The sequence below is a fragment of the Podarcis pityusensis genome (assembly GCF_964106645.2).
Source record: "Podarcis pityusensis genome assembly, chromosome: 13".
Lineage (NCBI taxonomy): Eukaryota > Metazoa > Chordata > Lepidosauria > Squamata > Lacertidae > Podarcis > Podarcis pityusensis.
In genome coordinates, this window is record NC_138038.1 from 3800797 (window position 1) to 4370553 (window position 569757).

Here is a 569757-nt window from a genome sequence, read left to right on the forward strand (position 1 = left end):
GATTTCATTGGACTATTTTTGTGGTGTAAGAACATGCCAGCTATTGAATTACACAATGACTCTTCATCAAGAGATCCTGCAAGTGGCTGGCATTCTCTTACACCAACAGATGTGGCTTAATGAAAACAATACTTCAATAATTTGTATCTCTTATGTCCCTGGGACAAACATTACAACAACCGTCTGTTTGAAAAAGAAGTATTTGATCAGAGTGCCAAACTGTATGGCAGAAACAAGATATCCTTTTTTCTCCTGTTTTTTAAAAAAATATAAGCCTTTATCATTAGCAGATGATATAGATGGGAAAGAATCCAGGGCTCCTGTGCCTTGTATAGTTTCACAGAAGAGGACCTTTCAGGCCCAGCTGGCATGAGAAGATATATAAGAAGAAGGAAACTCAGAAAGTGTGACATTTCCCTGTGCACGGTTGCAGAGTTGTTATTCCTATTCTTATTCTAAGCCCCATTTTGGATTAGAGGCTTCTGTACATGACAGGGTGTGGTGGTCTGTATGTTCTCACCCGTGGAACAGGTGCTTGGGCCTGGTGTGTGTGTGTGTGTGTGTGTGTGTGTGTGTGTGTGTGTGTGCTGAGTGCAGAAAGTCTAAGGAAAACTGCCCCAGGAAGAAGAGATTGAGTCACTTTGGGGGCCACCAACTGAGCTAGGAACTGGCAATCTCATTTGGACAGAGATACCATTTCAGATTCCAACAGGTGAAGGGCAGACAAAAAATAAATAAAATTGGAGTGAGGAGGCAGCAGCAGCAGTTCAATACATCTTGGTGTCTGAGGCAAAACATTCTGCTGTTGCCCCCACAGTTGGGTGGGGCGTGTGAGGCTCTGCAAGGGCTTCTCCTCAAGGAAAAGCTGTTGCAAAGCCTCGCCATGCTGCTGGGGTGCAAAGCTTTGCAACAGAATGCCTCCCTCTTAGTGGCTATCTCTGCGAGAGGGGGGGGTGATCCACAAGGCTTTGCTGCTTGTCTTTTTCTGCCCTCAGGGGTGGGAGGGACAAGCAAGCAAGGCTGAGCTGCTCTGCCACCACCTCCATCCTTACCTGGGCTGCTTCTCTGGTGGTTTGGAAGCAGTGGGGCAGGTGAGGTGACTGCAGGGACACCACCTATTTCTGCTGCCTGAGGCAGCTGCTTCACCCTACCTCATGGTTGGGCCAGCTCTGGGAGGTAGGCACAAGAAGATTTGGAACAGCCCATAACTCCACTCTTAGATACCTTGAAAGTTCAATGGTAGAAAAGTAACACATTTGTTGTGATCATTCACTTTTTCTGTTGCATAAGTTCTATTGGGATGTTATTGCAGGAAAAACAGCCCAGCCCCCTAGTTTCTGAAGCAACAAGAATGTGTGCCATCAGCTCATATAATAGACCAGTATAAAGCATATGTAGTGAGATGGTCAGAGATATAGGTGCTCCTGAGGAACACAAGCTCTGAACATTGGCGGCGGCGGCGGGGAGATAGTTGACCCCCTTCCTCCTTAAATGACCCCCTTGACCATGCTTCTAATAACTAGGAATTAAATAATTTCCTTCAGTCCAGGGCAACTGGACTCAGTCAGTAGAGCATGAAAATCTTAATCTCAGGGTCACGGATTTGAGCCCCACACTGGGCAAAACGATTCCTGCATTGCAATGGTCCCTTGCAACTTTACAATTCTATGGTTTTGTGTATGAGCTCTTGCAAAATATCACAATCTGGTAGTTACACACACAACCTGCCTTCTGCGTTTCTTCAAGGTAGTTTGAATTGCAAAGGAAGTAGATGAAGCGTACTCAAAAAAATGTTTTAGAACTTCCTAATTCAAATACTGTTAGAAACTAAAGCCCATCATTAGAGAAATTGAATGAACTGCAAATATTGAACAACACCTGAGCTCCAGGCTGAGAACAGAAGAACTTGCAAACCCCAATTTACAGGAAGGAGGGAGGAGCGGGAAATCACATTCCCTTTTCCAACCACGTATATTAGTTCTCGCAGCATCTGGAAGCAATTTGGTGTTTATCATTCACTATGTTCCTGGGTGGAAGCTATTTTTAGACCCCCTTAATCCTTCTGTCTTGTCCACCCTTGCCCCCTCCTCCATGGTGACTGATAACTTTGCTTCCAGGAACCCTGCAGGGCATGTTTCCAAATCTCAAATGTTTTAACATCTTTAGTGCCCCCCCTCCCTGAAATTCAAGGCAGGTTATTTTTAGCCATTTATCTTTTTTGGACCTCAGTTTAGCTTGCTTAATGATTCTCAATTCCTGTCTCTTGATTTTCCTTCCTAACACAGCCATGCCTTTAACATCGCCTCTCACTGCTCAAATGTCAGTGTGGTTAAGTTCTGTTAAGCAGTGCGCTATAGTGGTGTTTTCTTTAGCCTGTCTTCTGAGTAGTGGCATAGCGTGTGGGGCTGGCGGGAGCGTGGCCTTAGGCACATTTTGATGATGGGGTGCAACCAGGCACCCCCACAACAGGCTCCCTCCTCAAGCTTGGCTCTGCATGGAGGGAAGCCATGGTGTTATGTACTGAGTTGAATAGGATCCAAAAGGCAGCAGTCTGATTGGTCCTAGAACAATAGGGTCCAGAATGCAGCAGTCTGATTGGTCCACAGGAGCCACTCAATCCAGCTCCAGGTGGAAGTGAATCCGCAACCTGATTGGCCTACAGGTGAATCCTGGGATTAGCCAATCATGTGGGGCCCATTGTATAAATAATGTATATAAAGCAGACATTCTGGGGGAACTTCATTCCTCCTCACCACCATGAGCTGAATAAAGAGCAGGAAATCCACACTCGACTCCGAGTATATTTTACATACCCAGGCTGGACCTTCAAGGGAGTGACAGCAGTGCCTCCTTCTCCTTATGGCCACTGAAGGGACAGCCGTGTGCACCCCTCCCCTGGGCCATCAAGGAGGGAGGAAGACCACGTGGCCCAGGGGGTGGAAGCAGTGGAGAGTCCCACCCCAGCCTTGCAATTCCACACAGGCTGCCAGGGTGGAGTGAGTGTGCCCTTCAAATCAGTCTGATCCGATTGATTTGAAGCTGCCGCAACAGGCTGCCTCCGTGCCTCTCCCCCCCGGCACACACATGCCCCGGGCAACGGTAGCACACGCTATGCTGCTGCTTCTGAGGCCTGAGAAAGGAAGAAACATTTGAGGCTGTATAAGATTTTCTCACTAAGCTGCTGAGATACCTCCACAGATGCTAGTAATATGGCCCACATGAGCTTGCCTTAGAGTGGAACTATACCTAAGTTACCTAAGGAATGCACAGAATTTTAAGCAGAGGTCCCTCAACTCCATGTGAAAACCAAGAGTCCTCTTGCCATTATTCAAGTCAGTTGCTTACTCTCATCATACAGGCAAAAAGGGGTCTTTAGCCCCCCAACTCTATGTGAATAATGGAAGCTTTGGTAGAGCTTTCCCTTAAGCACTTCAGCAACCTGCTCCCATCTGAATGTTTCTTGTGCATGTGATTCAGAAACTGAGGGAAAACCAGCAGTCTCTGTTGCTATTCACACTGGATAAGGGGAATAAAAAAAGAGCCCTCTCTGTGTGTCTCATTTCATACTAGATTAGATGGTTGATGTGCATAAGGGAGAGATTGAGTCAAAGGACTGCCAGCTAATTGCCTATCTTAAAAGTAGACAATTTAAACAATCAGCGCATTGCATGTTTTTGTTTTTCTAATTTTTTAAATTAATTTTTCAATACAACCAACCGCAAAAGACACATACAACAAAAACCATTAATAACACTAATAACACAATTTGACAATTCAGATCTCAATACACTGATATACCTATGACTACTTTTTAGAAGACAGGAGTGCCTGGCGTGCTCTGGTTCATGGGGTCATGAAGAGTCGGACACGACTAAATGACTAAACAACAACAACACCTTTTAAACAATATTTCCCCCCTCTCTCTCCTCCCCCTACTTCCCATCACTATCCACCTTATCGCTTAAATATTCCTTCAAGATTTATTCATATTTATCCATTCTTAATTTGCATCGACATGCAATTCGTTCGTATGTAGCTAATCTGTCCATATTATCAATCCATGTGCTCAATGGAATCTTTTTGCGGCTCTTCCAATTCATCAAAACAAGTTTTTTTGCTTCTAATATAGCACGGTACATCCATTTTTTTTGACCCATTGTAATCTTCTAGTGCATGCATGTTTGCATCTAAAACAATGAAACAAAATGCAGAGTGCAAAGCATTCAAAGCTTTGAAAATTACTGAAGAGACAGTGTTTTGAAAAGTTACAACCTGCTCTGTACTTTAGTTATACGATACCACTCTTAGGGGAGAAATCTGCTCTACTGAAATTCCTGCTTCAATTTTTAAATTAATGATTTGCCTTTTTGGCTTGCACATGTTTGCTGTAAAACCCTAATAAAAGCAGCATAAACAGTCTATGAATGCTATCATTATGTTAAAATTAAAGGGAAGGAAGATATTTCTAAAAACTGGCAGAACATCCAAATACTTTACTCTGTGCTTGCTTCACATGACAACAGATTCATCATCATTCTTTCAAAACTCACATTATTCTAAAACTATTACCCTGTTACCTTGCCAAAACCCATAGAACAGATTTCAAATAAAAGCACTTTTCTTAACTGTTTAATGAAAGGGATGCCAATTTGTATTCTTACTGTAAAAACATACGGAGCTTGTCATTTAGGGGTGCAATGAATTTAACGCTATTGGCAAATGATGTTCAAATATTGTATACCTTTTTTTTGGATTCAGAAATGCATTCTATATGCAGTCCAGTGTTCCATTTGCTAAAATGTAGGGTACAAATCTGATCAATGTTGGTTCAAATTCAAGGATTTATCTGCAGTGGTCTTGGGAATTTAACTTTCTCTTGCCTGTTTCGTACCTACAAAAGGTATAACTTTGAAGAATTTAATCAATGGATTACATTGCCAAGGCCCCAGACCACAACTCCGCGAAGGGATAGTTCTCTGGCAACTGTAGCTCTGAAAAAGACATGGATCCACTTGCTGGTCTGTTCCAGGTGGGTCAGTGGGTGACACTGCCACCAAACTTTGATGACTGGTCAACAGTGGACCAAGAATGCCCTGAGGAGAGATTCCTCTAGCATAACAGGAATGATCTGCTCATGTTTTGAAGATGTGAAAAGATTTTGCCAAAAATATTAAAAGGCCTATGTAAGTGATGTCACGACAGCCTGCTGACCTCTTCTGGAAAGAAGCAATCATCTGCAGGGAGGGGGAAGTCTAAAAACTTTGTTCGTGGTAAAAAGAATCGTCTGGGACGCAAGCAAAGCCGTTATGAGGGGATTCTTGATACAACAGAATGCAGTAAAGAAAAGGACACAAAATGAGAGAAAAGACAAGATTCTGGACAAAATAAAAGAATTAGAGAAGAAGTTAAGATTAAACCCGAAGTCACAGCCAACTTTGAGAGAAATTAAACTCTATCAAGCACAATATTCTAAACTGATAAACCAGGAAATAGAGTGGAAGGTCAAATTAATGAAACAAAAAACGTTTGAGTCGGCGAATAAATGTGGAAAACTGCTAGCTTGGCAGTTGAAGAGAAGACAAAGATTAAATAGTTACAAACTTGGAGATCGAAGGAAGAAATATCCAGAATCCTGTGGACATTAGGAAGTGTTTCCAGAGATATTTTAAGAAATTATACACTCAAGGGCCGCAAGACGAGGCTGAGATTAAACAATTTTTGGGGGAAAATGGATTACCAAAATTGTCACAAGAAAACAGGACAATCCTGAATTGTAAAATAACACGACAAGAGATTGAACAGGCCATTCAGAACATGCAATTGGGCAAATCTCCAGGGCCAGATGGGCTGACCTCCAAGTACTATAAGACACTAAAAGATTATTTGATACAACCCTTGATGGAGGTCAGCAACGAAATTATGGAGGGGAATAGGGCGCCGGAGTCGTGGAAGGAAGCGTTTATCACATTGATACCAAAGTCGGAAGCTGAAAAGACACAACTTAAGAACTATCGTCCCATCTCTCTTCTAAATGTGGATTACAAAATATTTGCAGACATTTTGGCAAGTAGACTTAAAAAAGTTTTAATTGAAGTAATTCACAAGGACCAGGCAGGCTTTCTCCCAGGCAGACACTTGTTTGCTAATACAAGGAATATTATTGACATTTTGGAACTTTTGCAAACAGATATAAACACAAAAGCAGTCTTAATTTTTATAGATGCGGAGAAGGCCTTTGACAACATTTCCTGGAAATTTATGAAGGGAAATTTAAAAGGAATGGGAGTGGGACGGGGTTTTGAGAATGGGATTGAGGCGATATATTCAGAGCAGAAAGCAAAACTGATAGTTAACAATGTGGTTACAGAAGAGTTTAAAATTGAAAAAGGAACACGACAAGGCTGCCCTATTTCCCCTTTGTTATTTATTTCGGTTCTGGAAGTGCTCCTGAATATGATCAGAGGGGACCGGTTGGTGGAAGGAATTCAGGTCGGAGAGAAACAATATAAGCTTAAAGCTTTTGCAGATGACTTGGTTCTGACCCTGCAGGAGCCAGAGTCTAGTACGAAAAGAGTATTACAACTGATTCATGACTTTGGTCGGGTGGCGGGATTCAAATTAAATAAACAGAAAACTAAGGTTTTGGGGAAAAATTTGACAGACACAGAGTCAGAACGGTTTCAGAAAGAGACAGAACTAAATGTGGTTAAAAAAGTAAAGTACCTAGGGGTAAACATAACAGCAAAAAATCTGAGTCTATTTAAGGATAACTATGAAAAATGTTGGGCAGAAATTAAGAGAGATTTAGACAGTTGGACAAAATTGAAACTTTCTTTGTTAGGCTGAATTGCTGCTATCAAGATGAATGTATTGCCAAAGATGTTGTTTTTGTTTCAAACACTCCAGGTTCTGGATAAGACGGAGTGTTTTCAGAAGTGGCAGAGAGATATTTCTAAGTTTGTCTGGCAGGGCAAAAAGCCCAGAATTAAGTTTAAGATATTAACTGATGCGAAAGAAAGAGGGGGCTTTGCCCTGCCAGATTTAAAGTTGTATTATGAGGCCGCAGCTTTTTGCTGGCTAAAAGACTGGCTACTTCTTGAAGACACTGATGTGTTGGATTTGGAAGGGTTTAACAATACTTTTGGATGGCATGCATATTTATGGTACGACAAGGTTAAAATCAATAAGGCCTTTAAGAACCATATTGTCAGAAAATCACTGTTTAATGTCTGGACAAAATATAAAGACTTGTTGGAAAATAAAACTCCAAGGTGGCTTTCACCTTTGGAAGCTAAGGCCCGAAAAAGACCCAATATGGAGGCCAAATGGCCAAAATATTGGGAAATACTAGAAAAAGATGGAGACAACTGGAAATTGCAGAGTTTGGAGAAAATGAAGGATAAAGTGCGAAACTGGTTACATTACGCTCAGATTAAAGAAGTTTTTAAAAATGACAAGAAACTAGGGTTCCAGGTGGAAAAATCGAAACTAGAAACAGAACTGTTAGAACCAAAGACTAAGGTACTTTCAAGGATGTATAACCTGCTGTTAAAATGGAATACACAAGATGAAATGGTTAAATCGGCTATGATAAGGTGGGCGCAGGACATTGGGTATAATATCATGTTTGAGGACTGGGAAAGGTTGTGGAGTACTGGGTTGAACTTTACTGCATGCAATGCTTTGAAAGAAAATGTAATGAAAATGATATATAGATGGTATATGACCCCAGTCAAACTTGCAAAAATATACCACCTGTCTGATAATAAGTGTTGGAAATGTAAAGAGAATGAAGGAACATTCTTCCACCTCTGGTGGACCTGCCCTAAAGTGAAGGCGTTCTGGGAAATGATCTATAATGAACTGAAAAAGGTATTTAAGTATACCTTTATAAAGAAACCAGAGGCCTTCCTTTTGGGTATTGTCGGCCAAGGGGTGGTAAAGAAGGACCAGACATTTTTTATGTACGCAACAACAGCAGCAAGGACACTTCTTGCAAAGCACTGGAAAGCTCAAGATCTACCCACACTGGAAGAATGGCAGATGCAACTGATAGACTATATGGAACTGGCTGAGATGACCGGCAGAATCCGTGACCTGGGAGAGGAGAGGATGGAGGAGGACTGGAAGAAATTCAAGATTTATTTACAAAAATATTGTAATTTGAGTGAATGTTAAGCAGGATGCTAGATCATAAACAATTGAGCACCACTAAATTAGATGATTTAAGATGATAAGTGAGATTGAGAAAATATAAACTTTTTTGAGAATTACAAGATTATAAATAAACAGATGGGACATAAGAATGCAAACAAGATGATAAATTGCTGGCAAAAAGTTATAACGATGAAAGTGGGAGCGGGAGATGTGAGGAAGTCCAAAGAAGATGTGAAATTATGTTAAGACATATGCTATATTGTTTATTATATCTATTTCTATTTTAAACCCTAATAAATATTTTTTAAAAAAATAAATAAATAAAAACTTTGTTCGTGGTAGTCTAGTTTGTAAGTTAAAGGGTTGATTCAGAAATGATGCTACCTACCTTTGGATTCTACATCTTCATTCTGCTGTATGGGAAGACCAGGCTAGAGTAATAAAGAATTGAATAATCAAAACGTGTGTATGTATAATCCTGCCCTTAAATTCATTGCCACTAAGTTCAACTTTCCTTTGCAGACCATTCAGAGTATGCTACTTATTTTTACGACCAATGGGAAAGAGACCCGTTTTAAGTTATGGTCTTCAAGAAATTACAAAATCTTTCTCAGCTCCCAATGATAAACACTTTTGCCATCACTCAATTCCTATGCTTGATTACAACACATCTGTTGTTTTGTAACATGTAAGTTTATTAACATTTTGTTCTAAACGCTGCGGAAAACTCTGACACCAAATCTCCACCCAAGAAGAGTCAGTTTGTGAGCATCCTCCCTCTGTACCTTTTGATCTCATGAAAATCAAGATTTTGTACAAGTACATCCAGAAGACATTTGTTACACACATCCTTCTCCCTTCTACTTCCATAAAAACTGAACATCCCACTTTCCCCTTTAAAGGTCCTGGCAGAGGAAGAATCATGCTCTGTGCTGAAGTTGTTGTACTCCCATTGTTTTGAAAGCATTTCTACGGTGTTCTTTATAAATAATCCAGTTTTCATTATTCATTTAGGAAAGGATTGGCCAGCTTCTACATTCTTGGGACTCAGTATACTTTGCAAACACAACTCAATTTCAAAAAGGCAAAATTAAGGTGTAAATAACAAATTATTAGTAAAGGTAAAGGGACCCCTGACCATTAGGTCCAGTTGTGGCCGACTCTGGGGTTGCGGCGCTCATCTCGCTTTACAGGCCGAGGGAGCCGATGTTTGTCCGCAGACAGTTTTTCCGGGTCATGTGGCCAGCATGACTAAGCCGCTTCTGGTGAACCAGAGCAGCGCACGGAAACGCTGTTTACCTTCCTGCCGGAGCGGTACCTATTTATCTGCTTGCACTTTGACGTGCTTTCGAACTGCTAGGTTGGCAGGAGCAGGGACCGAGCAACGGGAGCTCACCCTGTCACGGGGATTCGAACCGCCGAACTTCTGATTGGCAAGTCCCAGGTTTAACCCACAGCGCCACCCGTGTCCCTAACAAATTATTAATCAGCTGCAATTGCAAAAGAATGAAATTCCAGTAAATACTCTCATAATTACACAGGCCTAAGCAATGAAATAGCTCACAGGATGAAATCACAATATAAATTGCAAAATACATAATCAACCCAATAAACCGCCCCCCCCCATTTTAAAGAGATTGCTCATCTCAAATTATACTAGATACAGTGGTACCTTGGTTTGCAACCGTTTTTTACAACCGTTTTGGATTACAACCACGTCAAACCCTGAAGTGTGTCCCTTTATTACAACAAATTATTTGTTTTTGGAGGCCCCGTTGGCGAAAGTGCGCCTTGGGTTACAACCTGTTTTGGTTCACAACCGGAGCTCCAGAACGGATTATGGTTGTAAACCAAGGTATCACGAGGCAAAAGTGAGCTCATGCCTCTCATTACATATGTGCATATATATTTAAGAGGTTCGTTCATAATCCTATTTTGGGAATGGTTCGTGTTCTTACGCAGCTGCATTTATTTTGTACTTTCTGGGTGTCCCCAGATCATAGGACATACAACGTCGTTGTGTTTTGTGCTACAACTCAAGCCCCGCTCCTCGCAGCTGCTTCTTTTTGTTTTCTCTCCTCAGACGCCTCCTCAGACAATTTCCCGCCCAGAAGCTCCGAAGGCGGAACTCGCTCAGGCGTTGCCCGGCAACGGAGCGCGCGACTCTTCAGCGGCTGATTGGGCAGCGGCCTCCCCGGGGGCGGCTCCGCTCCCCAAGGCCGAGGGTCCGATTGGCCTCTTCCCGGCGCGGGATCAGCATAACCCGGCGCATGCGCCCTGCGGCGACGCTGGCTTCCCCTCAGGCAGGGCGGCAAGCGCCCGTTTAAAACGGGGCGCACGGAAAGCGATGGCGGCGGACGGGGTTCCGCTGACGGAGGAAAGCATCCGCGAGAGAGTCTGCCTGACGCACCAGAATCTCGGTGACCGACGAGCGGGGGGCGGGGGGGGGAGAACTGACAGACGGAGCTTTCAAACCAGGCGCCCTGACTGGCTGTTGGATCCGTTAATCAGGCGGCAAAAAGGGCGGGTTGGTGTACTGCGCGCGGAGGGGGCTGGACAAGGGGTGCGCGCTGTCCTATCGGAGAGGCGGAGGCTGTTGATTGGCGGGTCGATCCTCTGTCCAGTAGGGGGCGATGTATGTGTCAGCGTTTATGTGTCCACCGGGAAACCTTTCTAGGCTTCGCGCAGGCGCAGACAACGTGCTGCTGCTGCTGCTGCTGCTGCTCTTGTCTCTCGCAATCATTATAATATCAAATACAGTCGTGTATAAATAAAGCAAACACCAAGTAGGGGAGTTGTGGTCCGTTAATCCCTGGAGTGGCTCTCCTTGTCTTATTAGGAGATCCCTTGCACGGTGCAGAAGCAGCCTTTGTGGGCATCTACGAGCTGAAGTGGTCACACTCTTTACTGGGGTTCAAAAGGGCTCCCCCAGGAGTGAGTTAACATTTGCATCAGCCCACACTTCTGGAATGCACATTCAGAATTTCTTCAAAAGAGAAAGGCACAATACTTTGCAGCAGTGTTTCCCATCATACACTTCCTTTTCTGAATTAAAATAGAAATAATACTGCAAATAAATGTAGAATGTGCTACTCCAGGTGTTATTAGACAGCTCATCCTTACACCTGAAATAATTTAGGACAGAGATGACTAAACTGGGTCTCTGTCGCCATATTCCATCATCCCTCATGATTGGCCATGCTGGCTGGGGATGATGGGAGTTGGAGGCTAGCAACATTGGGGAGCCACCTGGAGAGTGGGGGGGGGGGATTAGAATTAAGCTCTCTTCCACCCAGCCTCAGAGGAGTGTATTTTGTACCCCAACTGGTAAAAGGCAAAGCCAAAGCACTCACTTGTGTGAAGAAGAAACAACATGAATTCATTCTGAAGCTGGATAGGTATTTGATTTGGAAATACTTCAATGCCCTAGTTATGCAAAGAATGACAATAACTGCCTGTCCCCAGTGAGACCATTTGGAAGGAGACGAGACCAGAACAGAGATGCAGTAGACTCAAAGGAACCATTAATTATGGGATCAATTTATTTATTGGATTGATTACATGAAGTGTCTGTATTGATAGCATCTTCTCTTGTATCTGTTCCAACTCTTGAACTGGGCAAAAGGTTTTGCACAACTTCAAAAGTTTCATATACCTTTTTAAAAGTAAAAATCAAGTCCAATCCAATATTGCACTTTGCCAATTTTCTATCTCTTGTTCTCTGGAGCCATCAGAAAATCAACTTTCTGTTTTTAGCCTTTTAGGACTTGGGACCCACCTTCAGTTGCATTCTGAAATGTAGGCTACGCTTAATATTTTGTCAGTGCAGTGCAAGTCTGGTTTCCGCCACCCTGTTTCCTTCCTATTCTCTTTTTCTTCCTTGATGGACACTTCTTCTAAACACTTTGATCCACGCTATTATCATGAAATACGTTGTTCCTTATCTTAAGTGCCATCGGAATGAATTATTAAACTCTCAATAATTTTCTCATTCTAGCTGATGTCCGGTCATTGTCTCTTCCTGGAACTTACCATGAAAAGATTAGTCATTTAGGAAACTCAATGGAAAATTTTATTCATCTAAAATCACTTGACCTTTCACGCAATGCATTGACTACCTTGGAGGTAAGGCATATTTGGGGCTTTGTATGTTTTACATTGTAGATCTATTGAATTAAACAGTTTTGTAAGCGAATTAACATTTCAGACATGGTTCACCCAGTTTGCATAGGATTGGTTATTTTACCCTGTGCTGGTTTACAACTATAAACAGTCTGTAAAAAGATAAAACCTCACCCACGATGTCTAAATCCCTTGAGAAGGAAGGTACCATATTTCAGTGGTCCAGCATAGGTTAAGAAACATGCCACTGCCATTCAGATTACCTCGGGTTAAGTACGTAATTCGTTCCAGAGGTCCGTTCTTAACCTGAAACAGTTCTTAACTTGAGGCGTGCTTTTGCTAATGGGGCCTCCCGCTAGCGGGCAATTTCCATTCTTATCCTGGGGCAAAGTTCTTAACTCAAAGTACTATTTCTGGGTTAGCGGAGTCTGTAACCTGAAGCGTATATAACCTGAAGCGTATGTAACCCGAGGTACCACTGTACTGAGCTAGATGCACCCAGGGGCGAAGGAAAGCTCTCCGGCCCCTGGTGCGGGGTGTTGAGGGGCAAGTAGTGGGGCATTATAACTTAACAATTATCTAAGGTACCCTATTCAGATTAAGCAACTGCTTCTTTTGGATATAGATTATATATCTGTGGATGTGGTTGCATAGAGTACTTAGCCCATTATTTATTGTTTGATCCATTATATGACTCTTTCAGAGTGAAATTTCCATCCCACTATATGTGGTCAATGGGATGCGGGTGGCACTGTGGTCTAAACCACAGAGCCTAGGGCTTGCCGATCAGAAGGTCGGCGGTTTGAATCCCTGCAACGGGGTGAGCTCCCGTTGCTCGATCCCTGCTCCTGCCCACCTAGCAGTTCGAAAGCACATCAAAGTGCAAGTAGATAAATAGGTACCGCTCCGGCCGGAAGGTAAACGGCGTTTCCATGCCCTGCTCTGGTTCGACAGAAGCGGCTTGGTCATGCTGGTCACATGACCCGGAAGCTGTACGCCGGCTCCGTCAGCCAGGAAAGCGAGATGAGCGCCGCAACCCCAGAGTTGTCCGCGACTGGACCTAATGGTCAGGGGTCCCTTTACCTTTATATGTGGTTAATACAGGATAGTGTGTGATACTTGCTTTTAGATCGCTATGAGTGTATCAAGTAGCATTATTTGCTGCTGCAGTTAGGAAAGTTTGAGCTTTAAAGAAAGTGTCAGTGGATTGCAAAAGTGTTCACTAATCTTAGTAAGCATAAATAATTCACTGAATGGTTTATTTTAGCTATGCTTTCTTTCGTTAAACGGAAATTGGGTGGCTCAGTGGCTCATGTTTTTACATCTTAGCTTTAGTTATTTAACTTGCTTAGCACTGTTTGCAATTGTCTGTGGCTACAAGCAATAAGTACTGATTTATGCACAGTTTACTGGAGTTGTAAGATGGGAATAAACATAAAATTGCTTTTTAACCATTTGTTAACAGGGTCTTCAACATCTTACATGCCTAGAAAAGCTCAATCTTTACTTCAATTACATTTCCTCGTTGTCGGAAGTATTTCGACTCCACAGCTTAACTGCACTCAAGGATGTGGATTTCCGGCTGAATCCTGTTGTTAAAAATGAATCTGATTATCGTCTTTTTGTCATTCACATGCTCCCGAATCTCAGGCAGTTGGGTGAGTAAGATGACACAACAGAGCCATGTTAGTACCTATTGAAAAGAAAAAGAAAAAGGTGATGAGAATATTTTGGCTGCCCAGCTATTCCCAAAGCTGGGAAATATTTTTTTATCATCTCATGTTACTTTTTTAAGGCAAGCAACTAAATGTAGAATGTGAATGCAGTAAATAGATTTTTGAAAGTACATGTATCATATACACATGCACACATCTGGAAACAAGGATGTCTGCTGCTACTCGTTGAGGGTACATTTTGTGGCCAAGCTGTTTCTTCTTGTTTTTGTTTTGCTGTGTGGCCAAAATCTCTGTTTAAACGAAGTGCCATAATTCCCTTTTGCTGCTTACCTTCTTTCTCGTTTCCTATGTATGCATTTTCTGAAAAACTGACAGATAGTTTGACAAGTTGACAAGACTCTTGACAGTTGACAAGAGTGTAGTGCTGATGATGCCAACGTTGCAGGTTTGATCTGCATATTCCTGCATTGCAGGAGGTTGGATGAGATGGTACGCAAGGTCCCTTCCAACTCTATCCAACTCTATTATTCTAAAGATAAAGGTAAAGGGGCCCCTGACCATTAGGTCCAGTCATGGCCGACTCTGGGGTTGCGGCGCTCATCTCACTTTATTGGCTGAGGGAGCCGGCGTACAGCTTCCGGGTCATGTGGCCAGCATGACCAAGCCGCTTCTGGCGAACCAGAGCAGCGCACGGAAACGTCGTTTACTTTTCCGCCGGAGTGGTACCTATTTATCTACTTGCAGTTTGACATGCTTTCGAACTGCTGGGTTGGCAGGAGCAGGGACCGAGCAACAGGAGCTATACCAAATCCATTTGTAGTATTCTTGCCTTTTTATAGGGAAGCTTTGCAAATTGTATCCAAATTCTTTGCATGTGCTCAAAGGGGCCAGTCCTGTTTCCTGTTCTCTGTTGGTCCTGTCTTGTCCCATCCCACAAATACTTCAGTGCCTTTAAGATGCTTTTCACCTGAAGGTGGGTTTGGGAACTGTCAGTCATGAAGTAGAAGGGAGAGGTGGCTGGGAGTCAGAAATCCAGCCTCCAAGTGGTAACAGACAGCCTTGATGGCTGTTGAATCTTGGCAAAGAGCCTGCCTTCTTTTCCCTTGCAAGGTAAAAATTTCTGAGCAGTATAAAGAAATCAGGACTTTGAGGTTGACTTTCTTAGTTACAGTGTGCATGTGTATACGCAATGGCAAAAACATGTAATAAATGAACTGGGGGGAAAGGGAGTAGGTCCAGTAGGAGAATTTATCATGGTTCTCCTATCAAAGTTCCTGTGAGTTCTACCATTCATTTGTAATTGGAAAGCTAGCACAGTTAGATTATCATAGATTCGATGGGAAGGGAAAGGTGACTTCAGTTTACAGAGTCTTGATTCTGAATGATTAAAGAGCCAAACCAAGACCATAAAGCAATCATTTGAACAATGTCACAGTCATAGTAGTTTGTGAATGAAAGGGAGCTTTATTCTGTTTGACGGTTACATTTCAATATTTTTTGTAAATGTGATATCATTAGACGTCCTCATAACGCACACCTTGCTCTACGTGGCAGCTATATACATAAATACTTGGATAAGAAAATAGTTTTCTTCTTTGTTTCCTGCTTAATTTCTGTTGACAGGATACTTACCTACATTTACACAAACCCATGCAGTTCTTGGCAGTCTTACTCAGGGATAGTTTTGGAGACCCTTCTACCTGGTGAAACAAATGTATTCAGTTGTTTCTGGAAGTTACAGATCATGGGTACCTGTAGATACTGTTGGCACTAAACCGGAGCAGTGGCGCTGAAAGCCCTGCTCCGAGTTACTGTGCATAGCTGCGGTCTTGAGTGAGCTGACAGTGCCTGGGGCGCACATGCGCTGGTACGTGCCTGGGAGTGCCAAGGGGGTGCTCGTGCGACACGGCATGGAGGGTGAAGGAGCCCGTTGCAGCACCCCAGCGCTCACCTCTGACCCCGTTGCAGTGATTCTGCTCCACACTGTAGCCCACAGGCTTGCACTGTGCCGCCTGGCCGCCCCTGCTTGGGGGAGCCCAGCTGACATGGCACTTGGCAGGCCGAACCAGGCGCCTCCACGCTGGCGCCCCCAGTGCAGCCCAGCCCAGTTCTCCTTTCCATGAGCATTGGTTCCTCCAACACCAGGAGAGGAGTGCCGGCCCACACTTGGGGTGCCTGCATAAAGACACCTGCTTCACGCCCCCTCAAAAATCCTCACCCAGGGCCACATCCCTCTGGCACCCCCCATGCAATGCCCCTGGTGCATAGAGCTGCTTTATGGTGTGAAAATTAAAAAGAAATCATTCGTCTCCCATTTCTTTCTCTTACTTGCAGTACCTCCCCTTCTTGGTTCGCAGTGTTATGAAAGATACCCTGGACCCTTTATTTTCATTATTAACCAGAAGGGGCTATGGCTCAGAGGGCTGAATTGACAAGCATCTCTTGGTGGCGTCTGTCTCTGTGCCACTAGGATATTGTTCTGACAATTTCCGCCTGAGTTTTACAGACTGAGGGAGCAAATCAGTACCCTCTTTTACATTGTGCCATTCTCCCCACGTTTTGGGGAAAAGTTTTTTGAATTATTCGGATTATTTTATACTCTGCTTTCACACTTGACTTATAGTGACTCACTGCTTGAAAATATTTCAAAAGTTAAATGAATAGAACTATAAAATACCTGTACATGTATTTTGTCCTGGAAGGCAACACTTTATGCTTGGTAATTGTTTTTAAAAACTTGAATAAAGTTTGTAAAAAAAGAAACTTAAATATTAAAACCCAGATAATGTTCAAAATAGGTCAGAACACATATTTTAAATGTTGTATGTAGGGTCACCATGAACTTAATCCAGTCGATTGCACCAGATTTAGGCATGAGGGGGAGGGAAGAGAATCATCAGAGTTATCTAGTTAGCCTCTTGCCAGTGCAGGAAATCTACTACATTCCTGATAAGTGGCTATCAAGCCTCTGTTTGGAAACCTCTTAACGAAGCAGAGACTGCCACCTTCCAAGGCAGTCTGTTCATATTATTGGGAAGTTCTTCCTAATGTATAGACTAAGCCTTCATCTTTGAATTTGAACCCATTGGTTTAGTTTCTGCCCTCTGGAGCTGGGTTGCCAACATGGCTCCTGTGGGTGCAGAGGTGCCCTTGAAGTCTTCTCCCTGTACCTGCAGAATCTCAGAAACCACCTCCCTCTGCGCTCACTGTTCCCTTCAAGACAGTGGTGTAGTTGGGGGGGGGGCGCACAAGGGCAGTTGCCACAAGGTGCACAATTGTGTGGGGGTTTTTAAGAAAAAACTTTCATCTTATAAATTTGGGAATATTCTAGTATTCAATTTGCAAATGTTCTCCTTGCATGCAGACCATCATAAATACATTTTCTTCCCTTTTGGGTTGTATTTTTTTTTTTTTTAGATGATCGTCCTGTGAGAGACAGTGAGCGAAAAGCATCCCTTTTACATTTCTCTACAGATCATGCTTATAGATTCAGGAAGCCTCCACTGGTAACAAGATGGACTGAAACGGAAAGGTAGGATCAGAACAAGGGTTCAAGCAACTGTAATCATGTGATTGTGGAAATATCTGGAAATTGGGACAGGATCCAAAGGGCTGCCTGAGGAATTTGCATGTGCCCCTTCCTGTCACTGTGCTGCCCCAACCCCACTGCCAATTAGAGGACCCTCCGGAATAGCACCAGAATGGTGTGCTGAAGCCCTTGCGCTTCTCTGAGCGCCTCTCCTGACTGCAACTCTCTGTGCTGCATTGGATGCAGCTTTTCGTTTGAATCTTGGCCCTCAACTTTCAGTGCTTTATCTCCAGAGTCTGAAAGGCTCAGCAATGTTCATAAAGTTACCTGTGTGTTCATAGCTCCTGCCTGGGATAATTTTTTGTAGCAAGAGGGCCTCAAACTGGCTTTGTAGGCATTACAGGTTATCAGTTTTGAAACCAAGTGGTTTGAATTTGAAAAGTAATAGGCTGGGATTCCAAGGCCTGCACAGAAAGAGATACATGTGCAGGGTTGTGTCTGAGGCTCCCCGTTCTGAGTGTAGTACCCCAACCCCATACTATCTAAGGGACTGGAGAATCATCTGTGGGGAGCAGCCCCTGTCACAATAGTTGCAGTGTAAAGATGGAGAAATCTTAGCGTGAACAAACATGAAACTATTTGCTTGTGTCTTACTTTATTTATTCAATTAAAAAAATATAAAAATTATGTAATTTGTATATATTGTGACAAAGTGCTTTTCAAGAAATGTGAGAATTATCAATAAAGCAGTTAAAAACAATTAGCTAACAACTTTTCAAAAAAAAATTAAATCATTAGTAACCAAAACGAGACTAAATCATGTCAATGTCTGTAGCTTGCCTAAACAAAAAGGTTTCAAACAGGCGCCAGAAATAATACAGCAAATGCACCTGTCTGGTGTCAATAGGAAGGGAGTTCCAAAGTGTAGGTGCTGCCACACCAAAATAGCTATTTCTTACAAGTGTGGTACCAGGTATTGCGTGGCATCTTTAGCCCTGCCAGTTCTGCAGCCTGAAGTGGTTGACAGGAGAGCATGTGTGGGGTAAAGTGACCCTGCAAGGTAGTCTGCTCAACATTTTGCCCTCCAGATGTTTTGGACTATGACTCCCATCATCCCTGACAATCAGTCATGCTGGCTAGATGGAAGTTGTAGTCCAGAACAACTGGAAGATATAAGGTGGGGCAATTGCCTTAGACACAAGTAGTTACTTTCCTGTGAGTGCAGGGATTTCTCAATTTCCTTAGACCAGACTGGAGGAAGGCTGGCCGAAGGGGTTTGGCGAAGGCTTGCAGTCTGTGGGGCTTATGGGCACAATAGAGGATGCATAACTGTTCCGCCTTTCAACTGACCTGACTCTGCCAGCAGCACCTGGCAAAAAGGGAAATCAGTATCAGACGCCTGGTTTTGGTTTTCTGAGCATTTTGGTTGAACTGCCAATGAAGATTCAAAAGGGTAGAAGCAGCCTGGTCTATGTGTGCCCCCCCCCCCCTGGAAACTAAATGTAATTGGCACTCTGGGTAGTACACCATCGGTAGACTTGTGCAAGTCTGGTGTGCTTTGATTCGTGTGGCAGAGTGAACAAGCTTTTGCTACCTTAACTGATGCAGCCTGCTTCCTTCCTGCAATTCTGCATACCTAAGACGACAAACCCACCATCTACAAGTAGGGCAGATTTTCTGTGTCACCTGCGCCAGTGGAAAACGGGATGATAACTGATAAACAGTGTTCGTTAAAGATTTGTGTGCAGCTTGTAAAGGTAAAGGGACCCCTGACCATTAGGTCCAGTTGCGGACGACTCTGGGGTTGTGCACTCATCTCACTTTACTGGCCGAGGGAGCCGGTGTACAGCTTCCGGGTCATGTGGCCAGCATGACTAAGCCGCTTCTGGCGAACCAGAGCAGCGCACGGAAATGCCGTTTACCTTCCCGCCGGAGCGGTACCTATTTATCTACTTGCACTTTGGCGTGCTTTCGAACTGCTAGGTGGGCAGGAGCAGGGACCGAGCAACGGGAGCTCACGCCGTTGCGGGGATTCAAACCGCCCACCTTCTGATCAGCAAGTCCTAGGCTCAGTGGTTTAACCCACAGCGCCACCCGTTGCTTATCTGTGCCGAAGACAGAGTTAGGCACAGTTCTGGAATATCTGGTCTTACTTGAGGGTTGCCTTGTCCACCGAGCCATTACAGGCCATGCGGTTCCTTTTTCAAACAGGAGTTGTTTCATCCTGCTTCACGCAAAGCCAGGAATGTAGGGATGTGCTATGCAGACGTGGCGAATATCCAAGTACTTGGTCTTCATTTACAGCTTGAGCTGTAACTATGTTTGCTTTCTGTGGCACAGGAAGTCTCTGAAAGGCTTAAAACCTCTGTTAGATCTTCTGAGTCTTAATCCTTAATCAGGCTAACTGACCTACTTTCCCTTGTCAAAAGTGTGTTAATTAGAATTAGATTATGAGCTCTCCATGGCTGTCTTTGGATATCACCACTTTAAAAAGCAACCCTGGTACAGCGGCCCTGTGGAGGCCAACATTCAGCCTCTCTCCTGGAGGCCTGCAAGTCCTCTTGGCTACTCAGGTGATTTGAGTCTGCAGCAGAGAGAGTTGCCTGTCTGTGGAGGCTCCCCACAAGCTCCTCGGTCATGCAGGAAGCCTCTATGGGCACGCAAGGCTCCCCACTTGACAGCTTTGCTCAGGTTACCTGAGTGTTAGATGCATGGCCCGGGGGGGGGGGGCTAAGCTAACATCCCTGCAACCCATTTAGGGCAGCAGTGCCTGAAGAGCGCTCTTGTTTTGTTTCTTGAGATACATTTTTCTCTCAAATGAAAACTTAAACAAGGTATAAAAAGCATGCCATTTTCTCACTGCAGTTCTGCCCATCCAAGAGTTGAATACATTAACTTCATGTCCAAAAAGTGCTTGGTGATGGATAAAGATGATGAGGCGGTCCTGAACCTCATTACAAAGTGTGAATGGGACTTAAGTAAGCCTCCAGGAATAACTGGATCGGCCGAAAGTCACCCCAAAGTTGAATTCCACGATTTAAACAGTATGTGATTTGTTTGTTACTTTTCTCATGTTGTCTTCAATAACAGGCTAGTTCATGTCAGGGTGGAGCCCCAGGCTTCTGGGTTGTATAGTAGCTTTAAATGCTCACCGATCTATTTCATAGTTGGGAATTTATTACTTGTTTGGTAGAAATCCCTCTCTTCAGTATCCATTCTGATGTTATGTGATGATGTCACAATGTAGGCTTGGGGCCTTAGACCACCCTGCGATACCATTGAGATAAATGGAAGGTTTTTTTTGCAGTCTGCCATCTCAAAACACCCAACCACTGCCTTTGTATTTCTACCCCACTGAGCCAAGGTTGGGATTTGGAGTGGAAGAAGAGCCTGACTGGATCAGGCCCAAGTCCTTTTAGTTCAGCATCCTGTTTTCAGCAGTAGCCAACCAGATACTTTTAAACACATTTTAAAAACCAGTTTTTAAAGGTCTGCCTAAAAACAGATGTAGGGTGGAATATTCTACTTTGCATGAGTGTTCCAAATATATGGGGCCACTACTAAAAAGGCCCCTTTTCTAGTTCCAACCAAGCTGATGGAACCTTAAGGCAGCTAATTCAGGAGGCAAGAACCAAAAAAAAAAGGACAGAAGAAAGCTTTTTTAAAAAAGTAAACAACCTTAGGAAGGCAAAAAGAGCAAAACACATCAGAAAATAGAAAGGACAGCAAATCACACAAAGCAGAAAACTCACAAAGGTGGAGCCATAGTAAAAGTGACGACCTTGGAATGGAAATTATATAGGGCTGTGGTGTATTGTATGGGTTTCTGTAGATTAATTTACCATTTAAATCTATTTCTTGAGGTATTCACAAAATAGAAGATAATACTAAGAGGCATCGAAAGCCAGGAGCGTCTCCACCACGGCTTGTCTTGTTGCAGAATTGGAAGCAAGAAAACCTGCCCAAGGTAAATAAAAACATTTAAAATCCTGTGTCGTACATTCTTCCCATGTCAAGAATGCCTCCAACTCGGTGTGTGGTTCTCGAAGCAAACCATACAGGATCTGGTTGTCTTTAACATCCCCACTCGGCCATGAATTTCACTGGGTCACCTTGGGCTAGTCACAGCCTCCTAGCCTGTGAGGATAAAAGGGAGGGCAGGAGAAGGGTGTTTACCACCTTCAGCTCCTTGGAGAAAAGGGGGGATATCAAACAAACAAACAAACAAACAAACAAACAAACAAACAAACAGTGTTCCGAAGCTCCCAGGGCCTTCCGTTACTTTGGAATGGCTCTCCCCTCTGGCAGAGATAGGCAAGGTTCACATCCTCATGAATCATCTCTGGCAGCCTCTCCACTCCCAAGACCAGTTCTCTGCAGCATGCAGATTATTTGGGTCTAGATGGAGCTCTTAAAAACCCAGCTGTTTAGCTTTGTTACAAAAGCTTTTAAATGTTGTATCTGCTTCTCTGTTTTGCCCTCCCCATCCCAAATTATTTTTCCCGCTGACACATGCACGAGGGACTGCAGGACTCACAAGGGATTCCTAGAGGGGTAGGAACATCAGCAGGAGACCTGGTAGTTTACTGCTGTTTGCCTGGCTACAAACCACCCAGGAAGAGCTTGAAAGAGGAGGTGTGAGACAGTGGGAGTCTCCATGGGGGCCAGGTACAAAACAGAGCATTATAGCATTAAAGAGCAGCAAGTTGAGTGATGGGAAGCTGTAAGGCCAGGAAGTACTCAGGCTTCAAAACATAAGTTGGTGTGAACTGGGGACAAGCGCTGGAGAAAGGAGGGAGTGAGGACCTCTCCCACTCTCATGGGAACAGCTCCCCCCTTTCAAAAAGCCCCAAAGCCAACAGGACAGCAACATGGGCTCCAAATTACTGCAGTGGATGCCAAGCCATACTGCAAAGGAAGATCCAAACAGGACTGCCATTCGGCTGGTGGGTTCAGACTTAAGGCCTGCTTTTGTCAGGTGTGGGTTGTGCTACAAAGGTGGAATCTACACACATATAAAAACTGTTTTGAAAATGCCTTTTAAAGCATTTTTAAAATTCATTGAATTTTCCATAAGGCTCACCATCGCCATCTAGTGTCGCATTGTATATTGCACCTAAAATGTTTTATTTGCAGCTGTATTGCTGAGTCCAGAGATCTTGATTGTAGAAGAGTCCTCTTTTTCTTTTTCCTTCTAGGCTGCTCAGTTACAAAATAGAAATATGCTGAAAGCCTCAGAAACGAATAAAGGTATGTTATAACAAATGTTATTGTGGTAATTAAATGGCAGAGTTTGGTCATTAATACCATAGGCATCTGTTGCACAGGGTTCCAGCTGTCACTTTGCATGCTGATAGATAGGTTTTACTGACAAGCAACAGAAGTGGTGGCTAAAACAAATACCGTTATAATCCTCACTTTTGTGTTTTTATATGGAACACTCCTCCAGCATACAGGCAAACACGTATCACTTAATTGCACTGCAACTTGGCTTTAGATTTGTACCTTTTTTACAGTTAATGGTCAGAATCCAACATGGAGAGTGACATCGCAGTGCTGTGCATAACTATTTAGAAGTACCGTATTTTTTGCTCTATAAGACTCACTTTTTTCCTCCTAAAAAGTAAAGGGAAATGTGTGTGCGTCTTATGGAGCGAATGCAGGCTGCGCAGCTATCCCAGAAGCCAGAACAGCAAGAGAGATCACTGCTTTCGCTGTGCAGCGATCCCTCTTGTTGTTCCGGCTTCTGAGATTCAGAATATTTTTTTTCTTGTTTTCCTCCTCCAAAAACTAGGTGCATCTTGTGGTCTGGTGCGTCTTATAGAGCGAAAAATACGGTAAATCTCACTGACTTCAGTGGGACTGAACTCCTTGGCGTTGTACTGCAGACTTCGCACTTCAATACTTTGGGAATAAATGGCCTTAAACACAACTATCTCAGTTGGACTGTGGCCTAAACTGTGCACTGAACCTGAATGGTTAAGCTGGACTTATTGTTCTGAAATAAATAAATAAATAAATAAATAAATAAATAAATAAATAAATCTTTAAATGCTCAAGGAAGTTTTTGTCAGCAAGCTCTGTCACCTGCCGATTAAAGTGGTATAGTCCTGGACCAGCCTTGCTCTGTGATTCTGCTGATCGAAGTAAAATGGTTCTTAGTCTCGTTTCATGCCAGCGTGACCTCAGTGACTTAAAGCTAGACTTGAATAATGTGTTTGTAGACTGTTCCAGTTTCCAAACTGTATTACCCAGTAGCAAATTACGAAGTAAAATACATGTCAGTATGTTGCAATAATTTGGGTTTCCCCCTCCAGAATATAGAAGCTTGCCTACTTCACCAACTCTACAAGTTTCTCACAGTGCCCTTGGTCAAGGACACAAGAAAAAGAAAATCGGCGTTAGAGTTTCATTCTTAGGAGCTAAATCACAAGAGCTGCCCAAGACAGACCCTAATTTGAAGTTCCACAATGAGGCTGAAGCATATGAAAAGATCACAAGCCATGCTATTTTTACACCCCATCCAGGTAAAATTGTTTTTTAAGTGTTTCTGTGGCCTTGCTGTACATCTAAAATACAGCTGCCACTGAAAGCAGCAGCAGCCATGCATCTACCTCCCCCACCCTCCCAGCCCTGTTTTGTCAAACTTAACCTGTGTTTTGATGTCTCAGTCAGTATCCATGACTCTTCAAAATAAGGGATATGGGATAGGGATCAGTTCTGCTAGATTGTATGAAGAGGAATGTGGGAGCTAGATGTCTGGCTGCTGTTTTCAGCAAAGATTGTTGGCTGTGGCAGTTGTCTTTCTGAAATAGAGGGATTGTCTTAAATCTGGGACTCTGTGCCTCAAACATATGTGCTAATTCCTAACCATCTTTATGATAAGAGTGCCACCATGTGGATTAGCCCAGTATTTCACTAGTTATTTATGTACTTCATTTGTTCGGCTTCAGTTGAACCTCTGCAGAGAAAATGAGCTTATCTGTATCTCACGGTATCTCTTGGGATAGCTAAGCCACGAGCCAAACTATGACTTAATTCAGCACAGGGCAGCAGCAAATGGCCAGGTAGGAACAGAGTAGACATGATCACCTGTCCAGGAGCCCATGCATTTGCTAATTGGTGCTGACCTGTGTTCTGGCTTAATATTATGTGTGAACTGGGCCTAGGAGAACCTACATATTGAAACATCCGGCATTTGTTATGAGAACGGTTTCAACTGACCCGCAGAGCAGCAGATGTAACTCCTGCACATGACATAATGTGCACAACTGGAAAAGGAATATAGTTCGCTTATATTGAGATCATCTTGTTATGAAAGTTGCTGGGAGCCAGTGCAGTGTTCTGGTTAGAGTGTCAGGCTAGCACCTGGGGAACAAGAGTCCATATCTTCACTCAGCTATGATGCCAGTCACTGCCTCTCAGCCTAGCCGACCTCACAGGGGAGGAATATAAATGTTTTTTATTATTATTAAGAATTCTGCTATTTCATGGTTTAGTGTTTTTTCACCTAGACTGAAACCATTATGTTCAAATACTTTTTCCATTTGTAGCCCCACCAGAAGTCAATGAAATAGTCGTTACTTCTCAGAAGACAACAACGGGACATGACCAGAAGGTACCTGAACGTGAAAGGCTAAAGAGCAAAGACCTAAAGAAAGGAGATAATGTCAAAAATGTGTCAGTTTGAGATCAAGCCAACTTCTCTAGTGGATCAGTTATAACAAAACGGGTACACTGAAGATTCCTAAGGATATGTGTTTGCACCTGATCACTGATACTAGCATGGATTGGCTAAGCCCCCCCCCCCCCATCAGCATTCCATTTCCTGGTGTGTGTTTTTCGAATGAAAGTTAGTACTTCATTTAAAGAGGCACTAAGTTCCCCTTCTATTTCCTTATCCTGGTAACTGACTCCTCCATAATAGGATCCCAATTCCTTTCTGAAATCTGTGCATATTCATCTCCTTTTCATTAGTGAAGTAATTCCCCCCTTTTTTCTGGTAGCTATCTGTGTATTCATATGGAAATGATGTTTATCTCCCAGCACATAATTCCAGTGTTTAACAGTTTACACATGCTGCCCATATGCTACTGGGCCAACTACAAAGTTAATGTACTAATTTAGAAAGCCTTTAACAACTTGAGTCTAGGATATCTTCAATACTGTTTGATGCGTTATATCCCTGTTAGATCACTCCTGTCTTTGTGGGAGTGGCTCTAAGTGGTTCCCCATGACTCAGGCACACAGCTCAGTAATTTCCCCTTTTAAAAAAGTTTGGCATAGACAACGTACCTTAAGTTTTCATTCCTGGTTTGTAATTCTCCTGAAGTGTTTCTCCTGAAATGTTTCAGAAAAATCCCCTCCTTGTTTTTCTTCACTGATTCAGGATTATTTGATAGGCATGAGTGCACCAATACATTTACAGTGGTACCCCGCAAGACGAATGCCTCGCAAGACGGAAAACCCGCAAGACGAAAGGGTTTTCTGTTTTAGAGGCGCTTCGCAAGACGAATTTCCCTATGGGCTTGCTTCGCAAGACGAAAGCCCAGAGGGAAATCTCCGGGGACCTCTTTTAAATGCTGGTGGTGGGGAGCAAAGCCTTTCCCCCCCTCCGGCCTTCAGAAGAGGTCCAGGAAGGCCGGCGGGGGCCGAAAGGCTTTGCTCCCCACCGCCAGCATTTTAAAAGCAGTCCGGGATAGCAGGGAAGAGCTTCCCGCTATCGCGGACGGCTTTTGAAGGCAGGCGGGGGGGGAGCAAAGACTTTCGCCCCCCGCCCGCCTTCAGAAGAGGTCCAGGACCTCTTCTGAAGGCGGGCGGGGGGCGAAAGTCATTGCTCCCCCCTGCCTGCCTTCCCGGGAGAGCGGAGAAAGGCAGCGCCTTTCTCCGCTGTCCCGGACGGCTTTTGAAGACAGGCGGGGGTGGGCAAAGACTTTCGCCCCCCGCCCGCCTTCAGAAGAGGTCCAGGACCTCTTCTGAAGGCGGGCGGGGGGCGAAAGTCTTTGCTCCCCCCTGCCTACCTTCCCGGACGGCTTTTGAAGGCAGGCGGGGGGGCCAAAGACTTTCGCCCCCCGCCCGCCTTCAGAAGAGGTCCAGGACCTCTTCTGAAGGCGGGCGGGGGGCAAAAGTCTTTGGCCCCCCCTGCCTGCCTTCCCAGGGGCTTTTACATCGCCCCGGACAGCGGAGAAGTCCTCCGCTGTCCCGGGCGATTTTAAAATGCCGCCCGCCAGCATTTTAAGATCGCCCCGGACAGCGGAGAAGTCTTCCGCTGTCCCGGGGTTTTTTAAAATGCTGGGGGTGGGAAGAAAAGCCCTTGTCCCCCCCCCCAGCCTTCAGAAGAGGTCGGGGGACAGACTGTCCCCGGACCTGGTCTGAAGGCGGTTTCCTTAGGAACACATTAATTGATTTTCAATGCATTCCTATGGGAAACCGTGCATCGCAAGACGAAAAACTCGCAAGAAGAAAAAACTTGCGGAACGAATTAATTTCGTCTTGCGAGGCACCACTGTATGTGTATTGGTGAGCCAGTCAAGAGCTCATCATCTTCAAAGGCAACCTGTCAAGGATAGCAACGCCTTCTTACATAAGTCAGTAACCCACAAAATGTTTACTAGCCAGTCATACATTATTAGTAATTTGTAATCTGTAAGAGGTTTTCATAAACCTTCTGTGACTCATTGGCTGGTTGCATTTCTTCTCGCCATAGCTGACTTGGCGACTTAACTATTTTCTATGAACATGGATTAATAATGGGACAAGAAAATTGCCTGAAAAAGGTGCCGTGCTTTGACCCGAGAGCCAAGAGAATCTTTTCCCAATTGTCTTCTTGATCCATTTGTCATATTCCCTAAAATAGTTGCTTCCCTCTTTTTCAGATTTAGGGACCATGCTCATCCAGTGCTTGAACCCTGTTAGCTGAGTTAACCTGCCTCTTGCTTTTTCTGTCAGCAAAGATTCAAATCTGAGTTTGCACTTGCCTGCTGCACACCTGCCTCCTTGCTTCATTGTGTGTTTGGTTCCATTTCCATTTGTTCTATCCTTGTTCCTTTTCCTTGTTCCACTTCTAACCCAGCCTTCTGATCTACTAGCAGCTTTGTATGTTCCTTCCTTTGCATATAGCCTAGGACTAACAGTTTAGTTGATTAAGAGCTTTATGGCCAGAGAGTAGATTTATCTTTATTCTTCTGCCCATGAGCTTGAAAATATCACTTCTAAACATGGCAGCCATATGCATCTGATCACTACCAGAGGAGTGAGTGGGGGCAGCAGAATGCTAAGCAACCCTTTGGATTTTAGCTGTTTGACTAATAAGCTAGTCTATATGCCATTTACTTCCAGTAAAGAGCCCTGTGCACTGATCTGACAAAGGTGAGTGCTGGGGACTAGATATGCTAATTGGAGCGCATGTACCTATCAGCCTTCCAGGCAATTCTGAACTCCAGAGCATTATGGATAAGGTGAGAATACATTACTTTGTTCATTTTGCAGTGGTAATGGGAAAGCACAGGCTTCTCACTGGGCCAGGCCGCAGGCTGCATGCAGCTCCTCGTTTTAAGCTGTGTCTAGATCCTGCACAATAGTGATTGGGGAGCTCACAACATTTTTCTGTGTGCAGTGCCTGTTAATCTATCCTGCCCAGGGTAGCAAACATCAAGTAGTAAAATAGCACTATTAAAAATAAAACAAAAGCGTATTTAAAACAATTAAAAGCACTTAAAAGCAGTAAGAATTCTTTTTAAAAACATGTAAACATTAAAGTAAATTTTTTTATTTTTTAAAGTGCAAACCTCAAGGAGTAGTTCAGCTGGCGGATGAAGGGCTGTATGAAACAGGACTTGAATGTCTTCTAGACTTGGTTGATAAACACTGGAATGGTTGCAAATCGCTTCATTGCAACCAAACTTTTTTATGTAAGTACGAGTCATTTGTTGGGGATGTGTGTTTCTCCGTGATAATTGGGCTCCTTCCTCCTGCAAGGCGACTTGCGGGTAACGATAGATCGGTTTCCCCCATTGATTTCTCCAACCCCGGCAACAGGTTTGACAGATGTGCACTGCTTTTCACTTGGCAGAAATAGTCCCAGTAGGGAAATGAGAGGTAGGCTTTTATTTTTCCTCACCTGTTTTTGGCCTCCTTAGCACCGTTCACTGCATTTGCTCAAGGAGCAAGACTGGCCAGTTTAAAGGCTTATTGTGCCATTTCATGAAGTTATTCTGAACTGCTGCTGGGATGGACACCTGTTGTTAGCAACACAAAAGTGGTCCCTTTCCTTGGGAAGCAGGAGATTACTCCGGAGAGTGATGGGAGGAGTGTCAGCCAGAGGAGAAGCAAGGTGAGCAGCGCTTACCTGGGCGAAGGCATCTTCCCAAACTGGCATTGGTTACCTCGGTTTCTTCATGTTATGAAGCACAGTGGGACAAGGGAGGGAGTGGGGGATCCCAACGCCTAGTCTCTCTGCCTGCAAATAATCACAGGAAGAAAATGCTCTGAAGAGGTCTCATGTGATCAACACTGTGTTTTGCAATGTGACCCCATGTCTCAATAGATAGGATTAGACTTGAGGGTACTTGGCTCATCATAAGGAATTTGAAAAGGGGCTTCTGTTTAAACTGGGGCCTGGAGAACCAGGGGTTGAGTGGCTCAGTAGTGATGCTATAAAAGGGCTATGGGTCACAGGAGCAAATAACAAATTTTCCTGCAGCAGAATTTCTTTGTGAACTTAAAAATACAAAGGCGTGTCCATCGGACATCGCCTTCTGCTCTCATAGTAAAGCAGCTCTGTTAGGATCAATTTTGCTGAGGTTACTTGCAAGTAAAAGCCATGCTGCTCTACTGGAACAGTGAATTTGTAAAGACTGAGCAGGTAGTTTGAAGGAAATTACACCCCTGCCCCCCCCCCCCACAAACCTGGTCACTAAATATGAACTTAGAAAAATCTCCTTTAATTCCTAGCTCAGGCAGAAACTGTTTTGTCTGCAATTCAGAAATCCACACCCACAGATCAACAGAGACCTCCTGCAGAATACCAAGAGCTGAATAACCTTCGGTTAGAGAGACAGGCTTTGCAAAAGCGTATCTCTGAGCAAGAAGAGCAATACAATGCCAAGATCAACAGTTTGGCATCAGACTTGAATAGTGCTAAGAAAGACAGGGTAAGTAGAATGCAGTATTCCGCAACCCCATGATTTCCCTGTGCATATAGTGTTCTAATCTGGGATGGCAAGATGCAGCTGTCAAACTCCCAACAATCAGTTTCAGATTTTTTTAAAAATTCATTTATTCGAACTTAAAACCCATCCAAAGGACCTATGGTGCAGGATGCTATACTAGTTTTCCTGTATTGCTGATTACCAGATTTGTCTTCTATCATTTTTTGCTTAATGTTGCTTCTGCCAGTCATAGGGAAGAGTTCAGCAATTGGTGACAAGTTCAGCAATTCACTCTGGTTTCCGATGTTTCAGCAAGCATTGACTATGTACTCCTAGGCAAAGGGGTAGAAATTTGCTTTATTTTTAAAAGGAAAGTTGAGGTTTTGTTTCCAATGTCACATTCTGTCCTTTTTGTGGAAGTTCAGCATATACACAGCCATCACTAAAGGCCATGAAAAGCACAAATCCTGCCTAATGAATCTCTCCCCAGGCAGCAGTGGTCTACTTTTCAGGGCAGAATTTCTCCAAACTTGTCTGCAAATCAGAGATTTCTTTCTTTTCCGTTTAAGCCACCTTAACTATAGAAGCTCTATAATTCCTTCAAAATACAAAGCAAACACTGAAATTCAGACCATTCTAATTTATTTTGTCCTCTGGTGTTGCGTTTGTAGCAGCTGTTGCTTGATCCGCAGGGTCTATTCTGATTACTTTTAGCTCAGAGGATCACTGGGATCCCACAGTCGTTGGAGCAGCTGCTGGGTAGAATCTGTAGGCAGGAGTGCTCAGGGGTTGCACCCACACTGGCAGCTGGAGCTTCCCATTTGCTTCTGTCAGAGCTCTGCAGGGCATATCATTGAAAGGCTTATAGCCCCTTTATGGAATTATTGGTGTACTTGGCCAGTATTTCAAGCCACTAATATTGGGTAACACATGCCTGAATTCCTTGTTCTTCATTTTACTGTAATTTACTGGTCAGCAGCTTGAGCTAAATACAGTCAATTAGTCACTACAAATCCCTCTTTCTTTCCTCATCTTGTTGGATTTCTGTCTCACATCCACCCGACTACTTTTTCTCTGTCTGCAGAGCATATAGGATAGGGTTAATTCCTCGTCAGAAGACAGGGTCAAAGTGCCCCTGAAAACTCTTCCCAGTTCAGTCATATAAACATGCTTTACCTGCTACCACTGACATCAGATCAGTGTTCCCTGGGAGTGTGGCCCTGTCAGAACAGAGGACAGGAAGAGGACACCTGCAGGAAGCCTTGGCCTTGGCCTTTAAATGCCCTGGCTCCTGCTGGATGGAGGACTTGAACTCAGATCTTCTTCCTCTTTCACTTTCTTGGTTGCTCAAATTGGTACAGAATGTAAAAGTCAGCAAGGGTTAATGGGAACAACAGGTGCCATGCATGGCTAAGCAGGTAAAGACGTTGGTCCAACCAGCTTGCCCCTTTCTACTCCCTTGGTGATGCTGCCGGCCATCCTTTCTCCTCCGAAGCCCCTCGTGCCGCACAGCTGAGAGGGAGCTACTTGACCTGTGTCTCAGTCAGGTGATTCCCTGCACCAACGCCAGCGGAGGAGCCTCTCATCCTCGCCTGTGTGAGGGGTCTTAATGTAGGCCTGTCAACAGAGTCTGAAATGTCGGGTGAATCCTTGCCAACCCGTCTCGGTTGTCCTGTGTCTCTCACTTTGTGTAGTTTAACGAACCAATGGGGTTGTGCTGACCTAGAGTGTGGTGGGTGGGGGACTAGTGGGATTAGGATTAGATTTGGGTTAAAGAGTGGGGGATAGATTATAGAGAGTATCAGGGAAGGCCCATGGAGTAGCCATAATACTTAGTAGAGACCTGAACTTCAAAGCCACAACAAAGGGCAAAAGAGGCAGATTCATTTTTGCTAAAGGGACACTAGATGGCAAAATTAAACTATCAATCAGCTCCATATATGCCCCAAACTTGAAACAACTAGAATTCACCCAAAAAACACTAAACAAGTTCCTCTCCTTCTCTGAAGGGGAAGCAATCCTAGGAGGTGATCTCAATCTTAATATGAAAGGTATATCCCTGAAAGACATCCACCCTACAACCCCATAGGCAACCTTCCTCCGAAGGAAACCCCCAACAACTAGGGAATCTTACAAGTTACTAAAAATGCTAAAAAACGGGTCTCTATGACATTTGGGGTGAGCAAAGCCCAGGAGACATCAGCCATACATTCCAATCCGGATGCCATGGTACAGTGTCCAGACTGGACAGCATTCTGCTCACACAAGGTCTGATCCCCTCAGTGGAGTCAACAAACATAGGTAACACAAAAATCACAGATCACGCCCCAGTAGAAGTCACCATTAAAATAGGAGAGGGAACACAAACCACCCCATCATGGTCCTTCACTCCCATCCTAACCACAAATAAACAAATTAGAGAGAGTCTCACAAAAACACTCCAAAACTACTTCAAGGAAAATGATGTAGACAATATAACAGAGTCTGAAATGCTACTTCAATCATTTGTGATGCCTAATAAAGGTTTGGTGAAGTAATAGCTGCTTTAATCATTTTCTCTGCTTCATCGTTTTCTCCTTTCTACACTCCCCATTGTATTAGGATATATTGAAGCATAATTTAGACAAATTACTGAAAGAACATGCAGCTCTGAAAGTCCACAGTCCCAGAATGGAACAAAGGACCCAGAATGCAGAGGCCACTCACGCAGCACCACTGCAGATAATCAGTAAGTTTCTAAAAATATGTATCTGAATAAAGCAGTCCATGTGTTTGTTTGAACACATGAAGATTCTGTATCCTCCATCCAATAAAGGGCAACTTTGTAAGTTTATAGCAGTTGAGGGAGGGGCAACCTAGAGCAGAGATCCTGCAAATGGCATATGGAACTTTGCATGTACATTTTGGTCTTTTCTAGCCTTGCACTAATCACTGCAGACTCCTTATGAATAGCATTTGCTGCAGCGCGAGGGGGAAATGAGCCTATCCCTAGTGTACAGGCAAAGATGCTTCGGAACAGTCTAACTGGTGGTGTCCGGAAAGGACCGTGAACCTGGCAGGGCCACCAGGCCAGCTAAGTGGGGGTGGGTGGTCACCAGAAGCAGGACTGTGATGTCTTTCATCTTGCATATTGGGCTGTCTTTTAAAACACACTAACAAACACAAATATTGCCATCATGTATTCAAGCACATTGTCACACGGAGACCCGGTCACATAAGAAGCCTGCTGAGCAGATTTATAATTCCCTTAAATTCCTGCTGATTGGTTTTCAGAATGATAACTGTGTACAATTCACTCAGATTAAGGTGCCCACACTTTCCACCTGAGGTCTGATATAAAAAAGCATATCAAATATATGCATTGTTGGGGTTTGTAAAACGGCATTTCAGAGGAGTAAATCTCAAAAGTTCCAAAATTTCTTAACCCTCGTGTCTGAACTGATTTCGCTCTCTGTCTCAGTCCTGTTGTGCTAGATCGTGTTGAGATCCCAATGCTTTGCTCACAGGAAAAGGTCACTATCTCATCAGTTGGCAGCTGCTACCCCAAAGACCTTTTTTGGTCCCCTTTTTAACCCCACTCTTTGTTTCATGGGAACTGGGGGTGGTAGACAATATAATTAAAATACAATGCTTGCAAAGATTAAAACTTTTTAAAAATACATCACTATAACTTATACAAGTAGAGTTAAACTTGCTTCAATTTTATATCAATACTCATAATTCAGTACCCATCAGTGGGCATCCCCAGCCGACCTCAGGGCACAAGTTGGCTGGCACTGGAGGAGGAATTTCTTTAAGTACTTGGGCCTCCAAGCTTTGTGCTTTGTACACCAGCATCAAAACCTTGAATTGGGGTTGGTAGCTCACAAGCAGCCAGTGTGCTGCCTTTTGGATCCATGACACACTCAACTGCTTGGCCCAGCTGACAAATACCCATTCCTTCTGATCATTTTCATATGGCTCGGGGAAATGCAACGAATGGGAGTGCAACAAGCAAGCCCTTTCTCCTCATCTTTTTCATATATACTTCCCTGTCATGCAGTGCTAACACCTTTTTTAAGTAAGATGGTTGCTTATGGCTATAGATTCTTTCTCTCTCCAGAACTTGAAAACCACCACAAGCTGTTGGCTGATGAAAATGCCAGTTTGAAACAGCGCCTCCAGCACTTTGACAAGATGCAGGAACTCACAAAGATGTTGCAGGAAAGCCACAGGTAGAAGCTTGGTACTGGATGTTAAGTGGAAGCTCTCAAGATTTCAAATGTTTGGCCATTTAAAAATTTGTTCTTGTGTTCAATGGCATCCGCTTCTCCCAATGTATGGTCACTGTCTTTGCCAAGCTGCTTCCAGCACAAGTTCTTTCATCTCCCTCCACACAGAAGTGCTCCTCCTTGCTTGACCCCAAGCTCTACTCAGCCACGTTGGCCACCTGGAACCTCCAGTGCTCAACGTCTAAATAGTAAACGTTGAGAAAAGTGAGGAAATGGAGGGCTGACCCAAGAGGAGAGAAGTGATTGCACAAGTAGACAAGCTGAGTGAAAGGTCGAGGCAGGGTCTGAATCACAAACGCCAAGAACCAGCTGTTCTTATACAAGTTTAATTTCACTCCAGGTTCTCTTCCCTTCCACCCTGCTTACCCCCAAAAACTTGGTTCCCAATTTTTCCTCCCTGACTGCCCCCCTCAAAAAAAGACTTGTCGTTCTTCTCATTCTTACCTCCAGTTCTTGCATTTGCAATCCCTTAGTTTTGGGGAGAGAGAGAAAGTACCAACAGGTCTCAAACAAAATGGACAAGTAAGGAGAAGGCTACCTTAAGGCATGTGAAAAAATGCACATGAGCATCTATTTGTTATCCTGTAGAAGAGAAAGGGATCCCCCCCCCCCATTATTGAACCAGTGGAGCAAAGGGGTAGAAAGAACTGGCTCCCTTTTGACAGCCCAGCAGCCAAGACATGCTTTCAAGCAACAAAATATGTTATCTGTGATCTCTCCAGGTTTGAGTGCAGCTGTGTGCGCGCAGGGCTGTTCTTCACATCTGTAGGTTCCATGGTTTATTTTGTAACGTAATAATTGATTTTCTTTTTTTAAAAAAATGCAACGCTTTCTTGCAGAACCTTGGTTTCTACAAATGAACGTCTCTTAAAAGAACTGGAAGAGGCACGTTGCCGACACAAGGTGGAAGTGGAGCAACTACACTGGAACTACAATCAATTAAAGAAAACGCTTCCTCCTAGCAACATCACCCAAAATTAACAGCAGCAGATGTTAATAACAGTGAAAGGCATGTGAGTGTAAATGATTTATAAAGGATGACAAACCCTTGGGGTTATTTACTTCCATGAACCAACCAGCTTTTAACACTGTACCTCTTGTACCTCATTTTTTTAGATATCCTCCCCATGGTTTTTGAATATAGGAGTGAATATATTAAATTATTGAATGATTTTAATGCATTATTCGATCAATGGCAATTTATATGGAGTTTTTAAGTAAAATAAAATTGATCTCTTCTACTGTGAATTTTGTATTCACCTCAAACTTTTTCAAATAGGGATCATGTTTATCTCTGACCAAGTTATTGTTGCAGAGCTGTGTGCTGATGCTTTAGGAACAGCTGCAAAACCACGGCCTTAAGACATGCTTCAACTTTGAGCATTTCTGCACATGGAATGAAGTTTAGCAGTCCTGTGACTTGCAGTGCAATCCTGTCCATGTTTTCTTGGACTGCAGCCTTAGAAGGGATGAGGGATTCTCATACTGTTGCAGGTGCTTTAAAAATAATAATCCTAGCTTATTCTTTCACTTATCCTGTCCTTGAATGTGTTATCTGTGGATCAAGAATTAACCTTTGGCATATGAGATCAGTAGCTGCTGTTTCCATATTCCATTAAAAAGATGCTGTTTCAACAATACTGTCCACATCTTCATTGATACCATTTGATCAACTAATTAGGTTGATTGCTCACTGAGATCCAGTTTCTCTCTGCATTCTGGCAGTTCCAAATTTCTGCTGGTGGGAAATAACATGGTGTGTGTCCTATGTTACTGAAGTGACCTTTTGTTTTCTTTAACGTTTTGGACAATTATTTCTGGATTTCAAACCACTGAAATTTTGCATCTGCTGATGGAATGGCAAGTAAAGGATTTGCCAGTCAACGTGCCTTTCCAAGTCCAACTGATCCCTGTAGGGTGGCATCCAGAGCCCCATGGTTGCTGCCTCAAATTCCTTTGGTACTACTTTTGAACAAAAAGCATCTCCTATGGTAATATGTTCCCTGCTGAAACAGCACCTTCCTTTTCACAATCAGATGGGCAGGGTACAAATAAAATAATAAAAATAGTAATAGTAATAACAATAGTACTGTTGTTGTTATATTCCAGAACAGACGTTTGGCTGTGCAGTGTTTGCATATGTGTGTGTTTTAAAATGAAACCATGCAATATATGCTTTTCCTACTCAATAAATATAAGTAGACCAGATAAAAAGCCTCTCTAAATGCATTTAATTTTAAAACTTCCAACAATTTTTTTTATCTTGTTTTCCAGATAAGGCATTCTAGAATTGCAGAGAAAAGGGCAAATTCCATGCTAGGGCTCCTTATGAAATGAATTGAAAATAAAACTGCCACTATCATAATACCGTCATACAAATCTCTGGTGTGACCACATTTGAAGTCCTGTATACGTTGCCTCACCTGAAAAAGGATATTGCAGTGTTGGGAAAAGTTCAGAAAACAGCAACCTAAATGATCAAAGATACACAGCAACTCCCCTGCAAAGAAAGGTTGCAGCATTTGGGACACTTTAGATTAGAGGGAAGTCGAGGAAGAGGTGACATGATAGAAGGGTGTGAAATTATGCCTGGCAGGGAGAAAGTGAGGAGAGCAGTTTTTCCCTCCCTCTTTCTTAACACTAGACTTCGTGGACAGCCAATGAAGCTGAATCTTGGAAGATCCAGGACAGAGAAAATAAATTACTTCTTCATGCAGAGCACAATCGAAACTATGGCACTTGCTCCCCCAAGAGTCTGTGATGGCCACTATCAGGGGTGGCTTTAAGTGAACAAAGTCATGGAGAGGGCAGTCGATGGCTCTGCTCTACTCCACAGCTGGAGCAACAATGCTTCCTAATACCAGTTCCTGCTTGCTGGTTTCCCACAGGCAACTGGTTGGCTACTATGAGAACAGGATGCTGGACTAGGCAGGCCATTAGCTGGATCCAACAGGGCTGTTCTTATGTTTTTACAGACAATAGTGGTCTCCGTTGAGCCAGGTGGTGTGCACATTGAGAGCAAACCCCAGTGAAGTGATCTTGCCTCTCCCCCTGCTGCCTGTGTGGAAAGGGTTTCATGGCCATAGTGAGCACCTTTTGTTCATTTTAGAAACCATCGTTTTTCTGTGTTGAAAAAGAAACTCCTAAGAGGTTTCACCGAAGGGACTTCATGTAAGGATTCCTTAATGCAGCCAGAGTTCTAATGCTCTAAGGATCTGAGTTTTAGCCCAGTAGGCAAGTTGGGTAGTATTGTATAATGTTGGTTCCATTGTAAACAGCAGGGAACTGGCTGGGTGTGAATGATGAGCGAAATGTAATGGTGCATGAAGTGTTTGTTGACTGCTTTGTGGAGAAAGTAGGGCAAGTACACCTTGAATGCCGTATGAGGCGGGATAAACGCAGCTGCCGCCTAAACTGTACAGTTGCAAGGTATGCTAAGCTGCCTAAAAATACTCCAGCAGATGAGATCAGAAGGTGAATGGGATCTAGCAAAGGAGCTAGCCTGCGAAATCAGCTTTCAGATAATGCACTTGGATCTTTTCTTCCTCTGGAGATAGGTGAAAGTTAATGACATGAGCTCCAATGCTGCTTCTCAGGTGATGGCTTCAATTAGCCACTTGTGGCCATGGTATCTGTCCACTAGCATTGCGATGTCATTATGTCACGCAACCTGTGGCCCTCCAATGGTGACTGCAACTCCTATCAGCCCTGGGCAGCACGGTAGATGGGGATAGTGGGAATTGCATTCCAGCAACACAGGGTAGCCACCCATGAGGAAATAGCATATGGGTGGGATGCCATGCAATTATGAAGGGCGTTCTAGTCAGTAGTGCATGTGACACAAAGCAGCAAAAAATGCTCTGACCATCAAGGTATGTTGAACTGAGCTACCCAGTGATCTGACCACATTAAGACTGTTCTCTTAGAAATGTACACACACGACACTTGCAAAAGCAAATTAAGACGTTTATATTAATACATTTATTGATCACTTTACCAACTTAAGATACAATTCTATACTCTCAACAGCAATAATATATATATTACAGAAAGTTTGCTTTTAAAGAACAGCTATAAAACACTATGAAAACTGACATCTATTCTCAAGCCAAGCTTTTTACAGCACTATTAGAACAACTGATGAACTTGATTTTTTCTAATGAATGAAGAATGTTTACTTGACAGAAGCCATCAATGTGGTTTTAGAAATTAGAAAGACAACTAGCAGAAGATTTCAGCATTTGGAACACTTATCACAATTTTAACATTCACACAGATAAAGTGATACACATTTGAGTTTCTAGCATTAATAAATTGTGTAAAAATATATTGCATATATACACACACACATATATAAATTTGTTTCATTTTCCTGAAAAAGCCTAGTACAAACTAGTAGTATATAACTCACTTTCAAGTTTCTTTTAATTTACTTGTGTAAATATTTAATACTGGTATTATAAATTAATAAAAAATAAAGACCTGCAATCAGAATAGATTTTTCCTGGGCCTTACTTTCCACTGTTAGATTGGCCAGCATATGGTGAAATTTCATCAGCCAATGTTAGTTTTCTGTTTCTTTTGCCATTTTCAGGGCAATTCTAAAAGCCTCATTTTGCCTTTTAAAATTCCTCCCAACTCCCCTCACATTTGGGAGCAAATTAGCCAAGCTCCAGGACTGACACAGATTCTTTGGCCTCTCTGAGGACATGTCAGGAGAGGCTTTGGAGCGCGCAGACCAAAGGCTGCTCACCCCCTAGAGCAGAGGTCGACAACCTAAGGCCCATGGGCTGGAAGCAGCCCATGAGGGTGGCTTAACCAGCCCATGAGCCACCCCCAAACAGAGCCGCTCACTCAGCAAGTCCCCACGTGCTGCGCTAAACCAGCGTGGCGTGGCGACTCTCTTCCGCGGCTCCAGAAATCGCTTCTGTGCATGCCCAGATGCCAGAAATCACTTTGCGCAGGCACAATTTTTGGCGTCTAGGCATGTGCAGAAGCGATTTTCGGCATCGCGCTGTGCAGGCCTGGCCCACGGAGGATCTCTGCAGGAGTGATCCTGCCCATACCCGGTAAGCCTTGCCAACCCCTGCCCTAGAGCATCCTGTGTGGGGGCCAACCGTGGTCCGGCAGCAGTGGTGGAGCACCAGGGAAGCCTCCAACTGCAAAGGCTCCCCCTGCTGGTGAATTCGGTAACATCCATCAGCCCCTCACCCTGCGCCCCAGAGCTCAAGTCTGAAGTTACACCAGATGTTTTCCAAACTAGAAATTCTCAGTAACTGATCTCACTCCATGTTTACATGGGACTTTCATAACGTTAGAATCTCAGCAGGGACAACATGTATAATCTGGCAAAATGGGCACTATATGTTAAAATGCATGGTTGCGTTTTAACATGTTACTATCATAACAGCTATGGGGGGATCCAGTAAGAATTCACACTGCTAGAAGGCGATTAACCACCCGCTACGCTTGCATCCTGACAAAAATTGCACCTCCGAAAAGCATTTCCCCCGAGAGAGCGGCTGCTGCTGGTGTACAAATCTAGGCAGGCTTACTCAGCAAAGCACACACCCCGTTTCATTTTGAGTGACTTCCAGAAAAAACACGCCCTAGGGCGCTGCTCTAAGTTTGACTAGTTTGTGCTGGGTGGGGCCCACTGTGCTCAGAGCAGCCAAATGTGACGCCTTCTGAGATCTGAGAGTACAGGTTACCGTTTCACTGGTTTTAATGCATGACATGTCGACGAGGAAAAAGAAACAGGTGGAGTCCATGCCAGCTTTTATTATGCTGTCTAGTGTTCCGGGAGAGATAACAGCAAGTTCACCTTCTCCACCAGTAGCCAGCATATGATGCAGTTGCATCTCTAGGTAGCCAAAGGGAAGCAATTTGAAAGCAAACCATGTGTTGTCATATGCTGGGGTAGCCAATGTGGTACCTTCAACTCCCATTAGCGTCTCCCAGCACGGCAAATGGTCAGGGTTGGGAGTTATCCAATAACCCTTCCCTGGCCATATGCCAATATTTTTTATTTATTTATTATTTATTTATTTATATATATATTCAACAAAAAACCTGTGTTTCCTTAAATTGTGCAAAACAAAAAAAGAAGCAACAAAACATGCTCACAGTATTAGTCAAAAATAGTTTTCAATATAAATATATAATCTTCCTCTTGTGCTTAAAGTACGTGGAAACATTTACATTTCAACAAGGATAAACTGATTTACTTATCCCTCTCCAGTTAACACAGCAGAGCAGGAGTTTTATAACTTGCTACCTTCCGAGAACCTTCTACATCTACACTTGACACAGAAACCGAATTTGTTGCAGAAGACATACAAGCAGCTCCTAGCAGAGAGTCCTTGCTCTTGTTGGCCCTAGCTGGCCCAGCCTCCTGGGCCCCACTAAACCAGAAGTGACACCAAAACACACCAGTTTCCCTTATGTTTAGCTATGAGTTGAGGGAGAAAGATGGCAATTGGAAGACAATGGTTAGGATCCAGTCTGAGGCTATTACACTTATTTCAGTGGCACCAAAGTTCACCTAAATGCAGCTGCAAATTTATGCACACTTAACTAGGTGTACATCTGATAAAATTGAATGGGGTTAATTCCCAAGTAGATATTATTTAGGAGTAAGTCCCATTTAACTCAACAAGGCCTACATTGGAGGAGACGTGTAGGAATGCATGGTTATTCTAGATATAACCCAGAGGCGTGGATCGGTCCCTGTAGGTTCTCCAGATGTTGTGGACTATAACTTTAAAAGTACCATGCTACCCTGGGCTGATGGGAATTGAAGTTCAGAACATCTGGAGAGCACAGGGTTTGGGAAGGCTGCCGTAAGCTTTTGAGGAACATGCCCCCCAACCCATGAACAAAGTTAGGGAAGAGGAGGCAGTGGTGGAACACATGTAATGGTTGACACACGTCTTTGCCTAGTGTGCATAATGCACCTTTCGCCTGCAAATATGACCGCCAAAACCTCATAGAACCACGTGATAAAATTGGCATGTGTTAGTTGTGAAATGGCTTCCATATACCAGTCATCTAATAGCCTAATAGAATTTGCACAGTGGATGTTTAGCATAGAGGAAAAAGCAACAGCTGCATTTTGTGGTTCACATTTACCCTAATTATCAACTATACCCATATTCAATCTTTACTTTTAAAATACATACAAACCCATCTAACTTTAAAAATAATAGCTAGTTTAAGAATTTTACGAACCATGCAAGTTTCTACGCTCCTCCCTGCCAACTATTGTTTATTCATTTTAAATTTGATTTGAGTAAGTTTTGACTTGCACTGACGATTTTAAACATAACCAAGCCTTCCTTAAAAGAATGCAAAGACTGCAGCCAGAACCAGTTCCTTCCAGTGTCAAGACACTTCATAACAAAAATCATTAAGATTTTGGTCATGGAATGGTCCCCCAATCCCTGTGCCATTTCTGGAGTAGTCCTTCTGCCCTTTGCCAGTATCAGGATCTGTCCTTCACATGGATCATGCTCACACAATACAAGCCTGAGACCACTGAAATAAGTGGACATTTTGTCATATGTCTCAACTTTTGTGGAGTCTATTTAGTATATATAATCCTGAAAAAGTTTGCTGTCATTTACATTTCATTTCTATGCATCCTTGCATCTTACAGTCAATTCCAGGATAGACTTGAATTCATGTCTCCTGGTGGGAGCACAGAACCTAAACTGCAATTTCAAGTCTATCTGGCTCTTCCTCAGAACTATTTGCCACAACCAACTGGCCACGGGCAGGGAAATGACACACAAGGATTTCTACACATCAAAATGATTGTGTGGCTGCTCTCAGACAGATGGTTGCTGTCAGAAAGCAAAGATGGAACAGGGGTGCCAGCTCCTGAAGACCCAACCCTGGGTGGGTTTTTTTTGGGGGGGGGCAATGTTTAAAAAAGTCAGGGCCAAGCGCAGAGTGACTTCATTGGCTGGATCTTTCTCCTCCTGCCACAGAGGTGAAGGTGGGGGGAAGCAGTCCCTGGGCAGTGGCGGCAGCAGCAGGAGGAGCCACCAGCCACTGAAGCCACGCTGCCATCGCTTTTAGCTCCACACCTGGCCCTTCCCAATGTCCTGATGTCGGGACGTTGCGCATGTGATGTTGCATGCGCAACGTCAGCCCTCCCAATCTCCCTCACAAGTTGGGGCTTTTGAGATGGAAGAGTTCATTCTCATGTCCAAACTGATGTGATCCATGCAGAATGGTAGATTGTTCCACCACACTTCCAACGTACAGCTCCACATTTATATCACACAAACAACACAGTGAAACAATTATCGTATTTTTCGCCCTATAGGACGCACTTTTTCCCCTCCAAAAATGAAGGGGAAATGTGTGTGCGTCCTATGGGGCGAACGCAGGCTTTCGCTGAAGCCTGGAGAGCGAGAGGGGTCGGTGCGCACCAACCCCTCTCGCTCTCCAGGCTTCACGGACGTCTCCGCAAGCAGCAGGAGCCAGCGCTGGGCTCCCACGGCTTGCAGAGAGCTGCCTGTTTGGGGGCTGGGGTCGGGGGAAGCTCGGGCTTCCCCTGCCCCAGGCCTGCACCTGGGGGGGAAATAATTTTTTCCCCTTTATTTCCCCCCCAAAAAACTAGGTGCGCCTTATAGGACGGTGCGTCCTATAGGGCGAAAAATACGGTACATGAACTCTTGGTCATATGTCAACCAGTTCATATTCTCAGTATATTAAGCAGGTCTTGTACATTTGCCCCCTTAAAAGCAGAACCACTGTTGTAGTTTTCCCTAGTTCTATCAATATCTGTTAGCCCATGACCCTAGATTGCTTGGAACAGAACAGCTACGGGAAGTAATTTCCCTTTTAGCAAAATATACCCTGCTTTATTCATGGATTATTGCTTCCTTATCTTTAACTTTTCATAACACTGGAGAGAACAGAAATATACTTTGGCATCTTAAAGGTGTGAAAAAATATATCTATTCACTGTTAGGAGGAGGGGATTTTCCTAACTAATGAAGGGATTATTGTTGTTGTTGTTGTTTAGTCGTGTCCAACTCTTCATGACCCCATGGACCAGAGCACGCCAGGCACTTCTGTCTTCCACTGTCTCCCGCAGTTTGGTCAAACTCATGCTGGTAGCTTCAAGAACACTGTCCAACCATCTCATCCTCTGTCGTCCCCTTCTCCTTGTGCCCTCCATCTTTCCCAACATCAGGGTCTTTTCCAGGGAGTCTCCTCTTCTTATGAGGTGGCCAAAGTATTGGAGCCTCAGCTTCAGGATCTGTCCTTCCAGTGAGCACTCAGGGCTGATTTCCTTAAGAATGGATAGGTTTGATCTTCCTGCAGTTCATGGGACTCTCAAGAGTCTCCCTCCAGCACCAGAATTCAAAAGCATCAATTCTTCGGCGATCAACCTTCTTTATGGTCCAGATTCCAAAAGGTGTTAACTCAAGCCTTCATCTGTAGTAGAGATATTGTGAATATCCATTCCTGCTTCGTTTGTGAAACCGACATGCTGGCTGTTGTGGAGAAGTGTCCTAACGTACAGTAGGTATCATGGGAGCCTCTTTTGCTCTCACACATACACCAAAGTGGTGACTTGTGTGAACAGCTAAGCTAACTGTTGGGGGATAAGGTGTACATAGTGGGCAACAATCAATCTGATCTACATTAAGTTGCTTAGATAAATGTTAATGCTTTTAAATGGGCAGTGTGACGCAAATTTAAGCCACTTATGCACGCAAAGTTTGGTGGGATAGGAGAGCTAGGGAAAAATTCACACCTGACAAGTAATGCGCCCCTTGGGTTTCAGAAAGTACATGGGTAGACGAGTCCCAAAAGCCCAGGACACAATTTTTCATGGCCCTCTAGTGGCTATGGTGTCTCATTTACCAGAAGTAATGTATTTCATGTTAAATCTGAAAGTATATACTCAATTCTGACCAAATTAAGCCCCCTAAAGTAAAATATGCATCAGGCAGCTTAGTTTAGTCAGAATCCAGGGCTTTTTAGACTGTCTACCCATGTACTGTCTGAAACCAAAGGGGTGCATTGGTTGCCAGATGTGAAATATATTGGCATTGTTTTCAGCTCTCCTACCCCGCCAAGTAAGATACTGATTTGGATCAGAATTTAAAACATACAAATACTGATTTAGAAAGTAGCCCAGTTTGCAATCCAAAATATGCCTAGAGAGTAAGGTCCTCTGGGCATTTGGTTATTCACCTTCAGATGCCACCTGAACAGCAATACATAGCCAGAAAACAGGGAGTAGAGGCCTTTCAGAGGAAGAAAAGGTCTTTTGGACTTCCAGTGAATTAAAGGTGCAAGTCAAGTACAGTGTACTCTACTCTCATTTTTAACCAAATGGTGATCTAAGGAGGGAAAGACTATGACAAGCCACTTACATGTAACTAAGATCTGTTCTACGTAGTCTACCGATGTTTTTAACATTTATCACCCATACGCAAGTATTGCCAAATGCAAGTACACAGATACATCTTGGCTCCCACGACTGAGTAGCTAACAATGAACATTAAAAGTTCGCAATGCAATGCAATACAAAAAAGGGGTGACTGCTTGGGATAACCATGATCACAGTTTGCACATTTTCCTCCTTTTTGTGAAGTTTGAGACAGTGGCTTCTAAACCAATAGTGGCAGAACCTATCTATAGGCATGAATCACTCACAAGTGTCCTTCGCAGCTGCACATGTAAGGCATAGGGAGACTTGAAGCAAGACACACTGTAGAGTACGCTCAGGCACAAAGAGTTGAAAGTTTATTCCATAACAATATCCCACAAAGTAAACGGGAATTTCAAAAAATTCTAATTTAAGATACAGTAAGCCCACAACTTACGCAGGGGATACGTTCTGGGGATCGTGCCTAAAGACAAAATCACTCATAGTCAAAACCCAACTGATGGCTGGGATTGCCAAATTCATTTTTCCTGGATCCTCACCCCTTTTTATTTATTCATTTTTGGCCATGCGTGTAAAGTTGAATGCACACAAGTTAAATGTGCCTAAGTTGTGGCTTACTGTATGTTGGGGGACGGGGTCAAACAGCACAAGAGGCTACTCCCTGGGGAAGCCCAAGGGCACCCCACACTGCTGGAAACTGAGACAGGAATAATAGCTTTATGTTTGGGAGACTTCAAAGTCATTTGCTAAGTAATCTCATTTGGGAGGCTTAAGAATAAACTATATACACACACAAAAACAAAAGCATAGCTAAGCATCCCCCCTACAGAGGAAGCTAAAGCTTGGGATAGCATCTGCTTTGCACATTTAAAAAGATGCAAGTTTGTTTCTTGGCATCTCCTTCTAAGAGGATCTTTGGGCAACGGTAGAAAATGCCACTTTCTGCCTGAGAGCTTACAGAGCTGCCTCCTGATCAAAGTAAACTGCTGTGGGCTGGAGTCCAAACTGACTGATGGTCTCCCTCAGGATAAGGCAACTTCATACATCAAGGTCTAAGGCAGAGTTGGTAATAAAAAACTCCATTCTGGGCAGGGGCGGCTGGCCTGAGGCAAAACAGGAAGGTGCCACGCTGCTGGGTTGTGTGGCAGCATCCACAAAGCAGCGGCAAGAACGGTGGGTTCCAGCAAGAACTTGCAGAGCACACAAGGTCTGGTGAGATTTCTGAAAGGTCGCACTGGAAGCTGCTGCCGCTGCCGCCACTTCTCTAGCAGTGGCAGACATGGTGGGCAGCCTATGAGGGTGCCACCTCTTGGGGTTCCGCCACCTGAGGCAGCTGCCCCAGCCTGCCTCATGGGTGGGCTGGCCCTGATCCTGGGAAGGCCTTCCCTCTTAAAGTGTCCCTGCTGCTCTTCCGAGTCCTGTCCTTCTGCCTGAATTGCTATGCATGGGCTTAGGAGGCCAGATAAATTGCCCACCTTATTCTACACTTAGTTTAGTTTTAGATGTCAACTAAACACAAAGGAAGTGAGTAGGGGTTTGCGGGGGGTGGAGCAGGTAAGTCAGATTCAGCCCACAACTTCCAGTACATGCACAAGAATGCAAGCAGGGGGGAAAGAAGATTGACTTGACTCCATAAATTGTATGTCTATAAAATTAGAAGGGAAATCCAGGCAATAATCGGAAACTCACTGAGGGTCCCATATACATATGCAGCTGCAGACATAGACAGCTGGGTTGCCTTCTTGGGTGAGGAATGGGCTGCAATCTCAGCAGATAACAAGGCAGTCCCAGTGTGCATGATGCTACAAAAGTGTGCACCATTAAGAGGCTGTATAAAACTGCACATATTTATATATACATAATATACCCTGGAGTGATTTACACATAGCAAAAGAACACTATGTGCTTAATGTGATTTATTCAATCAGCAAAGAATTGTAAACACATTGTGGTAGTAAAATAGCTTTTTTTAAAACAAAAAAACATACAGCTACTGATCTCTATCATTTTCACATTTGGAGAACTGTTTCACATTTCCCCCTATTTATAAGAGTTCAAAAAGGGCCTGATGATACCCTATTGTATGGAAAGGAGATAATGAAGGCCGGCATCACTGCACGTTTACAGTATGTTTTGCACTTAAATAAATATTTAAAGGGGGCAGAAGTCACTGACAAGGAATATACAGGGATGAGAGCAACTAGTGTGAGAATATTCCAAGTACACTGCTGCATGCAAACAGCGCCTTAGGCTGCCATCCTATTCACGTTCACCCAGCAGCAAACCCCAAAGAACACAGTGGGACTTATTTTTGAGTAGACATGAATGGAATGGTGTTATTAGGTGACTGGACTGGAGGAAGTAGTCCTGTTTTCATAAACTGCGGTCTGATGCGTGGACACCCAGGCCTTGCTTCTTCTGACACAGCCTCCTCCTTTAGTGGCACAGTGGTAGAAAAAGCCAAGAGTTTCAGAACAAGGAATGGGGAAAGGAAGAGAAACTGGGATGTCAGAAGAGCATGTCATTGTTTCACAAAACTGCTTGCTTTTTAGACATCCACGCTTCAATGGTGGCATCTCTTGTCTTTTTGTTTTAAAATAAATGAAAAATGAACATGGATCGATCATTTTAAAAGTAGCCTTCCCTGGCTCTAGAAGGCCACCTGATATGTAATGCCTGCTCTAAAATCTTTTGATGAGAGTTCTGCAGTAGACTTTAGTGCTAAAGGAAGTTTCCGTCAAAAGGAAAACTACTATTTGCCCAGAACATGGTGGCATTATTGTTACCTTAAGTTCCTCCTTACAATGAGCAATCAGTGTTCATGGCCAATACATGTGAGCAAATAGCTGCTAGGTTTTCGGACAAAAAATGTTTCCCGAAAAGCAAAATACACAAGAGACATGCTAGACTGGATCAACAAATCAGGTATCTTCCTGGTGTGCTTATCTGCTCATATTACATCAATGGAGTCTTTCACATCCACCGTGTTAATTAGCTGCCACTGGAGGACGTAGTTGGATTTGTTCTGAATATTCTATTTATGTAATGAAGTTCCGTGTAATAACATGGGGTTCCCCATAAGTCCAGCCTCACTTTAAGCTTGACAAATGGGCTACAGAGTATTCAGTGCTCATTGTTCCATCAAAGCAAACAGCCCTATTATCAACACTCTAGACCCTGAGCTTGTCCCCAGAAAGCAGATGGATATATAACTGATAGCAACTATCACTATTTCAATACCAACAGGCCTGGCACACTCACAGACCCTTTCTGGCAACCACCAAAACCACCATCCTGCAAAAACATGCCGAAAATTCTACAGACTTCCTTCTTCCCAAACCTGACATTTCAACATGTCAAAAAACAAAGGTTCCAGGCATACAACGGCAGTGCTTAACAACATTATTATTATTATTTTGGATTCATGCTTGTAGTGCATGCTGAAGAATGCATGGTTGTAAGTCACAATAAATACCTTCCTTAACAACGAGGATAAAGACAACTGCAAATGACAGATGGCCAGTGCTCGGACAAGGGCCAACTTCAAGGCGCTGGCCTGTGCGAAGGAACAGTCAGAATTCCTGTAAGCAAATCAGTGCAGCAACTCTTTAGCGTTTACTGGGCCTGTCAAAGAGACAGCTATTAAGAATGGCAGTAAAGTTGATCAATCTCTATTCTTCTACAGAGGAGATACAGCTGACCTGTATTCCACAGAAAACAAGACTGAGGACTCAACTGCTGGCAAACCTCCAAGTGAAGATTACAGCTATTATTTTACTGGATTGTAAGTTCAACACAGTGTGGTATTTTCTCAATATTAAAGACAGGACACATAAAAATCACCTTATTGACTAGACAGTTACTCTTCAGCATACACGCATAGAAATCTTTCAAATAAATACATTACGTATGTTGTCCTTTTTCAGGAAATATGTTAATTATATCCTTTTTCTCCCTTAAAAGAAGCAACATTTCAGCACTATTTAGACTCTGGCTCACTGGAACATGATGGTTGATGACATCATTTGTAAAACAATGAATCTGTATTTAATCTTTTCTACCTTTGTTTTCCCATCAGCAAACAATCTGACAATTAAATTATGTCTGCTTTACACTGAGTGAACAAGAAAACAACAAATTTCCTTTATTTTGGAACTATTTAACCAACATAATGAATCAAAATCTTGTTTAAGGTAATGATCCAGACAAAGTAGATAATTTCAACTGGTAGTATTTCAAATATATATTTGGGTGTGGGTTTGAACTGCCATATTTCATGTTTGTTGCAATCTTAAAGAAATAGTAATACATAACTTCAATGACACATAGTGTTTTGGTTTCTGTTTTTTTCTTTTCTTTAAAGAAAATTTGCAGAGGCCAAGAGAGAGAGCTGCAATTTCCCTTTTCTTTGAGAACAGGGACAAGTGGGGGTCTCAGTTTTCTACTAATGGAGGGGGGAAGTTGCTTTAAATTATTATTTCTGCTCTTGTTCAAAAATGGTTGAAATAAATGTATTGGCTTTTACAGGATAGCACCTTTTCAAAAATAAAATAAAAGTCAATAGCCATTTAATTCCCTTCAGTTAAAGGCTGAATTCTTACATTTGAGGTGCATCTGTTCCATATTAAGACATTGTTCAATAATAAATAATCAAATTGAGCAATTGGATTCTTTTTAGCAAAGCTAATAGCACATGTAGCCTCCACTGTAGAAAAAAAGACAGCAGAACAAGACAGAGACTTAGGCATATAGGAATGTTTGCGATCTGCTACCAGTACAGACGAGGTGTGGTGAGAGAGCCCTTGGTGTGGTTTCTTGATCAGACTGCTCTGCTGCTTCCTTTTCACTGCCATAAAGCATGAGGAATGTAATGAAGTGGTGCTTCACTGCAAGAGTCTCAGTCGATGTCAAAAGTGGATCCTACAACACAGCTTTCCAACATAGTCTTTTTGGCATTTACAGCAACAGGTGAGGCTCGTCTTGCTCACCCCTCACAGGTGAACCTTCGGGCTTACTTGCTTCCTTGCACTTTCTGGTCATATGTGCCAGCATGCTTATACCCAGATACATAGCCAGACGTATCCACCAGATCTTCACGTCCTGCTTTGCCTTTGCCTTTCCCAGTGGGATCAAATCTCTCTTTATGGGAACCAGTGAAACGTGTTGTGTCTGTAAGCCGTGAGACAGTCGGAGATGAAATGGCTTTCTATTAATGGGGAGAGAGAAAGACAGACAGAAGAGAGCATTAACAATGTAAATAACACACACACACACACACACACACTCACACACACACACGTGCATGAATATATATGTAAATCAAGGTACTATAACTTCACGGTCCTGATGACCTCTGTTCTGCTTTGCTTGTTCCTTGCAGACCATCACCCATGACTGGCTCGTGGGTTTTGGCTACCCTAAACAAGACAGGATGGGGGTTTTTAATGCTTGCTCAATAACTGGGATCAAATGAACCCTCACAGTGCTGACAAGTTTTATTCAAATCTTCTATAGCTCCATGTTCCAGCAGTTCCTCAAGCATAATGAGATGTGAATTGCCATGTGATGTTTCAGCCATCCTCCTAAATCTGGTGGTGGTGGGGAAATGATGTTTATATTCATAAGTTTTTTGGGGGGAGTAAATTGTATCCCTGGTCTACATGAGCACTTCTAAAACATATGATCAAATGGCAGTCAGCAGTTTTGCTGGTGCTTTCAAATACAGTAGGCATTGCTTCTTGAAATGCCCACATTGTTTGACAGCTGAACCACCTGTGATGTAAACATCCCAAGAGATTTAGCTCCTTAGAAGACCTGTGTCTAGAATCAATAAAACTCTGGGATGAGTTTTAAAACATAACCCAGCTTCCACTAAGAAATGGGTCAGGTGTCCTCTCTGTGGTCAAAGCATAGGCAGAAAACTACAGCAATGGTGCTTACCTTTAAAGCCCTACTCAGCCTAAGACCTGAAATAACAGCTGTGGCCACACTCATCTGCCCCTGTACTGAGGTCATTGTCTAAGGGTCTCCTCTAGCTCCCTCCACCACCCAAGGCAAGGTGACCAGAGACAGAGAGCTTTGTCAGTGGTGGCACCCCAAAACAGAGGGCCTGGGGAAATAAACACACATTTGCCAGATGCTGAACAGTTAACATTGTTGGCACCAGGCAGATGTATTTTTATCTGCAGAGGCTTTTGAATATATTTTAATGTAATAATGGTTTTTAATGTTTATGTTTTATTTATGTTTTATATTTCTTTTGTAAACTGCCCTGGACACCCTGAAAAAGGGTACTGTAAAAATCTTGACATTGTTCTTGTAACTGTTATGTTCTTTTTACACTGTGAGGTATTCTTGACCTCTTGGCAAATATTTTGGAAAGCTCTCAACCCAGTTTTAATTTATTCACCTTTACTTCCAAACGATGTCATCCTTGGGAATTTTTATTTTTGTGACTTTATTTGGAGAATTACAACAACAAAAAATAGATTGATACAACAAATTATGCAATCAATCCAAATGTGTTTTGAAAAAATTACATAGTGTCATCTATGTAGCATAAAATGAGTGATGAGATCTCTGTCTGAAAGGTCTTATCTAAAAATAGACAGAAAGGAGAGTGGGAGATGGAATTGTGTGAATAATATATTATTATTTCAGTGAGAGCAACAGGTTTAATCACAGTAGGATATTAGGACTGGACTTTAATGTGAACAGTTTGCTTCCACATCACTGCAGAGGACACACGTAGTTCACAGGGAGAGTTGGCCATGTCTAAGCATGAATGTTTGGACAAGGAAACTACTTCCAGCTTGATAGCTAGACCTTAACCATCCTGCCCTAGGGGGAAGACTAACCTTCCTGAAGGGCTGGCCCAGAACGTTTTGAAGCTTGAGGCAAACCCCACTGCACCCCACTGCAAGCATGCGCTGCTGCCTCCTCCTCCTTCTCGTCCTCCACGGACACACCATGCTGCTGCCATGCCCCTGCCTCCTCCACAATGGGTGTGCCCTGCCACCACGCGCACACCCCCTTGCCACTGCCACAGGGGATGGCTTTGGTATGACCACAGAGGAGTAGGTGGTGGAGGTGTGGCAGCAGAGATGGAAGCACAGTTGCACAGGCAGAGGAGTCAGCAAGCAGCATGCTCCTTGGGCCCAGGTCTGCCGCCCGAGGTGTCTGCCTCACCTTGCCTCATGGGTGGGTCAGCCCTGCCTGCCTGTGTAGTACAGCTCGCCTTGCCACGGCATTTTCTTACTATCTGGCCATCATATAGGAGGACACGTCAAAGCTTTTTGAATTAAAGCACTGCATTTGTCTTCAGTGCATTTATGGGAGGTGACTATGCAAACAGTCCACTATGTCCAGGTTGCCCCCCCCCCCCCCCGAAGCTTTCAATACTGAAAAGGAAAGTCCTTATTTGGGTTTAAAATAATTAATTTATTAAAAAACTAAAACAATTTGCCCCTTCAGCATGTGGCAGAAATTTAAGAGGGATATCTGATACTTGAGCAAATGCTCTTATTTTCACTGCGGACTGGTGCCAGTAGAGATTTTGCCAGTGCCGAGAAAACAGTAAGAGATGCAGGACCGACCAAGCCATGAGGCAAGGTGAGGCAACTGCCTTAGGAGGCAGGATCCATGGGGCAGCAGATCCCATATATAGATCTTTAGTTCCCGATGTAGGATCTTCATTCATCCCTTCTTGCCTGGCCAGGGGAGGAAGCACCATTTTGTGGTTTGCCTCAGGTGCCAAAATGTCTTGGGCTTGCCCTAAAGACTGGGGATTCCTTCCAAATTGCTCCTAACTGAGTAAACATTGGGCTTTCCAAAGTCCACCCAAAGGCATGATGGAACATTGCCATGTCCTTTTTCAAAGCTGGTGGCTGCAAGCCTTTCTGGCCACCTCTTAGCACAAATCATTCTGGGAGACAGGATGACTGAACATTCTGCCTCTAAAGGCATCTACTTCAAAAGAAAAATGGAATTTGAGCTAGGAAAATCCATGGCTCTGCTGGACGTGCTCAAAAGAACCTTGGAGATAACAATTCAAATGGCGTAAGAGTTTCCATTCCTTTCTTTTTCACCGCTCATTGTGGATGCTGTGAAATTTATAGGTTGGATGGAAGAGTTCAAGTGCCAGCTGTTCTAAACTTGATTAATGTCCACCATGCTTTGCATATATATCAACCAAGGCATCAAAGAAACAGCAAAGGTCTCCGATACAACAGTGGGGTCAGCCTTTAAGACACCACAGATTCAGTTCTCTGCAGTTTTCCTAATCCATAGCAATCAACCATGTACATGTCACATTACTCTTAAGTCAAATCTCAGCTTGTCCAGTAGCTGTGCAGTCAGAGGCTTCTGGTGGGAATGCCTGCTTCACAGAAAACACTGTTCAAGATTGCATTTTGAATTTGGGGCACCTTTGTGTACACATCACGCTTTGAAGTCCACAGGTCCTAAGAGGCATTGACCACATTACATGAGATAGGGGGATTCAATTCCCAGGCACTGGAACAGGTTGTCCTCCTTAATTGATCAATCTTAGGCTTTCATCATATTAAGTTCCACTGAGGTAAGGAGCAGAGCGTGGCCCTCCAGCTCAGCCATCACCTCAGCAAACTTCTCAGCTTCAGTTCAATTTCTATAAAGTGCCATGGGTCTTGAACCAGGAATAATGGCATAGCTTTCTCCCAGTAGTGGATGGGGGTGGGTGGGCTGCCACAACTTACCTGACCTCCGGTTGGTTGCTACCACTTACCAGGAGATGGAGTCAGTGGTGACATCAGTGTGTTGCAAATGCACTGGCTCAGTTCGGCTGGCATATTTGTACTGTGCCAACCTTTCTCCTCATCTACCGCCTGGTATGTCACAGAAACACAACTGACCAGAGGTCAGGTGAGCAGTGGCAACCCACTGCTGCTTACTCCCCACACCATCATGGTATTTGGTAAGTGAGCCTTTGGTGCCCTTAAACCCATAATATTGTTGATAAAGCTGGTGTGAAAGAAGCAGTGCCACTGCTTACTTGGCAATGCCATGGGCTGGTGATGGCTCGCCTTGCTCTGTTAATCTTCAGAATCGGCCCTGGATTTTGAGAGTAGAAGCAAGCAACTCATTTCCACAGTTAGGACTGGGCTGCAGCTTGGTGATCGAATACCCAGTGTGGCTTAGAATGTAACAGAATGTGCAGCCTTTGGGGGTGGGGGGATAGGTAAGCAAAGAAAGCCACAGTGATTGCCCCTTCGTACTTATGTACAGTAGGGTACATGGAATTTGCCCCATCTTGGAAAGAGTTCAAAGTTCTCACTTTCCATTTAGCTGTATGTTGATGAGCACTATGCAGACTACAGCAAAATTCTTTATACACGTGGCAAAAGGAAACTAAATGGCTGAAGTATTGTTCTAAAAAAAGGAATGATCAACTGACTAAGCTTGGGCAGCTCGATCCTTCCAAATCCAACTATTTGGAGACTGCACCATGCCCCCCTTGACATCGCTGACAGCATACACACACACACACACACACACATCACTAAGCTTGGAGTAGAATGGGAAAGATGCAAGAGTGAAAGAGCTGATTTTATTCTCGCTGCAGACAGTCAGAAGCTGGCTTCATCCATTTCCACCCTTGCATCATTCACTCATTTAGCCACAATTCTAGATTCAGATAGGTAGCCGTGTTGGTCTGACGCAGTTGAAATAATTTTTTTTTAAAAATTGTGACTTCTGTTTCAGTGTATCTGAAGAAGCACACAAAAGCTTATACCCAGAACAAACTTAGTTGGTCTCTAAGGTGCTACTGGACTATTTTTTTATTTTTTATTTCATTTAGCCACGTTATGTGTGCGTGGGGGGGTGATATTTGCTGGTACAGTGGGAGCCACACAATGCCCTGGTGCAGAGTGAAGGCTGCTATCTTTGTTCTGAACTGTTCCATGGCTCATATGCAAGTGGCATGTTACCAAAGTCCTACGACCCAGAAAGCCCACATTCTGAGAATTATGCAGTAGGAAAGACAGAATTTCTGTATTTTGCACATTTTAACTGAAAACAAGAAGAAGTTTCTAGCAGAAATCAAAATCTTGGATGATGGACTCAAGGGCATCCTGATCAAATTTGCAGATGACACCAAACTGGGAGGGGTGGCTAACACCCCAGAGGACAGGATCACACTTCAAAACGACCTTGACAGATTAGAGAACTGGGCCAAAACAAACAAGATGAACTTTAACAGGGAGAAATGTAAAGTATTGCACTTGGGCAAAAAAAATGAGAGGCACAAATACAAGATGGGTGACACCTGGCTTGAGAGCAGTACATGTGAAAAGGATCTAGGAGTCTTGGTTGACCACAAACTTGACATGAGCCAACAGCTAAAAAAGCCAATGCAATTCTGGGCCTCATCAATAGGAGTATAGCATCTAGATCAAGGGAAGTAATAGTGCCACTGTATTCTGCTCTGGTCAGACCTCACCTGGAGTACTGTGTCCAGTTCTGGGCACCACAGTTCAAGAAGGACACTGACAAACTGGAACGGGTCCAGAGGAGGGCAACCAAAATGGTCAAAGGCCTGGAAACGATGCCTTATGAGGAACGGCTAAGGGAGCTGGGCATGTTTAGCCTGGAGAAGAGGAGGTTAAGGGGTGATATGATAGCCATGTTCAAATACATAAAAGGATGTCACATAGAGGAGGGAGAAAGGTTGTTTTCTGCTGCTCCAGAGAAGCGGACACGGAGCAATGGATCCAATCTACAAGAAAGAAGATTCCACCTAAACATTAGGAAGAACTTCCTGACAGTAAGAGCTGTTCGACAGTGGAATTTGCTGCCAAGGAGTGTGGTGGAGTCTCCTTCTTTGGAGGTCTTTAAGCAGAGGCTTGACAACCATATGTCAGGAGTGCTCTGATGGTGTTTCCTGCTTGGCAGGGGGTTGGACTCGATGGCCCTTGTGGTCTCTTCCAACTCTATGATTCTATGATTCTTTAAGCATTAGGTGAACAGGAATATTGGTTATTAGGCTCCAACTCTTATGGAATGTTCTGGCTTAGCAAAAGCTGCCCTGCCACAGAGAACATTAGAGTGAAACCAGATGAGCATCCTGCTGGGTTGATCAAAACTTCAGGACTCTTCCTGAGAGAGAAAATGAGAAGTCTGTGATTTGAAGAGAGGCCTTAGAAAAGAATGTCAGAGTTACTGAGCATCAGGCTCCCATACCGTGACTCCAGCTATGACGGGGGCCTTCCCTTCGATGAGCTTGTGCATTTCTTGCACTGCTTCCTCGTTGCTCTTGTCTTTGAAACGCTTCTTGGACAGCTCCTGAAGTGCTTCCTTGAACTGCTCAAAAGTAATTGTCCTGGATTTCCCCCTAAAGCAGACAAAACAAAAATGGGAGACGTTACAGAAACAACTCAATGTACCTGTAAGGATTACTGCACAAACAGTATTTACCATGTGGGCCACTAAATCTCCTGGTTTCCATGTCCTATGCCACTCATAACAGAACATCTAAACTTAGGTTTCTGCTCTAAAACAGTTTTACTGTCCCCACAGGTTGCCTTCAATGCTTTGGAGAAGTCGAAGATCCATTTGATGTCAGAAAGAAAGTAGATTGTGAGAGGCATCTTCCCCTTTGCTATCAATCTTTGTTATTAACAGTGTAGTGCCACTCTAGGAATACTTTGGGAAGACATCGCTGCTCTGCTAATTTTCTCAAAACTGCAGGAGCCTCTAGGTCTTAGTATGGGAACAAATTTGTATTCAAGAAGAACTTATTTTAGCTGTCTTAAATAGTATTACTATTTTTTCAGCTGTGCTCTTGGATCATTCTTTTATCTTAACTACGTGCATGAATATTGGCCTTGATCTAGCTAAAGTCAATCGCAGGCCTTACAGTGAAACCCTACTCTTGTCCACTGAAAAATAAATTCCAGTGAGTTCAGTTCAATGGGGCTTACTGGTAAGAGACATTGGATTGTAACCTTGTCCAATGGAACAAGCTTGTTGCAACTTTCTTAATCCCGTTGCTTTCAGTGGGACCTCCAACACAATCTTATGGTGGTTTAGTTAGAATTTAGTTCCGCGATGCTCAGTTGGGGGGCTTACTATCAAAAAATGAGAAGAAGATACTTAGGCACAAGGAACCTGGGGCAACTGGCTTTTAAGAAAGTAAAATGGCAAGATGACAGCAATAAAAGGGGGGGTGCCAGGAGGTCTTTTGGGGAGACTTTTGATATGCAACAGAAATGGTCATCTTGAGCATTTTGTGACCATTTTTTTTAGCAAACAGTGTTCATACACAAAAACATACAGGTCACACCTTTCCCATTCTGCTGTGTTCTTAAATTACAGCGCATAACGGTAATTTTTTGTTGTGTCGTCACTGACTGGCAGGTAATCTATCCACCTGGAAATCTGCCCTGAGGCTAATCAAGTATCATCCCTGTTCTTGTGCAGATGCCAAGAGATCTGCGAGGAGCAGTTAAGTCATGACCTTGGTCTTAGAGCAATGACTTCAGCAGAGGAGCTGTGCCCTAGCTCTGTGTTGCAGCTACACAACTCTCCAACTTCACAGAGGAGTTTTAAAACCCCTGCTCTTCTCGCACCAAGGAGCCACACATGAGCTTGTCATCCTTGTTACACATTTTATTCAGTTAGTCCGTTACCAGCTACTGACACAGTTATTTTAGCTGAGTTATTACTTCAGTAATCGGTCCTCTGTATATTCTCTTCCTTGTCATTTCTCTGGTTTCAATGGCTTTTGAAAAGTATCTGAAACATACTGCATTTCTCAGCTCAAAACTCAGGGGAAACCAGTCTGACTGCTCTGTATGTCCACTTACTCAACACACATGGTTTTTCTCCACCCACCCACAAACATAATGATCAGACCAGACTCATGCACAACAAACACTAAACCAAACCAAACCATGGTTTACTGCAAATGCATGTAAACCCCTTTCCCTAAGCTGTGGCTTGGCTTACAGGCATACTGCTAAACCAATCTGTGCCACCCTTAGTCCATTTTCCTGGAAACTTAAAATAGCTCCCCTCCCTCTCTCCTCTGACCCCGGAGTGGGAAGTTAAAAATAATAATAACAAATACTATTGTGGGGACTTCCAAATTGGCCTCACTTCCAAATGGTCTTACATCTCTCCTCATTCTTAGTAGGAATCTCCCTTCTCTGTAGTGGCATCTAACATGGTCACACAAATTCACAAACTGCTTCTCAGCCTTCCATGCTCTCCCCCCCCCCCCCATGTTGTGGAGCTAAAATCCAACTCTCCTATAGGATGCAGAACTGAAGGTGAACTGAGGACAGGCAAAGGCTGAATACTCTGTTCCAGTTCTATACTTTCAGGGATTTGAAAGAGGCAGAATCTGCCTCAGGCTCAGAATTATTCGTCAATAGTCGTACCACATAGAAACATGAGCATAAGCCAGTTAGGCAGTGACTGCCTGACCTAATTACCGTATTTTTCGCTCTATAAGACGCACCAGACCACAAGACGCACCTAGTTTTTGGAGGAAGAAAACAAGAAAAAAAAATTCTGAATCTCAGAAGCCAGAACAACAAGAGGGATCGCTGTGCAGTGAAAGCAGTGATCTCTCTTGCTGTTCTGGCTTCTGGTATAGCTGCGCAACCTGCATTCACTCCATAAGACGCACACACATTTCCCCTTACTTTTTAGGAGGGAAAAAGTGAGTCTTATAGAGCAAAAAATACGATACTCAGTTTCTAAGATAAATCCTAAAATATATTGAGCAATATCTTCACCAAATACTCACCATGGTTCTACATACATCTCTAATTTAGGGCAATTTATTTTACTCAAACTGGACTGAATGTTATATCACATAACAACACCCAGGTGTTTGGAGAACTTAGGTTGTAAGTGGGCTATCCATCCAGGGAAGATGCTAATTCCAGTTCATTAAACCAACCTGTCTGAATTAAGGAGTGATTGCACATAACCTTGGCTAAAACCGAGTGGAAGAACATCTAGTGACTTGCTGGGAAGTAGAAAAGATAAAAGAAAACTGGATCATTTGCAGAGCAACCAGGTTAAGAAAAATACATCCAAGCGAGGTTTAATGCTATAGCTGAACAGAGTTTAATGTGAACAGAACTTTGCAAAGACCCTGGCAGATCAGTCCTGAGGTCTCCTGCTAATGCTTTTAAATTCAGGCTATTCTGTGTGATTTGTACAAATGAGAGAGAGAGAGAGAGGAGGAGGAGGAGGAGGAGGAGGAAGAGGAGAGGGGGAAGAAGAAGATCACACCATTTTCATCAAAGTATTTTTATCTCTCAATATTATGTTTTCCTAAAATGCAGGTTTAAATATTCAGAAAAACACACTGTATAGTTCTGCAGCAGAAGAAACAAGAACTAGTATGACAGCGAGAAAGGCTCCAGCCTGCAAATGCTAGATCACATGTAGACTGCTTTTCAAAACAAAACAAAAAGGGGGAGAACATTCGCCTGTGTTTTTTCCTTTAAAATAATGAATGGAACTAGAGAGCCAGTCAGAAACAGAAAATGCAAATATAAGCTATTTAAGAAATGTACCACATTGTGAAGAAGAAAAGAGAATACAGGAGAAAACAGAACAAAAACAATTATGGTGTAAAGAAAGTCTACACCAAGCTTTGAGGATATAAACTCAGTGATAATGGTCAGTAGTTCTGACCAGAAAATGAAAATCAAGATGAAAAGCACCACAACAGGACAAAATGGATAAAGCTGTGTAAATAAGAGAAATAAAACTGGGAAATTCTGAAGCTGTGGGGAAGATTTCCCCCCCTCTTTCCCTTGGGGGGAAATATATATTCAACAGCCACATAAAAAGGTTTAGAGGTTATGGTATATGCTGCTTAGCATATAAAATATCATCCTCTGTACCAAATAATGTGTATGTCTGCATTATGATACATCCATGTATGACATTGTGCTGACACTGGCATATTAGTTAACCCTGTTAATTCTCTCTCTTAATTGGCTAAAAAGAAATATTCTTTATTTGTTTGCAGGGTGCTGGACTAGGTTACCACCAGGCTTCCTTCCAATTCAGTCATTCCCTGTTTATGGTAATGGCTGCTAGTAGGGTAGTTTGGAGTGATAAACTAGTTTGGGATGCTTGATGGCTTCAGTTGCACAGACTGCATAAATCTATTCCAGTGAAGAGGAAAATCTATGACTTCCAAGATGTCAGATTGGAAAGCACTGTGAACAGGGCCTTTTCAGCTATGGCCCCCTCCCTCCCATTGGAACTCTCTTCCTAAGGATACCTACTGAATATCATTCTTGAATGGGTAGTGGGTTACATTTTTTTATTCCACTAGGCTTTTGATAGATTACTTTTTGGTCTTCTTTATGATGCTGAATCAATTTAGGCATTGCTTTCAGAATCTGTTTTCATCAGCTGATTTTTATATTAGTTTAAATATTTATTTTAGTTCCTCCAGGTTAGAAATTAAAGTAATAAAACAGTCTAAAAAGACAGGCCCCACCTCCTGCACTCAAACAGCAACACCTTTCTCAACTGTGTTCAGATGTCAACTGTAATAATAGGAAATGCCTGGCCTCTGGGAAATGGCAAAGTCTATATGGGTCAAGAAGGGAAGCCAATTGCACTAGATAACTGTACCTGCTTTGTAGGTATAGAAACCTCTACATAATTCTCATCCCAAACAACCCAGAGCCAATGCCAGAAGTCACCATGACCAATTTCAGTGCTAAATGAAGTCAGTTAGGATGAATGAGCAGCCTGAAGCTTTTGTAGGCAATTGTCTCCCCCCACGGCTAAGAGGGCCAGAAAAGCTGCCTTTAAACAGAAGAGGTTTCCAGTGCTGGGGAGTAAAATATTACACATCCTAAATGGTAAATAAAAAATTAACAAAACAAGAATGTTGCTCCTATCACTCTCTGTGTGTTCACTGTGCCAGTGAGGGTCAGATGGCAAAGCAACCATGACCCCTCTCTATTATTTATTCATTTATATAAAGGTAAAGGTAAAGGTCCAGTTGTGGATGACTCTGGGGTTGCGTTGCTCATCTCGCTTTACTGGCCGAGTGAGCCGGCGTACAGCTTCCACGTCATGTGGCCAGCATGACTAAGCCGCTTCTGACGAACCAGAGCAGCGCACAGAAATGCTGTTTACCTTCCCGCCAGAGCGGTACCTATTTATCTACTTGCACTTCGTGCTTTCGAACTGCTAGGTTGGCAGGAGCAGGGACCGAGCAACGGGAGCTCACCCAGTCGCGGGGATTCGAACCGCCGACCTTCTGATTGGCAAGTCCTAGGCTCTGTGGTTTAACCCATAGCGCCACCCGCGTCCCCTATTCATTTATATACTGCCCTTCATTTGAAGATTGCAGGGCGATCTACAAAACAAAAACACAAAATACATAACATAACGAAAACAAACAAACAAACCAATAACCCTCGCCCACAAACACATTTAAAAAGTCATAGAATGTTAATCCGCTAAAGGCCTCGTTATGAAGGAAAATTTTTGCCTGGCGCCTAAAGGCGTATAATGAAGATGCCAGGAACGCCTTCTTGGGGAGAGACAACAAAGAAGGGCCTCAGATTAGGATCGCAGGGTCCAGATTGCTTCTTATGGAGAGAAGCAGTCCTTGAGGTTTTAAGACTTTCATAAGTCAAAGCCAGCACTTTGAATGGCAGCCAGTGCAGTTGCGCCAGAATTGGTGCTATATGCTCAAACCATCTTGTCCCAGTAAGCAACCTGGTCAATGAATTTTGCACCAGCTGAAGTTTCTCAACCATCTTGCAGCTAAGAGGTGAACAGACTACAGCAATACAAGCTATGGGCTGCATTTCTTTGTAACTTATGAAACTGGCTTGGTTGCAACTGCTCACAACTGCTCTTTCTTTGCCTGCAAAGGCAAACGACAGAGCCAGGAAACGACATCTGTATTTTGTCTGCCAATCAAGCTGAACAAGAATTCCAGTTCCAAATATGTAAGAGAAGGAAGCAGAGGCTGGCATTAAGGGAGTCACCCTCAAAGCTGCACCCTCCCCTAGCCAAAGCTGTTTGGTTGATAAATCACATTGTGGTGGCAGAAAAGAAAGGAAAAAGGAACCTAGCTGGCAGTTTGTCCCACCTCCTATAAAAGCCTGCAAACTGCTGTTGCCTTGAATTAAAGGGGCCCTGTGGACGCACAAGCATGTTCAACAGAAACAGTGCTGGAAGGAATCTATCTGGAATATTAACCTCAAACCAAGAAAGGCCAATTTAGAATAACCAAGCAAAGCGCTCCAACTAGTATGGAATGTGTTGTCACTCCAAGCAACAAAGAACTGTGATATAAACAGACCACAGAAACATCCCCAAAAGTAAACACAAAGCAGAAAAAATTCTCCAAACCGAAAAGCATCAACAGCTGCTGTTTTCAATAATTTTCTGCTGCTTTATCGACTTACTATTTTGCACATGAGAGTGAAAAATGAACAGGAGAATGACCTGGACTAGTGACTCCACACCAATGGTCCAAGAGTCAGATTTTAAAGCCATCCTTGTTAAAGGTAAAAAAAGAAGTCGTCCAGTCAAAGGCAACTATGGGGTGCAGCACCCATCCTGCTTCAGGCAAAGGGAGCAGGCGTTTGTCCACAGACAGCTTTCCGGGTCATGTGGCCAGCATGTCTAAACCATTTCTGGCACAACGGAACACCGTGACTTTAGCCAGAGTGCACAGACACGCTGTTCACCTTCCCGCCACAGCGGTGCCTATATATCTACTCACACTGGTGTGCTTTCGAACTGCCAAGTTAGCAGGAGCTGGGACAGAGCAATAGGAGCTCACGCCGTCGCACAGTAACCCTTGTTACTCCATCCTTGTTAAGCCCCCTTGTTACAGCCTTTACCAAAGGTGTCATGGGCTTTGAAGACGCTCGAGCTCAGGACAAAAGGGAGAAACATGCTAAAAGGAAGTCACGTTTGGCAAACCCTCACCCTGATCAACTCCTGCCCGGAAACCTATGTCCCCAATGTGGAAGGACGTGTGGATCCAGAATTGGCCTCCATGATCACTTACGGACACACTGTTAAAACCGTGTTCATAGAAGACAACCTTACTGGGCTGTGGTCAAGGTAAAGGGACCTCTGACCATTAGATCCAGTCGTGGCCAACTCTGGGGTTGCGGCGCTCATCTCGCTTTATTGGCCGAGGGAGCCGGCGTACAGCTTCCGGGTCATGTGGCCAACATGACTAAGCCACTTCTGGCAAACCAGAGCAGCGAACAGAAACGCCGTTTACCTTCACGCCGGAGCGGTACCTATTTATCTACTTGCACTTTGATGTGCTTTCGAACTGCTAGGTTGGCAGGAGCAGGGACCGAGCAACAGGAGCTCACCCCATCGCGGGGATTCAAACCACCAACCTTCTGATCAGCAAGTCCTAGGCTCTGTGGTTTAACCCACAGCGCCACCCACGTCCCTTTACTGGGCTATGAGTGATCGCCAAAGAAGAAGAAGTTACTCCATCCTTGTTACTGAGCTGTCCTGCAGCGAGACTGATTATCTTCCAGGGACAATTAGTCTGGTTATTGTAACATACAGCAGGTATGCTTTTTACAGACAAGGTAGGATAGAAGAGCAGGTAGATATATCATGCACCTTGAATACAGCTCAGTTTTCATGATCTCACCTCATTCCAACTGCACCTTATTTCCTCATTTACTCGCTCCCCGTATAACACATTCAAACAGGAGTTATATAGGCTTGATTTGCATATAACACTAAGCCAAACTATGGTGATGCGTGTGAAGACTCGTAAAAAAATTGACAAATTCAATTTGCCCCTAGTTGTCATGTCACCTTGCTACCTGCAGCTAAGCCACTGTTTGGCTTAATGTTACATGCTAACTGGGCCACAAACTAATTAGCCAGGGGCACTGGGCCTTGAGGAGTGATGGGAACTTAAATTTTCTGGTCCTCAATCTGTCTTGTTTGTAGTGCTGACAGACTGAGGACCATTTATCCAAGAACATGCAATTGTGTGATACAGCTTTTCCTGGTCTGCATCACTTCAGACCGCATATCTGAATGTTTCCCAACTCTCTGCATGTAGAAAACTAATGCACCAGGGGGAAAGGTGCAGCCCAGAAATCTCCCGGACATTTTCTGCATGCAAAGAGTGGGGTGGAGGTTGCGGAGCATCCTGTGACTCTCTCGCCTCAAGTAGTTCAGTTCATGAGAAACTTCACTTCATTTCGCTCATAAATATAACGTTAAAGGCCCAGTTTATACACAAACAGATCATGTCCAACTCTGTGGCAATTTGTGTAAATTATTGTCTGGGATCAAAGGACAAAGAAGTCAGTTTGGTTCCCATGGGGAGAAAATGTTTAGAGCTTCAATAAACTTCAATGCTTTTGCCCCTCAGAAGCCACATTGTTTGGTGTTTAAAAAAGAAGAGGAGGAGGAGAGAAATAATGTGCTGGAGGAACATGAAAGGAATGAAGGAGGAGGGGGAGATGACATGGGGGGGGGAAGACCTTGACATTCACTTGCAACGCATTTGCTGCTATTAAGGCACCACAGCTGTTTATTAGTAAACATCTGCCAAAATGCACAAACTCGTATTTCATGCTAGGGCTGAGCAATGTCTGGTTTTCAACATCGTGATACAGTGGTACCTTGGGTTAAGAACTTAATTCGTTCTGGAGGTCCGTTCTTAACCTGAAATTGTTCTTAACCTGAAGCACCACTTTAGCTAATGGGGCCTCCCGCTGCTGCGCCGCCGCTGCCGCCAAGCGATTTCTGTTCTCATCCTGAAGCAAAGTTCTTAACCCGAGTTAATATTTCTGGGTTAGTGGAGTCTGTAACCTGAAGCGTATGTAACCTGAAGCGTCTGTAACCCGAGGTACCACTGTATATCACCTGCTAAACATTGTGATATACCAATACATTACAATGTCTGAAATAAGGATGGATCTATGTAGAATGGGGTAATATCTTGGCAGCTGCTAATATTCAGGAGTCTAAAACTGATAATGTTTTAAATTACCTTTAGCATATTACTACAACTGTAATTTTACAATAGAGATAATTTTAAATTAACACATATTCTCTAAAATTAAAGCTGCAGAAGTAATTAGTAGCACAGATAACAAAGTTAATGTAAGAGGATGTTCCCTAAAACTTTAATTACATTACTAAACAAGAAGCCAATTCTGTGTCACGCTTTTAGATATTTAAATATAATTCACTATAGAATTTTAGTTGAATGTGTGTGTATATCCCAGAACACCAGTTATTTGATTGTTTATTTTCTTTTATAAACCAAGCCAAACTAGAAAGATGGATAAAATTTTACAGAACAAAATAACAGAAGGGAGACACAAACGCACACAAACATGCAGAAGGGGAGAACGGAGGGAAGAGGCTTAAAGAAGAGGGCAAGGTTTATTTTTATTTTTAAACTCAGAAGTAAATAAGCCCAGTTTATTTTTCACAGGACTAGAGGTTTCCAAGCAAGCCCTGGCTGAGGGCAGCAGCCGTTCAAAGGGCAGGACTGGGCAGCAACACAGGGTTTTTTGCGGGGAGGTGGGGTGGAAAGGGCTTCCTGCTCTTGCGAGGACCCCAGTGGGGCTCGGGTGCCAGGTGGGCGCTGCCGGCAGAGGGAGCCCAACGGAGGACAAAAGGGGCTCCAGCAAGAAGTCTAGAGATGCCTCAGATGGCTGGCTCAGACTGCGCATTGTAGATGGATATTGCCTGTTTTTGTTGCATTGTGCCACTAAGCGCTCAAGCCAGGAATGGCCCTCCAGATGTTGCTTGACTGCAACTTCTAGCCAGCACGGTCAGGGATGTTAGGAAATGTATTCCAGCCACAGGCTCCCCATCCTAATCAACCAACCATTCTGGAAGTACATGGGGAGGTGGAACACGCTCTCCCCACTTCTGATTCCTGTTAGATATTTCTGCACTCTACAGTATTTCCACCACATATAATATTAGCCTCCTGCTTCTTTCCCAACATGTTTTTTTGGATAGTTACTATTTCTTCTATTGGTCACTGCTAGAATTAGGTACCATCTCAACATTACCTTAAAGCAATTTTCTGTTAAGCTTGCATTTAAATGAGAACTGCTTCCAGAGTTTCTCTCAGACTTCTATGGAAATAATATGTCCAACATCTTGAGCTCACTTGCTCAGGCTTGCTCTGATATTTTGGTTTGTATACTCTTAAATTATCCATACTTTCTCCATTTTTAAAATCACTTTCTCAGATGAACGGTTTGCTCTCAGGTACTCTAGTACTGAAAACACTCAAATCATGGTGGAATTTGCAGGTGTGTACATCTTATTTCAGAGTCTTCAGTCATGCTATTGTTGTTAGCATAACAATTATTTGATAAAGTTTTTATATCTAAATAGGTTGTTCCTAACTGGGAATTTTGTGGCTCACTACTGGCTTATTATAGGCCGTTGGCTATTTGCACCCCTTGAGAGGAAGGAAGTGGGAGGAAAGCTGCTACTGCCGTCCATTCCTGACCCTCTTAACTCACCCCCACCGCACTCTTTCCCCTTCACATTTCTCTGTCACATCCCTTTGTAAGATATGCAGCAGCACGTGAACTGATGATGGCAGCTACCATCCAAGTGGCATCCAGCCCATCTTCCTGCTATGAAGCCATTTCTCAGGCCAGTGGAGGGATTGCTGCAAGCGTCCAAGCCATGCCTCATATGCGCTGCCCTGTGGCCTCTTGTGTTTACTGAGAAGTATATCCAAACAACGCAGCATTTCTTTAAACAATATAGTTTCCCACTATTGTTAAGCACAGAGCAAGTCAGCAATTGAACAGGATTAACAACAGCACAATGACCTGCTGTCCTGTTACAAGGCCACTCGCTCATCATTTTCATGTTTCCATTTATTTATTTATATTATTATTATATATTTGTAAGAGAGGCATTATCTTGTGGGACATTAAATTAGGAGTTCTATTGATATTAAATATGAACGAATAAGAAAAAGGCTGCCATTGACTAAAAAAACAATTTGTGTACCGATTTCCTTAATTTAATAAGCCTACAATCCTTACAGCTGAGTGCATCAGAATAAAAAAATGAACGTTTGGCTGGTACCACAAATCACTGCAAGGAACAGCACTTTACTGCCATGCTAGATGCCTACCTACCACAAGCTGATAACCTCCATAAATGGGACAAGCTGGCACTCGTTTCAGCTGAGCAAAAGGCACATTATTCTGTGGAGCAGCAGAAAATTTCAAACCAGGGGTGTTTACAAACATACATGGCTTTTGTTCTATTTTCCATTTCTATTCAAGTTTCCGTTGTTTTACCATGTTGTAGAAGCTGCCTGGGGTGGGATATAAATCTCTGAAATAAATAAATAAAATTTGAGTTGAGAAGAAAAGAGCATGCTCGACCAGGCCAAAGGCCCATCTAGTCCAGCATTTAATTAATGCAATTAATTAATTTCTATACCGCCCTTGATCCAATCACAGGGCAGTTCTCACAGCGGTAACCAGATGTCTATGGGAAGCCCACAAGCAAATCCTGAGTGCCACAGCGCTCTCCTCCCTTGCAGTTCAGAGGCATACTGCCTCCCACAGTGGGGTTAGTTCATTTCTGTAAAACCTGGGGAGCTCTTGGTCATAAATGTCAAATGTGAGTGTTCCAAGGAACCTGCTTGAGCCTCTTGTATTCATCACGCCAACAGTTCCAATATGCCCTTCGAGTTAAAGATCTTGATTCTTGAGCTAGACCCATTATTTTTTCCTGAGCCTCTCCATCAATCTTGCAAATAAGAGCTGCTTTGCACATCACATTTTTTTAAGGTGTACATATCCAAGATGCTTTATGTGTACACCTAAAATATCATATTTCTTTCCAAAAACCCTCGGTGTATTTGTAAACACATTTATTGGAGAGGTACATATTCAGGGAGCCATGAGATATAATACCCTGATGATTGCAGGCTGTTTCCTCTGTGAAACAGCGAAGTGCTCCAGAATCCACAAACATTGCTAACCTATAAATATGTCAGATATCATTGGCACACTGAGAGCCTAGAAAAGAATAAAAGAAGAACTGGAATCTTTTCCAACTTATAAAACCTTTCCTCATTTCCCATAGTGAGTAGCAGTTAAAGACACCTCCAAAAAGGAGGAAAGGAAAATGAACATTAATTAAAGACTTTCTAAATATATGAATACCTGGATGGTTTTTGTTTTGGAGTGGGGATGCCAAGTAACTTTTGCAGGGCACCATAGCTGGTATGGCTTTATTGTTAATTAAAGAGAGCAGCATTATTAAGTGAGCCCAGAAAGAACCTAGCATAAACCAGGCCAGCTACATCCTAATCTTGAGCTGGGGCCTAGGAAGAATCTGCAAACAACCAGAAGACAAGTACTCATCCATTCTGAACAGCAAGAAACACCAAGAGAAGCCTCAGACATCTTCTAAAAATAGTGGAGCCATAACAGTGGGACGAACCCACAGGACAGGAGCATCTATCAGGCCGGTGAAATTATAACACCCAGAAGATTAAAAATGAAGCGCAGTGAACCCACCCACAGTATTCTAGCAGACCTAGATGAGAGAGTTAGTTGTCAATGTTGCAATGCAGGGACATGGGAATTTTAAGCGCCATTCTACAAATTGTGCCGAAGGAGGGATCAAAATTCTGGCTGTGCACTTCAGACTGGCGGGAAGCTGGGGAGAGAACACAGCATGAAACCCTTTCTTATGTACAAACTAGAATATTAAGGATTACAATAATGCTTCTACCTGGTCTATTAAATTTCTACATGAAGGGTGTACGGAAACACGCATGTGTGCTTTAAATTGGGGAAGCATTAAAAAAAAGGTGAAGAAGAAAGAAGAGGAGGAGGAGGAATCTTTATTATGGCCATAGGTCAGCATAACGTAAAAGTGTGGCAATTAGAGACCTGCAGCTAATCTTGCAAGAAAGAGTTGCCCCATTGTATCAGGAGACATTCTGTCAAAAGCACCTACATCCATAAGTAGCACATGTTAAATAGTCAGTAGGGCAACTGTGGAAGTTGGGCGTACAAATACTCATTCTCTCAATTATGATAGACCAGCATAAGATAAAAACACATAAAGCACATACATAAAGGGTTGTTCAGATCAAACTGGCATCTTTCCTGTCATTTGTTCCTGCAATAAAGTAAATTATTAATTGACTCCATCCCCCGAGGCAGGAAGAAACAAAAATAATGTGAGAGTAAAGCTTGTTTATTAAAGGTGCCAAGAGACCTGTGGCGGGCAAAAACCTCTTCTAGAAACATTAGGGTAGCGAGCTTGTGTTGCTCTGAAACTTGTAGTTGCCCATGTGAGAGACCCACACATTTTGTAAACAAGTAGTTTATAACAAAAGGCAGCACATGTCCCAGAACAAAGTCCTCACAAGGAACTTGAGCCTCTAAAACAACTTCACTGAAACTTCCTGTCCCTCAGGGAAGTAGAGAATTTGAAACAACATTTTTTTACAAACCAAATGGTTTCTCTAGAGAAAAACAATATTCAACTACAACACTGAAAGTTGCATAAGTTTTTGTTGGTTTTTTTTTTATAAAAAGAACACCATTAATAATATGAACAAGCCCTCAAATATTACCAGTGAATTTTTAGTGTGAAAATCACCTTGCCCATAAAAAGTTAGGCAATGGTGTTGTTATTCAGATCCTCAAGCTTCTGTTTCCAGGCAAATGCTGTGATGGAAACAGGGAAGTTAAACTAACTCAGGTGTCCTGGCTAAATTCAGTTTCTGCCATTGTTGTATTCAGCCTCTTCATTTTCCCACTGAGGAAAAGTTCAGCCATGCTTCCTTCACTTCCTATATTAATCTCCTGTTTAGCAACCTAAAAATGTAAACAGATGCTATAATTCACCTCGGCACTGGTCGCCATGGTGATTTTTCTACAGTTGTTCTGCAGGGGAGTGTTTTGCAGGAAACATGATTATAATTAAAGAGCTCTTTAAAAAAATAAAAAATCATGTCCTTGTGAGCTTCACCTCACCCAACCCCACATAGTTATTCTTTGGGAAGTCCAAACAGAGACAAAAACAAAGAGAGTTTCCAGCATTCACTGGTGTCCACAGCTGGAGGTCAGGGAAATAGGATACTGTATTTGAAAATGAGTGGTCTCCAGTGGGTCTTGAAGTGGTGCTCTAGGGTAGGGGTGGCCCATCTGTGGACCTCCAAGTGTCATTGGATTGCCAGCAACCCTGGTCAGTCTGGCCAATGGTGGACCCCAGGCACAATTACTGCCTATGCAAACCAGCGCCCAGCAGAAAGAAGAGAGCAACAGAGGATTACGGTCTGATCTATGTGCTACTTCTGCATATCTTACATATGAGGACCTAGATTTCACAAAATTGCCCAACAAGTAGAAATGGCAAAAACTGGACAATATTTTAGAGGTGTCCTATTTACTATTCTACTTTCTCAGAATAGGCCTTAGTGCGTAAAACTAAGTTTCTGTGCTACGTACATGGTTTTAGATGTTAAAATCTCGTTCCCACATCACTACAACTTTCAAATGGGATAAGTAAAATACCAAGAGATGAAAAAGGGCAAGAGGTGCATGCTTGCATTTCCTACCCCTTCCGGAGTTAAAAACAAAATAAAATCCTAGATATCAACCGCATCATTGAAGTCAACGTGAAAACTCAAAAGAGGAATGATTTCATGTAACATCAATTTCGGCTCCTTTAGCAATACAAGTCTCCCTTTAGCTATATATAGTACATAAATTTCACACCAATTATCGTCTCTGTCAAAGCATGCAAAGACTGTTTTTTGATGGCAGTCCATTCTGTAACAAGATGCAATTAATAAGTTGCACTGTACTCTTTTGGCCCAGATCCCTTGCTACCTCTTTTAATCATGTCCCAAGCAGCTCCAAGTGCTCAGTTTATCTGTTGCTTGGTTAGCATTTAACAAGCCAATGTTTCCATTCTTGTGCCGTAACTCTACTCTCAGGATTTCTGTTTGCCTGGCATGTAGCTGTTGCAGCCTAGCATCATGATTAATGGATACTCTCTCTGCAGTTGAAAGCGGCCTTCAGGTCAACCTGTATCCACAACACAGCATCACATTTGCTGAGCAAATGTTACACGAGTAGAAGCAATTTTGATGTGCTGGTTTGAACAACTCATGCTCCCTTATCCCCCACTGAAATATGCTGGAAAGTAAGAAGCACATCACAATCCAATTCACCTCACTTCACCACATAATAATGACAGCAGTGCAAATACATAAAACTGGCCATCACTGATACAAAAAACCCAGTATAATGTGCAACCCCCATGATATTCTGAGAAAAGCTCTTTGGAAGCCTCACAAATTAGTCCCCCAAAGTTGGTAACATACAAGGTGTGGTTTTTTTTAACTAGCCAGATTGTCCACACATACATCTTAGTCATCTGCAAACTAAAAGCAAAAGATTAAAAAGTCCCACCCCAATCGTCACAGGAGAGTGACTACGAGCACATAGCTCTGTCATGACTCTTATTTTCAGGGTCGTGGGTTTGAACCCCACATTGGACAAAAGATTCCTGTGTTGGACTAGAATGACTCTTGTGATCCTTTCCAATGCACCCACTATGGATTCTGAACTCTAAAAAATACAAGACGACAGGGAAACTGATTTGAGCTTCCATGGTCAGTATTACAACCCAGGTTCTGTCCAAGAATTAATGCTGTGAGCCAACCAATGGATCTCCCAAAACGAGTGCAGTTCTTCAGAATCATCCACAAAAAAGCATGGAAGAAAATTTATCAAAAAAAGGGAGGGAAGCCTACCCATTCCAGGGCACAGCCAGCCTTTTAGCAAAGATTCAGTACACTGGCTGAAGGTTGGCTGGCTTCTTGCTATTAATTCTCCTACAAATTTTGTATTTATACCCTTCTTTATGTTGCATTTATTTTGCTGGACCGCAGCATCAGAACCTGCTGTCATCACATGTGGAAGTCCAGGGAGTTTGTTTTCCAGCAACAAAATTTGGGGCTGACTGCAGCCTTGGTTGCTAATGACCCTCTCCTGGAACTGGCAAAAATGCCAGTTGGGGATATTTTTCCTTGGCGTCCCCATGCTCAGGCGCTCCAAACGTGTTTGAAAACTGGCATTGGACTAGTTCTCCATATACTTGGTTTCAGCAGGGAAAGCCAATCGCAAATTGACCAGCCTGCTTTCTGCTTTCAGGCATTCAGACCTGATTTATATGCACATGAAACAGCTTTGGATAGCATGAACAGCTGCATCGCAGACATTCCCGGATTCAGGTCAACATACATCAGTATCCCAGACACAGCCCAGGAAAGAATATAGACCCTATAAAAGACAGTCCACTTAGTATCTGGCACTAAAGGCAAACTCTCTCAAGAGACGCGCTGCGTTCTTCTCATCTATCTATTTACTGTATAGCCCAAGGTTAGAACACAAAAGCAATTCTCATGCTGTGCAGGTGCCAACTATAGCAAGGCAGTATGCGATCACCCAGAATCTTCAGGATTAAAACTAGGGCTATAGGCTTTAAATTGATCAGCTGGGAGGTGGGCCAGGGTTATTGGGTATTTTAGCACCATTTTAATACAGAAATAAAAAAAATAAATATTATAAATAGCCATTCCTTAACATGAGAACTTTCCTGATGGATCAAATCAAAGACACAGATACTTGAGAATTCTGTTTCCAAGAGCCGCTGACCAGATACTCTTGGAAGGTTGACAAGCAGGATGGAAAGGAGATTAGTAGATTCTGGGGACAAACTAGAGAGCGACCACCCAGAGATATGGTGCCTCTGAACCTGGAGGTTCCATTTACCTATCATGGCAAATCGCTTTTGAGAGACTTCGCACCCATTGATTTGTCTAACAGCTTTTGAAAGATCTCACCGTGGTCAAGTTTTATTGTAGTGGTCAAGTTTTATTGCCAATTTGCAAGCTTGAGACTGTTCATTTGCCATTTACGGGTGTGAGTGCCTGTGGAATTGTAGCAATTGAATAGCAATTTGCGATTTTAGCGACTGTACGATAATTTTTGCAGGCTTGCAAGATCAAAGGCCTAAATTGGCTCAGAGTTACAATTCTACCAACCCCAGCGATTTTCAGCCTGTAACCCAATTTTAAGGGAGCGGCTTATATTCAGGAATTGTCTTTTTTTCTTTTTCCCCCTTGAATTTTAAAGGTGTGACTTATTTGTGGGTGCGGCTTATATTTGGGCCAGTATGGTACTTCTGTTTTCTGGCCCAAGACAGTTTGGTACTGAGGCAAACCACAAAATGGTGCCAGGGAAGAAGAGGGGAGTTAAGATGAACATCGGGAACGGGGGTGGGAGCACGCCACAACTGTCGCTGCCACCATGACAGAAGCTGAGGCCAGATCTGCCGCCCTGAGGTTCCTGCCACCTGAGGTTGCCTCACCTTGCTTCACAAGTGGGCCGGCCCTGCCAAAAAGGTATAACTATGGTAAGATCCAATTTTCTCAGGAAGAACCACATCTGGCACAAAAACCGCAGCTATTGAAATGCCCTTCAGGCCGTTTGGGCTTCTAAAAGTACCCCCAACCTCAGACCAGATCTTTCAGGGATATGATTATTACCGTATTTTTGCTCTATAAGACTCACTTTTCCCCTCCTAAGTAAGGGGAAATGTGTGTGTGTCTTACGGAGCGAATGCAGGCTGCGCAGCTATCCCAGAAGCCAGAACAGCAAGAGGGATTGCTGCTTTCACTGCACAGCGATTCCTCTTGCTGTTCTGGCTTCTGAGATTCAGAATATTTTTTTCCTTGTTTTCCTCCTCCAAAAACTAGGTGCATCTTGTGGTCTGGTGCGTCTTATAGAGCAAAAAATACGGTATTTATTAGGTTTGTATACCACCCTTCATCTGAAGATCACAGGGTGGCTTTACAACATAAAGATACAAAATGAGAACTCAAAATACATAATAAAAAGAAGACCAAAACAAAAAACAAACCTATAGCCCCAACACATTAAAAAGGTATAGTGCAACTTCATCCAAAGTATTTCTCATGCTTCCTTAAAAATGCATTTCTACTAAGATTTTGATTATCTGTTTAATGATCAATTGATTTGAAAGCCAGATGACTGATCACCGAAAACATTGTTAGCACATCATTTCAAGAGCTGAAAGTGTGTGTCAATTAGCCACAAGAAGAGCTCACCCTATTAGATAAAGCATTTACAGAGTTTCCAGAGATCATAAGGAAGCATTCAACCAGCACAGCTTTCCTCCAACTAATTTCATAAAGGACTTGTTTTAAAGGAATGGCAAATGTGAAATGATCACCCCTTTGAAGTCTTAAGCAACAAGATACAAGGAGGGCAGAAGAGGCTTCCTTGCCTAAAATCCACCTACCCAGCTGTCAGGGACAACGGCTACATCTGGCTTACTTGATTTGCTGTAGCTGCTTGCATGATGCAGACATGCTTGCCTCAGGTGAGAGACCCGCGTGACCTGTAGAGTGGGAACCGGGCTACAACAGCTGGCAAGTGGAACTTGAGTTGTTGACAACATGGGTGGAAGTTTTCACAAGTCAAGACACAGTGTGCCATAGGAGCACTCCATGGAAAATCAGCAACTACTTCTCTCTCCCCCCAAAACCCCCAGTATTTATTCTTTTGATGGGTTCTTTCCCCCAATTATCTAATTTGGGGCGTGAAGAGACCTAAGTGTATTTATAGTGTCTCTTTATATTAACATTAATGTTGCTAGCAATCTGGTACAGAAACCCACATTTAAAATGTAACACTTGGTAACATCAGAGAAAAACACATATACAAACAAATGTTTCTATGGAGACATCTTTCTAAATAAATGCTCACAAGAGATCCAGGGCATGATGTCATTCAGGCCTCCTGTGGCCATAGCAACATGCCAGTATGCGCAGCAATATTTGGATTTTTTTCTGTCAAGGAATGGCATCAAATGAGCAACTTTATGGCCATATTTTTCAGTGGCATCCACCATGGCTATGGCTTTGAAAATAAAAAAAAGTATTTATACAGGAGGCTATTTGATTACTACAACCAGCCAGGCAACATGACTTATGGCATATCTGCAGTATCAAATTCCCGCAAACAGTTGCTGACCCCGATAAAAAGGAAAATTTATATGCCCAAAGCAATATGTCATAGGCTCCTCATATCTATTCTTAGAAGATTTTGGCTCCTCCCTCCCCTATCAGGATATAAAATACACACATGGTCAGTTTCAGTGTATTATCAGGAGTGCACAGCTGAGTCAAGGAAAGCCGAGGATTGTATCCTATGCAAGTCCTACTTAGAGTAAACCCATTGAAATTTATAGCCATGATTAATTCACCTCCATTAATTTCAATGGGTTTACTCTGAGTAAAGCTTGGTTAGATACAATCCAGCAACCTGCATGAAGTTTTCCACACATTTGTATTTGTACATATTTTGTTTTGCAATATTTGTATCACATTTTGCTAGTTATGGGATGGAAAGAACCATGTAAAACCCTGAAGCCAGTGCCCTCCAGATGTGCAGAGTCATCTCCTTGCTTCTGAGAGCAGCAAATATTGGTCAAATGTTCATCATTGCAACCTTAGGGACTAGAAACTTATAATATTTTTAAGGAAAGCTGAGTTTCTTAGGATGCCTAGTTCTCTGTCTAGTACCAAATTCATTGTTTGCACAATCAAAATAACAACAAGTCTGCAATCATAAGCACACTTATCAGGGAACAAGGAGGACTTACTGTCATGGAAGATTTAGAGGACACACCAGTGAGGAAGCTAAACAAGAACTTTATTGTCTCTCTTAAACAAGAACGGTAACAGGAAACTCCTAGCTCCACCCTGACACAACTATTTATTGATACTGTCCACACACTTGTTTCTGAGTAACAGGATTGCACTGGGCATAATGGGTTAGAATACCTTTGGGGGCCCCTCTCTTCTCCTGCACAGGTGTTCTCATTCAGCATCACAAATCACCTGTAATCTGCTGTGTATCACCTTGTTAACCTCTTCTCCTTGCTATTCTTTGACAACTATTTTTTAAAAAACCAGCCAGATTCTGCCTATTTCTCCTTCCACAGAGTAAAACCAGAAAACCCAAAGTGAGGTTTTATTGACTGTGTTGCTTTAAGAGAAGGGAAATGATGGAAGCATATACTGTGCTATCTTACAATGGATGGATGAAGTTGGTTAATGGGGCACTAATGGTGTAATATTAAAATATGTGACCTCAATCTGTTGATCGCTACAGACGGCTATTTTAACACTTTTTTGAGACTGCTTAATCCAGGCTGCTGACATCTGTTAAACGGAGGATGGCAACATAATCCAACTATTTACTACACACTGGATGACAAGAGGAAGGGCAGGAGTAAATCAAAAAATAACCTTTTCGGCGAATCGTATGCACCAGCTGTTACTGGGCTGCGCCATTTTACACTGTAGGTATATCTGAATATTTCTCCACATATAAAAGGGCTCCGCAGATAGAAAACTAGCATGTCAGGATAGAGACTAGGCCAGAACCCACCCACCCCCTCTTGACAGGCTAGTTTTCAATGTGCAGCACTTTTTTCATGGGAGGGGCATTTAAGCATGTGATTCTCTCACCATATAAGGAGTAACTACAATAGGAGAGGAAGGAGACTCACGCGAATTCATAGTTTCAACATCTAGTTAATATATATTCTTTGTTTTTGTTTCAAAATGGTGGGAAATTACAGGAAAATGCATTATTCAGGAGATATGGTATGGTGTCTTGGCCTGTGTTTAGTTCCAGCTTCTGTACCACCTTGGAGTTGGATGGCTGATAGTGGCAGACTGAACTCAAGTCCCAGATTTGCCTCTTCACTGCACTAACGCATTGAGCCTATGCAACTGAAGCCACTCTTTCCATGCTGCAGGCGTCTAACTGGTAATAACCACCATCCACATATAATGGTAAGGTGGGAAAGATCTTGATGGCCATCTAGTGATTCTAGCCCAGCCCGCTGCTTTAGTAGAGGACAGCCGCAGGCGAAACATTCCTCCTTACTCCTCCTGTACCTCTCCCACACAGGGATGTGATTAGTTTTGAAATCGTGAAACGAAAATCCTGTCCAGTAGGTTAATACTCTTCCATAGTGCAGAATCAGCGAAAGAGAGAAAAAGAGTGTCTTCCTTTTAAATAGTTTTTGAGCTTATGGCACAGATACGATTCACGCTTTGGACTTAATAGGTTGCTGAAATGCATTGTAAGTATTTGCAAACTTATTTAACTACAAGCCAAACTATGGAAGGACTGAAGTCCAGGCAGAATAGTTCTGCATAATACTGCAGTGTTGGTTTGTGTCACTACCAGTTAGTAAAAACACCTGCCTTCTAAGTAATTAGGTAAAGGATTCCAAACAACTGCATATAATTTATATAAGCAGCAAGCATTTATCTTAATAAACCTCTCATTGCAATCCTGATCTCCATCATATTATCATCTTCAACAGGCTAAGGGAAAAAACATAAGGGTATACAGAGCCTGAAACAAATTCCATGACAAGGTTTGAGAAGTGAAACAGTGTTTTCCTTGCAGCAAGGAGTTCCCTAATTCAGCTTTCCTCAAGTGAAATACAGACATTAGCTCTGAGGGAATCTGACTCAGCTTTCCATTTTCAGAAGTATATGCTGTTGTGAGACCACACTGGTTCATACTGAGCATGTGTGAGAATTTTTTTACTGCCTGCATAGAGTAACATTTGCCGGGAAAGTACCTTTTAAATAAAATCTACAAATATGTTATACTGCTACTAGGTAACAACACATACCAAATGTTCCCTTTTGACCTTACAAAACATTTCCCCAAAAGACCCAGTAAAAACACAGACATTTTCTCCTAAGTCCACCTCAGCAAACTCTATGGGCAGAAATGGACATCACCCGTCAAAATGCGAGAATCACTCATCAAACATTCAGCTCATTCAGAATAAGTCATTTCCTACCCGAGTTTGGCATGGACCATTCTCAACCCACCTCTCCTACACCGCCAAGTTTCAATCCAAGGAACTATTTCCTAACCATAACCCGAAGAACCTACTGCCCCCCAATTTCTTATTATAATGGCAAAATGGGATCCAGGCAACTCATTCCTAGCACAGAGCCAGGGGCAGCACAGTCCATTTTGTTATCTCATACTCCTTTATAGGAAGTTGCTTTACACCTGGTCAGAACACTGGTCAGTGCTGGAACTTGCCACGAGAACCTCCCTTGTTCTCTTAGAATGGCAATGGCGCCCACTTGAGAGGTGCCAGAACTGAGTTCCAGCTGGGGGGGGGGGGCGGGAGCCCTGCCACTGGTCCATCTTCTCTGGCTGGCAGCAGCAGCCTCTTCAGAGGTTCTTTCACCTTTCACCTGGAAACATGCCAGGGATTGAACCCAATACCAGCTGCCTGCCCAGCAGCTGCTCTGCTGCTAAGCTACAGTCCCCCAACTCACTCCCACCGAGGCCCAGTCCAAAGTCAGGCCTGCTGAGCTTCAGCTAGGTTGCTCCATCAAGCACCTTCAGACTGTACCCAGGCCTTGTGTTCAAGTAGCACATTCAGAAGAAGGGATGGGCGGTGGCTGGGCTCCCCTTGCCCTTCCTTCTGCATGGCATCAGGTAGCCAGGCTCTCACTAGCTCTCCTTTTCTTTTAAAGAAAGGTAACAATATTCAGCAAAAGCCAGACTCCAAAGCATTTCAGAAGTGTACATACCAGGCACCATACATCTAATCTGCAAAACAGTTTTTCTCACACAAATATCCAGTGCACAGTAATTGTCCCAGAATAAAAATAGTATTAGGGAGATTTTCAGAAGTGAAGCTAATAATGACCAATATACAAGGTTAGTTATATTTAGTCTTGTTGAAATTAATTTTTTTTTAAAAGTTCTAAGTCAAATTCAAGATATTACTATTAGTATATAAAGCCTTTAAGTTGATTTGAAGGACTGCCTTACCTTGTATGCACCTGCTCAACTGCTTCTATCTGCAGAACTGACATTTTTACAACTGCCACATAATGTTTGTTCCTCACTTGCAAGGAACTGATGCTTTAGTGTAGCAGCACCTACACTTCGGAGAATTATTTTTGGCACCTCTTAAAAGCATTTTTAAAGACAAGTCTATCCAGACAAATAATTTTAACTTTGTGCATTTGTTTTAAAACTACTGATTTTATTTATATTTTAATAAATGTTATGCCAACTTGGTGTTAATGCTTGATTTCATTGGTCTTTTAATCAATAATTTAATATGTTTTTATGCTTTGATGTTATTAATTAAAACAGTACATACATCTTGTCAATTAAAATATACTTAATTTTCTTAAGGCCATTAATTTCAATGTGTCGACTCTTGAGTATGACTGTTGGCTATCACTCAATGTATTTTCGCCTGGAATGTGTAACCTGTGAATGCTAATTAGTACAGAAAAAGAAACTCAGATGTGCAATCTAAACTTGTAAAGCATGGCGGAGCTAACCTGGTGCTCTCCAGATACTGCTGGACTATAAGTTCCATCACCTGTGATCACTGCCCCTGCTAGCTGGGGCTGGAGAGAGCTGAAGTCCAACAATATCTGAGGATAGCATGGTGTTCCCCCCGTTTTACAGAACTTAAAAACAATGTTTATGATGTAATTGGGGTATATGTAACCAACATATTCCACCTATTATTACTCACAAACAGACTAAGCAATACAAATATCGGGGGGGGGGGGAGATGTAAGATAAGGCTGAAGAAGCAGAGGGAGAAATTACTTGATCTTGCTGAAGACGATGTCAACATCGGTGAGAGTCACGTTCTTGCTATCAATCACGTGGCAATCCTTACACAACTTGGACCAGTTTTTCCCATGCATCTCTTTGCCCGTGGCTCTCGTATCCCCGTGGATAGCAAATTTTCTGAAAGCCTCTTCAAGAGCACTTAGCTCTGGCCCACTGGCCCCGTCGTGGGAGCTGTTTGAGTCGCAGGATAACCTTTTGGCTGCTTTTTCTTTTGCGGAATCTGCAGGAGACCTTGGAGGTGTTTTGTTCACATGCTTGGTGAGTTTACTTGTGTTGTCAGCCATTGCGCTAAAGAGAAGATGGAGAAGAGGAAGTTGATTCTTTGTAGGCCACTGCTTGCATTAAAACAAAAACCAGACCACATCTGAACAGAACTGCCCTGCTTTTGGCCTTTTCAGAAAATAAACCAATATGCAATTTTTTGTTCTGTTTCTCTTAAACTGCTCTCACAACTGAAAAGTATTAATTCCAAAACAGATGTTCAACGTCTGGTGAGGGATGGCTTGTTGGCATGAGTGAATGAGGCCCAGTCTACATATGCTGCAGTCTGAGGTAGTAGAGTGGCCTGCACCACTTCAGGATGCCAGTACAGAAGGACATTATTGCATACTTCCCTGTGTAAAAACTCTCAGGCAGAAGAAAACCAGCATATCAAGCGTAAAATGTCCTAAACTAGGTTGCTCCCTACTCGGCTAGTCTTCTACTTCCAGAGCCGCCGCCACCCCCACAATGCTCTCTTAGCCTTTTTTTACTAACAGCAGCACAAATGGAGATAGCCAGATGCTGGCGAACTGGGACTGGTCTCTGTGGCAGACCTTGGAGTATCAAATTTCAGAGGCACCCTGTGCAGCCCCCAAATCTGGTGCCCCTGTTCCGCCTCCCATTGGGGCAATAGTGGTGGAGTCTCCTTCGGCGCTTCAGAAGCACCATGCCCAGTACAACCACACCCGTCACACTCCCCAGGAGCCACTTCCGCTGGTCTCAGCATGGGCTCTTGGTATGCCAGAGTGTGGTCCATAGCACTGGCTGAGAAGCTGGCATGACAAGTTGGAGCAGCCAGAGGCAAGCGTAATCCATTTTCTTTCTACAGCACATGGCAAATACTTATTGAATACGGTAATTATTTGGACTGTGGCAGGAAACCATGCACTACCCATGAAAAAATATGGTGTGACCTTTTAGAATAATCAAATGAAACTTTATTATCCAGCATAACACAAATCTGTAAAAAGACCAGGTCAAGTTGTTTGTTGTATATTGTTGGAACAGCTGTTTTCTCAAATGTACTTAATGTAATCTGAAAAATAACAACATAAAAAAGGCATGCACACCCTGGCTAAAATCTTCATTCCTACTTTATTTGGCCAGATATGTAGACTAGGCCTCAGCCTTCAGAGACCTAACACCATGGACAGAACTCTCATATCTCTTATCTGCTTTTCAGTTTCCGTTTTTTATTCAAGTGCCAACCAGGAAGCGTTGAGAGCTCAAGCAAGGAGAGATCAAGCAAAGTATGTATGTGTGAGTGTCAAGCCTAAGATGGCATTTAGGGTGAATTTTGAACATCATTAGCAGTTTGGGGAAAACGATTCAGATTTTTAACAATTTCAATAGTTCCTTTCAAGGGAATTGTTATTCTACTTCTGTAAGCCCAAGCAAACAGTCTTAAGTAGGTGCCTGCAGCAGGTGAGGCAGTGTGAGCAGCAGTATATGGGGGGGGGGGGGAGTGCAGGATAGGGGCCAGTGCAAAGGCCCATGAGGCAGATGAACAGAAGGGAGGGGGAAGCCCTGTTCCGTCTCCCTGTTTGCTCCATGGGGTCTCATCCTGTACTCTCCAAATACAAGGGGGGAAGCCATGGATGACACAGCAGCCTTTCCCAGACAAGCAGGGAACAGCAAAAGCAGCAGAAGGAAGAGGAGGAGGAGGAGGAGGCAGTGAGAGCCACCCATACAGGTGACAGTGGCACTGAATGACTCTGGGGAGGCAGTCATGCCAGCTGTCCAAACCACAAAATCTGTTTACAAGAAATGTATTTTTTTATATAAAAAAGGATTTTTTTGGGATCAAATTATTCATACCAGTATCTGAGCAACAGTAAGATTACCATCGGCATGTTATTCTTTTTTAAGATAGCCTGGAAAATAAATCCACAGGCATTACTAGCCCATTAAAAACGCTCCACTGCCCAAGAAACCATAGGGGAGATGAAGGGAAGATTCAGCAATCTGACCACTGTCTCAAACTAGTTATGTTACAAGCAGATGTTCTCAAGCAAGCTCTACCCTACAAATTCTATTCAGGAACCTAAGAAGGCTGTAGAGCAGTCAAGAATATGTGCACTTTGCCCTCACTTAATTCGTTTTTCTGAAAATACAGGTCAAGGTCCTGGCAATGGCCTGTCATGTTCATAACATGGCACTGGAACAGTCTGCCAGTTTCTCCCTAAGCATTCGCCAGCCCACGCTTTCATAAAGCATCACTAGTTTTGACAACGCCAGCACTGAAGGAGTGGGGGGGGGGGGGAAGTGTGTTATGTACAGCATGTACTTGGGTCTGCACTTTGATCTTTTTGAACAACAAGAAGTTTAAGTGGCCCACCGACATCCCCCGCAAATTTCAAAAACTGTAGGTGCTACTATCCTGGGTACACATCCAAGGGAGTACACCCTGCAAAACTCAGCCGGACTTACATCTGAGTAAGGGTTACTCTGTGAGTGTCTCCCAACATTAGAACAATTGTGATCTTCAGGTAAAGCACCATCATGCAATCTGCCCTGCTAAGCAGGGGTCAGTTTTACGAGGTGAGCCACACAACATCCCCACCTGCTTTGGAAACCCCTCCCCAAAACTCTAGCCACTTTGAAAGTGGCTATTCTGAGCTACTCTTCCCTCCTCTATATCTGCAAAGCAAGAAAAACGTATGTGCACCCACTGCGAATATTCCGCGTGGCTATTTTAACTATTTAGGCTTTTAAAATTACAGTATGTTTATAGGCTTGGTGTATTTTTCTAGTCTCTGTACCTTATCAACCACAATTACCATATTTTCCCCGTATATAAGACATGCCCTGTTTTAGGGGTCTCCAAATAAAGAAAATGGGGGGAGATTGTATCCATGTATAAGACGACCCCCAATTTTAAACATATTTTAAAAAGAAAAAATATGGTAATTATCACTCTTCTTCCCACAAACTCTCAGAAGTTGCTCTAATTAACCTCTCTGCTCTAATAATGCATGGTGTACTGTTGATTCACCATAGCTGCTACTTCTGCCAGAAGCTTTTCATCCTAGAAATTATCACCCATGGAAGATTCTGTCTCCCCAATGTACCTCCTGTCCAGCAGCCAGGGCCTCCGAGGAGGAGCTCAGGGACTGAGGCTGGAATCTGGCCCAGGGAGCTCTCTGGTCCTTGGTGTGATTAAACCCCAGAAGTTCGTCAGACATGAAAAGAAGTGTGCAACATTATCTTCCCATGACACTTGTTTTTAAATTTTGTTGCCATCATCTTTGCTAGCACAACCAGCAACAGAAGTAATCCTAATGCTCAACAGTATGAGTTTCCTGGTGCCCTCTCCCACCTAAAACCTCCCAAAGCATTCTGCCCAAGAAGAAGACATTCAGATGACACGTCTGATGACACCTGTCAAGTGACAGGCTTCCATTTTAGACAGAGCAGACATAGCATAGTCAGGAGTACAATGGAAGTCTTGTTTTCAGCATAGACAGGCACAGAGGACAACCAGTCCATCAACAGTTCAACTACAGAGATCATGTCAGGACAGATAAGGGTGGAAGTGGGTAACGGCCGAGTAAGGATAGTGGTTGTACAATTTATTCTAGTCACTGTACAACAGATACTTGTTCCAGCCAGGGTTCATCAAGCACAATGCATGTAGCAGGCTGAGACTGCAGCAATTTAGGGTCACACAATTTTCTCCCCAGTATTACCCAACCGACAAGAACTACAAACCTTTGCAAGTGAAATAGTTCATATATAAAGGTTTTAATTTCCACCTTCTGCCAGCCAAGGTCCTCAAAGTGCCTCACAACATTAGATAAAAAGAAGCACAATAAAATACAAATAAAAACTGCCAAGAAGCAGCGAACGATGCAGCTGGAAGGACACTATATATCATAAAAACGGGAGACAGGATCCTATATATGCTAATAGCAAACACATTCTCTGTGGATCCTTATGTAGCTAAGAAAGAGACCAGGTGGCTCAGGGAAACTCCAAGGTTTGAAGAAGTGCAAAAGTTTTTGGGGTGACCTAAGGGGGCAAAAGCAAAAAGACCCCAGCGACCCAACGAGGGCTGAGCATGCTATGGCCACAAAACACAGAAAAAAGGGTATCCTGGAAAAGAGCAGGGCTGACTCACTGTCAGGAAACCTTGAATAGGAACACTCCACACACCAATATTTGTTACAAATCCCATGTTTAAAACTAATATTCAGTTGAAATCTTAAAAGGCCTGGTAGAAAATAAATGCATTTAATGTCTCTCTTAAAGCACTAATTGAATCAACCAGGAAATCTACTCTGGGGAAAGAATTCGCTAGAAGGGGAGCCACCTCCAAACTAAGTTTTTTTCTGGAACAGGTCAACTGTGCCTCAGATGCTATAATTTAGCACCAAACCTATAATCCTGTTCTGTGGTCACAACTCACTAGTGTGCTCCTCATAGATAGTTCCTGACAAGGCCACACGGCTGCATTTGGGGCCGGCTGAAGTTTCTGAATTGTCATCCTCAGTGTCAGTCTGCAATAGTCAAGAACTTACCAGGAAATGCACAATAAAGGAAAGTTCCATATCAGACATATATCAGAATAAGAGCTACACCCTGATTTGTACCAGTTCTGCAATATGCAAAGGCGGGAGAGATGGGGAATTCTGAAAAATGAGCAGTTTGCTCAATTTTGGCAATTTCCCCCTCAAGTTTGTGGTCGAACACACAGGAAGCCTGTACCATGTATTCCAGTGAAAACTCCCACCGTTGCTTTGGCTGCTGAGAATACAGGGAGTGGAGAGGAAAGAAATGGACAGTTTTCCCCCAAATGCTTAAAAATTGGAGGGTCACACTACTACTACTGTATGTGTTCCTGCAGTACTAAATGGGAACAGACATTCCCACCCAATGCAGATGTGGGCATCAAATTCAATCAGCAACAGTTTGTGTGTCCTTGTGCAGCAGCTCCTGCTCATTTCATAGAGGGCTTGCACAGAGAAATTTCCTGATAACAGTATCCTACAGTATATTGGTATTTTCATTCCATCTTTTGACAAAGCATACTCAGAAAAACTGGATGGGCTGGGCAGGCGCAGGAGAATAGTTGTTTTCTCTTAATTCAGAGGATGATTAGCTTAAGGCCATCACTGTGAATGCATCTCTGGCCCAATTTTTATAAGCATCAGTAAGAATCAGCGTTAATGCAGCCTGTTTCTCAGTTCTGCTCAGGGCTGAATTAAGAGACATGTTTCTACGCTACACACACAGTTGATTTTACTGTCAGCTGCTGCAGTTCTTCTCAGAACACAGGTTATCCAAGGCTCCCTTTAGGAAAGGAAATCCTAAAGAGAATTTACTGATTTTTCAGAGGGCAGATCCGGGGGGGGGGGGGGGGGAGGGGGATACAACATGTTAGTTTACATAGGGGTTTTTAGTTCCATAAAGAACCTCTTTCCAAATTGACTTGTCTCTGTTACCCCTCTGGGGAGGGCAAAGCAGGTCCAGCTATGGAGCTGCGCTAAGTTCTCTATAAGACATTTGCAGAGAGTAATAAAAAGTAAGAAAATGCTACATAACATGCTTTCCCCTACACTGCAAAAAAGAACTATAAAACTATATCTGCTTTGGAAGAGATGTATTTATTTCCTCACCCTTTCTCCCAACGGTATTTATTTCCCACCCGTTCTCCCAACGGCTGCACAAAGTAACACAGCACAACAATACAAACTAGCATTAACACAAAAACAACATGCACGTTGGGAAGTGCCATAGCTCAATGGTAGACCATCTACTTTACACACAGTTCCATCCTAGGCATTTCTGGGCAGCACAGGGGGAAAACCCAGTCAGAAATTCTGGAGAGCCTCTGCCACTCAGTGTGGACAAAACTGAGCTAAATAGAGCAATGGTCCGACTCTACAGGAGGCAGCTGACTATGTTCCTAGTAACACTGTCAGCAAGAAGGCTGATTACATTTCAAAGGCCTGGGTAAACAAAACAGTTTTCATCTTGTGCTAAATGAGGTCATGGTTTCATAATCAGGGGGCCACCCCTAACAATGCCCTGTCTCACATTGTCAAGCAGCCAGAAAGGGCAGTCCACGTAAAGCACATTGCAGTCATCAAATTTGGAGGACATTAGTGCATGGGTACCTGAGGTCAAGATGTTCTAGTTCAGGAATGACTATAGCTGGACAGACCAGCTAGACATGGCAGGGGCATTCCTCCAGCAATAATGTGGAATCAAGGTGTGCTCTCAAGCTGCAAACTTGGTCTTTCAGGTAAAGCACTATTCCATCCAGAACTGGCCAACTCCCTAATTCCCAAACTTATAAACCACTGATCCACAGAACCTCAGACTTCCTGGGATTTGCTTTCAGCTTGCTGACCCTCATCCAGCACATAACTGAGACCAGAAGCTGGTCCAGCACTTCAACAGCATCTCCTAATTCTGATGAAATGCTGGCATAAAGCTGGGGCTCATTTGCATATTGGTAACACTGTTGACGCCTGCTTCTTGGGAGAAAAGCAATGACAAACCTAGACAGCATCTTAAAAAGCAGAGACATCACCTTGCCAACAAAGGTCCGTATAGTTAAAGCTATGGTTTTCCCAGTAGTGATGTATGGAAGTGAGAGCTGGACCATAAAGAAGGCTGATCGCCGAAGAATTGATGCTTTTGAATTCTGGTGCTGGAGGAGACTCTTGAGAGTCCCATGGACTGCAAGAAGATCAAACCTCTCCATTCTTAAGGAAATCAGCCCTGAGTGCTCACTGGAAGGACAGATCCTGAAGCTGAGGCTCCAATACTTTGTCCACCTCATGAGAAGAGAAGACTCCCTGGAAAAGACCCTGATGTTGGGAAAGATGGAGGGCACAAGGAGAAGGGGACGACAGAGGATGGTTGGACAGTGTTCTCGAAGCTACTAACATGAGTTTCACCAAACTGCGGGAGGCAGTGGAAGACAGAAGTGCCTGGTGTGCTCTGGTCCATGGGGTCACAAAGAGTCAGACATGACTAAACGACACAACAACAACAGTGTTGTTGTTTTTTTCAATTCTGCCCCGCCCCCGCCACCCAGAAGCTTCATAGAGATGCTGAACGTCGGACTGAAGCTTGTGGGACTTTGCGAGTGTGACTGCACATTCACATTGCCATATCTGGCTAAACATCCCAAAGTACCCTGAGAGCTACCTATGTGGTGTTAACAGAGGTGCTTCATGCAAGGGGAAAGGATCGGTTGATCTGTGAAAACTGTGGTCCATCCGAGATAGGTCTGAATAGTCTTTTTGTCTGTGCAGTTTAGCAAATAGCACCAAACAAAATGTGACAAAGGCAAAAGAATCTGAGATTTGCTCAATAAGAAACAACCTGACCGGTCTCAACGAAAGATCCTGAGAGCTACTGCGGGCCAGTGAGGAGGAAGCCCTGCTGCTGCAGGATTAAGACCTTGGCTTAACCATGTCACTTGCTAGTAAAGCTGAGTTTGTCACTTTCTCTCAGCCTAACCGACCTCACAGAGTTGCTGTGAGAATCAAAGGGGGGAAAGGTGCATGCTCTTTGGAGGAATGGCAGCAGACGAATGGAGCAGCAAGTAAACCTTGCCCAGATCCAAGAGGGAAGGCTGGCCACTCATTCTGTATGAACACAGGCCCCCCCCCAGGAGCTTCCAGATAAAGGCATTGCAGAAACTGGACATAATCTGTTTTTGGTTTTTATTAGATGGCAAATTAGAAAGGAACCATCCAAAACTCTAATGCAAAAGGCCTTCAGGATTTGCTTGAAAGTCCTGCATGAAACTAGATGCTGTATGTGCCCTGACTATTGAAGAGCAGCCAGGCCATCATCCCCTGTTGCAACCAAATGGTGTCACAAAGGATCAGCATTTACATGGATGACTTTAAACGCATCCCTGGGTCTCGTAGTAAACATTAGCACTGATAAAGAAAAGGATCACTGTTTCTTTTAGTGAGCTCTGAACAGCTGCCCTGTACAGCTCTAGGGTGCTGCACAGCTGTTGTGTTTTTTGTGTGTGTGTGTGTGTGTGTGTGTGTGTGTGTGTGTCAGAGGCAAATTGAAGAGGTGGTGACTGCTTGAAGACATCAGAGAGAGATTTCAGGGTGTCAATTTCACTTTCCTGGCTCTATTAAATTTCTGCAATCTGACCGTTTAATCCCCCACTCCGTCCCCACCTTGTTAAATTCAGTTCTATGGAATATTGTTACAAGTTAATTAAACAGTTGTGCTCTATCCCATTTCAACACTGAGGTGGAAATGAACACAAAGCTGAAGTGTGATTACCTTAATCAGCCTGAAGAAGAAGAGCCATCAATATCTGCAGCACTTCCCTGCCTGATCATGTACTTGCCACTGATCCTTACTCACCACAGGTGACCAGGCAAGTGCCTGTTTGCAAGCCTTTTTCCAATTGTGGAGCTGAGGTGGGGGGCTAAAAACCATAAAATTCTGATATCTAGTGCTATTTTTCTAGAAAAAGAGGTGCCAAAACTCACCACGACTGCCTCCCTTTTTCTCTGAAAGGTGCCAAACTGAGTTCCAGTGAGTTTGGGCTGAAAAAAGTCCTGCTGATACCCAAATTTAAATTTTGGTGAAGCTTGACAAGATTGCATGAAGGGTGCCTTGGGGTGAACCCGGGGTGAAGGACCAGCTTTCCAAGGGAGGAGTAGTTTTGCAGAGTCACCACATTGTGGGACAATGTCAGATGGGGAAATGTTTCTAATGGTTTGGTGGCCTATCAGCTGATGGAATATTTGGCCCTTCCAGATGACCCAAGGCTGATGTAGATGACTCTCAGGTCTGGTCCCTGCAATCCAAACCCAACTACTGCTGTCAGTCTGTTGTCCCAGTTTGTTCTTGCAGCTGCCAGGGCTGGACACAAGTTGAAAGTGGACATGCCTGACTTATCTTCAGGGGTGATACTGAAGGCAAGCAATAAGTGGAGGCCTTGCTTGTGAGCATCTAGACATCTGGGCACTGCTGAAAGCAGAACTCTTCTCAAAGCTGCACCTTGATGTGATCCAGCAAAGAAGTCCCTATAGTCTTAAGAGAAGACTGCCTCTGCTGGGATGTTTCTCTCACTCTGTGCTGAGCACGGCTGTTGCAAGCAAGAGTGAAGGGAGCCATTCTTTGGTGGAGGCCAAAATTCTTCATGGGTTCAACTGCATGAGGGCTGTGACCAGTTGCCACTGGATAAGAATACTGGTTGTCAGAATCCAACCTGTTGAATAGTTGATGCTTACAGTCCCAGGGGATGCTGCATTTGTTTGGTATCTGTGTCTGGAAGTCTGATAGGGACACTCAAGGGAGCTTCGCGTCTGACAAAGAAACAAACCTGGATTTGCCGCTCAAAAGGGAGCTGCAATCTGACAAATGTATGACGTATGTATCTGCAGACACACATTAGGCTTTAGGTGTACACCAGAAAAACCATAATGTGTGAATTGGGCCTCAGCTTTACTGTGGTCACTAGGGTTCTTCTGTATCTCCTGTCTGCAAATGGAAAAATGATTTTGGCCTAGCTAGCTTGCTACCCTACCAATCCATGTAGTTTTCAGGTGATTCATATGATTTCACACACAAGCATTTCCACAACCTGCCCTTGTGAACCTTTGTTCATTTTTTAAAATTAAAAAACCCCAACATTTTTGAGCTTATGGAACTGTTAGTGAACAATCCACGTGAACTTTTTATCTTGCCAAATTTTGGGTTTTTTTCATTAGGCATTAAGAGCAAAGTAGTGTTTCTTGTTTTAGCAAAATCAGGTCAGATTTTTTGTCATGAAGGCTGTTGAAGGAAATAGGAAACAAGTCACTATCCTAAATTAAGGAGCCTACATGCCTAAAATGTGGTCTTGTGGTGAATTCTGATCAAAAATAAACCACAGTCAGAAGCTTCATTGATTCAGCTTGGAAAAAGCTGCATCTAAGAAGTAGACTCTACCCTACAAGTAGAAAACAAAAAACCCTTATGCCACAAAAAAATGTTCACTCTTCAAGGTGCTACAGGACTCCTTGAAAAACTGGCCAGTCTTCTCTCATTTTTGTAACAGAAATTCTTATAAAATTAAAATAAGTAACTTACTGTTCAAATGCTACACATTCCCTACATGCCTCCAACAAAATGGAAATGGAAATGTCGTTTAAAATTTGAAATTATATAACACATTTACATACAAAATCTGTGGAACCAATTTCAGGTTAAATGTTATTTTTTTTAAATAAAAAGAAAAAACCAACCTACATAAACTCCACCATACAGTATGTATGCTGATAAATGCCTATAAAAAGTATCTTTCAGACAGAAGAAGCTAATAATACATAAAGCACATTAATTTAAAAAGTACATTGCAAGTAAGAGTAAAAATGGCAGCATCATAGCAATTTGCTATATGGACTTTACTGGCCTCTTTCCAAAACACACAGGAATTATTCTGAGGCAAGAGGAAAGAAGCTCAAACTGCCTAAATAAATCAGCTGACCTGACCATATATTCTCAGCTGCTTGGAGGAACAGAAATGGGGCTGATAATGACATATAAAACAACTCCAATGGTCAGACCAAGGTAGAGCAAAACATAGCAAAGGCCTGCATCTATTCTCAGGAGTAAATGCAAAGGCACAAGGCAGCTTTCCTAACACACCAGCTCATGCACACCTATGCTGGGTCCTTTTGACAGCCCAAAATAAAAGAAGAATAAACTGCCCTCTCATTTGCAAAAGCTTTCTAACCTGGTTGGCTGGAAAATATTCTTTCACTCCAGCAGGCAAGTAGGCTAGTGGTTATTTGCAAGCCTGAGAACAAGCAACAGTACTGTACAGATGGATCATCTATCCTGTGATAGATACCAATATCACAGGGGTAAATGTGACCTCAAGTCTCCAAATTGCTACTGTTAGCATTCTAATATAGGATAGCGTTAAATGTTTCAGGACTTTATAGAAAACAGGAATCAAATGGTGCAGTGAGATGCAGAATATACAAGCCATGTTTTGCAATTCATAGAATCATAGAATCATAGAGTTGGAAGAGACCACCAGGGCCATCGAGTCCAACCCCCTGCCAAGCAGGAAACACCATCAGAGCACTCCTGACATATGGTTGTCAAGCCTCTGCTTAAAGACCTCCAAAGAAGGAGACTCCACCACACTCCTGGGCAGCAAATTCCACTGTCGAACAGCTCTTACTGTCAGGAAGTTCTTCCTAATGTTTAGGTGGAATCTTCTTTCTTGTAGTTTGGATCCATTGCTCCGTGTCCGCTTCTCTGGAGCAGCAGAAAACAACCTTTCTCCCTCCTCTTCAAGACACCGATCCTAATTACATATTCAGTCATCTACCTATGCTAGCAAATCTCAGCACCAAGATAACCAATGATAAAAAAATGCACACAGAGACACAAAACAAGGGGGATAAATGGAGAGTGGATTCACTAGGATCAGCTGATTGTCAGGTCTTGCTTAAGTCCCTTTCAAGGTGCTGGCAAAAAAGGAAAGGGACTTAGGATGAGACTACAATTAAGGGGTGGGATTTGGGAAGCCCCTTTCAGAGTTCTATCTTCTGCCATGCTTTGAAAGGGGCTTCTTCAGAGGGTCTCACAGAGCACTATGCAAGACACATGCAGGACATGAAAGTCATCAGACGTTATTTCTGTATCAGCTGATGGGCAGGTAGGTAGCTCCCTGTTCTCGGGAGAACTCGTCATGACAGCTTTCTCTAAACAATTTTGTTTGTACATGTCTCATGCTCACATGCTGCATCACTTCTCCCCTCCTACATAACCATCCTCTCTAGCTGGGTGCCTTTCTGAGGCTGAGATAACAGAGCACAAAATATCTTCAGGTACAGAGCTAACATCCTGTGTTTGGTTCCAGGTAGCGCTTGTTCGGCTCCTGCAAAAACTCATTTCGAGCACTTCAAAGCAAAATGGTAGTTTGCATAGTCCTAGCAAGCAAAGAATAATGTTTCAGGTAACCACCATAAAGCTCAAAGCAGCCAAAATGGGCATCTCTCCTCTTATCCTTATAGCTACTCTGTGGCCTGTTTTGCACATTGAGCTACACCAAACTGCAGCTTAGCAAGATTACAGGAGCATGAGGACTCCTGGAGAGCAGCTTGCAGGCCCTTTGCTCCTGCCCAGTCCTTTTTGCTGCTGTACAGTATCGTGAACGTTTGTTCTTGCTTGCGATTAGTGAGGAGAGAGCTTAACCACGAATCCTAGTTGGATGATGAGCCAAGCCAAACCTTGGTACAGCGCAGTGCAGCAGCAAAAAGGACTGGGCAGGGCAAAGCGGGTGTGAGCCCAAACATTCATATGGTCTCACTAAGTGCCAGTACTTAAGTTGCCTCTTCAGATGCTGCTGCTCAGCAAGCATGGCCAATGGCCAGGGATGAGGAGAGTTGTGGGTAATCAGCTCCTGGGCCTATGGATCAGTTTTTCAGGGAGATTATGGATTCCCACCACATTTACAAGCTTGCATGTGCTGTTCGTCGTATTTTGCTGGCCAGAGGAGGAGATTGAAAGCTTGCACCTCCATCCCCTGAGATACAGTACGAGGTGACATGAGAGGGCATTCTCTATAGTGGCACTGAGACTCAGCATCAATGCTGATGGAGCTATGCACCCAAAAGCATGTAGTAAATAATTTAAATAAGAATAAGAATACAGCTATGTGAGTTTATTGTTGATTCATCAGTACTCTGGAGTCGTGTTTGTTTGCAGTGTCCACACAGTAACACCCTCAACAAATTGGCACACCATTTTCTTCCCCATTGAAATCTGAGGAATACCTAATATTTTTTTTTTTTTAAACCAACCTGCAGAAATGATAAATCTGAATTAAAGGGAGGAGATGTGGGGTGGCGTTTTGATAAGCGGGACATCATAGAGATGCTGCAAAAACTAAATTGCAAGCATGAGTGGCAACAAACCCACCATAAACTCACATACACAAGTGCACTACCGTAATGTGAAGGCATTACGGTTTTTCTCATTCATTTAAAGAGACCAGAGAGGCATGCGTTTAGGCCTAGTTAGATATGGTCATGAAATGGCACCCGACAGAAATCCTATTATGAATGTGTGCTGAGCTGCAATAGGCCCCCTTTCTGGATGTGTCACCCCCCCCCCCTTCTAAAAATATGGAAGAGTAACACTGAAAGCATCCAGAACTGTGTAGACAGCACAAGCTCTTCCATTCTGGGAAAAGGAGGACCTTCTGCTGCCTGGGAATAGGTGGAAGCACCATGGGGAAAATGCAGGAAGACAATGATTGGATGAAGGCTTCATGGGATACTTCATTAAAAGTTAGTACATATAGCAATTTCACATGAAAGGCAGGCATGGAAGCACCCAGCGTTGTCTCTGGTTAAAAAGAGTTTGTAGGTTTCTGAATTACCCCCCAAAAGTTTCAAACCTATGAAGAGACATTACAGTGGGATGAGCATGCACACCATTGGCAATGATGCCTGTCTTAGATCACTCTTCAGCTTTCTGAAATAACTATTGTCTCCGGACACAATAGACAATAGAACTCAGAACTACCACACTTGAGTGTCATTTGAAAGAGTGGAGGAACCACTTTGTCCATGTAGACAAAAACTAATCTGTATTAAGATTAAGGAAATGGCATAAGAATGTAATTTTGGTTACTCCGATCTCCCTAGTAATAGATTCATCGACTGCAAAGTTTTTAATTTTACAAAGTTCTGAGAAACTGTTCTTCTTTCCCTATGAACAAACCAAGCAGGTGGTTAATAGCACACAGAAAACCAACATGCCAGTGAGAGAAGGGCTCTAGGCTAGTTTTCTCCTTGATATACCAGTTTTCTATGTGCAGGTAATGCATTCCTTAAACGAGCCTCCACCTACACTATAAAATGGTACCCTTCAGGCACAGGTTTCGCCACCTTAGCAAGCACCAGGCCACAACTGTAACAGGCAGAATAAAAATAATCTAATCTCCAGAGGTTTTCCAGTGCTGCAACTGTCCTGAAATAATAGAGATTCTGAGCTTGTGCAGAGTGGCTCTCCTTAGCACCCAGATAACCGCAACAAGCCATCATTTATTTTACTTGTACAAAGATCCTCCAAGTCAGAGGGTCAGACCCAACTGAAGACACAGACAGCCGTTTGGGGGAAGGGGGTTGTTGGGACACAGTGCAGACATGTGCAGCCCCCCCCCCACACTTCCTGTGATGTGGTTCTGAACACCCAGATAGGGCATGACACATCAAAACACAAGATAGTGTGACACGGCAGCTAAAAAAGCCAATGCAATCCTGGGCTGCATCAATAGGAGTATAGCATCTAGATCAAGGGAAGTAATAGTGCCACTGTATTCTGCTCTGGTCAGACCTCACCTGGAGTACTGTGTCCAGTTCTGGGCACCACAGTTCAAGAAGGACACTGACAAACTGGAACGGGTCCAGAGGAGGGCAACCAAAATGGTCAAAGGCCTGGAAACGATGCCTTATGAAGAACGGCTAAGGGAGCTGGGCATGTTTAGCCTGGAGAAGAGGAGGTTAAGGGGTGATATGATAGCCATGTTCAAATATATAAAAGGATGTCACATAGAGGAGGGAGAAAGGTTGTTTTCTGCTGCTCCAGAGAAGCGGACACGGAGCAATGGATCCAAACTACAAGAAAGAAGATTCCACCTAAACATTAGGAAGAACTTCCTGACAGTAAGAGCTGTTCGACAGTGGAATTTGCTGCCAAGGAGTGTGGTGGAGTCTCCTTCTTTGGAGGTCTTTAAGCAGAGGCTTGACAACCATATGTCAGGAGTGCTCTGATGGTGTTTCCTGCTTGGCAGGGGGTTGGACTCGATGGCCCTTGTGGTCTCTTCCAACTCTATGATTCTATGATATATTTATCCTTTACAGTTATTTACTAAGATATAGTTCCAGTCACCTCAGTGCTTTTGTCGTCACTGGTCAGCCTACTAGAAGGCAGAAGTGTTACTGTATAACAAGGTAGAATCCTGCCTGCCTGCCTTTCCCTTCTATTGACTTGTGTAAATCAAAAGGCTGTAAAAGAATGAAAGCAGAAAATTCAGGGAAGGGGCCTCAGGGACTGTGTGCCAACAGATCTTGCCTCCCCCCCTGCTGCAGAGGACACAAGACCACCTGAGCCCTGGGCTTTGGGGGTTTGTCCCAGCCCTCCAGCTCCCTCTCTCTGCAATCTTCCTGACTAAGGCAAGGGGCTTGCTCTGAAATGGCCAGGTCTGAGGATTGCAGGCCAGATCAGGTGCTGTGCACAGACAGCAACATGCTGAGGAAATGAGTAAATATTGCTCTCCCTCTGGCAGGAATGAAATCAGAAAGTGGAACCGAAGGATCCAGTGTGAATCATTTCCATTGCACCTGCTATCTCCAGGGAAGGTGCATAATTTATTCTCCCTTGTGAAACACATGCATAAGGATCCTCAGTTGCTGCTTCTCAGGAACCTTCTTCCCCAGAAAATGAAAGATAAACACTGCAATGGAAGGGGAAAGAGAAGGGGGTCCTCAGCGAGTCTGACACAGACTCCAGTTTTCAAGATCTATTACGTAACACTGAAGCACCTACAAAAACACCAGAAAAATCTAGAAGCCATAACTAGTAAGAACCTAAAGATTCCCCCATCACATCCACACATCCCCCCCCCCCGGCGGCACCATCCACCCCCCTCGTGTATGTGCGCAGCTTCTGTTTGCAGGAAGAGGCTGTTTATTTGCCAGCAAAATCTTTCAGATTTCTCTGGGGTGGAGGGGCAGAAAGGGAGTCGGCTTTTTAAAGCAAGATCTATTAGAGCAGAAGGGTGCACATCTCCGAGCAAGAGGTCCACAGGGATCCGTCCCTTTAAATGCAAGAAGGCTCCTGCAATTTCAAAGAATGCCATCTCTCTCCTCGTATGCAGGCGCCTGTTTGTTTCGACCGCTCCACGAGCTCCGAGAGCCTGGGCTCAAATACAGCAGCAGCAGCAGCAGCAGCGAGCCGGCAGCCGGGATCTCTCCTCGAAGAGGGCGGTCAGAGGCAGAGCCCGGCAATGTTTAGACGCCAACTTCAGCAGGGGGAAAGCGCCGTCTCCCTCCTCCGCCGGCCCTGGCATGCCTCTGCGCTTTCGCTTTGCAGCCCGGGAGGCGGCCAGCCAGCAGCGCCTTCCCAGGCGCGGCAGCCCCAGCGCGGGCGCCCAGAGGGGGCAGCAGCAGCAGGCGCAACCCGCGCGCGCTGGGGCTGCCGGCGCCTCGCCCGCCCGCCGGACTCGGCAGCCTTCAGCGGGCGGGCGCGGAGCTCTGGGGGGCCGGCTGCCTGGCCGCCGCCGCCGCCGCCCAAAAAAGGCCACCGGGGACCCGGAACTGGCGGGCGCTCCTGGGAAGGCGGCGCTGCCTGGGGCGCGCAGTCCCGCCAAGCCCCGCCAAGCCCCGCTCCTCGCCCCGCTTACCTCCCCGCTCGGACGGGCTCCGCTCCACTCGGCTCCTGCCCGTCCGCGCTGCGCCCTCTCGGCCCCGGACTCGCGGAGCCCCCAGCACAAGAAGCGTCCGCGGCGGCTGAGCGAGGCGCGGCGAGCGCGGCTCTGAGGCGGCCGGCCGGCTCCGCCCTGCGCGCCCGGCATTGGCGAAGGGCCGTCGAGGGGCCGGGCGCGGGACTCCGCCCAGCCAGGCGCCTGCCGTGGCCCTCGGCGCGCCCTCCCGCGGCCCCCGCCGGCCCGCGGAACTCGGCCCGGAGCGCGCTCCACGCGGGCAGCAGGGGGCTGCGTCCCGGAGCGCCTCCAGTCTCTCCAGCCAGCAGGCCCAAGAAGGTTGGGGGGGGTGCTTTTTATATTGTAATTTGATGTCCTGAGATCTACGAGTATAGGGCGGTAGACTCCATATACTTACATACCTGCATACCGCACTACCTGGGTCTTGGCTTCCTGCGTGGTGGCGCAGCCCCGAATTTAATAATAATAATAATAATAATTTTTATTTATATCCCGCCCTCCCCAGGCGAAGCCGGGCTCAGGGCGGCTAACAACAATAAAACAGTACAACACTCTAAAATCATTCATTATAAAATTAAGTCAAGTCAAACCGATGGCAACCATTGGGCCATCCCCTTGGCAGGGAGGTTCCGCCCGGCAAAAACCAGCCTGACCACAAAACAGCCCAGATCCAAAACCGCCTCTCTTCTCTTTACTCGGCAGCGTCGAGATTCAAGCAAGAAAGATCTTCTCTTACACTTGCTAACAGCAGCTGAGTTAGTGGTAGCAAAAAAGTGGAAATCTCTCGGGTTGCAGGAATGCAACATTGTAAAACACGTAATTTGTCCAGACAAACAAAGCAAACGTCCCGAGCGGGGGGCGGGGAATTACAGGTTCTATGCAACATGGTGTACTTTTATTGACTTTGTAAAACCAATTGAACATGGTTTTTAATCTGCCATCAACACACGTGGGAAAGGAGGCAGGAAATGGGTAAGAAGCCACCAGTTGGGACCTCTCTACAAAAAGTAAAAAACTGTGTCCTGTGAATCCTTGCCAGAATCACTTCTACCTTTTTAACAAGGGTACCCAGTGACGTGTGGTGGGGGTGGGAGGAGTGATAACAGGCTTCACATGATTTAGTGTTTTCCTCCTGGAAACAGGGCAAAATTTAAAACATAATTTCATTCATGGCACTGGTAAGGCCACGATGCCCTGCTTTCTGTAAGCCAGTATTCACTTTTCCCTGAAGTAATGCCAATTTCCCTGCCTGGCATGAAAACGGCATTGCCTGTACCTACAGTATATGTTTGCTTGTTTGTTACACCATCCTTCACCCAAAGATCAAAAGGTGGTTCACAACATAAAAATACAAAGTGAGAACACTAAAACACACTAAAACAAACAAAAATCTGACCAGTGTTTCCCATACCTGCTGTGACTCATCTGTTAATGGCGCAATTCACTGTGATCCATTGGGATTAGAAAACATTAATGAAGTTCATCCATAATGCATCCTCTGCTTACTATTTGCTTACCAACACTTCTGAAATACATAAAAATTCATGGGAGTTATCCTAAGCAGAATGCTTTTTGCCCAGTTGTTGGCACTAGCTATTGTGAAGACATCAAGACAGATGCAGTTTTGCATATGTATAAAACAGGGAGCCTCCTGTACACGGAACTGAAGAGCAATCTTATTTTATTTAGTTACATATTTAATTTATATATTGCCCTTCATCCAAAGATAATGGGGCAGTTTACAATATAATCCTCAGCAACAAGGGGGAGACAACTGATAAAAAATTGCTATCATCAGTGACCACAGGACCCCCCACCCACCCCCAAAAAGGAAGCTAGGATTCTGTCCCATCTGAAGTGAAGCAGTTTTAATCAGTTTTTTAATGGGGAGAGCAAATGTTGGAAGGGGTTTGGATGAGATAGAGTTGTCCCTCCTTGCTGCAGTTTTTGGAATGGTGGGTAGAAGCTACTGTTGGGGGTATCCCCACAAACAGAAGCCAATACAGTGGTACCTCTGGTTACGTACTTAAATTGTTCCAGAGGTCTGTTCTTAACCTGAAACTGTTCTTAGCCTGAAGCACCACTTTAGCTAATGGGGCCTCCTGCTGCCGCCGCACCGCTGGAGCACGATTTCTGTTCTCATCCTGAAGCAAAGTTCTTAACCCGAGGTACTATTTCTGGGTTAGCGGAGTCTGTAATCTGAAGCGTATGTAACCCGAGGTACCACTGTATAAACCACTGAAACAAGTTGGGGAGTGGGCAGAGCTGGACCAGCAAAAGGCCCATTGCATTCTAAACTGGCTCACCTGCTGGGTGATGGAGGCCTGTTTGCTGCTGCCCAAAGCTTTACTTCATTTATCAGGAGCCAATTTAAACCAGTTAACACTTGATAACTATCTGTGGGTTCTTCCATGTGACAGTTTATGTGCCTTCAGTGTGGCTCCTGCATGAGCATGGTATTTATCAAAATGGTGTCCCATTTTATTGCCTCCTTAATCCAGATATACAGTTTCCAAGGCATATCCCAGGCACCAGTGTGGCAGAGCCACCCTGTGGACTGAATTAGTCCTGTCCAAAGTCATAATTTGCTCCATGAATCCATCCCAGGCCACATTCACTTGCCCTACACAATTAGGATAATGCATAAAATGCCAGTTGTGTGGCAGGTAAAGGTGGGACGCCCTGATGAAGGCAGGGCAAGAGGCTACAGGTAGGAGGATAGGAAGGGAATTCCACTCATACAATACTGGATATCACCCAATCAAAAAGAGTAAGAAAGGGCAAGGATGGATTGTATTTCATTTTGCTCTGATTACAATGGCACATTCAAGGTTTAATTAGCTCCATTTGAACTGGTATACAATATTAGCAGTACAAAAATGCACAACATTTGTATAGCACTTTTGAATGTTCAAAGCATGTAATATACATTACCTTGTAGCATCAATCATTGCAACAACTCTGCCAGATTGACTAGCATTAGCCCCATAATGCAGACAGGAAAAGTAGTGTGCCTAAAGCAGTGGTTTTCAACCAGTGTGCCATGGCACCCTGAGGTCCCTTGAAGGATGGTCAGGGGTACCATGGCAACACTGGCCTCTGACCCTCTTTCTTTTCCTCCCTCCTCTTATGATCTCTTGTGTCTCTGCCTCCCAAAGGCTTGCACAGCTGTTTGTTGCAGCAGCTCTGGCTATAAGCCCCCCCAGAGGAATGATGCCTCTGGGGCTGGCCAGGGGGTGCTTCCCAGGCCTCTGTGGGGCAGTGTGAGAAGTCACCTCTCTTTGGGGCGGAGGGGGCAGCTGAGAGACCAGGGGTGGCAGTTGCGGCTGCCCAGAGGACTCCCAAGGAGAGGGGAGAGGAGAGAGGCTGAGGGAACACTCCACAAGGGAGGCTGTTTGAAAAAGGGTGGGAGGCTGCAAGTTCTGCAGGCAAGCCGTGGATTCAAAAAATTGAAAACCTCTGGCCTAAGGCAATCGAGTGAGTGTGTGGCCAAAGAGATATTTGAATGAAGGACTTTCTGATTCATGTATGTATAGCCCAATCTTAACCATTTTTACTCAGAAGTAAACCATATTGAATTCAGTGAGAATTACTCCTGAATAAGTGGGGTTATTGCATCTTTGGCCTCCTAGCCAGTATACTACACCAGCTCTTACACTTATTTAGCAAAAGGGCTTATGTTCCTTTTCTATGAATAGTCACTTTGCTCAGGAACCCTAGCAGACTTCTCTAGTTCTCTGTAGACTTCAGCTGCATAATCTTCTGGTTTTAAAAAATTCAGAACTTGAGGCAGGCAACACTGGGTGGGCAGTGTAGCAACCCAGCCTGACAGATTTCCAACTTTCAGTCTGGGAACTGGCAAGCATAAACATCATGGTGGCGATACAAATGTTTGCATACTAATTATTATTTAGGTTTTTTCCTGATTGCTTTTGCTAATTGCAAAATTCAGTTTTGTCTTTGGCCAAACCACTAGATTCCAAAGAAGGGAGGGGGGAATTAACAGATTTGAAAGCCTATGTCTTTTCCTCCCCTGAAAAGTTTCCCTGTTCAGTTATTCAATTGTTTGGATTATGTTTACTGGTCATTATAGATCTCTTTGTTAAACACAGCTACCGTTGAGATCATTCCTCATCCCGAGAAGATAAAGCTCTGTGTTTTCCCTCAACATCTGCACAGGGCAAACCTCCAAGATTAAGTTCCCCATTCACATTTGAATATTTGTATTATCAGCTTTTGAGAAAGACATTCGTGTTTTTAAAAACAAACATGTAAAATGAGTGCCAGGTTCCCTGCCTTAAAAACAAATAATTCAGCAAAATGGTGAAAGAAATGTGTTTTCCAGCTGCTGTTTATAAATCCCAGTTGCTAGGCTGCTGTTATCAAAAGTTATGACTGAGTTGCATAGTTACCCTCTGCAAAGTCTTCCTGTTCTTGACAATGGGGCAGAGGACTCTGCCCCTCAACTATCTGATTAGAACAAGTTGATGGGAGAAAATAGTGTTTGTCTGGGGATCTGATTATGAAACAAACCTAAATTTAATCCTAATTTAATCCACATTCTTGCCAACCTCTATGAGGTGCAACCCATCTCTTGCCAGAAATCTTTCTTCATGGAGGTGAGAACCATGGTCAAAGAAGCCAGTATTTCCCCAACACCATCTGCGCAGCCAGTTGTTTTTGTTGTTGTTGTTTAGTCGTGTCCGACTCTTTGTGACCCCATGGACCAGAGCACGCCAGGCACTCCTGTCTTACTTCCAGCATTTTCCTCTTTCTTCCTGGGTCATCCTGTTGAGGGCCATCACTCAACAGGAAGGAGTGAGGACATAACCACCTGTGCCTCAAGTGCCTTCAGCTTCCTACCCATAGTCTCATAGTCCCTTGCTATATGTGTCTGGTGGTATCATTTGTACCCACATGGGATACAAGGGAGGGAGGGAGGTGTAATGCTTGATGGGCTTTATAAGACTTGGTAACTTCTCTGTCACATCTTGAATCTTTGCAACTGGAAGACAGCACACCTCCTGGGACATCTTGTTACACCTGCACACTGCAACCTCTGTCCCATCAGTAGAGGAGTCACTTGCCACCACAACACATCACATCCTCCTCTGGGCAGTGGATGGAATCCTTCTATATACTGCTCCTTCTCTAGCCATCTGTGTATGTTCTGAGACCTGCAACTGCTGTCCTTGTTCCTGTGGCCCAGAATTAAGGATCCAATGGGAGGGCCTGGAATCAATTGTACCGCCCCAAAGACACAACACGTTTCTTGACAGTCCTGCTTCTGTGTGTCACATGCCTCCAGGGGTTTGCTTCCTGCATTTAGTGATCTTCCTCCTCTCTAAGGGTGTCCTACCCCCACAGTATCACTAATCCAGGACAGTCTGCTTTGCTCCATCTAGAATATCTTCCTCTGATGACTCTATGTCTGGAGAGGTGGACCTCAAGTTGCTGAACCTTCTCTTCCAGCAAGGCAACCAGCTTACATTTGCTGCAGGTGTAACTTCATACACCCTCAGGCAGGAAAACAAACATGGCACAGGTGTTCCAAGTCACTGCCCAGGTCTCTTGCTCCTCCATACACTTGTGTCCTAGCACTCCAGGCTTCCCCTCAAACCAGCTCACTAAACACCCTCGCAAAAGCCCCTGTTTACTAGCCCTGATCGCATGTTCTTGGTCGCAAGCTCCCAGAGACTGAGAGCAGTCACGTAGAACTGGTGGCTGCTAACTCCACAGGGTCAGAATCAATGCCGCTTGGCTAGTTATTATTCATCATGCACTTGTACAATTACAATTTCCTGCGTTTCTTTTAATATAAGCTTTGGGTGACTTTCATTTTTCAGAAATGTGCTTTCCAGCCTTTACCTCCACAACGAAGCAGCCTAGTGTTAGGCTCTTTATGACACAATTGCTTTATATGCCACCAATATTTCATAGACTATATTCCTCCCCATATTTGAAAGGCAATTTAAAAATAATAATTTTATTATCTTTAATGCTTTTTATGAAAAGAATGAGGATTACATTTCATTACAAGTACATTTCATTCAATAACATTTTCCTCTCATATTAAAAACCTAGAAAACTTTCCAATCTAAAGGATCTCTCCCCATGTAAAGTGCAAATGAGAATCAACCTCTGTAATTTTTAGTCAAGTAAAGCCCAATCTTACATATGTAACTAGGATAGACAGACTCTTGTGTTGTTTTATGGGGGGAGTTTATTAAAATGTTCCTGTAATGCCACAAAATCATATAATTTATTCATAAGAAATAGCATTTTAAAAAAGGATCAAATACACAATCCATTTTCTATTAAAAAAACTGGTTTTCAGCGTAGAGACAAAAAGGAAAGTATTTTCCAACTGGCATTAATAAGCAGGACTTTCTGTGGTGACACTTTATATAAATACATTTTGGGGAAATCAGTCTAATTTATTGGAGCCTTCCCAATGCCACGTGGAGGATACTTTTGACTCTAAGACTTACTACTCTATTTGGCAATGTCAAATGATTACCCTCCAAGCTATCTTCTCTATATCCTGTGATCTGCTACATATTTTGCTACCCATTTACTAGCTTCCCATTTACTAGGGATGCATTCACAACAGTAGCTATTACTGGTTCATTGCAAGGAAGAACCTGTGAACGGCTACTCTTGCCTTGTGGATATCTTCTGGCTCTTCAGCAGAGATTATTCACACTTGAAGTACAACTTCAGGAAACACATGCTGTTCCCATTAAATAGAGACAGAGTTGGGAGACACATTGGTCATCAGCATGGGCCTCAAAATGATTCCTGTCACTGAAATCCTATCCAGCCACCCTCTGCCTACCCTCACCCTCTCTTCCTCCAAGCAGCTTATAACCAAATAATTAGCTGTTATCAGCTGGTCTTCATATAATGCATTGCCAGCTGATGAAAAACACTTCAAGCCCTTCATTATCTTGGATTGGAGAACCTCCAGACCAAAATTTCATCAGTTCTGTACACACAGACCTCGTCTAGAAGTATGACCTGGCGCATCCTCCAAGTCCACCATGTTTTTTACATGTGGTCTTTTGACTGGCCACAGCCTTCCACATAATAGCACCTTCTCAGAGACAAAAGAAGCATGCTGATTTGGATAAGAAAGGGAACATCTCCTCTTGTGATTTCAGTGTCCAGTTTTGACCCAACTGAGAGCAGGAACTGGCATTCCACCTTTCCCTTTAGCTATGCTGAATCAAGTGCATACAATGGTCATTTCGCATCGATGAAACACAGTAATCTTCTGGAAATGCCACACAGGCCGTCTCTGAGGAAGCCAGCTGTTCCTGATGCTGTTCCTGATCAAGTGCAGTTAATTGGCATGAGTTCTAGGGAGCAAAGCAAAATTAAAGACTTAAGTTATTCCCTTGCAGATACCCTTTGGGCAGAGATGGCATCTTATGAGCATATGCAGCAACCAAGCCAATAGACCGTGTGCAGCCTTCTGGAATTATTCCAGCTGGTTTGCATGCAGACTTCCAGAACTATGCAAAACTTGTGAAAAACAGATATTTTAAAAATGATCACATCTTCTCCCTGGTGTGGCCTAAAACCCCTTCCTCCAGCTTCCTGTCTCAGCACTGTTTAATTCTGAGCTACTGCAGTGGTTCTGTGAAGATATAATTATGGTCTCACCTGCGCCTTCCCTTTTCTGGGTGGAAAGTTCCTCCCATCCACAGGGACACTGACTCTCCGGCAGGACTTAAAACTTCTCCTAGAATTCTCCATACATGCTTCTTTGAAATGAGCTGTGGCTGTGTGGGTGTCTAAAGGTTTGTTTTTTGCAGACTGTGTGTGCAGGATAAGGAGACTCAAGCATCCATACAAGTTGATGGTGTTGTTGCATCATTATATCTATGGACTGGGATGGAGTTGCCTCACCATGGAAGTATATGCCCATTGCCAGGCATGGGTTGACCTCTTCTATATATGGTTAATGAGGGGATATGGTTGGTACACCATGCTGTTTGGCGTTTTGGTGGTGTGTCCACATTATGCCTTGTTTTAATTCCTGTGCATAGTCTCCCAACTAAAGTATGCCAACCTTATGATGATGGTAGAAGGACTATCAGATTGATATTTCTGTTGTTCTGTTTCCAGAAAAAAATTGGCTCTCATGTGCCCCTAATTGATTTGTGTTTTGAGCAATGAACTCCAAGATGGATTACTTACATTATGGTCACAACCTGTCAATCATATATAATGGCTGTGTTTTCTACTAAGAAGAGTTTGGATTTGATATCCCGCCTTTCACTCCCTTTAAGGAGTCTCAAAGCGGCTCACATTCTCCTTTCCCTTCCTCCCCCACAACAAACACTCTGTGAGGTGAGTGGGGCTGAGAGACTTCAGAGAAGTGTGACTGGCCCAAGGTCACCTAGCAGCTGCATGTGGAGGAGCGGAGACGCGAACCCGGTTCACCAGATTACGTGACTACCGCTCTTAACCACTACACCACACTGGCTCTCTAAGCAGTTGAAGCTTGAGAGAATTTTAATTGGAACAGAAATAACCCACTGGCCAGTTCTCATAAAACACTAAGCCAAACTATGGCTAAGAATGAATGGGCAGGCGTGCAGATGCTCAAAAGGAAAAATCAAAGCTCTTCTCTTCTCCTCAGTCCTCCTGCCTTTACTCTTCCCAAAGCTAAGCTGGGTTTGCTTAGCGTTTTGTCTGACCATGGTTTGTGTTACATATGAATCAGGCCTGAGTCAGAATATTTTCTATGGAAAACAGGTATATGCAGCAGTTATTACTATGGTTTTCTTTACCTAGTGTTTGATGAAAGGCAAATTCCTAAATAAACCCGATTTGTTCTTTCTGGTTGCAATAATTTTCACTTGCTCACTGGACACTGGGCTCAGTAAAATGATAGCCATGTATCTGTTAACTTACCCTGATATAGAGGAGGGTGCTACTTCGTCTGGTTTTCTTACTTCAGTTAGATCCTAAGAATGTGAACACAGACCTATAAGAGGGTTGCTCCTGTGCCAGATAGAAACTACTTTTTAGGATTTAAGTTTAAATGCGCATTAAAGAGGGGGAGATGTTCTAAATGTTGTCTAGAATTCACACGGCAAAAGCTGAAAGATTAAAGGCCAAATTGGAAATCAGGCAGGATATCCATGAAATGAATGTTTCATAGCTTCAAAGCATTGAACATACCCAGCGGTGGTGCCGTTTGCATCAAGGCGTTGGAAAAAGAGGGGTTAACCCTTTCCCCACCTATAAATTGAGCAAGAGGAGCCAGCTCCATGGCCTACCGTGAGCCCCAGCGGGCAAAGTGTCAAGGCAAGTGGAACAGCCAAGCGAGTTCAGCAGCATGGGGAGGAGGCCACAGCACTCGGACCCCCCTCTCCTCCACCTAAACAGAACCTAAGCTTCTCATAGAGGGTGTCTTGTTCTGTCGTGGGCACTAGTGGGCATCCATAATCTGGGGGCCAAGTCAGCGCCCTTGCTGAAGGGGCATTCTAACCACATTCAGGTGAACTCAAAATCCTCACTGTGATTTGGGAACCCTGAAAATATATGGTTCCTGATCATGGGGAGGTTTCTAAGTGTGTTCTTTCAGATCACTCTCAATGTGGGAAGGTTTCAAATGGAACTGGCATGTGCAGATGTTGGAGGTGGGGCTTTCAGGCACACATCTGCCTCCTCCGCACATTTCGTTCACACATATTCAGGCAAACACCTGAATAGGGCTACACGTTTGACCTTCCAGATGAATATATACTTGAAGCAGGTATGCTGCGGAAAGGCAAATCTAAGGAGGACAGAAGATCTTACCTGTAAAGAGTCCACTGTGTGTGTTGTATCTGATGTTCCCTCTGTGCTTGTTTCTCGAGAAATGGTAGACAGCCTGGGTCGATGTCGAGTCATGTATTCATATGTGTTCATCTTTTTATTCACTACGTACATGGAAGTTTGTGCTTTTTTAAGATTTAAAAACTATAAATCCCTAAAGCTTTGCAGCTTAGATGGGTGTCAGCAAATTCAGTGAGCTTTCACATTATCTTTGACCATCATTCCCTTTAGTGAGAAAATAGTGTACACTCAGGGCACCATTAAGATTGGGGATAAAAGCCTGTCTTTTGCATAAACTGAGCCCTTCATTTGCACTCCCCTACCCTGTGTTTTTCAGAATTGTTTTACTTACAGAGGTAAAGATGAAACGTCAACAAATGTCCAAGCAGCAAGAAAGAAGCAGATCCCAAAACCACAGTTAATATTGCTACACTCAGGATGCCAGCTGCTGTCGTCTCTACTGGAGCAACAGGAAGAAAGACCAGCCAGGTGCCATTTCTAGTGACACCTATTGGAGAAAAAATAAAGGGGAGAAGTAATTTTATTCTGGTTTCAATTATGAAATGAATGATGTTCCCTTCTGTACTAATACTATGGCAGGAGTTTCGAAACTGTTCCCTAAGGGTCTACGCCGGTCAAACAGCCAGATATCAGTGAATAAAGAAATATTGACTAAAACACACTTTTAAAGCAGTGGTTTCCAAGGTTTTCTGGGCTACCGCCCTCTTGGTTCCATAAATTCATCCACTCTGCACTATACAAAAAGCATCATTCAGAATAGCAGTTTCCATGACCCACTCAGGAAGATAATAAGACAATAAAATTCAGCAAAGAATATTGCATGAAATTTTTTCACATTCTTACTATACAGTACTACTCTTCTTACTTACTATACTATTTATTATTTCTACCCTGCCCATCTGGCTGGGTTTCCCCAGCCACTCTGGGCAGTTTTACTAATGAAAACATAATTACAAACTTATATCCTTTGTTATTGGAAATTTCTAACAAACTCAGAAATGTAGAACATGAAAACTGGAATCTAATGGAAGCACATGGTGAATCTCTCATAAAATATTTCCAGATTTCAGAAGTAGTAACATTATGATATGTTGCACTGATATGAACCATTCGGCACTGTTGCCTGCATTAAGGAATCTTGCATACAGGGTAGTAACAGGCAGTGACGGCCACCAACCTAGATGGCTTTAAAATAGGTAAAGGTACCCCTGCCCGTACGGGCCAGTCTTGCCAGACTCTAGGGTTGTGCGCTCATCTCACTCTATAGGCCGGGAGCCAGCGCTGTCTGCAGACACTTCCGGGTCGCGTGGCGAGCCAGCGCAGCACACGGAAACGCCGTTTACCTTTCCGCTAGTAAGCGGTCCCTATTTATCTACTTGCACCCGGGGGTGCTTTTGAACTGCTAGGTTGGCAGGTGCTGGGACCGAACGACAGCAGCGCACCCCGCCGCGGGGATTCGAACCGCTGACCATGCGATCGGCAAGTCCTAGGCGCTGAGGTTTTACCCACAGCGCCACCCGCGTCCCATGGCTTTAAAATAGGACTTGACAAATTCACAGAGGAGACGGCAATTGATGGCTACTAGCCATGAGGGCTCCACTCCATCTCCACACTGAGGCAGCAGTGCTTCTGAAACTTCATGGAGGGGAGAGTTGCTCTTGTGCTGGAATCCTGCTTGTGGGTTTCCACCAGGCATCTGGTTGGCCACTGTGAGAACTAGATGGGCCAGAAACCTTTTCTTTTGCTTTTATGTTCCTAAACTTATTAATGCAACAAAGATGAAAACCTTCCCACCTCAATGATATCTTCCTTCCTACCTGGTGAATTAGTCTTGTGAAAGTCCTCTCAACTGGGGTCTTACTTTATTATATTTTGAAAAGAACAAGTACATGTTTATACCACTTTGTGTGGCCACCCTCAAAATTACAATAGTTGCACAAATGAACCCTAATGTTTGCATATACAAACTTTGGTTGAGAGAAGGACATTGCTCAAATGCCTGTCTAGTCAGTACTATACCAATCATGAGCTGGTTTTCCCTCTTAATGACCACCCCTTTCTGTTTAAGAAACCATAGGCACTACCTTGAAAAAGTACTACTAGGTCACATTGGTGTAAAAAGTTTTTTTAAGTCAGTGGAACAATACTTTCAAACTGAGGAGATGTGCGGAGCCGTTCTGGGTCCACGAAATACTGGATGAAGACATATATCATCACCATAATCAGCAGAAGGATTCCAAGAGCAGCAGAAGCAATCGCATTGAAGAAAAACCTATGAACACGTTAACAGAAAGATTCCAGTTAGCCATAATCTGTGGAAGGCTGTACAATTACAAATTGAATGTATGTATTTAATTGTATTTTTTCACGCCACCCCAATCTCTGAGAGGTGTGAGACTCCAGGGGTTTCAGTGCTTATCCAGGGTTTGGTTTCCTTGTAATGAGGAACAACAGAGACTTTGTGATAGTTGGGTCATTTGCACACATATACAACCTGAGCCTACAATGGAGCATTAGCGCCCAAGAAAGTCCTGCTTCTCTCATCCAAGTCACAGCATTGGATTCCAGCAAAAGTCAAGCATGGCTCTGTCTCTCTGCTTCTATGCCAGTTGCACACACAACTCTGGCTTTTATCTTTCTCACCACCAGCCAAGTGAGGGAGGAGAGCCCACCCATTTGTCTTCAGGCCAAAGCAACCTCCCTTGTTATACTAATGACAGAAGATAGTGCCATTAACTGACCAAGAAACTTGTCTGGCTAGTTTAACAGTGGAATCCTCCATTAGATTTTAACCCTTGATGGATTTAAAAGGTGCTGCTGAATGCAGGTCTCATGTAGATGAACACCTGGGAGCCCATCCTAAGGTTTCTGCTTGTTCCTTTGCAGCTGTAGCTTTACGTCATGACATCCAGGGTTGTGGCTGGGGGGAAACAGCCTTGTGGGCCAAATTAGGATCCCTGGGAGACCTAATGAGGCCTGCAAGCCTGGGGTTCCCCATCCATGCTCAGGAATGATTTTCATACTGTGTTCCAGAGAACTCTGCAATTCTTTAGAAACCTACCAGAGGTTCCTCCATGAGAAAACAAGCTCTTCTGAAAGACAGCTTGCCCATGACTACCAAAACTTCTCCCACAAATGTGCAGCTGCAGGGAAGTGGCGAGTGTGTTTTAGATTGTACTATCAGTCCAAGCAGGGCAACAGCTAGGCCCAAGAGCTTGGGCTGGTGATTCATCTAAATTAATGCCCTAGAACAGGGACGTCCAACTCCCAAGAGAACATGTTCCAGAATACTCTGCTCTGGATTCTGTGGGATAGATATCTAAGCAGAAAGGGTTATCTGAAGGCACACAGGGCCAGTTGTCACAGCTGGAAGTATACAAAACCAACCGATTTTGGCTCAGGATGCTGCTCCCTATAACTATGCTTCTCCAAAAAGGGTTCTGCAGCTGGCCTGTGTGACTGACCTCACTAACAATCTTAGCTTGGCCCTCAATTTTGCCGCAGCACAGTTTGCCCAAAATGCTGAAGTAGCTATTTGCCTTCTCATCTCCGTTGGCCCTCCCCATGGAGAAAGTATGATGCTGTGACACCTTTCAAATTCCCAGATTCCTAGGGAATGAGCAGATTAGGATTTAATCAAATATCAGTGAGGAAAGCCAGCAGTGTTGGACAGACATCATTTTGAACAGGGAATTGGAAGGGCAGATTGTGAACAGGAGAGCCAGCCCACAATATTTTGCTACCCTGGACACAGTAGCAGATTGCACCTCTCATTCCATGTAGAAAAGACTCTTACTTCAACAGGGCAGTGTCCTTTGGTGCACCTGGTGGCAGCAGGCCAGTTTAGAGGCTGGTGGGAAGACCATGGGGCACACACAGCTTTGTCAGCCAACAGAGGGGAAGTGTTAGGGTGTTCAGGAGAAACGGCTAGAGGAGCTGCCACTAGTGCTCCCCACACCACCTAGCATTTGTGGGATAACTGACATGCTTAAGTCTAATGCATGAAGAGATTAATAACACAGAATAAACTGTGCTGCCAGGTTTAGCCTAGGTCCCTCCCCCTCACCTTGGGAGGAACTAGGTATTCAAGCCATTGTTCTCCTCCCGAGAGTAGTTCCCAAGAGATTTAGTTGATTGCTCCAGCTCAGACCGCATGGCTCTCACAAGCCGCTCTTGAGTTGCTATACCAATAATTTAAGAACTTTCACCACTGTGCAAGTAAGCTAAGTTTTACTGCCTGTACAACTTTTTCTGGCTGCTGCATGGAAAAGCAGATTAATCTGACTTTTGGAGAGTTTGTAAGTAAACCATTTTTAACTTATCAAATGCCTTTTTCTATGCTAGGGGAAGGAGGAAACATTGGCACTTACTTGAAAAGGCATATTTTAAAGGTCTAACAACCTATATTTCCATACTTTACTTTGCTACATATTGTGTGCTGGGGTTCTTTCACCAAGGAATACTTATCCCAAACTTGGATTTTGGCATCTAGGAAATTGTCCCTTCTATACAATTCCCCCACCGCCACCACTTTGTGGTCCAGACAGCCTGAAAGCCAATATATGAAGAAACTGAGACCAACAACCTTTCAAAGAATGAAAGTCTGCTTTGAATGTCTTCTAGCATGAGGCAATTGCTCTCCATCTGTGGTGTGCATTAATTGGAGCAATAATGCTTAGCTTGTTAAAGGAGGTGGCCACAGTGTAGGGGCCTTGGATCAGACCACTTTGGGCTATCTTCATCAACATAAAATCCTTCAATTAATACTTGCATTAATAAAATGAAAGCTAGCATAAGGAGAGGAGACATTAATTAGCGTGCAATGAGTGACTTACACAGCTCCCAGAGCTGTGTCACATGGGATGAATAGCCTTTCATGAGCTTTTCCTCAGCCAGCTCATTTATAATAAATGCAGTACAGCATCAGCATATAAAAACTTGGGGGAGATTTAAAACTGATTATAAAGCAAACCAATACTTTGGCTGTATTTGAAAGTAGGTTCTGTCCAGTTTATTAAGATCTTGCTGGCTCTCTTAATACCTAATTAATGCACCTCTATGCCATGGAGTAAAAATGTCCCAAGGGCTTGAAGGCAGAAAGCAAAAACACTCCAGCTGGGGAACTAGCCAAGATTTCAGGGTGTGGAGTAAAGAGTTCAATAGAGGTGGGCTGCTCTTAGATATATTCACATTTGGAGTGTGTTTTTGAGAGGATTTGTTGTGGCTACTCTTGTATGACTCATAAAAATAGGACGGGTTACTTCCACACTAGAGCCCTTAAGTGCTGCTCAGGCACTGCTTTTCTACAATGAGCTGGAAGTGGAATAAAAATGGAACATACAGCACTTTATTCTAACTTGATATCCTTCCCCATGCCATCCTCCTATAATATTAACCCAAAAGTCCCATTCAGCAAAAAAAATATCTGCCCATTTAAAAGTTTATTTCTTGCAGTTTCGGCTCATTCCATTGCTTTTCCTATAGTGTGATAAAAAGCTTGTTAATTAATTACCCCCTGAACCAGGCTTCCTCAACCTCGGTCCTCCAGGTGTTTTTTGAGACTACAATTCCCATCATCCCTGACCACTGGTCCTGCTAGCTAGGGATGATGGGAGTTGTAGGCCAAAAAACATCTGGAGGGCCGAGGTTGAGGAAGCCTGCCCTAAACAATCTTTCTTAATTACTCTAATTTCAGTTTCTGTTCCCCTGGATTTACTGACCAATTGCACTGTCCACCCCACCCCCGCCTTCCATTGTTATTGAGAAACAGCGTTAATATGCTATTTAACAGAATAAGAAGAATCCAGATACCAAAAGGCACAGAAATTGAGAGAGGCTATTCAAGGAGCAATTCACTAACTCCACACACCCCTCCCAGCCATGCTCAACAAGAAACAATAAAATGTGGTGAAGCAAGAAACAGTAAGTATTTAATTAAAGGCACAGGAGCCTTAATGGAACCATGTCTATACTTCAACTGCATTTCATTAAAAAAATAATATACAAACCAGGGCTCAGAGAAGACAGGAGGACAACACAGAAGACATTGGAATGCCAGAAGCTGCCAAATAGGTTGTCTAGATGCTACATAAAGAGTGCGAACAAAGGATGATGTTCCCTCTGAAAAGTGCCAGTTTGGAAGCAATCAAAGTTATTTACTCAGGGCAAACATTTAGCCTTTTAGGTAATTGTATTAGTTCCTCTGGGATGCTTATTTAATGCATAAAACCACTTCAGTTTTGATACTTTGGATGCAAAACTAACAGATTGTTTAAAAGTACAGGTGTTCCTAGAGATGGGGGTGGGTGCTTCACTTCTGCCTTCCTAAATAGGGCCTTTATTTTACAGTCATATTTCCAAAGCTAGCTGCTGTTAGCTTACCAGTAGTTTCGGCTTCCAACACAGTTATTTAGCCAATTACAGTGATGGTCAAAGTCCGCAATACACTTATTGCAGGTACTACAGTGTTTGGTTTTTGGCCCTCTGGGGAGAAGAAGAAATACATTAAATAGAATACAATAGAATTCAGGTACTAAAATAGACCACATAAATAAAGACTGTCTCATGTTTATGGTAAGTCTAAATATTTATACATTGCATTTACAAAATGTACATGGAACTGATGAGCCATCCATGCACAACCAGAAGAGCCATGCAGGAAGTCAGAGATTTATTTTTTAATGTGGAAGTACGGCACTGGATTAGAAATACAGATAGGAATAGCAAGTCTCTGAACCATCTTTAAGGATAGCCTCACACAGAGTTCATCACAGTAGCTAACCAGGAAGTTTATCCAGGAGCAGGGAAAGCTGTAGGCTCTCCGAACCACTGTGGCTCCTTGAACCTTCAAAGACAAAGAAAATTCCCAGAGTTCTCCCAGAGTAGGTACTTGAACTTTTAGGAGGAGTGCAACCCGATCCGAAATGAGGTGCGACTCGCTTCCTAGATATGGAAACCAGGCAGCTGCAGCACCTCCCTGCCTTCACTCACCCTTGTCGCTGCACACTTTGAGATCTGTTTCCATGGCCCTGATTGACGCCTACCTACCTGTGGGATCAGTTAAGCTGGCAGGCAAGGGGCAGGGCTTTTCTTGGCAGAGGGCCTCCATCTGAACTCAGACAGGCCACATCCCACATCTGCTTTTTAAAAAATTTTCGAATGCTTTTAATTTGGCTGCTGAAATTGATGGTGCTGTTTTTATTTTAATTATGTGATGTTTTTACAAGCATATTGGGTTTTCATGTATTATTATTATTAGCCTTCTATGCAATCATCTCAAGGTGATGTACCATAAAACAACAAAAGCAGTTTATAAACAGGAAATGTCCTGGCCATTTTCGCATTATTGGGTGTTTCAAAGTTTTAAGTTACATTTATATGTATTTATATTGTTCCCCACGATGGGGTGAGCTCCCGTTGCTCGGTCCCTGCTCCTGCCAACCTAGCAGTTTGAAAGCACGTCAAAGTGCAAGTAGATAAATAGGTATTGCTCTGGCGGGAAGGTAAATGCCGTTTCCGTGAGCTGCTCTGGTTCGCCAGAAGCGGCTTAGTCATGCTGGCCACATGACCCGGAAGCTGTCTGTGGACAAATGCCTGCTCCCTTGGCCTATAGAGCGAGATGAGCGCTGCAACCCCAGAGTCGGTCACAACTGGACCTAACGGTTAGGGGGTCCCTTTACCTTTTTTTATATTGTTCTTATATATTTAGTTTTATGCCGTACATTTGCTTGCCTTGTGAGGAAATATTTCAGAAAATCAGGATACGGATTTGCACCATAGCTGTCAACTTTTCCCTTTTCTTGCGAGGAATCCAATTCGGAATACGGGAATTTCCCTTAAAAAACGGGAAATGTTGACAGCTATGATTTGCACTGTTGTGATAACAGAAAGTGAACTGAGCAGGAAGATGACAGCCATGGCCCTTTATGGTTGTGCAAAACACTATCCTAGGTGGCGAATTTTCTCGAGTGAGCTTCCTGCATGTCCAGAACGCATATGCACAGAGACAAAAACCTAGTACAAAGGAGCAGTTTAAGCAGCAAGAGGCAAATAGCAGAGGAAAACCAGTGCAGGCAAATAAGTAGGTCTCTTCTTTGCTGTGCTGTAATGGGAGTGACCCCCTTCATGGATCACTGCCTTGCCGTGGCGAAGGGGCTTGAAGAACTCAGAGAAGCTATGAACTATGCCGAGCAGGGCACCCAAGATGAACAGGTCATAGTGGAGAGTTTTGACCAAACGTGATCCACCTGGAGTAGGAACCGGCAAGCCACTCCAGTATCCCTGCCAAGAAAACTCCATGGACAAAGACAGGCATATAAAAGTTATGACGCTGGAAGATGAGCCCCTCAGGTCGGAAGGTGTCCAACATGCTACTGGGGAAGAGCGGAGGACAAGTACAAGTAGATCCAGAGCTGATGAAGCGGCTGGGCCAAAGCCGAAAGGACGCTCAGTTGTGGATATGCATGGAAGCGAAAGGAAAGTCCAATGCTGTAAAGAAAAATATTGCATAGGAACCTGGAATGTAAGAACCATGAACCTGGGTAAGTTGGATGTGGTCAAAAATGAGATGGCAAGAATAAATATTGACATCCTGGGCATCAGTGAGCTAAAATGGACGGGAATGGGCGAATTCAGTTCGGATGACTATCATATCTACTACTGTGGGCAAGAAACCCGTAAAAGAAATGGGGTGGCCCTCATAGTCAACAAAAGAGTGGCAAAAGCTGTACTGGGATGCAGTCTCAAAAATGATAGAATGATCTCGATACGAATCCAAGGCAGACCTTTTAACACCACAGTAATCCAAGTTTATGCACCAACTACTGGTGCTGAAGAAACTGCAATTGACCAATTCTATGAAGACTTACAAGACCTTATAGAAGTGACACCAAAGAAGGATGTTCTTCTCATTATAGGGGATTGGAATGCTAAAGTAGGGAATCAAGAGATAAAAGGAACAACTGGCAAGTTTGGCCTTGGAGATCAAAACGAAGCAGGGCAAAGGCTAATAGAGTTCTGTCAAGAGAACAAGCTGGTCATCACAAACACGCTTTTCCAACAACACAAGAGACGACTCTACACATGGACATCACCAGATGGGCAACATCGAAATCAGATTGATTATATTCTCTGCAGCCAAAGATGGAGAAGCTCTATACAGTCAGCAAAAACAAGACCTGGAGCTGACTGTGGCTCAGATCATCAGCTTCTTATAGCAAAATTCAAGCTTAAACTGAAGAAAGTAGGAAAAACCACTGGACAGGTAAGATACAATCTAAACCAAATCCCTTATGAATACACAGTGGAAGTGAGGAACAGGTTTAAGGATTTAGATTTGCTGGACAGAGTGCCTGAAGAACTATGGGTGGAGGCTCGCAACATTATACAGGAGGCAGCAACTAAAACCATCCCAATGAAAAAGAAATGCAAGAAAGCAAAGTGGCTGTCCAACGAGGCCTTACAAATAGCGGGGGAGAGAAGACAAGCAAAATGCGAGGGAGATAGTGAAAGATACAGGAAATTGAATGCAGATTTCCAAAGAATAGCAAGGAGAGACAAGAAGGCCTTCTTAAACGAGCAATGCAAAGAAATAGAGGAAAACAACAGAATGGGAAGAACCAGAGATCTGTTCAAGAAAATCGGAAATATGAAAGGAACATTTCGTACAAAGATTACCATAATAAAGGACAAAAGTGGTAAAGACCTAACTGAAGCAGAAGACATCAAGAAGAGGTGGCAAGAATACACAGAGGAATTATACCAGAAAGATATGGATATCTCGTACACCCCAGGTAGTGTGGTTGCTGACCTTGAGCCAGACATCCTGGAGAGTGAAGTCAAATGGGCCTTAGAAACCACTGCAAATAACAAGGCCAGTGGAAGTGATGGTATTCCAGCTGAACTGTTTAAAATTTTAAAAGATGATGCTGTTAAGGTGCTACACTCAATATGCCAGCAAGTTTGGAAAACTCAGCAGTGGCCAGAGGATTGGAGAAGATCAGTCTACATCCCAATCCCAAAGAAAGGCAGTGCCAAAGAATGCTCCAACTACTGCACAATTTCACTCATTTCACATGCTAGCAAGGTTATGCTTAAAATTCTACAAGGAAGGCTCAAGCAGTATGTGGACTGAGAACTCCCAGAAGTGCAAGCTGGATTTAGAAGAGGCAGAGGAACCAGAGACCAAATTGCAAACATGCGCTGGATTATGGAGAAAGCTAGAGAGTTCCAGAAAGACATCTACTTCTGCTTCATTGACTATGCAAAAGCCTTTGACTGTGTCGACTACAGCAAACTATGGCAAGTTCTTAAAGAAATGGGAGTGCCTGATCACCTCATCTGTCTCCTGAGAAATCTCTATGTGGGACAAGAAGCTACAGTTAGAACTGGATATGGAACAACTGATTGGTTTAAAATTGGGAAAGGAGTACGGCAAGGCTGTATATTGTCTCCCTGCTTATTTAACTTATATGCAGAATTCATCATGCGAAAGGCTGGGCTGGATGAATCCCAAGCCGGAATTAAGATTGCCGGAAGAAATATCAACAACCTCAGATATGCAGATGACACAACCTTGATGGCAGAAAGTGAAGAGGAATTAAAGAACCTTTTAATGAGGGTGAAAGAGGAGAGCGCAAAATATGGTCTGAAGCTCAACATCAAAAAAACGAAGATCATGGCCACTGGGCCCATCACCTCCTGGCAAATAGAAGGGGAAGAAATGGAGGCAGTGAGAGATTTTACTTTCTTGGGCTCCATGATCACTGCAGATGGTGACAGCAGTCACGAAATTAAAAGACACCTGCTCCTTGGGAGAAAGGCGATGGCAAACCTAGACAGCATCTTAAAAAGCAGAGACATCACCTTGCCAACAAAGGTCCGTATGGTAAAGGCCATGGTTTTCCCAGTAGTGATGTATGGAAGTGAGAGCTGGACCATAAAGAAGGCTGATCGCCGAAGAATTGATGCTTTTGAATTATGGTGCTGGAGGAGACTCTTGAGAGTCCCATAGACTGCAAGAAGATCAAACGTATCCATTCTTAAGGAAATCAGCCCTGAGTGCTCACTGGAAGGACAGATCATGAAGCTGAGGCTCCAATACTTTGGCCACCTCATGAGAAGAGAAGACTCCCTGGAAAAGACCCTGATGTTGGGAAAGATGGAGGGCACAAGGAGAAGGGGACGACAGAGAATGAGATGGTTGGATGGTGTTCTTGAAGCTACCAGCATGAGTTTGGCCAAACTGAGGGAGGCAGTGGAGGACAGAAGTGCCTGGCGTGCTCTGGTCCATGGGGTCACGAAGAGTCGGACACGACTAAACGACTAAACAACAACAAATGGGAGTGACTTACACATCAGCTTCACAAAGATAGCAGTACTGGTTCTGAATAACATGCTTGCATTTGCTTCGGTCAAAAATTGGCATTGGTTTCTTGTAATTTTTCTTCTTCAGTATATTTTGATCTGCTGGATCGATAGTGATTGCAACAAGATGAGTGATTAAGTGATGCACAAAAATTAAGCCAATCACCTGCATTGTAATGAGGTTAAGGAAAAGTCAAAAAACAAGAGAATATAAGAGTCTGGATTTATTTATTTTTACATTTGTTACATTAAGTCCCCAGATTTGCTTAGGTGCTTCAGTATTCAAATGGCCAGGTAGAAAGTTCTGTCACTGGTATTCTTTTTTCTTATGCCACAAACAAAGGCTACGAGTTTTAGTGGATTTGTTTGCAAGACTCCAGAAGAGCAAAATACTAGTTTCTGTCTGATTGTCATAGATTCAGTATTGCACCATCACCATTTTTGCCATATTTCAAAAAGTAAAATTCCTGACACCCACAAAGCCGTTGAGCTTTCTTTGGGGAGACCTGACATTTCCCTGACATTTTGCAGATTCAGCAAAATTTCCCCTTGACACCATTTTTACACCTGAAAACCAGGACATGTCAGGCAGTGGCGGAGCTTCATGCTCTGGCACTGGGGGCGGAAAGCAGGCGGGGGAGGGGCTGGCGACTGTCCTGGGGGGTGGGGCATGCATTTTGGGGGTGGGGCGTGCCACCGGTGGGGGCGGGGCACCCAGCGCAGGTGGGGGGAACAGCCGCGATGGAACCCCACCAGGATCGCACTGCCAGGGGCGGTGCGCTCCTCCCACCCCCCTCTTCCTCTGCCAGTGATGTCAGGAAAATGAATTTCCCATGCACCACAGTTCTATACAAATAGAACTGAGTGTCTTGAAGACATCAAAGCAGTACAATAATTTATTCTGAGAAGGTAGCACACCTGGACAACACGTCTTGAGACTCCCTTGCTTGTAGGAAAGGCAATCCCAAACAATCTCAGGGGCCCTCCTTACTCTCCCCAGAACAGGAAAATTCCTGTATATGTACTATAGTTGTTTTTATTTAAAAGTTTACTAGTTCCATATATGAACATTTTTACAAAGGAAAGACAAGGTCCTTCAATAACCATGCATGATATGAAAAAAAAATCTATCCATTATATTTCAGCTTATTGAACCAACAGATCTAAAAGTGCTCCCACTCATACAATAACAACCAATTATCACCAAATGTTTTAATTCCTTTCTATGTGGCCATCAGCCCCAGCTAGCTTGGCTGACAGTCAGAGATGATGGAAGTTTTATTCCAACATCAAGGGAGCACCCTGATCAAACAAAACCAACAAGATGCCAACCCTAAAAGCAGATCATCTATAAGAAAACATTACAACAACTTCAACTTCAAGCAATTTGCCCTCCTCATTCACCCTTACTTGGAGGTTTTTAAGCAGAGGTTGGATGGCCATCTGTCACGGGTGCTTTAGTTGAGATTCCTGCATTTCATGGGGTTGGACTAGATGACCCTTGGGGTCCCTTCCATTGCTACAATCCTACGATTCTATAATTCATTAATCAATCCATTAAATCAACTGGCCATCATGTTTAAATCTGTTTGAACAGGATATTTAAAGTTCAGGGAAATGGTTCTCATTTCTCATTTGTGATTTAAAGTTTTATTACTAAAATAATTGTTTTTCTAGTTGATGCTCAAATGGAGCAGAAGGGCCAAAAACTGCATCTGGCACCCATACTTGAACACTTGTTCTAACTTGACAATTATATTCTCACTTTAAACTGGATCATCATGTGAAAGAATAATTGAGGGCACCATTAAGTCTTCCTAGCAACAATCATGTGTTTGGTACACAAACAGTGTATCAATTACAGGATTTATGAGTTTCCTATTCACAATGTTAGTGTCCTTCTTGACCCCTGGACTCCTCATCCTGTACAGAGGAAGAGGGGAAAAACTTTACTGAGCCTTTTAAAAAGAGCAGCTAAATGAAGCAGCTGAGCCACATTACACAACACTAAGCACACTACAAAGGACTGTTGGTTTAAAATATATTATTGAATGATCACAATCAAATTTTAAAAGTATAAACAGAGGGATAATACATTTTGGTCCCCCCAAAAGTTCAGTCCATACAAGACCCTACTCCTCTGAAAGACAAAAAACCACAAGTTTCAAATAAGGCTGCAATCCTATGCACACACGTAACTGGGGGAAAGGCCCATTGGTTGTAATAATGCTGTAATAATACTACTGAACGTTGCTGTTCACTGCAGGTTTGCCGACATTAGTTGCCCATGAAAATGTTTAGTAGCTTGAGAGATGAACATTTTGATATTTCCCTTAAGGACATAAACCACCTAATTTATGTCCTGGTTCTGTGCTTGAAAAGGGTGGGCAAAACGTGGCCCATGAGCTTGGCCTAATTTCATGAGGGTGGGAAACCCAGAAGGAGAGAAGGAAGGGGGAAGTGGAAAAGGTAGAGGTGGAGAAGAGAGTGAAAACAGAACAGCCCTGCTCACCCCCAACATGTGGTCTGGATAGCAAAAAAGATCAGTCACATTTCAAAACAACTCACAACTTGCCCCCGTTTTCAGAATACAATGAGAGAGTGAGAGTGCAATCCTATGCAGGCGGCAATTGTAACCCTACTTACCTGGAAGTAAGTGCCTCTGATTCCAGAGGGAGTTACTTTGGAGTAAGCTTGCTGAGAATTGCAGCCTAAGTCTCCTTGCATTAAATGGAGCTTACTCAGAAGTAACTGGATCCAGAATTGCGGCTTAGGCAAATCACTGGTTATTCCTCTCGCCACGCATGGCATATGCAGCTCATGTGCACTGTTAGTTTTACCACAGGATTTTAAACGGAAAGGGAAAGGATACAGCATAGGCAACCAATTTCCATTCATCTGGGAGAAGAGGAATGTAGATACCAAAGCCCACTATGGCCAAGTATGAATAAAGCACCAGGGTGATCAACTGGAACGAGTGGAGTGGTAAAGACCAGCCGTTCACTCTGGAGTGCAGTGGAACCACCATGTGGTCATTCAGCTGCTCAGGACTTGTCTGCCTCAGCTTCTTGTCATAGCAGGTCATCTGCAAGACAGAACCCAGAATCACCTGTTAAAAATAGCCAGTGTGCTTTTTAGGCCGAGAAAGAAAGAAACAACAGCGACACAAAGAGGCACACTGTGGGATGGGAAGTAGATCTCAGACACTGCATCTTGCTCTTTCACAATTCTGCAAGAATGTTACATCACCCACCCACGTCCCACCACTGCTTTGAGGTTTCCCTCCCCAACCAAGTGGTATACAAATTTTAAGAAATAAATCACTTGCACCAAGAGACACACAAAATGCTCTTATTGATGTGGCAGGTACCCTTAGAGAAAAAGGCGCATCATTTGTCAAGCTTTCAAATCTCTAGTAAATGCAAAATTTTTGAGATATGGCAATTAAAAGTTAATTATTTCCTTGTGGTTTTGTTAATCCAGAAAGGAAAAAAATCTGCTTTCCTAAAGCAGATGGCAAAATAAAGCTAAGCAGTGCTCCTTCCCAAGACAAGTGTAAGAATATAAATCCAAGATTACGGAATAAAAAGTTTCATTGTGATTTGCATTTTAGTCATCTTAAGTCACACATTAATTCAAGGTCAACTCTGCCCTTCTCCTGATCAGATTTACTTCCTGATTAGGTTTAAGTCCTATGCGGCTGTGGAAGCCCAGTTAGGGTTAAGTGTGCCAAGTGCTAGGGGTGGAAGTGTCTTCGGCCCCCTCAGTATCAGCTGGCAGGGCGCTGGGCCCCCTTGGTGCTGAGGGCATAGAGAAGGCCGAGCATGGAGCGGAGGGTGGCGCAGTTCAGCGGCTGACTCCTCTTGAGCATGAGAAAGGAAGCCGCGCTGGGCTGGGCTCTGCCATCAGCCTCCTCCCAATGATGTGATGTTGCATGCATGATGTCACACACATCAGGCACATGACGGTGTGTGCACGTAACGTCACACAAGTGAAACACACGCAAGGGCCCCACAATCTTAGGTGCAGGGTGGCACCGCTGGTTAGGATGGTCCACCCCTAGAGGCTAATGAATCTGGATGGTTTTCTGATGCCTCTTTTCCAGCTAACCCTGGTGGAGCTCTTGAATTCAGAGATGGCCCAGGAAGTTGACCTGGAGGCCTGGTTCACACGTCTTGGTAGGGTGAACTAGGGCTTACAGGGACAGGCTTCCAGAAGGGAACCTGCAGCTGCTTTGTTCCTTCCTAGTCTCTCTCACTCCTGTGCTAACTCCATCAAGGCAGCACATTTTTCATCAAGAATTGTCAAAGAAATTCACTCACCGTCACAAGATATTTGAAACGTTACATAAATCATTGTATTATCTCCTGCAGGGACAGCCAGTGTATGCCCTCCAGATGTGGATTACAACTCCCATCATCCTGCATGGCCAATCATAGTCATGGATGATGGGAAATGTAGTCCTGCAATTTCTGGAAGGCACCATGCGGACTACCCCTGCTCTCCTGCAATAAATATATTCTTCCTTGTGCATGCTACTACAAAAATGGTAACCAAATGCTTTTTTCAGAACGTAATCAAACGTTTTTGAGAAGTGTAGTAAAGAGCCTAGCATCTCATGCAACCCAAGCCTGTTTTAAACAAGCAGCGCAGGATTCTTAGCCTCGTTCTTAGTCCTACATTTTCCTGCCACCATTCATCAATGAACACCAGCAAGCCTTTGAGAGTTGCTCTCTCCAGTTTACATAATGGCATTAGACAATCTACGAGAAAGCATGCCTAGGTAGCTCTAGGGAACAAAGATTTTTTGGGGTGCATAATGCAAGGAAGTGACCAAAGGACTCATCAGTGCTTTTAAAACCTATACCTGCATTGTTCTGTGTTCAGTAAGACATGACGTTATTCCCATTTGCTGGAAGTCTCCCCACGGCACACGAGATGCGTCTCCAATGCAATTACTGCACAATAAAGAACGAGCATTTGCAACACTCCTCTCCCTACGCTGATTGAATCCTGCACTATGTCTTCAAAAGCCAATTTCTCTCACCATAACGAACCTGCAGTCAAGAATGCAGCAAATGTCCCCTGGTGGTGTGGTGGGTTTTCTCTTTTACTTTTTGGTTATCAAAAATTCTCTTATTTAAAGCATTGCCCAAACATACATTCACTGTCTTTTCTATTGTTTACAATACACAACATTACCTGATTATCAGCTATTATTCTCATAAATACATTTTCCCCTTTTTAATACAAATAAGAGAACAAGAATCACATACCCTCCAACATTTCTTCAGTGAACATAGGGACGTTCCATTTCATAATGATAATTTTTCTATTTATACCCCACACATCCTACTGGGTTGCCCCAGCCACTCTGGGCAGCTTCCAAAACACACACACACACACACACACACACACACACACACACAAAACATAGTAAAACATTTAACATTAAAAAAACCTTCCCTATACAGGTTTGCCTTCAGACAGCTCAGAGGCCGTATAACTCCATACACTCCAACATTTCTCCAATAAAAATAGGGACATCCTAAGGAAAAGTGGAACATTCTGGATCAAATCAGAAACCGGATGGCTTCTCTAAATCTGGGACATCCCTGGAAAACAGAGACACTTGGGAGGGTCTGGAATGAAAATAAAATAAAGTAACTTCCTACCAACAAAATTCCCTTATATCTCAGGTTATGTGTGATAGATTATTATTGATGTCTCAGATGTATTGTAGTCCATATACATATATGATTTTAGAAAAGAAGAGTTCCATTGAATGCTTAATTATAGTGTTATACCACAGTAATTTACTAGGAATAGTCAGGTGGCTAATTACATCTGTTGTAATTTGGGTGGGAGATGCTCCCAGGTGAGAGCTGGGGACACACGTCTTTTTCTGCATGGGACAAATGTTGGAATATACTTGTGAGAGAGAATCTTGTGGTTTCTTTTCTTTCCTTTTTCCTATTTCAATATTCTTTGTGTGGGTTGGTGTGTCTTTTATCTTATTGTGAAAATGTTAAAGAAAACTTTAATGAAAAGTAATTCTTGTACAACCCAGTTTGGTAATCACGTATGTAAAATAATAGATTGTTCTCATAATAAATAATCCCTGTGATACTGGTTTTGTTCCAGCTTGCACAAAAGCACTTGCAAAAATGCAAAAGAGATCTACTCATACAACTGTAAATTGTGCGAGCTAGTGACCTCCAGTGGTGAGCTGCGTGAACTTTTGCAAGACAGATATCACGTGCTACACAGAGATGAAAATGCAGAAGTTAAAACTTCTTATATCTAACATGTAACTATATGCAATCTCCTTCTGCATAAAATGCATGCTTTAATACCACTATGGTTTCTGTAGTCTCTTGTGACAGAAGAGAGTTCTACTTGTCATCAAAGCTTTCCCAAACCAGACTTGGGTCTCAGCACTCCAAGTGAAATACCTAAAACTTCCCTAATAGTCACTGGGCTGGTTCACACACAATGTTAAACTATGACTGAGCACTACACACGGACAAGTGTTGGTCTCACAAGCCCCCTGCCTCTCACCTCTTTCTCTCACACTCTGGTTAGCATTTATCAAATCAAATCAATCTTCATTATGGTCCAGAAACCCAACAAATCGTTACAAAGCAATGCACAATTCATACAGCCTACCTCCAGGTTAAACAAGCATTTTGTTCAAAAGATAGGGATCATTGGTTCTTGCAACCACCGATAAAAACTTTGCCACTGCTAATGTTCTAGCGTTTGTCCGGTCTTCCAATAGGAACCTGACATAGTGAGCCTTTATTGTCCTATAATCAATAGGTTTAAAAGGTGTCTGGTTAAAAAACGGAAATACAAAAGAAACCCTACCTGGCATTTGACTCTATCTGAAAACAATTTTTAATAAGTTGTTTAAGGGGCAGAAATTTCCCTTCATCCTTGGCAAATGAAATTATGTCGACCACAGGATCAGATTTTAAAGAAAGAATAGTTTTTAATACAGTGGTACCTCGGGTTACAGACGCTTCAGGTTACAGACTCCACAAACCCAGAAATAGTACCTCAGGTTAAGAACTTTGCTTCAGGATGAGAACAGAAATCGTGCGGCGGCAGCACAGTGACAGCGGGAGGCCCCATTAGCTAAAGTGGTACCTCAGGTTGAGAACAGTTTTAGGTTAAGAACGGACCTCCGGTGTTAGGTTGTGGGCGAACATGTCAGACGACACAGCGATTCTTTAAACAGCTCTTCTTTATTCAGATGCCAGAACAGAACTAGGCTGAGGAGCTCAGTCAGCCTGCTTATATAGAGCTCCAGAACAATGCAACTGTTGCCATTTTCTAAAACTATCCAATCACTGAACGTCACTTTTTGATCCTTCATTTGCATACAAAACTATCCAATCACTGAACATCACTTTTCGATCCTTCATTTGCATAACTATCTACAGTATCCCCCTGCTGGCCCAGGGTGAGAACTTCAGTACATAACATCTGGAATGAATTAAGTTCTTAACCAGCGGTACCACTGTAGTGTTGATGCCTCACATTAACTTGACACCACATAGCAGTGCCCAAACATGTGGTGTACAGAGGTGAAAAATGCCCTCACAGCATGGTTAAACATCAGGAAAGGTGAAATACTTTGATTGTGGTCTGCACTGAAACAGGTAACAGGCCAGTTCTGAGTAAAGTGCTTTAACTGGAACTTGGCAGATGACTGTTGGTGTGCTATAAGCACCAGACATTTTAGGGAGTCCAACGCTCAACTCCACTTCCACCCCAAGATGCCATTTCAGTTTCCGTATACAAGAATCTGGCAGGCAGTTGTACAAGTGCTGATGATGCATGATTTATCCTTCCCCCCCCCCCCCGCAAAAAAAGATCCAGAGTTATTATGAACACAAGAGATGAGAACACTACAGAATCTTAGAAAGGGTCAGTCATACATTCCTCAGTTATGGGAAGATTAAGCCATCAGCTCTGCCCCAGTTAAGAGCTCTTTCAAACTCATAAAAGTAGTCAAATATGACGATCATTTAGCTTATATCTTTCTCTTAAGAGCATGGAGGAAGTTATTGACTGTTGCTACAGCCAAATGCAAGGAAGCATTTTGTCCTTGTGAATGACAGTTTCAATACAAAGCCTGCTCTCCAAGGAACTTCATTTTTGTTTCTTAACTACAGCAACTGCAACACTCACTGATCGCTTTTAAAAACTGAAATGTAATCCTGCACTTCTGTTCTGGAGGTTTGTCTGACACCGACTGGTCTTCAAACACACTTTTATTTTCCACAGCCCTTTTTATCTTAGCTTGTTTGTACCTTTTCTGAAGCTTTCTGTGCTATTTTTCTATTCTGCTTCTACTTTTTGTATGTTTTGTTGCATACTTATTGTATTCTGACTCTGTAAGCTGCCCTGGGGACTTGTCTTTCTGGAGGGAAGGTGTTATTTTCCGGAAAGGGGATTTTTTCACTGCTGAGAGAATGAAAGGAAAAGAAAACCCTGACTATTGGGAGAATTTTCTCTAGTTCTTTGTGGAATCTTACCAATAGGCACCTTCTTACCTTTAAAAGTATCCCGTCGTCAGTTGCATAACCTTTGCTAGTACTTGGTATGGCAGAAAAGTTATCTGTAGTTTAGCATGGTAAACCATTAAGGAAAGTTCAGATACTCCTCAGGTATTTGTAATGGAAGCTCACAAATTTTTTAAAAAAAGAACTGAAAAGGCAGCTATTTCAGCATATTAACCCCTCCCAGTATATCTGTTCCTAGAATCCTCTGTAACATGTGCAGCTTCTGTTTCCTAGCAAGCAAGTTGATGTGAGAGTATTCCTTGATGGTTGAAATATACGGAAAAGCTGGGAAATGTCAGTATCTGCCCACAAACAGATGGTAATGTTTCAGAGTAACTAAGTTTATAAGTGAGCAGTTTATAAAGTTTATAAGTGAGCAGCTACTGAGTGAAACATATTTGTTGATGAAGTAAAGCAGAATTTCCCCAACTTTCTGCCTTCAGTTTCCCTTGCTTACTTTCAGAAATAATTGGTGCAATGCTAATTCTTCTGCTTCTGTCCTAAGAGAGCCCTCAGTATACAGTGCCAGTAATACAGTGAAAAGCCCAAAGTTCAGGATAATTTCTCCCTTGCGACTTACGTCTGCGATGTTCAGCATGTTCTCCTGGCCAGGCCGCTGCTCCCTCGCTTCCCAGGGCCGTGCAGAAAGAGGTTTGGATGAGCTCTGCAACTCCTGTGGGATCTTTCCCCCTGTGGGTCGAAATGTCATGTAGTATTACCAGAAAGTTGGGCATTTAAAGGATCTGTCTCTGTCAGCATGGCCTTTAACAACTTTTAGAAAGACTTGCTTAGTTTCTTTTTAACAGAGCAACTCCCTTTGTAGCTATGGAAACCGTTTCCACTCCACTTCTTGGCAAGGCAGTGGTTCTCCTGGGTCCTACAGAGGAAGTGGTTCAAGCAGCTGTCATCTTACCTGCAAAACTTTGGTTTGTCAGGATTATGACAGAAACCCACCGATTTCCTATTAGAGGTAATTGTCAGAAAAACAAACTTTTAATAAAATTTCTGAGCAACCAAAAGCCAGCCACCACCACGACCATAGAGGAACTGCCTAATACAAAATAGCAGAATATACCCACATCACCAAAGTCCGGTTACTGAGTGCTTCTCTGATACGAAATCAGACAAACATTAGTTGATGCAAGATTTTCAGAATGAACTTCTCCAAACAGGAGACCTACGACTGGAGGCAGGGGGAGCTGCTAGCTTTTTCTTTTGTTTTTACCAGGCTCTACTTCTTTAACAACAGCATGCTATGCAGATATTAGAAGAGAGTGCTGTGAAGACCTTTACCTGATTTTCCCCCAAGATCAAGCTTTTGTTAAAGGCATAGAAGTAAGTCTGACTGTGTTTTCCTCACCAGTTTTCCACTCAAGCAACGACAGGGGAGCTGTGGGGCCTTAAAGCCTTTAACTATTTTAAATATTTGTTTTGGCGTTCTTTAAAATAATATACATTGCTGACTTCTGCAAGTATTTGCTAAGGATTTGTGCCATGGCATGATTTGCAGTCCAGCACTTCCCAGTAATTGCAAATGGGATCACAGCCTCAGTCCTATTAATTCTGCTGAGGGACTATGACCATCTCAATTTTCCAACCCCACTTATTTATGAGTGAGCCCCATTGAATTTAATAGGACTTACATAGTTAGGGTTCCCACCTAAGTAACTCTGAGAAATGTTTGGAATCTTGAGGTGAAACCCAGAATTCATATTATGGAGTAGTTGTATTATAGTTAATACAACTACCTCGGTGTACACAGGTTGTGAACTGCGGTATTAACAGGGCCACTTAAACATTTGTGATTCACACCCTGTCAACACGTAGCTGCCCCAAAAGGGGTTCAGGGACATGGGAAGCTGCCTTCTACCCAGCCAGACCCTTGGATCACCTTGCTCAGCAGCTTCTAAGTGTTTCAGGCAGGAATCTTTCCCAGCCTCTGCCTGGAGATACTATGGGTTGGACCATAGCTGTCAATGTCTCCCTTTTTTAAAGGGAAATTCCCTTAGTCCAAATAGGATTCCTCGCAAGAAAAGGGAAAAGTTGACAGCTATGGGTTGGACCTGGAACCTTCTGCATGCAAAGCACTTGCTCCACCACTGACCTATAACCTTTCCCAATTCCTGTGGGTTTCATCCAGAATCAGTCCAGTAACAATACTGGGGTATTACTTTTCAGCTAAAATGATTCTTAAAGCTGCTCACTTTAATAAAATGAGGTTTATAGGACGATCATATTGGCTTCACAGTAACATATCAGGAATATCTGGTGACAACACATGGCCTGGAAATTTGTCTGGTGAGCAGACCTTGGAAAATCCTCTGAAACCTTGCAAAAGGCAAACAAGGAAGGAACAAATGCTCTGTTATTTGTCCAATCTCTTTCCCCTCCTTCCCTCCCTCCCACCATTGCTTCTGGCAGACCAGCAAAACACAAAAGAAGTAAGGCTGGTTTAAGACTGCTTATTTGTTTACAAGTATTATATGCAGGTCCAACTGTTTGGATATCTGAATCTACAGCATCTATAGCAAGGCTTGGGTACTAATTCCCTTCCATTAAGTGAATTTTAATTTAATGAGCATTTGGAAGCGTGTAACAGTTTGTGCCTCCTGAATGAATAAAACCTTTATTTTCTTTGACACTTTATATACTTTTAACTCTGGGACTGGAGGCATCTGTTAGTGATACATGATAATAAACCTCTATACATGTATGATGTTCTAAGTGCACTGAAAGAAATGCAGGTGTCAAATAATGATCCAAAAAAAGTCTCTAGACATAATTAATCCTCCCACCAGCTGTATTATTACCAGGCAACTCCTATATACTACCTCTAAAGCTAATCTTCCTCTCCCCAGGTATCCAAAATTTACTGAATGTGGAATAAAAACAACCTGTGACTGGAAGACCTCCATCTGATCCGGAAGCGCCGTGTCTGCCTCTTTTTGGAATGTTGGAGCTGTGAAAACTGGAGCGGTCGCCTTGGCAACCAACTGACAAGGGACCGGGTTACCTGAATAACTTAAGGTGTTAAGGTCAGGGCATTTTGTGACCTATTAAAAACTCCCCAATCTTTACACGCACCTAGTCCTGCAAACCTTGCTGTTTCCTCGTAACTTGGGAATACTGGTATTTTTCAAAATGAAGGAGTGCGACACTTTGGGCAACTTGACTGCATGGCAGTTATTTTGCATTAATAAAAACGAAGATCTTTCAAAATTAGATTGAGGAAAATATTTGTTTTTACTTAAAAGCATTTATAGACCACTTGCTATTTCAAAAATCTCTACAGTTACCTTGATAATAAAAAGTGCCTACAGCAAAAGTAGCACTTTTGACTGTGCTTCTTACCACATTATGGCATTTTCCTAAGCAAAGAAGAGAACCACCAGTCCTCTGATTCCCAGCCATACTAATAGAATTTAGAAATTAGAAATACTAATTTCCTTCACTTTTATTCAGAGAGATTCCCTTCCTCAAACACAGACAGGCGGTATTTTTCACTGAGCTCCACAAGTTAATCACAAAACGCCACTTTAAGATATCTATCGGAGCTTTGGTTATATCATTCTCTTCTGCTATGTTCTCTTGGGTCGCTTTTCTCTCCGTTGTGCCTTTATTCCTTTTTCCTCCAATATCGCGATTACTTTGCTGTGTCCCACAGAAATGAAATGGAAATCAAAGGCACTGGAAGGGTCACCTCCCACTGAGAGTGCATTGACCTCACTGCTGACTTCATAATGATTGACTTTGGGCTAAATGACATCACACAGCTGGGAAGGCAGCAAGCTACACAAACCTTAACAGCGCAACACTTAAAACATGTGCCCTTCCACTTTTCCAGGAATAGAAACGGTTCACTTTCCACAACCTGTTGCTAAAAGGCTAGGCGCCTCTACAAACTCACAGCCCTATGGTTATACAGTGGTACCTCGGGTTAAGTACTTAATTCATTCCGGAGGTCTGTTCTTAACCTGAAACTGTTCTTAACCTGAAGCACCACTTTAGCTAATGGGGCCTCCTGCTGCCGCTGTGCCGCTGGAGCACGATTTCTGTTCTCATCCTGAAGCAAAGTTCTTAACCCGAGGTAATATTTTTGGGTTAGCGGAGTCTGTAACCTGAAGTGTATGTAACCTGAAGCGTATGTAACCCAAGGTACCACTGTATTTTGGAATCAGTTATTGTGATTTATAATTGCTTGCTACTCAATGTGTGACGGGGTTCAATTTTCTAAGTGTAAGAAAACTCAATAAAGATAATTTACAAAAAGTAATAAATAATTCCCATGTCAACAACTGCAGATCCAGGACTTTTCCCCCATCTAATAATCCTTCATGCAATTCTGTACTGTAGACAGGTTAGTATGTACTGTACCAGGTTGCATTTAAAATGTCACATCTATACTGTATCGGTGTGTTAACTTTTATTGGTTTTCAGCAGATTATAAACATAACACATAACTTCTCCTGTTCCCCTTCCCTTCTCCCTTCCTCCCAGAACAAATGATCAGTTTATCATTTGTGAATTTGGCGGATGCTAATAATTAGAAAGTTCTTTAGAAAATCATATACATCACAGGGATATCCACAAATAACCCCCCCCCCATCTTCCCCCTGGCCCCACCCCCGGTCTCTTACATCTCAGCCTGTTACCCCTTTTATATTAACTGATTGTATGTTAGTCCACTTGTCTGTCTACTTGTCTATTCCCTGCTTCAATAACGCCACTGAGGCATCTAGGAAAACCCCAGAGAAGCCCTTAAAACACAGCCCAGATGCGACAAAAATGACCGCCTAATTCCAACGCTCTGTAAAAGCCATCAGTCAACAATGCCTGTCCAGCTCAGCAACCCAACAACACCCAGGAACCATCATCAGCACAACTCCCAACCGTAACACACCCCACTCCAAAAGGACGCCAAGCAGATCCCAAACCAAAACCATATGGGAGAGCGAGGTGACACCAACCAGGGAGATGGCAAACAGCGCTGAGACCACAGCACCCCTTCAAGATGAAGACCACCCAACAAAGAAACGAGATCTGAGGGAAATGGAAATGTGATTAGCAGAAATACTGAAGGCCACAGCGGCTCCCCTGCAGATATTAATCGACGATCTAACCTCCAAAGTGGAAGCTCTAGAGAACAACTGCAACCCCTTGTGGGGGCAAATTAACAAAGACCTAAAGAGACAGAACAACATGAACTTCACTCTCAGACAAAATAGCCATGATCAAAATGATCACCCTCCCAAAACTAACCTACCTATTCCAAACCCTCCCAATCTGGATCCCCCAACCCAACTCTGAAAATGGCAGAAAAAACTACACTTATTTATCTTCTCACACAAAAAACCAAGAATAAGCCCCAAATATCTGCATCTCCCCTCCTCAGATGGAGGATGGGGAATCCCCAACATAGAAGCATATTACATTGCCAACCAAATGCACCACATAATCCCATATATACTAGAAGATGAGACAAAACAATGGATACACCTAGAGAGGGACACAATTGAAAATACCTGCACCACAGCATACCCATTCCTTCCAAACAAACTAAGGAAAATTCCCACAACACTCACCAGGTACACACAGACCATGCTCAAAGCATGGAAAACACAAATAGGCAAAGTGTCCCCAACACCATCCCCACTAATCCACATACCACCCATTATTCCATCACGCAACACAAAACCTCCAAATGAAAACCTGGCAAACCAAAGGCCTATATCACCTAACAGACTTCTATAAAAATAACAAACCCTTGTCAACACAAGAAATACAAGACAAACTAGAGGACACCCAATTGCCCTGGTTAACACACCACCAATTACATGTCCTCTTAAACAACCCAGTAGTAAAATCAACAGCAACTAGGCCCCTGACAACCTTCGAAAACCTCCTAACAACAAAGGGACATGGCAAAGGGATGGTATCCGCAATATACAAAATATTACTCCAAAACCCCACGAACCCCCTAGACATAATTAAAAAAAAAAGGGAAGGTGACATAGGCTATGAGATTAACTCCATTCAGTGGACCGGAATGTGGTCTAAACCCTCCTTTAAATCCATATCAACGAGAAGGAGAGAACTCTCTGAAACTCACCTACAGGTGGTCACTAACACCAAGGAAATTAGCGCTAATATGCCCAGGAACCTCACCAAAATGCTGGAGAGGGTGCACCTCCACAGGCACATACCTCCACATGTGGTAGGAATGCCCCAAAATCCAACTATTCTGGACAACAGTCATGCGAGAAGCCAAGTTACAGGGAACCAGGCAGAGGGCCTTCTCGGTGGTGGCACCTGCCCTGTGGAACGCCCTCCCATCAGATGTCAAAGAGAACAACAACTACCAGACTTTTAGAAGACATCTGAAGGCAGCCCTGTTTAGGGATGCTTTTAATGTTTGATGGATTACTGTATTTTAATGTTTTGTTGGAAACTGCCCAGAGTGGCTGGGGAGGCCCAGCCAGATGGGCGGGGTATAAATAATAAATTATTATTATTATTATTACAAGAAATGTGTCAAATAACTAAGCAAGTATTAGGAACCACCCCAGAACTGGCTCTACTAAACATATTCCAAGACAATAATGCCCACTCACATCACAAAGAACTCATAACCCGCCTACTTTCAGCAGCCAAAAGCATTATAGCCAGACACTGGAGAGACCTGTCAGGAGTAAACATGAACCAATGGTACCAAATAGTATGGGAAACAGCCCGACTAGAATAATTAACCAATAAACTGAAACTGACACAGGAACAAATAGAAGAAGATACCTTCACCCCTGTATGGCTCCCCTTTATCACATACACAGCACAAGAAGACAATGACAAGAACCCGCCTGTGGAGTTCGTAGAGACCCCGGTTGTTTCATGACTATTGACCTGTACACCACTACTTTATCCTTCCGCTTACACCAATTTTGTGGGGAAAAAACCCAGAGTTCCCTGGTGAAGTATTGAGTCTCAGTCAGGTAGAGTTAACAATGAAGATTAAAGTTTATTTCAAACACAAACAAGTTTTAAAATATATTCAAAACTCTGTCACTCTACTCCCCCTCAGTCTTGTCCCTGTCTCTAACTGACTCTGACTCCTCTATCTCCCCCCCCCCAAAAAAAGAACCAAGGAACTAACTCACAAAAATGGCTTTCTTACTGGTCCACCTATTAACCCTTTCTCCCCCCAGTACAAACGTATCCCCAAAGATTGGGCAAATGCCACAGCGCCAACAGCATGCAAATCAATATGGCTTAACCCGATTCAAAAACACCCACCCACCCCACGAAAACAAAGTTCACCACAGCCAATCACAAACAAGCAACCGCACCCTAGGCCAACCCCAATATCTCTCACCACCAAAGGAACACAAATAGTAAAGAGAACCCACACAAGTGATGCTGACACAAAACCCCACACATACACGAAGCAAAATAGAAACCTCGCCTCCTGACCCCACCCCCCATGGCCCCCTCCACCTCTTCCCCCCTTTTCTTCCTAATGTAACCCTAATGTCTCAACAAATGAAACTGACCTATGGAAAATGTAACTTGAAAAAAAGAGACATTGCGCATACCTTTTGTTGTGTATTGAGTCAAAGGATTTTATATCTGTATTATTATTGTCTGTATTGGCATTAGGGTAAAGTAACTGCCTTTTGGTTCCAGAGGGTACAGCTACTATTGGTTCATTTAAGCTGCTGTATTTGGATCCTCTGTCTTATTGGTTCCCTCCAAAAGGCAGGACTGTGATTGCCTGATATTGTTCCCTCCAAAATGTATCCTTTCTTGCTAGTTCCCTGTCCCTATAAATGTAGCTTTCCTCTCCCCAGTCATCAGTCTTGTTGCTTTAATAAAGAAGTGTTACTAGAGAACTGTCTCCAGCATGTTATGTCAGGAGAGCTGAAATCACAAACCCCACGTCACAACAACTGGCGACGAGGATGGGATCCGGAATGCTGAGGAGCGGTTAAACGCAGCCCTGCCTCAGAGTCCGGATTGCAGCTAAGAACAAGACTCACTGGCCAGCTGAGAAGACGACCCTGCCACAGGACAATGGAGAGTCCAAGGGTATTGGAGCCCTTCCAGCCATCAGAGCCCGACACGTGGGAAGACTACGTCAAGCGCTTCGAGTTCTTCGCAGAGGCTCAAGGGATCACCGATGCCAGCAAAAGAAGGGCCACATTCCATGAGCTACTGTGGGCCTGAGACCTTCAAGCTGGCCAAGGCATTGCTTGCTCCAGCGAAGCTAAGTGAGACATCTCTCAAAGATATTCTTGCCTGCCTAACAAGCCACTTGGCGCCTACTGAGACCAAGATGGCTCGGCGGATGGAGTTTCATAAGAGGCAGCAGCATGCTGGGGAGTCTGTATCTGCATTTCTGGCTGAACTGCGGAAGCTCGCTCAGCACTGCGACTTCCAAAATCTGGAAGAGACTCTCCTGGATTGGTTTATCGGTGGTCTGAGCAGCAAGAAGGCCAGAAGACGCATCGTGGCTAAAGAAGAGGTTACCCTTGCTTCAGCCTTGAAGGAGGCCGCCGCCACGGAGAATTATGAAAGAGAGGAGCTTGATGCCAGTCGCAAGGCCCCTAAGCCACAGATAGAAGTTGCGCATGCCATGGACGAGCTAGAGGCTACTCCGAGCCAGAGCCCAGTCCGTGGGGTCAAGTCAGTGAGTCAGGCCTGCACAGTGCACAAAGATCACCGAGGCAGGTGCCCAGGTTGTGGCGGAAACCATGAGCGGAAGAGTTGTCGTTTCTGGGATGCTATGTGCCGGACGTGCGGGAAGACAGGTCACATCGCCAGAGTCTGTAGATCGGCGGCGTTGGGAGCGACAGGAGCACCTAGACCGGAGCATCGCAGACCGCCCGCAGCAACCCATTTTCTAAAGGACTGCCACTACGTTACGGAGATCAACGGGAGGGTCGTGCAGTTCCCAGCACAAGGCAAGGCACACGTCAAGGTGAAGATTGAGGGTCAGCAGTGTGACATGGAGGTGGACTCCGGATCTGGATTCACTATCGTGTCGGACCAGACCGCGAGGACATTCTTCCCCAGGGGTAAGTTGCCCCCTCTGGAACCCTTCCCGGCAACCTTGCAGTCATACTCAGCGGGCCGCATCCATGTTATGGGAATGTGTGCCGTGAGAGTACAGTTCCGGGACAAACAGGCTGTACTCAAACTGGTGATTGCGAAGGGCAGTTGCCCCAGTCTCCTGGGCACTGACTGGTTCCCCGCCCTGGGACTGAGTATATCAGGGCTTAATTCAATCCAAACCTGCCCTGAGATGAGCGAGGCATTATGCAAAGAATTTGCTGGTCTCTTTAATGGAAAACTGGGTTGTTATAAAGGGCCCCCAGTTGACTTCGAGTTGGACCCTGGGGTGGCCCCAATCCGACTCAAACCAAGGCGAGTGCCATTTGCACTGCAACCCAAGATCGAAGCAGAGCTGGAGAAATTGGTCAAGCAGGGAGTTCTCTCACCCGTGGACTCTGCTAAGTGGGAGACTCCAATCGTCACGCCCCTTAAAGCAAATGGGGAAGTCAGGATCTGTGCAGATTACAAATGCACTATCAATAAGGCACTCAGGGGAAACTCATACCCCATTCCAGTCGTATCACATCTGTTGGCTAAACTGGCTGGGGGCAAGGTGTTCGCCAAAATTGACCTGGCACAAGCTTACCAACAGCTGCCAGTAACCCCACAATCAGCGGAAGCACAGACTATTGTCACACATAAAGGGGCGTTCAGAGTTAACAGATTACAATTTGGAGTTTGTGTGGCCCCAGGGATTTCTCAAGGGCTCATGGAACACCTGTTAAGAGGTCTGCCGGGGGTCTTGCCATTTTTTGATGACGTTTTGATTGCTGGAAAAGACCCACAGGAACTGGTTGCGCGTGTTCGTGCAGTGTTGCTCAAGTTCAAGGAGGTGGGGTTGCAACTGAAAAAGGAAAAATGCAGTTTTGGGGTGCCAACTGTGGATTTCTTGGGGTTTAAAATTGATCCATCAGGCATCCACCCCACAGATGCTAAGATTAAGGCCATCATCGAGGCACCACGACCACAGAACAAGACGGAGTTGCAGTCATTCCTGGGACTTATTAACTTTTATCATTCGTTCTTACCCCAGAAAGCTTCGGTAGCTGAACCATTACATAGACTGTTGCAGAAAAAGACTGTGTGGCGATGGGGGCAGGGGCAGCAGAAGGCTTTTGACTCCTTGCGAGGAATGCTGAGTAGCAGGAGTGTCCTTGCTCATTATGACGAGTCAAAGCCTCTGGTCCTGGCATGTGATGCCTCTCAATACGGCCTGGGGGCGGTGCTAAGTCATAGGGAACCGGATGGGTCGGAAAAGCCCATCTCTTTCTATTCCCGTACGTTGTCGCCCACGGAGCGCAACTATGCTCAAATTGACAAAGAGGCACTTGCAATTGTGGCAGGAATCAAAAAGTTCCATGATTATGTGTACGGTCGCCATTTCTACATTGAAACGGACCACAAGCCACTGTTAGGGTTGTTCAACCCGAACAAACAAACGCCACAAATTCTCTCCCCCAGAATGTTACGTTGGTCTATATTCCTGAACGGGTTCCAGTACACCTTGACCCATGTGCCGGGGAAACGGTTGTGCCACGCGGATGCGCTGAGTCGATTGCCCCTTCCTGGCGGGAGCACTGAGGATCCTGCTCCAGCGGAGCACATAATGATGCTGGAAACACTTCCGGGGGCTCCTGTAACGGCTACTGATATAGCTGAGAAAACGAGGAAAGATGCTGTTCTCTCCCGTGTGCTCACTTGGGTGGGGAGGGGGTGGCCAGGTGGTCCGCATGAAGACAAATTCAGGCCTTATGCGACTAGGCAGCACGAGTTGTCCATGCATAAGGGTTGTCTCCTGTGGGGAGATAGGGTCATCATTCCAGCACCACTGAGAAGCAGGGTTCTTGAGACGCTTCACATGGGACACCCGGGAATGGTCAGGATGAAGTCGCTAGCCCGATGTTATGTGTGGTGGCCTGGAATGGACCAGAACATAGAACAATGGGTACGAACATGCAAGGCATGCCAAGAGGTGCGGCCGGAAGTGGCCAGAGCACCAGTCCACTGGTGGGAGCAGTCCAGATCTCCCTGGAGCCGGCTGCACTTAGATTTTGCTGGGCCATTCCAAGGAAAGGTCTTTTTGGTTATCGTTGATGCATATTCCAAATGGTTAGAAGTGGCGATGGTCCCTAGCATGGCATCAGCTGCCGTCATCAAGGTGTTGAGGCAGCTGTTTGCAACCCACGGGTTACCTGAGACCATTGTATCAGATAATGGGGCAGCTTTTGTATCCCAAGAATTCAGGGCATTCTTGGCTGATAACTTCATAAGAGGGGTCACATCCGCGCCCTTTCACCCATCCTCCAATGGGCAGGCTGAGCGCATGGTAAGAACAGCCAAAGAATCCATTGCGCGCTTAATGGAGGGTAACTGGTCAGCTCGCATCGCGCGAATGTTATTTTTGCAGCATGCGACGCCGTGTACCGCAACGGGCAAGTCGCCAGCTGAGCTGCTCTTGGGTAGGAGACTGGTAACGGTGCTGGATTATGCCCACCCGGATAAAATGCCAAACCATAATTCAAGAGCAACCCCCCAGGCTGAGACTGACACAACAAGGTATCTCGCCCCTGAAGATCTGGTCTGGGTGAGGAACTATTCACGAGGTTCGCGGTGGGTGGCTGGTGTGGTCACCCGGGCTAGTGGACCTGTGTCCTATTATGTGACCTTGGAAAATGGGCAAGTGTGGAAGAGACATATAGATCAGCTGAGGCGCCGGGCGCTCAGCAGGGAGGAGCCAGATAATTCATCCCAGGCTAACGACGCAGAGCCGCAAGACCAGAGTGAAAATGGCCCAAAGGTGCAATCACCAGGGGCTTTAACAAATGAACCAGGGTCTGCTAGTCCTCACGATGACGAGGTACAGATAGGGGACCCTGAGATGTCGGGGACTCCATCTGTTCCTGACGAAACCCCTAGAGCAGCCCCTCTACCACAGGTAACACCCAATCCAGAACCTGCAACACCTGTTGTCAGGAGATCAAGTAGAAGTTGTAGGCCCCCACAGTACCTGAGAGATTACGTCTGCTGTGCTCACTAGGGGGGAAGGGGTGTTGTGTATTGAGTCAAAGGATTTTATATCTGTATTATTATTGTCTGTATTTGCATTAGGGTAAAGTAACTGCCTTTTGGTTCTAGAGGGTACAGCTACTATTGGTTCATTTAAGCTGCTGTATTTGGATCCTCTGTCTTATTGGTTCCCTCCAAAAGGCAGGACTGTGATTGCCTGATATTGTTCCCTCCAAAATGTATCCTTTCTTGCTAGTTCCCTGTCCCTATAAATGTAGCTTTCCTCTCCCCAGTCTTTAGTCTTGTGCTTTAATAAAGAAGTGTTACTAGAGAACTGTCTCCAGCATGTTATATCAGGAGAGCTGAAATCACAAACCCCACGTCACAACACCTTTGTAAACCAAGAAAACTTTAATGATGATGATGATGAAAAGGTGTTGCAGTGGAGGAGGGCAGGGGAAAGAAAACTCCTGGCACTCATTCTTTCTTGCTACAGAACTAAAAGATTTCTCTGCTTTTCTCTTTTTTCTCTTGGGTGGTGTGTTAAGCAGTCACCCTCAGGGGAAACAGGTCCCCCGCTAAGAGGAAATGGCCTGATCGGAACCAGTCTATGACATCAGCGCAGAATCCCAACCTCACTTGGCAGTTGATTCCCAGCCTTGGCTCAACAGCCCTTGGGTGGCTTAGCCGCGACAGAATCGGGAAAACTGGTGCCTAAATTTATTTTTAAAATCACGACATATTAGACAGCGAGACAGCGGGAGTGACAATCAGCAAAGTCTGAAGATCAACGGCTGGGGAAATGGCGAGAGGACCAACAGGCAGCCCCCGGAGGAGGAAGGCGAAAGCAAGAAGGAGACCTGAGACCACGTTGTACAGATCTACTAAGTCCTGAATGGCTGCAGGAAGAGGAAGAGGAAGAGGGGTATCTACAAGAGCTGTCATGTGACAAAGACACATGACAGCAGAAGCAGCCAAGCAGGCGGGGAAGTGCTGGGACTGCACAGTCATTTGGGCCAAGTCAAGTTATTCAGGCCTAACTGCTAACTGACATGGGACTCATTCTCCTTATAAGTGGCAGCCATTTTCTCTCTGTGTTCTCAGTCTGCCTCAGTTGTGAGCTCATTAACGCTCTTATTCTTTCACTTATTAATTTACGCTGCGCGTCAAGAGCAGCCTGGCACCATCCCGATGATAATAGCAGCCAAGGGCCGCCCCACAATAATTCACCTGCGGAGGGACTGTGGCCCCTGTCTGGCGACAACAGAGAAGAACACCTGGAGCCCTGAGTGAATGAGGGCCTCCCTTCGGACGCTACCGAGCCAGAGCGCCCGGAAAGTGCCGCAGCAGATCACAAGGCTTACTACCTGGGCGATGCCCATGATGAGGAAACACCCCTGAGTGGCTCAGGCCTTTCCATGGGCTACTTCCCCTGCAATGGGACCGACGAGGAGTTCCCCTGCTACTAGCCCCCCGGGTGCCCGGAGGACAGAGAGAGTGGGGACCCCCAACCAGGCAGGAAGAAGATCCCCCCACAAAGGGGCAGGGACCCCACCACAGGCCTCCGTCGCCTCTCACAGCAGCCAACGTGGGCCGGAAGTGGCCCCCAAAAGAGGGAAAATCAAGGGGGCTTGGAGAAGGAGAAGGCCGCAGGAGGGGAGCTGAAGTCCCAGCTGCAGAACCAGAACCAGCACACTCTGACCAGCCGAGGGAAGAAGGCCATCCACGTTTGTGACACTGACAGCATGGAGGCTGCTGGGGATGCCAGGAGAAGTACCCCCCAGCAGCCCTCCAAACATGGAAGTGCAAAAAAAAGAAGGAAAAAAACACCTTCAATGGGCAGATGAACAAGACCAGAGCTCTCTGCCCCACGACCCAGGAGGCGAAGCAGCTGCAGGAAAAGAAAGAGGAAATGGGGTCTCCACAAGAGCAGTCTGGCATCCCAGAAGATAATAGCAGCCAAAGGCCACCCCACAATAATTCACTTGCAGATGCTGCAAAGGGTCTGTGGCCCCCGTCTGGCGACAACAAAGAAGACCTGGAGCCCAGAGTGAATGAGGCCAGTGTGAAAAAGAATATTCAGAGGACCCCTTTGTGCCTTGGCCCCCGTTCCCTCGTCTCCTGCGTCTGGAAGGTCTTCAAAAAAGCGCCACCACCAGAACCCAGCACCAGCGGGGTGCAAGCAGAGAGGAGGCTGTTCGGCATGCGGCTGAGGATTCGCCAACACAGCAGCTGCGTGCATCCAGAGGCACTTTGAGGATGAGGAAACGCCTCTACTTCCCCTGCCACTAGCCCTCTGGGTGCCCCCAGGACAGGGATGGTGGGTGCAGTGGGTGTCGGCCGGCGGAGCTGGGAGTGATCCAGGGGCGCTTGCAGCTGGCCGCCTTTCCATGGACTGGGCAAGGCGAAGCAGGCGGGCGCCGGAGCCGGGGGGGGAGGGGTCGGCCGCTCCGCTCCCCAGGGTGGCACCTTTGGTGCGGGTTGGCGCTGTGGGGCTTCTCCCCCCCCCCCAAGCAGCCCATTCTCTTGCATTCCCTGCTGTTGTACCACCTGACCTTACTACGCCACTGGGAGTGAGGGCTTGGGGATGCTGACATGAAGTCATCTGCGATTTGGGGCAGCAGTGGGGAGTGTTAAGAGGGTGGGCTGCTTGGGGGGAGAGGGAGGGAGGCCCTGTAGCGCCGGTCCACACTGGGGATGTTGTTTTGGGGAGGGGGCGGGACCTCCAGGGGACAGGCTGTGCTTCCCACCAGGCGCTTTGTCACCCCCCCCCCATGATGGCGCATGGGGCGGCCCGCGCCCACCTTGCTCTGCCCCTGCTTACTCCACCCTGGTGTACACTGCCTGCCAAACAATAACACGAACCAAGCGTTGTCAAACGACGATTATCAGGAATTTGCCTCTTCCGACTTACCACTTACCTGTTTAATCCCTCGTCAAGCATCTCGGTTTCATTGTTCTGTATGGAAATTAAAAGGTATAAATGTAAGAATCTTCTTTTGTTCTGGGTTCTCCTCCGTCGCCTGTTTGTTATGTGAGTGGGAACCTTGTTGCCAACAGTCCTTGTTTTGTAAAAGTTCAGGCTTACAGCCACTTTACTTTTCATAAAAATAATAATAAATGCATTTTAAAAAGAAAATCATATATAGTAAAAGGTTATCATATTTCAATAAAACCATCCATGTCACATGTGCAGTCCAAAGTGTGCACTCTTTTAGTTAACTTTTCAACTGAAGCAATTGTCCATGCATTCTGTTGCCATTGTGTGATGTGTAGGCGTCACTTTCCAATTCTGCACTGAGTACTTGTGGTGCCACCAAAAGAAAAGTAACAGTTCCTTACTGGTAGGTTAGTTCAAATAAATATGTGAAATCCAGGCCCTAGCAAAGTCCTCTTGGCACTGTGATCCCACCCTCCCCATCCCCTGCATTCTTATTTCTGTTTCCTGTGCACTAAGATTTCCTGGAGTCTAGTTTCCTTTCCCTTTGCTTATCTTCACCCTTAATGCTACCCTGCCTCTTTTAACCACATTGGTTGTTTTCTCTGACAGCTTCTTCCTCAGCCTGCCCTCAAGCCGGAATTTCATCACTCAGGCCTTATCCAGACTTCCTTTTGTACCATGTTTTCCAGGCACAAGTCCATGCTTTAAAAGCTGTTTCTGAGCAGGGCTTTGTTTTTGTTTTGGTTCCAGTACTTTCTCCCAGAAAACCCACATTTTACTTTGAATTTGAACAAACAGCAATCTGCAGAAAACTTGCTTGGAGACCTTTAAAGCCCAGACCTATGCCTAGAAGCACAGCACAAAATGAAGTCTTGGTTTAGCTCTCAGAGCTGTTCGATGTATTAAGTCTAGTCAAATGCTAAACTAACAAGTTCTGTTGTTTGTGCTCCCCTGAGCTTGGTAATTGTTTGGGAACATTTTGTGATACAGCATTAGCCTAGAAAATTGGGATCACCACAAGCAGAAAACAGATTTGCTATAGGACTTCACATGGTCAAAGTTTTAAAGCAATTTTTAATCTTTAGTTCTCTTCACTCATTACTCATGTGTAGAGGACAAGCAGTGAAAGGGACTGCAGGGCTGTATATTTAGCCCCATCCCAAAGTTTTGCTGCTCCTTTTCTCGCTGCTGTTGGTGTACTGGACAGAACTGCAGTGGAGAGACTTTCTCCCCCGCAAAGTTCACAACTCTACTTGATCACTTTCATCACACTAAAGAGAGCTTTAGGCAGGTCTGTTTCTGGTACACCAAATTTCAAGTTAATGAGGAACTGGAGAACTAAGTACCAAGAACACCAGAGCACAATTGCATTGATGAGTTTTATTCATATTTACAATATTGTTAATGAACAACAAAATGATTCTAGTTTATCCATAATATAAATTGTTTTAAAAAAGTCATTTAGTGTCAAATTTCAAATTCTTCATTTAAAATTTAAAACGTGTTAAAAATCTGGATAATTTGGCAAGGGCTGAACTTTTTAAGCTGTAAATCTTCAATATTACTATCGAGGATCTGGACTGTATATAACTTTTAATCTGGCCATCTTTGCAGTGGGCAACTGGAGGAAGAGAAGGAGAAAATACAAAGACAACCACGGTTCTGAAATGTCTGGGTGATGTCTAAAGTCAGTCATAGAGCAGAGCCACCTTGGTATTAATCGGTCTCTGTGACTAACACTGTATCACCACTGGAAAAAATGCTCCTCCTATACGGCCATAGCGGCACACTAAATAAAAAACTTTTTAACAATTGACAGCATGATAAACAGCTGGTTAGCATTTTTTAAAATATAAATAAGGTATCTTAAATACGTAATTTGAGATTGCTTCTTCAGATCTATTGTACACACCTAAAATACCGTATGAGATGGTCCAAATACCATGATATATAAACCCAAGTAATATTTACAAATATGCACGAGCATTATTATTTAGCAATCTTCATACAAAATAAAAAGGGCAAATAGAAATGCATGCTATTCGACAAAACTACATAAATTGTTTACACAGTATAAAAAGCACAAAATAAATAAAAATATATGCAAGATTAATTATTGGCATTTGTAGGTTCTGGAGACTGAAGAAATTCATAGGGGTCATGGACCATATCTTGTTGTTCTCCTACACTTAAGTGAGAAGGGCTTCCTGTGGAAAGCAAGGAGAGGGCCAGAAAGGATAAATTAACAAGTTTGAACAGTTCCATACACTCAGGAAATATATTCACAGTGCAATTTTATGCAAGTTAAAAGAGTTCAGTTAAATAGGTAAATGATTATAGTTGGTGGGTTTTAATCATGTTCTCCATCAATGATTTTAGAAAAGTCAACTTTTCATTACTTTTGTGGCAAAACCCCGCACCCAGCCTATCTACTTAGTCCCTTCTATTAGAAGTGTGATTGATGTTGGGTATGAGCAGACACTTCCTGCGGTGGCCCTGAGACTTGGAACGAAAACATGTGTGAATTTCATGTTCTCATAACATGAAATCCATCTTTGTAAAATTGCTTTTGGGCTGTTTTATACTGCAAATAGTTTTTACGGCTGTTTAATTACTTGCCATGTTTTCTAATAGTCATTGAAAGGTCAAATGTATTCAAACAGAGGATTTTAAATTTGCAATTTTAAGTAGAAATAAATCACAGCAATGGTCCTATCTATCAACCTATTTGTATTTGCATCCTGCCCTCCCAAGACCTTATGGGGCAATCTCATCACCACTGTAATTATGTGATTGTGAATACTGTCAATGCAGTCGTATCTTGGGCATCTCACAAACTATTCAATTTTAAGTGGGACTGAGAAGGCTCAGGAGCTCATGTTGTTCAACCAGATTTACCTAGGTGGTGTTGATCCCTTTCAGAAGCATTGGAGAGGGAGCTGAGGTTGGAGGACGGTCTGGATCCTACTCTGTCAGCCTGAGCCTCATGAAGGTCCTGCAGTAATTTGGTGGTTTCATCCAAGTGTAAATGATTGTCCTCATGATCAAGCTCCTTCTTTACTTTACCTGAGAAAAACAAAGCATCATTCAGTGCACGCTAGATTTTTGAATAAATGATTTAACAAAAGGGTGGCAATCTGTGGCAAAACCATGTTAGACTAGGCCTAGAATAAAATTTGATTGATGGACCAAACTACATATAATATACTACTGAATCATTCTTTCAACACTGAACTACTCTTAAGAACATGCTTACCCAATGAACTCAACATGGATATATCAAGGGACACGTCTGAATATGGCTTCATAGACAAAAAATCCAAAACGGAACTAGTATTGTCTCCAATGGCTTCCCCAACCTGAAAAAAGAAGAGAAAAATGACAGCTACACAACGTAAGTAACTGTTTACATAGGGCTGCTACAGACATGACTCCCCTCTCCAGTAGAAGCACATTATCAAGCAAGGCTAAGTGCACCCTTCATGACTTTCACTGGGAAGTCAAATGGGCAAACACTGGTGACCATGTTGAAAACGTGTACTGCATGGAGGAGAAAATCTTAATTTTTACATTTAATCCTGGCAGCATTCCAAAAAGGATTCACTGCTATCACCCAATACCATTGTTTACTGGTTTAAGAAGGAACTCCTAGGATTATCCTCACATCAAAAAGGAGGTTGTGGAACTGGGAAAGGTTCAGAAAAAGACAACTAAAATGATGAAGGGGATGGAACGTCTCATCTATGATGAACTGTTATAACATTGGGGGCTTTTTATTTTAGAGAAAGAGGGCAGAGAAAAGTGTTTCTTCCTTTCTCATGACACTAGAGTTTGTTAACATCCAAGGAAGCTGAATAGTGAAAGATTCAAGACAGACAAAAGAAAGTGCTCAGACAGTGCATAGTTAAACTATAGAATTTACTCCCACAGGACATAGTGATGGCCACCATCTTGGATGGATTTGAAAGAGGATTAGACAAGAGGATGCAAAGAAGTCTGCTTCTGAATGCTGATGGCTGGGAATCACAGGTGGAGAGAGTGGTGGTTACAAGGGCTACAAGGGACGCGAGTGGCGCTGTGGGTTAAACCACAGAGCCTGGGACCTGCCGATCAGAAGGTTGGCTCACCACGATGGGGTGAGCTCCCGTTGCTCGGTCCCTGCTCTCGCCAATCTAAGAGTTTGAAAGCACATCAAAGTGCAAGTAGATGAATAGGTACCGCTCTGGCGGGAAGGTAAACGGCGTTTCCGTGCGCTGCTCTGGTCTGCCAGAAGCGGCTTAGTCATGCTGGCCACATGACCTGGAAGCTGTACGCTGGCTTCCTCGGCCAATAAAGCGAGATGAATGCCGCAACCTCAGTCGGCCACGACTGCACCTAATGGTCAGGGGTCCCTTTACCTTTACCTTTCAAGGGCTAGGAGGAAACACAACTATGATCCCTGGGCTTAGCGTTAGATTTGAACGAGGGATTGTGCTTTGTTTTGCTCAAACAAAGCATAATTGCTTTGTTTGCTTGAAGCAAAACTAACCACAATTCATAATGGCCAACATTCTTCAGTTCAAGGCTGCATTTCCTCATTACAAACTCAAATGCCAAAAGTGTGCAAGCCCAAAAAGCAGGTGAGGCTATATTTTCCCCACTTAGCTTAATTTAGTAGGCACCTGTGTATTCTGGATGTTACCTGCCGCCCCTCCTCCAGTTAGCAGTCATCATAATGAATGAAAATTAATATTGTGATAAAGATCAAATAAGTTAATAAGCAGAGCACCCTCTCCCAACATGATTTACTAATGCCTTTTTGCATGGTTTGTAATATGATAAACTGAAATAAACAATTACTTAATCGTGACAGCAGCAACCACGTCAAGTGGCTTTTTAAAGATCACCCACAAACTGATGTAAAGATCTAACAATGCTCTCCAAGATTTGGATGTGGACATTTCAGGCTGTTCAGCTGCGTGCTAACTTACAGGAAGCAATAAAGGGAGAGGCAGGAGAAGCATGGCTCTGATCAAACACAAGCCCTTACGGTGGTACCAGAGTTTTCCAATGAAACCTTAAATCTGCCCAAAGGAGCAAGGGCGCAGCAGGACAGAGGCAGAAGTTGCAGCAGACAGGGACACCACCACGGATGCGGCTGCAGTCGGCCCGCCACCTTCGTCTGATCAACTTCTCCAACCACGTATCCCTGCAGATTCCACACTGCCAAATTTGGTACAGCCATAAAAAAGCTTTGGGGGGGGGGGCAGGGGCTGGATTAGGCCTGTGGTCTGGTGGTTCACTAGGCCATTTACAAGGCACAGACTAAACAAGAAATCTTACCATACTCTGCTTGGAGGCATCTGGGCAAGTATTGCGCAATTTGTGTTCTTCTTTTATGAGGACTGGTGGAACCTTAAACATCAAAGCACATCCAGACTGTTGGCAATTTACAATCTATATTCATTTTCCATTTGACATCTTTTATTTTACACCACCAACGAAGTAACAAGAAAATGTCAGCTTTCAATATGGATTATTTTTTCCTTTGGTACTTAAAAACAAATAAATACAAAATGAAAGGAAACAGAAAACAGTACAGAAAACCCAATTTAAACAAATCTTGAGGTTTCTGAAATATCTCAATTATAGTGATTCTATGATTTATGGAACACACTGATTGCAATTCTTATTTCTGTATTTACTGTAGAATAAGAGAATTGTAATGCACCCAGTCTAATCCCATGCAACGCAGGAATATCAACTAAAGCATATTTCAATCATATTCCCAGGGCGGTTTCCAAAAAAAAAAGCACACTATTACATATGAACATGAAGGCTGGTTAAAAATAAAATGCAATAGGACTTACTTTGACTTCATCTGGTGGCTTCACTGGAATGTTTCTCCTCTGAAAACCAGAACATTAAAATTGTTCATTTTTCCTGTTTCTTTTTTTGAGTAAAACACACTAATGGTTTTATGTGAACAAGCAGTGAACTGGTGCATGATGTTCAAAAGTTCCCATGACTCTTCTAGACCAATCTTGTTGCCACACTGTGGACAAAACAAGCCAGAGCCTGCCTTGCTGTGCTGCCTGCACCCAGGTTTGTTTTATTCAAACCAACCACGAGAACTGAAGAACAAACCTTGGTTACCGCTGGCGGGTTTTTCCACATGAAATAAACCATGAGCCTTGGTCAACCCAACAACCTAGATTCTGGCTTGTTTTGTCTGTGATTTTGAAGAAGCAAGGAGGAAGTGGCATGGGAACATCTGAGCTGTGTACACCAGCACTTTAAACAGTGGTTTAATGCAATGTGCAAACCAGGCCAATGAGAGAGACATCTGCAGAATAAACTGTGTTTCTCTTGAATCAGTCATAATTTGGATTTACTTTCAAACTAGAAATATAGGACAGTGAAGAAAGAAGATAGGGACAAAACCTTGCTTCTTTTGAGTCTGGACTAATACAGACCAACTTTTTTTTTTTTTAACACAACAAGCTTTGAGGATCTTCAAACAAAACAGAGAGCGGAGTTATTGTTCTTTAGTTTATTTGAAGTGTTTATACCCCTCCTTTCCAGTGATCAGTGTCCATCAGGAAGCAGTTATGGGTGAGATCCAGTGTCATGCCAGCATACGCAAGGGAAATTCTGTTTCCACTACTTCCCAACCCCCCAATCTGCTCTGGAGGGTTCCCCAACCATGGTAGGAAGTGTTTTGGGACTGTCTGGCAGAGACAGTGCTTGTAGGCTCTGCTGGGCTCAGGAGTTTTCAACCAGCCAGAGCCCCTCTCATACACCGCCAAGCAGCGTTTGGAAGCAGTTCGTTATGCTGATGGGGGCTGCTCCCGGCACAAAATGGCAGAGTTTCATTGTTCAGATTGCTCTGCAGCTCATTCTGCTCCGTTATGAGCTTGTTGAATTAAGGTGCTGGAACTTGCATCAGCTGAAGAGGAATGCAGTAGGCTAAGTCAGCAAGGTGAAGAAGTAATTTTTAATAAATAATTTCAAACACTTTTTGCTGATGTTCACCATATGGTTTCTATTATCCCATGAGCCTCTGAGAAACAGAGAGACACAAAGGAAAAAAAGGGGGAACTGGAATGGACATGTCAGAACTAGACCAAATCCAAGGGAGTGAAGGACTGCTCTAAGTCCTGAAAAGACAGGATTATCCCATTATTAAAGCTAAGCAACAAAACTAATATGCAAGTCACATTTGGTTGTGATGCCTTGGTTACTGTAGAAAAGGTGTGTATCACTGTTAGCCAGGAATTAAGAAAGGCATTCTGAACAGGGAGAGGCCTGCTGAACCTTTGGAGTTTGTAGACAATATATATGGTTGCAATGTTTTTACCAATTAAAGGTATTCCACATGACTGAAAAAATGTGCTTCATTAAATGCAACTCTGTTTTATGATAAGATATTCATCTTTTCGCTCTTTCCTTCCAGCCCCACACCTGTCTCAGGTGATAGAATTAGGAAGAAAAAGGACAGGCATAGAGGACTCCCTTGGCTTGCAGTTCCTTGTTTGCAAGGAAGAAGTACAACTAATCAACCCTGCCACTTTTATTATTTTATAGCCTCTCTATGCTAGATCTGAAGGGGACTGTTTGTCAAGACAAGGATTTGTGTAAGGTGTTCAAACAGTGTGGCCATATTCATGAGTTCCAGAAAAGGCTTTATGGGTTTCAGGGGCTGCCACTGACCAATTCTACTGTACATAATTTGAAGATTTTAATAAAAATACTTTGAAGGGGAAACTACTGATCCCACACTAACTGTGTTAAAACTGGTTGCATCTCTGCATAATGCAGACCTACCTGCTTTAGCTGATAAATAATTTTGGAATGATCTCCACCAGTGATTTGATCCAACAAGTCATCCACTATTTTTTTGCTGTAAATTCCAGAATCCTTCACAAATTCCTGCAAACTAGAAGATTTGTGACATAAGACCAGCAGTTCAGTCGGCTGCATATATACTTTTAAATTAAATGTAAACACTGCAAAAAGCAAAACACATTTTGGTTTTGAAAAGCTGTCTTCCGTGGTTCTTCAAAAAAGTTGTCACCCTGATGGAATTTGAAGCTACAAATTTTTGTATGCCATTTATTCCCGCTTCCACGTGAACTATTGTTCTTCTTTGTATATCCTAATCTTAAGCTTCTGTGCTGGTGTAGTGGTCTGTGGCACCAAGATGGAATGACAGACAAAAGTAAACAAGCAATTAATATAATTATATAAGAGTTCAATGTGCACGACAACTTCTTTACCTTAGGGCACACTGGATCCCAGTTTCATCTCCATATGCTGAATACAGCAGTTCCATCTCATCTGCTTTCAGATCATGAAAAATAGAATGGGGCTGCATCGAAAGTGCTGTATTAGCACTTGAAAGGAACGTGACTGGAAATATAAGAAAAACGTGTTTGAAATCCTCTTCTCAGCCTCGTCCCCTCCCAAACCCAACTGCATTTCTTAGGATTTGTTTACAGATCCATGTACATCTCTTGATAATGCATGTGCGAATCAGCTATCGTAGGTCAGACACCACAAACAGAATTGTAAAAATCACCCAGCTTTGACAATCATATATTGGCGTATTAAATTGAGATACAAACAAACTTAATTGTTTGTCTTCACTCTTCCCTTTGCAGTGTGAGGAGGCAAACCAGGAAGCCTCTAAATTAACCATGGTTTTCTATTAAGCCTCAGCTGGAAAATTACAGTTTCCAGCTTCGGAACAAGCCAAGATCGTAAAAAAAAATGTGGTTTAATATTCTCCTGGTTCAGAGAAAACAAGGAACAACATTTAATTAGAGACTTCTGGTTAAACCAAAGTATGAGTGTCCAAACATGGCCAATTACTTCTCCCAACATGATTTTTTTTTTACTTGTTTGGTTTAGATATACAGTCAACTAATCAAGTTCTGAAAACAACTAGTTAACTGAAATCACCTTCTTAATACTATTCGGTTCTGAATGAATGGTTTAATAGCAGGACAAATGTTTAATCCTGAAGACATAATATTTAGTTGCCTTAACTACCTTTGTGCCTTCTTTCATCTTTGAAGCCCAGGGCTGTGAAACCAGGTAATAACTTGCTTGACAAAGAACTCAGATCCACTGGATGGGTTTCCTCCTCTGTATTAAAAGGAAATGTGCATTACATTTATTTATGTAACTAATTTCTATCCTGCTTTTTAGGACACTATGTTGAAAAGGCAATGAAAAACACAAAATAATAATTATAATTAAGATAACAATCCATTTTATTATATGAGACACGCCCATGGTTGCCACAAAGACCAAGGCATCATGAACCACATGGTTGATTTGGCATGGATCTTAAAGTCCCTTCAACACATTTTACAAACCTCTAAAATCAATATCAGGAACACATATAGATAATATTCCTGAGTATGGATTTTTTTTTATCACACTCAGCATTTATTATGTATTTTAGTTCATACACTATACATATGTATAAGCAGACAAACACAAGTCAAGTTCCTCACTGATGTGCATTTTTTTTCTTCAGCTGAGTAATAGTAAGGCATGAGATGGAGTCATTCCACTACAATACATGCAGCCCTCTGGACTTTATTGCAATTTCAGCCTCTAGTTTATTTGGCTGTGGAGCAGGCACCAGCAAACAGGGAGCGGCAAAGAGGAATACAGATCTTTTTCTACACCATTGCCCAGACCATTGGGTCTTTTTCCTTCTGTCCAAGAATGTCTTACAGCCCACCTGTTGTATCACAGACTGGCAATTCATGTTTTAATTAAGCAGATGAAGATCAGGTCAAAAAAGTAGAAGATGCATTTATGCTAATTCAAATAAGAGTTTAGAGGAACATCACAGGTATCCAGTCAACAATAAGATTCCTTAGTCCTTTTTTAGACACTACTGACAAATGAAGCTTCATTTTGAAGCTACCGTATTTTTCGCCCTATAGGACGCACTTTTCCCCCTCCAAAAATGAAGGGGAAATGTATGTGTGTTCTATGGGGCGAATGCAGGCTTTCGCTGAAGCCTGGAGAGCGAGAGGGGTCGGTGCACCGACCCCTCTCGCGCTCCAGGCTTCAGGAAGCTCTCAGCAAGCCTTGGGAGCCCGCGGGAGTTCCCATCGGGCTCCCTAGGCTTGCGGATAGCAGCCTGTATCTCGAAGCCCGGGGCACACTGCACAACGTGCCCCGGGCTTCGGTTCCCCAACCTGGTTTGGAGGCTGGCGGCGGGCAGAAGCAGTGTGCCTTCCCGCTGTTCCCTGACCTGGTTTGGGCTTCAGGCAGATATCCGCAAGCAGTGGGAGCCCGGCGGGAAGTTGCGATGGTCTCCCAAGGCTTGCGGAGAGCTGCCTGTTCTGTGGGCTGGGGTCAGGGGAAGCTCGGGCTTCCCCCGCCCCCGCGCCGGGGGGGGGGGGATAAAATTGTTTTTCTTTATTTCCCCCCTCCAAAACTAGGTGCGTCCTACAGGGTGAAAAATACGGTATTTGTAGTATTAGCCATAAACCTTCAACCGTGTCTGTATTAGACATTCATTTTAGCTTACGATGAGTTGCAAAGTGTATTTCAGAATACACATCTTACTGTACTGTTGCAAACATTTCAACGCATATCATTACTGCTTCATATTTGTTTGGGTTGTTCAATCTAAGATGAAAGAACTTCAGAGCAAATTTAAAAAGAGAACCTAGCCATGCAGCAATAAAAGCATACCTACAACTTTAAACAAAGCTTGCAAAAGTTACACAACAATTACCTTCTGCTTCTGGATCAGATGGATTGAGTACGCTGAAGACCAAAGACCCATCACCATTCTTTTTCAGGTAGCCTATCTGTACTTAAAAAATATGGCAGAAATAGAAATTATTTTTACGTTCACCAATCAAAAGGAAGCACCTATCCAGATTTTAAAACGTCAGATCCTAACAGTTTGTCTGCGCTACTGAGATCTACAACATTAGCACTGCCTCTTTTGATAGCATGTTCCAGAGCTTTGGTGACAACTGAACCTTATCTCCTTAACGCCTTTATTCTCTACTTTATTCACCTATGTTTGCTGTGCAGAGCCTATGCACAGCTGTGGTGCTTAAGACAGAGTGCAGCCTCCCCCTGGGCCACTCAACACTCACATGCTGGATGTGTGCCTGGAATGGGAGTTTACAGGTGCATAATCCAGTATGAATAAGCACCTTTGAAAAAGCTGCATCATCTTTAGCCTGTTTTCATAAGCGTGTTCAGAGCATTAGTGCTTTTAATATAAACACCTGAATTGTTTAATATGCTAGATTTGATTCATCAGAAGGCTACAATCTTTTATTTTTATCTTCCCATAGTGCCATAATGGAGAACCTTATCAACTTTTGGCTGCCACAATCTGGAGTATTACATGAAGCTATTTAGTGCATTATTACTTTTATATTGTGCTTTTCTTCCAAGAAACTCAAGGTTCATACTCCTCCATCACTTATTTTATCGTCACAATGATCTCATGAGGTAGGCCAAGATGAGAGATTGTGATAGGCCCATTGATGAAGCTCTGAACCCTCACCTCCCAGGTCCTATCCTGACAGCACTCTGGATCCATTACCGGTAGTTTAAATAACTAATATTATTAACTTATTACCATTATTAACTTATTAAAAGCTCAGGGGGTGGGGGGCTTCACCAAGGCAGATACCGAGGAACAAATCCTAGGTGACACTTCATTTGTGTTATATTGAAAGTGGGGAATGGAAACTGTGCTCTGGAAATTTAACAGCCATAAAGCAATCACATGTGAAACTTAATTATTAAATTTATATACCGCCCTTCATCCAAGGATCACAGTGTAAAAACACAAAACACAGTTTAAAAGGCCAGAGATGGTTTAATCAGCCAAAGGCCTAGGTGAAGAGGAATGTTTTCACTTGGTGCCTAAAGAGATGTAATGATGGCGCCAGGTGAGCCTTCCACATATGGGGAGTCACGGACTGCAGAAAAGGTCCGTCCCCATGTTGCCACCCTCCAGACCTCTCATGGAGGCAGGCAGGCATAGGAAGAGTGCCAGGTCTGGGTCACTTCACATGGGAAGAGGCGGTCCTTGAAATATAATTAATGTATCAGATGCCACGCAAAAAATGCTTATTCAATCTGATGAGGACATTGTTTCTGGCAATGTTAAGCAGAACGAAATAATGGAAACTTGGATCAAGCGGCACGACCTTGCTGTTTGGGAGACATCGACTGATCCGGTCCCGAGCTTCATCTGCTGCATGTTCCACCAAAGCCAGAACGTGCTCTTCAGCAGTGCTGTCAGTCAGGCTGCATGCATTGCCTTCTGGTTCAAATATGCAGCTACAAACAAGTTACAAGTTGTGCAATAAATATGAAATCATGTCTACTTTTCTCCAAGTAATTTCTAGGCAACAAATTATGACGGTGAACTAATTGTGGGCATTCTCCAGGGTTAATCAGAACTTTCTTATCATTATGTGTATTAGACACAGGCTCCGCTTACCAAATACAGTGTGTTCCCAAGAAATCATTTGTTAGGTGAGGGTTCGCTTAATAAGTTCAGTTTCCACTGATTCCTACGGTAAAAATTCTAATTCATGATCTCTCTCCCTGCTCCCATAATGGTTTCTTCCATGGTTTCTTTTGCAGCCAACCAAGAGAGACATAAAGGAGAAACTGATTTGTCCAATCTCTCCCCGCACTCCATGGTTTCTGCCCCAAAATGCCTGCCACAGTAAACAAACAAGTACAGAAGGGGGCAAACTCTGGCTGTTCAGATGCCTGAATCAGCTGTGCATGTGTAGTGAGGTCTGGGCATAATGCTTTGTGTTCTGATACGTGAATGTGTAAATAGCAAGTAGGCTGAAAGCGAGACATGTGTGTACCATGTCATTTATGTACACTTTTTATAGGCATGCAAGGGATTATACAATGTACACTATTAGCCAGTGCACAGCTTTTTGTTTCAGCTTAAGAACCTAAGAATTGCATTGCTGAACCAGAAGCTCCAACTAGTCTAACTTTCAGTTTCCAACAAGGAACAGCCTGATGTTCCTCGGAAAACAAGCACAGGATAAAGGAGGTGTCCGTATCTTATTTGAGTCTGGATCCCATTACATCCTAATGAGAATTATGTCTCATTAAGCAGATTTGCTGTGGCATAAACTGCCCACTCTGTCAGATACCTTGTATATACTCCCCAGCCACCCCCCTTTCCTGCTTTTGTCTTAAGGGGTGATTGGAGATACGCATTTCTCCCAACTGCAAGGTCAATAAAAATCAGTTGTGTTGTTTACAAAAATCATTTTCTCTTCAGCCTTGTTAGAAAAATAATTTTGTTTAAGGTGTAAGTAATCTGACTTCAAATACAAGTTAATATGCTTAAATGAATATAGTACTTCAGCTTTTAAAACAGAATCCATGACCATCTTATCAAACATCAACTCAAAGAAAGATTTTCTATGTAAAAGAACCATGGGGGAAGATATCTGTCTTATGTTGGCAAGCATTAAAAATATGGTGCAATAGATGACATATTTATTGTGCTGTTCCCTATATAGGCAAATATTGTATTTGTATCTATTATTTCACTACTACTACTGGACACAAGTTCAGCAATTTAAAGTCTTGATAGCTTCAGAGAGGAGGAGAGAAAGGGAGTGAAGTCCATGCTTTATTCTCCTATATAAACCATAGACATGCTTAACTTTGGCTTGTGCTGGGAGTGGGAAGGGAATGGTTCCAGAGCATGAAGATGGTCATTTAAAAATATTGCTCTGATGGGCCAGAAAACTTCACCCACTTTGAGCTGTAGAAGGAAAGCAGTGGGCTGCAAAATATGCCTTGTAGGGCAATCATCAGTCCCCATAACACAAAAAATAGGATCTTACCCCCTTTTATAAGCCCAGGGACTGCATTAAAGAGGAGGCCACTGCTGGCTTCGGGGGAAATGGCACCACTGCCTCCCACAGCAGTCAGGTCAGCAGCAGCTACAAGACAGCCCGGGGGGAAGTTCAAGCTCAGGGAAGAATCTGCAATGTAGCCAGCATCACTGTGCACTCAGAAACATTATGGGAATTAATGGTGCTCTTGGAGGGGCAACTGGAGGGTATTGGGATCTGAGAAGACAACATCACAGAAATGGCCTCTGCTGTGTTAAGGCTGAGGCAGGGCACAATGAAATTATTAAGTGCCTCAAAAGAAAAAAAATGAGCATGTCTACTATCTTTACTGTACTTTTTGCACTGTTCTACAATCCTTAAAGAAGTGCAACTTATACTGCAACTTGTACGGTTGCCTTACAAATGAAAATCAAAACATGTCTTGTTTGGGTCACAGTAAAACGCCAGAGAAGTGAACTAAGATTCATCAACAGTTTGGGATTGGTTTATCCAAAACTAATTTGATACTCAAATACCTCAACAGCTGCCTGACATACCTCTCTCTCTCTCTCTCTCTCTCTCTCTCTCTCACACACACACACACACACACAACCTGCAACACCTTGGAAAATGTGTGGCTGCAATGGCGGAAAATATCTGTGACTGCCCAAGTACGCTGAAATCTCAGGAAACTCAAGTCTGCTTCATAGCAGCACAATTCCAATTTGTAATTAAGATGCACCAAAGAGCAAAGCATTCCATCTGTATCATTACCTAATGACTTCTTTACTTGGCTTTTTGGATTTCTTGGTAGTCTCTACGTGAACAGGAACAACTTCGGGCACAGGTTCCTCAACAGCTGGGTCTTCGTCGCCCAAAAGAGCTGCCTGCTGAGAAAAATCCATGTCCTGCATAAACGACATGCTGCGCTTCAAAGCTAACAGCCGTTCCTAGAATTAGAAAGGACAGAGCAGCAGGGACTTTACACCTTTCCCTCATAGCCAAGGTGCTATGATGATGGGATGGGATGGGAATGGCCATGGCTTTGTGCCTAAGAGCTACACCTTCAATGATGATGCAACATGATTCAGTCATGGCAGCACGACACCAGAATATCTGCAACCTAGGAAAAAAAGACCATCACCTACCTGACAAGCGGAACTTACCACAATCTTCCTGCAGAACAGGCTAGAAGCAGTAGCTCATATGATAAATCAGTTGTTTGACTGCTTTTAATATGGTACTAGTACACCTTAATGTAAAGTATACATAAATCCATCTCCTACCTTAAGTATTTCCCTTTTAATGTGTTTCTTTCTTAAATTTTAGGTGAGGAGTGAGGGGAGGGCCTGTTGTTTTCTGCTAAGAAGGGGACTAAGAGGATTTATGAATTGTATTTCATAACCATAAAACATTTCAACAATGTTTTAAAGGAAAGCATGTTTCTATACATCACCTTGATGTTTAACATGCTTGGCTTTCCAAAAGAAGATTCAGAATTTATTTATTTCTCACTTGTCAACAACTTAAGCAAGTCCAATGAACTTAAAAGGTAATATGGAAAAATTTGCTTCCATGATGGAAATTTCTGTTCAAAGTATCGAACCTGAAACCACATCTTACGAGTGTTATGTACCGTAAAAGGTGAGCGATTTAAAATGGAAATGTCCTTCTATATAACATGCTATGGGAATGTCATATTTTTGTAGGAGTGCAGAATGTGGTACTGGGCACAGAATTCAGCTTCCTCATAATTTCAGCTTTTCGTTTCTTTCTTTTTTAAAAGAGCAATGTGATTGTAAGCATTTATGCAAAAGTGTGTGGCCAATGTCTGGTGACTCTTAGAAACCCATGCAGTATCTAGTGGCGACAGGGGGTGCTTCAATATCCTACACAGCAACTTCTCCCTTTCCATACCTAGAAGCAGAATATATTATGCATTTTTCCCTAACAGTGCTTTATTTGTATAAAAGTGCAGATTTACTGCTTTTTTTTAAGCCCAGGGCATAAGAATACAGCAGCCACGTTATACAGATTAATGAAATAATCCTTCACTTTGACCCACTAGAGTAGTTTAATGTGCACATTTGGTCTCATCATGTTCACTTTCATAGCTGTCTTACTTTGCTCATCATCTTAAAGCCTGTATGGAGGATCTTCTTGGCCAGTTTGTAGTACACAGTGTCTGGTCTGTTGTATGTCATTGCGTTGTCACACATCAGCTTAAAATCTGCCTGAAAAACATGAACATGGGCATTACCATATTTTGCAGTTGTGTAGTCACAGCCATGCCAGGCCAAATTCAACAGAATGTTAAAATGAATAGTACGGTTGGTGAATATCAACCAACTATTTCTCAGGTAACTTGTAAGGGGCCCTGGTCCCTTTCGGTTTCCTAGGGCGAACAATGAAACCAGAAAAGATTAGATCACAATGTTGCTGCACTAGGACTTTCAACTAATTTAATTGATCAGGGCTTTAACATTTATGCCAAACTTTGCAGAACACCTTGCTGTTTAACACAAGGAGCTGGCTGGTTCACTGATATTCTCCCTCACAATCCGTGATCTGCTAAAACAAGTACAGCCAGTATTGTATTATGGCCTTTCAAGTGCTTGGTAAATCCTGCTTTTGTTGTCTGAGGCAGGCAATAAAAACAGGAGATTTACTGAGCCCCTTCTGCACCATCATATATGTGTACTGGGCTGTGCTTGTCTTAGTAGCTTCCACAGGCCTCTACATGTTATGCAGGGATCAATGGGCAACCCCCCCCCTCGACACCTGCACTTAAAACCACAGACTTTTGTTGTGCACAACCTGCTCTGGGGGTATCACATAAAAATTATGTGACTTTCACACTGGAATATCGGGATTGCTGCCCACTCATAGGAAATGCTAGATAGAAGCATTTCTGGAGCTATTTACATGATCTACCACCCCTATTGACCAAATATAATAATTAGCAATTCGCACTATGAAAAGTTTTATCAAATCTCTATTAATTCACCTTGAATTCTGTTACTGACTTGTACTCGTTTGCTGCAATTTTTTCTTTCATAGTGCCAAAATCCATAGGATGCTTTATTATCATGGAATATCCAGGAGCAATGGCATCCGTGACTGGAAAAGCAAAAAACCCGTGAGGATCTTTCCTATAAAAGGGAAACACATACATATAGGGAATGTTATATTTGGGGATAAAATCATGTATGTATGTGTATACATGTATGTGTGTGTATATATACACCCCCCAAACACCTATGTAAAACAAATGCCATTTTTCCATCAGTCAAGAACCACCACCTGTCTTGCTTCATTAAAAAAAGGGAGGGGGAAGCATTTTTATGTTTTTCCGTATTTGGCAAAATGTGTATTCAAAGCGATGAAGGGCAGTATAGAAAGGTATTCATAATAAAATAATAATCAGCCTGTTTTTATACAGCTTGATATCTGAAATGCATGTGACTTCAGGACTTTCTGTATTAGCAAGAAAGTCCTGAAGGATAAGTTGCATAGAAACATCTGTATATACCAACATGAGCTGGTGCTAAAAGTGAGGGGGCATAGATCCAGCACTCCAGCGCTTTAGCACGTCTATCTACACATCTTACATTATTGAGTACCGATCTTAAACTAATTAGATATTATTAAGCAGTGATGTGGGTTTTCCAGAAACACATACAACTCCCCATTTGCGTGAGGGTTGCGTTCCAGGTCATTGCGCATCATTCTTACCTCTGTAACTGGCGAAGAAAATGTTCCAACAATTGCTGAATAGGTGTGCTCTCGCTTTCTGCTATAATTCAATGTAAGGAAAAGCAAATGATCACTCCTTTGAAAGTTCCTGCCATCTGTATATCACAGCTCTAAAATGATAAAGATGCTATCGCTACAAAATAATATAACCACTATTAATCCTGGTTTTTGGCACAAGACAGTAAAACATACATTATATTCTGTGTTTGGCCTTTCTGAAAATGATAGAGGAATATTAAGGATAACACAAGAATCATATGAATTTCTATCCACATGAATAAACTGCATCCTTAACCAAAGAAGGGGCTGAGAGCAAACAAGAATCCGAGAAGTGTTTTCCTACACTATACAAATCTTTATATCAGTTTCAGATGTCACTGACAACGCACCTGGCTGTGTTCTACAGGCTCGGACTGGACGATCGGAGGGTGGCTCAACCTCTACTTTCTTTCCAGGATCAAAGTCATCTGTTTCACCCTCAGTATCACATTGTTCTTTCTCCCTTTTTCTTTTCTTCTCTTCCTGATACCAAAGAAACAGAAATGTAAAAAAGACAGTCAATATAACCTCTTCAAGTACAAATGAAAGAATAACATATTCACACAAAATCATCACTGAAATTAGTCTTTTGTGACATTAAAAATTCAGGATACTTAGCAATGGGAAAACAGACTCCAAATGCTTAGGAAAACAGGATCTTTAAAAAAAGTACATGGGTTACTTCCATTTGCATTTGTCATCCTGCTTTTATTTAGCTATTTTATTTAGCTTACTGTTTTTGTATGTACTGCAAGCCGCCCAGAGTGGCCGGGGAAACCCAGACAGATGGGCGGGGTATAAATAGTATAATTATTATTATTATTTGTTTTGTTGTTGGTTTTCAAGAGTGTGTTGGAAAATGGTTATTCAAAATTCAAAGAGCTGCTCAAGAAACAAGCAATCTACATAAAGTAGTAGCACTAAGTCATTTAGGGCTTTAAACGCTAATGTGAGCACCTTGAATTGAGTCCAGAGACAAACTAGTAACCAATGCCATGGATATGAAACAGGGGGTATAAGAATTCTAAAGGAAACCCCAGGCAGTAATCTTGCTGCTGCATTCTGGACCACTTGAATATGCCAAGTTGTCTTAAAAGAGCAGTCTCACACAGCATACCTTGCAATAATCCAATTGGCTTTTATTGGCATAAATTTAAACAGTAAAATAATAAAATCATCCAAAGTCATCCAAATACACTGATAATCCAAACACATACAATATATAAAAGACTAGATAGCCACCACTAAATAAATCAGGAAACTTTAGCTCTAGCTTTAAAGATCTCGTCTAAATACCCTGAAACAATCTTGGTAATTTCAGTAGTATCACCCCTCAACAAATATTAGATTACAGACTCTTTGTAAATCAATATTTTAAGATGTAAGGGAATCACTAGGTGATCTCTGTGAAGGGTGTGATGTATTATGTGATGTACTGTATCTGGTGGTTTCTTATTGCAGGAGCAGAATTTGTTCTGGAAGGGGATTTTGAAACCTTCTGAACAAAACAGATGAGGCGAATGCATTTCGATGAGCTTGCATAAAAACTCAGCGATGCCATGGAGTATTTAAATTATAAAAGTAATTAGGCGTTACAATGGAGTTTACTCTGTATTCTGGACTCTTAAAAATTCTCATCCTCTGCCATTGCTTCTCAAGAGTTGTAAGGAATAGCTTTAAAAGCTCTGGAGTTGCCACAAAAAAATGCATTTGTTCAAACTGATACTTACAGTTTTCATAAGGTAACGTTTTAAAGCTCTGACCAGTATCTCTGAAAATAAGTCAATGACTCATTACCTTTCTCTTCCGTCTCTCCTCATCATCAAGATGCTTTTCTTTCTCTTTGTCAGATTTCTTCTTCTTCTTCTTTTTCTTCTCCTTATGTCGCTCTCTCTCATGGTCTGATCTATCATCATAATAACTGGAATCGTGGCCTGATCCTGAAAGTTCTGTCACTTCACTTCCACCAACTTTCAACACCAACTTCAATGGCTTCTCCAAGGGCTTATCCACATAATCTAAGAGGGTGACAACAGCAGCAAATAAGTGAAAAGCAATAAATAAACAGTATCAAACTAGTGCAGCAAACATTCAGCAGGAATGCTGATCGCATAAGCCTTATTCATAGGAAGGTGTAAGAGCAGATTATGATGCTAAAAGCAGGTCTGAAGCAAATGTGCACTGATATCCTCTGTCAGGAAGAAGGTGGCACCTACCCCCCTCAACAAGCGTGTGAGAGAAAAACAACAGTATTTTAGCCACCCAAAGTGGCTAAAAGCAAGATAAAGTTTATTCATTTATTATAGCATATATGGTTTTGTGTTACATACATAAAAAGATAAAAGGTAATGGACCCCTGACAGTTAAGTCCAGCTGAAGACGACTCTGGGGTTGTGCGCTCATCTCGCTTTACAGGCTGAGAGAGCCGGTGTTTGTCCGCAGACAGTTTTTCTGGGTCATGTGGCCAGCATGACTAAGCCGCTTCTGGCGAACCAGAGCAGCGCACGGAAACGCCGTTTACCTTCCCGCTGGAGCGGTACCTATTTATCTACTTGCACTTTGACGTGCTTTCGAACTGCTAGGTGGGCAGGAGCAGGGACCGAGCAACGGGAGCTCACCCCGTCATTTATTTGTATGCCACCTTTACGGAGTTCAGATAAAAATAACATAAATATGGCATAACAAAAGTAGGCATAAACAATAAATTAAACATTAAAATACGCGAAACCAAATCGAGCGATTTCCGCATAAAACACAACAAAATGTAAAATAAAGATGCCAAAAAAACAACAGCAACAGCCCCTCCCCCCAATGGAAAACCCGACACGCTGCCCCAGCCCTGCAGCGGGGGGGGGGGTCAGGACTTGGGCTAAAAATGCAACAAATGCATAAATAATTGGGGGGGGAGAAGGAAATGGACGGCTTCCTTGCAGGCAGCTTCTGTGGCGGCTTCTGGCCCCCCTCACAGGGTTGTTGTGGGGACTGAGGAACTGGGGAGGGAGGGAGGGGGGGAGAAAGGCAATGAATAAACACATAAATCAATCCACCGCCCTCCCTTCTCCCACCCACCGTCATAGGCGGCGCCGCCGCTTCCTCCCCCCCCGGTGGCGGCGACGACGGCCGGGGCGGGCGCGGACCTCCACTCGGCCTTCTCCGCCTTGTGCTTCTTGTGCTTCTTCCCCATAATAGCCGCGACTCGAGGGCGAGAGGCGAGGGAGGCGAGGCAGGAGGAGGCGGAGGCTCCGCGCTCGGGGGGAAGGGGCGTGGCCGGAAGTGACGGAAGGGCCCCGGCGAGGAAAGAGGAAGCACTTTCCCCGCCCGCCTAGGAAGCCGTCTCTTCTCGACCCAGGGGGAAGGGGCGGGGCCGGAAGTGACGAAAATGGGAGGCGACGCGGCCGGGGATGAGAAGGGCGGGAATTTCGACTTCGGAGGCTGGAAGGCGGAAGGAAGCGGCGAGAGAATCCCGGAGAAGCCCCGGCCTCTCTCTCGGTCGAGGTGAGCCCCCCCACCATATATATGGAAATTAATAATAAATGACCAGTAATAATAATAATAATATAACGTTGTTGTCGGGAGCTGGTGGTTGCTTTGTTTTATCTATCTATCTATCTATTTATCTGTCATCACTAAATTTGCATGCCTCCCTTGACCCAAAGATCACAGGGCGGCTCACAACATGAAAACACAGAATATATAAAAAAAAGCATCAAGAAAGGCGAGGAGTCCTCCCCCCCCCCCCCCATTTCGATAAAGCAGTTCAAATTACCTGTATAACAAATTAACCCAGAAAGCTTAACGTTATTGTCTTAAGACAAGCGATATTTTGGTAATCTAGATGATAGCATCTGTATTATTGTGGGGAAAGTCACGTTACATGTATTGTCTGAACGCAGCTAGCCTAAATTTTTCATAACGATGCCATTGGTGTTCAGGTTGCTTTTCTACTTCTAGACTACTTCTCAATGACATTTTTGGAGGGTGTTGTACCTTTGTGTGCAAGAATTACATCTCATGAATCATGTACAAGAGGAAACCGGGGGGGGGGGGGGGAGAGATAGCTCCATATAGTTTTTCTATTTCTGTTATGTGGTCAGTTATTTACTACCTTGCAGTCATACTCCTCAGACTGAACATTGCAATTCTACCATCATTTTCTACATATTTATTATCACAGTTGCTTTGACATGGAGCACTACAATAAACCAATATTTTTACAGTTGACAATAAGGATCTCCCAGATCTTAGATATAGTATAATGTCTATTTGTTTTTTTCAGTTAGGTTTCTATGAAATGGACAAAGCTGCAGGTGACTTAAAACTGGCTCTTCACAATGGATGTGAATCCTTGCAGATACATGTAGAAGTCCATCAAAAATCAAACAGGTTGGTGTAAAAATTTCCATTTCAGAAACCCCTTTCATCCTCACTTGCAGCAGAATGTCATGTGCTGAAGCGGGGGTGGGGGTGGGGCGGACAAACAATAAGTCCCAGAAGCTGACTAGATGTGGTGGGGCTCAAAACCATGTGTAGATCTCATCCACACTGTATAAAAGGTTTAGAAAAAACAGCCTTATTTCTTAATGAAGTTGCTGCAAGTTCTGTGAGTTGCCTTATACAGATCATTGGTCCATCTAGCCCCCAACACTCCAAGATAACTTTCAGAGATACTGAAAATTGCACATAGGACCTTCATGCAACGTAAATGATCTGCCACAGAACTTTGCTATCTTCCACATTCTAAAGATTAAGGAAATCGTATTTTCAGGAGGAGAATCAGTTACGTTGGTAACTTTTGTTACTTTTGTATACTTGTGGCTAAAAAGCATATTTTCACCTGTGCCCATTTGGCTGATGGCAGGGGACCTTTCCTCTGTACAGTGAAGCTTAGTGCATAAGGTTTAGGCAGGTCGATTTTGTTTTACCGTATTTTTTGCTCTATAAGACTCACTTTTTCCCTCCTAAAAAGTAAGGGGAAATGTGTGTGCGTCTTATGGAGCGAATGCAGACTGTGCAGCTATCCCAGAAGCCAGAACAGCAAGAGGGATTGCTGCTTTCACTGTGCAGCAATCCCTCTTCCTGTTCTGGCTTCTGAGATTCAGAATATTTTTTTTTCTTGTTTTCCTCCTCCAAAAACTAGGTGCGTCTTGTGGTCTGGTGCGTCTTATAGAGCGAAAAATACGGTATATTTTTCTCTTTCTGCAGGCCCTTCACCTGAGAGCAGCTTGCTCAATCCCTAGTAGGATACCATAATCAAGAGTGTGAGGGTTCGCTGCTGGGCATACTTTTCACAGCCTCTGAGTGGGTGGGGTCTCCTTGCACCAGGTCTTTTCTAGCTGTAACGATTATGCCTGAAGTTATGATGTTTTTCTCTTTTACCCAGCACTGCAAAGGAAGAGGATATCAAACTGGGTGTCTTAAAACTACTAGAAAGGCATCCTGTGGTCTTTGGTGATTACAAATGGACTGAGTTTGATGATTATTTCCTGACAAATAATGTGCAGTCCATTGCAGTTGTGGACACAGAGCTAAAGTTGAAGGAAAGACAGGTATTACCTTATGGCTTACCTTATTCAAAACTTATGGGGTGTGTGGAAGGCTGCAGCTTGTTACTATTAAATAAGATCATGAAAGCGGAGGTAACGTCCACTACAATTGCTGTTAAGTGCATTTGTCTGGATCATGAATGCTTTCTGCAATCCAAATTCCCCCGTATTGTTGGCTCCCCTTTTCCAACTGCTACTGGAGAATGCATGCATTGTGTAAGTTTTCAGTTTTGAATGCTCGTGTGGAAATAGAATGCCAGATAGAAAACTGACATGACAGAGAATGGGTAGACAACAGCATTTCTCCCAGAATTGCCACTTTTTCTTAATATGAAGAGTGTTTGCTGCACACACCACTACCCGCAAGAGGGAGCATTGAAAATTGTATTTTCCTCCTACAGTCTGAAGTGGTGAAGTTCACGCTACCACCTCATTCTCTTCCATGTATAGATGAGGGCTTATAATTCATGGTAAGTTTAATTAGACTAGGCCAGACTCCTTTGGGAGCCAGTGTGGTGTAGTGGTTAAGAGCGGTAGTCTCGTAATCTGGTGAACCGGGTTCACATCCCTGCTCCTCCACATGCAGCTGCTGGGTGACCTTGGGCTAGTCACACTTCTCTGAAGTCTCTTAGCCCCACTCACCTCACAGAGTGTTTGTTGTGGGGGAGGAAGGGAAAGGAGATTGTTAGCCGCTTTGAGATTCCTTAGGGTAGTGATAAAGCGGGATATCAAATCCAAACTCTTCTTCTTCTTCTTCTTTGAAAACTACCTCAGACAATTTTTACCACCACTTGAGAAACTGGACACTTTACCTTGCTTTAACAAAAGTTATCTTAAAAGATGTATCCAGGTTGCTTGCCAGAGAGTTCTCATGTGGTTTTTCCTCTTCATTACAGGCAATAAATCTGAGTAAGTGCAACCTTTCATTACACATTTTTCATCTTGGTGAAGAAGGGCCCAGTGCTGAAAATCTGGAGGCAGAGGATGAGAATATTGTTGCGGCTAATCACTGGGTGTTACCAGCAGGTATTTTTAAATTATTTATAGTTTTTAAGATGGTCCTGATGGAGTTGGAACAGCATAGGATTAGAATGTACTAGTCAAGAGGAAGTAGAAGGATGGTTTGATTATTTATGTGGGCAGGGACAGATTTAGATTAAAACTGATGGGAGCAAGCAAGAAATTGAAAACTGCATAGAACACTAAATTAGAGTACACTGGTCCTGCCACTTATTTGTAATGGGGGTTTGAGCCCCATGTTGGACAAAAGATTCCTGCATTACAGGGGTTGGACTAGATCAGGGGTTGGCAAGGTTTACCTTGCCTGGGCTGGTTCACTCCAGCGGAGATCCCTCCGTGGCCTGGATTGCGGGCGCGTGTGAGTATGCACACCCATGATTTCCGGCGCATGCGCAGACACAATTTCCAGCACTGCAGAAGTGAGTCCCTGTGCCATGCTGCGCCAGGGGCTCAGTTCAGGGGCAGCTCGTGGGCCAGTTAAACGACCCCCATGGGCCGCTTGTGGTTAAGAGCCTACCCCTGGACTAGATTATCCTAATGGCCCCTTCAAACTCTATGATTCTACTATGCATGGAAATAAATGAAGAGTGAGAGGAGTCCTAGATCTCACGCAAACGTCCCAGAGCCCAGTAAGCAAGGTGGAGGGCTCAAAAAGTTCTTTCCATGACTTGACTCAAATGTACAGGTGATGGGGAAACTCGGGTGGAACGAAGCGTGGAGTGGTCGAGATGCCTGTGACAGTGGGGCCATATGGCCAATCCCAACCCAGTTGCTTTGACAGAGTGAAAATGGGCTTCATGATGGGCTTTGCTGTTGGTATGGCAGCAGGTGCACTGTTCGGCACATTTTCTTGTCTCAGGTTTGGCATGAGAGGGTGAGAACTGATGGGTGGTGTTGGCAAAACCATGATGCAGAGTGGTGGAACTTTTGGGACATTTATGGCAATTGGCATGGGAATCCGCTGTTAATGTTACTTTTCTATCACGAAGACCAATGCCCCTGCAAGTTGGAAGTTCTGCTATGTAGTAGAATAAAAATCTCTGCATCAGGATTGAATAATCCATCAAAAAAAAAAAAAAATGTACAGGTGATTAGATTGCAGATGGAGAATCTTTGGCCATGCTGGCTGGGGCTGATGGGAGCTGGAGTCCAGCAACATTTGGAAGGGAACAGGTCCCACACCAAGGCTGAAATGCATCATGTTGTCTTAACCGGAATAAGAAATATGACGTGATCCTATGTATGTGTGTTCATAAGTATGTTCAGTGCAGAGAATGCAGCACTGCAGCACCACCAAAGTTGGTGTAATTCATTAAGTAGCAAATGGGTTGTTGGGTTTAAAAATGATATTTTGATTTGCAAAACCACACATTGGAAATGATGCATAATGGTTCTATGTTTCAGCTGAATTCCATGGTCTATGGGAGAGCCTTATTTATGATGCTGAGATAAAATCAGATGTAAGTTGAAAGTATTAAGTTTTTATCTGGGATATAAACGGTTCTTCATTGTAAACTTTAACTGAACTAGATGAGTTGTCCACTCTTACTCAGGCTTGTGTCAAGTTCAGAAGCAGTTTGTTTGTTTTTTATAATTTTTTAAAATTAGTTTTCAATTACAGTCCAATAATAGTTTCATTATAACAGTATCAATTTATAATACCAATCATTCAAATACCCAGTTATATAATTTAGATAAAGTGACCCCCTGCATGCTAGATTTGATGGTTTGATGATTTTCTTTATTTCTGCATTCCAAAATCTTATTAATTTCATTTACATTCTGGTCATAATAATAATCCATTATAGGACTTCCGGGTTGGCGCCATCGCCGAATGGCGGACTCCCTCCGAGCTCCGGAGGGAGTCTGCTCGGCAGGGGCTGGGTCCTACCGCACCGGCGATGCGGGGACCCTTAAAAACCACGGCCACGAGGGTCGTGGACATGGAGACTCGGCTGGCACCGCTAGCGCCCTCCCGACTCGTGAAGGAGCCTTTTTAAAGGCTAAGGATCGGGTGCCGGGGAGAAGCGTGGTGCTTTGAGTCCTCTGCTATCCCTGCCGAGCGCAGCCGCATGCCATCCGGCGGAGAGCGCTGACTTCTTCTATTGAAAATTCGGACTTTTAGACAACAACCCGTGAGTAATTTGGAAACTGGGTTTAAAAGGAGGAAAAAAAGAATTTCTTTTTGAATTGGATACGAGCGGGGGGGGATCCAAAAAGGAAGTCAGTCCCCCCCCCTATTGTAAACCTTTCAAGACAAGGACGGGGTAACCAAGGTCCAAAAAGATTTGTTTGCTGATAAAAACTAAGAATTTCACGATGGGGAATTATAAGAACTGTGCTGGAGGATGAACTGAGGGAGAAGAAACGTAACCCCCCCCCCCTGGGAACCGGGGTGATTGAAGAGAGAGCCTGGTGAAAAGAGTCGGAGATTTTGACAGCTGTCAAAGTAGCTGTCAAAGTCGGAAAGCAGAGAGGATTTTATTATGAGAACTTTGCTGGCTAAATTTGTTACAATTTGCTACAATTTGTTAAAACTTGGATACAAAATGGCGAAAATATGGATAACAATCGGACTTTTGGACTAGAGAAGACAAAGTTATAACAATCCCCCTAGAGGAGTTTCGGGACATTACAAAGATGGTCGTAAGTGAAAAAAACACCATTGGAATTTTACAGGACTGGTTATCTTCTGGGAAAGCTGCGAAACGGAAACAATATTTTGTCTACAGGGTGTTCAGCTAAAGGAGACAATAGAATTTTCTATTGAAGAAAGGAAGGGACTGAACGCAAGTTTTTGTTCCTGAATAATAATAATCCCTGCAGACTTACTAAGCTTCTGAATTAGAACGTTTCAGCAGCGGAACAAGAGAAAACTGGACTACAATTTGGAAAGAACAATGGGGGGAGTTTTATTACAGATCTGAAGTTAAGTGTTCTAAAAATGTTTATGAAAGGGGAAAAAAAAAAAAAAAAAGAAAAGAAAAAACCAGCAAGGAGTTGGGGGAAATAGGTGATTTATGGATTGTAAGAATCCCAGGCGGATAACATGGTTTGGTGGTCAGGGGGAAATTAAACCGGGGACAGGGGGGGAGAACTATAATCCAAAGGCTTGTTAACTTCTTTTTTTTTGAATTAGCTTTGTCTTATCTATTATACTCTTTATTTCTTATTTCTGATACTTTTATTATGTGGGGAGTTTTTATTATTAAAAAAAGGGAAATTGTGGAATGAAAATGGGGTGGGCCTTGGGAAAGAAATTTTTTGTGTTTTATTAAGGGTATTGATGTGGAGTGCAGAAATTTTAAATTCGAATAATGGTTTAACAAATTAAGTTTTTAATTAGAATTGAGAGCTTGTGGAGCCAACAATATGAAAAGGGAATATGGTAGGGGTGGGGGAAGGGGGGAGTCCCAGAAAGCGGATATATGAAAATAAGGATATATGAAAATATGTAAATTCTTGCTTTCTGTATTTTCTTTTTTTTTTGAAAATTTTAATAAATATTATTTAAAAAAAAAAAAAAAATAATAATCCATTATACAACAACTGCAATATTCATAATTTCTATTTGTGTTGACACATTAAATGATTTATAAAACTACAAGTTAGGAACTCAAACTATATCCTTGTTCTTCCTGTGTGGCAATTATTCTGTCTGTGGTGTTTCTTCGTGTCCTTGTAAGATGTTATATCTTTCCTTCCCCCGATTGTTGCTGTTATCCGTCATGCCTTAGGCAGTGCTGATATCCTATTGTTGTTCCAGAAATGTCTCCGTCGCTCCATCCCATGCTTCGTTGTTTTGCAACTTTAACAGCTGCAAAAGTCACTCTATCCCAGTAGATAATGTTTTCACCATTTTTCCTCTCAGCCTGGGAAGAAGAGCGATCTGTCGAACTGTAGATGACTCAGTAAAGAACCTTATCCGTTCCTTTGCAGTTCACAAACTCCTTTCATCCTTCCTTCCAACTGAAGATATATGAGCAATTATACTTCCAATTAAATTAAATTCCAAGTCCTTTTAGCATTACTCAGTTGACTCCATAAATAATAAAAGATGGGGAAGAGTCAGCTCTAAGTTTCCATCGTAAACCTTTTGCAAAATACAGCTCCCTCCATTTTTCCTTTTCTTACACATACAGTTCCATTTGATGCTATATTACATATTTATAATCCAATTTCTTCCATCCTTGCTTATACAGTGGTGCCCCGCAAGACGAATGCCTTGCAAGACGGAAAACCCGCTAGACGAAAGGGTTTTCCGTTTTTGAGTTGCTTCGCAGGACGAATTTCCCTATGGGCTTGCTTCGCAAGACGAAAATGTCTTGCGAGTCTTGAGATTTTTTTTTCGCTTTTCCCCCCCTTTATCTAATCCGCTAAGCCTTTAATAGCCTTTAATAGCCTTTTAGCAGCTAATCCGCTAAGCCTTTAAGCCTTTAATAGCCGCTAAACCGCTAATAGCGCTAATCCGTTAAGCCGCTAATAGGGTTGCTTCGCAAGACGAAAAAACCGCTAGACGAAGACTCTCGCGGAACGGATTAATTTCGTCTTGCGAGGCACCACTGTACAAATATAATCTGAACTAACATTCAGAGGAGCGTTGCCAAATTATAAATGTAGAGAATAAAACTTTAAATAAAGAAACCGTAGGCTCCACTCCCACACCTTTTGCACCAAATGAGGTCTTATCTCAAGTTCAAACCTTAAAGTCCTTGCAGTTGGTTTGTTCTGCGGTTTGTGATCTCATCTCTTATAGCATGCCCCTGTACTTTAGTTCAATTAAGCTCTAATTAATAGGAGAACCTCTGCTTCTTAATGGTGTCAGAGGGTTTTCAGCAGGCAAAGTGCTTTTGCATTGGGCACCTCCCTGCTCCCTGCATCCAATGCCGGAGCGAGAGCCAGGTACCGAGATGAACTGCGAGTGAAGCCTATTCCCTGGAGGGAATTTGCAAGGATAATTACCCTCAATAATCCTTCTTTTTTCTTTGCCAACAATCTCCCACTGTCATGGAGGCTGCCTCCATTAAGGCAGAGTGGAACCGGAAGCCAGGTTCAGAAGCAGTTTAGATTGGCTTGGTTTGGACTGCAAGGAGTGACCACAAGGAGTTTTGCAGTTTTCAGTGCCATTTTTGGTTAACTGCAGCTTGTCATTTTGTCCAAACCAGGACAGAAATTTCCCTACCACCATAGAAAATGAGCTTATCACACCTGCATGTGACAGATAATCCACCCATTTAAAAAACAAAAATGTGATTGGAAAATACAGCTTTAAGGGCTGCTCCTGGAAAAACTGCTTCTGTTGCTGGACCAGTTTTGTTATTTAGTTGCATTTCCTCTCCTTGTTTCTTTTTCTTCTGATTCTATGGATCTTAAATTTCTCCAAGCTGCTTGTAGTGGGGCTATTTATGTACAGATTGCTCTGGGATTTTGCATGGCTTCTGTACACAAAGGTTTATGCAAATGAGAAATATAAGTAGTTTTGCATAATTCCTAAACATTCTCGCTGTTTGTTGAGGATTTATGCTTCCTTTAGGGTCCCCATTAGTTTTAATTACCTGTAGATTGCATTTAATATGTTTCCAAAAGGATCCTCACCTGTCCTGTTCTGTCCCCTCTCCATCTTCTGTAATAGTCAGTGTTCCTGTACTACTTGGAAATAGTCCCTTGGTCTCCATATGTTTGATCTATCATCTTGAGGACTGGAGTAGCTAACAGTGCAATGCTCTCTCTATATATGCAGGTATAGGATCACAGTTTAAAGTTGCACTATTGATGGGAAGTGTGAAAAGCAGGATGTCCAGGTGGCACTGGGGATGCTGAGCAAATTAATAAGTTACGCCTTTGTTTTAAATTTTGTGCTATCCATAAGTTGACTAGCAGAAAAATTTGCAGGCTAGCTACTTTTTACTGGCTTGAAAACAAGACTTGAGTATGGAATCTCTATCTTCTTACTACCCCGTCTGCTGTTTAGACTCCTAAATAGCTGGGCATGGATCCCACTGCATTAACACAGCAACTGAACAATATTTTTGTTATGCGCAAGTTAATTGATTAGGTATATTGGTTCAAAGTGTCCAACTTGTTTGCTGGTGTGCGGGAAAATGTCTATCAAGATCCTTACACAGTTAATCATGCATGGTAAATGAGAAATTGCCTGTGACTCTTCCAAGGAATGAAGTCTTCTGAACACGATTGTTTTCTGAATGGGATGCAATACTACATTAATATTTCAACACACTGTTTTAGGACTGTCTTCCAGAATAGACACAAGACATTAACAGCAAACAAAAAACAAAACAAATAATGGGAATGAATGTTTGTGCAAGCATTATGTAAATATATTGGAAATTCCAGAGGTAGCAGGATATCAGACAAATTTCACAGCTATAGGTGTTAATTTTTATTGCCTACTGATCTTGAAAGTCTTGTGCTATTTGCCTACAAATACAATACTGGGTTCTGATGTACCAACGTGGTGGTTTCTGTTCACACTTCTTTTTTGCTATCATTGAGAAAAAGAGAGTGCTTCATTTTTAAAAAAACAACTAAATAATTCAGTTATAATGTGGAATTTTATTTCTCTCCCCCCCCCACCCTTTTCTCTCTCTCTGCTCAATTAGCTATTAGATTATGTGACTACAACATTACTGTTCTCTGACAGAAATGTCAACAGCAACTTGATATCGTGGAATAGAGTTGTTCTGCTGCATGGTAAAGTTTAAATTTTGCCGTTTTATACAGGACTGAAGTACTTATAGCCTTTATATAGCACCCTTAAAGTGTTGAAAGTACTTCACGTGTCTTGGACTCATTCATATGTGACACATAGCCATGGTTTACTTTAGCCATGGTTTGTGGTTGTTGAACCAAACCACAAGTTAGTGTATATTTTAATGTACGAAAGGAGTCTTAAAATACTAGACAGAAGTAAATTGCTTCAGTTTCATCAAACATGTGAAGCATGCAAAGGCCAAAACCTCACTTTAGTTGGAGATGATGATTAAACTTGTTAGCCCCTGCTTTGGGGGGGGGGGGGGCAAAAAGTAACTCAAAGCAACTTACAAAATTAGGTATGTGTTCAATACTTAAGTTTTCTGTACTTTAATTGCAGGTCCTCCAGGAACTGGTAAAACTTCGCTATGTAAAGCACTGGCCCAGAAGCTGACTATTAGACTTTCTCATAGGTAATTCAGATAACTGTTTGGTATCTTAAAAGTTAAAATAGTACCTAGTCTAAGAGCTCTGCTTTTCAAAAGTAGACTATTCCTGTGCTATGCAGCTCCTTTTCATTTTCCTGTGACTTGCAGGAGAGAATTTTCCAGCGGATTGTTCCTCGGACATCTTCCCTCTGTTTTGTGCCTCCTCACCGGCAAGATGAACTCTTGGGTGGAAGAAATTAAAAGCAATGCTATGCATTTGTTTTAGAAAGTGAGAAAATATTATGTCCCAAAGTAATTGAAATAACTTAGCTATTGAAATTCTAAATTATTTAACAAATAATGATAGGTTGAGCACTTTTTATAATGACAAGTTGGGCACGTTTTCAGTGGGGATCTAAGAACATACCTAGGTGCTTGCAGCTTTAATGGGAAAGTTAACAGGCTGGACCATGCTGTGTGAACTTAGATTTCACCAGGGTCCTTGGGGAAATGCCCTTACGGATAAGGTGGAAACATAGGAAGTTGTCCTGTGCCGTCAGAGCATTTGTTCGCCTCACTCAGCATTGTTGACAGTGACTCCCCAGCGTTGCAGACTCCCCGCTCTGCCTGCAGATGCCACTGAGGACTCACCCAGGGACCATTTGCAAGTGGAGCGTCAGGCTGCAGCCCTTGCCCTCGACTTAATTTCACTTTCTTCAGGGTTATCACTGCACTCCTGGACTTTTCCCTTTGAGCTATATGAGCACCAGCAGCAATAATGATTCTCCTGCTTTTACTGAGGTGATTTTTCACTTAAATTTTAGATATCGCTATGGACAGCTGATAGAGATAAACAGCCATAGCCTCTTCTCCAAGTGGTTTTCTGAGGTAAGTATTTATGCAACATTCTTAGCGGTTTTGTGATTCGGAGAATGTTTCCTGCCTATGCAGTGGTTTAAAGATACTGTCAAATTTGTCCAGTAGTTAGGGTTCTTATGCTGTGTTTTAGCACACGGTTCTTTTTACTTTTTGGTGTAAAAGTAAATACTGTATCCATGAACCTGATGCAGAGAAAATAATGTTCTCCAGTACAGCCCTTTAGACAAAATGAAGTGGATTGTGGAGAACTACCTCATGCGACAATACACAGTAAGAAAAATTGCAGAGCCTTAATAAGTGGAGTTAATGGCTAACCCTCCTTTTAGCACGGGAACCCCGTCCTTTCTCCAGCCTTCTGCTTCTTGCACCACCAGGATATCTCTGTAACATGTACTTGGTCTATTGCAGCAATTGACAACCTTTTAGGCCACATTTGGATTTCTGAGAAGGTGCCATGGATACTATTCCCTCTAGTCGCTTCTCTTCCCCTTCCCTCGCTTGGATCAGGCCTCTCTGAGAGACAGAAAACATGCACACACAACACTTTTTTTAAAAAAAGCCCCACATTTCTAAATATATTGACAAAGTTGTGTCAAAGTATATAAAGCAAAATTATTAGTTATAACAGATATGCAATGATTGTGCATTGCTTAGATTGGTGACCATGAGTAAAATGTATTTTGTACCAGTAACAATAAGTATTTATAGGAATTTTTAGGAAGGGGGTGAGGAAGAGAAGAAGGAAGAAAATAAAATGTGTACTTCATGCACGCCAACTGTGCTGTAAGCTTTGGGTTCTGTTCTACCATATACCTCATTATTTGTGTAATCAATAAAGTCACATTGGGCAACATAAAAATTCTAATGTTTCTTTTGACCTCTTGCTTCTTTAATTTTTGCGACAATTTTTCCAGTAACGCTGTTTGGCAAATTGCTGCTCCACGAGTAACAATTGTAATGATTTCCATGTCCTGGCAATAATTGTTCTTGCAGTGGTTAAAGATGTATTATGAGTCCGTTGTTCTAATTTGCAACATTTTGTGACTTTGCAAGTTCAGTAGTGCTAGTCAGGGGGTCTGTGCATTGTAATCAAAGGTATTTCCGTAAATACAAGGGATCTGTGTAAAGCCTGGATCCAGTAGAACTACTCTGATTCCTGAAAAGCACATAGAGCTGAAAAAGGAAGTGGGAAAGAGTGTCCGTCTTCCAGCTTCCTTTGGTGCTATGTTCTTTTCAAGGGAGAAAAAGTTAATGGCCTTCACCACCTTATATCTGGTGAGGGAGAGGTTTTATGGCTGATCCCTGATTTAGCATATTGTCTAAGACTGCAATTCTGTACTTGCTTACCTGGGAATAAGTCCAACTGAACACAGTGGATTGTGGTGCTAGAAGACGAACAAAGCAGGACACCTAGCTTGCCTTCTAAAACCACAGAGAAGTAACTACAATGGGAACAAATCAGCAACTCTGCTTGATTCTTCCTGTTAGCAAAAAATGTTTGTTCATTCTAAGCCAGGTGGGGAGCACTGTGTGTGAAGTCTCACCTGCAAAATCCATGAGTATCCTCTGCCACCTAGGCTTCTTGGAGGCCCCATCCGCTGCATGGCCCTGCGCCCTGCTAGAATGTTAACACCCCTTTTCAGGTTCTCCATCATCCCCACCAAGGGAGGTTGAGCCCACAGGTCAAGAACAGTTGTGTTTCTGCTGCCGCTATAGCTGTTGTGGCAGCAGCAAGTGCCCATGTTTGGTCACCAGAGGGGATTGGGAAAGTGCCAAATGGCAAGACTGGGAGAGCAGAAAGGAATGCATTATTTTATACACATCCATTTTTTTCCTCAGAGTGGCAAACTGGTTACCAAAATGTTCCAGAAGATTCAAGAATTGATTGATGACAAAGATGCCCTTGTATTTGTACTGATCGATGAGGTATGGCCACAGCATCATTTTAAATGTTAAAACATTGGCTGCGTTACATTTCTGGGTCATGGTGGGAGATAAAATGACAGAAGGGGCGATTTTGATTGGCAAGAAGATTATCATATTATTTTAGCATAACTTATTTTCAGTCCCTTTTTACATTTATGATAATGGTGTTTGAGAGTTGCTGTAGATGGCAACTTAGTTGACAGGACAAGGAAAGTCCTAAATGTGACTGGTTGAGTTGTTTCGCATAGATGCCTCCTGAATGTAGGACGGAGTAGCTGTACACACATTAAATACATGTGCTACTGTGATTACTGTTTCTAAAAATATGAGAGAGAGCTACTTTTGTTTGTTCATTTTTGTTTAAGGTGGAAAGTCTCACAGCAGCACGTAGTGCTTTTCGGGCAGGGACAGAACCTTCTGATGCCATCCGGGTTGTAAATGCAGTCTTGACACAAATCGATCAGATCAAAAGGTAACAAGCTACATTTATAACTTTTTCTGGAAGGGTATAAATTGCCCAGGAACAATTGGAAGGCACAAAAGCAAAGGAGCTACTTTACAAGATCTGATTAGTAGGTCCTAATAAGGCAATGTTTATATCCTCCCATCTGGCATAAAATATGATCAGATGATATTTGCCATTCTTACAGGATAATTGCTCCATCCAGGTTTCATTGGAAAGCATCCAGATTCATTTGTCCAGTTCTGAGTGGGTCCCTTTAGTTGTTGAGGCAGTAGGTATCCCTACAACACTGATGTGCAGTCCCAGTGTCCTTTGGAGTCCTCTAAACCTCAGCTTTCACCTTTTAGATTCAAAGTACGTTCTTACCTATTGTAGTCGCAGAGTGGCATGGCAAAAAATTCAGATTAAATCCTTCAGGTGCAGTCACCAGCCATGTACCCAAGAGGCTATCAATGCAAAAGTAACTGACAGTGGAAACTTTCAAGTGTTGAACCTATGAAATGAGTGTTACAACATCTGTGTGTGTTTCTTAAAGGTATCCTAATGTAGTTATCTTGACGACCTCAAATATCACGGAGAAAATTGATATGGCCTTTGTGGACAGAGCCGATATCAAGCAATACATTGGCCCACCTTCTGCCGAAGCAGTGTTCAAAATATATCTTTCTTGCTTGGAGGAACTAATGAAGGTAAACTCTCAGAAGCTCTTATCATCCACATGGTATCAAATCCTTAGAGGCACGACTAGCATCCTAGAATTCCAACAAAACATTAGAATGTGGGCCCTCACAGTAAAACGCTGTGTATGTGTGAGACTGTTAGGATATAGTTCCATTCCACCTTTAGAACAGATGTGTGGATTGTTGTATGTCACATGTCTGTTTACTTCCAGCACAGTCTGCTGGGGACTTCCGTTGTATATTGCTTTTGCTATGCTGCTGTTTGCTGGGACACGAAGGGAAGCAGACATGTTTTTCCTTTGTTCCTGATGCTGAATAAATGCCTGTAAATATGCTGACATAAGCCTCTGTCCGCCACTTCCGTTGTGAAAAGTTACTCACTCTGCTGATTAGAGCGTGCTCAGTCTCTGAAGGCTTCTGAGGCTCGAGTTGCTGATAGATGCTGTTCCGAGAACCGGAGTTCACCCTGCTGCTGGCCGGTGGCTGGAGCCAGCTGGGGGCCTGCCAAATGCCCCCGTCTCCCTGGATGCATCCCAACGGAGATGCCCTCTTTGCTCAAGCAGGAGGCAGCCCCAAGTCAGTGCAGAGGGGGGTGTTGGTGAGGCCTCCCTCCTCTAGCAAGTGACAGTGTGGTCAGGCTGGCTCTGCTTCCCCCTGGCTGTGAGAGAAGGTGGGGTTTGCTGAGCTGTCCGATTGGGTGCCCAGGCTTTCTCCACCTCCCATCTAGCTATAAAGGGAGGGCTATCTTGTGATCACCTGCCACCCTTCTGAGGGAAGGAGGAGAAAAGGACTGGGCAGCTGCTGAAGCTCAGCAGAGCCATGAGGAAAATCCTAGGGGCACCTCAACTCTCTCCCTTTTCCTCAGTCCTGGAATAGGGAAGTCATTGTTCCCTTTGAATGAGCAACCTGACCCTTAAAGGAAATGGAACACATTCCTTCTCTTCTCTCCACCCCACATGAGCCCAGAGCATCTGTTTCACAGCAGAGGGAGGGAGGCCTGAGCAGTTCGTTTCTGCCACTTTTCAGGGTTTAAAAAACCTTTTGGCTTTTTCAAAAAAAAAAAAATCTGCTTCTCCATACCTTGGTGTTTGCATACCTTGGGTATGTTTGTCCCTATTGTTGCTTTTCTGCTTACAGATGTTTGATTATCGTTGTTCCATCATTTACCTCTGAATGCTCATTATGTTACTTACCTGCGTTAGATAATGGTGAGCTACTAGTAGACAGCATGTGGGGAGTTTTTAAAATAAAAAATATAATTTGTTTTTGGGTTGTAACCAGGGCCCCCAGGGTGGTATACAAAACATTCAAACAAACCAGACTGAGAAAAGAACTGTGTGTGTGTGTGTGTGTGTGTGTGTGTGTGTTTAAGCAAAACTCTGAGGAGTGAAATAACCTCCACAATCTGCAAATCATTAAGAGCTGTGTGGAATAGACATTGTTTTTACTTCCCACCTGAAGGTGAACCCAGGTGAGGCCAGTCTCACCTCTCTTGGGAGGGAGTTCCAGCTGGAATGATCCTGTGTGTTCCCCCCAACCTTTGTTATGTTTTGAGTAGTAATGCGCTTGTGAGATTTATACATTTCTTACAGATAAGATCTTTTTCCTCCCAAGTGCCAGATAATATATCCTCGACAGCAGCTGCTGACACTCCGTGAGCTGGAGGTGATCGGTTATTTAGACAGTGATGTGTCGAAACTGAGTCTCATATTGAGAGAAATTTCAAGGTAGGATTCTTGGTTTCATTTAATCTGTCTTTTAATTTTACCCTCACAAGTAAAGTGAAGGTTGTGGTTCTTCACTTACTCTCCCATGAAATCAAATGCTTGTGCTTTCAGAATACAGGCCAAAGTGAGAAATTATCCTCTGCTGTTTCTTGATGGATCTATGCAGGTTTAGTACTTTGGGGGGGGGGGGTAAAATAAGCAAATAATGCTGCTTCTAATAGGGTAATAAAATTCCCTGATTTTTAATGAGCTTTTTGCTAGAGAAAAACAATTATAACTTAGTGCAGCACTGAAAATGCAAGTATGAATTGTGTCCAGGTGACCCAGAAGGGGGAAGCCTTTCCAAAGGGAAATTAACTGGTCATCTTCTTCCACCTGTGGTCAACATAGGTATGTGGGCCACTGCATTTTATGGTCTAGGACAGGCTTCCTCAACCTTGGCCTACCGGATGTTTTGGGACTACAACTCCCATGATCCCTAGCTAGCAGGACCAGTGGTCAGGGATGATGGGAATTGTAGTCTCAAAACATCTGGAGGGCTGAGGTTGAGGAAGCCTGGTCTAGGAGCTTCTGTGATCTAAGGCTAGTTCTGTCCTTTTTCTTGATATTTCATCACACTCTTTCTCAGGGAATGTAGAATTGTTTTGTGGTCTTTGAATAACTTTCTGAAATAATTAATAAATGTTCAGTAGTGAACAAGAGTTGCTGCACTTTATCTGCAAAATGCCTTTCCTTGGCACAAAGTAAATTGCAAGAATAACAAAAGGAAGACTTTTTTTCTTTTTAAAAAGTAAACCAGCTTTTCATGTCAAATACATCAAGGCATATACCTACAAAAAAAGCAATGGAAGAAGTCATCCTGGCTCTGGGCAAGGCTTAGAACTCCTCCCCACTCCCAACACCCCAATATCAGCATAGAGGGAACTTTCTGTAGGAAAACTGAGTTCCCAGCTGCAGTCTGAACAAGTACAGTCTTATCTCCTCACCCGCTCTTTGTGAGAACTAGGTCTAAGGGAGACTCAGTTCTGAACACCACAGCTGCTGACTACCAACAAGAAGAGATGTTGTAGAAATTACCAGTCTCGTATCCTAATTTTGCTATTCGTAGCACACTTAGCACTTCCTTATGTGCTTGTATTTGTGAACGTGAGCCTGATGCCTCTCCTTCTTCTGTATTTAATACAGGAAAAGTGAAGGACTTAGCGGCCGTGTTTTAAGGAAACTTCCTTTTCTGGCACATGCACTTTACATTCAGGTAAGGCCCTGCTCCTTGTTCTTGTTACTGCAGGGACGGGCCGTGTTCGCTTGCTGGCTTCCTCTGACCCAGGGATTTGGTGCCAACAGCACCTACTCTTTGTTGACCCATTTCAGGCTTCTGTATATGGCTTTTGGAATTTGCTCTAATGTATTTATTGCCCATTGGCTTTCCCCCAGTTTTGATGGAATTTAGCAATTCACCTTCTGCTTGTAAAATGCTGGTGCCATGGGGCCAGTCCCTCCCTCTCTTATGTGATGGATACACTTACCTTGACACTGGTTTTACTTTTATTTTTATTCTAGTCACCTAATGTCACAACGACAGCTTTCCTTCAAGCCTTGTCACTTGTGGTGGACAAGCAATTTGAAGAAAGAGCAAAACTTGCAGATTGCGTTTGACAATTCTCCTTCCTCCTCCAGTGCTTGACTGAGTAGAACACTTCCATTAGTTACTCTGTTGTATTGTCTTTCTGCATGATTGTTAGGACTTATTAAGGAACCTGTAAAAACCTGAATAAGAAGAAGTAGGGAAATGTATAGTTTTTTCAATGATATGTTTCCAAGTGCAGTTTAGGCATAGAAACTTTATATACATTGAAGAGCTTTATTTCATTTGAGCTGTAAACCTGATTAATTCCTAAAAAGAACTATCTTTGTCACTGTTCATGTACATTTTTTAAAGCTGTATCGGAAATTCTGCACTTTGTGTACCTGTAATTTGTATCATTTTCTGGTATTTTTCTGAACTAGAATATTGTCAACAAAATTAAAAAAACAAAATACTGCCGAAACAGATGTGCTGATTATGGGTGGGATCCAGCTTAGTCTTTCAGTCCATTCTTTTGACCCACAAGATGAAATTCAGTGCAAGTAAAGTACATTAAAAGCACAGAGACTAATAGGACAGATCATAAGACTAGGCATGTTTCTGACTTTTGTCTAATACAAATTGATCTCTGATCCTGACCACCTCAGACAGAAACTTGGCAACGGCCAAAGTCACACTGGGAATCTTATCGTCTAGTAGCAACTTGGCACAGAATTGGGCAGATTTACTTGGTAGATTTGCCATTAGTGAATTAATCAGATGTTGCTGGGCCTGTTTCTGTAGTCTACAGGACAGGAGAATGTTCTTCATGCATTCTGCTTCCTGATTAGCACATGCGAAATACGGGACACCAGCAAATCTACCTCACAACATTTCAGCGGGAAACACATTAAGTCTTAGTAAAAGTCTATGATAATTGGCAACGGATCCAGCTTAGTATGAGTGGGAATCTGCCTGCACAACAGGGCTTCTCCTCCCAGCTGCAGCCCCCCCCCCAAAAAAAACCAAGAACCCTGGAGCAGATTCTGGGCCTGTGTGGTGGGGCTGGAGGCGGGGGGAGAAGAGAAACTGGGGGTGACGTGCGAATGGGCAAGCGTCATTGGATGTCACCACCCCTAAGGCTTCCATAAAAAGGGTAAAGGGACCCCTGACCATTAGGCCACTAAGTGAATGAGCATGGCCACTAAGTGAATGAGCATGAAACACTTTCTGAACATTCTTAGAATACAAGTGTCCCTATAGTTTCTGATTTGATCCCAGAATGTCCCGTTTTTCCTTAAAGGTAAAGGTTAAGGGACCCCTGACCATTAGGTCCAGTCGTGGCCGACTCTGGGGTTGCAGCGCTTATCTCGCTTTACTGGCCGAGGGAGCCGGCGTACAGCTTCCGGGTCATGTGGCCAGCAGGACTAAGCCGCTTCTGGCGAACCAGAGCAGCGCACGGAAACGGCATTTACCTTCCCGCCGGAGCAGTACCTATTTATCTACTTGCACTTTGACGTGCTTTCGAACTGCTAGGTTGGCAGGAGCTGGGACCGAACAACAGGAGCTTACCCCGTCGCGGGGATTCGAACCACCGACCTTCTGATCGGCAAGTCCTAGGCTCTGTGGTTTAACCCACAGCGCCACCCGCATCCCTTAAGGCTTCCATATTAGGCTCAAATAGTCGCTCTCTGGTGCTGAGCAACAATTGTCCCTGAGCAGACAAAGAAGCCCTGTGAAATGGATATAGGGAACACCCCCCCTTCCCCTGTGCTATTCAGTCCACCACAATTTAACAACGATTGATATAAAAGGGCATAGGATCACTAGTATAATTACTGGGCAGACACAGAGCACTTTATGTTTCATCAGGTGAAAATGAAATGCTGAGTGTAAATGTTCATATTGGAAAAGTGATCACGTTGGTTCTTCATTTACATATTTAACCCAGTGTATCTGGTACAGGCAGAGATTTGGTTTAGAGAATAACAGGAGGGCTAGCATGTATTTGTATTCACACAATTTTAATGTCAATCTAGTTGGTGTTTAAAAGAAACCTTACTATCTATATTTTTAAAGAAATTAAATTCTGATTTATTTATTTTTAGAAAAATCCAATTTAAATCTGGTTTTCATCCACCCTGTCAGACACAGACCCTTTAGCCTTAGGCTTAGGGCTTGTCCCTTCTCCCAGCTTCCAATCCTGTATGAGTTTCTTAGCATTGAGGCAGAAGAAGCACAGCTCATCCCAACAGCTTTGTAATAGTCATGTGCAGCTACCCTTCTCGAAGTTCCTGGTCCCCTTCCCATTACTCCAGAAGTAGAAACTCCATCACAAGGCCTGATCCTCCATCCCAATCCACACTTTCTGAGTCGTGACTATGTGGTGTTAAGGAATCAGAATAGGCGGTGTGTTCATTTAGGTAATTCAGGAACAATCATAACTACCCAGTAGGTAGAATAAGATGCGCAATAGTGTGTGGAGTTAGGTGAGTTCCCCGGAATGCGAAGACAAGCTCCAGTGGATGGAGTGGAAGAGACCAATTCGGGGTACAATGGTCTAGAAGACGGTTTCTGCACATGCTGTAGAGGGAAATGAAGGGCAGGTGAGGTTCGTCTACCTGGGAAGGGAGCCCATCTATTTTATTTTATTTTTGAATTTGCATTTTATTTATTTGTTAACATTCTTATATTACATCGGTAAATGTCATATTACATCCCCAGTAGACAGATTCAGAGTAATACAAGAAATATTATAAATCTGCTGGAATACCTGGATTTAAGAATAGATAAGCTGGCCATTTTAAGGGCAGTGGACGCGGAGAAAGCCTTTGACAATGTATCCTGGAAGTTTATGAAGGGTATGTTGCAACAGGGAGCCCATCTAGGAGAAGGAAAACCACCCTCCTCCTCCCCTGCCTTGTGGGATATCTTCGGGAGAAGAAAAGGCTAGGGAGTAAACCCGACACAAAAACAGAGTCCCTAAGATGGTGGGATGGCGCCTTGTACACCTTCCCTCAACTCCCACAGCCAAGCTGGTGCCAAATGTATTGCTCTGCTTTCCTTTGGACCGCAATAGCGAGGCTGAGAGGGAGGTCTTGATGTCTGGGCAGCCCAGGGACCTCCACACACACTGCCAGACTGGACTTCATCCCCGGAGGTGCACTCCATTGCCTCTTGAGACAGACAGCAAATCAAAAGTACATTAAGTTTCCTTCAAGGAGGTCTATCAAAGGACTCACTTCAAATGCGCTGAAGAGACGAGTGCTATCTGAGTCATTTGCTCCTTCTGATTGTGAGTTTTCTGAGGGCAACATGACCGCACCTGCAGCAGGGCTTTTTTAAAGCAGGAACTGAAAAAACCTCAGGTGGGCTCCATTGCCATTATAAGAGAACAAGGGAGGTATTTGTGGTGAGTTCCAGCACCTCTATTTCTAGAAAAATAGCACTGACCGGCAGTGATATAAAGGTTGCCCTCTCGAAATTGGAATCTAAGTGATAAACTCTATTTCTTATAGATGAGTCACTTTCTCTTAACTATCATCTCTACAGCATGAGTGCTGCAGTTCAGGGCCCCGCTGGAAAACCTTTAATAAAGAGATGTCTCCAGAACAAACCTTTCCTAGATGGCTGCTTTTCCAACAACTTCTTGATAGTTATCCTTCAAAACTGGGGAGGGTGGGCAGCCTGGACTGTTATTCTATGTTCCAGTCGTTCGGCATGGTACCCTTGAGAACAGCCAACTTGGCTCCTTACCTCTCAGTTGTTTTTTGGGTAATCTGAGGTGCCACCCCAACCAGCCCGCCTGGACCCAAATGATTACAGTTTAAATACAAGAGAGAAAGGGGGGGGGGGACACAAGAGACAACTCACAAAAAGGGTGTGTGACCTAGTTTTGAAAACCATGGTCATGATATGATTAAGAGCAGCGCTTTTTGGGGGGGACAGGACGCAGGGGTACGCATGCCCCTAAATATTTTGTGAATCTAACGGGAGAAGAAACTAAAAATTTAATTTTTGTTTAGTTTCTTCTCTAGCACTGTGAATCGTCAGTTCCATTGCTACCCCCAATGGCGGCCTCATTTCCTGTCATGGTGTTTCCTGAGTCTCAGATGGAATGAGAGTACCCCTAAACATTTTTTTTAGAAAAAAGCACTGATTAAGAGGACAACTATTGGGTAAAGATCCAACAAACTTTAAATAATGAGCTGATTTTGTCTATGAAGAATGTGGTAACTGAGTTCGTGTGTGCTGAAATTTGGTCTATACCCTAGGGTTATAACTTTTCAACCTCATGTTCCTGTAGCTTAGTTAGATGAACTTTTGCCTAAAAACAAAGGAATGAACTGTCATTTCCAAAGCTTTCGAAAAAGTCACCCCAAAATCAATAAATCAATTTTTGTATATGTAACTGTATAATGTAATATGCATAGTACAGTATGTATTATAATATAAGAAAAATAGATATTGCAAATTTTCTAATACAGTACTTGAATAATGTTTTGTACATTGTCCATCACTTCTTATTGCTTAGAATAAATTGAGGTTGCAGTTTGCCTTTGTTTCTGCTGCAAGCACCATAAAGTTCCCGCATCGCTTTGATTGCACATTTTTTCTATAGACCAATATTTGAATTCTTCTAGAACATTCTAAACAGTTTTATGAAGTTCCAGACAGTTCTGGAACAGTTCCATAAAGTTCTAAACAGTTCCATAAAGTTTTTAAAAGTGCTAATACTTAGGAGTAACATTACATATACAGTGATTCCAACTTTTCATTTCGTGGTGACCTTTCTTCACAACTGAGAAGTATTAGTCCTCTAGTTAGTGTTTCTAAGCAAAAGTTCATCCCTTTATGATACAGGAAACCTTTTTTTAAAAAAAGTCAAAAAGTTATAACCCTAATATACACAAACCCAAAGTTCCTGAATTCTCCTTTTATTGCCACAATTTATAGCCTTCCGTTGTGCAAGGCAGCTGTCCCCTGCCCGCTGTAAATGTTCAGACACACTTAGGTAATTTCCAGATTCCTCTGCTACCAAACAGTACACAGCACATTAATAGTTAAACCTGTTTTTTCCATCCATGCAGTAAGGGAGGCTGAAACGTTGGCAGCCCAAACACGTTGCTCACTTATTTTCCACTTACAGAAAAATATTTTTTCCTGCTTGTAGCCACTAGGTGGCAGGTGCCCACTGAATAAGAGACAATTTGCCAGAGAATGTGAAGTCTGTTGGAAACTGAGAATGTAGAGGATTTGTTTTTTTCTGTCTGCTGTGAAGCGACTCAGTTATTGCACTGCACCACTCATTCCTTCGACATTTTGAACATTGTCTGTCTGGCCAAGATGCACTTAATGTTTCATTATTAGGGGTTCAAGAAACCCGCTTCACACTTTTAAAAAGCAAAGCACTCCTCATTATGCAAAGCCTCATTTTTACAAACACACCTTATCCTTCTTCATACCGCTGACTTGCTGAAAACTAGCTATATTTATTTCATTAAAATGTGTCCAGTCTGCCTTTCTAATAGGAGGCAGCTAAAAGCATCAGTAAAAGCTATAACTGCAAGATGGATAAAAACACAATAAAGATACAGTCAAGACTAAAACATCACTACTTAGAAGAAGAACCCAGAAAGATAAGCCACAAGAAGCAGTAAAAACCAAAGTTCACCCAAATCATTAAGAATGGAAGGATTTCCTTTAAAAGATGGGACAAGGCAGAACATCGGAAGTCTCTGCATTCCCACCGGAAAAGCCTGAGAGTGAGAGCAGTGCAAGGGCAACACCCCTTGAAATTCATGTTGAACCCACTAGCAATATTGCTGGGTGGCACCCTAGGAGAACATAGAATCATAGACTTGGAAGGGGCCCTGAGGGACATCTAGTCCAACCCCCCACAATGCAGAAGGTGAATTGTCTTCCAGATGTTGGGATCCAGCCCCCAGCCCCCGTTCCTGAATATTGTCTGTGCTGGCTGAGGTTGATTTATATGCCCACATTTTCAATACTATAGTGGATAGACAGAATGATAACAAGAGAAGCATTTGCCTTTTCAGGTTGTGAAGAAGCAGGCTGCAGGCTGCAGTCGGTTGTTGCTTCAACAAGTACTGTGGACTCAGTGAAATTTTGGAAAGTGAACTCCACCAGCTGCTTGAGCCAAAATAATTGATTAATGTCGGCCTATGCAAAGTTTGAGCCTCTGCAGGATAAGGGGAGGCGGGGGGGGGGGGCAGAAATGCTTTGGATTATATCAACTCAGGACAATCATAAAAACCGAAGGGAACAGCTGAAATTGACGTCATCCGGACATCTTCTGGTCTGCTCAAATTGGTGATTTGGGTTAGCATTGTGGGTGGCACAATTATTCCTGTGTTAAAATTCAGTTCCACTGAGCTGACCCTCTCTGCTACTTTCCTGCCTCTTGTTATTTAGGCAATTTCTATACTGCTTAAGATAAAGAAATATCTCTTTAAGTGTTGCTTAGCAAAGTAAAACAACAAATGTTAGCAGAAATACAATACAGCCATTCAAGCACGTTATTAATCAGTGCTAATATGAATCCCTTCTTCTGACACACTTCCCCATTCAGCACCTTGCAGTCTCCTCGCCCAGGACTCCACCCCACCTCTCACCCACGCACACCTTACATGCCAAGATGGATATTTGTCCCAAGAGAGAGGCTACTGTGGGAACCCTCTTCTGGGGCCATGATCCATAGGAGGATTTGCTTGGGACCATGCTCTATGTGTTGAGAGCTGCTGTGATGTAGTGGTTAAAAGTGATGGATTAGGACCTGGGAGACCAGGGTTCAAATTCCCACTCTGCTGCCATGAAGCTCCCTGGGTGACCTTGGGCCAGTCATAGAATCATGGAATTGTAGAGTTGGAAGGGACCCTGAGAGTCATCTAGTCCAACCCCCTGCAGGGCAGGAATTTGGTTCTCAGCCTGACCTTCCTCACAGGGTTGTTGTGGGGATTAAATGAGGAGGAGAAGGACCATGTACATGCCATCTTGAGCTCCTTCAAGGAAAAGGTGATATATAAAGGCAATAAGTAATTGTGTGTGAATGTGCAGTTCAAGGAGGGCTAAACCCCCTCTCAGCTCAACCCAGGCTCTGATCAGACCTCCAGATTAATTCTGTTAAATAGCAAATTAAAAACAGATGCATTTTGTTAAATAACCGTCAAGGGTGTCAAATGCCTCTCGGTGTTTAAAGGAATTGTATAATGTAAAATTTCCCTTTTCCACTAGGAGGATTTAAACATGAAGAAACTCTTTCTGGGTTGCAACTTGGCAACTCTCCTGTCCAAAAAAAATATTCAGTGCTTGAAACAGGAAAATAAAAAATTAAGTTGGCTCTTTCTCTGCATTGAAGATATCTTAGGATCTGTAATTTTTTTAATGCCTTTTCCTGACCTTTGGCCCTGGACTTCCTGAAAACCTTCTCCCCTGTGTATTGTAGTCATGATTCTTCCATTCCTAGTCAGCAAAGTTCTTCTCCCCTCACTACATTTTTGTTTAGATTTGTATATGCGATTTTTTCCCCTGGCGGTTGGGAGGGGGATGAAGGGAATAAGTAAAGCAACCCTGGACATTTTAATTAGGGGTGTGTCACAGATTTGGGCAAATCCTGGAATGAAAACCCCCAATGTGGGTCACTTTGAGAGATTGTGGGCTTGTCTGAGCTGAAATGAAATGAAATCACTCTTCATTTTTCCAAAACAGGGTGTAGATTTGAACCCTGAACTGAACTCAGACTGAATCTTGAACTTTTCTGAAATTCTGAAGAGGGGTCTGAACCAATTCTTGTGGTTGGTGCACACCCCTAGTTTTAAAATGCTTCCTTCCAGTTAACAGATTTTCTTCTTCTTTGGGGAGGGGTACAAAGGGAGTACTGTTTGCTTCTTACATTTGTACTGGATTAAAAAAAAAAAGATTCAGCTGTAAGAAGTGGAAACTATAAAAGTAAATATTTCCATCTAACGTTGCAGAACTGAAAATACTAAGAAGCTCTAACTGGGTCAATGCAAATTCACCACGGAGCCTCTTTGAACTGCGGTTGTGGAATTCTCTGCTATAGGATGTCCTAATTGCCCACCAACATAGATGTATTCATGTGGGGTATTAGACAACTCCACAGAGTAGATCCCTCAATAGCTATTAGCCACAACAGCCCAGTAGACCTTGACCCCTGGGGCATTATGCCTCTGAATGCCATAATGCCTCTGAATGTCTGGTCAGGGTTTGCAAGAAGGTTCCTTAGTCTGATCCAGCCGGGCTCTGCTTATGGCCACTAAGTGAATGAGCATGAAACACTTTCTGAACACTCTTAGAATACAAGTGTCCCTATAGTTTCTGATTTGATCCCAGAATGTCCCGTTTTTCCTTAAAGGTAAAGGTTAAGGGACCCCTGACCATTAGGTCCAGTCGTGGCCGACGCTGGGGTTGCAGCACTCATCTCACTTTACTGGCCGAGGGAGCCGGCGTACAGCTTCCGGGTCATGTGACCAGCAGGACTAAGCCGCTTCTGGCGAACCAGAGCAGCGCACGGAAACGCCATTTACCTTCCCGCCGGAGCGGTACCTATTTATCTACTTGCACTTTGACGTGCTTTCCAACTGCTAGGTTGGCAGGAGCAGGGACCGAGCAACGGGAGCTCACCCCGTCGTGGGGATTCGAACCACCGACCATCTGATTGGCAAACCCTAGGCTCAGTGGTTTATCCCACAGCGCCACCCGGATGTCCCTATTTTCATTGGAGAAATGTTGGAGGTATGGAGTTATTCAATTCCTGAGCCATCTGAAGGCAATCCTGTATAGGAAAGGTGTGTTTTTAAATGTTCAGTGTTTTATTATTTTTTTTATATGTTGGAAGCTGCCCAGAGTGGCTAGGGCAACCCAGTCAGATGTGTGGGGTATAAATAGTAAAATTATCATTGTGGAATGGGATGTCCCTATTTCCATCGGAGAAGTGTTGGAGGGTATGAGAATGGCACCCCAAAATGCTACTGTTGTGTCTACAAGCATATTCTTTGAGAGTAGAGATAGCAATTTCTGATTCCACATCTAGGAATTCAAATGCCAGAAGCTTTTTCGGTGAGCAGCAAGTATCCAGTTAATTGGTCTGATGAACAAGAATATGAGTTAATTCTTTGATGATGAGAACACTTTTTGGATGAAAAAAAAAGTGTTAGGAAATCTAGCCTGGCAAGAGGGGTAGCGACTTTATAGAGGGATGATGTTTATTACTCCAAGGGGCTTTGTGTAGGAGTGGTAACATTTGTTCTGCCTCCCTCTGCTCTCTCAGGGATGCAAAACTTTGAAATGTTGGGTTAGTGCCCATGAGAACCACGACAGCAGCCATGCCCCCAAAAGACAGCCGGCAGCCTTAACCTGTTGCCAGTTATTACTGGGTTTTTGTTTGCAGATGCACAAATTATGTGTGATATGCATTAATGCCTCTGAAATTTAACACTCACTAAACAAAGCTTTCACACGCACAAACAATTCACTTTTGGGAGCTTGAAGTTAATGCAGCTGTTTGAGTTTTCTTACAGCCAGAGGAACCTAAGTTTGGTATAAAATATGGACATTAGCTGGAGATGTGGTTTTCTATAAAATAAAATAGGGTTATAAAATCAATTTTAACACAATGAAATTATTATGGATAAAATTATTCTATAACATTTTAAAACCCTGTTAATTACCTCTGTGATTTTGCTGTTGGTTTTATTTCTCACTTAGGAAAGACATTAACTGCAAACATTTCCTCACTATTTGACCTGTGAAAGTAAAAGAAGTAAAAAATAATCATTAATTTTAAAAATGAAAGCAATTCACTCCATTTTCCACAGTCCCCCATGCCAGTAAGGTAAAGGTAAAGTTACCCCTGCCCGTACGGGCCAGTCTTGCCAGACTCTAGGGTTGTGCGCTCATCTCACTCTATAGGCCGGGAGCCAGCGCCATCCGCAGACACTTCTGGGTCACGTGGCCAGTGTGACAAGCTGCATCTGGCGAGCCAGCGCAGCACACGGAACGCCGTTTACCTTCCCGCTTGTAAGCAGTCCCTATTTATCTACTTGCACCCGGAGGTGCTTTCGAACTGCTAGGTTGGCAGGCGCTGGGACCGAACGACGGGAGTGCACCCCGCCGCAGGGATTCGAACCGCCGACCATGCAAGTCCTAGGTGCTGAGGTTTTACCCACAGCGCCACCCGCGTCCCTCCCCATGCCAGTGGCTACAGGCATAGAATCACTCCTTAGTTAGGAATCATTCCACTGTGAACAGTTGAATAAGCTCGGCTGAATAAAAGTTTGATTCATACAGGGCCGGCCCACCCATGAGGCAAGGTGAGGGACTGCCTCTGGTGGCAAGATCTACAGGGGCAGCAGATCCCAATGTAGATCTTTATTTCCCCTTTGTTTCTTATGTAGATCCTCACCTACCCTTTCTTCCCTGGAGAGGAGGGGAGCTATATATGTATATTTTAAGATTGCCCTGTTCAGAAAGTTTACCCCAGATTTAGGTTTCAAATATTTAGCATGTGACATTAAATAAGCTTGGTAATGTAGTTCCAAATTCGAAATACCAAATCTGTTATGTACTGAAGTTCTCACGCAGGGCCAGCAGGGGGATACTGTAGATAGTTATGCAAATGAAGGATCGAAAGTGACGTTCAGTGATTAGATAGTTTTAGAAAGTTGTTACAGTAACATTGCACTGGAGCTCTATATAAGCAGGCGGACTGAGCCCTTCAGTTCAGTTCTGTTTCAGCTTACAAATAAAGAGCTGCTTTGGAAGAATCGCTGTGTCGTCTGATATGTTCGCCCACAACTTAACAAAATCCTCCTTCTTTAATTTGTACTTGCATTTTTAGTAATGATATTCTTGGAATTGAAGAACCCTGCAGACATTTCCTAAACAAAAAGTTTATTTCTGGAAAACATTTTTTCCAGATATTACGCACAACAACAGACATTGGGATTAATGGAAGTATGTTCATTGCTGTCAATGGATCTGTGTATATCTAACATTGGATATTGCCCTTTCTTTCTTTCTTGTTTATCTATTCTACCTGTGTTTGGTTGAATGCTCTTAGAAATCTCTTGCAGTCGGGAAATTTTCAACTGGCAGCATGGTAAGCAGCTAGTTCTTGCTTATAGATAGGGAAAGGGTGGTTCTAAATGGTTCTAAATTAGTTCCTTCAGAGAATGGCCTTTCCCAAAGTGGTCAGTGCTCAAATTAAAGGTTAGAGACTGCTGAAATTACCCAGGCATCCGTTTTCCTTCTGTGAAACAGTTGTGTATTTTTAAAACTTTATTTTTATTTTTCAAATACGAAATAACAATGGCTTGTGTGCTCCTCACGCACACTTCTCATGGTGCCCACACAACAAAGTGGGCATCAAAATGCCAGCTCTTACTTCCGCCCTCTCCTCCCAGTTTAATCTGGATTTAGCCTTTTCAGGGTCTGGGTGTGTGGATTTGATAAAGATGCTTCTAGATGGGGCTTAATATTGTAAAGGGTTTTTTTTTAAATGTCACAAACAGGCTGCCGGCAACAGGTTTTTTTAACACATCATGTGGATGCTACAAAAATAAGTAAACCTATGCCTGCATGAGGAGACTTCATCTCACAACAAACACCCAATATTGCACAGTAATAAAATATTATAAACGGCAAAACAAATACTTTAACACAATAACCATTCCCTTTCAAATAACATGATAAAAAATATATGTACAGAAATGCAGATCAGAAGCATGCCAAACCTGGCATATTGGGAGCTCCTGGAAAGCTGACAAAATCATTAACACATCAGCTGGAGTAATTTTTTCCTCTGCTTACTTCAGTTGAACAGGTAAGTTTTCTCCTCGCCAAAATATGCCGGCATGTGTCTTGAAGCAAGTTCTGCACTGCTGTGATGCAGGGCATCCAGCAAGAGATTGGCTGCATCTCACAAGGACTAGGAGGAATATGCTTGGCAGGTGTTTTGCACACCTGGATGGGAGGACTTTAAATTAAATCCTGCAGGGGGAGACCCATGAAATCCTAGAAGAGAGAATGATACCATATATACAGGGGCCAGTGAGTGAAGCCAGGAGAACTATGAGAGTGCACTACTATGGCTGCCATATGTCCAGGATTTCAAAGGCGGAATTGATGTCCAGGGGAGAGCATTTGAAAGGTGGCGCTTTGTCCTGGATCTTAGGCAAGTCATATGGCAACCCTAACATTACAATATGCATGGGAAAAACAATAAAGGAGAAGTCAGGATGTAAATCCCATTTTCTCTACACCAATGTGCAGAGAATGGGAAATAAATGATGATATCTTGACTTATGCAAGAAGGCAAGCATGATTTAAGCGGCATAACTGAAACATGGTGGGGTGAAATTCATGTCTAGAATATAAGGACTCTGTCGCAACACTTGAACTTGCGGACTTCTAATGAAGGCGAATGTTGGAAGATTCAAGACAGATTTTTAAAAAGTGCTTCTTCACCATGATGGTAACCAACTTGGATGTCTTTAAAAGAAGTTTAAAGAGGATTTAAAAGAGGAGGAGAGGGCTAGCGATGCCTGCAGCTGGAGGCAGTAAAAACCAGTTGCGGGAAAGGATGGGAATTGAGAGTGCTTTTGTGCTGGTGTTCTGCTCGCTGGTTTCCCACAGGCATTTGGTTGGCCACTGTGAGAACAGGATGCTGGACCAGACGGGCCATTGGCCTGATCCAACAGGCTGTTCTTAAGCTCCTTATGTTCTTGCCCTGCTATTTCATAAAAACACAAGAAGAGCCTGCTGGATCAAGCCCATATAATCTAGCTTCCTGTTCACCAGATGCCTGTGGGAAACCTGCAATGTCATCTCCCAGAAGGTGGAAGAAGTTACCAGAGGATCAGCTCACCTTGGGAGGGACTAGGTAATGAAACCTTTGCTCCCTTTCAGTCTACCTGAGAAGCTTAGCGTTTGAAGAAGCTCTACTGGTTGCTGCAGCTTAGCCACATGGCTCCCACAAACCTCGCTTGACTTCCTATACCAATAATTTCGGAACTTTCACTACTTTGTAACGAAGCCGAGTTTTACTGCCTGTGCAACTGTTTCCAAAACTGCATGGAAAAGCACATGAATTTGACCTTTGGAAAGTTTGTATGAAAACCATTTTTAACTTACCAAATGTGGTCTTTTTCTATGCTATGGGATGAGGGAAAGTTTGGAAGGAACTTAGAAGGGCATATTTTAAAGATGTAACAACCTATATCACCCATGCTTTACTTTGCTGGTTGATGACGTGAAGCAATGCATATTTTGGGTAAATCAGACCACATTATTTTGGAATTTGTGGTGCTGCGCAAAGGGAAAGCTGAGTGCTTATTATTTAGTCTTATTACATGAGGATAATGGGGAAGGGAAGCAGGCTGTGGTGGCTTCATGGGAAAGAAATGCCAAAATGCATTCAAGGTTTTGCCTTCCCATAGGCTGCAATGATCTCAGATTTAAGAGGGGCAAATCAAATCAATTGCCCAAGCACTGCAGCAGCAAAACCAAACCAGAGAGAAAGTGGCTCTCCATACAGGGGAAAGGAGTGTTATTTTGGGTTCTTGACGCAGGTACTATCCTAATTCACCAGATCTGTGACCACAGTTGGAACCGTTGGCCTAGACAATCTCACTGGCTTCTGGAGCAGTCATTAGGAGAGACAGAGAAGGGCGTGATTCTTGCAGGAAGCAAAGCATTGAGCTTTAGAGGCATAGCAGTTCTTGTGCTTTCTTCTTCCCTGTGGTATCATAATCTTATACAGATGTTTCTCTTTATTATTTTCCTCCTGCTCTTTCCAACTTTGTTTTGAGCACTTCCTTTCGTCAACAATATTTTCTCAGACATTCATTATCTCTCCGCTTGACTGTATTCCTTTCAAAAGACTGAAATTTTAGAGTGGTAGAATAAAGATTCTGGGTTGAAAACAAACGTTCAAATGTAGCTAAATTTCCCCCCTCTAGGTGATGGTTAAAATAATTGGATAAAATAATGGTTAAAATAATTCTGATGTTGAACACTATTCAAACTAGCAGAGTTTACTAACTCCAGAGAAGCTGAATGAATTACCGTATTTTTTGCTCTATAAGACTCACTTTTCCCTTCCTAAAAAGTAAGGGGGAAAGTGTGTGCGTCTTATGGAGCGAATGCAGGCTGCGCAGCTATCCCAGAAGCCAGAACAGCAAGAGAGATCGCTGCTTTTGCTGCGCAGCAATCCCGCTTGCTGTTCTGGCTTCTGGGATTCAGAATATTTTTTTTCTTGTTTTCCTCCTCCAAAAACTAGGTGTGTCTTATAGGGCAAAAAATACGGTATTTGCATCTGTCTTCGTTGCAGAAAATGTAGGGAATGAATCCCTGTGTCTGAACCAACTTTCTCAGGAAGTGGGTCTGAGGAACTGAGGCAAATGAGTCAAACAGCAGGTACAAGGTAGCCTCCAGCCTCCACCTGAGAGTTCATAAAGAAGTGAGAAACTGCTGGTCTCCCAACAAAAATACATATCCCTAAGGTCAGTCTCCATAGCTGAGGGCTGGAAGGTGGCCAACATAACATGGTTTTTTTGAAAAAGAGATTCTGGAAATTACAGAGTGGTTAGCTTAACGTCTAACCAGGAGAACTGGCAGAAAGCTTCATTTATTTCAGTTTTTAAGTTTTATTCAGTTTGGAAGTCTTATGCTGTACAAAGGCTGAGAGCTCCCTTACAGTAATTCACTGACATGCATAGAATATAGTTTTGCATCTTAAAACAAGAAAGAAAACACAGACATTTAAATGAAAAAAAAAATGTAAATCCATCACTGAGAAAATACTGCTTGACTTGGATGGAATATAAGTACAGTGGTACCTCGGGTTACATATGCTTCAGGTTACAAACACTTTGGATTACAGACTCCGCTAACCCAGAAATAGTACCTTGGGTTAAGAACTTTGCTTCAGGATGAGAACAGAAATCGTGTGGTGGCGGTGCGGCGGCAGCGGGAGGTCCCATTAGCTAAAGTGGTACCTCAGGTTAAGAACAGTTTCAGGTTAAGAACGGACCTCTGGAAAGAATTAAGTTCGTAACCAGATGTACCACTGTACTTTGTAAAAAAGGGGCATGGTCTCTGCAGGGATGTTTAACAATGTGCAGCAGCAATTTGTAAATTCCATATATAACCATTTTTAAATTCTAGATAAGTAATTAAATAGGGGAAGCAAACTACTGGCTTTTCCATTGCCGTGTGAGGAAGGGGTGGAAAAAGAAAGGGGAGGAAAGGAAGAAAAGAGAGCGTCTGGACATGGGTGGCAAGTGGTCAGCATGTGATAAGACTGAAGACCCAAAGACACTGTGGACTTTGCAAACTATTTGTCCGTGAATACATATGTAGATGTCATGAATAGTTCCATATAAAGTCATGTTTAGCAGGTACAATCTTCAAATGGAAACAATTGTTCATGTGTCATCTGAAGAAGTGGTATCTGAAGAAGTGTGCATGCACACGAAATCTCATACCAATAACAAACTTAGTTGGTCTCTAAGGTGCTACAGGAAGGATTTTTTAAAATTTTGTTTCACATGTGTCATAATAGTCATCTAAACGGTTCTTAGGTCAGATCTGTGTTTTCACTTAATGCTTTCAAGGGGCGGGTGAGTTTTTCCAGGATAGCAAAGGGTAGAACTTTCTTAAGCCAACTGTCCTCTGCGACATTTAAGATATCTTTCCAATTTTGGGCAATTGCAAGTCGAGCAGTGACAAGAGGCTTCAAAACAACCGAAGTTGGCCCTTTAAATATAGACAAGAAAAATAAAGCTGGCTCCACTTGCAAAAATTATTATTATTATTATTATTATTATTATTATTATTCATTACCTGCACTTATACCCTAATGTCTCAGGGTAGCTTACATTATCAACAATGGTACTAATTTCAGAAATTAGATGATTCCACAACAGTAACTCCAGCCTGAAAAATAAATTCTTCATTCCCAGACAGCCACATGATACACTAAAAATGTGCTCATGCTGACCACATGACTCAGAAATCTGTCTCTGGACAAACGCCGGCTCCCTCGGCCTGAAAAGGGGGATGAGAGCTGTACACTATGGTCACATGTGACTGGACTTAACTGTCCAGGGGTCTTTTACCTTTACTTTTTACATGGAATCGCTGTTATTTTTTTAAACCAAAATGCCAAGAAGAAGTGGCTCCAGCATCCCTCACCAGGTAGTAATGACTGTAAAATTAACGGAAGCCAGTGTTTTATATGTTCCAGCTGAAATTCAGAAAACTGGTAGGCCTGAAGTGGAAACTTGATCGACTCCCTGCAAGCTCATAAAAAACATGTTTGTTCATCTGCTACTGGTGCCTCAGAAATCATAGCCTGTACATGAATATATTTATCTCATGTAGTTAGAAATTGTCGTTTAGGATTTGTCCATCTCTGTGGTTCCAATATGCAATATCTAGTTATGCTTTTGCTTTTTCATGAGCTGTTGCTGTTGTGGGAAGTCTGAGATCAGGGATGGGTGTGTTGTCTAACCACAAATGCCATAGCAAAGGAAACATTCCAGTTTCTTTCAGGACAAAGTGTTGCATCTACGCACCAGAGACCTCCTGTACAGTAGACAAATACACTAGAATTACACTAGATTAAAACTAAAAAATAATGAGAGCACATCCCTCCAGAATGAGGCCACAGAGATAAGAGTATGTAATGTCTGAGTCTCCACCACTGGAGGTCCCAGGCTCAGGGAGCCCCTTGACCCCACTTCCCCGTTGATGTCCTCCAGAACATGGCTGGACTTTCCTCCAAAGAAGCAAGTCAAAGAATTAAGTCTCCTATGTAAGAAAAATCAGCGCTGCACTTAGTGATGAGAGCAAAGCCTGCTGTTGTCCCTGAGGCTGGATTTGCACCCAAGTGGTCTGTGCAACAGACAAGCCTGACCACAAAGCATGCATTCTAACAGGGGTGGCAAAATGGGAAAGTGCCTCCCTGTCCGTCAACCCTTGTCATCCCTGCTGAAGCCTCACTTACTGGGATCGCACAGCTGTGGCTTCCAGGACCTGGCGAGATCTCACTAGAACCCTACAAGAACTTGTGCACAGCCCTCCATGCAATCTCGTGGAGCTGTCACGTGAGCTCATAGGGTTCTCTCAAGATCTTGTCGAAACTCAGAAGCAGCCACAGCCACTTTTTGCTTCTCCAGCGGCTGTGGCATTGGGGGCGCCTGCAGAGGGGCCCCTTGGACTCCATTGCCTGAGGCAGCTGCTGCCTCAATCTGCCTCATGGATAGGCCGGCTCTATATTCTGATGATGAGCATTTTAATAGTTTGAACTAGAGACTGACTGACACCTATGAGCTGGACACTTCGGTTTTCCACAACTATTTTTTTCTCTCCTGCTGCAATGGAAGCAATGATTTCTAGTTTCCACAGAATGTATTGCAGGCTCAGTGGAATCTAAGTGTGACTTGACCAAAGAAACCTCCTTAGGAGGTCTATTGCTCCAAAACTGCCTATTGTGTTTTGCCTGAGCCACTGTCCACTTATTAATATTAATTGCCGTTTCATTCTCCTGCTGGCGAAAGGTTGTACAAAACAGATATTTTGTCTGGTAGCAGGCAGGTAAGACTCAAGATGATTTGCAAATAGTTTGTTCTCGTGAATTTTGTGAACCACCCTGAGATCTACGGATGATGGGAGGTATACAAATTTAATAAATAAGAAAACAATAAAACAATGGAATATGAGAAACCATTGACCAAAGTTACTGGGGTTGTTTTGTTAACCATATTTTGCTGTACGTTTTATTAGTTTCCTGCACTAGATTCCACAGGGACAGGCATTCCAGTCCTCACCTGGAAACTGAGTGCTGGGGGTGGAACAAAAACTAGGGAGGGAGCCTGAAGTTTGGCAGGAGAACATTGCATGGAAAGGAAGGGAGGAGCACTAAAAAAAAAATGTTGGAACATAAAAAAGGAAAAGTTATTTTTGCCACTCTGGCTGAAAAAGAGACACAGCACTGGGCAGAGGCAGGTTTCAGGCACCCCGTTCAGAGTTTGTGAGTTGCACCATCAACATCTGCCATCTGGGCAGGAGGGCAGGGCTGTCGCACCTTCAGTGACTGGTTAGGAGAGGGAAGTCCAGCCCCGGCTGTCGGGCTGACAATAGACTTCGCTTTTTCAGGAGGAAAGCCATAGCAAAGCCACTCCTAAAAGTGGCCAGTGTCACATTTGCAAACAAGGAGATCCCTTATTTCTTCAAGTATGCAGAACAATGTTTGGCGTTCATAGTCCTCTCCCATTTTATTTGGTCTGTTGGAATGTATATGTGACATTTAATCTGAATGGAGCCTTTCAATGAAATATATGGCCTTATAATAGTCAACATCTATTGCCAAAGGTATTTTTAAATGTTGCTAGTTAATAAGATCACTTTAAAAGCCATGACTTCCCCTAAATAAATCTGGGAAATTTTGTGCATGCACATGCATTTAATTTGTTAAAAACCATATAACAATCTTTTTATGGAAAGCAGCCCAAAAATATCTTGATTTATTAATATCTGGAGAAACTGTACATTTAACAATCACACTCTATTTGTAAACAGTTAAAAAGCCCCCAATGACATTCTACATCTTCAAATGCTACAGTTAGAATCATGGCAATGAAATGCGAATGTGTTTCAGCAGGTTTTTAAAAAATGTGTTTTTATCCTAGTTTAGTCTTTCACTCTCCAACTAAACAAACCTATGTAATAATACCACATGGCAAAAAAAAAGAGAAGAGAAGAGAAAGATGATCTTAACACTTTCACAATAAAAGAATTTGCAAGAACTTTTTAAGCATTTGAAATTTATGCCACAAAATTCTGTAAGCCCAGGTTCTTGTCTATAGTCTTCATAGTAACTTTAGCTTTAAGGTTAAACACAAAGCTCTGCTCTGGAAAAATTACTTCATATCACAGAACCATAAAAGTCAATGTAAATTTTTAAAAAATTCCTATATTTCTGCTAAAAAATTCTAAACCTACTTTAATATGCTTTTGCAGGATGAATTATTTTCTTTACAACAATGTATACAGGGCAAGTATAAATCCCAAACTTCCTTTTGTGCCATGCTTCTAGGCACAGGTCCAGGTTTTAAAGCTCCATCTCCAAGCATGTTGCTCTTTCGGTCCTGGCGCTTTCCCCAGGAAAACCCGCATTTTACCACTGTTTTCCCCAGAGTGCTTTTTGCTCTGATTCAATGGTAAGACATGGGTTTTCCTGGGAAAAGTGCTGTGACAAAAAACAAAAACAAAAAACAGGACTGATTTAAAGTACAGATCTGTGGTGGAAAGCACAGCGCAAAAGGAAGTCTGGGTTAGCCCTAAGTCACTTTTTCCAAAGAGGAATGTAACTTCCGTTCTCAGGTCCCATCCATACTACATGGGGCGGCATTGTCAGGTTCTGTCAGTAGTCCAGGTTCCCAGCTTGATAACACAGTAAGCATAGGTAATTAAAAAGGAAGATTTATTGCAAAAACAAACAGATAGCTCCAAACAACTCCAACAAAGCCTCTGGCACCGTTACTCAAGATGACCCTTCTGAAGACTACTTCCGGGGTTGACAGATAATATTGGACTTACGACCCTTACGTCACTTGTTTTGCTTCCTATTTAGCACCCCTCCCATTCGCCGACTCTTCGGACTTAGTGCTCTAACCTCTTCCTGTTCTGAGAGGCTGTCTCTGAGACTGTTTGCTCCTTTTTGTGCTTCCTGCAAGCTTTTGCTGTGTTCTAGCCTGCTCTCAGCTACTGTCTTATCACCCTGCCCGTTAAGGTAGGGAAGAGCTGAAGTCTGCAGCTGCTGGCTCTCTCCTGCCTGACTAACATCTAAGCCTCTCTGTTTCTGGCTGCTTTCTGCAGTTGGTTGCAAACCTTCGCTTGGAGCTGGCTCATTCCTGACCGTCATCTTGAATTCCAGCAGAAATCAAGCACATCTCCCCCCCACAGGCTTCTGCCTGCAGTCTGCATCTAGCCCAGCACTCACACACTTCAGCTCATGTCTTTGTCCTTTTAACTACCAGCCTGTTGAGGGCCATTACCAAGAAGCTGTTCTGGCTAGACTAGCAATTGAATCCTTGCTGGATCCAGGAACCAGAAGGGACTCAGTCAGTGCTTTTTTCCTGGGGTATGCATATCCCTAAACATTTTGTGAATCTTTGTACTTTTGTCCATTTACTGTATTTATTTTTCCTGATTTGAACTATAAAATCGTGATTTTCTTGAGTCAAAATGAGAGTACCCCTAAACATTTTTTAAAGGAAAAAAAGCACTGGACTCAGTAATAAAGCCTAACACCCTCTCAACTCACAACAGTATTTTATTCTGCTTTATTTATTTTATTTTTTGCAATTACTTTTGCTAGATTGAATGAATGAATGAATAAATAGGCATATCACAGTTAATAATTTTTCAACTTAATTAAATTTCCTCAATACACTCAGCAGAAATGGCCATTCCACATGGTTAAACCATCTTCAAAATAGTCAATGAGATCAGTATGACTGTTTTTTTTAAAAAAAAATTTAAAATATTATTATGTATAACATTCATAGCTCATTTTGAATATACTGGCCTACAAAGTTGTTCAAGCGAGCTGCCAGGAGGGCTGACAATATCTTTGCATCTTGGGGTGATGAGATCCCAGCTGGCAAGGATCTTTCCCCAGTTTGGCCAAAACCCCCAGTCTTGCGTCTTTCCACGAAGGTGGTGTCTGTTCTTGTTCCATGATAACATTAATTAAATGCTTAGTAAATTGTGGGACCAGTGAGCATGTTTTACAAAACTCACTCTGAAGACATGGAGCTTTGCCCCCTTTTAGTTTCTTGATAACTGTGTGTACCCTCCAAAATTGAGTCATCTAGACACTCCCTAAGAAGTTGACTGATAAGTTGTAGATTATCTCTATCAATAAACATTTGCATGTTTTGAAAGTCCAGGTTGCCAGTCAAATGTAACCCAAGTCATCCCCTGCTCTGCGGGCCCTACAACCCCTAGACCAGGCATGTCCAACTGGTCGATGTCTATGGGTGTCTGTGGTCGATTGCGTTATCCTGATCAATCCTCTCCCCCCCTCCCCGACGAAAGGTCAACAACTAGGCTTATTTCCCCCCCCAAAAAAAGTTCAACAACTTTGGCTCATCCTCTGCCCAAAAAGCTCAACAACTCAGATCTATCCAATGGGTAGATCACTGCTAGTTTATTTATAGCGGGAGTAGATCGCAGTCTCTTGGAAGTTGGACACGCCTGCCCTAGAACACTAGTTCTGCTCAAGAGTAGACATATTGAAATAGATTAGCATGACTAACAGGTTTGATCATTTCAATGGATCTACTCCAAGACTTATTTGAATGCCACCCCTTGAGTATAGAATTGTACCCAACTATATCTGGGATGCGGGTGGCACTGTGATCTAAACCACAGAGCCTAGGGCTTGCTGGTCAGAAGGTCGGCAGTTCAAATCCCCGCGAGGGGATGAGCTCCCATTGCTTGGTCCCTGCTCCTGCCAACCTAGCAGTTCGCAAGCACACCCAAAAAGTGCAAGTAGATAAATAGGTACCGCTCCGGCGGGAAGGTAAACGGCGTTTCCGTGCGCTGTTCTGGTTCGCCAGAAGTGGCTTAGTCCTGCTGGCCACATGACCCGGAAGCTGTACGCCAGCTCCCTTGGCCAGTAAAGCGAGATGAGCACTGCAACCCCAGAGTCGTCCGCAACTGGACTTAATGGACAGGGGTCCCTTTACCTTTTTATATCTTGAAAAGTTCACATTTTCACTCTGCACGGTCACAGCACCATTTTGTACTTGAGGAACCAGCCCCTCTCTCTACCCCAGGCCCCTTTCACTCTCTTCCGTGCTCAGTGTGTCAGCTCCTCCTCCTCCTCCTCTTTCCAAAAATGGGGGTGGGTACATACCTTTCGTACAAAGTCATGTAGATCAGCAAAGACGTCAGATTAGGTCCAGACTTTAAAAACAACTTATTTTGATCAGGGGTTACACACAATCAGCTATATGTGGGGGGTGGGGTGGGGGAGGAAAAAGCTCTATTCAGAATGCTTTAGGGTGGGGTAAAAAAAACCATATTTCTCATGGAAACAATTCTGAGGCTTATCAATGGTGCCACTGTTGCAGTGATATTTAAAACATGCATAGACTCTGACATATACACACAGTTCAGCCAGATCAAGACAATTCTTTGAGGGAGGGGAGAGAACTCGCCAGCAGCAAGTGTATAATTCTGCTAATACCACTTGGCCGTGTTTGTGAATTTAAAGTTGGGTGGTTGTTCTGAGCATCAAGTGCAATTTCAGTGTGATATCCAGAAGCGATTTGGGTTGACATCTTTGGAGGGGAATAATATTTCTGTGCTTTTAATCTCAATATTCAACTATAAATTTAGTGGCTGAAACTTTTTGTGGTACGATACAGTGATGAAACATGAGGTGCTTCACGTTTAGAATACTTTCCCCTTATACAACAGCAAAAGACCCAATGGGGTGGTGTTGGAGAGAAAGATTTGGAAGAGAGAGTCTTACTCTCATAGCAGAGTTGGCAATTGCTTCAAGTACATTAAAACTTGGTTAGATTTTGCATCTGCCCTCATCCACCTTTAACAAGTGTTACCCACAAAAATACTTAGGCTAGAATAAATCACAACACTTAGCTTTGCAGAGAGAGAGAGAGAGAGAGAATGCCCCCCCCCCCCGAAATTACAGCAAACAAGTCTCCATCTGCTGGCAGTAAGACAAAAAAGAAAAAGGATCCTAACGACTTAAAAAGAAATAACTTGGATCAAGCAATCTTTGGGTTAGCCAAGATGCAGGCTAACCCAAAGACTGCATGATCCAAGGGCTTAGGTTAACCCTTTTATGCATGCATTAGGTTCATTTTCTGTTTTAATACCTCTCAAATGCTGCCCAATCCTACCAAAGCAACAATTTAATTGTGACTGGAAATGAATAGGAGGCAGAAAATTGTTGGAGAATGGGATATTGCCAAAGCCAAAGAGGAATGCCACTTCCCTGAATTTCTACCCCCTAGACTAGAGCAACAGAACAAGATACTTTAAATGTGTTGAGAGTCAGCATAGTATAATGCTTAGAAGGTTGGATTAGGCTTGGGGAATCCTGAGTTCAAATCCCAATTTATCCATTCAGTTCAGTAGCTGGGGTAGTCACTATCTGTCAGCCTTACTTGCATCACTGCATTGCTGCATGGATAAAAAAAAGAGAAAGAGAAGCTTCTTGGAGGAAGAATGGGACATAAATGTAAGAGATAAAAATGAGAGTTTTGATGGGTGCAGATTGTCACAAAGGGATGAAAAAAGTGTCTGTGAAAATATTCTCTTCACTATTGGAACTACAAGGACACCTTAGAAAGAATTCTACAGCCTTGCAGCACGCTGAGGGGGAAATTCAAATTCAAATGTGGGTGAAGGCAGGAGCACCCAAAGTGTGACCAGAGGCCTTTTTATTAGGGATAATGTCAACTGAAATCAAGAAAGAAGTAAGACCACTTTTTATGTATACAACATCTGCTGCCAGGATTCTGGTCGCAATGAATTGGAAGAGTGAAATTACACCTACAAAGTCAGAATGGCAGGTAAAGATGACAGAATACAGTGGTACCTCGGGTTAAGAACTTAATTCGTTCCAGAGGTCCGTTCTTAACCTGAAACTGTTCTTAACCTGAAGCACCACTTTAGCTAATGGGGCCTCCCGCTGCTGCTGCACCGCCGGAGCACGATTTCTCTTCTCATCCTGAAGCAAAGTTCTTAACCCGAGGTACTATTTCTGGGTTAGTGGAGTCTGTAACCTGAAACGTATGTAACCTGAGGTACCACTGTACATCCAATTGGCAATAATGACGGGGAGAGTTAGAAGGTACTCAGTGCAGAAGGTGAATAAAGAATGGATAGTATTTAAAGAATATTTGAAAACCTATTATGATAGCAAAAACCCCCTGGCAGACCTTAAATGATTCTTGTAATGTATAGACAATAAACTAAAGAATATTTCTCTGAAGGAAATTAAGGAAACAAAGTATAATAATATGATACTGTGTAAAAAATAACAAATGAGACTTTGGTTTTTTGAGAACAATCGGAAGTTTGATTTATTCTGTTTCAGTTTAGCTGCATCAAACTAGGTGGAACATATCAGAGGTGTGATGAGGAACAATTGTTGGAGGTCTTTACTTAATTTTTAGAAAACCATTTATGATTTGCCTATTAATATACCCAACTTTAGACAATGTTCAGTAAACCAGAAGGCATCCTTAAAACCAAGAAATACAAGTGAGAATGAAGAGTCTGATCCTGTGGGAAAGCTCTCCCTCATGTCAGCCCAACTTAAACACTTGATTTAATGCTCTTTTGTGAAACTGCTATTCCTTTTGGGACCAGCCCTGTGGAAGTTCCTCCCGTGTCAGCCCCGCTGAGGCAGGAGCTGCCGCAATTTCCCAAAACAGTCGTGAACATTAAAAAGAAACATTGCTTTTTTATCAGAGGATGTTAACCACAAAGGGAATGCAGCCCTCAGAGGAAGAATGAGGAGCCGAGGAAGCTTCCCGGGTCGTGGTGATTGTATTGCTGTCATTTGATGGGAAATCTGAGGACAGACAAAAATATAGGAGGAGCATGAGGTCCTGGACTTAGCTGTGAGGTAGAAGAAGAGGAGCTGGAAGATGGTGGGTTCTGTAAGGAAAACATAGCAGAAGGAGTCGGATTTCAGTGCTGGGAGCCCGGCTTGGAGGCTTGCAGTGACTCACTGAGAGCCAGCCTGAGAGAGAGCTGCCTTTGTTCCACTTGGGCTGAGCGCTGGTGGGGAAGAAAGCAGATCAGCAGCCGCCTCTCTCTTCCCCAACTCCAGGCAAGCAGCTGAACCTGTCTTTGGCTGAAGACTGGCTTTTACAAAATGCTTCCCAGGTAAGAACCACCACCTTCACCCTCGCCACCCTCACATGTAGGCACTGAATTGCTTCACCTCACCTCTGGCTTCCTTCCTCTCCCTCTTTCCCAATTTTCTCCAGTCATTCCCGGGTGCCCTGGAATTTGCTCCTGCTGCTTTTGGGTTCATTGCTCCCTGCTGGTCTCCCAGCTCAGGTCATAGAAGGTAAGAACCTCCTCTTTTCCCTTCCCTAGTTCTGGGGAGAGGGGACATTCTGAAATCTGTCTTTTTACCAGCGATGTGAGCAGGAAATGTGCATCGGCTTGGAAACGGGATGCTGAGGGCTTCTGCCAGATAACTTTATCAAGTGTTTGGAATGTCAGAAACTTACAGCTGTCATTCATTCTGGCACTTGAAGGATTACAGCAGAACTGCTCACTAAACAGAAAAAAACTCTTTTAACCTTCATTCTGGTGTCAAAAGCAGGAAGGATTGCTCTGCATGGCTCGGAGAATGCAGAACATTCCAAAAGTATGCCTGAAATGGTATAACACTTTGGTGTAAGGAATTTTTCAAAGTGTCAGTGACCTTTAGGGGCATGGTGATGTGGAGTTTTCAATACTTAATGGGTATTTTATTTCCTGTGTGTGTGCCAAACCCAGCATTTTAGGATGGGGCAGGCTGTCATCCTAATAAATAAATAAGGGTAGGCAGACAGAATGTGCCCTGCATTTGCTCTCTAAGCACCTTAAAAAAAATTACTGTGCATATCACTAGGATTTTTCCCTAGTTAGGGAAGCTTATGGGGAGGAGGGAAGGCTATTTCTCTTCATTCTCACAGTAATCAAGGTAGGCTGGACAAAAAGAAAGAGAAACTGCCTCAGCATTGCCAGCTGTTTCACTGCTGATAAAAGATTTAAATCTGGCTCTCCCTATTCCCAGTCCCCATTAAATTGCTACCTGTCACGGGCTCTTTACAATTCTTATCCATTCTTGCAACAACTTTTTAAGTGAAGTCACTGTTCCCATTTCGCAGGCAGTGAACTAAGTCTTAGAGCAAGTCTAGGAAACCTGTGGCCCTCCAGATGTGGGCTGCACCTCCCATCATCCCCGCCCCTTGGCAGGGCGTTGGGCTCCAGCAACATCTGGAGAACCACAAGTTGACCACCCTGACTAGTAAAGGTAAAGGGACCCCTGACCATTAGGTCCAGTCATGGCCGACTCTGGGGTTGCAGCGCTCATCTCACTTTATTGGCCGAGGGAGCCGGCGTACAGCTTCTGGGTCATGTGGCCAGCATGACTAAGCCGCTTCTGGCGAACCAGAGCAGCGCACGGAAACACCATTTACCTTCCCGCCAGAGCGGTACCTATTTATCTACTTGCACTTTGACGTGCTTTCGAACTGCTAGGTTGGCAGGAGCAGGGACCATCGTGGGGATTCGAACCGCCAACCTTCTGATCGGCAGGTTCTAGGCTTTGTGGTTTAACCCACAGCGCCACCCGCGTCCCTTGGCCACCCTGACTAGCCCAAACCAAATTAGGTCACATTCAAGGTTTAATTAACCAGGTATTTCACAAAAGTAATCGATACAAGTTGTGTACTAAGCTGCAAATGTGAATCATCTGTGGACTTGGGCCTTCTCAGGGAGGCAAGCGTGGGTGTCCACAAAAATAATTCACGGAAGGCAAAGGTCTATAACTTGTGGCTACAGATTGCTGACTTTACTATTTACAGTCTTTATATGGTTGTGTTTTTTTTTGTCCATTTTACAATAACAGGGCAAGGCACTTGAACGATATACAGTTTCAATCTCTCCACTGAACAATACTCTAGGACTCTACACCTATACCTGCTTGAATTTAACACCTTTTACACAGAAGCTGCCTTTGCTGTTCTAAGTGCCAGACATAAGGTCCAAAACCAGTCATACTCTTTTTTTGGTTGGTCTGTCTATACCATAAAGAAACATACACAGTGGTACCTTGGTTCTCAAACTTAATCTGTTCCAGAAGTCTGTTCCAAAACCAAGGTGGCTTTCCCATGGAAAGTAATGCAAAATGGATTAATCCGTTCCACACTTTTAAAAACAACCCCTAAAACAGCAATTGAACATGAATTTTAACGAGACCATTGATCCATAAAATGAAAGCAATAAACAATGTACTGCAGTCACACAATCAATCAATCAATCAATCAATCAATCTATCTATCAGTAGCTGAACTGGGGTCCACACAGTCACAAAAAAAGAGCCGCAAAAACAAAACGCAAAATAAATAGCAAAAACAGACAGACCTCAGTGTAACACTCAAAACGGAAGCGTAACACTCAAAACGGAAGCGTAACACTCAAAACAGAGCATGTTCGGCTTCCGAAAAAAGTCCACAAACTGGAACACTTCCGAGCTTGCAGTGTTTGGGTTCCAAATTGTTTGAGTACCAAGGTGTTTGAGAACCAAGGTACCATTGTAATGCAAAGTGGATCATTCATGAAAAAAAATGGACCCTGGCCAAAATGGTCAGTAACTTCTATATGGACTTTTTATATAGACACTCAACAAATACAAGTCAGGGTTAGGGTTGGCGGGGGGGGGGGAGGGAACCAAACAAACCTAAGTCAGACCAACTATCTTCACTCATTGTTGAACTTCACTCATGTCTTCATAATATAATATTTTTTTAAAATTTATATCCCGCCCATCTGGCTGGGTTTCCCCAGCCTCTCTTGGCGGCTTACAACATATATAAAAACACAACAAAACATCAAGCATTAAAAAACAAAATATCCTATACAAGCAATATACAAACCAATAAATCAATAAAAACCAATAATAATAACAAACAGTTTACAGTTACAGATAGGTAGCCGTGTTGGTCTGCCATAGTCAAAATAAAAAAAATCCTTCCAGTAGCACCTTTAAGACCAACTAAGTTAGTTCTTGGTATGAGCTTTCGTGTGCAAGCACACGAAAGCTCATACCAAGAACTAACTTAGTTGGTCTTAAAGGTGCTACTGAAACAGTTTACAGTTATACCCAAATTAAAAGAACAGCCAACCCCAGCTAAACATTTAACCGACACCAACCTGACAAAAATGAAACAGGGGAACCAAAATTAGAACCATTTAAAACATTTTAAAACTTTTTAGCCAGTTGCCCCAACCCCGAGAATTGTTCCAGCAATGTCCCTCCGGCCTCCCAGGAGCCTCTTTTAGCTGTTAAAGGTGAGTCTGGGCTCCGCCCCCTAGGCCAGGTGAAAATGGGCCTTGCTCTTCCTTCCAGCTGTAGTCTTCATCCCACACAAAGTGTTAAAGGATTATTCAGGTGTGCATGTTGTGACTGGGAGGGAAAGTACTAAAAGGATGACCATTTTAATAGCAGGTTCCAATAGTTCAGTAAGGCTCATGTTGTAAATGTTACACAATGATGGGGGTATTTATCTGGTATATCTATTTGCTCACAGCTCATACTAAACTGATTCAGCCACAAAGTTTTCAGATTTGAAAAGTACCTGAATGGAGCTGACAGGGGTTTGAAAGCATTTTTCTTCAGTGTGGGATGGTAGTCTAAACAAACCATAAGCAGGTTGGTTTTTATATTCAGTGAGGTAATAAGTAGGGACTGTAGATGGACGATTGGTTGAACTCTTTTGTGGATTAGTTGTGATGATTGGCATGGTATTTCTGTTGAATGGTTTCTCTACATGCTTTAAGTTCTACATCCCCTTCATCTGCCAGTTTCTTGCACTTCTCTGTTATTGCGCTAAAGGTCTCCTCGCTCGTTTCACTGTGTGGTTCCATAATTCCTAGGAACTCTTGTTTATGTGCTTTCTTTTTCATTACATCTAACTTTACAGATATGGGATGCGGGTGGTGCTGTGATGTAAACCACTGAGCCTTGGGCTTGCCAATCGGAAGGTTGGCGGTTCGAATCCCCGCGACGGGGTGAGCTCCCGTTGCTCGGTCCCTGCTCCTGCCAACCTAGCAGTTTGAAAGCATGTCAATGTGCAAGTAGATAAATAGGTACCGCTCCTGCGGGAAGGTAAATGGCGTTTCCGTGCGCTGCTCTGGTTCGCCAGAAGCAGCTTAGTCATGCTGGCCACAGGACCCGGAAAAACTGTCTGCGGACAAACGTCGGCTCCCTTGGTCAGTAAAGTGAGATGAGCGCCGCAACCCCAGAGTTGTTCACGACTGGACTTAACTGTCAGGGGTCCTTTACGTTTACAAATGGCAGAGCTTGTGACTGGCTGTAGCATCAAACATTTGCTTATGACCACAGGACAAATACTAAACATCAATGTCCTCAATGAACACAACAACTGGTACAAAAATTGTCTTGGTATTGCTTGATCCTGCTAATTGTTTCAGCTGCAAGATAATGTTTGTGCAATTTTCTGCAAAAACATGGATACTCTTGTATTTTTTAGTCCACCAAGCTTCACATAGCATTGGTATGTTGGGTAACAGATGCCATCTTTAGATACCCTTGCAGGGGGAAAAAAATATTTTAATTGTGCCAGTTCTATTATGCACATCACTTACACTGTTCAGATAATTTACAGGGAGAATAAGTCTAAGGAATAAGCAAAGGACAAAGGTGGTTTTAGAGTAGATTGCCCTGATTTGTGCTTGAACATCACCTCCTTTTCCTGCCATGGTCATATCCTTTGTCTGACCTTTTCCCCAACCTGCTGTAGAACAAAATTAGAATCCCATTGGCCAGTTGGTGGAGCCACCCTATAGGGCATGGGTAGGCAAACTAAGGCCAGATCTGGCCCCATCACCTTCTAAATCCAGTCCAGGAATCAGTGTGTTTTTACATGAGTAGAATGTGTTCTTTTATTTAAAATGCATCTCTGGGTTATTTGTGGGGCATAGGTATTTGTTCATTTTTTTCTTCAAAATATAGTCCGCCCCCCCCCCCCAAGGTCTGAGGGACAGTGGACCGGCCCCCTGCTGAAAAAGTTTGCTGACCCCTGCTATAGGCCATGCCATAAACACTGGGAATTAAAATCCTTCAAATGCATTAGCTAGCAGATCCTGATGGCCCCAGAAAAGGAACGTGCTGCGTGCCCAGGGTAACACAACATTCATTTTGTTTTAAATCCATGGAACTCTGTACAGCATTGCTATAGAAGAATGTTCTTACTCTACACCCTTCCTAAAGGTCTGTATCTGCTCCCAATATTCTACAGACTATTTTTAAAACAGCCGAGAATATAAGAGTTTATTTTCTTTTGTCAGCCAAAGCATGGGATTAGTCACTCCTGTATAAATTCTATTTCGCATAGTTCATTTTTTCCAGGTGACAACCTTGCTAATTCTGTATTTATTGAAGTGGATGAGTGATGGATAGGGTGTGGTTCTATGGTTTCCTTGAGCCAGGAGTTACAGGCCCAAGAGAAAGTGTTTAGTGAAGGACAATCCTTCACCTTGTCAGCTACATCATAACAGAGATGGCCTCCCTGGCAGCGGAATGTTTCAATGCATGTTGCATGCCATAGAAAAGGCACACTGCTGCAAAAGAGGAGTACAAATACGAAGCATGAAACAAATGAAATGATGCCTTGCGATGGGCTGCAGTTGAGTATTTTATATGGGACTAGATTGGGTCACTTACATGGGAAGAATAAAGAACTGACCTAAGAATTGATTTGCTGGATCAGACCAAGGGTTCATGTAGTCCATTATTTTGGTGCAAGCAAGAGCCAGAGCCATAAGTTTCTGGAAGCAGAACATGGAATCATTTGCCATCCCCTTCTGTTTGTCCATCACCAAGTGGTGCTCAGAGAGGTACATGGCCTGTTATCATGTAAGGTCCATTTAGCTGCCATGACGAGTTGTCAGAGATTCACCTCTTCTCCACATTGCCTGTGAGGGGCAAAAAAAACCAAAACAAAACCAAAACAAAACCACACGCAAAAATTAGGCGTTGAACTTCTACATACAGTGATACCTCAGGTTACATACGCTTCAGGTTACACACTCCGCTAACCCAGAAATAGTGCTTCAGGTTAAGAACTTTGCTTCAGGATGAGAACAGAAATCATGCGGCAGCAGCGGGAGACCCCATTAGCTAAAGTGGTGCTTCAGGTTAAGAACAGTTTCAGGTTAAGTACGGACCTCCGGAATTAATTAAGTACTTAACCAGAGGTACCACTGTATGCAGTGTGGCAATCACACAGGGTCCTCAGACGTTTCACCGTCTATTGATCCCTGTGCCACCGCTTTATTTCTCGCTGCCACCACCCGGGCCCTACCCTGGTACAATACCCAGTCCAGTCAGGGTTAAACTGGAACATAAACTTTTGTTTATTTATGGCAGTTTAACAAGCGTGTGGTTTCATAAACGGTATTGGTCAATTACAGTCATGGGGTGCCTATCCAGACCTATAACTTCCGCTACTTGCTGTCTCTCACTAAACCACCTCTCAGATATTTCCTTGTCTTCCTAGCCCCTAACTATTCCTGGCTCAGCTTATTTCGCTACACTAACTCAACCTACCCACAAACTCTATCCCAATTCACTCCCACTCCAACCAACCTCCCAACTAACTACTCCCTATGCCCCTCCCAGAGCTGGTTTTATAGTCCCTCTGACTCCACCCCCTGGGTCCTGATTGGGTAACCTGTTTAACTATTTCACCTCCAGCACTCTCATATGTTAAAGTCATATGCAGTTCTTCCTAATAAACATTTTCTTAGCATCTTCTAGGTTTTCACCTCTTTGGTCATCTTGCCACTTCAGCAAGTCAGATTCAGAAAATAGAAATGTTAGTTATATGTTCTTTTTTAATTTGTGCTAAACACTTTTTGCATTTTTATTCATCATCAAGACTTTTGTTAAACGTGTTTTGCTATGAGTTTCTGGAAACCACCTCTTAATAGAGATAGCCTGGCTTGCTTAATTGCACACCCAAAATAGGATTAGAACATAGTAGTTAAGAGAATCAGGTGATGTGAACCCCACTTAAGCTGTGAACTCAGTGGATGGCCTTGGGCATGCAGGAGTCTCTCATTCCCACATTTGAAATAGATGGAACTCATGCTGACCTTCCTTATGGTGTTGCTGTAAGGGTTATTGAGATAATAAATACAAAATGGTTTGATGTGTAGGGAGGTTAATAAAGAGCTCGTAACTTGAAAGGAGACAAAACTTGGGTGGTTATTGGCTCAAAAGAACTCCACCCATCATGAGGGTGCCTGAGTGGGAAGAAATAGGGGGGTGGAGTTGGTTATGATGGTTTGTAACACTTAGCTCAACCAATAGTTCTGTGTTGGTTTGGGCAATGAGGATAACTTGTGAGAGCCATACAGTAAAACATAGCAAGGTTTTGCAAGGTGCTAAGTAGTGGTAGCTAAGGATGTTGTCTGTGGAAGGTTGAGCATCAAAATAAAAATAACTTGTAGAGGCTTCAGTACCACATACTTTCAAGCAACTGGATAAGTTAAACCACCAAAATGGTGTCCTCCTCTGGGCAGCTGGTGGTAGGAAAACCTCTTGCCTTTTAAAGTCTAGCTTGAACTTATCAATTTAACAGTCAGATTAAGTAATCATGGCTAATAACCAACATTTTATATTTAGTGAGGCACATGGAAAACTGTAAAGCGAGATGAGCGCCGCAACCCCAGAGTCATCTGTGACTGGACTTAACTGTCAGGGGTCCTTTACCTTTTTATGGAAGCAGATCTAAATACACCTTTTCAAACTGATTTCCCCTTTCCTTCTCTCTTGCTTGCCTTAATTACTGTGGGATAATCAGCCTCTCATAACCAACATACTTAAGTCTAATTACTGCAAGAAAGGATTAAGACCATAGAGTAAGCTGCCTGCCAGGCTTAGCTCACCTTGGGAGCAACTAGGTAATCAAGTCTTTGTTCCCCTTTAGTCCACCTGAGCTCAGTCTGTGAAGAGGTTAAGCTGGTTGCTACAGCTTAGCCCCATGGCTCTAACAAGTCACTCTTTGAGTTCCTGTACCAGTGATTTAGGAACTTTCAGCACTGTAACTAAGTCAAGTTTTACTGCCTGTGCAACTTTTATTAATGCTATATGGAAAACACATGAATCTGACCTTTTGAGAATTTGTAAGTAATCCATTTTAAAATTTACTGAATGTGTTCTTTTTCTATGCTAGGGGAATAGGGAAGTTTTGGAAGGAACTTGGTCTATTTTAAAGGTCTAAAAGCCTATATTTCCATGTTTTACTTTGTTGCACATTTTGTGATTTTAAATCTCTGCTGGGGTTCTCTCACAAAAGAGTACTTGTCTCAAACTTGGATCCTGGCATCCAGAAAATCTCCTTTCCCATGTTCTAAGCCTCCTTTCTGAAGCCGCCTTCTTCCTTGCTCTCTTCTTCTCTTTTTTTCAAATTTTTTAATTGATTTTCCAAATTTATAAACAAACAAACACGCGCAAATCCTAACTGTAATTACTCCTCTATTATGAACATTGTTAGGTGACTTCCTCAAATCCCCCTGGCTGAGTTTCAATGTATATCATTGTAACAGATTTCCAAAACTAATTTCTCATAAAATTTACTTAGTCGAGTAACATCTTTCTTTCTTTTCATATTAACTTTAAACATGTTATTCTATAACATCACATATTTAAATCCTAATCCAATCTGGTACTTGCAAGTATTTCTATTTAAGTTATCTTAACATATTTAGCTAAATAGTCTTTGAATTTCATCCATTCCTCCTGGTACTCCTCCTCCTTCTGGTTGCGGACTCTTCCAGTCAGGTCGGCTAGCTCCCAAAAGTCCATCACCTTCATCTGCCATTCCTCCACTGTTGGGACTTCTTGTGTTTTCCATTTCTTAGCTAACAAAATCCTAGCAGCTGTTGTGGCATACAAAAACAATCTAACATCTTTCTTGGGCAATTCCAGACCTATTAATCCAAGAAGGAAGGCCTCTGGCTTCTTAATAAATGTATATTTCAACATTTTTTTCAATTCATTATAAATCTTCTCCCAGAAGTCTTTCACCTTGGGGCAGGTCCACCACATATGATAAAAGGTACCTTCTTTTTCTTTACATTTCCAATCTTGCTCTCTTCTTCTCAACCTGCTCCAGCCTTCCTTTCCTATCTCTGCCCCTTCTTTTTGTCTTCCGCTACTTTTGTAGGGCCTCTTGCTTCACCTGCCCACACCCTAACTGCTCCCTTTTTGTTCCATTCCTCCTCCCACTTCTTTCACCCAGGCCCTGATCCTCAGCTATACACCAGTCTGCTCTCTTCCATCAGCAACCTTGAGTCTCTGGTGTTCCGTCTGTCTGTGACATCACTGCTGCTTTGACTTTATGACATCAGCATTGCTCAACCTTTCGGTTGAGAGGCTTCATGACTGTTGCAAAATCCCCCACAGCATTACAGAGTAGCTAACCTTCATCAAGTCTAAAATAAGTTAATTTTCAACCTATGTGAAAATGTTTTGGTGAAACTACAAGCACCTCTTTACAGACTACCAGGCCTTTTCAGTCAGATGCTCCAGCCCAACAGCTGTCAAACTGACTCTCTCCCAGGAAGGCAATGTGCACAATCTTTGACATGTTCAGGCTCTGGGAAAACAGAAGGACTTCCAGAGTTGAATCCTTGAACTCTGGAGCAGTTCCTCGGTTCTCACACAGAGCCATTCCTTCTACCTTCAGTGGCTGTGCTCCACTTCCTACCACACAGTTAAGGAGCCATTGGAGGTCAAGTTCTCTTTAAAAAAAAGAAAAGGTAAAGGACCCCTGACAGTTAAGTCCAGGTCTTTCCAAAAGCTGGTTCTCCTCACTGTAACATAGATGCTAGGACTTTAACTGAGGAGCACAGATGAAACCCACAGGTACCAAAGGAGATCACTTTTGTCATTTGAAAATAAGTTCTACATATCTTTAATACAGGAGCAGCCATCTCAGTCCTTCTTTAGGATTTGGTTGCCATGGTCAGGTGGGTGAGGGAGAATAGGTTAAAAGTGCAATTGGGCAGGATAGGAGCTATATTGGTAGAGAATGCCAACCCTGGATCCTACACTCTTTTTAAGAAGCAGGCAGAGTCATTGGCATAGTGCACTTGGACTTTGAAAAACTTGTGACAAAGTACCTCACCAAAGACTCCTGAGTAAGCTTAGCCATCGAGGAATAAGAGGAGAGGTCCTCTTGTGGATCAGGAATTGGTTGCAGGAAGCAAAGAGTAGGATTAAATAGACCAGGGGTTGTCAGCCTGGTCCCTACCGCCCACCAGTGGGCATTTCAGGATTCTAGGTGGGCGGTAGGGGGTTCTACGGCACAAGCTGAATCCTCCTTCCATTGAGCACTGCTGGTCAGTAAGGAAATTTTACCATCAAGAAAGATGCATTAGTGGGCAGCAGGTATAAAAAGGTTGACTACCCCTGAAATAGAAGTTCTCCAAATAGAGATAAATGGAGTCTCCTAAGGATCAGTATTGGGATCTGTGCCATTTAACTTGTTCATAAACTATCTAGAGTTGGGAGTGAGCTGTGAGGTGGCCAAGTTTGTCTGTGATACCATTTTTTTCAGGATCGTTAAAACAAAAATAGACTGCAAAGAGCTCCAAAAGGACCTCTCAAAACTGAGTGAATGGGCAGTAAAATAGCAAATGTTTTATGTGGGGCTGCCTTCAAAGATACCTTGAAAGATTCACTTGGTGCAGAGTGTTGCTATGAGCAGTTTGACAGATCTTGGAAGGCACAAGCAAAATCCCAAGCATATTCTTTGTTTCCTTTTCAGAAAGAATGGAAGGCTTTTTTTTTTTTTTAGTTTGCCTTTTGGTTAAATCTTTCTCGGGCAGCTGATTACTGGATTTAACTCATATTGGTTTTTATGTGCATTCATTTATTGTATTTTTATTATTGACTTGTAAACCACTCTGAGCATCTGAAAAAGCAAAATATAAATATTTCGATAAATAAACACACTGCCTTCTTTGACTATCAGTACCTCCATACATTGCTAGACTCCTTCCACCTCTGACCACTGATCCTGCTGGCTGGAGCTGGGGGCAGCTGGAAGTCCAGCATCACCAGGAGGGTTCCGGCTTCCTACCTGCGCCTCAGATAGTTTGCCCTGACTCTGCTCAGTGCTGAAGCAATCATTGAGAACCCTGCTCTGTGTTCTTCCATCAACAGAACTACTGTACAGTGGTATCTCGGCTTAAGTACTAAATTCGTTCCAGAGGTCCGTACTTAACCTGAAACTGTTCTTAACCTGAAGCACCACTTTAGCTAATGGGGTCTCCTGCTGCCGCCGCGCCACCGGAGCCCAATTTCTGTTCTCATCCTGAAGCAAAGTTCTTAACCTGAAGCAATATTTCTGGGTTAATGGAGTCTGTAACCTGAAGCGTATGTAACCCGAGGTACCACTGTACATTAAATACTTTTCTTCTTTGGCACCAAAATTGTGCTGCTCTCTTGAAAGAGGTCCACTTCTGTTTGCCTTTTGGGGGGTCAGTGAAAACATGTTTTCTTCCAGTGCTCTTTTGGGATGTCTTTTAATTGCCTTCTTTAAAATATAAATTTATAAAATATAAGCACAACAGTAAGTTTAAAACAATGTATAACGCCTAAAAGCATAAAGTATATGTAGAGTGATAGCTTCAGTATATTGAATGAAATTCAAATAATACAAAATAAGGGCCATTTCCTTGGCCTATCTGATATAATCATAACATTATGGTTATTCAGAAGGCTGATGATTATCTGTTCAGGGTGGGATTTAATTGATGAAGGAAGGTGAATTCATAATGGTTTTTTTTAAAAAGAATATACAATTGTATATTATATTGAATCTTATCTTTCTAAGTGTTTATAAATGAAGCCCACTTTTCAACAGACTTGTTGTATTTTGTGTTTTGATTAGTGCTGAAATAGTAAGTAAACTTGTAAGATGTGCAGTTTCTCATAGCTTAAAATAAAATAAAAACAGAGAACATAATGTTGGACAGATCTATTACTTGGCCTCACAGTCGAATCTGAAACATTGGACTGTGAACATGAGTAAATGGGAAAGACAGTTTTTTTGGCCTCAGTCTCCATCAAAAAACCAAGTACATGCTGTTACGTAAATTACGGGGGTGTGACACATCTTTAAAGTTGTTAAATGCTACAAATATTATGCCTGAATGTATCCTTTTGACTTGACAGCTCAGGGAAGATACCTAGCTTTATAAATCATATAAAATCAGCCCCTTTGCCAAGTTCCTCCATTCCAACGCCATTTTGCCCATGGAAAAAGGACTCTTCCCTGCCACCTCCAGTGAGGACATGTACACCCACCCCACCCAGGGAAGTGCCCAGGGGTGACAATTGCTGAGCAGTTAGTTTCCAAAAGCCCATCACTGGACTTGCCCCAGGTTATGGATGTGCAAAGGGAGCTCTATGGTGGGTACTTGAGAGGTGCCTGGACATGTTTTGCCTATGCTAATCTTGTACCAAAAAGGGATGTGGGTGGCGCTGCGGTCTAAACCACTGAGCCTTTTGGGCTTGCCGATCAGAAGGTTGGCGGTTCGAATCCCCGCGACGGGGTGAGCTCCCATTGCTCGGTCCCAGCTCCCGCCAACCTAGCAGTTCGAAAGCACAACAAAGTGCAAGTAGATAAATAGGTACCACTCCAGTGGGAAGGTCAACGGTGTTTCCATGCGCTGCTCTGGTTCACCAGAAGCGGCTTAGTCATGCTGGCCACATGACCCGGAAAAACTGTCTGCAGACAAACTCTGGCTCCCTTGGCCAGTAAAGCGAGATGAGCGCTGCAACCCCAGAGTCGTCCGTGTCGGGACTTAATGGTAAGGTTCCCTTTACCTTTACCTTTTAATCTTGTACCAAGGACTTGTCTGGACATGTTGTCCAAGGTTGAACTAGTGTAACTCCTGTCTACTCCTCCCCTTCTGTGACATGTCAGTGATGTAAAAATGATGCAACAATGATGCTGTACGAACTCTATTCTGGGATATTGTGAGAAGTTTTAAAAGTCAATGTCGCCCCATGCTCTGGGTTCACTTACTGCTGTTTGATCCTGTTGCGCAACAATAAAGGATCTAAGTCTACTGACTGCTGTTTTGTCCCAAATTACTTGGCTGGAATTTCCTTCTTTTACTGACCGCATGGACCCGCGGGGGACTTGTACTCCGATGAGCAGGGCTGTTGAGTGGTCTCTCAACCCAGAATTTTCTTTAACAATGCTAAACAGTCACACTCGCAAAGCTAATACACTTCCACAGCTCAGAATAAAAGACGGTTAAGTATTAATTTGTAGGATGTGTCACACCATAAGATGAATCCCTTTTCTCTTCAAAGACCTTAAATCCTTTCCCATTAACATCTGTGCTGTATTATTAGCAAACCTGTGCAGCCTGCTGTAAATAAAGGGCTCAGCAACAGTCTTGGAGAGTAAATATTTGTCTTTCCTAAGCGCACATGCAGCAATGGTCAGTAGAGTGTTGACTTAAACTTTGCACTGCTGAGGCCTGCGCTCGAAGGGAAGGATCCAGAATGGCATTAGAATAGTCCTAAGAGTTCTTCAAAGAGTTCTCCCCCCCCCCCGCAGAACTCTCTGACCACTCACCCACCTGCTCTTCCAGACCCCCTTTCTTCTCCCAGCTGGATCCTGGCTTGCTCCGCCAATCGCACATTATCTTTATAGCCTCATTCCTTCAGTTATCTGACAGAAGCAGCAGTTGCTCCAAAGGGAGCCTGCATCTCTGCGCCTTGACATCCATTGGTCACCTTCATGGAATTCTGTGGGTGAGCAGCAGATTGATTGTGGAGCCGTTTTATTTATTTTTTTGCTTCAAAGTGCCAATGCAGTGGGTGTAAATAAGAATGCACTCAGGCAGTCGTTTTCTGAATGTGAACAGGCATCCATCCATAAATATGTTGAAGCAGATGTGGAAAGGAAGGGCCCAGTATCTCCAGTTCTGCTCCAAGAAAGTAAACAATGAGTACAATTATGTTTTGACACTAAAAAGCACGGGATAAGCCCTTTAATTCCGCTGCCTTTCCATATAGAATATTGTACTTGTGCCCAGCCATCCACATTAAAACAAGGGCCTTTGTATCTTTACAGAACATCTTCAAGGGTGTTCCCAGCTGTGCTGGCTGCTTGTTCTTGTACAGCCTGTCCTGGTTTTATAGCCGTTAAAATGCTTTCCCTTAATCAAAGGAGAGCCAATTATCTGGGGGTGAAAAGGGTCCAAGTGTAATCTGCATCGGGGGTAACAGAGGGTTTCTGATAACACCTGTGGAACAAATTTAGTAAAGCAGACTTACCGTATTACATACTGTTTTCAAAATCGATTATGTTTGCGTGCTGGCCTTTGTGTAGCAATGCTTGAAGCACACAAACAAAATGTATTTGCTAAGTTCCTCAGCTGAACTGCAAATGACTCTTGGGACCTTTTTTGAAGCTTCTCCAAAGAAAATATTTTAAAAGCAATGTGTGTGAGAGTATGTGTACAGTGTTAAAAATGCTATCACAGTTGAGAACGATATCTGCCAGAAGGAGAAAAGTGTAGCACAAATAATTTAAAAGATCTGATCTGGAGTGTATTATTTTTTCAATAGTCTCCATGGATTTGGTGGGTATGAGCGGAAACTGTATTCCAGGGAACTCTGGGGCCTGTGGATGTCTTATCAGGGGCTCCTCAGTGAGAAGATCAGTAATGGCAGACAATTCCCTGCCCACCACTGCTGACCTTTCCCTGTAATTTGCAGATGCAAGTGCACAGTGGTGCATTCTACAGCGTGAGCTCTCCATTCATGCAGGGTGCGCCCATGTACATGCTTCAGGATCATAAGCTGTGAGCTGGGGTCTCTTGCAGAGAAGAACATGTTGAAATGGTTCCATCAGGCTAGAACATTTGAAAATCATTTATCAGCAGTGCAGAGTATGCACCCCTCTCCAATATGCTGCTGGAGTCCAGTTCTTATAATCCTTGACCACAGGCCATACTGACTGGAGCTGATAGAAGTTGAAGTCACCTCACTCAGTGGCGGAGCTTCATGCTCTGGCACCGGGGGGGCGGGGCGGAGAGCAGGCGGAGGCGGGGCTGGCGTGCATCCTGGGGGTGTGGCACCCAGCGCAGGCAGGCAGGCAGCCACAATGGGATTGCGCCACGGGGATTGCGCTGCCAGGGGCAGTGCGCTCCCCCCCCACTCCTCTTCCTCCGCCAGTGACCTCACTCCGGAACTGCACTCTAGAGAGGCTGGGCAGTTGTTGGACCAGGGTCTGGAGCTGGCAGTGGGCTGGATTAGGGCCAATAAACTGCAGCTGAATTTAGAAGGTGGTGGTAGTGTGATTTCATGGTTCTTAGGTGCAGGAATTAAGGAGATGTTCTGGATGGGTTAGCACTCCCCCTGAGAGAGCAGGTGCCTATCTTGGGTTGCTCACTTATCTCAAGTTGCAGCAGGAGGCCCAAGTGGGCAGGGACAACCTATGCACAACTCTGACTGGGTCATGAGGTTGAGACATTCTTGTACTGGGATAGGCAAGTCTATCCCAATAGACTTGGGAGTGAAATGGTGGGTGTTTTGGAGGAGAACCCCCCACTCATAAGCATTTCATTTCATTATCATTGGCCCAACCTACTTTTACATTTGGTAACACCCACCACTGGAATGCAGCCTCAAAAGGTCGGCAATGTTCAAATCTAGTCCTTGGCTGAAAGTGATCTTCACCTCTATCAACTGCATTTCCATTATTGCTTCACTTGATGGGAAGGCAGGCTACAAGCTAGCTAACTAATATTGCTTTGCCATCCCATCATCTGCTGGTGATGGATCATAGTCACATCCAATCTTATTGGAACTGGTGCTGTTGTTTTCTATTCCTTTTCTGCATAGTTGTGTTTTGCATTGCTTGCCTTGTGGCCTCACTTTTAAAAAATAAGTAAATCTCTTTCTTATCTGCAGGCTCAAGCGCATAAACTACTGAGGTTACCATTTCATTCATTTGACAAAGTAGACTCCCCCTCAAAAGCTTATGCTACAATGCATCTGTTAGGGTGCAATCTATATATTTTTATGACTCATCTTATTTTTGTGATTGTAAATTGTTTTTAACTGTATCTAACATTGTTTTTTAAAGTTGCAATCCACAATGGAAGCTTTGGGTAAAGGGTGGATAAACAACAACAACAACTCATAATAATATTGTCCCTAGGAGGGCACAGTTGTCTTTCTTGCAGCAATTTAAGATTGCTACCTCTGAATGTATGAGGTAGAAACACACTGGTTATGCTTTTTACACACGGTTCATGGCAGTGCTCTTCTAGTTTTGACTAGCTTTGTATATTCACAAGCACATGTGTAATTGTTGACTGCCAGGCTGGGAGTATCAAGAAGCTCAGTTTCAGTTCTCCTAAAGCAGGGGTCAGCAAACTTTTTCAGCAGGGGGCTGGTCCACTGTCCCTTAGACCATGTGGTGGGCCAGGCTATATTTTGAAAAGAAAAAAAAAAAGAACAAATTCCTATGCCCCACAATTAACCCAGAGATGCATTTTAAATAAAAGCACACATTCTACTCATGTAAAAACACGCTGATTCCTGGACTGTCCATGGGCTGCATTTAGAAGGCTATTGGGCCACATCTGGCCCCCGGGCCTTAGGTTGCCTACCCCTGTCCTAAAGCGTAGGATGAGTTCTACTTAGCTTCCAGGCATTTGAGTTGAAAAATATCCCACTAGTCAGCAATCCTTTGGACTTAATACAATGAGTCATGCATGGCTTTGCTCTCTGCTTAGCAGATTTAGTGAGATTCATTATATTCCAATGCACGTGTGACCTTAGGGACGTGTTCCCCTTAGCCAAGCGAAGTCAACCCCCTTGAGATGTTGCTGGACCAGAGCTCTCCTCCTCCATGACCAGGGTCCATGGGGACTGGGGCTGATGGGAGTTGCAGCCAAGCAACACCTGGAGGGCCACACGTTAGCCAACCCTGCCCTCAATTATGCAGATAGCTGGCTTTAAGTTCTCAAGTTAGTTGCAAGAGAAGGAAGATGGTAGGTCAGGTAACTTCATTTGTTTGCAAAGCTTTCACTTCAGAGAAGCTTGACTTACCAACCTAACTCCCTTAATGGGTAAATGATATGTGCACCATGAGGAAAGCTTGCATGAATCCTCGGCTGTCTCAGAATAAGAATACCTCTGGTGATAAATATCAAGAATATTTATTGATACTGAGACTAAAGGCCTACAACCTTGGTCTGCCTGCTTTTTTGTTATCAACATGTTAGCTTCGACCTTTATCTGTCCTCCCTGCCCCCTGCTCTGTCCTCGTTTTCTCTCTCCCACCCTCACCTCAGATTCTTTGTAATTCTTTCTGACCTTGTTCCAGTCCTCCTTGCATAGCTTCCTCCCATCCCATCCCTTTCAGGATCTGTTGAGCTCTAGCAATGGTAGGGGGGATTTAGGATGACAGCAGCTTAGCCAATGTAAAGCAGGACCCCGTCCCTTTTTTCCTGTTGACCTTGTCTGTTTCTCTCTGTCTTTCATACTGGTAAATCACCCTTCCTCTAAGAACCTCAGAGTGGATCACAGATCCTTGCCTTCTGGCCTTCCCGAGGATGGGCTGTGGGAGCACCTGGCCTCAGGAAACCCATCAGGTTGCAGGCTGGTGAGGCCCCCTAGATCTAGAGGCCCTAGGCTTCAGCCTACTTAGCCTATACATAAATCCGACCCTGCATATGGCACCCAAGCACAAATGGTATCCATTCAGGCAGCTCCCAGGGCCAAATTTGCTTAGCTTCAAGAGACTACTCTCTCTTGGGAAAGGAACAGATCTGCCAGGGGCAGGCAGAGGTCTTTCTGACAAACCAGCCCCTCCACAAGAGATTGAACAATTCAGTGCCAGAGGTTTCATCACCATTGCCTTGCTGCATTGCAACTAGATTATCTGTATGTTGACATATGACTGAATGTCGGGAACTGAATTAACAGAGGAAGGAGACAAGCAAGCAAAGCTGGCACTTAGAGATGAAGATTGTTTGTCGGTTAGTTGTCTTGCTTGTACAACATTTTAAACATTTCCAATATTTACCAGAGCTCTTTTGAGCTTTTATCTTGAAATCTCTTTTGTTCCTCTCTTTGGATTGTTTTAATATATAAGGTGATTAATCACAAGCTTGTAGTTTCTTCCCAAGTCTGGTAAATACTGGAATAGACATCTGTAAACAAACTGTAGCATCTCTGGAGCCTTTTCTAAATATCAGCACCAAAGAAATAACAAAATCATCAGCTAGTAAATGTAGGGCTAAACTTTTCTCTGCTATACACATTTGTTGTTGACATTCATCTGTCTCAAGAGACAATGGAGTTCACCTCGAGAGGTGAAGTGAAACCGCTGGAGAATCACAGCACCTGCTGTGGCTGCAGAGAATGGTAACTTGTAGCTGCTGACTCCCACGTTGCTTTTGCTATGTTAGCAGCACTGAAGTGACCTCTCTGGAGCACAGGCCTCAGCAGCGCGTGTGGAGGTCCTGGGCTGCCCAGACAACAAGACCCACCTCTCAGTCTTGCTGATGTTGTCCAAAGGAAAGCAGAGCGATACATTTGGCACCAGTTTGGCTGCAGGAGGTGCCGGAAGGAGGCTTACAAGACAACATCTAGCCATCTATAAGGTAAAGGTAAAGGGACCCCTGACCATTAGGTCCAGTCGTGACCGACTCTGGGATTGCGGCGCTCATCTCGCTTTATTGGCCGAGGGAGCCGGCGTTTGTCCGCAGACAGCTTCCGGGTCATGTGGCCAGCATGACTAAGGCGCTTCTGGCGAATCAGAGCAGCGCACGGAAATGCCGTTTACCTTCCCGCCGGAGTGGTACCTATTTATCTACTTGCACTTAGGGGTGCTTTCGAACTGCTAGGTTGGCAGGAGCAGGGACCGAGCAACGGGAGCTCACCCCGTCACGGGGATTCGAACCACCAACCTTCTGATCAGCAAGCCCTAGGCTCTGTGGTTTAACCCACAGCGCCACCCGTGTTCTAGCCGTCTATATACCTATACAAAAATTGTTGGGATTCAAAAGTGCTTGTAGCGTATAAGCATTTACCTCTGCACCAAAATGTCAGAGCAGAGAGATTTCTAGATATCTTATGTTCTTCCAGATTACATTTTCAGTATTATGTTTCCTTTATTCTGTGCTTCTAAATAATACTGAATCAGCATTTTCATAATCATGTTCCTGAAGCTTGTGGCATACCAGAACAATGAAAAAGGTGTCCTGTTTTCAGAGGATCTCAGTCTGAGAATTGCCAGCCACCCTGTGCCCTGCATTGCTCAGAAATTCTAAGAAAACAAAAAAATCAGTGCAGTTTGCCATCTTGATTCAAAATGGTGTCCAGTTGTATCCCAACATACATGAAAATCTGTTCCTTGATTTCAGGAACCACCAGGTAGAATTTGGATCTGGTATCCAAATGCATAGCAGAAAAACAGCTTTCCAAAATGGATGAGCTACACCTCCCCTCTAGTTGTGCATCCACTATGTATGCATCAGTATTGCACATAATATACATTTGATAGAATTTATTCCCTTTTCTTCTGCATGGGATCCAAGAAGAAGATACAATATTTATTTGGATTGCTTGGCATGTGGAATTGGAAACATCATGGTGAAGGCAAACACTGAAATTAACTGGCGTCACATATATAAATATCTAGTTCATACAAGGCCCCTGAGAAGGTTGTCAAGGCTCAGATTAGTAAATCCACATCTGCAAGAAATGAGCCATATTTCTGTGTCTTCCAAACAACGCAGTTCTTCCCAAACTGCCAAATGACAAATAAGTTGGGGCAATGCTGAACTAAGGATTTGTCGTTTTGAGCGCTTTCCCCTGCCTCTCCCAGAGGAATCGTTTCCCCTTTGATGCATGAACCCTTCCCAAGAAATATGGAACTAATTTCTGTTCACATCGCCCCAGCTAGCTCTTTTCTGTGTCATAAGACTGAGCTGGGGGGGGGGGGCACTTTCCAAAAGAGGCTTTTCTTGTGAGATTTTCAGCATACAGTTTGAATCTAATTAGGGCAAGGAATTCCATTGCATCAACTTTCCTCACTGGATCACAGTCCCTCTGCTCACAGCTGGAAGTCCTGTTTTAAAAAACAAACAAACACAAAAGAGATATATGGAAAAGTATGTGTGTGTGTTTTAAGAAGGACTTTTGGCAACTTTTAGTGAAGTCCAAAGTTATTTCAGGGATTCTGCTTTCTAGTTTTGTAAATGTAGTTTAACAAATGGCTTCTTTTTCATCCTATTTTTGCTGCATAAGAGATTGGCACAGCAGGAGAAAATAACTATCTTGACAAAACCTAACCATACTTGCAGTTTCCAAGCCTGGAATTTATTTCATTTTATTGCAGCAATGTTACTAGGCCTTCACAAAGCCCCACTGATGCCTGGGAACTGCTGGGTAAGTGTTGAAATGCTCTCATTTCTGCAGATCCAGGCAGCAGAAAAGGATATTTCAACTCCCACCCTTCAGTGCAACCATTATGCAAACTAATTTCTCATGTTATTGATTTCTCATTCTATGTTTTTGAGCTGTGTCAATGCTGGTGAAATGGTTACAAATGGTTACAAATAATTAAAACTGAGATTTCTTCTAAATTTTGAATTGTGTATTTTTATTTCTACTGGCAGGAGGGAAAGTTTTGAAGCATCTCAAGTTTGGGAGCTTACCAATTTATTATTTATCCAAAAAAATTTAGCCTGCCTTTTAGACTTCAGGTCAACATATTTTACTTGAAACATAAAAACAAAACTCTAGCTCTAAAAACATAATAAAATAGCACCACTGCCAGCTCTCTTTTACTATCTAAAACCACTCATTGAAAGGGAATTGAAGGGGATCAAATCAAGGCAAGGACCTGGCAAAATAAAAACTTTACAGTATGTTGAAAAGTCATCTAGGAAAGTCATCTAGCCCCCGAAACAAACAAACAAACAAACAAACAAACAAACAAACACCAATGAGAGCAGGACATGGAACATGGTGCATGGGCAGGCTCACAGGGGAGAGGTTGTTCCTTCTAACAGCCCAGGACCAAATTGTTTAGCCCTATTAAGGTAAAGGTTAAGGGACCCCTGACCATTATGTCCAGTCGCGGACGACTCTGGGGTTGCGGCGCTCATCTCGCTTTATTGGCTGAGGGAGCCGGTGTACAGCTTCCGGGTCATGTGGCCAGCATGACTAAGCCACTTCTGGCGAACCAGAGCAGCACACGGAAACACCGTTTACCTTCCCACCGGAGTGGTACCTATTTATCTACTTGCACTTTGTGCTTTCAAACTCCTAGGTTGGCAGGAGCAGGGACCAAGCAACGGGAGCTCACCCTGTCACGGAGATTCGAACCGCCGACCTTCTGATTGGCAAGTCCTAGGCTCTGTGGTTTAACCCACAGCGCCACCCTTAGCCCTATTACTTTCAGTTAAACTAATAACTGACATTTTGAATTGAGCTCAGAAGCCTATAACCAGAATGACACCCTGCACAGTTTGTGAACTCAACATGCCCAGTGCCTCCTGCCAGTCATGTATGGTGGTTTGATAAATCACTTGCTTTTGCCTCTTGTCTTGAACTGCAAGTCTGTCTTGTGGAAAGGAAGATACAGGATGATTCTACAGTTCCTTGAGGACATTAAGGAAATGTCAGCAAGATATTTAGAGGTGTCAGTAAGAAGGCTAAAATCATTGTGGAACAATTGAATTATTTGTTTAAACTCACTGAAGAGATGAGGACAGAGGACAACCCTCTGGAAGGTTCTTCTCCACACGCACAGCCCATTGATTTGAGTGGCAGCTACACAAGAGCCCCATGCTCCATTTGGGGCTTGCACAGGCAAACTTCCCAGAAGATCATGCCCTGGCTTTCATCACTCTAGATACACATGCGCAAGGAAAATCCGATAAGAAAAAATGAAACTGCTTTGTAAGCATAAGTGCAGTAAGTTCTTCTAGTCGGAAGTTCAAGTTCAAGGAGGCCACCATCTTATTTTGAAGACATATGTTCTTCCAAGATACACGATTCAACACTGCAACTCTTTTTCAAAGGCAGGAGGAGATTCTCTGTTGCTTGGAGTTATGGAAGATATAAATAAATAAACTCCCAAATTCTCATCAGGCTCAACCACGCCATCACCTCTGTGTCAGAAATGCACAGACCTTGCAGTCTTTCTTTCTTTCTTTCTTTCTTTCTTTCTTTCTTTCTTTCTTTCCCATTTCTGGCTCTGAAACTGCATGTACAAGAGTCACTCTCCAGGCTGCAGGAACATATGTACAAAGAGGAGAGTTTCCTTTCCAAATATTCCTTGCATTCCATAAAAAAGTTTTCATGAAGGCACCACATTAAAGACTACATTAAAGTAGCACCCAACAGGGGGTCACAACAGAAATATCAACTTATTACAGTAAAATGGTATCATTCTTCAGCAAAAGACTGAGTCAGAGGAAAGGGGATTCCCGCTGTCAAAAGGGTCTCCCCCCCCCCCAGTTGCTGCCAAACAGGTCTCCACAGATTATGGGCAACACAACCAGTAGAGCCTCCTTGGAGTACCCTGGTGATTGAGCAGATATTCCCTCAGGTGGCTTAGACCCGAGTTGTTTACAGACTTGTGAGTCAAATCCAAAACCTTAAACCTTTTGCTTGTTAGACGTGATATCACAACACTGGCGATTATAATGTAGCATTCTGTAATGGATGAGCTCCAGCAACAATGCATGTGCAGCGTTTAGAGCGGAAATAGTGGACTCTGTGTTGAAGCACAATGACACCAGACAAAAAAATGTCTGTAAGAAATTGTTAGCTGTTCTGATTATTATTGCAGGACTAGACAGACCAGTCTTCAAGAAGGGTCTTTCACCCAGTAACCCTTTATACAAAGATTCTTTGTCTGTCTATTTAACAAATAACCATTTAGGAAGCTGGCTTGCCGGCTTCCTTTGCAGACTTTCAAGGCTTTTGTTAGGAAGCCTTTCAGGAAAGCTTTTATTATCTTAGCATTATAAAGGTGTAATTTGATATTATTTTCAAGTACTATTTAAAAGGAGGTCACAGCTAGTACAAAAAGAAACAGCCCTTTGCTTCCTTGAATAATTTAAACTGAGTGAGGCATCTCCCTTAAAAGCAGGGACATTTCACCGTTCCAATTCCTGGACCCAGCCACTCACTCACTCACTCACTCACAGGGCTAGGGCCTTGTTGGAATCTAGCTTCAGCTTATTGTTCCATCCCTCTCCCAATTCAAGAAACAGTTTTAGGTCTTTCACTGCACACCTGATTCAGATGTGATAGAGAAACAGTGCTCAGTGTCATCAGAGAGGACATGGGTGGTTGACATGACTACTGCCAAGCATCCTCTCCAGGGTTGCAGAGTCTGAGTAGCTTCTTGTTATTCTGAAGAGCTGTGTGCCAGGAAGCCTGCCAGCTGAGAGCTAGAGCTTAAGTTGCACAAGGTTCTCTGAAGCTGACTAGGTGCTCGCTAGTGTACGTAATCATGCTGACCTAGTGGCAGAACCAACAGCAAAGGAAGGTCATTTTGCAGTAGGCATTGCATCCTCTAGCAGCCTGCTAGCAGAGGTAATTTGGATGGTCCAAAGGTTATGGATTCCCATTGTGGGAGAACCTGATGTGACCAGCTGGCTGCACATTTTGGAAATAAAGTTGCTTGACTTTGGAGGGAGCTCTACTCCACATTTGTTGGAGTCCAAGCACTCATTGCCACAGTCTGGGACGTGCTGTGGACTCGGTTTCAGTTTATGCAGCTGTGGACAAGGTGCTTACGATATGCTTCATCGTGTGAGGGGGGAGTTCCTGTGGTACCACAACTTCTAAAGAAACTGGCCTTGAACCCTTTGGTTCAGAATACCTCTCAACCAAATAAACTTCCTTCATAGGGAAGGTCCCGGAGAGGGTGGTGGTGGTGTAGCTGCCGGCATTCTTAGATGGCATCTAGTCACATTCCCATCTGGACTCAGCCCTGGGCACAGTCTCAGTTCCTCGTTTTAATTGGCCCCAGGAGCAGGCGGCAGAAAACAGCTTTGATCAGAGCATTTGAGGTTATTCCCTTGATCACTCTTCATCCCAGAGTGATTTGATAGCCAAACCTTCTGTCTGACTATCATTAATAACCCCCACCAAGGCAGTCTGTCCCAGGGGCGTAGGAAGGTGGGGCGGTGGGAGCAGTCTGCCCCGGGTGTCATTCCTGAAGGTGAGTGACAAAGGTCCCCTTGGGCAGATCGCTGCCATGCGTGCTGATTGTGCCCCCGGTGGATCACCGATCGGCCCCCCCTGGGCAGATTTCCCAGCCCCCTGGCAGATCACACGGCATGTGTGCCACTCCGGGTGCCCGAGCAGCTAGCTCTGCTGCTGGTCTGCCCTCCCCTGGAAGTCCCCTTGTGCCTACTTCTTGACCTTTGGGCAGCTTTTGATACCAGTGTGAGAGCCAGTGTGGTGTAGTGGTTAAGAGCGGTAGTCTCGTAATCTGGTGAACCGGGTTCGCGTCTCCGCTCCTCCACATGCAGCTGCTGGGTGACCTTGGGCCAGTCACACTTCTCTGAAGTCTCTCAGTCCCACTCACCTCACAGAGTGTTTGTTGTGGGGGAGGAAGGGAAAGGAGAATGTTAGCTGCTTTGAGACTCCTTCGGGTAGTGATAAAGTCGGATATCAAATCCAAACTTTTCTTCTTCTTCAGCGATGTGGTATCCTCCTTGGCTGGCTCTCTGGGATGGGAATGGAGAGGACAGTGTTACAGGGGTTCCGGTTTTGTTCCTCTAACAATTGCCTAACATGCAGGGATTCAGAAGGTGTTACGTTCTCCCATCACCATAACTTTATGGTGGGGGGAAATGCAGCCACTGAACTTCTGCCTGCTGAACCAATATTAAAAGCTCCAGAATCCTAAAAACCATGTTATTGTATAAGGATGTTCAAGCTTGCAAACTTTCAGCCCTTTGCATTGATGGTTATAACCAAGCACTCATGTGTATGCGAGAGAAATCAATAGTTGTAACAAACGGACACTAACAAAACCTTTACTGTATTCTGAAGCAAAGTGTAAAGCATAATAAACATGCTGTTTATTCCAAAGGGTAAAGGAATTACTTCAATGAGAATTTATATATTTTTTAAAAAAATCCTTGTGCAGACATAATACACACAAAAATACAACAGTTGTTCCATGCTGGAACATCGCTCACCGCCTTCTGATCAGGCTGCCTCTTCCTTTTTACAGTTAATCTGTTTCCATGGATTTTCACAGCAGAAGCTGGAGGGGCTGAGTGCCGATTGGCCAATGACTATATTGCCACAGTCCACCTCCTTCCCATAGTAGATTTCTCATGCTGGCTACTAAACAATATTGTGTGTCTCCACAAGTCCCCCCCCCCAAAAAAATTGTTAATTAAATCACTTTCCATATTTACTACTACCCTGTGAGACAGGCTAAGTGGGCAGTCTTGTTTAAGCGTTGTCTAGGAATACCCAAAATTGATGCAGTAATTGAGACTGACAAACGAAGCGAAGTGCAAAGACACCTTTCATGGAGGAAAGTGGAACTTTATTTCATTCACAAAAACGCAAGTTCCAAAGGTTTAGAATAACCTGCAGATCACTGAATTAGAACGTGCTTTATAGATGTGCCATTATGTATGGGAATATAGCTTTTCATAATGTATGGGGGGGCACAATATCATGCCTCTCCACTCTGGCTTGGAGTGGCTAGGAGCCCACCCACCCATACGCTACTTTGGAATCCCCTGGGTTATGTCCCGCTCCCCAATTCTTTCCACACTCAAGGAGGGGCTGCCATTGAGGAGGAGTTGGGTGCCTGGACACATCAGACAAGGGGGGGGGGTTTAAAGAGGCAGGGGGTGGGGCTCTATGCTGTTGCTCCAGCTGTCTGAAAGGGGGGCAGAGGTCTGCAGCCATAGGCTGCCTAGAGAGCTAGTTAGTAGGGAATGTCATTGCATATCACTTGCTCTTTAGGAACCAATGTAACTGAGAGCTTTGCCGATAAAGAATTAAAGATCTAGCAGCTTGTCCTTGTTGGTCCAGGTGCGTTCAGGACACCCACCAGGTCCAGGGGTCACCACCTGCCACTGTAACCTCCCTAGGTCTGGATGGGAACGAGGTTGTAGAATCATAGAATTGTAGAGTTGGGACCCCGAGGGTCATCTAGTCCAACTCCCTGCAATGCAGGAATCTCAGCTAAAGAAACCCGGACAGATGGCCATCCAACGTCTGCTGCAAAACCACCCATGAAGGAGTGTCTACTTCCTCCCAAGGGAGACCGTTCCACTGTCTAGACCTGCAGTCCTTAAAGTGATCTGAGGGGGCAGGGGGCAGGATGATTTTCCAGACTCCTGCCATGTGCCAGGCAGGCAGAGTCCAAACTGCATTTCCCGGAACGTCTCCTTGAAATCTCAGAGCGCGAGCAAGTGGACTGGGCAATGTAAACAGACTAGTTCTTGTTGCTAGGCAGCACGTAACCAATTCCAGAGTCCAAATTACAAGAACATATTTATTTAAATTTGCATAAGAGTGGAAGAAAGTGGAAGTGGCTCGAAAAGAAAGAAAACACATGTTCCCCATCTAAGCAATTTACAAATTATCTTCAGCGGATATCCAAAGCATCCTGGGTCATCCAAGGCGATTCAAGGGAGAGAGCCAGAACCCAGAAAACGTAAATCTTTTTTCATCTCTGTGAACTGAAAGGTGGGGGGCTGGCCAGGTAAGAGCTGGCCATATCCCTTGGGCATCACATCCTTGAGATTTATCCTCTACACAGAGGGGGATTTGACCAGCCACATTTGCCAACAACCCAGCAAAGCTGCGACAAGAGATGGGAATGGAGCCAATCTCCTCCTGGCATTTCCTGTAAGCTGAGAGCTTTCCTGTGTGGGAGATACTTTGGCCATGACTTGCTATCTCCTAGTTAATGGTGTAAAAAGTTTATGGGGCAGTTAAATTCTATGAAAGGGACAGAGAGAAGGAAGACTGGATTTTTGATACACAAAGGCAGTGGCTAGAGTTCCAATCCACACTGTACCATGAAGTTGGCTTGATGACTTTGGGTCATTCACTACCTTCCTGACCTTCCTCACAGGATTTTTGTGAGGGTATAAGTGTGGGTGTGCCTTTAGCAGCTTAGATAAGGTATGGGATATACTGTAAATGCAATAAATAAAATCATTTTTGTCATGGTTGCATTTTCATTTTTGGCTTTTCCTCCCTCCTGCTGTTTGTGTAAATTCCTGCTATCTGGTTTTGTGCAAAACTCCAGCTGCTGAAAAATTGAGGGCATGTAATGGCAACAGAACATCCAGAACCAAATGCTCCCAGAGGGGTCCATTATGTTCAGTCCATGGAAGTTGCTTTAGCATCCAAACGAAGGGCTTATTCACATTTAAAATTAAGACTGATTCAACAAAAATTGATGTTTGGGGTATATTGGAAACCACAGCTCCTCTATAATCTGTGGTTGGTTTGTTCGGACAGAGAGATGTAAGCAAAATAACACTTTAAAGACCATACGCCTGGAATTTCCCAGACATATGGAATACAGTGGTACCTTGGTTTACAACCATAATAATAATAATAATAATAATAATAATAATAATAATAACTTTTATTTATATCCCCCCCTCCCCAGCCGAAGCCGGGCTCAGGGCGGCTAACAACAATCAAATAATCAAACAATCAAATAATCCAACATTCTAAAAACATTTCATTATAAAAATTAATTAAAATCAAATTAATGGCAACCGTTAAGCAAAATTCTGTGCAGGTTGCCAGAGGAGGGAGTCAGGCTGGGCCCTGACCAAAGGCCTGGTGGAACAACTCTGTCTTGCAGGCCTTGCGGAAAGATGTCAGGTCCCGCAGGGCCCTAGTCTCTTGTGACAGAGCGTTCCACCAGATTGGAGCCGCAGCCGAGAAAGCCCTGGCTCTAGTTGAGGCCAGCCTAACCTCTCTGAGGCCTGGGACTTCAGGATGTTTTTATTTGCAGACCGTAGGTTCCTCTGTGGGGCATACCAGGAGAGGCGGTCCCGTAGGTACGACGGTCCTAGGCTGTATAGGGCTTTAAAGGTTAAAACCAGCACCTTAAACCTGATCCTGTACTCCACCGGGAGCCAGTGCAGCTGGAATAGCACCGGGTGAATGTGATCTCACAGCGAAGACCCCGTAAGGAGTCTCGCTGCAGCATTCTGCACCCGCTGGAGTTTCTGGGTCAGTCTCAAGGGCAGTCCCACGTAGAGCGAGTTACAATAATCCAGTCTGGAGGTGACCGTCGCGTGGATCACAGTGGCTAGGTCAGGGCGAGAGAGATAAGGAGCCAACTGCTTAGCTTGGTGGAGATGAAAAAATGCTGCCTTTGTTATAGCTGTAATCTGCGCCTCCATAGAGAGGGAGGTATCGAAGATTACACCCAAACTCTTAACGGACGGTGCTGGCACTAATTGCACCCCCGCAAGAGATGGGAGTTGCCCCCCCAATCCCATATCATCCCGTCCCAGCCAGAGGACCTCTGTCTTCGAAGGATTTTTCTTCAACCGGCTTCCACGTAACCATCCAGCCACAGCTTCCAAACATCTGGTCAGTGTGTCTGGGGCCGAGTCAGGATGGCCATCCATCAACAAATAGAGTTGGGTGTCATCGGCATACTGATGGCAACCCAGCCCAAAACTTCGGACAAGCTGGGCGAGGGGGCGCATAAAGATGTTAAAAAGCATCGGGGAGAGTATCGCACCCTGAGGCACTCCACACACCAAGGAGTGGCGCGATGACAATTCCCCCCCAATCGCCACCCTCTGTCCCCGACCAGAGAGAAACGAGCGCAGCCATTGAAGGACTGTGCCCTGGATCCCCACGTCGGCAAGGCCAGGAGTTCGTGATCGACCATGTCGAAGGCTGCTGACAGGTCTAGAAGAATCAGCAGCCCCGACCCGCCTCGATCCAGCTGCCTGCGGAGATCATCTGTTAGGGCGACCAGAGCCGTCTCGGTCCCATGACCAGCACGGAAGCCGGACTGGAATGGATCCAGAGCCGATGTTTCATCCAGAAACCTACCAAGCTGTTCAGCAACCGCTCTCTCAATCTCCTTACCCAGGAATGGAAGATTCGAAACCGGGCGGTAATTGGATAGATCTAAGGGATCTAATGATGTTTCCTTTAAGAGCGGGCGCACCACTGCCTCCTTCAATTCCCCTGGAAATATCCCGGTGCCAAGGGACAAATTGATGATATCCCCCAGGGGGGCCCGCACCTCGTCTGGACACGCTCTAATCAGCCAAGACGGGCACGGGTCAAGAGGACAGGTGGTGGGCTTTCCAGCTCAGAGGAGTCTGTCCATATTGGCTGGGGATATCCGGTCAAAGTGGTCCAATACTGGACCCGAGGACAGTCGAGGGGCCTCCAGTTCCTTTATTGTATCCAAATTGGCAGGGAGGTCATGGCGGAGCAACAGGACCTTCTCCGCAAAAAAGCTCGCAAATGCCTCACAGCTGTGTGTCAGATTGTTATTTAAATTTGGCTGTCCTTCAAGGGACCTTAAAGACCTGATTATACTAAATAATTGCGCCGGGCGAGAGCTTGCGGATGCAATGGAGGCCGAGAAGTATGACTTCTTAGCAGCCTTCACCGCCATCTCGTAGGTTTTCATAAAAGCCCTATAAGATGTTCTTGAGGCTCCGTCACGGGCACCCCGCCATACTCGCTCTAGCCGTCTGAGGTCCCGCTTCATTTTCCGGAGCTCCTCGGTAAACCAGGGAGCCCGGTTTCTGCGGGGTTGCAGAGGGCGCTTAGGTGTGATCTCATCGATGGCTGCCAGGAGCTGGATACTCCAGCCCTCAACAAGCTCAGTCAATGAGTCGCCAGGGGGAGCAAGGTCCCGCAAGGCTTGACGGAATCTATCAGGGTCCATCAGCCTCTGTGGGCGAGCCCAAATCGGCTCGCCACCTAAGCAGGGTGGGGGTGGAACGTCAATCCTGGCTTTCAGAGCGTAGTGATCAGACCATGGCACCTTCATCAAAGGAAACATGATCACATCTATACCGATGCCAAATATCAAATCCAGCGTGTGGCCTGCTTGATGTGTGGGGCCCGAAACAAACTGGGAGAGCCCTAGTGTCGCCATGGAAGACATGGAAGACACCAGGTCCAGAGCCTGTGAGGAGGGAGTGGCATCAGCATGGATGTTGAAGTCCCCCAATACCAATAGGTTAGGGAACTCCAAGGCCCAGCCGGCCACTGCCTCCAGCAGGCCTGACAGGGTGGCTGCTGGTGTGCTAGGTGGCCGGTACACCAGCCAGACAGCCAAGCTCACCATCTGTTCCAGAGGTCCGTTTGTTAACCAAAACAGGTTGTAACCCAAGGTGCGCTTTCGCCAATGGGGCCTCCAAAAAAAATTTGTCCTTAATCCCCCCCCCCCCAAAAAAGGGTTGTAATCCAAAAAAGGTTGCAAACCAGGACACATACTTCCAGGTTTGATGTGTTTGTAATCCAAGACGTATGCCAACCAAGGTACTACTGGGAAATAAACAAGATGAGCTTGAGCTCTTGGTACAGCAAACTAAACATGACATAATAGGCATCACTGAAACCTGGTGGGATAAGTCCCACGATTGGAATGTAATAATGGAGGGATACAATCTATTTCAGAGAAACAGACCAGACAAGAAAGGAGGAGCAGTGGCGTTATATGTCAGGGATGTTTATACCTGTGAAGAGATCCAAGATTTAGAACCTCAAAGCCAAAGTGAGAGCATTTGGGTCAAAATTAAGGGAGAGAAGAATAACAGTGACCTCAATGTGGGAGTTTACTATAGATCCCCAAGCCAAACGGAGGACATAGATGATGCCTTCCTGGAACAGATGGCCAAGCATGCAAAAGGAAGGGAGATAGTACTAATGGGGGACTTCAATTACCCAGATATTTGTTGGATGTCAAACTCAGCCAAGAGCATAAGGTCAAATAGATTCCTCACTGGCCTTGCAGACAACTTCATTGTCCAGAAAGTGGGAGAAGCAACAAGAGGAACAGCCATTTTAGATCTGGTCCTAACCAATGTTGATGACCTGGTTAGTGGGGTAGAAGTGGAAGGATCATTAGGCGCGAGTGATCATGCTCTTCTGAAGTTTACTATACAGCGGAAAGGAGCAGCCAAGCATACTAGGACTCAATTTCTTGACTTTAAGAAAGCCGACTTCATAAAACTTAGGGAAGTGCTGGGTGAGATCCCATGGACAGCAATACTAAAAGGAAAGGGAGTTCATGATGGCTGGGAGTTTGTTAAGAGGGAGATAGTAAAAGCACAACTCCAGGCAATACCAATGAGACGGAAACATGGAAGGTGCCTAAAGAAGCCAGGGTGGCTATCTAAAGAACTTTTAACTGAGTTAAGATTAAAAAAGGATGTGTACAAAAAATGGAAAAGGGGGGAAACCACCAAAGAGGAATTCAAACAAATAGCCAGCACGTGTAGACACAAAGTCAGAAAAGCTAAAGCACAGAATGAACTCAGGCTTGCTAGAGAGGTTAAAAGCAACAAAAAAGGCTTTTATGGGTATGTTCGTAGCAAAAGGAAGAACAAAGAAACAGTGGGGTCACTCAGAGGAGAAGATGGTGAAATGCAAACAGGGGACACAGAAAGGGCTGAACTCCTCAATGCCTTCTTTGCCTCAGTCTTCTCCGATAAAGAAAACAATGCCCGACCTGAAGAATTTGGAGCAAATGATTCAGCAGAGGAAACACAGCCCAGAATAACTAAGGAGATAGTACAAGAATACTTGGCTAGTTTAGATGTATTCAAGTCTCCAGGGCCAGATGAACTGCATCCAAGAGTATTAAAAGAACTGGCAGATGAGATCTCAGAACCACTGGCAGTCATCTTTGAGAATTCCTGGAGAACAGGCGAAGTCCCGGCAGACTGGAGGAGGGCAAATGTTGTCCCTATTTTCAAAAAGGGGGAAAGAGAGGACCCAAATAATTACCGCCCAGTCAGTCTGACATCAATACCAGGGAAGATTCTGGAGCAGATCATTAAGCAAACAGTCTGTGAGCACCTAGAAAGGAATGCTGTGATCACCAATAGTCAGCATGGATTTCTGAAAAATAAGTCATGTCAGACTAACCTGATCTCGTTTTTTGACAGAATTACAAGCCTGGTAGATGAAGGGAACGCAGTGGATGTAGCCTACCTTGATTTCAGCAAGGCATTTGACAAGGTGCCCCATGATATTCTTGTAAAGAAGCTGGTAAAATGTGGTCTTGACTATGCTACCACTCAGTGGATTTGTAACTGGCTGACTGACCGAACCCAAAGGGTGCTCATCAATGGTTCCTCTTCATCCTGGAGAAGAGTGACTAGTGGGGTGCCACAGGGTTCTGTCTTGGGCCCGGTCTTATTCAACATCTTTATCAATGACTTGGATGATGGACTCAAGGGCATCCTGATCAAATTTGCAGATGACACCAAACTGGGAGGGGTGGCTAACACCCCAGAGGACAGGATCACACTTCAAAATGACCTTGACAGATTAGAGAACTGGGCCAAAACAAACAAGATGAATTTTAACAGGGAGAAATGAAAAGTATTGTACTTGGGCAAAAAAAGTGAGAGGCACAAATACAAGATGGGTGACACCTGGCTTGAGAGCAGTACATGTGAAAAGGATCTAGGAGTCTTGGTTGACCACAAACTTGACATGAGCCAACAGTGTGACGCGGCAGCTAAAAAAGCCAATGCAATTCTGGGCCTCATCAATAGGAGTATAGCATCTAGATCAAGGGAAGTAATAGTGCCACTGTATTCTGCTCTGGTCAGACCTCACCTGGAGTACTGTGTCCAGTTCTGGGCACCACAGTTCAAGAAGGACACTGACAAACTGGAACGTGTCCAGAGGAGGGCAACCAAAATGGTCAAAGGCCTGGAAACGATGCCTTATGAGGAACGGCTAAGGGAGCTGGGCATGTTTAGCCTGGAGAAGAGGAGGTTAAGGGGTGATATGATAGCCATGTTCAAATATATAAAAGGATGTCACATAGAGGAGGGAGAAAGGTTGTTTTCTGCTGCTCCAGAGAAGCGGACATGGAGCAATGGATCCAAACTACAAGAAAGAAGATTCCACCTAAACATTAGGAAGAACTTCCTGACAGTAAGAGCTGTTCGACAGTGGAATTTGCTGCCAAGGAGTGTGGTGGAGTCTCCTTCTTTGGAGGTCTTTAAGCAGAGGCTTGACAACCATATGTCAGGAGTGCTCTGATGGTGTTTCCTGCTTGTCAGGGGGTTGGACTCGATGGCCCTTGTGGTCTCTTCCAACTCTATGATTCTATGATTCTATTCTATACTGCAGTCGGAATCAGTTTCCAGGCAAAAATCTCTTAAAATGTCTGGGAAAATCCGGACGTATGGCAACCCATGTCAGCGCAACAATTTTTCTGTCTGGATTTTCACTGTTTGAAATATGGCAACCCTAGATAGTACCTGATGATAACTGTATTATAATGCCATATGAGATCTCCCTCATCATGCTCCTGTCTTGGAAAAAGCACTTCATGACCACACAGGTTGGATGCTTTTAGCACCATAAAAATCTGTCTGTAAAGATGCATGACTGCAGTACCAGCAACAGCTCTGAAAAGTGTAAACATCAATGGTACTTTCTTTTCAATGACAGACAACTGTATCCTGTCTGCTTCTTATTTAGTTATTGCCTTTAATTACATTTTCATTCTGCTTCGTTACACTCTCATAACTGCATGACTTCCTTTCTTGTGTCCCTGTCCCGCCAAAGCTGGCGCAGTTAACAGAGGAGCGTATCTGTGCTCTTGTCAGATCTCTGGCTTGCGCCGGAGGCTATCTTAGCTGATGTGTTTGTTGGACTTCAGTGTATCCTCCTTTCCCAGCTGTCAGCTGGAAAAGGCATGAGTGGGAACAGTGTGGGTGGAAATTTGTGTGAATAGATATCATCTTGCAAGTCCACTGTGATGCGTAGCCTGAAAGTCGCAGAAGAAGAATCGGCCTGGCCAGATACTGAATGGTCAGTACAACACTTGTACACCGCATGTCCCAAATCGCGCTTTGTTTATTAAAACCCATTTTTGCAATATTTTAATTAAGCAAGCTATAACTAAAACCAGCAAGAAAGTTTGAAGTGTGCATGCACATGAAAGCTTATACCAAGAACAAGCTTAGTTGGTCTCTAAGGTGCTAATGGACAATTTTTTTATTTTTTTATATATTTCGACTGCGTCAGACCAACACGGCTACCTACCTTGAATCAGCAATAAAAGTTGCTCACAATGTATTTTCTAACTCAGAAGAAACACACACACACACAGACATGAATACAAGTTTGTTCCAGCAGACATTATCCTATTTGGTTGCATCATCTCAGCGATCACTTTGTCCATTTCCATGGTACTTTAGTCCTATGTCTGTTGTCACGGTAACAGTGGTGGCATCCTCTTCTTTCAAGCTAGGATTCCATTCCAGCAATGCATTTTCCGTCAGGCATTCTGCAACAAGATTACTATTGCTGCCAGTTGGGAGGGTTAGACTGTAACATTTGTTAGGGCCAAACTATGCACCATGTATCTCCAGGCTGATGCTCCCTATATTTTAAAAGCAGATTTAGGGTGAGGAGAATGTGTCACCACCCCCAAATTCCCCCATATGACATTTCCATGGATTGGGGCTCTGTGAGTGGGGCTTTGGAGTGGAGAACAGCAGTTGGGAAAGGGTTAAGCACCCCGTTTCTCTTCTTCCACTCACTCAATAGACTTTTCAAACGGCTAAGCCCACCAAGCTCCAGGTACCCCTCCACCTGAGGTCAGCTAAAGCCAGACCAGGCCAGGGAGGAGGTGAACCTGCGTTCTTGTTTTGGTTGCGATTGTTTGGATCTGTACTTCATTTTGTGTGTGTGTGTGTATTTGTATTTCTTTCTTTCTTATGTAAACCACCTGGGGATTACTTTTATTAGATGACATTATAAAAATAGCTGCACTGAATAGCTAAATAGTAGATATACTGATAAAATGTTTTCTTTGCAGCAGGAAATCTTATCTGCAAGCTTTATCTTTGAACACGGCTGTCACAAGATGTAGCTCTGGCTAACAGAAACGTTCCTATAACTTAATCAGCTGGCAAGCTCCTGCTGTTGGCACTGGGGCTCCTGCTGGCTATTGCTCATTCTGCAGACGAGAGATAGCACATGATGCACAGCTGTGGACTGCCTGGCCGCATCTGTCAGCTAAGTGAGGCAGCGGAGGGGGGCAGGGAAGCACAAGCTTGGTCTGTTTGGAGTGAAGCCGCCTTCTTGAAGAAGTCAGAGCGGCAGCTCAGAACACACATTCAGGGAAACAAGGTGAAAAATCCCATGCCAAAGTCAACTAGAAGTTAAATCTGTGATGTCAGCAAGCTGGGGAAGGAGGGAGATCTTTTCTTTCTTTCTTTTTTAATTTTGCATATAGGAACAAACATACAATCAGTAGCAGTTTCCCCCCTGTGCTCCCCCCCCAGCAACCCCAACTATGTCCTGCTGTATAAAATAAAACATTAATTCAATAGCTGCCAATTTAAAAAGTGTCGTTCCACAGGTTCCTGTGTGTCTCGGGTGGTTTACACGACATGTTCTTTCTTTGCTGCAAATGAAATAAAAGTGGGCCGTGTTTTGTAAAAGTTTTGTAGATGCTTACATTGTCTTTCTCAAACCTTTTCTGTCAACTTTCCCATCAAGAACAAGTCCCAAACATAAGCAGCATAACAAACACCATATAAGTTTGTATTCAACGCCCTCCAGTGCGTAACAGCAGGAAGGGGTGCTGCAACTATAAGATGCATAATTACAGTCTCTGTCCCTAAGATCTTGTGCTTCATCTGTAAATATTGAAAGCAGTGTCATTTTCAGATCTAAAGTAATTGTCTGAGATGTAATTTGTTCCATTTCCTGAAATATCTGTAACCCAGAGTTTTTAATCCGTGAGCATTCCCATCAAGGAGGAGCTGATTTTTCATAGCATGGCAGACGGAGGCCAATAAGAAGAGAAGTACCTTGGGAAGGAATGGGGTTTGACTTCACAGGACGGATCGTTCTTTTTCTTGTGGCTGCCTTCTGTACTTTGCTTTTATCCCATCCCTTCTCCAAGGATCTCGAGATAAATACGTGGACTTTCCTGGGCTGAATCACAGCCAGGTTTTATCCTCTGCCCAGCATCCTAAACACAAGGAACTATGGAAAAGGTCCCAGAGAATGGCATTTACAGAGCAGCTTTTTGGCATGAATATTTTACCTGCAATCGCCCAGGATGGGTGAAAATGGCAACTTACTTAGTGCCTGGGTGGGTGGCAGTTGTGGCCTGTCATGGCAGGCCCACAGCTCCACAGAGCAAAGGCCTCCCCATTGTGTGGCCAGCAGTTGGGGAATTCCCCCGGCCGGCCACAAAGGAAAACAGGATAGTCCACCATCCCCTAGAATTTCAAATTGGCCAGTTAGGTGACCAGAGGGCCTGACACACTCAGGTGCTCTATACCTGAGCTACAGCCCTTCACCTTAAGTTCTCGTGCTTCTCTTAAAAAAAAAAAAAATCTTCTCTATTGTATTACGGGGGGCATCTTACCTAGACTGCCACTGCTATTAGAACCAGTGTGGGGCACAGCTTGGGGCTGCGTGGAAAGCCCCAAGCATTATAGCATTATTATTCCAGTGGGGGAAGCAGCTTATTCCAGGCACATCCTTGTTGCAGAGGATCCAAAGGGCTTCACAGCTTCCATGGGGGACTGGTGGTGTGGACCCAAGCTTCCTCCAGCTAGCTCCCACTCCCAGCTCTTCCCCAGTGGCTCGCTGGTTTTACTCAGGCAGCTCACTGGGTCCCACTCTGCCCTAAAGTTGCCCTGCAACTAAACCTCAGATCCATCTCCTCTATTCCAAGGACAATGGCGTCTTTGCTGTGGGGGACCCAGAGAGCAAAACAGCTTCCATTGGGGTTAGCTAGCTCCCCGTCAGCTGTGTCTTCTAACAAAACCAGTTCAGCTAATGCAATATGAATGTCACAAGATAATTTTAGAGTCTGGTATCCTAGATGGGAAAGTACTTGTCTGTACTGGGGTTGTCTAGTTTATATACTTTTAATTAGCAATTTAAAGATACTTGAGATAGCTCTTCTGGGGACTTGGCTAAATCTGTTCCATTCCTTATGAAAGGAATTTATATTTTTGCTCTTTGTTTAATGGTTAGGCTACTAGCTTTCTGAATTTATTTTCCCCATTCCACTGTCTCCTGTTTTGCAAAATTAATTTTCCAATAAATTTTGTTTCATTGAGCTGTTTATATAGCTAATGGAATAGTTTCCAGGTGCACGTTTTCAAGACTACTTATTTTTTTCTAAAGACTCTTTCCTGATTTTTGTCCCATACCTTTTTATAATGGGTGTCAGAGAATCAGCTGATCTCTGAAAAAGTATTTACTTCAAAATGGTTGCTGCTGATACTTCTGGAATGAGATTGATATAAAAATTAAGCATCTTAATTAAATCAGGATTAAGATGTTTTCTCAGGATGGCGGAAGATGTGTGTGCTGTGTCCCATTGGTGTAGCCTTCTCTATGGAGGAGGAAAAAATGGGGGGGGCGGGTGTCCCAGGAGGGGGTGTGAGAAATGTCCCTATTTTCATCTGAGGAATGCTGGAGGGTACGCATTTGGTCCGTCACCACAAGATTTTCAAATCAGGAAGGAGGTTTTGAACAATGTAGTTAAAAGAGTTGCAATTTTGCTGTGTAAACTATTTTTCTGTCCAGCAGAGGACGGAAGAAGAATGAGAGATGCCTTAAGCAACAAATGTTAGGAAGTACAGTAGATATTCAAGGAAAGGTTGACCCAAAGATGATCTCACCCTGCAGTCTGCTACTTAATCATTAAAAGGGTTTTGTGCTATTGAAATCCTTCAGCAATATCCATTTCCGCAGGCTAGAAAAGCCTCTTTGTCCCTTAGAGTGGCTCTGTGTGCTCCACTTTAAAGAGGGCAGACCTATATTGGGAGGGAGGCCAGAGGACAGTTCTATATTTGAAGGAATCCTCTCTTTATCGAGCTAGCCAAGCCTAGTTTAAAGATAACCCTGAGATGGGAAAGGGGGGGCCCTGGTGTTGGCCATCAGTGGAGAGCACCTGTGCAACAGTCTCAGCAGGTACATACTGCAGAAGGTCACCTGGCCACAGTCCCTTTACTATGATGTGACATACTTTTTCCATTCAAATTACAGTATTTGTTTTAAAACTTGCATCTATGCATATAAATTGACACACACAAATTTTATGCAAATCCATGTGATCTTTTAACCTTTTTTTTTTAATGATGCAGCTTCCTCTTTTAAGCGGTTTGCTGCAGTGAGTTACTGGAATTCCCATGCATCAGATTTCAATTTCTGTTCCCTGGGATTTCCAGAAATTAAATATCTGAGAGGTGTGAGGAGGGGGGGGGCAAAGCCTATAGATTTTGGGGAGGAATAAATAATAAAAATATTATTATTATTATTATTATTATTATTATTATTATTATTAGATTGTTGTTTCCATTTAAAAAACCCCTCATGTGGCATAGAATCAAAACAACTGAATAATGAAAGTAACAATACAGACCTGCAGGAGTAGATAGACAGCATGTATCCTGTCTAGAAAACAGGACCAAACCGCAATACATATCAAATTATATTTAGATAACTAAGCCATAGAGAGGAATGAGATGTAGGAGTACAACTGAAGCCACACCCTTCATTAAAATCATAAGCCATAAAGCAAATTATAAGTCTTAGTTTCTCCCCTGCTCACTCCATGCTGCTGCAAAAGGTGTTCTGCAGGGACAATGCCCCATATATTGCTATACTAAGTCATTTTTGCAGTGGTTCTTGAGATTTCCATTGCATGGTGATGCTAGTGCATCACAGGCACTAGTAGCAGAAAAACCAGGTGTTGGGGTTGGTTTTTTTTTGCAGAATATATGGGTTATATGTATGATTAATGTATGATTGATATGAGTAAAAGCTGTGGTTGTCTGTGAAGGGGAATGGTTGCATACGTAAATTCACTGAAATACATACATATTTGAAATATAGATGACCTAGCTCTGAAGCAGAGCTAAAAGATTAACCTGTGTGGGTGTTAGAAAAGGTCAGGCTAAATTTAAAACAAGCCAGGTAGCAACATCAGTTAAAGCTTTGACTATACATAAGCCATTCCCAACCGCTGTGAAGGCCCTTTGCAGCTGAAGCCTCTACTGAGGCACTCTTACGGTAAGCAGCTGACCAGAAAAAGAACAAAATAACTGGCGTTTGGTTTGGTTCGAAGTCAGTTGCCAGAAAAGTCCTCTATGTCCAACTAATTCTTTGTAATCAGTTATCTAGGATGTCAATTGAATTTGCATTTTAAATGTGAACTTCCCAAATTCACACTTCTGAGAACCGAAGCACAGCAATATTCCTAAACTTGCACTTCTCCAAATTTAGCAGTACAGTTCTCCAGCCAAATACTGGGTACAAAAAAATCATATAACGAGGTAAAGTGTCCCATAAAATACTTATATTAGTGCAACTAACCATCAAAAAACCATTATTTTAGGGGAAATTGCTTTGCAAAAGAAATGTTTGGAAGGAAAATTGCATATAAAAAGTGTATATTAGAAGAAAATTGCACTACAATGCTAATAAATTTTCATAGGAACTCTTTTTAACAAGTTGCAAATTGGTGTGGAAATGTGGAGAACTGATGTTAAGATGGGAAGAATTGAGAGAAACCAAAATTGACATATTCTCCCACCCCAGTTATATCCTTTAGGATCGTGCTGGTCTCTGCCTGCACACCTGCTACAAATCACTGGGGTCTCCCCTCTGGCTCAGCCCTCAGCCCTCTATTCCCAGTTTCCGCCAGATACCAGATTTTTAGAATTAACTGCTGATATCCCTAAGCATTATCCCCTTTATTATTACACCATGTGTTCAAGGTTTGCACCTCAGCATTCAAAAGCGGTCCCAGGTACACCTGCAGCCAGAAATTATGGTTCCTGAATTGTGACCTTTCGAAAGAAGTTTCTCTTGAACTCAGTTCCTTCCTACAGGGGGTCAGTGATAGACCTTGGGATCTAAACTTTCAGCGGCACCCTGTGCAACACCAAAATTTGGCACCCCAGGTTCTCATGCTCCATTCTAAATCATAGTTGTGGCACCCCCTGAGGCGCCCCCGAAGCTCTGTGCCCAGAGTGACTGAACTGGTTGCGCTGGCCTATATCTGTCTCTGAGGGAACATCTACTTCATATCATGCTGTCCTGAAAATGTACAGAAGCCCTGAAAATTCTGGCTAGCAGCTTGGCTTTTATTATATTAACCTAATGTTCCTGATTTGTACAGTTTGCTAACAGTCATTGCTTAGCAAAGTCATTCCAGAAAGCTCTGGAAATCAGCCCTTCCTCTACTTGGAACGTTTCAGGACGCTTGGCGTGGAATTACTTCCACAGATTATGGGAAAACTTCACTTTTTAAAAAGTAGGTCACATCTGCAATCCGAAGGAGTGCTCTGACGAGAGCATTGAAGCCATAGATGAGGAACTTGGCAGCCTGCAGAGTAATTTGGAGAAAGAGATGTGAATGATCTTTTCTTGCATTCTCCCACACCATGTTCTCACACACTTCCTAGTAATTTTAAAGGTCTTGTGCCCTTGAAATGAACAACTCTACCAAAAGAACAATTTTCTTTTTTCTTTCTCTCTTTGAGTGATGGCTCTTGCCCGATTAGGAATTCATAGCCTAGTGTCTGCATGCCAAGGCCTCACTCATAGTTATGATGATTGCTACCAGGTAGCCGAAAACCAAATGGCTGATGCCAATTTGCCAAGTGGAAAAATTCCTACCTGGCCCCAACAATATGGCGGCCGACAAGTGTCCACAGCAAGGTCATATCAGAACAAAGCGTGAAAAGAGGGTGGGTGGGTTGGGAGAGTGAGAGAGAGGGTCCTGGCCGGCCACGCTGAGGTTAAGTCATCCATGGCCATGCCCTCTCTCAGTGCTGACTGGTCAGTGTGGCCCTGATGGGTGCGGCTGCGCCCAGCGCCGGCGATGCGGCCAGGATGACACAGAAGGGGGTGTCAACTCTTTGCCCCCCAAGCCAGATCACAGTTGGGTCCCGGTTGCCCAGCTGCAACACTGACCACCGGAAAAAGTGAGCAGACTTCTGCCGTGCTGTCCTTGGGAGAGCAATATGGGTAAGAGGAGGTTTAGTGTGGGTGGGGGCAAGCCTGGTGAGGGGCCTGTGGCGCAGACAGTAGGTGGCTGTGCAGTGCACGAGCCCCTTTCCAGGCAGAAGCATTGGGGTTGCCCTATCAGCCAGCCCTTGGGCCTTCAGAGGCAGCTCCTGAATGCCAGGCCAGCTTCAAGTAAGACCTCCCTCATCCATGGCTTGATTGTGGATGAGGAGGTGATATGGTTTGGATTACTGAGATCTGGTTGGCAAGCAAGGTAGGGTTGGTCTGATTCAGCAGTAGTCAGTCGTCCACTGGGTGCCCTGGGTAGGCGGTCCAGCATCCGAGCAGAATTGAGGGTCAGGGTGTGTGTGTTGCTCTCTCTAGGCTTTCCCTCTCTTACACGAGGCTTCCTGTCCCCATAACTGTCATTGGGTAATCAGAGCAGGCAAGGGATTCTGCTGGTTCACTGCCCAGGAGCCTCCCTGTCTGAGCTGGCAAAGGTGGGCTCAGAGGTGCTGTTGAAGACTCCTAGACTGCTGGTTCTGGGGGGATTTCCACCACACCTGGGGAAGCTCAGGACTTCACAGCCACCACCATGACAGATATGGAGCTGTCCCAACATGTCATCAGCCTGCTGCAGGTGGCAGGTGTTGGTTCGGGGGCGGATAGCTATAAAATGATCCTAGATCCAGGTTTGGGGCAAGTATTCTTTGATGAGAGAACCCAAGAAGAAATTTTAAATCATAAAACATGCAGCAAAGCTGTTAGACCTTTAAAATATGCCCTTGTGAGTTCTTGTTCTTATATTTGGTTCCAGTGATTGTTTATTTCATTGTACGTTGTTTTGAGTCACTTTAGTGGAAAAAGCGGCATATAATAAACAAGTAAGTAAATAAATAAATATTAGGCAGCTCCCTTGGAAGCTGGAAAGGCAACAACTACTTGTTCTATTAACATTTCCTCCAACTGTTTCCTTGAAATTGTTTTTAATATGGTATTTTTAACTGTTGTAACCTATCCTGGGACCTTATGGTGAAGGGAAGGTAATAAAAATAAATAAAGTGTGCTTTCTCTTACACCTCTTTTTCTTCAAGTCATAATCCTATAGCCACAAGTTGCAGCCTCACCAGCCACCTAATTAAGGTGAAAGCAGCTGCCCTGATCTCACAAGAGGGGAAGGGGTAAGTACGCAAGGGTGACTTTAAGAGTTCCACTGCAGTTCATGCACTGCTTGCTGCAAGGCTGGATTACTGCAATGTGCTCTCTATGTGGGGCATCCTTCGCGCTTGACCAGAAGCTGCAGATAGTGCAGAATGCGGCAGCACGATTGCAGGCAAGAGGGAGGCCCTGGGCGAATCTACACTCATGGTTTTTAACGCTAAAATTTTCTTTTTAAATGTTAGTTATGTGTTGATAAAATGCGACACCAGAGGGCGCTGCAGAGCTACCCCCATCCAAAACCCAGATAGACATTGTGAAAAAGGAAACAAAAAGGAAACCAAACACCGTGACATAATAACGTTTAAAAGGTGTGTGTAGATCCAGCCCTTGTCAGCTTATAGCACCTGTGCTCAGAGATCTGCACCGGTTTCCGACTTGCTATTGGTCCAAGCTGTTGCCATTAGTATATAAAGCCCTTAACAACTGGGGACCAGTTTGCCTACAAGATCGCATTGCTCCACAGATGCCCACTTGATTGCTTCATTTGGTGGAATTGGCACGACTACAGGTGCCACACAATGCCCGTTCTGCCTTTGGACGGACTCCATCGTTTCGTCTGACAGCGGCTACACTATGGAATTCCCTTCCTATTGAGATTTAGCAGGCAGCTTCCCTGTATGTACTCCTGTTGGCACCTGATTAAAACATTCTTCTTTAAGACAAGCCTACCCAGATCCTTTGAAAGCGGAATTAATTTCAACCCGTTTTTAGTATTTTAACTTTCCTATGTCTTAAAGTAGGGTTGTGGTTTTCTCTTGATTTTACTGTTCTATGTTTTGTAAACTGCCTTGAGGTTTTTTACATTCAAGCAGCTTATAAATGTTATGAAACAAATAAATAAAATAAGAGCAACGTGGCAAGCTGCTGAAGAGGCCTATGGAGCCACCTTGGGGCCACCCTCTCTCCCCTAGCACTTTTGTCTGAGGGGAAAGTGAACGTGGGAGGATGGGGGGGGGGGGAGAGTAAGCCAGAGGTGCTTCCACTATTTGCTCTTTAGTAATTCCCATATTCTCTCCCCCCCCTGCGTTTTCTATGCAATTGGTGCAGGTCCAGGTGTTTAAACCTTCATAGTGTTTCAACTTGGGTCCACTGCTATTGTGTGCCATCGGGCTCCAAATCTTGTCCTGCACAGATTTCAAAACTGAAGCTTTCAGGGCTTTGGGGGAGGGAGTCTTGATCTGCAACCATAAACATAACATTTTATCGTGCTTGGTGGACATGTAAAAAGACTAAAAATAAATAAATATTGGATACAAATACATACTTTGATACAGCAGATTTTAAAGGTTAATATTCAGTTGAAGCCAGAATGCTTTCTTTTAGGGTTAATGGGTACACAATTGAAAAAGGATTACGGGAGATTACCCCAATATATGATCACAGCAGTGAGACTTCTATATGCATGAAGATGGAAAGATACAGCCGATTAAACTATTGGACTTGACTGAAATAGCAAAGTTAACGTGTATAATTAGAGAAAAATCATTACTGACATTTATTAAGCACTGGAAATTTCTTACGGACTTTTTGTGTGAAAGAGAAAATGAATTTGTAGTAACTGGAGTTGAAGAATGAATAAAATACTGTTTTATAGAAGAGAGAATGGTTCGATCTTAATGAGCGAATGCCTTTTATCTTCATTTATTTTTCTTCAGGTTTCCCCCCCTCTCTCTTTGCTCTTTGGCTTTCACTCTCCTTAGGTCTTTCTTTTTCTTTTCTTCTTTTCTTTCTGCCCCTGTTCGTTTCTATATTAAGCAGCTGTTTTATTTCAGTATATTATAAAAAGATACTTTGTAATCGGTCTGTATTTCTGTATATCTTTGAATAAGTATCAATAAATAACTCTCTCTTGATATATTTGGGGGGGGGGAATGTAACCATGAAACAAATGGCATGCTCATTCGAATGCCTTTTCCTGCTTTCCACAAAACTATGAATTATTACGGGTGGGAAGAAAGAAAAATGCATGGCAGGGTTAGTGCAGAATCTTTAGGGGCAAATCTCACTCACGCCTTAACACTGCTGTGATAGGAGTCACAAAAATAAATCCATATCCATATATTCATGTTTCACAGAAGCCCTTATCAAATGCACCTGATAAAGATTATACACCCCTGGTTCTTCTGAGTTTAATGAGAACATTACTTCCTAATTCCCTGTGTGTGTCTGAAACCCACCATGGGGAGACTTAACACGTGATGGAATTCTCTGAAACTGCTTAGGAGGCAAAGATTTGGGATCAGGGAGGGAGGCAGACTGGCCCCCTTCACTGCGATTGGTAAACACAAAAGACTCCTCCTAAGACTGGCTGGCAAACCCTTCATTTCCATGAGAAAGGAAATTGCTAACTAACAGGCTTTGCAGAAGGATGAAGGCTTGTTAGAACCATTTAAGAGGACCAGTTGGATTTTGCGAAGGGCAAGCCCACCGTCCTTCCATCAAAAAGCTGATACACGGAGAATAATATGGAGATGGAGCTTCTTTTAAAACAGGCAGAAGGATGAAGTTGCTTCTCTTCACTCTGACAGGCCAGTTGTAGATGTTGAAGCAGAAAGGAATTTTGACCCTTTGTGTGCGGCTTTGAAACAGAAGATGCTTGCTAAACTTGCCTGGCTGTTTCTCCTAATGCCATCTGGCCTGGTACAAGGACAATGGTGGTGGCAACGGCTGTGGGGCTCTCCTGGGACGGCTATTTCACCTTTGCCAGTGACCGCCAGTCCTGTTACTTCTCCCACGCCAAGGATCTATTCAACCAGTGGCTGGGCATTGGGGGAGACTGGGGCCCGCTCAGCAGTTCCAGCAGCATGGGATACCCCTGGCATGGCGCCACGTGTTGCTGGTGTACCTTCCAAACCTACCTTAGCTACTGGAAAAATAGCCGTGCATTTTCCTAGGAAAACACCTATGGAATTGGATCAGGAGTACAGAACAGCGGAGAAAATAAATATGTGGAAACAGAAGAAAGCAGGTACATTAGCTGTAAAATAAGAGATTGCCCCAGCAAAGTGGACTGCTGGTTTTCTTGTGATCAGCGGAGAGAGACCTTGATTCTAATTTCTGATAGGTCGTTGGGTGGTCTTGTGTAGGTCATTATTTCTCAGGGCTCATCCACACCTCTGCTTGCCCCACTGATCTCCCCCTCCCAGAGAAACACGCTGCTTATTTAACACTAAATCAAAATAAACATCCATTGGTTTTTTCTGCAGGTTGACGTTTGTTCCGATTCAGCACTAAAGAGCAGTTTTGGAGAGCCAGTGTGGTGTAGTGGTTAAGAGCAGTGGACTCGTAATCTGGGGAACCGGGTTCGCGTCTCCTCTCCTCCACGTGCAGCTGCTGGGTGACCTTGGGCCAGTCATACTTCTTTGAAGTCTCTCAGCCCCACTCACCTCACAGAGTGTGTGTTGTGGGGGAGGAAGGGAAAGGAGAATGTTAGCCGCTTTGAGACTCCTTAAGGGGAGTGAAAGGCGGGATATCAAATCCAAACTCTTCTTCTTCTTCAGTTTTTCCTGGGGGGATTGGCAGGAAAAATGGAAAACCACTCAGACCCATGCTTTCTAGGGACAGGAGAAGTGGAATTATGGGCAAGCCCTCACCCTCAGTTGCTCTTTTGTAAGACTGGAATAATAAGTTGCCTTTCTATTCAGCAGGTTTATTATGCAAATTAATTGCAATGAATGTTCTTACCTACCTTAAGCCGTGGGGATAGGGTCGTATCAAAAGACACACGCACCCCACTCTGTCTCTCCCCCCCCCCATTAAAGGGCTTTTTTGCTATTACCTGCTGTAACCTCAGTATAGTGGAAGCCATTGTAACATCCCTCTTTCCAGTAATACTTGGTGTGCTGAAACCACAGGCCATGTGCCCCATCCCTCACTGATGTTGCATTAGTGCTCAGCAAGGACGGCCCAGGCATGGGAAACAGCTCTGGTCATAGAAATTGTTGCCAGCCATATTGGCAGGCTGTAGGGTCCATATGCATTTCCTTATACAAAGCATGGGTGCAATTGTGGACGAGGCTGGTTAGGACCACTCACGGCTCAGAAAAGACTGGCACAGTAGGCCAAACTATGTATTATGCTGAGAGGTCCATGGTTGGTCTATCGATTCATTCCCTCCCCCCCCCCCACAAACGCAGCTGTTTGATTGGGGTTTAGCTTAGCAATGAGGCAAAACATACTTGCAATTTTGCCAGTCATTTGTAAGTAGCAAAATTTGGGGAGGTATTTTAGCAGAGCTTTTAAGGGGGTTAACTTTTCGGAGGTGGGGAGACTAATTTACCAGTGGTGGCCTTGCTCTTGGTGTCTGCCATGTGTGCCTGGTGCAATGACATCATGTAGCACAGTTCCCAAGAGACTTCTGGAGGGAAAATGGCAGTGCTTTTTTATTTCTTTCTGGGGGTACTCAGGGGTACTCAGTACTGGCACCTCCCCCAACGTGAAAAGTGTGGCACTTACTGTAACAATTTCATGGTGAGTGCCAGCACATTTTTTTCCTTGAAATAAAGCTCTGGGGGCCAAGGGAGGTAGTTTCAGATGACCTTTTCCCTACACCCAAATTCAAAAGTTCTCCTCTCAGAAGCCTTAATTTTTCTACTATGGAGCAGTCAGCAGCTTTGAAGGATTGATTTAAATGATGAAAAATTGCATGATGGCACAGAGGAAAAGGTGGATAACCTTCATGGGGGGGGGGGGCTCGCCACTCCCACAATTAAATTTAGTATGTCTTCATGTTCCTATGGCTTCATTTCGTTTGTTTGAAAGTTGGAAGATTAATTATTGGTTTCTCTGCATAATTTGTGTGATAGCTATAATGATTCTGTTTGGAGCATTTTGTTTGTAAACCTCTTAGAGGTTTTCTGTTGAGTGAGCAGTATATAAATTTTGATAATAATAAGTTATTATAGATATGCTGCCCATCTGACAGGGCTGCCCCGGCCGTTCTGGGTGGCTTCCAACAAATCAAAAACATTAAGCACAGTAGAACATCAAACAGTGAAAGCTTCCCGATACAGGGCTGCCTTCTGATGTCTTTTAAAAGTCAAATAGTTGGTTCATTTCCTTGACATCTGACAGGATGGCATTCCACAGGGACGGTGCTACTACCGAGAAGGCCCTCTGCCTGGTTCCCTGTAACGTTGCCTCTTACAATGAGGGAACCACTATAAGGCCCTGGATCTCAGTGTATCAAATACATTAAAACAATCACCACCATCTTCTCATTCAGTAAAAATGACATACTAATGAAAAATTCCACATTATTTAATTACTGGGGTTGCAGTACCACAGCAGCATGTGTCAATAATTCAGCTTGGGACCAGAATACTTGATGGAAAGTCTTTCAATATACCAACCTGCCCTAAGCTTACGTTCTGCTGGGGAGGCACCAATTAAAGTACAGTACCTTCTGTGTCTTATGTGCCAATGAAGGAAAGACTTCTCTTTCGTTGTTATATTAATTTATTTGACAGAAATGCTGATATTCTCCATGACTTTATCAGATTAATATTTATTAATTTATGGCATTATGATGATGTGTTATTGGTATCACTGGGAAACCTTCAAAAAACTGCAGCTAAGTTACTCCATACAGGCATTCAATTATTATTTTTAAATCAAATCACAATATAAGACAGTGGACAAAGTACTACCAGCTAAATAAAACAGTTCAAAATGCATGAAATAAACCTGTCTGTCTATTAGTGGGATTTATGAAGAGAATTCCAGAAACTTAATACACTCCAAGGATGAAATCTTTCCATTTTGCCTTTTTCCTTACAGTCTATACTTGCATATTTTTTTCTTGCTTCATTTCAAACTATGTAGACAAGCTGGATTATGTGTTCCAAAGGATTAATATAAAGCTGTTCTATAATGGAGGGGATTAGACTGCACTTTCCTGTACTCTGCTGTGTGTAATTTAAACAAAAGGAAACCTTGTAAAGATTGTGCTGCCAGCCATACATTCAAACGTATTAGCAACAGATTTTGGCTAGCCCATCCCTCACACCAGTTGAGCCGGTGTTTCATTTCTACTCTTTGAGTCATTCCAGATAACCCCAAATATCCTGGTCACCCTGATTTTGTACTAGATTTGTCAGTGCCAAAGAGTTCTTTGAAAAACACAAATGCAACATGCAATCAGTTTTCCCCAAATTTTGGAAGGGAGAGCCTGAGAGCATTTGGAGCCTGCGGTTCTACCACCTCTCTGTTGAATGAAGGGAAATGAGGGTGTTTCTAAGGAAGAGGGAGAGCCTGCGGTCTGAGGGAAGAGAGCAGTGCACCAAGCTATGTGCCAGAAATGTTGTAACTTCACAGCAGAACTACTTGCCTTGGAGCTCGGTTTTCAGACCGTGTTCAGTGCTTGGTGCACAGTGCAATACAGCAAGGGTGGAACTACAGTGTTACCTTGGTTCTCAAACTTAATCCATTCTGGAAGTCTGTTCCAAAACCAAAGCGTTCCAAAACCAAGGTGCACTTTTCCATAGAAAGTAATGAAAAACGGATTAATCCGTTCCAGACTTTTAAAAACAAACCCATAAAACAGCAATTTAACGTGAATTTTACTATCTAACGAGACCATTGATCCATAAAATGAAAGTAATAATCAAAGTAAAGGTAAAGGTAAAGGGACCCCTGACCATTAGGTCCAGTCGTGGCCGACTCTGGGGTTGCGGTGCTCATCTCGCTTTATCGGCCGAGGGAGCTGGCGTACAGCTTCCGGGTCATGTGACCAGCATGACTAAGCCGCTTCTGGCGAACCAGAGCAGCGCACGGAAACGCCGTTTACCTTCCCGCTGGAGCGGTACCTATTTATCTACTTGACTTTGACGTGCTTTCAAATTGCTAGGTTGGAGGAGCAGGGTCCGAGCAACGGGAGCTCACCCCGTTGCAGGGATTCAAACCGCTGACCTTCTGAATGGCAAGTCCTAGGCTCTGTGGTTTAACCCACAGCGCCACCCGCATCCCAGCAATCAAGGGACTGTACTATAAAATAAATAAAACAGTATTGTAGATGATAAAAATAAAAATTACTTTTTTTCTTACCTGCGCTGATGATAGTCATTGTTTGGATGGGGGGCTTTTATCCATCTCCGCAGTCACACAATCAATCAATCAATCAATCAATCAGTAGCAGAACTAGGATCCACACAGTCCCAAAAACAAATTAACTGAAAAAGCCTCAAAACAAAAAACGCAAAATAACTAGCAAAAACAGAAGCACCAAATGTAAGTTCCAAATATCACCTTAGAATACTGTAATCAGAAATGGAAGGCTTGAATTACAATGGGGGGACGCAAATTAGCAGCACAACAGGAAACACAGGGAGACTCAAAACGGAGCACGTTCAGCTTCCGAAAAAAAGTTCGAAAACCAGAACACTTACTTCTGGTTGTGCATTGTTCAGGTTCCAAGTGGTTCGTGAACTAAGCTGTTCAAAAACCGAGGTACCACTGTACGTGTCAGAGGGAATGTACAGCAAAGAAATGGCAGTTGGGTGGTGTGCTTCTGTGACTGATCTGCTCTGTAGATCAGCTGTCCCACCATCTCTTGATGCCCAGAGAAGAGGGGTTAAGCACACACACTTGCTGGTTCTCTGCTACTCATTACCCCCTCCTGCTATTTTGCAAGGGGAGCTGTGGGTGCCCAGGTCCCAGGGAAGGATGAAAACCATGGCAGAAACAAAAGGCAAAAAAACAACAACAGAAGCTCAGTACCAATGGTCTACATTTAAAGTTACGTGACATTTAACAGTATAAAAAAATGGAAAAGTATCTATTGCTTAACCGTCTGAGTGCCTTTTCTCTCACTGTTCAAGAGAATTTGGCAAGGTTGGAACAAGCTTATAGCTCTTCCTGAAAAGTTGGATAGAATCCTGACTGCATGCGCTTACTAATAATACTTTTTGTTTTGTGTTACAGAAAGAGGGTCAAAGGAGCACCTTGATCTCACCGAACTAATAGGAGTCCCACTGCCACCTTCTGTCTCCTTCATTACCGGTTATGGAGGGTTTCCAGCATACAGTTTTGGACCAGAGGCTAACATTGGCCGTCTGACAAGGACTCTGATACCTCAACCGTTCTACAGAGATTTTGCTATCGCCGTCACCGTCAAACCAAACAGCGACCGTGGAGGCGTCTTGTTCGCTGTAACAGATGCCTTTCAGAAGACAATTTATTTGGGAGCCAGACTATCGCCTGTGGATGACAGCACCCAGAGAATAATTATGTACTACACTGAACCGGGTTCCCACATATCCCGAGAAGCTGCTTCGTTTAAAGTCCCAGTGATGACCAACAAATGGAATCGCTTTACAATAGCTGTTCAGGGCAACGACATTGCATTGTTTATGGACTGCGAGGAATATCACAGGGTGCAGTTTCAGAGATCAGATCAGCCCTTGCTCTTTGAATCGAGCTCAGGAATATTTGTTGGCAACGCTGGAGCGACAGGACTGGAAAGATTCACCGTAAGTACACCATGTAGTAAATGTAGAAAGATTCACCGTAAGTACACCATGTAGTAAATGTGTGGATTATTCTGCAGCTAGTCTATCACAGCGGTTCTACAGGAAAGAGGTTTGGTCCATGGCTCTCAGGGCCAGCCCAAGACATGCCCAAGGAAAAGGGCAAGATGGCGGCACCACCACCCCATTCCACGTACAGAAGCTGACTGTGCTGGCACTGGTATTGGGTCACCTTCATCCACTGCACCAATAGGCAGCAAGCCAGCTTGGCACACAAAGCTCTGCCTGCTCCCTGACCCTCAGCATCTGCTGCCTCAGCCAGTTGTCTCATTCCGCCTAATGGTAGGGCCGGCCCTGACGGTTCTTGAGACAAGGAGAATTGATACTGGCACCTGGAAGGCAAACTATTCATTACTAAGGGTGTTTATGTGGGGAAGAGAATCCTAGCAGGGGATGGAGAGTCTGCATTTTTAAGTGAACTGACCCAGTCTCCACATACCATTCTGATAGAGGGATCAGAAGGCAATTATCCCTTCTGTTTCATACTTCTCTGAGCTTTGCTCAAAAACACACCCAAATGCATTTTAAAATGGTTTTTTTAAAATATAAAATATGTTTAGAAAGGCATATACTGAGATTTAACTATTTTATGATAAAATGGGTATTTTCAAATTTTCATATGGACTTTTATTTTTAAAAAACAGTTGCACATTAGTGAAGAAATGAGATGGAACTTAATTATGGAAATAGGTTATTCCTATCCATAGCAACTGGTGTTCAGAAGCAGCGCATAGCCTTCATGACTAGTAGTCACTGACAGCTTTATCCTCCACAATTGTATCTAATCCCCAAGTTGGCAACCCTCACTACATCTTGTGGTAGCAAATCCATTGTTTAACCATGTGCTGTGTGAAGAAATACTCCCTTTTGTCTGTCCCAAATCTTCCAGGATTCAGCTTTATTGGCTGACTCTTGAGTGTTGTGTGAGAAGAGAAAAAATTCTCTATTTTCTCCACACTGTGCATAGTTTTATGGACCTCTGTCATGTTCCCCTTTACTTCCAAAAGTGTCCAAAATGTTAAGATTTGCTCCAATACCTTGACAAGGTTGCTTGTCTTTTTCTGCACCTTTCCCAGCTCTGCAATATCCTTTTTGAGGTGTGGTGACCAGAACAGAACACAAAGATGCCAACAGGATTTTCTAGGCTCAATGCATGTATGTCCAGATTGAGTCTTCTGTTCCACTCAAAAAAGAGGACATGAATCTGCATATACTGATATACGATTTTGTGTCCTTGACGAGGGAACAACCCAGGTGAGCACCCCAAATGCGGGCTGCTTAAATGGCCCGGGTGTGGACCTGAGGGAAACCTTCTTGCTTCCTCATCTGCACCTCCTGGCCCAGCCCACATCCTGTTAGGATTCTTGCTCCGTGTTTGCAGTCATGAGATTGTCGTCTATCACATGACGGTGTATGTTTTCATTCCACAGTGTGGGAAGTGACGGAGACAGGATGTTTTGTGTTACTGTGTTACTGTCCCTTGTTCTCTTTCTCTTTGCTGTCTGATGAGAAAGAGGAAGGAGCTAAGTCAGAATGCTCCGAGTGTATTATATGTAAATAAAGTAGATTAGTCAAAATGCTGTGCTACTGAGTTCTGTTACACAAACTGCAATACTCTGCAGGTTCATAAGTGTGCTAATGCCTTTTGGTATCAGTCGCTGTCATGTTCGGGCTGAAGAAAGCTTTTGAAGATCCCAAACAACCAACCAGGAGGGAGAGAACTGGCTAGCCGGGCGTGTGTCTCTGTTAAGGTCCTACATGAGAGTAGGACAATCCTAACAACCTGCACCCCCATTTGCCAATCCTGGGTGCAGGTTTGGATCCAGCTCCTGATAGGCGGTGCAAGCCTACGCCCCTGCCCCCTATCCGGACTGGGCACTGATCCTGAGCCACCTTCACCGGGCCCTTGAAGGAGTTTCTGCCATCCCTCAATGTCGCCGTAGTGAGAGGGTGAGCAGACTTGTCCTACAAGGAAATTGCAAAATAATGAGGGAAATAAGACCCACAATGTTTTCATTTCCCCCCCAGATTAAATTCTATACTTAGGAAGTATGGCGCACTAAGGACAGAAAATAAACATGAAATACTGTTCATAAGTGAAGAGAGAAGAGGTACTATAGGCAAATTCTATTATATGATTTCAGATACAGAATAGTAGCTTCATGAGAAAATGGGAAGGGAAATTGGCTCTGAAATTAGAACAGATTTGTTGAAACAGTTATGGACTTATAGACCATCTAGGATGGTATCAGCTGGTAAATTAAACTGATATATTAAATTAAACTGATATATTAAAACAGGACAAGGTTGGAAATGTGTGGTAAGAAGAGCAGATTTTATCCATGCAGGTTGAGAGTTCCCAATTCTTCCATACTTTTGGAATATAGAACATAATGCCATCATGGAAATAGTAGGTTATAAAAAATAAAAAAATTCCTTCCAGTAGCACCTTAGAGACCAGCTAAGTTTGTTATTGGTATGCGCTTTCGTGTGCATGCACACTTCTTCAGAGCATGCACGTGAACGCTCATACCAATAACAAACTTAGTTGGTCTCTAAGGTGCTACTGGGAAGGATTTTTTTATTTTTTGTTTCGACTATGGCAGACCAACACAGCTACCTACCTATAACTATAATTGTAGGTTATGTTACAGTGCTTTTTGTGTGTGACAGTACTCACAGGTACATTTCTAGAATTTTAAACTGCAGGTGAAATTATTATTATTATTATTATTATTATTATTATTATTATTTGTAGGGTGTATTTGTTGATTTCCCCTTCACAAAATACTTCCCTGTATACTCAAAGTTGAACTAACCTTTCCCCCCGCCTTTTACAAAAATGTGCAGGGGGGGATTCAACATACAGCGTAAGATGACTCATACAGTTGTTGTGAGAATAAAATGGAAAGAGGGGATAGAGGGGAACTATATTTGCCACTCCAAGCTCCCTAAAAACGTTGGTATACAAATCAGTCGATCATTTGAATACATGTGAAAAGGTACATGGAATCAGAGGCGTAGGAAGGTCAGGTGGTACCCGGTGCGGAAAATTTCTTGCCCCCCCCATTGATTTTTTTTTTTTTTTTTTGTCTGCAAAAATAGTTTTACATTATTCCATATTTTCTTACAAAGGAATGTGGATTATGGGCCTCTGATAACAAGGAGGCGACTGTGGACAGATACTTAAATCTACAGGATGGATTGTGTTTTGGCTCCACTGAATTGAAATTTCAGCCTTCACGACATAGAAAAACGGCCAAGTAAACAGCTATTTACGTGGAGGAGGGTCAAGATATTAACTCATATGCATGAAATTTCAGATATAGCTATATAATCCCTAGTGTAGTAAGATAAGACCTTTGGAGCTGGCTTTTTTTTTATGAACCGCCCTAGTAGAGGAGTAATTGTTCCTTTTTGACACCCCCCTCCATGATGGAACCTGGGGCGGACCGCCCCCCCCTTCCGACGCCCCTGCATATAAGTGCATTTTGGTGCATGCTAGTGCACTTTGTTCTCTCCTTTGCCTTCCCTACCTCCCTTTGACAGATTCTCAGTTGTAAAAGCTCCTCAGACTTGTTACTTCCAAAAGCACATGTTCACCAAAGGTGCTCTGGACTGACATGCTATTTTAATACGCTGCCCTGCACTCCTTGAAGGAAGGGCCGCGTGGCGTTTGCCCTCCTAGGTGTGTGACATCATACTGGGTTCATACGGAAAGGGTTAACTAATTGTAAAATGACTAACAAATGGGAACCCAGGGGGCAGAGTTAAGGGTGTATAAGGTTTTAAGCACAGAGGGGGTTTTTTGGAGGAGTTAGAGTTAGGGTGGTTCAGAAGACAGTCAGGAGTTAGAAGAGACAGAGGAGATAAGTCTGTGGGCTGGGCTAGTCTGGTGTGAGAGAGTGAGAGACTTTGTTAAGAGGAGTCAGTCAAACAGTTGAGATAATCAGTCAGAAGGTATTAGGAAGTAAAGAAACTAAAGTTAAGATACAGTGGTACCTCAGGTTACATACCAGGTCACAGACTCCGCTAACCCATAAATAGTGCTTCAGCTTAAGAACTTTGCTTCAGGATGAGAACAGAAATCGTGCGGTGGCGGCGGGAGGCCCCATTAGCTAAAGTGGTGCTTCAGGTTAAGAACAGTTTCAGGTTAAGAACGGACCTCCAGAACAAATTAAGTACTTAACCCGAGGTACCACTGTACTGACAGGAATATTATCTGAGAAACCATAAACTTGTTAATGTTTGTAAAATAAACTTTTTTGTTGTTGTTGTTCACTTTTAACCACTGTCTGGACTCAGTGTTTTACCTGGACTCAGTGTTTTACCTGAGAGTAACGGGTTGGTGGCAGCGGGGAAGTGAGCACCGTGGTGGCACAGGGATTAATAGACCGTTAAACGTCCGGAGACCCTGTGCGATCGCCACAAGCAGGATTGGAGTTCAGTAGAGGCAGTACACTGCTGAATACCAGTTGCTGGAAACCGCAGGATGAGCAGCTGCTGTTGTGCTCAGGTCTTGCTTGCGGCCTTCCCGTGGGCACCTGGTTGGCCACTGTGAGAACAGAATGCTGGACAGGGCCTTCTTATATTCTTAATTTAATCTCTCTCTTTCTCATGACAGCCTTAGATATCTGAAAATGGTCACAATTCCCCATCCTTTTCTTTCATTGCCCACAGTCCTTTATATCGCAGTTAATTCATCTACATCTGTTCTTTTCAAAGACAGCAGCCACCACCCAAAGTGTCCAGTCCCATGCTCTTGGTGGGATTTGTTATACAGAATGTCCCCTTGACTGGCTCTTCTGCTTCCTTTCAGGGCTCCATCCAGCAGCTCACAATCAAACCGGATCCAAGAGCTACCGAGGACCAGTGTGAGGATGATGACCCATATGTGAGTACTTCCCTGTACGCATTTTCTGCAGTTACAATAAGGATTGGAAGCTTGGTTTTGATACAGCTGTTTCCACAGCAAAAGCAGGAGTCCTCGCTTTTTATTAAAAGTTGCTTACAGCTCCCAGCGTGTCCAGCTCTTCAGCTGAGGGTCACAAACCTTGAATTCCACTCCCCCTGGGTAGGAAAGCAGCTGGGGTGTGTGTGCCTGTTTTCGCTTCACCAGTTATGGGTGAGATGAAATTGTGCAAGATCTTGCACACTCACTTTTTGCTGCAACAGGCTAAATTGTTTGATGCATGTTTGGCTTAATGATTCTTTACAAGGGTTGTGTTCATTAAGTATGAACTTGGAACTACATGCAGCAACAGCTGACTGCACCAGAGATGGATAGTCTAGGATTTATTCTTCTATCTTACTTAATGAAGTAATCAATGCTTTGAACATACATGAGTCTATGCAAATTGCTAAGGCTTGCACACACTCATTACTTATGGAATTCCTCATGTGGGCATGACCTAAATTCTTCCTTGTGGCCTGCCTGTTTCTCATAGGCTTCAGGAGAAAGCAGTGGCTACAACAGCATTCAAGAACAGGAGGGTGTCCCTGAGACACAAGAAATCATTCGGCCCTCACAAGCCCCAGTAAGTATTATGATAGTGATTATTTATTAAATTTCTACACTACCATTCATCCAAGGATCATAGGACAGTTTACAGTATAAAACCACAAAAATACATGGCATCATAACTTTTTGTTGTTGGCGTCTGTCTGTCTCAGGAGACAATGAGGATTGTGCCTTTGGGGGTGAAGTCAAACCATTGGTGAGTTACAGCACTTGCTGTGGTTGTAGAGACTGATAAGGGAGAAACATGTTTTGCTGCAGCTGGGGCAGATGAAGGCATCCGGCAGTGCTGCTACATGGAGTTTCTTTTCTCTGCGCTGCTCCCAGCCATCATTCCTCCTCTAGTCACTGCTGTGGATAACAACATAATGGCCTGGAAGAAGAGGAATGATTTAGATCTTGTTCAGCTTTATCCATTGGAGCCAACTCCTAAGGGCCAAGGGGTCTTCGCCTGCTCTCCTAATAAAATATTTGAGGGGGCCAGGGACGGGGCAAAGTTGATGAGCATTGCTGTTCAATTGGTGTGCATGCACCGTGTCATGTGAACGATTATGCAGGGTGGGACTTACCTGGGCTCCCCCAATATTTTATTCAAGTAGGCACCCCTGGCTTTATTGTAGTGGCTTCCTATTAATGTGCAAAATAATGTTCTATGCACTGAAAGTCATAGCTGGCAAAGCCAAAATGATATGCTTATGATTATACCAATTTAACTTTAATTCAAAACATCATTTCTGTCGTTTGTGTTGTAAATACGGTTCATGCCCGCCCTGAGACCTCTGGGCATAGGGCAGTATATAAATTCAATAGATAAATAAGTAAATGACATTAAAAGGGTTATTTCTCATTCCCAGAAAGTCCGTCCTCTGTACCTACAAGTAATAGTTTGGGATAGTTAGGATGTTTCCACTTACAACGGTTTGCTACTGACCGACAGCCACCGACCCACCATCCAAATGTTCTAGTGGGTGAAGTTCTCGTTCCAATCACCTTGTAATGGTATGAGAGACAGAATCACAGCAGTAGGGACACTCAAAACCTACAGCAGGAAGTTCTTCTATCAAATATTTTGGTTGCAATTTCTGTTTGGACACTATTGTTGCTAATTGGAATGACACCTGGAAGCATACCCTAATTAATGGTGGGTGATGACTTCTTTCCATGTTCTACCATTGCTGCAATCTGCCCCAATCACCTTGAAATGGAATAGAATACAGGTATGTGGAATCCCACCTCCACCCTCACTGGCAAGTTTTACTACTCTTACCAAGCCATTTTTGCTTCCCTTAAAATTCGTCAGTTGTTTTTCGTAGAGCAGGGAGCTCCAGAATTGCATCAGAATTATTTGTTAGGCAAAAATAAAGATAGACTATGTTAGTCTAAACATTTATATATACAGAAATGCATTTTGTACACTGCGCTTTTCCTATCCAGTGATGTGAATGATTCCATAAAGATTAGGATTTTCCCTGTGTCCACTGCCTAACTTATTTATAATAGTTATTTAAAGCAGGGAGTAATATTAATATGAACTATAATGCGCTCTAATGTGCTAGCGTGTAGATTCTAGGCTTCAGGTGTTTTTTGTATATTGCATCAGGGAATCAAGTTGAATCTTGACGGGTTTCCCTTAAGATACTTCAGAGGGATAAAATACTTTCCCAGCAGATGCAGACACTGAACTAATGCAATACCAAGGAATGAAGCTGAGATGGGAGGTGATTTCGTGGCTTAAAGACAAGTACTATCCTATATGTAGCCTCTTTACTCGCTCCTTTGGCAACTGTATTCTGCCCCTCATTCCGCCTCCAGACAAAGAGCAGTTTGTGTGAAGCCCTCGTTACAGCTACACTAAGGCTCTCTTTGTGTGCAATAATCACCCCATGTTTTACATTGTGTAGATTTTGAAGCCAAACAATCATAAGCCAGAAAGCCTCGTGAAGTGATCCGTTTTTTAAAGCTGTAAGAATTTAATGGTAAAGTGTTTTTTTTCCTTTGAGGAGGATTCATAGCTTCATTTTTTAAAAAATGGTATGTTAAATACCCATGGACTTAAAAGGGCATGCTAGAGAGAACTTCAGTGCGTTGAATTTCCCAAGATTTATGCTGCCGCTAACGAAACTTAAAACGTTTTTGCCAGCTGTGAAGTGTCTACATGCCAACAAGTCCCTGGATTTATATACTGGCTGCAGAGAATGCTCACTGGATCTCAGTGTGTTCTTCCTTGCCAAATGCCAAAGCAGAGCTCAAGACTGTATATAATAGCCAGCAGAGTCACGCAACAGATGCTTTTGGAAAGTGGATGTTCACACAGGAGTATTGCAACCAACCAAGCAAGCTGTCCAAAGCTGGAAGCATAGAGTGAAGCTAATGAAGGCCCATACTTTTACACAACCCAGCTGCCAGGCAGATAAAGCTGCTTATTGGTGCCACGGTTGCCTAGATCACTTTGCAAATGCTCCTGTAAACACAATTGAACTAAGTTTTTCATAGGCAGGTGTTTTTAGCTCATAAAAATGTCCGCTTTTTCAGGCAAGGGAAATATCCCTCTAGAAGGAATTGTTCTGCTTGGAGATCGATGGAAGGGACCTGCTGGCCATAGCAATGTTTTGGATTGGGACTGGCTGAACAGGGCAAAGAGCTGATTGGCAGAGAACAGGAGACTGACTGAAATATGTACCTCTCTAAGTTTGAATGGAGGGCTCAGGAGTGTGTGGGAAACAGAAAAGTCTGCGGCTTTAAGAGTTTTGTGAATTTGGAGGAAACTTTTGCACTTTTTGCTTACAATTCCCACTGGTAATTGCCCTAATGAACCAGCCTCCGCTGGTATTGCTTCTAACTTACTGGGTGTGTTAGCTCAGCAGAGTTACTTCCATGGGCCAACCACACCCTCTATTTCACACATTTTGATTATTTATTCGATTATTATCCACAAAGTAAGTGATGTTTAGGGGGGGAAATAGCATTGTCATGGATCCAAAAGTACCTTGAAAAAGAACGAAGCACGCAGATTTATGCTCTGCCTCTCACAACAATGTGTTTTCCCAGTAATAATATCCCGATAACATTTGCCTTGCATTCTTGTCTAGCACCTGACTCAGAACGTATCTGAAGAAACAACAGCTGGACCTGTAGGCGCCCCGCCAACCACAGCACCTCATTCCGAAGAGATGGAGTTTTCAGGCCACCATCTCTTAGAAACAACTTTGGGACCAACTAAAGTCCAAGAACAAGGCACTGTAATTTTAAACTCTTTGCTTGTGTCAGTTTAATTGTAGCTTAGAGTGTTATGATCATTTTAGTTAAACACTACCTTTAAAAAACAACAACCCACAGTTGTTTTCAGCTTAGAATTTGTCTTTTGCTTTATTTTTTGGTATTCTCATTTACTGTCATTTTTTTCAGTGCTCCCCCCCCCCCCGATGAACCAAATCAGCACCATTATGTCATTCCCGACAGATGATGTTTTATTATGCAGTCTCTTGCATATTTTTATGACGTATGCAATTTCTGCCTCCCACCCCCCTTTAGGTTTAACCACTACAGAAATTAGAAAACAGGAAAGTGAACTTACCACTATGGCTCAGGAAATATTAAAAACAACACCTGAGCCTCGTGATGGTTTTCTGCAAGTTACAGGCAGAGAAAAGGCAAGTATGGTTTCATGCAGGAGTAAGGCTGCAATCCGTCATCCACTTACTTGGGAATCAGACCTGAGGAACTCAGTGGGGCTTACCTCTGAGTAAACATGTTTCGGATTGTGGTCTAAAGTTGTCCTTGGATTCCTTCCTTGGAGGGGCTGGTGTGGGGAATCGGCTGCCCTTCCCACGGAATGCAGCCTATGCCAGGGATGTTTCACACTAACATCTTTCTTCCACACAATTGTGCATGAATATACATAACTCCAAATCAGGGGGGGCTTGTCCTGTTTCACTGCTTGTGGCAAATAGGGAAGTCCTGCCCTGCCCCTGCTGCACCCCCCACCCCACCCTTGCCAAGGCATCCCTTACCTAGGTTGCACAGTCTCTTTAATTTCAGTTATGCCTTAAAGTACAAAAATAAAGTTCACTGTCCAGTTCTGGCCATGTTTATTCAGAAGCAAACCCGTTTGTTCCAAATGGGAATGAGTTCCAAATACATAAGTTTAGGTTCATAGCCATAACTGTATATTTTCTACCTGAAGGGCCAAAAAGGTGAAAAAGGTGAAAGGGGAGAGGAAGGACCACCAGGACCACCCGGAAAAGCAGGCCTGGATGAAGCAGAACCTGGGACTGCTGGACAACCTGGGCTTCCTGGAAAGCCTGGGCTGGATGGTAAACCTGTAAGTATTGCACTCTCACGGAACACTAGATCTGTGCAGAATGTTTTCTGCTTTTGTGAGGCAGCATAATTGGATACAGCCATAAAATGCTAACAAAAATACTCACCTTGATGTGCATTTGCACTGTTTCAAGGTTATTCAACACTCTTTTCTCTTCCCCTGGGTGAGCCAGTGTGGTGTAGTGGTTAAGAGCGGTAGGCTCGTAATCTGGGGAACCGGGTTCGCTTCTCCGCTCCTCCACATGCAGCTGCTGGGTGACCTTGGGCCAGTCACACTTCTCTGAAGTCTCTCAGCCCCACTCACCTCACAGAGTGTTTGTTGTGGGGAGGAAGGGAAAGGAGAATGTTAGCTGCTTTGAGACTCCTTCGGGTAGTGATAAAGTGGGATATCAAATCCAAACTCTTCTACTTCTTTTTAGCACATTTTTCTTTTCTTTTATACTTGGTCCTAATTTGCTTTGGTCTCATTTGTCCACACAATGTTGTTAAATTCCGTTGGCTGCGGCAACCCATGTCATTAAATAATAAACACATAAAAATATTTTTTGTCTTTGTGCATCTGTGGTGTCATCACATCAGGCAGAACATTGTGATGTTGTGAAGAACACTATGCAGACTGCCACAACATGTGGAATTAAAGGGCAGTGAGGGCATTGAGGGGCTGAGGGTAGTGAGGACAGGTAAGGAGTGAAATGCTTCTAAGAGGAAGAAGAACAGTACAGTGGAACTTTGGTCATTGATGCTTCAGAAGTTGAACGTTTCGGCTTTCGAATGCTGACAACCCAGAAGTCAAATAGCTTCTGAGGTGCATTTCTCCATTTTTCAATGGATTTTGCCAACCGGCAATTGCGCCTCGGTTGTCGAGCGTTTAGGAAGTCAAACAGTCTCCTGAAACAGATTATGTTCCACAGCCAATGTTCCACTGTATTAAATGAATGTGGATGTGAAAAAATTGCAGAAATGGGAAGTCTTTTGGACACTAATTAAAATGGACACTATGTGAGATAAATGATTTTAACTGAACCCTACCAAGCAGTGAGGCGTTTTAATCATCATGTATTAGTTATAGCTAAACTCTTGATTCTAACTCCATTATTAATATTGTTATTATTATTTTATATCCTACCCTTCATCTCAAAGGAGCCAAGGGTGAATGGGAAAGGTTGGTGCTGAGGAGCAAATTGAGTACAGTAATTTGAAGGAAGCAGTCGAGTTCTTTTCGTGACACAATGGTTAGGGAGCTGGTACTGACCTCTAGGGCTCATAGTTCGAAACCTGTAGTACCTGAAGGTTCAGTCTGAAATGTTTTTGTTTGGCATTATGCATTTTCATTTAATTGACAGCTCGGTTAAACAAACATGGAACCAGTTTCTCATGGTCATGCCTCAGGAGAAATAAAGAAACCATACTGTGATCCCCTGGTGAACAGACCCCAGAGGTCTTCTAGATGGTGACCAGCCAGCCTCCCAGCACTTACTTGAAGCCCAGGATTTTAAGGGCAGGCCCCAGGCCTGTAAACTGGCTGTAAACTAGGGTGCTCCTGGCTAGCTGCCATCAGCACCATTTGCCCCAGGTTCTGACTCTTCTTGGCACTGCTGCCTCAGTCTCCTTCCACTGCTGCTGGCTTCCTTTAAATGTTGTTGTCTGCCCTCTCTTGTCTAATCTCATTCAGCACGTGTATGATATAAATCAGTTTTCACTTTCTGAGACTATTATATTTAGAAGTGAGCTAAAAATGTTTCCTAAAATTCAGTGGCACTTCTCAAGCTGCAAATATCCCTGATGATGGCAGGTCCCAGCCCAGGTCTTCCTGGTCCACTACAAAGCAGGATACATGTGATTTAAAGTCCAGCATGAACCATCAGGAGGGAAAGCCAAATCCTCCCCTTAAAGCCGCTTCTTTTAAAGCTGCCATACACCCAGATTTTCCCGGACATTACCGGGATTTCCAAAGCAGAATTGACATTTGATGGGAATTTCCAAAAGGCGGCGCTTTGTCTTGGACCTTAGACAAGTCAATCAAAAAATCACGGGGTTTTTGGCATCAACAACTTTCAGTTTTTACTTTTTGAAATATGGCAGCCCTACCTTCTTTAAAACATCTTCCTCCCACCAGATGGGACAAAAACAGCTAAAATAATAGGTGGTTAAGAGTGGCAGTCAAAAAGCCGAACTGGCAATCAAAGTGGTGTTGCTTAAATTGGATACGTTTTTGAGGTTTGCAGTTAGACAAGTAAGGCCATGTCCAAAGGTACGCACACAAGGGGTTGTTCTATTCAGCCGTTTCCTCTGCTGAAGCCCTTCAACCAGCAACAACATAACACAGATTGCCTTCTTGCACACATCTGGCTTCTCTTGAGCACGTTTAGCAAACATACAATCAAAGCAGCACTTTAGACCCATTCCTGGTATGTGTAAGCAGGAAGGAAAAGTAGCTACAAAACTTACCCTGAACTGTGCCAACAGCAGCCAAAGCCACTGCTGGGAGCAGCTTCCTAATTTGTTCTGAGGAAGTCCGAGTGGCCAGAGTCATGTTTTGACACTGGCTGCTGCCAGTGGAGCGAGTGAAGGCCACCTTTGATATTGGCTCCTGCTTCAGAATTCTTGGGGCTGGAGCAGCTCCACCTTCTGCCCACATGTCAACGCAGTCCGTGCAAACCTGATGCATTTTCTCAGGCGGCCTGAGGCAAACACATCCCAGCCTGTTTGTTACTAGGCCTGCTGCCAGAGCCCATTTATTTCTTCAGCCGCAACACTAAGCACACCACTCTGAATGTGTGGCAAATCTGTCAGTGGATTATCTCGTTTGTCCAGGGTCGGCTCACCCACGAGGCATGGGAAGGTGACTGCCTCAGGGGCAGGATCCAGAGGGACAGCAGATCTTGATGTACATCAGGGGTCAGCAAATTTTTTCAGCAGGGGGCCGGTCCTCTGTCCCTCAGACCTTGTGGGGAGTCGGACTATATTTTTTTGGGGGGGGGATGAACGTATTCCTATACCCCACAAATAACCCAGAGATGCATTTTAAATAAAAGGACACATTCTATTCATGTAAAAACACACTGATTCCTGGACCGTCCATGGGCCGGATTTAGGAGGTGATTGGGCCGCATCCGGCCCCCGGGCCTTAGTTTGCCTACCCATGATGTAGATCTTTTATTCTCCCTTGTTCCTGTGTAGATCTTCACTCACCTCTTCTTCCCTGGTGAGGATGGAAGCGCCACTTTGTGGTTCGGTTCAGGTGCCAAAATATCTTGAATTTGCCTACTGACGGAACACAGAATTAGCTATTGGGATTTGTAATATGGAATTAGTTAATAAGCTTCTGTCTGCATTTGACTAAAATCAGATACAGTTGCTATGTCTTGCTTTGTTGAGTTGCTTGAGTAAAGGACTGGGCACGCTCCAGACTTAGAGGTAACACATGTCAATTCATCACATATAGCTGGGCTGCAAGCTGGAGACAAATTCTGTCAAAGCAGTAGTCCATTTTAAGGGAGAACCAGCAATTGGTGGTAGTTATGTAGGTTTTATAGGTACCAAAAGTGGGGATTGGTGCAGAGAGAGTAGGCAGGAGACAAAGATAGAAAATTATTTTATCAGCGCAACAAGAAAGAGGTTATCGTTAATACAACATAAAATGCTAGCCAGTATTGATCGGTTGATTTTAATCTCTTCACACAGGTTTTGTAAAGTTTGTTTCTGTTTCTGTTTCTGTTTCAGGGCATTTCTGGCAAAGATGGGTTACCGGTAAGTAACCTAGATATACGTATGGATGACACTATCCAAGTGCCCAGCATTTGTGTATATAAAACGTAGTGTTTCAGTTTAGTCCAGCATTTGGTTCCCAAGTCCTTCTGTCCAGATGCCCCCAGGAATCCTGTGAGCAGGACAAAGAAAACAAACCGTCCCCCTGTTCACCCCCCAGCAACAGAAAAATTCCAGAGAGAGGCTTTCACTGAGCAGGGAGTCGCTATTGTTCATGTATAGCAGGCATCGATAAGACATATCCTCCATGAAATTTAACAAATCCCCTTTTAGAGCCATCTAAGCTACAACACATCGTGACAGCAAATTATTTGAGTGGAAGCTAGGTATTTTCTCTCTCTTTCTTGCCAACAAAGCATTCTGCTTTTCCCCATATGAGTAAAATGTCAAGCATTCAGTTAGTTACTTATTTCAACAATGTATACCACTTAACACTGCAGCTTCCAAGCAGTGTACAATAAGATGAAACAGATACAGTAAACATGAAATCACTTAAAGCTAGAAGATCAGGAAATGCTCCTGGTGGAGATGTGGGCCATGCATCTGAGTCAAGGGGGGGGGCACAAAGACCTTAGTGAGCAGGCAGAAATAAATGCACGAGGCAGCCCTAGATCCAAGCCGTTAAGGGCCTTGTAAATTTGAACGTAGAGGTGTTTAGCTTTATCTGGATCATGCCCTTCCTCCTATAAATAGCAACTGTGGATATAACTGCTCTGGAAATCCTTGCTTTTATTCTGATACTGTATTTTTCTTAATATTACAAACTTCACTAAAAAAATTTAAAACAATACTGTAATTCAAGATTTCCTATATAGATTATGCAAATGACATATACTATTGGTATGGTATTGAATGGACAAGAGTGTATATGTTGTATCTTGTTTTTTAATCAGAAGCCTGTGGCTTGGAAATCCAAATTTTGCCCTCTGTAGATTATACAAACTAAGCAAATGTGCTCATGCTTCCAGTTTTGTATAACTTACTTTGTGTCTGCTACTCATGGGCTATGCAGACCACTGAAGTCCTATCCCTTACTCACTGGAAAGCCTATCTTTCCCTTGTGCAGCAGGGGGAGAGGGCCCACCAGCCTCTGGGGCCGTGCTGCCGCCATGTTCAACTCCACCTTCTGACGCCTCGCAACGCTACACACATGATGTCAGGAGTAAGGACGTCATGTTGGGCCCCCTCAGTCTTTTTCGGAAGCTGGTCCCACTTCGTAGTGGGAGAGAACTTAGTTCTTGCATTTATTCCTTCTGCTGGCATAATTGCCACTTGACCCATCCTCTCCCAGAAGTGAGTTAGCCGGAAGAGGAGGAGGCAGTTGTAATTTTGGAAGTTACACTACAGCTGCCTTGTAGAGAGGTTTCCTCCTCCTCAAAGAAAGGAAGATAGTTATGAAAGTGAAATAAATTAATAATATATGGAGGTTCTGAATACAGGCCAATCAGCACAACCATTTTTACGTGCTGAAGTACAAGATAAAGCAGTATTACTATTACTTGATGTGGGTATATCAAACAACAGATGTTCTGAATCCTTCCACATGTTTTGGCAACTTTTCAAGCCTCCATTCAACCCATTTTTCTAAGATGTTTTTAGAAAATGATTTGGACATATGTTTACAAGACCACTTCAACGTGCTCAATTCTGCATAAAAAAAATATCATTGACCTGCAGGTTGTTGCCATGATTCAAAAAGTCAATTTCTGTACTCAGCACATTGCCTTGTATTCACCAGCATATTATTCCCAGGCATATGAGTTCCAGGAAATGTCCTCATTAGACAGAACCTCCTTCAGCTGTTCTGAACTGGGATCAGTGCTATTCATTATGGTGGTCCATGAACTGGAGCCAGTCAACGAGCTATTGACTGCTGGTCCATATGACTCCACCACAGCCCAGGTTAGGTGGGATGCTTCAGGAACCAAATATGATTCTATTCCCTGGCACACTGGCTGGTGCAGCAAGGGGAAGGGGATTGCTGGCACACTACACTTACTTTAATTATAGCCTTTCAGTACAGAAAAATGCTAATAGAAAAGGGATGTTAATATACCTTCTCTTTTAGGGTAAACCAGGACTTCAGGGCTCTCCAGGGCTAAAGGGGGAACCTGGCCTTAAAGGAGAAAAGGTAGGCACTGTTTTGATTTTTTTTAAAAAAAACAGTGGTGTTTCATTGCCATGAGAATCATGGGTCATGTGAACTGATGCATCCTGTGAACTAAGGTGGCTTCACCTATGACAGAAGCTTTTGGCAGAAGGCACTCCCATGTTTCTTCCATGTAGGGAAAGATGGTCCCACACATGACTACACATCTCCTAGGAAGCCACATGACATGCCGATGTTGAGAGTGCATTTTAAAAGGCTTGTAGCAGCGTTACAGAAGCAAATTCAGGATGTAGCAATGGCCTTAAATGTCTAGATGGTCTTTAACACCAGCAGACATATAACCAGAGTTGAGTACACAGGCAGTCAGCTAAACTCCAAGTACCTTGTCTGCATTCTGAGACCACAACTTCTGAAATGGGTCCCATTTTATTGGGCTACACCCTATTCTGCATACCTTCATGGAAGCTAAGGCAACTGTGACGTGGGGTCCAGCCAATATTAGAATAAAACTTAACTTCCTGACAGTAAGAGCTCTTGGACAGTGGAATGGACTCCCTAAGCAGAGGTTGGATAGTCATCTCTCATGAATTCTTTAGTTGGGATTCCTGAATTGCAGGGGGTTGGACTAGATGACCCTTAAGAGTTCCTTCAACTCTACTACAATTCTATGAAAACGTATCACATACTTTTCATAGTGGGCCTTCAAGAGTTTACTTTATTTGTGTAGTTAAAATATTTATATACCACTATTCACCAAAGTTCCATAACTGTTGAATTAAAATAACAATAAATGTACCATAAAAATGCAGTTCAGACTAGACAAAAACATCTAGTAGGTCTGCTAAGTCTCATCTGTGTTGGTGCTGCACACAGCATCCCCAGGTGTACAAAGCTGAGAGGGGTCAGCTCCCCTCAGCTCACCCACCCAGTTCTCAGCAAGGCTCATGAGGCGGGTGTGCATTAAACAGACCATCTCCTAACTTAATGTGTGTGTTCCAAACCCCTCACAACTTCACCATATTTATTCTTGTTCTAGGGAGATGCTGGCATAGGACTCCCAGGCCCCCCTGGGCTTCCAGGGCCTCCTGGGCCGCCTGCTCCATCCAGGGGATTTGTGAGTTTGAGCGCTTGTTATGTGGAACAGCTCCTCTGTTTGTTTGTCTCTCCAGCTTTAGGTTGCATTGAATGATGAAACTCGAAACAGCCCACTTCTCAGAGAGGAGAGAAGTTGAGAGGCGTCTGGAGGGAATAGGCATGGCCAAGCTGAGGGGGCAGAGAAACCTGGCTCAAAGTAAACGTGATGGTGGAAGTTTGGCTTGGTTATTCATTTGCCTGCCTCATTCTCATGTAAAGCAGAGCGCAAGAGCATGCCTAAGTCTGACATCAAATGCCGGACGCACACAAACGCCACCCCACACCTTATCTCCCTACCCTCAGTTCAGGCACTCTTGTTCCCAGCCAGCCAGGGAGCCAGAAAAGTGCCCAAAGTGAGAGAGCATGGGGGGATGATTTTCATGTCAATATAAGACATGCAGCACTTGGAATTGTATGTGAGTGGGGCAGATTCATGAATGATTCTTCCCCCTCTGCACACACCCACACCCACACCCCAGTCACCATGGCCCTCCATTCTTCCTCTTCGGCACACCTGTTTTTCTCTGAGAAGAAAAATGCCTGAAGGTGAAGCAAGGCAGGGAATGGCAGGAACAGCAGACATTAGTCCACAGATCAAGGAGCAAATGTAGTCTGGTGTCAGCTTAGCCTTCACACTCCATGTGCCTCCTACAAGGGAGGTCCTTCTCTGTGGTTCACCCCCCAAGACAGACATGGAAGGTCACCGTGAGAGAACAGGCCTTTTCAGTGACTGCCCCTCAGCTGTGAAATGCTCTCTCCAGGGAAGTTTGCCAAGCACCTGCATTGTCAGCGCAAATATATTTTTGTTTCCCCAGGCAGCTGGCACTTCGAGCGAGTTGATTTTTGGTTTGTTCTTTGTGTTTATCTAATTTGGTTTCGGTTTTCCTTTTTAATACGATTTTATTAAGTCCACACACAACCGACAACAGGCAATGACACTGCTGCAAGTTGTCACAGTGAGGCAGAGAGCAAGGTGCTTACAGAGCTCCTGGTTTTAAGTTTTTGGCCCTTTATGAAGTTGAATCACAGCTCTACATCCATCAACAGATTTATCCATCCTTTTCTGCCAGTGTCTTCTCTCTACAGGATAATATTTGAGTTATCCTCAATGAATTTCACCCAAAATTCCTGCTTGGGCATAATCATCTGATGGCTATTGAGAAAAGCCAAAGGAATTCCAGTGAGTCTGAAAAAAATTCTCTGGCATGGAGTAAGAGTTAGGCTGCCTCCTAGTTTCACCTGAAATATAATTTGAGGCAAATTAGAACATCCCCGCTCAGGGAAAATATCTGAGGAATTTTAAGGAATGTTGAAGAGAATTACTGGGATGTAGAGTTCACATCCCACTAACAATTTTCTAAAATTAATGTTGTTTGTTTCAGAGAAGAGTGGAAATGGAAGCCTCTGGCTCTGGTGACTCTGACAGAGACATGGAATTTCCAAGGGTAAGTCGATTCTGATGGCTACTGCTAACTTGTAAATGCTTTCCAAATCACATAGTACCTTTAAAGATACAAGACACTAACATCTCAATAAGAGAAAAACCTGTACGGTAGTGCTCTATTGGGTCAAGATAGCCATGTTGATTTGCATGCTGTCGGTGGGGTTTTGTTGTTGGGCTGTTTGTGTAATAAAGGGGAGCCACACCAGAGTGAAGGCGTCCTCCTTCGAAAACCTTTGCCTGACAGCAGAGGGACACGGCAAGGGGATGGTATCTGCAATATGCAAAACACTGCTCCAGAATCCCATAAATCCCCTCACCTCAGTCAAAAAACAATGGAAGCACGACATAGGCTATGAAATAAACCCTACCCAGTGGACTAAACTGTGGTCTAAACTAAGGTTACCAGATTTTTTTCATGAATCCGGGGACACTTTTCTACTTCCTACTAAATAGATGGATTTTGTCAGGGGACTGATTTGTAAATCCGGGGACTGTCCCTGGGAAACGGGGACGTCTGGTAACCTTAGTCTAAACCTCCCTTTAAATGACACCTGAAATGACAGAGGAGCCTGAGAACTAACTGGTTCACTGTTACAGCGAGATCAGTTTGTTCTGAGGTGCGTAATTTTACAAAGTCCTGTGGATTCTTAACCTGAAAATTATACTCTGGGGATTCTGGCTTTTTCTGAAAGTTTAACCAAATTCAATGGCCTGGGTTAAGAACATCCAACGCATTCTCATTACTTATAGCACTTTAATAAGGCATTTCACATCCGTTGTCATTGTAGGAACTCTCTGAAGTAAACAAGTATTATTGCTCTTGTGCGATGTAAAGCTGAGAGACATCAGCTTCTCAGGGTGTCCACTGCTGAGGGAACAGGAGCAAAATCTTAATCTCAATATATCTGATTTATCTAGGGTGCCCCGGGACCGCCAGGTCCTCCAGGTCTACCGGGGGCTCCAGGACTGCCAGGACCAGATTCAAATGCAGGAATTCCTGGGTTGCCAGGAGAAAACGGGAAAGGTGGAGCCGCTGGGCATCCAGGTCCTCGTGTGAGTATTTGCTGTGCGAGAACTTTAGCTGCATATATTAGCAACGCTGCCCAAGATCAAATATTGATTAGCAGCACGGCGGCACTTAATCCACCTTTCTCTACTTGCCATGCAAAGGATGGGACAGGTGTGACCATGGCAGTGCTGTCTTTCACCAGGTAAAGAGTAGGGCTGGGTGACATTTCAGTTTTAAATGAACCCAGCCTCTCTCTGCTGGCAGGTGGCAGCTCCTCTTCTTAACTTTAAAGTAGCTCCCCCCCCCCTTTGTCTCAAGGAAACTGCAGAGAAACATGCCCCATAGTTGCTTCAAATGAAAAGAAAAGAAAACACTGCTCTGGCCCCTTCCCTCTTTTCCCCGTCTGCATGTGCTTCTTACTTGGTGTGTTTGTGCTTGTGCAGTTGTCTCTGGGCTCCTCATTTTCTCCTCCAGACCCTCTGCCTCCCCTAGAACTCTTCTCAGTTCTCCCCTTTCTTTCTCACACATTTGTTATTATTAATAACAAATTAATATATTAACATTAATATATTCTCCTTGAAGATCGCATCCTTAGAAACTTGCCTGTGGAAGCAAGTCTTCAACTATTGGTTATCATTGTGGCATAGATTACCAGACCATTACCTTGCCCAATGCTTATGGCGAGATGAATTCTCCAGCCTTTGGACCAGTAGAATTCATGCCAAACTCCTGAGCTATGGAATCTCTCCCTTAGATTCCCTAAAACTAGATCAAATCACTGCTCAAAGACTGATCCGCCAAAGACTGGATGACATCGATTTACAGCGAAATTATATGCTGGGGGGAGGTGTTTGTTCGCCCCAGAACATTGGTATCACTTTAACTTACTGCGTTCCATCATACCTCTCCTCCCTTTCGACTGTTGCCCATAGGCTGGCCTTCACCAAAGTGAGGTTTAATGTTTTTCCCTCCAATGTCCTGAGACATAGATTCTCAAAGGGCCAAGCCTCCGCCATGTGCGAATGTGATAAGGAGACGCCGGAGTCGCTTCAGCACATTATGTTCACTTGCCCCTTATTCAAGGTGCCACGGGCAAATTTGTTGGGATCAATCATACAGAAACTAGAGGGCACTCCACCAAAATTCCACCTTGCCCAAATCTTGCAGGATAAGGATACCCATACGACCCTGTAAGTGGCTAGGTTCCTGGTCGCTGTCCTTACCCAAAAGCGTTGCCAAGGAGCACCACAAACTAATTAAGGCGTAGTATGCCATTCCATCTTATAGTATTTTATTGTTATAGTAGTGTTTTAGCGGCTGTTTTTTCCCACGTGCACAGGCTGTTATTTATGTCTTGTTTTTATCTGTATGGGCCTACGGCCGTAATAAATTATTATTATTATTATTATTATTATTATTATTATTATTCTCCTTATATCTGTAATGTTATAGTTGAAGCATGCTATCACTGAATACATTTTCATATAATTAAATGCATCAAGTTTTCCTTGCAAAAATATTTATTTTCTTTAATCTTTTTTTACTCTGTAAAATTTTATCCATTATTACTGGTTTGGCCTGCTTTATAAAAGAAATGCAAATTCCCCTGGCACTAAAAATATAAATTTTGCCAGACCTATAAGTAGTAGCAGTTGCCAGGGCATTACCACATTCACCTCTATATAGTTTCAGCCTTATCTCAAACATTGTGATATATTGAAGTATTTCGATATTTAGTTGGTGATATATTGAAAACCAGATATCACCCAGCCCTAGTCAAGAGCTTCTCCATAGTCATGTCTGCAGATGCCATTAAGGAAGGATGAGATGGCCAGGGAAGCTGGAAGTGAGTTGAAACATCACGCCAGCTTGGTCCGGTTGGGTTGTCTCAGTGCAGATGGCCATGGCTCCTTGCCCAGACAGAGCTGGGCATCTCGGGATCAGGCCTGGTGAAGTCTCTCCACCAGGGGCTAGAGCCCCACTACCTCCCGGGTTCTGACAGGGCTTTTGGGGAAATCCTACAGCTGCTTCTAAAAGCCTTGCTACTTACTCCGCCAGGGCTGTTCCCCAAAAGCTCTGAGCCAAAGAAGGCCCATAGGATGTCACACAAGAGGGCAGGAGGGAAGAAGGCTGTGTGCCAGTGCTCACCACAATGCTTGATTCATGCCTTTGGGCTCTTTCACATGCCCTTTGCTGCTACTTCTTTTTATGACTGCTGTCCATTCCCAATTTTTAAATCAGCACACCCTATCAGCCTTCAAAACTTTCTTTTCTGCAAACAATTTGTCTGTAAAATCAGAATTTATCACAGACGCAATCTGTGATTACTGGAGCATAGTTGGGTAATTTGAGTGAGATGATTTATTGCCTTATTGAAAAGAAGGCTTTTCAGAAGCTCCCTCTCTTCTAAACTGTGTATTTGGATTTAGTTCCAGTTATCTCAATGGTATTTAATATAGTGCACTAAAGGGCCACAGGTTAAAGTATGTATAAGGTGGGGCTTCATCACACATGACTCCAAGTAGCATTCAGTTTGCCCCCAAATCTGTCTTCTTAAGCACTTAAGTACCGAATTAGATTGACCTCCACCCCAACCTGCATAAGAACCCATGTTGAGGCATGAAATTGGGAATTAATTCTAAGAGCAGATTTGCCAACGCAGCCCCTGTGGTGATCTCAGCCTTGTTGACTGGACAACTTTTTAATAGGAAGCGTGTCTGAAAATGCATGGGTAAAAACTGCCTTTAGCAACTGGAAATTTTCATCTTACTAAGAACTTGAAAGTTACAGGTGTTTTGTCTGACTGCAAAAGTTTGTGGGTGGAATTTGACTAGCAGGATGCGTGCTTAACACCTACAACTTCAGCCCTTTAATAATCAGTTATCTCCCATATATTGTCACAAGTACACAGTAGTGTTTGAAGTATGGCACAAGATGTTTTGTTTTTAACAGCCTACTTACACTGCCAACATGCTCAAAGGAGCAGGAAGAAAGTCGCATCAGCTCTCTTCCCTCATGCAAACACAACACATCTTATGACTGCAGTTTCTGAAAATTTCCATGAAATGAGACTGTCTGCTCTGCACATTTTGTTTCCCCATTTCCAGAACATAAGTTGTTCAACAGGGTTATCACCTGCAGTGATAAGAATCTCTTCAAGGAACTTAAGGCTGACCAATATCACACAGAAGAGGCAGCCTTTGTTTGAAGTACAGGTGTCCAGCCAGATGATTTCAAGTGAATCTAAGATCTGAGCTATGCGTTATGGGAGCACCCTCTATCTTGGGCTGTGTGTTGCACCAAACAGCTTAAAAGCAAAACATAAAATGTCAGTTTTACGTGGAGAAATTGCAGGTGGGAGAAGAGTGGTGGATACCTTCCCTTCCCCACGACTGAATTTCGCTTATCCAGGCTTCAGCATAATCTGACTTAGTGGGGAGTACAACTGAAAGTGAGGAGATGTAAGGGGGGAGTTGTGGGTGTGAGACACAGTCGCCCCCTCTTCTGCCAGTTCGTTGCTGAAACACTTTCCTACTGTTGCTTTTACAGCTGGTTGTTGTGACCTCTATTCTAAGACATGGGTCTGCCGCTGTAATTAGTTCTATCCTGAATGCATTCATCAAGAAGTTGTTAATCATCTAGACATTCCAGACTCCTGTTAACTAATGAAGAGATTATAAAGATCATACTGAACATATGAGGGGTAGTCCTTTTTTTAAAAAAAGCATTATACTGTAAGTTAAAAAGCAGCCTTATAATTTGTGTCATTACAAATAGCTCACATCTGTGATTTTTCAGGGTCCCCCTGGTCGTCCCGGTCAAGATGGATTGGCTGGTTCTGCAGGAGCAAAGGGAGAAAAAGTAAGTTGCAAACTCAAGAGTTTGTTTTAGAGATGCTTCCAAACACTCTGGGGAAGCAGCAGGTTTGGGAGGGATGTCCTGGGTCAGTGGTTCCCAGTTGGTGGTCCGTGGATCCCAGGAGGGACTGCACAACCCGCCCGGGGGGTCCGTGGCACCTTTCACAAAACAAAAACTAGCATAGAAATATGAACATTTTAAAAAGTAGGGGGTCCATGGCTTGGCTTTTAAAAAAATAGGGGGTCCACTGTGCTCAGCTAATGGGGAACCACAGACCTAGGCTACCCTCCATTTGGGGTGAATGCTCAGTATTTAATAATTTGCTTTGCAGACACAGATACTTGATAATATGCCTGCTGTCAGTAGCACCATTCCAGTGTGAATCAATAATAATAATAATAATAATAATAATAGGTTTTGATTGCTCAAAGTTTTGACTGTTGAAAATTCTTCTCACATTATATTTTGTTGTCATCCTTACAACTACCATATATAAATTACTTTGATTCTATGAGCAACTTGCTTCAACCCCCCTCGTGACTTCATGGCGCAGGACAAGGGGGATCGTCAAATGAGAGACTTTCTGACTCACAGCTCTGTCCCATAGGAGGCAGATGCACACCATATAATTAAAGTGCATTCAACATACATTTAAAGCATATGATGTCCCCCAAAGAATCCTGGGAACTGTAGTTCTCCCCCCCACAGACCTACAATTCCCAGTACCCTTAGCAAACTACAGTTTTCAAGATTCTTTGGGGGTATAAAACAATGCAGTTACATACTATACTATACTATACTATACTATACTATACTATACTATACTATACTATACAATACTGAAGTGTTTATCTCTTTGGTCGTCCTTGAATCTTCTGCCACACTTGCCACCCCTTTCTGCCACACCGGTGTGGCGCATCACACCCTTTGAGAGCCACTGATCTAAGTACGTGGTTCCCATGCAAGGCATGCACATCTAAACCAGAAGTATGGAGACAAAGAATAGGTCTTTTTCACAACCCTGCCATGAACTGTAAGTTTAATGAGTGGTTAAATTATAAATCAAGTGCTCAATGCAGACATATATTATAGATTAAGTACTCCACTCATACATAAAGCTGAATTATCTCCGAGTTTAAATAGTGTTCTGTTTATAGTACCCACATAAAGACTTTGAAAAGGTTATCTAAAAATGTGAATCCTTTGCTTGCTTTTCCCCAGAGTGCATGATAAGGTTTGGTTTCTAATACATGGCAATGTACATACAAGCCCATCTCTTAGGTAATGTATGCATTTAAAAGGGGAATACAAGCGTTTGTTTTTCACTGAAGGCTAACACTGGCATATTTTCTGTGCTTAATTTGAGTTGGAGGAGCGGAGGTGGTTACTATGACGATAATTATGGGATTTGATTCAATAACTTGCATCAATAACAAGCAATGTGAGGGTGTGTAGGCAGCCTGCCTGCATAGAGTAAGTAATATGTCTTATCTTACAGGGTGATCAAGGTATTTGGGGGTCACCTGGATCAAAGGTAACTGAACAGGTCCACCTTTAATAATATTTAATAATAGTTCTTATATCTCACTGGTAAAGTTTGGCTCCACTGGAATCAACAGTACCAAGATTTTGCATAGAGCTCTGCCTGTGGTCTAACACTTAAGAACTAATTCTGGATTTGTTTCCACTACACAACTACCATTCACTTTTTGGAGGGGAGTAATTTTATGCAACTTTAAAGCCGGCAGCTCAGTTTTATCTCCAGTTCACCAGAGCCAGCAAAAGCGATGCAATATTTAGCAATGTTTCCGTGGAAAACAGAATGTAAGAAGTGTTTGAGAATATAAATATATAGAAAAAGAATATAAGAACTTAACAGGAGTCTTGCAGGATCAGGCCAAAGGGCCGACTCCTCCAACTCCCTGTTCTCACACGGGGCAAGCAGATGCCTATGGGAAGCCTGGAAGCAGGTCCTGAGAGCAACAGGACTGTGAAGCAGGAAGGTGCCGCCTCAGACTCCCCCTCTGCACCAAAGCTCCCTTTACCGGGGTTGTGTGGCAGCTTTCCTCCTCACGTCTCTAGGGTCAGCAGTAGGGTTGGGTGTGATTCTGCCACCAAAGATGGCTGCCTTAATCTGCCTCATGGGCGGACCACCCCTGGCACTCTCCCTACTTGTGGTTTCCAGCAACTGGTTTTCAGAGGCACGCTGCCTCCCGCAGTAGAGGCAGAATGCCGGCATCAGGGTTAGTAGCCGCTGATAGCCTTGCCCTGCATGAATTCGCCTAATTCTTTTTAAAAGCCATTCAAGTTGGTGGACTTCCGCCTTGTGGGAGTGAATTGTTGGTGTTATGTACTGAAGTTCTCACCCTGGGCCAGCAGGAGGATACTGTAGCTAGTTTTCACTCAGGTCCACATATGCAAATAAGGGATTGAAAGTGACTTTCAGTGATTGGATAGTTACAGAAATTTGTTACAGTTGCGTTGTAGTGAAGCTCTATATAAGCAGGCTGGCTGAACCCTTCAGCTCAGTTCTGTTCTGGCCTGTGAATAAACAAGAGCTGTTTGAAGAAATGCTGTGTTGTCTGGTATGTTCACCCACAACTTAACAGTTTGGTTTAACAGGATTAAGATACCGGTATATGGTACTGACAAGAGATTTCCCCCACTCCCACTTCCTAAACGTTTCCTCTCCACTATCCACTTCACTCTACAGATTTGCTCCTTTACGTTACAAAATAATCTGCTCCTTTCCCTCAGGGAGACCCTGGAGATATTGGATTACCAGGCATCAAAGGAGCTGATGGGGAGCCTGGGAAACCAGGGACCCCAGGACTTCCAGGACCCCCAGGACCTCCAGGACCCCCTGGCTCAGGCTATGGATTTGGATTTGAGGTAATCTCTTTAAAAGGGGTGGGAGGGGCTGAGTACATAAAAGTCTTGGCCTTGAGAAAACCAGGGGTCATTTTACCCCACAAAATGCCCCACCCAGCCACTCCCTTTAGTGTTAGGGCCTACTTGGCTACTTGGTTAGCTGGTCAACAGAACCGGAAACGATTTTTTCCTCCCAATCTCAGTTGTCTCTGGACTCTCAGGTTTTTAAATTTCCCTCAGTGAATACTTTATCATGTTAGGTGTTTACAATCCTCTGTCACAATTTTGTGTGGAAGTGGCAATTGGGCAGGATCTGAATAGTAAGGGGCCTGGATAAAGGCACAACTCTGACCCAGAGATCTCTTTCCATCTAGCCACCGCACATGAGCAATGGTAATCCTTCTTACTGATAATTTATTAGCTTTTTGTATTTCTATAGTGATGGCTTGGCTCCTCCACAGACATTAGTTCCTCCCCTTTAACCTCTTTTAGGGCTCATCCACACAGGTCTGAGTGGTTTTCCGCTTGTCCCGTGCTTTCTAGTCAAGACTCCGAGCAGTTTTGCTTTTTTTCTGTCACTTTCCCCTGGAAAATCCACTCTTTAGTGCTAAATCAGAGCAAATGGCAATCCTCAAAAAACCCTGTTTGTTCCAAATCAGCTCTGAAGATTGGGTTTCCTCGTTGGAAAGCGACAGGGCAAACAAAGGTGTGGAAATTACAGTTGTATTCTCTTCCTAGTATTCAGTCATGGTCTGCTTGTGTAATGGATTGATTCATTGTGTGCCAGGGACTAGGGATCAGAGTAATAGGCAGCAACATGGTGTTGTGTGATCAGCTGAGCGAAGGGGAGCCGGTAAGGTTCCTGCTTATGTCCTGTGCCTCCCACTCTGCGTGGCTGTGGAAGTTACTTTGTGAAGAAATCACTCCAAATCTCTTGAAAGTTTGTGTTTTTATGTAGCTTGCTAAATCAGATGCTCTCATGAGCTGCTAATTTCAAAAGGTCCTGCATTAAACCTTCGATGCTTAGTGTGAGTTGGGATTTGCAGTGCAGGAGGATTACTTGTTTGGCTGCCAGCGTAGCCCAATGGAACTGTTCTGTTCTTTTCTGCCATTCAGAAAGCCCCCGGTGGATAGGCATTTAGCCAATTAAATCATTGACATTTCCTATCTCCAGGGATTTATCTAAGACTAATTAATTCTAGTTTGATTTTTCTTCCAGAAAGGTTTGATAATTGACATTCCCGCAGGAGAAGGTGTGTCAGGCCAGCTTGTGGCCTATTGCACCTCTGGAATAGGTCCACAGCCTAAATGCCAAAGTGTTTAAAGAGAATGGGATCTGATTGGCCAGCCAAAACCTGAGTTTCCCCACCCTCCATGGGTCACTTTGGCAAATGGGTGTGGCTTGGAGGATCAGCTTCATGAGCCAAATTAGTATCCCAGCTAGGCCTCACTGTGGGCAGAAGTTTCCCCACAGATGTGTGCTGGTATCCAACAGGGGCTGGTGTGTTGTTGTTGTTATTGAATTAGTCTCAATCTAATCTTGCAGGTGGCTGGATTAATGTTGTATAGGGCTTTTCTCCATTGTGCAAGCATTAGGCAAGTCTCCAGCTTTGAGTTCCCCTTTTGTCTGGTTGAGTTGAAGACTGCGCTTAGTGTGTTGCATACTGTAGAATAGAGTCATTTGTTCAGTTTTTGGGGAGTGCCAAGGAATGTGCCATGCATAACAGGTCTTGCATGCCCTTAGTGCATCTGGCCTGAATTTTGCCTGTGCAAAAAGCTGTGTTAACGCTGCTGATGGTGAGTGGCTGTTGAACTCCTGGAGTGTATCAGAGGTTTTTAATCGGCTGCTCTGTAGTTGTGTTGCTGTCCAAGATTTTCTGGTGGCTATTATAGTGTGGGGGTGTGGGGTGTGAAAGAGAGAGATCTCAGATATTTAGACCTTAGGTCAATTTGTATAACGCATTTTGGAGGGATAGTTCTGCCCCCTTGTTTTAAATGAATAATTGAGGAAATGCCTCCTAAATTTGTTACGTACAAAAAAGGCTGTTGTCATTTTAACTAAATATACGTGCAAATCAATGGTGTTGTGCGTGGATCTGAATGAACTTGCGGAATCTCTTCTAGTTCTGACCAGGGCCTTTGACCGTAAAAAGATCAAGGATTAGCAAGAATTTGGATGACCTTCACCATGATACCATCAGAAGGCAAGTGGCCTCCACTTTCCTCATGGTAGTGGAACGGATGACCATCCTTCAAGAACTGCCAGTTTACCAGCCGCTCCCAGCCTTTTGTGCTTTGGGGACTGTGGTTATACTTCATTGATATTACCAGCTTCCCACATCAAAAATTCAGATTACTGAATATCTGCTGTACCCAACAGTGTGATATTGTAGACAGAAAGTTTTAAAGAAAGATATTAAATTGTGCTTTTAAATGTCTAATAACCTACTTCAGAAAACCTTTGCCCTACAGTAAGTATACAGGGAAAATAACTCTAACTTTCCATTTTTAAAATGAACACATTAGGATATGGAAGGCTCAGGCATCGTTGGTTTGTCACGTGAACCTGGAACCTCAAGACCAAGTGGGCGAAATGTAAGTAAGCCACAGTTCTAAATCCTTGTGGCCGTAATCTCTCAGGATATCTCATTTTATTTAATCAGCTATTTGTGTTTTTCCCTTACTGACTAAGATTGCTTCCAAATCTAGGCTTTCTATCGCAGTCATATCTGATTTTTCTACATGTGTGATTGTCAGATGAGCTTCCCCATGTTCTGCTTTCTTCGGTCATTAGTTGCTGTTCCACCATGTGCAGGAGTGATCTGCAAATGGGTCCCTCAATTAGTGTGGCCCCCTCTGCAGGTGTATTTCTGTACCTTTGTGTGTGCATAAAAAAATAACCAGAAGTGCACAAGATCAAATGTTACCAGCATTCAGTTGTGATGCTTCACAAGGGATGAAATAGAAGCTTGTGCTTTGGTAAGCAAATCCATTTCCGTTTGTTTGCTTTAATACTGAGGTTTTGCAAAAGAGCAATATTTAACTATATTACCATGCTGTTTGATTTGATGAGGGTGGGTGGCAGCATCCCCTCCCTCCTTAGTAGTGCCCTATAGGCCCCCATAACCATTAACATCGCAACCAGGCATTATCCCCTACCTTAAAAATACACAGCATCAATGGAAGACCCAAAATTAGGATAGCAATCTCATGCAGGACCTCCATATTACTATTATTTTAAAGTCCAATGTATGTGCTGCGATTACAGTCTCCAAGGCAATCCCCCACAGCTTCAGTGTGGAGACCTTACAAAAATAACTTCTCTAAATCGGGTTGCTGGAAATTCCAGCATTTATTTAGCATGCAGCACGTGGAAGAAATATTCATCTTTTATCTTGTATTGGGGGCTGCAGGAAACAAAGTGGCTAGACTGTGCTCAGGAGAAGAGCAAATAGAAGTTGGAGTGTGGCGACAGAGACCTCCCACCTAAACATCACCACACATGTGACAAACCACCCACTGAAGGGGAAGAAGATGTGCTAACAATCATCCACATCAGTGGTGATTGGAAAGTACAATGGGTTGTTTTGACCAGGGGGCGGCAATGTTTTTGTGGCTTGGGCCGTGAACCGGCCCTGCAGACGCCGTGGTGGGACGGAGTGTGTGCACGCACACGCACAAACACTATTTCCAGCGCAGAGGATGCACATGCAGCTTCCCATTGGCTGCAGGAGCTTCCTGCAGCCAATGGGAAGCCGGCCAGCATTGCGGAAGGCGGTCTCCACTCTGCTCTGTGCTGATTTGATATGATAGCCATGTTCAAATATATAAAAGGATGTCACATAGAGGAGGGAGAAAGGTTGTTTTCTGCTGCTCCAGAGAAGCGGACACGGAGCAATGGATCCAAACTACAAGAAAGAAGATTCCACCTAAACATTAGGAAGAACTTCCTGACAGTAAGAGCTGTTTGACAGTGGAATTTGCTGCCAAGGAGTGTGGTGGAGTCTCCTTCTTTGGAGGTCTTTAAGCAGAGGCTTGACAACCATATGTCAGGAGTGCTCTGATGGTGTTTCCTGCTTGGCAGGGGATTGGACTCGATGGCCCTTGTGGTCTCTTCCAACTCTATGATTCTATGATTTAGTGCAGCGCACGGGAGTCAACCGAGCAGGCAGGGGAGGGGGGTCCATGGGCCGGTTAATGGGCCTTGGGTTGCCAACCCCTAGTTTTGATTTTTCAGTAAGGGAAGAGCCAGATTAAATCTAAAATTGAGTGGGGGAAAGGATTGGTTGGCACTTTAATACGAACAGCATTGTGTGGACACTGTGAAAAACTTGTGTGCCTGAGCAGTACCAGTTTCACAATAGACTCCTGTCTGAAAGCACCCGAAATGTTTTACCATGTAATCATAGCTGCATCCTGTGTTCATGTAGTTCCAAGAGAAAACCACCATGCAGTGGCTTGGGGCTTCCCTGAGCACACAGGAGAGAGTACAGTCACTGGGAAAGCAGGGTGGGGCGAAAGGAAAGGATTAGGCAAATGTTCTAGACCAGAATTAGGAATGACATCACTCTCCCCCAGACTCATGCAAATTGTTAGAGTTTTTCTCATGCAAGCCTATTCAAGTGACTCAGCTCAGTATTTTCAAGTCACAGTGCTGAAAAGAAGATTGCATGTTTTGAGGAGGGTTTAATTAAAACCTGCTGTTATGGGAAGAGCTGTCTTGTTGCTGTTGGTGCTACTCTGCTGCTTATTCCCTCAGCCGGAAAGGAAGCAATCCGATGAGATATTCTTGATCCAAGTTTTGGATCATGTTGTGTAAAAGGCTGCACTGTTTCTGAAGCCAGTTCTTATTCCTCCCTGCCCAACCCCACAAGTTGTTTCAGCAGGGACAGGAAGGCTTAACTTCCCTCAATCTCCCAAGGTGACCATTGAGAGAGGAATTTGAGATTGGTGACAGCACACCACAGAGACATATTCTGCTCAATAATTGCTTCTGTTGTGACAGTTTGTTCTCTGGTCCCAATACATACACTTTGTATTAGTTATGAAAGACACATAGGAAGGTCGCCAGTTATATGAATTTTAAGGGGGAATGCTATGGTGTGTAATGTCCAGTTTTGCCCTAAAGAGGCACAATTCAAAGTGACATTTGATGTATTAGTGCATAAGAAGGACTAGCAGGGGAGATTTGCACACAAGATGCTTATCATTGATGCTCTGCTACTTGGTCCAGTTGGGATTAATATTTGCGCATTTATAAACAAATAAGTTGGTTATTATTGCTTATTTTAGGCAAGCTTTTTCAAAATCTGTAGCACACAATGGTGTACAAATTTAATAAATAAAACAGTACTATATTTTGTTATAGGGTCCAGCCGGGGAGGCCGGTCTGCAAGGACCAATGGGGCCAAAGGTAATCAATGCAGCACACAATCAAAAAACTAGAGCGTTTGTGTACTTGTTATAGCAAGAATTCAGTTTGCCATGTTAGCAGTACTCCCAACTAATTTGTGATTTCATTATTTGATCAGCTACAATATTCCCCTTATTTTCAATCTTCAGATGAACAGCATTTGTGCTTATGTAGTGAAAATGGCACCACCCAAGCACAACACTGGGAGGTATCAGCTGGGCTGGGGAAATCCAAGGTATCCACCCACAAGTACCGGTTCTTTGTGGGGAGGGGCGGGGAAAGGTATGTGTGGAAAAAGCCGAAAACAGAAGGAGGAAACTGTCCTTTTGATCATTTGGCCTTGCTGGCAGCATGTGGTGGAAGGAGCAAGATGCTAAAGGTATGACCAGGTGGAAGATGGGAGACTGAAGCAGAAAGGGCCATGGAAGATGAGGGAGAGAAAAGGGGAAGAAAGGAGATGAAAGCTGGAGGGAGGCTGGGAGGAGTTTAGGAACAGCATTTCCCTTTTAAAATCCACACAGGAAGGTCACCAGTTGTCCTATCTTTCCTACAGACAAACAGCAAATCTGTATATTTTGATTATAGCATAACCTCTTGTTATGACTATGTTTATGTCAAATGCCAGTGGAGTTAATAATGATTATGTTTTCAAGACTAATCTCGTAGACCAAAGGTTTCCTTAAAGTTAGACTTTATGCACAAACAACTTTACTTGTCTGATATCTTCATGCATCCTTTCTTTCTATAGAAGGGAAATGTCAGTGAAATCAATGTATTTCTGAGATTTTGCTAATAACTGCAAATGCACTGTGATGCTACAAATAATTTTTAGGCTAAAGTAGGAAAGATCATGGATTAATTATACCTTTCAAAGTATACAAGGAAGCTTCTTGTTAAAAAAATTATTTTAGTTCTCCATTTTTAAAATGACTATTTTGTTTTTGTTTTAGGGAGAAAAAGGTGACAATGGACTACCAGGTACACCTGGCTTAAAGGTGAGACATTAACTAAACATGATTTATAAACTGACTTCATAGAAAAAAAGGCAAATACTTTGTATCTAACACAAATTAAAGATTTAGCTGAAGTGACCTTTAGAATTTCCAAGTATTCCAGTATAGAGCTTGCTCTTGTGTTTTAATGTCAGGATGCTGATCTACCCTTCTGTCTGAAGATGTATATATTTTGGCACGGAGCGGGTGGCGCTGTGGCCACTGAGCCTCTTGGGCTTGCCGATCAGAAGGTTGGGGGTTCAAATCCCTGCAACGGGGGGAGCTCTGTCCCATCTTCTGCCAACCTAGCAGTTCGAAAGCACCCCAGTGCAAGTAGATAAATAGGTACCACTGTGGCGGGAAGGTAAACAGCTTTTCCGTGCACTCTGGCTTCTGTCATGGTGTTCTGTTGCGCCGGAAGCAGTTTAGTCCTGCTGGCCACATGACTCAGAAAGCTGTCTGTGGACAAATGCCAGTTCCCTTGGCCTGAAGCAAGATGAGCACCACACCCCACAGTCGCCTTTGACTGGACTTCACCATCCAGGGGTCCTTTACCTTTACCTATGTATTTTGGCATGTGAGAAATGCCAAGAAAATGTCTTGCTTTCTCCCTGGTAGATACACCCGGAAGCTAATCAGTAGTCCCATTTCCAGATTTGTGCATTGGACTGAAGCAAAGACATTCTTTTCTCACATTATAAAATATGCATCTTCAGGTACAACATACATTTAGGTGCATGTATGGAATTGCAATGAGATGAGGCGAAGTAAAGTAAGTAGACCAGAGATTTTTAATTTTTTGAGTCCATGGCTTCCTTGACCAACTACATTCTTTCTGTGGCACCCCTATGGGGCTCAGGAGCCCAGTTATGTCACCCCTTGCTTGCAGAGCTTGCAGCCTCTCACCCTTTTTCCAATCCCCCCCCCCCTTATGGAGTGTTCCCTCAGCCTCCTCTCCTCTCCTCTCTCCTTGGGAGTCCTCTGGGCAGCCGCAACTGCCACCCCTGGTCTCTGAGCTGCTCCCCCCTGCCCCAAAGAGAGGTGCCTCATCACACAGGGGCCTGGGAAGCACCCCCTGACCAACCCTAGAGGCACCATTCCTCGGGGGGGGGTGGCCTTGTAGCCAGGGTTGCTGCAAAAGAGCTGTGCAAGCCTTCGGGAGGCAGAGATGCAAGAGGGAATCAGAGGAGGGAGGGGAGGAAAGAAGGACGAAGGCCAGTGTTGCTTGCGGCACCCCTGATCATCATTCAAGGCACCCCAGGGTGCCACAGCACACTGGTTGAAAACCACTGAAGTAGACTAATTTTGGCCGAAGAAGCAATGAAGAAGTTCCAAAGGTGCTTGGCTAGTTTCTGACTAGATGGGTTGCCACACCAAGATAGCAGCAGAAGAGGCTGTTCCGCCCCATAGGCATGGAGCCATCTATTGCTCATTGGCTGTAGGGATATCATGTGGTCCAATGAGATGTTGGCTCCATGTCTTGCCCTTTCTCCTGACAATGGCTGGCAGTTGGGGGGTGTATCCTGGCCCTGTAGGGAGTCCTGAGGGTGGCTGGACTTATCAGGGCCGTCGCTGCTACTCAGTGAGCATTTCTCTCCTGTCCTTGGCTTTCAGTACTTTAAAAATATTGATGATGATGATGATATTCAACTCCCATGGCACCACTACCTTTTTTAGTGGTATACACAGGCATGGGGCCAGGCAAATCTCTACATTTCCTCTCTATACATTTAATACCATTGAGCCCACTGGATTTCCTTGGCTACAAGTGAACTAAATTTTTTCGTTTCCTAGAAGTATTCTCAACTGATTTACTGGAGCCATGCCAGTATAAACATGAAACATGGTGCCACAGTGAATCACTTAATTATTGAAAGGTTCTATCATGAAACAGTTTTTGCTTACTGTAATTTAGAAAACAACAGAATGTGGAGACTTGCTCCATGAATTCCATCTGCTGAACATATTTTGAATCTGTGAAAAGCAATACCAGTCAACCTTTAAAAGCATTTTCAACATAATCATGAATCAGTCTGGTATTGGCCAAGGAAAGCAGCTTTGAAAACTGCGGTTGCCCAGCTATTTGTGTTAATAATAATAATAATAAATTATTTATAGCCCGCCCTTCTGGCTGGGCTTCCCCAGCCACTCTGGGCAGCTTCCAACAAAATATTAAAATACAATAGTGCATCAAACATTAAAAGCTTCCCTAAACAGGGCTGCCTTCAGATGTCTTCTAAAAGTCTGGTAGTTGTTTTTCTCTTTGACATCTGGTGGGAGGACGTTCCACAGGGCAGGTGCCACTACCGAGAAGGCCCTCTGCCTGGTTCCCTGTAACTTGGCTTCTCGCAGCAAGGGAACCACCAGAAGGCCCTCGGTGCTGGACCTAAGTGTCCGGGTGGAACGATGGGGGGTAGAGACGCTCCTTCAAGTATACTGGACCGAGGCTGTTGAAGGCTTTAAAGGTCAGCACCAAGACTTTGAATTGTGCCCAGAAACATACTGGGAGCCAATGTAGGTCTTTCAAGACCGGTGTTATATGGTCTCGACAGCCACTCCCAGTCACCAGTCTAGCTGCCGCATTCTGGATCACCTTCAAAGGTAGCCCCACGTAGAATGCATTGCAGTAGTCCAAGCGGGAGATAACCAGAGCATGCAGCACTCTGGCGAGACAGTCCGCAGTCAGATAGGTCTCAGCCTATGTACCAGATGGAGCTGGTAAACAACTGCCCTGGACACAGAATTGACCTGCGCCTCCATGGACAGCTGTGAGTCCAAAATGACTCCCAGGCTGCGCACCTGGTCCTTCAGGGGCACAGTTACCTCATTCAGGACCAGGGAGTCTTCCACACCTGCCTGCCTCCTGTCCTCCCAAAACAGTATTTCTGTTTTGTCAGGATTCAACCTCAATCTGTTAGCTGCCTTCCATCCTCCAAACAGAAGATGGAATACACCAGAACTGAGCAAACGGAATACACCAGAACTGAGCAATTCTAGACCCAGTTGCAGAGGGTAGGCAGCCCAGTTTCTACTGGGAAAATCTCTATAAATCTTCTTCAGAAACACAGGAGCAAATTTTGGTGAAGCCATTTGCAGGCCTGCCTCCCACCTCTACCGTGGCACCACTGCTAGTCCCACTGGGGCTTTGCCCGCGCCACCACCACAGTGCTGTTGTCCTCAACATTGCCACTGTGCCTTTGTCATGGCAGCAGTTGCAGTGTTGGAGCCAGAGGCAACATGGACATAATGGTCAGGGAGAGGGAGGGGGGCCAGGATTTGTGAAGAAGTAGCATCATGCTGGTGGCATCTGGGCATTTTGCCTACAGTGGCAAAACATCTCAGGCCAGCCCTGGGTTGTCCTCATAAGTGATACTATGGGACTCCAGCTTTGGGATGCTTCCATCTTCAAACTAGAGGATACGACCTGTAGGAAGCAGCTGAAATAGAGACTTCATGAATGACATTGGCCTTGCATGGGCAATAACAGATTGTTATTTCTTGCTATGTTTGCTGAAGGCTCAGACTACTTATATTTGTAGTTTAGCACACTATTATTTGTCTTGCTTTGGTTGTTTGCTATTTGTTCAATGTCCCATCTGGGGTGAATTTGACAGAGACGCGGGTGGCGCTGTAGTCTAAACCACTGAGCCTCTTCAGCTTGCCAGTCGGAAGGTCGGCAGTTTGAATTCCCATGACGGGGTGAGCTCCTGTCGCTCCATCCCAGCTTCTGCCAATCTAGCAGTTCAAAAGCACACCAGTGCAAGTAGATAAATAGGTACTGCTGCGGCGCAAAGGTAAATGGCATTTCTGTGCGCTCTGGCACTCATCATAGTGTCCCGTTGCACCAGAAGTGGTTAAGTCATGCTGGCCACGTGACTCGGAAAGCTGGCTGTGAACAGATGCCGGCTCCCTCGGCCTGAAAGCGAGATGAGCGCCGCACCCCATAGTTGCCTTTGATGGGACTTAACCTTCTGGGGGGTCCTTTACCTTTTGACCTCAATGAATCTGTTGAAAACCATACTATGTATAATCAGTAGACAGACCATGGCCACTGAGATGCCAGGACTCTTTCTGGGGGGCCTCTTTGAGATGAGTGCCCCCTTCATGTCTGTCTGGCTTTGTTACTTGGAGTGCCCAGCCCTGTGTTACTTTTTCTTTCTCTGTGATCTTTACATTTGTAGCAAGCCTTTGGGGCATTGAAATGAATTCTCTGGATCGTGGCCTCAGTTAAAAGCAGTTGATGAATCTGTGAAGTGAATGTGGGATATTTTTGTGTTCCATTAGGGAGAGCAAGGCCCGGAAGGAAGGCCAGGATTTCCTGGTGTTGCTGGAAGACCTGGAGACACAGTGAGTAGGCTATGGACTTCCTTCTCTATGCATCACTTGAAATTGTAGCCTGAGATGTGCAGAGGCTTCGTTTCAGGTTTAGGTGCGGGAGCCGGACAAATAAATTTCAATAGGCAGCAAACAACATTGAAGGCAAGATCCCAAGACCCACTGATGGGTGTTTATTAAGATTAAATTGCATATTTATATGCTCCCACATTCTACCGGCCCTTCTTAAAGGTCAAAGCACATGGTACACTGTAACCTGTAATTTTATATTTTTCAAGTGTTTGCAGTTATTTTGTTTTTTGTTTTATGTCTCATAATGACAACAATGTGAACCCGTGCGTAGCAGGTACCTGCTTTTTCCTCAGAGAAGGAGATTTGTGCCCTTGGCCAGAATGACTGGGCCTACTTAACAGTTGTCGCGCAACAAGAAAAGCCACTGAGTTGGCCTGTGATCTAGATGCCCCTGAAGCAGAGCCATTTGTGGTCTGGAACTCAGAAGGTTGGGGGGTGCCAATGAATTCTACCTGTGGGGAAATGGGATCAGTTCACCCACGAGATCACCCTACCCCACATGTGCCCACGCAACCGCTTCTGTCAGCAGAACTGGCACTATTACAGGTGTCACATAATACCTGTTTTGCATTTGTAAGTCCTTGGTCGTTTAATGTGGTGGCATCTGCACTTTGGAACTCTCTGCCTCTTGATAGAGGCCTTCACTGTACCCTTTTCAACACCTGCTAAAAACATTCCTGTTTAGACAGGCCTATCTAGTTGCTTAGAAAGTGGAAGTAATTTTAATCTGTTTTAGTATTTTACGTTTTGTATGCTTTAAAGTAGGGTTGTGCATTTTTCTAGATTTTACTGCTTTGTCTTTTGTAAACTGCTTTGAGTTTTGTTTTGTTTTTAAATCAAGCGGTGTATAAATTTTATTAAATAAATAGATAAAAGCAATTCTGACCTTTTGTATATTGTTTTCTCCATTGTTTCTCTCATGGATAGCCATGTTTCAATATATACAATCTATATTATTAGCGATGGTGTTACCATCTTCCTTTCATGCAATTAATGCTGGCTCTTAAATTAAATGCAGGGGTCAAAAGGAGATAAGGGTGACCCAGGACCCAAGGTAAGAAGTGGCATTTATTTTAATTTAATTCAATATCCACTTGGACCTCAGTGATGCATGCACCATCTTTTTACAAGGGCTGAAGCTGCTACATGCAGGTCCCGCTATCCACCCGCTTGTTATCTGCAGATACACTTATCCAAATGCAAAGAATTTTGCCCAAACCTTAATAATAATTAACAATAATAATACCCTGCCCATCTGGCTCTGTTTCCCCAGCCCACTCTGGGCAGCTTCCAGCACATATGTGTGGGTGATTCAGATATCCAGACAGCTGGAGTTTGCCCACTTCCTTCTTTGTTTGTGCTTTGCTAGTTGGCTGCAGCTATTTTTCAGGCAAAAACCATGCAAGGGGGGGATGGGGGAAAGAGATGGGCCAATCAGGGAGAAGGAGAGATTGGACACACCAATTTTGCTTTGTCTTTCTTCTGTTGGTTGGCTCTGGGCATTTTAGGAAGAAAACATGGTGGGAGAAAGATAATGGATTAGAAATGTTCCCATAGGAAATAATGGAAATCATCAGCTTATTATGCAAACGCTCACCTGACAAACAATTTTCTGAGAATGCATTGAGTTCGGAAAACGGAACGTGTGCGTCTATAAATCAGAAGATTAACATTGTTTGGTTTTGTCTCATTACCCAAGGTCATTCCCTATGCTCCTAACCACCATATTCTCTTGCAATAGGGTGAACCAGGACAAGATGGTGCCAGTGTTGTGGGGCCACCTGGACCACCTGGACCACCTGGTCCCATCATAGCCATTCCCAGGGTAGGTATCTTATTGCTATTCTGCAGCACCATTATAACCACCTTTTGTGCATTTGTGTAATGCTGCTGCTAATGCCTGCCAATTGTGGAAGTTTGGAGGTGAGGCCTTCACAAAAATCTTGAAATCATTCCAGAAATCCTGATGTTCTTTGCCACATCTGTTCCATACCAGGCAATGGAGTACATTGATAGGTAAAAAGAGAGAGGGAGCGGGATGTGAGAGCCTAGGCTCTGCTTCACTGTCAATACAGCTAGACTTCGTAGCAGGAGCGAACCGTGCTGTTTGACCGCCTGAGGCAAAGCAGAAAGATGCCACCCTTGCTGTCCCCACGAAACCCCGTGGGTCCCATGGCTCTAGCTTCCAGATCAGCCAGATCTTGAGAGCAAGATTTTGTAAGACCTTCAGAGATGGGCCAGCTCTGCTCCAACAGTGGGTCGCCATCATGGCCAGCCCAGCAGAAGTTGGGGGAGGCTGCCTTACTGGTTTGACTCAAAAAGATTTGGTTTACTTGTGAGTAAGCTAAAGCACAAGACTTACGTTGCACAACAGAGGAAGCAAAAGTGGTGTCCTTTTCTTTTGCTTACCCTAATTGTTTGTGAGGTTTAAGGACTCTGCATATATATGTGGATGCCTTACATCGCACCAGACTCGTACACCTTCTCCATAGGCACATACCTCTATTTGGACTTTCAGTAGCCCTGCCAAGAACAAAAGCACCTTACCAAGAAAGCACCATCTCTCCCAGTTAGTTGCTGCTCAGTTGTCATTGACCAGCCAGTCTTTCTAGTTAATATCTGTGAGGGAAGGAAATATTTTAATTGTAAAAAACAGCAACTCCAAACTCTAAGGGGCAGCCCTCAGACCACCTCATAATCCTCTAAGTAAGCAAAACTGCATCCCCAAATTAGAAACAAGAACCCTGTTTTTTAACTACCTTCTGTTCTGCTACATAATCTAAAATACAGAACAAACTACTTCTTCAAGCTTTCCTGCCCAAGCATTCTGGAAAGCATGTTTGTTACCAATATATGCAGAAGTAAAGATGTCTAACATTTGACTGAACTATGTTTCAATTCTCCAGTGAGCCCATGTGAGCTAGTTTGAAACCTGAAAGTTTTTTGAAATTACCCATGGGAATTTGTTCTTATATGAAAAGCAAATTACTTCAACACCTAGAGATGAAGTCAGATATTGAGAGTTTGTATTCCATTGAGGCATAGAAGTAGAGGGAAGCCAAGCAATAACATATAATAATATGGTTTTATTGGTATGTTTTATTATTTTATAAGTAAGACACCTAGAGAAACTACTTTGAGACATCTCATAAATATTATAAATAATACAAAGCCAAATCTCTTGACTTCACCAGTGACTGTTATGCTCAATGCAGAGAATGTGGCGTGTTGCGTTGGCAGCAAATACTGTATAAGCAAAACCATGTCGCTTTTTCATTGCCATAATGGAGTTCAAGTGGGCCTTTCTCTGATGAAATTAACCAATATTGATGGAAAATTACCCTGCCATATTGCATGTTCCAGTCCCTCATCTCACACACAGATTCCCCTATTACTGTGGTTAATGCTAATGAAGCAGTTTTCAAAACACAAAATGGATAGCAAAGTGTCTTTGGTAAATCCTGTAGATGTTTGCACCAGAAAGGGAAGCGGGTAGAGGAAGGAACTTATGAACAATGGTTAAAGAGCTTTAGGAGCATTCTCTCTGCACCAGCCCATGATGTTACTTTACTTTTCAAGCAGTGGTGTCCAAAGTTTTTCAAAGAGGGCCAGATTTGATGACGTAAAGGGCTGTGAGGGCCGACCAAAGTTGATGGGATTGAAGTTGTTGAGCTTTTTTATGATGATAGGATCAGTTGAAAGGATTGAAGTTGCTGATTTTGCCCCATAGAAATAAACTGCCACAGGGATTAGGCCCCCAAAACAGACTTTGGACATGCCTGCTTTATAGTTAAGACAAATTCCATTTTGCTAAATGCAGCATTTGGAAAGGAGATGTGTGGGTGAAAAAGCACAATGAACACACCAGAGAGCCTTGGTCAAACATGTCTCCCTAGTAGGTGCTTATTGCGTATTTTTAAATGCACCTTCGCTCCTTCCATTATGGTGGGTGCTCACAGCAGAGGCATGTAGTGGATACCAGGAAGCAATCTTTACTCTTGTGATGGATCAGAGTTCTAATGGCCAATTCCCCCCTTTTTAATGAGGGATCCCCATAAGGGATTATGACAGGCTGCCAGCACACAGGAGGTTTTTGGGGTTTTTGACACACCCATGTCTGTCCAGCTGCTTGGGGAGTTTCTTCAGCCCAGCTCTAGTAAAAAAAGAGAGTGACATCATATTATAGGGGTTTAGCAATATAAACAGAAGCAGCAGGCCTTGCAGTGACTTCCTCTGTCTGACTATCTAGTGCAAATCTCCAAAGTCCCCCTCCCCCTTCCTTATTCTCCTGTGTCTGACACTTCTTGCTGGAGTGCAAGAAAATAAATAATGCTTGAAAGAGAGGGGTAGAAAAACAGTGTATGCTTTCCCAGATTTGGAAAGATAAAGTTTGGACTGGTTTGGAAATGGGGGGTTGGATAGACCCCCCTATGCAGGGATGTTTGGACTTTCCAGGTCTGGCAATGGGCCGTGAGATGTTTGGGGCTGTTGGGGCTCTTAATTTTGGAGGGATTCTGAAACATGTTTTCAAATACCACATGGAGTTTAGTCTGGTCTTTGGAAAAGGGGCTGATTTGTTGAAAAGGGTCAAAAACATTACCAAGCTGGAGTTCCCACGAGTGAAAGGAGAATATGAAGAAGAGCCGCGGAAGGGACATGGAAGAGACTTAAGGGCCTCGGATATAAGGTTACCAGGTTAATGCGCTAGATCAATGGGATAAAAAGGACTGACAAAACCCGGGACCAGGAGGAAAGGACGCTGGATGAAGATTGGATTGTTTTTATTTATTTTTATTTTTATTATTAGGATTGTTTTATAAAATTGATGAATGTTAGAAAAATGTTGGAACGAAATTACTTGGCTCTAGCAAAAATGTTTAAAGAATTAGGTAAGAATATTATGGTTATGAGAAGCTGGTAAAAATAAGACTTAAGTTTTAAATTTTAAGGTTTTCTATAAGATAAGATGAAAATAGATTAAGGTAATGTAATGACAGAATATTATGAAATATGGAAAGGATTTGCTGCGATAATTAATAACTAGGATACAAAAAAAGGGAGGAGGAGGAGGTCAAAGAAAGAAGGTAATGAAAGTTGAGGATTCGAGAATGATGGATTTGTTTTTATCTGTTTGTGGTGTATTTTTGTTTTTTGAATCTGCATTGTTTGATGTGATTTGTTCTCTCTTTGTTTTCTCTTTTTTCTTTTTCTGCTGTGTTTTTTTCTGTAATTTTAAAAATTTCCAATAAATATCATTAAAAAAAGAAAAGAAAAACAGTGTATGCTTTGGATGACCTGCTTACCTTTCTCCATCTTAGATAAAATTAGTAGAACATTTCATTTTTCTCCAATATTTCTAGAAGTTAGTGGATGTTCTATTAATGTTTGGCATTTTGCCTGCTTCTCTCTCTCTCTCTCTCTCTCTCTCTCTCTCTCTCTCTCTTTCAGTCACTAAATGCTTCAGATGAAAGTTTTAACATTACGAGAATCAAAGGACTTGTTGGGCCTCCAGTGAGTATGTTCTATTCTGTTGTGCTAGATAAAACCATGCCTTGGTTTAAGTAAACTCCTAAAGCATTTTTCTCTGATCCTCGCATAGAAATATGCTTCTTCTACCAACCTCTTTGGACTTCACTGTGTTATATGACAACAGCCCTGAGTACAGATCTTGATCCATCCAATATAACAGAATATAATCATAGTAATCTCCAATATGTTTCTAGCTGAACATGTAGAATATAGTACTATATGATGGTGATGATGATGATTGGGGATGGTTTAGTCTATATAATCAACTGCAAAAGCAAAACATAAACCTGGAATAGGAAAACTGTTCCCAATTTAGGGCCGTTTCAAGGAACTGAGCTGGCAACAGATAGCACCCCTGCTTGATCTCACCCTGCTTTTGAGGAATCCGTCAGAGCCTGCATAAGCATCGACAGGCTGGATGTTCATTGCATCCATCTCTCCTGCGGGGAAGGGATTGGGACTCACATCTCAGTTTCCGCTACTCCCCCCCCCCCCCGGTGATTTTATTCAGGTGAGAGGCATAAACGATGTGATAAGCATCATTTTTCCAAAGGGGATGTTAGGATGTTAGGTCCCACCCCTCTGTAAGAGATGGATGCTCTGATTTTCAGTGCTGATTTACTTGCTACCACCTCTTTTACTGACCTGGCAAAGTTTGTTGAGCATGGGAATGGGGAGGCGGTAGCAGATGCATGGTGTGCTTCACATGCACTTGTGTGCGCACACACAAAATATCACTCTTTTTAGGTTTAAGTTTATAAAGCAGGAGTGGGCACGTGGGCCTGATCTGGACTACCAAACCTTCCCCAGTGGCTTGCCAAGCCTTGACCTGATGGGTGGTTTTCATCACCATCCTGTCACTGTACTGGGCAGATAGGTTTAGAGCTCTCTGTTCATCCCAGCACCACAGTGGAGATTAAAAACACCTTGTCCCACTCAGGGAGGTGGCGATCTCTCCAGATCAGCTGAGTCCTTGTCTATGTATATGTTTGCACAGTAGTAAAGCGATAGTTCTGGAGAGGAAAACCAACTTCCCTTTTTAGATAACGCATGCAGGAGTTAAAGGAAGCATCTTCTTAAAGAGAGACATTCGTTTTTGTGTATGAGGGAAGACAAAATGTCACTTCAAAGGTGGTGCCGTTCTCCTGTAGTTTATGGGATGGACTTAGCTGAACTTCGGTCCCACTGAAATCAATGGGAAAAGTTAGTCATTCCTCAAGCTAAGTCCCACTGATTCAGTGGCAACAATGTGCAACCAACTTCGGAGTACAAATAGCTTGTATATCACTACTTAGAAGTAACTCTCACTGATTTAAATGAGGCTTTCTCCCCAGGTAAGTGTGTAATAGCACTGAAGCCTCAGTCTGGATCTAACCATATATATTTACAGGTATTAAATTTGTATCTGCTCTCTAACTGGAATCACTTTTTAAAATCAGGAAAAGGATTTTGATTTATTTTACACATCAACTAAGCATTGCAGGCCTGTATGATATGTTTCTATCATATGGAGAAGTATTTCCACACTACTTACAGTTCCCACAAATCAAAATAATGAATGCAAACTTGCTGGTTTTGATACAGTTTCCTGCTGAGCAAGATGACTTCCAGTTATGACTGCGTGAATAGCAAAATGTAAAATATCGCAAAGACTTTTTAGCAACTATAGTAACACCTGCAAACCAACATATTAAGTCTGCCATGTTTCCTAAAGGATGTGTGTCTCTGTAGACCAAAAATATTTTTCAAGTAATTGACAGTGACTGTTAGCTTCTGAAACTTAAGCCTTGGATTCTGCCACTCAGACAGCTGTATTTAGAAAGTTGTCCAATGTTTTAAATGCAGTTCAAAATGAAATGGCATCCACAAACAGCAGGGATCCTAATCACAGTGAAACATCTTCACCTGTTTTGTCATTGCATTTTACAGGGTCCAGACGGTAAGCCCGGCCTGCCAGGATTCCCTGTAAGTACCACATACCCAGTTTCTGAAATAGTAAACATGTAATGTAATTGCTATTAATGTTTTAGCACTTGTCATGGTGCACAAAGCACATCATGCCCAACAAACTCTAAGGTCCTAAGAAGAAAATGAGAAAATAACATAAATCTGAGTAATTATCTGAGACATTATACTGCAGGATTCCAGTGGCGGCTTTGAGAATAAGTTTCAGTTCTGACCAAGTGATACTGCTTTGATTCTTCTATATGATGACTTCAGCAAGTTCCAGTCAGATGCTTGCAGTCATCAGATAAGAGCATTTCACATAAATCATAGGGGAAATGAAACTAGGATGGTGTCTATTGCCATCATGCTCCTTTTGTAACATTTCCAGATTAAGTATTGAGCTCTCTTCAGGCCTTCTGCTCCATAGATGTAGCAAACGTGGCTGAGGGATGGGGACCATGTTGCAACCCCCAGGCCCCAACATGAACACACCTGCCAGCCACAGGTGGATGAGCACTTGTCAACCGTGTGAAGAAGGCCTCCCCACATGAAGTTGCACAGACAAGTGGAAACCTTGGCGAGGCAGGTCCACCACTGATACAGATGAAACCTCCTTGTGTACAGCTATGCACACACAGCCCTCCTTCACTTACTGAAGGTGTCCCCGGCTGCTGGCCTGGCCAGTGGGTATGTTGGCTCCAGCGGGACATGTATTTGTTGCTAAGAGAAGGCCTGATCCAACAAGGCAGGACTAGGCTAGTCCCCTAAATGTTCCCCTGGTGCCTCCTTCCCAAAACCTGGGAATCTTCTGCCTGACTTATGGAGGGAGTCAAGATGCTCACACATGCAATTTCAGGGTGTGATGTCCTCACAAGCTGACACCTCTGGGCCTACCTGTTTCCGTTAACCTATTTGGTCTTTATGTAGGCTGATTCATAATTTGTGTGGGAGTTATGTAATTTCCTCACTCTTGGTAGTGATGTCCCAAACACACAATGCATAAAATCAGGGATGGGAGCAGAGAGATATAGGCAAGTCCCACTCGAAAGCTCTCAGGCTTTGCTCTTCAGACTTTTCTGAAATTAGCCGAATCACAGGGAGAGTTTCTGGGTATGCTCATTCACACACATTTAAACCCATTTCAGGCTTCCATGCTAATTGCAGACAGGTATGAAGAGCACCCACACCGCTGGGGATGCTTGGGACAGGGCTGGAGCGAATACCTGGAGCCTTCCCCTGATTTTATGTATCGTGTTCAGTGGGATGCCTGACCACAGCTAGAGCTACCTGTAAAAAGGACACTGGTAGAGGAGGGAAAGGGGCTGAAATTGTATGGGCAGTGATGAGGGCAGGGGCAACAACTTGCTCCCACCTCCCCCATTCTGCACTTTAAATCACCCCCCTCCCATGGACATCTACAGGAATTTTTCTAGGGGGAGGGCAAAGTAAATACTACAAACATACCTACTATTTCTGGTAGACCTTGTGAATGATGACGACACCTGGGTAGATGTAGCCTCTGAGAAACCTGCATTCCAGGTCTACCCCTCCCTTGGATCTCATTGGATAGGCTGGCTGACTGTCCCTCTGTGGGTGGACACAGCAACCAGACCCACTTTTCACCCACTGCTGATGCCCTCAGTTCCTTCCCTGGCTCCCTTCACCTCTCCCAGTCTCAGCAGATGTCCATGTCCCCTCCCCAGCCATGACCATGGCTCCATAGAGATTTGTCAGCAGACCCAGTTTTGCATACAGGTCTGCTGTTGTCCTAAAAACAACCAGATGTTAATCATATTTGGCAACATGCGGAAGTTACCTAATCATAATAGGCCTGTTTATAGAAAGTCTACTTTGTTTTTTTCTAGGGCCCCAGGGGACCAAAAGGAGACATTGGACTTCCTGGTTCACCAGGAGAGAAAGGAAAGCAGGTAAAAAGGAAAGCAGGCAGTAGACCAGTTTAGAAATGTGAGGTGGTTACCAGCATATTTTGGAACTGTTAGGGATGATTTCCTCTTGTATATTCAAAGATGAGCTCAAAACATCTTGGCAACCTGAGACCTCAAGAATTTGGTTTGCATGGTTTGTCATATTTCCTTTAAATGTGGTGGAGATGAAGCTTCCCTTTACAAAACGGTAATCCAATAAGCAATTTCTTCTGGGGAGTTGAAAAAAGGTGGAACCACACAATTGTAATTCGGGGCTATGTTCAAGTTTAGGTGCCCATGGATCTAGCAGCACATTCCAGGATCCAAGGATAACAATGGGGCATTGTGAATTGCTCCCTTGTTAGTTTTCAACTTTTCCAGATCTGGGACCCATATCTGTGGATTGATCCCTGTACATCCAACCATTGGTTTATTTCTCATTTGGAAGAGACTATTTGAAGTCAGATTCATGTCAGCTCTTGGTATAAGTCAATAAAGCAGCAAATTCATCTGAAAGATTTATGTACGCCAGATAAATGTAAACATCAAACCTTGGAGGAAAAATGAAATATCATGGCAATGAATAATGTGGTTTTTCTAGGGTGAAAAGGGTGAGCCAGGAGCAATCTTTGCTTCAGCTGAATCATTAACAGAAGTGATAAGAAGACCAGGAGAGAAGGTAACTTTGTTGGGGGTTTTTTTTTTTTGCATTCTTCTGCTCTCTCTGTCCCATAGAAGAGAATGTGTGCTCTTTAAAGAACTGCCCTGAGACCTGTGGGTATAGGGTGGTATATACATTATTATTATTATTATTAATAATAATAATAATAATAATGGCTAATAGAACCCTTTTTCTCATAGGGTGAACCTGGAGTAACAGGACCAGTTGGACCAATGGTAAGCTTATTAATTTTTAAAAATCAGTTCATGCACCTTTTGCTATTGGAGAGAGGGAGAAATATTTCAAAGTGACGGTAGAAAAGTGAAGAAAGGAATGAACTATGTGGAAGGGATTATAATGGTAAAAAGCAAAGTTCTATTGGAAACCTATATCCATTAAAAATACATTTGTACATCTGTGAATTGTTCCCTTGTTAGTTTTCTGAAACCAGCCTGTTTTTGGTCAGCACTTTATTTCAACTAATAAACATATTTTTCTATGCAATCTTCCCCAATATACAAATTTTGCAAAGAAATTTCCCCGTATATAGTGCATTCTTTCACCAAATGTCACACATTTATGCACCCTTTATCCTCGTATATGCATTTTTGTACACACAAATTGGCTGGAGAACTGCATTCCAAAATTCTATCAGTAATAATAATAATTTATTATTTATACCCCTCCCATCTGGCTGAGTTTCCCCAGCCAGTCTGGGCAGCTTCCAACAAAATATTAAAATACAAGAGATGGTTATGTCTCCATTAGTGGCGCTGATTCGGCTTCAAAGTGACAAGCAACAGCAAGTCACACTGCTGTCAACAAAAAGAACACTAGGTCATTGGCCTCAATCCCATGGTTTGTGTCCAGGGATAATGGGGCTAAGGACAAGACAGGCTTCCATTTCTGGCCCATGATGGAAGAGATGGTGTCAAAAATCTTTTCCCAGAATTTTTGGGATATACTCTACATCCCCAGTCTTCACGTGAGAGCTCCCTGAAAGTAGAGTAATGCATGAGACACAGGATCCCTACGATAAGATGACTCTTCACGTGCATGAGCGCAGAGTGCTCACAGCAGTACACTGGTGGGTGCTCTTCTTGCTGTAGTTATAACTTGAAATAACCTTGTGTGGTCATGTTCGTTGTTTGCAATGTTAATGAAAATAATACAAATGGTTCTATTTTGAAAAGGGCAGATTTTAGGATGGTTGTGTTTCAGTTCACATATTGAGTCAGAAAGTGCAAATGTGGTAGGCTGGACTTTTAAAAGCAAACATATTCAAGCAACCCTACAAAAAAATGTAAGCAGAATGCCTCAGTAATTCCTATAATGTATTTGAAGAGCTTTTCCTGGATTGCCTCTGATTCTCAACTTTTTAAAAGAAACTTTATTCATCTTTAAAATAAAGATAAAATACAAAGAATATTGAACATACTAGTACAAGTGTATTAATGTACATTGCACATATGAATACATTATTATGTGCAAGTGTGTGGCAGAGACACTAAAATATGGCTTTATTTCCAATAAAGCGCACTGCACATATATAGGCATTTGTTCTGTTTTTCTTTCTCTCTGTTTGTAATACTTCTTTTTGTCTTTAGGGGCCACCTGGACCTTCAGGACTTAAAGGAGAACTTGGTTTCCCCGGTCGGCCAGTGTGTACATTTCTTTTTTGGGAAGAGGGGTATTTTAAAATTCTTTTTATTGTGGCATAAGGCATTTATGTGCTGTTATCTGCCTTTCAGGGGCGTCCTGGTCTGAATGGGAAAAAAGGCATAAAAGGTGAACGGGGTGTAACATTATATGTAAGTTCTACAGAAATGAAGTTCTTATTAACGGTTTAAGAAGATGCAACTATACTCATAACAAGCAAAAGGAAGCTCTATTCAATGCATGAATTAATTAAGAGGAAATTCCTTTTTATATAGGCACTGGCTTGTGTGGCTTTTAAAGGGGATTAGTCAAATTAGTCGAAAGGGATATAATAACCCATTCTTGGAAGATATGGTCGCCAATGTTCAGATATCCATGTTCAGAAACCTTCTGAAACCAATTGCCAGGGGTTATACAAGAGACACAATAGAGGTGAAGGGATGATTTGTTTGGAAACGCTCTCTGACATGTATGGTGAGGCCTTATCCTTAAAGGTTGAGGTTCTGCTGTGTTTTTTGTTTATTTTTGTTTAGTTTTTAGTGTGGCCTGTCTTGTAGCAATCACAATGTTGATGGGGTGTTTCAAACACTGCCAAATTATCAGTGTCTTTAGTTATGAGCTGGGGGTGGTGAGAGGTTTATGAACTGTGTAGGAGAGCATGGGATGCCCCAATTGATGTGATTAAAGGTAAGGCGCTGGTATGGTGTTGGAGAATGGATGGACAAGCCAGTACAGGTGAGCCTCAGTTAGACAGCTGCCATATATCCCCTGCTTTGGTCCTCCTCAAGCAGTGTCTGTGGTTGCCTTAGCAGGCAGTTCTTGGGCGTGCTGGCTCTATATCTTAGAGTCAGGTTGGGTTGCAATTAAATCTTCCTCGTTTATTGCTTGTTAGTGGATGAGGAGACCAGTCTGTGCACAACTGAGTCTTGGGTGGGAAAGCTGGGAGGAGTTGGTCTGAGTTGTGTCCTCCTGGGTACTCACTTTAGCGCCAGAACAGAGCCGCTTTTAGCAGGTTATTCTGCCACCCAGATGAGTGGGATTCAACTGGTGCTGGTAGAGACACTGGTGGAGGAAGGGAGTGCGGTGGGTGTGATCCGCCCAGGTGTCATCCCTGAGGGGGGTGACATCGCCCCCCCGCCCCCCTGGTCCTCTCACCCTGCCCCTGCAGACAGCTAGCCCTGCCCCTGGGTGCACAACTACCTCCACGTCTGGGTAGAGATGGGGGAGGAATCCATATAATTCGCATTCAAAACCACCTGGTTCAATCCAGGTGTATCATGACCCAGATCAGATCACGAGCACATATCAGAATCTGCAGCCCTACTTTTTAATGACAACATCTAAAGGGATTTCTCACAAGATTAAGACCTACTGTGAACACTTGCATGTTCAGAAACACCACCAGACAAGAAAAAGTTAGCACTAAGATCAGGAAACGTGTGACATGCTATATTGAAATACATCACACAGTGGTGAGGCCGGCCCTGGGCTTTGCTGGAAAACAATCCCTGATGCTTTTCCTGCTTTTATCTTTCTAGGGGCCTCCTGGTGTGCGTGGATTACCTGGACCCCCAGGACCCCCAGGCCGTGTAGTTTTCATTAAAGGAGTAAGTTCATCCACATTTGTCATCTCATTTGGCTCTATCCAAATTGAAAAAAACTAAGGGAATTTTATAGAAACTTCAATCCAGCTGCCATCTTCAGAGGCTCCGGTTGTCAGATGCTAGGGGCATCGGTTATTTGTCTTTATTTTGCTCTAGTTGTGAACTTCCCAAGGGCTTGCTACTGCTGGACACAAAGAACTCCAACATGATAAATTATTGGTGTGATAGTTTTCAGAGCTAGAACGTTGTTTTGAAAATGCTGCTAGACAGCCAAGCGAGGATCTTTTCGAGGTTGTTGTGGAAAGCGGTGGCATTTGCAGTTTAAATGCATCAGCAGAAGCTTGAAATGAATCCTCTCTTGGAGGAGTACACTTTGCCCCGGACGCAATCCGAGTATGGAAAATAAGAAAGCTAAGTTTATTACAGGGAATAATACATGTTGTATAGGAAAGATCACAGTTCCAGTTAACTAAGGTGGAGATGCAAAGAGCCATACTCGCTCCTTCACCTCTACAGGAGAGAAAGAGACAAAGAAGCATAGAATCATGGAATAATAGAATTGTAGAGTTGGAAGGGGTCCTTAGGGTCATCTAGTCCAACCCCCTGCAATGCAGGAATATCAAGTAAAACATCCAAGACAGGTGGCCATCCAGTGTCTGCTTAAAAGCCTCCAATGGAGAGTCCACTATCTTCTGAGGGAGTCTGTTCCACTGTTATCAACTGGATACTTCCTCTTAAACACAGTTGTGTCAAATAGGAGTTAATCCATAGGTATTATGAAAAGGTGGAGAGAAGAGGAGGAGGAAAGGAGGTCAGCAACCTTGAGAGTATCAGACTTGCACCTGAGGAAAGGTTAGCAAAGGTGAGCTCCGAAAGACAGTATAGGAAGCTTGGGGCTCCACTATCTATTCTATCCCCACGGAGACTTGCCTGCCTTTAACACAAGCTGAGCTGCATCCTGACATTTCCAACAGAATGCTCACTACTGAAGATCGGGAAGAAATTTGATTCGGTTTGCATTTGAATGTGAACCCACCTGATTCAGCTCCCCAAACAAACAAAGAATGAGACACAGCTTTCCTTCAAAATTTTCACTTCTCAAAAGAACTTTGTGATGCAGTTTTCCAGCCACATAATGTGTGTATTAGCGGGAAATGCATTTTTAAACAAATAATAATACATTGGTGAAAGGAGGGTAACTACATGAAAAATGTGTATATTAAGCAAACTTGCATAGTAAAAATGTGCACTAAAATGCTGGCAGTTTTTAGCAGATTTGCCCATCTGATTACTGTAAGGTGAATGTGTGTAACTGTAGCCATCTTGAATTCCAAGAAAATAAGACAGGGGATAAGTAAGTGTAATTTTAAAGGACCGGATATTTAATATTAAAAGCCACATCAGGAGGGAACAACTGATAAGCAAAGAATCAGCATCAGAAGCAGGGAGTTGGCAGTTTCTCTGTGCCAAAATACTCCCCAAGTGGATTTCTCTTGGCCTCTGATGTGTAGTTTGGTCTTTAAAAAATTACTAGAAGTACCCTAGCATATACATTTTCAACATACAGACTGAAAAACCATCCCAACATGATTTAGAGAAAAATACCCCCAAATACCCCCAAAAAAATGCTTTGGAGAGGAGCATGGTCTTACACTTTTATTAATATATTGCTTTTAGAAATAATTAAATAGTTACTGTATTCATTTTCCTCCAATTTCTGAACAGACAGTTTTTCCAATTTCTCCCAGACCTCAGTGCAAGACAACAGTGAGTTATTTACAGTATCTATCCATTTTTCCTGGATAAACGTATGTGCTTTATATGTTTTTTGTTCTTGTCTGTTGCTTCGTCCGCACCTGCCCTAATAACACCGCATGCTGCATGTGTGCTTTCAAGGCAGGACCAAATGGTTAAGGTCACAGATAACGGTGATGAAGTAATTATGTGCAGCGCTTTTCTTCTAGGGTGCAGGTACTGCATACCCTCATCTTAAAACACATGTGGGCAGCCTCCAAGCCACCCTTGGCCACTCCAGGTGTGGCCTGTGAAGCCCCCAGGAAGCCCCATCCCCTTTCCCCTGTTGATCCCCCACCAGCTGCACAGTGAGGAAAGGACTCCTGTTTCTGTGCTGTGATTTAGGCTGCAGCAGGAGCCCTTGGGGGCAGGGCAGGGGAAGAAGAGAACAGCAGCATGGCAACAAACCTTTTTAAGGTTTAAGCTGCGTTCTCAGTACAGTACTCCCCATGTAGCCCAGGCTGCTGCAGACAATGACCTTAGCTGCATCAAGGACATACAGATTACGTGTGTTCCTTCACTGGGAGTGGAGTGGGAATGTTTAAAGTGTGCGTGTGAGTGAGTGAGAGCTGGAAGAGTACATGTAGGTGCTCATGTATGTGACTGTGTAGCCACCAACACACCACCCACTACTGTAAGCAGACCTCACAGCCAAAAAGGTTGCTTACCACTGTCTTGGCAGCACATTGTCCTTGAAAGCAGTGGAGTAAGGGACAGTGATTTGGAAGATAGTTTGTGTTTTAGTTGTCTGTTGTTAAACTTCATTTTAAAATATAATTTACTTTTACTTTTAAATACCTGTCCATTTAAAAACACTCTGTCAAAAGGAAACATTAATGTTAACATATGCAACCCGGTACAGCAAAACAAATCCATGCACTGCCTCATCTGTATTATGTTGCCCGTCAAAGTTCTGTTGATATCATTTGCTGTAGGTGCGTGGGGCTTAGTCACATCTCAGGAAAGAGCTGTAAGAAAATGGAATGTCCTGCTTCTGTCCCTGAAATCTCTAGTTAAATATGGATTTCAGGGAGCCATATGGTACCTGCCCTATATCTTTCCCCCTTTGGGGCCAATAGCATCTTCCAAAGTGGTTCAGACTGGGAAACTAGCACCATTGGGGAAAGTATGCCAGGTGGTGTGTTTTGAAGAGAAGCATCTATCAATTTGATATAATTAGCGATAGAAGTGCAGACACAATCTCTTGTTTTAAAATCCACATTCTGATCCCAGAGTAATCATAGTGGCTCAACTGGACTTCTCTAACATCATTGGGTTGCCAACAATGTCAGCCTCTACCTCCTTTGGTACCCGCAACAGATCTCAGTAAATATCCCTTCAGAAATCCACAATTCACAAGCGACTCTTTGCTCATACTGCTCAGGTCCTGTTTGCACTGCCTCAGCCTCTCCTACATTCCCCAAATTTCACTGGATGTCAGGAATAGAGTTGCACCCTCTCTTCCAATATGAACCAAGAAAAGGGCAACAAACTTATCTCTCTCAGCAAGTGTGGTGGTGGCAGATGTCCCTTTTTTCTATTCACATGGAGTATGTCTACCCCATTTTGTGATCCTGTCTCTTTTCCTGCTCATTTATATGTTTTACCATGTCCCCACAGAAGCTCGTTTGTGACCGGCACCCACTGCACTTTCTCAGAATTCCAGAAGTGCCCACTGACTCAAAAAAGCTGGCAGGGGAAATACCATGATCACAAAAAGGCTGGCAACTCATGTTCTAACCTGGCATGTAGAATTTTCTTGGAATGGCAAGAATATATGCTACATGTCAAAGAACCGGACACTAAACAGACCCTGGCCAGCTGATGCTCAGGCATTAGTGCTTTGATATTCCAATACATTTTACATAAAGCAAGGCTGCTACTAACAGTGTGAGCTGTGCTTGTGCAATAGGACTAGGAGTGTCGTCAAACATGGAGCATAGAGAAATCTGTAAGGCACTTATGTTATTTGCATTTTGAATATATTTGCTCTCTATCTGTGCAGGCAGACACCCCTCACCCTGGAAACCCAAAAGTGGCCGATGGTAAGTTTGTTGGTAACAGGGGGGCTAGTTGTAAGTTCTAGTGATGAAATGATAGGGTTATTTTCAAAGTCCAAAATGGAGTGGGATGGTGGTGGATGATGGATTAGAGAGGTCTCTTTCTCCTCATCCCATGAATCCATTTAAGACCAGACTCCAGACCATCCTGGCTTGAGTCTAGTCAAAAATGGATTTTGATCAGGTCCCAGAGGCATGATTATTTCCAGAGAAGGATTGGAAATGAGGAAGATATCCATTCATCCATCACCAGTTCAGAAGATTTCAGCGCTGGTTAGTGACTCCAAAGCCAACGACTTCAGCTAACAATCTGAATTACAATGAAGTTCATATGACATGGTCCTAATCCCATACTAACAACAGTGTTCCAGTTTCCTAAACCTCCATGCATCAAAACCTCATGTAAATTAGGACACTGCATTATAGTGTAGTGAACAAGAAAGCCAAGGTCACAAAGTGAAGGGCTCATGAATGCAGGGATCAAGCCTGAGTACTTTGATTGACTGCCCTTCAAAAATGACTTCAAACAATCATTTTGTGCCCTTCTGCAATCAGTATTACTGTGGCTTTTTCCCTGAGCTTATTCTCATGGGGTTTAAGATGGCTCAGTTATCTCAGAGGAAGAAAGACCTGCTGTTCTCACAATCATTCTTGAGCTTAGTGTGGACTAGGCGCTTGCACATGAAACTGGCTTCAGAAGGAGGATGGAAGTGTGTGTTTGTGACAGTATGTTTTGCTCCACGCAAGGCAAAAGTGCTCATGAGTGCTTAGCCAGCAGTTGAAATAACTGGCATGGACCACTTAGACCCTGCCAGCATGTGGGGGCACTAATTTATTGTGTTTTAAATATATTGTAAGCTGCCTCAATAACTTTGGTTGGTAGGTGGGGTATAAATATTCATATATATAGTGCTTCCTATATCTGTGGAGGACACTTCTCTCCGCAGTCGGAGCCGGAAAGACAGCAATACAACTCAAGAAAGACGGGGAGGAGTAGGGAGACGCGAGAGACCTTTGCAGCAGTTATGCAGTCGTACCTCTGCTTACGTATCCCTCTGGATAGGTAAACTTTGAAGCGCTCAATCGCACTGCACGCATGCGCAGAAGGGCACCTCCCATTATGAAGTTTTTGGGAAGCATCCGGGCCTCCGGAACAGATCCCGTTCATAACCGGAGGTACCACTGTGCTTTGTAGCAGGCTACCCTCTTCACTGCCTTTTGATTTGGGCCAGCCTTGGAAGGGACCAGGGTGCTGCATTTTAAGGATATCACTCTAGAAATACTGGAGAGTTAAAATCTGGATAGCAAGCAAAACTTTGTGGAAGTCTGCTTTCTGTTTCGCATACTGCGGATGCCACCTGCTGTGCATTTCTGACCTGCCCCCCCCCCCCCCCGCATGTAAATATTTTCTAGAAGCAGGTTCCTGGAGTGTAAGTGGTCCACCAGTCATCAAAGGTGAAAAAGGAGACAGAGGCGCACCAGGGCCACCAGGTATTTTATTTTTATTATTATTATTTATTAAATTTGTATACCACCCTTCATCCATAGATCCCAGGGTGGTTCATAACATAAAATTACAACATAAAAAAATGCAAAATACATAATAAGAACAAAAACAAATCGATGATCCCAGGGTCAGTCGGAGTCCCCAAGAAGCTGGCAAGGCAGACAAAGTAAAGTAACACGTTTTGTTTTCCGTTTTTCCTTCTATGAAAACACAATCAACTGCAGTCAAACCTGAAACTTCTGATCGCGATTTCCCTCTCCACTGAGAACAATTTTGCAGAATTTGCCCCAAGCTGATTAGGGAATTTAATGTGTGTGTGTGTGCGTGTGTTTGCTTTTCAAGGTGATGATGCATGAGAGTATGCTAGAAGGAAATCCACACCATATCCATAAAACTGGGAAGACTAAATGTTTTTCATTACTGCTTTTGATTTAGTTTTATACAGTTTTCTTTAAAATAACCAAGCAAACATGGAGAGAGAAAAGAGTCAGGGGAATGGAGAATACAAAATTCAAGTATTTCGCCATGTTACCTTCAACAAACCAGAGATACTTCCTTTTCATAAATCCTAAGCTTTTTTAAAAAAATTGGAACAAAAGAAGGATTAGTTCTAAACATCATTGTTAACTATGGGATGTGCAGAGGTGGATGTAAAATACCTGTAACAATGCATTTTACACACTTACACACACAACCCAGTTCTGCTTAATATGAATAGTAAATTTCAGTGTTTCTAGGTAACTTTCTGCATAGCTGAATTCTCATTTAGACAATTTATCACCATCTTCCATGGCCTTGACTTTCTTTCTGGTATGGAAAAGTCACACATTCTTGAGGGACAGGACAGGTTTTCAAGGATTCTTGTCACATCATAAGCAAGTCTTGGAGTGGAGAAGTAAACAGGAGGAAATAGAAAAGGGCCTGTTGAGGCTAGTTTCTATAGAGACAATTTTCACCACATCTGACTATGGTTGCCAGTTGTCTTTAACAATAAACAATATCTTGATTTATGAAAAAGAAAACCCTCAGAACATCTGAATGATATGAAACAGGGAATTATGCTGGTTGTTTGTCAAGGCTGCTGCTGTTTAACTCTTTCCTTGAGGACTTGGGGTTACTACTAGGGCTTTAGCTTTCTTCTCATAGTCTCCAGGGGAAGGAGTTAGATCTCAGTGTAAGAAATCAGAAGTGAGTGGAAAGGAGAAAGAGAGCTATCTTATACCAGCTGCCCCTCTTCTCCCCAAGCCCTGCAGCTTCCAAGTTCCAGCAAGATCTCACTGGAACTCAGAAGCCACCGTGTGACGGACAGCTGAGCCAGACCAGAGTCTGGGGATGCAGGGCCTCCAAACTCCACCAGAAGTCTGGAGCCTCTCTCTGATTGGCTACCAAGACTGCTGGTCAAAGGGGGAGGGAGCCAGCACTTTGGAAGGGAGAATAAAAGGAGCCGTTTCTGACAGTGGGTTCAGATATTTTTAAGAGAGAGCAGGAGGGAGAGTTCTGGTCTCTGTGTGTAACATCTGCTCTGAGGAAAATAGCTGCAGCTAGAGAAAGGAGACTGAGCTTAGAATGGAAGATAATTTTTAGTGTCTTGTGAGAACATTCAGACAGGAGTTAACTTAAAGGCTGAGTTTGAGCAGGAGAAGTAGGAGCTGTGAGGATACCGTCTACTTGGGTCTCATCCCAGTCAGGAGGGGAAACATCTTCTCGAAAGAGAAGATTACCAGACCAGTTAAAAGGGGTGTGGGCAGTGATGGAGCTTCATGCTCCAGCACCAGGGGGTGGAGAGCAGGTGGAGGGATGGGTAGCACGCATCCCGGGGGTGTGGTGCAGGCGGGGGGGCAGCCACGATGGCACCCCGCCAGGATGGCTCTTCCACCAACCCCCTCTTCCTCTGCCAGCGGGTGTGAGGATCGCCTGTGTCTGTAATACTATTCAAAGTACCTCAGGAGTGTCTTTGATAGAAGGTTGGGTAACTGACAGAGAGTACCACCTTGTTAAGAACCAAAGTATTAATCTGTAATACCTATGCAGCAACTAGGCTAAGGAACTGAAGTGAAATAACTGGAAATAAGCGAAACATTTATCACCTAGCCTAGAAAACTGTAACACCTAACTGAGGAGTAATAACTGAATTAAGCAACTGACATTTAAAAGAAGCTGTGCGTTTACTGCCTTGTTTAGAAGCTTGTAACATCCACTAAATTTAGTATAATTATGAATAGGCTGACTGTTTCCTGAAAGAACATTATCTCTGACACATCCTTTCTTTTATCAGCTTTATTCTGCAAAATAAATATTTTCTTGTTTGTTCAACTTCGGCCTAAGTTTACCTTCACACAAAAAGCATACGATAACCCGTGGTGGTTATATTTAGGGTATACATAGGTGGGATCCGCCACAATTGGTAGCCAGAGGAGTTGGATCTGCTACAAATAGGTGGGAAGAGTGGGGTGCACATTCACACGGCTACTTCTCCTTGCTTCTCTGGCAGTGGCAGGGGAGGGTGCAGCAGTGGCTTGTGGCAAGATCTCGCAGGACTCTCGTGAGATCTTCCCAGAACCTGGAAGCTACAGCCACAACCGCTTGTCTGGAACTGGGGGCTGCCCCTTGGACTCCGCCACCTGAGGCTGCCGCCTCACTCTGCTTCATAGATCTGTGTGGACTTAATAGAAACAGAAAATCCATAAAATTATTTCCTTTACTTTCCAGGTCCTCCTCTGCCATCAACTTATTTTAGCCAGTTAAACATCATGAAGGTAATTCTTTCCCGTTGACAGCTGAATTCTTCCTTAATAAAGTACCAGCACATTGTCTGGTTTTTAGAGGCAATTATTTGTGAATTTTCAGCATAATAGTTGCTACGTGCACGCTGGCCGTGTTTTTCATAGAGTTTCCCCTTTCCAATCCAAAGAGGGTACCTGTTTCTCTCAGACTATGCAGTGCCGTGACAGCCCGCACCTTCCCCTTGACAGAAACATAGTGACATATGAGTGGAAGGATTTGAAGAGACAGTATAGCCTGGCTAGCACTTATTCAAATGCTATAGATGTGTGGAGCTCCTTGGCGGCCTACCTTGGTACCGATAACATTATATGCACCTTGACATTGATGGTGTTTGCTGTGATACGTCTCTGCCAAGGTACAGAGATTGCTTCTCTAACTCTTCTTCATTTGTGGTCCTCTTCCCCAAACACACCATTAGCCCACTACTGCTCAGATGATTTAGCAGGCATAGATACCACATTTTTGCTTTCCTTTTCAGATGTGGTGTAGAGCAGTGGATTTGGGTAGGCAATATCTACATTCAAATCCCCTCTCACTTATAGGTTGTGGCTACAGTATCGACTCTTGGGCTAACCTACCTAAACAGGGTCATTGTGAGAATTAAATAAGATGCTCCTATATGCGTTGTCTTGAGCCTGAATCATAATCTAAATCTTCAAATGGATTCCAAAGGCCCAGACCTCTGCCATTCAAAGAATGAAAATGTGTATACCTATCCACACTTACGGGATGCGGGTGGCGCTGTGGTCTAAACCACAGAGCCTAGGACTTGCTGATCAGAAGGTCGGCGATTCAGATCCCCACAACAGAGTGAGCTCCTGTTGCTCGGTCCCAGCTCCTGCCCACCTAGCAGTTTGAAAGCACGTCAAAGTGCAAGTAGATAAATATGTAATAGGGTTGTCAAATTTGCAGATGACACAACTGTGATTGGGCTCATCTCTGAAAGGGAGGGTGAAACGGATTATAGAGATGAGGTGGAGCGGCTGACAGAGTGGTGCAGAGCTAACAACTTGCTCATAAATACAAGGAAGACAAAGGAGCTTGTGGTGGACTTCAGGAGACAGAAGAGCAACGTCCAGCCACTTTTGATTGATGGGGTCTGTGTGGAGAGGGTAACAACGTTCAGATTTTTGGGCATTGAATTACAAGAGGATCTGTCCTGGAGTGTCAACACAAGGGGGCTTGTGAAGAAGGCGCAGCAGAGACTGTACTTTTTGAGAATACTAAGGAAAAACCATCTTCCGCAGAAACTGCTGCTTGCCTTCTATCACTGTGCCATTGAGAGCGTGCTCACTTATGGCTTATGTGTGTGGTACGGAAGCTGTACTACCCAGGACAGGATGGGGTTGTGCAGGGTTGTTAAGGCAGCAGAGAGCATTGTTGGCTGCCCACTCTCCACCTTAGAGCAGATTTATGCCACAAGGTGCCATAGGAAGGCACTGGACATAGTAAAAGATCCATCGCATCCTGGTCACTGTCTCTTCGAGCTCTTGCCGTCGGGACGGAGATACAGGACGATGAAGACAAGAACGAGCCGTCTTAAGAACAGCTTCTTCTCCAGAGCGATCTCGGCCCTGAATGGGAAGCCCGGACTTTGAAAGTCATCTAATCTCCCTTGCTGTATTATACTGTATTGATTAATTAGTGTTTTTATGGAGCAGTCAAGTAATTTCGTTGTCCCCGAAGGGGGGCAATGACAATAAAGATATTATTATTATTATTATTATTATTATTATTATTATTATTATTATGTACTTGCTGTCCATAATACTGTTTTATATCACCAGCAGGAAATATTTGTATTTCACAATAAATACATAGTATGTATTATTATATATTACTATTCAGTAAGATGTAGTAATACATACATTTTCTCTGATGGAACTAAGCCTCTGCTCTAAATTACAGTTTATTATTATTTATTAAATTTCTATACCACCCTTCCTCCAAAGATCACAGGAAGGTTTACAATATAAAAACACAAAAATACCTACTGTAATAACAAACAATAACAATAACCCATGGCCACAATTTAAGATCTTTAAAGTACACAGTGTCCCTCCCTATACATATTTTATATAACGATATCCCAATAAAATGTCTCTTTCTTTCTTTCTTTCTTTCTTTCTTTCTTTCTTTCTTTCTTTCCTTTTTCCTTATTTACACATACATGGTTGAACAGGTATTATCTAAAGGGAGAAGGAAATATGCTTTAAATATATGGTGGAGATGTGACCATAATGTTTTGGTACATGAGCAAGCTTTCAGAGTTCTAGATCTAGAGTACAACTGACCATTACTTCCTTCCTTTATATCAGCTCATACAAAAATATACAGTGGTACCTCGGGTTAAGTACTTAATTCGTTCCGGAGGTCCGTACTTAACCTGAAACTGTTCTTAACCTGAAGCACCACTTTAGCTAATGGGGCCTCCTGCTGCCGACGCGCCGCCAGAGCACGATTTCTGTTCTCATCCTGAGACAAAGTTCTTAACCCAAGGTAATATTTCTGGGTTAGCAGAGTCTGTAACCTGAAGTGTATGTAATCTGAAGTGTTTGTAACCCGAGGTTCCACTGTACTGCAAAGCACACTCAAGCTTTGTATCAAGTCAAGAAAGTAATCTCTTAGGTTTGTACAAATGTTAGGTCACATAGTATTGCTGTGCCGTTACTTTGTATGCCTTCTCTTTTTAGGGTGAGAAAGGAGTCAATGGAGAAGTTGGCCTTAAAGGAGAAAAAGGAGAACCAAATGGAGGCTTTTTTATGTCAGGACCTCCAGGACTCCCAGGAAGACCAGGACCAGTGGTAAGCCTTCCTTCTGTGTAATAAATGGTCCCGTCATTTATTGATTAATGTCTTTTTTTAAAAAATTGGGACTATCTGACCCATCCTGGAATTACATGTATTTGCCTTACAGCCCACATTCCTTGTGTGGCTATTATTCAACTCAGAGTAGTCCCATTGAGATTAATAGACATGACTTACTTAGGTAAATTCATTTCAATGGGCCTATTCTGAGTAAAACCCAGTTGGAAACCACCCTATGTATGTGGAATCTTACATGCCTGATGGTCATCACTCCCTGCCCCCCAGCAACTTTTAATTCTGAGTGATAAGGTACTTTACCAGAAATATGTGCACAAGAATCTATGTTTGTGCACATCATTTAGGCATTGCAGCAAATGTTAATTGTACTGAGAGCAAGTAGCACATAATTCCACTGCCTCTCAGTGTAGAGTTTACCTAGTTTAATGAAACATAAGCTCTGTATCTGCCCTACTTATGAGAAGGATGGTCATGTGTCCTACTTTACAGAGGACTGTCTGCTACCAGAAGATGTCCTCTGAAGGGAATTTAAATTTGCCATTGACATTTAGCACCTGGACAGCAGACTGAGGGCTAATCATCTTGTCCTGCTGCTTACAGCTCTTTAACACTCAATCGGAGCAAATGGCAATTTGGGTCAGGTTTTCCCCGGATTACTGTTTGCTCTGACTTAGAACTAAAGAGTGGGTTTTCCCTGGGAAAGGAGCAGGGCCAAGGGACAAACCCATTGGATCTGTGCTTCCTAGGCATGGGGCAAGTGGAAGTATGGGCAGGCCCTGAGCTTGCTCACAGTCTTCTGCACTATGGTGAGAGGTATCACATTAATATGTCTTTAAATTATAACAATTATTTCTAATGGAGGGACGCGGGTGACCTTCCGATTGGCAAGCCCAAGAGGCTCAGTGGTTTAGACCACAGCGCCACTCTGGCATAGTTGTCATTAAAATGGTGAAACTTTGCATGGACTTCAGACTCCAGATGGATGTGATGGAACGTACTTCTGTAATGCTATAGAATGAGGTTTGACACATAAAAGCCCCCAAAATGTTCCGACTTTTATGGACATAGGTGCCTACTGCAGGTATCAGTGCTATTCCTCTGTTTAAGCTGCAGCATTTACTATAATAATCCCTTGAGGAGATTGGTTTACTGAAGTGTTGTTTTCTTTAATAGGGACCAAAAGGAGACACAGTGGTTGGGCCTAGAGGCCCCCCTGGGGTACCTGGACTACCTGGCCCTCCAGGATTTGGACCAGTTGGACCTCCTGGCCCACCAGGACCTCCTGGCCCACCAGGGCCTCCATCAATATATGGCTCAGGTAGGTCACATGGATGTCTCCTTTCTGCCTGGCGCACCTGTGTGGACATGAGCATGAATTGGCATAAATATTTGCCTCCCAAGCAGACAGCTTTCTTTGCTTTTGCATATTTTACCTCTGCACTTGATGGCTGAATTGTGGAGGGGGGAAAGGTCCTAGATCCAAGAATGATACAGTTAGTTCCAAGTTCTAAAAACCAAGGTGTTTCACCAAACATCTAGTCTGGCTCTATTTGTCAGTTCATATCTGTTCTTTCCCAGAGACTGCTGATGCCAAAATGCCAGTCACCAACCACCACCTGTTTTATAGCTTAATCCAAAGCAACCGGCACCAGGCCTAGAGCTAAAATCTCCTGATGAAAATATTCGAGGCAACGCAAAGGGCTTGTATGTTGTAAACCAACAACTCTTAACTTGTAGGCGGTGTTAACTTGTAGGTACTGCTGCTGCCAGCATCTTCCAGACAGGCAGTAATATAGTCAGTGTCTTTAAAAGAGATAATAATATATACCATGGTTTTCTTTTATTTAAGCAGCAGCTGTTCCAGGCCCACCAGGACCTCCTGGAGAACCTGGATTACCTGGGACCAGGAACTTGGTAAGAACATGTATCTGTCTCTTTAAGAGCTTCCTAAAACTTTCAGTGCAATAGAAATATTAATTCAGACAAAAACAAGTTGGACTGACCTTGGGTATGAGCCACCTCAGTTGCTTGGTGGTCCCAACATGATAATCTGCAAGGACACACAGGGTTGATAGTAGGCTTGCAACTCAGCAGTGATTGTTGGTGATTTGTGGAAGTCAGTATGTAGTTCACTACACCTCAACCCATGTGATATATCAGCAGAGGAGTCTTCAGAGATTTCCTGCTCACAGCAGAACATCTTCATTCAGAGTCCCCAATTAAGGGAAAAACTCCTCCCCTGCACGGTTCAAAGTAACAAAGTGTTTATTGTCTCCCAACACAAGACTACTAACCACTACTACCCATAGCTGTCAACTTTTCCCTTTTCTTGCGAGGAATCCTATTCGGAATAAGGGAATTTCCCTTTAAAAAGGGGAAACGTTGACAGCTATGCTACTACCTGCTCTATAAAGGTCTTTGAAGTAAAGATACATATTACAGAGAGATTCACTAACACGATCCCCATCCTAGCTAATGCTGCAATGTAAAACCCAGTCTCTACCCATGACTCTCACAGATTCAGAGTCAGGCCCTGACAGCAAACAGGACAGGACAGAACCATAATGAAAGCAATGCCCTAGAGAGTATTATACCCATCTCTCTTTAAACAAAAGAGGTTTAAAGATGTTCTCAAGGCAAATCTTTAAAAATGTAGTATGGGCATTGATAACTGGGAAACACTGGCCTGCGAGCACTCCAATTGGAGAACAGCCTTTACCAAAGGCGTCGTGGACTCAGGGCAAAAAGGAGAAACGAGCTAAGAGGAAGGCACATTTGACAAACCCTCACCCTGATCAACTCCCACCCGGAGACCTATGTCCCCCCTGTGGAAGGATGTGTGGATCCAGAATTGACCTCCACAGTCACTTACAGACAGACTGTTAAGACCATATTCATGGAAGACAATCTTACTCTGCTATGAGTGATCGCCAAAGGTGGGGGGGGGGAGAGACCCATCTCTACACGTGGGCACATTTCCTGAACCAATGGGAGAGTGAATTATTCAGCAAATCCTACACTCAACCCTGCTGCTGTTGCTGTGCTAACCCAGTGCACCTGACACACTCACAGACATGAGGGATATGCTCCTCAAGACATGACTCATTGTTCACATTACGCCAACAGTGATTACACAACAACATTGTTGTATGAAGCACTGTCAGTGAAGAGCGGCTTAAACATTTCAATTGCAATCTCTGTTATTGTAACGGTTCAAGAAATACATGCTGCAATCATGCAAATTGTGGCAGCTGTGTGTATTGAGGTCCTGCCAGTTCATACAACCAGTCCCTCCATGTTGCAAGGTCACAGGCTGCCCTGTAGGCTTCCTCAATCACATTGGGACTGCTAAACATCTGATCTGGAAATACGTAATTTTTGCATCTAAGAAGAATCAAAGGAACATATAATTTGGGTGACTTTTTGTTCTTTAAAGAAGGATATGATTCAAATATCTACAAGGAGTGAAACATTTTATTTTTCAAGAAATGACAAAGTAGATGGCCACATGACCCGGAAGCTGTACGCCAGCTCCCTCGGCCAATAAAGCGAGATGAGCGCCGTAACCCCAGAGTTGTCCACGACTGGACCTAATAGTCAGGGGTCCCTTTAACTTTATGTATCATGAACTAAACAGTAAAAAGAAACTTATTTCTGTTGGTTAACCTTACAGCAGTAAGGTTAAAGTATTTTGATCTTTAAAATCCAGGGTAGCTACTCTTTAGTCTTCTTGCCAAACATTCATCACTTCATCTGGAAAGGTTGCGAACTTCCAGCAATACAGATAAAATAAAAACTAAACTAAGCTGAAGGACAGCATTATTCTTGTTGTCAGTTCAGTCCCATCACTTGCAATCTTTAAGGGTGACCTTTGATTTTAGTGTAGCTGTAACACATCCACAGCCTTGCGACTGTGGTTTAATATATTCTCTAACCTTGTTTCAAAAGCTAGGAAGAGGACAAAGGTGACATATCATTGTATATGAATATATGATGCTGCCATATTCCTGGGGCAGACTGTTGATTCTCCCAATATTGCCAGCAGTTCTTAAGCAGGCATGCATATTTCCTTTTAACTAGAGCGTGAACCTAGGAGCTTACGCATGCAAAGGAGGTGCTCTACTACTTTGCCCCTATTCTTCCTTCCCTTTGTGTTCCAGTAGCATGGTGTGTACGTAAGCACACACAAACACATACATCTCATGTCATTCAACAGCAGCAGGCTGGGTCTAGGAGATGGAGAAAGATTATTGTTTCCCATAGATAGATAGATAGATAGATAGATAGATAGATAGGCAGTGCTGCTTCTTCTGACTTGCAGTGACTCTCCAGGGATTTTCACAGTGCTGGTCCCTGACACCATTTACAGAAACTGGAGGTATTATTGACCCTGCAACCTTATACACGTAGAACAAGCACTTTTTCACTGAGCTACTGCCTCTGCTGTTACAAATAGCCTCTGTGACTAATTATTCATAACCCTTAGGTTCTGCTTTCTTTTTTTTAAAAAAAATCCTTTCATGAACTCTTGGTCATTTCTTGTCCAGATAAAAAGTACATTCTCATAGGCTATTGTTTTTATTTGAGCAATTAATGTTTTTATCTTGACAGGTCACAAGGTTTAGAAATGTTGACACTATGCTACAAAAGGTCCACTTAGTGTCTGAAGGCACATTGATCTACCTTAGCGAAACCAGTGAGGTGTTTATTCGTACTCAAGGAGGATGGAAAAAATTGCAGGTAACAGTTGGTTTGGGGATAGGCAACTCATCTTCTGTTCAAGATTTGTTTTGTTTTTTGAAAGGAATGTTTCAGAACTGAGATTACCCCTGAGTGGGAAAAATATTTCTTTCATTTAAAGTTCATCACTGCTTCTGTCCTTCTTTCAATTTCATTTTGTTTTACTCCAGCTTGGTGAACTGATTCCTATTCCTGCTGACAGCCCCCCACCTCCAGCAATTTCAAGTCCAGTAAGTATTAAAACACCTTTCTGATTGAGAAGTGCTGTATCAGATGCTGACAGAAAGCATATGTAATGGGACGTGAGTACGGGACCTCTAAGAGCTCCAGTCTCTCCTTGTTCGTGGTAATATGTAATATGATAGTCAGCTGAATGAGGAGTTTATGAAACATTTCACTTACCTTCTATCCCATGTGAAGAATTAATGATGGTAGTTGTTGGGCAAATCATGTGTACATATATCTTTGTATTTGTCCATAATTTGCAATTACACTAGTTTTGATGATGCAATTACAGTAGTTGTTGACAACTACTGGATAGAAATATCATTAGGACTGAAGACAGATGTAACATTCTAAGAGCATATATGGAGCAGTCTGGTAGCTGCTCCATAAACAAATTTTCTGGAGGAAAATTAGTTCTTCAGGTTTATTATTCTTATTTATTAAATTTATATTTCATCCAAAGGTCACAGAGCAGTTTACAGGTTCTAGAACATTTCAGTTTGAATATGAAAAACCCAGTTATGGTGAGCATATTTTGGCTGGCATATCTACCAACAGTTTTGTGTTTCATTTTTAAACGTTAGTGATTTCTTTAAAAAATAAATAATAAAAATCAGCAAGACACCTTCCCCAATACACGAGAGGAGGAAGAAGTCTGAGGGTTGGGATTTACTTAAGTAATATTTACTTAAGTAATATATATGTCTGTCATAAGCGCTGCAAAGCCAAGCTCAGGTTATGGCTCGTTAAATTACACTGAGTCCTCTTAAAACCTTACGTCTGTCTCTACCCTTGTTTTCTCTCATTTTAATGCTTTATTTTGTTGTGTGTTAAACTAATAGGGATTTCAACCCCTTCCAGCACCAATCCCAGCTTCAAATACGGACGGCCGAAGGCCAAGTGTAAGTAGGAGGCTTGTTTTGTGCTGTTATGGGTGGTTTAGCTGCTCTGTTTGTAGATAAAAGGTGTGTTTGCCCCATTTCTCTTCCCATGGTACATCCTACGAAACGTTGCTGTGGCACATGGGTGCAGTCTCTAGTTGGCCTTTGGCTTTCTGGCTTGGCTGCAGGAAAGTCAATTCCTCTTAAAAGTTCACTTCCGCATGATTTTAATTTTAATTTGTATACCTTTTAACTATAAGTAAAGCCTCAAAGAGGTCGGCAAAGAATATAAAAACATACAGTGAAATGGTCAATACAATCCTCCTGACGTGCCCTGCTGTGACATTAATGCAGCGCAGCCATAACTAATCACTGCTAGAGGCTTAATTACCACTACAACCCCAAGCTCCTCCATCCTTTATTCCGCAGCTTCATCTGGTGGCCTTGAACACTCCGTTTTCTGGTGACATGCGAGCTGACTACCAGTGCTTTCAACAAGCTCGGGCTGCTGGTTTGCTCTCAACATACAGAGCTTTCTTGTCTTCCCATCTGCAAGATCTCTTGACGGTGGTCAGGAAAGCTGACCGGTATCATGTGCCCATAGTTAATCTTAAGGTAAGATTTTTATTTTGTCTGCTTTGCTTTATAAAACTCGTCCCTGTAAGAATGTGCCATGCACTGGAAATACACTGATAGATCTGGTGTAAGCAGAAAAAAACCATCCTGCTGATCCTAGACTTGTAGCTCACTTTTCCTTTAACTATGCCCATTTAGCACCACTTTCCTCCACCTTTGGTTGTGCCCATTCATTCATTAATGAAGGAAGAATATCTGCTTGTACAGAGCATTTTCACAGCTGAGCCACTGTCACCACACACCAAGGGAACTGAATACTTGGTTTTTCCTCCATAGCTGTGGGCTGTTAAGGAAACAGGAGTGTTTTTCAGGTGGTGATCTGGCAACTCTTTGGTCTCTCTGTGCCCTGCATGGTGGTAGAATTTCAAAGAGTAAAAAAATAGGCAGGCAAGACGGATGTGAAACAACTGAGGGGAAAACAACTTGGTCAGGGCAGGGGCAATTTCACTTCTAAAAGCTGGCTTCCTTTCTTTCCTGTAGGGAGAACCATTGTTCAGTAACTGGGAGTCAATATTCTCTGGCAATGGGGGACAGTTTGACCTCCGGATTCCAATATACTCCTTTGATGGTAGGGATGTCATGACAGATCCAGCTTGGTAAGTTCACAGACATTTACACAGTTTCTGGTATTACCATGTGTCATGTGAAATATTAGGTAAAGGTAAAGGAACCCCTGACCATTAGGTCCAGTCGTGTCCTACTCTGGGGTTGCGGCGCTCATCTCGCTATATTGGCCGATGGAGCCGGGGTACAGCTTCCGGGTCATGTGGCCAGCATGACTAAGCCGCTTCTGGCGAACCAGAGCAGTGCACGGAAATGCCGTTTACCTTCCCGCCGGAGCGGTACCTATTTATCTACTTGCACTTTGACGTGCTTTCGAACTGCTAGGTTGGCAGGAGCAGGAACCGAGCAACGGGAGCTCACCCCATTGTGGGGATTCGAACCGCCGACCTTCTGATCGGCAAGTCCTAGGCTCTGTGGTTTAACCCACAGCGCCACCCGTGCCCCATGTGAAATATTAGCCCAATGTTTTAACAAGATCACTCTGCAAGTATGCTTCTGGACATATTTAAAATTCCCCTGGACTCTAGCAGCAGCCAGGGGAGTATTAATAACTTCCTTCTTCAGGGCCAAAACTATGCATCTGAGCAAGGTTCAAAAACTAGGCCTAAATTGAACAGTGAAAACAGAAGGGAAAGTGAACTCTTTTGCCCACCCGCCACGTCCCCTGCACTTTAATGAATAAAATTAAGTTAATTTATGTCAAACTTTGAACTAGCCATACACATGGAATTATTTTCCAAGGAATATTACTAAAGCATTCCTCTAACTTCAGGCCTCAGAAAGTTGTCTGGCATGGTTCAAGTTCAAATGGAATACGACTCATTAGCAACTACTGCGAAGCCTGGAGGACAGCAGATCTGGCCGTCATGGGACAAGCCTCACCCTTGAAGTCTGGGAAGTTATTGGATCAAAAGGCATATAGCTGTAGCAACAGGTTCATCACTCTTTGCATTGAAAACAGTTATGTCTCAGACATATGAAGGAAACAAGTCCCCTTCCCACTCCCAATATAAATTTAAAGTTTATTAAAGAAATGTTGCCACTGACATATAATTTTTAAATTATGTAAATATTGTACTGTAATTGCATACTTTTTTAAATAAAGAAAAGAAAAACATAACCAAAGAAAGCATACCTCAGTGCAGAATCATATTCCAGGATGGTGAAATTCATTCTTCTGAAACATTTCAACCCATGCAGAAACTGTGTAGATCAGCTGGGCTGAACTACCACACAGAAGTGCCTGGGCAATATGGGACTGGTCCCTATTATAAGCCTGCTTGGGGCAGTTGCTGAAAAGTTTGGTTGGAGATACCGGGTATAGTATGCAAACCAGAGGGACCATTGTATGTTGTTCCAGTGGGGCTAGAACAATTGTCTCTAGTACGGAAGGGGCAGAATTACTATTGCAGATGTAAGGTTCCATAAACCTTTCTGCTGGGTAAAAAGCCATTGAACATCACTGTCTCATTAGCTTCACGTTCCATCTGCCCTAGGCTGCCTACCACAATACTAGACTGAAAACTGATTCTCAAACATTCCTCTCAGTTTCAAAAGTAGGTTGCTACACATCATAGGAAACAGCTGTTTGAGAAGCACGCGTTCACACCCCTCTTTTATGGAACAAACTGCCTAGTTCTAAGAAACTTGGCACACAGAAGGCCATGGTTTGGAAGACTGGAACCCTACAAAGCAGTTTGCCTAACATCTTCCTTTGGGTAGGAAACAAGTTTGAATGTAACTGACCTTGGATTAAGCCATCTCTCCCTCCCCCATCATTGCATGAGGGCAGCACAAGGAATATGAATTTCACCCCTATGGAAATGTAATTTGATGCATATTTTGGTGCTACTGTGGTCTTGAAAAAGCCCCTGAACTGTGCTGAAAGGTCATTATAATAGTGCTAAATAGCTGATTCCCCAAAGGGCACGTAGAAAGCTTCTGTTTGAAACCCTGCACCATTCAAAGTGCCTCTCCCAAAGCCTGGAGGAACTTCAGGAGAGGCATCCAATGCAATACGAAGAACTACAGTTTGGAAAGAGAAAACAGAAAAACATGAAGTGTCTGTGGAATCACGTGGGATCCCAACCGTTACTGTGTATAGTACTGGCAAAACTGTCCGTAGCTAATTTGATTGAAAGGCAGCATAATGTGTTTACATCTCTCATTTCAGTTTGGAGAAAGTTGCCTTCCTATTGCTACAGGAATTGTCAAAAGCCACGACAGACAGGTGTCATGTATTCTTTCAGATAGATATTGGATCATTATTCCATGTTAAGTGAAATGCAGACTTGCTGCTTTTCCTTTCCTCACCTCTTCCCCCCTTCATTTTTTCCGTTTTCCATTGGAACTAAATTGAAGTTTTTAGGAATTGTTAATGAACTACATGATGGCCCTCAGAAAAACAGTATTCCAATCATGCTGTAAACATTTCGGTTCTATATGGTCTCACAGTATATTGTATAAGAAGCTATGCACTTAAAATTGTCATAATGTAACACTATAACGGCAGGCAATAATTACTGTTTTGAAACATAAGCTAGTAGCTCTACTCTTTAGTGATCTCTATGACTCGTTTGCCATCAAATCAGTTATTTAATAGCTAGCTGTATGTCAAAAGCTGTTTTCTTCCAGAGTCCTTATCATTGTAACCAATGTTGTTTTTATATGATGTAAAAATGTGAAATCCAGTTCTATTTTTCCATTTTAATTAATATAAAAGCATATTTCCCACTGTCTGGGCTGTGTGCTTGTGTTTCCCTGTATAAATATCTTCATCATATTGGTTAAGGAATATTTGAGAAAGAAAAGCGGACAAAAATAATACCAAATTATTCCACAATCGCGTTAAATACCAGATAATTTCAGTCTTGTATATAATGAGAAATGATTTTAGCCCTCTTCATATGTTAATTGAATGAAGTGTGTATCTCCTGGTCACACTGCTAACTGGCTCCACCACTCATTGATGTAGACTGTCTGCATCAAGAGTCTATGAGTTGAGGAGCTGTTGATATGGAAGAAGTCCAGGAAGCAGGGCCAGTGCCTCATATAGGTTTGAGCACAGAAGCATAGAATTGTTGACTTGGAAAGGACCCCAGGGGTCATTTAGTCCAACCCCCTGCATAACAGAGTTACTGCATGTCCTAACAAAACTCGTAGAGCATATTAATATGTACATTTTGATGCATAAAACAACATCCTAACCACAAATAATGTATAGGGGCTGTTAATGTGTAGAAGCAGTGGTGCAGCTGCTCCTAAAGAAACCTTCTCTGGACCTCTTAGACTACAACTATTGACCAGTTGCAAATACCCCCTTTGAGGGGCAGGTGGTGAATGGGTTGTGGTGGGGCAGCAGCAAACATTATTGGATTATTATTAAATTTTCTATATTACCCTTCATCTGAAGATTACAGGGTGGTTTACAATGTAAAAACGCAAAAATACATACCATAATGACAAACAGAAACAATACCCCCCAATACACACAATTTTGATTTATTACACTCTGGGTTCAGGCCTGGCCATGGGACTAAGTCAGCCTTGGTTGCCCTAATGGATAACCTTTACAGAGAGAGGGACGGAGGGAATGTGAGCTTTCTTTTGCATCTTGATCTCTCTTCAGCTTTTTTGTACCATTTACCATGTTATCCTCCCCTACCAGCTCTGGAAATTGGGAGCACTGTAATACAGTAGTTCTGATCCTACCTTTGGGACAGTGTCCAGAGAGTAGCATTGGGAGAATGCTTTTCAGCCCCCTGGTAGCTATGTTACAGGGCGCTGCAGTTCACTATCTTACCTCAAGTGCTATAAACTTAAAAACTATGTCAAATAAGTTTTGGAGTGTTTCAACAACAGTAATTTATTTACCAGTTATATTTTAAAGAAAAAATATCAAAGCAGTTTACAACACATCAAAATATAAAGTATACATTCAAAGCAACATAATTAACAGGAAACTAAAATATTATCTTTAACATTTCAGAAGACAACATTACTAAAGGAAGTCAAATATAAAATGCACATTTAAAATAGTATAATGAACAAGAGAATAAAATATTATCCCTTCCAATCGGGATTCAGGCCCCATCATGGGACTGAAACTGCCTTGATCGCACTAGTCGATGATCTCTGATGGGCTAGGGAGATTTCAGTCCAGCCCCGTACAATGCAGGAATCTAAGTTAAAGGATACATGACAGAGGGCCATCCAACTTCCGCTTAAAAACCTTCAAGGAAGAAGAGTCTGCCACCTCCCAACGGAGACGACAGTGGCCTTCACCACTTCCCAAAGCCAGCTTGTTACCGGTACTCCTTCTTGGTTAGATACTAGTAGCCAAAATGGGCAACACATGGACAAATAGATGGTAGAATACACTCCCCAACCACCCTGTCAACATCTGCAAGATGCAATAACAGGGACTCATCCAAGCATCTGAATTGCTCTCTAATATGGAAACAGACATATTTTAAACATTTCCAGTAAAACAAGCAGCAGTGGAATCTCCTTGGCAGGCCTTCTCAATCCCACAGTTGCCGGGAATGGCATGGTTACTTCATGGGGAAAAAACAAGCCTCTCCTTCATGTTATGTGCCGGGACTGACATCCGACATTGAAAACAGATTCCTGGATTAATTTGGGTGTTGACTCAAATGAAACTGAGAAACATTTTCAAAGAAGAGACAAAAATGGCGTTGAAAATTTTACAGACTAAAAGCATACTGCTACTATTTCCTATAGTGTTTATATGACACACCATGACCAACAAGTAGAGTCAGGAAAGTATATTGGCCAATCTCATCCTCCCCAGCAGGAGTTCATTTGAGTTCAAGGCTCATATGGAACTGGAACTCCTATTCTTAAGAACTACACAGCAGACAAGTTGGTCAGACGCATCTCCAGCAGCGTGACGGGAAAGTCTGAACTTCCGAAATCTCTGCCTGTCAGGGCCAGACAGTTATTAAAAGCACAGATCAGAGGGTTGCAGTGCAGAAAAGGTCATGGGTGGGGGAAGAATTCAGAAGCATAACCTTAATGCTGCAATCATAACCCCATTTAGGATTTCAGTAGGACTTATTTCTGAGCAGATATGGGCCATGTACACACCATTTGTAGAACACTGATGTAGTTTTTTTCAATCTGGAGTCATTCATGCTCCCCTTCAACATGCTGCTTTCAATCCAGATTAGACTCTGCTGTCTGCAAGGATAGATGCAAGGATACTTGAGACCCTTGGTTAGGTTACCTTTGAATAGGTAAAAGGTAAAGGTAAAGGACCCTTGGACAGTCAAGTCCAGTCAAAGGTGACTGGGGTTGCGGCGCTCATCTCGCTTTCAGGCCGAGGGAGCTGCCGTTTGTCCACAGACAGCTTTCCAGGTCATGTGGACAACATGACTAAACTGCTTCTAGCACAATGGGACACTGTGACGAGTGCCAGGGCACATGGAAACACCATTTACCTTTCAGCCGCAGTGGTACCTGTTTATCTACTTGCGCTGGTGTGCTTTTGAACTGCTAGGTTGGCAGGAAGCTGGGACAGAGCAACGGGAGCTCACTCCGTCGTGGGGATTTGAGCTGCCGACCTTCTGATCAGCAAGCCCAAGAGGCTCAGTGGTTTAGACCACAGCCCCACCAACCTCCCTTGAATAAGGTAGTGGTGACACTTCATAGGGCAGGTATGGATACACCTCCTATTTCTGGGGCTACTTACATCTGTTTCCATATGGGCACACTGCAGGATAATGCAGAATCAATCTGCAATGAGCTTTTATTTTTGGAATAAAACCAGCTTCTCAATGAAACCAGTCTTTTCAGGGGCAAAAAAACATGCAATAGATCTAGATTGTGTATGCACTACATAGAATAAACAAGTATTCCATCTCCATTGATTTTAGAATAAAATGTGTATATGCAGCTATGGTTAGAATTGTAGCTCTCATTTAACTCAAAAGAATTTACATCTTGGTAAATGTGTTTCAGCTCAGACTGTATGACAATAGGGCAGCTAGTGAGAACCCAATAAGAATGGAATGCTCTGCATTTCCTGTGTACCCTGAAGAAACTCCATGTAGGAAATTACTGTATTTTTTCTGTGTATAAGATGCCCCCAATATAAAACAACCCCTATTTTTTGAACCCCAATTTAAGAAATCAGTATTTTGGGATTGTTAAGCTTTCTGGGGGTTATCTCAAAAAAACATTGTCTTATACAGAGAAAAATAAGGCAGTTTCTGAGTTCATCGAGAGATGGTTTTGTGTAGGGTATGAAAGTATAAGCAATTAACTGGGAAGTCTTTGGTTCAAATCTCCCTTTATTCACTGAGAGGTATTAGGCAAGCTACTGCTGTCCACTCTTCTGTCTGAAGCATAATAGACTTTATCTACCTGGCAGAGTAATTTGGGGGATCACTAAGATAATATATATGTAGCTCTTTGAACACCCTAAAATGCTCTATGGATGCTCAGACTTGAATTCGTTATAAAATTTAGCTGATTCAGACTAATCACTGACTCACTGATGATATTCTAGTACGTGGAAGTTCCAGGGCACATGTCAGCAAGGCTCTCACCAGTGGAGACGCCGCTTGGGCTCTGCCGCCTGAGGCAGCTGCCTCCGTCCGCCTGGTGGACAGGAATGGCTCGACGGGGACAGGACACTTGGGGCAGGAACCTCGACCTATCAACCTAGAAACAAAACTAAGATCCCATAAGGACAAGGAAGAATGTGTGTCAGGGGCAGAAAAAGCCCCTTTCCTGCTCACTTGCTTCCTCGGGGCACCTGGAGGATGACCTGAGCAGATACCTGCGTCTCAGCAGAATTTGAGCAAGGAGCAGCAGCCTCGCTTCCAATTTCGTCCAGAAACGGACTGGCAGACGGAGCCGCCGCCGTTCACACGCTGCCCAGCCTCGGCCAACCTCGGGTCCCCAGCTGCTGTTGGACTACAACTCCCATCATTCATAAGCAGCACGCTCGGCCGCCACGGATGATGGGAGTTGTAGGGCAGCAACCCCTGAGGGCCCAAGGCTGAGAAAGGCTGCGTCCCTCATCTGAGGCGAGGGAAGAGTCCGAAAAGGGAATTTCGAAGCGGGGCGGAGGCTGCTCCGGGAGAGGAGCCCGGGCGACGGAGGAGTGGGCGGCCTCTCCCCTCCTCGCCAGCCGGGTCTGCCGGAGACCTAGCGGGAAAGGGGGCGCTGCCTCGCCCGCCCCCCCCCCAGCACGGGGCTTCTTCGCCTCGCTTCAGATCCCGGCCCAGAGCATTTATTTGGGCTGGCGGTTCTTGGGGCAAAGCTAAGAAACGGGAAGAGGGAGGAGAAGCTTCGAAAGCGCCGCCAAGTTCCCCCCCCCCTCACTGGTGCCGCCTTGTCGCTTATTGATCTCCTCGCGCGCGACGGCGCTCCCTCAGTCTAGCCCGGGGGGGTCGCGGAGGCCAGGCGCCCCCTCCCTCCCTGCCTCCCTCCGGTCCCCCCGCGGCGCCCTCGCCGCTTGTTGTCCGGGCCGCGTCTGCAGCAGCAGCAGCAGCAGCAGGGGGAGGCGGGGCCGAAAGCCGCCCCCGGCCAATCAGGAGCTCCCCTCTCCCGCTTGACTGGAGGCAGCCTTTTCCCCCCTGCGCGCCCGTCTCGTCTGGCGGCTGAGGCGGCGGAGGCGCGGGCGGGCGGAGGCGCGGGCGGGGTGCGCGCCTGGGCCTGGGGGCGGGGCGAGCGGGCCGCGACTCGGCGAGAGGCGTCTCTCGCGCGCTGGCTCCCTGCGAGGGGGCGCGAGAGGGGCTGAGGCGGCGGCGGCGGCGGGGCCGGGACGGGGACAATGGCGGCGGCGGCGTCTCCTCCTCCGAGCCCGCGGCGGCGGCGGCGGGGCCCCTGCGCTGCTACTCTGCTCCGCTGGGCGACTTCGGCGGCGGCGGCCGGGCAGCTGCTGCTGCTCCTGCTGCTCCTCCCTGAGGCGACGACGGGTGAGTTGCCTGCTCCGCGCCTCGCCGCCCACCGGCCTCCGGCTCTCCCCTCGGCAACATGGCGTCCCAGAAGGGGAAGAAAGCGCCCGGGGATGGAGGAGGAGGGGGGGGGAGAACGAGGGGGCGCGGGCCGAGTCGCCCAGGCCGGCGGCCCTCGCGCCCTCACAAAGGCTGCTGCCCCCCCTTCCATTCGCCTCCCTGGGAGAAGAAAGAAAGAAAGCGGGCGCCGGCGCCTATAGAGTGCGCGTGTTTCTTGGGGGGGGGTGTGCCTTGTTTTTGTGTAGTATTGCACTCTAGGGCGCGCCCCAGAAGCCGCCCCCTTTGGACCCAGAAGCCGAGGGAGCCGCGCGTTGTTCTCCTTCGCCTTCCCAGCCCCCGTCCCTCCCTCGCCAGCCCCACCGGCTCCCGAGGGCAGATGCTGCTTGGCGCGGGGTCTCTTGGGCTTTGCGGGGGCTTCGCTGCGGTGAGGAAGGGGCGGGACGCAGTTTGGCTGCCCCCTCGCTCCTGCACCGACCGTGGGGCTGGCGCTGTGGCACCGATCCGGCCGTGTGTGTTCGAGGTGCAGCAGGAAGGTGAGGGTGGTGCCCCTTGGGATGATTCACGTTATCTCGGCACTTGGCTGAAACTTTGCGATCGAAACAGCGGAGGAAACCCGGCATTGTTCCCGCACCGTGACGGCGAGGCGCTGCGGGAAGCTTGCAGGGTACAACTACCGGTATCCTCGTGCTGCTCGCAGAAAAAGGAATGCCTGTGTTTTGAAGAAGTTTTTAAGCCTTGAGATTTAACTGATGTCCGCATTCATCCCAACTCGGTGTGCTTGCGGCTGAGGCCAAAACTGCACCGATGCCAAGAACCGCATTGAATCGTAAAAAGGATGGCAAAAATCATGGGAACTCAAAAGCCGTTGTGCCTGTTGCTTTAATGGGTGGGTGGGTGGTTGTAGAAGTTGCATCTACAGCTACTGATGTTACACTATTTTTGTAAGCAGTCCACAAAGCACTTCTAACCTACTATGATCACAGCTGATCTGTATGCAAAGACTGTACATATTGAAGACGCAGCACTTCAGTGTAACATCTTAGTGCAAAAACCTGAGTTTGGGGCATTGCATCCACCACTTGAGATTTCACTGCAAGCAGCAATGATACAAAATACATGATCTCAGGCATGACTTTCATGGACAGACATGACCCAATTTTGCAGTGCATATTTGTGTGGTCAGAAAATGCAGAGTAAAAAACAGATCTGACATCACTGAGAATTTTAACTGAAGAGTAGCATAGAAACATAGATAAATACAGTGGTACCTCGGGTTACATACGCTTCAGGTTACAGACTCTGCTAACCCAGAAATAATACCTCGGGTTAAGAACTTTGCTTCAGGATGAGACCAGAAATCAGGCAGCAGCAGCACGGCGGCAGCAGGAGGCCCCATTAGCTAGTGGTGCTTCAGGTTAAGAACAGTTTCATGTTAAGAACGGACCTCTGGAACGAATTAAGTACTTAACCCGAGGTACCACTGTAAATACATTTAAATGCATTGTGGCACCTCTGGTTCAAAAAATTAGATTTCAGTTGCAGACATTCTTGGATTCATATTTTATCAGTAGATTCCATACATCAGCCATAAAAGTGCAGTTTACATTTGTGCCCATAGATCAGGCATCCCCAACCTTTCGGCCCTCCAGATGTTTTTGACTATAATTCCCATCATCCCTGACCACTGGTCCTGTTAGCTAGGGATCATGGGAGTTGTAGGCCAAAACATCTGGAGGGTCACAGGTTGGGGATGCCTGCCATAGATAATACTGTACAAAAGGTTCATCCAGTACCTCACTGCATTGCTGTGGCCACCTGTGGCACATTGGTGAAGGGTTGCATGGAGACACCCAAAACTACCAGTTGTTGCTCCTTTGTGAGTGGCCTGCTTCCCTTGAGTGCAAGGACAGCCACTTGGAAAGGAGTAGTGACTGGTACTCTATGGCAGTGGTTTTCAACCAGGGTGCCATGGGGTGCCCTGAATGATGGTCATGGTTACCATGAGCAACACTGGCCTATGTCCTCCCCCCCCTCCTCTGATGCCTTCTCACGTGTCTGTCTCCCAAAGGCTTGTGTGCTGCTGGTTGCAGCAGCCCTGGCTACAAGTTCCCCAGGTGAATGGTGCCCATGGGGCTGGTTAGGGAGTGCTGGTTACCAGCAGCCAAGGTAACCTCAGACTAAACAAGCAAGCGGGTGAGAAAGCCCAGCCAGCCTTTGCTGTTGGGAATGGACAGACAAGTCCCAGGCCCCTGTGGGGCAGGCTGGAGGGCAGCTCAGAGACCAGGGGCGGCAGCAGTGGCTGCCCGGAGGATTCTCAAGGAGAGGAGGCTGAGGGAACACTCCACAAGGGGGGGGTATTCGAAAAAGGGTGAGGGGCTGCCTGCTCTACAAGCAAGGGGTGACATAACTGGGCTTTTGAGCCCCACAGGGGTGCCACAGAAAGAATGTAGTTGGTCAAGGGAGCCGTGGACTCAAAAAGGTTGTAAAACACTGCTGTACAGGATTGAATCCTCCTGTTTAACAGCTGATCAGCAGGGGGATTCAATCCTGTGCTGTCTTGGTGTGCCTGCCCTTTAGCCTTAATTTTTTTTTTTAAAAAAAACCTGCATATTAAAACAGGAGTATAAACCCCTTTAAAAAGACATTGGCCCCACTGCAGGACCGAATCTGGGGTGAGCTGGACGGCCACTGGGGCAGCACAGGCTGAATTGGCCTGATTTGGGAGCAACAGATCAAGGGTCACAGGGCAGATTGGGAGTCCATGCACAGTCCTAATGAGAAGAGAGAAGAAATAAGGCAAGATAGGTAACAGACCAAAAGTGCAAGAAGGCAGTGATACAGAAAGGCACCACTAAGTGACAGAAAGAAAGAGATGAAAGTACTGTAATAGAAAATGAGAGAAGAGACCGATGAGCTAGATGTGAATTTTTTTTGTATATCACGGATGCTGTTTTGGTAAATTGTAAAATTTGCCTAGCAAGACAATTCTCCTGTGGCACAGCCTTGCAGGGAGTGGAGTGAGGATGATGTGGCGTCCCTGTTCCTTCTAACTCTGTGGGTGTCATTGTTAATGTGTGTTACTATGGTATGTATTTTTGAGTTTTTATATTGTAAACTGCCTGAAGGGTGGTATAGAAATTTAGGGTTGGCATATTTCAAGAGGTAGAAATCTGGACACAAAAAGTTGAGCTTTTTTAGGGCAATCGCCTGATGCTCCCTCTGCCGCCACCCACACCAGAGCCTGAACCAGAGCAGCACGCACACATCTTATTTTTTCTAAAAAAAACAAAATACAGGACATTTGATTTAAAATGTAAAATTCCCCCTGGGTGGGCATGTAGGACCCCCAAAAGAGGACATGTCTGGGAATTCCCGGAAGTATGGCAACACTATGAAATTTAATAAATAATAATTACAGCTCTCACTTCCTGCAGCCAGACTACAGCTGTCACTTCCTGGGGCCCCATGATGGCAACCCCTGGGCAACCAAGTTGCCCACTGCAGTAGCAACCTCTTTGTTTTCCCACCACAGTAGTCACTTCTTTGTTTTACTCACCACAGTAGACACTTCTGCATTTTAGTTCCCATCACACTTCCATTCTGGGAGAAGTCTAGAAAGCCATAGAAACAAAATAGAAAGTGAACAGTGTTGTTATTCTATGACTCCCGTACTGCAGGCATATCTATGGGGCACTATAGGCATAGGTGGGACCTAGACCTATGGTCTAGGTGTTCATTGGAAGTCTCTGATACATCTGCCAATTTACTGGAAAGCTGCTTTATAGAAGTCTCAAGCAATTTTAATGCTTTATCTCAAAAAGTCTTCCCTGGACTCAGAGACATTAAGACAACTGCTGCATTGTTGCAAATATCCCCTTCTTGGGCAAGGTGATTGAGAAGGTGATGGCTGGTAATGGTCTGCTGTAGGAGTGCCTGGATGAAGTGGATTATCTAGCCCTGTTTCAGTCTAGCTTCACCTTGACTGATGGTTTTGTGTTCTGTTTTTTTGTTTGTTTGGAAGAGAGACAGGGAGAGTGCTACCTTAATTATTTTCATATATTGTGGCTTTTGATGCCATTGACCATGGTATCTTGCTGGCACTGCTCAATAGATAGAGAGTTGGGAACATGTGTGTTGTGGTGGCTCTGCTGCTATCTCCAGAACCCCCACCAGAGTAGCACTGGAGAACTTCGGCTGGGCCCCTTGGTGCTTGTTCTGTAGAGTCCTGCAGAGTTCTGTTCAATATCTATATGACTTTACTGGGACAAGTCAACCAGGGGTTTGGAGTGTTGATGATACCCAGTTCTCTATTCCATCTGAATGGAGAGGCAGTTAAGGTGCTGGACCAGTGTCTGTAGGCAATGACTGGCTAGATGTGGGGCAATGAGCTGAATAAGTTGGAAGTGCTGTAGAAAGTTGGGATTTGTGGGCATACCTTTTCCAGTACCAACCAGCTCAAAGTTTAAGATCTGCTGCAGTCTTGCCAATGAACACAGCCTGTTTGGCTTGGCAGTCACGTAAGCTAAGGTTTTCTCTGTGGTGGCACACCAATTGTGGAACTCTTTCCCCGCATAATTGTGTGTGTTCCCTGTATTGCTGCTATCCCACTGACAGCTAAAAAATGTTTGTTCAAGCCTTCAGGTGAGCAGTTTTTATGTTTTCCCAAGTTTTACATAATGGTTTAAAAACTATTTCTGATGGTAAATTGGATTATAGCTGCTCTGGGCTCCATTAGGAGGAAGTTTAGGGTTAAAATATAACAAGTGAGTAAATCTGATATGTTGCAACAACAGGCCAGGTAACAGAGCTACAGAGAATAGAACCAGCCCCTTTGGCAGACCCAGTCTCCAAAGCTGTCCTCATGTCTGCTCTGGCAACACTGGTACTGGACCTAATCTACAGCCTCAGTGGTTCATTTACCTGTTCATCTTCCAATATGATATATTCTGTTAAAGGTCATCAATGCCCTTCTGTATTCTACATAGGACAAACCCTCCCGGCTCTATGGCTGGGATAGTTAATGGGTTTTGTTTTTTGTTTTGCTTGGAGACCATATTGAGGGTTTTACTACCTGTCCAAGGGCTGCATGCCAATGTGTGCACACACTAGGGAGTGTGGTTACACAGAAAGAGCCTGTACATGTACACACTTACACACGCAGCAGAGTAGCTTGCACGTAGCTGTGCACACACAGATAGCTTGGCAGAGGAACAGACTCAGCAGCAGATAGACATATATTCAGCAGCACTTCTGCTTTCCAGGGCACTGCTGTTGTAGGAGGGTTCCAAAATTTTATGCTCCATTAATAAATGAACTTCCCCTCTACACCCCAATTACTTTAATTGCCTTGAAACTTAACCAATCAATTTATTCTGCATTAATATATTATTAACCCCCTCTTTCCTCTACATTGATTTCCTGTGAACATTGGCTTCATTTCATTGTGCCCCATTAAGACCTCCCAATTTTTTCCTCTTCATTGATTGATTTCAGTTTCCTAAGTTAAATTGGTTTCACCACAACATTAATTGCATTGCTTTCCATCTATACCCCCTTTCTTCCACATTGATTCCCTCTCCATTTCAGATTGCTCACTGGTAAGTTTTTAAGAAATTGCTGCAGGCACAGTCAGCTACTTCAGTGCTTCAGTTTGTCCCGCTGCTGGCTATCAGGACTGATCATGCAAGATTATCTCTCTTGGACAGTGTAAACATCATAGCCAGCTACTCAAAGCACTACTCATGGTTCTAGAGGAAAACGCTGAAGACAAGCAAGCAAGTGTTCACTAAGCTTTGGAAGATTGGAAGAGAAGTTGAGGACAAAAACATTTGACTGTACCTGCAGGGCAGTCAACACTGAGAGCACCATGGCAATTCAAAAGGGGGTAGGGTGTCAAAGAAAAAAAAAAGACCCCCTAAAAGGGGCCACTGCTCCTGACAGATCTAGGTGGCATGCTTTTCACATGGTATGGGGCTGTATATGGGCCACAGCTAAGCCATCGCTGCTCTATAAAAAATAATAAATGACCAGAAATGTGACCACAGAAATTGTAATATTCAAAAACCAGTGAGGAAATATTTCAACCTACTCACAAATTCAGGAAATCTCAAAGAGACTGTAGTGTGGAACCATGAATTACAATCAAGAGGCTCAGTGCTATCACTTGTGAACTGAATGAGATGAGGGATCCTTAACACATACGTGTTAATTGGCTTACCAATGTCAGAAAGCCTGCTTTCAAAATCTGCATTGTAAATTACCACTGTTCAGTACATAATTATCAGTGTTTTTTTAATGCATTTTATTTCCCTCTGACTTCGAAATCCCTGCCCTAGCCAAAATATATACCTGCAACTCAGGATAGCACTACATGCATCTGACCAAGTGAACAATGATCCATGAAAGATTATGCCATAATAATTTTTTTGTTCTTTAGAGTGCCACACAACCCTTTGTTCTTTTTGATGTGTTGTATTAGTACCATCACATGTTAGTTGTTTTGTCAAAAAACATACTATCAGTGCGCCCCAGGCCTGGCATGCACTCAATGAAGTTTTACAAAATATTCACTATGAACAGTTGACTGCCAAGCTATATCACACATTGTTTTTGAAATTTCCCACCAGTTTCAGAAATGATTTACAATATTATATAAAGGGATCCTGTTTGAGAAACTCAATTCATTTCACAGTTCTTTGGATTATTGTGAACCTATTTCATGTTAAGGTTACAAAAAACAACCATCTGAAAATATGTCTGGAATGCTATTCTTTTTCCCAGATGTTGGCTGTCAACTTACCCAAACTGATAGAAGGAATTCATGTAGAAACTTGTCTTATTGTTGCATACGCTAGCTGCTTTATCCCTGGATTTACTTGAAAGCTGTTTGGCAGCTATTGCACCAAATATGCATTAATAAATTTATGCTGTTATAAATTAGCAATTAGGAGTGGAAGCATATTTTGGGGGCCCTTGGATTTTGTAACTCCACCAGTGTTTAACATAACTAATATGAACATCTCTCTCCCCCCCCCCCCCAGCTCTACAGTGTTACTGTCTTGTTTGTACAAAAGAGAACTTTACATGCACAACAGATGGACTTTGCTTCACTTCTGTAACACGGAACGGAGAGAAAATAACACGCAATAGCATGTGTGTGGCACAAGTTGATCTGATTCCCAGCGACAGGCCATTTATTTGTGCCCCCTCAACAAGTGAAGGAGTTATTACTGTGCCACATTGCTGTGATAGAGACCTCTGCAATAAAATAGAGCTACCGATTCCAACCCCAGGTAATTTTCCCCACTCCCAATTTTGAAAGCATAATGTGAGAAACAATATAACATAATTTAGTTAAAATCAAAACAGATAGTGGAACAATCTAAGCATCCAATGACTTATTCACATGGTAGCATCTTCTACTCCTGTATTGCACTTTTGATGTACCAAGTAAGTTTACCTGAAAACGGGGAAGGGGGAATCTTGTCTAGATATATGTCTATAGAGAGATATTTCTGTTTTGTTCAAGTGCACAAACATATACAGGCATTGAATATATAACTGATAGGTTATTTTTATTTGTCTTCTGTGTCTCCCCATTCCACTTCTAGGTCCCTTCCCAAGAAAGCTGCCTTCTAATTTAGGACCAGTAGAATTGGCTGCTGTCATTGCTGGACCTGTTTGTTTTGTTTGCATTTCACTTATGTTGATTTTGTATATCTGCCATAATCGTGCCGTCATACACCATCGTGTTCCAAGTGAAGAAGATCCTTCTATGGATCGTCCTCCATTTATATCTGAGGGAACAACTTTAAAAGATTTAATTTATGACATGACGACTTCAGGCTCAGGTTCAGGTAATAAGAGTCTCTTCCCTCTTCCCGCTGCCCTCTTCTCCCCCCCCCCCATATACTAGTACATAATCTTCTAAAGGGGGTAGTATTGTTAATAGTGCAACACAAGCATAGTTACTTGCTAAATGTTACAGGAATAATGATTTTGTGATTGTATTTTACTGGGGTTGTGAGGATATAGCTAGGCAGAAATCATAATTAGTTTATCATATTGCCAGCAACTTGCAATAAATTCAGATTTTAATCAGATTTCAAACCAAAAGTAAAGCTTGTTTGAAGTTTTGTTTCAGTGCCATGCTCAAATGCTTTCTTCTGTTGCAGACAAACCCTACCTAAAAAATATAGATCTTGAGATTAAGGTAAAATGTTGTTGAAATATACAACATTTATTACTTCTAATATCTGCACAATCTCACCAAAATGCTTGCAATACACACTGGGGGATAAACAGTATGGCAGGATCTGTGCATGTATTGCCATCTTTTTTGATCTAGCAAGGAAGATTAGACCTCATTGATTAATGCTATGGATACCAGCCTAGTCCCATAGTCATTACAACAACTGGAGGCACATGGTATTAAAACCTGTAGAAAGATTTCTTAATATCAATAGGAAATAGTTTGAGCTATAGGCAAAAAGAAAAGGTCTCGAATGTCACAGGAAAATGTCTTATCTGTAATCTCACTACTGCTTCCTTCGCAGGAGAGCTAAAGTGGCAGATTATTTTCCAGTGCTCCAAGGCAGGTACAGGCAGGTTGGTTAATACAAGTGCCTGTGCATTTTGCCCCCTATTGTTAGTTCTATGAAGGCTAGAACTTGCATGTCCCATCCCCCCATGTTAAATGAAAGTTGGGGCTGCAGTCTAGCAAGACTAGAATCTGGATAAAACCTGGCCAGGCAGTGAGTGACACAGTGGGATTTTTCATTGCAGCAGCTATTTATTTTATTTCTGGAGTTCTGCTTCTACAGTCTCATGAAAAGATTTCATTACCTTTAATGGGGGGAGGGGTGGAAGGTAAATCTACTCTGCAAGTTTTGAGATGGGTGAAACAGTAACCAACTGCCCCTTGTTATTTTGGGCCAGCCCTATTTGAAACAAGCTACCTTCATAAATGGTGTTTTGACATTTCCTTTTTCCAAAATCCATAGTTAAGATTAACCAAAGTTTGCCTGGGTTTGGAGATCACAACAAACTGCACAACAATCTACATGCACCCATGTAGAACGTGGGTGGAGACTTTACCGCCTTCCTGCAATTTGTTGGACTAACATCTTGCAGCCTTGCTAGAGGAAAAGGGAGAGAGTGGGACCCATGTCTTGCTGTGACTCATCAACCATGGGTGACTGACATGTGGTTTTCCAGATGTTGCTGGACTACAGACAATGATCAACCACTGGCCCTGCTAACTGAGGCTGATGGGGGTTAGAGTCAAACAATACCTGAAGGACCACAGATTAGCCAGCTCTGCTCTAAACCACGGTTTGGTGTTTTTTACAAATGAGGTGAAACCGTGCACAGAGTAACCTTTTGGCATGTTGTGTAGTAGCTGTTTGCTCAGTAATATTCTGCTGAAGAGAGAAGTTAGAGATACCAGTTACTGACTAGAAAAACCACATCAATATTTAATTGAACAACAGCTGAGAAGGTGTAGTTCCATGCCTTTAGTTTCCAAAGGATGCACTTACTGTTTCAGCCACCAAAGACAGTCGTCTCTCACTTTCCACAATCCATTACTTAAAACAGAGAGTTCCTGTATTTGAAACTAAGAAAGAACTAGAGAAGATAGTTGCAAAGTATTTCTTGCTTCTCAGTTTTAAAAAGTAAAAAAGCTCTTCCTATAGCAAAGAAGGAGAAAATATTACTTCCATATGGTCCTTTTTGTTCCTACCATGAACTTTGCTCCTTCCATCTCCCACTGTGGCTACCATCTGAAGCCCAGATCAAAACCTGGGTCCTTAACCCAGCATTTCAGAGTGGGGAGCTCAACCCTACATACATATTTTGCCATGTTTACTAAAAATGTATTTGGGAGCTATCTGATGAAATTTGTGGAACTGTGGAACAACTTGAGGAGTGAGTGACTGGAATCTGTTCCCAGAAACTATGCCCTGTAATTTGTACAATTGCCTCTTAGTCACATTTAACTTGCATGATTTTAACTGTATGCAGTTGAAGACCTTTGGTTGAAATCCTGCAAGTTAAATGCAGGCAAGGCCCTCACTGTGCATTGACTTAGAAGCCTCAAGATGCTCCCACAAGATTCAAAGAATTACAGGAAATTGAAGAGCCCTTGCAAAAGCATCCCAGGCCTTTGGAGCCAGCAGGCTGAGCTCACTAGAGAGTGGCTCCAATGGTTTGAGTATATGCATTTTTATGTATATACAGAACCCTTGGAGCTCAACCCCTGCAGAAAATGCAGCTGTACTAAATACCAAGCAACATCTTCCTGGTCTCCTTATTCAGGAACTAACTGAAACATTGACACATCTCAAAAGCAATATAGCACTTTTTGGAGATCAAAGCTATAAAACTGATCCATATATCAGGAAAAGCTTGTGGTGCTCTATTGTGTTATTTATAATATTGAAGAAAAACGGGAAGAAATTAGTTATCTTGGATCTCAGCCATGAATAGTGATTTTTTATCCAGTCAGGTAGCTTTAAAAGTAACAAACTTGGTCACTGTTTTCAAAATAAACTATTTTTTTTTTTAAGGTTTACCTTTACTTGTTCAAAGAACAATTGCAAGAACAATTGTACTTCAGGAAAGTATTGGAAAGGGTCGATTTGGAGAAGTCTGGCGTGGAAAATGGAGAGGAGAAGAAGTTGCAGTGAAAATTTTCTCCTCAAGAGAAGAACGTTCATGGTTTCGTGAAGCAGAAATCTACCAAACCGTTATGTTACGTCATGAAAATATTCTTGGGTTCATAGCTGCAGACAATAAAGGTTAAGTTTTTTAAAAATTGCTTCTGGTCCCTTTTTGCTTGTTGAAATCTCATAATGCTATCTGTTGCACTTTGCGTCAATTTGAAGTAATTTCTACATTGGCTTCACATTAGTGTTTGTGTTTGATGTATATGCCCCATATTGATTTCTATTCTGTGAATCATAGAGTTGTAAAGTTCAAAGATGATGAATAAAGTGCTACCATTCTTCATCTCCTGGAAATACCCAGAAACTTGCAGTGAGGAAAAAATGTCTTCTCTTTTTTGAATGAAATGCTGCTCATATAATTGATTTAGAATTGCAGTGCACATTTATGAATCTGCATGGGCACTAAGATCAGTTATAGTTTGTAGGGCTGCCAGTAAGGTCAAGTAAGCTGGCAGGCACAAAACAGCCTTCACCTTGGTATTCCCATGTTGTAGAATTTCCTCAAGGGAAGCATAGTTGGTTCCTTCCATGTTAGCTTTCAGGTGGCTAGTTAAATGCCAAGTCATTACCCTGTTTTTAATGACAAAATTGTTTTAATTTGTTTCATAGGATTACTAATCTGAATAAGAATCTGCTAGTAACTATTTTGTGTTAGTTAAATTTTTTAGGTATTGATTGTACAGTACTTTCAAAAAACTTAAGATTGTGAGTTTCTAGGAATAGTCTTGGAAAAGGGCATATAATTTATTTTAATGAGTGAAGAAGAAATAAATCACCAGATTTCAAATGTTCTGGTGATCTTTGTATTTTCAAAAACAAAAAAATCATTATTCAGTTGTTTGCAATTACACAAACTGCTTAAATATCATTGACTAGATGATCCTTGGAGTCCCTTTCATCTCTATGATTCTATGACTTCATTGGGATTGAAACAGATGGTGTTTGCAGGATTACAGTTTTCACCATTTCTTATGTTTTAGCATCAGTAGATGCTAAAGAACTTAGTAGAAAGAGACCATGGTTAAATGAAATGCTTACCACATACAAGATAATAATTTTTATGTTTTGCTTTTGGAAATGCTTCATTTTATTTCTTCTGGGGTTGTTGTTTTTTCCAGATAATGGTACATGGACACAGCTGTGGCTGGTGTCAGATTATCATGAGCATGGCTCTCTCTTCGATTACCTAAACAGGTATACCGTTACTGTGGAAGGAATGATAAAGCTAGCTTTGTCTACTGCCAGTGGACTTGCACATCTTCACATGGAGATTGTTGGCACTCAAGGTAATTTACTAAATTAGTGTGTAGCATTATTAATATGGACCTAATAGGAGAAAAAAATCACATGGTTATGCTTGTGTTCTTAAGATTTCTTATATATTAAACATATATAGTGGTACCTCGGGTTAAGTACTTAATTTGTTCCGGAGGTCCGTTCTTAACCTGAAACTGTTCTTAACCTGAAGCACCACTTTAGCTAATGGGGCCTCCTGCTGCTGCCGCGCCGCCAGAGCACGATTTCTGTTCTCATCCTGAAGCAAAGTTCTTAACCTGAAGCACTATTTATGGGTTAGCAGAGTCTGTAACCTGAAGCGTATGTAACCCGAAGTACCACTGTATAATCTCCCTGTAAAGCACATTAGACAACACATAGCAGCCTTTTTGAGCAATTTATAACAGCATTTACTTACATTTGAGATGCCTCATAAGCTCTCATGGCAGTTTAGTTTCAGACAAAATATGTCTTTATATATCCCTATTTCTTTTCTAGTCTTAATTCTATATAAAACATACTTTGGTTAGTTTCCTGCTAATTTTGGGTTCAGATTTTAAAAATAGGGTTTTTTTATTAGTTTGCATTTTTAATAGCAATAGTAGAAAACACATCCACGTGTTCTGTCAGTGTAGTATTTCCCTCCACCCCAAGCAGAGGAATTAGTCATTTAATAAATTCCTCTCTATCATCTTATATGGGCAAATGTGAAACACTGAGATGCAACTTAGCACATTAAAAAGTGTATGTTGATTTAATTGAAATTTGGATTGTCATGCCAAGAGCAGTGGAATAATGGGGGCTGTTATTGGGTGGTTGTTACTTTTATTTTGATTATGTATTTTGTGGTTTTACGTTTTGATTTTATTCTGTGAACCGCCCTGAGACCTGCGGGTATAGGGTGGTATATAAATTGCAACAAACAAACAAACAAATAAATAATAACAAAGTATGCAATACAAACTACTTTTCCCAGTGCTCAGTAGTCAGTTCATCTGTCCTCCTCTCATATGTTGCAACTAAAATCCTGCTTGCCCAAGCGAGGCTCAAAGGCAAAGATGGACTAAAAGAATGCCAGTACTGTGTACTTTATGCATCTGGAAGCTTTTAAAACATTTTATTAATGAGGTGTATTTCAATATGGGATTCTATATTACTTTAGAAAAATCTGTATTTTAATTGTATTTTTAATTTTTTTTTAATTGCTTTTATTATTTCATCAAATTAAAATATTTTATTTTGTGAGATGCCTGGAGCACTTAGGTTATGGAGCAGCTATATAACTTCAGTTAAATAAATAAAGCTTCTTTTTTACTGAGTCAGGCCATAGGTCCAGCTTGCTCATTATTGCCTATGCCAGGGTTGCCAACCTTTGTGGGCCAGCTGAATTTTGAGAAAGTGCAATGGGCTGGTGTGAGAACATAGTATAACACAAAATAGCTGCCACATCCAAAGGGGCAGGGGGAAATGCCACAAAATGATATTAGCACGCTCCTCTTCTTAGCCACACCATTGGGGAGAGGGACCTTATCAGCCACTGCTGCACTCACAGACAAAAGGTTTTTTTGCACCTTGCCTTTGTTCAGAACAGATGGAAAGGTGGTTGTCTCATCCTGGTATCCAGGGAAATGTTGAGTTATGGTCTGAATGACTAGTACCCAAATTTGTTTAAGGTACTCAAATTAATAGGATAAGTAATTATTACAGCAGCATCAGTATTATTTTCATTGCACCTTTCCTAGGCACTCAAGAGAGCTTCATGTTGTATCAGTAACCGTGTTCATGTTTGTCAAGTGGTTAACAAAATTTATGTCCACCCGCCTTTACCTCTACAAACTCTTATACTTTGGTACCGTGTATGAAAGTTGCTTTATTTGTCTTGAACAATTGCCAAAGATCAGCTTTGAATTTCAATTTAAATGCATAATTAAGAAATTTCTAGGCAGATGCACTAGTTGATTAATAATTTTCTCTCTCTGTGTTTTTTTTTAACGCAGGAAAACCAGCTATAGCTCATAGAGACCTGAAATCAAAGAACATATTAGTAAAGAAAAATGGTACCTGTTGTATTGCAGATTTAGGCCTGGCAGTAAGACATGATTCAGCTACAGACACAATAGATATTGCACCAAACCACAGGGTGGGAACAAAAAGGTAAAATTAACACTCTTTAAAAAACAGAATATATTATATTAAAGAGACTGATAAACATAGCCCTAAACTTAAATGTACGGTTCCCCCAGGGTCTCTTGGAATAATGGAAACCCAGAAATAGTGCAGTATTGTGCTGTTTGGGGGTTAAGGATCAGTTTCCCACACAATTGTGAAGCTACATAGATAATTGCTGTTTGTTACCATAACTCACCTGACAGTGTAACTGGTGGTGTTGAAATATTGCTGGTGGTTGCAGTAGTGCCCCTTCTCCTCACTCCCGGCCTCCATACCTCGTTATTGATGAATGATCTAGAACTTCTGGATAGTGCCTTCTCTTAAATAGGTGATCGGAAAGTGCTTTGTTCCTTTCCCCCATAGTCATCTTGTTGATATAATAAAAACAAAATTACTGCAAAGGAGAAGAGTGTGCCCAATTTCTCAGAACATTTATTTTTCAGTCACCCAAACCTACCTGCCTTTTGCAGAGTAATTAGTGCTTTGAAAATCATTGTAAATTATAATGTAGATTTGTATTTTTAAACATAGTTGCTACTTAAGGGCAGCTAAGTGGCTAGGCTGCTTTAACCTGGCATGAACCTTGTTCTTGCAACAGCTGGTAAAGAGATAAACATCTATATGGACCATTTTATGTATGCCTATGTACTCGAACCTGTATCGCACATATGTCTTCACTGAACTATTACTGTTGGGATCATTCCGGAACACAATTACATACTGCAGATATTATTGCAGCGGACCTGATTACTCTTTAAATAGCAGTATTGCTTTGCTTATTTTTGAGAGATTACCAAACTCGAATAAAAGCCTGCTCAAATTGATCTAAAGGTTTAGTTGCCAAAATGGCAAGATAGTATGTAAAATGGCTTTGTAGTTTGACACACAGGTGCAGGGATTAAAAAACAAACAAACCAAGTGCAATGGTTACTTGTTACAAGTTTCACATTGCTTGGTTTATAATCTTGAATAGATCCTATTGTAGAAGTAGAACTAGGCAGGGAAATGGCCTTTTTTGGTGTGAAACCCAGAGGAACTGTAGGGAAACTTAAATAGACCAAGAAAAGTTCAGATCTTGAGATCTGTAGGTGAGCAAGATCCATGAAATAAGAGAAGCAGAGGGGGTGACATGCAATGGCTCCCTTTCTTGGAGGTTCCTTTACCCTGATATGACTTAGACTAGCCACATCTGCTTCCACTCTGGATTTCTAAATACTCTTCTAATAAAAAGTTTGAAAATATACAAAGCTTCCTTTTGGGATGACAGAAGGCTTGTGCAAACACTACTGAGAAGCAGGGAGATGAGGAGAGGTGTTAGAGTCCTCAGTAAAACTGGGAGGGGGGGAACTTTCATTTACCACACAACCTCCTTCAGCAGATATAGCACTGTTGTGTATGTATACACCACTTTTTCCTTTTCTGCCTGTGGTGGGGTGTTCAGAACGTCCTGCTTTCTTCTCTCTGCACACAATCTGCACCATGGCATTTTGAATCCTGTCAGGTTCAGTTGCAGAAAAACAAGTGTCTGTGCCGTCTTTGCGTAAGTCCAGTTTAGAGAGCAAGGAAATGGTCATGGAGCAGGAAGAGTCACACGTGCATAGCCCACATATTCAGTCACATAACAGGGTGTCCCTGTCCTGAAATGATTGGAGCTTCTGCATGCCTCTCAGTTATGCAGAAGCTCCTACTATAGTTACTTCTTTAAAGTCTTGGTTGACATGTAGAGCCAGGTCAATAGTGAGCATCTTGAGAATGTCATCATTGCGTAATGCCTAACTGGCAGAGTGGCTCAACTGTTTCTAGTGCCTAATTAAAGAGAAATAGAGATAACTGTGTTTAGAGACCACTGCTTGATAAATAAAACATACTGGTTTTCATTTTGATAGGTACATGGCTCCTGAAGTACTTGATGATTCCATAAACATGAAGCATTTTGAGTCTTTCAAAAGAGCAGATATTTATGCAATGGGATTAGTGTTCTGGGAAATAGCTCGGCGGTGTTCAATTGGTGGTAGGTACAAACAGAAATGAAACAGAATTGACTTCAGATTCTGTCATGGCAACAGTTAACTTACAACTTGGTTTACACATTTTAGGAATTCATGAAGATTACCAACTACCATATTATGACCTGGTTCCTTCTGATCCTTCAGTTGAAGAAATGAGGAAAGTTGTTTGTGAACAGAAACTTCGACCCAATATTCCAAACCGATGGCAGAGCTGTGAGGTGAGGTTTTTCAAGCTGTATCAAAATGAGAATATTTAAAAATGTATAAAGCAGCTTAGTTTGAAATTTTAAAAATAAAAACATTGAGTTACATACTCAAAAATGAAATTGATTGTACCTTGAAGGATACCCGTTCACCTTATGCCTTTAACATACCTAACCACACAAATATGAACTATATTAACAAGAATAGTGGTGTGGGGTGCAGAAAATTTCCCAGTGAAATTTTTTTATATAGGAAATTTTCAGTTTTTAGAAATGCATGATTTTATAAAATTACGGTAATTAGTAAGAGAATTGATAATAAAAATCATATTGCACAGCTAGAAGGAAATTGAATTGGATTGAAAATATTTAACTTTTCATGTAGTTATCCTTAGGAACTGTACATACTACACGCACAAGCATGTTAATATAGTTTTTCAGTGTTCTTTCTTAAAATTTTACGTGTGGAATAATAATTATGTTAATGAATGTTTACATCTTAAAATAATGGCTAGTATTCCAATTCAAATTATCTTTTAGATTCTAAAATTTCACAATGTTTGAAATTTTTTCCAAGTAAACCTTAAGAGTTTGTTTGAAAATAACATTTCAACCACACTAAGTGTACTTTATGGAATTTTCCGCAGACAGATATTTCAGTTCAACTGGCTAATGAAAAAAAGTTAATGCCACATGTTAAAACATTAATGCCACAGCTCTGCTTACTAATATGCCAATCAAATATGCTAAATTAAATACCAATTTTATGTCAGTGGAAAATTCATAGCACTGAGATACAAAAAGATGAGAAGTTACGGTATGAAAACTAAACTTCTGTTTCACTTCTTTACAGGCCTTGCGAGTAATGGCCAAAATTATGCGGGAATGTTGGTATGCCAATGGTGCAGCAAGGCTAACAGCTTTACGCATAAAGAAAACACTGTCACAGCTCAGTCAGCAAGAAGGCATAAAAATGTAATCTTGGAGGTGTTACTGAAGGAGACTTTTAAAGGACCATATCTGCACCTAATTTGTGCGTTAAGAAGGCTAGTTGTTCTACCTCACTGGGGGAACAGAAGGATATTCCTGCCTTTTGTACAAAATAGGAAGATCAGTTATTAGCCCAGGATTTCTACAGAGGCAGTAAAACTTTGTACAGCTCCCTACCTTGCACTATGGACTCCTCTTTCCCACGGACTCCTCTTCAGCTTCAGTAAAACATAAATTGGTTTTCCAAGGATTAACGCTGGTCCCTGTTTCGTTGAGAACATGAAGATGATGCTCGTGCACGCTATCGCACTGAAGGATATCTTGAAAGTTTTTAAAGCTATTTGCTTTGTTCATGATGGCACACTCTATATTCTGAACCACTCTTGGCTTGTTCTTATCAGATTGTGTAGTTTTTTGGCTACTAGGACACTTACTCTTGGACGTATTTATCAGGATTTGAAGACATTACCTCATCCACTCTGGAAGAACATATACGACATATGCAGTTATATTTTGTATTTCTGTTATTTTGCTTCAGAACATTACATGCCTTCAAAATAGATTGTACTGTACCAGGAAGTGCCACTTTTCAATTTTTGTAATGCACTTCATTAGCTATATGCAAAGCCTTTGGTGCTTGTAGAATGATAAAATATATCTTAACTAAAAGGGAATTTTATACTACATTTGGAATTCTTTTTACCAAAACCTCTTAATTCTGAAGACTAGGAATTTTAAGTATGTAAATTAATTCTGTGCTGTTATTAAAGTTGTGCATCACAATGAATTGTGGTGTCAAAAGTGGCACTTAACTTTTAATGACCCATAAAGAGTACTTCAAGATTCTTTTAAAATTTGATATGAGGGCTTAATCTGAGAAAATAAATTTTAGCACTCTAATGTTATCTGGGGCGGGGGGGTTTTATTTCTGCACAGACCCTTACCCATTCAAAGAACAGCGCTCTCTACTAAAGTGTCACCTGTTTCCCTGCTTCTCGAAGGGTAATCCATGTGTAAAAACATTGCATTTTGGCAGCCTTATTGTATGCAGTCCTCGTGTGCAAAGCAGCAGACTTTTCTTAGCATCTGTAGCTGTTGTGTGATCTTGCTGGTCAGGTCAGTATGTGCTTTCTTAACAGATGGTTGGCACTATTGGCTCAGACCTCACCAATTGTATATATCTGGAGATGTGTAAGGACTGAATCTAGGTCCCCATGCTCGTAAAATGTGGTGCCATTGGACTTCTCCATGCAGGCCAACTCCTGTTTGGTGGCAAGAGCTTCACATGTGGAAGTATTTGCACAGCTTGTGGCTCGCCTTGAAAGTCACTGCTTTGAAACCTCCATCTAGTATTATTACTAAATCACAGTTGGATAGTAATATACCATTTGTTTTCTGGTGCATACAGGTAGCTGTAAAATTTGCTGCTGGATGTAAATACTGTGTTACATCTAGAATACTGAAAAACTGTGCTTGCGTTTTAAGGTGTATTTTGGGTTTCATTTATGTAAATCTTACATCTGGTGCACAAATCAAATTTCTATTAATGTATCGTCAAGCTAGTTACATTTATGAAGAACCATGAAAAACTAAAATCTTTTTTAAAAAATACCTTTGATTTCCATAAAAGTTAAAATAAGCCAGCAAGCAAAAACTACCTATTTAAGTTTGTCTTTCTTCAACACAGACATAAATGAAAAGGTAAAGACTTTGCCCACCTGCAATTTTTTGCAGTAATGTAGAATGAAAATAATATTGGTTAGCTGTACTGGCAGCCCCCCGTTTTGTGCGCATTTGTGAAATTGTGTATAATTGAAACCCATTGAAAAAGCCTGCAGCTGCCCCATTCCTCCCCCACCCACCCCATTCTGCCCTTTTAGTGATATTTCAGTGATGTCTTTACAGTATTACATTTCCAAGTCACTTTCAGGTTCAGTGTGGTGCATGTCTACACAGTTGCACAAATACTGAATGTGCATAAATGGGGGGCTGCCTGCATACCAGTTATCAATCCTTAACTTCCCATGATTCACTCATGCCAAAATGATTTTTCTATTTTAGTCTAGAGGAAATTATGAGGTTAATTTTTTAGCACTTCTTAAAATAGACGTTGCAGCAGGAAAATTGTATATCATGAAAATTGTACTTTGTTATTTGTGGCTTCAGCTGTGATGATATAATTTTAGTCATGTTTTCCATTGATAATTTGTCAATATCTTTCGAATGAGTGCCTGTATATATTACATAGAACTTTTTTAATCTGTTGCTTGTAAAGTCACATGTAGATTAGGGATGGGCATATCCTCTAAGGCTTCCCTCAGATTGGTTCTGGATTTCCCCAATTCTGCCCCTAACAGGAAAACTTGTACAGAGCCAGTCTGAGTGGCTCAGATGGTTCACCTGTTCCCTTCCTTTGACTCTGCTATCCTATTGCCACCCCCCTCCCCACTGCCACTACCATCCCTTCCAACTTGCAAAGCACTTTCTTTTCTTTACCTTCAGGTATGGAGTGGGAACGGCACTTTTCTATCCTCTTGATTCACTTACCTGGTTTAGGACTGAAAGCAATGTTCCTTGGTAATTAAGGTCCTAAAGGGCTGTAGGTTGCCAATTCTTAACAGCCACCGCTTTCAGTCCTTATGCCCTGCAAAGCACATCAGAGTGCACCTGTTTAGAGATGTACAAACCATCACCTTCATTTCCCATTTTAAGGTAAAGCAAAATGATAGGTGGGGAATGTGCTTTGGGGGCTAGAGGAACAGTGGGGAAGGAAGCTGGGAGCCATTTGCTAACCTGGATAATAATCTTAGAAATCAGGGGTGGAAGTCTTAAAAGCTTGCTTCTCTTTGGAGATAATTTTTTAAGAATTCTAAAAATGGTTTCCAATTTAGACTCAGATTCACCATCACAACAGCTCTGATATGCATCTTTAAGCAGCTAGACAAGTATTCATATATTTTTCAGTTTTTGTTTTGCTCTTGAGAGTCCATGGGGACCAAAATATTTTGGCACTCAAAACATTTGAATGTTATACCTTTAAAAATCTGGTAAAATTTTGATGAAAGCTGTTATGTAATGTGTACACAGTACACATTTGTTTAATAAGGGTTTTTATAAAGTCTTTTTAAAAAATAGCATTACAGTTTCTGTTCAGATCTTGGACATATGATCCAATTGCTTACAAGACACATCAAAGGAACAGTAGCAAGCCTTGTTACTCAGATGTCTTGAGTGCTGTAACTTTAGGTACTCTTAATCCTTAAGAGTTGGAGTTTTATCAAAACATTTTTATTTGCCTTTTCAGATTTTTGTAGCCTTTCACCCCTTCATGTCTTGTAAACCTAAAAATATCTGTATATATGAGTGGCATAGTTTTGCAGATTCATACCTAGTAAGAGGCTATTCTAGCAAAATAACCATCTGTCAACTGAGTGCCATGGATCCACTTTTTAAGCTAGCTCCTTGTTCATACTGTGCCATTAAAATGGTTTGAATGGTACTTGATTTTTTTTAACATGTAAAAACTTGCTTTAAACTTAAATTACCTCTTAAAAAGACCAAGGTACATTTACCTCATTCTGTATATAAGGTTTAATATTTTTTCAGAACATTCTCAAGGTTGGCAATTACATGTCTCTTTAAAATATGAGTATTATATGCATAAACCTAAAACCTTGCTGGTTCTGCTACAAAGCTCTGTGTGTGCTCTTGAAGATCTGCTAATGTGAGCTTTCCTGTTGGCTTCGGAGATGGATGTACTTTCAAGGCTCTGATGCTGGTTTTGTAGGAGCTACGTGTGCACACTGAAGCATCTGCATGTTTAAACCAGCCCTGGATCAAGCTGATTGTATATTTTGTCTTGTGCCCAGATTGCGCATTTCTTTTTTCTTTTGTATTTTTTTTGCAAATATGTTCTCTGTTTTGTTGAAATAGCACCAGCTCTTTCAGAGTTATATGGGTAATGACACATACATTTTTACATTTTGGATGATAAATTTTGAGCATCTGTACAAATGTGTTACTTTTAAGCCTTACAGAATTGTTCATTGCCCCATTTATGCTTGATAATGTATGTGCAGTAGAGTCTACGACAGAGGATTGTAAATAGTCTAAGAATGAGTATTATTGTTAAGTGCTAACACTACAGTAGAAAATAATAAAAGCAATTATAGATTTTCTTTCTTCTTAGTAGATAACATACTTGTGCTTTCTTTTTGGGAAATGAAGCTGCTTGCTGTTCCTGTACATTGATTTGTTTTGATGCCTGTTCTCTCTGCCCCCTGCCCCCACTTTTTTAAGGCATAGTAAATCTGTGAAAATTAAACAGAACTGCTTAGGCTCACACCAGGGCCCTTTGAACAGCAGTCCCCAGCATGTAGTATCACAAACATCTATTTAAATTCCCCTACAGTTTAAAAAACGGATTGCCCTGCAGGGTGGGGGTTCTGCTCAAGGAGAAAATATCTATAGTCCTCCTGTTCTCAATGACCATTATTTGAATTCTGAGCTTGGATCTGTTGACTTTTATAAGCACTTTGATTTGACAAAAATGGAGGTGCTGGTTGGGAATAGAATTTAGTTGTTCATGGTGTCTTGAACTAATTAACATCTATCCAAACAGGTATATTTCATAAAATATCCTGAGTCTAAAATAGATAACCTGCTAGAGTTGACAGAAAAGTTTTGAAATAATTGCATTACCTGGGGGAACATCAAAATTTTAATATTACTGCTTCAATATATTCATTTTTAGGGAGCTATACAGTTGCCACTTCCCACAGCAATCCTAAGTTATGCTAAACAGAATGATTTGCCTTGTTGCATCCTATCCATTGTGCATTCTAGCCAATCTTGGATATGCTGTATCCTCTCATTATTTCCTGCATCACATTGGCCACATGTCTTGGGTATAAGACTGATAGGCTGAACTTCAAGCATTGCTCTACCCCATGTAGCTTAATGGCACATGCCTTATTTTCCTAGATAAGGCTCTTTTATTTCTACGCAGCCTTGATTGCTGTTCTAATTGGCTCAGACATAACTGCAAACATAACTGCACAGCTTTCAGAAACTTCATAGTGGAAGAGGTTTTATGGGTTGGGACTTAAACACAAGAGGGACCTTATGAAATGAATTGTAATGTACTAGTCTTTAATATCTCATAGAAATCTCAAGCAAAGAGCATACATCCATGGCTTAATCATGGATGCACTGCTATGTGCCAGAGTGGTGGTGAAACTCAGCTCTGTCTCATCTGAGGTGAGAAAAGCTGCCCAGGTTCTTGACAGCAGTGGGCTAGATAAGGGCCACTAAGCTGAGATTGAATCCTATGGACTTCGCTACCTCTGCCAGCCCTTCAGGGAAACATAACCATTGTAGTGTCCACTGGAAAAAGTTTTCTGACTAAAGGATTTGCTAGTAACTTCCTGATACCATGTATATTGCTTAATTGTATGGTAGAAAGAGATCCAGAACAATGCTGAATTTTTCTAGGTTTACGGCATAATGCCGTGCCAGTGTTTGTGTCTGGTTCTGGAGAGGAGAGGTTTGATTTCCACTCCCATCAAAGTACTCCTGGTTCCTATCTCTTGGTGTGTAGTTATATCCAGTGCTTTTTTTCTAGGGGGGACGCAGGAGGACACATAACCCTAAACATTTTGTGAATCTTTGTACTTTTGTCCATTTACTGTATTTTCCCCGATCTGAACTATAAAAAGTTGATTTTCTTGAGCCAAAATGAGAGTACCCCTAAACATTTTTTAAGGAAAAAAAAGCACTGGGTATACATGTTTAGTTATTGTTGGCATCTGTCTATCTTGAGAGAGAAAGTCAAACCGCTGTGTTAGCGGCACTGAAGTGGCCTTCCATGGTGTGCAAGCCAAGCCTGGGCAGTGTGTATGGAGGTCCTGGGCTGCTCAGACTGCAAGATGTGGTCCAAAGGAAAGCCAAGCAATATGTTTGGCAGCAGCTTGGTGGCAGGAGTTGCTAGAAGTAGGCGTACTCCATCCAACTGTCTTGGGGGCTCCACTCCAGATTTCTTAGGGTTTACTCCTTAGCCTTTTCTTCTACTGAAGATATCCTGCAAAGCAGAGGAGATTTAGGAGTTTTTCTCCTCCTAGATGGGCTACCTTCTCAGGTTGACAGGCCCCATCTGCCCTCACTTTGTCTGCTCAATTTTCTAGAGCCCATCTTTGCATGCAGGGGAAGTCCCTAACTCACTGAGGGTTTGAGGCCCATTGGCTACCCTCACCTGGTTTAGTATTCGAAATAATAATAATAATAATAATAATAATAATAATTTATTATTTATACCCTACCCATCTGGCTGGGTTTCTGGGCGGCTTCCGACAAAATATTAAAATGCAATAGTCTATCAAACATTAAAAGCTTCCCTAAACAGGGCTGCCTTCAGATGTCTTCTAAAAGTCTGGTAGTTGTTGTTCTCTTTGACATCTGGTGGGAGGGCGTTTCACAGGGTGGGTGCCACTACCGAGAAGGTCCTCTGCCTGGTTCCCTATAACTTGGCTTCTCTCAGCAAGGGAACAGCCAGAAGGGCCTCGGTGCTGGACCTCAGTGTCCGGGCTGAACGATGGGGGTGGAGGTATTCCAGGTATACTGGACCAAGGCCATTTTTGTTCCTAGGGTGCAGGGACACAATGTGGAGCAGCGGCAGGCTTCACCATTGCTGCTAACGGGCCACAACTACTGCAGGCAAGAGTCTGTCTTGGCCTAAAGGCAATACTTACTGGAACAATGGGAATGCACAACTGAATTTACCCGCTCCATTCTTTTATTTATGCTAGCCCCATCCCTGGTATGCGTATCTAGCATTTAAAGAGCATTGAAACTGCCCTACATATCAGTGCAGTGAAAGAGGTGGTGCCAGCAGGTCTAGGCATGCTGGCCTTGGTTGGCACCATTGCCAACGTGGCTGCATGTAGTAGCAGCAGTCCCAGTAGAGGTGGGAGCACCACTCCTGCATGCATGGCGCTGCTAGGGGAACCATTTTAATTCTGCTCCCCATCATAACAATGGCTATTTGTAAGCAACAATTGTGTTGACGATTGGTGACTTTGGTTGGTTTTACTAGTTTGAAAGGTGGCATTCATTGGAAATCTGTTCAGAAGCTGATGTTCTGGGCCAACCCGTTCTGTTCCATATGGGTCCTGATTAGAAAGGGGTTTAAAAAGTACAATACAGTGGTATCTCAGGTTACATACGCTTCAGGTTACATACACTTCAGGTTACAGACTTCGCTAACCCAGAAATAGTACCTCGGGTTAAGAACTTTGCTTCAGGATGAGAACAGAAATCGTGCTCCGGCGGCGTGGCAGCAGCGGGAGGCCCCATTAGCTAAAGTGGTGCTTCAGGTTAAGAACAGTTTCAGGTTAAGAATGGACCTCCGGAACGAATTAAGTACTTAACCTGAGATACCACTGTATATTGGAATGGTTTCTGGTCGAAAATACTGTTTCCAAGTGCCTCTGAGCATCCCGCCATTTTGGCATCAGTTTTATTTATAAATAAATTTATCTGCCTTTTTTACACCATACTGGTAAGAATGCAGCATTGCACAAGGAATAAGGGGGGAAATCATCTGGAGGAATTGGATTGGCTCTTTCATATGCTCAGTGTTGCTCTCTCCGTCTGGGTTACAAATCCTTGTGCAGAGGCACACATTCATCCATTTTAAAAGAACATATGCAAACAGCTGAATGTTACCATCAACCCAAGAAGCCTCTTTAAGGAACAGAGGACACGGCAGAGGCAGCAACAACCCAGTGATGAACTCTCTTGGCAGGAGGCAAACCATATTTATGCCCAAGCACCCAGGCGGCGTAACTGCTTTTTCATTGTGAAGAAAGACCTTCTTGTTCCAGACAGCTTTTGGGAACGGACTGCTTTTAATGAGGAGCTGCTGTTTTGGTTGCCATTGTCTGCAAGCTTTTAATAGATCCCATAGATAGATAGATAGATAGAATTAAAACTATCTATCTATATCTATCAGTGTTTAATTGCTTTTTAATGATGCCTGGTTTTTAGGCGTTCTTGTTTTGTCTGTAATCTGTCTTGATTCCCTGTCAGAGATAAAGGCGGGGTATAAATAAATATATAACACTAATGAGTTAAACTGCCAGGATTACACGCGGTTTGATTTCTATCAACGCTGAATTGTTTTTTTTTAAGCGATTGTTTTATTTTCCATGTTTCCAGCCGTTCTTATTTCTATCCGTAACCCGCCTTGAGCCCCCGTGAGAGAAAAAGGCGGCTCAGGACTCAATTCCGGGCTCCTCTCAGCCGCCGACCTTCCTCCGAGGGCCCCTCCTGCCGCCTCAGTCGGCCGAGGCTCCGTCCGGGGAGCGAAGCGGCCGCCGCCGGGTCTCCCTCGCCCGCCCCGCCCCCCCCGGCGCCCGGCAGCCAATGGGGAGCCGCGCTGGGCGGGCGGACGGCGGCGGCGCGGCGGGGACCGGGCGATGGCGGCGCTGACTGGCCCTGGGCGGCCGCCGCGGCGGGGCGATGGCGGGGCCCGCGGGACCTTCGTCGCGGCCCTGGCGCTGCTGCTGCTGCCGCTGCCGCTGCTGCTGCCGCCGGGCGTGGCGGGTGAGTAACGGTCTTGGCGGCGGGGCGGAGGGAGGCCGGTCCCCTGCCTGGGCCGCCCCACCCCCGCCGGGCAGCGGACGGAGCGCGGCCGGGGGGCCCTCGAGGGGGAGGGAGGGAGGACCAGGCTCCTTTTCAAAATAAGAATTAGGAATCTCAGCGCTGCACTGTGGAGAGAAAGGAAGAGCAGGCAGACACGTGTCAGAAGAACGCAACGTGAGAAGAGTCCTTCAGGGTCAGGCCACTGGCCCCTCTGCGGCCAGCCGGATGCCTCTGGGAAGCCTGCAAGCGGGAGCGGAGCCCAAGAGCCCCCTCGCTGCCCTCCCTGACAGCCTCCTCCTCCTCCTCCTCCTCCTCCATGATTTTGTCCAATCTTACATTAAAAGCATCCAGGCGGCTGGCCGTCGTTCTCTCCTGTGGGAGTGAGTTCCATAGTTTGTGCGCTGCATGAAGAAGCCCTTTCTTTTATCTGCATTCAGCTTCCTGGGATGCCCCTGAGTTCTCCTGTCATGAGAGACGGGAGAAAACTGTCCTCTGTCCTCTTTGTCCGTGCCCTGCATAATTGCATGAACTTCTCCCATGTCTCCTCTTGCTCGCCTTTTCTCTAAACATATGTGACCATTTAAGCAGGGCAGGGCGCAGCTGAGCCTCCGGTTTGAACAAAGGGCCTTTTTGCGCTCCTTAAGGGTGCAGCCAGGGAACAAATCCCCCATTGGGACACTGACAGGACAGGGAGGAAAGGGTGAGCTTCTCCCACTCTGGTGTTGATCATGCAGACATCCTTTTGCATTTAACACATGTTGCGTGATGCAAAGCCGTGGAACTTTCTGGTGTCTTGCCGTTCAGTTTTATATTGCAGCCTTCCTTTGAAGTTCCTTTGTTCCAGTTAGGGAACCTTAGAGTCAGATACAGAGTGTTCTTGGAAATTGAAATGTTACCTTATGATGTAGCACACATATTCTCCTGGCTCATTTTGATTCAGTTTTCTTTTACTTCAATGCCCTTAGGAAGCAGTTGAGAAATCTAGAATTTCAATGTACAGTCGTACTTTGGTTCTCGAACAGAATGCGTTCTGGGAGTCTGTTGGACTCCTGAAACTGTTCGAAAACCAAGCGTGGCTTCCGATTGGCTGCAGGAGCGTCCTGTAGCCAATTGGAAGTTGCGGAAGCCACGCTGGATGTTTGGCTTCTGAAAATCGTTTGAAAACCGGAACACTTCCAGATTTTGATCGTTCGGGAGCTGGTTTGTTTGGGAGCCAAGGCGTTTGAGATCCAGGGTACGACACTAACTTATTGGGCGGTAGGTGTTCCACCCCAATGAAGAACTCAGATTGTATTTGATATTTGTATTTGTGTGTTTTTAGATTTATTATTATTTTACATGGGGGGGATTATTCTACTAATGCATATTAATTGCACCATTATGGTACCCATATTGCTGTGGGGCATGCTGTGCCTGTGATACAAGGCTCATGTAATCCTTCCCAAGTAACTCCACTTTTTTATATCCATATTGCTAGGAAAGAGAGCTGAAAGAGATACTTGTGTGTCACAGCCCTGCAGTGTAGTCCAGTGCTGAGCTCCTGGCATTTTGCTTTCCTCCTCAGGAAAATGCAGTTGAGAAGCATGCCTCTGAAACTGTAGCAGTCATGCTGGGGTGGTGGTAAAACAGGTGATTAATTGCTTTTCCATCCATGGGGAAAATTAGGAAGATTTGTGAGTGGGCAGGTGCATGGAATGAGTTTGCCAAAACAGCCATGGGGGGGGGGGGGAAGTCTTAATCCCTCATCCCCCAGTGCTTCTAATTTACGTGGTGAATTCTCCAGCCCTCACCTGCATTTCTCCTAAAAACGAAAAGGCAAAACAACAGTGGGCAGTTTGAGCTTATGTGTTGTTTAAATTTTCTACTCCATTTCATCTGGTCTCCAGCCATACTGTCCCCCTCCCCCAAGCACAAACCAGAGGTCTTGACAGAAGTTTGCTTAGTTCAGTTGCTCCCTCTCAGCCCAAATCCAGTGCCCAGTGGCATCCAGAAATCTCATGCTCCATTTTTTTTTCTTTCTTTCATGGTACAGAAGATAAATTTTGAGAAAACAATTGTTACAACAGTAAACAACAAGTAACTTGTTCTGATAAAATTACAGACTCATGCCACATGTTAAAGTTTCATTTGATTACTCTAGATCATGCCACATTTCCCATGAGTGCAGGGTAGATTCCTGCCACAGTCTGAACAATTTATGTATTCAATAAACATTTGCCATATATTATGAAAGGAATATGGATTGTGTTTACCTTTGCTGCTGTCACATGGCATGTTAGTTTCTCAGCCAATGCTATTAACCATACTCTGTTATACCAAGAATCAATGTTCAGCCCATCACCAGTTTTCCAGCATCTAGCTATCTCCAGACGAGCAGCAGTCAAGAGAAAGGCTAAGGGGTCATCTTTAGGATAATCATGAGCAGACAGGATAATCTCATGCTCCATTGACTTACCTGCAGTAACATACATTGCACTGTTGTCCAAATGTAGCTTAAGAGTTTCACAAAAGGCACCCTCAAAACCTGCTTTCTGTTGCACAAAAGTACATGATGCTTGTTCATTTTTTGTTTCACCCCTACCTGATATCATGAAGCAAACTTTTAGGACAAAAAAAACCCCACACCCTTCCTTATGGATTGACATTGACATGGCTTTAGCCATTTATCAGGTTTATTAATAAATGAAAGGAGAGTAGCCAACAAACAGGCCCACCAATTAATGTTCTGTTTTAACTCCAAAGCATGCCACCTGGCCCTGGAGCTTTTGCAGGATTTTGACTGATGGATCAATTGCTTAACTTCATTTCTCATAATGGGAAGCTTTTCAAGAGAGTCATGAGGCTAATAAGAGGTATGGGTTGTCAGAAGATTTTGAAAATAATTAGAAATTGACCAAAAAGGCTCTCTGAAACCCAAAGCTCTCTGGCAATAGATGACAGTGTTCCAGAAGTGGGAGGCAGGTATTGGTTGCTGCCACAAACTCCTGGAAGCCTTAGTGGTTTCCCCCCCTCTTATACTTCTTTACAGCTTATTCATACAATAATGGACATATAGGCAGTGTAGTTTGCTCATATGATTAGTTCACAATCTGTCAAACCAGTCCATAGCAAGTCCCAGTAGCCAAATTTCAACATAAATTGGCCGCTCTCTGGTGAAGGTCCGCTACTATTTGTCTATACAATTCCATTGTTTGGGGAGAGTCAGTGATTCCGAGAAAAGTAGCCTCTCTTGCATTAGATCACCTAATTATTTTATTACCCTCTCTGACACTAAGCATTTTAGAGGGTAAATTCAGATGTGAATTTAAGTTTGATTCCTTTGGTAAGACCATGGTCTACTTGAAGGACAAGGGGTTGCTGTGAGTTTGCTTTTCTATCTCAATTACCTTTGGATTGTTGACAATACCCAGCTAATTCTCCTTTACTGTTGACTTAGTGCAACATTTAGGACTTTTGTGGGGTCTTGATTGTCAGTCCAAACATTCAGGTGAATTGAAAATGCTGATGGTTAACTTGGCTGCCCAGAAAGCAGCCCTCTGATTCAGATCAGATTATTTGAAGGTCCATAAGGATGACAGCAGGTGATAGGTAAATTACCACTGGCAAATACACATTGTGCAAAATTTGGGACAGTTCTAAAGCTCTTAAGTCTCAACAGCAATGCAAACAATAGTGTCTCACAGGATGAAAGTTCTGTCTTTCATCTTGTACAGGACACCTGATACAGAGAATGCAGCATACCGATTCAAGAACATAGTATTGTGTGTGTGTGTGTGTGTGTGTGTGTGGCATAATCTATAAGCAACGTTCCAGGCTCACAGCCTTAAATGCACACAGCCTGCCATATAATTTAGTCTGTCTGTCCCAGAAATATTGTTATTTTCCCTGTCTTTGTCTTCAAAGACACTGCCATTTGACATTTGTGGATTCACTACTGTATGGTTCAATGTTATATACTTTTAGGTGGGAGTTGAGAGTTCATACGGTTCCAAGTATTGATAGGCCCACCAGTTAAGTGTTTTTGAGTCTAGAGCCTTGGAAGCTACTTTGTTGCCTGCTTGAACTGGGCATTCCTTTGGTGTGTGATCTCCCACATTTGGTAATCATCCTGAAGGATAACTTAATATAATACCAATCATAACTTGTTTTCAATTGTGCTATAAGATAAACAAACAAACAAAAAAAACTGTAGCAAATTAAATAACTGTTTTTAAAGGTTTAGAATTTTTTACTTAGTACTATTATTAAATTGGGATGGGGGTGGCGCTGTGGGTTAAACCACAGAGCCTAGCACTTGCCGATTAGAAGGTCAGCGGTTTTAATCCCCGCGACGGGGTGAGCTCCCGTTGCTCGGTCCCTGCTCCTGCCAACCTAGCATGTCAAGTGCAAGTAGCATGTCAAGTGCAAGTAGATAAATAGGTACCGCTCCAGCGGGAAGGTAAACAGTGTTTCCATGCGCTGCTTTGGTTCACCAGAAGTGTCTTAGTCATGCTGGCCACATGACTGTACGCCGGCTCCCTCGGCCAATAAAGTGAGATGAGCGCCGCAACCCCAGAGTCGGCCACGACTGGACCTAATGGTGAGGGGTCCCTTCACCTTTATTATTAAATTTATTACCTGCTCTTCACCAGCAGGTCCTCAGTATTAAAAACAGTTAAAACAACAGACACAGGAATAGAGTGGATCCTGAAAACACATGTATGACATGCCACGTGGCAGGTCTTCAACATTCACAGCTATCTAGTGAAGATGCTGGACACACCTTTGTAGGGAGGGAATTCCACATATTTCAGGACTGCCACAGAGAATGTTGGCTCCTTCTGCACTAATGTGGGCAGAGGAATTACCAAGAGTGCCCCCTTGATTTGTAACACCTGAGAGGGTCTATAGAGAAGGAGGTGGTGTCAGATTTCTGGTGCCTATGTCTTTTAGAAATGTTAGCACTAGTGTGAGCTCCTTGAATTGGGCCTGGAAACTGGCAGCCAGTGCAGCTCTTTTAGAATGAGTGATATGAGTTCTAAAGGGAACCCCAACTCGTACTCTGGCCACTGCATTTTGAACCAGTTGAAGTTGCTGAGTAGTTTACAAGGGCAGCTCCATGTTGCTGCTTATTGACACTAACAAGTAGCCAGACTGGTCTTTGCAGAAGCTATGCTGGTTCTTCGGCAAACATGTTCTTCTGTATGCTTGGTAATTTTATCTTCAATAATGCTTTCCACCAGATTTCCCAGAACAGATGTCAACCTAGCCAGATATTTTAAAAAATGAGGTTATGTAGCTCACTTGCCAATCCTAAGGTACAATAGGCGGTTTTAGGAGCAAACTACATATTTGAATAGCAAAAAATAGTTACACTTCATCAAAGTACTTTGAGAGCACCAGTATTTTACTGATGTTGACAGTTTTATTTTTCCTTATAGGTGCATCATGTTGTTACCTTGCAAAGGGTAACTTAATGTGTCGCGATGTTTGTGAACAGGTATGTTGGTTCTGAACCTGCACCACATTTGAACCTGTATATCCATAGGGCCTGTATCAGGGGTAGGGAACCTTGGGACCAGGGCAGAAAGCAGCTCTCTGAGCCTGTCTATCTAGCCCCAGGTACACACCCCAGGCCACAAGCCTGCACCCCTCACCCTGAGTGCTGACTGGAATGTGTCATTGACTGTCAGGGAACTGCCATCAGTGCCGGAGGGAGAGAGCAAAAGCCAGAGGGATTCCAGAGAGCATCCAGGGATCGGGAGAAGCAGCCCATCTTCTGGGGAAGAGAATCAGCGTAGCACCAGTGGAGAAGGGGAGCAGATGGGGGAAGCGGCGAGGCGGTCCCATGACTCCTTGCCTGGGACCAGCGGGGAGAGTAGGGGTCCTCCGTTGCCCACACCCTCCTTGCGCAGAAGGCTTTCACGCAGAGAGAGTAGGAGGAGACTAGGCGTCAAAGAGCTTCTTTGCTGGAAGAAGTTTAAGAAACGCCCACTGACGGATTCTGCCAGCAATTGAGTCAGCCACGGGTGAGTGGCTGTCCGGACAGAAAAGGTTCACTTTGGCAACCCAGCCAGGTGTTTGCACCCAGCTGGGGAGATAAGCACCGGCTTACGCACGAGCAACCCCTAGAACCATTACATTGACAATGCCCTTTTCTTGCCTGGGCAGAGAATAGAAGGGTGTGTGAGCATGTGCAGATAGTAGCCTACTGTAGAAAGGTAAATTTTACATTAATTGCTCTGCCCGCATTTGCCTCTGACCCTGCCCTCCACTGACATGTGGCCCCCAGAAGGTTCCCAGAGGGAAACCTTGGGCTGGAAAGGTTCCCCATCCCTGGTCTATAGCCATGTGAGAGAAGTATATTAAAATTATGTATGCCACTTTCATCCTGACCTTGAAGCAGTTCCTTTAGTGTTGTAAGAATGTGCTGTCATGAATACATTTTGACTTGTAAGGCTGTGATAGGCTTCCTAACATATCAATATATGCGGAGTCACATTTGTTGCCATCTTACCTATGAGCCTAATTTATAGGGCCAAGTTGTTTATGACTGAGAAAATTCTATTTTCAATTTAGATAATGCACACCCTGCCTGATCTTTGAAAGTCAGCCACATCTCATCGTAATATGTTTAGGTTTGATAAGCTGAAACTTGGAAGCCCTAAGGAGATAAATCTGTAAGGACAGTATTCAACTAAATAAAATAGATCCACTAGTGCAAGGATTTTTGACTGCACAAGGGAACTCCCTCTCCTCTCCCTGTTCTGGAGTTTCCCCAACCTACCAGAGCAGATTTGGGGAGGGAGGGCTGGGAGAGGGGAACTGAAGTTGCAAAAGTAAAAATTATTGTGATATCAGATCTGTTTAGTTGGATGCCTGTTTAGTTGGATGCCACCCTAAGAGTGTTTTTATATACAAACCAATAATAAGTAGTGCAAATATCATAAGATAAACATTATTTTGGTGCTAGTTTAACTGCCATGCCTTTCCCGAAGAACCTTGGAAGTTGTAGTTTGATGATGGTGCTTAACTCTCCCAGGTCCCAGAGCTCTGGTTTGTGTGTTTTTTAAATAAAAAACAAAGACTTAAAGTGGTTTAAGAAATAAAAGAGGGTTGCAATCTGGTAGGTTCAGACATTAGATTCCCATAGTGCATGACTATTTCATCATTATAGAAACGAAGGACAACTCCAAAAAGGAGTATTCAGTTGCTCAAAATCAAATTCCACTTAGTTTCACGGGTTTCCTAAGTAAAGATAATTACCGTATTTTTTGCACCATAACACTCACTCTTTTCCTTCTAGAAAGTAAGGGGAAATGTCTGTGCGTGTTATGGAGCGAATGCCTGCGGGTGGTGGTGGGATCTGCTACAGTCGTGAGCAGAGGATCCATGGTTCCCCTTCCTTCCCTCCTCCGTGGCTTGCTTTGAAACAGCAAAGCGGGAGAAGAGCCGCTGAGTGGGGAGGAGAGAGGGACAGAGAGCCTGCTTGCTTTAAAGGAGCAAAGCGGGAGAGGAGAGGAGCCTTCTCCTCTTATACCCCTCTTCTGCATTATTAACAGCATCCTTCTCCACCCACCCCACGCGTGTTCCTTGTCCCTTGAGTGCTTTTCCTTCCCTCCCCACTTAAAACGTGGTTACAAAGCACGGATCCACATGGATCCTCAGGATTTTTGCACTGGGTCACCCCAAATTCACCATCAGATCACATAGCATGTCCATGGCTACGGCTTGCACCAAAAAAATCACGCACCCACTGTTGCCTCGGGCCGCAGTGGTGCAAAAACGTGGTTACAAAGCATGGATCCACATGGATCCTCAGGATTTTTGCATTGGGCTACCCCAAACTCACCGTCAGATCACATGTCTGTGGCCACAGCATGAACCACAAAAATCATACATCCGCTGTTTCGTTTAGAATATTTTTTTTCTTGTTTTCCTCCCCTATAAACTATGTGCGTGTTATGGTCGGGTGCCTGTTATAGAGCGAAAAATACGGTAAGTTTTGCGGTACAAAAGTGATTTTTCTAATTATGCTTTCTTTTAAAAATGCTTTTGACAGATTTTGACATCAAAGAGTGATTCTCATTTGAAACACCTATTACAACGTGCACCTGAATATTGTCCAGAATCAATGGTTTGTATAATTGTGTTTGGTAAAACATAAGAACATTTTCGGCCTGAGGGTTCAGTTTCCTCATGGGAAGCCTTCTGGGAGCCACGTGCCAGTAGGAAATGGGACTGGATCCAAAAGGTGGCAGACCAGTAGAAAAGCTGGATAGAGCCACGGCCTCTCTCTCCCCCCTTTTCTCCCTCCTTTCTTTTCCTTTCCTTTCCTTTCCTTTCCTTTCCTTTCCTTTCCTTTCCTTTCCTTTCCTTTCCTTTCCTTTCCTTTCCTTCCTCTTCCCCCTTCCCCCTTCCCCCATCCCCCTTCCCCTTCTCTTTCTTTCTCCTCTCTTTTCTCCTCCCTGTCCCTCCGCAGTTGTCTCCCCTCACATCACTAAGGTTTTTAAAAAGCTCCCCTTGGCCTCAGTGGAAGCTTTCTAAAAGGCTAATTGCTGGTTCCAGCTAAGAGAACAACCTGAGCAGATGCATATAAGCAAACTTGTGCTTTATACTTTCCCCTCCTGTTATAGCCTGCTGTGAGCTCTAATGACAGAATTGCCTTACCTTGAAAATGGTACGCTGTTGCTTCTTCAGCTCTGCTTTCCTAGGGAGAAAGAAATCATATCACAATGCAGTCCAAAGCTGCTAAAAAGCATGCTGCGTCCTCCCAGAATACACAAGTCACTTGTGTTTCCACCCTCTGGTTCCAAGGGAGAATCAGAGGAAGTTGTTCTTAAAAAGATGGCTGCTGATTTAACAAACCATCCAGTGCTTTAGTACAACATTTGAAACTTCGGTAAATGGTATTATCTCCCAACTTGGCACATTTGAAAATGAATTTCAGAGGTTGAGGATGGACACAATTCTGGTGCAGGCATATCTGCCTTGCAGAGCACTAATAAATCCTTACAGGGGAAAGTGGCAAATTTGGATTTTAGGGATGCCTTAGCAAGCAGAACAAGGCCACCCAGTCCTTTTGCTTTCTAAGTCTTCCCTATTACTCTGTGGCAGGAAACTTCTGCCACTATGGCTCTGGTTGTTTAGCATGCCCACCTTGATCTGGAATTCCTCAAAACACATGCCTTCAGGATGATATGTTACACACATTAAAGGGCAATGTGTGATCAGGGGCATTTATTAACAGAATAACAGAAAGTGTGGTTTAGTTCTGCTCTTCCTCATCTTGTCCTTAGGATGGTTAAACCCCTCCACTTTCTGTAGATCAAAGACAGAAACTAATTCTGTTGCACTGCTGCTGTGTCCCGCTGCCTCAGTCAGGTGCTCAGCCATTTGCCCTTTTGCAGGTACTGCTCAGGAAATAGTAACAAATGAAACAAGTCTGCCAAAGTCCTGGTCCCAAGCACTATGATATCCAAAACTGAATACTCTAGATGAGGTCACCTGATAATTCGTTATTTGTGCTAGATCATCTTGTTGCATTTAAAAGTGATAATCTGCTACATACAAATATTTATTTTGATCTTATTTATTTATTAAGTGCCTGCCATCCCACATGGTCAACTTAGTAATTATACTCATTTATAAAATACAATTATTCTTTTTTTCAGGGAGAAGTTTGGGACTGTATAAATTCCTCTTTGCCAGGTAAGAGACAATACTATATTTAGGCTGCAATCCTATACACACTTAACTGGGAGTAAATACCATTGAACTCATTCAGGGCTTACTTCTGGGTAGATATGCTCTGTTAATTTATTATAATGTACTAAGAGTATATGAATATCAGGGAAGCGGGTGGCACTGTGGATTAAACCACAAAGCCTAGGGCTTGCCGATCAGAAGGTTGGCGGTTCGAATCCCCGCGACGGGGTGAGCTCCCGTTGCTCAGTCCCTGCTCCTGCCAACCTAGCAGTTCGAAAGCACGTCATAATGCAAGTAGATAAATAGGTACCACTCCGGTGGGAAGGTAAACGGCATTTCTGTGCACTGCTCTGGTTCGCCAGAAGCGGCTTAGTCATGCCGGACACATGACCCGGAAGCTGTACACCGGCTCCCTTGGCCAGTAAAGCGAGATGAACACCGCAACCCCAGAGTCATCCATGACTGGACCTAATGGTCAGGGGTCCCTTTGCCTTTTTAAGAGTATATGATCCACATGCAGGGTGGGATCAGTATAGGACTCAGGGGGAAAATGATCAAGTCGTATGATCCTAACTTATTTAGACGTAATTATGTTCTTTTAACTGTAAAAGAATTTAAAATAAAATATGTTTTAAAAAATATTTATCTGGACAGTCATGCATGACTAAAACATTCTACCACACCCTCCAAGAAGTATTGGCATACTGTACATGCATTGTTGCAAAAAGAAATGAAGTCGTTTATACTTTTTCAATTACATATCTGTTTGCACAAATACGGAGCTTCAGGTTGAATAAGATGTTTCTTAACTGATCACACAGCCCTCCTAGCAGGAAATGTGAACAAACTTCTGCAGTTGAGCAGCACTTCCCTCTGTGTTGTCTGCTAAGCATAGGATACAGCCCTCCAATACACCCTGCAGTGATACTGTAATGTGTTCAGTAATTTTATCTTTCTTTAAAGGTGTTTTGAAGAAATCTGATGGCTGGGTTGGCTTAGGTTGCTGTGAGTTAGCCATTGTTGTAGAATGTCGCCAAGCATGTAAACAGGTAGGAATTTATTTTTTATGCAGCATGAATAAAGTAAGACATACCTTTTTTTGGTTGAAAGTATGATTGGCTGTAAGAGAAAGGTCCTTCACAGTGGCCACACCCAGAATGTGCAATATATTTCAGCAGGATGTTGATTGCTGTCTTCTGCTGTTAGTTGAAGACTTTTCAGCAAGTCTTGCTGAAAAGATAATGTTTTCTGTGGTGAACTTTGTTTTTATTTGTTGAAGCTATCTCAATTTTAAATTATTACTTTATAATGAGATTGTGTTATTTTAACTGATGATGAAATATGAAGTCTCAGATAACTAAAATATATGTTTCCCCTACTTGTATTATTCTCCTATGTTTGCTGTCTGCTAGGGAGCAGTGGAGTAGAGCTGCTTTTTATGTATCCCTCCATACAATCCTGTGCATATACCCCGCTTAAAAACAATTAAAACCCTCTATGAAGCACAGCTGGGGTCCTTTGGCCCCTGGGAATGAATAGGCCTACAAGGAGGTCTTCCAGGTCTCACAGCCAAGATGGTCTCTCTTGACTCAGAAGTTAACACTCTGATAGTACGCCACATAAGAGCTAATAATTAGCAGCAAAATCAACAAGCAACTCAGACACAACTGCAGCTAATGCTTCCCAAATGCTTGAGTAAACATCTTTATATTAAGTGGGCCCCATGGCGAGACCGACCAATGACAGTGCCAACTGAGACTCCAAGGGAAGGGGCTTCTATAGTTGGAATGCTATAGTGGAAGAGGCTTTCTCTTGCATCTCCACATAATATTCATCTCACGTGGGTGAGATACAGAGGAGAGTCTTCCTTCCACAAGATTTTAAATTCCAAGGGAGGTGCTCCCTCAAATATTGAGGTCCCAAACCATGTACGGTTTTAAGCATCCTCACTGACCCACTGAATTGGGCTGGAAATGTACTGGCAGCCAGTTCAGCTCCTTTACATGGTTCCTATAGAACCAGGGCCAGCCCACCCATGAGCTATGGTGAGGCACCTTCCTCAAGCAGCAGAAACCCACACAGCAGCACCCCCACGGACACCCCTCCACTGCCAGTGGCACCAGATTCCGGCAAGATCTCACCAAAATCTTGTGAGATCTTGATGGAAGCGGCACTATGGCCTGGACTTTGTGGATGCCCCTGTGCAACACATAGGGAGGCATGAGTGATGGCAGGGGAGTGGGGCAGTCCAGCAGAAGCTGGACTGGGGTGGCATGTTCCTCTTTCACCTCAAGTAGTGAAGCGAGATGTGCCACCGCTGTATACAGTGATCACACTAATAATCTAACTGCTGCATTTGCGCAAGCCCTGCGCAGAGTGAACTGAGGAAATCTCAGCAGGCATCACCAACAACTATGGCCAAGAATAGTCATAACTGGCAAACCAACTGAAGTTGGAAAAAACTGTCTGAGCCATGGAGGCTCCTTGAATCTAGCCATTGTGGTTGAATCTAGGAGTACTACTCCCTGCTCCTTCAGGGGAAGTGCAACCCTTCCTGACTAGAGCTGGTTGCTCACCTAATTCCTTTACCTGGAAAGCATCAACCCACAGAGCCTCCATCTTACCAGGATTCTGTTTCAATTTATTAGCCCGTATTACAGATTCTAGTTAGTGGTGCTGTGTCTGCACAGCCTCACATGACCCAGATGACAGGAAGAAATACTGAAATACTTTGTTGTTCTTTATGTTAAATCCCAGTCATTTAGACTTTAGAGGTCCATTTGACCCCAGTAGCAGATTGATACTTTAAAAAGGGTTGCTTTTGATTATGTTCATATGCCAGAATTGAGAACATCTAAGCGATTCAAAACTGCTTCTAAAGAAGAAATTAGATATATTGGTGGGGCATCTCAAAATTATCACAATAATAATATCTTCTATATAATTTATTATTGTATAATTTTGCTCTTGAATAATATGAGATATGTTCTGGTAATGAAACTAATGTCTTTCAGGCATCTTCAAAAAATGATATTATGAAAGTTTGCAGGAAAGAATATGAGGTAAGTGCATTATAGACAGTGGGTTACCCCTCCCTGTCAACATGCTTAAGCTTTCCTGATGTTGGCACACTTTGAAGGCTCATAACAGTTTCCAACTCATAAACTTTTCTGGAGGTGAAACAGACCAAGTGGACCTCTTTCCTCCACTGCAGATAAGATACTGGTGCATGGCAAACTGGGCTTTGCAAACTGAAAGCCAGCAAAGTAAACAGTCACTCCCTCCTGATCCTCCCTTCCCTGGAATTTCCCATTCCTAATTCAGCATCATTGATGTGGGGCAAAAAAAAAATTCATTCTTTCCAGGGCTTTATTTTTCATAAGGTCATTAGTAACAATGAATAAATGTCAATTGCAAATACAAAATTGGACAAGATTGACAGTTTCAAAATGTTTCATTTCACATAGAGTTGGAAGGGATCCAAGAGTCATCTAGTCCAGCCCCCTGCCATGCAGGAATCTCAGATTAAAGCATCCATGGCAGATGGTCATCCAACCTCTGCTTAAAAACCTCCAAGGAAAGAGAGACCGCAACCTCCTGAGGGAGATTGTTCTAATGTCAAACGGCTCTTACCAAATTCAAGTGAAGTAAACACGCTAATATACAGCTCCCACAGACGGGATGCAAAAGAGAGATCACTTCCTCTGATATCAGAAAAAATTCTGATGCAATTCAAATTATTCTAATTTGCCAAATTTTCTGGAAAATTGCATGGAGACCCACAAACCATGGTTAAAGCAAACGGTTAACTTTGCAGATCAGAGTTTGCATTCACAAGTTTGGTACAGTCCATGATTAAAATGGGTCTTTTTGTGAAAGCCATGGTTTTTGTTGGTGTATCTCCACAGAAATGAGGGTAAGAATTGCTCTAGAGAGAGAAGCTTACAACAAAAGTCCTGATAGATCACAGCAAAGGTCTGCCCAATCCAGTACTCTTCTTCCAAGAGCGTCTGGGGGTTAGGGAGGGGCTACTGCATTTGGAGAGCTGGCTTCATGTCTGCAAATTAGGGTTTGCTGGGATCCAGAATTACATCATCTGTAGGCCAATTAGATGCTTGGGATTTGGTTAGTTCAAATCTTACACTATAAGCAATGCGCAGAAAACATGTTTGTGAACTATGGATCCTGTCTATATGTCTGTGTTCTGAAATGTCCCGTTTTTTATTTGAATACAAGCTAACTTAGCTGGAGTAATTTTATTCTCTTAAGTGGGAACATGCTTAATTGGTAAAAGCAGTAATTGAAAAGAAGAAGTTTTATATAAAAAATAGTAGCCTTCTTAGCATACAATATTTGTAGGTAATCAACAATAATTAATTTTCTGTTCATGTGCAGCTGAAAATGTTTTGAATAAATCTTTTAAATCAGTTATCTCCAAGTATGTGATTGTATTCAATAATGTATAAAAAGCAATGGTATTTTCAGAAAACTTTATCTAGCATACCTTCTCTTCAGAATATAAATCTCTTCACATGCTGTTTTATCTTACCTCCTTCTGCCTGAAAGAAGAGCATTCACTTTAGGATTGTGTTTTTAGATTCACTCAGATCAGAGTAGGCAATCAATAAGACATTGGAAAAAAGAAGGGAAGACCTTGCAATTGAAAGTAGATGTCTCCAACCCAAAGCCACAGTGGCTGTTGTCCTTAGGTTCAAAAGTAAAGGAGACCAAGTCCCATAATCGATTAGACTACTTGGTAAATTAACAATCTCCATATTGATTCTTCTTTATGTCTTTATTCTTTAGATTAAGAAATAAATTCAGTGGCCTGCTCATTCCCCAGCAAGGAATTTAGATTAAATACTACTTAGCTTTTTATCTTATTGCAAATATGCCTTAGAAAGCTTTTTTTTTCTTTTCCTAATCTCTTTAGCTGCTGAGATTTTCATAGCTTGTGTTCTTCTAAACTGTTATCCCCTACATTAAATAGCTTTATCTCTTCTGTATTATACTTCACTGCCCGTATCTGTAACCTTTCCTCTGTTATGCTAGTTTCCTTCTCTTTTCTGGATTTCTGCATTGCTGTAGGAGGTTGACCAATGTTTGTTGGAGAACAGAAAGGACAGGTAAGAGAGTTTTAAAAAATGGGAATGAAAAAGTGATCACTGATCATGACAGAGTAGTTTCTCTTTCTAATTCTTCTTTTCTCTTTCTTGTTGGAATCATTTTGTAATATTTATTTTATATAAATAAGTGGACTTATTTCAAGAATGATTACAAGTGAGTACATAAAACTACTGTCTAGTGTTTTTCAAACATTTATAAGAGAAATATGTTCTTGTACTTCCATACTTTTCTTCCTCATATATGGGTGAACCATACTTCGCTGCTTTGATACTGTCTATGATAAAAGTCATGGGAAACAACACTCATTTGTAGATTGGGGTTTGAGGATGAGTGTGAATCTCCCAGAATATATTTTCAGCATCTTTCCAGATAGTAGGATTGGATCCAGACATCTGTCCCAATGGGACACTCCGCTATTTCAGTTATTTCCCTTCCTCTTGCATCCCAAAAGACTGTCCCATGGGATTAGGAGAGATGGTACTGTGGCTGAAAAAGGGGTCAGTTTAAACTGTCCCCCCCTTTCTTCCAGCACAAGCCTCCTAAGGCTCTCGGTCCCTTATTCTAATGAATAATTTTGTAGGAGGGCAAGACTGGGTGCAACTCATTTCAAAGTTTTCAAAGGACAGGAGTGAAATATATCCTCTGGAGTCAGGTTACTAAAGTAGCCCACAATACTTTCTTGATCTGCATCGATGAATAAGTCACCAGCTACTTGTAAGAGACAATACTTTTCTTAGAAGTTGTTTTGGAATGAATACATTTCAGTTCTAGAAAATGTGTCAATAAAGATATTTGCTGAACTCTGCTGAATAAAAGAATAGGTGGTAATAGTATTTTTTTTAAATGTGAGTTATATCCTTCCACACTTACAGATTCAGACATGTAATTACCATTTTTGTTTGTGTGCTGATTGTCTGTCTTCCTGTCTCTTGACGGGTTTACTTCTGGTGATTTCCACTAACAAGTGAAAACTTAACATGCCATTTAGGGATCAGCCTGAAGGCTACTAATTTGGCAGGCACCTCCCCCAACTTACACGTGCATGTCCAAACACAGCCTTGGGCTGCAGTTCTAACCCTACTTACTGGAAATAAGCATCTTTAAATTCGGTGAAGCTTACTTCTAAGTAAACATGGTTGCACTTATTTGTTTTACTGTTGTTTCATGTACCAGACACAGCTCTTGAGCGATGTCTTAGAGATATTTATTGAAGATAAATTCACAAAAGGAAACAAATTATATGAAGTTTAAATGGCTGACAAAGCTGGGTTTACTGTGAGGCAGAGCAGTTGGTAGGCAGGTTGAAGATTCCACTGTTTGAAGCTGGCCTCCCAGGCAATCTTTCTCAGCTCAGCTTGCAGGTAATGAATTGTCCTGAGGAACCAAGCCATTGATAGCACTTATGGAAGGCATGTTGAGATCCTATATAGTCTTTAGATCAGAGGTTGGCAACCTAAGGCCCATGGGCTGGAAGCGGTCCATGAGGGTCGCTTAACCGGCCCATGAGCCAACCCTGAACTGAGCCGCCTGCTCAGCGAGTCCCTGCAAGCTGCGTTAAACCGGCATGGGGACTCTCTTCCGCGGCTCCAGAAATTGTTTCTGCACATGCCCAGATGCTGAAAATCACTTCTGCGCAGGCACGATTTCCTGCCTCTGGGCATGTGCAGAAGCAATTTCCAGCACTGCAGACATGCACAGACACGATTTCCGGCGTCGCTGGAGATTGGGTGATCTCTGTGGGAGTGATCCGGCCCATGCCCAGTAAGCCGACCCCTGCTTTAGATCACCTGATCCTGCTGTCCTGTAACCTGAAATGTACTATTCGTTTATTTGGAATTTTCTATCCTCCTTATAGCCCCGAGAGGCAGGGATGAACCTTGGTAATATGCTGCCCTGTGTGAGGCCAACATTTGGCTCTTCCCACACCCCTCCCCACAGCCCCTGCAGTGCTGGCTTAAGCCAGGCAAACAAGATGCTGGGGCTTCGGGAAGGAGGCACGTGGGTCTGGCAGGGTCCTAGAGCCCTCCTGTCTCCTTCCCAAAGCTTGCTTGCCTGGCTTTGTGAAGTAGACAGGAGGACTATAGGACCCTGTCAGAGCCCTCACACCTCCTTCCTGAAGGTGGGCATGTGCTTATCAGGCTTTGAAAAGGCCCCATCCTCGGCTGCATGCCCAGTGCCCATGCTGCCCTAAAGCCACCTCCGCAAGGGGCTCTCAAAAGTAGCTTCCAAAAGATTATGAAAATACTGAATGTGATGTCCATATGGAACTAGGGTTTTTCAGGTGGCCCTTGACCCACCAAAATCCTCTGAGACCAGGATTGTGTAGCTGAATCTTGCTTGGCCCTGCTGGAAGCACTCCTCCTTGGCTGGCAATTGCTGGTTTAATGGCCTCTGCTTGTCCTGACACTGTAGAGAGGAAAGGAAGCACATTCTTTAAAAAAGCAGAGACATCACCTTGACAAAAAAGGACTGTATAGTCAAAGCTGTGGATTTCCCAGTAGTGATGTATGGAAGTGAGAGCTGGACCATAAAGAAGGCTGATCGCCGAAGAATTGATGCTTTTTGAATTATGGTGCTGGAGGAGACTCTTGAGAGTCCCATGGACTGCAAGAAGATCAAACCTATCCATTCTGAAGGAAATCAGCCCTGAGTGCCCACTGGAAGGACAGATCGTGAAGCTGAGGCTCCAATACTTTGGCCACCTCATGAGAAGAGAAGACTCCCTGGAAAAGACCCTGATGTTGGGAAAGATGGAGGGCACAAGGACAAGGGGACGACAGAGGACGAGATGGCTGGACAGTGTTCTCAAAGCTACCAGCATGAGTCTGACCAAACTGCAGGAGGCAGTGGAAGACAGGAGTGCCTGGCGTGCTCTGGTCCATGGGGTCACAAAGAGTCGGACACGACTAAACGACTAAACAGCAACAACAATCGGGTAGGCAACCTAAGGCCCATGGACCACTAGGAGCTGCTGTGGATCTCAGGACACTCCAGGCTCTTTCAGTGGAGCAGAGCTGCATCCACAATGCCTGCATCTTGCCAGGATTCAGCTTCAGCTTTAGCAACTGAACCTGTACCTCATCTTGCCTGATTCATGGGGGAAAGGGAGAAAGAGCTATGTGTCGCCAGCATTCTGATGACACTTCATTTGTGCAAAAAAATAAATTATGAATAATAATATTAATTTTATTATTTATACCCCGCCCATCTAGCTGAGTTCCCCCAGCCACTCTGGGCACCTTACAGCATATATCAAACAGTACTATGAGTAGTCAATATCTTTCTCCAGGGATCTGAAGTAATTTGTGAGAGTAATGAAGGGGTAATCAGGTAGAGACTGAATTGAGCAACTGTGGAACAGGCAGTATATTTGGAAAAGGCTAAAGGCTTAAGAATTTAAAGCCTTATAAAAACAAGGGAAATTGTGGAAAGTGTTTTAGAATGGCTATATTAATCGCTTTATTATTTTATTAAGTATTGCATTTATTTTCCACTTAAAATATATCGAAGCAGTTCACACTTGCAAAAGCATGTATAATACAAAATTTAAAATAAATCGAAGATAAAAGAACATAATTTATGATAAGTGCTATTTAGAGAATAAGGCATATGTTTGGAAAGGTATCATAAAACAGGCTTGATTGATTTTTCAGGCAGGATCCAGAGTATCATACTATTAGAAAATTTTCTACCCCATGTCATTGTGTGTGCTAAACCATTTTTTAAACTGAGAAGACTTTCAAATACAGTTTGTAGAATAGTTTTTTTGCAAGGGCAGCTATTGAAAGTCCAAAATCCCACAGGATATAATCAGGCTCTTTAGATCCTGGCAGTAAAATCTTGAGTGTTAAAAGATTCTGCATTCTAGAGTGATGAAATGTCTTAATGGTAAGAGTATTGGACTAGGGCTTAGGAGAACAGAGTTTGAATTCCCACTCAGCCATGAAGCTCCTTGAGTGAGCTTGGGCCAGTCACCATCTCTTAGCCTAACCTTCCTCACAGGTTTGTTGTGAGAATTAAATGGGGCAGACCAGAACCATGCACAGCCCCTTGAGATCCTTGGAAGAGAAAGGTGGGATATAAATGCTAATTATTATTATTATTATTGAAGGGTGTATTTCAGATCATTGTATAACCATTAAAAACAGTAATTGGTAAAACTAATGTGTTATTTTGGTGGGCAGTTGTCTCTTGGGGACAGTAGTTTGTCCTCAGCAAGACTATTCTGATGGCAGCTTCAGACCTTTACTATAGACACCCTAGGATTATCCTGCTCATATGCAAGAATATGTGTAGCTTTGTTTCATGGCAAAACCACTAAACTTTGTGATATGTGACAGATTAACATTTTAAAAGAATGTTAAAAGATCTTCTTTTAAGCTCTGAAAGTATTTTCACTGACAGAAGGAAATTGTTTGAACAGAAAAGAAAATGAAACTGCTTAGAAAAACAGTGTTCAAATTGAGACTATTCATAACCTGCAGATTACCAGGCTATAACTTTTATTTACATATTTATGGCATTTATGCCTCACTCTTTTAGTCTAAAAGGTTCTCAGAGCAACTCAGCAATAAGATGGTTACAGCTTTCCAGCTTACAGTTGAAAACACGTGGCACACCGGGAGGAAAAAGCAAGCTCAGTTGCTGGTTCTTAAAAGTTATATATAATATATATGATATATAATATTCTGTGCAAATTCTGTCTGTCTTAGACAGCAGCCCCTCCCCAGGGGAACAACCCTCACCAGTCACTTGTGAGAGTAGAGTGGATGCCAGTGTCTGGACCACGAGGGCAGGGATGCAGCTGCCACACAGTTCTTCCCTCTTGTCTTGATTGCACCTGGAACCATCAGAGGAGGATGTTGTGCAGGTGCCCCTTGGGGCTGGTAGGGTGGAGGCAAGGAGGCCAACAGTAGGGGGAGCCCAAGCCACCTGCTGACTGGTTGTAATTAAGAAAAGCAGATGGTGACTGGCTGAGGGCAGATTGAGGTTGGTGAGGCGGGCATAGATGATGATGATGATGATGATGATGATGATGTATACCGGGCTTTTTTACCCGACAGGGACTCAAGGCAGTTTACAGATAAAAATTACAGATGCCCTGGTCCTGTTCTGGTCTTAAAAGCATTATGGAAGGAGGAGACTGGGAGCCCTGTGCCACCAACACCCCAGTCAAGACCAGAAAACAAACCATTGCCCTCTACCACAGCTTGAAATGTAATATCCTCTAATGGACCAGCCTCCACTGATATTGAGGAAATTTCAGTTTCCAAAGCTTAGTCATCACAAAAGCAATAGAGCACAATGTTTCTGGCAACCTTTCTGGCTAGTATTCTGCACACTTAAGCCATATTTGCCTGGTGGAAGGGAACCCACAGCTGAACAGGGAGGCATCTGGAAGCTACCACCGGGTACGCAAAAAGCAGAAGCAGCAGCAGTTTCTCTACAGTGGTACCTCAGGTTACATACGCTTCAGGTTACATACGCTTCAGGTTACAGACTCCACTAACCCAGAAATATTACCTCAGGTTAAGAACTTCGCTTCAGGATGAGAACAGAAATCGTGCTCTGGCGGCGCGGCAGCAGCAGGAGGCCCCATTAGCTAAAGTGGTGCTTCAGGTTAAGAACAGTTTCAGGTTAAGTACGGACCTCCGGAATGAATTAAGTACTTAACCTGAGGTACCACTGTACTTTTTCCTTTTTGGATTCCTAAACCTGAACAGCGAAACGATGGGGAATTGCTTGCAAATAGGTTTCTTTGTAATGAACAGATTGTCAGATGCGTAAATAAAATCTCTAAGTTTAGAGGGTACCAGTTTGAAATGCCGTTTGAGATGCAATCTGTGGGGTGCACTTCAAGCCACAGGTTATTGGTACAGATGATAAAACAAATCACAAAAGCTTCTAATCCTCCCAGCTGCGTAGGAGAGGGGAGGGGTCTGCATAGACTCCTGAGCAGGCATAGGTAAACTCGGCCCTCCAGATGTTTTGGGACTACAACTCCCATCATCCCTAGCTAACAGGACCAGTGGTCAGGGATGATGGGAATTGTAGTCCCAAAACATCTGGAGGGCCGAGTTTGCCTGCAGCCTCTTCCTACTTCTGCTTGGTGTGCTATCCATCGTGGTGTATGAATGAAGCCTTTCTGACAGAATCTTTGTGACATTCTTCTGGAAAATGGTTTGCTATTCCTTCGATCTGTCCCACTGTAGCTACTGTCATTCCTGGAAGTTCTCAAGGGTCTTCAGTATTTAATTAGCCATAGGATGTGCAAATTAAGGCAAATAGGAGATTTTCATGTTTAGTAATTGTACTGAACTTTAACTCTTCATATAATTATATATGTGTGTGCATATGATTCAGTTATATTCTTTTGCTCATCAACAAAAGATGTAGTGCATTTGCCATTTAGTTTTTGTTTACCAGTAGCTATTTGAAAGTGATACTTTTTGTTTTTGTTTTTAGAATGCACTTTTTAGCTGCATCAACAGAAATGAAAGTAAGTATACCTTTAAAAAAATAATCCTTCCTAAATATTAGTTTATCGTTTTCTCCCCTGTTTCATTGTCTGCTTTTTGAGATGTATGTTCATTTTTTAATATCAGATGATAGCATAACATATGTTGCATTTCACAACTGCTTGAGCTGGTTGACAGTTTGCCAAGGGAAAATGTAGTGTGCTTCCTGTAAACATCTTAGCTTGGGGCTTGGAACTTTTTCCACCAACTGCAAGTTTGCAGCCAGTTGTATTCATATTCTGTTAATTCTGGAATCCTGTCTAGATTAGTGCATAACATACCAAGGCCTGACCAGTGCAGCAATATTAACTGGATCCTTCAATCAGGATTTGGATTTGCTCAGCATTGATTCAGTGGGATAGCAAGTAAAGTATTGTGAGTCATACCTGCTGACTCAGGATTGTGACTGAAACGCATCAGTTGGTTCACTGGTATACAAAGCTTAATGGCATTATAAAAAGTAAGGGGGAAAGGGTACTTACAGAGAATAAAGCAAATTGCATAATACGACATTTATGAAAATAAAACAAGTTACGTATGATTGTTCAAGCAACTTCAAGTAATATAATATAAATTGCATATAAAGTAATGGTTTATTAATGGTATGAACTAATTGCATGTACTTGTAATAGCACTGACAAAGCAACCAGTCAGTCAGTTGTTAACACAGTCTCCTCCTGACTTCCTCCAGCTCATCTAGTTATAGTATCCATAGCATATTAGAGGTTATAGTAAAATTCATAGTTACCAGTCCAAGATAGTAGACCAGGCCTTGTGGCTTTCATGTGGGTAAAAGTATGAGCAGAGTAAGTAGAAGGGAGTAGGAAAGAAGAACAAAAAACCTAGTGCCTGCCCCTGAACTAAAAGAAGTAACTAATCAAAAAAGGGAAAAGAAAAGAAAAGTTTGCTTTACACATTTTATAACAATTAGGAAGTGGATGAGGGGATGGAGTTTTCCATCATTTGCATTAATATATTCCTATGGGTGGACACACTAAAACATACATCGTAATCTATCTGGGTGGGAGCAGTTAGAGTAACTTGATCCCTTGCTTTATTATTGGTTAGCACACTGCAGCACTGGACTACCAAAACATTTAATATTTTAATGGTTTTGGTTTTGGTTTGGCTTCATGGCTGTTATTCTCTACTTTCTAAATTTATCACCCTACAGACTGCCAGGTTCTCATATAGTAGGCAAAAAAATCTAGCACAACACTGCAAGCAGCTTGCACAGAAATAACACAGCAAATTGCTCTGTGCCTGGCTTCACAGGTACCTTGGCAATCAGCTGCTTTTCCCATCTGGCAGGACGTTGTGCATGTGTGGGCACAATGTCTTTGTGACAGTGGGTGATTGGCAGGTGGGTGGCCCCACTCACCTGTCAAATTTGGCCTATCCAGAACACTGACTAGATTCTGCCCCTTCCCCACGATAGAGTATAAACATATTTCTGTATTTTCATCACTAATAATAAAGAGTTATTTGTGATGCATTGTTTTGCTTGTGTTTCCCTCCTCTAGTGGGATCAGTTTGTTGCAGTTATGCTGGTCATCACACAAACTGCCGGGAATATTGCCAGGCAATCTTTCGAACCGACTCTTCTCCAGGTCCTTCTCAGTTCAAAGCTGTTGAAAGTTACTGCGCCTCCGTTAGCCCACAATTAATTCATTGTGTGAACAACTACACACAGTCCTATCCAATGAGAAATTCAACAGATAGTAAGTATGAGAAAATACAAGTTTGGCATGCAAAATTTTAGCACCTTAATGCGTGGAAGTACGCAATGGTATCTATAGTGTAAGCATGGTTTTCTGTTCATGTTTTGGACTGCAAATTTATTTTTCATCTATATTTTTCTCTGTATTTGCTTTCAAAAGTAAAAGAATTGAAGACATTCTCCTGGAGTAGAGGTGGTAACCCACAGGACCTGCCAAACTGAGGGAAGTGTCCCTCAGGCACCCACACCTTCCTCTCCTGATCTGTGGTTGCTCTTTAGAGAGTGATCTGTTTTATTTCTGTATAATAAACATGTAAGAGGGTCATCATGCTGCAGTTTGCTTGGCCACAGACAGGTGGCACTGAGAACAACAGCAAGATGACAGTCTTCAGGGAGCTGCTGGGCCCTTATAGCAGCATCAGAGAGTATCTGCAGACCCAGGCAAGCAGTGGAGGAACAGTCCCTATAGACTGAGGCAGTAATTGTGGCAGGAGAAGTTCTAAGGGGAGGGAGGCTTGGTGTGGTCTGAGTGGGGAGGGAGGCATCCATCTCTCATGCCTTTCAAGCCTTTTCCCTCCTTCTGTGTAAGAGTATTCTGCTCAAAGGCACCTGCTTTGGGGGCTCTCCCGCTCAATGCAGCCTTCGGATCTGTACCAGCAATAGTGGCATAAGGTGGAACAGGGAAGGTCTAACTCAGGCATCCCCAACCTGTGGCCCTCTAGATGTTTTGGCCTACAACTCCCATGATCCCTAGCTAACAGGACTAGTGGTCAGGGATGATGGGAATTGTAGTCCAAAACATCTGGAGGGCCGAAGGTTGGGGATGCCTGGTCTAACTAGTTACTGTTGGGGGGGGGGAAGATTGGTGGGAGGTTGGGGGAAGGGTTGGCAAGTGGAGCAAGCAGGGTGCAGTCACTAATCTGAAGGGGGAAAAAACAGTCTTTCTGCCTGCTCTTTAAAGAATAGATACAATGCAGCATTTTTATATATAAAGCAATTTTTAATTGCATTATATTAAATTTTAACGTGCTGATGTTTTGACACTGTGATGTAAACACAACTATGTGACAGGTAGCAGTATTTATTTCTTCTCTGCTATTTAGGTTTATACTGCTGTGATAGAGCAGAAGATTATGCCTGCCAAACAGCTTGTAAAAGGATCCTGATGTCAATGAAAACAGAGCTTGAAATTGTGGATGGACTTATTGAAAGCTGTAAAACGATGCCTCTGCCACAGGATCCTCTATGGCAATGTTTCCTTGAGAGCTCAAGATCTGTTCACCCTGGGGTCACTCTGCACCCTCCACCTTCAACAGGTCTGGATGGTGCTAAATTACACTGCTGTTCTAAAGCAAATACTTCCATATGTAGGTGAGTACATTTTGCATTTTCTTTCCATCTTTTATAGGCTCTCCTTTGGGTGCTTGATGTTTCAAAATGGGACTCAGCTCCTCCTATGGCTTGGGGAGGCTGGGAACCTTGTGATTTCAAAGGATGTTGTGAGCCCTCTCCTTGTGTTGGAGCCTAGAAAATGATCTGACCATTCTGTCTTGCAAAGCCCTGTGGATGGTTCCCCATAAGACCCAACAATCGTCTGATTGTCCATGCTTGCAGAGCGCTTATATACAACAGGACTTGCGAATCACCAGTGCTTGCAAAGCCCTGTGTCAAACATTTTATAGAACTCAGCAATCAGCTGATTGGTGGCAGCTGAGCTGCAGGCGGTGCTTTTTGCCCACGTGGTTTGATTTCAAATGCTGCAGGCAAACTGCAGCAGCAGCAGCACACACCCACACACCCTGCCAGTGCCACCAGCCAAACTTGGCCCATAGGGAATGGGGGAAATAACGATCTGGCCAGACCCAATTTCTTACCCTTAATTACTAGATCAACTACATCCTGTAACCTAGAGAGAATTGCATATGTTTTCCATGGTATAGGAACACCATATTTTGAGCAATACATCTTGTGAGTTAAATCATAAGCATTATAATCCAAGGTTTTGTCTTCATTTTATTCCCTTGTGTTTCTTTTTCCACAGAGATTTATGCACTAAACTTTATAGCAGCAGCTGGGGCAATACACAGAGCTGGCAAGAATTTGATCGCTTTTGTGAGTATAACCCAGTCGAAGTTTCCATGTTGACCTGTTTAGCAGATGTACGTGAACCTTGTCAGCTGGGCTGTAGAAATCTTACTTACTGCACTAATTTTAATAACAGGTAGGAAAGGTACACTTGAGTATTTTCTTCAGAATATATTGTTTTTGGATGAAATGTATAATTAGGTAGAGCTGGTATAGTTTACTTGGTAATGTGGGATTTGGAGAGCTCCCCCCCCCCCCCCCATTTTGAACATGGTTGCTTTATAAAGAATGTTAAAAGATGTTATCGGGTGCTGGAAGAAGAGAGTTCAATCTTCCTCCAACTGCTGAGCCTGCTAACTCTCTGTGATTTTACTGTGATTGAAAATTTAGATAACCATGATTATATATTATGCCAATAGATTACAAATTCATTGTTTTTGATTTTGCATTTACTTCTAGATTTATAGGAGCTGGTTTACATGTACAGTCGTACCTCGGCTCCCAAACGCCTTGGGAGTCAAACATTTTGGCTCACAAACGATCGAAAACCGGAAGTAAGTGTTCCAGTTTTCGAACGTTCTTTCGGAAGCCAAACGTCTGCTGCGGCTTCCACAGCTTCTGATTGGCTCCAGGCGCTTCCTGCAGCTAATTTGAAGCCGTGCTTTAGAAGTTGGAATGTTTGGGAAGTCAAACGGACTTCTGGAATGGATTCTGTTTTACTTCCAAGATACGACTGTATTGGTTACTAGCCTAGGGTTTTCCGTTTCATTTTGTCAAATGAGAAACAGTCTTTTAAAAAGGCTGATTCTGAGCATTTCTCTCTTTCTCGTCACATGAAAATATTGCTTCTCAGGTATGTAAAGGAACATACCTTTCAGGAAGCTTTAGCAATGGTGAATAGGTCACCTACTGTTGCAAGGCAAGTAACAACAGCATTTTCGAACTCAAGAACTTCAGCACTGCCCTAGGATCAGTGAGTTTAAACTGTAGCATTTCTAGCAAAACATTCATATTATAAGCACTTTAAGGAAGGATGTTCTCCAGACAACTTTACTGAAAAGAGTTCACTTATAATCGGTAGGATATGAAATGTCAATATACTGCGTATATTATTCTGATTGATACATGTCTCAGCTGTATCACTGTGATTATAAGTTCTTGTTATAATACTATATTTTGATTTAAAGACAGAATGATTTCTATGTCAAGTTGTGTTTGATTATGTGTATTTTAATAATTAATAATAATACATATTATGGGTTTAACATGCTTAATAATGTATTGCTTTGTGCCCCTTAATTTGAGGCATATTAAGAATTGATTCTTAACGTATTTGTCCTCAGATGCTGGGCTCTGACTTCCATAATATTAATAATCTATTATTGATCACTTGTGTTTATGTACAGCACCTTCCTGACAAGGCACCCAAGGTGGTTTTTCAGTTTTAAAATACTAAAATAAATAAATGGCATAAGCTATAGAGAAGTACAGAATCCTTTCAAGCTGACTGAAGACCATTTCCTCAGGAGCTGATGTCACAAGCTTCCTGGCTTGGGCTTCCTCACTTTCACCTTCCCTCAGCACACACAAGCAGAGGTGGCCCATCCCGTTTCACCGCCCAAGCCGAAGTGGGAAGATCCTGCCCTGTGTGTGTACCATCTGACCCCCTTTGCCACCCGCCACTGAAACCTCATTTACCAGTGTTGTGTGGCTGCGGCTACTGGATTGCAGCGAGATCTCATGCAAGCCCTGTGAGATCTTGTGGCAGCCCCATGAGATCATGCAGAAGCCTCCACACAATCTCACAGGGCTTGCATGAGATCTTGCCAGAATCTGGTGCAACCACTTTTCACTTCTCCAGTGGCGGTTGAGGGGGGCAGCCTTGGAATCTGGCACCCGGGATAGGACGGTCCTGCACACAAGTCTAAAGTATCCTCCGGGAAGGGACTTAGCACCAACAGCTCTCTGACCATTGATTTGTTAGGAGATGGTGGCATTCAGTCCCTGGCCTGGATAGACATTCATATTGAGTTCAAAAGCATTTTCTGTATGACTCCATACTGTATCTTTCCTTGAAGGCCAACTGAACTCTTCAGGAGCTGCAATGCCCAATCAGACCAAGGAGCCATGAATGACATGAAACTTTGGGAGAAAGGAACAATTAAGATGCCATTTATCAATATTCCTGTTCTTGATATTAAAAAATGCCAGCCGGAAATGTGGAAGGCGATTGCTTGTTCACTGCAGATAAAGCCGTGTCACAGTAAATCTAGAGGGAGCATAATCTGCAAGTAAGTGGGTGGCAGGGTTCTTCCAGTTGCTGGGAACTGCAGGAGAGGAGAATCCTGCATCTAGATGGCCGCAGTGAGAGCAGGATTAGATGGGCACTAGTTGATAATAATAATAAAAAAGTATTCAGAATTTACAGTCGAGCAGCAGGGACATAAATCTGGTTTAACAATAATAAAAACTAAAGCAGAACAACTTAATTTTGAGAATATGGAAATATAATCTTAAACTAAGGCCAAGGTATTGGGGGTATTTAGAAGAAGTTATTAGAATTAGACTAGGATGTGTATTAGGGGTAGAGAGAGTTTATTGGATTAACTTGGCCTATGCAATCTGAGCAGTGTACATGTGTGTAATGTGTAAATACTTTGTTGTTTCTGAAGGTCGGATTGCGTGGAAATTCTCAAGAAATGTGGAGATTTAAGCAAATTTCCTGAGGGACACATGGCCGAGAGCATCTGTGAACTTCTGTCTCCAACCGATGACTTGGAGACTTGCATACCTTTAGATACATATGTTCGTAAGTACAGGCATCCCCTCACTTATGCGTGATCGACTTGCACGCAACCACGTATATGTGCGGTGGCGGGAAGTTAGTAGATGAATAGATTCAAACCAGGAAATGGTAGGAGAGAGCTGGTGAGTCCTTCTGGCTCATGAAGATACCCTCCCTGGAGCCTGAAGCAGATTTCACAAAGCCCTAAAGAGACCAGAAGCACAGCAGGGCTTTGTTTAGGGTGCTTGGCCTCCCTGCCTAGCAGCTGATACACGTGGTAGCACAGCAGCAGCAGCTGTGTTCCCAAGTGCCCTCCAGCCTCCCAGCAGCCCCAGGGCTTCAACTCTCTTCAACTGGTTGTGTGGAGAGAGAGTGGGACTGAGAGCAGGAGAGCAGGAAAAAATGGGCTTTTTAGAGGGTGCTCCCCACTTAATGCAATTTTCACTTATGTGCGCGGGGCCCCAAAACATAACCCCCATGTAAGTGGGGGGACGCCTGTACTGAAGAACTAACCTTATGTGTTGAAGTTAGAATTCACAAACACGTCTACAGAATTGTTAAAAAGCAGAATCATAGAACTAGAATTGGAGGGGATTGTAAGGTTGGAAGCATCCTAGAGAGTCATCTAGTCCAACCCCCTACATGTCCCCCCCCCCCCAACAACACAGGAAGATGAGGGGGAGTAATTGAGCTTTTTTTAAAAAAAAAACACAAGCATTTTATTGATGCTGATAAAGAAAAAGAAAATACTCTGAGCATGTGCAGCTTCACATTTTGATCTCCCTTAACTGGCTTAACTCGTCCATATGCACAGGTAGCCTGTAAAGTGAAGCACCACGCAGCCTGATGCCAAAATACCTGCCCAAGGAAATCTAGGAAGGAGCTGCCAGGCACTTTACATGCACTCAGCAATCTTTTTTTCTTCTTTATTGAAAGTTAGAAAAATACATAATTATGTGTGCACTCAAGATGGTGAGACATAAATAAAAGAGAGACAGCACCCGTGTAGAAGGCAAAGTAAAGAGGGAAAGGGAAGAAAACCAAAACTCTATACTTTACAAAGTTGTTACTGTAATTCACCAGATCTTAACCTATTACATTGTTTGTAAGAAGGGATTCCAAATATCATTGAATTTGTCCATGGCAAGTCTGTGTTTATATGCAAGTTGTTTGTATGTTGTGAGTTTGTATAGGTCTTCGATCCAACTGTAGAAGGGAGCCGCATTTTTATTTTTCCAATTCATCAGTATCAGTCTTTTTGCCCTGGTAAGGGAGCGGAGAGTCCACACATACTGTCCTTTTGTAAGGCTCCATGTGCTGTGCTGGAGTGCTTGAGCCTTGAGGCTTTGCTCAGGTTTGCAGAGGCTTATATGCACATAGTGCTCACTTACGGTTTAGCATTACACTGGTACCTTGGTTTACGAACTTAATCCGTTGCAGAAGTCTTAAACCAAAGCGTTCTTAAACCAAGACATGCTTTCCCATAGCAGCAGGGGACTCAATTTACACTGAACAGGAAGCGGAACATTTTCTGCTTTCATGGCAAAGTTCACAAACCAAAACACCTACTTCCAGGTTTGCAGTATTCTTAATCCAAGTTGTTCATAAACCAAGCTGTTCTTGAACCAAGGTACCACTGTATATGTGAACTAGGCTACCATGTCACCACTTTGTTTTCCGCTCTGTAGATGACCTCTATTTAACTCCCTTGTCTTTTCAGGCCCAAGCACTTTAGGGAACATTGTGGATGATGTTACACACCCCTGTAACCCAAATCCTTGTGCTGCCAATCAGTTATGTGAAGTCAATAGAAAAGGATGTCAGACTGGGGAACCATGTCTTCCTTATTTTTGTATACAGGGTAAGTTTACAATAGTTGCACTCCCAGCTATATTCGCAGGTTTGTTTTTAGAAAGAACTCTGTTAGCTGTATGTAGGATTCTGATAATCCAAGAACAACATTAGAATTTTCAGAATTGATATTAAGGTTCTTCTGGTTTGCCCAGTGCCTAATTAACTGAGAACGGGGGGCAGAAGAGAGAGGCCTTTTCCTGTAGTGTCCTTTGGCATCCGCCACCAATAGTTTCTTTTTCAGGTGGCTTTTAGCTAGGCAACGTTATTCACGTGTGGAGATCTTTTACGGCTGGTTTTTTTTAATGAATATTTTATATAATTTGTTGTTTGAATTGTTCTTTGGGAGTTATGAGAGGGAGCTATTTTATTTGATTACAGTTAACATACTCTTACTTTAACAAGTCAACTGCCTTTGATGATTTAGTCATGTATTCTACTCAATATTGATACAGAGCAGAACTCCAGCGCATAGTTAGCAGAGTAAAAACTTAAACATGTTGCAGGATTCCAAAAAATAGACCAAAGGCAATTGTAGTTCACCCAGCAGAGCTTTATTGCTACTGAAGGCAAATGAGCATAATGGTCACAAATCCAATACATTCACAATTGGCACTGTCCATAAGAAATCCAGTTGCAGCAGACTTAACTTGTAAGTTTAAGCAAATAATTTATAATACGACACTTAACACTTATACAGAACAACACACGAGAAGGAAAGAGAGACAGAAAAGAGTGAAACCCAGCCTCCTTCTGGCCTTACTGTTACAATCAGCATGACCTTGACAGAAAAGATAACAGGACCAGTTCAAGCCAGCGTCTCTGAAGGAATAACCCAAACATCATGAATAGTTTAAATTAAAAAATTGTCCAGTAGCACCTTAGAGACCAACTAAGTTTGTTCTGGGTATCAGCTTTCGTGTGCATGCACACTGTTTCTTTCACACAGAGAAGCTTCCAGAAAGAACCCTCTTGAATTAATTAGAATAGGAAAGATCTCTACACATCAGATCAATAGTTCTGTACTAAGAAATACAAAGTGACAGATTTTTTGTTTAGAAATGTAACATAATAAAATAAAATAAAATAAACCTCCAGTGAGGCCTTTCCCATGTAAATGTGTTTAAGACTGAAGTGTTAGACTGAAAGGCTAACATTTTGAACTTTATAGTAAATCCCAATGAATTCAGAGAGATTTACATGTATTGTCTTCATAAGCATGGTAGGCTTGAGGTGAGACATCTTTATTTTCTAATGTACATTGGAAGAGAAGGATAGAAATTATTGAATGAATAAACAAACGAACATTGTGTCGGGAATCAAGCCTTTATCAGGAGAAACTGGCCACTCTCCAGGCACCCGGCTTGATCTCCTGTTGACCTCCCTGTCTGCATTCCCAGCAAGATACAGGCTAGGTCGCGATAGGCGATCCTTCTCAGCGTGAGAAGAACACCCCCCCTCTTTCCTGCCCCCCTGGGCAGGGAAAAGAGATAGACAGAAACGTATTTACATGCCTTTATTTCTGTCTTTGCAGCGTTACAAAAAACATGACTGCTCTCTTCAAGCTCCAGCAGTCGAGAGGGAAACACTTCCTGTACAAGAGCAAAAGGAAGAGCTCATATTACACTCTGAGCTAATTCCGGTGCATTGCCCTGTGAATTGACTGTCCCTCTGTTTCCCACGGAACAGTCCTAACATTCCATCATGTGCTGTTTTCAAGCTAGCAGCTCGCGGCTGCATTGCTTCTATATCGTAACATACTCCCCCATATGAATCAATGTGCGCTGCGAGCAAAGCTTGAGCCAGAGAAGAAAACAAACAGTTGTTATACATATAACACTCCCCTGTTGTTTCAGTTCCACCCTTGGAACTACCCGCCACTGGTTTCCCCAGTGTACCTCTCTGGTTGTCTGACTTCCAAGGAATGAGTGCATCTGCATTACCTTGGCTAGGGAATGTAGTGTTACGCTTAGCAACTCCCTGTTGTGTCTTTGTCTCTGACTTAGACACAGCTTTAACCTGTCTTGAGTTGTCAACAATAGTAACACATGCTACAGCTGAGTTAGCAAACTCTTTTGAATACCTCTTGGGTGGTACGCCCTTTGTAACTCTCTCAGACCTGCGTATAAGGTGCTGATCCTTTGTGTGAGATTTCCTCTCAATGACTGTGTCAACTGAGCTCTTTGAGCTATCACTGTCACTCTCAGTACCACTGTAATCAGTAAAATCATCATCTGAATTGTCCTCAGTGGGAAATGTGTGAACAATTACTCTCTCCTTTTCAGGAGCACTCTCTAGAAATTTTGTGAGAATCACCTGACCAGATTCAGACAAAATTACTCTGTAGAGACCCTTTTCATAACCCACAAAAATGCCTCTAGCATTCTTTACTCCACCTGGAGCATCAGATTTCACATGAGACCCAAAAACCTTAAAATGGGCAACAGAAGGTTTTCTGTGGAATAGCTTTTCAAAAGGAGAACTTCCTAAACCTTTTGAAACCTTTCTCAACCGAGAGTAACAATAACACAATAATGATTCCGCCCAATACTCATGTGGCAAATGTGAACTCAGCAATTGTGCCTTCATCCCATTTTGCAATTCTTTGTTCACTTGCAAACAGACACTTTTGTTCCATGCTCCTGCAGAAACAGCAGTCTTGTGCCTTATCCCTTTCTTATCCAGGAAATCCTGAAAATCCTGTAAAAGAAAAACTGGCTTTTCATCTGTGAAAAGACAATCAATGTTAGCATCATGAACATCCTTAACCTTGTCACAAAACTCTTTAAACCTTTCTAAGGCTTCTTGTGGTTTGTGCATTATGTATGTTCACACATAATGAGAGAAATAATCCACACACACAAGATAATATCTTGCATTGCCTCTAGATGGTGCTAGAGGACCAATCACATCAGCATACACTTGCTGAAAAGCTTTGGTTACTTGCGTTGTCTTCTGGACGTTTTTCTTCATACCTGCAAGAGAAATCATGTTAGGCTCAGATGCATTACAACTTATGCAATCACTTTGATCAAAAGTCAACAAATACAGTCCATCTTTCTCTCTGGCAGAAAGATACAGCTCTCCATCTTTGAAGATTTTGCAGCTTTCTCTATCATAGGACAAAATCACTCCTTTCTTTGTGATCTGCGAAACACTCAGCAGATTGAACTTTAAATCAGGAACCAAATGCACATTGTTAATAGTTAAGTTCAGACTCTCAAGATACACAGTTCCAAACCCGGTCGCTTTCAGCTCCTGGCCATTGGCCTGTTTCACAGTGAAACTTTGCTTCTTAAACGTTGAAAACAGTCCTCGGCGCGACGTCATGTGTTGCGTGCAACCCGTGTCAAGAACAAAAGCGTTCTCTGTTGAAAATTCGGCTTTTGTTGACAGCAATGCTTTTGCAGGTTTCACCTGGGACTTGATACTCCTTTTGCCTGATGCCTCAGGCTTTGCAGAGCTCCCCTTAGCTCCTTTCTGTTGACGTGGCGTCTTACAATTCCGCTGAAGATGCCCAGTCTGTCCACAATTGTTGCAACGGACAACGTTCAAAGCAACAGCCTGTTCTTCACTAGCAATAGCAGTGGGGGTGTCAGAACTCCGAGCTTCTCTCCCCCTGTCTTTGACATCTATTGCAGCAAGTCGGTCTCTCTCATTGAGAATCACTGAACAAATTCTCTCCTCCGTAAGATCTCGGGCAGGTAGAGAACCAAGCTGACTTGCAACTGTTTTATAAGTCCGATTAAGGCTGTTAATAATCATGAAGCAGAATATCTCTTCCTGAAGAGGGAAATTGCATTGCGCCATCTGCTGGCGTAAGAATTTCATCTCTGTCAGATGCGCTTGTACATCTCCATCAGGCGCTAGCCTCAGATTGGTCAGTTTTTCAAAATGCAGCAACGCTGAAGAACCAGCATCTCTTTGATGTATTCTACGCAGCGTTTGCCAAATCTCACGCGCGTATTCCAAATCCTGAATATGCACAAGTTGATCATCTGAGATACACAGAATTATGGCCGTCCTGGCTCTCACATTCTGTGAATTCCAACCTGGCGTTGGTGCAGCAGGGATGGGGTTATCAATCATCCCAAAAATCCTCTGATTCTGAAGCAGGGCTTTCATCTTTACAGACCATGATGAATAATTGTCATTAGTCAGTGGAGGTGGGTAAGGTAAGCCTCCCCCCTTCCTGGCATCCATTTTGAATCCAAGCCTCAGCTCTCACTCTCAAGCCTGCACCTGGCAGCTAAACGCAGGCAGCTCCGGAAAGTCCCTCCAAGAGCAGTGAGACAACAGACAAAACAAACGCTGGAATTTTACCAGTGTTTTTTTTCCCAGCCTTTTACAGTCCCAGCCCCTCTTCCGTTGGCTAGTAAATTTCCATTTTCTTTCAAGCTAACTATCTCCGAAGTAGCTGAAAACATTGACGTCTCGTTGCTTAGCAACTGGACTTGGCTTATCAAGCCTCAGGAATGCGAAATATGCAGGCTGTTTCTCCGTGCTGTTTTCATCCAAAAGCAGACACTCAGTGAACCGAAGAATGCTTCAATTCGCGTTCACTCTCACAGCCATAAAATCACCATACCTTGAGGGAATCCGTTGCTCAGCAAAAACACCTCCTCTGGTGCTCAGCCGTCTTGTAGCTTCCGTCCGCCCGCTACCACATTCTTTCTTTATCTCCTTGCAGAGGATGAAATACGATCCATCAACCTCTCTTGCTGCTTTCATGGATCGAAACCATCGGCTCCGTGCTACCAGATGTCGGGAATCAAGCCTTTATCAGGAGAAACTGGCAACTCTCCAGGCACCCGGCTTGATCTCCTGTTGACCTCCCTGTCTGCATTCCCCAGCAGGATACAGGCTAGGTCGCGATAGGCGATCCTTCTCAGCGTGAGAAGAACACTCCCCCTCTTTCCTGCCCCCCTGGGCAGGGGAAAGAGATAGACAGAAACGTATTTACATGCCTTTATTTCTGTCTTTGCAGCGTTACAAAAAACATGACTGCTCTCTTCAAGCTCCAGCAGTCGAGAGGGAAACACTTCCTGTACTTCCTGTACAAGAGCAAAAGGAAGAGCTCATATTACACTCTGAGCTAATTCCGGTGCATTGCCCTGTGAATTGACTCTCCCTCTGTTTCCCACGGAACAGTCCTAACATTCCATCATGTGCTGTTTTCAAGCTAGCAGCTCGCGGCTGCATTGCTTCTATGGTTCTTGCTCTTGAAGACACATTTCTGGAGATGAAACGGTTCTATCTTCCAGTTTCTTCTGTACCTTCAAATGTAAAGTAGTATGCTACACCTTTTCCCAAAATAATTTTTTTACATGTGTAGTCTTTCTTGCTATGTAAAAGCCTTTAAATATTTCTGGAACATAATCGTCTGTAGTTCAGTAACACTTTGCCATCTTTGCACAGGCTGCAAGTTGGGCGAAGCTTCCGATTTTATTGTCCGCCAAGGTACCCTCATCCAGGTTCCGTCCTCTGCAGGAGATGTTGGTTGCTATAAGATCTGCACGTGTGGCCAGAGTGGGCTGCTGGAAAACTGTAAGGAACTGCACTGTGTTGACCTCCAAAAATCATGCATTGTTGGAGGGGAAAGAAAAGGTATGTACTGTTGCAGATTATTAAGCTCTGAAAATTTCCTGTTCTCTGGTAGCATAAGGAAGGGCATCTGAGAGTGCAACTCCCAAACTGGCTCAGCCTCAGGAAGCAAAGTTTATGTTGGGATCTTCAGTGTCTTAGACTTGGTGGTTGTTAAAAGTTTTGTTCCTGGCCAGCTTCCCTAGGTAGGTGAAGTTATATACGTGAGGGAGAGCAAGGAGTCCAGAGTAAATGTGGGCACCTTGGGGCCTTTTCCCCACCTTGCTTTTTCTGAGGAGGTGCAGGGTGACAGAGCAGTGGCAATAGTTCTCTTGCCTGCCACCTTTCGTCTTTGTCCGGCTATTCCTCTTTCCTCCCCCTGGGACCTTCCCGTTGGAGAGTTTTGCTCCCTGTAGGGTGCAGACTGTTGTTTCTGCTTTTCCCTGAAGCACCTCTTTATTAATGCATTTGTTTTATTTTAAGGCCACGGAAAACCTTTCAAAATAGGTTGCAATGTCTGTTCTTGTTTTGCTGGGAATCTGATCTGCTCCACTCGCCAGTGTCTAAATGAATACAACTCAGATGATGAGCATGACATTACAGGTAGGATTTGTGTGTTGTGTGGTGTGTTTTATTTTCTGGCTGTACTTTGCCCAGATATTCCCTGTAGCAACTCTTTGAGGCTGCTATTGAAGACAGTTCAGTGGCTTGTCCAGTATTCAGAATCCAGCAGTTAAATGCAAAGCAAATCCCATAATTCTAATAATAAATGAATGTTCATATCTTCCTGTAACAGATTTAAAAAAGAAGAGCCATGCTCCCAACACAGCTGTGCGATTAAATTCTTTTATTTCAGTGGGCTTAAGTGTGGTTAAACTCTGTTTTGGATCATGGCCGTTCAAATCAGGCTTGCTAGTCTGCGCTTTTGCTATAGATATTAGGAGAACACACCTCAGAATTCCAGCCTCTTTGGGAATCTGCAAGTTCCTAACAAAAGCTTTAACTCTTTCAGGTCTGCCATGTAACTGTGCTGATCAGTTTGTCCCAGTGTGTGGACAGAACGGTCGTACCTATCCAAGCGTATGTATAGCGCGTTGTGTTGGGCTTCAGGACAATCAGTTTGAATTTGGATCCTGCATCTCCAAGGATCCTTGCAACCCTAATCCCTGCCTTAAAAATCAGAGGTAAATATTTAAGAAAATCTGTAGCACTCTAGGAAATTAGCTTGCTTATAAAAATTCAGTTGTGCCATAACATAATTTGGCTTACGTACAGACAAGGATGAATTCAAACTAGTCACCATATCAGTCAGTAGGTGTTCTGCTTAACTTGTACATTGATCATTTTCAAGAGGAGATTTCGATTTTGCCCATTTGTTTTTTCTTGCAGTTTCCTTCCTATTGTGTTATTTTTTGTAAGTAATTGGTTGCCGTAGATTTGCTATTGGGAGAGTCGTGAGAGGTCCCACCTCAGAGAATGTGATCTTTCACCCCGTCTTCCTGCACCCTGGAAGTGAAGCATACAACTACATATGCAGTGCCCTTCTGTCTACAAGAACAACATAAATTCTTAGGTTTATAGAGGGCTGGAATTCTTTTTGTGTTTGTAATGCAACTGGGTACTTAAATATTTTTGGCACATTACTTTTCTGCCACTCTTTTGGGGCCAGTGTTAACCTCTGCTTTGTTTTCAAAATTATCTCAATCTGTTTTTTTTATATTTTTGGAAAAATAACAAATAACATGAAAATATTATTTAATCCAGATGTATACCAAAGCCACAGGTTTGCTTAACGAGTTTTGAGAAGTTTGGATGTAACCAGTACGAATGTGTGCCCAGACAATTCAATTGTGGTAATCAGTTGCGAGATCCTGTTTGTGATACAGACAATATAGAATATAGCAGTCCATGTGTTCTGCACCAAAAAGGGAAAAGTGTATCATACAAAGGTCCATGTCAGGTATGGAATAATCTTTCACATTACTTAAATATGGTTTTTATTGTTAAATAAAGGTGGACCCAACCAAACTTGTTCCTCTCTGGGTCATTTTTCCTGCTTTGTGCTTCCTCTGTGTTATATTTAACCAGGTGAGAGAATTTGAATGCACCATATATTTTATTAAAAAGGCATTTATTCGCACTGTGCCACCTGAGCTGAAACTGCTAGTAACTATGGATAATGGCACAGTCCTTCTGGGGCTTTGAGGTGTCAAATTACTGATTTGGAACTTCTGTTACTCCTTAAACTCCATCTTAATTTTGATATTTATAGTACTACTATAATGGTAGAAACCAAAGTATTGGGAGTATTAATACCACCTAATATCTGTTAGTTGGTTATACAATTTCAGACTGGGTCAGGTGTTTGAATCCACCTCCATAAAAATGTTTCTCAGACGTGCAGAAGTGCATGTTAAAGACAAAACTAACTTTCAGCCTTCTTGCAAGTTTTATACATGTAAGGAGTATTCTATTGAGGGGAGTGTTCATTCATTTGATTCTCCACCTGTACTCAAATAGTATAGCTGAGCATCATCTTGGGCATTTTGTCTGCTTTCTCTCCGTGGCTTTTAAAATTATTACTGTTGAGCCAGCATGTAGCCATGTCAAACAGCCCATTGGGGCTCCCTGTCAAAAACATAGGTATTTTTATGATGTCCTGGGGATTGTAAGAGATCATACTAGCTAGGAAAAAGATACCGTATTTTTTGCTCTATAAGACTCACTTTTTCCCTCCTAAAAAGTAAGGGGAAATGTGTGTGCGTCTTATGGAGTGAATGCAGGCTGCGCAGCTATCCCAGAAGCCCGAACAGCAAGAGGGATTGCTGCTTTCACTGTGCAGCGATCCCTCTTGTCGTTCTGGCTTCTGAGATTCAGAATTTTTTTTTTCTTGTTTTCCTCCTCCAGAAACTAGGTGCGTATTGTGGTCTGGTGCGTCTTATAGAGCAAAAAATACGGTAGTTTGCAGTCTACAGTTGAAAGCAATTCAGCACAGTATTGTAGGAAGGTTCTTCAGCTTTCCTTTGCTTCTGGCATCCTTCACTATTTTAAATTCAGTCAGAGCTTTTTTCCACAATTCTTTTAAAGTTGAACTACTGTGACCTGCAGGCATTCACAAAGCCTAAAGTAGGGTCAATGGCAGCGTAAAACAATGATTTTACTAATGAAGTCCATAGCTTTTCACTTTCTCAGTAGGCTTAGAGAGGTTTTCACAGAACTGCTTTTTTCTTCCCTGAAGTGGCTTATTCAAGTCACTTCCCCCAGTATCAACAGTTTCAGGCCCCACAATAGGCAGGGAACCATTGATGGTACTGCCACTGGGAGGTGCCTGGAAATGCCCTCCCTGAGATACAGCTGTTTCTCTAACTTTTAGGAAGAACTTTAAAACATTCCTGTTCCCCCAGGCATTTGCTGGCTGAAAGATACAATTTCTGGCAACCTTGAAATTGTTAACTGTGAGGGCATGTGACTGCTTTAGGCATTTTCAAATGTTCATTTTTTAAAAGGTTTCAAATAGATGTTCATTTTATTTTTAATAGTATTGATTTATCACTTTGGCATTTGCTAGCTTAGGTTATTTTGGGAGAAAGGTGGAACAGAACTTTAATATATTTTTATCCAGTTTCTGGTAATTGTATACAGATAGTTTGCTGAGTAGTTTCAGAGATTACATTATGCATTTAATTTGCTATGAACTGTAGATCTATACTGTTTCCATTTTCCGCTTTGTTCCATTTTCCAGTCATTTTGCAAATCAGTTGATTTGGTATGTGGCCATAATGGTGAAACCTACAACAATGTGTGCGCTGCGTATTCTGATCGTGTGGCTATAGACTACAAGGGACCTTGTCAAGCTGTAGGAGTCCTTTCTGACTACAGTTATCAAGGAGAATGTGCGTCTGTTACATGTCCTCGTCTTGCAGCAACTGGATACAAGTCAGTAACCCCACCAGGTCAGAAAACGGATATTGCTATTCTGAAAGGCAGCGATAGAAAAGTAGTGGAGTGGGACCTATTAGAAGGAGCATAGTTTTGGATGCCTTGCTTACCTGTATTAGATTTCCTGATAGGCAGTCTAGTGGGAGCAGCTCTTGGGTGAACCCATAATCATACGTTTTCTGTTTTCACCTTGGGGAGGTATGTGCACAGAGTGGCCTGCTCTCCAGTGAAGTCTTTCTCCCCTCTTCTGTGGAAGAAAAGCAATCTGACAAATCCGGAGATAGTTCTCACATTGCTGTGTAAATCTGAGGATTCAAGAGCAGTTCAGCACAAGTCATGTACAGAAAGGTGCCCATCCTGCAAACCAACACCATACAAACTTGCCCTGTGGAAAACTGATGTGCACTCAATCCCTGGCTTGTGCTTGAGTTACAAATGTTTAGAACAGAAGTAGTCGTTGAATCCATGAACTGTTCATTTTCATTCTTCTTTCAACATATTTTTAACTTACTAGAATCTGCTGCCATAAGACATGTTTATAGGTATTAGCTTATATGGTATAAGCTTAGAGAATTAGACCTGCTAAGGAACTATGGGACACGGGTGGCGCTGTGGGTTAAACCACTGAGCCTCTTGGGCTTGAGATCAGAAGGTCGGCGGTTCAGATCCCCGCGACGGGGTGAGCTCCCGTTGCTCGGTCCCTGCTCCTGCCAACCTAGCAGTTCGAAAGCATGTCAAAGTGCAAGTAGATAAATAGGTACCACTCCAGCGGGAAGGTAAACAGCGTTTCCGTGCGCTGCTCTGGTTCGCCAGAAGTGGCTTAGTCATGCTGGTCACATGACCCGGAAGCTGTATGCCGGCTCCCTTGGCCAATAAAGCAAGATGAACGCCGCAACCCCAGAGTCGTCCACGACTGGACCTAACGGTCAGGGGTCCCTTTACCTTTAAGGAACTATGAGAGAATTGTAGAGTTGGGTCCCCAAGGGCCATCCAGTCCAACCCCCTGCAATGCAGGAATCACAGCTGAAGAATCCGAGACAGATGGTCATCCAACATCCGTTTAAAAAATTCCAATGAAGGAGAGTCCATCGCCTTCTGAGGGGGTCCGTTCCACTATCAAACAGCACTTACTGTTAGAATGGTCTTTCTTTTTTATCTTTTAAAAAAATGCATATTTATTATTATTATTATTATTAATTACGTTATTGGGTTTTTTTAACAGTAACATGATAAATACATCCGAGAAAACAAAGCAAAACTTGGTCGGAATATTCTTTTTTTTTTTTTTTTTTTTTTTTTTTGTAAGAATTTTTATTGGTTTTACAGAATAATTTTAAACAATACAAACAAATAAAAAAAGACATACAAACATGTAAAATTTCATAACCTTTTTTTTCATGTCCCTCTCTTCTCGGACTCCCCCAAACCTCCCCTTCCTACATCCCAATTTCCAAAATTTATTTCAGCAAATTCTAATTAATTTTATCAAATATATTTTTTCTTATTCTTTTCTTCAACTTAATCTTATGTCACTGTAATCTCCTTTTCTTTCTCTAAACCTCGACATTTTAACATTCCTCAATTTTATAATAGTTCTTAAGGTAAATTTTAAATTTCTTCCAATCTTCTTCCGCCGTCTCTTTCCCCTGCTCACGGATTCTGCCAGTCATCTCAGCCAGTGTCATATAGTCTATTACCTTCATCTGCCACTCTTCCAAGGTGGGTAATTCTTCTGTCTTCCAATACTTTGCGATGAGTATTCTTGCTGCTGTCGTAGCATACATAAAGAAATTTCTATCTTTCTTTGACACCAATTGGCCGACAATGCCCAAGAGAAAGGCCTCTGGTTTCTTAGGAAAAGTACATTTAAGTACCTTTTTCATTTCATTATATATCATTTCCCAGAAAGCCTTAATCTTCGGGCACGTCCACCAAAGATGATAAAAAGTACCTTCCATTTCTTTACACTTCCAACACTTATTATCAGGCAAATGATAAATTTTTGCTAGCTTGACTGGGGTCATGTACCACCTATAGATCATTTTCATAATATTTTCCTTTAAGGCATTACATGCCGTAAATTTTATACCAGTGTTCCACAACCATTCCCAGTCAGCAAACATAATGTTATGACCAATGTCCTGTGCCCACTTAATCATAGCTGATTTAACTATTTCATCTTGTGTATTCCATTTCAGCAGCAGATTATACATTTTTGACAAATTCTTAGTATTGGATTCTAACAGTTCAATTTCTAATTTTGATTTCTCCACCTGGAATCCAATTTTCCTGTCTTGTTTATGTACCTCCATTATTTGAGAATAATGGAGCCAATCTCGAACCTTGGGTTTCAATTTCTCATAGCTCTGTAACTTCAATTTATCTCCATCTTGTTCCAAAATTTCCCAATACTTTAGCCATTCAGCTTCCATATTAAGCTTTTTCAGCGCTGTAGCCTCTAAAGGTGACAACCATCTAGGGGTTTTACTTTCCAACAAATCTTTATATCTTATCCAAACGTTATATAATGCTTTCCTGACAATATGGTTTTTAAAGGCCCTATGCACCTTAATTTTATCATACCATAGATATGCATGCCAACCAAATGTATTATTAAAACCTTCTAAGTCCAAGATATCTGTATTCTCGAGGAGCATCCATTCTTTCAGCCAGCAAAATGCTGCTGCTTCATAATACAGTTTTAAGTCCGGCAGGGCAAACCCCCCTCTTTCTTTTGCATCCGTCAATATTTTAAATTTTATTCTGGGCTTTTTGCCCTGCCAGACAAATTTCGAGATATCCTTCTGCCACCTCTTGAAACAATCTATCTTGTCCAAAATTTGTAATGTTTGGAACAAAAATAACATTCTAGGCAATACATTCATCTTAATAGCTGCAATTCGGCCTAACATTGACAATCTCAAATTTGACCATATTTCTAGATCTTTTTTAATTTCCGACCAACATTTTTCATAATTGTCTTTATACAAGTTCGAATTCTTAGATGTCAAATAGACCCCTAGGTATTTCACCTTCTTTACCACTGTCAAACCTGTTTCATTCTGGAACTTCTCCCTTTCCATGACTGTCAAATTTTTTTCCAAAACTTTAGTCTTTTGTTTATTCAATTTAAATCCGGCCACCTGACCAAATTCTTGAATTAGCTCCAACACCCTTTTTGTACTAGTGTCTGGCTCTTGTAAAGTAAGTACTAAATCATCTGCAAAGGCCCTTAACTTGTAATGTTTGGCTCCGACCTGTACACCTTTAACCTGCTGGTCATCTCTAATCATATTAAGCAACACCTCCAGAACAGAAATAAAAAGTAAAGGGGAAATTGGGCACCCCTGTCGTGTCCCTTTTTCTATTTTAAATTCTTCAGTTATCACATTATTTACAATCAACTTAGCCTTTTGTTCAACGTATATGGCACCCATACCATTCTCAAATCCTTGGCCTACCCCCATCCCATGAAGATTCTTTTTCATAAAACTCCAAGAAATATTGTCAAAGGCTTTCTCCGCGTCCACAAAGATCAGAACTGCTTTAGTGTTTATATTCACCTCTAATAATTCCAGAATGTCTATTATGTTCCTCACATTATCTGATAAATGCCTTTTTGGGAGAAAGCCTGCTTGGTCCTTATGAATCTTCTCCATCAACACTCTTTTCAATCTTTTTGCCAGAATGTCTGCAAAAATTTTATAATCCACATTAAGTAATGATATTGGGCGGTAGTTCTTAAGTTGAGTCTTTTCAGTCTCTGTCTTTGGTATGAGTGTAATATACGCTTCTTTCCACGATTCTGGTGCCCTTTTCCCCTCCAAGATCTCATTACAGACTTCCTTTAATGGTTGTACCAACCACTCCTTCAAGGCTTTATAGTATCTGGAAGTCAGTCCATCTGGTCCTGGAGATTTGCCCAGTTGCATATTTTGAATGGCACTCTCTATCTCTTGATCTGTTATTCTCTGGTTTAGATCCACCTTACTTTGGTAGGAGATTTTTTGTAGTCCATACTTTTTAAGGAATTCGTCTATATCTTCTTCCTTCTGCGGTCCTTGTGAATATAGCTTTTTAAAATAACTCAAAAAACAGTTTCTTATCTCGTTAGGTTTAGAAATATTCTTTCCATCGACTTCTAGACTTGTAACTGTATTTAGTTTCTGTCTTTTCTTCAGTTGCCAAGCCAGAAGCTTACCACATTTATCTGCTGATTCAAAAGTCTTTTGTCTCATTTGTTTTATCTTCCATTCAATCTCTTGATTCATCAATTCCATATATTGTGTCTGGTATAACTTAATCTCTCTCAGAATCTCCTGGGACTTTGGTTTTGATCTCAATTTCTTCTCTCCTTCTTTTATCTTTTCCAAGATCTTATCCTTCTTCTCATTTTGCTTTCTCTTTTTTACTGAATTTTGTTGAATTAAAAATCCTCGCATCACTGCTTTGCTTGCGTCCCATATCACTCTTTTTTCTACATCAGTTTTTAGATTTATTTCAAAATAGTCCTTTAAAGTTTTTTGGGCCTTTCTATGGATCTCCTCGTCTCGAAATAGGTTGTCATTCATCCTCCATCTGAATTGACCAGTTACTGTAAATTTCATCTCCATCTTCACGGCGTTATGGTCGGAGCAAGTCTTTGGACAGATTTCCACTTTCTTAATCTTTGGAGCCAACCCACTAGTAATCCAAATTTGATCGATTCTGGTCCAGGTCATCATTGCTTCAGAGAAGAAGGTTCCCTCTCTCTCGAGAGGGTTCCTTGTTCTCCATATATCAATCAAGTCCATATTTTCAGTCATTTCAAAGAAAGTCTTTGGTAGTCTCCCATCTCTGGTAATTACCTGTCTTTGTGCTTTATCCATATTTGTAGATACCACTCCGTTCATATCTCCCATCATAATTAATTTGTAATCCAAATAGTCCAACAATGTCTCATGCAGCTTCTTAAAAAATTCTGACTTCCCTTCATTAGGTGCATAGATCCCTAGTATCAAAAATTTTTCACCTTGAATTTGCACTTCAATTGCCAAATATCTTCCTTGTTCATCTTTAAATATAAACTTTGGGGAAAATTTTTCTTTTGCATAGATTACCACTCCTCTTTTCTTAACTTTATCCGATGAAATAAATTCTTGGCCTAATCTCTTATTGACGAGTAATTTCCTATGCAATCTTGTTATATGAGTTTCCTGTAAACAAATTATGTCCAACTGCTCTTTTTTCAATAAATGGAATATGTTTTTCCTCCTTCGCGGAAGATTGAGTCCATTGCAATTCCAGCTTAGAAGTTGCAGGGCCATCCTGAAGTTATTTACCTCCTGTCGCTCCGAGTAGTTGTTCTTCTTCTGTCGGTGATTTCAGTCCAAACGTCAGGTTTAAAATGTCTGTTGCGTCTTTCGTTTCTGATGTTATTTCCTCTCCGACTGTTCCTTTCAGAAGGTCTTCCCTGTAGTGATTTAAAAATTGATCTCGATCTTCTACTGATCTTATCCTTATTTTCCTACCTTTGAATTTGAAAGATAGGCCTTGCGGGAATTCCCACCTGAAAGGTACTTCGTTCTTCTTCAGCAATCCGACCAATTCTTTATAGTGTGTTCTTGCGTCTAGAATTTCCTTTGGGATATCTTTAAAGATCTCCACAAAAGACTTTTCAATCTCGAGTGTTCTTTGAAAATGCAGGCTCAATATTTTTTCTCTTTCCTCTCTTGATCTTAATGTTATTAGGCAATCCCTTGGCTTCTTCCTGCCTTGTGCTCTTCCCAGTCTAAAAGCAGTGACTATTTTAATTTCTTCCTTCTCTAACTCCTGTTGCCAAAAATCAGAAAATTCTTTAGAAAGGAAGTTCGCCAAGTTGTCTCCTTCACTTTCAGGCACCGCTCGTAGTCTTAAGTTTCTACTTCTCCTCTCCAATTCAAGCATAGACAGGGCCAATGTATGATCTTCTAGCTTTTTGCAAACTGGTACAATTTTTTCCTGTGTAGCATCCGCCGAGACTTTAGCCTCATCAGCAGAAACTTTGGCTTCTTCTGCGATTTTACGTATATTAGCAGAGTCCTCTAATATTTTATTAATAGATTCTGTATTAGATGTCACCCTTTTCCCTAATTCATTCACACTTTGTGTATTCTGATCAAGTTTGATTGAGAGTTCTGTCAATTTTCTACTATTTTCCGCCCCCTGCTTTGTCAAAGATTCTAAAGACTCATTTATTTTAACCAAAGCTTGTGTTACAGGATCTGATGACATTGTTGTTCTTGTCTGACCAGTTGCAGCTGGTGCCACTGGGATGCCTGGGACTGAAATTCTTCGCTGTGAAGATTTTGTTTTGTATTGTCTCCCAGACCTGGTTGTTGTCTCTTCTGATGCACCACTCATGCCTAGCCAAGGTCACTCTCGCAGCTGTTAGTTGTTTTTCAAGGGAAATTTCCACTGCCTTAATAGTTACAGCCCAATTTGCAACAGTTATCAAAGTGTCCTCTAGGGGAACAAAGTTTCCAAAGCTACACAAAATGTCTTACAGTCCAAAATTCCCCTGAGGTTTCCCAATAGTCAATTGTAACAGTTCTTATATTTTCAGAGTTCAACAAACCAGTAATTTAATGTCTCTCCTGAGCTGAGTAGTTTGAAACAATGTAATAATCTAAGTGACAGCTCACTGACAGTTCTCTCTCTCCAGGTTCCTTTGCCCCGGCAGTCCGTTTCAGGGGTATTTGACACAGCGATAAAAAGTTTTAAAATCTTTTTCTGGCAGGTTCTAATTCCAAATTCCTCCCCCTTTTGCTCCTGCCTACCAAAAGGGGGAAAATTCACAGTTTATGTCTGGTTCTCTTCACTCTTTGCGATCTCTCAATGGTTGCAGCTTTTAATCCTTCTTTGCTTTATCCTTATGCAGTCCGGGAAAGGCTGACTTCCTTACTTTAACCAATCCCGTTTTCAGCCAAATTTCAGAAAGATAATTGTAAATCCCAATTAAGTCAGTCTTACTCACTGGTTTTACTTTGTAATCCAATTTTCAGGAAGGAATCGGCGCTCTCCGGCTATGGCGATGCGGCTTCGCTTTACAAGCTGGGTAGCGGCTCTCAGCACCGCTTCTCCCCCCGCTGCCGTTCCGGAGCCTTTAAAAAGGCTCCCTTGCGATTTCGGGGGGGCGCGATGGTGCCCACCGAGCCTCCTTGTTCACAGGCTTCCGCGCCTGTAATTTTTGAGGGTCCCCGCTTCGCCGTAGCGGCAGGACCCGAACTTGTAAAGCAGACCCCCTCCGGAGCTCGGAGGGAAATCCGCCATTAACCGATGGCGCCGACCGGAAGTCCCGGAATATTCTTTCTAATATTTAGTTGGAATCTCCTTTCTTGTTATTTGAATCCCTTAGCTTCTTCCTACCCTCTGGCTCTGTCTCCCATGTGACAGCCTTTATCATGCCACCTCTCTGTCTTCTCTCCTCCACTGTTCCTCATAAGGCTTGCTTTCCAGACACTTTATCCCCTTGGTCACTCTCCTCTGCCTGCACACATTCCAGCTTGATGACATGTATGCAGCTATGTCCATGAAAGGGCTGTTGCCTTCGCGTTTTGCATCTGGTTGATCACTGTGTGAAGCAGGATGTTGGATAGATGGGCCTTCAGTATCACCCACCAGGATCCTTACAGTCCTCTGGCATTTTTAGAGAACTCAAGATGAACCCATAAGCTGTACATTCCTTTTACAAGTCACTCTACTCTGTCTCTCTCTGGGGGTCTGCTTGTTATGCAGGAGCTTGCTGTTCTTTGTATGCTGCAATTCTCAGGGTCTTGTATGATAAAGAAAAGCTGGATACCTTCGCCAAGGTAAGTACCTCAAGTTTTCTTATGACAACTTTATAGTATTATACGGGGCTTTTTTTCAGCCGGAAACTCTCAGGTGAGCACCACTGCCATTCTAAGAGAATGAAGGAAACCTTCATAGTGAGTTCTGGCACCTCTTTTTCTTGAAAAATGGCACTGCTATTATGGCTGTAGTCCAGCACCCAGTTCTGTCTGAAAAGGCATTCAATGTAATTTACAACTGCAATTGAAATGGGGTGAGTTCAAACAAGGCTTTACTAGTGGATGCTATGATCTTAGTCATAAATAAAAAAGGGACGCTCTTGCATGTGCACTGTGCAGCCTATATCTGCAATGGGGGTGGATATTGAAGGCTACCTGCCAAGTGATTGCCTCCCATAGTGTGTTTATAACCACTTGGTATGCCAGACACCCAACATTCTTGTAGTGAAAAGGAGGACTTTTCCCAGTCCCCAGATCACCAGATTTGTTTATATATTATTGAGTGTGGAGTTGTCAGAAACGTGTACTTTCTGTAATGGATGAAAAGTTAGTAGAGTTAGGAAAAACGATGCCTTTTGCATCTGAAAAGATATTTGTACTCACTTGGCAAATCTCTATTGATGGGAAATGCATCTTTTTTCCTAATGATACCAGCTTATTATCTTTCTAGCAGATTAACACAATTTTGTAAAATGTCATTAATGGTACAGAAATTTCATTCTTCTTCTAGATAACCAACAAAGGGCCAATCACTGTACTTGAAATACTTCAAAAGATCCGCCTCCATGTGTCTGTGCCACAGTGTGATGTTTTTGGATACTTCAGCATAGAATCTGAAATTGTGATCCTCATCACACCTGTTGATCAAAACCCTAAGCCTCTTCAGGTATAATTCACCATGGGGGGCGGAGGATTGCATGGGGCTTGATCTATCTTATTAGGCATAAATGATAATAATGAAACGCTGCAAATATGTAAGAACGAAACAGCTTAGAGCTCCAACCAATTGCTCCAATGAGTTAATTAGACTCCTGTGGAGACCATGCACCAGAGCAACTCTGTCTCACACCTGCTTCCTGAAGCTGAAACTTGGCAGATGCCGTGGAGCTAACTACTAATCCAAAGACTGGGAGACCACCACCAGAAAGTGATGCTGACTGCCCATCACTGACTGGAACAGAATCTGGGTCCTAGAGAGAGTTCTGGTATGAAATCATATCCATTCCATCAGAATCTGGGCTAGGATCAAGAAATCCACTTTTCCCAATGTCTGTATTGAGGATCACAGAATCAGAGAATCATAGAGTTGGAAGGGACTCCACGGGTCATCTAGTCCAACCCCATGAAATGCAGGAATCTCAACTAAAGTATCCATGACTGATGGCCATCCAACCTCTGCTTAGAAACCTCCAAGGAAGGAGAGTCCATTACCTCCCAAGGGAGTCCATTCCCCTGTCAAACAGCTTGTATTGTCAGAAGGAATCTTCTTTCTTGTAACTTGAAGCCACTGGCTTGAGTCCTCCCCTCCAAAGCAGGAGAAAAGAAGGAGAAAAGAAGCCTGTTCCCTTTCCCATGTGGCAGCCCTTGAGGTATTTGAGGATGGCTACCATATCTCCTCTCAGTCTCCTCTTTTTCAGGCTAAACATACCCAACTCCTTCAGCCGTTCCTCATCAGGCTTGGTGCAGGTGCAGAATCCCAGTTCTTTTTAGGAAGTAAGAAATGAATAAAACACAGAGTGCCTCTGGTCTAACAAACAAACAAACAAACTGGTTTTATGGTTTCCATAACTAGCAAATTTTGAACCACTTTTATGACTAGCTGATGCTTATCGGGATTGCAGCAGATATGTTCTGAGGTTGTCTTGCAAACTCCAAAGTATAAACTCAAGAAACTGACTTCTATACCCAGTCTTCTGTCAGTAATTTATCCTGGGGTACCTAACGTGGTACTCTGCAGATGTTGTTGGACTCCAACTCCCATCATCCCCAGCCAGCATGACCACGGGTCACAGCTGATGGGAGTTGTAGCCCAACAACGCCTGGAGGGCACCATGTTCTCTACACCTGGACCAGAGCATTTAAGGATGCCATCTGAAATTGGGGGAGAGGGGATAGGTTAAGGGGGGAAATGCTATTGGATGTTTTATGCAGTAGAAAGATACTTTGGAAGCTCACTCTTCTTTTCCCTAGATTGAAGCCTGCAATAAGGAAGCAGAAAAGATAGAATCGCTGATCAACTCTGACAGTCCTGCTCTAGCATCCCATGTGCCACTTTCAGCACTTATCGCAGCCCAGGCGGAAGTTTCACGCAAGATGTCTTCTTCTTGCAGCCTGGTTATGCAAGCACAGTGTACTTTCTTCTGGAGCCTTGTGCTCACTTTCACAGCCACAATATTTAATACGTAGTGGCAAGTGAGGTTTGTAATTTGATTTGCGAAAGACATTCAGAACTTAACGGTGTATTAATAATGTAACATTAATAATGTTTCCGAGAGGAAACTATATGACCAAAGTGATTACTCCACCCAGCACCAGCAATAATTTACAATTTAGCTGGAAGACCGATTCCCCCTGCCCTGAGTTGAAGGCTCTGCCTCTGGTGTGCACATTCGTTTCTTTTGATCCTCTTGTCATTTTTGGTCAAACAGTTTTGGAGAATTTTGCAATGCTTCAAAAATCAGGAAAATGTGTTGAGTGAACATGGTAGCAAGACAAAAGAAATGACTGACTGGACAGTTAAAGTGCTAGCATACCGCTTTCAACTATATGGAAGAAAAAAACATCCTCTGTCTCAAGCCTTAAGCTGAAGTCCCCCACGTGAGCCAGTGCTATGCACAGTTATTTGGAAGTAAGTCACACTAAGTTGCATGGTGCTTACAATGCGGTACAAGTCAGGTTTCACATTTAGGAGCCTTGCCTTACCCTTGCATTTGTTAAAACAGGGATAGGGAGCCTATGGCCCTCCAGAATTTGTCAAACTACATTTCCTGTCATCCCTGGCCATTGGCCATTGCTGGCTGGGGTTGATGGAAGTCGGGATCAACAACATGTATAAGAAGTTGGTGAGCAGAACTATCACTGCAGTGGAAACAGAAGTTTTTCACTTCCTGTGACTTCCTGTTCCTTTTGAGTGGAGGAGGCCAGCTAGTGACTGGGGAGGCTTGGCCTCAGGGGACTGCAGCCTTCCCACACTAGCTAGCCTCCGATCTTTGGAGGGGTGGAAAACAAGACAAAATAGGTCTCACGCAGCATACAGGGCTATGCATTCCTCCCTATATCAAAACTTGGATGAAAGTGTGCACTTTTACCTATGCAGGGGTGGCTTGGGAGCACATGTCTCTGCCAATGTTCCTCCACAGCCACATAGATAAACTACACACACGAAGCAGCATCCTAAGCTTACTTATGGGCCTGCTAGATTGGTCTCTTGCTCTGTCCAGTCTCCAGGGACAGAACACCTGTTGTGAAGGCAAAGTAACTGTTGGAAGATACTTTGATTTCCATGTAAGAGGAAATCATTATGCAAGTTCCCCCCCCCCAACCAAAACTTTGCAATAGTTTTATACAATATTTGTCTATTACTAAGAGGAGGGGTGGCTAACGACCAACCCTGGGGGGGGGGGGTGCAGTCCCCAAGCAAATTTATCTGTGCTCCCCAACACCCTACCAATTATGCTGGCGGCAAAAGCCAGGAAGCGGGGGGTGGGGATAATGCAGACATGGAGCTGAGGTGGGCAGAGGTTTAAACTTCCCCAACTGGCCCTGATGTGGAAGATCACCCCTCCCCAGTCAACAGATCAGTAAGTTGATGAGTGAGGAGCAGGGAATAGCCCTTCCCCATCAGCTGGTCTACACGGATCAGCCAAGGAGAAGGGAGGCTCTCTGCGTATGCATGTTGGTGTGTGCATGTGTGAGCGTAGGGTGGCCACGCCCACTATTGCCCTGCAGCCCCCGGTGGGTTGGCCAGAAGTGAATGTGACCCTCAAGCCAAAAAAGATTAGCAACCCCTGACTTAGAGGTATATCATTCAGAATATTTTAAAACATAAATTTCTAAGTGAAACAAATTGCTGCTACTTAACTTACCAAAAAACGAACTGAATAACTCAACTGTAAATACATTCTATATTTTATTATGAAGAATATAGCCATGAGCCTAATTCTGCAAAGAGTAGCATGTTTGTGTAAAATTCTACATGCAAAGAAGGGTTTTGCAGAGTGTCCCTCCCGCAATGTCAATCATGTTTTAAGCTAGCATCTTTCTTACATAAAAAATGTATGCAATATACAGATGCAAATGCAGTATTCTCTTGACCCTTTTTTTATAGAAGCAAAGTTATGAAGAATTCAAGCTATTTATATGTCATTCTAAATATTACAGTATTTGCATACTATCTAAATTTACACTTTAGTGTGTTCATATTTTATACAAAGCATATGTTTTAATTCTTGGGGCTCAATCAGTGGGAAGATCTCCGGTAGAAGCCTATTTGAAGTAAATCTGAGCTCTTGCACAGCTCCTGTTCACTTCAGGAGGACATTCCCAGGAGACCCATCTGCTGGCTTGTGCCCTGTTCTTGTGCACCTGAACTTTATCTATATGAAGTATTTTGTATCAGTATTATGATAGCCAACTTTTGAAGTGTATACAGGTTGCATCGTCTTTGCCAAATTGTTGAATTTTAAAAGGAGGAACTGAAAATTAATTTCAACGTTTCTGTGTCGTCAAATGTCGTGGCAAGTGTTTTGTATTCTTACAAAAAGGAAAAAAGTCTTTGCAATGCAATATGAAAACCTTTATTTTAATAAAAATATTTTTTATTTTCTCACTTGTCCTTTAAAAATATGGCAACTTCATAAAAGGTATAAAATGGCATACTTGAATATTGGAGCTTTCATTTCTATAAAACAATAGGCAGCTGTTGGATAACCAGCATCTTCTCTTATGCTGCTGGAGGAGACCCAGAGGGGGGAAAGGACCATCACGTATTATTCTGCATCAAAGCAACAGCACCCCAGTCCACTATGTGAGATGGGCTGTTTCATCAAATAGGGACTAGTGCTAAAGTGAGCACAGTACTAAAGGAAAAATCTATTATGCTCATTCGCCCTTAAACGGTGTGCTCTGAACTGCATTCCTACTGCTATGGGTTGGCTGGTTTCACCTTTTACATGGAAGGGGGAAACAGTATTGTAGAAAATCTGGTAAGCAAAGGAGGTGTGGAATGGCAAGGCCTCAGAAAAGAGCTACTACCTTAGACATGCAGCCTAGGGAAACTTGGACCCTGTAACTTTAATACATGTGTTAAGAGAAATTTCAGCAGATGCTGTTTCTCATGCTTACATGTTGCCCCTTCAAAATCCTTTTTCTTTCCCACAAAATCCCAGTTATTAGCAGTAAAGAGCCCTGTCCTTTTCTTCATTAACTCTCACTGCCCAGTGTGCAGAAAAAAATCACTTCATTCCACAGGCCAGGGTGGAACTGAAGAAAAAGCTAAAAACCTCTGTGTCAGCTGATTCCCGAGAGCTCAAACATTCTCTGAGTGGATTTTAGGTGCTGTTCTACTCTTTTAGCATCTTCCTATCCATAATACGTAGCACTTCAGCCCCCTGCCCAAATGCCGATTCTGAAATTTGGCTCAGGAGCAGCCTCGGAGCATGAGGGGCTGAAGTGAAAAGTGGGAATGTTTCCATGTATGAGTTTAAGGGCTTAGGTTGCATGTGTAAATGTGATTTGGAATTCAGTACGTTACGAGATTTCAAGATAATTTATGAAATATTTTGACAAAATATTTAAAAACACCTGTTAGCAGTAGCTCATTTCCCCCTCCAGGACATTAAGGGATTGTGGGTTCCATTGTACGTTTTGCCCTTCTTTTAGCAGAACAATGGGTCAAAGGCAAACAAGGTTTCAAGTTTGTATAGGGTGAAACAGGGGTTGCTCTGTCGTTTGCCAAGCAATCTATGGTCCCCCTATGCTAGTGGCTGCTAATACTGGTATTATTTGGTTTAGACTTTATACATTACAAGCAGCAAAGCAGATAGCAATATTAGACAATTTATTCAAGGGGTTCTTTTCTCTAACAGGCTCTTAGACTTTTCAGTATTATGATATGTGCCCAAGTCACGTTGCTTCAGATTAACCATTTTGAACATATTCTTCTAACTACTACTAGCAATACACAATGCAAATCACATAGAATACACAGAGATTATAGTATTGTATATGGTATATCCTTACATTTTCCACTTGGCTTACAGAATACAATAGTTCTAAACTCAGCATTGCTTTTGGTCTAGATTCTTCTTTGGCTCTGTAGCAAGTTCTTTGTAAAGTAAGCTTCTTCAACAATTTCCATTATCTGCTAAACTGGACAGTTTGCCAGTTTGAGGGGAAAAAATGAGTGTACTTCAATGCACTGCCCTCTTGAAGCTATATTATCCTGCTGAAGTGCTCTCCAGAAATAGAGTGACTGAAAATTGCTTCCCAATTGCAAGCACTAAGCAAGCTCATTTTTCAGCTTTCTTGCGAATATTGTTTAGGAAGTTATTCCTCTGTTTCCTAATTGCAGGATTATGCAAATCTGTGAAGAACCTTACAGCAGCTAGGGCAGATTGTGCTTCATTATGTCAACTAATCTCTGCTGATTGGGTGGCAGGTCCTTTGGAATAAAATTGTCATTGTCCAGTGTGGGTATTGACTTGTCTTCAAAGCTACTTTCTAAATCGCTTAGTCCTGTTTGGAGAGGAGATGGACTTGTACCAGCAGTGGTGGGTGGTTCTGTCGCTTCATCGTTGCTTAACAATCCCACCGATTCATCTTCTAGAAAATCAACTTTGTTTCTGTGCATTTTGATGGGGCTTAATTTGCTTCTTTGCTCTTGTACTTCTGCATCACTTGCAATATTCGCAAATGCCTGCAGCCTCCTCTTAAGTCCAGATTCTGCTTCTCTGATGTATTGAGCAGCTATTGTTTTTTTGCAGCACCTACCTATGATGCTGTGTGAGAGATGTGGGAAAAATTAGTCAGCTGGTATTATAGGTGAACATACTTCCTATCCACTGCTAAGTAATTCATTTGGGTCTAGGCTGCCCTGGAATGAAAGGGATTTAACTATAAAGGGGGTTGGGGTCAAACTGTATGATGGGGAAGGAGATTTGTGGCCTTCCAAATGTTACTGGACCACATCTCCAAACACCATTCTGGCTGGGGCTAATGGGAGTCCAGTAACATCCAGTAAGACCACAGATTTCCCACCTCTCCCATAAGATACACTTACCCTGCTGTGGCGAAAGCTCACAAAATGTTCATTCGCAGTTTAATGAATTACATAAAGTGTAATCATGTAAAAACAAATAGACACATCAACAGCACAGAAAGTTAAGTGCAGCATCCAAATTCCACTGTTATAGCACAGCCCTTTCATGAATGATGAAGAATTCTCAATCGGCATGATATTGACATTATTCCCCCTGAAACAGATGGGAGTCATGCCAGACACCAGCACATACATCTCTACCAAGGAAAAGGAAATTCAGGGCAGTTGATTTTCTTCATTTGCTTTTTGATAGTTCACCACCCTTTCCCCACCCCACTCTTGGCCGTCATAGTGAACTAGAGTCATATACACACCATACATTTCAGGCCCATGGCTTCTCCCCCAAAGAATTATGGAAACTAATTTACTCCTCACAGATCTATAACTCCCAGCACCCTTAACAAACTACAGTTCCCAGGTTTCTTCAAGGGAGGCCATGTGCTTTAAATGTGACCCTGGACATCAGCTGAAAGTTCTACACAAAAGTGTAGGAAAAGCCCTATGGCTCATTCCCTTGTTACAAAGCAACACTGGGAGCTGGTGATTTGAAGGACGGAAACCAGAGTGGGGTTGCCTAACTGGAATATGGCAACCCTAGGCAAGGATCACAGGCTGACGGGAGTGGTAATTCAAAAGAGCTGGAGGAGCTTGGAGAAGTCTGCCCCATTCCATTTTCCCAATCCTCTTTGCTTAAACAGAATAGGGCAGGGGAAGAACTAACGCCCATTATCAGTGTTGCTGGCCAGTTCAAGCTTTGGCTGCTTTAAAGTTAAAATCAAAATGTTGGGAGAACTGATAACAGATCTCTTAAGCACAGGCTGAGGGTCCTCAGACTCAGGGGCCAAATGTGGCCCTCCAGGTCTCTAACTAGCCTTTGCAACTCTCCTTGGGCCACACAACCATGCTTGAGTGCTTTTGCCTGGCTCAAATACATCCTTGAACTCTGGCCAGGCCTCCTGCTGGTTTGGACTGAGGGTGAGGAAGGCTGTGTGAGTATCTGCAGAAAGCAGCCTACTGTACTGTGGTAAGGCAACATTTCCATTCGTTGGTCTGTTCCCTTTCGCCTCTGGCCCTGCCTGCTGCTGGCAGGCAACCTCCAGAAGATTGCTCAGAAGGCAATGTGGCCCCATGGCTGAAAAGGAACCCCCTTCCCCACTTCTAGCATAAGATGTTGTTTTGGCCCTCGGCAAGGATTCAAACTTGCACTTCTCATCTTCAAAGTCAATGCAGCAACTGCTCTGTGGCTTGTGCTGCAGTTTTGTACAACTGTGTGGAATGTAAGGGGATTTTAAAGGAAAAGCAGAAGTTAATTCAAATCTTTTGTAAGAAATTCTAGGCATAAAACTGCTAGCTGCCTTCATACACATGTGGAGCATCACATATATGACACCTATAGAACTTGCTATGGAAGCCATATTTTCCTAAAGCAACAGGCTTCAGCTCCTGCAATGCAGGGGAGCACAGGGGTTAGAGGTGATAAACAGATATAAAGTATAAGTTCAATGTAAAAGGGTAGGGTACTTACAGCCAAATTGTCACAAGAATAAGACTGGTTCCTGCGGAAGATATTAAAAAAACCATCCACATTGGTAGAATTTCTGAAAAACATGAACAAGAACAGAGATCTATTTAGCATGGCGACTATACACAAACATCACACACACAAGCCCTTGAAAAGGGCTTGCCAGCCCACCTCTGCCCCCTGCTAGTGGGCCTCAACAAGGATGCTCTTCCAACCTTCGTTCCGATCCTCAGAGCACGAGGTAGGGCAGGGAGGTAGCATCACACCCACACCCATTGTCCTCTTTACTTCATGCCTCAGACCACTCCTCTTTGGAATACAACAGCAGGTCCCACGGCAGCAGCATCACCCTTCCTCCTCCCTGTTGGGTTGTGCTGCTCTCTCTTACTATAGGGGACATAGGATGGCCATCAGCCTTGGCTGGGCCTTGCTGCTGTGCAATTTAAGTGGATTTGTATTGCAAATTCTCTCGGCACATAACACCACAGCTGTGAAGGCAGGCAGGAAAGTGTGTGTGGTGAGGAGCTAGAGCAGACTTCCCCAACACAGTCCCATCCAGATGTTAGGGACCACAACTCTCCATCATCGCCAGGATGGTTCAGAGATGATGGGAGCATCTGAAGAGCACCATGCTGGAACAGGCTAAGCTAGAGGGAGAGTTGAGCAGGGATTCCTGTTGTTCAGTGCCATCCAGCTAGCTAGCTAGCCTGCTTTCCCCCCTGAATGGAATCTATAGTTCTTTCTTCCTCCATATGACTAGCAGAAACATTGTGAATTAGGCAGCAGGTATGGAATTCTGCAAATCTGCTTAGTGATAACCAATACATATCCTGTAAATATGCTATAGCATGGTCAACAACCATTCTGGATGACTTAGAATTTCAAAAACAGGAAACAGAATCACACAATAAAACCACTGAGCAAGCCACATAACAGAACCTAACCCACCAATCCTCTAATCATGCTTTCCCCCCCCAAAAAAAGAGTTTTGTGCTGCCCTCTAAAAACAAGAAGACTTGGACTTTTGCTAGATATGAACATTTCCCAAAAACCAGCCAGAAGGACAGTCACTGACGCCAAGGAAGAAAGCCTGCTTTGGTGGCATCAATGATCGTGTGTTTGGCTGTTTCTGGACAGAAATCAGAAGAAGCATCCAATGGAAATCAGTGAAGCATTCTTCTAGTAACTAGATGATGCCATAATGATTATGAAGACTCCAGAACTAGCCAGTGCACACCACTTTAAATTTCAGTATGTTTGATAAACTAGCAACCTGTGCCAAGAGAAGTGCAGAGTCGAAGTCTGTGTGTGTAGTTCAATATGACCATTAAGACAGAGAAATGCTTTTTGGTCAATGTGACAACTAAAGCTAAATGAAGTCTTTGGGCAAGAAACTCTTCTTTCATTTCTGCAACGGCCAATAGGGTTGATGAACAAGCTGTTATGAAAGCCAATGGCCCCCTTTCAAAAAGTTTTCAGAAAACGTTGGGAAAGGGTAATCATACCCTAGAAGAGGAGGGCCAGCTTGTCTGTCTCAGAACTTTAGACGTCAGTAAGAAGAGCCCTGACATTAAACTTCACCTGCCAAAGCATCAAGACAGCAAGTGATTTAGGCAGCTAAGCAAGTTCAGCAGCAGGGCTAGGAAGCAAGGGCAAACCACTCAGCTTCTCCACTCTTAGTCCTAAGAAATCCCAAGCTCCCAAGTCAACTAACTCAACAAACGGTAAAGAAAAAAGAACTGTAGATTGAAGCCAGTACTGTATGGGTGAGGGGGCTGTCCAGTGTAATGTCATCTGTACACCTATTGGTTTAACTGGGTAGAAATTGTTATTGAAATGAACTCCTGGTCCCCAAGGAATGAGTTCCCTTGAGTTCCCCAGGTGACTGACCTAGGGAAGCAGAGAGGCAGAGAGACTGTTGGATGAGGACTTGGGGTGTGGGGTGGTAGCTGTGTCCCACTTCCGAGACTGCAGCTCCTCTGCTGCCATGGAGAAGCAGGGTGTGGGGGAAGGAAGGCATCACTCTGAGGAAGACAGAAAGGATTCCTTCAAAGGAACCCTTTCCTTAGAGATCAAGCAGGTAAACTCTCATGCCAAGGATACCCCTTCTGGTGGGAGGATCCTGGTAGTGGGTGATTTGCTCATTGGATAGCTGGGTGTGTGGTGGTTACACAGACCACAGGGTGACTTGCCTGCCCAGCAAGAGGGTTGTGGACACTGAGTCAGGGGTCACTCCTGGCACCAATATGTGGGGGGAATGTAGCTGAGAGATTCTGGAGGCTGCTGGGCTTTCTCTGAAATGCTATCAGTTCCACACACGGAGTCAGCTACACAGGTATGGCTGTGCTGTTTCAATGAGTGAATGAGAGGGTGACGGCCGGAGAAGGGGGCTGGATTTGTTAGGCACTAGGGAATGTTTTGGGACAAGCCAGATCTGGGCTGCTCTTGAACCAGCTCACAAATAGGTTAACATTCTATCCAGTAACTTCATTCAAACTCCATTCAAAAGCAGCCCCAAAGCTGATGACATTGGTATCTAGCAACCCCTCCCCCAATCTTTTATACCTCAATCCGAAAGGGCAGAAAGTCCCCCTCAGAGTTCTTCTGGCTCCATTTTGCAGGCTTCCAGGGCTGGACGGTGGGACAAGGCAGGTGGAAACATCCATCCCTTGATAGAAAACAGAGTCTCTCTTCCCTCTCCTCCACTGCTTCCAAGCACCAGTCCAGCGCCTGCACAACCTCTCCCAATTCAGATGGGAAGGAAAAGTAGACCTGCATGTCATCAGCTCCCAATGGCTCCATACAGATGTTGAATAATGTGGGAAACAGAATAAAATCATGCAGGACCCCACACCCCAAAAGCCGTGAAGGCAAGCAGGAAGCACCCAATTCCACTCTGTGATAGAGACGCTGCAGGTGGGAGAGGACCACTGCACCACATTGCCTTGAAGCCTTAACCCACCTGGTCGCTCCAGGAGACCGTGGTTATGGTGCCAAAAGCCAGAGAGAGATCAAGGAAAATCAACAAGGTTAGTATACCCTTAGAGTCTCTCTCTCTCTCTCTCTCTCTCTCTCTCTCTCTCTCTCTCTCTCCTGAAAGAAGTCATCAATCAGGGCAACCAAAGCTCTCTTGATGCCATGCTCAAGCCTGAAGCCTGAAGCCATAATTTGTTTCCTTCACTCAGACTACTTTGCTCTCCAAAAGGTCTTATCAACTGGGTGATAGTTGTTGAATACCTCAGGGTTCATGGGGTACCTCTTAGGAGGGATTAGTGAATATCATTCTGTCCTGTAATGACACATCGACCACTTCCTAGACTCCTCTTTCTTTGTGCTTTCTTTGTGCTAGATCATCTTTGACACGATGGGCAAGGCTGCAGAACTCGTGTTGGACCAAATCCCTGCACTTCCACTTCCTCAGGATGCAACAAGTGAAGCTGATCCTCACAAATCAGACTGGATCAGACTGTCCAACAGCCTCTGTGGGCTGCCATAACTGTGACCCCAAGTTCAGAGCTGTCACAAAGCAACTTTGTCCTCAAAGTGTAGTGCAAATTTATCACAGCAGGCTACCAATTCGTCAGTTAAGCCTTCCACCCCACTGGATCAACCTTAAGCGGCACTCACTATGGGGCACAACAGTGGCAGCAAAATATGCTTCCTCTGCCACCATTACTGTCAGATGGTAGCCATAATCAGGCACTCTATTCTGTGTTTGGTCCTATTTGCTACAAGACTTCTGCCACTTGCACTCTAGTGTGCACTCTATTGTGCGAAGCTTCTTGGGAAAAGAAGGGGCTTTCTGAGCTCCCCTTGGCCACAGGGCATTTTCAGGGGCAACCATTCCATAGTGCCATGGGGTGGTGAGGGCACCAAGGCTGGCAAGACAAGGAAGTCCTTGGGACTCGGGTCAGGAGACCTCAGCACTCCTGTGGAACACAAAGAGGTGCCAGAGGGGCTGGGGGATGAGGGGCCAATGTCAGAGCAGGAAGACAGCATGGAATACCAGGAGCCCAGGAAAGAAGAAATCACACAGAGGAGGCTAGGACCCTGGAAGAACCTGACTCCCCCACCCCCCGAGCCAGGAGGAGGATTAGGAGGGCAGAACAGTTGGGGCAGTGGCTATTAAGGCATGCAAGATTGAGAGCACATGACTCATCACCAGCTGAAGTCAATTGAGAATCAGGCCAACACCAATGAAGCCAAGTCTCAGGTGCTGAGTCTCTGCCCAGCAACTAAGCAGAGAGGGAGCAGGCACTCTGATCTGACAGAGGCAAGAATGATGGAGGGAAATGAGGAGAGCATTGCCGGAACCGCGGAGGACTGCATGGGTGGAGCCAGGGAGCTGCTGTGACTTTGGATGCAGGAGGCAGCAGAGGCAAGGGATAACATTCATTCATTCATTCATTCATTCATTCATTCATTCATTTAAATTTACTTGTACTCTGCCCATCCAACTGACACTTAGGAACCACTGGTGTAGAAGACTGCAGTGCTTCTGGGGACCAGACATTCTAATAGGTTCCCCCACCCGTGTGGGGGCAGTCTGCTACAGCCAGTCAATATCTCTCCAGGGGTGAACTGTCCACATATTTCCATACAAGAAGTGCCTGATTTTGTGTGCACCAAGAGAAGTTACATGAAAAAATCTGAGCCCCATATAATAGCTGTGCTAGGGGTTTAGCTTGGAACACTTCCAGGACTGTGGGCATATGTTTGCCACCTTTTGTGTGGAAAAAGCTTGTCAGAATTTTGGCGCTTTGGGATGCTTTTTCTTTTGCACATTTCTGGTGTGCTCCCCATGACCCCGTGGCCTGGAAAATAAGGCCAAGATATTTGAAAACTTTAACCTGTTCAATTGGCTGGTTGTCCATACGCCATTTATGGGCTCTATAGTTTCTTGAGAAAACCAAAGTCTTGTAATTCATGGCTGGCACTTACCATGGATCCATGGAAGCTGTCCAATCAAAGTTCCTAAGGCAATTTTTTTCCTGTACCACCCTGTGTCCCAAATGCATCATTGTGCCTAGAGTCTAATTTGCCAAAGCCTAAATAATATTCCTGCCAACCTAGCAGTTCGAAAGCACATCAAAGTGCAAGTAGATAAGTAGGTACCACTCCGGCGGGAAGGTAAACGGTGTTTCTGTGCGCTGCTCTGGTTCGCCAGAAGTGGCTTAGTCATGCTGGCCACATGACCCAGAAGCTGTACGCCGGGTCCCTCGGCCAATAAAGCGAGATGAGCACCGCAACCCCAGAGTCGGCCACGACTGGACCTAATGGTCAGGGATCCCTTTACCTTTAAATGATATTAAGTGTCAGAACGACTTGGCCACAGTAAGGACATTTTGCCCATGGTATGACCATTTCCCATCCTTCTACTTTGATTCTCTGGCACCCTATCTGTATAACCTAGCAATTCCAAAATACAGATGCACAAATATAGATACCCTCACAAGACTGAATGTATTGCCCTTGGCTGTACTTGCGGAACGATCCCAACAGATTCCATATGAAAAACGCTTATGTCCCTGCGGAGATGGCAGCACCGAATCAGTGGCGCATGCCCTCCTGGCTTGCACTCTTTACAAAGACCTGAGGAATGAGATTATCACCCCTCTTCTATTGTCCATTCCGGGTCGCCCAGCCACTGCCACAGTGTCTTCTCTCCTGGCAGATCAAGGGGAGCAGATGACAGCAAAGTTTGCAAGGTTTTTTTTACCTGGGACAATCAGAATAAGGTCCACTATTTGACTGCTGATTTAGGACCCTAAACTGTGTTTTATATAATCAACTTTTTATTGTCTTCTAAGTACATCACAATGTTCTTTTGTTGCTATGGCCTATAGCTGATGCAAATAAAGTTTCATTCATTCATTACATGAAAAATGTATTTCACACCTAGACAACAATATACCCTGAGCACAGCGAAAGTGGGGAACTAAAGTCAGTCAAAATCATAGAGTACTGCAGAACTGCCTTCTAAATATGGGTGTTGTATCAGCATCACAAACTGACTGAAGCAAGAACTACTTTAGCCTCATGTGAAAACACCCCACCAGATACGGAAAACCAAAAGACCAATTCCTACAATGCCTGTGGAGATAAGCTACTTACTATGACAACTTCTTCCTGTCTTTGCACCCTCTCCATCACTGCTTTGTGTTTTGGGACAATTTTCACATGCTGCTTGACCATACTTTTCATTGTAGGATCCAGCAGGACACAGAGTGCAGATGGTACCATATTCTGCACTGAATCTACCTGGTGGGCAGGTGACTATCAAAAATAAAAGACATGGGGACAACACACACAAAATTACTACGGCTCTCATTCACTTAAATTTATGAGCAATTATTAGCCTGCTTTTGACTTTCATTCATGGCAGGCTGAATGTCCAGCTTCGGACGTTACACTGATGTGACTAGACATGCCGCCTGGTGCTCCATTCACAGTAATTTCAGAAATGGGTCCTTTGCACCTCCCTCTACATAGGGAAATGTACAACCTCATTGGGGAATTTAGCCACATGTACCTGCCCACAGAGACAATCCTGCAAAGACCAAGTACACTAATACCTCTGCGAACATCTAGTGTCCATTCCAGTGAACGTCCATGGCAAACCCAGAAGTACCAAACAGGTTACTTCTGGGTTTGCCGCTCGCGCATGCGCAGAAGCACTAAATAACGCTCCACACATGCTCAGAAGCACAAACCACTCTGCGCGCGTGCACAGACGCAGTGCTTTGCCCTGCATCCTTTTTAGCTAATGGCCAGGGTTCCGGAACGGATCCTGGTTGCAAAACAAGGTACGATTGTAGGTGAGTTACATAAACAAAATCAGCACTCATTTGTTATAAGTAAGCAAAACACTGAGAGCATAGCTCCCAATTTTGCCCATGAAGCAGTTTCCCCAAAACCATGCCAGGTGTGAGGCAGGTAGAGATACGGCTGGATCAGCTCCGAGACTGAGTTCCCCACAGGGAACTGGGTCACACAGCCGATCCCTGCAGAAAGCAGCCTTGAATTCACTTCCCATCAACAGGCAGCCTGCTTCTCAGAGGCCCTGCATGGTGCCTTGAAGTCCTGGTGGCCATTACCTGATGTCCCTGTTAGGTTAGTGATTGACAGGCGGGCACTAATGTTCATTCTTTCCCCCTTATTGCAATAATGTGTTTTTGCCATAATGATCTCCGTACCCCAAGAAATTTGTTTCCAATTTTAAAAATTAAAAGAAGAAAAATAGGTGAAGGAAAAAATCAGCAAGAAACTACATTTCATGAAAATTAGTCAGCAGTACTTTTTTTAACATACAGACTCTGGAAACTCACCACAACACCCTGGGCACTCCGTGTTATTGCTGAGGGCATTTATGATCTTCCCAAATCCTGGCTTGCAGTGGTCTACTTTAACTGCATTCAGTGTACCATGAAGGTAACTTGAATAATCACTGTGAGAGGAGTTCGCGTTTTCGACTTCAAAGAACTCACTGATCTTGGTATATGCCTAGGAGTGTGACAGTTAACAAGAGCTGCACATTAACATAGACCAAACTGTGACCTAGCTAGAATCACGGTGAGTTGTGGATAAAATACAACACAAGTGCCATCTTGTGCCCAAGACTGAGGGGGCCCGGCGTGTGATGTCACATCCATGCGCCTTGCACATGACGGCACATTGTCAGGCAGAGTGCGCGTAAGCCTGTCCTGCCCTCCATTCCACCCTCTTCTGGGTCCAAAAGGACCTGCGCATCAGCAGTCATGCGTGAATTGGACGTGTGCAAAATGGTTGCCACCTGTACTGCCAGCTTATGATCAACAGATGAAAGACCCACAATAACACAATTCATTTACACCTCACAAAACATGAGTTCTTTACATGGTTTGGGGTTAGCACTGGAGGACTCTTGTGGCTTTAACAGCTATGTGGCAGGCAGATATTAAACAGTATGGAATGACAGTTATGGGGAAAGCTTCACCTGTTAATATTCTGTCTGTTGGACATCTTATTATTTGTATGTGACCCCTGATTTATTTTTGTAAGCTCCACCACCACCTGCAAAAGAGGGTGCAAGTTTGCATGTGAGATAATATTACACAAATATTATGCAAATTTGTGCCTTCTTTGGCAACTGCAGCAGAGCTCAATCTACATACAGTATACCAGGTCCCCAAAATATTGTTGGACCCCTGATTTTGCACACTTATAAGTTATTATTTTTGCCATAAGTTCTGCAAAATAGCATGGCCATTATTGCACTGTGAACCTTTGGTATAATTTTACTTCACCTCCTCCATGTTGCTGGTGGAATTTCCACATTGAGCACTTCTACAGAGGTCTGCTGTGGTCAGGGCTAAAGGGAAAACTGCAAATTAAGAGAAAGTAAGCAGCAATTTTTCTATTTTAATAAAACTTTTGTATGATGCAAGTATTCTTCCCATATGATAAAACCCATGTCTAACAACACGGTGACTTCACCACATGTAAGAATCTGTCTGCAATGCCAATATTTTATATAGCAGCAACCTTCTTGCACGCTAAAATTTGAAAACTATCATCGCATAATATGACCCCAGTGCTTTAGGTTCATTGTACAGTGGTACCTCAGGCTACATACGCTTCAGGTTACAGACTCCGCTAACCCAGAAATAGTGCTTCAGGTTAAGAACTTTGCTTCAGGATGAGAACAGAAATCGTGCTCCGGCGGCGCGGCAGCAGCGGGAGGCCCCATTAGCTAAAGTGGTACCTCAGGTTGAGAACAGTTTCAGGTTAAGAACAGACCTCCGGAACGAATTAAGTACTTAACCCGAGGTACCACTGTATATAGATCTTGTATATATCCATTCCAAAATTTTACAACTCATCTTATACCACTTTGTCTCAGGGCAGGATACATAACTCATTTAAAACAATACATGGCATAACATAATGCTCCTTAAACAATAAACAACCAGCAGCAATCTTAAAATAACAAGCAAATTACAGCCCTGTATCAGACTGTATTCCCTCACACAAACCTGCTTGGATTTTGAGGTCTCTGAGGAAAGGCCCATCTCTTGGTCCCACCACCCGCACAGACACACGTGGTGGGGACGCAGGACAGGGCCTTCTTGGTGGTGGTTGCTCCTGACAACTCTGAAACTCCCTCCCTAGAGAAGATAGACTGGCTCCCTCCTTGTAGCTATTCCAATGGGCTTTTGGGAGCTGACTGCTTTTAACGAAAGGACTGTGCCGTGTTGCTTTTAAAGTAATGATTTGTGTGGTTTTAATAGATTTTAATGTGTTATATATATTCTAAATTTTTATTTGTTTTTAATGACTCTCCCCCCCCCCCCCCCCCGTTTTAGCTGTTCTTATATCTATCTGTAAGCTGCCCTGTGTCCTTATCGGGGAAAGAGGAGGAGTGTATACTTTCATTTATATCCCACCAAGGAGCTCAAGGTGGTGCTTGATGTTCTCCTCATCCCCATTTTATCCTCACAACAAACATGGTTAGGTAGGTTAGGCTGAGAGACCATGACCCAAGGTCACCCATGTGATTTTTGTAGCTGAAGTGAGGATTTGAACCCCACCAAAGTCCTAGTCCAACACTCTAACCACAACACCATTTATAGAAGGAGAAGGAGAAGGAGAAGGAGAAGGAGAAGGAGGAGGAGGAGAAGGAGAAGGAGAAGGAGAAGGAGAAGGAAGAAGGAAGAAGGAAGAAGGGAGAAGGGAGAAGGGAGAAGGGAGAAGGGAGAAGGAGAAGGAGAAGGAGAAGGAGAAGGAGAAGGAGAAGGAGAAGGAGAAGGAGAAGGTGGCAGCTGGGCTCCCAAATGGATGACCTCCTGGTGCCCAAACCAATTGGGTTGGTGGCCAGCTGTCTCACAAAGGGAGAATGTGCCATAGCTGGCCTGAATTGTCACATAATGTATGGCTCTTAGGGCTTTCCTTTTATTCTATTTCTATTATTTCTGTTTCTATTATCATTATTAAATACTGCATTTCATCTGAGGATAGCAGGGTGGTTTACCATATAAAAACACAAAAATACTTATCATAGTAACAAGCAAAAACAAGACCTCCACCCCAGTTTAAAAGGTCATATATTGTTTAATCAGCCAAAGGCCTGTAAGAAGAGGAATATTTTCACCTGGTGCCTAAAGACACTGTTTGTAATGGTGGCGCCAAGCGAGCCTCCCTGGGGAGAGCATTCCACGTGTGGGGAGCCACCACAGAAAAGGCCCGTTCTCATGTTGCCACCCTCCAGGCCTCTTGCCTACGGTATTTTCTTGCACACAATGGTCAAAAATAAAATAATGCAGAAGTAGTAAGATTTCACCTTACCTACAAACTGAAAGGTAAGCTTGTGTGTTATCTTCTCCAGTGTGTCTGTAGAAGCATGACACTGTGTACTCCACTGCTTGATCTCACACCCCAGGTTGTAGACTAAGCTCTCCAATTTCTTTAAGAAATGCTTTTCAAATGAAGCAACCGCATTGGTTTCACAGGTTTGAACTGTGAATTCAGATGACAGGCGAAGACTCTTCTCTGGCATATGATACACTAAGAAAAGGAAAATATTCTCTCTTAACATGGTACAGGAATTACCAAAACCAGGACTAATGCATTCCTAAGCATAATATTTTATTTGTTTCTTTTTAGATATACCTACAGCCTGCCCTTACCAAATGGACACAAAATATTGCAATTAGAACAGGTGCAATGCACATAAAAATAATAAAATAAAACCAAAAACTAAGCAAAATGGAAACAATAGCAGTGAACTGCAATACGAGAGAGAAGTCAAAGATATAAAGAGGTTGTGTCCTGAACAATCATTGTGAAGTATATTATGACTGTGCAAGACGAAGCCCAGACATTGTTGTATATGTTACCTGTGTCTAGTTTCTGACAATTTGGTTGCAATATTTATTTTCTGGGATATTAATGACCCTCATGACCTAATGCCTATGGACATATTTTTTTCCCTATAATGGCATGAAAAAGAGCCCTGTGCTCCTACCTCCATTCAGATCCAGTCCTAGAAACCTCTGTCCAACCCAAAATGAACATTGGTTCCTTTCCACAAACTTTGCCTAAAATTGCCGTTGACTGCATGGGCTCCATTTCAATCATTAACACATTCCTGGTTGGAGCACTTATGGGTATAAGAAGCATGTCATCTTCTGCCAATTGAAGACGCTTCATGCATCTGACAAAGTGTGACCTCAAGTCCACAAAAACTGTAGCCATAAAACACAGCTATTAATTCTTATGGTGCCACAAGGTTCTCTTGTTCTTGTTGCCCCAGTCAGAAACATTGCGCTTATAGTGTAAGTTCAGTTTCTTCCATAGATTCAGATTATCTCACAATGGACTGTGTCTTTCCATTGCTTTAGAGGCACAATTATGCAACAACTGTCATGTATTCTACTCATACTGATCCAGCGCAGAACTCCAAAGCATAGTTAGCAGAGCAAAAACGTTGCAGGATTTCCCAAAAAAATAAGACCAGCAGAGCTTTACTGCTACTGAAAGCAAATGAGCATAATGGTCACAAATCCAAAAGATTCAGGATTGGCACTGTCCATAAGAAATCCAGCTGCGGAAGACTCAACTTAAACTTACAATGACTTATAATAAGACTAAATCTTAACACTAAGCATACTATGTACAGAACACCACACCAGAAGGAAAAGAGATAGAGTGAAATCCGGGCTCCTTCTGGCCTTATTTTTATAGTCAGCATGACCTCGGCAGAAGAGGCTATAATGTGACTGAATGTTCCTTTTTTCTGTTTCATTCCTTGCTTGTTTCTAATTGTTTCCAAATGTATTTTTGTGTTGCATTGTCTATTTATGAAAATATTTTTCAGATGTCCTTCATCCTTATGAATATCCTTGTTGTTGTAAGGGTGGAACTGGGTAATCTCCATTCACTGAAAAGAATGAACAGTGAATGGACAAGCCAATATTCCTTTGTTCTTCACTTATGCACTTGGTGGTGCAGCCACCACATCAAGACAGCATCTGTATGCAATATAGTACTAAAGAGAAGAGGTACGTGTCCAACAGCCCACCCTACAGGTGTCTAAACAAGAAACACTGGTTCTGAAGATAGCAGAAGATACCAACAGCTGAAAATATGCTAGGGAGAGGTGTGTGTGCATGCACATCATTTTCACATGCAGCCAGAATGCCCTTGAAACTTCCCCCATCCCCATTCTGTTTACCATCCATCCTCAAGGCTCTGCCCCTACTGAGAAGGCACCATAGTTCTTTGCAGCACTTAGACTTTGCATAAACAAAGGCAACCCAGTCAGATGGGCGGCATACAAATAATAAAATTATTTTATTTTTAAAAATATATTTCTTGGTCTTTATGGGGGAAAGTCCTAATGTTAGAAACATCTCTTGATATTATTGTAAGTGAAGGCACATAAGAATCTTGCTGGTATGACCTAAATGAATGAATAACAGCCAGAGATCTGTGAAAGCCTTGTTGCTTGCTGCTTCCCTATCAGTACAGGTATTCCAGCCACGGCTATTACTCAACCAGGTTCCAGTCACTTCTAGAAAACTGAGGACAGGGACCCCCCCTGTGGTGCGCCAATGATTCTAGTTCCTCCCAAGTTTATCAGTCAAAATTAATTTGCTGAATTTACACACAGCTGCAGAGTAGGAGTTGCTAAATGTTAAGACTGTTGTGCTTTTCAGAACAGTTAGTATATTAAATAATTCTTCTCCCTCTACTCAGTTTTAATTTAGAACTTCTGTTCTACTCTTAGGAAATGACACCTCAGAATAAGTTTTCCCCCAACTGTACCCAACTCCCCAACCTCTGCTATAGCATCCCTGATGAGTGACTGGTCACCTGCAGCTTACAAACCTCTAACAAAGAAAAGTCCATTACTTTTCAAGGAAGTCTGCTTGGACACTGAAGAGCCACAAATCCTGGGGCTTTAGGGTGAAGGACGGGTTATAAATTAAATTATTTCTAATAACAACAAGAAGAAGAATTTGCCCATCTCCTGTTCCCAATATGTCACTAGTTCTGAATTATTTCTAAAACTATATGTAGATAGAGGCTCCAAGATGGAGATCATCTGCCCTTGGAGATGTTGTATCTTGTTTTCTGAGCAAGGCAGTGCAAATGTACTCATTTGCAATTGTTTTGGTATGTGGTTTTGGTTTTGCACCATCATTGCACTCAGCTAATAAGACACAATGCAGCCACAGAGTAAGACAATGCATCTCCACCAGGTGGCACCCTAGCTTAATTTTATTGTCCTCCTTCAGTGTTTGCCCACCCCTTGTCCTGCCCCAGATACCTGAATTGCATGCGCTTACACTGAATAAACTTCCAGAATGCCTGGGCAGAGTCCAAATATTTCCTGACTATTTCTTAAGCTGATGGTGCTAGCTGACACTTAACCAAGAAGTTAGTAAGGCCCAATACATTTTTGTGGTTTTCAAGATACTATTTTCAAATCACTCTTTTCAAATCACTCTTTTCAATAGTATTTAAGGGTTCTAGATTTCCATGCTTTCCTGAGTATTTTACAAATTAATACCATGGATGCAAAACAACAAAATTAAAATTACTAAAACCTTACTTACCGTAAACCATGAAATGGATTTCAGTAGTCATTTGTTCAGCTTTGTATATATAATTCACTTTGCAAGTGTAACCTCCAGAGTCACTGCCTTCAATATTATAAATCTGCAAGCTACCATCATCCGTTAAAAGAAACCTCTGTGATTCTACAAATAAAAACACATCACCCAAAATATCAGCAATGGGATGCTCAATGCCAATGTCAATTAACTAATCATAAATCATAACGATGGACTTCCGTCAAGGCAAGATGGCGGGCGCCACGGCCATGTGGAGCTCTTGAGGTCCGCCAGCACCAACTGTGCTGCCTGGCTGGTTCCTGAGCCGCCAAAACCGCCACCGCCATGACTGGGGGGGATCCAGGGCACTTGGCGCAACAGCCAGGGGAGCCGCTCAGAGCCCCCAGCCCCCCTAGTGGGAGCACCTGACCAACAGCCCAATGGAGCTCCAGGGTCTGAAGGCCTCCAGAGCCAGGCAGAAAACAAAACAAAGAGCAAAAGGAGACCCCCCCCCCAGGGGCAGAGGAAGGGGTGTGTGGTGGGGGTGGGACATCCTGGGTGTCACCTCTGAGGAGGGTGACAAAATGCTGGGCAGCACTCACTGTGGGGCCTGCAGCACACCCGAGCCACACGTCTCTCCTGGGAGTGACATGGTGGTTTGGGCACCCGCAGGCTCCGTGCTGCCCCAAATGGTCCGCCATGAGGGTGGCTGGCCCTGCCCCTAGGCACAGGGCATGCGTGCTGCCCCAGGCGCCCGATCGGCTTGCTTCGCCACTGCCCCCCCCCCAAGCTGAGCACCATCTACGTGGAAATGTAACTGAACAACTATCTTTCTTTAGAATGTAGGCAGCCATCCTATAAACAATCCCATAAACACATAAAAGTCCTATTAAAACCAGCTAAGGCAGCAATGTTCTACCCACCTATCTGGGGGCAAGTCACATGACAAACACCCTTTCTTATATGGCCAGGCCATATAAAAATAAATGCAAGCTTCTTTCTGCTGCTCACTCTCATCACGGATGTTTTGCTCTCAGAAGAGACAAAAGACAAAGAATGGACAAAGCCATAACTGCATTTCTTGGCGGAACTGAATTTCCTGAACTCTATCCTAAACTGCTGTTTCTGGAAGGACTCCTGAATATTAACCCGGGGCGGGCACAGGGGAGAACGAAGGCGTCATGACACCCGGGGAGGGGCATCACTATGTAGGGCGCATGTGCGGCGTCTCTACGTACAACGCATGCACCGTACGTAGCACTGCTGCACATGTGCTGTACATAGCAGTTTCCTGGCGGCGCCACTCCAGCGCCATATGGACGGTGCTGGGATCCCTCCATCGCCACTACAGCAGCAAACAGAGGATCCTCTACATGTGTGTGTAGCGGCAACAGAGGGATCCCACCGCACTCAAGCAGCGCCGGCGGCAAACCGCTATGTAAAGCACATGTGCGGTGTCATTATGTACAGCGCATGTGATGCCGCACATGTGCTGTACAAAGCGGTTTGCCGCCGGTGCTGCTTGTGGCTGCAGCCACGAACAGAGAACCCTCCACATGCGGCTGTGGTGGCGCAATGGCTGTTCACGCCGCTGCAAGCCCCTGCAGGGTGCCTTCTTGTCACCCCCCCCAGACATGGCACCCGGGCGCACCGCTCCCTGCCCCCCCCCTGTTGCGACGCCACTGGGTGGGCAGGACCATGAGGCAAATCGAGGCAGGCATCTGAGGTGGCGTAATTCAAGGGGTCGCACCCTCTGCTGCCAGAGAAGTGAGGAGAAGCCACGCAACACCGCCTAATGAGGCTATGGCGGGGATTGCAAGGGGCGGCAGGTGCACAGGGTGGCACTCTCCTCTTCTGCCTCAGGTGGCAAAACAGGACGGGCTGCCCCAAGATGGAATGGAAGGGCAAAGGGTCCCAAAGCCCTGCCTAGGCTTTCTCTTCGAAGGAAGGAATTGCATGAGGGGAGACTCCTCAAGGAACACGCAGGGGCTGCTCACGGGATGCAATTCTGTGCACAGACTTTCAGCTGTGGTGCCAGTGCAGGAACACAGCTCACCAGCGTTTCCTCAGTGAAGTGCTCTTAGGACTGTCTGTGCTTATCAGAGCGGCAGGGAAATACATATATCAGAGTTAAATATATTTTTTTAAAAAATATGCAGCAAAATCCTAAGCACGTTTACTCAGAAATGAGCCTCAGAATTGAACTGGGCTTACTCTTTAGAAACTGTGCTAAGGACTGTACAATTAAACTATACTGTGGTTACCTCTAGTAATTTGTCCTCGGGGACCAGACCATACGTATTTGGGATCAATGATTCCCTCAATTAACAGCTTTTCAGTCAAACAATTTAGAATTAAACTGTTTGAATAAATAAGAATGTACGCTGGAACTGAAGTAGGAAAAAAAATCGAGTTAGAACGAGCTATAGTAATACATAAAACTTAATATTAAGAATACATTGCATTCCACACAGCCTTGGTGTGTAATACCTACTTACCCTACTGCAATAAAAGTGCTTGACTCTTCCCTAAGAAGTCAATGAGAACACTGAACTTAAAAATAGTGAATGACTGGTGAACGGACACATTACATGTTACATGCAAATATATGTATGGCAGCATTCACTTGGGAGAGGGCAGCTGTAAACAGAGAAACAGAAATAGAGGCACAACATTTTCCTTATCTTCCATTTTGCAGCAGTGGACGCCCTCCACCAATTTTTCTGCCCCAAAATTTACAGGCCTGCGTCTGAAGCCCAACGGAGGAAAATATGCTCAGAATGGGGAAGATGTGGAGCAAGAAACAGTGAGTTTTTTGTTTGTTTGTTTGTTTTTGTACTTGATTAATTTTATTGATTCAACCCTTGCAATACCAAACATGAACTTCATGGCCCACATGGAAAGTTTTTTGAAGTTTTATGCATGTAACAAGAAAACAATTATCCTTGCAAATAACAGCTAATCAATTTGCAAGAGATTAAGCAGAAAATGTATGTCAAGCTAGTTTACAAAGAGGGTCATAGAAAAAGAATTTGAGGACTTCTCCTGACTACTTGGGACACGCTGACACCAAACCCTACATACATTAAGCAAAATAAAAGAAACAGTGAGTTGGGAAAGCGTTAAGCCCCCCCCCTCCCACTTCTGCAATCTCAATCACCCCCTCCTGAATCATTTTCTAGGTTCTAAAAGGTCTGGTTTGCCACTTTTTTGCATCAATATGTAGTTTTACACGTTAATGGTCTTTTTGCTGACCTTCTCAAATTATAGCCCTCGAGCCTTTTACAAATAGGCTTTTTAAACTGTTGTGTTAAAACCACAACAATCATATGATGTGACAACAACTGGGCCTGCAGTTTGAAAGCCAGTAAGTAAGTCACAATTAGCATGGATACATCAGAGCCATCTAGATGACCTGCTTATTCAGCATTCATCCTGCCTTGTCCAGTCTTTACTAAGCATTTGTTCCAATTTATTGGGTAGAACAAGCATTGGTCTTGCATTCATCCTGATTTGTCTGTGAGATGTTCACACGTCTTCCTGTTAACCCCTCACCTTCCAATGCATTTTTCCCATCTCTTGCCAGATTGCAAACGGTCCATTTTTTAAGAAGTGGATTTATTGTACAGGAGCAACAGAGGGATTTAATGCTCTTTAACTGGGCAAATCTGAGGTTCTACTATGTCATTGAATTCCTCCTGCAAAATACTGGCAGTGCAGTCCTACACAGAAAATTACCATATCTTTTGCTCTATAAGATTCACTTTTTCCCTCCTAAAAAGTAAGGGGAAATGTGTGTGCGTCTTATGGAGCGAATGCAGGCTGCGCAGCTATCCCAGAAGCCAGAACAGCAAGAGGGATTGCTGTTTTCACTGCGCAGCGATCCCTCTTGCTGTTCTGGCTTCTGAGATTCAGAATATTTTTTTTCTTGTTTTCCTCCTCCAAAAACTAAGTGCATCTTGTGGTCTGGTGCGTCTTATAGAGCGAAAAATACGGTAAGTGAAGTCATTTCAGTTACCTTAGATCCTGATGTGCTTATTGTTAGACTGCAGATGATTTATTAACAATAATTGTAAACCACTTAACATCCAAAAATCTAAACGTAGTGCATAAGGAAGTGAAAGGCAATGCAATGCCAAAAACCAAAATAAAAACAGTGTAAGATGCAGTTCAAACTTAGCAATGACCTATAAGATATAATCAAATGATCAAGCAGAAGTACCTTAAAACAAAGAACTTTACTAAAACAAGCTTTTGTATCCAACTCCAAACTCTCTATCTCCTTCCTGCTCTATCTGTTTGTACTGAGTCACTTCCTGGTAACTGTGCCACTAAGTTTCACTCCCTGACTCCTGTCCTAATCCTTTTACTTGGTTCCACATACACTGATACAAACAGCTACTCTAGAACACCCAAAAAGTTCCTAACTTGGGGTTTTTAAACAGTGATCTTTACAGTTGCCGCTCTTGAGTGGGAAGTAACTAGAGACATGCAATAGAACAAAACTTCAGAAGGGGGAAAGTGCTTAATCCACTGTCTGAAATCAACAGGTGTAAGCAGTGATTTCAGTTACCAGTTCTTTCTTCTGCTCCAGTTATCTGGTTATCTGAAGCTGGCAGGTCTTCTGGGACAGATGAAGTGTTATCATACTCAGTCTCTGACTCTGCTGGTGTATCTCTGATTTCCCTCTTCAAGTGCATCGTCCTTCTTCTTAACAGACACATTTTATTCACAAAACATGGATTTCCAGCTAGAGCAACATCGACAAAAAAGAAAGAAAGAAAGAAAGAAAGAAAGAAGTTTGAAAAACAAAAAAGGCCATCAAAATAAAACCTAGAGAATATTCAACAATTTATATTAAATTAATTAGTGAATTGCATCTATTTAATTTTATGCTTATCTGGCTACATGGAGTTTTGCAAGTGTGCAGTTTGCAACAACCAAAAATGCCTATTCCCAATCGACCAGCATAACACCGTTGCCATTCTCTTTAAGGCTATTGAATCACTTTTGCTCCCCACCCAAGCTCTTCCTTATTTAATGCAGTTTTCACAATCCTTCCTGCACCAACCATAAGCATGGTTAGCTCTTCACCAGTATTTGGATCCAGCTTCAAACCATGGTTGCAAATCCTAGTTGCAGTGAGGCAACCTGCTCAGACAGCAGGATCCACAGGGGAAGAAGATCCTGATGTAGATCTTTATTCAGGGCTGGTCTACCCATGAAGCGAGGCGAGGATCCCCAGCGGATGGCAAGAGGTTCAACCCTCTCACTCTTCCTCCGGTCTTCTGTCACTTACAGGCAGCCCCTGAGAAAAGGAGGGGGAGCAACAACAACAGAAGCACGAAAGCAAGCTTCAGCAGGCGAAGCCGACGCTGTAGAGGGCCTCTTCTTGCCACCATGGCCTTCGTTCCCTCCTTTTCACACATGGGAGGCAACCCTCCACCCAAACAAGCAGCTCAGGCAAGGTGTAGCAAGCGTAGCACTGAGATGAGAGACTCAGACATGCAGGATGTTCACGGTCCTTGGAGTCACCTGTGTGGGCCAGAACATTCCAGGCAGGGCACAGCGACAGTTGGGAACCGGCAGTTGGGCACTGTGGGAGTGAGACCACAGGTCTTCCTTTCTTCATGCCCTCCAAACTGCATTACAGGCAGGTATTGGTTAGGGTAACAGGATGGCCCTTAAAAAACAGGGACATCACCTTGCCAACAAAGGTCCATATAGTTAAAGCTATGTTTTTCCCAGTAGTGATGTATGGAAGTGAGAGCTGGACCATAAAGAAGGCTGATCGCCGAAGAATTGATGCTTTTGAACTATGGCGCTGGAGGAGACTCTTGAGAGTCCCATGGACTGCAAGAAGATCAAACCTATCCATTCTGAAGGAAATCAGCCCTGAGTGCTCACTGGAAGGACAGATCCTGAAGCTGAGGCTCCAATACTTTGGCCACCTCATGAGAAGAGAAGATTCCCTGGAAAAGACCCTGATGTTGGGAAAGATGGAGGGCACAAGGAGAAGGGGACGACAGAGGAGGAGATGGTTGGACAGTGTTCTTGAAGCTACCAGCATGAGTCTGACTAAACTGCGGGAGGCAGTGGAAGACAGAAGTGCCTGGTGTGCTCTGGTCCATTGGGTCACGAAGAGTCAGACACGACTAAACGACTAAACAACGACAACAGGATGAAGCTTCCAAGGGCTGTCTGTCTCCACCTATCAGGTGCAAAGGATAGAGAGCCATGTTTTCACCACGTCTACTGGTGTAGGTCCTGCCTTGAGAGCAGGGATCTTGGGGAATCTCTGGCCCTCAGGCCTGACACAAGCTCCAATTTGGCCCACGAGGCATGACTTAGTTGAGCCTTTTCTAGCAAATTCAGCTCTATGGACTTCATGCATTAAACTAGCACTGATATGCATTGTTAGGTTTGCTGCAAAAACTCCCACAGTTTTGAGGTTGGTTTGGGGCATTTTCATTTCTTTCTCTCCTCTTCAGGAAATACTTCATCATGGGATTCAAGTTATGGCACTTCCTCACCTGAAAGTACGGTAAGTAAGAGTGTGCTCCCAATTCTTTCCTTTGAAATTGATTGACGTGATTGGCGCCAGCTGATTGAAAGGTGGACAGCCCCCTCCACTTGTCAAAATGATTGGGATAGCTCAGCCTCTGTCTTGGCAGTTGACATTTTTTAAGTATAGCCTAGCCTCCAAAACTATCTCTTTCTCAGCTCTTAAACTAGGAAAAACATATTTTTTTTAATAGTGGATTTTCTCCAGAAAAGTAATGGGGCTGTGGGTGGGCAGGCACTTTAGGCACTAATAATGCAATTTGTCCACTGCAAAAACCATGCATGCGTGAGGAGTAGTGACTCTACAATTGATAACCACCTAGAAGCAGGTCTGCTCCATCTTCTGCATGTCTGTCTTCAGGTACTTGAAGGCTGCTATCATGTCTTTCCTTAATCTTCTCCTGGTGGAAGTTCTTCTAACTGTCCCTCAGAACTTGTTTCCAGACATACTGCAGGTGCTTCAGGCCTTGTGTCAGAATCCAGGCTGGTACATGGGTGTGCCAGGGTTAACCAAGACTGAATGTTGGTGGCTGGATGCTTATTCTATCACTTTCACTTTTAAAACGTGTTCCCCTTTTCTACAATAAAACAGTGCTTATTTCCAAGTAAATGCATTTAGCATCAGGGCAGTTATTTTATTTAGTGTCAGTTTCATTCCCGTAGTCACGATGGTTGCAATGATTTAAGTGAATTTAAAATGCAAAAGTGCACATGCTCAGAATATTTTCTTCTTTAAATCTGCGTTGTCACACTGCCTTTTGTCTGCTTTTGCTCTAGCGTATTGGGAATCTGGAAACTGCTGTAAAGCATGGATGGGGAGAAGATAAACAACTATTGTGTGCTTTGCAACTGAAGCACCACACACCACTACCCAAAGTTGGGGGGGGGGCATAAAAGGTTTAAGTCTAAAATTACATAGCGGCCCCACAATCTGTGCATCTTGCTACAATCTTCAACAGCTGCTTTTCAAAGCATGTAGCATGTTTTCAATTACTTTTCACACTCCCCACCCACCCAAAATTAGTGTAGCCTAACTTTTCTGTTACTTGACTAAACTGGTATGCAAAATCATATCCAGTAGTGTTTTCCTGCGTTGCTGAGTATTTTAGAAGATAAATAATCCCTCCCTGACCACAGAGAAGCATCTCCTTGAGAAAGGAACAAATGGCCTTATTCCTTATAAGGCATCACCCGGCAGCTTGAGCCCTGTGAATGGGCAATTGCTCTCTGATTGTTCGCAGCCTCTTGCTTCACGCAGCGGCTCAGAGCAGCGCCAGGAAGCTGCAGGCGGCGGGCAGAAAAACCGAAAGCAGCCGGAGCCTGGAGAGAAGCAGCTTCTGCAGCTCAGCATCCAGGACGGGACCATGGGCAAGTCAGGTGGGTGAACGAGACTGTACGAAGCTCGCAGCTTTCCTTGCCTATGAACGCAGGACCCCCCCCCCCCCAAAAAAACAACCTTACCCCTTGCTTCGATGTGCATAGATCTTAATGGCTCTTTAGCCGAGCTTCATCCAGTAGCCCGGAAGGGTTTTCTTTGTGCAGAAGAAACCCGGAACTCGCTGCCTAGGATGCGCGACTTTTATGCACTGGGTTTGCCGTGACATGAATTTCGGTCTAATATGCTTGCTAGAAACTGTTAGGCAGCTGTCGCTTGCAGGAATGGCCACGGGGAGAGTCCGTTAGCTTTCAAGCCGTGCTTTGCGTTTCCTCGGAGGATGTGATTAAGAAGGGGCAGGAAGCAAGCCGCGAGCAGCGCAAACCTATTTGGCAAGAATTCAAAATAGCTCCCAATATATGTTGGCCCGTAGCCTGCACAGCTGCACTGCCTAAGGTGAGAGGGAGCAACTTTCCTTTCCCGCTGCTTATGCAATAGGATTTTGGCATCCCAACCAGCTGTGGCGCTTCTGTGTTCTAGGGTTCACGTTTGGAACCGATACACTCAAGTTTCCGCAAGAAAGGAGGCTCTGGAATTAGACTGCTGTTCTAGAAGCTGCTCTGGAGCGAGGAGCGTTGTTTTCTGGAGCAGCAGCATCATTCGGCATCAGAAGCAGGAGGGGGGTCTGTGCGAGGCGGAGGGAGGAGGTGGTGATGCAAGTCCCATGGGGCCCCCTTCTCATTCCTGACAACTTCAAAAGCTGTAAAACAAGCAGGAATGTAACAGCTGCTGCTTTTCTTCGGCCAACAGATGCTGTGATGGCAAAAGCTGTATCTTTTACATGTCTGCTAGCCTTACAGCTTTTAAATGCAAAACTCTGCAACTGTTATGTCTGGCAGTACCAAAGAACTAGGCCCCTTTAGGAGGCAGCTATGTTCACAACACAGCAGCCTTAGAGCTGCACGTGGTGGGAAAGTCCAGAATGGAGAAGGATATACACTGTGTGTGTGTGTGTGTGTGTGTGCGCACACACACACACACACACACACACACCAGGAGTATGCAACCTGTGGCCCTCCAGATGTTGGACTCACCACTACCATCAGTCCCAGCCAGCAAGGGTCAGCAGTCACAAACAATTGGAGCTCGAGTGGAGCTGTCTCAGGAGGCTTCCGCATGTCTGTTTTAAGCAGATAGCTTTCCTTGGTCTTCTGTGCCAGAGGCGACATCTATCTACCTGTTAGCAGTAACACTTGGGACTGGAGCCCAGGACAGTGGCTGAAGGAACACAGCTTGACTTTCTCAGCCGATGCAAGGAGGGGCCCTTAGCCATTCTCCACGAAGTTGGGAGTCAAACAGACTGAATCCCTGAATGCCATCATTCAGGCGACCAAATCACCAAGACTGGTGCTCCTCTGGGTCCTCCTGACAATACCTCTTTCTCCCATTGTTTTTACTTGTGGGTGGAAGACGTGGAGAAAGGGTGTGTGTGTTTTCATTCTCTCTCGGTCTGCCATAAATAGCAACAGGGGTGGTAATCACTAGCTGCATGTTGTAACTTCTGATTGTGTACAAGGCCGGGGTGTGGGTGTATTTAAACTGCACTATCGGAGAAGTCCATCTGGTTTTACCCAGATGTAGGCAAGGCTAGAAGTGTGTCTTGAGACGTCATGCAGCCTGCTTTTAACTGCAGCATCCAGCCAACAGATTTCTGTGTTTAATGCTATGAGTTTCTCCAAGCCTGATAATTTCAGGGTGCACACAAATGTACCTAAAAACCAAGTGTCAATGTTCTTTGTGAAGTTGATGTGCAGAGTGTTGAAAACATGGGTGGCTTTGATGTCACAATCTTATTGTCGCTGTTCCATGGAACAGTTTTGCAATGAGAAAAAGCAGAAAAAAGTGGATTTGTTTTTTTTAAAGGTGCAATCAAAACATTTAATCAGAAAAGGGTGCTCTCTGTTATAGAAAGCTTTTTCCCTGGGTGATGCTCATCAGGTGCAGAGAGTCTGTTGTTTTTCTGAGCCAGGCACAAGCCCCTCAATAGTTTAAATTTGGAAATTAGGGGTAGTATTGAAACAAATGATCATTATGGACCTACATTATGTCCAATTTTTTCAACAGGTCTACTCTGAGTAAAACACAGCTGATTGACACCTCTGGTCTGTGTTATGGTGTGATGCTTCTGTTATAATTTTCTGTTACTTTTCTCTTGATTTAGAAGAGGTTTAATAAAACTTGCAAGCCACCTTTGACAGTAGTTTGAACTAAAAAATTGATTTAAGTATTAAATATTTGAAATGGGCAAACATGAAATTGGTTCTTAAGCATTGGAGGGAAGGATCTGGAAGCCTGCCTGAAATATGATGTAGAGCAGAGCTTGTGTGTTAAAATTGGATGACAGGCCCATGGGTGCATTTGTATTAGACAGTTTCTAAATCCTCTGAAATTAGCTTGTGTTAAGAGCTAATTAAGGCAGACTGGTGCTTCCTGTGGTATACAGTGGTACCTCGGGTTAAGCACTGAATTTTTTCCGGAGGTTCTGTTCTTAACCTGAAATTGTTCTTAACCTGAAGCACCACTTTAGCTAATGGGGCCTCCTGCTGCCACCACGCCGCCGGAGCACGATTTTTGTTCTCATCCTGAAGCAAAGTTCTTAACCCGAGGTACTATTTCTGGGTTAGCAGAGTCTGTAACCTGAAGTATCTGTAACCTGAAGTACCACTGTATTAAAAACTAATGCACTCTGGACTAATCCCCCTTCGAGATGGCAGCCTGGTGGTAATGGGTCATTAGTAAGACACAGGATCAAATAGGCTTTTGATGATTGGGGGTTACAGTACCTTGTTAGACAAACAGCACATTTCTCCACACAAGTAAGTCCTGTTTTGTTCAATGGAGTTTATTATCAGGAAGAGATTTAATCATTTTACTGGATTTTATATAATTTTAGAAAGCTAAAATCAATAAGGCATAATAACAGCAGAGGAACATCCTGTATTCCCTGCCCTCCCATCTCCCCCAGGAAAGAATTTTAGACTCTTACAATATGCGAAATTCTCTTAATATCTGTTATGTACCCTTTGAGGGTTCAGACAGTCATTACATGCAGAAATATCTAAGAAAACCCAGCCCTCTCTCTCATTCCTCTACAACAGAGGAGGAAACCTCTCTGGGAACCAGATATTGCTGGACTCTCATCAACTCCAGCTCCCTTTCCGTTGCCCAGGCTGGCTTGGCCTGATGGCTGGTGGAGTCCAGAAACATCTGGAAAATCCATGTTGTTCTCCACTCCTGCTATAAAAGCAACTTGGAAAGGGGTGGTTTGCAGTGGGAGGTCAGGAGGAGAGAGAGTTGCTTCAGCCTTTTTTAACCCACCACCTGATTTGTATAATTAGGAAACAATCTGCATATGCAATTTAGGCCACCCAGATTTCAGGGACTAGAATGTAGAATATCTAAGTATGCATCTGTCAGGTTATCATTTGAGCAATATACCATGCATACAATAGAAGAAAACCATAAGAAACACAAATATCGGTGTCCTAAGACCACTGAGCTACAACAGCCCTTGAGCAACAAGACAGCATTTCCTGAAAGCATTTCCTGTTTAGAATGGTAAACAGGCTGCTACAATATTGAAAACATCCTTATAAATATGCTGGCAAATCAATTTTTTTTTCAATCCGCCAATGAGGAATGACTGTTTGCAAGGTGAACATTTAATAGCTTAAAGTAGGAGGTGGGGATTTCCCCCTGTATATGTGAATATGTTCAACAGCAATGAACCTTAAATCCTCAGGTGTATTCTTACCTTCCAGGAAGTGAAATGTTAATGGAGCCACAAATGGTTTTGTTGCAATCTTCTGTGCTCACTAATCTGTAATCTCAGGACTCCACTCATTCGTGAAGAAGGACACATTATTACTTATGTATACAGTATTACATTATTTCTGTAAAAACCTTTATGGGACTGGTACATTGTTTTTCGCTATTACAGTTCTGCACTGCAAGAACACTTTCCACACTCAAAGTGACCACTTATATTTAGGAGTCTAATTCTGTCGTGTATTTATTTTATAAATTGTATATGCAGCTCAAACCCCCAAAACAGTTTACAAAGAGACTGTACTAAGAGAATGTACTAATGTACAGGTTCTTTGTGTTAAATGAGCTATGATATCCTTTGAGACAAGTCTTGAAATCCTGGGATATGTCTAACTAAGCATTGAGACACTGTGTGTCTAATAGAAAAGGACATGCTGTTATATCCTACTGACCAAAATAATTTGTTATAATGAATCTTCTTTGCAAAAACAAAAATCTGAGTCCACCATACTGTATATCCAAGACATGAAACATTTTATTTAATCTGTGGGATTTTTAGCTGTTCTTGCATTGGTGCTAAGCATGCTATTCAGTTTCCTTGTTAACCAGAACATGCAAACTCATTTGTTTCAAATGGTGGGTTGAATTCTGGCTGGTGCAGATCATGACTTGTGCTGGTGCATTTAGCAATCCTATCCCATAGTTAAAGTAAACAATGAAGGGGTGGGTGGGTTGTGTGACTGCCGCATCATGCTCTCAATCTTCTCACCTCCATTAGGGGAATATCAGACCCCTCAAGTGTCCCGATTTAATCGGGACATTCTGCATTTACAGAGGCTGCCCCGGCTTCTGATCCCAATCTGGGATGCCCCAATTTTCTCGGATGCCACTCTAGGCCTCGCAGCGTCTCCCAGCATCACAGGACCCAGGGCAACCTCCCTGAGGCAGCTTGAGGCTGCTGAGCAGAAGGCTAAAGACAGCAATAGTGAGAGAGGGGAGGCAAGGAGGGGGCGATCAGGCGGGCGAGGAAGGGGTCAGCGGCAGGGAGGGGGCAAGTGATGTAGATGGGGGAGGCTGGGGGGTGCCCCGAATTTTTCTTACAAAATGTTGGAGGGTATGCAATATTAAAGGGACGTGGGTGGTGCTGTGGTCTTGTTGCAGGAGAACCCCCCCCCCCCCCGCCGCCGCTTGTTAACAGTGTAAACCACAGAGCCTCTTGGGCTTGCTTATCGGAAGGTCGGTGCTTCAAATTCCTGCGACGGGGTGAGCTCCTGTTCCTCGGTCCCTGCTTCTTCCCACCTAGCAGTTCAAAAGTACAAGTGCAAGTAGATAAATAGGTACCGCTCTGGCGGGAAGGTAAACGGCGTTTCCGTGCGCTGCTCTGGTTTTGCCAGAAGCGGCTTAGTCATGCTGGCCACATGACCCGGAAGCTGTATGCCGGCTCCCTCGGCCAATAAAGCGAGATGAGCACCACAACCCCAGAGTCAGTCACGACTGGACCTAATGGTCAGGGGTCCCTTTACCTTTACTGTTAAGTTGTGGGTCAACATATCAGACGACACAGCGATTCTTCAAACAGCTCTTGTTTATTCACAGGCCAGAACTGAACTGAAGGGTTCAGTCAGTCTGCTTATATAGAGCTCCCGTACAATGTAACTGTAACAATTTTCTAAAACTATCCAATCACTGAACGTCACTTTTGATCCCTTATTTGCATAACTATCTACAGTATCCCCCTGCTGGCCCGGGGTGAGAACTTCAGTACATAACATTTACCTTTATGCAATATTAAATCTGCTCTGGAGTAGTTCTAGTCCATGCTAGTGACTGAAGCAATGTTTGGCTTCTAGTAAAATATTAGCTTGTGGAGCCCAACACCCTCCCCACTTTCAGGGTTGGAAAATCCCTATCTCCATGACTTCTGAAGGTCTTCCCACCACTCTATACATCATTTTTACAGATTTGTTAGCTTTGCAGATATATAAACAAGTGGCTTTCAGGAACCTTAGTCATTAGCATTTTTTGAAGACTTGAGTGGAAAAAACCCCAAGATAATGACTCATTGCAGGCTGTGTAATAGATTTCTGTATATATGAATCACAGTTAAAAGGAAGGGAAGCTGTACTGTTTTCCAGAAGTTGTATGTTCTCCTGCCTGCTAAGAGTGGGCTTGAAAATGGATGGATTAAATTGCAACCAGGAGATGATAGGAAACACAGAAGTTGGTGAACTAGGGCCACATTTATGAATTTAACAAGAGCGGATCAGCAGTCTTCTAGGAGTGGAGGTACCTTCACCCCCACAGTAATATATTTGAGAGAGCCGGGTCCCCCAAGTTGATGGGCATTGCCATTCAAATAGTAATTGGGTGCTGCATCTTGTGATTGGTGATGTGAGCGGGGCTTACCTGTCTCGCCCCCCCCCCCAATATTTTATTCAATTTGGCACCCCTAGAGAGAGGCAGCCTTAACTATACCCAACTGTACCAGTGGTCTTCTAGCCACTAACCAGCAGTGCCATCTCATAACCATCAAACTAGCACTGCTAAAGTCCAGGGCCCCACCTGAAATATGCAGGATCTAAACCAAAGCAGGCAGTCAATGCGACTGCATGAACCAGGCAGCTCTCAAAGCCTGAATCACACAACAAATGCCTTGGGCTTTTCGACCCCAGCAGTTTATCAGCAGATAATGGATTATAAGAATCAGGATGTGCCAGGCATGCCTGCGTCTGCCTCCAAGCATTCTACATATCCTGAAATCCCCAGTAGTGCAGCACACACACACACACCCCCCCGCAAGACACCCACATTGGCTTCCAAAGAGGAGACTGAGAGGAGACATGAGAGCTGTCTTCAAGTATCTGAAGGAATGGAAAATGGAGCAAACATGTTTTCTCCTGCTGTGGAGGGTAGGACCCAAACCAATGGCTTCAAGCTACAAGAAGGGAGATTCCAACTGAACATCAGGAAGAACTTTCTGACAGTAAGAGCTGTTTGACAGTAGAATGGACTTCCTCAGAAGGTTGCGGTCTCTCCTTCCTTGGAGGTTTTTAAGCAGAGGTTGGAGGGACATCTGCCATGGATGCTTTAGTTGAGATGCCTGCATTTCATGGGGTTGGACTTGATGACCCTCAGGGTACCTTCCAACTCTGATTCTATGATTCTAAATCCCAAACTCACACCTGGAATAAACCTTCCTGATCAACCTCTGTGTCTAAGCAATTCAGAACTGGGACATTCCTGTTAGTATCTCTTGCCTGTCCCCAAACAGCTGAAACTCCCTCCCTGTTCTGAGAGAACTTGCCCAAGCACTGCTAAAAGACACGTGAGCTATGCTTGTAAATAGAGTAGACTTCTTTCCAGAATTAATTGGGGTAGATGTGTGAGCATTTATGTATTAACTTTATATCTCTTCCTTCTTCCCAAAGGATTTCAAGACAGTATGCATCTTGTATTTATACAGCATTGCAAAGTGCTCAGAACACTTTATAAACATTAGGGGAATACTTTGGGCTTGCAATTATTTGAAAGTTCTTCAGGAGTACATTATCTCCATTTAAATGTGTGTTAGGATCACATGCTTAGGAGTTATGTCTATACTGACAGATCATGCATTAGATCAGGGAATATAACTCAAATTCACTTAAACTTGTTCTATAAAGCTTGTTTTTTTAAAGCAGCTTCTGCTTCCAAGTTTGTTGGAAAGTCCAGCTGCTCCCTTCTTTTCCATGAGCCCATCGTGCTGAGATTACCAAACTGACAAAGCAGGCTCTGTATCTTTCAGGCTCCAGAGGACAGAAATGGGAAGCGAATTAGTCATTTATTGTTCTTGTTTCTCAGCACTAGCACAGTTGCATCTTTAAGAAATAACATTCCTTGACTGCTGACCGGATGATTTCGGCTTTATTTCAGTTGTTACCGTATGCTAAGAGGCTTTGTGTCTTTGTGTGTGTGTGTGTGTGTGAGAGAGAGAGAGAGAGAGAGAGAGCGCGCAATATTAGAATTGCATATTTTTATAACCCTGTAAACGTAGAATTTTATGTTCCTGTACATCTTCGCTGAGTTAATAAAATGTAGTTGTTTGGCAGATCTGCATATTAATTATCAGATATGGAAAGTTTAATGTGAGGCGCACAATGTACATCACATTATGCAAAATATATGTCCTAAATCTTAATACTAAATGTGGTATCTAAATCCGGCATTCTGTATTGCAGGGCATTTTAAGATTACCAAATTAATAGTTACCTCAAGAGTCAAGATTGGGAGAGTCATAGCTCAATAGTAATTTACATGTGGAAGATCCCAGGTCTGGCATCACCAGCTAAAAGGCAAAGCTTTGGAGATCTTGAAGGACCTGCTCCCATTTGGATCCAACAATAATGGGACGAATGGCCTCATTTGCACCTTTGCATATTTGGTACTTGAATGTGTAGGGTGTTGCACAGTGAACACATTGGTAATGGGATGGAAATTATGCTATCCGTCCTCTTCTGTTAAATATTGGAAGTGCCTGTGCTAATTTGACCCAAGCTTGTGCACTGTTCTTTCTTTTTAAACATAAATATGGGTCATTTCTACACAAGGATTCTTTAGCACTGTTATCTGCTAGAAGAGGCATTAAAACTGTGGTTCTACATAGCGTGTAATATAGTACTATATTCCCTATAGGGAACCCCTCAGTTCTTGTTCCCACAGCAGAAACAAAAGTGGTTTGTGCATTACTGACCTACGCTCTTGCTCTAAGGCTGCAATCCTAGGTATGTTTAAGTCAGAATTAACCTTCTGATTTACCCCCTAGAACGCACACTTAGGAATGCAGCCTCCGATCACATGGTGTGAAGTGATTCATGCTTCTTCCGGACACTGGCGTTATTTAAGTTGGTACTTCATTTACTGATTTGCTTTTTACAGTCATAGCCAGGGGTGCCAACTTGAATAAAATACTGTGGGGGCCCAGATAAGGCCCACCCTGCCTAATCAATCACATGGTGCAGTGCGCACACACTGTTTGAATGAGAGTGCCCATCAACTTTGTGGGGACCCAGGCCTCTCAAATATTTATGGGGGGGGGGGCGAAGCCCCTATGGCCCCTCGGAGTTGGCTCCTATGATTCTAGCAATTGCAGCATTTGCTTCTTCATTTTTAAAATGATAATTTTATTAGTACACATGCACTTTAGTACAAAACAAATTGAAAATTAAAAAGAGTGGGGGCAATAGTTGCTGTGGAAACAAATGGGGGAAGGGGCCACATGCTGTAGGGACAGGCAGGCAGAACATCACCAACTTTCTTACTGAAGACTCCTATTGCTAGGTGCATTAATAGTGCTTTGCAAGTCTACACCCACCAGGCTGGTTTCTGCAGTTGCACTGAAAGTAGGAAAAATCACCACAAACTTTATTGAAAAAGATGAGAGTCCAAATAGTTTGGCAGAGACATCACTTGGCATCTTCCCAACATGAATGAGTGATGCACATTCCAGAGAAAGTCATTGCACTACTAAATGGAATGGTTCCAAACTTTCCTGCTTCTTGGAGATTAGCTGAGGTTTCATGCAAAACTGCTGAGAATAGCCAATGTATCAAAGGAAGAAGCACTGGGACAGGAAGGTGATGCTTTTATGTATTAATTCTTTGCTATCGTGGGCTGTTTTGTGCTCAGTTTGCTTGCTGGAAATGTGGCATACAAAAGTAAAAGATGAGTATGAAGAAAGATAGATGTGCACCCTAAGTTCTTACTGTATATTGTTAATTTTAGATCTGTAGGCGCAGATCATCCTCTAGAATAAAATAGCTTACCAGGGAAATGCTGAAGACGCCCTTTGGGGTGCCTCAGGGTCAATTTTTATGGTAGCCCAAATCTCAGTTGTACGGGTGTATGTATATATCTCAATTTTAGCTCATGAGCTATTGCTGCAATCTGCTCTGATTGTATATTTTATCTTTATAAACGCTGTTTTTATTGTGTTATGCTAGCTGGACTTTGACCGTAATAAATTATCTAAATCTTAGATATGAAAAAAATAATATTTTATGCTAACAAATTGGCTTTGCTACTTTTTTGCATTGGTTGTTGAAGATGAGCTAAGGAGGTTATGGTTATAAGACAGAAACTCTGATACCAGGTCAAAAGCTTTGAATGCCACGATTACATGCATATTATAGTTCCTTTCTTCTTGTCTGTCTCTGCAATGCCCTATATATCATAACGCATCCCCTCTCGACAGTGCTTGTGCAACTAAGGGATCTCAGGTCCAGCTGTTTTAATACAAGCCACCTGATGAGTTGGTTAAACTGATTTTCTTCTTATTTTGTAGGCTTTGAAATGTGAGAGCAATGTAAGATTTTGACCCTTGCTTAGGGCCTGAAGCAGAGACTGGAATTGTTTTGAATTTCTAATGCTTTATACTGTTTTAGCTTCCAAGCAATTTGCGGAAGAGGTCTTAAGAGCCCACAATGACTACAGGAAGAAGCATGGAGTTCCCTCCCTAAAACTCTGCAAGAAGTTAAACAGGGAAGCACAGCAGTGAGTACTTCTTTATTTTGTTAATTGAAGAGTTTATTGGTATTGCAGTACTTTTGATTAGATTCTTGTTTTGTTGATACTCAAATCCTCATAGATTTATTTCCCTGAACAACAAAAAAAGACATTTTCCCCCCACTGCCAGGATCAGCATAATTGTCTTCTCCAGCGGTGCCATATTTTGGAAGAGCAAGGCGGCACACAGCAAAATCTCTAGTAATTTCTATACGCATTGGTTGAAAGGAAGAAGACAACCTAAATGTTGTTAATGCCAATGGCTGGCACTACCAAAGAATATTAGAGCTAAGGAACACAAGCAAAATTACATGGTGCATGTTGTTGTTGCTTAGTAGTGTCCGACTCTTCATGACCCCATGGACCAGAGCACACCAGGCACTCCTGTCTTCCACTGCTTCCCACAGTTTGGTCAAACTCATGGTGGATGTAGCTTAGCTCTAATGTTCTTCGGTATTGCCAGCGATTCACACCACCATTTCTTGGACCACTTCACACAGTTGGTAGGTCTCATAGGATGGGATGCCTCTCTGTACAAAAAGACCACCCAGAATAGACACAGTAGCTCCTAGCATGTCTGAGAGAAGGGGCCTTGCCTCGCTTTATCCTTCATGTGCTAGTTTTCTGGATGTATTAAATTTATATAATCTTTCAGGCATTCTGATGCTCCCCCTGTCTCTAAAAACTAAACAGTTGCTATCCTGTTCCTGTTGAGGAAAAGATATTAACTGGCTGGTTTGAGGAGGATCACTTCATGGTGCTGGCACCCATGGCTTGGCCACTGCCAGAACTCCTTCATGGGGACCTGTGGGCGCTTGGAGACACACTGTGAAGCAGGGAGCATTGCATTCTGTTGCACTATCAACATTCCAAGCGTATTACAGGGTTTGGTAATCTTTGGAAGCCTTTAGGTCTCACAGCAGGGCTGCCTCACACTCTCCTCCCCCTCAGGCGGATGATGTTCTGAAATACCTCATATCCCTTAAGGAACAGGGATTAGCTGCAAAATACCACGGCTTTGCATGTAGCTGTGTTCACATCATTCAGCAAACTCCTGCAGCTTCCAGAACCTCTGAGACTACTTCCATGTATGGAAGCTGCTGGAAGGCTGGTGCAGAAGCTACCCCCCCTCCACCCCAGGACACTAAAAAACCAATTGCATATGCTGTCCTAAGGGACATATAGACTGTGTTGGGCTCCATGGGCTGGTCAAAGTACGAGACCAGGCTTTTCCAGGCAGCCCATTCCCTTGCTTTCTTTGGGGTGCTGTGGGTCAGTGAATGCACAGCCAGCTTCTCGCTTCACTGGTTACCACGGGTCTTGTGCTGGGTGATATGTTCCTGTCCCAGTCTTCCTTAAGGGTTCAGGTGCAGGTTTCTAAGACAGACCAGTCTGGAAAAGGGGCCGGAGGAGGATGAGATGGGAGACAGCCTTATGCCCTGGCTTGCATCGCTGATTGTGGTGAAGGCCCTGCCAGACGCCCTTGTCATTAGCTAGGCAAGAATAATCTGAGAAACAGGAAAGGCATCATCAACCTCACCAGCCTACCAGTCTGGAGAGTTTGCTCTTGAAACACCCCCTTAATATCTATATTTTGGTCTGAACTGTTGGTGCGGCAGCAGTGATAGGGCAGATTGGGGGTGGGGGCTGGGTGATTCAGCACCCTGGCATTGTAGTTCATAACAGAGGCCTGTCCAGACCTGATGGGGCACATCTGTTCCCCATGGGCACCGAGGTGTGGCTGCTGGATGTTTACAAAGACCTTTGAGAGTGTTGCAGATGTAAGTAGGTTGGGGGGGAGCTGACTGAGGGTGGGGCCAACTAAGGTGGCAGATAAGGCATTGGGTTGAATTCCTAGTCAATGCAGATGGGGAGGCAACTGGGACTTAAGGGATTGGGGTGCTCCCTTAAAGGTGTCTGGGGGAGGTGCTTCCATCCTGACACCCAGTTGGGGGCTGATGGGCCAGGATACCCCCCAAAATGGTGATCTTAGAGGTCCCCCCATTTTGAGGTACATCCCGGAGTGATCCTTAACCTGAGATTAACCCTTCTTTTATCCCAAAGCAATTGTCTTGTTATTATTTCATCTTCCTTGATTAGTCCCCAGCTGCCCACGGCCTCACTGTGTCTGGGCCCACAATCCTAAATTCACACACAAAGTGACCGTCAGTAAGATGGGTGGGATTTGGCATCATACTAAGGTGATCATTATATCAGAACAAGTATTTGTGCTTTCTGGGCCGAACAACCTCTCCTTTCCTCTCCTAAACTCTTTTCTGGGGAGTCTCTCAATCCCCTGAGCTGCTTTAGGAGAATTGGAGGGAGGGGAAAAGTTTAGTTAAGCTAGCAAGACTCATTGGTTGAATACAGCAAATGACTTTGCAAAAAGCAGTATCAGAAGAGGATCAAAGGCAATCCCATGCAGATGTTAAGATCGGACGGGGAAAACAAAGACAATCCTTCTGGTCACTTGTCCTACAAAATCCATGCATGACAAGCAAATCTAGATACTCACTCCCCAGCTTTCAGACAGAAACCCCAATAGGATGTAAGTGGGAGTTGAAAATAAAGTATAGTGCAATAGGGTAAAATTAATGGCATAAGGTCCGATTCATTGCGAAAGGCTGTTCACGAAAGTATGGGGAGAACTACATGGAATCAGGCACACAACGGTCAGAATGTTGTTCAGTGTGACAGCCAGAAAAGGGATGCAAGGTAAACACTGATGCAAAACACAATTTTTAAAAAAGAGATTCAGAGGAACTAGACCTACTATACTGCCCTACAGAAGATACCACAGCAGATGTTCTGCAAAACCTTTATCAGGGGAGCGTTGTCACAAGCTATTAAGAAAAATCAGCTTTGTGGGTTAATTAATATGTCTGTTGAGAAGGAGTGTTCGAAAAGGCAATGGTGCGTATTTAATTAATACTGTCCTGAGAGGAAGAAGCCGCTAGAGAGTTAATGTCTATAGGAACGAAAAGCTAAGTGGCCTTCCTGAGCTTTCCGTTCTCATTTCTCTTCCTCCTTGCTTGTTTCTGATGTATGTGGATCTTAAGTGAAAGATCCCGTTTGAAGTTTACTTTGCAGCCATGTCTGCCTTCAGTGTGGTGGGCCAAAACCTACTCAGCAACAACGGAAGCATAGAAATCTTTATGGGAGAATCACCTCAGCATGAAGAGAAGCACACAGCACTGTCAACATACCAGAGTCCCTCATCAAATGTTGACTCATATCGAATAACAATTTCTTACCCTTTCTACTACGAATATGGCATGGCCCACCCTCAAATTTACCTCTTTTGCACAACCCAGTTTCAGATCAATCTGTGGGACCATTTTCTATCTATAAACTCTGGAACCTACCTCACCCCACCCCCCGATTTCTCATTACAATGGCAGAATACAATTCAGCTGGCTCACCCTTCACATCCATAGGGTTAGGGTTAGCGTTGGTGTTGGCATTATTAGTATTAACATTGGGGGGGGGGGGTCTTGGCTCCACTGCTGAGACAGGAGGAGGAAATAGGGGCTTGTCAGCCCTCCACCCCATTTCAAAGGCCAAAGGAAGGAATATCTAGGACAGGCTTCCTCAGCCTTGGCCCTCCAGATGTTTTTGGCCTACAATTCCCATGATCCCTAGCTAGCAGGACCAGAGGTCAGGGATGATGGGAATTGTAGTCTCAAAACATCTGGAGGGCTGAGGTTGAGGAAGCCTGGTCTAGGAGGACCAAAGGGAGGAGCTTGGGCAGAGGCTGTGTTTGATGATGGCAATGATGATGATAAAGATAAAAAATTACTTATCTTAGCCCATCTGACTAGGTTGCTTCAGCCACTCTGGGTGGCTTAAAAAGGTAAAGGGACACCTGACTGTTAGGTCCAGTCGTGGCCGACTCTGGGGTTGTGGCGCTCATCTCGCTTTACTGGCCGAGGGAGCCGGCGTACAGCTTCCGGGTCATATGGCTAGCAAGACTAAGCCACTTCTGGCGAACCAGAGCAGCGCATGGAAACACTGTTTACCTTCCCGCCGGAGCGGTACCTATTTATCTACTTGCACTTTGACGTGGCTTATAGCATAATAAAAGCACAGCAAAGCATCAAACATGAAAAAAAAACTTCCTGAAAAGTTTTCCACACTCGTATGAGTAGCTCTGGGGCACTATGTTGCTCTTACACGGAACATTGTGCATACTCTTCATTTAGAACAGGGCTCACCAACCTACAGCCAGATAAGGCCCAAGGGACTTGTTTATTTGATCCGCGTTGGCGGCCACTGCTGCCGCCCACTCTTACTGGCACGGTGCAGCACAGCACAGGGACCCACTTCCCGTGCAGAGGAGAATCGGAAATAGCATGTGCGCGTGCCTATGGGTGCAGGCTCCCCCGCCCTCTGGCCCGCCACGCAATCATCGCTGGAGACCCCGGCCCGAGGCAAGGAAAGCTTGGAGACCCCTGATTTAGAACAACCTTCACCACCTGGCACCCATTTTGCTTCAGCATCCTGCAGTCTGTTTACGCTTATGTAAAGACCTTTCCTTTTTTCCCCTCTAGGTATTCAGAAGCACTTGCTAGCACCAGAATCCTCAAACACAGTCCTGAATCCAGTAGTGGGAAATGTGGGGAAAACCTTGCATGGGCTTCGTATGATCAGTCAGGTAAGATAAGTACATAGGAAAGACCTGTTAACATTGCAGTGCTCAAACATTTTCCTCCCAAAACTGTAAGGACTGCAATCTAAGCAACACATATGTGATAAAATATCACTGAAAGCATTTTTTTATTTGTCAGTCCAATAGTGGCACAGTGCCATACTTATGCATGTTCAAGTGGGAAATGTCCCTCTTGATTCAGTGGGACTTGCTCCTAAATGAGCATAGGATTGCAGCAAGAAGTTTAAGATAAACATTATTAATTTTCAATGGTTGGAATCGGTTGTATGCTTTGTGTAGGTATCCCAGTGCCATCTTTGGTACTCTTGTTCAAGGCTCATTGAACCTAGGCAGAGAGCTGGTGTGGTATTGTGTTGATAAAGTTGGATGTGAGCCAGCTTATATTTTTTTCAGTTATTTATTACATTTGTATCCCACCTTTCCTCTAAAAAGCTTGCATCTCCATATCCAGGTACTCAGCCACATTGGCAGAGAAAAAGTGCTTTATATGCTTTGTATATGCATTGTAATACTGTGACACCAGGTGGCGCTGTAGAGTTCTGTTTTTGCCAACCTGATTTCTCATACAAAGTTTACAATGCGTTTAACTGAAACGCTTCTTCTTTCATGTGTCTAGATCCAGCCCAGAAATGTTATGGCCCAAGGGTAAGGTAGGGTGTAAATCAGTAGAAAAGAGGCAGAACCTAACTACTGAATCCAATATGTTTAAGGTTATTTAACTGCTTTAAATATTAAAACATTTGAATTTTATAAAATTGAAAATGTGCTTAGTGCTTGTCAGTTATCTCTGTGATTTTACACTCACCGACCAAAACATTTCTAAATTTATTTTCTCTCAAAATACACATTTTACATATTTTGATACATTTTTCAAAACTGCATCAGGACATTTGGTAACTGCAAAAGACATACTTAGATGGTCAGAAAATTGCTTTCTCTTTATGTTTTAAATTCAGCTACTTATTGCTGTTGGTCAGAATGGTATGTGATACTCTTTTTCCCCCAAAACTTTGGGGTTTTTACTAACTTAATTCCAGCTTGGTTAGAATGTTTTTTGAGAGCCCAGAGCTGCCTTGTCTTGGATGAAAAAAGAACAGAGTGGCAGCATTTTTGCACCTCATCAGTTGCAATTCAACAGCATCTTTTCATTCATTTTGCAGGGAGTGAAGTAGCTGACAGATGGTACAACGAAATAAAAAGTTACAACTTTCAGAGTCCGGGGTTTTCCTCTGGGACAGGTGAGTATGGGCTTGGCCTTGCTTACTGAAAGTTAGCCAGGGCTGGCCCACCTATGAGGCAAGGGAAGGGACTGCCTCGGGCAGCAGGATCGCAGGAGCAGCAGATCCCGTCTCTAAGGAATGAATCACCCGCTGCTGCTGCTGCTGCTGCTGCTGCTGCTGCTGCTTTGGTGGTGGCAATGATGGCTGTGGGACCCTCCTTGGAGGCCGCAGCTGCCCCTCCTTGGCACCCCCCCATGCTGCCTCTGCCACAGCCTCTCAGTGAATAGGAGGCAATGCTGGTCTCCTCCCACCCCTAGAAAGGAAATGGTGGGCTCCCCATCCACCCAACGAGATTCAGAGAGTGGACCTCTCTCTTCCTCTCCCCCCCCCACCTCAATTGTTGGGTGAGGCTGAATTGATTTCCCCCCTTCACTCACCCATTCTTCCCTGGTGCAGGGGTGCCATTTAGTGGTTCACCAGAATGTTTTTGGCTGGCCCTGCGGATAACCTAAAGGACACTTCTAGTTTCTCACAATATCTCAGACATTAAGCTTTTATATAAACATATCCTTTCGACTGAATAGAGGGTGGGGAGGTGGAGGCATGGTGCTCAAAATTCAGCAAGAAACAGGCGCTGGGTAACCAAGTGTGAAGAAGCTCAGGCTTAGTAATTTCTAAATCTTCCTCTTTCTAACACCATAATTTGAAAAAGCATTGATTCCAAAGACACATGGTTTAATTTTTCAGGAAATGACAGAGATACCAGTTAGAAGCTTTACTAACTGCATTGGGTTGACCTGTTAAGTACGGATGTGTTGCCATAGAAACAACTAACTAGGGATGCCTCGAGAGCAATAAGCCAGTGACTGACTAGTTAGTCTCATCTGGCACGGGTCGCTGGGAATTCTCAAGAGGACAGACATGCTGTCTTTTCTGAAACCAAAGCTATGACTTTGGGGGTTCTCCATGAAGCCTAATGGGGAGCAAGATTGGTTGGAGTGTTCATGCTCTTCCATTTAATGCTCAGCCTGTGTATGTTTATAAATAAAAGCGTGTATCACAAGAACACCACAGTCTCCAGTGAGCTTCATACCAAGGAACCTGAAACTGAGGTCAAACAAACAAGTTAACTAATTGGAGCGCTCCTTAAAACTTTCAAATGTATCCTCAAAACAATTGTTCTTTTAAAAAGTTATGAGCAAGCAATACTTTTATTGCGCACAAAGGTTAAGGTCCTTGAGTTAGGATGCTTGAATTTCCTTGAGCAATTTTTCTGAAACCGAGTCCTGTTCTTGCCCAGTCTTGCATGAGACTCTTGCCCAGAGCCTAATAGATTCTGTGTGGGGTTTTTCTTTAAGGACACTTTACAGCCATGGTTTGGAAGAACACCAAAAAGATGGGAGTTGGCAAGGCGGCTGCCAGCGACGGCTCCACATTTGTGGTGGCCCGATATGAGCCTGCTGGCAATATTGTAAACCCTGGTCACTACGAACAGAATGTCCTCCCGCCAAGGAAATAACGTTGCCAGGAGCCTGAGGGAAAGGACTGTTCAAGCGGCTAATGAAAAGCAAAATGGAGGATCGGATTAGTTTGGATAAGCAGGTTTATATTTGAAAATGGTTATCAAACTTGCTACAAGGAGAGTGGCTTGAATCGTGAGAATCAATCTTGCCTACCAAAATGGACTTTTGTATGGAACCAGTGCCTAAAGGGCTGAGGAACCTCAGCAAGCCCAAAATGCAGAATGTGCAAAAATTAGGAGTTCAAATAATGGTTTTATATAGCTTTATATTTGTCTAGGGTTCCTTTTTAAAATTACATTTGTATGGTTTAAGTAAAATTCAGTTGTGGTAACTTTTAAATGTTTTTTTTAATCAAGTTCAGATTGCAAATTACGAAGTAAACAGTCTGATTTTGGCTATTGTATCAAAACAGTTGAGTTCCTTATGAATCCCATTCACATCCATAGCCCTTGCTTTTATGCAGTACTTTATAATATTTTTGTATGCTCTTTCTAGATGTATGAGGGTTCTCTCTGTAGCCTGGATACACTCTGTAAATAACATTTGTGTTCTTTGGCCAAGTGCATGTGTCGAAATCACAATGGTCTGTCAGATGATGGTAGCATTTGGGAGCACAGAAGATGAAAACTGAACTCTGCCATGTACAGTATATTGAGAGAGGTTTGCCGTTGGCATGAAAGGTTTTCCAGTTAGTTGAAATTTGAACTTAGTCCTAGATGAGTAGCTACTATTTGGACGAGTACTATTTGTTCAGTGAAATCCGGGATGCCACATAGCAGCCTAAATCCAGGGCTATATACATGCTGCAGTGGAAGTGCAGAATTCAGCTTCTTGAGAATCTCACCAGAAAATAAAACCAAGCAGCACAGCTGCAAAAAGATGCTTAGAAGTGCCTGGTCAAATGCCCACCGAGATGTCAGAAGCCTGGTAGTTGATGTCAGTAGTTCCGTGGCTTCCATAGGTTCTTGACCTCATTAGTAGCAAAACCAGAATAAATTATGCAAGATAGCAAAAATACAGGTAAATTATGCAGAAAAGCGAAATCGTGCAAATAGAGCAACTGTGCATAATTTATACTGGTTAAAGGATTACTCTTTTCTTGGTGCATAATTTAGATGCCTGGTTGCAGATTTGTTTTTTTAAAAAGTTGGCACAATGTGTGCTTGTTGTATGTACAATTCAGATGACAATTTACATGATATGGTGTTGCTCACAGTGGTTTACATTAAAAATACATACCATGCCAGTGACTAAGCAAAGGCAGGCCCTTTGGGATTATTCTGCCATCATTAGAAATCATAATCTTTCTTAACACCATCTCTTCCCCCACTTTAAGAAATATTGTGAATCTTCTATTCATCTGCTCTTTTAGAACATTCCTATTAGATATGTAACTGGTAATGCATGACTTTATGCTGCAGTTCCAAGTGAGTGTAGGAAGGTACACATAAATAAGCTTCCTGAGAAATTCAGTTTTCATTTTGTAAAGCAAGATGCAAAAATTTGCTAAAAGCCCAGAAGTATGAGCAGTGCCTGAATGAGATTTTCAGTAATCGGGGACGTCAGGTTTCAGTGTCATTTCCTTTCCCATGATTAGCAAGGGCAGCATAAATTATGAAAGACAGCAAAACTTGTAGAGGAAATTATGCAAAATAAGATAAATCATAAAATTTGCTCAAATTTTCTAATTTATCACATCTCACAGGATTTTGTTTTCTTAGTACAGAATATGGATTGCCTGAATATATATAGTGCAGAGTCCACATAGTTCTGCACAGAAGACTTGCCCTTATATTTTTGATACATCTATACATCTGAAATAATACTGCCCAGGGCCAGCCACTGCCTGGACTGTAGATCTCAGCCAGCCAGCTGGAGGGTGACCAAGGAAAAGAGAGGCGGTATCTCAGCTACTCCCAGGGAGGCTGCCAGCCTCACCAACCAGCCCAGGGCAGTTATAGTTTATCCGATGCCAGCATTCAGATGATGCTTCCCTGTTTGGAGATGGACGGTGTGAAGGAGAAGGGGTGAGAGACCCTGGAGGAAGGGCACAGAGTGCAAGTCTCCACTGGGAGCAGCTTGATAAAGAACCAGGATGTGCACAGAGGGGAGAGAAGGGTTGGGTGAACCCAGAAGTTCCTGCCTAGGATTCTCATTTTGGCACAAGACAGAGACCTGTGAGTTTAGACAAGTTTGGGGGTGGGTGGGTCCTGTGAACCCCAGGCAAAGAGCAGGTGGAAGGAAGAGAGAGCCAGGGATGCCTAGATGCCAAGCAACTGTCCCAGTGGCAGTCTGCTCCTTACCTACCAGAACAGGAGAGAAGAAAGATGACCAGTGTAGCATTGGGGCATCCTGAGGGGCGGGCAGAAGAGCCCATGTGGCTCAGATTGGGGACAGCAGCGCCCAACCTCCCTTGAAGCCGCAAATCCCCAAGGCAGCTTGTAGGCCTCCTTGCTTTAGTCCCAGGCTGTGAACACACTATACCTTAAAAGCAGATTTCTCCCCTCTCCCTCCCAAAGAATTATGGGCACTGTAGTTTATCTCTTAGTTACAGTTCCTAGTGACCCTTAAACTATAGTGCCTTGGGCAGAGGGGAGTCACGTCCAATAAAGTGAGGCATCAGGCACTGTAATTTAAGGGTGTGTGTGCTTCAAATGCCCTTTAAAGGCATAGTCCATACGCAGCCCCGCTTTAACCAGAACACACACCTCACCCTAGGGAGGCCCACCCATGAGGCAAGGTGAGGCAACTGCCACCGGTGGCAGGATCCAGTGGAGCAGCAGGTCCTGATGTCAATCTTTCTACCCACGTTACCTCTTACTTCCATGAGCATAGCCTTACTAAAATTGTGTATATTCATGAATATTCAGCTTCTGTTTAAAAGAAATGGAACATGAAATCAGAAAGGTCTTTGCCTTACATGGTCACATGATATTAAGTGCTGCCGTTTGTATTCCAAGTCCATTAAATGTAACCCAAGAATTCAATGCAGCAGAATTATTAATATTTGAAAATAAAGTATTTTTCGTATGAAGAGTTTGTGGCTGTTGCAAAACTAATCACCATCACTATAGCCATAATTCAGAAGAGTGGCCCAACACACATGGGATAGAGAAGCAATAAACATTGAGACTCCATAAAGGAAGTGATAGCACATCTGTAAATCCTTTGGTTGGTCAGCTTGTAATTTTGTATAACAACTGTGCTTATACAGAGATTATCTTACAGAAGAACAAAAAAGAAGAAGAGGAAACTGCCATATCAGGAAAAAGGGGGTGGGAGTAATAGAGGATTAGGTTTGGCCCCAGATTCAGGGAATAATTTTCATTCCATCAAATCATTTTTCACCACTCTTAATTTTTCTTACTTGTGAGACACACCATTACATTTTGGGGAAAGAGCTTTTTCCCGTTTATTAATAAAATAAAGTGAGGGGATTCTCCCATTTTCTTGCCACAGTACCTCAGTTCTCATTAAGAGAGGAGGCAGAGAAAATGAGAAGAAAATGTCAGGATTCCCCCCTCCTGATGGAAACTCCCCTAATTGTTTCAGTGGAAAAGACAGCACTCTCACAAAGAAACAGCTATTGTGGATGTGTTATTCCTTCACTGTCAGAGGCAAGATGTCCCAGACTACCAGTTCCTGGTAATCACAAGCGGCTTTCTCTCCATCTGGTATGCCAGCTGAGACCCTACCTGTCTGCACATTGTACATGCTCTGGTTATCTCCCGCTTGGACTACTGCAATACGCTCTACGTGGGGCTACATTTGACAGTGACTCAGAAACTATAACTAATTCAGAATGTGGCTGGGAGTGGCTGCCGGGACCATATGACACCAGTCCTGAAAGACCTACACTGGCTCTCAGTACGGCTGGATCTAGACACACCAGGGAAGCGTTTCAGTTAAACATGTTGTAAACTCATACGGGGAAATCCGGTTGGGAAAGTCGGGACTCCACAGCGCCATCTGGTGTCACAGTGTTATATCACTTATAAAACACATATACAGGTTGGCGCTGTGGGTTAAAGCACAGAGCCTAGGACTTGCTGATCATGAAGGTCGGCAGTTCGAATCCCCGCAACGGGGTGAGCTCCCATTTCTCGGTCCCTGCTCCTGCCAACCTAGCAGTTTGAAAGCACATCAAGTGCAAGTAGATAAATAGGTACCACTCCAGCGGGAAGGTAAACGGCATTTCCGTGCTCTGCTCTGGTTCGCCAGAAGCGGCTTAGTCATGCTGGCCACATGACCCGGAAGCTGTCTGCGGACAAACGCCGGCTCCCTCGGCCTATAGAGCGAGATGAGCACGCAACTCCAGAGTTGTCTGCAACTGGACCTAACGGTCAGGGGTCCCTTTACCTTTACCTTTTTTACCATTGTAAAACACTTTTTCTTTACCAATCTAGCGGAGTCCCACGTCTCCAAGCACAATTCAAAGTGTTGGGGCTGACCTTTAAAGCCCTAAACGGCTTCAGCTCTGTATACCTGAAGGAGCGTCTCCACCCCCATCGTTCAGCTCCACTCGCCTGATCCAACAAGCTCCTCTTCTTAAAGCCAACCACTATTAACATAAACTAAGGGCTGGTCTACAAAGTAAGCAGATGCCATGGTAAATCCATGGTTATGCTGCTTGCAGGGGAGTGATACTGTGTTTGAATATTCCTCCCTGAAAAGAAGAAAGAATGCTATTCTTGACTAGAACTCTTCTTCCTGAGGTCAAGGTTTCTTGTTTTTCATACGCAGGAGCATTCTGTCATGGGGGTCAGCCTGAAGCGATGCAGTTCAGGACAAGCTTTACCACATTTAGCCTGTCTCCTGGTCTCATAGATTTATTGCTGTCTCACCATGTGCCCAGATTGTAACTCAACTTGCTTTCGTGGTGTAGCACGCAACTCACTTTCAAGTGCTGCGGTGTCTGTAAACACATCCTGCAGGAAACCCCCCATCAAGATACAACAAACTTGCAATATAGAGACACAAAAATAGTGAATGTAGATGCGCCCCACACGGACTGGTAAGAGGGAAAGCAGAGAATCCCATGACAGCAGAGGCAGAGCCAATGACCAATTCTTGTTTTGACCCCATCCTTCTCCCAGCTACCTTCAACAACGTCAAACCGAGACAAAGGAGGAAGCTGTCTGGCCGTGCCATCTCCTGAGGGATGGCTGAGGTAGGTATGGTTGGTCCAAAAGCCCTAATGGACCAGCGTCCACCATGTGTGACTAGCAGTGGCGTAGCGTGGGGGGTGCAGGGGGGGCCGGCCGCACCGGGCGCAACATTGGGGGGGGGGCGCGCTCGCATTCACAGCTCTCTGCCCCCTGCTAAAATCCACGGGTTAGGGGGCGCAAATTACTTGCCTTGCCCCGGGTGCTGACAACCCACGCTACGCCACTGGTGACTAGGGAAAAGTCTACCTGAATGTGCCATGAGATGTGTGGACATGCCTCTTCCTCAAGCATCCCACTGCTGTACTCTCTCAGACACACACCAGCTCCCCTGGCTCTCATATTCTCTTGCCCTGGCAATATGAATCACACAACCTCTAATAGCACCCGGTTTGTTGTTTCCATTCACCGCAAAACAATTCAAACAGATGCCCTTTTAAACCCGCCAACCTCACTTGCTGAAGCTATTTTATTGTTCTCCAGTAGATGACAGTGTTGCTCTTCAGCCAGAATGAGGACCACAATATTGGAGGGGGAATCGGAAACAGATTTAATACACGGAATTTGACAGTTCTGAGCTGCTCAAGCTTTGCCCCTATCATATTGTCTCTTACATCAAGAGCTCACTTAGGTGTTGTTTATAAGGTCCAAGTTATTAGACATAAATTTATATGCAAAAATATATGATGGATGCCATCACCATGCCGCTTGATGTGAAAGGATTTTGCAGGGGACTGAGGCAGACTGGGAGGGAGCCAGCTGAAGATTGTATCCTGTCTAGATGGGTCATCATTGTGTGAAAGAGTGAAAGCAGGGGTCAGCAAACTTTTTCAGCAGGGGGCCGGTCCACTGTCCCTCAGACCTTGTGGGGGGCCGGACTATATTTGGGGGGGGGGAAATGAACAAATTCCTATGCCCCACAAATAACCCAGAGATGCATTTTAAATAAAAGGACACATTCTACTCATGTAAAAACACGCTGATTCCCCGACCATCCATGGGCCGGATTTAGAAGGCAATTGGGCTGGATCTGGCCCCTGGGCCTTAGTTTGCCTACCCATGAGTGAAAGGACTAAAGCATTTCTGGACTTTACGAACTCCTGCATAAAGTAAAACATTAATAACAGCTTGGAAATAGTCTTCTGTTGTAAAACCACCATATCTCCTCTCGTCAGAACCACTAACACGGCTTCTCTTGGCATGTGAAGTCTCTTAGACAGTTACTGTTGGGTGTGACCTTCCTGCATCCCACCTCAGTTCTTTCCTTACTTGTTACTGAATGGATTCTTTGCATTTTCTGCCTTCAGAGTTTTCTGTTCAAACAACAGTAACCATAAATATTTATGATGGTGGTGGTGCATTTTTTAAAAAAAATTTTTAATGTAATGATCAGAGCTCGGGGGAGAAATCGAACAGCAGCTACTGCCTAGAGCAGGATTTGAAGCCGTGTCTTCTGGTCCTTGATGAAGATTATTGAACATCAGTGTACCCCATTCCCTGCAACAGTTCCTAAGGAAATTTGTAGTGAGAATATACCTGGGTAAGTGGTGGAGGAACTATGCAGTTACTAAGGGTACAAAGTGCAACTGTTGCTTCATTTACTGTTCTTTAAACACATTTCTGCGCTGACAGGTTGTTGATGAATGAGGATACCGGGCATGTCTGCAGTTCTGTAGCGCCCTGTGAATCTCTTATCTGAAATAGCAGCACCTTCACAAACCTAAAACATTCCTTGTTTCGGTGTTGTTGTTTGTGGCAGTGGAGCAGGGGATATCATTTAGACTGATACAACATCTATGTGTGTTTGCATTCTAATCACAACCTTGTGTTTTAGCAGGAAGAACCACAGTGGCTGCCATTTTAGCAGCGCCATGGACCAAATTCTTCACACACAAAACAGTCTAGGCAGACGGCGTTAAAAATCTTGCTAATAATTTCTCTCCACCCGTCAGAGTGACCCAAGCCTTAAAACTGTTAATGATCTTTTCCAGCAGCTCTAGTGATTTTTCAGCTGTCCACTGAGGCCATTAATCAACGTAAGCAAGGCTGTCCGTGCAACATGTACCAGCAATTTGCCTACAGAGAGAAATATTTCCCCCTCCTGACTCCAGCCATGCTAATCTGCTTGCCCAATTAGTCCAATTAGATAAAACAACAAAAATAAAAGATTTAAAATGAAAGTTCTCAGTCCTGCATGGCTTAGCTTAATAACCTGCAAAGTGGCCACTAATTAAGAGAAAATTGTTTCATATTAAACCCGTCCCCAGACTACTTACATGATTACTCTTTCTGGGGCATTCAGAAGGAGGAATTCAGTAATCTACATCCTCCCATTTTTTGTTTCTTAGTTAAGACAGTGACATCTGTTATTCTCACAAAATTTGGGGTGTGTGTGTGTTGAACTGTATAAACTTAATTCTATGGGGAAAAAACCTGTATAAATCTACCTCTATGGAAAAACTTTAAAAACTCAGAAGAAAATATTCTTTTGAATTATATACCTATCATATGGAAGGTGACAACTGGACAACAAAAATGGAGTCTATGTGCCCCAACTATTGCCTAATAATAATAATAATAATAATAATAATAATAATAACTATTGCCAAAGGACTGGCATTGCTGAACTGGTTGTCCTTCTGCCAGCAGGTGAAGATTTTCCTATTCCAACAGGCCTTTCGGAACTGATGGCTCTTAATGACAGGACTGGTGCAGTGCTGGTTTTATAGTAATTATCTGTATGGCTTTAAAAGATCTCTCTCTCTCTCTCTCTCTCTCTCTCTCTCTCACACACACACACACACACACACACACACACACATTAATGTTCAATTGTTTTTATTATTGGTTTCCCCTCCTATGTTTTTGGCTATTTTTAATTTATCTTTAAGCCGCCTTGAGTCCCTTTATATATAATATAATGATGATGATGATAATGCTTTTTGTCCACTTTACCAAACTATTTCTCAGCAGCAGCTAGACAGTGAAATTTTCGGAAGCTGTAAGCAGAACAATGTACTCAGGCGTTCTGGCCAAACAGCAATGAGTGCAGGTTACACATTAGAAAAAGTGCATTGCTGTGATTGGTGTGGTCAGTACAGGATTTCAGAAGGGAAATGTTGCATGAACAAGCAAGTCCCCAGAGACTTCAGCACTGAGCCATGTGCCAATGTGATAGCAATGAAAGTACCCCTAAACAGGAGTCACCATAAGGCCGTTAAAAAATCCAAGCTGCAGTCGTAACTCCACTTACCTAGGAGTAAGCCCCATTGCTTTCAATAATAATAATAATAAAAAATTAATTTTTATTTCTACTCCGCTGGGCTCAGGGTGGCTAACAACAAATTTAAAACACTTAATTGTAGAAGCAGCATAAAATACAGTATAAAAACATGAATAACAATAAAATTCAAAGTTCAGAAATCCATTTGGGGAAAATCCATCTAATAAGCATTTAGAATTGTCACCAGGGCTAGCTGGCTGAATTAGTTCTACTTGGGCCAGCGAGGAGGCCAGGGGAGAATTAGCTGTGGGGTCTCAGAGCAGGTGATCTTCATAAAAGGGGAGGGGGAGGGAAGAGAAGGGAATTCAAATTAAAGGCCAGGCGGAATACAGTCTTACAGTCCCTGCGGAAGGAGGTTAAATCCTGCAGGGCCCTGGTCTTGTGGGACAGAGCATTCCACCAGGTCGGAGCCATCACTGAGAAGGCCCTGGCCGTGGTGGAGGATAGTCATAGAATCATAGAATCATAGAGTTGGAAGAGACCAGAAGGGCCATCGAGTCCAACCCCCTGCCAAGCAGGAAACACCATCAGAGCACTCCTGACCAGTGGCGTAGCGTGGGGGGTGCAGGGGGGGGCCGGCCGCACCGGGCGCAACATCTGGGGGTTAGGGTTAGGGGGCGCAAATCCACGGGTTAGGGGGTGCAGATTACTTGCCTTGCCCCGGGTGCTGACAACCCACACTACGCCACTGCTCCTGACATATGGTTGTCAAGCCTCTGCTTAAAGACCTCCAAAGAAGGAGACTCCACCACACTCCTTGGCAGCAAATTCCACAGATCTCTCTCTGACTTCCTTAGGGCAGTCTGACTTCCTTAGGGCCCGGGACCGCTAAACTATGGTTATTCATGGACCTTAAGGTCCTTTGCGGGGCAGACCAGGAGAGGCAGTCCCGTAAATACGAGGGCCCTAAGCTTACTCCTAAACTGTTGTGGTTAGGCTTGCACTGAGGTTTTCAATAGTTCAGTGCAGGCAATTCCAAACGCAGCAAACATCTTGAATCTTTTGTACAGAAGCACCCTTGGACTGACTGCCTACGTAACAGCTAAGGGCCCATGCTGCTGAATCCTATATAAAACTTTAGGCGAGGACTCACTTGTTGGCCTTATGCATGGTAAAATGTAAGAGTAAGGGCAATGCTTACTGGAACCAACTTAAAGATCACACAGAAGTGAGAAGTCTCTTGCCCAAACTCCTGATCAGACTGGATGATTCACAAAAAGGCAAGAAGTTGGGAAGGAAAAGGGTGCAGGATAGATATTTGGGGGCTGGTGAAAAAACTCAAAGTCTATGGATTGTAACAAAATGGAACTGGAGAGCTGTTATGCAACTGTAATTAGGTGAAGAAGGAACATACAAAACTACCTTATACAGTGGTACCTCTGGATGCGAACGGGATCTGTTCCGGAGCCCCGTTTGCATCCTGAGTAGAGCGTAACCTGTGACTGCGCGTCTGCACGGGTCGCAATTTGCCGCTACTGCGCATGCGCATGACATCATTTTGAGCGTCTGCGCATGCGTGAGCGGCAAAACCTGGAAGTAACGCATTCCGTTACTTCCGGGTCGCCGCGGAGCATAACCTGAAAATGCTCAGCCTGAAGCACATTTAGCCCGAGGTAGGACTGTACTGAGTCAGACTGTTGCTGCATCTAGCTCCATATTGTTGACAATGGTCGGATCTACACTCACAGTTTATAATGTTAAGAAAGGGTTAAGGAATGGTTTTCATAACGGAGATGGACACACTCTGTTCTGCTTTTAGCGTTCATAAGGCACTATTAAAATGTGACACCAGAGGGCGCTGCAGAGCAACCGGCAGCCAGCAGCAGGGAAACTGCACCGTTGCAGACAAAATAAGGTAAGGAACGGTTAAAGTTACAAGTCCGCCCTGTGACGTTTTAAAATGATATCTCTAATATTGTTCTAATAGCATTAAACGGGTCAGTGTAGATCCAGCCGCTGTCTACCAGCAGCTTTCTGGGGTTTGGGACAGGGATTTTCCCCACCTCCTTCCCTGCAGACCCTCCTGGATGTTAAGATTGGCAGAGAGGCCCAATGGGTGGAGCTCAGGGGCGTGTGGCCTGGCAAGGGCATTCTCAGTGGCACTCCCTGGGGGCGACCAATGGAGAGGGACCTCTTCCCTCTGGCTTTTGGGCACCTGAGATGTACCTTTCATAGCTGCCAACCTTCCCTTTTTTTGCGGGAAATTCCCTTATTCCAGCGCCATTTCCTGCTGCTATCCCGGATTGTTAGATATCCCGTAGACTGTCCCTGGGACAGGTGAGGCTGCTGATCCCTTATTTTTGAGGCTGCTGATCCCTTATTTTCAAATCTGAAAGTTGACAGCTATGGTATCTTTTCAGGACCCACCCTGTTCTTTATGACCGCATCTTCGTCATTGTTATTAATCGTAAGCTTTTAAACGGCTTTTAATGCTGTATTTTGAATTGCTGACGCCTGCCCTAGGACCTAAGGATGAAGGGTGGGAAATAAATAATGATGTTGATGATGATGATAAATCTAAGCGTTGCTTTAAAAACTGGCAGCATCTTTTCAGCAGAAGAACCAAACAACAAACGATGATTAGGAAAATCTGTTGGAGATTTGTTCCACTTATATTGGCTTTGCTTCATTTATCAGTTGCCTAAACCTATATAAAGCCAAGTTCCCCCCAGTCTCTGTGTGTGGCAGGTATGTATACAAAGGGCAGATACTGATGAAATGTTTACAGAAAAGATTGGCTTGTCCATGAGGCAGAGGAAGGATATCGACCCTTTTCTCCTGCGTTTGTCAGCTTGTAACCTGTTTAAGAAATGGCCCACAGCAATGAAATCCAATCAAACTCCCTCTGCAACTCCATCCCCCTCCCCACCTTTCCTGGAACGCTGGCAGAGGCTTCAATCACAATAAAAGAAAATTAACCACTTATCATATAAATGAGGAGAAGGTAATTAATGGGTTACAAATTTCAACTGGAGAGGGTTCACATTAAGAAGCAGGATTAAAACAGGGAGCTGTTACACATCTGGACCTTTTGCGGTGGTTTTTCCGCGCAGCGTATTCTCTGTAAGACAAAACAGGTTACATGGTTTATTGCTCCCACAAGTACAGTATAGGAAGTTCCCAGGGTCACCATTTATGGGGTCAGTTGCCTTCTGAGGAGAGATAGTTGGAGAACTTGTGGAGGATTTAGTTAGTAACACCTTTTTATTTAAAGTTTACAACTGAGGTGGGGGGAGTAACCAAGCAGACAAAGCAAATCTTTAAAGCAGTATAATACTCCCGCCCCAAAAGCAAACAACTTGCCTATGGAGTCTCACCTAAAGCTGTCTTGGGCCAGCCATCTATCTCATTTTCCAGCTTCAAATGTTTGTTTCCCTCCAGCCCCCAGCTAGTACCTAGTACCCAGTAGCCACCATCAAAATCCATTAATGAAACCTCTTTATTATTAGCCTAAAGATGTTTACCTCTTCACTAGTTGGTGCCACAAAAGAGAGTCTTCTTATGACACACTGAGCTCCTATAACGAATAATTCCACGAAATAAGCATTTGAGAGTTTGTTTGTCAAGATGCCATAGGAATTATTTGTTCTTTCAGATAGAGGGTTTCTGCGCAATAATGACTTGTGCTGTGCAACCACTAGCAATCTCCAGCAAAAATCCCACCCTCCCCTTATGCACATGGAGAAACCAAGCTGCCATGTTGCTTGGGAGAAAGTCTTGCTATTGTAAATGGTGGAGGCATACCCTAAATTTTCTAAGCACTTGGGCTCAAGTGTTGGGTTAGAGAAGTACACCGTCTTGAGAAAAGAAAAGAAGGTCAAGCTCTGCGCCTCATCCCATCACTCCCTGTAGCCATTCAAAATGGTGCAGCTGAGCGAGGGAAGGACTGGTCAGCCTGGACTTTCCATTAATCCTAACCTGTAACGCGGAACCGATTGACTTCTTTAAAAAGCAGAACAAGAAAAAAAGAGACAACTTACACAGAAAGAGGTAGTTCTGGTTGCCTGCGCTTGAATTTTTTTCTTGGAAATGAAATCACACACTTGTTGAACTTGCTGTAATTTCTCTCTCAGATGGGCTTCAGTTAAATGCTCTTTATGCTCATAAAGATAACTTCCAGTCTATAAAGTATGTTGGTTTCCAACCTCTTAAATTGTGGCCATGAGCAAACTACAGTAACTGTTTTTGGCTCATTTGGTATTAATAATGTTGATTTTCAGCACACCAATTGAGTAGTTATATTATTAGTTTCAATTGCTTCTACTTTTTTCACTTTTGTACTCATTCCTTGTCAATTCTTCTAGATTCCTATGTTGTTGTTTGTTGGTTCCTCTGCCGGCCATGTGATGAACTTCCCTCCTGGTCTACCCAGGACAGGATGTGGGACGGATCTGGTCTCTGTGGCGGATGTGGGCTGGGAAGACGAAGGCGAGACACAGAAGTCCTATGCAGGCATTTCATTTTAGGACAATGTAAACATGTGAGTGGAGATGAGCCTGTCTCCCTTTGCCTTTTCACTGACTTTTCAACTCATGAAAGATGACTGTCTTAACTGAGGAGCCTCTTGTATCCACAATGGCTCCCTGCATGTTTTTAGAACCCTAATATGCCGAAACGAGTGGAGATCCTTCACAGATACAAAAGGTTCTCCACTTCAGAAAGACGCTGTTAATTTGTGGGTGAACATATCAGACGACACAGTGATTCTTCAGACAGCTCTTGTTTATTCACAGGCCAGAACAGAACTGAACTGAAGGGTTCAGCCAGCCTGCTTATATAGAGCTCAACCACAAAGCAACAGTAACAACTTTCTGTAACTATCCAATCACTGAACGTCACTTTCAATTCCTTATTTGCATATGCAGACCTGAGTGAAAACTATCTGCAGTATCCCCCTGCTGGCCCAGGATGAGAACTTCAGTACATAACAGACACCTTCCACAGGCTGTGACTGTATGAGTAGAGGACATTGCGCAAGTGAGCTCCTTCCCTGTTTTAGCCATTCTGCCAGTGTCTCTGGAACAGGGGTCAGCAAACTTTTTCAGCAGGGGGCCGGTCCACTGTCCCTCAGACCTTGTGGGGGGCCAGACTATATTTGGGGGGGGATGATGCAAGAGCACCACAAGCCCTGGTGGCTGCTTACCTGTGTCTTGCGAGCAGCAGGGGCTGGCAGCGGCAAAAGGAAGATGAGCGGTGCATGAAAGGGCTCCGGAGAGGAGCTGCTTAAAATGGCAGCCACTCGAGCACTGCTGCTGCTGGCTCTAACAAAGCCCAGCCCCCTTCCTCCTCTAGGCAGGGCAGGGAGAAGCCAGGAGGAGGGAGGGAGGTGGTGCCAGCCGTGTGAAGGAGAGAGAGGGAGAGGGAGAGGGAAAGAACGTGTGCGCTGGCTATCCACGTGGCGATTCCCGGACCGTCCGCGGGCCAGATCCAGAAGGCAATTGGGCCTGATCCGGCCCATGGGCCTTAGTTTGCCAGCCCATGCTCTGGAACAATGACATCAATGTGATGTTCCATAGGTGTCTCGGGGTTCAGTGGCACAGAAGGGCTTCTGCCAAACCCCGTAGGCCTTCAACCAACATCATTTGAGTAAAAGATTGTTATGTTAATCTCTCTGTATATGAACTATGTCTGACACAACATGTAACCATTCTTGTTTCATGGGCTACTTCGAAAAGCATGGCATGTTCGGGTTAATTTAATCTTTTTATTTTATTTTATTGTGTCTTTGTTGTTTTCTTCTCTGTATATTTCTGCAGTGCAAAATCATCTTATTTGCAATAACAAAAAGACCCAAAGGAGAATGTTAAAAACCTGCAAAAGGAGAACGTTAAAAAACACCACTAATTTCCTGCATTTCCAGCAAAATAAGCCATCACTGTTAAACTGTATAATTGACACCATTGCTTAGGGAACAAACCTATGAATCTTATTAGAGACAAATTCATTACTTTAAATCCACCCTTAGGATGCAGAGCTCATCAAAGGAACCTCAGGAGGCTGCAGCTTAGAGAATGAGATGATTTGAGGCTACAAATCTACAGATTTGCTGTAATTAACCTGAACTAATTATTGTCAAGCATTGGGTCAGGCATCATGGAGAAAGGTCTTTCAGGCTAGTTTTTAGGTCTCTTCAGTTTATACTAAGTATGGTTTTCACCAAAGAAAGGAAGCACAACAGACCTGCAACTCTATTGTTAGCCTTTAACTGGTCGTCACACCAAGGCAAAGTGAGCCCAAACAACAAATTTACATTTACTTCAGGTGTGTTCATATGCACAACACTCATGAAGGCACGATGACCTACGAAATAAAAAACTGGGGGTAGGCACCACAGAGTATACTCTGGGCCACCCAAAATCAAACATCCCCACCGCCAGAAGAATAACCTTCATAAGTTGCCATTGAGTTGCATCTGGCCCATTGCTTTCCGAAGGTGCAGGGCAATGTTGAATATAGCATCTCCTTGCCAATAATCATCAAAATATGCACAAACAAATAAGGAGCTGGGGGTGTATATTCCACTACAAAGGCAGCCCTGTTTAGGGAAGCTTTTAATGTTTAATAGACTATTGTGTTTTAATATTTCGTTGGAAGCCGCCCAGAGTGGCTGGGGAAACCCAGCCAGATGGGTGGGGTGTTGTTGTTGTTGTTTAGTCGTTTAGTCATGTCCAACTCTTCGTGACCCCCAGGCACGCCAGGCACTCCTGTCTTCCACAGCTTCCCACAGTTTAGTCAAACTCATGCTGGTAGCTTCGAGAACACTGTCCAACCATCTCTGTCATCCCCTTCTCCTTGTGCCCTCCATCTTTCCCAACATCAGGGTATTTTCCAGGGAGTCTTCTCTTCTCATGAGGTGGCCAAAGTATTGGAGCCTCAGCTTCACGATCTCTCCTTCCAGTGAGCACTCAGGGATGATTTCCTTCAGAATAGAGAGGTTTGATCTTCTTGCAGTCCATGGGACTCTCAAGAGTCTCCTCCAGCACCATAATTCAAAAGCATCAATTCTTCGGCCATCAGCCTTCTTTATGGTCCAGCTCTCACTTCCATACATCACTACTGGGAAAACCATAGCTTTAACTATACGAATCTTTGTTGGCAAGATGATGTCTCTGCTTTTTAAATAATAATAATAATAATAATAATAATAATAATAATAAGGACATCAAGGACATCAAGGACAGTGTCCACTTTGAGATAGCTTTGAATCACATCCAACCAGGGGCTGCCCATCCTGTTTTGCAGCCTGAGGTATGGGGGGGGGCATGCCTACATTGGTGCCCCTTGGATTTCACTGTCTTGGGCGGCTGCCTTGGTCTGCCTCGTGGATGGGACAGCATTGCAACTGACCCTAAGCATTCTTCGGTGCATAAAACTGTCAGGGTAAGGGCTTCACCTATGTCAATAAACAACCAAAATGAGTAGAAAGGGTTAAGGACTGGGGGGGATGCCATCTCATTGAGTTTCAATGCCATCACATGGAGGACATTCTGTAAGAAGTGTGGATATTTGATTTGTGACAGCCCGAAGTTTATTGTGGGGTACACACACCCCGTTTTCTATTTGTCACTGTCATTTGAGTTAATCACATATTCGGTGAGTGTTGCACATATACAGCAGTTCTGACAGGAGAAAATGATTGTACGTCGAAGGGGAACATCCCCTCGTCATGGTAATATAAGTTATGGGGTAGGCTAAGTTTTTTGGGTTTGGGGGACATATACATTTTAATTCTTTTTAACTGGTTTCTGAAAGAGCTGTGTTTAGAATTGTCATTCATCTAAGGAACTGCTGTTCACCATCTTCAGCATTGTCACCCCAAACCACTCAATTCCACATTATACACACAGCACTTTGTAAGCACAGGAATTGGCTTGGCCCCACCATTTGTTCCACCTCACAGATAAAGCAACAGCCTTAGCAAACAATGGGATGAAAACTGATTAATTGTGTAATCTTTCCAAGGAACTTATTGTTTGTCTGGTTGATTGTCCAAATGAAAAATTATTTATTACCCAGGACCTCCTTTCTTATTTCTTCTTTTTAAGCACCAAATAATATTGTATTTTATTTTGATTTTTTAAAAGAATAAGAATAAGTTTGTATACCATTTAAAATACTTATTTAAAATGTGGTAAAATTATTTTTTTAATTAAATAAATGTCATTTGCCTTGTAAACTACTAAAATTACATTCACACTACTTTTAATTTTTTTTTAATAAGATATTTATTAAGGTTTTCAAGATTTTACAAAACACACAAAAAAAGAAAAAATACAAAGTAAAAATATTTAAAAACAATTCATTCCTTCCATTACTTGACCTTCATTTGCTTATTTCCAGGACCTCCTCACACCTTCCTTTTTTGTATTCCAGTTCAGTTATTTCGTTCAGCAAATCCCTCCCCTCTTTATGTATCCTAATCATTAGTCATAAAAATATTGTAATTTTAGATTTTTACATATTACATAATAAACCCTTTTTTCATATTCCCTTGTAACCTTTCAGCTAAAGACCACTTAGTTTCTATCCAACATCATTATAGCATTCATTAATTTTACAATATTTCTGTAAATAATCTTGGAACTTTTTCCAATCTTCCTCCATCGACTCTTCTCCCTGGTCTCGGATTCTGCCAGTCATTTCCGCCAATTCCATATAGTCCATCACCTTCATCTGCCATTCTTCCAAGGTGGGTAGGTCTTGTGTCTTCCAATACTTTGCAATGAGTATTCTTGCTGCTGTTGTGGCATACATAAAGAAAGTTCTGTCCCTCTTTGGCACCAATTGGCCGACTATGCCCAGGAGAAAGGCCTCTGGTTTCTTCAAGAAGGTATATTTAAATACCTTTTTCAATTCATTATATATCATTTCCCAGAAAGCCTTAATCTTTGGGCACGTCCACCAAAGGTGAAAGAAAGTACCTTCATTTTCTTTACATTTCCAACATTTATTATCGGGCGCATGGTAAATTTTTGCAAGCTTGACTGGTGTCATGTACCACCTGTATATCATTTTCATAATATTCTCTCTTAGGGCATTACATGCCATAAATTTCATACCTGTGGTCCACAACTGTTCCCAGTCAGCAAACATAATATTATATCCTAGATCTTGTGCCCATTTAATCATAGCAGATTTCACAGTTTCATCCTGAGTATTCCATTTCAACAACAAGTTATACATTCTTGACAAAATCTTAGTATTGGGTTCTAACAATTCTGTTTCCAATTTTGATTTTTCCACCGGGAAGCCAATTTTCTTATCCAAATTATACGCCTCCATTATCTGATAATAATGAAGCCAATCTCGCACTTTATCTTTTAATTTTTCAAAGCTCTGCAATTTCAATTTGTCTCCTTGTTCCAAAATTTCCCAATATTTCGGCCATTTGGCCTCCATATTGAGCCTTTTCTGAGCCTTTGCTTCCATCGGTGACAACCACCTAGGGGTTTTATTTTCCAGTAAGTCCTTGTATCTTATCCAGACATTTAACAATGCTTTTCTGACAATATGGTTTTTAAATGCTTTATGTGCTTTAACCTTGTCATACCACAAATATGCATGCCACCCAAAAACATTGTTGAAACCTTCTAAATCCAAAATGTCTGTGTTCTCAAGAAGCAGCCATTCTTTCAACCAGCAGAATGCTGCTGATTCATAATAGAGTTTAAGTTCTGGCAGGGCAAATCCACCTCTATCCTTTGCATCGGTTAATATTTTAAATTTTATTCTAGGCTTAGAATACATTCACACTACTTTTAAGTTACATCTGGGAGAAAGCCCCAGTGTATTCAATAGGAGTTACTTCTGAGTAGACATGATTATGGCTACACTGTAAGTTGCAGTGCTTGTTTGCTTGATTGTTAATTAAACATTAGCTCAAGACCATGCTGACAGACTGCTCATGAAATGTTTTTGTCTGAAGGGGAACAGGTCTATTTGGTTAATTCATCCAAGGTTATCTATAGCAGGCATTAAAAGCTATGGTAAATGACGTAGACTGAGAGCCAGGATCCCAACCCACATAAAAATGCATATAGCTCTACTGTATTGCCAGTGGACATCACTATTTACTAACTACTAATATCTGAGAGATGAGACATCCCTAAAGCAAACCCCTCTGAAACACCACATGGAATGGTAATTCTATTCCCTTTAGATTTTTTTTCCTGTGCTATTAATCTTCCAACTTCTTTCCAAGTCAGTAAAACACATTATCTGAATAATCATAATGCTGTTAACATCCTTGTGTATCTACTATTTATGCTCCTCTTTATGCAAAGTAGATGCTGTTTTCAATCTCAGAGCTTTAAGATGCTGTATATTAGAAAATTTTGTCAGAAATATGCTAGCAGGTCAGCAGAATGGAATACTAGAGCAATGTGCACCATACTATCTCTCTCTCTGTGTATTTAAAATTTAGAAATCAGCTAGCTATTGTTGAAAGATGCATTCTTCATTGTCTGCGTCAGCCTGACAGAATAGGAAGGCTTTCAGCAGGCGTTTAAAAGCTGAAACAGAAGGCACCTGCAAAATCTCCACAATATTCCACAATACTATGCCAATGGCAGTCATAGAATCATAGAACTGTAATGTCGGAAGGGACCACGAGGGTCATCTAGACCCCCTTCAATGCAGAAACCTTTTGCCCAGTGAGCGGCTCAAACCCACAACCCTGAGATAAAGAGTCCCATGCTCTACCGCTTGTTGTTGTTGTAGTCAAATGAGCCTCATCAACTTGGGGAATAACCAGCGATGTTCCTGCAGATGGTGTCTGCAGAGGTCACTCCCCTATTGAAGCCTCACTTCCTGGGGAAACTGGCACATGGCATCCCACCAACTGAGGCAGCTGCTTCAGCCCACCTCATGGGTGGGCCGGCCCTGGATGCCAGTGATCAGTTTGGGATATGAATATATATTGTGTATTAAGTTTAGAGAGTCAGGACAGAGGATATTGACAAATTGCAGATTTGATTATGAACTGGCTTACTTTTGACAAATGAATCCACTAATAGTTCATTGTCTTTAAAATGGGTGCTAAATTGCACTGCCAGTTTTAAAAATTGGACAGTTATCTAAAAAGAATTTCCCAGACAAATATACATATAGATTATTTTAAGCAGTACTGCCAGGGTAGAATGTTCTTGCCTAGAAGATAAGTTTTTAAACCATTTAAGCCACAGAGTTTGTACAGTGGTACCTCAGGTTACATACACTTCAGGTTACATACGCTTCAGATAACAGACTCCGCTAACCCAGAAATAGTGCTTCAGGTTAAGAACTTTGCTACATTAGCTAAAGTGGTGCTTCAGGTTAAGAACAGTTTCAGGTTAAGAACGGACCTCCGGAATGAATTAAGTACTTAACCCGAGGTACCACTGTACTTACTTGTTTATTGAACAGTGATGAGCCTCCTGCCCCCACCCCATCCTCACATTACTTTGCCCACAGCAAACACCTCAGCCAAGCTCTTTGTTCCAAGCAGGTGACTTACATTTGTGCTTCTAGCTGTTCTCACAGTTTAATGGCTGGCCATAGGCCACAGTTTTCTCTTTCTGGCTGCAGAAGTCGATTTCACTGATGTTGTCCAAATTGTGGTTCCATCACTTTCTGGTATCCATTCCTTAAATCTGTTCTTATGGCCTATCCACTTCCAAGTCATGTGTGTATGAACATCCACAACATATCATTTACGGTAAACATTTGCCAATTGCCATTTGTCAATTTTCACTCTGTGCCCATGAGTGAAAACCTGAGAGGCAGCCAGCTTTACCTGAACCACGTTTTAACCCTTTGGGGACCAATGGCAGATCTACACTCATGGTTTATATCGTTAAGGAAGGGTTAAGGAATGAATTTCAAAATTGTAAGGGACACGTTACATTTTGCTTGGAATGCTAATAATGCGTTATAAAAATGTGACACCAGAGGGCATACCAGGATCCAGCCCAAACTGAGAGTGAAACCTTCATGTGAATATTCACAAACAATGTATGGATAAAACTAAAGGAATAACAGTGTAAACTGAACTGGCCAAAATTACGATAGACAAGCGGGGCTGGTTGAGGCTACAGATGGCCAGGTACAAAAGTAGTGGACAGGCTCTGGAACTGATTTGGAGACAGTGCAAAAGGCAACAATTGGCAGACACATTAGAAACAAGCAAGCATGCAAAGGGATCATCTAGTACAGATTTTCTCAACCTTGGGTCCCCAGATGTTGTTGGACTACAACTCCCATCTTCCCTAGCTAGCGATGATGGGATTTGCAGTCCAGCAACATCGGGGGACCCACGGTTGAGAAAGGCTGGTCTAGAATTACAACTGTCAGGTCCTCTCAGCAACATGGTGTGTTTAAGGTTAGTGGGTGTGTATTTTATTGGAGCTACATGCTATTTCACTACTTGGGGCCACACAAAACATGCAAATGAAGACTAAAATTTCCCACTGGTGGTTGTGGGTTTGCTAACTACCAGCCCCAGAGGGCTGCTTTGGAAATATTGCTCTGAGAGAAAGTGTTCAATCTTTTCTTTCCATGCCTTTACCCTAACTTGTCCTCTTCAAGCAGCTATTAGTTTTGCTAAGAGTAACAGAGGTAACAAAACTCCCAAAGATTTGGCGATGGGGGTGGAAGAAGCTGTCAGTTTGTGTTCCCTCTCCATTTCTTATTTTTTCCATCTTAAATTCAGTTCTTCACATTTTGCAGCAACTTGTGATATTTATATATTTGAACTTCATGAAAACATGTCAGCATTTCAGTGCTAACTGAAGGAGCGTCTCCACCCCCATCATTCAGTCCAGACACTGAGATCCAGCGCTGAGGGCCTTCTGGCGGTTCCCTCATTGCGAGAAGTGAGGTTACAGGGAACCAGACAGAGGGCCTTCTCGGTAGTGGCACCCACCCTGTGGAGCGCCCTCCTGTCAGATGTCAGTGAGATAAATACCGTAACTACACAACTTTTAGAAGACATCTGAAAGCATTTAAAAGATATATGAAGGCAGATATCTAAATGCTTCCTGTATCAGGAAGTTTTTAATGTTTGGTGTTTTATTATGTTTTTATATGTGTTGGGCAGGGTATAGATAATAAAATCGTTGTTGCTGTTGTTGTTGTTCCCAAATAAATCCATTTTTACGTTTGCAAGTATTTCCCCCTGATATAATGCAGTTTGTATGTTGTTTTTCACTAATATAGTCATTTTATGCACACTTTCCCCTAAAATATGCATTTCTGGGGGTGGGGATTGGTTAGAGAACTGCATCACAAAATTTGGATAAATGTGAATTTTGAAGGATGGCTGCGTTTCAGTTTGCGTATTGTTTTGGCCCCTCTTAAATGTGAAGGGAATCAAATGTATCCCCATCTCGAAGACAAAGCTTTCTATGGCTGCAGTACAAAGGAGTAAACCACTGAAAATAGGACTAAAATGAGAGGAGGTGTAAAACCTTCATGGCACCGTCTCCCTTACATGGTAGACCCACACTTTCAAAATCTTATAGGGCATTTTAAACACTCATTTAAAAACCTTTTTTATACTTAATACTTTATACACTTTTTAACCTATGTGCATATTGTGGGGAGAACATCCTATTTTATACTACATTATTACACTTTTTTAAAAAAAACCACACACATTTTGATTTTTCGTTGCATACTTCCTGCCAAAAGATAGGCAAATAAATGCACCTGGAAAAAGAAGAATATTGATATTAGTTGTGAAAGAGACTAAGCATACACAAAAGCTTTGGGACATCTGGTAAGATTATATTTTCATTATAAGATTGAAACTGAAACAGGCTTGGCTGAAATAGTGATCTGATGCAAAATGTGTCTGTATTTTTTGTTGATGTTATCTTTCATGCCCATAGAATACATTAGGTTTTATTATGCATTTCCTCTTTGGGAGAAATATAAATCACAAGATATTTTCTGCACTTGCCAAATGAAATAGTCCCCCAGGACACAAAAATGTTTAAAACCTGCCTTGTATTGAAAGTTGCTAACAATTAAAATCAGAGACGTGTTTATGGAGAACCATAAATCACAGGACTAGGCTAAAATAGGCATGTGTAAAAGTCTCTGTAGGATAAAAATTCTAGCAGTAAAATATAGGAAAACAAGAAAACATTATATATGGCTATAAGAACATTTTTTGTGATACATGCTTTATCCTTCTTCCCATTGACGTAATGTTTTCTGTGTAATTATGTGTACATAGACACACAAAAAATCAAACAAATATCAACAGGAAATAAGCATTGAGTACATATAGCATCGATCATTTATTGAAATAACTGCATAAAATATCATTAAACGACCTGCTTATGTGGATTTGAATGGGGCACCCAACCAATATATTGTTATAGATTAGAGGGGACCCACCTAAACCCTAGAAATTAAAAAATGTGAGCAATGCTAGAGAACTGTCTGGAAAGATTTTAAAGCCTGCCCCCGCTACACGGGAGACAGATTGAAGAAATGGAGACACGAATTGGCCTGCCCCATAGCTTGACCAATTGCAGCTAGGAACATAGCTGTCAAGTGTCCCTTATTTGAAGGGACAGTCCCTTATTCCAGTGCCATGTCCTGCTGCTGTCCCTTATTGATAGATGTCCCTTAAATGATGTCCCTTAAATTTCAAAGGAAGCAGCTCCTCTCCCTCCCTCCCTGCCGGCCAGGGAGGAGGGAGGCTCCAACTGTGTTGCTTGGCTGTGTTGCTCACCCAATAAGAAGTCTAAGAACGACTGGGGGGTGGAGCTTGCATGCCTTGTGTGTGGCTAGTTAATGCAAGCTGAGGAGGTTTTTGAATGCTGGACGCCATTTTGTTGCACGTGCTGCTGCAAACTTTGCAGTGCAAAGCCAGGCCGGGGAGCCATCTTAAGTTGAGGCTGCATAGGCCTTGTGGTGCATGTGATTCAGATTCTATTCAGTTGAACCTCTGGTTACAAAGTTGGTTGGACAGTGTTCTCGAAGCTACCAGCATGAGTTTGACCAGACTGCAGGAGGACAGGAAGACTGGAGTACCTGGAACAGGTGAGGCTGCAGGTCCCTTATTTTGGCTGCTGGTCCCTTATTTTCAAGGCTGCTGGTCCCTTATTTTCAAATCTGTAAGTTGACAGCTATGGCTAGGAACGGCTAGGAGCTAGGTGGGGTCATAGATCTTTTTTTTAAAAAAAAAAAGTAGACTCTCACACACTGGCCATTTGTTTTAAATGTTCATTTGGGGGTTCTTGGAGGGGGAGCAATGGCCCGCAATGGTGCCCATCTGAGTGGTGCTGCAACTGTGCACTGGCGCACTCTGGCTGAAAAAAAAGCACCGCATTTACCTAAAAAATACATGCTCATAAAGGCATAAAAATAAGCGCCCATTATCCTGATCTTCCTCAGTGTGGTGCTCACAAATGTGACTTTCTTCCACCTTGCGATTGTCTCTGCCAGGTATGGAGCTAGACTTTTAGCCCTGAGTGGCTGAGGGCGTGGAGCCAGGAAGTTCTGGGTTCAAATCTCCCTTCACCCTTGAACTTGCTTGGTGGTTTGAGACAAGCCTCATCTAGTGCCTCAGCCCTCCCCTCTGCTAGAAGATGAGGGCAACAATTCTGGTTAATGAGTTCCCATTGATGGTGTTTCCATCTCAGGAGTTGCGCTAAAACAATGCTGAGCTTCAGACTCTAATATATTTCCCAAGGGGTTGAAACACCTGCATGAGTGTATTTATTTCCACCTTTTTAGTTTTTCTAGGAGTTCTGATTGATGCACCATTGAATAAATTCTGACCCTTTAATGAAAGTTGGCAGCTGATCACAAATATTAATCTTTTTATGTCCTGCTTTTGATAGTTAACATTTAAAAAAATTCTAATAACACTTTCATTGAAGACACTTTTTAATAAACACTTTCCACCATAAAGCCCTGCTTAAAAAGAGATTATTCAAGCAGCTTTTAAACAATTGGTCCTTTGAAAGATTTAATTGGGGAAGATAAACCTGTAGAGAATCTAATGGAGGCGCAGCTCTTCGCCACTCAAGATTATCTCTCTGTCACCCAGTGACCCAGCTTCTTCACACTACGTTTTAATTTTTGTACCAATTATACTGTATATGGATAATTCCTATTAGCATATTTATGGTCATTGCTTCATATTTATTGTCTGCACAACTCATTAATCTTCATCTAGTGTGTGGGGCTGACAGCTCAATCTATTTTGTAATCTTTGGGTGGCAGCCATACCCAGAAAGGGCTTTGTTTCCCTGTAAATAAACTGTGTTGGGACCAGAGGACAATGGTGCATCATATAGTGATTGACACAAGCCAGGGCTGCTAATCAAAAGTAGATTTTATTACCAGATGAGTCAAGTGCATTATGGGGCCATTGTTCTAGCACTGTCAGGGCAGGAGCGGATGTGGTCAGTCACCTCCTCAAGATGGGTTGATTGTTCTCCAAGATTACACAGTCGCCGTATTATCCAGCCCAGACAACAAGGCGACTCCCCCCGAAACAGACACCTTTTGCAGAAACTGCCAGTGCATTAGGTTGATTTGAATTGCTAATATGTAATCTGTCTAGCACAGATGTGCAATGAATATTGGGATGTTTTGCATGTCAGTTGAGGAGGCTGAATGATGAGGTGGTGATTATTCAATGATGGCTACTGGACATTCGCCAGCGGTTGAGTTCTAGCACTTTTCTCTGACACTAATCAGATCATCTTCCAAAGACTCATTCCTTTTGTCGATTCAATGACAATTTATGTAAGAATTTAAGATGCCTCCTCTTCTAGTTAACACGGTTGGCAAAAATTTGGGTATTTTGATTTTTTCCCCCAAACACGCCCACCTCAAATAGAATAAAAACTTCACACACAGACATCTTACTTATTTATTTTAAAACTTCAATTTCCATTGGAATAAAATTACAAACATATTCCAAGAGACTTGCCAAAGGCACCTCGTATTTAATGAAATGAATATATATATATATAAATATTATTAAGAATAAGCAGGGACATTGTTATCAAAGCATTCTATGAATGTGAGTCTAAAGACAAAATGATAACAGGTGCTATTATGACAGGAAACTATAGGTAGCAGAGCAGTGACCTGAAAAAAATCCCTGCAGTGTCTTTTACAGCTACACACCAACTGTATACTGTATAGTTTCAAAGCTGATTAAAAATATTTAATTGATCAATTACTTGTCTTTTAACTGATCAGTATTATATGTAATTGAAATAAACACAAATCCTACCAAAATTCCCCAATGCTTTCTTACTCATAGAAATGCAAGATACATAATAATTTAATAAACCCATTATTAGAAAAACATTTTTATCCCCTAACAGTAACACATCAAAAAAATAGCTTCCAAAAATAAACAAGTTTCCCTTAAACTTTCAGGCTACATCAATTTAAAAATTATTCTGTTATTAAAATAAACCCCAACCAAGAAACTAATACTTACATTTTCATGCTTAAAACCTGCATCCCTACAAATGATTTACATGGGCATTTCAGGCTGAGATGAAGAAGTATTGGTGTCCTAACCAGGGGGACTGCAACAAAATGTTGCAGCATGGGGAGTGTTTCTTGTTCAGGATTTCAGCCACTCTATCCTCCACCCACATTTTTTTTAAAAAAAATCATTTTCACCTGCTGCTGCACTGTGAGTGTTGGGGAAGGCCGCTCCCTCTTCAGGCTGATTCCACCAGGCCTAGGGGGCGGGGCCCAGACTCACCTTCGCCACAGCTTTAAGAAGCCTCACTGAGGCATTGGGACATCGCTGCTGCTGCACCGTGAGTGTTGGGGAAGGCCGCCCCCTCTTCAGGCTGATTCCACCTGGCCTAGGGGGCGGGGCCCAGACTCACCTCTGCTACAGTTTTAAGGACACTGGTGCTGCCGCAGCAATTGTTAAAAATGTTTTTATATATTTTAAAGTATTTTAAAGGTGTTTTTACTTTTTACTTTATTGTACCACCGTGAACAGTGGTTTTTATCTATGTATTTTTATTTTGTTCTGTTTTATTGTGGTTTGGGGTGGGGATTGGTTTTGCTTAGGTAGAATTGTTTTCAGTTTGGTTTGGTTTTCTATTTTGTAAATGGAGGCTTGTATGAGGCTTGGGATTGCTACCGTGGAGGGGCGAGGGAGGTATGGCGGTGGGGGCAGATGTTATAGGCGAAGGGGATCGAGATACGGATATGCTCGTACCCCTTCCAATCTGCGCCCCATCCCGAGGGACGAGGGTAGGGTGAGCAAGGATTACTCACCTCCGTCACTGGTGTTGTGCAATGCCAGGTCTATAGGCAACAAAACCGCCACTCTGCAAGATTTCTTTACCTCGCAGGGGGTCGACCTGGCTTGTGTGACGGAGACCTGGGTGCGCGAAGGGGCAACAGTTACCTTACGAGAGATGGCGCCCCCGGGTTTCTCCGTCCTCCACCAGTCACGGACTGTGGGCCGGGGGGGAGGGGTGGCATTATTAATCCGGGAAGATTGTCCTTTCAGGGCTCTACCATCGCCATCGATCCCCGGCATTGAATGTGTTGGCCTAGTGTGGGGCTCTGAGGTGAGCTTGGCTGTCTGGCTGGTGTACCGGCCACCTAGTGCACCAGCAGCCACCCTGTCAGGCCTGCTGGAGGCGGTGGCCGGCTGGGCCTTGGAGTTCCCTAACCTATTGGTATTGGGGGACTTCAACATCCATGCTGATGCCACTCCCTCCTCACAGGCTCTGGACCTGGTGTCTTCCATGTCTTCCATGGCGACACTAGGGCTCTCCCAGTTTGTTTCAGGCCCCACACATCAAGCAGGCCACACGCTGGATTTGATCTTTGGCGTAGGTATAGATGTGATCATGTCTCCTTCAATTAAGGTGCCATGGTCTGATCACTACGCTCTGAAAGCCAGGATTGACTTTCCACCCCCACCCTGCTTAGGTGGCGAGCCGATTTGGGCTCGCCCGCAGAGGCTGATGGACCCTGATAGATTCCGTCAAGCCTTGCGGGACCTTGCTCCCCCTGGCGACTCATTGACTGAGCTTGTTGAGGGCTGGAATACCCAGCTCCTGGCAGCCATAGATGAGATCGCACCTAAGCGCCCTCTGCGACTCCGCAGAAACCGGGCTCCCTGGTTTACCGAGGAGCTTCGGAAAATGAAGCGGGACCTCAGACGGCTAGAGCGAGTATGGCGGGGTGCCCGTGACGGAGCCTCAAGAACATCTTATAGGGTTTTTATGAAAACCTATGAGATGGCGGTGAAGGCCGCTAAGAAGTCTTACTTCTCGGCCTCCATTGCATCCGCTAGCTCTCGCCCGGCGCAATTATTTAGTATAATTAGGTCTTTAACGTCCCTTGAAGGACAGCCAAATTTAAATAACAATCTGACACACAGCTGTGAGGCATTTGCGAGCTTTTTTGCGGAGAAGGTCCTGTTGCTCCGCCATGACCTCCCTGCCAATTTGGATACAATAAAGGAACTGGAGGCCCCTCGACTGTCCTCGGGTCCAGTATTGGACCACTTTGATCGGATATCCCCAGCCTATGTGGACAGACTCCTCCGAGCTGGAAAGCCCACCACCTGTCCTCTTGACCCGTGCCCGTCTTGGCTGATTAGAGCGTGTCCAGACGAGGTGCGGGCCCCCCTGGGGGATATCATCAATTTGTCCCTTGGCACCGGGATATTTCCAGGGGAATTGAAGGAGGCAGTGGTGCGCCCGCTCTTAAAGAAAACATCATTAGATCCCTTAGATCTATCCAATTACCGCCCGGTTTCGAATCTTCCATTCCTGGGTAAGGTGATTGAGAGAGCGGTTGCTGAACAGCTTGGTAGGTTTCTGGATGAAACATCGGCTCTGGATCCATTCCAGTCTGGCTTCCGCGCTGGTCATGGGACCGAGACGGCTCTGGTCGGCCTAACAGATGAGCTCCGCAGGCAGCTGGATCGAGGCGGGTTGAGGCTGCTGATTCTTCTAGACCTGTCAGCAGCCTTCGACATGGTTGATCACGAACTCCTGGACCACCGCCTTGCCGATGTGGGGATCCAGGGCACAGTCCTTCAATGGCTGCGCTCGTTTCTCTCCGGTCGGGGACAGAGGGTGGCGCTTGGGGGGGAATTGTCATCCCGCCACTCCTTGGTGTGTGGAGTGCCTCAGGGTGCGATACTCTCCCCGATGCTTTTTAACATCTTTATGCGCCCCCTCGCCCAGCTTGTCCGGAGTTTTGGGCTGGGTTGCCATCAGTATGCCAATGACACCCAACTCTATCTGTTGATGGATGGCCATCCTGACTCGGCCCCAGACACACTGACCAGATGTTTGGAAGCTGTGGCTGGATGGTTACGCGGAAGCCGGTTGAAGTTAAATCCTTCGAAGACAGAGGTCCTCTGGCTGGGACGGGACGATATGGGATTGGGGGGGCAACTCCCATCTCTTGCGGGGGTGCAATTAGTGCCAGCACCGTCCGTTAAGAGTTTGGGTGTAATCTGCGATACCTCCCTCTCTATGGAGGCGCAGATTACAGCTATAACAAAGGCGGCATTTTTTCATCTCCGCCAAGCTAAGCAGTTGGCCCCTTATCTCTCTCGCCCTGACCTAGCCACTGTGATCCACGCGACGGTCACCTCCAGACTGGATTATTGTAACTCGCTCTACGTGGGGCTGCCCTTGAGACTGACCCAGAAACTCCAGCGGGTGCAGAATGCCGCGGCGAGACTCCTTATGGGGTCTTCGCTGCGAGATCACATTCATCCGGTACTATACCAACTGCACTGGCTCCCAGTGGAGTACAGGATCAGGTTTAAGGTGCTGGTTTTAACCTTTAAAGCCCTATACGGCCTAGGACCCTCGTACCTACGGGACCGCCTCTCCTGGTATGCCCCACAGAGGAACCTACGGTCTGCAAATAAAAACATCCTGAAGGTCCCAGGCCTCAGAGAGGTTAGGCTGGCCTCAACTAGAGCCAGGGCTTTCTCGGCTGCGGCCCCAATCTGGTGGAACGCTCTGTCACAAGAGACTAGGGCCCTGCGGGACCTGACATCTTTCCGCAAGGCCTGCAAGACAGAGTTGTTCCACCAGGCCTTTGGTCAGGGCCCAGCCTGACTCCCACCTCCGGCAACCTGCACAGAACTTTGCTTAACGGTTGCCATTAATTTGATTTTAATTAATTTTTATAATGAAATGTTTTAGAATGTTGGATTATTCGATTGTTTGATTATTTGTTTGTTGTTAGCCGCCCTGAGCCTGGCTTTGGCTGGGGAGGGCGGGATATAAATAAAATTTATTATTATTATTATTATTATTATTATTATTATTATTTTAAAAATATTTTAAACCAAAACTTTACAAATCAAATTTACTTTCCCTTCAACTTCCCTCCCCTCCTATTTACTAATTTTCCCCTAGGTTCTCCCTAGTTATCTCTTATTGCATGTGTTCATATCAGTCCTGCTAATGTTCTAGATTTGTTTATCTTCAGATAATGAATAATTTTTCCCTACTCTATTTTTAAAAGTTTTTCTTCTTGGTTTCTTATTATTTCAGTAAGTTTTGCCATTTCTGCATACTCCATTAATTTAATTGCTCATCTTCTTTTGTTGGAACTGTTTCTTCCTTCCATTTTGGGGCATAAATCATTTGGGCAGCATACATAGTTTTTCCCTGTTCGCTGGGTACTTCTCCACTGATTATACCTAAAATAAAAGCTTATGGGTTTTTCCACAAAGGTTATCTTCTTCATTTTTTCCAACTCATTATAAATCATTTCCCAGAAGATTCTTGCTATCTTACATGACCACCACATATGGAAAAAGTACCTTCTTTCTCTCTACATTTCCAACAGGTATCCAATTTCAACTTATACATTTTTGCCAATTTACTAGGAGTCAGATACCATCTACACATCATTTTCAAATAATTTTCTCTATTTGCGTAACATGCTGTAAATTTCAAATCCACATTCCACAACCTTTCCCATTGTTTCCCATTCTAGAAGCATTTTAGACCTCATCTTTTGATTGTTGCTTAACAGGTCTTTTTCTAATTCTCCACCCCCATTTCCCCATGCTTTATGCCAGTTCTCACTGGTCTGTTTTGAAGTTTTCATCTATAATATTTTTTAAATTTTTCATTTCTGCAGACTTTGAGGTTCCCACAAGCCTGTCTGGCCACATAAGCAGCATTCACAGCTTGAACCTCACAAATGATGGTCTAGGGGTCACTGTACGTAGTTTGCAACCCCCGTATTTAAAACTGGTGACTTCAAACTGGAGACCAGCTTCAAGGAAGAGCAACGGGAATTATCAAAGGTATGAGAATGTTTAGTGTAGCCTGTAGAGCCATGCTATGCAGTTGTTCACAAGAAAATCTAGTCACACGCAAAAGCTTGTAGCTTTATGATTTCTTGAATGAGATGATTATATTTCACAAACATGTGACGCAAAAGTGGGAGAGGATTATTTAAAGGGTGTCACCACCCTAGGTGCACCTATAGACCTATAGCACACTGGAGGTATGTGGGCCTGCCAACAGAACATGATCTGTGCTTTCCTTCTGTATGCTCAACCATACTGGGACTTGCAAATAAATGCAAATATTGCAAAACACCATAGGCTGGTTGTGACCTCCTTCCAAAAGCAACTCAGGTCTACACCACTCAGAGAAGTGAGAACATGCCACTATTCCTCTACCACTGCTTACTGTTCTCAGGTATCTTGACATTTTAAAGGGACCCCTGACCATTAGGTCCAGTCATGACCAACTCTGGGGTCGCGGCGCTCATCTCGCTTTACTGGCCGAGGGAGCCAGCGTACAGCTTCCGGGTCATGTGGCCAGCAGGACTAAGCTGCTTCTGGCAAACTAGAGCAGCACACGGAAACACCGTTTACCTTCCCGCCGGAGTGGTACCTATTTATCTACTTGCACTTTGTGCTTTCGAACTGCTAGGTGGGCAGGAGCAGGGACCGAGCAACGGAGCTCAGCCAGCGGTCCTCATCTGAGGCCCTTCTTCAGGTACTCCTCACAAGGTTTCCATTTGTAGCATGCTCTCCCCAGAGAGGCCTGCCTGGCACCCTCATTACATATCTTTAGGCTCCAGATGAAAACATTCCTCTCCCAGGCCTTTGGCTTATTAAACAATCTATGGCCTTTTAAACTGTGTGTGTTTGGAGGGGGAGATTGTTGTTTTGTTCTTTATCAGACTATGCATTTTTATGTTTGTATACTGTAAACCACCCTGTGATCCTTAGATGGTATATAAATTTAAATAATAACAATAACAACAATAAATGCTAGGAGGCAGTGCTTCCCAACAGGAGAGGGGTCAGTGGCACCATTCACATAACAAAAACTACCAGAGATATAAAAAATGTCAAAACTAGGAGGTCCATGGCTTGACTTTTGAATAACAGGAGGTCTGCAGTACTTAGTTGGGAGCCACTGCTGTAAATGAAAAGCTCCTTTTCACCTACAGCAGGGATTCTCAAATTGTCACCCATGAGCATTATGTAAGTGTCCTGTGGCGTGTCTGTGGACTTGTGGTTGAAGGTTGCACCAGAGAAGCGGTTTAGTCCTGCTGGCCACATGACCCGGAAAGTGGTCTGCAGACAAATGCCGGCTCCCTTGGCCTGAAGTGAGATGAGCGCCACACCCCCCAGTCGCCATTGACTAGATGTAACCATCCAGGGGTCCTTTACTTTTACCTGCACCACATTCATTGTATTAACTTTAATTGCATTTTTATTGCTTCTTTTACTTCTTAAATTGTATCTTATTGTATTAAAAATTGAATTTTATGGAATTTAGATTGTTATACAATATATAAGAAATAAAAGCAGTGTTATACAATTAAAAACCATACAGCATTTAGCGGTGCATTAACAATTCCTACAAGCAGGAAACAACTTTTATGTGGCCTGCAATAACCCTCCCTCAGCAATTTTTAAGTTGTCACTGAAGAGGGAGGAATTGAATACTGACCTCCAGTATTTTCCCTTCTCCTAGGGCAGTTTTCAAATTTCCTAGACTGACATTTGTCAATGGAATCCTATGCACTGCAGATTTGAGAGGTGCAGCGTCAACTAACATAGGCCACTTACTAGCGCATATCTAACATGCAATGCATGTTCCAGTAGATCAGTAATGGCAGACAAGCTACATCATGCATTCTCACATTGAGGAAAACCTCAGGTATTTTCTGGGAAGCTTTGTATTTTTTAGGAACAGAATGAAAACCACTGATCTGGGGTATCTGTAACTTCCATGATTGTGGAGGTAAACTGATTTGGGGTCATTTATAGAGTTTTGAGGCAACACAATGGATAAAGCAATGTTTCATGATTAAGCTCCAATTGTTGGAATAGGGGTCACAAAATGAATTATCAGTTTGCCTATTGCTTTTAAAGGTTTTTTATGTTGTTTTGAGAGGAAATTGTATATACTGTAAATAGTTTTACCAATAAATGAAATGGAATGAGCCTTGGCTTGCTTATCTAAAACACGTGGAACTACTTCAGTAATCATAAGTGTCATGGGCACCTATTGATTCTTCCATGCAACAAACCATGTCACTTTCAAGACTGGCCTCTTGAAATAATGAATGATAGCATAAACAAGACTGATTTTTTAATCTTCATTTTATTATTTTGCAGCACATAGTGCAAGACAAAGTATAAAAAATATCAAGAGACAAGTTCACTATCAGAGTAGTTTGTTATATGCCAGATTCAGTCTAAAGTGGTGGTCCAACACAAGAGTCAGAAGAATCACATTAATAATCTTTTGGGATGTTAGTCCATGGGTGTAATAGAAAACCCAGCATTAAAAAACCAATGTCACATTATGGAGCTTGATTTTATTGTGCTAAGCTATGAACGTATTGATACAGCTTTTCAGTGAATGCTTCCAGTGAAAACTTTTCTAGAACTCTAGTTCTCCCAGCAGCTCCCATTGTCTTCTTCATAGCAGGGTCTTTCACAAATTTCTCCATGGCTTCTGAAAACTGGGTTGGAAGAGGATCACACAAGAAACCTGTCTTATTGTTTACAACTGATTCCAAAGGTCCCCCTGAATTTACTGCGATGACTGGGCATCTCATGTACATAGCTTCTAAAGGAACTATGCCAAAGTGTTCGTTGCTTGGTGTATACAGCACACACGTGCAGTTACTAAGAAGAGCTATCTTCTGTGCATCAGAGAAAGATCTTAAGAATGTGATCTGCTCATCAATGCGAAGCTTGGCAGCAACTGCTTTCAATTCTTCATAATAGTCCACATTTTCTTGAACTGCTTCATCATAACCACCAGCCAAAACCAAGTGAACATCCTTCCACTCCTGAGCATCAAGTTTACCCCGAAGGTCATGCAAAGCTTCTAATGCCAATACTAGATTCTTCTTCCTTTCATACCTATTGATGGAAAGAAACAAGAATCTCTTCCTGTTGGGAACTATGTTAGCTACATCTTCAGGAATAACCGTATCAAACACGTTGACATTCAAAGAAGGGTACAAGACATCTGGATTTATGTGAGATAAGGATTTGAAGGTTTCTTTGAAAACACCGGCTGTGAAAAAGCTGTTGACAAGAATACAGTCTGCCATGCCAGTAGTATACTCTTCCAACCAGTCCAGTGGAGCTCTGTAGATACGTTTAAGAAACGATTCCCTCTTGGTCAGAAGCTGATCAGGAAAGTGACAGTAAAACAAAATCTTCTTACGGATGCGGGCAAGACGGAGAAATGGAATGCATGCAGATACCTAGAAAAACAAAGAAATACGCCTAAGAAAGGAAACTGCTATACTGAATAACAGTGCCTCTTATGCTTGCCCAATTGTTACGTTTAGCTGTGTTTTATCTTGAACAACCCAAAGGAATGTTCTCTACACTAGATGTTTAATCAGCAGTGTCGCATAATCCAGAATGTCTAGTGTCAAATGGTGTTACCAACCTGTGGCATAATGCATTTGTTCCTAGTATTCCTTTTCATCTCTTCTCAGAGGTAAGAAAATATGACTTTGCTGCAAATTGCAGCTGAAGAAAGCAGCTGGAATGCAAGAAGCCTGGCTTAGTGTGTGTGTAATGTTTTAGGTGCTTTCCTTCCCTTGTTTGGAAAAGGAGTGAATGAGATGATAGTGGCCAGGGACCCTTCAGGGTGTTCCTTCCGTCTGGGCTGGTGGGACAGCAGCATGCATGTGTTTTTTTAGCACACTTTCCTGTGAGAAGGCCCCATTACCATCAATGGGCACTTATTAAATTGTGTACCACCCTTCATCCAAAGATCCCAGGCCGGTTCACGATAGCAAATGACAAAATGACAATACAAAATACATAATAAAACAAAAACCAAGGCTTATGCAGTGGCCCACTCATGAGGCAGGGTCCACAGAGGCAGAAGATGTTCCTTTCCCTCTCATTCCTGATGCAGTGCTTTCCTCACTCCTTCTTCCCTGACCGGGGGGGGGGCGTGGGGGGAGCGCAGAGATTTCCTAATTCGCCTCAGAAAAATGATAGCTCAGTTGGTAGACCACGAGACTCTCAATCTCAAGGTTGTGGGTTCAAGCCCCAAGTCAGGCAAAAGATTCCTGCATTGCAGGGGGTTGTACTAGGCAGAGGTGGCCAACTCCCAAGAGACTGCGATCTACTCAGAGTTAAAGACTCAGGTAGGTAGCTGTGTTGGTCTGATGCAGTCGAAATATATATAAAAAATTGTGCAGTAGCACCTTAGAGACCAACTAAGTTTGTTCTCGGTATAAGCTTTCGTGTGCATGCACACTTCTTCAGATACACTGAAAAAGAAGAGTTAAAGACTGGCAGTATCTACCCCCTTTTTTGGGGTTCTGGGCAAAAAATGTTTAGCTTTTTTTAGAGGAGCCAAACTTGTTGAGCTTCTTTGGGGGGAGCCAGTGATCTACCACAGATGTCCGTGATCTACTGGGAGATCATGATCTACCTGTTGGTCACGCCTGTACTGGAGAACTCTTGTGGTCCCTTCCAAATCTACAATCAAGGCCAGATTTAGGTTTGATGAGGCCCTAAGCTACTGAAGGTAATGGGACCCCTTATATGTGATATTTGAGGGAGCAGGCTAGCAGGTGGGGCCCATTACTTACCGTATTTTTTGCTCTATAAGATTCACTTTTTCCCTCCTAAAAAGTAAGGGGAAATGTGTGTGCGTCTTATGGAGCGAATGCAGGCTGCGCAGCTATCCCAGAAGCCAGAACAGCAAGAGGGATCGCTGCTTTCGCTGCACAGCGATCCCTCTTGCTGTTCTGGCTTCTGGGATTCAGAATATTTTTCTTCTTCTTTTCCTCTTCCAAAAACTAGGTGCGTCTTGTGGTCTGGTGCGTCTTATAGAGCGAAAAATACAGTACATCATAGGAGCCTACACAGCACAAAACACTGTTGCTGTACGTAGGTTTTATTTTATTTGTTTTTAATCTTATATTTTGGAAATGTACATCCAGTTTTCTCCCCTTTAAATGTTTTTGGGGGGACCCAAGACAGTGGGGCCCTAAACTACAGCTTGTTTGGCTTATGCGTAAATCCGGCCCTGTCTACCCTCCTGTGATCCTATGGCACGTCTTGGGCCGGCTCTTCTGAGTGTATACCGGATCCAGGAATGGTGGGGCCGGGCCCCCCAAGGGGCATCTAGTCCGACCCCGCCCCCCGCCCTCACCTGGTCGCAGACGAAGACGTCGACCTCCTCCCCGCTGAGCAGCAGGAGGCTGAGGGCCAGGCAGGCCATGCGGAGGGCGGCGCAGAGCGCGTGGCCCCTTCCCAGGACGCTCCGGGGCAGCCAGCCGCCCGCCGTGCGCACGTCCAGCCCGCGCGTCTCCGAGAAGCAGCGCGCCGGGTCGTAGCGGGGCGTCCACACCTGCACGCGGCAGCCCCGCGACGCCAGCGCCACCGCCGCGTCCACCACCAGCCGCTCCGCGCCGCCCAGGCCCAGGTCCGGGTGCAGGAAGGCCACCGACGGGCCCCGCGCCTCAGCGCGGCCCTCAGCCCGGCCCGCCATGGCCGCCCCTCTGCGCACGCGCCGGCCGCGCCAGGAGGGCCACGTCGGCCTCCGGCGGAGGGGTGGCCGCAGCGGCGCCTGTCCCCTCGCGGGGGTGCTGACTCTCGGCCGTCCTCGCAGCGCGGGGGAAAAGGCGGCGGCGCGGGGCAGGAAGGCGAAGAAGCCCGAGCCTGCTCGGCGGGGAGGTAGCGCTGCCCCCGCTGGTGGGGAAAAGGAAGAGGTTCGAGCCAGGCGCTGTGCAGGGCAGCCGTATGCTAGGGGTCCTTCTTCCTCAGGCGCTGGCGGCGAGGCCCCCTCTCTCGTCGCCTGAGGAGGAGGAGGAGGAGGAGGGAGAAGCCGCCGCCACGACGACGGAGGCGACGCTCGCCGGCTGAGGGAGTTTGTGAGAAGCAGACGGAGCCGCCCTTCTTCGCCATGGTGAGAGCGGCGGAGAAGCGGAGGGGGGAGTGGGGGGTTCCGCTGCCTCCGGGGCTCCTGACCGTGTTCTTCTCTTCTCTCTCCCCGCAGCCCGGCCCCAATCCCAGCGCCACCAACGTGGGCGCCTCCGGCCGCTCGCCCAGCAAAGCCGTCGCCTCGCGGGCCCCGGGATCCACCGTCAGGCAGAGGTAGGCCGGGAGGGCCGCCCGGAGCAGGAACCATGACGTGTCGTCATTATTATTATTATTATTGCTATTAAGGTTGTTGTGGGACTAATAACGGTGTTGTTTACTGAATTTGTTAGCCGCTTTCCCTTGCCCGGGGGGACGGCAGCCAAACCCCGCTTAAGGGATTCAAGGGAAACCCCCAGAGGCGCAACGGAAGCGCCCAGGAAGTTTGAGGCTTACCCCAAAACCTGCTGCTTATTGTTGTCATTAATATTATTAAATGTAGTGGTCACTTTCCCCCTCAGCCTCACAAAAGCCCTCCTTCCTGTCTGGAGTTAGTTGAATTCCTTCACTAGCGGGTGGGGGGTTTCCCGTTTTTATCAAGTTTTTAAAAAAACCTTTAAACTTTTAAAACATGCATATATACAGCTGAAAGGATGATTGTGGTTATCAAGCAAATATTAGACATTGTGTTTAGCTAATTACAGTCACACGCAAGCCTCTTGTTGGGAGAACCTGTCATATTTGGTTACTGTTGCTGCATTTCTGTTACCGGTTTTCTTTTTTAGGAAAAGTGCTAGCTGTGGAACAAGGAGTGCAGGCCGTACAACTTCTGCAGGCACTGGAGGGATGTGGAGATTTTATACAGAGGATTCCCCTGGCCTCAAAGTGTAAGTGAAAATATTAAAATATAGCAGTTCTTTAAGAAAATCATTCCTGTGTTCTCCCCAATCTATAGCTTATTGTGAAGCAATTGGATGCATACTATCATTCTTTGTAGTTACATGGAGGAAGAACAATTTTTGTAGTTGACAAAATGTTGGTTTTGAATTTTTTAAAATCAAATTATCTTATGTGGTGTGCATGCATATAAACATGTGTGCGCGCCTTAATTTACTAAGTCAAATAACACTATGCTCTTGGGTATTTGATGTATACTATACTTAGCAGGCCTGATTAGATATTATGCTGTTTAACTACCCATTGGAGTAACGTGAAGCTTTTATGGTTCCCAAACCTTGTAGGTGAAATAATTACTTGAGGTTCAAGAATTCTCTTCCATTTGTAAATTTGCAGTTGCTTTTGGGCATGGCAATGGTTAATTAAGACTTAAAAGGCATTTTTCTTCTTCTTCTGTTAGTTACTTGATCTTCTGTTAATGCAAATCTTTTAGTCAATAAATGCTATTTTTTAAATCCTTTATTAAAATTCCATTTGATAACTTTTTAATTGGGTTGGATATGGGTATCTCACAGTATCTTTAAATACTGTTTATCGTCCACTAATGGTGTTAAGATGCACATGAAATAGCACCAGTGTTTTCCTTGATTTCTGCTCCTCCAGAAGCTAAGTTGTATAGGGCCAAAACAATTCTATGTGTAAAAACAGTCTTCTGTCCTTCCCTTTTGTAACCTACCAATCTCCTCATATTTGAATGGATCTTGAGACCTGATATGGTATATTTCTGCACAAGTTTTATTTAGTTGTTCTTGCACTAAGCTGGGATTTTACTTTGTGGAATTTGCAAACAGAGAACCAAACAAAGGTGATACAAATGGTGCAGTGTTCATCGTAGGAACCCTCCATTTAGTTAATCTTGTGTTGATAGATATATCCTTCATGACTTGGTCTAATCTTTTCTTGAAGTAATCTAAGCACAGCCACTACTGCATTTTGTGGTATTGAACTCTAAAAACATTATGATTTTTAAAAACATTGTTTGCTTGTTTAAAACTGCTTTTGTTAGCTTCCTTTGTACTGGATAGAAAGGTAGGGTAACCATTTTGTTAAATAGCATGTGATTATATAGTTTTAGCTAAAAGCTAATCTATACCTATTGCAGTGGATAATAAATACATCCCCTTCCTTTATTTTCAGTGGTCCTGTTCCAGTTCTCGTTATGAGTCTCCTCTTTATTGCATCTGTATTCATGTTGCACATCTGGGGCAAATACACTCGGTCATAGACTTCAGTATATCCCACCTGCCAACTTGAAAATGACGATTTGGACCAAAAGTATGGTAGCTTTCAGAGTTTACTTGGAGTAAAGTCATTTGAGCTGTTTCTCTAGATAAAACTCTTGATTTTTTCCTTAATTGGTTTTGCTGTTGAATGGACTCTTAAACTTTCTCTTAAGAAGGGTTTTTGATTCCTTTCTGTCAAAGTTTATTGCTATTTCCTATGTATACTTTAAAGTGCAAATTATTTCATTAAAATTTGTCTACATAAATTAACTGCTTTTTTGGTCTTTCCCTCTAAATGTAATTTTGGTGGCAATTAAAAAACACACAAAAAGCCAGAAACATGTTTCCAAAGTTTCATATAATATATACATTTGAATGAATAAAGAAAAAAAGTGTGCTACAAGAAACTACATTGCAGCAGAAGACTTGGCAAAGGCCATCAAGAAAGATAAACTCATGAAACACCCGGGATGGCCTTATAGGCACATTTTACAAGAAATTGGTTGATGTTCCCACATCTGCTATGTCTTTTTAATCACCTTAAACTGTGGTCCAATTCCCCAGTCGTGGAAAGAGTACTGTGTTCGAGTTCTTCTAAAGCCTGGAAAGAATCCTGGATCCCTTATAGACTGCTCTTGCTGATTGGCCAGGATGCCAAAATCTCTAGCATCCTGGCTGATAGGTTAGCTCCTGTATGAGGAGCGCTGGTGAATTAAGACCAGACATGATTTGTGCAGAATCACCATATAACATATCTCATAAGGTACCTCTTTAGTAATTCACTATGTTAAACAATCACGTCAAACACCTTTCGAAGAATTAACATCATAACACCTTTAAAAGAAAGTTACAAGAAGGAGATTCTGACAAAACAGCAGAAAGAACTTTATGACAGACACTAAGAGCTGTTCAGCAGTGGGATGGTCTCCCTCGGAAGGTGGTTTTTAAACAGGTTGGATGGCCATCTGCCAGGGATTCTTTAACTCTGATTCCTGCATTGCAAGGAGTTGCAGTAGCTGACACTTTTAATGGACTGAAAATTCTGCACATGCATCTTGAACCTGTGCATCTTAACATGGAGAAATGCACTATTTCTTGCTTTGTATGCAGAAAACATGAAACAAGGGAGTGCAAGTCACATCTGCATCTCCTGTCAGCACTTGTTTGTAACTTCCAAAGCCGACCCAAGTAACACAGATATACCCAAATTGTAGTCAAAATAAAAAAATCCTTCCAGTAGCACCTTTGAGACCAACTAAGTTAGTTCTTGGTATGAGCTTTCGTGTGCAAGCACACTTCTTCAGATACACTGAAACAGAAGTTGCCAGATCCTTCTATATATATCTGTAACCAAATTGTAGTGTGAGCTGCCAATATTCAGAAAACTGAGCTGGGTAAATGACTGATCCAATAGCATATAAAAATATGCTTTGGCTGTAATCTCAGTAATACTGACTTGTAAGGCCAGTCAGTGTTTATATAGCTATTTAAAATATACCACCTCTTCATAACAAATTTCAGGGCTGTGTACAGCTCAAGAGGTACAAACACACCACAAATTATCCTCATATTGGAGATGAGGAGAAGAGGGTTGAGGAGGCTGAAATGGAGTTATCTACGGTAGGTACGAGAAGTTCAGCTTCAGTGCTTAATACCAGGTGATAATCCTAAAATGAAAGTGTTTGGTATGCCCAGGCTGGGAAGCTATGAAGTGCTCCTGAATGGCTTGTGGATTTCTAGACATTGGATGCTCTTGGCTGGCGGGGGGGGGGGGGGACGGGACGGGACGGGACTGAAAGTTGTTATTTATTTAAATCGAGTCATGATTGTAAGGGGAAATGTCAAAATAAGATTGTGTGTCCTAAAAGTCAGAAATGGTAAAACATTTGGAATCTCCAGATTTATTATTTTAAATATGTGACTTGTACACAGTTGCGTGCAGTTTCTTAATGTTTTGGCTTGGCAGTAGTTTGTGATCAGCCCAGTTGGCTGGAAGACAGCTGGGGAGAAGAAATTTGTCACAATTCCCAACATGTTAATTGCTGTACTTTCCAATTACCTTAACAAAAATATGCAAATTTGGAGTGGCACATCAGTTAATAATAAGCTTCCAAAGTGCCCTTTTGTGCTATACCAAGTTCTCGCCTTCTGATCTTGGAAGCAGAAATTACCGTATTTTTTGCACCATAACACTCACTTTTTTCCTCCTAGAAAGTAAGGGGAAATGTCTGTACGTGTTATGGAGGGAATGCCTACGGGTGGCATGCCTACGGATTTTCCTCCTCTAAAAACTACATGCGTGTTATGGTCGGGTGCGTGTTATAGAGCGAAAAATACGGTATATCAACTGGAAAAAGAGATTTCCTCACAGTTGGTTAAAAAAAAATCAAATAACCCAACATGTTCCAGGGGGAATTCCATGGTTTTTTGTTATTTTAAAAAAAGCAAAATTAGCCTGACTTAGTTGAGAGTGTTTTTTCACTAACAGCAAGTTGTTTTTTTACCTGTGGAAACGGGGTAGGGGGCAAGTGAAAAGGGGCTGGAACTACCCTTCCTCTGCTCAGAATTGCAACCAGTTCAGGTCAAGCCTTGGCTCTTTTGCTAAGAGCAGGAAATAAAAACAGAACTCTGTGAACTCACCAGGATCCTCAGACTGCAGCTCTTTGAGTTCCTCCCACTTCTCCTGACCTGGCCATCGATTCCAGGACACCTCCACTGGACTCCGGAAAACAGCCTGAATTGCTTACATTTCATCTATTGCCTGCTAAAATAAAAATTAGGCACAACACGTAGGCTAATAACTGTTAAATCATATGTAATAGAATAATGGTATCATTCAAAAGGTAGGAATACATTATATACAATGTAACAGACTAGTGGCACTTTTAGTTTATGTCATTTTTAATATTCTAAATTCACGTTTGGAATTCCATGTTCAAAACTGAAATGGTAGATTTTTGTGTGCTTTGTGAATATTCTTAAATATAATTGCAACTCTCAGTGAGGAGCCTCCATCAACTGTTTAGTGTGAGCTTGGGCCTGACTTCCATTTTGCATACTAATTACTGGTACTAATTGCCAATAATCCCTCTTGCCAACTGAGCCCTCATAGCTGTTCCCTAGGTTTCTGGAGTTGGGAGCTGAGGGGTCAGGGCTGGGCATGCCCATGTATTGGAGTCATTCCTGTCCTTCCATTTCCAAATCAAACACTGAACTTGCCATGCTGCAGAGAGTTGGACGCAGTGACTTTCAGGTCCAACTTCTGACACTTCTGTGATTCCGACTAAGAGGCATTTCTTCACCAGCTGGCTGTCTCTTAGGGGGCCAATCTGTTGATCATGTGATTTCCAATTGTTTTCCCTTATGCAAAAGACAGATGTAGATTCACAGAGAGGAGAGAGAGAGAGAGTAAAAAATGGAAGAAAGATAGCCCTTTTTTTGGCTGCTTAAACTGCATGATTTAAATGCTAGCAGCCAAGCAAAGCTGTTACTTTTCTAGTCCAAGCACAAAGCCAGGAATAAAACAGTACCCCCAATTCCTTTCAGGGATTCCTCCTCTTCCTCCATCATGTAAGTCAACAAGCTAAATATTAGAATTAAGAGTAACAAGGGTTATTCCATGCAGCATACCAAATGCCCTCAATGGGCTTGCCCCCTGTCTTGTGTATGGTATGCTTAAAAGAGTTCCACTTCTGTCTTTGCCACTTGCATCCGTTGCCCTCTGCAGTCATAAAGCCTTTTCTACAAAGCTGAGGGTCTTCTCACACATTGTCTTGAGGTATTCACCTAATAGGTAAAGGTAAAGGCACCCCTGCCCGTACGGGCCAGTTTTGCCAGACTAGGGTTGTGCGCTCATCTCACTCCATAGGCCGGGAGCCAGCGCAGTCCGCAGACACTTCCGGGTCACGTGGCCAGCGTGACAAGCTGCATCTGGCGAGCCAGCGCAACACACAGAACGCCGTTTACCTTCCCGCTGGTAAGCGGTCCCTATTTATCTACTTGCACCCGGGGGTGCTTTCGAACTGGGACCGAACGACGGGAGCGCACCCTGCCGCAGGGATTCGAACCGCCAACCATGCGATCGGCAAGTCCTAGGCGCTGAGGTTTTACCCACAGCGCCACCCGCGTCCCAAGTCTATTCACCTAATAGACTTGCCTTTAAAAAAACGTTTCCAACAGGCACCAAAAACAGTACAGTGAAGTTGCCAATGGGCAGGAAGTTCCAGTGTATAGATGCTGCCACACGGAAGAAAGTATTACTCACAGGTTTGGAATGAATAATATGTGGCACTTGTGGTGACATGTGGCGCTCTCTCTGTGCTCCATCTTCAGGAGAGGCTGTGAAAGTGTTAGGCTGCTGTCTGGAAATCGTGACCACAATAAACTGAGACTGAATGGAGGTGTTGTGGATGGGAAGAAACATATTCTAAGTTTTGGGAGGGGTTTATAGGTTGTATACTGATGTATCATTATATATGCATGTATCAAAGTAGTTTACAGCGATAAAACCATACAATAAGACCATTAAAAAGTTTAAAACAGTTCTGACTTGTCACTGAACTTTCACGTGGCTAGGAGTGTTTGTGCCCAGCTTGGTCTGGTTCACCAGCCATGGCCATTCCAGGACCAAGATGGCTTAGCCTCAGTTGCCCATGCTGTGGTGACATCCCTCCTGGACTACTGCAATGCGCTGTATGTAAGGTTGCCCTTGAAGGTGGTATGGAGTCTGTAGCTTCTGCAGAATGTGACTGCGAGTTTGGATATAATACAGTGGTACCTCGGGTTAAGTACTTAATTCGTTCCGGAGGTCCGTTCTTAACCTGAAACTGTTCTTAACTTGAAGCACCACTTTAGCTAATGGGGCCTCCTGCTGCTGCGCCGCCAGAGCATGATTTCTGTTCTCACCCTGAAGGTACTAACCCGAGGTACTATTTCTGGGTTATTGGAGTCTGTAACCTGAAGCGTATGTAACCCGAAGCATATGTAACCTGAGGTACCACTGTAATAGGATCATTTGTCAGTGGTCCTGAAAGTGCTCTATTGGCTGCCGGTGAGCTACTGGGCTCAACTCAAGGTTAGTACTAGAGGATGGCTTGGGAGCCAAGCACCTGAGGGAGTGCCTTCCCCACAAGCAACCCTCTCACATCCTGCAGTTGTCAGAGGAGACCCTGTAGGCAATGCTGCAGCTGGACGCTGCCCAGGTGTGTCTCCCTCCTGATTAGGTTTCATGTTCATCAGATCAATTGGTTGCTGAGAGATACTGATCCTGGTAACCTTCAAACCACCAGCTGTGAATGCAGGCAGCATGTAGTTTGGCCTTAGGTAAAGGTAAAGGGACCCCTGACAGTGAAGTCCAGTCGCGAATGACTCTGGGGTTGCGGTGCTCATCTCGCTTTACAGGCCGAGAGAGCTGGCGTTTGTCCGCTCCGCAGACAATTTTTCTGGGTCATATGGCCAGCACATGACTAAGCCGCTTCTGGTGCAATGGAACACCGACACCAGAACAGAAACACCGTTTACCTTCCTGCCAGAGTGGTACCTATTAATCTACTTGCACTTTTTGGCGTGCTTTTGAACTGCTAGGTTGGCAGGAGCTGGGACCGAGCAATGGGAGCTCACTCCATCGTGCGAACCGCCAACCTTTTGATCGGCAAGCCCAAGGCTCAGTGGTTTAGAGCACAGCACCACCCACGTCCCTTAGCTAGGCAACTAGGTCCCTTCACAGCCTAGGACCCTCGTACCTATGGGACCACCTCTCCTGGTATGCCCCACGGAGGACCTTAAGGTCCATAAATAGCAACACCCTTGAGGTCCCGGGCCCTAAGGAAGTTAGATTAGCCTCAACCAGAGCCAGGGCCTTCTCAGCTGTGGCTCCGGCCTGGTGGAACGCTCTGTCTCATGAGACCAGGGCCCTGCGGGATCTGATTTCTTTCCACAGGGCCTGTAAGAAAGAGTTGTTCCGCTTGGCCTTTGGCTTGGAGTCAATTTGATTCCCTCCCCCTCTTTCTTTTTCCTTTCTCCTCCTGTGAAGAGGCTGCATCCTAATTTTTTAATGTTCTATTTTAATCTTTTTTAAATTGTATTTTAATCAACTTGTTTTTACTATTGGTTGTTAGCCGCCCTGAGCCCGGTCTTGACTGGGAAGGGCGGGGTATAAATAACAAATTATTATTATTATTAGCTCTACACAGATCACACGATGACATTCCTGTTGATACCACTGATGCTTGAAAGGAAAACTGGAAACCAGCCTGATTTGATAAAGAGTTTTTCTAAAATATTGGTATTTCACTGGTAGGTCAAGATCTGTAACCAGATCATCATAACGTGACGGAAAATATTCATATGGCCAGTGCCAGAACCATACTTTGACAGCAAGTGTAGAGAGTAGGAATAATGAATGGACTGAAAAGGGGTGGGGGTAGGGAGTCAGAGGGCAGGTTTATATAAGATACTACATCTAAGATGAAATGTGGGTCCATTTTGTAGGTTGGGCTTGAAGGTGTTCCTGAGTCTGGAATAGTAGGTGGCCAGTAAGTCAGTGTAAATGAAGGAATGGAAAGCTGGTTTCATACTCAGGGCCACTCTGGAAGCATTTCACAAGCAGAAGCCCCACAGCTAATTTGCATGCTTTAGTTACATACGTAATTAAGAAGTACAGCAATTAGCGTGATGGGAAGTCTGACAAGTCCCTTTCACCAGCTGAGGCATCTAGCTGGCTAGGATAGCTGAAAACCTCAGCGTTTGCCAGTTAAAATTTTCTCCTAAAGCATGCTGAACCATGACGCTGAAGGGCTTGAGCTATTCTCCCATTTTAAACCCATTCTTGTGATGAAGGCTGATCCCCAAAATCCCAGTAGAAGAGGATTCCTGCAATGGAACATATTTAAAAGCTGTAACTGGTTCCATGAGTACCAGATCTTCTTATATGGCTGAAATCTTTCAGCGCTGCCTAGCACTAAGGAAAATGGTGGAACCCTGAGGTAAGACTCTGGTTGCTCTTCTGCTCTTCTGCCCTGGGTGTAACTAAATCTCTTTCTTCGCTTTCCCCTGCCATTGTTTCCAGTGGGAGGAGAAATTAATTAATTAATTTGTATACCACCTGTTAAGTTGTGGGTGAACATATCAAACGACACAGCAATTCTTCAAACAGCTCTTATTTATTCAGAGGCCAGAACAGAACTGAGCTGAAGGGCTCAGTCAGCCTGCTTATATAGAGCTCTAGTACAACGTTACTGTAGCAACTTTCTAAAACTATCCAATCACTGAACGTCGCTTTCGATCCTTCATTGGCATAACTATCTACAGTGTCCCCCTGCTGGCCCAGGGTGAGAAGTTCAGTACATAACACCACCCTTCATCCAAAGATCTCAGGGCAGTTCACAGCATAAAAATACAAGATAACGCAAAATACATAATTAAAACAAGGACCCAAATAAAAAGTGTGTTTAAATGATGATGATGATGATGAAGAAGAAGAAGAAGAAGCTGAAAATGGGAAGGAAGACACAGTATTCCTCTGCCCTTATTTCTGCCCAGCTGGCTCAAGTGCTGATGAACCATCTCTGTGTTTTGCCTCACACACCAACCTAAGTGTCCATTGTGAAGAAATGTCAAGGCTGGTGGCTGGGAGGGAGGCAGGCAGGTTGAAGGAGAAACATTTGAGACCAAACAGATGACAGCTCTAGTGCACATTGACAGTGCTTTTAAAAACGCATCCCTCAAAGGCAAATTTGGGTCAGTGATTCACGAGGGCCAAGCCCCTGGTAAGCCATGACAATTGGAATGCATGGGAAAAACTGATTCTTTTTAAGTCAACCAAATCTTGACAATCTACGGATGATGCTTCATGAGCTGCCACAGAGGTTTCTCCCTTTTAGTGGCTTTAAATTCACTGCTTGCACAGTGCAATGTGATGTGCCTTAAACATACCACCAAAGAATGTGAGAAACGGTCACAGGCACTCCCCGTCATCCATTCTAAGCAATGGTGCAGAAATAAGGCTGTAACTTGGTGCTGTGGGAAAATCGGGCTGGTACATGTGTCTAATCATGCTCTGCCCCATGAACTTTCTTGCTAGCATTCTATATCTCCATTTGATCAATTTCCACTAGAAATTCCACTTTCTTAGGGTTTGACTTCTGCTGGCAGCTGTAACTTCATGCAAAGTGTTTGTCACAGAAGCCACAGATAGCAACCACAAAGGGGCATGGAAACTATATGAAAAGATCAACTTCTCACACGCTCAGAGAACTCTCTCACCGGTACTCTTATTCTGGGTGATTAGGACTGCTTGATGCAAGACGACTTTCCCTCCGTCAGCATCACCATAAGAATGATTTTTCACCAAAGCCTTCCTTTACTGTAGATCTGCCCTCTGAAAACCACCTCTGTGCCTAAGAGTGGTCAGAAAAATAAAAGAAATTGTAGTGTGATATATATAATTCTTTGGAGATTCCCTGTACACTTCTATATATATAATAAATGCTGGTTCAGGGATTGTTACAGCTTGTAACAAGCTTGGGTGTTTGCTGCAATAGGGGACATTGCTTTACAAAGAACATATTACAATTGGCCTAAGAGTGAGTGGTAGGTTTTTGTACACTTCTTTCAACATCACAAAAAGGCATGGACATTTTGATATTATGCAAATTATCTAAAGTCAATGATTTACTGAAAAGCAGATGAAAATATTTAATTGGCTTACAGGCATAAGATGTGGTAATATTACGTTGAGGCAATTTTTTTTACAATCAATGGGAAACAACGGCATAGTTTTAATTGAACACAATTTTGCGGCATTTAATCTAATGAGACATTATTAGTGGTCAATTATAATTATTTGCATGATACATTATTAGTGGTCAATTACAATTTTTAAAAAATACTTTTTATATCTTACATGATCGTCTGTACCCTATGATACGTTTGGCTTATGTGGATTCCCAGCGTTTCTCCAGTTGACAGGTTGTGCTGCAGAATTGCAGCCGAAGGGATTCAAAACAGAATTGGAAACAAATGCCACCTCTCATCTTGGAGCAGCTTAAAGCCGCAAAGCAGTTGAGCCAAAATGTATGGATCCAAGAGGCCCTCCCGTTTAAATGGCTTGTCAGATACAGATGAAATCTGTATTTATTTCTCTTTCACGCACATACCTTCCAATCTCTTTATTAAGTAGGTGCCCTCCAAATTCAGCTGAAGACCAGCATCTGTCATTTGATGTCATCTGCAGATGGAGCAACCGTGTCCTGCACAGAGTACAGCTGTCCATCTCTGGCACCCAGGTGATGAATTGTTCACTGCAAGCCAAGCTGTTTGGTGCTGCAGGTGGGCCCCGTGTGAGTAAACGGGAATGATGTACCATAGTTATGCATAGAGATACTGAAATCATTCTCACAATGAGTTTATATAAATTAAAAAATCTTCACATTCAATGAGCCTGTTTCTTGAGGTGTCTGTACTGGAGCACTACACTTTGATAATGAGAGGCTTGCCAGGAGTCGCAGGACCCAATGCAGAGTTAAGCATTTTTAAGCCCTCTAATATCAGGTCTCTGGTTCAAATCACACCTCAGTCTTGAGCTCCCTAGGCAGCCCCCAGCAAAACACAATTGTTCAGCCTCAGCCCCCAATTTGTAGTATGGCATCATAATACTGACCTCCTTTGCAGGGACGTTGTAAGGATTATTGACATATGGGCTGCGCGGTTAACGTTCCATTGCCAACTATGATTACTTTTGTTAATTTTGTTCAGTTTAGTTTGGTGGAAGCGAGAAGTGGCAACTTTATGACCCCATTTAAGCATATTAGTGGGATTCCAAGCTCTCATTCCCTATTCTATACCTGATGGCCACTATAGGGCCTACCCGTAATGATCGTGGCAGCAGTGGCTTTAAGTTGTAAGTAACAGGAAATAATAAAGCTAAGAATATTCCACGTGTTGGAAGCAAATGAGGATTGTTGGCCTTATTTTTAAAGGTTGTAAATTCAATTCCTTCTGACCTTTTTGTTAAACAAGTTAAATAGTTTGCTGCTTCTTTCTTCTGGGCACTAATTAATTCTTGTGTTAATTTTCAATTGGAGCAAGCAAGTGACAGTGTACTTTATTAAGCTTTGCAGGTTAAAGGTGTATTTAATAGGAGTGTGCAGCAAGCACCAGATTCGCCTTGTTTTTGCAGCGTTTGGAAACAGCCCCATCTGTTTCAGCTCTGCTCTGTCACTCAGATTCAATTTTTTTATTCAGGTTCAGATCTGATCTGTTAAATCTGAAGCTTCCCCCTCCTTTTTCACATAGATGGATGGATTAAATTTGCAGGCAAAGGGCACCCTCTCCGCCCAAAAAGGGGAATTAAAGTTGTCAAATTTCAGGTGGATAAACCCCAGGAGGAGTCGTGCACAGAATCCTCAAACTTTTTTTTAAAAGAAGAATTATATTATTATAATTTGCCATGTTTCCACATATGAAGTCTAGAGATAATTGGGGTAGAATGATGCCATCAGTTTTTGGGTTAACTTTATAGTTCCTACCAATGCCAGGCAATTTTAAATTTCTGTGGTTGAAGTAGAATAGATTTAAGCAGTTGGACTCTCCAAAGTGCTCGGGTTTGGTTGGATGTTGCCCCTGATGTGAAATGTTTCTGAGACATTCAGAATGGAGAAATGATTTCAATACATGCCTTCCTATATAGGAACTGCAGCACTCGGTCAATTCTTAGAGTAGTCAGTTTAAAGCATATTTATTTACTTGTTTAGAAATTATTTTGTTATTAAATATATAACAAACAAGACTAACAGAATATTCCAACGATTCAACAATTTCTTTTGTTGAATTCTTAAATCATTTTTATTAATTAAAAATCAATCTTCAGTTTAATTTGGTGAGGTTTAATTTTTAAAAAATACAAGTACAAAATATGCAGGAGATTAACTTCTAGAAGCATTTCCCCCTTGTGTAATACTCAGGCAGGAATGCTTCTTCTAAGAACCATCTAAGACAGTGTCTGACATTACACCGGCATGCATCATCTAAAATCAGGATACTTCAGAACTACTGATTTTATTCGTTTCCAGATTTAATTGGTTAACCAATGAATCAATTAATTAACTCCTTTATATGACTGGCTGACTTAGAATAAACAATTAAGAAGCATGGCTGTTTGCCCTTGTGGTCGGTCCACTAGCCAATGAGAATGGCTGATAATTTGCCTGAGATATACAAGACTGATAATCTCCAGGCTCTTTGGGAAACTGAAATATACTCAGAGTCGCAAAGTGATTTCATGCTCTTTATTCAGCTCATAGTGGTGAGGAGGAATGAATAAATGTCCCCTCACAGTATCTGCTTTATATACATTATTTACACAATGGGCTGCACATGATTGGCTAATTCTGGAATTCTACTGTAAGCCAATCAGGTTGTGGATTCACTTCTATCTGGAGCAGGATTGGGTGGTTCCTGCCAACCAATCATACTGCTGCATTGTTCTAGGACCAATCAGACTGCTGCATTCTGAATCCTATTGTTCTAGGACCAATCAGACTGCTGCCTTTTGGATCCTATTGTTCTAGGACCAATCAGACTGCTACAGTTTGGATCCTATTCAACTCCGTACATAACACCCCTCCCCTCTAAGTTCCAGTCCTGCCCGGGAGGTCGCATTCATAGTCCTCAAGGTATGCCGGCGGCCTACGTGTGCGTTGTGGCCTGGGGTGTTCCCTGGTCCGGGCTCCGGGTTCTGGCTCGTGTTCCAAGGATGCTGGCTGTGATGCGGCTGTTTGGTCTGGTGCAACCGGCTCGCTCAGTCGTGGTTCTGGTTCCGGTGTCCTTTCGGCCTCACGGGTCCTCTCTGTATTTACTGATTCTGCCTCTCCTGCTGGCCCCTCCTGCTCTATGGGCCTCACTGCCCCGCTGTTCCCTTGGGACTCCTCTGACCTGTCCTCCTCCTGGTTTTCTCCCGGGAATCGTCGCCGTATCTGGTCGCAGTGGCGGCGCCAGCATTGCCCCCCATCCGTTAGCACCTCGTACGACACGGGGCCAGTGACCCTGGTGATTGTGGCGGGTACCCATGCTGGGCCTGCCCCAAAATTCTTTGCGTACACTGGGTCCTGGGCCTCGAAGGTCCGGGGGTTCCTGCCTTCCCCCACCACTACCTCATCCTGAGCTCTATCGGGGTGAAGGCGGTCCAATCTGATTGCAAGGCGCCGACCCATTAGTAGTTCAGCGGGGCTCCGGCCAGTCGTTGAGCTGGGGGTGCTGTGCTGTGCTAGAAGGAATGTGGCAAGGCGGTACTCCCAGTCCCCTTGCGTCATGCGGCGAAGGGTGTCCTTGGTGGTCCGCACCATGCGTTCTGCTTGGCCATTGGTGGCAGGGTGGAACGGCGCCGAACGGATGTGGCGGATGGCGTTCTGCGCTGTGAAGGTTTGGAATTCTCCTGACGTAAATGCAGTCCCGTTGTCTGAGACGAGAGTGTCAGGGAGCCCGTGGGTTGCAAACAGCCTGCGTAGTACCCGGATGGCTGCGGACGTGGAAGTGGACGGTACCAGTGCGACTTCCAGCCATTTGGTGTAGGAGTCCACCACTATGAAGAATGTTTTCCCCTGAAAGGGGCCAGCGAAATCCACATGCAGGCGTGACCATGGTGCTCGGGCGGACTCCCAGGACTGGACTGGGGCCCTTGGGGGATCTGGGCGGGATTCTTGGCAGGCCTGGCAGTGTTTGACCCAGGCCTCTATCTCTCCATCGATCCCCGGCCACCACACATAACTCCTGGCAAGGGCCTTCATTCTTACTACCCCTGGATGTGTCTCGTGTAGGGCTGTGAGGACCCTTTTGCAGAGGGGCTGGGGAACAACGACTCTGCTTCCCCATAACAGGCACCCCTTGTGGGCCGACAGTTCATGTTTGCGGGTTGTGTAGCCGGCGAATTCTGGCCCGGGGCTGCTGCTGGGCCATCCCCTCCACACCCAGTCCAGGACCCGGGAGATGACCCTATCTTTCTTGGAATGGTGTGCAACTTCTTGTGCCTGAATGGGGCGGTCGGGAAGCAGCTCCAGGCTCATAACCTCTTGTGCAGGTGCTGGGTCAGGGCCTGTTTCCGGTAGTGGTAGCCTGCTGAGGGCGTCCGCATGGCCCATCGCCTTCCCAGGTCGGTGAATCAGTGCATACTGGTAGCTGGCAAGGAAAATTGACCACCTGAGGACGCGAGGAGACAGCACTTGGGGGGTCTGCTTTTCGGGGGCAAACAAGCCAAGCAACGGCTTGTGGTCAGTCACCACGGTGAAGGGCCGCCTGTACAAGAAATCATGGAATTTTTTTACTCCCTTTACGATTGCCAGACCCTCCTTGTCGATTTGCGAGTAGTTCCGCTCGGTTGTGTTGAGTGTCTGGGAAAAGTACGCCACCGGTACCTCTCTTCCATCCGGGAGTTGGTGCCCCAGGACAGCTCCAATGCCATAGGGTGAGGCGTCGCATGCTAGCACCACCGGCAGCCTCTCGTCGAAGTGTGCCAAGACCGAGTTTGAGACAAGCAAGTCCTTGACTGCCTGGAATGCGGCCTCCTGGCGCTGGCCCCACACCCAAGGGGCCCGCTTGTCCAGGAGTCTGTGTAGGGGCTCCGCTACCGCCGCCTTGTGGGGAAGGAAGGAATGGTAAAAGTTCAATAGTCCCAAGAAGGCCTGAAGTTCAGTCTTGCTCTTGGGCGCTGGGGCATCACAAATGGCCCGTACCTTGTCCCCAGTCGGGTGGACCCCTTCTGCGTCCACCATAAATCCCAGAAAGTCCACCTGAGGCACTCCTAGTAGACATTTTTCCCGCTTCACCTTGAGACCCGCCGTCTGGAAACGGTGCAGAACGGTGCGGAGGCGGTCCTCAAACTCCTCTGGTGTGGGGGCGGCAATCAACACATCATCGAAGAAGGGGGTGACGCCAGGAATCCCTTTAAGGAGAGAGTCCATTATATTCTGGAATATGCCTGGTGCCACGCTGACACCGAATTGCAGCCGCTTTACCCTGAACGCTCCTCTGTGCGTCACAATCGTCTGTGCCTCTGCTGTGGCCTCATCTACTGGCAGCTGTTGATATGCTTGGGCCAAGTCCAGCTTGCCAAAAATTTTCGACCCAGCCAGGGTGGCAAGGACATGGCTGACCACTGGCACTGGGTATGCGTGGGCCGTGAGGGCCTTGTTTATGGTACATTTGTAGTCTGCGCAGATGCGGACCGAACCATTAGGCTTGACGGGTGTGACGATTGGGGTTTCCCAGGGAGCATTAGGCACCGGCTCCAGCACTCCTTGCTCTACGAGTCGGTCCAATTCCTCGTCTATACGGGGTTTCAAGGCGAACGGGACCCGGCGGGCCTTGAGCCTGACCGGTCGTACTGCGGGGTCAAGCTGTAGCGCAATGGGGGGGCCCGTATACTGTCCCAATTTCCCATCGAAAACCCCTGGAAATTCCTTGCATATGGCGTCCACGTCCACTTGTAAGCTAGTGTGGTTCACCCCGGTGACAGCTAGCCCCAGTGGTCCAAACCATGCCAATCCCAGTAAGCTAATGTAGGGGCCCTTGACCACAAGCAAGTCCAGTTGCCGCGTCCGCCCTCGGTATTGCACCCTGAAGGTCCCCACCCCCATTGTGGGGACCTTACGTTTCTGGAAGTCCCGGAGGGTGAATGGGGCCGGCCTGAGTTTGGGACCCCCAGTGGGACACAGTTTCCTTAAGGTCCTTGCCGAGATTATGGATAGAGTTGAACCCGTGTCAAGCTCCATGCGGCATGGGGCCCCCTCTATCTGTACCTCTACATAAATTTTCTCTACGTTGGGGTGGGGCAACTGGTATACCTGGAAGTCCGTGAGCTCCGTCGAGTTGCCTTGGTGCGTTGGGCCCCGGGACCTGGGGCTCTTGGATTGGTCATCTGATGCCTGGTGTCAGGTGGGCCGAGCCCGACACACCCGGGCGATGTGTCCCGATTTTCTGCACTGCCTGCACTCTGCGTTGCGGAAACGGCAGGTCCTCCTCTCGTGACTCTCCCCGCAGCTTGCGCAGTTCCCTCCTTCTCGTCGAGGCAGCTGTGGTCTGTGCGCTGCTTGAGTGCGCTGCTGTACTCGGTGCACCTCCTCCCTGTCGGATCCTGAGTCGTCGGTGAGGTCTTCATGGTGGACCCTCGGTTGGGATGGCAGGCTCGGCCGTGCCTCTTGGGTCGACCTCTCGGCAGCTTCTGTTGCCAGGGCCTCCTCCAGAGCGACCTGGAACGTTAGGTCCTTCTTAGCGTAGAGGCGCCGTTGCAGCTTCTCATCCTTCAGGCCACCGACGAGGCGGTCACGAAGCATGTTCTCCAGCTCTGAGAAGTTGCAGAACCGGGCGGCTTGGCGGAGAGAGGTCACAAACCCAGTTATGGTTTCCCCAGGGGCTTGCCGCTTTGCGTAGAAGGCATTTCGACGAGCCACCACTGAGGGCTGCGGCGAAAAGTGCCCCTTCAGCTGTTCCATTATTGTTTTGTATGGAACAGTAGCGACGTCTTCAGGCGCAAGGAGAGCCCGGGCGATTTCAAACGTCTCCTCTCCGCAGACGCTGAAGAATATCGCCCTCTTCTTGGCGTCTTCTTCGTCGGTGACCCCTTTGGCTTCTAGGAGGAAGGTGAAACGGGAGGCGTACGCTTCCCAGTCTCCAGATGCTGGGTTGAATGGCGAGAAGCTGCTGTTGGCTGCCATTCTGAGTTCCTTGTGCCCCGGAGCTGAAGCCTGGATACACGGTGCGAGGCAGCGGTGCGGCAGTTGGCGGTGCTGCGGTGCTGTGTGTGGCAGTCAGCTCAGCGGGATCCCACCTTCGTCGCCAGTGAAATATACTCAGAGTCGCAAAGTGATTTCATGCTCTTTATTCAGCTCATAGTGGTGAGGAGGAATGAACGAATGTCCCCTCACAGTATCTGCTTTATATACATTATTTACACAATGGGCTGCACATGATTGGCTAATTCTGGAATTCTACTGTAAGCCAATCAGGTTGTGGATTCACTTCTATCTGGAGCAGGATTGGGTGGTTCCTGCCAACCAATCATACTGCTGCATTGTTCTAGGACCAATCAGACTGCTGCATTCTGAATCCTATTGTTCTAGGACCAATCAGACTGCTGCCTTTTGGATCCTATTGTTCTAGGACCAATCAGACTGCTACAGTTTTGATCCTATTCAACTCAGTACATAACAGAAACCAATATTTAAACAGGTTTCACAATTTAAGCCAAACACCCCCACTCCATGTTTCTCTATGAAATTCAAGAACGGAGAAGGTGGCCTAGATTTTTCTGGGGAAGTATAGTTGGAATACAACACGCATACCAGGCAATGTGTGTTGCCATGTGACATGGTCATTATCCCGTCTGATAAACAAAGGGGAGAGAGGTGCTGAGTAGTAAATGGGTGTGCTTGAAGAATGTGCCCTCGCAGCCCTGAAGCCAGTCATCTGAGGAGATCACTTGCTACGAAGCATCTAACCCAACCTGTATTACATTTGTGCTGCAGCAGGGATTTCTTTTTCCATCGACCTCCTGATTGTACGAGGGGACTCCAAAACTCGCATGTGAGCAGCAACTGTTTGTCCTCCTCCAAGTACATTGTGGAAGGGAGCCAGCAGAGAGTCTCTTACTGTCCATGCCTGCTGTTCTGTACTGATTAGGAATTGGATAGCAGCTCTATGAATGTGATGCTGCCCAGCTTCCAGAAGTCATGTGAGACGGGGCATCAGGAAACGGGAGCTGACGGTCACATCACAGCCACTCCGAGAAGAAATAGCCGTCTAAAAAAAGAAAGGCATGACTGGTGCTCTGGCCCTGAAGCACCCTGGCCCTGGGCTGCTCAGGCTGGGATTAGAAGTCACACAGCCATAAAGATGCCACTTCGACAGGCAATGCCCATACGTTATGTGTGTGGTGACAGGTCCTACGTTTTCTACCACTTACAGCAGGGGTCAGTAAACTTCTTCAGCAGGGGGCCGGTCCACTGTCCCTCAGACCTTGTGGGGGGCCAAACTATATTTTTTTGGGGGAAATGAACGAATTCCTATGCCCCACAAATAACCCAGAGATGCATTTTAAATAAAAGAACACATTCTACTCATGTAAAAACACACTGATTCCCGGACCGTCCACGGGCCGGATTGAGAAGGCGACTGGGCCAGATCCGGCCCCTGGGCCTTAGTTTGCCTACCCATGTCTTACAGCAGGGGTCAGCAAACTTTTTCAGCAGGGCCCTGTCCCTCAGACCTCGTGGGGGGCCAGACTATATTTTGAGAGAGAAAATGAACAAATTCCTATGCCACACAAATAACCCAGAGATGCATTTTCAATAAAAGCACACATTCTACTCATGTAAAAACACACTGATTCCCGGACCGTCCACGGGCCGGATTGAGAAGGCGACTGGGCCAGATCCGGCCCCTGGGCCTTAGTTTGCCTACCCATGACTTATAGCTTAGCCCATGCAACAGCAGCCTCTGCCCCCCTCCCCAAAAAAACCGCCCATAAAGGATGTTGCAACAAACAGCGCCCAGGATCTGAACTGGAACAGAACGGAACTGGAACTGGAGCAGAAATTATTTGCTGTTGCACCATTTTTCAGCTCAATGATCATTAACCCATGTTTTGTGTATGTATACTCACCAGTCACCTTCCTCGTTTTTCCTTTCAAAAAGTAGCATCTAGTACGAATTAAAGGAACATTCTCTTTAAAACCCTTATTCCCATATTTATCAAACAAATTCCAGTTCTCAAAATAACTTTTCAGCATGTCTCCTCTCCCTTTCCCTCCTTGGAAATGAATTAGTTGACATAACTATATTTAGGGCATTTCCCATTCTTATTAACATTTAACGGGGGGAGGGGTGTTATTTGGAGACTTCAGAAGGAAAAAAAGGGTTAGACATTTACTTTTATCTCCTGTGTAAACTAACAACAGGAATTTTCTTCAGGGCAATTTACAGATTCTATAAATATACCAAAAAGGAGGCTCTCCAATAAACAAGAGCTTTAGTTCAGGAATCATCTTCCCTATATCTCATAGGTTTCGATGCTGGCTAAAATATTGCATTTAACAAGCTGACACCTAATAACATTTTCCAAATGTCATCAGTGTCTTAGAACATATCACTTCAAATCGCATTTTAAAATGGAAGTTGAAAAATAATGAAATTTAAATCCTTAAAACTTTGCTCCTTTATGAAGTGGCCTCAAGCTTTGTTTTAAGTGGGCATGTTTTGTGTCGTACTAGGATCCAGAAGAGCTGGATTCAAATTCCTTCTCAGCCATGAAGCTCTCTGTGTGACCTTGGGCCACTCGCTGCCTCTCAACGTGCTTGTTGTCAAGACAGAATGGATGGGGGGGGGGATGGGACATGAATGCCGCCTGGAGTTCTTTGGAAGAATGTTGGGGTATAAATATCATCATCATCATCATCATCATCAAAGGCAGCTTTGGTCTCTGTGTTTTCCTGGCATCGCATAGCAACTCTGCCAATGGCTACAGAGAGCTTGCAAGCGGAGGGATAGAACCCAAACTGTGTTTACCTCAGATTTTTTATGAGGGTAAATTGGCAATATGAGTTTTTTAAAAATCATATGTTTTAGTTTGGCACCCCATTAATATGACTACAATTCTGGTACAGTGGTACCTCGGGTTACATACGCTTCAGGTTACATACGCTTCAGGTTACAGACTCCGCTAACCCAGAAATAGTACCTCGGGTTAAGAACTTTGCTTCAGTGTGAGAACAGAAATCGTGCTCCGGCAGCGTGGCGGCAGCAGGAGGCCCCATTAGCTAAAGTGGTGCTTCAGGTTAAGAACAGTTTCAGGTTAAGAACAGACCTCTGGAACAAATTAAGTATGTAACCAGAGGTACCACTGTAATTGCTGTTAAATTACATTCATGCAAATTCTGGGATCAGAATTAGTACGTAAACGTGTAAGTTGCTGCATTATCCTGCTTCACTGTTGGAAATATTTCTTCAGGATATGCTGATAGATATCTTGTAAAGTCTAACAGATTTTTGAGAAGAGTTTTTTCTCTCTTAAAAGACCCACAATATCGCAGAAGCAGAAACCGTGCATTTTGTGAATTACTTAGGAAGACTGGTAGATGGTGCTAGAGGATGCTCGGGATCCACATTAAGCCCATTGTAATGCCACTGCTAGTTCTGGAAGCTTCCCTGTTTCACGGGAGGAAGCAAGGCCCTCTGGCCCCCTGGGCAGAAGAGAAGGCGCAGCTCCTATTAATTCAAGTTCAAGTGGCGATAAACAAGGTTTGTGTTTGATTAAGAGATATATCTTCCTCTGCTGTATGGCTCTGTCATGTATTGCTCACCTGACAGAATATAGATTGAATTGTTTATGATGTCTCACACAACTTCTAATTTCTTCTGAGATTCTCTAGTTCAGCATCAGTCATAATTTTCGAGAAGGAAAGAAAGAAAGAAACAAGTAACTTCTATTGCAACTAATAAGTAAAAATGGCAAAAGGGGGGGGGGTTAAATGCCTTTTAGGAAAGAACAGAAGACACCCCCTACTTTTCAAATCAGTTGTGAATATTTGTTGGAACATACTATGTTTTTGTTTATGCTGGAAGCCGCCCAGAGTTGCTGGGGCAACCCATTCAGATGGGTAGGGTACAAATAACAAAATTACATACCCTCCAACATTTCTCCGATGAAAATAGGGACAACCCATTCCACAACGGTAATTTTACTATTTATACCCCACACATCTTACTGGGTTGCCCCAGCCACTCTGGGCAGCTTCTGACATATATAAAAACATAATAAAACATTAAATATATTTTTTAAAAACCTTCCCTACACAGGATTGCCTTCAGACAGCTTGGGAGGGTCAGGTAACTCCATACCCTCCAACATTTTTCCAATGAAAATAGGGACATCCTAAGGAAAAGTGGGACATTCTGGCATCAAATCAGAAACCGGGACAGCTTCTCTAAATCAGGGACGTCTCTGGAAAATAGGGACACTTGGAGGGTCTGAAATCATTATTATTATTATTTCTGGGAACCTCACTGTTTCCACTGTGTCCAGAGTGTGGCTCGATTCTTTTGTCAGTGACCACACAACGTTCTCCTTAACCAAGTGGCAGCCTGCACTTCCTTCCAATTAATTCAGATTTCCCTGGTCTGCAGATAATCCAGTTAAGGAGGGAAGGGAATCCAGCATAAAATCATGCATTACCTGAGTGAAGTGCATTGTGAGTTCACATTTTGAGTGAGCTTTTTAAAAAATGTATGTAGTGACGTTTTAGTGGCTGCTCTCTGTGGTCACACCCCCTACTTCCAATTGCTCCCCCAACACAGTTTAGCACGATTTTGTTTCAATCAACCGAAAGAAAAAAATGCAGCGCAATGTGTGTGTGTATCAGCATTGCTCAAAATTGCTCTTGTGCAAACAATGATATCAAAAATAAAATTAGCCCTTTAGAATATAAACAGGAATCAGCTTGCTGTCTTAAAATACAGATGATGATAATCACATTACTATTAGTATTGTCAATTCATCTTCAATATAACGAAGAATGGGCAGTTAAACCTTGCTAAGAATTTTGCCCTCTCTACTAAGATCTCAGTCTTCCTATTGAAACATGAAATAATATCTCTGGGAAGGGAGGCTGTTTGAGAAATACAAGTCCAAATCTCCTTTGGGTGCATGGAATTAGCCTCATTGTCGTTTCAACTCAACATTATTTAGGCACACAGTTAAGGGCTTAGTCTTGTGTTTACAGGTATGTGAGGGAAATGGCAGAGCAGGGAGAGAAATGTGATGTTCAAGGGGTGGGGGGAGCAATCCCACAGGGGATACATCTCAACGAACACAAAAGCTGTCAATAGTAAAATCATCACTGGCTTACAAAGAAAGATGCAAAGTTGGGCACTGAACTTGTCTGAATTTTCAGGGTATAGTAGAATCCCAAGAATGTCCATCTGAGTTTATTTCCTGGAAGCTTAGTAAACTGTTATCATCATCATAATTCCTCCAGCAATTCTATCACCTTTTAAAATTTCTGTCTGCCATTGGGCTGATGCTTTCAGTGAAGTCTCTGTGCTGACCCTGACGTGTCTTTACCAAGCGGTAACCACAAATTTGTATCCTTACATGGTATATAATTAGGTTTATTGTTTTCAGTGCATCTCTCACGAAGCAATTATCAGTAGTGTGTTCCAGTTCTCCATTCCATTATCTATCTTGTTGCCCAAAGGAGAATTACTTATCGCAAGTCAGCAACAGTTGACTATATTGTTCTCTTGACTATATTGTTGTTTTCAGATGCATTTAATTCAGCATTTTTAGGGGGGCAGGAGGGATACAAACAAAGCAGTAGGATAATGTGCAGCTTGTTGTACCAGATTGCTTCAGAGCACAGAAGGACTGCCAACCAGCGGAGAGACCCTTGTCTTCACAGAGCAGGAGGAAGGCAAACTATTAGCCTCAGTATGTTGAATGCTGGAGATATTGCCTCATGTCCGTGCCTGAGGGAGTTTCACACTGTTAGGACCGAAACACATTCTAAAGCCAATATTGCGTTCTTTTTATCAGTACTTGCATGTTACAGAGAATCAGAATATAATATTTGCTGTAATGGAGCTATCCAAAGTCCACCCAGCCCAGCATTTTGTTTCCCACCCCCACTCAGGAGGTCACAAGCAAGGCATGGAGTGATCCTAGATCACAGATCCTAGAGTTGTAGAGTTGAAGGGGACCCTGGCCCAGCGTCTAATCCTGATGAGGAATACTGCCACTGAACATGGAGCTTCTGTTGAGCTTTCATCACTAATAGCTGATGATAGACCTGTCTTTCATGAATTTGTCCATTTCTAAAATAAAAGCTATCTATCTATCACCATGTTTTATGACAGTTTAATTCAATAATTGTGCATTGTGTGAAGAAATGCTTTATCCTGCCTGCTCCAAATCTGCCAATAAACTTCACTGAGTGATCCCAGGTTGAAAGATGTGAAACAGTTCCCAATTGCTCATCTTTTTCCCCTACTGAGGGAAATAACTTAGCAAAGATGCCACCACCAGTTTCTAAAAATTTTCAGTCGTGTCATTTAGTGAGTGTTTTGATGGGCACTGTCTTATAGTGGAATTATGATATCAGCAGTTTTATTTTCAGTTGTTTTCCTAATGATTCCTAGCATGTAATTTACCTTTTTCACACTGAGTTGACATCTTCACTGAGCTGTCCACTAAGGCCTTGTTCCTGGTCAGCTACCGCCAGTCCAGACTCTATGAGCACATATGTAAAATCAAGGATTTTCTTGCCCTGACATGCATCACTTTACATTTGTTTACACTCAGTGGTGACTGGCAGCCCTTGGACCTGGTGGGGTGGCCTGTCTTCTCAAAGGTAGAGATCAGGTTGACTGTTCTAATGGGGAAACTAAGGATAGAGTTGAATGTGATAATCATTAGAATTCCCACCATCACAAAAACTCTTTATCCAATTCACCAACAATGCTTTGCAAATTTTAAATTGTGCATTACAAATGGCAACATTTGGTGCAGTCATTAATGGAGATTTGATTCAGCTTTGTTTGCTTGGCACCCCCTGGCCAGCAACAAAATGAAGAGGAATCAAGTTCCCTCTCTTCCATCTGTTTCCTTTTACTCTACCATTATCCATGTATCAACACACAAAGGAAATACTCCTGTTCCTGCATCTGATTTTAACATCAAAAATACTATAGTGAAATCAGTCTCTGAATGTCAGTCATTATATAGTCAAAATGACGTCATCCATGTACAAGAGGGAGGTATCAGCACGTTTGGGAGAACCCAAGGTCTGTGGAACAACAATAAAAACCCAAAGGCAGTAAACCCAAACCTTTCTTAATATGACCAAGAGAGCTTTGCTGGCTGGCTGGAACCCTGAACAGGAAACTCCACACTGCAACATTGGGGGGGGGGGGTGTGCAGGTGTCACAAGCGGGACCCACAACAAAATGTTTCCATGTGGAAAGTTCTGGGTTCTGGCCAATGGTCACTGCAGAGACAGACTAGAAGATCAGGTTGTTTTCTATTTTATTTTACTGAAGTGCACTTCTAACCTGTTCTTGCAACATCCAGTCTTAGGTTCACTGAGACATCATAAATTCTGTGACCACATTTTCCAGTGGTTCAAAACTATCTACTCTCATTAATCATTTTTGACCACAACAAAGGATAGTTCAGGCTTTACGGGCAGAATACATTGTACAGCAAACACAGTCAACTGGTATGTCAAATAGACAAACCTAATTGTGAATATGGCTGGCCTCCATCACAAGTTTTTTAATTGGAGGATGTAAGACATGGAATGGGACGCGGGTGGTGCTGTGGGTCAAACCACAGAGCCTAGGACTTGCCGATCAGAAGGTCAGCGGTTCGAATCCTTGCGACGGGGTGAGTTCCCGTTGCTCGGTCCCTGCTCCTGCCAACCTAGCAGTTCAAAAGCATGTCAAAGTGCAAGTAGATAAATAGGTACCACTCTGGCGGGAAGGTAAATGGTGTTTCCGTGCTCTGCTCTGGTTCGCCAGAAGCGGCTTAGTCATGCTGGCCACATGACCCGGAAGCTGTACGCCAGCTCCCTCGGCCAATAAAGCGAGATGAGCGCCGCAACTCCAGAGTCAGTCACGACTGGACCTAATGGTCAGGGGTCCTTTACCTTTAAGACACGGATAGCAACACAGAGGAGGAAGACAGCTGTGTATAGTCGCTCTTAATAATCAAGACCTTTGGAGCAAATACTTGTAGATTCGGTATATTATCTATCTCCAATAACTTTTTACTCACTTGAATGAAAATTGTGCTTCTACCACTGCATTTCTTTCAGTAAAGGTCATGAAGTTTGTAAAATGCATTTTGAGTGCACCATAGCATCCAAATAGATATAAGAATTGCAAAGCAAACCTGAAGTGTAACAGCAGATGTCATACTAGTCTTAACCAATAAAATGTAAAATAAAATGTGTGATAATTCTAAGAATGGTACTTTGTGCTTTTAGAAACAACAAAAGTCAATCCCTAGGATTAGGCAAATAAACTAATTATTTTTTTCTGGGTAGAGAAAACTGCAATCTTGCTTTTTTCCTCTTTGCTATGTTCCATTACCTGCCCACATTTTTCATACCTGCTGTAGAACTGCAGTGTGTCACAGGTGTGGGCAAAATTGTCCCACCGAGGACATAGCAAGAGCTGCATTATGGGGCTCAGTTTACAGATCAGTAAACTTCTTTAGAATACAAGGTGGGGCTAATTAATACAACCTGTGTTAGTGTGTGATAAGGTGTTTCTGGAATGCCATTAAGAATGGTAGCAGAATTTCCTAACTTTCTAGATAAAGTGCAAAAGATGAGAATATGCACTCTCCAAATCTCCAAGAGTACCTATATATGAGATTTTTCAAATTTCATCACCACTTAGTATGACAGAACCCCAAATTAGGCTATGCAAATAGGCACGCAAAGCAAAAGAGAAAAAAGCACCTCCAGAAATGAATAGCTTAAGTATAGTCATACCTGTATCTAACCTTGCAGGTTTGTTGTGACAATAAAAGGATTGCTGTTTTCTGAGCTCATTGGCGGAAGGACAGGATTACAATGTGATACATTTGATAGACATTGGATAGACATTTTGAGACAAAAGCACAGGATAGTATAGCTTCCCAGTGCTGACTATGAAGAACCACGGCCATTACAGCTGAGGGTGCCCTGACCCTCCCTGTCCCTCCACCACCTCCAGTGCCCTGCAGTGGCGCTGCATTAAATGCTAACCCCTTTTGTGTGTGTAGTTACAAATGCATTGTGGCAAATATCTTTTTAATGCTAAATTTAGTGCATGGATTACATGCCGTTCCTGCTCTGTTTAGTAAGAAGGAAGAAAAGAAATTGGCGCCCTAATCTCTTTCATGCTGAGATCTATTGTCACTTTATTAAATTCAAATTTACTGCTGAGTTCCCAGCCAAAAAATAGCTGTTAGCACACTATAGTGTAAAGCATAAATCTGAGTTCACTGAATCAGAGACATTATTAAAGGAGAAAAAAATGACTTAATGGTCTGTCCAGCCTCATAAATCTTAGCGTTCGCATAAAAGATTATGACAAAATTTACGTCCACTAAATGCATAGTATTAATGCAGTCATGGTGGCTGGTAGTCAAAACAATTTCTTTAGCAATCTGATGTTTAAAAATTATGAGGGCCTATATAAGGAGATGTCTGGAAGGCAATATTTACACAGCAATATTTTGCATAGAATGCATCTTCCGAAAGCCAGATGTTTGGCGAGTCTGGCCATTGGACTTTGTCCACCAGGCTTCATTGATGCCGGGCAGAACTTTTCCTATCGTATGGTGTTCGAGGCCATCTGTATCAACATTAAATTCACCTTTTCCATCAGCCTGGAATATGTTGTTGTTGTTGTTTAGTCGTTTAGTCGTGTCCGACTCTTCGTGACCCCATGGACCAGAGCACGCCAGGCACTCCTGTCTTCCACTGCCTTCCACAGCTTGGTCAAACTCATGTTAGTCGCTTCGAGAACACTGTCCCACCATCTCATCCTCTGTCGTCCCCTTCTCCTTGTGCCCTCAATCTTTCCCAGCATCAGGGTCTTTTCCAAAGAGTCTTCTCTTCTCATGAGGTGGCCAAAGCACTGGAGCCTCAGCTTCACTATCTGTCCTTCCAGTGAGCACTCAGGGCTGATTTCCTTATGAACGGATACTTTTGATCTTCTTGCAGTCCATGGGACTCTCAAGAGTCTCCTCCAGCACCATAATTCAAAAGCATCCATTCTTTGGCAATCAGCCTTCTTTATGGTCCAGCTCTCACTTCCATCACTGCTGGGAAAACCATAGCTTTAACTATACCATAGCTTTAACTATACAGATCTTTGTCGGCAAGGTGATGCCGACATCATGCCGTCATGTAAAAAGCAGAGGCTTTTTAAGATGCTGTCTAGGTTTGTCACTACTTTTCTCCCAAGAAGCAGACGTCTTTTAATTTCGTGACTGCTGTCCCCATCTGTCATGATCATGGAACCCAAGAAAGTAAAATCTCTCACTGGCTCCATTTCTTCCCCTTCTATTTGCCAGGAAGTGATGGGACCAGTGGCCATGATCTTAGTTTTTTTGATGTTGAGCTTCAGACCATATTTTGCGCTCTCCTCTTTCACCTTCATTAAAAGGTTCTTTAATTCCTCCTCACTTTCTGCCATCAAGGTTGTGTCATCTGCATATCTGAGGTTGTTGGTATTTCTTCCGGCAATCTTAATTCCGGTTTGGGTTTCATCCAATCCAGCCTTTTGCATGATGAATTCTGCATATAAGTTAAATAAGGAGGGAGACAATATACAGCCTTGTTGTACTCCTTTCCCAATTTTGAACCAATCAGTTGTTCCATATCCAGTTCTAACTGTAGCTTCTTGTCCCACATAGAGATTTCTCAGGAGACAGATGAGGTGACCAGGCACTCCCATTTCTTTAAGAACTTGCCATAATTTGCTGTGGTCAACACATTCATTGCTTTAAAAAAAAACTTGTCAATTTAAGACCGGACTTCTTCAAGCTCTACAAAGCCAGGGGACTGGAAGCCAAGACTGATGCCTTAACAGACATGCCCTGTGCCATGATCAGAAATTATGTTGTGCAATGTCACAAACTGTGTTTGCTTACAACTTACCATCTATGCACCCACACATCTCCTGGCTCTTTCAGGCCCAAATCTAGATGGGAAAGATGGAGAACCTGGGACCAGGAGAGTTGCCTCATATTGTCCTCAGCCTGGTTGCCTTATGAAACATTGGAATCTTACTGTATTGATGGAGGAAACTTCCTTAGAACTGACCCCCATGCCTGTTTGTTGCTTTCAGTCACCAAATTTATTCTATTTTATTTTGCAGAACCAACTAACAAGTTTGATTCTTAGGTTAAGCATGAATAAAGCCAAAGGACATAGACTTCCATCGGCTCCTCTAGACACTGGGAGGAGGTGAGAAGTTCTTGAACCTGGGTTGCTGTTGTGCTTTTATCTGTTCTGCTATTTTCTTGTTGCAGTTGTTTATTAACTTGAACAAATGCTTTTGTTTAGCCACATCTCAAGTGTTGGGGGGGGGTCAGCTCCTCATGCACCCAAACTGGTGTCTCAAGTTTTTCTGTGTGTGGGCCCAAACTGGCTTGACCCCTGTCCGTTATCCTAAATCAGACCGTTCCACTGCATCAGTTTCACAGGGGAGGTCATAAAAGAATGCAGCAAGCTACTCTTTTGGTAGCAGTTTTCAGCTGGAGGTAAGAAGCAGCTAGACTTCCTTTCAGGGCTACATGCTGCAAGGACAGCACTGAAAAACCCGTCTCCTGTAAATACCTAAGCTAAACCAGTCTTTCAGATGGTGATCCCGTGCTCTACTCTTTCCCTTCATTTACCTCATGAAGCGCCTAACCCCCAATTGTAAAGTATAGCATACAAAGAATATCATTTATGTTCTAAAACTCCTACAGGAAAGTTTTCACACAGGTTTGTACCTTAATAGTTTTACTGTGTCAGAGTCTGCCCTTTAAAGCTGTGTACTAAACGCCCTTTTTTCACTCCAGAGTTTTCCCTGTGAAAACTCGCTCTTTAAAGCTTAATCGGAGCAAATGACAGTCCACAGAAAACCTGAATTGACGTTGGCTCTGATTGAGTGCTAAAGAAGCAAAAACCAGCTGCTTGGACATAGTGTTTTTAAGCATAAACCTATGCCTGGAAAGAGTGGGGCAAAAGGCAAGTATGGATGAGCCCTAAGAAGTGTTGAAAGGAATTTGCTTGTCCTCTTAGCCCTAGTCCAGTTGACTTGAGCTCTTGAGTCATTGCTCACCAATTTATCTGAAGTCACATTCACATAAGGAAATGGTACCACAAAAGGGAAAGACAGTTGCTTATTCAGATGAGCCATTCATGCAAAGTACCTCACAGTGAAATCTGTGATAAACCCCATGGAATATAAGGACCATAGGTTCTTTTCAGGCCCGTACTAGCAAACGTTAAAAGGATAATCTTAGACTTCAGTATTTTGTTTGCCAAGCTGTGGCTTCCAAGGTCAGAATAGAAAGCAATGAAGCTTTCTACTCTGCAAGGTCTCTGAAGGAATCCAAATTTCTCTGTTCCAGATATTTACCTGCTGGCAACGCTGATCCTGCCTAAGGGAAGGAAGGCAATGATGGATAGGTAAATCCCAAGGAACCAAGTTTAGTTACGTAGAAAGATATGTAGAGGAAGAGATTGAATCACCAGTAAATGCAGTCTGTTAACATCAGAAAACATGGTTTGAAGGCAAAGGGCACAGAAAATGTGTGAAATAGCCCCAATAAAAGCTACGTCACACAGGATTAATTTTTACATGGTAAAAATGTGAGATGAATGCACATGTGTTTATTCATGACTATTAAGGGAGGGGGTGTTGAAACACAATTTCCTGTTGGGATATTGCATCCAGGTGGGAAATTCATCTCATGCAAAACACTGAGTAACTGGGACAAATTGTTATTAAGAACAACAATTATATCTTGAGGATATGGACAAGCTGCTGAAATATGTGTGGCTGACCATCTGCCCCTTTGGCACTTGCGCACCTTGGCTTCTTAGAGTTAGCCATAGCAGATTGTGGGTCCAGAGAGTGATTGCTGCTTCCTTAGTGAAGGGGGAGGGACCAACGGCCTTGAAGGATGTGGTGGGGCACCTTCTCCTTAAGAAGACCTCCATGGACCCAGAAGCATTAAGCAACTCTCATCCTTTTTTCATCGAGGTGCTTGAGAAGGCAGTGGCAGTTCATCTTCAGGCATGCTTGGAGGAAACTGATAACTTGGTATCTGGCCACTTAGTTGGATGAAGGTGAATAAATTAAAACTGAATCTTTATAAGATGTGGCATGCTCTAGCTTGATGCCTCATGAGCCTATAAGAACTAGGGGAACAGCCTGATTTTCATATGCTGCACTTTCCCAGAAGGTGCAGTTACATGGTCTAGGGTGCTCTTTGATACCATCTTGTTGGTGGAGATGCAAAGGTCTCCAGCTACAGCATTTCTCAGCAGGGATAGCTTGGCCACAGGAATCCATGCTCTGATATCCTCCCATTACTGTAACGTTGCCCTTGAAGACAACTCGGGAATTGCTGCCGGCATAAAATGCAGTGGTCCAACTTTTGAGTGGAGCCACCAGCCAAAATTATGTCACATTGATTCTTAAATATCTGCATTGAGTTTCTGGTCTGAATAAAAGTTTTTATAAATGACTTACAAAGCCTTCAATGACTTTGGGCCTAAATCCTTCATCAGCACCTTTCTCTGCAAGAACAGGGAGGTTATCGGGTATTTGGGAGGCTGCTTTCAGTTTGGTGGGTCATCAGAGCTGTGCAGGCCTGATTCAGATTCTCCACATATTAATCAGATGGTGCACATGCAATATCCTCACTGGACCTAGAGAGCTCCTAAGAATCAGTTGTAGAAATTGCCTGAAAGGTCAGATGGGGGAGCACTAGGATTATGGGCAGGGAACAGAACAGCAGGAGTGAGGCAAAACATTCTTGTTTGCAGGTCCCCGAGTCTCCTACGCGATTGCAGTTTGATCTGCGAAATTCAGGTCACTTGCCAGGGTTTGTGTTGCTACATTAAACAGCATTACAGAAGAAACAACATTAAACCGTACAAGGCTCCTTTGTAGAAAATAGCTTCCAAACAACAACAAAAGTATGGGAGCTGGGAAAGGAAGAGAAAGTCCAACAAAGCCAAATTTGTTTTTAAAATGTTGAGTCAAAAATGAAGCTAATTCTTACAAACAAAAGCAATGGGACAGCGATCTTAAATCTTTAGCTCCAATATACGTTTCCCGTGCCTTTTAATGGGTCCTCTAGAACTCTACACAGGTTTATCAAGTATTGCAAGAGTTTGCAACTCTACTTAAACTCTACTGACACATAGGAATGCAGCAGGTGAAAATTTCCAAATTACTTTCCACCATGCCAGAAAAAAACAACACTCACTAAATTTCTACAGATGTACCGAAGACTACAGACAATGGCCTAACATTTGTTTGCTGTCTCCTTGATGAAAGTAGTTCTGTGAAAAGAGATAGGGCTCTCGTACTAGCATGTCCCCAAACCCTGTGGCGGGGCAGGGGGAAGGTGGAGCCATGATAATGTTTGCATTTATTTAAACATTTACAGTATAACCTGTCTTTATGTCAGGAGAACCTGAAGTTAATGGTAGCAAATCTACAAACAGTTACAACTATGGACAATATAAAATATCTGCAAAATAAAAACTTAAAATTTACAGGAGAAAATTTGAAAGAGTAGTAAGCAATGACAATTAATTTAGGCCAAAGTTTCCTTTAAAAGCCACACTTTATTACCAGACTACATGAAGACCATTTGGGGACCCAGTACCAAACCAATATTTTAAAAGGGTTCCGGGGGGGATCTGGGAAATTACAAGTGAGTAAGGGTTTACCCACGCTTCTTCCTGTCCCACTGCTTTTGCCCAGGAGAAAACTGCTCTTTAGCATTCAATCGCAGCAAACAGCAATTTGGGTTTTCCCTGGATTGCCATTGGTTATGATCTATCACTAAAGCAAAGGATTTGCCTTGGGAAGGAGCACGGCAAGGGGGAAATCGCTCAGACCTGTGTTTTCTAGGAATGGCATCAGAAGAAGTATGGGCAAGCCCTTAGTGTAACTGTCCTGATCCCCTGGCCTACCTGACAGTGTGCCAAGATGAAGTTCCAAAGCGTGACAGTAACATACATGTATGTTCCAGGGGAAATAATAGAACTGTAGAGTTGGAAGGAACCACAATGGTGTGAAACATTATTAAAGATAACAATATCAAGCATATAGAAGAACAAGTCTTGCTGAAGAAGACTCACCATGACTTCTGAAAAGGTATGTTTGACCTAAATAATCTTTCAGAGTCCTTTGAAAGTGCTGGCATTTGGATAGGGGTGATCTGGTAGACATTGTGCAGCTGGGCATTCATAAATATTTTGATGAAGTTCCTCACCAAAGACATGTGGGTGAACTTACCAGTCTTGCTTGATTACAGTATTTCTGTATTGATTACAGCCTCTTTTCCTGCAAACACTCCTGTATGGTTAATCTTGAAGGATCATGTCTTTGGCACCCGTTTGTGGATTAATGGCATGAGGGTCTACAGCTAGGGTTGCTCTCTCGCCCTGACCTAGCCACTGTGATCCACGCAACGGTCACCTCCAGACTGGATTATTCTAACTCGCTCTACGTGGGGCTGCCCTTGAGACTGACCCAGAAACTCCAGCGGGTGCAGAATGCTGCAGTGAGACTCCTTACGGGGTCTTCGCTGCGAGATCACATTCATCCGGTGCTATACCAGCTGCACTGGCTCCCGGTGGAGTACAGGATCAGGTTCAAGGTGCTGGTTTTAACCTTCAAAGCCCTATACGGCCTAGGACCCTCGTACCTATGGGACCGCCTCTCCTGGTATGCCCCACAGAGGAACTTACAGTCTTCAAATAAAAACATCTTGAAGGTCCCAGGCCACAGAGAGGTTAGGCTGGCCTCAACTAGAGCCAGGGCTTTTTCGGCTGCGGCTCCAACCTGGTGGAACGCTCTGTCACAAGAGACAAGGGCCCTGCAGGACTTGACATCTTTCCGCAGGGCCTGCAAGACAGAGCTGTTCCACCAGGCCTTTGGTCAGGTCGCAACCTGACTCCCTCCTTTGGCAATCTTTACAAAACTTTAGTTTATGGTTGCCATCAATTTTGATTTTAATTAATTTTTATAATGTTTTTATAATGTTGCACTATTTTAGTGTTGTTAGCCGCCCTGAGCCCGGCTTCGGCTGGAGAGGGCGGGATATAAATAAAATTTATTATTATTATTATTATTATTATTATTATTAGGGAGACATGGCATAATGACACTCTGACTCATGTGCTCATGCTCTGTTAACTCTATGGGATAATCGAGGGCTCATCCACACTTCTGCTCATCCCCTGCCAAGAAATCACAGGACCAAGAGGTCTTCCCCTTGCCTGCACCTTTCCCAGGGAAAACCTGCTCTTTAGCGCTAAATCAGAGCATACATCAATCTGGGGGAAACCCAAATTGTTGTTTGCTCCGATTGAGCACTAAAGAGCGGTTTTCCTCAAGGGAAGGCAGCAGGACAAGCGGAAGTGTGGATGAGCCCCCAGATTTCAAAATAGAGGGTAGGGAAGATTTGAATCATAGAGAACAGAGATATTGGCATGGCAGCAGACCACCATCAAAGATACAAGGCCTTTTGTTGACTCTGCATGGGTGACGCCAAAAGGTGCCCTCCCTTTAGAGTTGTTACTACAATTTTGTTTGCAAGGGCAACATCCCCTTTTAAAAAAGAATCCCCATATTGTTAGTAATGTTTTGTTGTATGGGGTTAAGATGGGGGTTGCCTGACTAGAGCTAGGATTCAGTGTAGCCTTTTAACTGATCTGTTTGTTTTGTTTGTCACCTAATTAAATATTCTCTTGATGACATACACAGTAAAATAGCAACAATTAAAACAAACCTAACAACAAAACTACCCCTGTTTAATCATATGAAGCAGCTTCTGCTTATCGGAGAACAGCTGCCCCAGATTGCAGGAGCTCATGTCGTTGTTTCCCATCAATCCACCCACTGATGGAAGAAAGAAATCTTTGTGACTATATACAGTATATGCTCAGGGTCAGGGAACTGCACTTTATGAAGGTCTGAAAAATCTTGAGAACTGGCAATAGTACCTAGAATCTTGTGGATTTCCCACTAATACAGTTTTCTTTTTTTAAAAAAATGGTTGGCTAGTGCTTGAACCAATATTATCACCACCACCAAAATGTGCTGCTTACTTCTGAAGACAGGTTGGCTTATTTGGTTTCAGGGCTATTTTATAGCCCACCTTGCTGTAACAGTGACATACATGAACATAGGTATACCTATATTATATTGTCCAATATTCACGTAAGACAAAACATTTCTGGACAAAAACAAGAAGTGTGAAATAATCTGGCAGTAGAACAGAATTTTCTAAAGACTGTAAACAATCAGGTTTGCTGCAATAAAGATATTTTAAACTATTCTTTTATTGAGCATTGTTGTAGATCTTTCCTGAGAGTTTTTACATTTAGCTGTGGCAATAGAGAAACGATCCTAAAGACTCTGGGATTTCTACCATCCAACAGATGCATGAAAATCCATTGAACAAGAATTCAAAACAGATAACTGAGAATTGTTGTTAAAAAATAGATGTAACATTTGCATCCATAGAATGGAACAGTAAGAAATTGGAGTTATTCAATCAGACACCCATATCACATAAGCAAAACGGCAGATCACAGTTAATTTTAAAATATCTGTCAGGGAACTGCCATCGGAAGGAAGGGAAGTGAAAGGGCTCACACAGGTTGGGAGAGACTCAGCAGCTGAAGAGGGAACCAGTAGGGGGAGAGGAGCTGGGCTGAGGGAAAGGGAGCTGGAGGGATGGCTCAGAGACACTTCCAGCGAAAACAGTGGGGAGGTTTCAGGACCTCCTGTAGGGACACCCACTCCTCGCCGGAAACTGTCACGCAGAGAGTCCAGAAGACGTGTTTCCGTTAAGGAGCTTTTATGTTGGAAGCGATTCCGAAAGCAACCACTGTCGGAATCTGCCAGCGACTGACGGAGCCATGTTTAAGGGGCTCCGTTACAGACAGAGGTTTGCAAACTTGACCAAACTCTGAGGGACTAGGATTTTACACACAAGCAGCTCATCGTCCCATCACAGCATTCCGACAGTCTTCGTGAGCAGCTTGTGCAGGAGAAGGCATCATGAGCAACCCAGCCGGAACCGGAGAAGCAGGAGCTGGAGCGGGTCCAAGCCTGGAAGAAAGGTACCGGGTGTTGGAGGTCCAGCTAGCGCTGCAGACGGCGAGGCTTGAGGAGAGGAGGGCTCAGGATGCAGACAAAAAGGGGAAAGACACCCAGCTCGTCAGAAAGGTACCAGGATTGGTGCAGAAGTTTGGGGGGGAGCCGATCTGTCCGTGAGTACTGGACTGAATTCACCATGTTGATCCATAAATTGGGGTGGGATCTATCGGCGGAACCCATTCAAATGCTTTTTGAAGAAGGGCTTTCTTCGGCTGTGAAAGACGAACTTTCCCGGGCGCCCAGGGCGGAGTCTATGGACCAGCTGACCAAATCAGCGCTGACCATAGGAGCGCGCCAGGAGGCGAGAGCATTGGAGAGGCGGGAAGGGAAGGGGGAACGTTGGAAGGAGTTCCGCATTCCAGACATTCCAGAGCCAACTTTCCCGCCGGCAGAGCCGATGGAAATCGGAACAGCGCGCGCGCGCGCAGTTTCAAAGCCCAGTGAGGGGGGAAAGAAGGAGGGAAAAGGCGCCCAGAAATGCTATCTCTGCCAACAGCCAGGTCACTTTGCCAGAGTCTGCCCCCAGAGGAAGGAATGGCAAGGGATGGTAGGAGCTGTGGAGGGAAGAGAGGAAGAAATACCGAAGCAAGTAAAAGCCAACGCCTGGCTGCCACCGTCGGGGCACAGCAGTCAGGCCAAAGAGCAGTGAAAGTGCCCACGCCAGAACCTCCTAAACCCGCCCTAGTGATAGAAGTGGCGCTAGAGCTGCCAAACGGACACCCTCTAAAGATAAAGGCGCTGTTGGACTCAGGCAGCTCCTGCAATTTCATGAGCAAAGAGTTTGCAGCTGAACACCAGATACAGACGATCCCTTTAAGCAACCCCCTGCAGGTGACCACGATCGATGGCAGGGAGCTGTTGGGAGGAGAAGTCAGCTTGCAGACCGTCCCAATGATAATGAAGGTGGCAAGGCACACCGAACTGATAGCGTTTAATGTGGCCACCTTGGGAGGAGCTCCCATTATATTGGGGATGAGCTGGCTAGCGTTACATGATCCGCTGGTGGGCTGGCATCAGAGAGTGGTTTCTTTTGGTTCAGCACATTGCTTAGAACACTGCAAAGAGGGAAAGGGTTTGGCAGGGGCCCAAGCCACCCTAGCAGGGACTGAAGTAACGGAGAACGTGAAGGTACCACGACAATACGCAGATCTCCGCGACGTCTTCAGCGAAAGGGAAGCTGACCAATTACCCCCGCATAGACCCTTTGACTGTCAAATCAATTTACTCCCTGGGGCACAGCTCCCTGTAGGCAAGCTGTACGCCATGTCAGACAGAGAGATGCAGGAGCTAAGAGAGTTCATTGACAAGAACCTGAAGCGAGGGTTCATCAGAGAGTCCAGGGCGGTAGGGGGCAGCCCAGTGTTTTTTGTGGATAAAAAAAACACGAACAAGCCGAGGCTTGTGTGTGACTTCAGGGCCTTAAATGCAGTGTCAGAACCAGTGGCTTTCCCTATGCCCAGGATTGACGACATTTTGACAAGGGTCAGGAAGGGAAAGATTTTTACTAAACTGGACCTAAGGGGGGCGTACAACCTGATACGAATAAGGAAGGGGGATGAATGGAAAACCACCATGTTCACCCCTTTGGGGGCATTTGAATATTTAGTTATGCCCTTCGGCCTACAAGGAGGCTCCGCGTGCTTTCAATCGTTTATGAACCACGTCCTGGGGCCTTTGCTTTACAAGAATTGTGTGGCCTTCTTAGACGACGTGTTGGTGTATTCTGAGAATGAGGAGCAGCATGTGAGAGACGTCAGAGAAGTGTTGAGCAGGCTGCAAGCCAACCAGCTGTGGGTGAAACTGGAGAAGTGTCAGTTTCATACCAAGGAGGTGGAATTCCTGGGGTATCGCCTGTCAGACAAGGGATTGGCCATGGATCCCGGCAAGGTCCAGGCGGTGCTGGAATGGAAAACACCCAAAACAAGGAAGGATGTGCAGAGGTTCCTAGGATTTGGGAACTTCTATCGTAAGTTCATCCGAAACTTTGCCCACCTGACGGCGCCCATTACGGACTGTCTCAGCAGTAAGAAGAAGTTCGTTTGGACTGAGGAGGCGGAGCGAGCATTTGAGGAACTAAAAAGGGCCTTCGCCTCGGAACAACAACTCCTGCATGTGGATTTACAAAAACCGATGAGAGTGGAAACTGACGCATCAGACAGAGCGATTGGGGCGGTGCTTCTGCAGCCAGGGAAGGAGGAGTCAGAGTGGAGACCGTGTGCCTTTTTTTCGCGAAAGCTGAACAAATCCGAGAGGAACTACACGGTGTATGACCGAGAACTACTAGCCATTCATGAGGCGTTCCGGAGATGGAGGCACCTGCTAATTGGCGCACAACATAAGGTGCAAGTGTGCACTGACCACAAGAACCTAGAGTATTGGAGGACGGCACGAGTGCTCAACCAACGGCAAGTGAGATGGGCCCAGGAGTTCTCCAAATTTAACTTTGAGATTTGTTACGTGCCAGGCCCAGAGAACATTAGGGCGGACGCTCTCTCACGCAAACCTGAATATTTGGAGGAGGAGGGAGCACCCGAAGAGAGACATGTCATTCCAGAGGACCGCTGGGTGTGTGGGGCGGCATTGGTGGGACAAAGAGAACTGGTAGAGGAAACAGAGAATGATGAATACGCCCAGAATAAGCTCAGAGGTCTTAGGGGTGAGGGAGAGGAACCAGGGGGTTTCGAGGAAAGAAATGGAGCTTTGTATTACAAAGGGGCACTGTATATCCCTGAAGGAGACTTAAGGGGGAGGGTACTCAAGCAGTTGCACGACAGCCCCACGGCGGGGCATTTTGGACAACACAAAACCATGTGGTTGGTCACCAGGGAATTTTGGTGGCCTAAGGTGAGGGAAGATGTACGGGAGTATGTAAGAGGGTGTGAGCAATGCCAGCGAGCCAAAGGGGAGAGGCGGGCACCGGCGGGGCTATTAGAACCCTTACCAACCCCAGAACGACCTTGGGAGGCAGTGTCGATAGATTTTATGACTGATCTGCCGAAGTCCAAGGGGAAAACAGCCATCATGGTGGTGGTAGACCTACTAACAAAGATGTGCCACTTTGTAGCCTGCTCGCATGCAGTCACGGCGGAAGAGACAGCGAAGTTATTTGTAGAACACATTTTTAGGTTGCACGGGGTGCCATTGAGGGTGGTCTCAGACCGAGGAAAACAATTTACGTCCAGGTTCTGGAGGAAGCTCATGAGCTTACTGCAGGTGGAGGTCAACTTTTCGACTGCCCGGCACCCTGAAACCAACGGGCAGGCGGAAAGAGCAAACGGGGTCCTCCAGCAATACCTGAGGTGTTATGTCAATGACAGAGAGAATGACTGGGTAGAAAAGTTGGCGCTGGCGGAATTTGCCTACAACAATGCCGAGAATGTGTCCACAGGGATGAGCCCCTTCTTGGCTAATTATGGGTGTCATCCCAGGGCTTTCCCAGGGGGAGAAGGGGAGAGATGGGGTGTCCCGGCAGCCGAGCATTTTGTAGAAGAAATGGAAGCAATCCATCGTCAGCTCCAACTCAACTTAGAAAGGGCGAAGGAAGAATACAAGAGGCAGGCAGACAAGAACCGAAGGGAAGGTGAAACCATAAGGGTGGGAGATAGGGTGTGGCTGTCAACCCAAGGGTTGCCGTTCAAAGGAGGTTGTAAGAAATTAAGACCCAGGAGATTGGGTCCCTTTGAGGTCATTCAACAGGTCAACCCAGTGGCTTTCAGGCTCCGGTTACCCAACCACATGAAACTGCACCCAGTATTTCACAGGTCGTTACTGTCACCGTATGAGGGGGGACGAGAAGGGATGGCCACTCGGGGACCGGTCATAGAAGAAAGGGAATGCAGCAGCCATGTGGCAGAAATCCTCGACGCCAGATGGAAGGGGGATCAGGTGGAGTATTTGGTAGCGTGGGAAGGAGAACCGGAGTCAGAAAACACTTGGGTAATGGCAGAAGATATCAATGACGAGGTATTGATAGAAACGTTCCATCAAAGGTTCCCAAGGAAACCTCAGCCTGTGGAGAGGTTCCGGAGGGAATACTTTGGGACCACCGATGAGGAGGAGGAGTTGGAAGGATTCTCGGAATCGGAAGGGGAAGGGGAGATGGACTCTGAGGAGGAGGAGTACTTCGAGACCAGGAACCGCAACAGGTGGAGAGAAGTGTTCGGGACATCGGAAGATGAAGGAAGTTCATTCCGGGGTTTTGCCTCCTCACCGCCCGTAGAGGAGGGGGCGAGAGGGGATGAAGGGGGCCCTGGAGGGGAGGTGGATGTCAGGGAACTGCCATCGGAAGGAAGGGAAGTGAAAGGGCTCACACAGGTTGGGAGAGACTCAGCAGCTGAAGAGGGAACCAGTAGGGGGAGAGGAGCTGGGCTGAGGGAAAGGGAGCTGGAGGGATGGCTCAGAGACACTTCCAGCGAAAACAGTGGGGAGGTTTCAGGACCTCCTGTAGGGACACCCACTCCTCGCCGGAAACTGTCACGCAGAGAGTCCAGAAGACGTGTTTCCGTTAAGGAGCTTTTATGTTGGAAGCGATTCCGAAAGCAACCACTGTCGGAATCTGCCAGCGACTGACGGAGCCATGTTTAAGGGGCTCCGTTACAGACAGAGGTTTGCAAACTTGACCAAACTCTGAGGGACTAGGATTTTACACACAAGCAGCTCATCGTCCCATCACAATATCATTCCAGGACTTTGTGTGCAGCTGACTGGAATCTAGTGGCCATAAAGGATTGTCTGCCTGCTACACCCTGAACTATATGTGGAAAGGTGGGGCATAAATATTTCAAATAAATACACATGTTAAATCAACCAAATACACTTTCTTTGTTACAGAATCTAAGTCATGCAACAGAATATGTTGAGCAAACCATTGCCAGGTCTTATTTTCACTTAGCTTATAAGTGGAAAGCACGAACCCATCTGTAAGCCTTTAGGTTGCCAATCATACTAAACTGGAATAGTTGTGATCAGATGCTGAAGAGGGCTTCTACCTAATATTGACCCTGTGAATGGAGATGTATGGATTTAGCCAGGGCTAGTGGGAGAAACAAGGTATAGATCTTTTGCCATGTGACCTGGAGTGACTTATGCCGCAAAATCTGTGCATTCAGTTAATGACAAAAGCACATCATCTAAAAAATGTTCATAGTACAAAAACACAAAGCATAACCCAGGAAAGAATGCAGAATGAATACAAGCAAAAAGAAAGAAAGAAAGACCCTGACCCAACCCTCCCAAATAAAAATGGTTGTTGTCAACAATGCATCTAAATAAGAGGTTCCTGGCCAATAATGCTTTCTCTGTGACTAATAAAGCAGGATTTGAAAATGTCATAATGTGGATCTATCAACCTCTCACACTAGGCAAAAGAAGCTGATGTCAAGCCGAGGCACTCAACAAAAGATCAATTAAGACTATCAATAAATTAAGCTGTTTCGGAGTGTCCATTATGGCAGCTTGAGTAGGCTTTCACCTGTTTCCTCCTTTCCCCTGAAGCAACCATTGTATTCAGATTTTTATTTTTAAGGAAACGTCAGCCCTCTAGGAAATCTTACTTTCCCCTGTCATTTTCTTGGAATATTTGCAGGTGATCATAGATGAAGCCAGTGCTTTGCACTGAATATATTCCTCTACTAGGAACAGAACGCTGAAGAATGTTCATGTATATGAGGAGCTTCAGAATTATATAAAGATTCAAAGAAACATATAGGCAACCAGCAGCCCACAGGCCTTTCCTACTTCAGCCATTGATTGGGAGTCAAGGGAAAATATTGCTTCCATGTTGCTAAGGCTGCATCAAGATTGTGAGATGGAGGTTAGAGCCTCCACTCCCAACACAGGCTTGTGATGGTCCAGGGTCCCTCACAAGGGCCTGTCCTCAGGTGGTTGCTGAAAACCAGCTCCTCAGCTGCTACACTGAGTCCTAACTTCCCCATGTGGCATCTGTTGCGTGTCGAGGTCCCCAGGGCCACCCCAATAACTCACACATCACACAGAATTTTTGTTTAAGATTTTTGGCATAATTTTGGCCTCAGCCTTATTAAAATACAAATTTGTGAGTGGTTGCTTAGGCATTGGTTGCGACTATCTGCCCCCACCATGGGGGACAGACTGACATTCCACACGATGCAAAAGTCAGAAAAGGGGAATACACTTGGGGGTAGCGTCGGAGCAGGGAACCTGCCCTCAGCCCTCCCCAAATGCAACCAGGAGCTCATTGCTATGGCCCGAGCCCCCTTGTCAGAGTGGACAAGCAATAGTTAGCCCCCAATTCCTTTAACGGAATCCCTTGCAGCAGCAGCATTAAAGGGGCAGGCACAGCCAATCCATGCCCCTCCACCAACCAAAACATAAACCAATGCCTAACCGCAAACCTTACAGGTTGTGACGATTTGCTATGCAGTAGGCAAAAACCAAATGGCCCCAGCCAATCAGCCAGATGGACAAAATTCCTACCAGGCCCTTGCCCCATGTGGCATCTGCTGCAATTATAGGAGGGTTCTCCCAGGTCCCTTTACACCAGGGGTTCTCTTTTTTCTCTGAGCCACACTTTCAGAATAAAAATTTGCTCACGCCACACCAATTTTTTATTGATAAGAAATACATTGGAAAACAAAAAGAAACAGCTCCTAGCAGTGTTTGATTTGCAACATAGAACACAACTACTTTATAGCATGATCACGGGGCATCCAGAAAGTAAAAAACAATGCAGCTACTTAAGAACATGATTATGTGATTATAAACGAGCCTCTTATATATGCACCTTAAGCAAATCTACAAACTAAACGAGAGGTGTGAGCTTGCAGTATCACTTGCTCTCATTTTGAAATCCATATTCTGCAAATAAAAGAACTATTTTGATACTATACTATACCGTACTACACTGAAATGTTTGCCTATTTCTTTGATTGTTCTTGAGTCTTTCCATCACACTTTCCACCCTGTCCTGCCACAACCTTTGAGAACCACTACTTAAACCATAGATGACATGTTTTACTTTAGAATCCACCTGGACAAAACACAGATAATGAAAAAATATTAGCAGTGAACACAACCAGAAGAAGCCAACATTAAATACAGCATTCTTATAATGGCCCGACAGTTATTTGACATGCATTCATATCTCTTCCAGCTTCACCAACTTTCCCCTAACTCATGCTAGCCCTTATATCACTTTCTAAGTGCCACTCCCTTCATGAAGATGGATAAGAGGCACTTAAGAGATTGTCTCTTCAGGTCCGATGCAGAAAGGGGTTTAACCACAGTTGCCTCTACCAAAAGTTCACTGTGGTTCCCACTTATCAAAACGGAGCACATCCGAGCTAGTTATCTGACAAAGCTCCCACTTGCCGTACTAAGAATCGCTTTCTCAGAATTACGATTCCAATTGATGCCCTTGGCGGTGGTGGATGGTCGGTACAGCAAAGTACAGTACAAGGAAAGATTTTGTCTGTGTGGGCAACCTTGCATAGAGGATCTGTACCACTATTGATTGCAATGCCCGCTATATATGGAACCAAGAGACCGATTTATAAAACCCCTGCTCATGAATGGAACACACTTGAACAGGGCGGAAAGGGTGAAATGGCTGCTGAATGAGACTGATGACTTTGTAACTTAAAAAGTAGCACTATATGAGTTGGCATCTAAGAAGATCAGGAGAAAAGAACTAGATGAAATAGCGGTTAATTGCAAAGGTGATTCGGACATTTAAGCTGGCATATTCTGTCTGAGAACCTCCTGCTATTTTATTGTATGCAACAAAAAATTTCTAGGAGACGTGACCGTAGCTTATTGTATTTGCAGTGCCTGATGTTTTTATGGTTATTGTGGTTTTTCTTTTTGTTTCCTTTGTGAATGATGCCATGGCCTTTGGCTAGTGCAGTAAAGTTGTTGATGATGATGATGAAGTGCCACTCCTGATAGAGCATGACCCTGCACACTATTTCACGACATTGGTTTGGCCTAACAAATGTGCCACCCTAGAATGGATGTTGGATTTTTTCCAGTGGGGCAACATGACTATTTGGAGAATGTTTCTTCTTTGTTGATGCTTTCAGTACTCATCTCCAAACACTGACCTGCATCAAAATTCCTTGCAAGGTTGTACACAGAACAAGGATCACTTACCCATTGCAGTCTGATGGAGTGATTGCACCTCCCGGAGGGAAAAGGGTTGTAGGGGGAACTGATACCACTTACCCCTTCAGTCTTGACTTAACTCATTGTGCATACTAGGGAAAGGCCAAAAATACTGTAAATAAACATGTTCAAAATATAGTATAGTATAGTGTAGTGTAGTGTAGTGTAGTGTAGTATATTATTATTATTATTATTATTATTATTACTACTACTACTACTACTACAGTACAGTGGTGCCTCGCAAGACGAAATTAATCCGTTCCGCGAGTCTCTTCGTCTTGCGGTTTTTTCGTCTTGCGAAGCACAGCTATTAGCGGCTTAGCGGCTTAGCGGCTATTAATGGCTTAGCGGCTTTAAGAAAAAGGAAACAAACTCGCAAGAACTCGCAAGACGTTTCGTCTTGCGAAGCAAGCCCATAGGGAAATTTGTCTTGCGGAACGACTCAAAAAATGCAAAACCCTTTCGTCTAGCGAGTTTTTCTTCTTGCGAGGCATTCGTCTTGCAGGGCACCACTGTATTGAAATTTATATAATGCCCTTCATCCGAGGCTCACAAAGTGGTTTGCAGTATAAAAACACAAAAATTAACAATGATTTGGTAAGAGGCAACTTATTTGTAACAACTGTGGTCTTCCACCATTGGAATTCCCTTGCTAGGTAGGTTTCCCAAGCACCGAACCTTGTTATTCTTTCAAGTACCTTTCTTTTTCCCCTGACCTTTTAAATCCTTTGGTTGCAGAAGACTCTGTGCCCAATTACAAATGTGTATGAGCCCTGAGTGCTCACTGGAAGGACAGATCCTGAAGCTGAGGCTCCAATACTTTGGCCACCTCATGAGAAGAGAAGACTCCCTGGAAAAGACCCTGATGTTGGGAAAGATGGAGGGCACAAGGAGAAGGGGATGACAGAGGACGAGATGGTTGGACAGTGTTCTCGAAGCTACCAGCATGAGTTTGACCAAACTGCGGGAGGCAGTGGAAGACAGGAGTGCCTGGCATGCTCTGGTCCAGGGGGTCATGAAGAGTCGGACACGACTAAACCACTAAACAACAAACAATGAAATACACATTTACCATGGATGTCAGTTGGATTTGTTTCTGAGTAGGCATGTACAGTGGTACCTCGGGTTACATGCGCTTCAGGTTACATGCGCGTCAGGTTACACACTACGCTAACCCAGAAATAGTACTTCAGGTTAAGAACTCTGCTTCAGGATGAGAACAGAAATCGTGCTCCGGTGGCGTGGCAGCAGCAGGAGGCCCCATTAGCTAAAGTGGTGCTTCAGGTTAAGAAGAGTTTCAGGTTAAGAACGGACCTCCGGAACGAATTAAGTACTTAACCTGAGGTACCACTGTATAGGTTTGCAGTGTTAATTGTTCAAATGCTGCCTAAATTTGCTGTTTTTGGTGGCTTTATGGTAACTGTATCTTAATTTTTATTTTTATGTTTGAAACTGCAGGGAGAATTTCATTGGTGAAGTTTTAGTATATAAATAACTTTAACAAATAAGCACAATATAACACAAAATGCAAAGCAAGTTGTGTTGGTTCACAGAAATTTTTTGAAATGCTTTGAAATTTAGTTGGATCTCAGAAAGATGCTTCCTGACTCTACATTTTGGAATACATTAAAAAGTTGCCTTATTTCTATTATTTATAACAACGGATTAGTAAATTGGTGAGAAATATACATGCACCTAAGAGGGGGGAAATGGCATGTTATTAAATTACTCCTCAGTACAACTAAACCTTCCAGCCCCCCAATTCCATGGAAACCAACTAGTTTTCCAAGTAATCGATTTTTAAAGTGCTGTTAATATTGGATGCAACATGATTACCAAAGTTACAAGAACATGTTGGCAGTTGTTTCTCAAAAGCTGCTCTCTATCTCAGAGGCAGCATATGCACTGTGCAAAGCAGCAGCTGCCATGGCAAGGAAAGCTTTTAATTGAATACTTGAGGAAAGAGACACGTGGAACCTGTGTAACTTGATGTCAGATAAGTTATTGTTCCCCGTGGCACGCTGCATTCCCTACTTCCCTTGTAAAGGGTGGAAAAAGCCACCTCTGGCAGGTCTTCTGCAAATGTCGTAGTATTAGGGCGAAGGAATGCCTAAGTTTTTCAATATTTGTGAAGAATATGTGGTTCTGAAACCGCTCTCTTCAGCTCTCCCTCAAGTTTCTTACTCAAGCTATGTACACATTACCAGCTTAAAATGCAGCTAAATCGGTCTTTTTTCTCTGTTCAGATAGAAGCCGGCTTAAGGAAAGAAGCATCAAAACACAGTAGAAACTACAGATACACACAATCAAATCTGTAACTGTTTCCAAGCCTTGTTGTTGTTGTTTAGTTGTTTAGTGGCGTCTGACTCTTCATGACCCCATGGACCAGAGCACTCCAGGCACTCCTGTCTTCCACTGCCTCCCGCAGTTTGGTCAAACTCATGCTGGTAGCTTCGAGAACACTGTCCAACCATCTCGTCCTCTGTCGTCCCCTTCTCCTTGTGCCCTCCATCTTTCCCAACATCAGGGTCTTTTCCAGGGAGTCTTCTCTTCTCATGAGGTGGCCAAAGCACTGGAGCCTCAGCTTCAGGATCTGTCCTTCCAGTGAGCACTCAGGGCTGATTTCCTTATGAACGGATACTTTTGATCTTCTTGCAGTCCATGGGACTCTCAAGAGTCTCCTCCAGCACCAGAATTCAAAAGGCATAATTCAATTAAGGCAGGTAAACTGGTTAAAGCTTGTGTCTCCCAGATTGTTACATTATGGAGCAAAGGGCTGGGTGCGAATCTCTGAGGCAGCTTAACATACTAATTATACTCAACTCTAAGATTCTGGTCAAGTGGGTGGCTTGGGCTTCTGGAAAGGGAGCAGCGTTTGATATATGTTGTTCCCTGTGCCCTTTTCCTTCTGCAGACACAAAAATGGTCTTCAGGACTTCAGGCTACAGCAACTTTAAAAGAGCAGATTTTTTCCTGAGCAATTATAAAACCAGAATCATGGGATTTACAACAGGAAAATATCACAGACCTGAAGGCATCGGGTCCCACAGCACTAAAGCAGATATGTGGATTTTCCTTGGATTTTATGGTTAGCAAAGCAGAGAATTAGAGGTCTCTTTCCATTGATTTTATAGTCAGTTTTTGTTGTCTTGCTCCTTGAGGAGATCAATGGTAAAGATGACTGTGGTGATTCCCCAAGGATCACATTATCTACTCTGTTGGCTGTTGGCTTCAGAAATGCCGCAGATTCAAATTTATATGAAATCTATTGTTTAGTCAAGTGTATATTTGTACAGTGATTTATTTTAATATTGCCATCTTAGTACTTTTCAAAATACACTATCTTAAGCCATGTTTAAGGACAGATTTAATTTGGGGCAGGCATCATGGGTTAGTTAAATAAAATAAAAGTGCAATATTGAATTGCTTACGTATTTGCCACTATATTTTGGCAAATACTCAAAAATTCCTTTCCAAGCAGATAGTGAAGGATCACAATCAATAGTCCTACAATAGATGGTAAATCTGTTGAAATGCAAAGACGCTGTGACATACTTAGGGTGGGGAAACATATATTAATTTCTTAAAATATTTATATGCTGCAAGAAAGACTAAACGAAATAAAAGCACCTGACCTTGACACACACTGCACAGAGGTGCAAAATGAGCAACCGAGAACATGTAGTATTATTTACTAAAATGATTTATCTTCCATTTGGAGCAATTAGACTGGCTTTCAAGAAAGCACACAAGAAGCCAAGCTCAGGGATGTGGGCCGTGTTACAGCCTCTTCTTGATAGCTAGTGATGGTGTTGCAATACCAGCAAACTCACAGGAGCGCTGGGGAGCAGATTAATAATGGTACAGTGGTACCTTGATTTAAGAACAGCCCTGTTTATGAATGATTCGGTTTACGAACTCCTCAAAACCGGAAGTAGTGTCCGGTTTGCGAACTTTACCTCAATCTAAGAATGGAATCCAAATGGTGGAAGGGCACCGGGGGTGGGAGGCCTCATTAGGCAAAGCCACCTCCGTTTAAGAACGGCTTCGGTTTAAGAATGGACTTCTGGAATGGATTAAGTTCGTAAACCGAGGTACCACTGTACTGCTCATTGTAATCTAATTGTAATCTACTTGCTGCAGTAGTATTTAAGCAGAGCTTGGGGCCCTCGTATCTACGGGACTGCCTCTCCTGGTCTGCACCGCAGAGGACCTTAAGGTCCATGAATAACCATAGTTTAGAGGTCCCGGGCCCTAAGGAAGTCAGACTATCCTCTGCCAGGGCCAGGGCCTTCTCAGTGATGGCTCCGACCTGGTGGAATGCTCTGTCCCATGAGACTAGGGCCCTTCAGGATTTAACCTCCTTCTGTCGCGCCTGTAAGACAGAGCTATTCCGCCTAGCCTTTAATTTGAATTCAGCCTGATCTTTTGTTTCCCTTCTCTTCCCTCCCCTCCCTTTTTATGAAGATCACCCGCTCTGAGACCCCACAGCTAATTCTCCCCTGGCCTCCTCGCTGGCCCAAGAAGGACCAATTCAGCCAGCTAGCCCTGGGGATTATCTAATTGATTTTTGATTTTTATTGTTATTCATGTTTTTATACTGTATTTTATGCTGCTTTAAGTGTTTTAAAGTGCTTTAAATTTGTTGTTAGCGGCCCTGAGCCCGGTTTTTGAACCGGGAAGGGCGGGATATAAATAAAAATATATTATTTATTATTAACTTATTATTCTACTACCAAAAAAGCTAGAAGAAGTGGTGGTGGCGGCTTCCAGCTCACATGAGCTTTCACCTCTTCTCCTCACTCGTGTGATGGTGGGGCCCCCCCACCTGCTCCCTTCCACCACAGCGAAGCAAGGAGAAGCGGCTGTGGCTTCTGGGTTCCATTGAGATCTTGCAGGGTCAAAGTCAAGAGGACAGGAACAGATCCACTAACTATTAGGCCAAAGAGGAGACGTCTACCAGCACACATTTTCCTTCTGTGACAATGGCATTGCTCCTCCGAGGCAGGGAATGCATCCTCTTGCATCTGAGAGTTGAACTCTCCATGTGCAACTCAGGACTTGTGTCTCTTTAGTGTACAGGAATTAGAATGATCTGATACTGTATCTAGTGCTACACAAAAGCCATCCTGTTACTTAATTTTTAGAAATCAAGTTGAGGGAATAAATACACGAACACATTGTTTTAAATGTTTTAGTCATCATTCTAAAATTTTTAAAAAAACATAATCCAACTCTCTCCAGCTTGAAGTGCATGTGGAAAAAAATGGAAGGAAACATCACACACACACCCTGCAAATTCTCCACCCCCACATCTCTATCAATGCTCTATAAATGGATTCCCATTTAGGCTCCACTGCACTGAGCAATTAAAGATTGGGAATATAATTTTCAGAGGGGTCTCGTTTGACACCACACAGTACTTTTACTCTGAGAGCAAGGTTTTGTTTTCTTCCTTTTAATTAAAATAACATATAGAAGATCCAACTTTATTCCTCTGGAGTTTTGTCAAATGCTCCAGAGAGCGCATCTGCCACCACAAAGTCTCTGCCAGGTTTCTTCAATTTAATTTCCAAATTGTACAGTTGCAACGAAAGACATAATCTGTGTGTGTTTGCCGGCTTGCCAGCCAGCCCAAGTGCTGCTCTGCATTTCTTTCCAAAGGCTTTTTCTGAATATTGCTGGATTCCTTTGCATGAAATGTTTACATCGTCAGACTAGGACAAAGGATGGGAACACATTGCCATTTACTCTGGCTTCAGGGCTCCCTGGCTGCTGGTTGGAAGCCATGTACATGCAACCCATATCTTTAGAAATACGGTGGGTTTTTATGTGTTTCCCCTGAAGCCAGCTTCCACGAAAAAGGAAAACGTCAGCCACATTCACTTAGCAGTTAAGGTGAGGTGTGGACACTGGAGACAATCTCTTGCACATGCGCAGTTGGCAGGAATCAGGGAGGGAAACCAAGCAAGGAATGGGCATTGAGTGGTGACATCCCCACCGTCTCTCTAGTGGACAGCAACGTGCAAATTCAACTTGAAACACAGCAGTAGGAAATGACCACACAACGTTTTAAGCCTCTAATGTGTACATAGTCCACTTCATGTTTCAGAAAATTAGGGACTTTATAAAATCAGAGACAATGTGATGCTTATGTCTATAAGAAATAAACAAGCCACCCATGTCCTTTATCTCAATTTATCTCAATTACAAAGCAGTGAGCTGGGGGGACCAAGGTATATCACACCAGAGAAACCTGCAATGCAAGTACAGTGGTACCTCGGGTTAAGTACTTAATTCGTTCTGGAGGTCCGTTCTTAACCTGAAACTGTTCTTAACCTGAAGCACCACTTTAGCTAATGGGGCCTCCCACTGCCACCACGTCACCGGAGCACAATTTCTGTTCTCATCCTGAAGCAAAGTTCTTAACCCGAGGTACTATTTCTGGGTTAGTGGAGACTGTAACCTGAAGCGTATGTAACCCGAGGTACCACTGTAATAAAAAGAAACTAGACAGTTCAAGCAAGCAATTTATTCATCCATTTTTGGTTTGTTTTTTGGTCAAGCTATTGGGTGGTTGGGTTTTTTTGTTTTTTTGTTTTGGTTTTTTTTTAGATTCTGGAGGTTCCAGGGGCTTGCCTACTTCAGTAACAATGGAGGGGCTCACAGCATGAGCACCCAAAGTAGATGTTTCAAGGAGACTGAAGCCTGGGCAAGTACCTGGAACCCCTGGGATCCCAAACCACGCAGAGATTGAGGTGGCATGTAACCAAACAATGTTCACACCACAAACATAGGTAAAAATGTGCCTAAAATGAATATGGTGAAAATAACATATAAAATGCACCATGTTAAGGGAAATTGCCAAAACCGCATACAAGAATGTATTTGTCAGAATGAATTCGCACTGAAATGTTGAATGAATTTCATGAGGTTTTATTTTAAATATCTGTTACTGCAAATGGCTGCAGAAATGTGGATAGCTGCATTGAATATTGGAAAAATGAGAAACAGAGAGAAACGAGACTGATAGATCCTTCTACGGAATACAACCCCATCCAGAACCAACCATCTTCCACCTTGCTGACTCAGCGCCTTAGAGCAGATACCATCATTGTCTTTTCAATATTCTGCTTCAATTTATCAGCCCATCCAGCCTATCACTGCTTCTGAGTTCCTGTCTTGCACTTCAGCATCTTTTCTGATTTTGGATTGAACAGAGGCATAGAACTGGGGGTCATCCACATATTGGTGATGCTTAATCACAAAACTCCTGGTGGCAGCTCCCAAAGCTTCCCGATAAATGTTAAATAGCATGGATGGAACCTTCCAGAACACCACAGGACAACTTACATGGTGCTGAATAGGGGCCCACCATAACAACTTTTGGAGATAGGACCAGAACCACTGAAGTAAAGTGCCCCAACCCCCACCTCCCTGAACATCTCCAGAAGTATGCCATGATCAGTGGTAGTGAAGTATTGTGGTCAACAGTAATCACTTCCTAGACCCACCCAGTTACTGCCCTTTGGCTAGCTCTAAGAAGCCAAGGTGGGCAAGAGTTAAGAGCAGCGTGGTCAGCCGTGCTTCTCCAAACAGTTTGTCCACATCTTCAGGCCACAATAATCCAAACCAATCCAGAACAGATGGAACAAATGGTGCCATGTTAGAGAAGCTATGCTCTGATGGGTGCCTTCCCAGTCTTCTGAGATTCTGGTCTGAGGTTCTGCCAGATTAATTGTCAACTCCACTTCTCCACTAGATGAGATCCCAGACTGATTTACACTTTAAGATGGCAGGGACGTTTGCCACATTTCCCGCAGTGTTCCCTGCAGGGAACGTGTGTGAAAGGGGAAAGCATGTTTCTGCAAGGAGACACAGGGCATCTCACACTTTACACGTTCCTGCAGGGAACCCTTGTGTAAATACTATAAACACTGCTATAAAGTGTGAATTGGTGGACAATCAATAGCTTTTCCCAGATTGGAAACTTGGATCCTTTTATCTGACAGAGGAGCACAATTTATCACCCCAACTAATTATGACACAGAGTACTGAACATACGAAGGGGACATACTGAGGGAGACCATTGATCCATCTAGCTCAGCATTGTCTGAACTGACTGGCAGCCGCTCTCTGGGGTTTCACACAGTGGACATTCCCAGCAGGGAATTCAAAACGTCCTTAACAGATTGGAGAACTGGGACCAGAATAACAAAATGAATTTCAATGAGGACAGATGTAAGGTTCTGAACTTAGGCAGGAAGAACCAGATGCACAAATAGAAGATGGGGGACACCTGGCTTACACGTGAAAAGGATCTTGGGGCCTTAGTGGATCACAAGCTTAACATGAGTCCACAGTGTGATGCAGCTGCAAAAAAAGCTAATGCTATTCTGCGCTGTATCAACAGAAGTCTAGGGTCCAGACCAAGGGAAGTCATAAAGGTAAAGGGACCCCGACCGTTAAGTCCAGTTGCGGACGACTCTGGGGTTGCGCGCTCATCTCGCTCTATAGGCCGACGGAGCTGGCATTTGTCCACAGACAGCTTCTGGGTCATGTGGCCAGCATGACTAAGCCACTTCTGGCAAACCAGAGAAGGTCACGGAAACGCTGTTTACCTTCCCGCCGGAACGGTACCTATTTATCTACTTGCACTTTTTGGTGTGCTTTCGAACTGCTAGGTTGGCAGGAGCAGGGACTAAGCAACGGGAGCTCAACGGGAGCGGGGATTCGAACCGACAACCTTCTGATCAGCAAGTCCTAGGCTCAGTGGTTTAGCCCACAGCGCCACCCGCGTCCAGTGCCACTCCATTCTGCCTTGGTCAGACCACACCTGGAATACTGGGTGCCACAATTTAAGAAGGATATTGACAAGCTGGAACAACCAAGATGATCAAGGGTCTGGAAACCAAATGAACAGAATTACTAACTTCTTTTTCATGATTTTTTTTAAAGAGAGCATATACAACCTACTCAGTTGGTTTCCTAGAATGCAATGTGATCCCAATTTCAAAGTAGTCTGAAAAATGGCAAATCAGTAATTGGAAGATGTCCATTTTGTGGAAAAGGTTGGCTGGATCTAGACGCATCAAAGAAGTGTTCCAGTTAAACACGTTGCAAACTCATACAGAGAAATCCGGTAGGGAAAGACGGGACTCCACAGCACCATCTGGTGTCACAGTGTTATATCACATATACAATGCATACGAAACACTTTTTCTTTACCAGTCTAGCCGAGTCTGTTGTTTCAAGTTTCATATGAAATATAACAAGTAACTTGATTAGTACCCCATTGCAAGACCCATGTTAAAAAAGCATATTAAATTGTAGTCAGTGTAATAATTTGCTAATGTATTTTTTAAAAAAAACCATTTGGAGTAGAACCACCATTATCTGAATCTTCCATGAGTGTTGCCCTTTTTCAGTGTAATTCGATTTAATTTCCTTTTGGTAGTTGCAATTCCTGTTGAGTTGTCTGCCATACCCAAATTCTATTCTGTTGTGAGGGTGGAGGCAGCATTACCTAATCTTAGCAATAAATTCTCACACCTGGAATTCATGTAGTGCTTTTGGAGTAGAGGACAAATTCTTCAGATATGCGCTATTCCTCAGCTGTATCCTGCCGCAACCTTGTGGAAGCCAGCCATCATGGATGAGCATCTCTCAACTGGGAATGAGCACAGCACCACAGGATTCCTCCTTTAGCATCCCGTCTTTTTTCTCTTCCCGTGAGCAGCAGAGAAGGTGTCACCTGGTCCTCCATAATTCTACGAAGTGAGCATTCACATGTGGATTTATGTCATCTTTTTCATCCTTCATTTCACCACCCCTCTGTCTTTTTCTGGCGCCAGGAACTTGTGACTGAAAACAGCTGTTGAGCAAGTGGAAAAATAACACCTAAGAATAGCTCCAGCCCCCCCAAGCACAATGAGTATAGATTTTTACTATGTAAAACCAGTGGAGGTGATGACTAGCTTGCTATTTTCTATTCAGTTGAGCCCTGCCATATTTAGGAGGACTTTAGTAGGCCAGGAAGCTGCATCAGAATGTCCGCGTAGGTAATGAGGGACTTGGCAGCTCACAGAGCACCCAGAAAGAGATTTTCCAACTATTGAAAATGGAACATTCATAAACGGGTCTTAAGGAAGCCACCATAGTGGGATGACCACGTTCCCTGGGAACAGACGATACACACTGCTGCATGAGAAAGGTCTATGTCAAGTTAGTTGCATCTGGTCCCTGCGTTATTACGAAAATAAACCAAGAGGCTAGGATGTATATTCTTAAACTTGGGTGGTGCAATGGGTGAGGCCCAAGGTAAGAATGAATGGCTCAAGGTAAAGTATTTTCTTTCTTTCCTTTCCTTTTTTAAACAGTCAGAACTGATGACATAAATTAAGGATGTTCAGAGGACAAAATAGGAAAGAAAAATTAGCTATTTTCTGGTTCTGTTTCATAATGTCTGTTCGGATCCTGGCACATGAAGAAGCCACTCCTCCTGTCTGGTTAATTTAGCTATAAACTTTATTCAACAATATCTTCCCTCCCCTCATGTATCATTATCCATCTTACCTGTAGGACAATAAGAAAAGCAACTGTCAGTCCCAATACTGTTTTACAGTAGGAAAAAGCCACTACCACTTTCCTGTTCTGGGAAAGCTCAGATATTAGAAAGGCTACCATATCAGGCATACATGGATGCTTTGGGTTGTTTTCATTTTATGTTTCGTATTTGATCCAAAGCCTTGTATCTGAATGGCCTAAGTCAATATTCTGATTAATGTGTTATCAACATGCTCTGTGTTGGGTCATATATGAAAGATAATTGAGTGTTTTGTTTATTTTGCTCATAATGAACTATAATTATTCTAAAACAAACAAACAATTTGCTTTATTGAAATTTTTTTTAGCACTCATACAGCCAACTGTAAAACCAATAGGAAAGTAAATAAACAACGGGAAACAAATGCAGGTCTCATGACAAGTTATCTGTAAACAAGGAGGACATAAATGATTAGAGATCATACCCTTAGGACACACCTTGGCTAAACTCCACGACAAATAAAATTGCTCCAAAAAATCAAATGGGAGATTGGTGGCTTCTTAACCTTAATGAATGAAAGAGGAGGAAATGCCCCTGGTATACAGTTACCTCTGGCCACAGGAGCCAACTCTTATGCGTCAAGGTTCCTTCAGGCCTGCCAATAAAATATTTGCAGGGGCCAGCCCCCCCCCCCAAGTTTATAGACATTGCCATTCAAATGGGGGGGGGGGTGCTGCATCATGTGATTGATTATGCAGATGAGGTTTACCTGCTCCACCCCCAAATATTTTATTCAAGTTGGCACCCCTGCCTCTGGCTTACCAAACTGAATATGTCCGTTTATCCAAGAGACCAAGGGTCCAGATTCAGCTATACCAATTGTACAACATAAAGTCCAAGGATGTCTTCCAGCCTCTGGAGAGCATCAGCTGCCAAAAGGAGAGGTTCATATCTACTAGTTTCTGTCCCAGTTGCAAGGATAAGAGAAGGTATCCATTATTACTGGACAACAGCTTTACAAAATAAAAAAATATTGCAGGACATCAAAATGTTTTTTGAAATAATAATGTCATATCAGAAAATAGCAGAATATTAAAAATCTCTAGAAGACAGATATAAAAGCAACCACAGCAGTAATAGAGTCTTTAGAATTCAAATGAGGAAAACAACTGAATTTAAAGTGTGAGAAACTAGCAAACTTTTATCATCCCTCCAGGATGCAAACTAATCTTTTTATGAACACGGTAACAAAAGTTCAAAACTCCAGGCCAACCAATAGAAGAAAAGGGAGAAAAAAAGATTATTACTCTACTCCTTACAAATACAGGTGACAAAATACTTGTAATAAGGTCCATATCTACTAGAATTCAAAAATTATTCTCCCCCAGTGAAAATAAGCAACAGCTTTGTATAGAAGATATTCTAAGAGCTCAAACTGGCCATCTTTCGTTGGTGCATAAAGGGAAATTTAACGCTCCCTTAACACTGGCAGAAATTGAAGATCTAATTTTGAAACTTATCTTTGATCCTTCCCCAGGAACAGATAGCTATACTGGCCTTTTTAAGAACTCATTTAAGAAAGAACTAATACCTATTTTGCATCAACATTGTATTATCAGAAGATGTTCCGGAATCTGGAAACAAACTGTATAGCTGTTATTCTCAAACCTAACAAGAATGGTGAAGTGGTGGACTCCTGTTGGCTGATCAATAGAGATGCTAAGCTTTTTACAGGCATATTCCTAGAGAGATTGGCTGATGCAGCTGCCCAGTATCTGCACACTGACCTAGAATTTTTTTTAATACAAAGGACTCTGGTAGTTCCTATCCAGACAAGTCCTTAAGGCTGCACATTTTGGGGAAAGTTCCGAAAGGCCTCTGGCAAGCTCATCACTAGAGGCCTGTAAGGCATTTGATAAGCTGACTTGGACATTCTCATTCACAGTACTAAAAAAATGAAAGCTGGCAATCTTTTTACAACTGGTGTGCGACACCTATATGAAGAAACTAGGAGTGGTTTGCAAATAAATGGGCAGGACTCATAATGATTTGACATTGCCAGAGGCTCTAAGCAGGAGTGCTTATTGTCACCCCTGTTTGTCTAGCCCTCTTTTAAAGCTACCCAAGATGGTGGCCATTACTGTGTCCTCTGGGAGAGAGTTCCATCACTAAACTATGTGATGTTTTAGGAAGTTTGTTATTTAATCGGAATCTTCAGAAATTCAGCTTCAATGGATATCTGCAAATTTCAAGGATGAGTTTTGGCTCTCATATTGTCTCAGACTTTAAATGTGAACTGAATCTAATTTCTCCTCCACCTTTAGCTAACGTTCTTGGTGTCAAATTCACTGCAAGGACCTTCAATTTTCAATTAAATTTATTTAGAACTAAATTAGATCAACCGTTTACTTGATCTGCTAGCATCCGGTCAGTTGCAGCCTGAATATTAAATGGGTATTTGATGAGGTCCTTTCTGGGATCTGAGACATCAAAAAACCATTGAACCAAATTTTCGAAAGGATCTAAGGGATCCACTGCTTTCAAACTAACACTTGCCAATAGGATGTGTAAATGCCTAAAGGACTTCAAGAATAAAGAATAGGTATGAATTTTAGATTGCTTAGGTTCTGGATACTGCAAATGAATGAATTTCAGGGCTATATTTACATTTGTTTTTCACATCTTAAAAAACACAGAAGGTAGGGTGGGGGGAGAAGAGGGGGGGGAGACAACCAGCCCAATCCTGATCAGGAGGCAAAAAGACTTTAAAACAGTTATAATCCTAATATCTAAAATTCTTGTGAAACATTCCTAGCATCAGGAATCAAACTGAGGAGACTTTCAAAAGCAGTTTGTGATGTGAGCTTGTCTATGCAAGGTGCTTGGATACTGGTTGTTGTTGTTGTTGTTGTTAATGCCCCACCCATCTGGCTGGGTGGCTTCTAACACATATAAAAATATAATAAATGAATACATAATGCTCTTGACTTCCAATGTACTTTAAGCCTTGTGTAACTGATGGGGAATTTCAGTCAATAACAATCTGTTCCACTGTAAGCAATTTGGAAAGTGCAACCTGTAGAGATGGATTTCACCAAGTCTCTTGGATCTCCAGTGGGGCCTTGGATGTGTCGATCTAAATGTGAATGCAGCAATATCTTTGCATGTGCATGCAATGCTGGATGCAATGCTGCAAACAGACGAGAGAAAGGGAAAGAGATGTAAATAAGTGGGAGGTGCATACTGTTATGGTTGTTCCTTTTGTCATGTATAAAAATACTCGGATGAAGACTCAGCTGTCAGAAATTTGTTTGTGGCTCCGTTGCTTGTTATAACATGATTCTTATAAATGGATTGCATTGTAAATCATTTGTATTTCCTCTTGTTACTGTCCCTCGAAGCAATTTTAATTTGTGAATGAAGGCATGAAAACTGTAGCACTGTCAGAGTTTATTAGTTTCACAACATGTGCTGAGAAACAAGTTAGCATCTAGACATGCAGCAGGTTTAGACATTCATTTATTTATTTTAAAATTCTAATTAGAGGGAAGGAAAGAGTGTCAAGAGTCTTCAGTGATTCACATTTTAACAGCCAGATTTATAATTTATTAATTTCCATCTCATAAAACTTTCATTACCTTTTTCCACAGGAGTCCAGGAGGAACTCCAGTTTATTTATTGTTTCTAGGTAGGGCGTCATTAAATATTTGCTGTCTCCTAAAGTTGGTTGAGAGGCAGGGTTATTATTTGCCACATGAAATTCCACTAAATTGTATGAGAAGAGGCACCCAAATGTTGACCAAGCAACCTTTGGAGGAAAAGAAAATGGTTACTGTCTCAATTCTTAGAAAACTGAATTCTTAGAAATGTTGACCACACAAGGAGAAAACAAACAAACATGCCCACACAATGTTTTTTTAGGGCATCCACAGTTTGGTTATATTGAATTTTCTTCCCTTAATGGATTATCCAGACTGGGGAAAACCTGTTTCAGTGGGGAAGAAGTGTGATCCTCACATGGATGAGGTGAAAGTTGTGTGGATGCAGAGAGAGAAGACCCTCCAATTGTCACTATTTTCCAGGGACATCCCTGATTTACAGAAGCCATCCCGGTTTCTGATTTGATCCGGAATGTCCCACTTTTCCTTAAAAAGGTAAAGGGACCCCTGACAGTTAAGTCCAGTCACGGATGACTCTGGGGTTGTGATGCTCATCTCGCTTTATTGACCGAGGGAGCCGGCGTACAGCTTCCAGGTCATGTGGCCAGCATGACTAAGCCGCTTCTGGCAAACCAGAGCAGCGCACGGAAACACCATTTACCTTTCCGCCAGAGCGGTACCTATTTATCTACTTGTACTTTGACGTGCTTTCGAACTGCTAGGTGGGCAGGAGTTAAGACTGAACAATGGGAGCTCACCCCGTTGCGGGGATTCGAACCACCGACCTTCTGATCGGCAAGCCCTAGGCTCTGGTTTAGACCACAGCGCCACCCACATCCCTTCACTTTTCCTTAGGGTGTCCCTATTTTCATTGGGAAAATGTTGGAGGGTATGCAGCTATCTGGGATGAATGGTAGCAAAAGAGGGGCTTGTCACTTTGGTAAGCCACTTCTGCAAGAGCAAGCCATTGAGGAAATGATGTTTATTTTCTTCTGGAAGGACTAGATGCTGATGCCCAAAGATAAATGAGGTTTGTCTGCTATCCAGACTAGAATGAGTGAATATCTAAGGGATTCTGGGGTGCTTTAAAAGCTATAATACCCAGAATATACATGGCAGCACCTTTGGAACTCCCTGCCTAATGAGATCAAACAGGAGCCTCTTTTCAATGCCTGTTAAAAGCATTATTGCTTAGACAAGCCTTCCCAAATGCTTAGAAAGTTGAGGTTATCTTAATCTGTTTCAGTATTTCAGTTTCTGCATGTATCAAATTTTGATCATGATTTTTTCCTTGATTTTATTGCTTTCTCTTTTTGTAAACTGCTTTGAAGTATAAACTTTATGAAATAAATATAATGCTCTATGTTGTTCCAACAATAGAGGATGCTCAATAGCCTCATGACAGAAGTATATGGGATTCTAGAGTGAACTTCTGCTTTTATCCTTGGACTTGTTCATGAGCTCCTTTGTCTATTGGACCTTGTAAGACATACTGTTGCACTACACTATTGGACCACGTCAGATTTTTTGGGATTACATTGACACAGACTGATTTGTGGCTGGAACCTGATGATTGCGTGGCGAGTTCCCGCCTCCCCCCAGTGAAATAAAAGACACACGACACAATTATTTAAGGTTAATGGGCTAAATATGGCCACAACTTTGTTGGTTACAGGTGATGAACGGTATTGGCTTAGGCATTGGTCCTAGCCAACTATATCCGGATTCAGCCCGTCCGCTTGAAGTCCGGGGAGGGTTAACCACCAGTAGGGAGGAGTCCTGCTGATGCACATCAACTAGGAACTCCCCTGGGGTCACTGCTTGGGGGTGTGCCTTAGGCCCTTACCTCCATAGGCTTCGGACAGGGTAACACCCCCCAGAATCCTTTATTGGACTACCCTTCAATATGTGAGGCAGGTGATGGCGCTTCCTCCCCCTTTCCATCTACATATCAATACCAATACCAATGCCTAACTGCCAGTACTAAGGAAGTTGTGACGATTTGCTATGAGGTAGGCGAAAAACCAAGTGACTGGTGCCAATTTGCCAAGTGGAAAAAATTCCTATCAGGCCCCTCATCGGCAACCAACCAAGGTCCATAGCAAGGTCAAGGAACAAAAACCTTAAAGGGCGGGAGGGTGGGAAACAGGAACAGCTGGTAGGCGGGAAAAGAGGGAGATCCCCAGCCGCGCCTGCGTTAAATAGGGCAGGCCACGCCCCCAGAGGCAGCCAATTGGCTGGCCAGGGGGTGATGCGGCCAGGGATTCCCTCAATCGCACGGAGGCTGAGAGCCAGCAACCGCGCGAGTGGTGGGACCGTGAAGCCCACAACCCAACCTCCTTCCGAAGGCGGAAGTGGCTTTATCAAAGATTTAAAGGGTTTCTTTTTTAAACATTATTTTTATTAATTCTGAATAAGTTACATATTCACAATCATTTATTTATTATTTTACAACAGAACAAGGATATGGCAAGGCAGAGGGAGGAAATAAAATGGCATTACAGACCAAGTAATAAAACAAAAGCTTTGTGTAATGCAATACTAATGTTAGAGACAAGGTAAATACATTACCATGACTCAAACAGTAATAACAATGTAATTCTCTTTTTTCTTGCTCTTCTAGATGTGACAGGGTATTATCCAATAACTGTTGACTCAAGAAACTGTGTTACTGCATCCAGAGATGTACAAAGGCTGGGAGTGACCGTGTTCTCTTTTATTAATTCATTCAATAAAGTTTAACTATACTACCCTTTGGAACCAAAGATACAGAGTAACATTCTTGAAATTATTCCAGTGTCATGCAATTATTGCTCTAGCAGCTGTTACTAAATGAGTAATTAGTTCTCTGTTTATCAGACCCATATAAACAAGTTTAAAGTGTCTATTTACAGTTTATTGTGTATTAATGTTAACCTCGCTCCTCCAGTATAATGTTGTGGATCTGGTGATAATTTTAGAGCAACGATGCACCATTTGTGAACTAGTTTTAAGGGCAGTGGATTTGTTTGGGCTGAAAGGGATTTATATGGTGGTTTATTTCACAAATTTTTCCAATCTCCCTCATACACCTTAGTGCCAAAGTCTGGCATCCAGTTAAGTGTAAGACATTTGTTTGAAGCCACCTCAAAAATCTAAAAAGAGTCTATATGTTTTACAGACCAGTTCTCTGGGAACTTCATAATTTCTTCATTCCTACAGGTCTCATTCCAACACCCTAGACTTTTGACTTTTAACTTAGAAATACCAGAATTGTGCCACAGTTGTAACTGCAGGACTGAAGTACTGTATCTCTAGTTCTCTCTCCTGTGCTGCAGCCACTGGAATTATTTCATTTCACTCATAAAAATCCAAGCTGCTTAAATTAGGAGAAAGTAATAAACAAAATTTCAACTTGTTGTTCAAGAGCAAAGATTGTGAAAACTGCAAAGATACAATTATTTACTTCTTAATAATTCTGTGGGAAATGAATTAATTTATTTTGAACTGCGTGAACATAATGAATTTCAGTGCAATACAATACAGGAACTGGATTTGATTCTGAAATGAAAGGACTTTACTGAACTAATTAATTGAATTTGATTAGCTGCAATTAAGAAATTATGCAATAAATAATTTAATTAGGTCTTTACTGATAAAATCTGGTAGAGTAATAAACTGATGATTTAACTGATTGTGACAAATCGATTATACCTTAAGTGAGATGTACTAATATTAATATGTCCTGATTGCAAACCAGAGTGTTTTGACTGAGTGACGCAAAGAAAATCATAACATTGCAATCTGAAACCTAAAAGCAGTTTGTTGTTGTATAAGAGATTGAATGTATAAGACTGGAATGCAAAATGTGATTATCTTTTTAAATTTAGCTATAATGTGTATTGAGAACACACCGTTTAAAACTAGTCACCGCTTAAGGCCATGGATGGAGCAGGAAAACCAGCTGGAGATAATAGAATTTCTATGAAAAAAATGGTTGTATAAAACACCTTTAAGAGGCAAGGACCCAAATGCAACGAAAATGGGGAACAGAATTTTCATAATTAAAATACCACCCATTCTTCTCTGAATCAGTTTGGGGCCAAAGGTAATGTTTAACTGGGGCTTTTCAAACAGACCAACGCTGTTTCTATCCTGTAACCAGCCCAGAAACCAGACTGAAGTGGGTCTAAATAATCAGTTTCCTCCAATAATCCCTTGGAAGAAACAGATTCACTTTGTTCGTTTTATTTAACAGGATTTATATACCTCTTAACCATCGAAATATCTAAATAGAATAATTATTCTCACCTTTTCTCCAAAGAGATCATAGAGATGCATACTGGACTTTCTCTGGCGTATCCTCACAATAACCTGGTGAGCTTGAGAAATGATGAGTGGCCCAAGGCCACCCAGGGATCTTCATGTCTGAGTGGATATTTGAATCCAGGTCTTCAAAGTCTAAATGCAACACGCTGTCCATTGCGCCACGGGGGTCTCCAAAGATGCTCTTTGGATCCCAGCCATGTTTTATTTATTTATTTGGGCATTCCACATCCTCCACCCCACACTCATGGTGCCCCTGCTTCCCCACAAAAGTGAACTTTGCTCAAATGCTTTTTAACACTGGGCCCTCAGGCTGAGCACTTTTGCCATCTTTAGAACATCCTTGCTTCACACATTTCTCCCACTAGGCAATGCCAAGTATCTGATGCAGGCAATGTGCCTGAAACTCTTCTTAACAGATGGGTATGTTTCTTGTAGAGAGGCTGTCTTTCCCAGCAAGAAGAAAATGGCACAAGTAAAATGATCTCGTGAAACGACAAGAAGGTTCACCTGCAATTCGGTACAATTGTTGGAAATCCATGTCAAATATACTGTAGCTCTGAATAATCCACACGCAATGTATGGCATTCTCCTTAATGGGAGGCGGGTTCAGGAAGCCATATGCAGTTTATTAATTTACTAAAATAATATTGTTGTCAATCAAACTGAGACTGCCTGGCTCACTCATATTTCAAAAATGTTAGGGTATTTCCATAGCACCTGGAAATGTATTATTCGGTCCACACATCCTGCAAGGCATTTGGGCATATTCAGGCATAACAGAAATTGGGAAATTCAGAAGATGAGGGATGGTCCTGGGAACAAGTGGGCCAGCTCCGCCTCATGTCTGTCACCCTACCAAAGTGGAAGGGGCACCGCTGGGAGCAGAAACTTCTGCTTGGGAAAGCTCCCTGCATGGTTCTCTGTTGCACAGTGAGCCTACACACAATATAAGCAGTTGTGATGGCCTGGGACTTGGGCTCGGACTTGGAACCAAAGGAGTCTCAGTCTGCACCGGATCCTTTGCCTCAGGCATCATCTGAACTGAGTCTGGGGCCTGATCCTGAAGAGGCCCAGTCTGCACAGGTTCCCCTGCAACAAACACCAGCTGGGCCGAGTCCGGGGCCTGAGCCTGCCCTGGCTCCAGATGCGGGGATTACCTCGTTGCCTTCAGGTGGGCTATCACTTACAGCTGCTCCACTACCAGTTGGGTCAGGGGAGGCTGGGTCTGGTAACCCACCAACGTCTCCCGAGCTGCAGGGAGGTGAGTCACTGGGGGATCAGGACTGCCTGTTACCCTGATTAAGATAAAAGGCTGTCGGACCCCGCCCCAGGTTGCAGGAGCAACATTGCTGTATGCCAGATCCTGCCCCGTTCTTGCCTGGTTTCCTGCCTTGGCCCTGTCGGACTGACTCCTAGGGGAACCTTCAGATTCTGGACCGGACCTGGACCGCATTTCACGGGTTACCCCCGGGCCCAGCACAGCAGTCTCCTCATTTTCAACTCTTCAACTCACAGACTGATGGAGATGGGGGGCAAAAATAGTGTGCTTATCCCAGAAGCCTCTGATTGTTGAATCTTGGAAGCCGAGAGACAAGTTTGGGGCAAGCGCTCTGGTGAGAGAACCACAAAGGTTTGGCGAGAGAACTTTTGGTGAGAGAATTACTGAGAACAAAGTTAATAAACAATAATAAATAATGATAATAACTCCAGCAGATAGTTAAGACTGCAGAACATGCAGCAAAGAAAAGCATGGAAATATAGGCTGTAAAAAGCAGTGGGGTTTTTTTCTGGGGGGACTCGAGGATACACAGTACTGGCACATTTTTCCCTCCAGATGTTAAAAGAACAGCACTTACTGGAACAACTTCATGGTGAGTACTGGCACCTTTTGTTATGCCAACAACAAAAAGGCATGCGGTTAAACCTTTAAAACTTGCCCTACCAGTGAGCCCCCCAACTGTTCCCCCTTTCAAAGCTCTCTTCAAGGTATCCCACACTTCCTTAGCACAGAGATATCCACATGCTTGGTAAGTCACAAAGTGGTTTACTTACAAAACTCTTCACACACACACACACACACACAGAGAGAGAGAGAGAGAGAGAGACTTTTCAGCATACAATGAAAACCAAATTAATCTAAATATATAATGATAAAAATAGAAAAAAAGAAGAGAATGCAAAAGAGGAGGGGGGAAACAGAAAAAAAAAATCACAAAGCCTTCTATCAGAGTTAGATTTTGTCTCCCTTGGGAACTTCCCTTTCTTCTCCCAACCTCCCACCCTGGGAGATCTTCCCTTCCCTGCCTCTCACACAGGGTCCTTCACCAGCCAGCCAGCCATGACCTGCCTTTGCGAATTTTCATTAACAGAAGACGTCAAAAAACTAAACAAGAGTAAAGTGAATAGAAGAAGAAAGAAAAAGGGGAAACATAGGGGGAACATAAATATCATAAAAAATAAGTGAGGGAGAAAAGATAAATAAATAAAGAGGACTTCCGATTTTCTGACTATTATGTATATAAAGATTATTCAAAATATTCAAAATGTTCACTTCAGGATAGCATCAAGCTGTATTCCAGGGTAATATCTAGCTGTTCCTCAATCTGCTAGGTGGTGTTTTCCCAGTTTTCAACACCAGATATCTCAAGTTCATTCATTTTCCTTTCTACACAAAAAGTGCGAAAGGAGCTCTTCAATTGTTATTATTGCTAAATGTGAAGAATAGTCTTCCTCTGACCAGTATTTATTTCCAAGAAATTACAACATCCATTATTAGAATAATAATCCATAGTTATTTCTTGTTGTATACTCATTAATTTGTATCCAGTTCCATATCTTCCAATCCCATTTCCTGTTGACCATAATTCCATTTCCGTTTCTTCCATACTTTTTCCTGTAAAATCACCAGAGGCTTGTGGCTTTTCCCTCTGAATTCACTCCAACTCGTGCCCAGGATTCTTTCTGTCTCAGCTTTATCTCTGTCATCTCAAGATGATTCTTAATGTCTCTATCAAAGTTTTCATTCTACTGCTCCAACATCACAACTCCCTTGTTTTTCTGTTTCACTCCTCCAGGCACCTTTGTGGAAGTTCATCATCTGCTACCTTCCAACCATTCCACTCTCATACTCAGGCAGATCTCAATCAGTATTTCCCCCCCCCCCCCAAGTCCTGTGTATTCTTTGGTCTGATATTTCTCTGATCCATTTTAGTTCATCATTTTACACATCTCAGCTCTGAGCTCTTTCAATTGCTCATCCAATAATTGAGGCATGATATCAACAGTCGGTGGGGTGTTCAGCCGTATCTTTACCATATTGGGTTCTGCTAGTCTCCCCCTTAACAGGCTCTGCTTTGAAGAGCTTTCCTTTGCCCTGCTAAGGAATTTAGTTTCACTTTGGAAGCCAGCACTTCACAAACACCAGAGAGTTAAAGATGAAGATTCTTAACAACCAGATTGTCCTTAGATTACGTGCCTTTCCATACAGCAGTCAGAAGTGATGCATAGGCAGTCAAAACATTGCTTGGTTACAAAAGGCAAAATATCTCTTTCGGTAGAGAAAAAAATGCTAGTTTCAGACTCGGCTTTGACCTGCCTCTTTTGTTTCAGACTAAATCAAAGTGGCTGGCCGGAGCAAGCAGCTCAGAGCTCCTTACATACTGAAGTCCACATAGAGAGAGAGAGAGAGAGAAAGAGATAACAAAGGCATAAGCTAAGCCTGGCTAGGCAGCTTACTCCGTGGTTTAACCTCTTCATGCACTAATTAGATTCAAATATGCAAGCGTTAAATGAGGCTAGAACCCTTCACTGGCAACGTGCCATTTCCCAGTTTCTGTGGAACCTGCACAGGGCTACAAATTCCTGGAGAAGCCTGGGATCAAATTGTCGATGCTGGGGTTATGCATATGCAGCCTATTTATTTATTAAATGGCCAGTTTCTATTAATTACTCCAACTCTTCCAGTCCAGCTGGGGACCACGCATATGTGGAAACGAGTGCATAGCCATAGCCTAGCTGGATAAAGAACCACATTGGGAAATGTGAAGGTTTCATATGCATGCCTATTTTTAATTTTTAAAAGAAAATAATTTCTACCCATTTTCTGTTTGGAAACAGGAAGAGGGAGCTGGATGAAGTGCTAAACAGCAGTATCATAGTTTTTTTATATAAAAAAAATTAAAAGGAAGAGCCCTCTGAGCTGCCACAGACTTTTATGCTTTTGAGATGAAATGGGGCACTCAGCATAGACTTCTGTTTTTAACTATAAACCCTCAATACAAAAGCTATTCCGCTTCAAAAAATATGATTAGTCTCAGGTACTCTCTCTCACCCCTGAGTCCCCCTGCCAGATTTTGTAATTTTTTACAATCCTATTTTCCTATCTTTAAGAAATGTCTTTCTCTCCCCAGTTGTTGTGTGAAAGACTCTTGGAAACAGCAGGGGAAACTGATTGACTACACCAGGGAGAAAGGGAGAAGGATGAGACACAAAGTGCTGTCAAATACACACAGTAAACAAACTGGGAAACAATAAGGGAGAAAACATGGCTTTTCTTTAATCCCTTACAGCCATAGCAATCCCATGTATTACCAGTGGCAGAAGTGGGTAAGAATCTGAAGTCAGAAGTATGGTGTTAAAACTGATCAAGCCCCTGTAAAAAAATTTACTTATGCTAAACTGTGCTTTGGAACTTTGTATATAATTTCTATAAAGAAATGTAAAATTTGAGGTCTTTATTTTTTTAAAATGCACATTTAAAATGGCAGAATGGTCATTTTGGATCTTAACCAGCACTTTAACAAAGCAATAGAAACACAACAAAAGCCAGCAGTGACTTCACATTTTCCTCACTGTCCAGGCAACTATTGCTTGGTGATTGTGATCCCCTGGCCTGCAAGTTGATGTAAGCCACATAATTTTAGATAGATCCTTCAGCCCCCAATACATAGCTGTACGTGCCATTTTTGCAATAAATGTAAGGTTTGCAGATATTCTGGTTACTTTCTTCTCTAGAAAGCACCTCCCATCTGCCCCTGCCAAGCCCTCATAGAGTTGTTGGCCATACAGTGGTACCTTAGGTCACAGCCGCTTCAGGTTACAGCCGCTTCAGGTTACAGACTCCACTAACCCAGAAATAGTACCTCAGGTTAAGAACTTTGCTTCAGGATGAGAACAGAAATCGTGCTCTGGCGGCGCAGCAGCAGCGGGAGGCCCCATTAGCTAAAGTGGTACCTCAGGTTAAGAACAGTTTCAGGTTAAGAACGGATCTCCAGAACGAATTAAGTTCTTAACCCGAGGTACCTCTGTATGAAACTGCATCTCCTATCCCCATCATAGCACATGTCAGTTTCCCATGATGCACGGGCACTTTGCTGCCACTTTTCACCATGTTGCAGACTTCTTCGAAACTGGACTACAACAAAATGTCAAACACTCCTGTCTTGGAGCTGAGACCACCTAGTTTGGCACTTAAAGCAGGATAAACCAATCTTTAATGTGTTACCTTGGCCATCTAATTTACTGGTTAGCAGAGCAAGGGAGTTATGTGTAAGTCATGTTTGCTGGCTGGCTCCTCCTAGCAGCAGAGTTCTTTGGAATTATTATTATTATTATTACAACACATTTGCAATATTTCTAAACTGCATTTCATCCACTGATGATTGCATGAAGTCTAGAACAAAGCAGAGAGTAATGCCTTCAGTGGGGGAGAGAATTTGCTGGAATTCTAAGCGTGTGCAAGTACATTCTACTTGGACTGTGTTTGCCCCAGGTCTCATATGACTGTGAACGAAGGAGATGTTTAAAAGCCCACTTCCTTCTACTCATATTGTTAATTATTGTTTTGCATACATGCCTCCATACTCCATATTGTGAGTGATGCTGGAGACAGCTGATAACCTTTCCCCAATGAAATGGAAAGGAAATGATAGGGCCTTTGTTGTATCAATCCAGAACATCTGATCAAACCATAGGAGCCTCCATGGGGCCGAGATCCCTTCTCCTTTCCCCCAGTAAAATATCTGAGGGGGCTGTCCCCCCAAAGTTGATGGGCATTGCCATTCAAATGGTGTGGGTGTGTGCTGCATCATGTGATCAGTTATGCAGGGTGGGTTGTACTGGACCCCCCAATAATTTAATCAAGCTGGCACCCCTGGGCCAAACCTATAGTCTCCTCAGAAGGGAATGTGCTAGGCTAAGCTGCTCCTCAGTAGGTAGATGGAAGCAGAAAAGCATCCACCCAGGCCTTCCAGCGTTTGGAATGTGTACAGGTGTAGTCACAACAACAGGAAAATTTGGATTCTGTGAAAAAAGGAAGAAAATGCAACACATCATGCACAAAGCCGTTTCAATGCACGGAAGTATATTCTTTCCATAACATCTGTTTCAGATGCCACACTTCCAGCTGAGAAAAACTTTGCCTTTGTCAGATATCAGGCTTACTCCAGACAAAAGTCTGGAGCCCTGGAAAACTACCACAAAGAAGTGATGTTTTAAAATAGATTGATAGTGAGAGCCACTGTCAAAGCACGACTTAGGCAGCCCTGCCAAGGCGAAGAGTTTGCTACGAGACATACGGCCTCCCAGAGGGTCACATGGCCTGTGTGATGGGGGGATACATTATCTGCCCTGGGCAGGGTTTCTCTCTGGATCAGATGACCTGCGTATCCTGTATTCTGGTGAGCAATGTGAGTAGCGAAGGCACAGACATTTGGGGTGAGCCTCTGGGGAGCATATCCACCGAAAAGGTGCCAAGAGTATTGGGATGCCTCTCTGCTGATTTCCACAATTCTGCGTGGAGAAATTTGGCTGGGAGAAGCAGGGTAAACTAAGACAGCTACTTCATGCTGGGACTGCCTCTGTGGTTGCATTTCAGCTAGGTTACTTGAGGCTGCATGAAAGAACAATGTTTTCCCATGGGCACTTAGTGCCCATGTTCCAGATCCACTGCAATGCTCATCAAATCATCCAGTCATTGCTCGTGATGGAAGGGAGGGAACAGTGTGCTTGCTTCCTGGTGGTGGTGTGAGAGAGTGTATATTAGAGTCACACTAATGCAATCTCTAACCATATCCACTGCAGAGCCTGGTTTCATTTTGTGAGTGTTCTTAATTTACAGTTAATATTGGATCATTTTCTTTCAAGTATGCCACTCTGGGTAAAGAATATTAAATATTCTTCTTTTAATTTTTTGTTATTTGTTGGGTACCTTTGGTAGAATCATAGAATTGTAGAGTCGGGAGGGATCTCTAGGGTCATCTAGTCCAACCCCCTGCAATGCAGGACTCTCAACTAAAGCATCCATGACAGATGGCCCTCCAACCTCTGCTTAAAAACCTCCACAGAAAGGGAGCCCACAAGCTCCCAAGGAAGCCTATTCCTCTGTCAAACAGCTGTTACTGTCAGAAAGCTCTTCCTGATGTTTAGTCGGAATCTCCTTTCTTGTAACTTGAAGCCATTGGTTCCAGTCCTACCTTCCAGAGGAGGAGAAAACAAGCTTGTTCCCTCTTCCATGTGACAGGCCTTGAGATTTTTGAAGATGGCTCTCATATTTCCTCTCAGTCTCCTCTTTTCAAGGCAAAACATACCCAATTTATTCAACCGTTCCTCGAAAAATTGGTTTCCGGACCCTTGATAATCTTGGTTGCTCTCCTCTGCACACGTTCCAGCTTGTCATCATCCTTCTCAAATTGTGCTGCCCAGGATTGAACAAAGTATTCCAGGTGTAGCCAGTTTTTTTGCTGCTGCATCACACTGTTGAGCCATGTTACACTTGTGGTCCACTAAGACCTCAAGATCCTTTTCACATGTACTGCTAGTAAGCCCATCTTATATTTGCTCATCTGGTTCTTCCTGTCTAAGGGTAGAACCTCACATTTGTCCCTGTTGAAATTCATTTTGTTAGTTTGGGCCCAGTTCTTCAATCTCTTAAGGTCATTTTGAATTCTTATTCTATCTTCTGCAGCATTAACTACCACTCCTAGTTTGGTGCCATCTGCAAGTTTGATGAGCATCCCCTCAATTCCTTCATCCAAGTTGTTTATAAAGACACTGAAGAACAACGGGCGCAGGGCAGAACCCTGTGGCATCCCACTCGTCGCTTTTTTCCAGGATGATGAGGAACTGTTAACAAATACTCTTTGGGTTTGGTCAGTCAACCAGATACAAATCCACCTAACAGTTCCCTTGTTCAACCCACATTTTACCGGCTTCCTCGCAATGGACATAGTGTATATTGAGGGACAATATACACCATGTCCATTCCCCTGATCCACCAAGCTTGTAACTCCATCAAAAAAAGAAATGAGATTGGTCTGAAATGACTAATTTTTGAGAAACCTATGCTGGGTCTTAGTGATCACAGCATCCTTTTCTAAGTGCTCACAGACCGACTGTTGAATTATCTGTTCTACGACCTTCCCTGGTATCAATGTCCAACTCACTGCTTGGTAGTTACCTGGGTCTTTGTTAGATTGCTTTCAGGTTTAAAAGCTAGGAAAATATCGTACTAGCTGGGGTGTGAGGGAGCAATTTGCGAGAGTGCCTCTAGGTGCTAGCCATGAACAAAGCTGTTCTTCCCACTGCCCTGAGCGGCTGGAAGGTGGCTCATTGTGCATCAAGAAGAAAGGGAGACCTTCTAACATGTAAAAACTGGAGGAGCAGATGGGGAAGGGAGCTGTGAGCTACAGCTAACTAAGAATAAGCTCATGACAACTGAAGTGGGACTAGTGGGGCAGGCAAAATTCAAGTTGAATTTGGAGGTTGCTATTTAAGCAAAATGCTGGAAGAATTTTGAAGAAACCTAAAAGAATTTAGAAGAGATTCATGAAGTCGTTCAGAAGGAGTTTTATGCATTCTGAAAGCAAACTGGTGGCATTTAGTTCTATCAATTCCATCTGAATTCAGAGAGGCTGCATAGGTCTTGGATCGCTTCCTGAAACCAGGGAGGGGCTTGATGGGGGCCAATAAACTGAGGTTTAATCCTGTTACGATGGTGGCACTGTGAGCGAATGGTTCCCTTGTCTAGGAATCAGCTGGATGACCTGATCTGGAACGGGTTGCACTTGCCCTGAAGGCACAGCTTTGTTCTCTAGGACTACTCCTGAATTCTAACCTGTCAGTGGAGACCCAAGTGACTTCTGTGGCTAGTAATGCTTATGCTCAGCTTAGGCTGGTTCACCAGCGATGGCCGTTCCTGGATTGTGACTTTCTTCCTGAACTATGACAGTGCTGCTCTTGAAGACTGTGCAGAAGCTCCAGTTAGTGCGGAATGTGTCTGCTGGGTTGGTTAGTGGGGCAGCCCAATAGAACCACATGCCACTGGTCCTGAAAGCACTGCACTGGCTACCAGTAAGTTACTGGGCCCAGTTCAAGATGCTGGTACTAGTGCACAAAGCCCTAAATGGCTTGGGACCCAAGTACCTAAAAGAACACACCTCTCAGCATTAAACATTTCAGGCCCTACAGATAGTGTGGGAGACCCTCTTGCTGATGCTGCCTTATTGACACTCACCCCGGACACAGACTTCTCAGTGCTAGTTCCCCATTTGTGGGTCTCCCCTCCTGCTGAGGTGCACCTGTCTCCCTCACCATTAACGTCCAGGAGCGCCCTAAAAGCATTCCTGTTCACCTGAGCATTTGACGGCTGACAAATACTGTTCCTGGCAACCTTGAAATTATTAGTTTGCCCGGGTCTGTGAGAGGTTTTCAAATGTTTTTAGATGTTCTTAATTACATTTTTATGTTTTCATTTCATTTTCAGTTCTATTATGTTGTCACCTTGTTGTCTGCTGCCTTTGGCTCCTTTGGGAGGAAGTGGAGGGATAGAAATATAATAAATGAATGTACAGTGGTGCCTCGCAAGACGAAATTAATCCGTTCCGCGAGTCTCTTCGTCTTGCGGTTTTTTCGTCTTGCGAAGCACGGCTATTAGCGGCTTAGCGGCTTAGCGGCTTTAAGAAAAAGGAAACAAACTCGCAAGAACTCGCAAGACGTTTCGTCTTGCGAAGCAAGCCCATAGGGAAATTCGTCTTGCGGAACGACTCAAAAAACGCAAAACCCTTTCGTCTAGCGAGTTTTTCGTCTTGCGAGGCATTCGTCTTGCGGGGCACCACTGTATTTAACTTTCACGTTCTAAACATAATTTTTCTGAAGCAAGTCCTAGTGATTTTTATGGTGTTGACATTTAAGCATGCATACTTGGGATTGTAGCCTTCTTTTAATTTCCAGTTTGTGATTAATATGTAATTTGTAACTGAAACATTTCTTACCTTCTTACCAAAGAGTTCCAAGCAGTGGGGGAGCTATTTATGGGGCGGGAGGAGCTTCTTGCTCCCTCTGGTACCGCCAATGTCCCTCAAACTGAAGCATTTAAGATCTAACCAGTCCAGGTATCAGAAAGCAGGTATCTCAGCCATTACATAATATATTAAAACTACCGAATGTTGAAATGATGGCTGATGACATTAAAGGGAAAACTTCACACGCCTTCATTTTTATCTGATTTCAGAAAACTACCTAAGAGGCAGAGCAAACCATTATTTGGCTGTATAACAGAAGAAAAATGAGTGCCACATAGCAAAAGCTAACAAAACTCGAAAGTGGAAAAGCAGTTAAGGTTTAACTGGTCTTTTGGATTTCAAAAACCCCTAAAGCGATGCACAAATCTAGACGTTTTGTGAGGTAGATACATTAGCAGTCACAACAGCTGTGGGAAATTCACAAATATTTCCACTGGTACTTTGCCAGTTAACTTTCCCAACGCTATTTTACACAAAGCATTATGAAAACTCCACTACTGAAAAAGGAATGCACAAAACTTAACAGGGAAATTTAGCTAGGCCTGCCTTAACACCACCATTTACTTACACACCTTAGGAAATGCAAGTATGTTCTGTGCATCAAGTATCCCCTGCTTCTTTGATTTTATGCCTGTTTAAAACAACAACAACAACAAGCGCTGTTGCAAAATATAAAATGCAGGCGGCACAAGACGCAGCATGGCTGATGTCAGCTTCAGGACATGATTTTGGTCAGGGAAATGAGGCAGAGGGTGGGTTAACCGTCCCCTTTCCTCCAGCACTGCTGTATCAATCTCACCGGTTTTTAAGCTTAAAAAACAACAACACTGGGAGAACCTGTCACAGATTTCCTGTGTCAGTTGTGTCTTCAAACAGCCTAAAAGTCTTGGAAAAGTGGATTGTTTACAAAAGGAGGCTTTGGACTGATTTGAGGAAGGCTCTCACATTTCTGAGTCAGATCCCGTCATTAACTAGGTGTCTCCAGTCTGATCAGGGGCTCCCCTTCCAAGGCTTGGCTGTCCCAAAAATGTACAGTGGTACCTCAGGTTACATACGCTTCAGGTTACAGACGCTTCAGGTTACACACTCCGCTAACCCAGAAATAGCACCTCGGGTTAAGAACTTTGCTTCAAGATGAGAACAGAAATTGTGCTCTGGCGGCGCGGCAGCAGTGGGAGGCCCCATTAGCTAAAGTGGTGCTTCAGGTTAAGAACAGTTTCAGGTTAAGAACGAACCTCCGGAACGAATTAAGTACTTAACCCGAGGTACCACTGTATGGCTGTTGTTCCCTGCCCCCCCCCGAAACCAAATGAAGCATAGTGGGGAACTCCCATGGGCAGGAGGATAGAGGGGTGTGGGACAGAAGGAATGTTTTTGTTTTGATAGACACACAGAGAGATATACCCTCCATGGGTACATTCTGGTGCTCAAAAAGGTGGTGTGGCAGCTTTAGACATACTTGGAGAAAATCTGGGCTCATTTCAATGTGGCTTCAGGCCTGCTTTTAGGAATGAAACTGTCTTGGCCGATGACCTGTGCTGGGGGGCGGGGTACGAAACAAAAAACTTGAATTGGTGCAAAATGCAACAGCCTACATGGGCCACTGGTAGGCTGCATATAATTCCCCTGTTACTACAGCTACATTGGTTATTACTTGTGTTTGTGTTTAAAACCCTGAATAGCCAGGGGGCTGGGGGGGCAGAATATATGAGAGAATGCCTGCTGCCACACAGACCTGCCTGTGCCTTGAGATGTAAGGACAGTGCTGTCTGAGTGGTACCTGAACAGGGCGATGTATATGGCATGGAGCCTTTTGGGGGTGGTTCCACATCTGTCAAATTCCCTTCCTGCTGATATTAGGAAACAGACCAAGACGCACCTCCTTCAGAAGTCTTTTGGAGGAAGGCTGGAGTGAAGAATGGTTAGTTAATGATTATTACAGCCAGATTTTTATGGAACAGTTTTAACAATTCAGTACTGCCCTTTTTCTTTTCCTTTTTTTTTTGTGGAGTTACCGAATTAGTTTTTATTACGTTTGATTTTTATTCTATTGCAGTGTGTTATATTTTTATTGATTTAAACAGCTCTGGGCGTATTTTTGATAGGCGGCCTACAGAACTCTGAAATAAAAATAAATAAAAGGTTGAAGATGTCTGGCACTGGGATCAGGGGGCTGTTGTTTATGGGGCAACAGGGTATCTAAGCCCCCTAGTCACATGATCACATATGAATCAAGTGTTCAGAATCCATGTTATTAGCAAATCTGATCTCCTAACTGAGCAGTTCGGCCCCTCAACCTGCATTCTCAAAGAAGGGGCCACAGGATTTATATAACGAGAGCATGTGCATACTCTGTTGCTTCCTGAGCAGCTGTCTCTGTTGGGCGAGAGTTTTGGGAGGCTTCCCAATGAAACCAGATCTGCCGTTCAGCAGAGAACATGAGCCCATTCAGTCATGTGTCACTCACAGTGCCACAGCTGGTTCAAGAGAAATAGCATCTAGAAAGGTAAGATGTCCCTTGCATATCTATTAACAAGGGGATTCAAAGCATAGCCAAAAGCGAAGGTGGGGATACCAGCAGCCATCACCTGAAGTGTCACATGACAAGCCTCACTAGGATGTGCTTGCGTGGCTGCAAGAGGGCAAACTGTGTTAAGCTGGAGAGCGTTAAAAATAAATGTACATTGCTCCCAAGACTGTCATCAAGAATGTATGTACACATGCACACACACACACACAGTATCTATAAAGGCAACCTAAATTTTGCAACAAGGAAAGCTGGACTCTGTGCACTGGCGGACGAAGGTGGGGGCGGGGGGCGGTCCGCCCCGGGTGCCATCGGGGGGTGTGACATTGCTGGGGCCACTCCCCCTCCGATGCTCAGCACTTGCCACACACCCCTAGGATGCTCGCCGCGCACCCCCAGGACGTTTACTCGCTGCGCATGCCCCAGGACGCGCACAGTTTGCCGCACACCATGCCCCCCACGGGCGGCGCACCACGCACCCTGGGACACATGCCAGCCATGCCCCCAGATGTACGCCGCTCCCGCTGCAGGTAGCTTCACCGCTGCCTCTGTGACCTGTGCAGATCATCCAAACGTTTCCCCTTATTTCGCAGTGCGGCAGAATCGGCTGCCCTAACTCCACCTCTGCCTAAGATGGTTCTTGAAGTCAGCTGGAATGGAGTTAATGCTGGGACTCAGTTTTGATCTTTTTTGTGACAGTTTATTTCAGTGGCTGCTTGTTATTCTAGCTGCTCCTGTTTGGGTCTTGTAACCTGTGAGTTAGCATGCCTCTATCTCTGTGATGATGAGGAATGGGTGGTACAGAATGAGCCCTAAGTATTATTAAATGTTAAGTACTAGAAATAAGAAAAACACTCCTTTTTAGTGGAATGTGTTTTTTTATTATAGAATACAGTCACAGATAAAAAAAAGAATATACCATTAATTTATGGCATCATTTTACATGGTCTTAAAACATTGGCTTTCCATACAGATTCTCCACAGACCGGTTCGTGCGGCTGGTGAAGGAATTTTACTTTCTTTTCCCCCTTGCGTATGAAAAAAAGGGGAGACCAGGTTTCATCAAAGGTATTTTCCTTTAGCTAAAGGTTTTTAATCAACTATCCCAACCCATTATTCAACATGAAGCCCAATACTATGTATATTGTTTCGGAAGTAAGCCTTGCAGAATTCACTGATGCTTCAATTTCTCGCAAATTTATACAGATAACAGCTGCAGCCCAAATTTTGCCGCTCCCATTTTAGCACTTTGAAATAAAACATAGGTTTGTTAAAAAGTGTGCTTCCCCCTAGTAGATAGCTACACAAAGTTACTCTTGATGTATACAGCTATTAAGTAAAAATGTAATTTAAACTGAGATAAACCAGAAGCTTGGGCCACTCTGATCCATGGGATTTCCTCCAGCTCCATCCATTGCATTGTCAAAACTCAAACAGACGGAGCAGAAGGAGTGCATTCAGTTCTGAAACTGAAGCCAGAACAACAACGAAAAGATCCAGGCAATCTGGTCTGTTCCTCGGAAGAAGAATTTACAAATAGTGGAATTGTCACCCTTTAAAGAGAAATGATTACCCACCTTCTTTTAAAGGGAAAACGGAAATGAATGGGCAGTCTCCCCAACTTTTAATGTAAATATCTTTTTTATTAATGGGGAGCATGGTGTTGAGACAATAGCTTCATATTTCCAGTATCAAAGTGCAGTTCATGTTATTTTATTTTTAATAAACATCTTGTTTAAAGTTATTGATTTAACTATATTCTCTGTGTAGTTTTTATGTCGTCTCTGTATAAACAAAGGCATTATATAGCTGAACATTTGTCATCCAAAGCATCTCAAATAATGACCAGCTCTCTAGAAACTTGCATTGTTACCATTACTTGGTTTTCTAGAATATGTTAGTTTGGACTTTATTAAACCATTTCAGGTTTTTTGGGTGTGTGTTTTTAAACAATCTAGCACTGGTGGAAAATTATTTTTCCTCCAATTTTTAGCTACACTTATTTTTGCCACAGTTTGTAGGTTTCCAACTATCTCTCCATTTGCATCAGGAACTCATTGTTTTAAGTAACTCAGGACTAATGTCCTGGTGCATTCTCCAGACACGGTCTGATTCCTCTTTGAAATAAGATAGCATAAAATATGTCCCGATGTATCTTAAAGACAAATTATTATTGCATAAGCTTTCATGGAACACCAAAAAATACTCTATAATTGTTATTGTTGCTGGCATCTGTCTGGGGCTGCGGAAAACCCGAATTTCCATTTGTTGTTCCTCAGCTTTAAAGAGCAGGTTTTCATAGGGAAAGTCCAGGGCAAAAAAAGCTTCACCACACTCGGACATGGAGCTTTTAAGTGTAGACCCGTGCCTAGAAAGAGCAGGGCAAACGTTAAGTGTGGATAAGCCCTGTTTTTTTCTCCTTTTTGACAACATAACTAGCCTGATATACAGGGCTGGCTAGAGACATTTTGTCACTGTAGGCAAAATGTCCCACTGCTGCCGCCGCCGCCGCCGCCGCCCTGATCCGGTTCCCCATCTCTCCCTGCCTCTGCCATCATACCTGTGCTTCTGCCAGCAGCGAGAGCAGTGGGGATGTGTTGGTGGCACCGGAAAAGCCCCTGGGAGGCTGGCAGCAGTGGGGGGGGAGAATAATAATAATAATAATAATAAATTATTTGTATCCTGCCCATCTGGGCGGCTTCCAACAAAAATTAAAAATACATTAAAATGTCACACAATAAAAACTTCCCTGAACAGGGCTGCCTTCAGGTGTCTTCTAAATGTCAGGTAGTTGAGAGGGGCTGAGGTTGGATGCGCAACCTGAAGCTGCTGACAGATGATGGAGCAGATTTGTTTTTTGTGGATCCAAAGCAGCCTTTCTCAACCTTGGTGCCCCAATGTTGTTGGACTACAGCCACCATCATTCTTAGCCGCTATGGCCAATGGCTGGGAATGATGGGAGTTGCAGTTCAAGAACATCTGGTAACCCAAGTTTGAGGAAGGCTGCTCCAGGGGCTCAAGGTACAAGAAAAACCATTGAGACTTACCATCAGAAAGTTCTTCATACTGTTTACAGCTTTTTGACAGTGGAGCAGGCTGCCTTGGGAGATGGTGGACCCCCGTTAGTGTTTTTTAAGCAGAGGCTGGCTGGCCACCTCTCTGTGAAGCTGCAGCCGTGGGTCCCCTGCAATGCCAGGACCAGACGCCCTTTGAGGTCTCTTCCAACTACATGAGTCTAGGATACGTCAAACAAAAGGTTTGACCACTGGCGATGTAAGAGAACATAGTTTTAGTGGTTGAACCAGTAAAATACTGGTTGGTTGACAATCCTGGGAAACTCTTTTCCTGTATGTTCCTGTTTCTCCTCTCTTTTTTTAATTAGTCTGTCTGTCTCTTTGATGGGAGCGAATGCTGCCATCTGGACTGTCTTTATTTTGGTTTACTTTGAACAGTTTTTTGTTGAGATTTTCCCCCCCTTCACTGTGACAAACTTTGGAAATGCCTAATTTAAACAGTCCACAAACCTGTGAACTCGCATCCTTCATAAAAGTGCAAAACATCTTAAGACTATAATCTTCATCTGAGTTCTTATCAAAGCAGACATGAAACAAGGACATTTACCAGGTGACGTGTTTCCTATCACTTTATCTCTATGCTTAGGGAAAACGTCACCTGTCCTCTGGGCTGCTGTTGAAGGCAAACAATAAAACATAGTGACAACCCCAGCACCCTCATGGCCTCGCCCGCTCCCCTGCAGCCTTTCCCAGAGGTAAGTAAAGAGCATACTTTCCATCGAGCAAATTCCACTTTATTCCACTGTAATAATGATGCAAGGATTGATGTGAGTTTTAAATCTGAAGCTGCACATGTTAGAAGATTTCTTTTTTAAAATAAATGAATAAAATGGTATTTGTTCATTCGTTTTGCTCTAGCAATATAAGAAAAAAACCCTATTGTTTAGGTAAAACGCACATCTAGTCCAGCATGCTGTTCTCACAGAGGCCAACCAGAGGCCCATGGGAAGCCACAAAGCAAGCCTTGGCACAAGAGCTCTCTGAATACCTGTTGTTGTTGGCATGCGTCCGTCTCAGGAGTTCATGGAATACGCCTTTGTGGGCTGAAGTCAAACCACTGTGATTGCAGCACTGAAGTGATCTCCCTGAGGCAATGGACAGTGTGTCTGGAGGTTCTGGATTGAAATGAATTGAAATACTTTATTGTCACTTGCGCAACTTGTATACAGTGAGATTACACAAGCACCCCCCACTTAGCTCTCTTAGTCTTAATTCCCCTCGTTTACTGACGCACACCCACCAAACCCGAAAGTCAGTTGCCCTGTTGTTATCTTTTCATTCAGCAGCCTAACAGCCCACGGATAGAAGCTGTTCTTTACCCTGTTGGTGCAACTAATCATGCTTCTATATCTTCTGCCCGAGAGCAGGAGATCAAGAAAGTGCTGGCCAGGGTGTGAATCATCCCTGAGAATTTTCCTCACTCTCCTGAGGCAACGTTCTTCTGCGATGTCATCCAGTGGATTCACGGGACAGCCCATAATATCTTGTGCTGTATTCACCACCCTCTGTAGGCACTTCCTATCAGATGATGTCAAACCAGCGTACTACACTCTGATGCAGTATGAAAGGACACTTTATATTGTGGAACGGTAGAGGGAGATCATCAAACGTTGATTGCCCAGACAACAAGACCTGCCTCTCAGCCTCC

At 43.5% G+C, this 569757-nt stretch overlaps 12 protein-coding genes, 7 long non-coding RNA genes and 1 pseudogene across 61 annotated transcripts; 10 read left to right on the forward strand and 10 right to left on the reverse strand.

Moving 5' to 3' along the window:
- The first annotated feature begins 10414 nt into the window (after positions 1–10414).
- CEP72 (centrosomal protein 72) lies at positions 10415–39942 on the forward strand. 6 transcript variants are annotated; one of them, XR_013978550.1, is made up of 16 exons: positions 10415–10577; positions 12155–12282; positions 13745–13937; positions 17373–17487; positions 20350–20528; positions 21348–21451; positions 22683–22734; positions 23802–24011; positions 25038–25102; positions 28265–28394; positions 29437–29636; positions 32235–32361; positions 33736–33847; positions 34744–34917; positions 36014–36098; positions 36179–39942. XR_013978550.1 is itself a non-coding variant. In XM_080976703.1 (15 exons), the coding sequence occupies exons 1-14, from the start codon at positions 10505–10507 to the stop codon at positions 34883–34885; spliced, it is 1830 nt and encodes a 609-aa protein (XP_080832829.1). In that variant the 5' UTR covers positions 10415–10504; the 3' UTR covers positions 34886–34917; positions 36179–39942. The 6 variants fall into 6 exon arrangements, 5 of the variants coding, with proteins under 5 accessions (XP_080832829.1, XP_080832831.1, XP_080832830.1 ...); XM_080976703.1 differs by lacking the exon at positions 36014–36098; XM_080976705.1 differs by lacking the exon at positions 36014–36098 and having other exon boundaries at positions 34744–34913.
- A 6355-nt stretch (positions 39943–46297) lies between these two features.
- TPPP (tubulin polymerization promoting protein) lies at positions 46298–95914 on the reverse strand. The gene is made up of 4 exons (XM_080977120.1): positions 95808–95914; positions 79115–79429; positions 55542–55692; positions 46298–49527 (listed from the first exon to the last, which is right to left on the reverse strand). Exons 2-4 carry the CDS (start codon positions 79423–79425, stop codon positions 49333–49335), a joined length of 657 nt encoding a protein of 218 aa, XP_080833246.1. The 5' UTR covers positions 79426–79429; positions 95808–95914; the 3' UTR covers positions 46298–49332.
- Positions 95915–96081: 167 nt separating this feature from the next.
- Positions 96082–107830, forward strand: LOC308460676. Its single transcript, XR_013978713.1, has 3 exons — positions 96082–96164; positions 106018–106897; positions 107243–107830. It is a non-coding gene; the product is annotated as an uncharacterized lncRNA (long non-coding RNA).
- Positions 102090–140884, reverse strand: LOC308460487 (palmitoyltransferase ZDHHC11-like). 13 transcript variants are annotated; one of them, XM_080976958.1, is made up of 11 exons: positions 138141–140884; positions 127843–127966; positions 126219–126328; positions 119938–120150; positions 117053–117231; positions 112083–112184; positions 107849–107973; positions 106033–106188; positions 105663–105784; positions 104772–104824; positions 102090–103207 (listed from the first exon to the last, which is right to left on the reverse strand). In XM_080976958.1, exons 3-11 carry the CDS (start codon positions 126234–126236, stop codon positions 103192–103194), a joined length of 984 nt encoding a protein of 327 aa, XP_080833084.1. In that variant the 5' UTR covers positions 126237–126328; positions 127843–127966; positions 138141–140884; the 3' UTR covers positions 102090–103191. The 13 variants fall into 13 exon arrangements, with proteins under 13 accessions (XP_080833084.1, XP_080833088.1, XP_080833087.1 ...); XM_080976962.1 differs by lacking the exon at positions 138141–140884 and adding an exon at positions 128990–130215; XM_080976961.1 differs by lacking the exon at positions 138141–140884 and adding an exon at positions 128533–128600.
- Positions 126846–128860, forward strand: LOC308460662. The gene is made up of 2 exons (XR_013978699.1): positions 126846–126973; positions 128497–128860. It is a non-coding gene; the product is annotated as an uncharacterized lncRNA (long non-coding RNA).
- Positions 140885–142055: 1171 nt separating the features above from the next.
- On the reverse strand, positions 142056–161583 carry BRD9 (bromodomain containing 9). 8 transcript variants are annotated; one of them, XM_080976742.1, is made up of 17 exons: positions 161420–161583; positions 160148–160368; positions 158701–158833; positions 158291–158348; positions 157563–157675; positions 156679–156785; positions 155330–155505; positions 152882–153014; positions 151438–151513; positions 149724–149819; positions 148949–149081; positions 148497–148608; positions 146540–146578; positions 146013–146084; positions 143947–144049; positions 143589–143756; positions 142056–142897 (listed from the first exon to the last, which is right to left on the reverse strand). In XM_080976742.1, the coding sequence occupies exons 1-17, from the start codon at positions 161532–161534 to the stop codon at positions 142800–142802; spliced, it is 1953 nt and encodes a 650-aa protein (XP_080832868.1). In that variant the 5' UTR covers positions 161535–161583; the 3' UTR covers positions 142056–142799. The 8 variants fall into 8 exon arrangements, with proteins under 8 accessions (XP_080832868.1, XP_080832872.1, XP_080832867.1 ...); XM_080976746.1 differs by having other exon boundaries at positions 155330–155442; positions 158291–158351; XM_080976741.1 differs by having other exon boundaries at positions 158291–158351.
- Positions 161584–161720: 137 nt separating this feature from the next.
- TRIP13 (thyroid hormone receptor interactor 13) lies at positions 161721–179685 on the forward strand. Of its 2 annotated transcripts, none has more exons than XM_080976880.1 (14): positions 161721–161845; positions 162631–162733; positions 163731–163896; positions 164790–164919; positions 166318–166373; positions 171534–171624; positions 172025–172097; positions 172877–172940; positions 174771–174857; positions 175223–175329; positions 175856–176009; positions 177615–177727; positions 178913–178982; positions 179288–179685. In XM_080976880.1, the coding sequence occupies exons 1-14, from the start codon at positions 161752–161754 to the stop codon at positions 179381–179383; spliced, it is 1404 nt and encodes a 467-aa protein (XP_080833006.1). In that variant the 5' UTR covers positions 161721–161751; the 3' UTR covers positions 179384–179685. The 2 variants fall into 2 exon arrangements, with proteins under 2 accessions (XP_080833006.1, XP_080833007.1); XM_080976881.1 differs by having other exon boundaries at positions 161724–161845; positions 162627–162733.
- LOC308460960 (reactive oxygen species modulator 1 pseudogene) lies at positions 165602–166005 on the forward strand (annotated as a pseudogene). The gene has a single exon. The product of its transcript is annotated as a reactive oxygen species modulator 1 pseudogene (transcript).
- Positions 179686–181194: 1509 nt separating the features above from the next.
- LOC308460690 lies at positions 181195–182198 on the reverse strand. Its single transcript, XR_013978726.1, has 2 exons — positions 182065–182198; positions 181195–181874 (listed from the first exon to the last, which is right to left on the reverse strand). It is a non-coding gene; the product is annotated as an uncharacterized lncRNA (long non-coding RNA).
- Positions 182199–204030: 21832 nt separating this feature from the next.
- On the forward strand, positions 204031–326105 carry COL15A1 (collagen type XV alpha 1 chain). Of its 3 annotated transcripts, none has more exons than XR_013978543.1 (43): positions 204031–204272; positions 204377–204459; positions 254578–255125; positions 260002–260076; positions 260630–260719; positions 263790–263934; positions 264232–264350; positions 264884–265021; positions 268744–268770; positions 270857–270919; positions 271935–272012; positions 273415–273477; positions 274395–274529; positions 278284–278346; positions 279842–279877; positions 281101–281235; positions 283741–283809; positions 286583–286627; positions 287578–287622; positions 291904–291966; positions 293045–293080; positions 293768–293851; positions 297475–297537; positions 299485–299520; positions 301368–301430; positions 302029–302106; positions 302289–302324; positions 303696–303749; positions 303840–303899; positions 305286–305354; positions 307077–307118; positions 309151–309190; positions 310619–310696; positions 313422–313468; positions 316190–316300; positions 317495–317639; positions 318171–318235; positions 320933–321061; positions 321232–321291; positions 322129–322188; positions 322597–322782; positions 323284–323458; positions 323826–324021. XR_013978543.1 is itself a non-coding variant. In XM_080976500.1 (43 exons), exons 1-43 carry the CDS (start codon positions 204262–204264, stop codon positions 324345–324347), a joined length of 3897 nt encoding a protein of 1298 aa, XP_080832626.1. In that variant the 5' UTR covers positions 204035–204261; the 3' UTR covers positions 324348–326105. The 3 variants fall into 3 exon arrangements, 2 of the variants coding, with proteins under 2 accessions (XP_080832626.1, XP_080832627.1); XM_080976500.1 differs by lacking the exon at positions 323826–324021 and adding an exon at positions 324140–326105 and having other exon boundaries at positions 204035–204272; positions 323284–323399; XM_080976501.1 differs by lacking the exon at positions 323826–324021 and adding an exon at positions 324140–326105 and having other exon boundaries at positions 204035–204272; positions 318174–318235; positions 323284–323399.
- Positions 209804–217632, reverse strand: LOC308460635. 2 transcript variants are annotated; one of them, XR_013978666.1, is made up of 2 exons: positions 217036–217632; positions 209804–210101 (listed from the first exon to the last, which is right to left on the reverse strand). It is a non-coding gene; the product is annotated as an uncharacterized lncRNA (long non-coding RNA). The 2 variants fall into 2 exon arrangements; XR_013978667.1 differs by lacking the exon at positions 217036–217632 and adding an exon at positions 213255–214315.
- On the reverse strand, positions 315599–316179 carry LOC308460686. The gene is made up of 2 exons (XR_013978722.1): positions 316059–316179; positions 315599–315814 (listed from the first exon to the last, which is right to left on the reverse strand). It is a non-coding gene; the product is annotated as an uncharacterized lncRNA (long non-coding RNA).
- A 5059-nt stretch (positions 326106–331164) lies between the features above and the next one.
- TGFBR1 (transforming growth factor beta receptor 1) lies at positions 331165–352916 on the forward strand. The gene is made up of 9 exons (XM_080976833.1): positions 331165–331316; positions 338396–338647; positions 338966–339211; positions 341924–342154; positions 343201–343368; positions 345355–345511; positions 347413–347537; positions 347623–347753; positions 348592–352916. The coding sequence occupies exons 1-9, from the start codon at positions 331172–331174 to the stop codon at positions 348715–348717; spliced, it is 1581 nt and encodes a 526-aa protein (XP_080832959.1). The 5' UTR covers positions 331165–331171; the 3' UTR covers positions 348718–352916.
- A 1860-nt stretch (positions 352917–354776) lies between these two features.
- On the reverse strand, positions 354777–368425 carry LOC308460657. The gene is made up of 5 exons (XR_013978693.1): positions 368149–368425; positions 366018–366057; positions 359621–359823; positions 359136–359169; positions 354777–354807 (listed from the first exon to the last, which is right to left on the reverse strand). It is a non-coding gene; the product is annotated as an uncharacterized lncRNA (long non-coding RNA).
- On the forward strand, positions 357203–409296 carry RECK (reversion inducing cysteine rich protein with kazal motifs; the record flags this gene model as incomplete). 3 transcript variants are annotated; one of them, XM_080976583.1, is made up of 21 exons in its annotated part: positions 357203–357329; positions 362789–362847; positions 365410–365484; positions 367022–367058; positions 368019–368104; positions 370070–370117; positions 378648–378681; positions 380224–380421; positions 381524–381791; positions 382462–382641; positions 384584–384796; positions 385178–385314; positions 387011–387151; positions 392560–392748; positions 393208–393327; positions 393737–393908; positions 394489–394684; positions 396467–396677; positions 404419–404492; positions 405202–405357; positions 406662–409296. In XM_080976583.1, 21 exons carry the CDS (start codon positions 357203–357205, stop codon positions 406875–406877), a joined length of 2937 nt encoding a protein of 978 aa, XP_080832709.1. In that variant the 3' UTR covers positions 406878–409296. The 3 variants fall into 3 exon arrangements, with proteins under 3 accessions (XP_080832709.1, XP_080832710.1, XP_080832711.1); XM_080976584.1 differs by lacking the exons at positions 357203–357329; positions 362789–362847; positions 365410–365484; positions 367022–367058 and adding an exon at positions 372108–372181 and having other exon boundaries at positions 368051–368104; XM_080976585.1 differs by lacking the exons at positions 357203–357329; positions 362789–362847; positions 365410–365484; positions 367022–367058; positions 368019–368104 and adding an exon at positions 372144–372181.
- A 1218-nt stretch (positions 409297–410514) lies between these two features.
- Positions 410515–438099, reverse strand: LOC308460419 (zona pellucida-binding protein 2-like). Of its 9 annotated transcripts, none has more exons than XR_013978563.1 (10): positions 432206–432531; positions 431480–431656; positions 429171–429296; positions 426910–427053; positions 423635–423853; positions 421287–421363; positions 420640–420814; positions 419426–419587; positions 413315–413387; positions 410515–411469 (listed from the first exon to the last, which is right to left on the reverse strand). XR_013978563.1 is itself a non-coding variant. In XM_080976804.1 (10 exons), exons 2-10 carry the CDS (start codon positions 431628–431630, stop codon positions 411076–411078), a joined length of 1521 nt encoding a protein of 506 aa, XP_080832930.1. In that variant the 5' UTR covers positions 431631–431656; positions 436083–438099; the 3' UTR covers positions 410515–411075. The 9 variants fall into 9 exon arrangements, 7 of the variants coding, with proteins under 7 accessions (XP_080832930.1, XP_080832927.1, XP_080832926.1 ...); XM_080976804.1 differs by lacking the exons at positions 421287–421363; positions 432206–432531 and adding exons at positions 421597–421673; positions 436083–438099; XM_080976801.1 differs by lacking the exons at positions 421287–421363; positions 432206–432531 and adding exons at positions 421597–421673; positions 434932–435301.
- Positions 428691–455659, forward strand: GLIPR2 (GLI pathogenesis related 2). 4 transcript variants are annotated; one of them, XM_080977084.1, is made up of 8 exons: positions 428691–428735; positions 429605–429712; positions 433398–433450; positions 434712–434847; positions 445093–445201; positions 449764–449867; positions 451043–451120; positions 452461–455659. In XM_080977084.1, exons 1-8 carry the CDS (start codon positions 428702–428704, stop codon positions 452619–452621), a joined length of 783 nt encoding a protein of 260 aa, XP_080833210.1. In that variant the 5' UTR covers positions 428691–428701; the 3' UTR covers positions 452622–455659. The 4 variants fall into 4 exon arrangements, with proteins under 4 accessions (XP_080833210.1, XP_080833212.1, XP_080833211.1 ...); XM_080977086.1 differs by lacking the exon at positions 434712–434847 and having other exon boundaries at positions 433398–433445; XM_080977085.1 differs by lacking the exons at positions 428691–428735; positions 429605–429712 and adding an exon at positions 432959–433124.
- A 30012-nt stretch (positions 455660–485671) lies between these two features.
- On the reverse strand, positions 485672–489074 carry ALG2 (ALG2 alpha-1,3/1,6-mannosyltransferase). Its single transcript, XM_080976917.1, has 2 exons — positions 488730–489074; positions 485672–486810 (listed from the first exon to the last, which is right to left on the reverse strand). Exons 1-2 carry the CDS (start codon positions 489066–489068, stop codon positions 485908–485910), a joined length of 1242 nt encoding a protein of 413 aa, XP_080833043.1. The 5' UTR covers positions 489069–489074; the 3' UTR covers positions 485672–485907.
- Positions 489075–489315: 241 nt separating this feature from the next.
- Positions 489316–491882, forward strand: SEC61B (SEC61 translocon subunit beta). Its single transcript, XM_080977179.1, has 4 exons — positions 489316–489485; positions 489576–489673; positions 490222–490323; positions 491531–491882. The coding sequence occupies exons 1-4, from the start codon at positions 489483–489485 to the stop codon at positions 491616–491618; spliced, it is 291 nt and encodes a 96-aa protein (XP_080833305.1). The 5' UTR covers positions 489316–489482; the 3' UTR covers positions 491619–491882.
- A 10616-nt stretch (positions 491883–502498) lies between these two features.
- On the reverse strand, positions 502499–509953 carry LOC308460669. The gene is made up of 4 exons (XR_013978706.1): positions 509871–509953; positions 509267–509304; positions 507810–508404; positions 502499–502852 (listed from the first exon to the last, which is right to left on the reverse strand). It is a non-coding gene; the product is annotated as an uncharacterized lncRNA (long non-coding RNA).
- Between the last annotated feature and the right edge of the window lie 59804 nt (positions 509954–569757).

Coding starts and splice junctions, on each gene's coding strand:
- CEP72 (XM_080976703.1), top strand. CDS start 10,505: ATGGCGGCGGACGGGGTTCCGCTGACGGAGGAAAGCATCCGCGAGAGA. Junction 25,103..28,264: donor CAACGGGACATGACCAGAAG/GTACCTGAACGT, acceptor TATTTTTTAAAG/TGCAAACCTCAAGGAGTAGT. Junction 32,362..33,735: donor AGCACCACTGCAGATAATCA/GTAAGTTTCTAA, acceptor TTCTCTCTCCAG/AACTTGAAAACCACCACAAG.
- TPPP (XM_080977120.1), bottom strand. CDS start 79,425: ATGGCTGACAACACAAGTAAACTCACCAAGCATGTGAACAAAACACCT. Junction 55,693..79,114: donor ATCGTCTTCAGCAAGATCAA/GTAATTTCTCCC, acceptor TGTCTGCTTTAG/GGGGAAATCCAGGACAATTA. Junction 49,528..55,541: donor CCGTCATAGCTGGAGTCACG/GTATGGGAGCCT, acceptor CCCCATTAATAG/AAAGCCATTTCATCTCCGAC.
- LOC308460487 (XM_080976953.1), bottom strand. CDS start 126,347: ATGACATTTCGACCCACAGGGGGAAAGATCCCACAGGAGTTGCAGAGC. Junction 107,974..112,082: donor GTTGGAAGCCGAAACTACTG/GTAAGCTAACAG, acceptor ACGTGTTCATAG/GTTTTTCTTCAATGCGATTG. Junction 104,825..105,662: donor ACACAGTGGACTCTTTACAG/GTAAGATCTTCT, acceptor TCACATTCTTAG/GATCTAACTGAAGTAAGAAA.
- BRD9 (XM_080976739.1), bottom strand. CDS start 161,534: ATGGGGAAGAAGCACAAGAAGCACAAGGCGGAGAAGGCCGAGTGGAGG. Junction 160,369..161,419: donor CGGCGGCGCCGCCTATGACG/GTGGGTGGGAGA, acceptor TCACCCTCTTAG/ATTATGTGGATAAGCCCTTG. Junction 149,082..149,723: donor AGATGAAAGAAGGCACAAAG/GTAGTTAAGGCA, acceptor TTATATTTCCAG/TCACGTTCCTTTCAAGTGCT.
- TRIP13 (XM_080976880.1), top strand. CDS start 161,752: ATGAGAAGGGCGGGAATTTCGACTTCGGAGGCTGGAAGGCGGAAGGAA. Junction 163,897..164,789: donor TAAAGTTGAAGGAAAGACAG/GTATTACCTTAT, acceptor TCTTCATTACAG/GCAATAAATCTGAGTAAGTG. Junction 172,941..174,770: donor TCTCCAAGTGGTTTTCTGAG/GTAAGTATTTAT, acceptor TTTTTTCCTCAG/AGTGGCAAACTGGTTACCAA.
- COL15A1 (XM_080976500.1), top strand. Junction 278,347..279,841: donor CAGGAGCAAAGGGAGAAAAA/GTAAGTTGCAAA, acceptor CTTATCTTACAG/GGTGATCAAGGTATTTGGGG. Junction 309,191..310,618: donor AAACCCAAAAGTGGCCGATG/GTAAGTTTGTTG, acceptor AATATTTTCTAG/AAGCAGGTTCCTGGAGTGTA.
- TGFBR1 (XM_080976833.1), top strand. CDS start 331,172: ATGGCGGCGGCGGCGTCTCCTCCTCCGAGCCCGCGGCGGCGGCGGCGG. Junction 338,648..338,965: donor GCTACCGATTCCAACCCCAG/GTAATTTTCCCC, acceptor TTCCACTTCTAG/GTCCCTTCCCAAGAAAGCTG. Junction 342,155..343,200: donor CATAGCTGCAGACAATAAAG/GTTAAGTTTTTT, acceptor TGTTTTTTCCAG/ATAATGGTACATGGACACAG.
- GLIPR2 (XM_080977084.1), top strand. CDS start 428,702: ATGAGGCTATGGCGGGGATTGCAAGGGGCGGCAG. Junction 429,713..433,397: donor AAGATGTGGAGCAAGAAACA/GTGAGTTTTTTG, acceptor TCTCCTCTTCAG/GAAATACTTCATCATGGGAT. Junction 434,848..445,092: donor CGGGACCATGGGCAAGTCAG/GTGGGTGAACGA, acceptor ATACTGTTTTAG/CTTCCAAGCAATTTGCGGAA.
- LOC308460419 (XM_080976800.1), bottom strand. CDS start 432,335: ATGTGTGAAAAGGAGGGAACGAAGGCCATGGTGGCAAGAAGAGGCCCT. Junction 421,674..423,634: donor GCTTACCTTTCAGTTTGTAG/GTAAGGTGAAAT, acceptor CTTAATTTGCAG/TTTTCCCTTTAGCCCTGACC. Junction 420,815..421,596: donor CCACCAGCAACATGGAGGAG/GTGAAGTAAAAT, acceptor TCACACTCCTAG/GCATATACCAAGATCAGTGA.
- ALG2 (XM_080976917.1), bottom strand. CDS start 489,068: ATGGCGGGCCGGGCTGAGGGCCGCGCTGAGGCGCGGGGCCCGTCGGTG. Junction 486,811..488,729: donor ACGTCTTCGTCTGCGACCAG/GTGAGGGCGGGG, acceptor TTGTTTTTCTAG/GTATCTGCATGCATTCCATT.
- SEC61B (XM_080977179.1), top strand. Junction 489,674..490,221: donor GGATCCACCGTCAGGCAGAG/GTAGGCCGGGAG, acceptor TTTCTTTTTTAG/GAAAAGTGCTAGCTGTGGAA. Junction 490,324..491,530: donor GATTCCCCTGGCCTCAAAGT/GTAAGTGAAAAT, acceptor CTTTATTTTCAG/TGGTCCTGTTCCAGTTCTCG.